This window comes from Rhinopithecus roxellana, chromosome 18, assembly GCF_007565055.1.
Source record: "Rhinopithecus roxellana isolate Shanxi Qingling chromosome 18, ASM756505v1, whole genome shotgun sequence".
Taxonomy (NCBI): domain Eukaryota; kingdom Metazoa; phylum Chordata; class Mammalia; order Primates; family Cercopithecidae; genus Rhinopithecus; species Rhinopithecus roxellana.
Genome location: NC_044566.1, coordinates 93,914,797 through 94,484,634, shown reverse-complemented (window position 1 = coordinate 94,484,634; position 569,838 = coordinate 93,914,797). Strand labels below are relative to the sequence as shown.

At 43.6% G+C, this 569,838-nt stretch overlaps 5 protein-coding genes, 1 long non-coding RNA gene, 1 other non-coding gene and 2 pseudogenes across 23 annotated transcripts; 4 read left to right on the top strand and 5 right to left on the bottom strand.

Annotated features, from left to right (window-relative positions):
- Positions 1-23,477: 23,477 nt before the first annotated feature.
- LOC115894549 lies at positions 23,478-23,909 on the bottom strand (annotated as a pseudogene).
- A 20,435-nt stretch (positions 23,910-44,344) lies between these two features.
- On the bottom strand, positions 44,345-45,078 carry LOC115894574 (protein mago nashi homolog 2). Its single transcript, XM_030922214.1, has one exon. It carries the CDS (start codon positions 45,050-45,052, stop codon positions 44,606-44,608), a length of 447 nt encoding a protein of 148 aa, XP_030778074.1. The 5' UTR covers positions 45,053-45,078; the 3' UTR covers positions 44,345-44,605.
- A 29,834-nt stretch (positions 45,079-74,912) lies between these two features.
- On the bottom strand, positions 74,913-145,779 carry SLC15A1 (solute carrier family 15 member 1). Its single transcript, XM_030921860.1, has 23 exons — positions 145,695-145,779; positions 116,102-116,118; positions 115,622-115,703; positions 115,376-115,517; positions 113,318-113,437; positions 111,224-111,323; positions 110,758-110,848; positions 109,074-109,157; positions 105,718-105,800; positions 101,916-102,002; positions 101,271-101,360; positions 98,961-99,005; positions 98,836-98,868; positions 98,663-98,751; positions 97,796-97,877; positions 94,927-95,046; positions 93,081-93,227; positions 90,979-91,028; positions 80,634-80,741; positions 80,412-80,520; positions 79,742-79,885; positions 78,065-78,172; positions 74,913-76,021 (listed from the first exon to the last, which is right to left on the bottom strand). Exons 1-23 carry the CDS (start codon positions 145,696-145,698, stop codon positions 75,830-75,832), a joined length of 2,127 nt encoding a protein of 708 aa, XP_030777720.1. The 5' UTR covers positions 145,699-145,779; the 3' UTR covers positions 74,913-75,829.
- A 38,394-nt stretch (positions 145,780-184,173) lies between these two features.
- On the bottom strand, positions 184,174-490,542 carry DOCK9 (dedicator of cytokinesis 9). Of its 17 annotated transcripts, none has more exons than XM_030922001.1 (55): positions 490,080-490,315; positions 354,638-354,754; positions 328,167-328,256; positions 323,665-323,747; positions 320,819-320,888; positions 318,739-318,834; positions 317,644-317,778; positions 311,654-311,828; positions 310,654-310,721; positions 300,664-300,738; positions 299,023-299,163; positions 298,000-298,203; positions 297,493-297,615; positions 293,920-294,002; positions 293,229-293,351; positions 283,925-284,004; positions 283,653-283,840; positions 283,447-283,512; positions 282,086-282,178; positions 281,257-281,380; positions 280,516-280,637; positions 279,359-279,445; positions 278,590-278,679; positions 277,443-277,558; positions 276,801-276,870; positions 275,792-275,917; positions 275,149-275,220; positions 263,030-263,176; positions 262,728-262,811; positions 262,210-262,321; positions 261,862-261,903; positions 257,868-258,046; positions 257,520-257,633; positions 255,235-255,352; positions 250,473-250,606; positions 247,422-247,536; positions 243,808-243,874; positions 242,346-242,393; positions 239,680-239,816; positions 231,243-231,358; positions 225,425-225,562; positions 225,127-225,309; positions 223,325-223,438; positions 222,989-223,204; positions 220,472-220,529; positions 219,517-219,585; positions 218,052-218,158; positions 202,756-202,878; positions 201,934-202,047; positions 200,239-200,385; positions 195,646-195,856; positions 190,940-191,130; positions 188,041-188,141; positions 187,767-187,905; positions 184,174-185,431 (listed from the first exon to the last, which is right to left on the bottom strand). In XM_030922001.1, the coding sequence occupies exons 1-55, from the start codon at positions 490,206-490,208 to the stop codon at positions 185,309-185,311; spliced, it is 6,393 nt and encodes a 2,130-aa protein (XP_030777861.1). In that variant the 5' UTR covers positions 490,209-490,315; the 3' UTR covers positions 184,174-185,308. The 17 variants fall into 17 exon arrangements, with proteins under 17 accessions (XP_030777861.1, XP_010366827.1, XP_030777863.1 ...); XM_010368525.2 differs by lacking the exon at positions 490,080-490,315 and adding an exon at positions 377,734-378,027; XM_030922005.1 differs by having other exon boundaries at positions 185,204-185,431; positions 239,680-239,747.
- LOC104666451 lies at positions 225,595-228,395 on the top strand. The gene is made up of 3 exons (XR_748555.1): positions 225,595-225,919; positions 226,770-226,847; positions 228,143-228,395. It is a non-coding gene; the product is annotated as an uncharacterized LOC104666451 (long non-coding RNA).
- Positions 348,690-349,629, bottom strand: LOC115894541 (annotated as a pseudogene).
- LOC115894692 lies at positions 426,669-426,775 on the top strand. The gene has a single exon (XR_004054823.1). It is a non-coding gene; the product is annotated as a U6 spliceosomal RNA (small nuclear RNA).
- LOC115894542 (fatty acid-binding protein 5) lies at positions 452,301-452,950 on the top strand. Its single transcript, XM_030922014.1, has one exon. It carries the CDS (start codon positions 452,356-452,358, stop codon positions 452,761-452,763), a length of 408 nt encoding a protein of 135 aa, XP_030777874.1. The 5' UTR covers positions 452,301-452,355; the 3' UTR covers positions 452,764-452,950.
- A 40-nt stretch (positions 490,543-490,582) lies between the features above and the next one.
- LOC104666450 lies at positions 490,583-492,489 on the top strand. Its single transcript, XM_010368523.2, has one exon. It carries the CDS (start codon positions 490,805-490,807, stop codon positions 491,231-491,233), a length of 429 nt encoding a protein of 142 aa, XP_010366825.1. The 5' UTR covers positions 490,583-490,804; the 3' UTR covers positions 491,234-492,489.
- The last annotated feature ends 77,349 nt before the right edge of the window (positions 492,490-569,838 follow it).

Genomic DNA, 569,838 nt, shown 5'->3' with positions numbered 1-569,838 from the left:
ATTCTCTTACCTCAGCCTCCTGAGTAGCTGGGATGACAGGCCCACACCACCGTGCCTGGCTAATTTTTGTATTTTTAGTAGAGATGGGGTTTCACCATGTTGGCCAGGCTGGTCTCGAACTCCTGACCTCCTGCTTCTGCCTCCCAAAGTGTTGGGATTACAGGCGTGAGGCACCATACCCAGCCTTATCTTCATTTTTAATACTCGCCAAGGTTTCTTTCAGTCTAGTTGGTCTCTGCTTCCTTGAGGCCGGGAGCCTTACGGTTGGGGCCCTGCTCACCAAGTCAGCCTCTCTGAAATCTTCACAACCTGGGAGAAGCAGAGAGCAAAGCCCACTGGCTGGAAGGAATCCCTCCTGCTGCCTTTTCTTGCCTCAAAGGCAAAATGCTTCTCTCTCATTGGTGTCCTCAAAAGAGGAGCACATTCTCTTCTTCGTGAACTCCAATTTCAGAAAAATAAAGCCCAGGGAAAAAGCATTTTAAAAGCAATTTCACCTTATCAGAGTAGCCCAAATTTCCTCTGAGGCACAGGATTATGTGGGGGACATGGGGGAGCACACAGGTCCTGTCTATTTTGGGATGGAGAGGAGGAGCGTTGGAAAAATTATTCCGAGAAATGGCCCTGTCACAGATCATAAGTGATCCTGTTTGTAAAGTGAAAACGTATGGCTTGCGCATTAATCATGGAGAACAATTGAGAGAGGGCTGGGTGCAGTGGGTCATGCCTATAATCCCAGTGCTTTGGAAGGCCGCGGTGGGAGGATCAATTGAGGCCCAGAGGTCAAGACTAGCCTGGGCAATGTAGTGAGACCCTGCCTCCACAAAAAATAAAATAAAAACCAGCCTAGCATGGTGGCTCACATTTGTAGTCGCAGCTACTTAGGAGGCTGAGATGGAAGGATTGCTTGAGCTCAGTCGTTCCAGGTTTCTGTGAACTATGATCATGCCACTGCACTGCAGCCTGGGTGACAGAGTGAGTACCTGTCTCTCATAACAATAATAATAATAATAAAAGAGAGGATATGAGTTTTTAAATCAGTTTTAGGTCCTTTAGGGGAACTTTGTGGTCCACTGATGAGCCCCGATCTTTCTTTGAGAATCCTGATCTGGTCCCTTCCTCTATTCATGGAAGATACGCATCACAAGATCCCTCCCACGGCAGTCACCCAAGCTCCTGCTTGAACAGGTCTGGGCACAGAAACAGCTGCCTCCCAGGGCCTTTCTAAACAGCTCCCATTGAAGGCATCTTTAACATCTATTCACTGATCCAGCTTTCACCCTTTGGAGCTTTCCTGAGTTTGTCTAGTTTTCTAGCAGTGGTTCCAGAGATGATTTTAGAGTTTTTGCAGGACTCTGGGGGTATAATCTGCTTGGGCCTGTAGTCTTAAACTCATTTAAAATACCTATTATTTATTTATTTATATATTTATTTGAGACAAGGTCTTGCTCAGGCTGGAGTGCACTGGTGCTATCTCGGTTCCCTGCAGCCTCCACCTCCTAGGTTCAAGCGATTCTCGTGTCTCAGCCTCCCGAGTAGCTGGGACTATAGACACGTGCCACCGCACCCAGCTTATTTTTGTACTTTTGTAGAGACAGGGTTTCACCATGTTGGCCAGGATGGTCTCGATCTCAAGTGATCTGTCCACCTCAGCCTCCCAAAGTGTTGGGATTACAAGCGTGAGCCACCGTGCCTGACGTCATTTAAAACATCCAGATCTTGTCTTGTGAACTCTATCTAGGACTTTATGCCCTCTTAAGGATGTGTGTTCTCTTCATTCTAGTTGGAACATTTTTATTTAAAAAAATTAAATTGAAATGAAATACTTCTACTTTTTTCTCTCATTGCCTACCTTTACTCTCATTATACACACAGTGGAAGTTTCTACTCACGTAAATTCCTGGAAGAGCTAGATTGTTAGACTCTGGGTCCCACTTTCACATTCCCAAGAGGGAGAATCTACTGGCTTGCTTGAAAGCTTGGAAGTCTTTTACAAAAATAGAGAAAAGATGGCCAAGAGGGCCGGGCGCGGTGGCCCAAGCCTGTAATCCCAGCACTTTGGGAGGCCGAGACGGGCGGATCATGAGGTCAGGAGATCGAGACCATCCTGGCTAACACGGTGAAACCCCGTCTCTACTAAAAAATACAAAAAACTAGCCAGGCGAGGTGGCGGGCGCCTGTAGTCCCAGCTACTCGGGAGGCTGAGGCAGGAGAATGGCATAAACCCGGGAGGCAGAGCTTGCAGTGAGCTGAGATCCGGCCACTGCACTCCAGCCTGAGCGACAGAGTGAGACTCCGTCTCAAAAAAAAAAAAAAAAAAAAAAAAAATGGCCTAGAGAAGAAAAAGCCAATAAATCTAACACCCAGACCCCTTCATTGATAATGGATAAATAGAAGTGTAATCATGTATACCAAACATTCCACTGGCGGGCTGGGCGTGGTGGCTCATGCCTGTAATCCCAACACTTTGGGAGGCCGAGGTGGGCAGATCACCTGAAGTCAGGAGTTTGAGACCAGCCTGGCCAACATGGTGAAACCCTGTCTCTACCAAAAATACAAAAATTAGCTGGGCATGGTGGTGGGCGCCTGTAATCGCAGGTACTCAGGAGGCTGAGGCAGGAGAATTGCTTGAACCCGGGAGGCGGAGGTTGCAGGGAGCTGAGATTGCACCACTGCACTCGAGCCTGGGCAACAAGAGCGAAACTCCATCTCAAAGAAAAAAAAAAAAAAAAGAAACTGCCTTTTCCACTGAACAATATGCCTGCTAAGGCCCGCTTCCCCACACTCACCACTGAACATGATCCTCAGGCGTGAGCAGCGAGTAACCTCTTCATTCTTCTTATTCAAATATATCTATTTTTATAAGCTCTTGAATATTTTGTTCTTTGGGTTCTCAGGACTATTTGTTCAGTTCTATAACCATTGTTTACTTGATTCTGTGTGCCTCCTTCTGTGTACACCATTGTTTATCATCTGTCCTTGGTGGTGTCACCCATGCATGACCCTGCTGTCTTTAGATAACTTCCCATTTCTTTTTCAAAAAAGAGCATCGCTTGTCTTTTTTTTTTTTTTTTTTTTTGAGACGGAGTCTCGCTCTGTCGCCCGGGCTGAAGTGCAGTGGCCGGATCTCAGCTCACTGCAAGCTCCGCCTCCCGGGTTTACGCCAGCCTCAGCCTCCCGAGTAGCTGGGACTACAGGCGCCCGCCACCTCACCCGGCTAGTTTTTTGTATTTTTTAGTAGAGACGGGGTTTCACCATGTTAGCCAGGATGGTCTCGATCTTCTGACCTCGTGATCCGCCCGTCTCGGCCTCCCAAAGCGCTGGGATTACAGGCTTGAGCCACCGCGCCCGGCCCGCTTGTCATTTTATCATGGATTCTTCAGAATTTTGCTTTTGTGAAGCCTTTGTGCCTTTTGAGCCAACTAAGCTTTGGAGTGGAGTGAGATCTTTTTCTTTTCCCTGGACTTTTTTTTTTTTTTTTTTGAGACGGAGTCTCGCTCTGTTGCCCAGGCTGGAGTGCAGTGGTGCTACCTCGGCTCACTGCAAGCTCCGCCTCCCGGGTTCACGCCATTCTCCTGCCTCAGCCTCCCGAGTAGCTGGGACTACAGGCACCCGCCATATCGCCTGGCTAATTTTTTTGTATTTTTAGTAGAGACAGGGTTTCACCGTGTTCGCCACGATGGTCTCGATCTCCTGACCTTGTGATCCGCCCGCCTTGGCCTCCCAAAGTGCTGGGATTACAGGCGTGAGCCACCGCGCCTGGCCAGACTTTTTATTTATTTATTTATTTTGAGATGGAGTTTCACTCTTGTTGCCCAGCCTGGAGTGCAATGGTGAGATCTTGGCTCACCTCAACCTCCACCTCCCAGGTTCAAGTGATTCTCCTACCTTAGCCTCCCGAGTAGCTGGGCTTACAGGCATGCGCCACCATGCCGGGCTAATGTTTTGCATTTTTAGTAGAGATGGGGTTTCTCCATGTTGGCCAGGCTGGTCTCAAACTCCCGAACTCAGGTTATCTGCCTGCCTCGGTCTCCCAAAGTGCTGAGATTACAGGCGTGAGCCACCGTGGACATTTTTGACCACCTGGCCTCCCATGGACATTTTTGACATCTGCTTCCCTGAACCCAGAGCAGGGGATCCAATTCCAAGTGGACCAGGCCAGGCCTATTCTGGTGCTTTCTGAGGATCTGTTGTTTTGCCCATTCCTCTGCCCAGATATAGCAACACACACACACGCACAAGCACACGCACACACGTGCACACGTGCACACACACGCGCGCACATGCACACGCACACGCACACACACGCACGCACACGCACATACACGCGCCCGCGCACACACACGCACGCACACGCACATGCGCACGCACGCTCGCTCACACGCACGCACACGCACTGAAACCCTGCACTCGATGGCTCAATGGTTGCTCTAGCAACTACCGTTGGCTTCTTGGTCACAGTAGGGTGTTGAACTGGGGCAAAGACATCTGGTTCAAATCAAGCCAGTAGATTTTCTTTCCTGGGAATATGTACCTTGACTCAGAGTCTATTAGTCTATCTCTTCAAGGAATTTACATGAGAAACCTCATCTCTACTAAAAATACAAAAATTAACTGGGCGTGGTGGTGGAGGTTGCAGTGAGCCAAGATTGCACCAGTGCACTCCAGCCCGGGCAAAAAAATGAGACTCTCAAAAAAAAAAAAAAAAAAAAAAAAAAAAAAGGCAAGCAAGCCCAGATGCATGCAGGTAGCAGAGGAAGTTGGTTTTCAGAGACAGAGAAGAACAAAGCAGACGGAGAGAAGGAAGCAGGGTTGCCCTAGCAGACAGAGCTGCTGCCCTGCCTAGATCTCCTCGGCTCTCGTTCACCAGCTCTGTGCATGCTTACAGCCCAGTTTCTGCAAACTCTGTCATTCATGGCCCTCGCCAGTGACTTTCTGAAGATTGCCTTTGGGTGTTGCAGGCATCCCACCCATATGGACAGCGAGAAGCCCCCAGGAGTTTTCTCTTCTCCCCATTACCTCCAGCCCCACCCCTACCCATGGCTGTGACCCTCAGTTGGCTCGTGTGCAAGAGAAAAGGTCCAGCTCCATTGCTTGAGGCAGCACACACCCTGAGGTCTCATTGACACTCCCGAGCTCCCCATTCCCACACCCCTTCACCAGTTTCCCCTGGGAGCACCTCCTGGGAGCATCTCACTTCCACCCGAATCCCTGGCGTTTAGGAGAACAGATGTGAAACCAGGCAGCTCAGAGGAATGGAGGGAGCACCCTGGGCCTGAGGATTGCTAGTTCTCATCCAGGTCCCTTGGGAGACTCAAAGCTCTTCCAGTTTGTGGCTTCTATGACATATTCCTCAATCTTCAACCAGCTTCCTATTTGGGTTAAATTTCAACCAGCCCATTTCTGAAAATCTTGCTGCAGGCACCCAGCATTCCCCCAGGGCTAGCATCATCTCATCTCCCAAAGGTCTCGGTCTTTCACCGCAACCACTGATTTCCAATTGACTGGCATCTGGGAGATGAAATTATCAGCAAAGCAAGTTTAGAATTTATCAGAAGCTTTTCCTGGAAAGTGGTTTTCAGTAGGATTTCTAGACCTTTAAATCACTCATCATGGCTATTTTTGGCCCTGTGTATGCTTTTGCATTTATTTCTGGACATTTAAAAATGAAATATACATTTATTTTTATAAAATAAATATAAATTTAATATACATATTTTATAAATAAATCTGTATCACGTATGTGTGTATTATTCTTGTCCTAGAACAGCATTTTTAATATAATTAACAGCTTTAAAAATATTCTTTTAATGGGAAGTTCATGTCTTTTGCCGTTCCAAACATATTTATATACATGTTTTTTCTATTTATAAGTCTATAAATAGACTTATCCAAAAGTCTATTTATAGAAAAAAAACGAGCCCACGTTCCTTATTTGGTATGTGCGCTTCTTCCTTCTTCTGCTCTAGCCTGACTGAAAGTATTTTTGTGGCTGATTAAAGGGTTTTTTTTTTTGTTGTTCTTTCCTAAAAGCCATGGATTTCATTGGATATTAATTATCAGGTTCCTCCCTGGCTGCGATGAAAAGTAATATTGCCTAATAGACTTTTCTGTCTATAGAGCAGCTGTTTCCATTATAAAGAGAACACATTATGCAGCAATTATCCATACAGAAAACTAGAAAGAAATGAGATAAATCACCCTTAGACCTGCCAGAAGCCATATTTCCAAATAAGTCCCCTCACCTCCCAGGCTTCAGCATCCTTCTTAATGAAATGAGGTAGTAGACCCAAAAGACACCAATGATTCTTTAAAATGCTCAAAAAGAAGATATTGGGGCTGCGTGCGGTGACTCATGCCTGTAATCCCAGCACTTTGGGAGGCCGAAGTGGGCGGATCACAAGGTCAAGAGGTCGAGACCATCTGGGCCAACATGGTGAAATCCCGTATCTACTAAAAATACAAAAAAAAAAAAAAAAAAAAATTCGCTGGGCGTGGTGGCACATGCCTGTAGTCCCAGCTACTCAGGAGGCTGAGACAGCAGAGTCGTTTGAACCTGGGAGGCAGAGGTTGCAGTGAGCCAAGATCACGCACCACTGCACTCCAGCCTGGTGACACGGGGAGATTCTGTCTCAAAAAAAAAAAAAAAAAAAAAGGCCGGGCGCGGTGGCTCAAGCCTGTAATCCCAGCACTTTGGGAGGCCGAGATGGGCGGATCACGAGGTCAGGAGATTAAGACCATCCTGGCTAACACGGTGAAACACTGTCTCTACTAAAAAATACAAAAAAACTAGCCGGGCGAGGTGGCGGGCGCCTGTAGTCCCAGCTACTCGGGAGGCTGAGGCAGGAAAACGGCGGGAACCCGGGAGGCGGAGCTTGCAGTGAGCTGAGATCCGGCCACGGCACTCCAGCCTGGGCGACAGAGCGAGACTCTGTCTCAAAAAAAAAAAAAAAAGATCCTGGAAGGAAATATTGGCCACGTGTTGATTTGGAGAAGCACAGGGCTAGAAACCAGTTCTCATTCCTCCTCCTTTTCCCTTTTCCCTTTTCTGTAGGACTTTCTTCTTTTCCATGTTCTCCCCAACTGTCTCTTTTGTTTCCAGCTGTTCCTGGTGTTTTTTTTTTTTTTTTTTTTTTTAGACAGAGTCTCGTTCTGTCACCCAGGCTGGAGTGCAGTGGCATGATCTTGGCTCACTGCAACCTCTGCCTCCTAGGTTCAAGCAGTTCTCCTGCCTCAGCTTTCTGAGTAGCTGCCACTACACCCAGCTAGTTTTTGTATGTTTAGTAGAAACGGAGTTTCACCTTGTTGGCCAGGGTGGTCTCGAACTCCTGACCTCAAGTAATCCCCCAACCCCGTCTCAGTCCCCTGAAGTGCTGGGATTACAGATATGAGCCACTGCACCCAGCCTCCAGCTATTCTTTAGATTCTCTGATCATCTTTTATCTTAAACACATGTTAACTTTCAGCACATATTCACACAATGCTTAGGGGTCCCAAACATGTTCATCCAGCACTCCCAGATCGCTGGACTTTATTTTGTCACTTGCTGACCACAAGTCCAGAGGGCCCTTTGCATAGCACCTGCACATAACAAGTTTTCAGTACATGCTTGCTAAGTGGCTGCATAATTAAAAGCAGAGACAAAAGCATAAAAGTTGACCTGGTGCTATGGCTCATGCCTGTAATCCCAGCACTTTGGGAGGCCAAGGCAGATGGTTCACTTGAGGTTAGAAGTTCCAGACCAACCTGGCCAACATGGTGAAACCATGGGAAGGAAGCTGGAAACTTGTTGTTGGAGAAATGATTGCACTTGCACATTTTCTTGTGAAATAACCACCAAGGGCTTTATGCACCCAGAAAATGAAGATTCCCCCCAAAGGTAGATGAAGCTGTGTCACCTTTAGTTACTGACCTGTGTGCAAAAAAACTGCCCATTACATACCAAACAATGCAATAGGAGCAAGGACAAACTGCCAGATCTCTGGTGCAGATGAAAGAAATTTCAAAGCAAGAAGAGGCTAGTGTGGCCAATTCATACATTATATAGGGCTATTGTTTCAGGAAACGTGCCAAAGTTTAATTAGCAGCACTTGTCTTTCTTAGAAGTAAAGAAATAATGTAAGCCTTTAATGAAAGGTATCTTACATTTGATTAAATATATTCCTCCATTTTGTATGTTAAAAAATTGAGGATTAAAGAAATTAATTTGCCCATTTCACAATGTCAGTAAGTTATAGAGGCAAGAGTCAAATCCCAGCCAGTCTGCTTCTAGATCTCACAGTAATAATTGCAAAATTGCCCCTCACTGCACTTAGCATGGTGCCTGGTAAGATAAATATTTGTCAATGCAAACTAAACTGTCTAAAGAAGATATATTCCTGGTGAGAAATAATCAAATACATGGAGAATTTTTCTAAACACAGAGACTCCATCATTCTGGTGGGAGAACTCAGCACACAGTTGCTTCCAAAGCTCTGAGCCCAAGGATAAATGATCAAGCCAGAGGACTGCATTTTCACCTACAGTCTCTAGTCCAGACCCCTGCAGACACCGGGGATGGGGGCCAAGGGTCATACTCTTGGGACTCTAGCTTGGATTTTTTTTTTTTTTTTTTTTTGAGACAGTGTCTCACTCTGTTGCCCAGGCTAGAGTGCAGTGGCACGATCTCAACTCACTGCAACTCCTGCCTCCCGGGTTCAAGCGATTCTCCTGCCTCAGCCTCCCAAGTAGCTGGGACTACAGGTACCCGCCACCATACCTGGTTAATTTTTTTTCTTTTTGAGACCTAGTCTTGCTTTGTCACCCAGGCTGGAATACAGTGGCTTAATCTCAGCTCACTGCACCCTCCACCTCTCGGGTTCAAGCAATTCTCCTGTCTCACCCTCCCCAGTAGCTGGAACTACAGGCACCTGTCACCACACCCAACTAATTTTTGTATTTTTAGTAGAGACGGGGTTTCACTATGTTGGCCAGGCTGGTCTCAAACTCCTGACCTCGTGATCCACCTGCCTTGGCCTCCCAAAGTACTGGGATTATAGGCATCAGCCACTGCATCCGGCCAATTTTTGTATTTTTGGTAGAGACAGGTTTTCACTCATGTTGGCCAGGCTGGTCTCTAACTCCTGAACTCAAGTGATCCGCCTGTCTCGGCCTCCCAAAGTACTAGGATTACAAGTGTGAGCCCCTGCTCCCGGCCAGTTTGGAATTTGTAAGATCTGGCCCCCAAGAGGCTAACTTCAACCCATCAACTGAATTATCTCTGATTTTGAAACTCAAATTTTTTATTAAAATGTTAACTATTTTTTCTTATTCCTAAAGTAACTTATGCAAAAAAAATATTGAAAATACATAAGAAAATAGTAGTCACTATTCACATCCTGGCATATACACTTATTTTTTCATCATCTGTGATTGTGGGTTTTTTTTTTTTTTTTTTTTGAGACACTGCACTGTTGCCCAGGCGGAGTGCAGTGCAGTGGCACAACCTTGACTCACTGTAACCTTGGACTCCTGGGCTGAAGTGATCCTCCTGCCTCAGCCTCCCAAGTAGCTGGGACTACAGGCACACACCACCATGCCTGGCTCTCTTTTATTTTTTATATAGATGAGGTACCACTATGTTGCCAATGCTGATCTTGAAATCCTGGACTCAAGTGATCCCCCTGCCTTGGCCTCCAATGCTGGGATTACAGGTGTGAGCCACCGTGCCCCGCCTGATTTTATTTTGATTATCTTAAATCTTATGATCACACATAATTTATAAATTTGTGTATATCTCTTCTACTTTAATTCTTCTAATGAGTTGGCAAAGCACACATACATAATAGTTCTGTAGTTTTATGTGTTTTTGAACAGCTGTTTCAAGACAATCCTAATTATAACTTGCCCTCTCCAGGCCAGGCACTGGGGAAGATTGAGCAGGGAGATCGATGGGAGTGAGAGTATGCCACTGCACTCCAGTCTGGGTGACAGGTGAGATTTTGACCGTCTCAAAAAAAAAAAAAAAAAAAAAAAAAGCACCTGCCCTTATAGATCATCTATGAAATGTGAAACGTATTACATATTTTTTGATATTACACAGAAACCACACTAAAATGTCTTTCAATAAGTAAAAGGCCTGCATTTATTTTTTTTTTTTTGAGATGGAGTCTCGCTCTGTTGCCCAGGCTGGAGTGCAGTGGTGCGATCTCGGCTCACTGCAAGGGTTCAAGAGATTCTCCTGCCTCAGCCTCCCGAGTAGCTGGGACCATAGGTGCATGCCACCACACCTGGTTAATTTTTTGTTTTTTTTAGTAGAGACAGGGTTTCACCATGTTAGCCAGGATGGTCTCGATCTCCTGACCTCAAGTAATCTACCCGCTTTGGCCTCCCAAAGTGCTGGGATTATAGGCGTAAGCCACCACACCCAATCAAAAAGCCTGAATTTTAGATACAAGGAATTCTGATTAGATTAGCATAGTTATGACCAAAAATATAAAGTAGACATTGCTATCTTTTTTTTTTTTTTTTTTTTGAGACGGAGTCTCACTCTGTCGCCGGGGCTGGAGTGCAGTGGCCGGATCTCAGCTCACTGCAAGCTCCGCCTCCCGGGTTTACGCCATTCTCCTGCCTCAGCCTCCCGAGTAGCTGGGACTACAGGCGCCCACCACCTCGCCCGGCTAGTTTTTTGTATTTTTTAGTAGAGACGGGGTTTCACCGTATTAGCCAGGATGGTCTTGATCTCCTGACCTCGTGATCCGCCCGTCTCGGCCTCCCAAAGTGCTGGGATTACAGGCTTGAGCCACCGCGCCCGGCCCGACATTGCTATCTTATCTTCAGTCCTTGCCTTTAATAGGCTAATGAATACAAATTAAACCACAGGTGAGCGTTACTTCGTTCTGAGACAGTGAAGAAATTTCCCCAGTATTTAAATATATTAATATAACCAGTTGTATAAATCTAAAGATAAAACTGACCTCCAAGATACTTTGAGACAACATTTACCATCTTTGGGAAAAGTTGGACATTACTAGTGAAGTCCAATCATATCTTTAGAAGGGGAAAATGGTAATAGTATTTACTGAATTGGGATTACTATCAAAATTCAAAAGAGCTGATCATATTCACTTAGCTATAAGCCAGTCTTATTTAAATCAGGACTGTTCAACCAAAATATCCTGTCAGTCATTCATGATCTGAATTCTGGTGTATGAGATCAAATTATGGTAACACATTTGAAAACTCATGAGACATTTCTGTTTTGTAATAAATAAGGCAGTGGCCAATTATTATCCATTAGCAGCTTTTTTGAGATGAGCTATCAAGTCTGCCCTTTCTGACCTCTCAATGTCAGCCAAGATGATTTCTGTTCCAGGGATGTACTTCTTGGGAGTCTCCTAAGACCCCATCGGTGTCTCCTCTCCCCAGGTGACGCCTTTGTTCTTACTGGCCTCTGTGCGAGAGGATCCAGCTGCCTGACTTGTCTTCTGCCCAAAGAGACCATGGGGATTTGGCCCAGTTATGTGCTTGCTTCCATTTTCCATGGTGTGGCAAGGGGTGAATTTTGTTTTGTTTTGTTTTCTTGTTTTTAGGATGGAGTCTCTCTCTGTCACCCAGGCTGGAGTGCAATGGCGCAATCTCGGCTCACTGCAACCTCCACCTCCCAGGTTCAAGCAATTCTCCTGCCTCAGCCTCCTGAGTAGCTGGGATTACAGGCATACGCCACCATGCCAGCTAATTTTTGTATTTTTAGTAGAGACGGGGTTTCACCATGTTGGCCAGGCTGATCTCGATCTCCTGACAGGTGATCTGTCTTCCTCAGCCTCCCAAAGTGCTGGGATTACAAAGTCTTCTTATCTTTCTCCACACCACCCCTATTTAATACTCTTCTTTTGTTGCTCCCATTACAAAGGTTCCTGCTCAGAAGCCAGATGACCCTCTCACTTCACGTCCACATTTTCAAGTTTTAGATCAGGTTGCTTTGTAACCTTTTCTTTAGATGTAGTATATTTTCTAAATCCCTTATCATAGATTAAACATCTAAAGTAGAGGATTCCATTGTATAATTTTTGTTTTTTGTTTTTTTTTTTGAGACAGCTTCTTGCTGTCACCCTGGCTGGAGTGCAGTGGCACGATCTTGGCTCACTGCAACCTCCGCCTGCCAGGTTCAAGTGATTCTCCTGCCTCAGCCTCCTGAGTAGCTGGGATTACAGGTACCTGACACCACACCTGGCTAATTTTTGTATTTTTAGTAGAGATGGGGTTTCACCATATTGGCCAGGCTGGTCTCAAACTCCTGACTTCAGGTGATCCACTCTCCTCGGCCTCCCAAAGTGCTAGGATTACAGGTGTGAACCACTGCACTCAGCCTCTTTTTCTTTTTTTAGAGATGGAGTCTCGCTCTGTCACCCAGGCTGGAGTGCAGTGGGGCAATCTTGGCTAACTGCAACCTCTGCCTCCTGGGTTCTACTAATCCTCCTACTTTAGCCTCCGAGTAGCTGGGATTACAGGCACGTGTCACTGTGCCTGGCTTATTTTTGTATTTTTAGTAGAGATGAGTTTTTGCCATGTTAACCAGGCTGGTCTCGAACTCCTGACCTCAAGTGATATGCCTACCTTGGCCTTCCAAAGTGCTGGGAGTAGAGGCGTGAGCGACCACGCTCGGCCCTGAGTGACATTCTTGAGGACTGTGTCTCAGGCTTCTCTTTCTGGTTCTCCATGCACTGCCAGGCTCATATGCCTGCTGTTTGTAGGTAGATGTCTCTCGCCGACCTCTTTGCAAGTCCGGACTGTAACATCCAACTGCCCATGACCCACTTCCTCCGAGTCTCACAGGCACTCAGATGCTCTGCGGCCTCATGATCTCGTGATCTCATGGCTGAACTCATGATCTTTCCCACAATCGTGGCCTCTTGCTGTTTTTTTTTTTTTTTTTTTTTTTTTTTTGAGACACAGTCTTGCCTGTGGCCCAGGCTGGAGTGCAGTGGCATGATCTGGGCTCACTGCAAGCTCCACTGCCCCGGTTCACGCCATTCTCCTGCCTCAGCTTCCCGAGTAGCTGGGACTACAGGCGCCTTCCACCGCGCCCGGCTAATTTTTGTATTTTTAGTAGAGACGGGATTTCACTGTGTTAGCCAGGATGGTCTCGATCTCCTGACCTCGTGATCCGTCCGCCTTGGTCTCTCAAGGTGCTGGGATTCCAGGCGTGAGCCACCACGCCCAGCTGCTTCTTGCTGTTTTGTTGTTGTCTCAGTAAATGGTGTTCATGACACTCACTGGGCTGCTCCACCTGAAATTTGGGAGTCGTCCTTGCCTCTTCTTCCTGCTTGCCTCAGCGTTCCATCAGACACTCACCAAGCCCTCGGAGGCTCCTGCCAGTCTCTCCCCCATCCCTTCACCTGAGTTAGGGCCACCTGCGACTCCCCTCCAGATTCCCACAGCAGCCTCCTAATGAGGTCCCCGCCCCCCATCTTGTCTTCTTCCAACGCACTTTCTACACAGTGTTCACGGTGATCTTTCCAGGATGCAAATTTGATCAACATCCCACCCCTACCTCCACCCAAAACCCTCAAAACTTGCCCTCAGAATAACACTCAAACTTCCTAAAATGCTCCACAGTCAGGTGGCCAAATCAGCAAACTGGAGTTTGTTGGGAAGATAATCCTTTAAGACTGGGTGGGTTTCCAGTCGTCTGCCTCCTGTGTGCCCAGGGGGATTTTGCCTTTGCCTCTCAGCAGCTTCCTGTCTCTCCATCCTCCCAGGCAAGTCCAAGCTTTGGGGCTCAGTGGTACAGAAGCCCAGCAGGAAAGGAGGCAGTAGGAAGCTCTGAGAGGCTTTGCTTTTTTCCTTTGTCTATTTCTTCTTTTTCAATTATTTTTTTTAAACTTAGAGATAGCATCTCATTTTATTGCCCAGGGTGGAGTGCAGTGGTGTGATCAAAGCTCACTGCAGCCTGGATCCTCCTGCCTCAGCCTCCCAAGTAGCTAAGACTACAGGCATGTGCCACCACGACTGGCTAATTTTTTAAAAAATGTTTTGTAGAGACCAGGTTTCGCCATGTTGCCCAGGCTGGTCTTGAACTCCTGGCTTTAAGTGATGCTCCTGCCTTGGCCTCCCAAAGTGTTGGGATTATAGCATGAGCCACCACATTCAGCCTCCTTTGTCTATTTATTTATTTATTTATTTATTTATTTTGAGACGGAGTCTCGCTCTGTCACCCAGGCTGGAGTGCAGTGGCCGGATCTCAGCTCACTGCAAGCCCCGCCTCCCAGGTTCACACCATTCTCCTGCCTCAGCCTCCCGAGTAGCTGGGACTACAGGCACCCGCCACCGCGCCCGGCTAGTTTTTTGTATTTTGGTAGAGACGGGGTTTCACCGTATTAGCCAGGATGGTCTCGATCTCCTGACCTCGTGATCCGCCCATCTCGGCCTCCCAAAGTGCTGGGATTACAGGCTTGAGCCACCGCGCCCGGCCTGTCTATTTATTAATACAACATTGTCAGCACACAGCCCTGCTCTCTGCTGCAAAGTCTTTCCATGTTTTCTTTAACACTTGCAATCACCTTGTGAGGTAGGTTTTGTTCTTACTGCCATTTTGCAGTTGAGAAAACAGACTCAGAGAACTTAAAAGACTTGCCCAAACTCCGCAGTCAGCAGGACGCAGACCTAAATTCAAGGCCACATCCAAAACAACAGATGTCTTCCACTCTCATGCCGCTTCTCATACCCTCTCTGCTCCTTTTGCATTAGATTTCACCAATGCCACTTCCTTCTGCATTTTCACTTCTTTTGTGCAAGGGAAGTGTTTCTTCTGGCTTCCTGTCTCAGCTCTGCCAGGGAGCCCTTCTGCTCATTCTATTGCCTTCCACAGAGCTGATGAATGAGCTATCACTGAAAATGGATCTTCTTATTTGAAAATATAATTGTTAATTTAATTTTTTGAACATGTAATTTGTATCAATGGCTCAAAAATTAAACATAGAGGGAAAATATTTCTGCTATTATCTCCCATCTTTTTGTTTCCATTGTCTTCCCATCAGTCATCACTTCCATTATTTTCTTATTTGTTCAGAGCTTCTGCATGTGGTACAAGTACCAATATCTATTCTGTTACCTCTTACCTTTTTTATTTTATTTATTTATTTATTTATTTATTTATTTATTTATTAAGACAGAGTCTTGCTCTGTTGCCCAGGCTGGAGTGCAGTGACACCATTTCGGCTCACTGCAACCTCCACCTCCGGAGTTCAGGCCATTCTCCTGCCTCAGCCTCCCAAGTAGCTGGGATTACAGGCGCACACCACCACACCTGGCTAATTTTGTATTTTAGTAGAGATGGGATTTCACCATGTTGACCAGGCTGGTCTCAAACTCCTGACCTCAGGTGAACCACCTGCCCACCTCGGCCTCCCAAAGTGCTGGGATTACAGGTGTGAGCTACCACGCCTGGCCACCCCTTACCTTTTATACAGAATTTTGCATACTACACACTCTTCCACACTTTGCTTTTTTCATTTAACAATAATATATATTAGAACTCATCTAGTATCAGGGCATAGAAAGTTATCTGATTCTTTATTATAGCTGCAGAACAGTTCACTGAATGGATATATTCCATGATTTATCTAGTTAGCTCGCTAGTGATGGAATTTGGCTAGTTTCCATTCCTTGGATATTACAGAAAATGATGCAAGGAATAACCCCTGAATATACTTCATTTTGTACACATAGAATAAGTATGCCTTGTCAAAGGAAATACTTGATAGATATTGCCAAATATCTGTCATTTATCTAATATCATATATTGTCTAATATCCATTCCCTGAGTGAGAGTGCCTGGCCAACAGTTTGCATTGTCAAACTTGGGAATTTTTACCAATCTTATACATAAACATTGGTATCTTACTGTAGTTTTAATACGTATTTTGTTTATGTGTAATGGGAAGCATGTCTTCATATTTTAAAGCAATTTGCATTTTTTTTAATGTTAGCTGTTCGTGTTCTGCTCTTTCAGGGGTGGTGTCCTGGCCTTGTTGACCCTTAGAGATTTTTGTGCATTAGGGAGAGTAGTAGTTTGTTTGTGATATAAATCATATAAATGCTTTGTTACTTGTTTTCTGACTTTGCCTATAATGCTTTGTGCTATGCAAAAAGTGACTTCATTTTTTTAAATTAACATACAGTAAAACTGAATTTTTTGATGTGGAGTTCTAGGAATTTTAACACATGTATAGACTGTGTAACCACCACTGCAATCAGCAGACAGAACTGTTCCATCATCCCAAAACTTCTCAGTATTATCTCTTTCCCTCCACTCCTTCAAAGACTACTAATATGTTCTCATTCACTCTAGTTTTTTCTTTTCAAGAATGTCTTATAAATGGAATTATAAATCTGGAGCCTTTGAGACTGGCTTGTCCCACTTAGCAAGCATAATGTCTTGAGATTCGCCTGATGTGTTGCTGCACTGATTGCGTGTTCCTTTCGATTACTGAGTAGTACACCATTATATGGATGTACCACAGCTGCTTGTCCATTCACCCATTGAAGGACACTTTGATAGTTTCCAGTTCTTGGCAATTGTGAATAGAGATATATAAGCATCTGTGATGGCCGGGTGCAGTGGCTCATGCCTGAATTCCCAGCACTTTGGGAAGCCGAGGCAGGCGGATCACTTGAGGTCAGGAGTTCGAGACCAGCCTGGACAACATAGTGAAACCCCATCTCTACTAAAAACACACACACACAAATTAGCCAGGCTTGGTGTGCACCTGTACTCCCAGCTACTCAGAGGCTGAGGAAGGAGAATTGCTTGAACCCAGAAGGTGAAGTTTGCAGTGAGCTGAGATTGCACCACTGTGCTCCAGCCTGGGCAACAGAACAAGACTCTGTCTCCAAAAAAAAAAAAAAAAAAAAAAAAAAAAAAAAAGAAAGAAAAAGAAAAAGGAAAGGTATCTCTGTACAGGTTTTTGAATAAACATATGGTGAATACCCAGGAGCGGAATTCCTGGGTTGTATATTTGACTTTATAAGAAGTGGCAAGTTGTTCTCCAGAGTGGCTGTCTCATTTTGCATTCCCACCATGAAAGTATGAGCATTCTAGTTGCTTCTCATCTTCACCAGCAATTGGTGACAGTATTTTTTATTTCAGCCATTGTAATAGATGTGTAACTGTGTCTCACTGTGGCTTCAATTTACGTTTCCCTAAAAATGGCTGTGATATTGAACATTTTCATGTGATTATTTTCTTATGTTCTTTTTGGTGAAATATCTGCTCAAGTCTTACCCATTTTTAAATTGGGCTACTTGTGTTGTTTTGCTGTTCAGTTTAGAGTTCTTTGTATATTCTAAACACAAGTCCTTTGTTGGATACATGATTTGAAAACATTTTGTCCCAGTGTGTAGTGTAGGTTTCCATTCTCTTGACAGTCTTTGCAGAAACAAATTTTTATCTGCATGATACAAAATCGTATAATTTTGATGATGTTTAATCATTTTTTCTTTTTTAGTTTTTTTTTTCTGAGATGGAGTCTCTCTCTGTCGCCCAGGCTTGAGTGCAGTGGCCCAGGCTTGAGTGCAGTGGCCCAGGCTGGAGTGCAGTGGCGCAATCTCGGCTCACTGCAAGCTCCGCCTCCCGGGTTCATGACATTCTCCTGCCTCAGCCTCCTGAGTAGCTGGGACCACCGTGCCCGGCTAATTTTTTGTATTTTTAGTAGAGACGGGGTTTCACCGTGTTAGCCAGGATGGTCTCGATCTCCTGACCTTGTGATCCACCCGCCTCAGCCTCTCAAAGTGCTGGGATTACAGGCGTGAGCCACTGCGCCCGGCCATTTTTTCTTTTATTGATTATGCATTTGGCATTCTGCCTGAGAACTCTTTGCTTAACTCGAGTTCATGAATACTTTATTTTATGATTTCATCTGAAAGATAGTCTTTCATTTTACATCGAGATCTAAGATATATTTTGAGTTTTTACATAAGCTGTGAGATTTGGGGCTCATTTTTGTGTGTGTGCATATGTTCAGTTGCTCAAACACCATTTTTTTTTTTTTTTTTTTTTTTTTTTTTGAGACGGAGTCTCGCTCTGCCGCCCAGGCTGGAGTGCAGTGGCCGGATCTCAGCTCACTGCAAGCTCCACCTCCCGGGTTCACGCCATTCTCCTGCCTCAGCCTCCCAAGTAGCTGGGACTACAGGCGCCCGCCACGTCGCCCGGCTAGTTTTTTGTATTTTTAGTAGAGACGGGGTTTCACCATGTTAGCCAGGATGGTCTCGATCTCCTGACCTCGTGATCCGCCCGTCTCGGCCTCCCAAAGTGCTGGGATTACAGGCTTGAGCCACCACGCCCGGCCTCAAACACCATTTATTAAAAAGACTATGCTTTCTCCACTGAATTGCCTTTGCATTTTACTCAAAATTGGTCATATTTGGCCCGATTTTTAGGCTCTCTATCCTGTTGCAGTGATCAATGTGTCTAGCCCTTGCCATACCACACTGTCTTGCTTACTTTAGCTTTATAAACATTTAAAAATTTAGTAGTATGATCCCTCTGAATATATTTATTTCTTTCAAAATAGTTTTGACTATTCTAGTTCCTTTGACTATTCTAGTTGCTTTGCCTTATCAAATAAACTTTAGAATCAGCTCGTCTATATCTACAAAAATCCCTACTGGGATTTTTTTTTTTTTTTTTTTTTTTTTTAGTATGCCTTATATCTGTGCATTCCTTTTGGGAGAATTGCCATATTTACTATGTTGAGTTTCTTAATCTATGTTTTTGAGACAGGAGCTCACTCTGTTGCCCAGGCTGGAATGCAGTGGCACAATCACAGCTCGGTGGCCGCAACCTGCCAGGCTCAGGTGATCCCCCTGACTAGCTTGAATCTCTTAATCTATGAACACAGTCTATCTCTTCATTAATTTATGTCTCTTTAACTGTTTTCAGTGTTCAAGTTTTATAGCTTTCAGTATTCACACGTATTTTGTTAGGTTCATACCTAATCATTCATTTTTGAGTGAGCGATTATAAATAATGTGTGTGTATATATATTTAAATTCTTCAATATACTTTGTACTGCTAGTACACAGAAATACAATTGATTTTCACGTTGACCTTGTATTCTGCAAACTACTAAGCACAATTATCTTATCTCAGACACGTTTTGTTGATTCCTTGGGATTTTCTATGTAGCCAATCATTTTGTCTGTGTAAGAAAACCATTTGGATCCCTTCCTAATGTATATGTGCTTATTTCTAGGTCTTGCCTTACTGTGCCGGCTAGGACTTCCAGCATGATGGCAAAGAAGATGCCAACACTTTTGTAGTTTTTGTTTTTACTTTTCAAGGTTGCATTTATCAAGCTTTTCTCTCTCTCTTTTTTTTTTTTGAAATGGAGTCTCACTCTGTCACCCAGGCTGGAATGCAGTGGTGTGATCTCACCTCACTGCAACCTCCGCCTCCCGGGTTCAAGCAATTCTCCTGCCTCAGCCTCCCAAGTAGCCACGATTACAGGTGTGTGCCATGATGCCTGGCTAATTTTTGTATTTTTAGTAGAGATGAGGTTTCACCATGTTGTCCAGTCTGGTCTCAAACTCTTGACCTCAAGTGATCCACCCACCTCGGCCTCCCAAAGTGCTGGGATTACAGGTGTGAGACACCATGCCTGGCCAATCAATCTTTCTTTTGAACTTTTATTTTGGGTTTGGGGGTACATATGTAGGTTTGTTACCTAGGTAAACTGGTGTTATGGGGGTTTGATGCACAGATTGTCTCATCACCCAGGCCCTAAGCCTAGTATCGAATAGTTATTTTTTCTGATGGTCTCCCTCCTCTCACCCTCCACCCTCATAGAGGACCCAGTGTGTGCTGTTCCCTTCTTTTTGTCTATGTGTTCTCATCATTTAGCTCTCACTTATAAGTGAGAACATGCAGTATTTGGTTTTCTGTTCCTGTTAAAGATAATGTATCATTAAGAAATGACTGATGCATTATCCTTACATTTTTTACTTTGAGTAATGATTAAAATTGCTTTCCCACTGAAAGTTATTTTCTAACTTTCCTTCTTCTGTTTTTTGGAAAAATGATGGGCCAGCACAGTGGCTCATGCCTGTAATCCCAGCACTTTGGGTGGCTGAGGCAGGCAGATCATGAGGTCAGGAGATTGAGACCATCCTGGCCAACATGGTGAAACATCATCTCTAATAAAAATACAAAAATAGGCCGGGAGCGGTGGCTCAAGCCTGTAATCCCAGCACTTTGGGAGGCCGAGACGGGCGGATCACGAGGTCAGGAGATAGAGACCATCCTGGCTAACATGGTGAAACCCCGTCTCTACTAAAAATACAAAAAAAAAAAAAAAAAAAAAAAACTAGCCGGGCGAGGTGGCGGGCGCCTGTAGTCCCAGCTACTCGGGAGGCTGAGGCAGGTGAATGGCGGGAACCCGGGAGGCGGAGCTTGCAGTGAGCTGAGATCTGGCCACTGCACTCCAGCCCGGGCGACAGAACGAGACTCCGTCTCAAAAAAAAAAAAAAAAAAAAAAAAAAAATACAAAAATAAGCTGAGTGTGGTGGTGTGTGCCTGTAGTCCCAGCTACTTGGGAGGCTGAGGGAGGAGAATCGTTTGAACTCAGGAGGCAGAGGTTTCAGTGAGCCAAGATTGTACCACTGTAGTACTCCAGCCTGGAGACAGAGCAAGACTCTATCTCAAAAAAAAAAGAAAGATGTTAGAGCAGTTACATTGGTGAGGCCTGGATGAGGAAGAAGGAGAGACCTAGTCATGTATCATTGTAGTCTATGTATTTCTTTTCATGGTGTCTGAGAAATGCTATATGAGAACTTGAGTTATTTTGAAATTAATGTTTTAATTACTGAACTCCATTTTTTAATTGCATTCTACTCACACTGGGTGATGTGAGTGAAAGCTCTACAGGGGTCATATTACCTCAAGGATACAAAAGGTATCAACACTCATTTTTTTTCTTGAGATGGAGTCTTGCTCTGTCTCCCAGGCTGGAGTGTAGTGGTGCAATCTCAGCTCACTGCAATCTCCATTTCCCAGGTGCAAGGGATTCTCCTGCCTCAGCCTCCCAAGTAGCTGGGATTACAGGTACCCGCCACCACACCCAACTAATTTTTGTATTTTCAGTAGCGACGGGGTTTTGCCGTGTTGGCCAGGCTGGTCTCAAACTCCAGACCTCAAGTGAGCCACTTGCCTCGGCCTCCCAAAGTGCTGGGATTACAGGTATGAACCACTGCACCTGGCCCACATTCAATTTTAACAAGAGTGTGTTTACTAATGTGAAGTGAGGCTTAAAATTCAAGTGTCCTGAAAATTTTAAGTATGATTTCAAGAACAACTAATAAACATAAAAAATCATGTTCAATCTTATAAGACATCATAAAAATGAAATTAAAGTTCAAATGTGACACTATTACATACTCAACATAATGGCTAAATGGAAAAAGACAAATAAATACTGAGTATTAGTCAGGATATGAAAAAACCAGAATGTTTACGCCCTACCATTGTGAATATAAATTGGTACAATCAATGTGAAAATTAGTGATATCTACCTAATGCTACTATACATATCCCATGACTTGCCAATTACACACTTAAGTAGATGTTCAAGATAAATGCACAGCTATGTTTGACAAAAGATATACACAAGAATATTCATAGCAGCACTATGAGACTAGTCCGAATTGGAAGCTACTTAACTCTCCCTCAACAGTGGAATGGGCCAGGTGTGGTGGTCCATGCTCGTAATCCCAGCACTTTGGGAGGCTGAGGCTGGAGGGTTGCTTGAATCCAGAAGTTTGATACCAGCCTGGGCAACATAGGGAGCCCTGGTCTTTACAAAAACATTTAAAAAATTGGCCAGGCATAGCGATGTATTCCTGTTGTCCCAGCTACTCAGGAGACTGAGGCAGGAGGACTGCTTAAGCCCAGTGTGAGGTTACAGTGAGCTGTGATCACACCACTGCCCTCAAGCCAGGGCAACAGAGTGATACCCTATCTGAAAAAAACACCACACACACACACACACACACACACACACACACACACATACACCAGTAGAATGGACAAAGAAATTATGGTATAGTCACATTGCTGTATACAAAACTATATCCACCAAGAATAAAGGCCAGGTGCAGTGCCTCACACTTGAATCCCAGCACTTTGGGAGGCTAAGGTGGAAGGATGGCATGAGGCCAGGAATTTGAACCAGCTTGCTTAACATAGTGAGACTCTGACTCTGGAAAAGTTTAAAAAAAAAAAAAATTAGGCTGGGCACAGTGGCTCATGCCTGTAATCCCAGCACTTTGGGAGACCAAGGCGGGCAAATCACCTGAAGTCGAGAGTTCGAGACCAGCCTAGCCAACATGGTTAAACTCTGTCTCTATTAAAAAAAAAAAAAAAAAAAAGTTAGCTAGACACAGTGGTGGGCACCTGTAATCCCAGCTACTTGGGAGACTGAGGCATGAATCTGGGAGACAGAGGTTTCAGTGAGCCAAGATCGTGCCACTGCACTCCAGCCTGGGCAACAGAGCAAGACTCCATCTCAAAAAAAAAAAAAAAAAAATTAGGTGAGTTTAATGGCACATGCCTGTAGCTCCAGCTACTTGGGAGGCTGAGGAAGGAGGACTGCTTGAGCCCAGGAGTTTGAGGTTGCAGTGAGCCATGATCACACCACTGTACTCCAGCCTGGGCAACAGAGCAAGCAAGACACTATCTCAAAACAACAACAACAATAAAAACAAAACAAAACAAACAAAAAAAACACGAATTAACAACCTGTAACTACATACAATACTGTGGGTGAATCTCACAAGCGTACAAGCATAATGTCAAGTGAAAGAATCTAGACACAGAATAATGCATACTGTGTGAGTCCATTTACATAAAGTTCAAAAATAAGCAAAACTGATCTATGGGGTTAGGAATTAAGATAGCAGATACCCAAAGGGGTGTAAGAGCAAAAGGAGGCATGAGAGAGCTTCTGATAACACTTGGTTTCTTGATATGAGTCCCATTACATGGGTGTGTTCAATTTGTGAAAATTTACCAATTTTACTATTATTATTTGTGCACTTTTCTGTGTATATTTTACACAAGTTTTAAAAATAAATGTTTTTATTTAGTAATCATGATTGTTAATTGGTGGAATAAGATACAACTGGTCTCAAAATTCAGCCACATAATGCATTATTGTTATTATCATTTGAGACAGAGTATCACCTGTCACCCAGGCTGGAGTGCAGTGGTGTAATCTCGGCTCACTGAAACCTCCACTTCCAGGGTTCAAGTGATTCTCCTGCCTCAGCCTCCCAAGTAGCTGGGACCACAGGCACGTACCACCATGCCCGGCTAATTTGTGTATTTTTAGTAGAGACGAGGTTTCACCATGTTGACCAGACTGGTCTCGAACTCCTGACCTCAAGTGATCTGCCCACCTCGGCCTCCCAAAGTGCTGGGATTACAGGTGTGAGCCACCGTGCCCAGCCTATGCAAACTCTTCATAGTTTACTTGACCATCACCATCAGTATCTGCTTCCCTGATCATTTTTTCATCAGCCTCTTCATCTGTTAACTTCTCCCCAAGGTTCGTCATCGCATGGTGAAGTTCTGCTGTGCTAGTTAACCGTTGCCATCCTTACCAAACACACGGAATGCTTCTCTCATTTCTTCTTCACTGCCTGCATCTTTCATTTTTCTTGCCATCATTGTCAGAAATTCAGGGAAGCCACTGTGCCATTACTATCAGTATCTACTTCATAAATCATGTCCTGTAACTCCGCTTCTGGGGGGCTGCCTAAGAGACCTCATTTCTGTTCCCAGTTCCTTTGTCATTATACTTCCATCACCATCTTTGTCAAATAGTAAATAAAGCTTATTTGAATTCTACAATCTGCTCTTCAGTCAGTTGGTCAGCCATGCTGAAAGCGCTACCAGTTTCCAAGACGTGACTGCACGGCCACTCGGCTCGCTCGCTCCACTTGGATTCCCATCTGCTTTAAAGATCAGATAATCTCAATGCTCTTAATTCCAGACCATAGAAAGAAAGAAAACTATAGATCAACTTCACTTATGAATATCAATGCAGAACTCTTAAATTTAACTATAGCAAACAGAATCCAACAGCGCATTAAAAAACAACACATTGGCCAGGCGCGGAGGCTCATACCTGTAATCCCAGCACTTTGGGAGGCTGAGGCGGGTGATGACCTGAGGTCAGGAGCTCGAGACCAGCCTGGCCAACATGGCGAACCCCCGTTTCTATTAAAAATACAAAAATTAGCCAGGCGTGGTGACTGGTGACTGTAATCCCAGCTACTTGGGAGACTGAGGCACTAGAATTGCTTGAACCTGCAGATGGAGGCTGCAGTGAGCCGAGATTGCGCTACTGCACTCCAGCCTGGGCAACAGAGAGAGACTCCATCTCAAAACAAAAACAAAAACAAAAACAAAACAACAACAAAAACAAATGTGTACAAATGATGATAGCAAAGACCTTGTACAACATGTGCTAAATTTCTTTTACAAAATTATTTATTTGCCTTTTCTTTGTAACTTACCTGCAAAAGGTTTCTCTTTCTACTGTTAAAAACAAACAAACAAACAAAAAAAATGTGTGAATAGTAATTAGGACTTAATTCTTCCATGTGCTCTTCCCCTATCTCATTGTCATTGTCCTGAAACCCTATTTTAGAAAATTGAGGCCAGGAGTGGTGGCTCACACCTGTAATTCCAGCACTTTGGGAAGCCGAGGCAGGTGGATTACCTGAGGTCAGGAGTTCGAGACCAGCCTGGTCCACACGGCGAAACCCTGTCTCTACTAAAAATATAAAAATTAGCAGGGTATAGTGGCACATGCCTGTAATCCCAGCTACTCGGGAGGCTGAGACAGGAGAATCACTGGAACCCAGGAGGCAGAGGTTACAGTGAGTTGAGATAGCTCCATTGCACTCCAGCCTGGGCAATAGATTAAGACTCTGTCTCAAAAACAAACAAACGAACACCACAAAAAAATATGTACTTAAAAGTGGCACTATCGCAAAATGGGTATATTATTCAGGTACTCGTATATTTTGAGACAGAGTCTCGTTCTGTCACCTAGGCTGGAGTGCAGTGGCATGCTCTCAGCTCACTGCAACTTCTGCCTCCCCGGTTCAAGCACTTCTCCTGCCTCAGCCTCCCAAGTAGCTGGGACTACAGGCGCCTGCCACCACGCCTGGCTAATTTATATATACATATATACACACACACACATATGTGTGTGTGTATGTGTGTTTTTAATTTAAGTTCTAAGATACGTGTGCACAACATGCAGGTTTGTTACATATGTATACATGTGCCATGTTGGTGTGCTGCACCCAGTAACTCGTCATTTACATTAGGTATATATCCTAATGCTATTCTTCTCCCCTCCCCCAACCCTACAATAGGCCCCATTGTGTGATGTTCCCCCTCCTGTGTCCAAGAGTTCTCATTGTTCAATTCTCACCTGTAAGTGAGAACATGCATTGTTTGGTTTTCTGTCCTTGGGATAGTTTGCTCAGAATGATGGTTTCCAGCTTCATCCATGTCCTTACAAAGGACATGAACTCATCCTTTTTTATGGCTACATAGTATTCCATGGTGTGTATGTGCCACATTTGCTTAATCCAGTCTATCATTGATGGACATTTGGGTTGGTTCCAAGTCTTTACTATTGTGAATAGTGCTTCAATAAACATACGTGTGCATGTGTCTTTATAGCAGCATGCTTTATAATCCTTACTGGGTATATACCCAGTAATGGGATGGCTGGGTCAAATGGTACTTCTAGTTCTAGATCCTTGAGGAATCGCCACACAGTCTTCCACATTGGTTGAACTAGTTTACACTCCCACCAACAGTGTAAAAGTGTTCCTATGTCTCCACATCCTCTCCAGCACCTGTTGTTTCCTGACTTTTTAACAATCACCATTCTAACTGGTGTGAGGTGGTATCTCATTGTGGTTTTGATTTGCATTTCTCTGATGACCAGTGATGATGAGCATTTTTTCATGTGTCTGTTGGCTGTATGAATGTCTCCTTTTGAGAAGTGTCTGTTCATATCCTTTGCCCACTTATTGATAGGGTTGATTTTTTCTTGTAAATTTGTTTAAGTTCTTTGTAGATTCTGGATATTAACCCTTTGTCAGATGGGTAGATTGCAAAAATTTTCTCCCATTCTGTAGGTTGCCTTTTCACTCAGGTGGTAGTTTCTTTTGCTGTGCAGAAGCTCTTTAGTTTAATTAGATCCCATTTGTCTATTTTGGCTTCTGTTACCATTGCTTTTGGTGTTTCAGTCATGAAGTCCTTGCCCACGCCTATGTCCTGAATGGTATTTCCTAGGTTTTCTTCTAGGGTTTTTATGGTTTTAGGTCTAACATTTAAGTCTTTAATCCATCTTGAATTAATTTTTATATAAGGTGTAAGGAAGGGATCCAGTTTCAGCTTTCTACATATGGCTAGCCAGTTTTCCCAGCACCATTTATTAAATAGGGAATCCTTTCCCCATTTCTTGTTTTTATCAGGTTTGTCAAAGATCAGATGGTTGTAGATGTGTGGTATTATTTCTAAGGGCTCTGTTCTGTTCCATTGGTCTATATATCTGTTTTGGTACCAGTACCATGCTGTTTTGGTTACTGTACCTTTCTAGTATAGTTTGAAGTCAGGTAGCATGATGCCTCCAGTTTTGTTCTTTTTATTTAGGATTGTCTTGGCAATGCAGGCTATTTTTTGGTTCCATATGAACTTTAAAGTAGTTTTTTCCAATTCTGTGAAGAAAGTCATTGGTAGCTTGATGGTGATGGCATTGAATCTATAAATTACCTTGGGCAGTATGGCCATTTTCACAATATTGATTCTTCCTATCCATGAGCATGGAATGTTCTTCCATTTGTTTGTGTCCTCTTTTATTCCGTTGAGCAGTGGTTTGTAGTTCTCCTTGAAGAGGTCCTTCACATCCCTTGTAAGCTGGATTCCTAGGTATTTTATTCTCTTTGAATGGGAGTTCACTCATGATTTGGCTCTGTTTATCTGTTATTGGTGTATAGGAATGCCTGTGATTTTTGCACATTGATTTTGTATCCTGAGACTTTGCTGACGTTGCTTATCAGCTTAAGGAGATTTTGGGCTGAGACGATGGGGTTTTCTAAATATACAATCATGTCATCTGCAAACAGGGACAATTTGACTTCCTCTTTTCCTAATTGAATATCCTTTATTTCTTTCTCCTGCCTGATTGCCCTGGCCAGAACTTCCAACACTGTGTTGAATAGGAGTGGTGAGAGAGGGCATCCCTGTCTTGTGCCGGTTTTCAAAGGGAATGCTACTAGTTTTTGCCCATTCAGTATGATATTGGCTGTGGGTTTGTCATAAATAGCTCTTATTATTTTGAGATACGTCCCATCAATACCTAGTTTATTGAGAGTTTTTAGCATGAAGGGCTGTTGAATTTTTTGAGAGCCTTTTCTGCATCTATTGCGATAATCCTGTGGTTTTTGTCTTTGGTTCTGTTTAGATGATACGTTATGCTTATTGATTTGCATATGTTGAACCTGCCTTGCATCCCAGGGATGAAGCCAACTTGATCGTGGTGGATAAGCTTTTTGATGTGCTGCTGGATTCGGTTGGCCAGTATTTTATTGAGGATTTTTGCATCGATGTTCATCAGGGATATTGGTCTAAAATTCTCTTTTTTTGTGTGTGTCTCTGCCAGGCTTTGGTATCAGGATGATGCTGGCCTCATAAAATGAGTTAGGGAGGATTCCCTCTTTTTCTATTGATTGGAATAGTTTCAGAAGGAATGGTACCAGCTCCTCTTTGTACCTCTACTAGAATTCGGCTATGAATCTGTCTGGTCCTGGCCTTTTTTTGGTTGGTAGGCTATTAATTATTGTCTCAATTTCAGAGGCTATTATTGGTCTATTCAGGGACTCAACTTCTTCCTGGTTTAGTCTTGGGAGGGTGTATGTGTCCAGGAATTTATCCCTTTCTTCTAGATTTTCTAGTTTATTTGCATAGAGGTGTTTATAGTATTCTCTGATGGTAGTTTGTATTTCTGTGGGATCGGTGGTAATATCCCATTTATCATTTTTTATTACATCTATTTGATTCTTCTCTTTTCTTCTTTATTAGTCTTGCTAGTGGTCTATCAATTTTGTTGATCTTTTCAAAAAACCAAAATCCTGGATTCGTTGATTTTTTGAAGGTTTTTTGTGTCTCTATGTCCTTCAGTTCTGCTCTGATCTTAGTTATTTCTTGCCTTTTGCTAGCTTTTGAATGTGTTTGCTCTTGCCTCTCTAGTTCTTTTAATTGTGATGTTAGAGTGTCAATTTTAGATCTTTCCTGCCTTCTCTTGTGGCCATTTAGTGCTATAAATTTTCCTCTACACACTGCTTTAAATGTGTCCCAGAGATTGTGGTATGTTGTATCTTTGTTTTCATTGGTTTCAAAGGACATCTTTATTTCTGCCTTCATTTGGTTACGTACCCAGTAGTCATTCAGGAGCAGGTTGTTCAGTTTCCATGTAGTTGAGCAGTTTTGAGTGAATTTCTTAATCGTGAATTCTAGTTTGTTTGCACTGTGGTCTGAGAGACAGTTTGTTATAAGTTCTGTTCTTTCACATTTGCTGAGGAGTGCTTTACTTCCAACTATGTGGTCAATTTTGGAATAAGTGTGATGTGGTGCTGCGAAGAATGTATATTCTGTTGATTTGGGGTGGAGAGTTCTGTAGATGTCTATTAGGTCTGCTTGGTGCAGAGCTGAGTTCAATTCCTGGATATCCTTGTTAACTTTCTGTCTCATAGATCTGTCTAACGTTGACAGTGGGGTGTTAAAGTCTCCCATTATTATTGTGTGGGAGTCTAAGTCTCTTTTTTTTGTTTGTTTTCCATTTACTTGGTAGATCTTCCTCCATCCCTTTATTTTGAGTCTATGTGTGTCTCTGTGCGTGAGATGGGTGTCCTGAATACAACACACTGATGAGTCTTGACTCTTTATCCAATTTGCCAGTCTGTGTCTTTTAATTGGGGCATTTAGCCCATTTACATTTAAGGTTAATACTTTTATGTGTGAATTTGATCCTGTCATTATGATGTTAGCTGGTTATTTTTCTCATTAGTTGATGCAGTTTCTTCCTAGCATGGATGGTCTTTGCAATTTGGCATGGTTTTGTAGTGGCTGGTACTGGCTGTTGCTTTCCATGTTTAGTGCTTCCTTCAGGAGCTCTTGAAAGGCAGGCCTGGTGGTGACAAAATCTCTCAGCATTTGCTTGTCTGTAAAGGATTTTATTTCTCCTTCATTTATGAAACTTAGTTTGGCTGGATATGAAATTCTGGGTTGAAAATTCTTTTCTTTAAGAATGTTAAGGCCGGGTGCGGTGGCTCAAGCCTGTAATCCCAGCACTTTGGGAGGCCGAGACGGGTGGATCACAAGGTCAGGAGATCGAGACCATCCTGGCTAACACGGTGAAACCCCGTCCCTACTAAAAAATACAAAAAAAAAAAACTAGCCGGTCAAGGTGGCGGGCACCTGTAGTCCCAGCTACTCGGGAGGCTGAGACAGGAGAATGGCGTAAACCCGGGAGGCGGAGCTTGCAGTGAGCTGAGATTCGGCCACTGCACGCCTGCCTGGGCGACAGAGCAAGACTCCGTCTCAAAAAAAAAAAAAAAGAATGTGAAATATTGGCCCCCACTCTCTTCTGGCTCGTAGAGTTTCTGCCGAGAGATCTGCTGTTAGTCTGATGGGCTTCCCTTTGTGGGTAACCCGACCTTTCTCTCTGGCTGCCCTTAATATTTTTTCCCTTCATTTCAACTTTGGTGAATCTGACAATTATGTGTCTTGGGGTTGCTCTTCTCGAGGAGTATCTTTGTGGCGTTCTCTGTATTTCCTGTATTTGAGCGTTGGCCTGCCTTGCTAGGTAGGGGAATTTCTCCTGGATAATATCCTGAAGAGTGTTTTCCAACTTGGTTCCATTCTCCCCATCACTTTCAGGTACACCAGTCAGATGTAGATTTGGTCTTTTCACATAGTCCCATATTTCTTGGAGGCTTTGTTCATTTCTTTTTACTCTTTTTCCTCTAAACTTCTCTTCTTGCTTCATGCCATTCATTTGATCTTCAATCACTGATACCCTTTCTTCCACTTGATCAAATCAGCTACTGAAGCTTGTGCATGTGTTATGTAGTTATCGTGCCATGGTTTTCAGCTCCATCACGTCATTTAAGGACTTCTCTATGCTGTTTATTCTAGTTGGCCATTCTTCTAATCTTTTTTCAAGGTTTTTAGCTTCTTTGCAATGTGTTTGAACATCCTCCTTTAGATGGGAGAAGTTTGTTACTACTGATTTTCTGAAGCTTTCTTCTCTCAACTCGTCAAAGTCATTCTCCATCCAGCTTTGTTCTGTTGCTGGCAAGGAGGTGCATTCCTTTGGAAGAGAAGAGGCGCTCTGATTTTTAGAATTTTCAGCGTTTCTGCTCTGGTTTCTCCCCATCTTTGTGGTTTTATCTACCTTTGGTCTTTGATGATGGTGATGTACAGATGGGGTTTTGGTGTGGATGTCCTTTCTGTTTGTTAGTTTTCCTTCTAACAGTCAGGACCCTCAGCTGCAAGTCTGTTGGAGTTTGCTGGAGGTCCACTCCAAACCTTCTTTACCTGGGTATCACCAGTGGAGGCTGCAGAACAGCAAATATTGCAGAACGGCAAATGTTGCTGCCTGATCCTTCTTCTGGAAGCTTCGTGTCAGAGGGGCACCCAGCTGTATGAGGTGTCAGTCAGCCCCTACTGGGAGGTGTCTCCCAGTTAGGCTACTTGGGGGTGAGGGACCCACTTGAGGAGGCAGTCTGTCCATTCTCAGATCTCAAACTCCATGCTGGGAGAACCACTATTCTCTTCAAAGCTGTCAGACAGGGATGTTTAAGTCTGCAGAAGTTTCTGCTGCCTTTTATTCAGCTATGCCCTGCCTCCAGAGGTGGAATCTACAGAGGCAGGCAGGCCTCCTTGAGCTGTGGCGGGCTCCACCCAGTTCGAGCTTCCTGGCTGCTTTGTTTACCTACTCAAACCTCAGCAATGGGCTGACACCCTTCCCCCAGCATCAATGCCACCTTGAAGTTGGATGTCAGACTGCTGTGCTAGCAGTGAGTGAGGCTCCGTGGGCATGGGACCCTCCAAGCCAGGTGCGGGATATAATCTCTTGGTGTAGTGTTTGCTAAGACCATTGGAAAAGCACACTATTAAGGTGGGAGTGTCCTGATTTTCCAGGTACTATCTGTCACGTCTTCCCTTGGCTAGGAAAGGGAATTCCCCAGCCCCTTGCACTTCCCGGGTTAGGCAATGTCCTGCTCTGCTCTGTAGGCTGCATCCATTGTCTGACAAGCCCCAGTGAGATGAACCTGGTACCTCAGCTGGAAATGCAGAAATCACCTGTCTTCTGTGTCACTCACACTGGAAGCTGTAGACTGGAGCTGTTCCTATTTGGCCATCTTGGAACCAATTTTTATATTTTTAGTAGACATGGGGTTTCACTGTATTGGCCAGGCTGGTCACAAACTCATGACCTTGTGATTTGCCTGCTTCAGCCTCCCAAAGCGCTGGGATTACAGGTGTGATCCCAAAGCGCTGGGATTATGACACCTGGTGTATACTCTTTTTTTGTACTGCTGGTTCTGTAGCAGAAACATTTTCTTTAATTGTTATTTGCTTTTTAAACTTTGTTTAGCCACTTAAAGAAAATCCACTTACAGTCCAATTTGCCTCAAATTCATTCCAAGTTATATATTTGTTTTCCAATACAAAATTACAATAAAATCATAATAATAAAGTAGATGGAAGGTAGAATTCCCCTTTGAAATCTGGACTTGGCGTATTTTTGAGAAGAGCTCTTTAGCTATTTCTTCTATTTCTTCAAAGGTAGGCAGTCTGTTTCAACAATTTTTTTTTTTTTTTTTTTTTTTTTGAGATGGAGTCTTGCTCTGTCACCCAGGCTGGAGTATAGTAATGCAGTCTCAGCTCACTGCAAGCTCTGCCTCCCAGGTTCACATCCTTCTCCTGCCTCAGCCTCCCGAGTACCTGAGACTACAGGCACCCGCCACCACACCTAGCTAATTTTTGTATTTTATGGTAGTAGAGATGGGGTTTCACCGTGTTAGCCAGGATAGTCTTGATCTCCTGACTTTGTGACCCACCCGCCTCAGCCTCCCAAAGTGCTGGGATTACAGGCATGAGCCACTGTGGCTGGCCTCAACAGGTTAATTTTTATAAGTAGTGTTTTTCTTAAAAATTATGTGTTTTATCTGAGTTTTCAAATTTATTTACAAGGAGTTGTGTATAGTAATGCCCAGTTTTTTATTTTCTCTGTGTTATGGCTATTTCTAATTTTGTATATTTATCCTAGTGGTTTAACTTTTTAGTTTATATTTTCAAAAACCAACTTTTAGATTTATTAGTTCTGTTTATTTTCCAACTCATTAATTTCTGTTTTTATATTTATTGTGTTTTTTCTTTCCTTCTGCTTTCTTTTGGCTTGTTTTTTCATGAGCTTTCTAGATAGGAGGTTTAATCAATTAATTTCCATATCCCTCAGGTACTTAATCATACTTATAGATACTTAATGCAATAAATGTTCCTCTAATCACTGCTTTGGTAGTATCACACAGATTCTGATACATCATATTTTCATTATTTTTAAGAAGTTCCCATTTCAATTTTATTTTGACCCAACAATTATCTAATAGTGTACTTTGAAATCTGCAAGTGGAAGATTTTGCTTTCATTATTTCTAGTTATGCTGCACTGTGTTCAGAGACCACTATATGCTTTCTATTTCTTGACATTTCTTGAGATGTTATCTTTGTGACCTAGAATGTGGTTATTTATGAATATGCACTTGATAAAGTATATTCTCCAACGTTAGGATTTGGAGTAAGCTCTGTTCAGCCTACCTATTAAATAGGTTTTTAGTTTTGTGTTCCTTCTTCCTTTTGTCTACTTGATCAGGCTTCTATTGAGAGTGCTCAGGTCCACTCTTATTGGCATATTTGTTGGTTTCTCACACATGTCCTTTAAGTTCTGCTTTATGATAGTTTTAACTTTTTACTTTTTTTAAAGTTTTAAGTTTTTAAAGTTTTAACTTAAAAAAATAAAACATATTAATTTTTCTGAATCTTTTTTAAGATGTGTCTCTTGTATATAGGAGAGTAGTGGAGTCTGCTCTTTTAAACCAGTTTGAAAATCTGTTGTTTCTTGGCAATCAGTGGCAGCTGACAAGTCTGATGACCCTGTGACACCCTTTTTTAAAAAGCTACCTTTTTTTTTTTTTTTTTTTTTTTTGCTTCAATATCCCCTTTTTCTGGCTGCGTGCAGTGGCTCATACATGTAATCCTAGCACTTTGGGAGGCTGAGGTGGCAGATCACCTGAGGTCAGGAGTTTGAGACCAGCCTGGCAAATATGGTGAAACCCCATCTGTAATAAAAATACGAAAATTAGCTGGGCGTGGTGGTACATGCCTGTAATCCTAGCTACTTGGAAGGTTGAGACAGGATAAATCACTTGAACTTGGGGGATGGAGGTTGCAGTGAGCTGAAATCACACCACTGCACTCGAGCCTGGGGGACAGAGCAAGACCTTGTTTAAAAAAAAAAAAAAAAAATCCCCTTTTCTTCCTCTATTGCCCAGTTGTTTTGCTAAAATACGACTTGCTGCTGGCTGTTCTGAGTCAGTTTCCCTAGGTATGACAGGTAGTGTATTCTTTTAGTAGGACGTTCCAGTTGTCTTTCTTTCAGGAGGTTTTTATTTCTTAGATCACTGTGTGTCTTAGGCTAATTACTTAATCAGAAATGGAAGGCTCCATTTCTCTCTGAAAAAAGGAATAATGAGAGACTCTCTTTCACAAGAATGTTGTAAAAATTAAAAATCATTATATGCGCAAATCCCTTGACTCTGTGCCTTGCAAATAGTAAGTGAATATTAAATATTAGCCAGTATGACAGAGAACTTTAATACCAAAAAAGATTCTTTCAGAACACCATTGATCTGCTTAGTGTTAGAAGAATCAATTACACTTAAATCCACTGCCTTGTAGTAATACCCTTTCCTTGGATAACCACCAGTATAACACATACTAAAAATTTTGCTTTTTCAATTTTTCCTTTAAGTTTAAGGCATTTCACCTATATTACATTCATTGGTTTTACACAAGAATTGACAAGTAGACAGTAGTTTTTAAGTAAGCATTTAAAATGTCTGAATACAAAATTAATAGAATAGATGTTCATTGTAGAAACTTTGGAAATTTTAGAAAATAATATTTTTAAAGAAAAAACTTTTTTTTTTTTTTTTTTTTTTTTTTGAGGTGCAGTCTCGCTCTGTCGCCCAGGCTGGAGGAAAAAACTTAACACCCAAAAAATGCACTCACAAAATGGTAGGTTTTCCCCCAAATTTTCTTCGTGTGCATTTAAAAATCAAAGTTGTGATTCTCTTTTACATACAATCGTATGTCCTGGTTCTTAAACCTAATATAATGCAAACAATAACTTGTTAGCTTGAGCCACCAATCTCAGCACAGTGTCTTATCCAACAAAACCGTATGTGACCTTAAAAAGCCAGGAAAAGGTCAGGGGCAGTGGCTCACGCCTGTAATCCCAACACTTTAGGAGTCCGAGGCGGGTGGATCATGAGGTCAGGAGTTCGAGACCAGCCTGGCCAACATGGTGAAACCCTGTCTGTACTAAAAATACAGAAAAATTAGCCGGGCATGGTGGTAACACGCTATAATCCCAGCTACTCAGGAGGCTGAGGCAGGAGATTGCTTGAATCCAGGAGGCGGAGGTTGCAATGAGCCAAGATCGTATCATTACACTCCAGCCTGGGCAACAGAGCAAGATTCAGTCTCAGCAAAAAGAAAAAAGCCAGGAGAAATAATGTAAAACTTTATCCAGTATCTCTTATGGAGGTGGCGACGGGGAATATTGAAGCAGATGTAACAAGGAGAATTCCTATAAAATTAGAGTGATGTAAAATGGATTTGGGGATGTTTTGCTGTGTTTTAGTGGTTAACACAACCCTAATAGTCCCCAGAGATGGTAATGGGACCATGATCTGTGTCTTGCTTGCCTTGCCTCAGCCCTCTGTTCTAGTTGTCCCCGACATCCATTCTCCCCTTATTTGCTATAGCTGGGATTCTGGGTTTGGCATATGGTAGCTCTACTGCCTGTATTTCCAAGATCCCTTTGCATGAATGCATCATCGTGACCAAATTCTAGCCAACAGGGTGTGCCTAGAACTGACGCATGTAACTTCCAGGCTGTGGCCCTGCAGGGAAGGGGTGTTCTCTTTTCTTCCCCTTTCCTCCTCCTTTAGAATGTGGGGGCAGGAGCAGTCATCTTGCACTATGAGATGGAGGCTGTGCTGAGAATCGTAAGGCCACAGAAGGAAAAGAAACTGATGATGTTGGGATTCCCAGACAACCTGCCTGGATGTCTCTGCAAGAAAATTAAACTTCTATCTTGTTAAATAGAAGTTTCCCTGTTAGAACAACCAAACCTACATTCTAACTTATACACCTTCACATGTGAGCTTACAGTCAGTTCTCATTGGCTTTGCACTTGCTCAGGTCTTTGATCCCCTGGTCTGGTGTCTTTGTGAATGCCTCATCACACAGGTGGGTGACCCGATCCTGCCACCACCCTTCCCTGCCCAGGCCTGGGCATGGAGACCCTTCCCTTCCATCTTAGTGCCCATCAGGCAGAAGAACCCATGAAGCATCTTATTAAAAGTAATTAAGGTCAGGTGCAGTGGCTCACGCCTGTAATCCTGGCACTTTAGGAGGTCAGATGGCCCAGGAGTTCAAGACCAGCCAGGACAACATGGTGAAACCGTGTCTCTAAAAAAAATTTTTTTTAAATTATCCAGGTGTGGTGGCACATGCCTATAGTCCCAGTTACTTGGGAGGCTGACGTGGGAGGATCACTTGAGCCCAGGAGGTGGAGGTTGTAGTGAGCCATGATCGAGTCACTGCACTCCAGCCTGGGTGACAGAGTGAGACTCTGTCTCAAAAAAAAACAAAAACAAAAACAAAAACAAAAACAAAAAACAAAAAACAAGTGATTAATAAACCTTAAAGAAACAATGTTTCAATAGCTGAAAATATTCCATTTTAGAATTTTAAAATCAAACCCTATTATTGGTTATTTAGATTTGTTTCCAAATATTTACCATTACAAAAAGTAACAAGGCATAATGGGAGGAAAATTGGCTGAGAAAAGCAGATGGGAGTTTGACCTCTGCTCTGACCACTCACCATCTGGGTGATTTTAGACAAGTCATTTTTCCTTCCTGGCCTTCAGTTTTCTCCTTTGTAAAATAAACACTGTAATACCCATCTCTCTGATTTGTGATGGAGATTAGAGACCATTACATAACTCAACCAGCAGAGTAGCAATCACATAGCAGGCTCAATACATGGTAATTATCAGCAGAGGAGTGGTTATGTGCTTTTGTACATAATACTATTTCTAGGTACCAGATTTTTTTTAACGATAAAACTCCTGAAGTATGAGTTTACTGGTTTAAACAATAGAACTTTTTCAGATTCTTAATATACACTTGATAGGAATTATTATTGACATTTCTTCAGATGAAGAAACTAAGGCTCGGAGAAGTTAAGCCATTCATCTTGGGTTTTAGGGTTCATTTGTAGAGATCAGATTTAACCCATATTTTCTAACTTTCAATCTGGGCAAATTTCTACTGTATGTCACAGACCCAGAACCGTAACCCTTACAGTACAAGAAACTGAATTAAAACCCTTTGTGAAAATTGGATGGGCGTGATAGCTCACATCCGTAATCCCAGTATTTTGGAGGGCTGAAATGGAAAGATCGCTTGAGGCTAGGAGTTTGAGACCAACATCTTGTCTCTACAAATAATAGTTAAAATATGTGTGTGTGTGTGTATATATATATTGGCTGGGTATAATAGCTCACAACTATAGTCCCAGCTATTGAGGCAAGAGGATCACTTGAGGTTGCAGTGAGCTATAAACTGTCCTCCACTTCAGCTTGGGCAAGAAAGCGAGACCTTGTCTCTAAAAAACAAACAAACAATAAAAAACACTTTGTGAACATCAACTGTGTTTGCATCAGCTTCTTTCTAATACTGTTGTTACATTCTGACCTCCGCTTCCTTCAGTGAACTTCATGGACGTACAATAAGGGAAGAGTGTGGAGAGAAGCCACCAGCTTCAGGGAAGCAGCAGGCCTGGGATTTCTTCCCAGCCTTGTTATCTACTCTTCATGTTCTCTTGGCAGAAAAGTCAACTTATCTGGGCCACAGGTAACTTACCTGTAAGGTGAGAACTCTGGGTGATACCTAAGGTCACTTCTTGTTTAAAGTTCTATCATTGAGTACAGTGACGTAGACAATTCTGAGGAATCTAGACTGAAACTGACTTCCTCCATGACCCATAGTAAATATTAGGTCACAGCGGAATGAATTATTGCAAAAGATATGTACATTTGTTCATAGATTTTCTTTCAATTTTTTTTTTTTTTTTTTTTTTTTGAGACAAAGTCTTACTCTTTTGCCCAGGCTGGAGTGCAGAGGCACCATCACAGCTCACTGCAGCCTCACTCTCCTGGGCTCAAGTCATCCTTCCACCTCAGCCTTCTGAGCAACTGGGACTATGCGTGTGCAATCCCACGGTTGGTTGATTTTTTTGATGTTTTGCAGAGACAAGGTCTCAGTATGTGGCCCAGGCTGGTCTTGAACCCCGGAGCTCAAGCAATCCTTCTGCCTCAGCCTCCCAAAGTGCTGGGATTATAGGTGTGAGGCATCGTACCTGGCTCAGGATATCTTTATACATCAGAAGGACTCCTCATGTATGCATCATCCCATAATGTTCAGGAGAAGGTGTGTTGAAAATCGAAGATGGGTCTACTCAAGAGTTTATGTATAAGAAAATCATGTATTTGTATGGTGAAGGGCTGGAGGGAAATGAAGAAAAGACAACCACTTGATTTAGAAAGATGGTATAAAAGTAGAATTTGTCAGGTTTTTGTTAAAGTGATGGGGTCTTGCTCTGTCCCCCAGGCTGGAGTGCAGTGGTGCCGTCATAGCTCACCGCAGCCTCAAACTCCTAGGCTCAAGAGATTCTCCTGCCTCAGCCTCCCAGGAAGCTGGGAATATAGGAGCACATCACCATACTTGGCTAATCTGTTTTAATTTTTGTAGAGACAGCGTCTTGCTGTGTTTCCCAGGCTGGTCTCAAACTCCTGGCCTCAAGCAGTCCTTCCATCTCAGATCCCTGAAGGGCTGTGACTACAGGTGTGAGCCATCATACCCAGCCCAGTGTGTTTTTAAAATTTTACTTATTGTTGTTTATGCAGTAATAACATTATCATCAACAACAACAATCATACTTCTTTTTTTTTTTTTTTCTGAGATGGAGTTTCATTTTTTCACCAGGCTGGAGTGCAGTGGCGCAATCTTGGCTCACTGCAACCTCTGCCTCCCGGGTTCAAGCGATTCTCCTGTCTCAGCCTCCCGAGTAGCTGAGATTACAGGCGTGCATCACCATGCCCAGCTAATTTTTGTATTTTTAGTAGAGACGGGGTTTCACCATGTTGGCCAGGCTGGTCTCGAACTCCTGACGTTGTGATCTGCCTGCCTTGGCCTCCCAAAGTGCTGGGATTACAGGCATGAGCCACCGCACCTGGCCAACAAGCATACTTCTTAAGATGCTGGTGGTGAATTTGGGCTTTGAGAACTTTGCTTTGAGGACTTTAAAAGAGGAGTCTTCTGTTTGACTTGGCAGGGGTAAACATAACAGATGCAAGCAGCCTTGTGGCAGGGGCTGGGAGGGTGTCTCTGAAATTGTCTGGAATCTACAAATGGACAGATTTCTGCACATAGCATATTTAATTATTTGTTGCACAAACAAGTGTTTGAGATGTAGCAGCAGGGGATCGCCTAAGCTTCTGTGACAGCATTTACCTGCTTGTTCCAACCCTCCCTTAAGCCCTCTTCAGTCTTACTCTCTGCATCCACTTGAAAGGAGAGGCCCGGTGTCCTCTTGCTTATTACTCTGAAAGTGGAGGGCAACTTGGGATTCATAGTTCTCATCCATGGGTGATTTTGCCCCACCGAAGGGATATTTATCAATGTCTGAAGACATTTTTCCTTGACATAAATGAAGTGTCTAGTTTCAAGGCCAGGGGTGCTACTAAACAGCCTCTGATGCACAGGGTAGCCCACATAACCAAGAATTATCCAGCCCCAAGTGTCAATAGTGCCAAGGTTGAGAAACCGTACTCTGGAGATAAGAGAAGCAAAGACAGTGTGGAGGCTTCTACCCTGGTCCCCTGTGGCAGGCCATTGTTTGTAAAGGGCACAGAGAGTGAGCAGGGGCAGGGGCTGGTTCTGCGACATTGCCCCAGTGATGTCATCAAGCCCTGGAATTCGGTGCCCTTCCCGGAAGGGCTTCGCCTAGATGGAGATTGATCTGACAGGAATCGGCTCCACCTGTGGACACAGGGAGTTGGACTTTGTCCCAAAACTGTGCCTGTGACATACTTTCCTACCTTCACAAGACTTCTTCATGCCAATCGCCCTGTCTCTAAAGCCTGTTTCTCACTGCAGCAAGCTTCCTGCAAAACCAGTTTTTCAAGCTTGCCATCACGAGAGGTGTGGTGGCATAGCTCTGATGCTTCTGAGCCTCCTCTTCCTTGATTATACGAATTCCAAGGCACGCAAGGGTGTTCTAGACAAGGAGGCCAAGCACTTGGTGAAGGGTAAACTGACAGAAGCAAGGAGTGAGAAGAAAAGCTTTGAGAAATGATCATAAAACAGTCAGATCCTAATGAGGAAGTGCAACTAGGACTGGCACGAACTCCACCCAAAGGATGATGATGACGCAATGTTTTCGTGAGTTGAGTTCTGAGAGTTGGCTTGGAGCATTGAAAAGGGAAAGGTGAAGAGAAAGGAAATGATCAGAAACACAGAAATCAGAAAGGAAAGGGGTTCACAAGCAGGAAAAACAGTATCTGTCTCTCAGTAGTAGAGAATGGGAACTTATTAGCTGACCATGGCTTGGTAAAAATATTTCTTCCAACAGCTGGGTTCTTTGACTTTAATTTCATATTCACGGTACAACTCCAACCCGAATGTATTTTTTTCAAGGTTATTGACCTGCTAAAATGAAGATTTGACTGCTTTCATTGTAAATGTGTAAGTAAGCATGTTGGTTTTGTTGAGTCCTGCCCATGGAAAAGGCCTGTTCACCCTTGAGTAAGTCTGAATGGCGGGATCTCTTAACACTGAGGATTCTGGAAACCGAGCTGGAGGCCTCTGGCAACCTCCATAGCAACAAGATGAGGGGCCACATTGCTTCTGGAAAAGTCTTTCAGAAACCAGGTATTAAAAATGGTTTTCAGCAGGCATGGGTCTCAGTGCACAGATTTGCATAACAGAGTGGTGCTCCCAAAAGATAGAGTCTTGTCCAACCCTTCATGGTTGACATTGCTGATGAAGAGAGGATATAAGGTCTCAGAAACACCTGATTGTTTGTCTCTCCCTGACCCACAGAACGATTTTGTCCCCCCATTAGTCTAGCTGAGGACATAATCTTATTAGTTAAGCAAGACAGTAGGGTACCTGGTTAGGAAAAAGGGAGGGCCTTTTAAGTTATAGGAATGGGTCAGGTAGATGGGCCCCAGCAGATCAGTAGACATAAAAGTTTTTTCCAGGGTAAAACAGATTAAAAGAGACTCTCAAAAGCAGACTCTCTGGAGCAATTGTCAAGGTCCATGTGGTAAGCAGGGTGGGGCAGATCCGTGTGAAACAAAGGTTAAGGAGGCACCGCCTCCTTAACTCCCGTGCCCTTGGCACTTGCCTCACTCAAGTCCCTTCCCTGGTGGTTTGGGCATTCTTCTTCCAGCTGCTCCAACCACTGGCTTCTGGAATGTTTTCAGTCTTCAGTCTCCTGCTCCAGACTTTGACTTTGCTTGGTGGACTGCACCTGCTCAGATCTTGGTCCAGTTCTCCACCCTGGAGCCCTTACTTGGCTTAGTCACATCCAGAATTACCTGGAGAGCTTAAACAGATTCAATGTAAAGGTTCCAATGGAGGGAAATGACTATGTGTCCCCTTGACGGAATATTGTATTTCTTCTGCCAGATCCTATACCCTTCATCTGAGATCAACAAAACCAGAGGAAGAGTTTGAGCTGGGACGGGTAGGAAAATACCACCTGCACTGTGACATTATTAAGATGTATATGGGAGCTCTGTAAAGGCCAAATTACAGTATGGAGCCCATGTGGCAACAAAGAAAGATGCTTATGGTGAAATGGTTCAGTGAAATAGGATTGGAATGTATCTGATGCCCAGATTACAGCCCTGTACAAGATTTCTTAAAGACAATGCTCTCAGAAGTATCTAGGTCTCCAGTCCTAGGGCTGCTGGATCAGAGCTTTTGGGGCTAGAGTCCAGGAATCTGAACTTTAAATGAGTTTTCCAGGTGGTTCTTCTGAACTCTATAGAATGAGGTCAACTATGTAAAGAACTGTGTGCTCAAGGCATCCTACTGCAGCAAAGAATTGTGGCCAGATTCAGTGGGACTACTGAGGAATTTTTCTTAACCCATAATTTTCAAATTTTATCTGTACAAATAAAGTATTTTCCTTTTATAATGAAACAAAATACATGAAAATAAAAACAAAAATAAATAAAAATTTAAAAAACATATCAATAAAAAGGATAAATTAGATGAAGAAGGGCCTGGAGACAGGGACACAGGTAGGCAGCCACTGATTGGCCCAGGTGAGAGGATGAAGACAAGATCTTTGCAGTGCAGGTGTAGACAGACAGGTCCTTTCAACCCAGACTTAGGAAACGCAGGTTTGAAGCCAGCTCTGGGTTGCTGGCTGTTCACTTGGGGTGAGACATTGAGCCTTAGAGTGCTGTTGTCAAGTCCAAATGTAATAATTGATGTTCTTGAGCACTTTCCACGGGCCAATCCCTGTTTTGAGTGCTTCGCATATCGTGCGATCATCACAGAAGCTCTTTGGTGTAGATCCTGTCATTATCCCACTTTTTCAGATGAGAAAATTGAGAAACCGAGAGGGTACATAACTTGCCCAATGACACTCGGCTAGGAAGTGGCAGAGCTGGAAAGTAGGTATGGACGTACGCTGGGATGTGTACAACTCCATACAGTGTTGGGGGGGAGGGGCAGCATTTTTCTGTCTCCTAAATGTGGCAGAGTAATCCCTTTAATTAGAAGGAAACCTTTAGATTCTTCTCAGTGGCTTCACACATTGCTCTGTTTCTAAAGTCTTTCTCCCTCTCTCTCTGTGGTCAGCACAACCTGAGATGGAGGCTCTCAACTGGGAAAATACCATCCTTCCGTGACAAGTATTGTCGAGGGAAGCCCGGTTTCTACTGTCAGCCTTCTCACAGTACACCTGCTTTGTGACCCGGAGGTGTTACCTGCACTGCCAGCTCCAGGAACCGGCTCCTTCAGCCAGAGCTTGGGTTCCCCTGTCAATAGATCTGGGCTCAAGTCACAGCCCTGCCACCTGCTGGCCATGGGATTGCCTGCAACATATTTAACCCGGGGGTTTTCAACCAGGCTGCTGTGTCTGGGGATTACCAGGGATTAGGCATTTAAAAGCCCTCCAGGTGACTCTCATGCACAGCCCGTGCTGAGAACCTCTGGCTGACCTCTCCAAAGCTTTTTGTTCCGTTTGTGTAAAATGGAGGGATCCACTCTTAACCAAGATTTATTCATTGAGCACCTTTGTTTTCTTGGCCATCAGAAAAAGCCCACAAATTCAGTACTATGTATCTCCTATGTAACAGTTTGTGATTAGTGACAAACTAGACCCAAACCCAGGTGATCCGACTGCTGGCCAGCTCTTTCCACCATTCCACAGCCCTCCATCAACAGATATCCCAGCTGATCCGACTGCCGGTCAGCTCTTCCACCATTCCACAGCCCTCCATCAACAGATATCCCAGCTGATCTGACTGCCGACCAGCTCTTCCACCATTCCACAGCCCTCCATCAACAGATATCCCAGCTGATCCAACTGCTGGCCAACTCTTCCACCATTCCACAGCTCTCCATTGACAACAGATATCCCAGCTGATCCGACTGCCGGTCAACTCTTTCCACCATTCCACAGCCCTCCATCAGTAGACATCCCAGCTGATCCAACTGCTGGCCAGCTCTTTCCACTATTCCACAGCCCTCCATCAATAGATATTTTCCACACGTGGTTGTTCCGAGGATCAACCAAGAAACTCCAAGTAAAATGCCTGGAGCATGAGTCAGTAGCAGTAATATACTTAATTAACTTGATATTAGAACATTAAAACTAATTCTAATTTACATCTTTCCAGGTATCTTGGAGCTCAGTATATACATACCTACATACTATATATATGAGGCGCTCAGGTCATATATACACACACACACACACATACATATGTATACATGAGAAAATAAAGACAAATTAAAATACATATAGCTGGGTGCGGTGGCTCACACCTATAATCCCAGCACTATGGGAGGCTGAGGCAGGCGGATTACCTGAGGTCAGGAGTTCGAGACTAGCCTGGCCAACATGGTGAAACTCCATCTCCACTAAAAATACAAAAATTAGCTGGGTGTGGTGGTGGGCACCTGTAATCCCAGTTACTCCGGAGGCTGAGGCACAGAATTGCTTGAAGCCAGGAGGCAGAGGTTGCAGTGAGCTAAGATCAAGCCACGGCATTCCAGCCTGGGCAACAGAGCGAGACTCCATCTCGAAAAAAATAAAATTAGGGTCCTTACCCCTAGTCCTGAATTTCCTGGATCAACTTTGCTCAGCCAGGTCTGCATCAGGTGGTCCTCGGGATCACGACAATGTGATCTGTTTGCTGGAGTGGAGGAAGATGATGGCTTGCAGTGGAGCATGGGGGCTTGGAAGTGGCGGGGATGCAGGATGACTTGAGCCATATCCCCTTTGTCTCCCTGAAGGTCCCATTTCAGGAAATCTTTGACTCTTGTTCTGGGGTATTTGAATGACTTCCTGATACAGTCCCCAAACTCCAGGGCTATGGCTCCAGGGGGCCAACTGAGGACTGTGCATTCTGAGGGTGACGGCCTGAACCACACAGATGTCGGGAAAGCCTTCCTTGAAATCCCTGCCCACTTCCCCTCTCCATATTAGAATCATCTGGAGACTCGTTAGAGCACAAGTGCGGCAGGTTAAAGCAGAATGTTTGATTCAATACAGCTGTGGCAGTGCCTAAGAAGGTGCATTTCTTTTTTTTTTTTTTTTTTTTTTTTTTTTTTTTTCAGGATTTGGTATGTTTTATTAGAGCAAATTTTTAACAAAAGGTGGCTTTTATTTACAGAATTTAATGTGTGTGGGGACTGTCCAACCCATGTGGACTCAAGCAAGGATAACCATTAAGCTTGCTAATGTATTTTCTTATTTTCAGTTTACATACAAATTTCTTTTTGTTTGCTTCACATTCATAAAAACCTCAATATTGTAAATGACAAATAACCCCTCCCATCCCTTAATTAAATATACAAACAGCTTGAAAACATACAATTTAAATTGGTTTAATCTTGAAGTGTAATCCAATAAGACTGAAAACTAAACATTTTAAGTCTTGTACCAAATAGTAAAATACTCGAAGACCTTCAGGATCCTTTGACTGATTTACGTCAATAAGAGAACCTATTTTTGATGTGGTAAAAGATATGTGCTCATCCCCAATTACAATTTCAAGCTCCTGTCGGCCAACCCTATCAGGGGGAGGCCACAAAGCATCATCTTCTTTTGTAATTTCACTGTCATCAATAATTCTCTTCAGTTCTTCCATTACACTCTTGTGCACATAAGCCTCTTTTCTGATCATGACATCATTTTTGTAATTGCTGTTGTTGGCATATCTAAGCTTTCCGTCCGGCCGAAATTCGAACTCCAGAAACTCGTGCCCAAACTTGCCCTTGTGCCCTACGTAGTAGCGCAGGTAGAAATCGCTAGCCATAGCCATTTTTGTCCCCGGGAGGCCCGCCGAAAACCCCAAGAAGGTGCATTTCTAAGTTGTTCTCAGAGGCTGCTGATGCTGCTGGTCCAGGGACCACACTTTGAAAACCACTGGACTACAGAGTCAGCATCATCACCTGAGTCTTGTGAAGCTGCCTCTTGGGGATTCTAACAGTGACTTTGAGGCCTCCAGGCCTGACCTGGTCCATGAACTCTTTGTTCACATTGGAGGAGGGAAGACCATGGGGAGAAGTAGGAGACAGGAAGTTTGAGCAGATCCCCGACCAGGAATGTAGGAACTCACACTTGAGGCTGGACAGGGATAGTCTAGAGTAAGGAGTCTGTTTCTTGTTTTTTTTGTTTTTTAGAGGTAGGAGTCTTGTTTGTTTGTTTTTTGAGATGGAGTCTAGCTCTGTTGCCCAGGCTGGAGTGCAGTGGCGCGATCTCAGCTCACTGCAACCTCCACCTTTTAAGTGATTCTCCTGCCTCAGCCTCCCGAGTAACTGGGATTACAGGCATCCACCATCAGGCCCAGTTAATTTTTGTGTTTTTAGTAGAGACGGGGTTTCACTGTGTTGGCCAGGCTGGTCTCAAACTCCTGACCTTGTGATCTGCCCACCTTGGCCTCCCAAAGTGCTGGGATTACAAGCGCAAGCCACTGTGCCTCCTTTTTTTTTTTTTTTTTTTTTAAAGAGGCAGAAGTCTCACTACGTTGCCAGGCTGGTCTTGAACTCCTGACCTCAAGCCGTGCTCCAGCTTCAGCCTCCCAAGTATCTGGGACTACAGGCATGTGCCGCCATGCTGGCTTAGTTACAGAAGTCTTACACGCTAGGATTGAAGATCAAAGTCCAGGAATAAATGCAAGCCTTGAATGCCAAGAAAGTCTTAACAATAACAGCAGACAAGGTTCAGAGGCAGCAAAATGTGGGATGGTGATGCCAAATGGGAATCACGGCCATGATGAATCCTCAGGCAGAGAAGGATCTGAAATTCTGTGTGCAAAGGTGGTGAAAAGGGGGGTGGGATCCTGAGCTCATAGGGAATAGCTAAAGCTGAAGGCAGAGTTGAAAGACCATAGATGCATTTTGATTGGGCCTGGGGCAGAGGAGCCCAGAGCCCTGTGAAGCAACCCTGGCCAAGCCATGTGGAAATACCAGTGTGATGGGCATATGCTTTTTGCCACAGGAAACTTAAAAATAAGTTTTTATATGATGCTAACTGAGGCAGGAAATTGATCTCGAGAAACTGCTTTGGTAAAAAATATCTGATGTCAATGGTTTTTGCACGTTTGGATAGTGAACCCCCAGGCTGGTCTAAGCCAGCCATTGCTTTGAATCTGGTGGTTCTCTTAAGAGAAGTGTCAACTTCATTCATCTGGAAATCGCATTGTATTCTTCTGCAGTATGATCAAGAACAAGTGAGGGCCAGACGCGGTGGCTCACACCTGTAATCCCAGCACTTTGGGAGGCCGAGGCGGGTGGATCACGAGGTCAGGAGTTTGAGACCAGCCTGGCCAATATGGTGAAACCCTGTCTTTATTAAAAATACAAAAATGAGGCCAGGTGTGGTGACTCATGCCTGTAATCCCAGCACTTTGCGAGGTTGAGGTTGGTGGATCACTTGAGGTCAGAAGTTCGAGACTAGCCAGGCCAACATGGTGAAAGCCTGTCTCCACTAAAAAATACAAAAATTAGCAAGGGGTTGTGGCAGGTGCCTGTAATTCCAGCTATTGGGAGGCTGAGGCAGGAGAATTGCTTGAATCCTGGAGGTGGAGTTTGCACTGAGCCGAGACTGCATCATTGCACTCTAGCCTGGGCAAAAAGAGTGAAACTCCATCTCAAAAACAAAAACAAAAAAAACAAAAATTAGCCGGGCATGGTCACAGGCACCTGTAGTCCCAGCTACTCAGGAGGCTGAGCCAGAAGAATCTCTTGAACCCGGGAGGCAGAGGCTGCAGTGAGCTGAGATTGCGCCACTGCACTCCAGTCTGGGTGACAGAGCGAGACTTTGCCTCAAAAAAAAAAAAAAAAAAAAAAAAAAGAGCAAATGAGATGCAAGGCTGGGGTTGGGCACAGGTAACTGTTTTCCCTGCAGAAGCCCTCGCAGAGCCCTGCGCTTCCCCCAAGTTCTTCATTAATCATTCAGGCTCGCTTGAACATTTCCAGATCAAATGAGGGCACACTGCTTCAAATGAGAATAGAATCTGACCTTGTCTAGGAGTTATTTTTTGTTAGGAAAAAAACTGTACTCTGACTCATCCCAATAAAAAACATTTTCAACTTGCTGTTCTTTTTTTTTTTTTTGAGGTGGAGTCTCGCTCTGTCGCCCGGACTGGAGTGCAGTGGCCGGATCTCAGCTCACTGCAAGCTCCGCCTACCAGGTTTACGCCATTCTCCTGCCTCAGCCTCCCGAGTAGCTGGGACTACAGGCGCCCGCCACCTCGCCCGGCTAGTTTTTTTTTTTTTTGTATTTTTTAGTAGAGACGGGGTTTCACCGTGTTAGCCAGGATGGTCTCGATCTCCTGACCTCGTGATCCGCCCGTCTCAGCCTCCCAAAGTGCTGGGATTACAGGCTTGAGCCACCGCGCCCGGCCAACTTGCTGTTCTTCATCCGGTAAATTACTTTTATCAGAGCATCTTAACATCATTAGGCTAACACATGTGCTCTGAAATTCACTGATATCCAGGTCAAAGGAGGTTCACTTCTTTTACTTGGAGCCTGGGATGAAAAGGTCACTAGGATCTGAATCGTTAGCATTCTCTATTGACGAGCACACTTTGGTTCTGTCTTCCATGTGTTTTCTTCTTAATGGAATTTTAATTGCACTGAAAACTGTGTTGGCTAAAATAACGCTCAGGAATGCATAGGAATTTGGAAGGTGAGTAAGTGCACGAATGGAAGAGAAAGTGAAATGCGCCAATGTGAGGCTGCCCACGAACCTGAGAACGGCTGAGAGGGCCTCTGAATTATATGGAAAGGGCTCTGGAACACTGAGGGAGTTTGCAAATGCTCTGCCCTTCTCCTCGGAGAGATTTTTGAGAGCATTTTTCCTAATTCAAAAAAGATCCAGAAAGTGAAATTCAGTGTGTTCATCGGGTTGAGTATTCACAAGGGTGTTGTTTTGAGAACTTTCTTGGACCAAGCCCACATGACTGTCGTCACCATGCAGGGAATGGCTCTTTGTCCATTGTTAGCCAGGTTTTAATGACAAGATCACATCTCAACCCCCATGTTGGCACATGATTCCTTTCTTTTCATCCCAGTCCCTTAATTCTGTAAGGCTTACAAAATTTTTGTGAACATTAACAACAAACACAAAAATGAACAGGGTTCCAGGTGCGGTGGCTCATGCCTGTAATCCCAGCACTTTGGAAGGCTGAGGCAGGCAGATCACAATGTCAGAAGTTCGAGACCAGCCTGGCCAAAGTGGTGAAACCCTGTTGCTACTTAAAAGAACAAAATACAAGCTGGGTGCGGTGGCTCATGCCTGTAATCCCAGCACTTTGGGAGGCCGAGGTGGGCGGATCACGAGGTCAGGAGATCGAAACCATCCTGGCTAATACAGTGAAACCCTATCTCTACTAAAAATACAAAAAAATTAGCCAGGCATAGCTGCGGGCGCCTGTAGTCCCAGCTACTCGGGAGGCTGAGGCAGGAGAATGGCGTGAACCCGGGAGGCGGAGCTTGCAGTGAGCCGAGATTGCGCCACTGCACTCCATCCTGGGGGCAGAGCGAGACTCTGTCTCAAAAAAAAAAAAAAAAAGAACAAAATACAAAAATTAGCCAGCTGTGGTAGTGGGTGCCTGTAATCCTTGCTACTCAGGATGCTGAGGCAAGAGAATCACTTGAACCTGGGAGGTGGAAGCTTGCAGTGAGCCTAGATTGCACCACTGTACTCTAGCCTGGGTGAAAGAGTGAGACTCTGTCTAAAAAAAAAAAAAAAAAGAACAAAGAATAATACTGGCATTGGCCAGGACGTTTGGTGTCTAATCCAGTCTCTGATGGTATGGACATTTGGGGTCTGGTTCTGTACGTTTTTTTTTTTTTTACAACCTGTAGAACAGCAGTCCCCAACCTTTTTGGTACCAGGGACTGGTTTCGTGGAAGACAATTGTTCCATGGCGGGGATGGTTTCAGGATGAAACTGTTCCACCTCAGATCATCAGGCATTAGATTCTCATAAGGAGCGCTCAACCTAGATCCCTCGCAGGCACAGTTCATAACAGGGTTCAAGCTGCGATGAGAATCTACTGTCGTGGCTGATCTGACAGGAGGCGGAGCTCAGGCAGGCGTGCTCACTGGCCCACCACTCACCTCCTGCCATGCGGCCCTGCTCCTAATAGGCCACCAACCTGTACCAGTCCACAGCCCGGGGTTTGGGAACCGCTGCCCTAGAACATTCCACATAGCTGAATTTACACTTTCTCAAAATATGGGATAAACCATTTTGGTGAGATAGGAGCCTTTTCCCTAAGACTTTAGTGTTTAGCCTTTTCCTAAGGCTCGCTCCAACACTTCCAGATCAAATGAGGGCACACAGCTTTAAATGAGAAAAGAATTTGACCTCATCTAGGAGTTATTTTTTATAATGAAAAAATGTACACTGACTCATCATAATAAAAAAATATTTTCAACTTGCTGCTCTTCAAGGACAAAAGCAAGGGCCATCTCTGAATATTAAAGTTATTCCATTCCTTGAAGGAAGAGCTGAGAAGGCACAGAGAACTCTACGCTGAAGTCTGATTCACTGTTTCCTTTGTTTTTTCTTGAGATTGGATCTGGCTCTGTCACCCAGGCTGGAGCATAGTGGCAGGATCTTGGCTCGTTGCAACCTCAACCTCTGGGGCCCAGGTGATCTTCCCGCCTCAGCCTCCCGGGTAACTGGGACTACAGGCATGTGCCAACGTGTCCTGCTAATTTTTTGTATTTTTAGTAGAGACGGTCTCTCCATGTTGCCAGGCTGGTCTTGAACCCTTGTGCTCAAACAACTCTCCTGCCTCACAAAGTGTTGGGATTATAGGTGTGAGCTGGGCCCACTGTTTCTACTGGGGCCCCGATTCGGTCTTTGCCTAAAGGTGGTGGTTGGCGTGGAGGAGGGGCTTCATGTTTTGTACCTAATCACTGCTACTACCAGTCATCTGATCCGCCCAGGGGTTGCCAAGGGTGCTACTAATTCTGTGGGGTTGTCCCTAGCGTCTCCTCCCTGCCCCAGCCATGCTGCCTGCTGCTCCACCACAGTGAGCTCTGCTGGAGACTTTAATTTGCTTTCCCAAGTGTCACTTCCTGTGAAACTCTAACCAGATGCCCACAAGGCTGATGCCTCAAGGCCTGGAGCATCCACGTTGGGCAGTGCCTCCCGAACATCGGAAAACCACCTCAGGCCCCCGTCTCATTATCTGCTCTGGGAAAAGCAGGCTGGAAGCAGGGGCCAGGAAGAGGTGGCAGGAGGGCTGGGCAGGCAGTGGAGGGTTCTAGAGGCGAGAGGACTCCATGCCACCCTTGGCACACGGCATGATGTCTTTCATAAGCCTTGGTCACCCTGAGAAGCATCCGGCCTTCTGGGTACTGCACCATGGATTTACTTTGGCAGCAGGGAGGACATTGCTCTCACGCAGCCTTGACCCTGGAAGGGTCTTCTCTCTTCCTAGACAAGAGAGGCTGGTTCTTACATCGGAAGGAATCAACAAAGACCACTCAAAGGAGCACAAGGAAAAGCAATTTATCCAGAGCTTGGGACCTGGCCACCATCACTGGCATTTGGCAGAGACTCAAAGACAGGCAGGTGAGTGGGAGAGCTTTACCGTGGACATGAGAGATGAGCAGGTGTACCCTGTTGGAGGCTGTTGATCTTGGGAAGCTGGGGGTAGCTGAATAGGAGTGGGGCAACCACATGATTGGTCAGGGGCAAGCTAGCTGGTCCTAAGCTTGAAATGGGCACAAACATCAGGGAAGTGGTCAGTTATTAATCTAGTCCTGGCCATTTGGGGCCCACTATTGGAGGGGTTAGTGTTTGGCTTCCTGGGCTGGTGGCTGGAGGTGGTGGCCTGAGTCCCGCTGGTCTGATTCAAAGATATCAGGCCACGTCCTGGGCTGGCTGCTACAGCTTTGGGGTCAGAGTTCTATTTTCATGTATGATCTGGCCATGAGCCATCTGCATATTTAGCCTCCCACCTTCATCTTACTGTCTGGGGTCCTAAAGAAGGATAACAGGGCTGGGCGCGGTGGCTCACGCCTGTAATCCCAACATTTTGGGAGGCCAAGGCAGGTGGAGATTGAGGCCATCTTGGCTAACACGGTGAAACCCCGTCTCTACTAAAAAATACAAAAAATTAGCCGGGCGTGGTGGCAAGTGCCTGTAGTCCCAGCTACTCAGGAGGCTGGGGTAGGAGAATCACTTGAACCTGGGAGGCAGAGCTTGCAATGAGCAGAGATGGTGCCACTGCACTCCAGCCTGGGTGATAAGAGCAAAACTCTGTCTCAAAAAAAAAAAAAAAAAAAAAAAAAAAAAGAAGGAAATATAATAGAGACCGGGGACCACGAATGTCTAGGTGGGGAGTGGGCTGGGGAGAAGGGCTGCTTATTCCCCAATCCCAAAGTCCCTGCTGAAGGCAGCTGGCACGCCCGCCCAGTAGTCTCACCTCTGGAGAGGGAAGGAACAGCCAGGCGGGTGCAGACAGAGCATGGCCCTATCTCACTTTCCTTGGAGGGCGCTGGCCCTGTGTGCTGGTGGCCTTGCTGCCCTCCCCAGCCCTTTCCCAGTGCTTGGCCCATAAAGGCCAGAGAGGGCCTCTCCCCAGACTGCCCTCACCTACGTGCCCAGCTCCAGTACACCTTTTCCTTCTCCACGTCTCCTCCATCCTTATCTTCTGCCTCCAATGCTCTGTTCTCAGAGTGTGAGGTCTTGGTGGGCTGTTGCAAAAAAGCAGGCATGTGAATGTGCCCAGGTGATCGGCCTCTCTGAAAAAGATGCTGGTTGAAGCTGACACAGCTGGCATTCATGATAGCTCCGGGCTGTGTGTCTGAGGGAAAGATGCCCAGGTGATTGGTGTCCTCTGCAGTGGGAGGGACACTTGAATTTAGCCAACTTGCTGGAGTGAGAGGACAGTGAGCCAGGGGATCTGAGGCCACCCAGAGTGGTGCAATTCATAGGCACCTCACCACCCACCTGGCCTCTCAGCCTGGAGACCTAATGAAAGCACATGGGCTGGTAACAGCCCTGCGTGGGTAGCTTCGAAACTCTGTTCCTATAGATTTGGGCTCAATATTTTGATGCTGATAGCGCATGTTCTGCCCACAACACAAAGTCTGTGAGTGGAAAAATCTGTGGCTTGGAATCTGGAGAAGAAGCCAGAGCATGGGGTCTGGCCCCCCTTCGTCTGATCAACAGAGATTTGCATCTCTGGCCTTGGCCCTGACATGAAGTCTCTGGGCCTGGTGCTGCTCAAAGTGTTGGTGAAATAGAATTAAAGTTTTTAAAACTCCACTCCCAGCCCAGAAAACCTCTCCTGAAAGGTAGAGAGGAAGAAGATACTGTTATCATTGAATAAGCATTTAAACCAGAACAAGATGAGCATCGCAGGTGGCAGCTAAAGGTGTCACGGCTCTGATGTTAGGCAGATTTTGCAATGTGGAGTCAGGTGATGCTCTAGGTTCTTCTCCTCCCAGGAAAGTGGGAGACTGGAGGGACGCTCCTGTCCTAGATGATTCCATCGCAAAGAGGGGGCTCCCCCTGGCTCCTCGAGGAAACATTCCTGAGTCATAAGGCTGGCTTATTTAGCCATTAAAAAGATTCACATAGGCCAGGTGCGGTGGCTCACACCCGTACTCCTAGCACTTTGGGACACCAAGGGGCAGGTGGATCACTTGAGGTCAGGAGTTCAAGACTAGCCTGGCTAACATGGTGAAACCCTGTCTCTACTAAAAATACAAAAATTAGCTGAGTGTGGTGGTGTGTGCCTGTAATCCCAGCTACTCGGGAGGCTGAGGCAGAAGAATCGCTTGAACCTAGGAGGCGGAGGTTGCAGTGAGCCGAGATTGTGCCACTGTACTCCAGCTTGGGTGACAGAGCAAGACCCTGTCTCAAAAAAAAAAAAAAAAGATTCACATACATTTGAAAAGGATGGAGAAAGAACTTCTGGAAGAAAAGGGAAAGGTAGGGCATCTCTTCCTTTCTTTTCAGCTGGGAGAATTACCCCTGTTGTTTTCAATTTGTATTTGCCTGATTTCAGGAATCAGGGGCTGGTTCAGAGGGCTGACCCCGGAACCTGCCAGTGATCAAGCCTGGCACTGATGTCACCCATGGAAATTAGCAGGAGTAGGGTGGTTTCTCCCTGCAAACGCCCCCTGCAGCCCGGAGCCAGACCTGGGGTGGGGTCCTCATTCACGTTAGGAACACTTCTCTGCCCAAGGTGGGGACCCATGAGGGCTTACCTCACCTTTCCTTCTCCCCACAGAGCCTGAACGCCTTCCCTCTGTTACAGGAAAGAGATCCCGATCCAGACCCCAAGAGACGGTTCTTTTATCTCGCCCAAGAAAGAATTCCGGGTGCGTCTGCAGTGCACAGCAAAAATCGTGCCACTGCACTCCAGCCTGGCAACAGAGTGAGACTCCATCTCAAAATAAATAAATACATAAATAAACAAATAAGAAAGTAAAGTGGTGAAAGAACAAGCTACTCCATAAACAGAGTAGGGCGTTCCCGAAAGTAAGAGGAAGAGCGCGTCCGCCCTAGGTACAATGCTTGTATATATATCTATATAGGATTAAAAAAAGATGATGGGAAGATGTGCTCTTCTACAAGCGTTTGTGATAAAGGATTGATTTTCTTTAATTACTATATTTTGTAAGAATCTGTATTATTATCTTTACAGCAAAATTAGGAATGCCTTTGTTTTCCAGATATTGGGATATCTGGACATTCCCAAGTATGGGTGTGTCTAGTAAGCCTCATCAATCTGTTCCCTTAACCATAAACTTCTAGAGGCTCAAATGCCTGACTTTCTGGGAAAGCAGCCCAGCAAGTCCCAGCCTCATTTTCCCAGCCCTCGCTCAAGATGGAGTCACTCTGGTTCCAACGCCTCTGACACCTCCATGAGTCTCATGTTTTCTCTCTGGTCCTGACTCACCAGATACGGTTTCTATAATGGAAAATACGAGCACAACCCATGTCAGATGGTGAGTCAGAGACATTCAACATGCAAGTAAAGAAGCCTGCTCCAGGCGTGGCTCAGGCACTGACACCTACGCAGAGGAAGAACCTGCCAGGGAGTCACGGCTGCTACACGTGGACGTTTTTTTGTCTTCCCTCCAAGTCATCTTTTCCCAATCTAGTCCTTTCTGGAACTGCAGCCCCTGTCCCCTCTATGGCTTTTGGAGCTCTGAGTGGAGTGGGTGTTCTACTGTTTCTAAAGCATTCCCTCAAAGCCTCAGGCATCTATATGGTGGGTTTCTAACAAAACAATCAGATAACTGCTGGTCTCATCTTGAATGAAATATCAACATTGCCACATTCTACCGACCATACATTCATTCACTTGTTGATTCCTTTTAACACAAATGTACTGATGGCCAACTCTGCATTGGACACTACTCTAGATGGTACGGATTTAGGACAGATTCTGCCTCTGTATGCCCCAACAGATTGAAGAAATGTGACAAGCTGTGGGATCTGAGCCTTGCATCCCCAGGGATGCTTAAGTGGTCCTGGCAGTGACCAGGGACCCTTGGGAGTCGTCTGCCATGTGGTCTGAATTCTGTGTCTCTCATATTCCTGAAAATTGTTCAGTGGAAAGACCAGGAAACCTTCGGAAACCTTGAAAAGCATCTGGTAGCAGATAAGGATGCAAGGAAGTTTCATTTAGCCTATGCATTTGGCCAAAGTCTGGAATTCAGCTTTGCAGTTAGGATTGCCTTTGCAGTGTCTGACAGCAAACTTCATTGCTTTTTTGGACATCCTGACCTCATGTACCTAGGTTACCATTAAGTCTAATCAATGTAGTGATGAATGCTGTTCAGGTTTATTATTATACCTGAATACTTGCTTTCAAATATGAGTAAATATTCCAGATTAATGTGTAATAAAAACACCCAGAAAACACATTCTTTAAGCAATGCACAGGTCTTAGTTAATGGGATTGCTTTGATGAGCTTGTATTTTTGCCACTGATCAAATCTGTAAGCTCAGGAGTTAAAGAACAAATACATCTTTGCCTTTGTCGCTTGCCACTTAGAGAGGAAGGGAAGCTTAATATCTTGGTGAAACATGATCAACCCCAATGCCTTGCCCTGGCAAAGGTAATCCCCCAGAAATCTTGCTCCCCTACTGACTTTATTGGAAAGTGAATGACCAATCTCATAAAAACGTGGTTTTGTGGCCACAAAAGAAACTGGTTTTGTGTTGAAATGAAAGAAATTGGTTTTGTGTTGAAATGTCAAAATTTAAAAACTGACTTCTAAAATTCTTGATAACTTTGAAATAATAAATAATTTTTGTTGAAATTTCAGATTTATTTTTGTAGTCCAGAGGTTCAGTCTTTGATGATTATTTTTGGCTTCAGCATCAGCTCAATATTGAATTTTACTTTCAACCATTCCCATTTGGCCAAAATAAACATTTGATGCATATGTGATCACAAAGACCTTCAGGCTGACTCTACCTCATTCTCCATGACTGGTCTACAGAGGGGTTGGGGTGGGGACAATGAAGAACAAGGAGGGCAAAGGTCAAGGGGTAACCAAAATAGCTGGAGAAGTTGTGAGCTCAAAAGCTTGTGACAACATTAGTCTTACAGATTACCCTCCACTAATCTCCTTTTCTTCTAAAGGAAGGGACAGCTGCATTTCTCCTTTGAGCCCAGGGCCCTGGTTGGTACTAGCATTTTAGCACCTGGACCTTCTCTTATCCTGCTCCTGGTCTGAGTTCTTTGGTCCAGAGGCCTTGGTCCCTCCAGCACTGGGATCTTGCCTCATGCCCTAAGTCTACCTTTGAAGTCCTGCGTTCATGGCTCTGCCCCTACTGTCCATTGTCAGGTTCTCTGAAAGAACTTTCCATCTCTCAGAGTCTAAGCCTTGGTCCCACTGCATGGCCCCTTCCTGTGGTTGTTGGCTGGCTGAGCCCCACTCTCTAGACTAAGTAGGTTCTGCTCCTGTACTGGCTTTTTCTGAAAACCCTGTGGCAAGGGCATGGCTGCCATATTGATTAAGTGTAGAAGCAGGCTTGGTCAGACTGTTAGGGCAAAATACACTGGTATTCAAGAAATCTTTGAAATAAACAGATAAAGGAAGAAAAATACATCATAGGTACAGGCATTTTTAAAAATAGCTCTTGTAGCAAGCCAGATAACACCTGGTTTGGAACTGATACTGATGACATCAGTTAATGGGAGTGAGGACCCCATGAGACCCCAGAGCAGGTAATGGGGAGAGGGCAAGCTCACTGCTACGATATCTTACTTCATCTTGATTATATGCCTGGAACAGATGCTCAGAAATATTTGCCATAGAATTAATTGAATTGGAAATCCTTTTACATCTGTCTTTCCAAAGCCAGCTTATTAATATTTGATTTAACAATTTACGATGCTTACATTTTCATTTTTTATTCAAAATTTTTACCCTGAAGAAAATCTCAGGCATCAGAAAGTTACAAGAATAGAACAATGAGGCTGGGCACAGTGACTCACGCTTGTAATCCCAGCATTTTGGGAGGCCAAGGCAGGTAATCATGTGAGGTCAGGAGTTCAAGATCAGCCTGGCCAACATGGCGAAACCTCGTCTCTACTAAAAAATACAAAAATTAGGCTGGGCGCGGTGGCTCAAGCTTGTAATCCCAGCACTTTGGGAGGCCGAGACGGGCGGATCACGAGGTCAGGAGATCGAGACCATCCTGGCTAATACGGTGAAACCCCGTCTCTACTAAAAAAATACAAAAAACTAGTCGGGCGTGGTGGCAGGCGCCTGTAGTCCCAGCTACTCGGGAGGCTGAGGCAGGAGAATGGCGTAAACCCGGGGGGCGGAGCTTGCAGTGAGCTGAGATCCGGCCACTGCACTCCAGCCTGGGCGACAGAGCGAGACTCTGTCTCAGAAAAAAAAAAAAAAAAAAAAAAAAAAAAAAAAAAAAAAAAAAAAATTAGTCAGACATGGTGGTGGGTGCCTGTAATCCCAGCTACTCAGGAGGCTGAGGCAGGGAGGATTGCTTGAACCCAGAGGCAGAGGTTGCAGTGAGCCAAGATCGTGCCACTGCACTCCAGCCTGTTCTACTAAAACATAGAACAACGAATTCAACGAATTTCATACACTCTTTACCCGAATCCACCAATTCTAGCCATCGTTACATGTTTGCATTACATGTTTGCTTTCTTGCTGTCATTCTCTTTCTCTTTTCTCTCTCTTTCATAAGAACAAAGGCATTCTGTTACCTAACTAGAGTACAATTAGTGAGAGTCAGGAGATTGAATAATAACACACTTCTAGTAGCCTGGACACGGGGGCTCAAACCTGTAACTCCAGCACTTTGGGAGGCCGAGGTGGAGGGATCACCTATCTCTATTAAAAATATAAAAATTAGCCAGGCATGGTGGCACATGCCTGTAATCCCAGCTACTTGGGAGGCTGAGGCAGGAGGATCATTTGAACTTGGGAAACGGAGGTTGCAGTGAGCCAAGATCGCGCCATTGCACTCTGGCCTGGGTGACAGAGCAAGACTCTGTCTCAAACAAAAAAACAAAAAGCAACCCTTTTCTAACCCTAACCAACTGCTCAGTAATGTCCTTTAGAACATTTCTTTCTGATCCAGGATCTAGCCCAGGATTGTAACTTGTATTTGGTCATCATCTGTCTTTACCTTCCTTTATCAGGACCAGTTCCTCAGCCTTTTGGTTTTGGTCTTCAATTATATATATATATTTGTCTTTCACGACACTGGCATTTTGTAGGGGTACAGGCCACATGCTTTGTAGAGTATTTCCCCATTTTATCTTTGTTTCCTAGCTATTATGATCAGCTTTCTTGATTAGAATCAGGTTGCTCATTTGTGGCAGGGTTTCTACATAAATGATGTTGGATCCTTCTCAGTGCAACGCATTAAGAGGCATGTGATGTCAACCTTTCCATTATTGTTGATCACTCAGGTAAGGTAGTACCCTCCTGGTCTCTGCACTGCAAAGTTCCCTTTTTGCCCATTGCAATTAATAAATTAACTGTGTGGATAGGCTTTGAGATATATCCTGTGCCCCATTGTATTTATCAAGGTTCTCCAGAGAAACAGAACCAATAGGATGTGTGTGTGCAGGTGTGTGTGTGTGCACACGCAGAGACAGAGATTGGTTTAGTTTAAGGAATTGGCTCCTGCAACTGTGGAAGCTGCCAAGTCCAAGATTTGCAGGGCAGGCTGGCAGGTTGGTGGCCCAGGGAAGAGGAGATGTTGCAGCTTGTGTCTGAAGACAGTCTGAAGGTAGGATTTCCTTTTTCCTCACAGGACCTTAGTCTTTCTCTTCGGGACTTCTGCTGATTGGATGGCCCCTCTCCCCCATTAGGAAGGATAATCTACTTTGCTCAAAGTCTACTGATTTAAATGTTTAGCTCATCTAAAAAAGACCTTCACAGTCACATTCTGGCCACATTCTGGTGTTTCACCAAATATTTAACCCAGCCAAGTTGACACATAAAACTAAGTATTACCCCTGTCAAACTTCCACTGTTTCCTAGTGGTATGGTATACACAATTATTACTTTGATGTATATAATTCCGAAGTATTTCATTTTTTAAATATTTAAATCTTTGCTTCATTTGGAACTTATTCTGAGTGCAGTGTGACCTGTGGATCTAACTTCATTTTGTTCCAGGTAACTATCCTACTTTCCTAGCATCATTTGTTGAAAAGTCCATGTTTTCTCCCACCAATTTGATATGACAACTTCATCAAATTCTGAATTCCCATATGATTGGGGTTCATTTGGATCTTTATCTTCCATTCCATTTGCTTACTTGTCTTTTTGTACACCTGTATTTCCTGTTTTAAGTATAGAGGATGTAGACAATTGTCTTTGGGTCTCTTGCATTTTTCCACATCTTGTGAGCCTAAGATGCCTTTGGTTCAGACTATCTTTATGAGGCTATTTAGATGGCAAACAGCCTTGAAAGATAGAGATGGTAGCTCCCTGAAGCGAAGGACAGGCACGCCTATGCCCACTGTAAAAGATTTGGCTTTCCTAGGCTCAGGGGTCCTTCCCCTTAGTGTAATCCACAGTACATGCCGGTGTCACATGGTCCACTCTATGCCACCTTGTGGGAATCAGGGGTTGGGAAACCCACACAAGAAAATGTTGATAATGCAGACACGTGGCTTTCCCCAGGAATCTCATGTCTTCTACTGGCATCATGAAACTGTGCAGGATAACTTGTTAGCTTGAGAGAGGACAAAACATCAGACTCTTCACCGTCCTTGACGCCTCATACAGTCGTCTCTCCTCGGCACTCTTCTTTTTAGTTTTCCTGGTATTTTTCCACGTCTACTTGTCCCTGTAAACTTAGAATTATCTAGTTCCAAAATGAAATCAATCAATCGAAGAAACAAAAGCTTCTAGTATTTTTATATGGAGTGTGTTAATTTTACAAGTCGATTGAGGGAAAATCTGTCTTAATTGTTGAATATTCCTCTTTTCTAGTCTCATGCTCGACTTTATAATCTGGGTCCTTATTAATTACAATTGAATTGCAGCCTTTCTAAGAGTCAAATCTTGGATTTTGTTTTAAATAAGTGAAACCTTAGGATGAAGAGCATAATGGCCAAAATGTGGTCTGTCATTTAGCAGAACCTGGGCTCTGTCTGAAAAGTGAGGCAATAACAGAGTCAGTCCTGCAGGGCTACTGGAGGAGAGCACGTGCACAAAGGCATGTGGGTCAGGCATGAGAAGGGCTGGATAAATGGCAGCAATTGTTATTCTTATAACTGGTTCTTTGTTGTAATAGTGATCTTTAATCTCATTCGGTCCTAAAAGTCCCAGTTCTAACCATTTTAATATGTGCAAATCTGTATGGTGAGGAAAGTCAGAATCATTCTTGCAATATGGAAATATGATTTATTGGACTCCTGTTGAACACAAATTCATTAATTTGACTAATATGGTTATTATCATCTATAAATAAAATCATTACCCTCAAATTTATCTTTTAATTGAAAAACATTTTACATTTCTCATGGAGGCCACTACTTAATCATTTTTACAATGTAATGAGAATGAGAGCCCTGCTTATTCAGACAGGGGTAGTAATTGATGGCTGTGTTCCCTGGCAGAACTATTATGCTAAATCTGGGTCGTCCATCCTTGGAAATATTTGGTTCATAGATTAAAACCGATAGAAGGCACTGCAATCTTCAGAGTTTTACTGGAATTTGGCAATTTGCTTCATTCTAAGATATATTTTTCAATTCCCAGTATTTCATTTAGAATATTAAGAGCCAAATGACTGAGTGATTTCCATAATTATATGCTAATTTTTAAAGCCTAAATCTAAAATGCAAGGGGACTTCTGAGTTGTTAAGGGCAAATCACCCAGCACAATAACCTTGTCCAGAGGCAGGAGTGAAACTCAGGCAAAGCTCGCGTGGGCCTCATGGAGAAGCCGGCGGGATTTAAGACATGGCGCCCTAGTCCAAAGACAATGCCCTCACCTATCTGTGACCTGGACGCTCCCTCCCTGCTTCTACTCTTCCTACCTTTGCTTCAAGGTGTCCCGCCTTTCCAGATGGAACCAATGCACTTCTTACGTGTATTGATTGATGTCTCATGTCTCCCTAAACGTGTAAAACCAAGCTGTGCCCCGACCACCTTGGGCACGTGTTGTCAGGACTTCCTGAGGCTGTGTCACAGGTGCGTCCTCAACCTTGGCAAAATAAGCTTTGTAAATGAATTGAGGCCTGTCTCAGATGTTCTGGGTTCATAATATGTGCCAAGTTTTCTTTATCCAGTGTATCACTGATGGACATTTGGGTTGGTTCCCTGTCTTTGCTATTGTAATAGTGCTGTGATGAATGTATGTGTGCATGTATCCTTATAATAGAATGATTTATATTCCTTTGTCTACCCATACTCTTAAACATAGAGCAGACAGCCAAGGGTCATAAGACATCTAATGAGATCTGCTATTTGAAAAACATACCAAAAAACAAGCACATCAGAAAAAAAGGCAACTCGGGGAAAATAGAGATTACATAGGGTGAAAAAACTTCAAAATCCATAGGTCAACTGTCTGAAAGTTCTAAGAGAAGACACTGTAATCATGAAGTACAAGCTGGATACTATAATCAGTAACAGTTCAAGTAATTAAAAAACCCTTTGAAGACATGATGAAGGAAGCAAAAAATACACAAGAGAGCTTAGAGCATAGCCAAAGCAATCTCAAAGTAGAAGCTGGGTGTGGTGGCTCATGCCGGTAACCCCAGCACTTTGGGAGGCCAAGGCAGGTAGATCACTTAAGGTCAGGAGTTCGAGACCAGCTTGGCCACATGGTGAAACCCTGTCTCTACTAAAAATACAAAAAATTAGCTGGGTGTGTTGGTGAGCACCTGTAATCCCAGCTACTAGGAAGGCTGAGGCAGAGGATTGCTTGAACCTGGGAGGTGGAGCTTGCAGTGAGCTGAGATCGCGCCACTGCAATCCAACCTGAGCGACAGAGTTAGACTCTGTCTCAAAAAAAAAAAAAAAAAAAGAAAAAAAGAAAAAAAAAGTGAGAAAAAGAAGCAGGAGAGAAAGGATAAGAAAATTATAGCCGGGCGTGGTGACTCATGCCTGTAATCCCAGCAATTTGGGAGGCCAAGGCAGGCAGATCACGAGGTCAGGAGATCGAGACCATCCTGGTTAACATGGTGAAACCCCGTCTCTACTAAAAAATACAAAAAATTAGCCGGGCGTGGTGGCGAGCACCTGTAGTTCCAGCTACTTGGGGGGCTGAGGCAGGAGAATGGCGTGAACCCAGGAGGCGGAGCTTGCAGTGAGCCGAGGTCACACCACTGCACTCCAGCCTGGGCGACACAGCAAGACTCCGTCTCAAAAAAAAAAAAAAAAAGAAAATTAGAGAGCTGGTCAAGGAGGACTAACCTCTAAATAATAGGAGTCCAGAGAGAGCAGAGGAAGTGGAAGGGAGAAAATTAAAAAAGAAAAATTCATAAAAATGTCCCAGAATCAAAGGACATGAGTTTCCAGTTTGAAAGGGCCACTGGAGCATCAGCGCAATGGTTAAAAATGGGCCCATGCCAGATACATCTCATGAAATTTCAAATTTCTAGAACCCAACAGATGATTCTACAAGCTTCTGGAGAGAAAAACATTCTTACACACAAGATCAGTAATAATCAGAATGCCTTGGGCTTTTCAATAGATGAAATGTTGAAAGCCGAAACACAGTGGAGTGGTACTTTCAAAATTGCCGGGGTACACTGGGCATGGTGGCGCATGCCTGTAGTCCCAGCTCTTCAGGAGGCTGACGGGGGAAGATCGCTTGAGCTCAGGAGTTCTGGGCTGTAGTGTGCTATGCCAGTCGGGTGTCCACACTAAGTTCAGCATCAATATAGTGACCTCCCGGGGGTGGGGGACCTCCAGATTGCCTAGGAAAGGGTGAACTGGCCCAGGTTGGAATCGGAGCAGGTCAAAACTCCCATGCTGATCAATAGTGGGATCGTGCTTGGGTATAGCCACTGCATGCCAGCCTGGGCAACGTAGTGAGGGCCCATCTCTTTAAAAACAAAATTGCCAGGGAAAATGGTCTCCAGTTGGAACTCTATACCCAGTCAAATGTCAAGCAAAAGAGAAGGGAGAATACAAACATTTTCAGATCTGCAAGACCCTAGAAAAAGTTTACCTCCCCTATTACCTTTCTCAGGAAGTCACTACAGAAAAGTACCCCACCACAAAAAGGGTCTTCTTTCTTTCTAAGTCAAGAAAGAAGATGATATGGGTTACAGGAAGTGACAAAGTGGAGAGATGAAGGGGAGCCCAACATAGTTTTTTGTTTTGTTTTGTTTCTTGTTTTATAATCCAGACCAACAATGGTCAATACAGATTTCTCTGAATTCTGCTGTACAACGGGCCTCCAGACTGGAGTCCTTCAAAAGGTTCTTCAAATACTGAAATTGATAGAATACTCATCAGAGTTGACTAAAATATCAGCCTTCATTACTCTCTGCCTCCTTAGTCTCTTTGTTTCTGCTTTATGACACTTACCCACACCTGACGTTAGATTCTCTGTCAGTTTATCTGGCCTACATCTGTGCCTGGAAAATAGTAGTGCTTACTAAATATTTGTTGAATGAATGAATACATGGATGAGGACATATGTAAAATAATGCAAACCCTGGCATGTAGGAAGTGCTTTATAAATGTGAATTTCTTTCCTGAATTTCTCCTAATTCAGTTAAAGCCCATTGTTTCACAAGATGCCTAGTGCCATCTGGAGGAACTGAGATCCCCGCTGGAATCCCTACCTGAGTCCAGACAGACTGCAAGTCCGCTATGGACAGTCCCAAGATTCAGACTTCTAGAAATACAAATACTGAGTTTCAGACAGGCCTTCTGATGTGTATGCACAAAAAATTTCCTAATTTTTGACATTTAGAAAAGCCTTTTGTTGCCATGTTTTCCTCCAAATGTGCTTTCCTGCCATCTCGTGGCCAACCTGGGGAACTTGCAAACAGTTCACCTGGACCTCACTCAGTCTAAAGAAAAGCTCCAGGAGCTATGCTTGCCCAGAGCCATTTGGCAAAGCACCTGTGGTCATTTGACCACACCCTGGGGCCATCCGGCTTCTCAGACGCCTGTGTTTTTGAAACAGGAAGCCACTGAGGTCACTGCTGTGTTTGGTGGCTTCTGCTGGGGACAGCTGAGAGAAGTGCCTGACCTTTGTCCTCCCATTTAGACACAGCCCCACTATTAACCCCGTCATGGTTTGACCCCAAGGATTTGCTCTGAGCATTCCATGAACACCTGCAAACTCCTTGAGGGCAGGGCTTTATCTATTTTCTGCTCCCAGTGTATCAGACAGCATTGAACACATAGTAGGTGCTTACTAAATAAATGTTGTTGAAGAGATAATATAATTGGAGCATTTACGAGTACTTAAATGTGCCAAGTCCAAGCACTTTACATAGATTGTCTTATTAAACTAAAGTGACCAACTCATCCTGTTTGGCCAAGGACTGTCCTGAGAATCCCCTCAGTCCTGGACCAACGAGGGCAGTTGTTCGGTCCCTTTACAACAAATTCTCGCAACACTTCTCTAACATTGACACTACCATTATCCCCATATTTCAGATGAGAGGACTGAGGCTCAGAATTCTAAGAAATTGCCCATTATCACACAGGTCCTAAGCGCTCCGTACTTAGGGACTTAAATCCAAATCTTAGACTCTGCGACCCGCATTCTCACCACTGTTCTGTGCTATTCCCTGAGAGGCAGCACAGGTCATTGTGCCGCAGATGGGGCTGCCTGTCTCGCAAGGCCTTCCCTGCTCCTATGACGGTGAAGGTGTGAAGGGGATGGGAAGTGTCCCCAAGTTCTTTCTGAAGAAACATATCAGGCAAATAACAGAATTATAAAGGTGAGCTGACAGAGGAGAGAGAGCGAGAGAGAGAGAACATGGTCTTCTTAGCAATTCCACCTTGATATGGTTACAGACTGGAAGTCTATACCTAGACTAGTTAACGAGGAAGGCAGATGGGAACTTGGATTTCCTCCTTCCCAACTGTGGTTTCCGTTTCTAATCACAGACTACTGTAGTCACCTTTCTTTCTGTTGGAAACAAACGTTGACTCTGCTTCCTCCCGAGGTGCGGGCACCCTCAGAATTCGAGGGAACAGAGGCACAGGAAACTCATCATCAAGCTTGGGTTTGTCTCTGTCACTTACAGAGTTGTAGGATCTTGAGCAAGTTATTGAACCACAGTGTGCCTCAGTTTCCTCATCTGTGGCATGAGGATGCTGATATGCTTACCTCCAAGGGCTGTTCAGGGTATTAAATGAATAAAATGCTCAAAGCCCTTAGAATAGGCCATGCTGAAAGTAGCAAATATCTTTCTCTTGTCTCCCACATTCCATTTGTCAGAGAATTCTGTTGGCTCCATCAACTGCAAAGTATATCCAGAATCCCACCACTTCTCACCACCACACTGCCACCTACCTGGCCAGAGCCACCCTCCTGGAAGGTCACCTGGGAACCTGCATAGCACTTGGCCTCTTTCAGTTTATTCATTAATACAATTTTTTTGCTGTTTTTTCAAGATGGGGTCTCCCTATATTGCCCAGGCTGGAGTGCAGTGGTGCGATCATGGCTCACCACTGCCCTGAACTCCTGAGCTCAAGGAATCCTCCCACCTCAGCCTCCCGAGGAGCGGGGATCACAGATGTGTGCCACCATACCTGGCTAATATTTAAATTTTTTGTAGAGATGGGGTCTCCCTATGTTTCCCAGGCTGGTCTCCAACTTCTAGGCTCCAAGTCATCCACCTGCCTCAGCCTCCCAAGTGCCCAGGTGGCTGGGACTACAGATGTGTGCTACCAGGCCCAGATCAGTTTACTCTTAAAACAGTAGCTAGAGGGGTCCTGCCACACAGCAGTCACATGACTTCTAGGCTCAAAAACCTAGATGTCTCAGAAGCCCAAGCTCTCACCCTGGCCTGCCTAACATGAAAGACACACCCCTTCTCTCTGCCCTCAGCAACTCACTCTCCTCACTCCCCTGATCCTGTGTGCTGGCCTCTCGAAGACACCAGGCATGCCCCGCCCGCAGCCTTTGCACGGCTGCCCCTCTGCCAGGCACTCTCTGCCCTCACCTTGTTGAAGTGTCTGCTCGCATGCCACCATCCCAAGAAGCGCCCTCTGACCATCCTTTTCAGTCGCAACCTCTGTCCCCCTGTTCAATTTTTTTTTTCAATCCACGGCACCTAATACCTCCTACTATACCACATCATTTTCCATAATTTCCTTATTTAGCACATTTGTTGTTTACGGTCCCTCTGCTGCTGCAAGAACGCGAGTGTGCGCAGAGGCAGGGGTCTGGCTTCTTTCTGTTCTGGGAGGTATCCCATGTGCCTGGCATGTTTCTGCCCTTGGTGCATGCTCGGTAGGTATGGGTAGAACAAGTAGCACAGGGCAAGGGCTCACCCAGGGTCCTTTCTTGGCACCACAAGGGCCTTACCCCAACCCTGGGAAGCGGGCACTGTCTTTATTTTACCAATGATGACGTTGACTCCTCCTGCAGCCTGCCCAAGCTCACAGCTCAAGGAAGGGAAGAACCAGGAGCGTGATGTGAGTGTTCCCACCCTGGCCCTGCGGTCTTGCCACAGCCCCACCCTCCCGAAAGCACGCGCTCACCCAGGCTGCAGGGGTCTCTCCCCGTGTCCGCTTCTCCCCAGCACCTGCCTGCTGCCCACCCCCTCCCACCTGCAGGCAATTTGCCCATCTCTACTTGCCGGAGGCACCTCCCAGACCACACCGCAGAAAGCCTGCGCACTGCAATTTACCTCCACGTCCGTCCCACGTTGGTTGCTGCTGTGGTTTGGGAGCCACTGCCCTCTGCTACTGACTTGGTGCCCTCCTGGACCTCCCTCGCGGGCTCATCTTTTTCATCTTTCTGTACACTCTTTAGGGAAGATGGGGACACGCATTCTCTCTTGCTCCTGGGATGCCTGCTGTAGGCCCTTAGCAACTAACGACTGGTTGTGCCTGTGAGTAGCTGGGTGGGACTTATTCCAGATCCTTTCCAGGTTTGTAAATCAAATCAAGGACCTGAGTCAGACTCCGGACTTATTGAAGTTCGGCCTTCCTGAAGACGGAACCTCAGGCTGAGCATCATGGACAGCAAGGCTTTCTCTGCCCCAAGGCACCAGCTGGCAGACAGGCTCTCAGTTCCATCTACCAGCCACTGCAAAGCAGGGACATGTGTGTCAACTGGGCCCTGGGACAGGTGGTCTGGGCCTCCCCTCTCTTCCCTGTGGTGACGGGGACAGGGAACTTTGTAGGAGAAACCTATGAAATGGAAACTGTGAAGGGAAATGCTTTTCTTTCTTCTTTTTTTTTTTTAAATGAGATGGAGTTTCACTCTTGTTGCCCAGCCTGGAGTGCAGTGGCGCCATCTCGGCTCACTGTAACTTCCGCCTCCCAGGTTCAAGTGATTCTCTTGCCTCAGCCTCCTGAGTAGCTGGGATTACGGGCACCTGCCACCACCCAGGCTAATTTTTGTATTTTCTGTAGAGACAGGGTTTCGCCATGTTGGCCAGGCTGGTCTCGAACTCCTGGCCTCAGGTGATCAGCCCACTTCGGCCTCCCAAAGTGCTGGGATTACAGGCATGAGCCACTGTGTCCAGCTTGGAAATGCTTTCCTTGACTCAGTGCTAGGAGTAGGATGGCCCCCAGGCACAAAGGGCTGCTTGATAAATCCTCTGACTGCCAGAAGGTACAAAGCTCTTAGGGACTGACATGGTTTGGGTGTGTGTCCCCTCCAAATCTCAGGTTAACTGCAATCCCCAGTGTTGGAGGTGGGGCCAGTGGGAGGTGTCTGAATCACCGGGGTGGGTCCCTCCTGAATGATTTTGTGCCATTCCTTTGGTGATGAGTGACTTGTCGCTCCATTAGTTCACATGAGACCGGGTTGTTTAAAAGTCTGGGATCCCCCCACTCTCTCTTCCTCCCACTCTCACCATGTGATGGGTCTGCTTCGGCTCTGCCTTCTGCCATGGGGCCTCACTGGAAGCCAAGCAGAGGTTGGTGCCATGCCTGTACAGCCTGCTGAACCACAAGCCAAATAAAACTCTTTTCTTTATAAATGACTCAGTCGCAAGTTTTCCTTTATAATAACGCAAAAGTGGACTGTGAATAATACAGGGCCCCACGCTGGCCTCCAGAACATTCAGCCCTCAGAAATGCATGGCTTTTTGTTCCAGATGCACCAGAACAGCACCCCACCAGATTCGGTTTCCATGGCTTTTGAGTCTTAAACACATCTATGGAGTCTAGGAGCTTCATTAGAACAAGCCAGACATTACATCACATGAAAACCCCAGTGGTTCTGAATCACCAGACATTAGCAGGAGGCGAGATGAAAAGTCACACTTCTCGGCCGGGCGCGGTGGCTCAAGCCTGTAATCCCAGCACTTTGGGAGGCCGAGACGGGCGGATCACGAGGTCAGGAGATCGAGACCATCCTGGCTAACACGGTGAAACCCCGTCTCTACTAAAAATACAAAAACTAGCCGGGCGAGGTGGCGGGCGCCTGTAGTCCCAGCTACTCGGGAGGCTGAGGCAGGAGAATGGCGTAAACTCGGGAGGCGGAGCTTGCAGTGAGCTGAGATCTGGCCACTGCACTCCAGTCTGGGCGACAGAGCGAGACTCCGCCTCAAAAAAAAAAAAAAAAAAAAAAAAAAAGAAAAGTCACACTTCTCTCACAGCAGCTGCTGGAGGTGGCTGTGTCCTTGTTGATGGACCAGGAGATGGCGGTATTCTTGCTGATAGACCCAAGAGTCCTGGAGGCCCAGGCTCGCTCCCTGCTCACTGCCTCAGATCAGGGCTGAAGACAGAAACCTGGACACATAGGACACTCTTGAGAAAGCCCAGGAGCCCTCAGCATCACAGCACACAGGCAAATGGAAGGAGAATGGCTTTTTCATTTCTCACACTCTGGTGGCCTCCGGGGTGAGGGGGAGTAGGGAGTTAGTCTGGAGTGGGGACAGAGTTCCCGTTTTGCAAAATGAAAAAGTTCTGGAGATGGACGGTGGCCATGATGAAAAAGTTCTGGAGATGGACGGTGGCCATGATGAAAAAGTTCTGGAGGTGGATGGTGGCCATGTTCCTCCAGCAATGAGGATGTTTTTCATGCCACTCAACTGCAGATTAAAAATTGATTCAAATAGTAATGTTCCCTTTTCTGTATTTTGCCATAATTTTATTTTTTGAGACAAAGTCTCACTCTGTTGCCCAGGCTGCAGCCCAGGGACACAATCTTGGCTCACTGCAGCCTTCGTCTCTCGGGTTCAAGTGATCCTCCTGCCTCAGCCTCCTGAGCAGCTGGGATTACAGGCACCCACCACCAGGCCTGGCTCATTTTTTGTATTTTTAGTAGAGACGGGTTTCACCATGTTGGCCAGGCTGGTCTCGAACTCCCGACCTAAGGTGATCCACCCATCTCAGCCTCCCAAAGGGCTGGGATTACAGGCAGGAGCCACCACACCACACCACACACATCTCACCTGGTCTGTATTTTGCCATGATTTTAAAATAAATGGAGGAGGCTGCCCATTCTTGCTGCCCTGTGCTGTAGGCCCCTGGACTTCCATGCTACAGGCCTTCCTTTCCTCTCCTTCGCTGTCCCTGGACACTCCTTTTTCTGTGGCTCTCACCCACTCGGCCCCCAAGCCACTGCCCCTCCAGGTGAGACAATGGTCTTCTGTTTGGTGAGTTTCAGAGCTAATTACCACCGCCTTGTTGGAGGGGTCACCCACAGGGAAAGCCATCGGCAGTAGGGCACTCACAAACCAGGCCCATGAGGGAGGGGGTTCCAATATCCTTACAGGAGGCCCCGACTCCACTAAGAGGACAAATGTGCTGAATCTTTTCTGTTTAGCCCTTTGAGAGCAGGGTTTTTCAGCCTCTCCTTTCCGCACACTTAAGCCCCTCTTACCCACCAAGGCCAGGCCTGGGGGTTCATCCTGTGCTTCAAGTGGACAGTTCCCTCTCTGTAGCCCTTCAGTGCCCACTTTGCCTTCCCTTGCCACCTTTACATGGCCTCAGCCATCACAAGTTTGCTTTCTGTTATGTGAACAAGGACGGCATAGTGTCGTGGTTAACAGGGCTTTCTTTTGCCCAGACATGCTTGGGTTCAAATCCTGGCTCAGCGAGCTGCCAGATATATGGCCTCGGACCAGTTACTTAAACTTCACGTTCTCCGGTTTCCATGTCTCTAAAATGGGAATAAAAAAGCCTTCCTTAGTTTAGTTATAAGGATTAAAATAGAATTAATCCATACTGTCCATTGAGCATTGACAGTGAGAGGCGGCTCTGCGCAATGACTGGCAGCTGGGCTGTGGAGCAGGACTGGGATGGCCTAGGGCAGGGTACTTGGTTTCGCCCTGCCTGTTTTCTCCTCTGTGGAATGGGAATGGGTAATGGCAATCTACGTTACAGGTCTGTGGCAAGGATTGCATGTTTGTAAATTTCATTCAAGAGAGTGCTTGGCATGCTGTCTGCACATACTCAGTGTTCAGTAAATACCACTTTTGTTAGTCGTTTAGAAAGGAGGTGGCCTGGCCCAGTGACCCACACCTGTAATCCCAGCACTTTGGGAAGTCGAGGCAGGTGGATCACCTGAGGTCAGGAGTTCGAGACCAGCCTGGCCAACATGGTGAAACCCCCATCTCTACTAAAAATACAAAAATTAGCCAGGCATGGTGGTAGGCTACTCAGGAGCCTGATGCTGGAGAATTGCTTGAACCTGGGAGGTGGAGGTTGCAGTGAGCCAAGATCTGGCCATTGCACTCCAGCCTGGGCAACAAGAACAAAACTCCGACTCAAAAAAACAAAGAAGCTACCAGGCCAGGCTCAGTGGCTCATGCCTGTAATTCTAGCACTTTGAGAGGCAGGTGGATTGTTTAAGCTCAGCAGTTCGAGACCAGCTGGGGCAACATGGTGAAACCCTGTCTCTATAAAAATTAGCAGGGTGTGGTGGTTTGCACCTACAGTCCCAACTACTTGCAGGGCTGAGGCGAGAGGATAGCTTGAGCCCAGGAAGCAGAGGTTGCAGTGTGCCAAGAAGGTGCCACTGCATTCCTGCCTGCATGACAGAGCTACACCTGGTCTTAAAAAAAAAAAAAGGCTACCAAAAATATTCCAGAATACATGACAAAAATCTATGTCTAAAATAGTCAACAAAAATCAAACCTGGACATACATTAACTAAAGTAATTTTATAACATCTAAAAGAGATATCAAAATAAACATTTTAGTGCCCTGAAAGAAAGAACATTCACAAAATGAAAAACGTAATTGACTGGGCATGGTGGTTCAAACCTGTAATCCCAGCATTTTGGGAGGCTGAGGCAGATGGATCACTTGAGGTCAGGAGTTTGAGACCAGCCTGGCTAACGTTGTGAAACACCGTCTCTACTAAAAATACAAAAATTAGCCGGGCCTGGTGGCATACACCTATAATCCCAGCTACTCAAGATGCTGAGGCAGCAGAATAGCTTGAACCTGGGAGGTGGAGGTTGCAGTGAGCCAAGATCGTGCCACTGCACTCTAGACTGGGTGACAGAGTGAGACTCTGTCTCAAAAAAAAAAAAAAAAAAAAAAAAACAAAGAAGGAAAAAGAAAAGAAAAAAATCACGGAGCACATAGAAATAAAACAAGAATAGGCCAACATGAAAAATATTCATATATGCATTGTGAACACTTGTCAAGGTATGCTGGCTTTTAGGAGTAAGATACGAAGTCCTGCTATGTCCAATTAAAGCATTTCCATCCCAGGGGCTTCTTTAGCTCCTCCCAACTCATGCTGAATTGTATTTTAATAGACAATGGTCAAGTCAGTGTACTATTTTGGTTATACATTGGTTGGCGTGGAATTTAGAGAAAGGCACAAAACACAAAAAAATGAATTGCAAGGAAAGTGCAGAAGAGCAGAGGTTACTGGTGTGACCTCCGCGTTCCCCTCCACCACCCCCATCCATGACATTTGTAATTGCATGAGGTCTTGCAAAGAGGGCACCCGTGTTGGCCTCTGTCCATCTTGATTAGGCTTGGAAGTGGCCAAATGAGAGCCAGAGGGAGGATTACTCTGAAGTCAATCTTGATGGGCAAAATGCCCAAGCTCCCCTCTGCACTCTCTGCTTGTCCATCAAAGGTTGAAGAAGAGTTTGTAGGGCATCATTTCCACCCATATGCAAAGCACACCACATGATAGTTACTCACACGCAAAGCACACCACATGATAATTACTCACACGCAAAGCACACCACATGATAGTTACTCACACGCAAAGCACACCACATGATAGTTACTCACACGCAAAGCACACCACATGATAGTTACTCACACGCAACGCACACCACATGATAGTTACATGCAAAGCACACCACGATAGTTACTCACACGCAACGCACACCACATGATAGTTACTCACACGCAAAGCACACCACATGATAGTTACTCACACGCAAAGCACACCACATGATAGTTACTCACACGCAAAGCACACCACATGATAGTTACATGCAAAGCACACCACATGATAGTTACTCACACGCAAAGCACACCACATGATAGTTACTCACACGCAAAGCACACCACATGATAGTTACTCACACGCAAAGCACACCACATGATAGTTACATGCAAAGCACACCACATGATAGTTACATGCAAAGCACACCACATGATAGTTACTCACACGCAAAGCACACCATGTGTTAATATCAGACTTGGTTGAGGGGCATGACAACGGCCTTCATTCAAATACATGAATAAGTGTGCCAGGCACCCTTAAACAAAGGATTTATTTTTTATTTTTATATATATTTTTTGAGATGGAGTCTCACTCTGTCACCCAGGCTGGAGTGCAGTGACGTGAGCTTGGTTCACTGCAGCCTCCGCCTCCTGGGTTCAAGTGATTCTGCTGCCTCAGCCTCCCGAGTAGCTGGGATTACAGGCATGTGCCATCATGCCTGGCTAATTTTCATATTTTTAATAGAGATGGGGTTCCACCATGTTGGCCAGACTGGTCTCAAATTCCTGACCTCAAGTGATCCGCCTGCCTCAGCCTCCCAAAGTGCAGGGATTACAGGCGTGAGTCACTGGACCCAACCAAATAAAGGATTTTTAAGACCTCACATTGTCTGCCTGGTATTCTCTTTATTTCATAGGACAGGAAGTGAGATTAAAAACATCAAAACCGGCCGGGCGCGGTGGCTCAAGCCTGTAATCCCAGCACTTTGGGAGGCCGAGACGGGCGGATCACGAGGTCAGGAGATCAAGACCATCCTGGCTAACATGGTGAAACCCCGTCTCTACTAAAAATACAAAAAAAAAAAAAAAAAAAACTAGCCGGGCGACCTGGCGGGCGCCTGTAGTCCCAGCTACTCGGGAGGCTGAGGCAGGAGAATGGCGTGAACCCGGGAGGCGGAGCTTGCTGTGAGCTGAGATCCGGCCACTGCACTCCAGCCCGGGCGACAGAGCGAGACTCCATCTCAAAAAAAAAAAAAAAAAAAAAAAATCAAAACCTGCCCAAAGTTACACAGCAACTGTAAGAGCATTAGGGCTGGTTTTGGTGGCTCATGCCTGTAATCCCAGCACTTTGGAAGGTCTTAAGCCCAGGAGTTCGAGACCAGCCTGTGAGACCCTACCTCTACAAAATAATTAAAAACTTAGCTGGGTGTGGTGGCACAAACCTGTAGTCCTAGCTACTTAGGAGGTTGAGGTGGGAGGACCCCTTGAACCTAGGAGTTCAAGGTTGCAGTGAGTTATGACCGTGCCACTGCACTCCAGCCTGGATAACAGAGTGAAAACTTGTCTCTAAAAAAAAAAAAAAAATTAAAAATTAGAAAACAAATAGAGGATTACTATGTTCTGGAGACTGAACAGTGAACAAGATATACAGAACTTTTGGTCTAGGAAAAGCTAGATAGTTATGATCCACTGAGGTCTGTGCAACTTGAAAATGTTAAGATGTGTTACGGGAGCTCAGAGCAGGGCCACAGCCTAGCATGGGAGGGAGGGAGGACAGGAAAACTCTTGGAGGACATGGCATGAAAATGAAGAGGGCTTCGCCAAGTGGAGGGTTGGGGGTGGTGGGTAGAGAATTAAGTGTCTTGGGATATTCTTTTTCTTGGCTTTTGATTTGGGAATGAGAACGTGATGTGTTCCAGGAAGGAGCAGCAGCTCAATGCTGGCAGGATCAGAGTGCATAGAGAGAAAGGGAGTGTGTCCAGAGGGAAAAAGAGCCTCACGGGCCCTAGTCAAGGAATTAGGACTTGATCCCAAGGCTAGAAAAAGTGTTCAGGTTTGATCATCACATTGTGTTTCACTCTGGACTTTGAGTCTCCCCTTCAACGCAGCCCCTGTGGTGCAATGATGAGCTTGTATACAAGCGTTTAGAGGCCAAATGCGAACTCTTCCTTCTAATCCAGGAACCAGTTTCAATCTTCAGAGCTGTGCACTAGTCTGTCTAAGAACTGTGGCTTGTTTGTGTAGGAGTGCCAAGGTAGACTCATTCTGGACCTGATACCTGGGATGACTAAATGATAAACATCTATAGGATAAGTTAGGCATTAGGTGTTTACAATGTTTTAGAAGAATTTTTATGCCAGCAGAAAATGTTGGTATCGAGAAAAACACTAGGAGGTGGTACACAAATGTGTACATAGGAAGGTCCTAGTAATATAAGTCTCTCCTATCTATCTATCTAGCTATCATCTACCTACCTACCTACGTCTGTCTATCTATCATCTATCTACCTCTGTCTATCTATCTATCTATCTATCTATCTATCTATCTATCTATCTATCTATCTAATCTATCATCTACCTACCTACCTACGTCTATCTATCATCTATCATCTATCTACCTCTATCTATCTATCTATCTATCTATCTATCTATCTATCTATCTATCTATCTACCTACCTACCTTTATCTGTTTGTCTATCTATCTATGTATCTATCATCTATCTACCTACCTACCTTTATCTATTTGTCTGTCTATCAATCAATCAATCAATCATCCCTGGGGAAAACAGGACCAGGAAGAATTTTTAATGAACTGGTGCTCCTTTTATAATCAGATAGTATGTTAAAGATTTCTTACCCTAACCAAAGACCCATGAACACTTGTGCTTAAGAACAGAAATTTATTTCACACCATTGAAACTTCAAAAAAATCATTACTGGCCTTCACATGAGCTGTCTTTTGAGTTATCCATAATTTAAATAGAGGTAGGGACTAGAAAAACAAAACAACAAAAACCCAAAGGTAAAGTTATCAGTTAATACCAGCTGGTCCTTATCACAGCCATTCTCAAACCTGCATGTTCACTTGCAGCCTTGGCTCCTGCCTCCTTTAGAATAGTTTTCATAAGAGTGTTAGAGATGAACAATGTGGAATAGGAAACTTTGTTACCCTTTCAAGATTAAGCTAGTCCAAAATAACATCATTTGTGTGATTGGGAAGATGACAAATGCAGGGTGGGCTCTCAGTGCTCTAAGACAGTGTGTGTATGTGTGGCTTAAATAAGCCTTTCAAACAGAAGACTTCTTCCAGAGTTTTAGATTCATTGCTGGCTGCTTAGAAATCAGCATTCACGGCCGGGTGCGGTGGCTCACACCTGTAATCCCAGCACTTCGGCAAGCCAAGGGGGCACCAGGTCAAGAGATCGGGACCATCCTGGCCAACGCAGTGAAACCCCATCTCTACTAAAAATACAAAATTAGCCGGGCATGGTGGTGCATGCCTGTAATCCCAGCGCACTCGGGAGGCTGAGACAGGAGAATCACTTGAACCTGGGAGACGGAGGTTGCAGTGAGCTGAGATTGCGCCATTGCACTCCAGCCTGCGCAACAAGAGCAAAACTCTGTCTCAAAAAAAAAAAAGAAAGAAAAAAGAAAAAAGAAAAAAAAGAAAATAGCATTCATGGTTTAGTTCCCAATTCTGAAGTCTTCCCCACCAGAGGCCATCTAATGGAGTGTCCTGCTACCTGGGGGCAGAGGTCAGGGCATCTGCCAGTCCAGTTCATCCTCCACTTGCTTCCTGACCTTCACATCTGTGTTTGTGAGTTGGCCCCCGACATGAAATATGGGTTACTCTTTTCCAGGCTCTTTTTCTTTTCATCCTCATCAAATTGAGCTTCGATTTCTGCTGGATTGATGTAAGTATAGAATCGAGTCATGATGGCAAAAATTATACAGACGACCAGAAGCAACGCAGCAAATAGAATGTACTCAGCCCACTGTGAAGAAATCAGAGTTGGAGCAGGAAAAAGAACAAAAATAAAACAGGTCATATTGATGAGTATATGGTGTATATATTTTCTTGCTACATGCAGATGGAGAGTGCTTTGAAATTAAATTATGGAAAATTGGTAAGCAACCAATACAGATACAGTAAGGCCAGCTTTTCTTGAATGCCCCAGATAGATACATGCTAATATAGACAACATGTTTTGAACAACACGAAGGTACAGAAACAACAGACTTTGGGAAGATGAGAGAAAATGTCTGAAACGCTCAAGCCTTAAGACATAAGGCTGGACCCTGGAAGAGTGCGAACCGAGAGAATAGCAAGCAGTGCCCACGGGGGAAAATGAATGTGCTGAACTCTAGCAAGTTAAGAGCACCATGTTCCCCCTTGGAAACACCTGGAGCTCATAAGCACACAGCATTAGCACATCTGCTGCTGGGACCTGGTGCAGGAAGTCATGAAACGGATGGGATAACAGCTCCCTTACGATGCAGACATGCTACAGTGCAGAAGGAAAGAGTGTAAGTATCAGTAGAGCCCTCATTTAATTTTGACTGGAAAAATTATAACCATCTCTAGGATGGCTTTAACTCCAGGTGTTATGAAATTTTCAGGATAACATGTGTCTGCTTGGCAGCTACTAAGCTACATTCACTGAAGCTAGGAGAGATGTTTCCCTTGACAGTAAAACACATAAGGGTGACTTCAAGTTAACCCATTCTGGCTATTTCGGTTATCAATTTCCAGCTGCGCTAACAACAAGTGGAAATAAGAAGAATCAGCAGGTCAGGTGCAGTGGCTCACGCCTGTAATCCCAGCACTTTAGGAGGCCGAGGTGGGAAGATCACGAGGTCAAGAGATCGAGACCATCCTGGCCAACATGGTGAAACCCTGTCTCTACTAAAAATACAAAAATTAGCTGGGTGTGGTGGTGGACGCCTGTAGGCCCAGCTACTCTGGAGGCTGAGGCAGGAGAATCGCTTGAACCTGAGAGGCGGAGGTTGCAGTGAGCCAAGATCACACAGCTCCACTCCAGCTGGGCAATAGAGTGATACTCTGTCTAAAAAAAAAAAGAAGAAAGAAGAAAGAAAGAAGAAGAAGAAAGGAAGAAGAAAGGAAGAAGGAGGAGGAGGAGGGGGAGAGGGAGAAGGAGGAGAGGGAGAGGGAGAGGGAGAAGGAGGAGAAGGAGAGGAGAGGGAGAGGGAGAGGGAGAAGGAGGAGAAGGAGAGGGAGAGGGAGAGGAAGCAGGAGGAGAGGGAGAGGGAGAGGGAGCAAAGGGAGAGGGAGAGGGAGCAGGGGGAGAGGGAGAGGGAGAGGGAGAAGGAGGAGAGGGAGAGGGAGCAGGAGGAGAGGGAGAGGGAGAGGGAGAGGGAGAAGGAGGAGAGGGAGAGGGAGAGGGAGCGGGAGAGGGAGAGGGAGAGGGAGAGGGAGCAAGGAGGGAGAGGGAGCAAAGGGAGAGGGAGAAGGAGCAGGGGGAGAGGGAGAGGGAGAGGGAGAAGGAGGAGAGGGAGAGGGAGCAGGAGGAGAGGGAGAGGGAGAGGGAGCGGGAGAGGGAGAGGGAGAGGGAGAGGGAGCGGGAGAGGGAGAGGAAGAGGGAGGAGAGGGAGAGGGAGGAGAGGGAGAGGGAGAGGGAGAGGAGAGGGAGAGGGAGAGGGAGCGGGAGAGGGAGGAGAGGGAGAGAGGGAGAGGAAGAAAGAAGGAGGAGGAGGAGGAGGAGAAGAAAAGAAGAAGAAGAAAAGAAAGAAGAAGAAGAAGAAGAAGGAAGAAGAAGAAGAAAAAGAAGAAGAAGGAAGAAGGAAGAAGAAGAAGGAAGAAGAAGAAAGAAGGAAGAAAGAAGGAGAAGAAGAAAGAAGAAGAAATCAGCAGATACTTTGCCATAAGGCTATTTGGGAACAGCCCTGGCTGGTCTGGCAGTTTAATCCAGCTATTAGCCCAGATGACCACACAGAACAGACAGGGCTAGGGAGGGCCACTGTGATGGCCATGAATAGGAAAGACAGAGGGATGTGCAATCTCCTCTCCCACGCCATACCTGTTTGCTGATCTGGCCCACCCCTGCCACAATGAGCACGATGATGTTGCCAACAGCCACCGTCAGCAGCCATCCTGCCTGCAGCACCGACTTCATGTTGGAAGGAGCCTGAGGAAGCAAAGCAAAGTGAGTCCCGCTCCAGGTCTCACCCTCCGAGCAGGAGAACACAGCTCACTGATGGGCATTTAATGAAGCAGAGCACCCTAACAATGCACACGAAAAGTCAGGTGGCCTCAACGTAAAAAGGATCATCACTTGAGTAACAAGACACCCACACACTCACAGGTGAGTAGACAAGAATCTCTGTGTTTCATGCTCCACATCCTTGCAAAGCTGTCCTAGTCTTAGTTACATGGACACATCTACAGAGGAGTTGATCCTATTTCTACAGGAGAGCTTCCAAGCCTGGCATAGTCTTCCCCTCAAATGCAGGCTGCCCTGGGCTGCAAGCTTGCCCTTCTGTGGCTTTCCTGCCACATCTCCAAAAGATCTCTTCAAACACCTGTCATCTGTATTATAGTTATCTCCTTTATTAACCTGTGAGGTTATCACAGAAAGTGATTTTCTGACTCATCTTGGCTGTTTTACTTTTTTTTTTTTTGAGACGGAGTCTCGCTCTGTCGCCCGGACTGGAGTGCAGTGGCCGGATCTCAGCTCACTGCAAGCTCCGTCTCCCGGGTTTATGCCATTCTCCTGCCTCTGCCTCCTGAGTAGCTGGGACTACAGGCGCCCGCCACCTCGCCCAGCTAGTTTTTGTATTTTTAGTAGAGACGGGGTTTCACCGTGTTCGCCAGGATGGTCTCGATCTCCTGACCTCGTGATCCGCCCGCCTTGGCCTCCCAAAGTGCTGGGATTACAGGCTTGAGCCACCGCGCCCGGCCTTGGCTGTTTTACTATAAAAATTGATGGTACTAGGCATTATGTGCTATAATGCCTATAACTATAGTTCGGACAACACAGTTCAACAATTAAGCTCTAATTTGGGTATCAATAAAACCTGGCTCATTAGTCTAACACACTTAAAAGCAATAATTCTTTTAAGTTTTTGTTTTGTTTTGTTTTGTTTTGTTTTTGAGACAGTGTCTTGCTCTGTTGCCCATGCTGGAGTGCAGTGGTGCGATCACAGCTCACTGCTGCCTTGGACTCCTGGGTTTAAGGAATCCTCCTGCCTCAGCCTCCCAAGTAGCTGGGACCACAAGCGTGCTCTACCATGCTCAGCTAATGTTTTTTTTTTACTTTTAAAGCTAGACCTTATTTGGTGTGTTTACTGGGAGCTATAAAGAGACCTCAACCAAACCTATCATGAGGACATAGACCTGTCATTGAGCTGTTTTATGAATGGTTGGTTACACTTGGTTGTTTCAGAAAGGAGAATCTGCTGACCTTTATCACTCTGGTAGCAGTCAGTAATAAATATTGGATGCTAAATGTCTAGGGTATGACTGTGGGTCTATAGACACATATGAACACATGTTCTCACAAAGCTGAAGAGAGTAATAATTCTTATTCAGTAAGGACAACACTTGTTGATCGCAGAGACCTTGCTCTATGGAAGATACCACAATGCTTTCTAGACTTTTGAAAAACATAGTTATCCTAGATTTAAATGAAGTCCCATCAGCATTTTCTGCAGGCAGGGGTATAGCAGATGGGTGGTAAATACAACGAACAAGAAACCTGAGAATATGAGAATTCCAGTCCTGTGACCGAGAAGACCACTTCGCCACAGGTGAGAAGAAAATACTGTGGGATTTGCAGAGCCATGTTAACTGTGTTGGCTGAAATATCTTCAAATTCCTTCACTTCGGGGCAGCCGTCATTCTGCAGCAGTAAGGAAAAAGCAGAAGAGGTTGAGATAGCTCCTAAAATAAAAATTGTTCGAACAGGTAAATTGAGTTTGACCTTCTAGGGTTACATCATATGATTTGTCAAGTACATACACATTTTAAACATAAGGCAACACTACATTTTACACTTGCGATGGGATTTGAAGATATGTTCACTAGCATTTTTCTTTCAGATAAGAGAATAGGTTGTAAGCCATTTTAAAACACTGCCCTCTCTTTGAACTATGAGTTCCTTAAGTCCATGTTAATAGTCTATAAAGAGGCATCAGATATTGGTTAACATAAATTATTCTCCAGGGGAAGTCAGTCTGTTTAGATTCTTTCTAATGATTAAGTCAACAATAAGTTAAGGAATTAGCCTAAGTGAATTAATTCTAAGCCCATTTAAAATACAGATCCTAATATCACTCTAGTTAAATCATTATGTCCTAAGTGCTTGTGAGTCTTCGTATCAATCGAGTTTGAGCAGATCTTCTGATACAATGAAACGAGTTACTAACCTTCCTTTGGACTGTATAGGTATAAGCACTACCAAATTGAAGGTAGAAAGTATTGAAATTAGGTTGACATTGTGGTGGAATCTCTGTTGAACTTATTGTGAAGCCTTTTCTATCAAAAGAAAGAATCATATTGGTTAACATTCTTGGCATTAAAAGTTTCAATGTATTTTTTAAAGAAAAATTATTGAACCTTTGAGTGAAGCGTTCAGTCTAGGTACTTACATGCCAGAAGAAAAAAACTGGTAGTTGCTGGCATTGTTGCTGCTGACATTTGCATACATTTTCCCACTCATTGTGATGGTGATGAGCTCGTTAAAAGTATTTACAAATCTGAAACAGAAAACCACCTGTCTTGTAACTGAACTAGAGAATAATATATTCTGGGTCACAGTTCCTGCACCTGAAGTTGGGCAATACTCCCTATTTTGAAGGCGTTTAAGATGTTCTCAGAATATTTCTAGAGAATAAAGACAGACACTGAAAAACCCTAGGTTTATCACTGCTCACCCACTCATGAGAACACACCTAAAAGAATGTATTTAACAGTGTTTATACGTGCTAGGTACTGCTCTAAGTACTTTGTACATCTAACCTAATTCAATACGTTAGGATATTAAGCAGGGACTGAAGTAGGTACTGGCCTCTTCCCTTCAGGAAAGTAGCCATGCCTTTGTGTTCCTTGTTTCAGAAACTTTATTTATTTATTTATTTATTTAGAGATGGCGTCTCGCTCTGTCGCCCAGGCTGGAGGGCAGTGGTGCAATCTCGGCTCACTGCAACCTCTGCCTCCCAGGTTCAAGCGATTTTCCTGTCTCAGCCTCCCGAGTAGTTGGGATTACAGACAGGCACCACCATGCCCAGCTCATTTTTGTATTTTTAGTAGAGACAGGGTTTCACCATGTTGGCCAGGCTAGTCTTGAACTCGTGACCTCAGATGATCTGCCCACCTCAGCCTCTCAAATTGCTAGGATTGCAGGTGTGAGCCACCGTGCCTGGCCAAAAACTTTAGAGTTCGAGTAGTGAAAGACCAAAACAAGATGCTGCCCAGTTACTAAAAGATAGACCCCAGTTCCTAAAGGACACCCCCCTTCTTTACGGGTTGAGGAGGAAAGCCTACCTACTTCCTGCCTCTAGGAGCCTCAGGTGGGGAAGGGCACCTGGGATTGGAGAGGAACAAGTGGGCCAACCCTGTAACAACAGACAGTGTTTTTAGTCTTTTTTAGAGATGAGGTGTTGCTCTGTTGCCCAGGCTAGACTGCAGTGACACAATCACAGTTGAAAGCAGCCTCGAACTCTTGGCCTCAAGTGATCCTCCCACCTTAGCTTCCTGAGTAGCTGGGACTACAGGTGTGTGCCACCATGCCTGGCTAATTTTTATTTTTATTTTGTAGAGACAAGGGTCTGGCTGTGTTGCCCAGGCTGGTCTTAAACTCCTGGCCTCAAGGGATCCTCCCTCCACAGCCTCCCAAAGCACTAGGGTTATGGATACGAGTCACCACACCTGGCCGAGAGACAGCTTTAAGGAATCCCCTTCAGAGGGTGGAGGCCTGTGTGATCCTGGACTGACAGTGGTCAGCATCCTGCTGGAATCCAGCTTTGAATGGAATATACCCAGTAAGACCGGCTTCCAGGTCTGAGGCTTCCTATCTCTACAGAGTCCCATGAGGCTACATTTCACATGGAAGCGGTGAATTGTTCGCCTTCATAGGACCATACGGATGGTGAACAGCACAGATGGCTGATTACAGACCCCTTTCATAGCTGTTCCAGGCTATAGATGACCCTGAAACTCTCATACAACCCTAGTGACCAGGAGGGTGCTGCCCAAAATAAGACCAGTCGACTTTTCCTACCAAACACGTGAGTGAAGGCCGAGAGCAGATCATCCAATGCAGAGAACAGTAAGTCTTACTAGTGTACACCTCAGCAGTGTAAAGAACAATTTAACCTCTCCATCCCCAAAATGTGGGGCCAAGGTTCATCAGCTTTGTGGCAACAAATAATACTGGTCAAATTCTAGGTGCTGGGAGAAAATATCTATGAATTAAACTCAGGTCCTGAAGTCCCGAGGCCTTCTCCTCGGTGTCATTTGATAGGTGATGAATACAGAAAATGGAACCTGAGACAGATCCACACGGGCCTTAGCTGGAATTCACAATGCTCTAGACTGTGAGAGCTGCTTTTTATCAAAGGTGAAGATCATCCATACACAAGAGAGCGCGTGGGCAGAGTATGAGACGAGGAAGCCGAGCGTTGGGCCTGAGGCCTGGCTTTGTAACTTATCAGCCATCAGACTTGAGGACTTCGAGCTGCCTGGCCTGTGTCTTGGGGTTGGTGCAATAAGAAATGAAAACACAGTCCCAAGTCACTTAGTGATGGGGATGGGGTCTGAGAAATGCGTCAGGAGGCGATTCTGCAGTAATGGGAACCTCATAGCGGGCACTCACCCACACCTAGACGGTGCCGCCTACTACACACCCAGCCTGCATGGGTATGGCCTTTGGCTCCTAAGCTACAAACTTGTGCAGTGTTGGCTGCCCTGAATACTGGAGGCAACTGTGACACAATGGTAAGGATTTGCACATTTAAACATGTCTAAACACTCCCATTCTTTCCTCCCCAGCCCCCTGGCAGCCACTCATCTGCTTTCTGTCTCTATGGCTCTGCCTGCCACTTCATTTCAATGGAGTCATTCCATGCAGGTCTCTGTGACTGGCTTCTCCCTCTTAGCATATTGTCTTTCACATTCATTCATATTGTGGCACGTATCCGTACTCCATTCCTTTCTATTTTTTGGTTTTTTTGAGACGGAGTCTCTCTCTGTCACCCAGACTGGAGAGCAGTGGTGCGATCTCGGCTCGCTGCAACCTCCGCCTCCTGGGTTCAAGCGATTCTCCTGCCTCAGCCTCCTGAGTACCTGGGACTACAGGCACGTGCCACCATGCCTGGCTAATTTTTTGTATTTTTAGTAGAGATGGGGTTTTACCGTGTTAGCCAGATGCTCTCAATCTCCTGACCTTGTGATCCACCCACCTCGGCCTCCCAAAAAGTGTTGGGATTACAGGTGTGAGCTGTCACACCCGGCCACTTCATTCCTTTTTATGACTAACATTCCATCATATGGATATACCACCTTTTGCCAGCTGATGGGCATTGCATTTGTTTGTATGTTTTCTCTATTGTGTATAACGCTGCAATGAACATTCATGCACAAGTTTTTCTGTGGACATGTTTTCATCTCTTCGGGGTGATACCTCATGTCACATTTGGCAGGCTTTCAAATTAACCACCTGGGGAAGGGCTCACAATGCATGGCTTACATCCTGTCTCTGAGTAGAGAGTCTTGTCGTGACTCCCTCCAATCTTACCGTGCTGATATACTGATTAATACATAGCCCACTAACACTGAAAAGGACGCGGATTTGCTTCTGAATCGTGACGTTTTAGTGACTGTCTTGTGCTAAAACATTTTAGTCCATATGTTGTCATCTGTAGTCAGTGATCATAACCTCTGTATTATAAACTCCAATAAAAGTGGAAAGCTCGGGCCGGCCATGGTGGCTCATGCCTGTAATCCCAGCACTTTGGGAGGCTGAGAAGGGCAGATCGTCTGAGGTCAGGAGTTCAAGACCAGCCTGACCAACATGGAGAAACCCCATTTCTACTAAAAATACAAAATTAGCTGGGCATGGTGGTGCATGCCTGTAATCTCAGCTACTCGGGAGGCTGAAGCAGGAGAATCGCTTGAACCCGGGAGGCGGAGTTTGCGGTGAGCCGAGATCGTGCCACTGCACTCTAGTCTGGGCAACAAGAGCGAAACTCTATCTCAAAAAAAAGAAAGAGAGAAAGAGAGAGAGAGAAAGAGAGAAAGAAAGAAAATGGAAAGCTCTAATATGACGAGTCCCCTCTCTTCTAAACTTACCTTTTTTTTTTAAATAAAAGATAGGGCCTCACTCTGTCACCCAGGCTGGAGTGCAGTGGTGCGATCATGGCTCACTGTAGCCTTGAACTCCTGGGCTCAAACAATCCTCTCATCTCAGCCTCCTAAGTAGCTAGGACTATAGGAGTGCACCACCATGCCTGGCTAATTTTTAAATTGTTATTTTTGTAGAGAGGGAGTTTTGCTTTATTGCCCAGGTTGGTCTTGAACTCCTGACCTCAAGTGATTCTCCTGCCTCCACCTCCCAAAGTGCTGGGATTACAGGCATGAGCCACCACACTCGGTTTTCCTAAACTTTCTTATAAGAGCCTTCCAACTTGCAGCAGACTCTGGGACATGCCCTACTTTGCTGATGTCTCTTCCCAGGTTGATCCTCACATTTGGCTTCCAATAAATCAAATTATTTCTGCCTCGACACCCTTAATTTTGGTCAACGTGGTTATATACCTAGGAGTGAAACTGCTGAGTTATATAGTAAAACTCTATGTTTAACATTTCAAAGAACTGTTTTTCAAAGTGGCTGTGCCATTTTAGATTTCCACCAGCAGTGAATAAGGGTTCTAATTTTTATTTATTTATTTGTTTGTTTGAAGATGGAGTCTCACTTTGTCACCCAGGCTGCAGTGCAGTGTCACCAACATGGCTCATTGCAGCCTCGACCTCTCAGGGCTCAGGTGATCCACCCACCTCAGCTTCTTGAATAGCTGGGACACACCACCATGCCTGGCTAATTTTTGTATTTTTTGTAGGGACATGGTTTTGCCATTTTGCTCAGGCTGGTCTTGAACTCCTGGGTTGAAGCAATCAGCCCACCTTGGCCTCCCAAAGTGCTGGGATTATAGGCATGAGCCACCATGCACAGCTAAGAGGTCCAGTTTACCCGCATCCTTAACAATACTTGTTATTGTCTACTTTTTTTTTTTTTTTTTAAGATGGAGTTTCACTCTTGTTGCCCAGGCTGGAGAGCCATGGCACAGTCTCGACTCACTGCAACCTCCACCTCCCAGGTTCAAGCGATTCTCCTGCTTCAGCTTCCCAAGTAGCTGGGATTACAGGTACCTGCTACCCCGCCCAGCTGATTTTTGTATTTTTAGTAGAGACGGGGTTTCACCATGTTGGCTAGGCTGGTCTCGAACTCCTGGCCTCAGGTGATCTGACCACCTTGGCCTCCCAAAGTGCTGGGAATACAGGCGTGAGCCACCGTGCCTGGCCTATTGCCTATCTTTTTTATCAGAACCTAGAAGGTATGCAGTGGTATCTCACTGTGGTTTTAATTAAAATTTCCCTAAAAACTAACAACTTTGAGCATATATTCATATGCTTGTTTGGGTATCTTCTTTGAAGAAATATCTATTTAAATACTGTGCCCATTTAAAAAATTGGGTTGTCTTTTTAGTACTGAGTTGTGAGAGTTCTTTATATATTCTGGATATGAGTCCCTTCTCAGATATACGATTTGTAAATATTTTCTCCCATTCTGTGGGTTGTCCCTTCAATTCTTGATCACATCATTTGCAGCACAAAGTTTTCCATTTTTATGAAGCCCAAGTTCTTTTTCCTTTTTTTCGTCACATGTGGTTTTGGTTTTCTTCTATAAATTTCATTGTTTCGGTTATGTGAAAGAAAGTAGAACCTCAGGACCCCAAAGTCACTGTGCTGGCAAGATGAATACAATTATATACAATTATAGCCGCGTTTAGTTACACTGCAGAGAAATTTGGGAACACCAAAGAGAAGGAAGATGCCGAAAGTTTGATGAGAAGAAATGGAAATCAACCACAAAGATTGGCAGGTGCTTTTTTTTTTTTTTTTTTTTTAAATCTTTTAGTCAAGCCTCCAAAGTTATGGAAGAAAATGGTGTCCAGCCAATGAACCAAGCGTGAGAATACAAAAAGGCATTTTCAGGCAAGCAATGACTTGGAATTGATCTCATATTCCTCTTGACAAGATACTTGGCCATATGCTGCCACAAAAGTAGAAAGAAGGCTGAGAAAGATGACATGAAATCCAAGAAAGAAAGGCATTAACCTGGTACACAGTAAAAAATTCTACCAGGATAATGGTTCAGCAGGACGACAGAACCAGTGCTCCCATTAGCTCGAAGAATGTGCTGAAGAGTTGGTTTTTCAGGAGGAAAAGTGGATTCCCAGGATAACAGTATAATTAGGAAGCTGGTAACCTTGGAGACTGGGTAAAGGCTTATGTTTTTGTTAACAAGAGGCCAGCTGGGTTACAGGGAAAAAAAGGTGAAGCTGTGCAAGAAAGCCTTGGTGAAATGAAAGCAACCAAGACGGGCACTGCTGAACAATTCATCAATGTAATAGGAGATTCCAATGCCTCTGGACAGTCAAGACATTTTCAGTGGAGGGATACATTTTCAAGGATATAAAGTAACATTTTCTCTTGCAGACTGATCACACTTTATTATGTTGTAAATATTATTTATAGGGTCATACTGTAAATCCTGTTTATAGATCTATTATTTAGACTCAGCTTAGCACAGGGAAAACAGAAACATAAATCTAATAAATATTAACAATGTGAAGCAAACAGGAGGTGAGATGAAAAGTAAAAGTTCATTTCACCACCATTTGTATTAGTAAGTTGTTTTTTGGTTTTGTTTTGTTTTTTTGAGACAGGGTCTCGCTCTGTTGTCCAGGCTGGAGTGCAGTGGCAAAATCTTGGCTCACTGCAGCCTCTGCCTCCCGGGTTCAAGCATTTCTTCTGCCTCAGCCTCCCGAGTATCTGGGATTACAGGCACATGCACCATGCCTGACTAATTTTTGTATTTTTAGTAGATACAGTGTTTCACCATGTTGACCAGGCTGGTCTTGAACTCCTGACCTCAGGTGATCCATCCACCTCAGCCTCTCAAAGTTCTGGGATTACAGGCATGAGCCACCATGCCCAGCCTATATTAGTAAGTTAATAGACATTGTCCCAAAGTATACTTAAGTCTCTATTATTTTGTGTTTTAGTGCTAGCTTGTAAAAGCTAAAATCAGAAATTATCAAAGTTGTGCCTACAGGGGACTGGAGACTAGGGTTGAACGTTGAGGTGAACAGGAGAACTACTCTCATTCCCCCCAGTTTATTCTTATTAAAGATTTATTTATAGTAAATTGACTTTTGGGGTATACAGTGCTATATAAATTTTAACAGTATCTTGATTTATAAATACTGTCACAATCAGAATACGTGGACCCCAAAATTGTGCTACCCCATAGTCAAACCTTTCCTCCACTCCTAACTCAAGCCAATCACTAATGTGTTCTGTGTCCCTGGAGTTTTTGGCTTTCTGCAAATGTCATGTAAATGGAATTATACAATTGTTCTGTCAATGCCACTTTTGTGGGGGGAGTGGGACTGAGCAAGAGAACAATTTCCGTTTTTAACCACAGAGCTACTGCAAAAGGAACCAGTGAGCTGTCCCTCCCTTCCCCTTCTCCACATCTCCAATCACAGGTATGAGAAAAGGAACTCCGGCCCAGGGCAGGACCAGCCCCTCCCCACACCCTCAACGTTTAAGAAAGAAAAGTGTGTCATTTTTTGAGGCTGGCTTCTTCCACAGCACAATGCATCTGAAATGCACTCATATCGTTGTACTGAGTCTGTCCCCTTTTTTGCTGAGTGGTGGATGTTTATGCATCCCCCATTGAAGGACATCTGGGTGATCTGCAATCTTCGGTGATTATAAACAGAGCTCTGTAAACATTCATGTGTGGGCTTTTATGTGAACACAAGTTTCCAGTTCTCTAGGGTAAATATCTAGGAGTGGGATGGCTGGGTCACATGGTGAGTGTTTACCTGTATAAGAAACTGCCAAACTGTTTTTCAGAGGGGCTACAGCATCTTGTCCTCCCACCAGCAATGCAAGGGAGTTCTGGGCGCCCCGCATCCTCACCAATACTTGGTACTGTCAGGGTTAAAACAATTATTACAGCCACCCGACAGGTGTGTTGTGATAACTCCCTGTGGTCTTCATTTATATTTCCCTTAATAAGACCAATGCTATTGTTCATGTGCTTATTTGTCATGTGTGGATATCTCCTTTGGTGACATATCTGCTCAAATCTTTTGCTTTTTTAATTGGGTTATTTAAAATTAAATTTAAATTAAGATTATATGAATTTGCTGTGGAAGAAACCAGCCTCAAAAAGTTGCACACTGTATAATTCTCTTTACATTGAGCTTTTAGAGTACTTAACTTATTTTGGATACAAGTTCTTTGTCAAATACATGATTTCTAAATATTTTCTCCCAGTTCGTAGTGAATCTTTTTATTTTCTTCAGACTGATATTGGCTGGGTGCCAATATCAATGAGTACAATGTATTCAAATTTGTACTCATATCTTAGTGTAGGCCCAGCACAGTGGCTCATGCCTGTAATCCCAGTATTTTGGGAGGCTGGGATGAGAGGATTGCTTGAGCTCAGGAGTTTGAGACTAGCATGGGCAACATAGTGAGACCCCACCTCTACCAAAAGTAAAAATTAGCTGGGTGTGGTGGTGCGCACCTGTAGTCCCAGCTACTTGGGAGGCTGAGGCAGAAGGATCACTTGAGCCCGGGAAGATGAGGCTGCACTGAGCTGTGATTGCACCACTGCATTCTAGCCTGGGCAGGAGAGCAAGACCCTGTCTCAAAAATAAAAAAAAAGTGACATTGACAGATAAAACATTTTTAGTTTTGGTGAACTCTATCAAGTTTTTCTTCTATAGATTGTATTTTTGGTGTCATAGTTAAGAACCCAAGGTCACAAGAGTTTACGTTTCTTGTATAAATTTTATAGTTTTATATTTTACTTGTAGATCTATAATCAATTTTGAGTTTTCACATAAGATGTATAAGAATTTAGTATAATTTTTATATATGAATTGTGTATAAGATCTGAGGTTTAGGTCAAGTTCATTTTTTACATATGAATGTTCAAATGTTTCAACACTGAATGTTGAAAATACTTCCCTTAATCCATTGAACCGTCTTTGCATCTTTGACAAAAATCAGTTGCTTGAATCGGGATTATTCATTCATCTATAGGTCTATTTCTTTGCCAATACCATTTTGTCTTGATTGCTGTAACTCTACAGTATGTTTTAAAACTAGTGGTAGTTAAGACTCTTCTAACTTTTTTTCAAAATTATTTGAGCTATTCTAATTCCTTTGCCTTTCCATATACATTTTAGAAGCAGCTTTTTTATACCCATACAAATAATGCTATGATTTTGATAGGAATGGCAATAAACCTATAGGTCAACTTGGGGAGAAGTGACATCTTTACTATATTAAATCTTCGGATCACTGAACACAGCTGTCTCTCCACGTATTTAGCTTTTCACTGATTTCTTTCATAAGCAATTTTGTAGTTTTTACCACTCAAATCCTGCATGTTTTGTTAGATTTGTATCTAAGTATTTCATATTTTGTGGGGGGAGATAGTACACACGAAATGGCTGTAAAATTTCAGATTCCAACTCTTCATTGCTAGCACACTGAACTGTGGTAGATTTTGTTTTTGTCCTGTGTCCCCTGACTTTTCTAAATTCACTTATTGACTCTAGGAGCTTCTTTTGGTAGAGTCCTGGGGACTTTCTATATAGACAATTATCATCTATAAGTAGAAATTTAATTAATTAATTTATTTATTTATTTATTATATTGATTTATTTTGAGACAAGGTCTCATTCTGTCACCCAGGCTGGAGTGCAGTGGCAGGATCACGGTTCACTGCAGTCTCAACCTCCCCAAGCTCAGGTGATCCTCCCCCCCAGACTCCTGAATGGCTGGGATTACAGGCACACACCACCATACTCAGCTAATTTTTTTTTTTTTTTTTTTTTTCTGAGACAGAGTCTCGCTCTGTCAGCCAGACTGGAGTGCAGCAGCACAATCTCAGCTCACTGCAAGCTTCATCTCCCAGGCCCAAGCAATTCTCCTGCCTCAGCCTCCCGAGTAGCTGGAATTACAGGTGTGTGCCACCACGCTCGGCTGATTTTTTTTTTTATTTTTGTTACAGATGGGGTTTCACCATATTGTTCAGGCTGGTCTCGAACTCCTGGGCTCAAGAGATCCACCCGCCTCAGCCTCCCAAAGTTCTGGGATTACAGGTGTGAGCCACCACACCCGGCCAATTGGAAATATTTTTATTTCTTCCTTTCTAATCTATATGCTTTTACTTCTTTTTCTTGTATCTTTGCTCTTGCAACCAGCAGATGTTTAACAGAAGTGGGGAGGGTGGAAAACTCTTACCTTGTTCCTGATTTTAGTGGAGAGCTTTTAGACTTTCACCATGAAGTATAATATTAGCTCAAGTTTTTGATGTCCTTTTTCAGGGTAAGGAAGTTCCCTTCCATTCCGTTTGCTGAGAGTTTTTATCATGAATGGATGCTGAATTTTATCAAATGCTTTTTTTTAATCGATTGATAAGATGATGTACATTTTCCTCTTTAGTTTATTAAGATGGTGCGTTACATGGATTGGTTTTTTTTTGGAATATTGAGCCAGCCTTACATTGTTGGGACTAACCCTATTATCTCATTTCATATCCTTGTTACATTTGGACTTTACTATGGGTATGCATTACTTCCATAAGAAGCTGATAAAACTTAAAATTTAAAGAAATATACATACCTGATTCCATTTTCTCCTTTTTTTGGCTTCTGGTTAAGACCATCCACTACCTGAGGGAGAAAACAGTAATATAAAAATATTTTCAAAATAATTTTCATTAGAATGAGTTTAGATGAATGTTTCAGTCTTTGAGAAGGTGGTATTGATACTTATCCTAGGAGCTAAGGACACGGTTACACGAGAAGGGCTCTGGAGGCTGGGCGCAGTAGCTCACGCCTGTATTCCCAGCACTTTGGGAGGCTAAGGCAGGAGGATCACTTGAGCTTAGGAGTTTGAGACCAGCCTGGGAGACACAGCGAGACCTTGTCTCTATTAGAAAGTAACCAGGTGAGGCGATGCACACTTGTAGTTCGAGCTACTCAGAAAGATGAGGTGGGAGGGAGAATCATTTGTTGACAATGAATCTTGAGTCTGGGAGGTCAAGGCTGCAGTGAGCTGTGATCATGCCACTGCACTCCAGATGGGGCAACAGGTGGAGATCATGTCTCAAAAAAAAAAAAAAAAAAAAAAGAGGGTTTCTGGGCCAGGAATGGTGCTTCATGCCTGAAATCCCAGAGCTTTGGAAGGATCTCTTGAGGCCAAGAGTTTGAGACCAGCCTAGGCAGCATAGTGAGATCCTGTTGAAAGTGAAAGAAAGAAAGGAAGAAAGAGAAAGAACAAAAAAATGGAAGAAAGGAAGGGAGGGAGGGAGGGAGGGAGGGAAGGAAGGAAGGAAGGAAGGAAGGAAGGAAGGAAGGAAGGAAGGAAGGAGGGAAGGAAGGAGAAAAGAGAAGAGAAGGAGAAAAGAAAGGAAGGAAGAAGGAAGAAGGGCTCCATTTCTTCAGCTTTGATTTTTTTTTTTTTTTTTTTTTTTTTGAGACGGAGTCTTGCTCTGCCACCCAGGCTGGAGTGCAGTGGCCGGATCTCAGCTCACTGCAAGCTCCGCCTCCCGGGTTCACGCCATTCTCCTGTCTCAGCCTCCCGAGTAGCTGGGACTACAGGCGCCCGCCTCGTCGCCCGGCTAGTTTTTTGTATTTTTTAGTAGAGACGGGGTTTCACCGTATTAGCCGGGATGGTCTCGATCTCCTGACCTCATGATCCGCCCGTCTCGGCCTCCCAAAGTGCTGGGATTACAGGCTTGAGCCACCGCGCCCGGCCCGATTTTCTTTAAAGCTAACATGAGCCTCTACAATTTTTGATCGTTGGTTGCTGGGCTTCCACAGAACACTACTCTCCAAAACTTTAGAACAAGCCACTCAGCAGCTCCCTAATTAAGCAAATGACCACGAGTCTTAATTCCATATTGCAGTTCCATAGAAGCTCACTTAAATGTACTTTACAGAATGTCCACAACCCTTTCATTTAGCTCAACTATACCTTCATAGCTGCTGCTGCTTTTTTTTTTTTTTTTTTTTTTTTTTGAGACAGGGTCTTGCTCTGCCACCCAGACTGGAGCACACTGGCATGAACATGGCTCACTGCAGCCTCTACCTCCTGGGCTCAAGCAATCCTCCCACATCAGCCACCTAAGTAGCTGGGACGACAGGCATGCACCACCACACTCAAATGTTTAAAATCTTTGTAGAGACAGGGGTCTCACTATGTTGTCCAGGCTAGGTTTCATAGCTTTTTATGAGCGAATGACATGTTTAGATCTCTGTATTTTCTCATCAAATATTTTGTATGTATAGTATTTTATTGCTTTTACCTGGTAGGCTTATTATACTTTTTCAGAGACTGCTCTAATTTTCTGACTATTTAGTGCAAATTTTTAAATTCAGTGCAATTAATATTTTAAACTCTCTGAAAAAGTCCCTGAGGATTCACATATGTACCCTTTGTGACTTCCGTACACACGCGCACATCCGAGCACAGACCCCATACAATGTCCAGAGGTTGTCTTTTTAGAAATTTCAATTAATATTAGCTTTTCCTATCCACCAGTCATACTTTTATTGGAAGTCTGACTGGTGTTTTTGAAGTCTTGTGTTCCAGAAGAAGGAAGAAATTGAGGATGAGCTAATATAATACTACAGGGGAGTAAAACAAAGTCACACCATAAAAATTTGGGCCTCCAGTATCACAAACAGCAAAGAGTCAACTGTAAGTGTTCATGCACTTACCACCCGGTAGTGATTGGGGGCCCACACTAGAAGCGTGTGGCGCTGGCCCTGCTTGAAGTCGTCAGTTACGGCAGTGACTGGTGATCCAGGAGAAGAAATATTTATACTTGTCAGTTTGTTTACATCAAAAGTCATATATGCATTTGTCTATAGAGGGAGGGAAAGAGGCATAGTTAATATGACAGTCTCAGCACTATGCAACTGAACACTGGAACAGCAGTTATCTGATATTCCACATTTCCAAGTTCATGTTCATAGATATCAAAAAATGCCTGTGGGGAGTTGGCATTTATTTGCCTCAGGTTCCCACCCACTCTTACAGACTCTGTCATGAGGTTTTTAGTACCACCACAGGAACAACGCTTTTCACCAAGAATCTTATTTTTATTTTGTTTTTATAAAAATAAATACTATGAGACTAATTCCTACTGTTAGGCAAAGAACAGCATTAGGGCAAAAGCAACAGCCCTCGGGAAAATCAATACTGGGCTGCTCCAAGCATTAGGTAACGGGCTTTTTGTTTTTACCTTCAAGATTATTAGTTTGGCAAGGTCTAAGATGGCGGTGCTCAACCATGGCTAAACAGGAACGAAACTGGCTGAATCTCAACACTTCTGGGGCTAGGGCTGGGCACGGTGGCTCATGCCTGTAATCCCAGCACTTTGGGAGGCTGAGGCAGGCCAATCTCTTGAGGGCAGCAGTCTGAGACCAGCCTGGCCAACAGGGCAAACTCTGTCTCTATTAAAAATACAAAAATTAGTTGGGCGTGGTGGTTTGCGCCTGTAATCCCAGCTACTCAGGTGGCTAAGGCATGAGAATTGCTTAAACCCAGGAGGCAGAGGTTACAGTAAGCCAAGATAGCGCCACTGCACTCCAGCCTGGGCTACAGAGTAAGGCTCTGTATTTAAAAAAAAAAAAAAAAAAAAAAAAAAAAAAAAGATCTCTGGGGCTGGGACCTGGGTATCAAAATTTTCAAAGCTCTCCAGGTGATTCCGATATGGGCAGGAGGTTGAGTACCACGAATCCAGATCAAGGGTGATCTAGAGCAGGGTTTTCCATCCTTGGCAGTGTGAACACCTGGGCCAGGTAATCTTTGTTACGGAGGGCTGCATGTCAGCATCCCTGGCTTCTACATGAGATGCCAGCAGCATACTCCCAGTTGCTACAACAAAAAATGTCTCCGAGATGGCCAAATGTCCCCCAGCATCAAAATCACCCCCAGTTTAGATCCTTCATCTGGTGGTTCCAGGCTCCAGCAGCAGCAGCATTCCTGAGAGCTAGTTACATGCAGCACTTCAGGCCTGCTGATCAAGAATCTGCATTTTGACCAGGTATGGTGGCTCACACCTGTAATCCCAACACTTTGGGAGGCTGAGGCAGGCAGATCACCTGAGGTCAGGAGTTCAAGACCAGCCTGGCCAACATGGCAAAACCCCATCTCTACTAAAAATACAAAAATTAGCCAGGTGTGGTGGCATGCACCTGTAATCCCAGCTACTTGGGAGGCTGAGGCAGGAGAATCACTTGAACCCTGGGGGCAGAGGTTGCAGTGAGCTGAGATCACACCACTGCATTCCAGCCTGGGTGACAGAGCAAGACTCCATCTTAAAAAAAAAAAAAAAAAAACCTGCACTTTAACCAGCTCCCTGAGCGATCTGCATACACAACACACAACATAGTGTGGAACACACTGGTTTAGAGTACAGCCAACATGAGATCAAGATCCGTAGTTCACTTCTGGGCTGGCCTTGGCATTTATACAAGGACCAAGAAAAACAGCTTCTCTAAATCCTATTGTAACTGGGGTCAGAAGATGAAAAAGAAAGCAGCATTTCCTTCTACTTACTTGAGACAATGGGTCAAGTGTCACCATCTCTCCAGGAAGAGATATATTCATGGTATTGTTTCCTATATTCAAAACTTTAATTTGGATTTCATTTCCTTTGGGGAAGACCGGAAGAGTTTTCTGAGCAAAATAAAATAAAATTGGCAATGAGGTCTTCAATACAACATGGAAAATCATCTTAACCTTGGCATGGGGGCACTTTACCCCAGCTGTGAAAAGCTGTGCTGCCTGAGACACGCCAGGTGTCTCCCACTAAGCTGCCAATCACAGACCCCATGGCACCCACAGAAATGACTTTTGTACAGAATATTGAAGTGATATGGTTTGGCTGTGCCCCCACCCAAATCTCATCCTGAATGATAGATCCCATAATTCCCAGGTGTTGTGGGAGGGACCCTGTGGGAGATAACTGAATCATGGGGGCGGTTTCCCCCATACTGTTCTTTGTGGTAGTGAGTAAGACTCACGAGATCTGATGGTTTTATAAGGGGAAACCCCTTTTGCTTCGCTCTCATTCTCTCTTGCCTGCCGCCATGTAAGATGTGGCTTTCACCTTCTGCCATGATTGTGAGGCTTCCCCAGCCACGTGGAACTGTGAGTCCATTAAACCTCTTTTTCTTTGTAAATTACCCTGTTTTGGGTATGTCTTTATCAGCAGCGTGAGAATGGACTAATACATGAACGAATCAGAAAGATGCTGCTCTTAGTCTTATCTAGCCACTTTCAGGCCAAAGGATGCCGGGATACAAAGCCAAATATCTGAGGGCTCCAAGTCACTATAACCTAAATGAATATCCTTCTTGTCATGACACCTGAGATCTACCGTCACCCGACTCCAGTGTTCTCCTGTAAGTCTGGAAGCCCAGTCCCCAGCCCTAGACGCAGCAGTGTACACATCTCACAAATGTCTGGTGCCCTCCTGCCTCCATACCTTTGTTCAGAGTTTTTGTGGTTTTTTTTTTTTTTTTTTTTTTTTTTTTTTGAGGCGGAGTCTCGCTCTGTCGCCCGGACTGGAATGCAGTGGCCAGATCTCAGCTCACTGCAAGCTCTGCCTCCCAGGTTTACGCCATTCTCCTGCCTCAGCCTCCCGAGTAGCTGGGACTACAGGCACCCGCCACCTCGCCCGGCTAGTTTTTGTATTTTTAGTAGAGACGGGGTTTCACCGTGTTAGCCAGGATGGTCTCGATCTCCCGACCTCGTGATCCGCCCGTCTCGGCCTCCCAAAGTGCTGGGATTACAGGCTTGAGCCACCGCGCCCGGCCTGGAGTTTTTGTGTTTTTTTCTACAATGCCCTCTTTCAAAACCCAGTGTCACTGAAGCAATCCATGTCCACCTTAGCCCACAATTCATCTTCCACAAAACTGGCTATGTCCAAGAGGAGCGTTGAGTACAGCCAAGTTCATGGCAGCACTGTTCGCAATAGCCAAAAGATGCAGGCAACCCAAGCGCCTGTCGAAGGTGAATGGATGAACAATGTGGTGTATACACACAATGGGATTAGTATTCAGTTTACAAAGGAAGGAAATTCTGACACAGCCTACAACAGGAGGAACCTTGAAGACAATATGCTAAGTGAAATTAGCCAGTCACAAAAGGACAAATACCATATAATGCCACTCATAGGAGGTGCTAGAGTAGTCAGATTCATAGAGTCAGAAAGTAGAATGGGGGTTGATGGGGCTAGGGGAGTGGGAAATGGGAGTTGTTTAATGGGTACAGAATTTCAGTTTTGTAAGACGAAGAGTTCTGGAGGTTGATTGCACAACAATGGAAATGTACTTAACGCTACTGAACTGTACACTTAAAAATGGTTAATATGTGACCGGGCATGAGGGCTCATGCCTGTAACCCCAGGACTTTGGGAGGCTGAGGTGGGAGGATTGTTTACCAGCCTGAGCAACATAGGGGGGCCCTGTCTCTACAAAAAATGTGTAATAAATTAGTCGAGTGTGGTGGTGCATGCCTACAGTCCTAGCTACTCAGGAGGCTGAGGTGGGTGAACCCAGGAGGTTGTGGCTACAGTGAGCATGATTGCACCACTGCACTCCAGCAGCCTAGGTGACAGAGTGAGACCCTGTTTCAAAAAATAAAAAAAAGAAGAATATGGTAAATGTTATGTTATATATATATTTACCACAATTATTATTTTTTTTAAATTTAAAGATATTAAAAGAGCTGCTCTGCCTATGGAGTAGCCACTCTTTATTCCTCTACTTTCTTAACAAACTTGCTTTCACTTAAGAATATAAATAAATAAAGATATTAAAAGAGAGAGAGAGGGGGATGGAAGGAATGAGAGAAAGAGAGAGAGAGGCAAAGAGAGGGAGGAAGTAGTGGGGGATGGCAGGGAGAGGGAAGAGGGTCTTACCTACCACATAGCCCTGTTTCTAGGAGCTGATCTCAGACTACCAGTGTCAGGAGTCTAGTTTAGCACACTGTGAGTCCAACAGATGTGTGGGTTAACTTACAAACCAATCATTTTAGAAACACTAGAATTCAAAATGCATTCTCACATCAAAAAGACCATTTACACACATTTGAAGTGATGCTTGTTTGTGAATGATGAACTTCTTTTAACCAGATCCCCTGGGAATTCAGATTGTGAAGGAACCTGTTCTGTAAACTTCTTTTCCATTATAAAAACTGTATTATAAATGCAAGTTACTTATGTAAGCTTTTTTCCCCTGTTGAAGCCCACCCACTTTACCCTCACACCTGTGGTGCCTCCCACTGCCCACAGCTCCAGGGCTCAGTTTACAGAGAAAGACCTTGGCCTCCCCTAATCCCCTTCATCCTGAAGAAAGAAGATTCTGAACGCTCCACCTAAATTCACCAGGAAAGGACGTGGGAGAACCAGGGGACAACTCACATCGATTTCCACCTGCACGATGGCAGCCGCCACAAAGGCCAAGGACGCCAGGAACATGCCAACTGTCATCTTCTTCAAGGAGCTGATGGGACAGGAGAAGAGTGACTCTCAACCAGTCTCACATTGATGAGCTAAGCTAAACCCCCACCCCTACCATCCCCCCAACAAAACTAAATTCCCTCCAAAAACATGGGCTTGAAAGTGCCCCTCCCCTTCTTGGTCATGGATTCATGAAGATTCAAGGAGGATAAATGGAATATATCTTCTTGTTTGCATGTTTACTTTTTTTTTTGAGACAGAGTCTCTTTCTGTCACCCCGGCGGGAGTGCTGTGGCACAATCTTGGCTCACTGCAACCTCTGCCTCCCAGGTTCAAGTGATTCTCATGCCTCAGCCTCCAGAGTAGCTGGGATTACAGGTGCGTGCCACCACACCCGGCTAATTTTTTGTATTTTTAGTAGAGACGGGGATTTGCCATGTTGGCCAGGCTAGTCTCGAACTCCTGACCTCAAGTGGTCTGCCTGCCTTGGTGCTAGAATTATAGGTGTGAGCCACTGTGCCTGGCCTGTATATTTACATTAATTTCTAGAAACTATAGTTCAGGTGCTACTCCAGATTACAATGACCATTCCTATTATCTGCGTAGAGAAGAAAGCCTGATTAAAGTCCTTTTCAGGCTGTCACTCACAGCATTTTTATTGTAAAGAACATTTTCAGAAACATCAGCACACAAACATTTGTTTTCTTCATTATTCAAAACCCTATCCTCTAGGTGAGGTTACGGGAGGGGCTGCAGGCTGAGCACAGCCCATCTGCAAAGCCCTGGGACCAAGGGAGCCTCACCCAACCCAACCCACCCATCACCTACGTGAAATTGAAGCCACATTTTGCAATGAGAGGATACAGCACAGCATCGAAGATCGGAACCATGATGACGATCAGGATGGCGTTCACGGTCTGCAGAGGAAGTGGAGGAGAAATGTTAAGCTTGTCTCAAAGACGACTCTGATCCCTGAAAGCAACTTGCATTTCTTCTCCTACCTGCATCTGATCGGGCTGAATTTCGAGAGCTCCCTAAAAAGAGAGGAAAACAATCTCAGTGCCAAATGTCATGAAAGGGAAGAAGAACCGGGACAAAGAAACTAAAACAAAGGAGTCAAACTTACGATTTTCCCGGACATAGTTGCTGCCTGCAGTGTCCACCTAGAGCCCTGAAAAATGAATAAATTTGCTGTATTATTTGGGAATGTGGGTTTTTTACAATTTTACAAGTCAATGGTGAGTCTTTTCCATATCAGGAATGAGGTCTGACATGTTATGGGATCTAAAGTTGTTTTAAACATCAAGTTAATCTCCCAGCTCTATTATAATACTAGGTCAAAAGCAAGAGGTTGCATTTCTAGTGTACGAGTGTACACAATATGGAGTGCTCCAACCCCTCCTGAAGCTGCACAAAGCACTACCCTGAGATGCAGCTATCCCTAGGAAATACACAAATGCATTTCTGAGGCTCTTTGGAAAGCATAGCATTGTCTCCTAGGTGACAGCAGCTGTGTACACTGCAGATGGTCTATATTCACTGCCATCTAAGTTTCAAAAATATTATTGTTAACAGCCATTCTGACAGTCTAGGCTGGCCCCGACTAGATCTCCATCAAGAGAGGTGGATTTAAACCTGGGCAGCCCCTTTACAGTCAACATATTTCACCGTGAAAGAGGACCCAGGACTGTACAGGTAAATATGATTATGCCCATGGAAGACTAAACATGTAAATGCTTCCATATGAATCCATCAGCTCCACTACAAAGACATCATAGAAAGTCAGGAAATTGGTCAGGCGCGGCGGCTCACACTTGTAATCCCAGCACTTTGGGAGGCCGAGATGCATGGATCACCTGAGATTAGCAGTTCAAGAGCAGCCTGGTCAACACAGCAAAACCCCATCTCTACTAAAAATTAGCGAGGTATGGTGGCAGGTGCCTGTAATCTCAGCTGCTCAGGAGGCTGAGGCAGGAGAATCGCTTGAACTTAGGAAGTGGAGGTTGCAGTGAGCCAAGATCGTGCCATTGTACTCCAGCTTGGGTGACAGAGTGAGACTCTGTCTCAAAAAAAAAAAAAAAAGAAAAGAAAAGAAAAAGAAAGAAAAGGAAATCTACCCCTATTTGAGTTCTTCCCACAGGCCAGTCACTGAGTACCTTACGGATGTTCTCACACTGGACCCTCACAGCCTTGCGGAGGGTGATTAGCACCCGTTGGGCAGGGTTAAGAGTTATTACAGCGAATCAAGTCTCACAGCTACCAGGTGAGGCATGTGTTTCCAGAGCAAGCCTCATTCTAGTGACCAGTTCCTGTCCGCAAGCAGCGCTGCCTCCCGGGTCCGTCTGACACATCTCAATCTCCTTACAGCTGATACTCACATTTCTCCCAAGCAATGGTTTATTCCCACCATCATCCTCCCTGCTCAAACCCTTTGTGTTCATTGTGTGTTCGTGTGTTCATACATTTGTTTTAAACTCCAGTTTCTAAGAGAAACAATGTCTATTTTTTTTTGTTCTGTAAACCAGGATTGATTTTTTTTTTTTTTTTTTTTTTTTTTTGAGACGGAGTCTTGCTCTGTGGCCCAGGCTGGAGCACAGTGGCCGGATCTCAGCTCACTGCAAGCTCCGCCTCCCGGGTTCACGGCCATTCTCCTGCCTCAGCCTCCCAAGTAGCTGGGACTACAGGCGCCCACCACTTCACCCGGCTATTTTTTTGTATGTTTTAGAAGAGACGGGGTTTCACCGTGTTAGCCAGGATGGTCTCGATCTCCTGACCTCGTGATCCGCCCGTCTTGGCCTCCCAAAGTGCTGGGATTACAGGCTTGAGCCACCGCGCCCGGCCAGGATTGAAACGCTATCCGATTGCTTTGGTTACCGAGCCCCACGCGTTCAGCTGCCTAACACGATTGTGAAAAATTCCCGGGTATGTGTCTTAGGGCTGCGGTAGAAAGAGACAACAGGTCACCTGCCGGGTTCTAGGTCCCTGCTCGGAGAGGAGTCATTTTCCACCCCAGGATGGTACTTCCAGCCCAAGCATTCCATCTTAGAGTGGAAGAGATCAAGTCCCTCTCCATTTATGTATGGACTCCGCAAAAGGCAGTGTATCTTGTTACCATCTGCATTGGTAGGAAAACAAACTCTTTACTCTCAGTTTTGATTGGTAAGAGTCCTGGATGAAATCTTTCCCAAGGCCCCTTGACCTCACCTGATTGTCTTCATTGTTTAGCAACAGAAATGTGGATAGAACCACCTAGAATTGCTTTTGTTTTGTTTTTTACAATAAACTTAATGTGATCGAACAATTAAACAAGTGAAATATAAATGAGGAACTGGAAGGGAACTTTTTAGGTGTGAAGTACAAAGTGAGCCTTGGTACCTGGCAGTGTCGGATGTACGCTTGCTCAGTGAAGAGGAGAGGAAGCAGAGTTTCACATTACCTGCTGGTCAAACAAGGCCCAGAACATTGGGAGTGGAATATACAGGAACATCACCCTCATAACCATCTTAATTTGGGAGATGAGCCGCTCCTGTAGTTGGAGTGGAGGAGGGACAAATTAGCCACACCCTGTGTCCTGTGCCACTCACGGCTTGCAGTTGCTGCTGAGTTTCAGTGGAGACACAGATATTTGCATCTAGAGACAAGCTGGGAGGTGATTAATCCAAAACATACTGCCGCAGTTTTCTTTAGAGAACCAAATATGTCTAAACGATTTAAAATATGAGTGAAAACATCTATTTAGGAGGTAAATTACGTGCATTTACTAAATGTAAATCCCACCGCCACTGTCACCACCGCTTGACTCTCCTAGATTCAAACTAAGGTTATGTGATCCCAATTATATATAATTAATGCCAGACTATACCAAGTGAAAAACTATGAAAAGGTAGTATTATTTCCAGATCTATTTATCAAGTTATTTCCATTTAAAAAAATGCATGTATGCATAGTTTTATTTAATATGCTATAAAGGTTAGGAAGGTATAACTGATCATTTTGTCCATATAACCTTAATCTCAATTGAGATTTTGGGTGTTCACTTCCTGGGGGAATCAGGGTCATTGTAGCAATGACAGTTACTTACATCGTATTTCTCTTTAGCCCAGTCCAGCCAGTGCTCCCTCTTGGGAAATGCCTTACTCCGATGCCTAAATCTATTTTTGATGGCAAACTGAAGGAAGGAAGAAAAATCAAATTTCAAAACAGGACCAATAACTTTGTCAGGGAAGCACATTTCAATTAAACTACCTTTAGTAGAAAAATATGCTTGCGAGAAAAGCAAAATATACAATTGTATCTACTAGTATATGAGCACTTATTTCTATTAACAGTCTCTTTCCAACAAGCATTTGAGTTGGGGTGAACAGAGTTAAGCTGTGTCCACTTCACTCTCCAGATCCTCTAGAGAAGCACGCCCAATGGAAATAGAACACGTGTTTGCAATTTAAGTTTTCTAGTAGCCATCTTAAAAAGAAAAAGTGGAATGGCTGAAATTCATTCTACAAACATCTTATATAACATGATAAACCCCACTCTGATTTTAATAGGTAATCAATATTTAAAAATTAAGATTTTTTACCTTCTTCCATATTTTCTTCAAAATCCAGAAAATATTTTATACTTATGACATAATCTCAATTTATTTGTTTTTGAGACAAGGTCTTGCTCTGTCGTCTAGGCTGGAGTACAGTGGCACTGTCTTGGCTCACTGCAGCCTTGACCTCCCAGGCTCAAGTGATCCTCTCAGCTCAGCTTCCCAAGTAGCTGGGACCACGGGTATGTACCACCATGCCTGGCTAATTTTTTCATTTTTTATTTTTAATAGAGACAGGGTTTTGCCATTTTGTCCAGGCTGGTCTTGAACTCCTGAGCTCACGCGATCCACTGGCCTCAGCCTCCCAAAGTGCTGGGGTGGCATGAGCCACCATGCCCGGCCAGCATATCTCAATTTGGATGCTAGATTTTTATTAGAAATATTTGATCTGGGCTGGGCGCGATGGCTCACGCCTGTAATCCCAGCACTTTGGGAGGCCGAGGTGGGCGGATCACAAGGTCAGGAGATTGAGACCATGGTGAAACCCCGTCTCTACTGAAAATACAAAAAATTAGCCGGGCGCGGTGGCGGGCACCTGTAGTCCCAGCTCAGGAGGCTGAGGCAGGAGAATGGCGTAAACCCGGGAGGCGGAGCTTGCAGTGAGCCGAGATCGCGCCACTGCACTCCAGCCTGGGCGACAGAGCGAGACTCCGCCTCAAAAAAAAAAAAAAAAAAAAAGAAATATTTGATCTGTATTTAGGTTTTATAAAGTTTGTGTTTGAAAACCTAGATTTACACACTAAGTTGTTTCAAACATACTTAAAAGCTTTCCAATAACTGAACTGAGTATTAGTTTTTAAGAGTAAGAACACACTACAGAGAAATATATTTATTAAAAAATTAAGGCTACAGGGAAACGTTTTAAGACATAATAACACAGGTCAGAAAAATACGATGACCCACCCATCATAAAATTAGGGGCTACTAAGATTCCTTGTTAGTGTTGTTTAGGAAAAAGGCCTTTGGGAAGAGCAAAGTGCATTTGCAATGACACAGCAGGAAGCAATGCTGGTGGAGGCTGCAGGCATGAGTGTGATGGAAAGGCAGTAATTGGGCCAGGTGTGGTGGCTCACACCTGTAATCCCAGCACTTCGGGAGGCTGAGGTGAGCAGATCACTTGAGACTAGGAGTTCAAAATCATCCTAGCCAACATAGCAAAACCCCGTCTCTACTAAAAATACAAAAATTAGCTGGGTGTGGTAATGCACGCCTATAGTCCCAGCTATTCGGGAGGCTGAGGCTGAGGCTGAGGCAGGAGAATTGCTTGAACCTGGGAGACGGAGGTTGCTGTGAGCCGAGATCCTGCTACTACACTCCAGCCTGGGTGTCAGAGTGAGACTCTGTCTCAAAAGGAAAAGGAAAAAAAAAAAAAAAGAAAAAAAGAAAAGCAGTAAGTTAAAGCTACAGGCTGACTTTAGGATACTTCGCAATATAGTTCTCATGACTCTAAATAGCTTGAAGTTGTTCTTCTGGAGTTGGAACTAAGTTGTCAATGACTCGTTAAGGAAGGACTTGGATGGGTAATTGGTAAGGTCCCCTCTTTGCTTGGAAAAAGGTTTTTGGTGGGAACAGGTCTAATGTCAGAAGAAAAGAGTATAGCTGCCCTTGAAGGGATTTTTTTTTTTTTGACAGGGAAAGGGCACATTTATTTCAAAAAGTGAAATACAACACAATACAACAATCTAATAGTACAATACAATTGAAATATAATACAATAATCCCAGCACTTTGGGAGGCTGAAGTGGGCGGATCACCTGAGGTCAGGGGTTTGAGACTAGCCAGGCCAACATGGCAAACCCTGTCTCTACAGAAATAGAAAACTTAGCCAGGTGTGGTGGCATGTGCCTGCAGTCCCAGTTACTTGGTAGGCCGAGGCAGGAGAATCACTTGAACCGGGAGGCAGAGGTTGCAGTGAGTTGAGAATGCACCACTGCAATCCAGCCTGGGTGACAGAGCAAGACTCCATCTCAAAAAAAAAAAATAAAAGAAAAAAGAAATATAATACAATAATCTAATGCAATAAGGCCAGGTAAGATAAAGTAAGTGATCTAAAATTATCTTAAGGCTGCCGTTTCATCCAAAAGATTCACACGTGTTTTTTTTTTTTAAATAAATGACACATTTACCTCCAGTTATACAACATATACAGTATGTTCACTAAAAAAATGGGGAGTGTATAAGAAAAAAATTATGTGATTCCATTATCTAAGGATTCCCACTCTCAACATTTATTTCCCGCCCATACATGTATGTGTATATGCATATACTATGGAGGTACTTGTGGAAGAAACCGTATTCTGCACATTCCTGTCACCAAATATTCTTTAGAAAGAAGACTGCTCCCGGCTGCATGTCATGCCAGAGATGAGCTGTCAGTTCGGCACCATCTTCCTATTGGCAGCAATTTGGTGGGCTGACATTTTCGCTATTATAAGTATTACAATGATAATCTTTGTATGTGAGTCTGTGTTCACTTTTTAAATTTTTTTTCCTTACTCTAGTTTTGTTTTGTTTTGGAGACGGAGTCTCCCTCTGTCACCTAGGCTGGAGTGCAACGGCGCAATCTCAGCTCACTGCACCCTCTGCCTCCCAGGTTCAAGTGATTCTCCTGCCTCAGCCTCCCGAGTAGCTGGGATTACAGGCACCCACCACCATGCCCAGCTAATTTTTGTATTTTTTAGTAGAGACAGGGTTTCGCCATGTTGGCCAGGCTGGTCTCGAACTCCTGATCTCAAGTGATCCGCCCGCCTCAGCCTCCCAAAGTGCTGGGACTACGGGCCTGAGCCACAGTGCCTAGCCTATTTTCTTACTCTTAATTCTTGAAAGCAGCATGACTGACTTGAAGCATCTGAACACCTGAGACTCTTGCTACACATTGCCAAATTGAGCCTCCTCGTTTTTGATTCACGCTCCCAGACAAACCTCAGGTGCTGTTCTGCCATTTTGACAGATGAAGAGTCACTTTGATTTGCTTTTCTTTGACCATTGATCTTATTTTATAAGCTCAAGAGCCATTTCTATTCCTCCCTTATTAAGTTCTGTTTGTATCTTTTTCCATTTAGAAGAAACTACAATTTATTGAAATCGTTAAGAACACTAAAAATATATTTAAAGGAAAGTCAAAGCTTAGATTTTAATTTAATTTAAATTAATTTAATTTAATTTATTATACTTTAAAGGAATTATTTTAATTTATATTAGATTTTAATTTAATTTAAAGAATTTAATTTAATGTAATGGAAGGTTCTAAGGTGGTTAAATGGCCTTGAGAAAGAGCAGCTGAGATACTTACATGGATGCACTTGGCCACTTTACTCATGACGTTGCCCTGCGGCTGCAACTTCTTGTACATCCCACTGCCAATGATAAACACAACTAGATAGGGCAGAAGAAGACACGTCAGCAAAGCATGTGCCAGAGTGACCTGTGGCCTAGAGAGAGGCACCTTTATTTGAATTATAACTTTGTTTTGGGATAATGGGATTACTTATGGAATGGATTTGCTTACCAACCTCACAGTTTAGAAAGTGCTTTTAACCTTCACAACTCACAAAAACCTATGAGTAATGTGATATTTGTGTTCTAATATGCAAACCTTTAAGCCTAATATCATCTACTTCCCATAACTTAAGGTAGCTCACGTACACTCACACAGGTATTTAAGCACAAGTTCTATCTCTATTTAAAGGGAGACAAAAGGAATCAGTGCTTTCATAGAACACATTAATGTATTTTTCTGTTAGGACAATAAATGGGGCCAGGTGTGGTGGCTCAAGCCTGCAATCCCAGCACGTTGATAGGCTGAGGTGGGTGGATCACTTGAGGTCAGGAGTTTGAGACCAGCCTGACCAACATGGTGAAACCCCTTCTCTACTAAAAATACAAAAATTAGCTGGGTGTGGTGATGGGCACCTGTAATCCCAGCTACTCAGGAGGCTAAGGCAGGAGAATTGCTTGAACCCAGGAGGTAGAGGTTGCAGTGAGCTGAGATCTTGTCACTGCTCTCTAGTCTGGGTGACAGAGTGAAACTCCATATCAAAATAATAAAAATAAAAATAAATGGAGCTGTAATTTTCTGAATGCAATGGGAAGAGAAAACTTCCTCTTTCTCTTTTTAATATTCAGGAAAAAAGAATTAATCTTAATCATACATTGCAGAAATTTTTTCTGTGGCCACTGTACAGAAGCAGTTATAATTAATTGCATCTGCAGCTACAGTTTTATAAAAGTTGGAAGCACCTTTTCAATGAGGTCATTCTTCCATGGACCTTTTTGGTAAGTCACATTGTGAAAATAACTTGGAAAAAAAACCATTCTGGGGCTGAATGTGGCTGCTCACGTCTGTAATCCCAGCATTTTGGGAGGCCAAAGCAGGAGGATGACTTGAGACCAGTAGTTCTAGAGCAGCCTGGGCAACATAGTGAGATCCTACCTCTATCATCTTATTCAAATTTTTTTTTAAATTTAAAACATTGTTGCAAGAGTCTCTGAAAACATAGTCCATACACTAGGATTTCTGATTCTCCAATACCACACTTCAATAATTTAAAAACTGATAGATAACTTGAACTCTACTTATTTTTCTCAATTAAGAGGGCCTGAGATTTTTGACAGGTGCTAGCTCCAAGTATGTGCCTATACTATAGATGTTCTTTATAGTTGATGAAAGAAATGTTTACTTATATTCTTGCCCAATGTCAACCTTTCTCAATGCAGACATGGATGGTAAAGATGTCCAAGAGATTGAGTCTGTGTTTTCTTTTACAAACTAATATTTAATGTTTAAGCGTCTGATTAACTGAAACCTAATTCAAGCATAGGAATTTCTAGAGGTGGTGCTGACACATCGGATTTGGCCTATTCTCAATTCCTCCAGAAGAAAAAGCATAATCTCTGATAGAGGAATGACTTGTACAGATGAAATAAGAATGTACCTAACGTGCTTAGTATGGTGTCTGGTGTAAAGCAAGATTTTTTGAAATACTATCTGTCTCCTGCCAAGAATTAAAGAGGAGGAGGTATCAATGAGCCTGCTAGGGGACAGTGGCAGTATGGGAAGAACAATGGAAGGAAAGAGACATTAAAAAGAGAACACTGAGCTCTCACCTAAATGAAAGGGGACCGTTAAATTGCTACAATGTGAGCAAAAGAGATTTAAAATGGTCCTATTCCATGCACTACTAACATCTGAAAACAAAAATTGGAGACAGAGACATGATTGTCAGCTCAGCAAAGCTGATGACAATCTCATTTGAGTGGGAAAGTGTCTCTGAAGAGTTGAGGTGGCCGCTGAGCTACTGTCTTCTTGCACCGTTCTTGGCCACCTTTCACATCCAACCATCTCATGTAGACAATGCTACATTTCCCAAAAGCCAATGCCAAGAACTAATGTGCCAATGAATGCCTCAAATGGACATATATGTTCTGTCCATTGGGAAAGAATTCTAGTAGAAACATTTGGGGGTGATGTTAGTTTGGTGCAAAAGTTATTGCACTTTTTGCCATTACTTTTAATGGCAGGAGCTGCAATTACTTTTGCACCAATCTAATCAGTTAAGGAAATGTAGTCATTCATTGGAGTGTTTCAATGGCAACTGAACCAGGTGGCCATTTCTTCAAGCAAGTTATAGATAAGTACATACTGACAAGAACAAAAGCTTTTAGCCTTGGGTTCAGCTAATCCAGCAGATTCTATCACCTTCATTTTTTTTTTTTTTTGAGACAGGGTCTCGCTCTATCATCCAGGTTGAAGTGTTGTGGTACAATCATGGCTCACTGCAGCCTCGACCTCCCGGGTTCAAGCAATCTTCCCACTTACGCTTCCAGAGTAGCTGGGACTATAGGTGTAAGCCACAGCATCCAGCTAATTAAAAAACAAAACAAAACATCCAGATGTGGTGGCTCACGCCTGTAATCCTAGCACTTTGGGAGGCTGAGGTGGGTGGATCACCTGAGGTCAGGCGTTCGAGACCAGCCTGGCTAACATGGCGAAACCCTGCCTCTACTAAAAATACACAAATTAGCTGTGCATGGTGGCAGGTGCCTGTAATCCCAACTACTTGGGAGGCTGAGGCAGGAGAATCGCTTGAACCCAGGAGGCACAGGTTGCAGTCAGCTGAAATCGCACCATTGCACTCCAGCCTGGGTGACAAGAGCAAGACTCTGTCATAAAAAAAAAAAAAATTTTGTTTTGTTTGTTTTAGAAGTAGGGTCTCTCTCTGTTGCCTAGGCTGGTCTTGAATTCTAGGCTGGTCTTGAACTCAAGGTATCCCCCTGCCTCAGCCTCCCAAAGTTCTATTCCTCCCTTATTAGGTTCTGTTTGTGCCTTTTTCCAAGACACCACGCTGAGCGAACATGCTGGGTCTCTCTCACCTTCATCTTAATCTGCCTATATAGTATCACACCTTTCAATGACCAACTCAGTCGGTTCCTTTTCCTGTAATCCTTTTTTTGATCCTATTCCCTCAGAATTGATGTGCCAATCCTACTTTCTTTGAATACTTAGAGCATGTTGAACATCTGATGCCAATTCTTCTCACTACTTTTTGTTGCCACTTGTTACATGCACTTTAAAACATTAGTCACAATCATTCATGTAGAGCCTGACCTGGTCCTAGGCTTCTATTAATTCAACCTGTTTCCACTTACTCAGGGATACAGCCATGAGAGCCGCAGGAACCCCAAAGGCCAGTGGGTAACAAGCTTGTTTACTGTGAATTCCACACTGTTGAACTGGGGAGAAATGACAAGATTAAAATTATTATGGCATTGGTAATGAGCATATCATTCCCATTTGTAAAGATCCCTCACTGATAATTACATATTGCTTTCACATACTGTTCTAGACACATCCATTTGCCTTACTGATATCGTTGCCATCTAAGCAAAGCAGCAGTGTAACAGGAGGAGCAGGAGATGGAAACCAGTTCTCATCTCAGCCCCTAAATAGATGGGTGATCCTATTGGTCAAAATGAGTGGCCCCCTCTTGGTTCTGTAGATTTTCTTTGTGGGGGAGATAAAGATGATCTGGATATACTAACTTGATTATATGGGACTCAGTAAATCAAAAGTACACTGGAAAATCAATATTCCTGAATTCACGCCAATCAGGTAGCAATTCGATGACCTAGGGTCGAGGTTGGCACACTTTTCTATGAAGGGCTCAACGGTAAATATTTTAGGCTTTGTGAACCATTGGTCTCTGTCAACTACTCAACCCCACCTTTGCAGGGGAAAGCAACTGTAGGCAATACATCAATGAATGGTCTTGCTCAGATTTCTGGATTCGGCCCATGGGCCACAGCTTGGCAACCTCTGACCAACAGCTATTTTAGCTTTGAAATCCCAGGATATGTATGTGTGTGTGTGTGTGTGTGTGTGTGTGTGTGTGTGTGTGTGTGTGTATGAAATAAATAAAAATTATAAAAAAAACTAAGCCTTTGTAAGAAGTTGTAGAGATTCCTGGAAATCCTTTCCATGGAATGCTGGAGCCTCCAGGAATGATCTGATGCTATCACGGTTTTGATTTGGTTCAGCTATCTCACACTTCGGGAGAAAAAGAAGTTAACTAGCAGAAGTTCTTTTGGAAATACTTGAGATGATGGGAAAGCAAAGAAAAAACTTTGCCTTGGCCGGCAAAGCACTTTGGGAGGCTGAGGCAGGCAGATCACAAGGTCAGGAGATCAAGACCATCCTGGCTAACATGGTGAAACCCCATCTCTACTAACAATACAAGCAAATTAGCCAGGAGTGGTGGTGGGCGCCTGTAGTCCCAGCTACTCAGGAGGCTGAGGCAGGAAAATCACTTGAACCCGGGAGGCGGAGGTTGCAGTGAGCCAAGATCGTGCCACTGCACTCCAGCTTGGGTGACAGAGCAAGACTCCTTCTAAAAACAAAACAAAACAAACAAAAAAACGAAATAATTTTGCCCAGTAAATTCCTCCTAAGTCACAGAAATATCGCTGGGGAGCAAAGCTTGAAGGCTGAAATGGCAGCTATGGCCACCAGCCCAGCTTCCAAGGTGCCTCTCTTGCCTCTTACCTCTTACAATGAGCATGACTTTGCATGAATAACAGTTTAGGGAGATGGATGCCCATGCTAAGGATGGCTTAGACTCTCCAGTGGTCACTGGGATAAGGGATTTAAATAAGATTAAAAGGAGGTGAAACTCACAGGGAAGGAAGCGCTTACTCCAGATCCCAGTGGCATCCCAGCATGTAGCTGACAGCTAGAGGACAGTGGAGAAGGGAAGAACAGAACAAAACGAAGAAGACACGGACTTAGCCTTTACTAAAAAAAGACAAACAGAAGTTCCTTTCAGGTATCTTTTACCTCTGAGCATGGGAGTGATGATCGTGGAAAGCAAACTTCCAGCATTAATGGCCAAGTAAAAGATGGAAAAGAATCTGTTTCTTTGTTTCTCCTGCAATGAAAAGGAGAAAGTAAGATGACTTTGGCTATCAGTCAACTGAGCAGAGCGAGCTGATGATCTCACTTTACTACTAACTTAGTTTTGGTTGGTATCTTACTTTCTAATGCACTTTTTTTTTTTTGTCTTTTTTTTTTTTTTCCTTTTTGTGGAGAATGGGGTCTTGCTGTATTACCCAGGCAGGTCTCGAACTCCTGGGCTCAAGCTATCCTCCCGCCTCTGCCTCCCTGAGAGCTGGGATTACAGGCGTGAGCCACCGCGCCCGGCCTCTAAAGAATCTGACGGAGAACAGACTTTGTGCCACTGGCCTCTGACTCCTAGATGTGTGTAGTTCATTCACGCGGGCTCTGGGGATGCCCCTGCTCTTACCTGGCCCTCTTCAAACTGATCTCCGCCAAATGCAGAAACGCAGGGTTTGATTCCTCCAGTCCCAAGAGCTATCAGGGCCAGGCCGATCAAGGACAGCGCCCTGGGAAAGACAGGGTGTTAGGCCAACACGGCAGATCCTCACAAGCAGAAGCCCTCTCTTTTCCCCAGTTTCCCTCAGCGGGCCCAGCACAGTGACACACATAGAGAGGAAGACAATCTCGTGAGAAGCCAGCTCACAGGAATGCAGCGTGATAGCCAAATGCAAACTTGAACTTATGGGCCTTCAAGCTCCTGCCCCCATCTAATAATTTACCATCCAGAAAACATAAAACAGTAGCTCGTGAGCTGAGGAAAGCCTTAGGTTTGGGGTTCTTTTGTAGCTTTATCGTTTCCAGTAAAAGAGTGGATAAATACAAAGTTATTGAACAAATATAAGCATTGTGTCTGGTACAGTCATAACAGACTCATAAGAGTCATTAAGTAACATTGGAAAACATGATTTCATTGCAAAGCAGAATATCAGGTTAGGTAGTACGATCTCAGTTTGTTTACAAGGTACAGAAAACTGGAAGGAAATAGACTAAAAGACTTATTGTCATGTCTAGATGGTGGGATTAAGGGTTATTTAATTTACGCTTGTATTTTCTAGGTTATTGCTAAGTATTTTAACTCCTGAATTGAAAAAAAAAATTATAGCATTTATTGACCCTCACTTGGTAGTTTTATTAAACTTACAGGTAGGTACTACAAATTTCTGGTTTTATAGGCATGTATCCCATATATTGTCGGTTACTAATGTTGCCTTTAAACACTTAAAAAAATTTTATGAAACAGATAAAGTCAAGGAAAATATTGCACAGATAAAGAATTCTTTAAAAATCATGCTTCCTGAACCAATCTCCCTGAATTGGCTGGCCAAATCGCCCCTTTAATCTTGTCTGCCTCTTAATACAACTTGCATTTAATGTTGTCAATCTAAGCATTTTAAAAGACAACAAAAACAGGGCCAACTGAATATTATACACAATCTACTCTTGTGAGAATTTTAGGTGTGCTCCAATACAAACTCCATGAAATGAAAAATGAAAAGCTAAGATTTCTTGAGCACTGATCACTTGTCAGGCAGTGTTCTAGGTGCTTTACTTGGATTAACGTCACGACAGTCCTACACGAAGTAGGTACTATTACAAACAAGGAAACTGAGGCACAGAGGTTAAGAAAGTTGCTCAAGCTCACACAACTAGGAAGAGGCACAGCCCAAACCTGGCTCCAAAGTCCATGTTCTTAGTTGATATTATAGATTAGAAAACTGAGGCGCAGAGAAGAGCACCTTCCCAAGGCCAGAGAGCTGCTCTGTGGGAGGGCGCACAGCCACTCCCTCCACCGACACAGTTCCCTCTGGGCAAATCAAGAGATTCAGTCTGGACAGCAGTCTGATCAACTGACAAGCCAGCAGTGCGGTGATTGCCGATACTAATTTGAGTTTCTATTCTACTTTCCCAGCTCATTAGTTTACTCATAGATCAAGGAACTGAAGCACAAAAACAGGAAACAAAATAAATCTCTATAACTAGTCTACTAGGCCAGACTGCAGTGAAGCAAGATTAATCCAGCACCTGAGCATTTGTCAATGACACCTGCCATCCAGAGCCCAGCACAAAGGGCTGCAACAAATATTTATGAAATGGGATTATTGAAAAATAGGCAGAAGTGTGGTACAAGACAGAAAACCAAAGGTCCTGGAGTCCTCAGGACACCTGGCAGTGTGAAGGATCAAGGTCTGTGGGACTTTATATCCCTCCAGGGTAGGTCAAGACCAACATGAATCCCCTGCCCACTGACTGTACCTCCTGTGGGATATGGCGGCCCATGACAGCGGAGCCGCAGAGGGAGCACTGCCTCCAGACAACCACTAGGGTGGTGACATCCTGAAGACTCAGCTCAATCCATTTGGCAGCCTTCACCGTGCTGCCAAAGAGGGAGGAAAAACCTCCTTATGCTCACAGTGAAGTTCAAGGCAAAAGATGAAGGCTTAAAGCATCGAATGAGCATGCGGTGGGAGGGTGATGCGGGCAGCAGTGAGCATCAACTCACACGTGCACAGGAAGGCTGTCAGGAGTGCCATCGTGGTTGTGGTCTGTGAGGTCATTAATGGAGCTTACTGAGATGACTGCTTGTCCAATTGTGTAGACAATGGAGAGCGACACAATGGTCCTGTGTTTCCAAAGGTTAAGAGAATCCAAGTTAATTGCACAATAGCCATCCGCTTCTGACTCCACCACAAAATACCTCCTCCTTGAAAGCTTTCAAGAGCCCAATCCTGAATACACTTATTTCTCGAACTTGAGTAACACTGTTAACTCTCAGGAAGGCACATGAGCAAAAACAATAGAACAAAGTTTTGGGCTAGGCATGGTGGCTCATGCCTGTAATCCCAGCACTTGGGAGGCCAAAGCAGGAGGACTGCTTGAGCTCAGGAGTTCCACACCAGCCTGGGCAACATAGCAAGACCCCATATCAACAAAAAGATAAAAAATTAGCCAGGTGTGGTGGTGCATGCCTGTGGTCCCAGCTGCTCGGGAGGCTGAGGTGGGAGGATCACTTGAGTCCATGAGGTTGAGGCTGCAGTGAGCCATGATTGCGCCACTGCACTCCAGCCTGCGTGACAGAGCGAGACCCTGTCTCTTTAAAAAAAAAAAATTAACAAAATTTTGGCCAGAGGGCCAGGAGAGGGGAAAGATCCACTTTATCTTTCAAGTATTTGAAAGACTCTATGCTTTATTTTACCTATGGAATTCATATTTATATTTTTAAACAGTAAGAATTACTTATCTTCTGATTGGTAATGATATTTGACCAGGAAGTAGACCTTTGATAATTTTTGTAGAATTCTTTGGAGGTAGTGATTATTCTTTCTTCTGCCCATGCTACAGTTTGGATGTCTGTCTCCTGCAAACCTCAAGCTGAAATGTGATCCCAGTGTTGGAAGCGGGGCCTGGTGAGAGGTGTTTGGGACACCGGGGCAGATCCCTCATGAATGGCTTGGTGCTGTCCTCATGGTTAGGAGTGAGTTCCTGCAAGAGCTGGTTGTTGAAAAGAGCCTGACACTTCTCTCCTCTTTCTCTCTTGCTTCCCCTCTGGCCACGTGATCTCTGCACTTGCCATCTCTCCTTTACCTTCCTCCATGAATGCAAGCAGCCTGAGGCTTTCACCAGATGCTTGGTCTTCCAGCCAGCAGAACTGTCAACCAAATATACCTTTTTCCTTTATAAATTCCCCAGCCTCGGGTATTCCTTTATAGCAACACAAGCGGACTAAGATGGCCCATGTCATTCCTTTGTCCTGGAAAAGCCTCTACTTCCTTCTTCATTAAGTTCCAGGAAAACTTTCCTGACAACATCCCACTAGGTGTGCTCGTGGAGCCCTTCCTGGAGGGCTGGGTGACTTCTCTCCTTAGTGACCTCACATCATCTGACCTCAAGCAGCGTTAGCCCCTCAGCAGCCAGGGAGTATTTTAGAGAGTTTCTTTGTTTCCCCAGACCTTAACTCCATGCCTCACAAATCGCTAATAATAAACAATATCCCTGCTACTATGTCAAGATGAGACAAAGATGTTACATTTGTTTGGATTAGGGAAAAACAAAAACCTATAGATGCTGCTTGCAGTCACTGAATGTCAGGCACTGTGTTAGGCTCTAGGGACAGGATACTGAGCAGAAACAGAGCTGTAAATGCTCTCCTAAGGGTTTGCTTTTGTTTTTAATTTGTTTTTGAGACAGGGTCTTGTTCTGTCATCCAGGCTGGAGTGCAGTGATGTGATCACAGCTCACTGCAGCCTTGACCTCCGGGACTCAAGTGGATCCTCCCACCTCAGCCTCCCATATAGCTGAGGCCACAGCTGTACACCACTGTGCCTGGCTAATTTCTTTATTTTTGGTAGAGATGAGGTCTCACCATGTTGCCCAGGCTGGTCTCAAACTGCTGCCTCAGCCTCTCAAAGTGCTGGGATTACAGGTGTGCACCACACCACACCCGCCTCTCCTAAGAGTTTATGTTCTTTGACTCATCATTCCCAGATTCCACCATTCCCAATTACAAAACCTACATTTACTTTTTGGCTTGTTTGTAAACAAGAAATTTCCAGCCACTCACTTGAACTTTCCCAGCCACGAGTCAGCGATAAGAGCTCCAAGAATTGGCGTCAGGTAGCACAGAGCCACAAATGTATGGTAGATGGCGGTGGACAGGTTATCATCCCAGCTGAAGAAATTTGTGAAGTACAGAATCAGGATTCCTTTTGAAAAGGGCAGGTGGAAGAGGAGGAGGGGAAGCAAAGTTAGGACTGTTACGGCCACTCCCGCTCTTCCCCAAAGGGTGAGAAGCGGCCAATACAGTTACCTCGCATTCCATAGTAGGAAAATCTTTCGCAAAACTCATTGGCCACAATGAAGAAGATGCTCAGGGGATAACCAAAGCAACCCTGACAAGAAAGAAATAAGCACAGGATTGAAATACACCCCTCACTTGTCCATAGCCATAAAGGAGCACCAGTGGCATGAAAGGCAGTCAATGCAGATTCAGTAACTTACCAGTGACTGTCTACAGCAGAAAACTAGAATTCAATCATTTTATTCCCTACACTAATCTTTCCCCATAGAGACAGCAGTGAAATAAAGCATCCAGTGGTATTGTTAGTCTGAGGAGGATTATCCATAGCATTTCCTCGGGAGAGGACATCTCACATGGAAATCCAGGATCACACCCTCACTGCTTCTAGATGTACACTACAGATCTGTTAGGTGAATGAGCCCTTAGGCATAAAACAAATGATAAAATTTACAAGATGAAGATACGTAGAGAAGGAAAAAGGGTACTCACCTGTGATTTCGACATTCCTAAAAGAAAAACAGAATCCCAATATTAAAGTCAAGCCATTACAGTACTTTTTGCTCTGTCTAAACTCAGAGCCTCTGACTTTTTAGGGTGGTCAGAGGGGCCATTCACCAAACAGCTCCAGCCCTCCCTGGGATCCTGGCCCCAGAATAGCGCTTCTTATCTGAGGTGGGGCCTGGCATCTGTATTTTCTTTTAAGAAGCTCCTCAGGCAGTTCTCCTGGGCTGTCAAAATTGAGAAGCAGCAGCTCAGAGAATCAGGACTAAACCATTTCCTGCTGAAACACTTCAAAGGCTGCCCATCAGGATACAATCCACACATTCTAGCATGTTCTTCGATATCTCACAAGTGTTTTGGTGGGGATTAAATTTCTGTAATACAAAATGCTTCTGAGTGCCTGACACACTGTGCACACTCAGCCGCCACCTCCTATGACCTGGGCCCTGCCTGCCTGCCAGGCTCGCCCCATGATTTAAGTCTTGCCACCGATATTCCCTTCCCAAATCATCTCTGATGTACCTACATCACTGTACTGCCATGATGGGCAGTTTACATTTTTGCTTCCTTTCTGGACCAGGTTCTGAAAGTGGAAGAATCACATGCCATCCATCACACCAACATCCCCACTTCCAACGCCCTGTACAATACCTACCACTGGTAGGGGGTTATGTCAGGAGAATTAATGAGAAGAGCAGGAAGATACAGCCAGAGAATACAAGGGAGCCGGTGCATGTCAAGCCCAGTGGACTCTCCCATCTGCATCCTAGGAGCACCTCATCCCCACCCCGTCAGCACCTGCTCTTCTGTCTCCTTGGAATTATGGCAAGAGCTGAGCTGTGCCCTTGTCTCTAGTCTTTACACCTCCTCACTTTGCTCCTACACAAACACATTGCCCTGTGTTCATCCGTGTCTATCACACACTATGCTGTTTCCCACGGGGCATTCATCCCCTTCCCCCTCACTCACCCCAATTTCCTTATATGAGGGTTCTTTGTCACCAGGGATCCCTGAACATGCTCCACCTCTATTAGGAATCTAGGAATTGGTGACCCCATAGCAGTGGGTCTCACACTGGAGTGAGCCTCAGAATCACCAGAGGGCTTGCAAGAACAGATAGCTGGGCCCCACTCCCAGAGTTGTTGATTCTGTAGGCCTGAGATAGACACTTGAGCTTGCATTTCTAACAAGCTCCCAGGTGTGGGTGTTGCCACTGGTCCAGGCAGTGTGCTTTGGGAATCACTACACTGGAAAATTAATCTTTAGACTGTTCTTTTCCCAGGGTTTGTTCTTGGCAGCTTTATCAAAATTGAGTTGGCTATAAATTGATGCATTTATTCCTGGGTTCTCTTTTCTGTTCCACTGGTCTATGTGTCTGTTTCTATGCCAATACTATGCTGATTTGGTTACTACAGTTTGTAGCATATTTTGACACCAGGTGGTACCTCCAGCTCTATTCTTTTTGCTCAGGATGACTTTGGCTTTTCAAGGCTTTTTGTGGTTGAAACGAATTTTAGGATTTTTTTTTTTTTTCTGTTTCTATGAAGGTTGTCATTGGATCTTGTCATTTGCAGCAATACAGATGAAACTGGAGGACATCAGGTTAAGTGAAATAAGCCAGGCACAGAAAGATATTACATATTCTCACTCACACGTGGGAGCTAAAAAATTGATCTCATGGAGGTAGTGAGCAGAATGGTGGTTACCAGAGGATGGGAAGGGTAGGGGAAGGCGGGAGGATGAAGCAAAGTTAGTGGATACAAAAACACGGTTCTGCAGAAGGAATAAGAGCTGGTGTTTGGTAGCACAATAGGGTGACTACAGTTAACAAAAATTTATTGTATATTTCAAAATACAGCCTGGGCACGGTAGCTCACACATGTAATCCCGGCACATTGGGAGGCCGAGGTGGGTGGATCACCTGAGGTCAGGAGTTCGAGACCAGCCTGGCCAACATGGCGAACCCCCATCTCTACTAAAAATACAAAAATTAGCTGGGCGTGGTGGCACACAACTGTAATCCTAGTTACTTGGGAAGTTGAGGCAGAAGGATTGCTAGAACCTGGGAAGTGGAGGTTGCAATGAGCCAAGATTGCACCACTGCACTCCAGCCTAGGCCACAGAGTGAGGCTCTATCAAAAAAACAAACAAACAAACAAAAAACCCCCAAAAACAAAAAACAAACAGAATAGATAGCAGATCTGGAATGTTCTCAACACAAAGAAATGATCGAGGTTTGAGGTGATGGATATTCCAAATATCCAGATTTGATCACTACACATTGTATGCCTCTATCAAAAATTATATGTGTCCCATAAATATGTATAATTATTATGTATCTATAACAAATTTTTAAATCCTTAAAGCCCTACGGCAGCCCATGTGTTGCAAACTACAGCAGAGCTGCCCACATGAAAAGCAATTCAACCGGAAGTCAATGTCTGCCACTGTGGCTGGTATTTGAGAAGACTGACTTCTCTCTGCACCTGAGATTTGCATCTCTAACAAGAGTCAAGATGAAGTCAATGCTGCTGGTCTAGGGACTACACTTGGAGGACCACATGCAGGCTGTGATGTCCTGCTGCCTGATGGCTCTACATAAGAAAGTTTTATCACTTCCCTGGCTCCAAACACCAGGAAGACCACACCAGCTATCAGAGCAGAAATCGAATACAGGAGCCATACAGCCTGCCGAAGCCTCTGCCGCAGTGCCTTCCTCCATCTCCCACACCACTTCCCTCTGGGGCCCTTCCTTGTAGATTTACTGCCTTATGTTTTCATTATGTGCAAGTTCAAAGCCCTATCCCACAATAAACAAAGCCACAACCCTGGCAGAGGAACTCCCTTCCTGACCCTGACCATGGGGCCCTCCAGGCTTCACCACCCCTTCCCGGGCAGGCGCCTTCCCTCCTGGTCCCGTCAGCCTGTACTGGGGTTATTTCCACTCCTGCAGCCCAGCGTGGCCCCAGGGGCCTCCTACCAGATGGTCTTGCATTTTTGCCCACTTAAGAGCATTTTAGGTCCAGGCGCGGTACCTCACACCTCCATCCGAGGTGGGTGGATCATTTGAGGTCAGGAGTTGGAGACCAGCCTGGCCAACATGGTGAAACCCTGTCTCTACTAAAAATACAAAAATCAGCCAGGCGTGGTGGTGCAGGCCAGCAACTCAGGAGGCTGATGCAGGAGAATCGCTTGAGCTCGGGAGGCGGAGGTTGCAGGAAGCTGAGATAAAGCCATTGCACTCCAGCCTGGGCAACAGAGCGAGACTCCATCTCAAAAAGAAAAAAAGGAAAGAAAGAAAGAAAACAATAATAAAGAACATTTTAGATGCTATTTTAGTCCTTGTCCGAAGCAGGAAATACACTGTACTGGTTTCACAGGACCCCAGTTCCCAACTCTTCCTGCCTGTTAGAGTTCTGGACAGAGATTCCTCCACACGAATAACCTGGTTTCCTTGCGAGCGAGACCTGTCGTGGGATGGGGCTGCTTCCAGGGCAATACACCAAGAATGAGGGCCATGGAGTCAACCCTGTGGCTGAGTCTCACGCCGGCCTCCGTCTCATGCCAGCTGCATGGCGGGCGAGCCCATCTGTTTTGGGCCGGCCCAACAATCAAATGAGGATGGCCTTGGCCCTGTGGGGTTGCTGGAAGAGTCCTGCAAACCCCACAACGCTCAGTGCATCCTTACGGGGGAGACGCGACTACCTCAGGGTCCTCAGCGTGCCCCTGCGCCGCTTCCCGCAGAGCGGAAATTCAGTGTTTGTAGGAGACATTTCCTAAGGCCCGTTTATCAGTCACAGAGCACAGCGCTCAGATCCAGCTCTGCACTGTGGGTTCCACGAACCCTTCCAGGAGGGTCCTTCTTCTTCAGCTCCGAGCCTGACCTGCAAGGAGCTCATCCATGTCCCAGGTCTTGACCTGGCTCCCATTGGGTTTGGCCAACAGGGAGCCCTGGGAAGATCAGAGGGAGGGAAGAAACGTTGGGGTATTTGTTTTTCTGGTGTCCTCCCTGCAAGGTCACCTCAGACCATCACCTCTAGTGACAGTCACGGCTTCTCTGATGTCAGCCCTCCCCACACAACTCTTTTCTTCCAGATTTCAGTAGCGGTTCCTTCCCCTCATCTTGCAGGCCCAGAGGGCAACAGGGAGGCTGCTGCAGACCCAGGTGCCACACTACCATTGGTGGTGTCTGTCCACCGTAGCATCTTTCTGTGACCAAGCCCTCCTGTGCCGAGCGTGGCCTATGTGTCCTGGGAGGTCCGTGGTGAGGCAGTGCACCCGCTGTGGACTTGGGCCATCTTTCACACCAGGCAGGAAAGCACCAGTCTCCAGCGAATAGGAAGGGCTGGTCGGGCAAGCTTGCATTTGCAAGCTTGGTGCAAACCAGCCTGAGAGTGCAAAGCGTCATTGCTGCAGTGCTGTGCGTTCTTGAGGACATGGCAATACCACATTACGCTTTGCCTACTTAGACTTTGGGTAATTTGGCCTGACCATTGCCTCCCAAGGCCAACGAGAGGGGTGAAGTCACACAAAGGTCCATGTTATCCTTGGCCCTCTTCAGGGAAGCAGGAGCGAGCTCTGAAAACCCAAATCACCCAAATCCAGCAGGGAGAGCCTGGGCTTCATCACAAACCTTCCTTTCCTGTATTCCCTGGATTTTTATTTGCAGGGAAAGATTTCATCTTTCCAGAGTTGTCTGTTTGCCTTTGCTAAATATTTTGTACCTGCTATTTGCTTAATAATAGTGGTAAAGTTTTCCTCCACTTCAAACATACTACGATTACAGGAAAGAGGCCATTCAGAAAGCTTAGGTCTTAACATCATTATACACAGAACTAAATTACGGGAAAGGAAATCCCTGCAAGTGTAAATCTGAGACTCAGTACCCAGACATCACTGAGAAGGCATTTTGTTTTCTGAAAGTATATATTCCAAGAACTGCTTTTATTATTACAGGGCAGAGGTTGCTAACTTCTTTGATAGAATCCAGAGCTGTCTACTGGGTGTAACACTGCAGTCAGCATTTCTTATCTTAATATACTTGTGTCAACAGGATTGCTATCTTAGCTCAAGTGCAGAAGCGGTGTTTACATCAAGACTTCAGACTGAACTCAAGTATCAACTCTCACAAGATTCTGTTTACTTTGGTGCAATCGTGTTTAGGTTGGTTCCCTGCTAGTAAACCTCAGAGGCATATTTGAGTAGCCCAATGTTTCTAGTATCACTCTGGGGTCCCTTGTGTTGAACTATGATCAGAGGCAAACCCAGCTTAGAATCTGGACTTTGCATAGGACTGTTCGTTAACACCCAACACATTGCAATCGCTGAATCAATGCAGGCTCTTCTTGCTATTCTAGGCCCAGCAGTGGTTTTGCTTTCTTTTGGCTAAAGAATTTGATGAAATAAATGTATATTATATATTTATATATGATTATTGACTTGGAGGTTGGCGGGGACAGGGAACACAGGAGAAAAAAGAGACCCCCTTCCTCCCCACAACTCAGTGAAATCTCCCATCCATGTGAATATTTCCTACTATTTATATAAAGCATGCTCCATATTTTGAACCATTTCGGGATGGAAACTCTAACTTTGATGTTTTATTACCTAGAAATTAATAACTCCCTCAGCAACTGGAAGGCTGCTGAGAGTACACCTCTAGGAGCTAGACTTCGGAAGTTAGAAGGAACGAGGCATTTTGCTGAGATCAAAGAGAGAAGGCCTCACTTTCAGGCAGAGATATAACTGTTTTCTATCATGACCAAGAGTGAAACTGAAGGAATACTGTAAGCTTCACATACTGCTTTGAGGATGTGTTTCTGAAATTTCAAGCTGTGGTGGTCAGAATCGTGGTCCCCTAGAGATGTCCATAGTGTAATCTCTGGGATTCAGGGATATGTTCCCTTCCACGGCAAAAGGTTCTTGCAGACGTGATTAAGTTGGGGGCTTGAGATGAAGAATTTATCTTAGATTATCCAGGCAGACCCAATATAATCACAAGTGTCCTAAAAAGAGTCAGAAAAGGTCAAAAGCAGGGGAGCGACTGCAAGTGTTGGGGGAGGGGTCCCCAAGCCAGGGAATGTGGCAGCCTGGAGAAGTTGGAAAAGGCAAGGAGGGTTCCCCCCGAGAGACTTTTGATTTTAGCCCAGTAAAATTCATTTTGGATTTCTGACCTCCAGAACTACAAGAAGACACCTGTGTGAAGCCACTAAGCTTGTGGTTTTTTGTTACAGCAGTAATTAGAAACTGATACACAGAGGATTGCCCCAAACTCTGTAAATACAGGTCTTTAATCACTATTTACATATAACTAAGACTCAAATTTCCTGCCACATTTTGTTTGTTGGTGAAATGCTCTCTTTATTAATTTTTTCCTAAACTATATTTTTCTACTTAGAGCTTAGAAGTGCATACCTAGCACCTGGCTTTTAAGCTGGATTTGGCAGAATCTAAGCTCTGGTGCTTGCTCTGAAAATGGTTTCCGAAGCCAGGAGTAAAGGAGTAAAGTTCACAAAGTCAGTCCCACAAAAGTCCCAGGAAGCCAATGGTCCCTGCAAGAACACAGTTTGGCCTTGCTAATGGCAAAAGTGGTTTTCCAGTTAAGGAGAGAACTTTCTCAGTATTGCCCCTGCATCTAGCCAGTGGAAAGACATGGGCTTTTGGGAATCAGGATATCGAACCACAGTGTAGAGACATTCCTCCTAGCCATGCGGCCTTGACCAAGGTGCTTACCCTCTGGGCTTCCATTTTTTCATCCACAATATAGTTTGCATGTATGTCCCCACCAAAATCTCATATTGAAATGTAATACTCAATGCTGGAGGTGGGGCCTGGTGGGAGGTGATTGGATCACAGGGGCTTTGGCACCATCCCTCTTGGTACTGTCCTTGCCACAGTGAGTGAGTTCTCGCGAGATCTCGTCATTTCATTTTATTTTTATTTTTGAGATGGAGTCTCACTGTGTTACCCAGGCTGGACAGGAATGGGGCAATCTCAGCTCACTGCAACCTCTGCCTCCCCAGTTCAAGAAATTTTCCTGCATCAGCCTCCTGAGTAGTTGGAACTACAGGCATGTGCCACCACGCCTGGCTAATTTTTGTATTTTTAGTAGAGATGGGGTTTCACCATGTTGGCCAGCCTGGTCTTGAACTCCTGGTCTCAAATGATCTACCCGCCGTGACCTCCCAAAGTGCTGGGATTATAGGCATGAGCCACCAGACCCGACCTTAGATCTGGTCATTTTAAAGTATGTAACATCAACATAGCTGCCCTTTCCAAGATGGCCGAACAGGAACAGCTCCGGTCTGCAGGTCCCAGCGCCATCAACAGAGAAGATAGCTGGTTTCTGCATTTCCAACTGAGGTACCTGGTTCATCTCATTGGGACTGGTTGGACAGTAGGTGCAGCCCACGGAAGGTGAGCTGAAGCAGGGCGGGCCATCACCTCACCCGGGAAGCACAAGGGGTCAGAGGATTTCCCTTTCCTAGCCAAGGGAAGACTGTACCGGGAAAATTGGGACACTCCTGCCTTGATACTGCACTTTTCCAAAGGTCTTAGCAAACAGCACACCAGGAGATTATATCCCGTGCCTGGCTCAGCGGATCCCATGCCCACGGAGCCTCGCTCACTGCTAGCGCAGCAGTCCGAGATCAAACTGCCAGGCGGCAGCCTGACTGGGAGAGAGACATCCACCATTACTGAGGCTTGAGTAGGTAAACAAAGCGGCTAGGAAGATCGAACTGGGTGGAGCCCACCGCAGTTAAATAAGGCCTGCCTGCCTCTGTAGACCCCACCTCTGGGGGCAGGGCACAGCAGAACAAAAGGCAGCAGAAACTTCTGCAGACTTAAATGTCCCTGTCTGACAGCTCTGAAGAGAGCAGTGATTCTCCCAGCAAGGTGTTTGAGCTCTGAGAACGGACAGACTGCCTCCTCAAGTGGGTCCCTAACCCCTGTGTAGCCTAACTGGGAGACACCTCCCAGTAGGGGCCGACTGACACCTCATACAGCCAGGTGCCCCTCTGAGACGAAGCTTCTAGAGGCAGAATCAGGCAGCAATATTTATTTGCTGTTCTGCAGCCTCCGCTGGTGATACCCAGGTAAATAGGGTCTAGAGTGGATCTCCAGCAAACTCCAAAAGACCTGCAGCTGAGGGACCTGACTGTTAGCAGGAAAACTAACAAACAGAAAGGAATAGCATGAACATCAACGAAAAGGTCATCTACACCAAAACCACATCTGTAGGTCACCAACATCAAAGACCAAAGGTAGATAAAACCACAAAGATGGGGAGAAACTTGAGCAGAAAAGCTGAAAATTTTAAAAACCAGAGCTCCTCTTCTCCTCCAAAGGATCACAGCTCCTCGCCAACAATGGTACAAAGCTGGAAAGAGAATGACTTGGACGAGTTGAAAGAAGTAGGTTTCAGAAGGTCACTAATAACAAACTTCTCTGAGCTAAAGAAGGATGTTTGAACCCATTGCAAGGAAGCTAAAAACCTTGAAAAAAGGTCAGATGAATGGCTAACTAGAGTAAACAGTTTAGAGAAGATGTTAAATGACCTGATGGAGCTGAAAACCATGGCAAGGGAACTACGTGATGCACGCACAAGCTTCAGTAGCTGATTTGATCAAGTGGAAGAAAGGGTATCAGGGATTGAAGATTAAATTAATGAAACGAAGTGAGAAGAGAAGTTTAGAGCAAAAAGAGTAAAAAGAAATGAACAGCCTCCAAGAAATGTAAGACTATGTAAAAAGACCAAATCTACATTTGATTGGTGTACCTGAAAGTGACAGGGAGAATGGAACCAAGCTGGAAAACGCTCTTCAGGATATTATCCAGGAGAACTTCCTCAATCTAGCAAGGTGGGCCAATATTCCAATTCAGGAAATACAGAGAACACCACAAAGATACTCCTCGAGAAGAGCAACAGCAAGACACAAAATTTTCAGGTTCACCAAGGTTGAAATGAAGGAAAAAATGTGAAGGGCAGCCAGAGAGAAAGGTCGGGTTACCCACAAAGGGAGGCCCATCAGACTAACAGCAGATCTCTCAGCAGAAACTCTCCAAGCCAGAAGAGAGTGGGGACCAATATTCAACATTCTTAAAGAAAAGATTTTTCAACCCAGAATTTCATATCCAGCCAAACTAAGCTTCATAAGTGAAGGAGAAATAAAATCCTTTACAGACAAGCAAATGCTGAGAGATTTTGTCACCACCAGGCTTCCCTTATAAGAGCTCCTGAAGGAAGCACTAAACATGGAAAGCAACAACTGGTACCAGCCATGGCAAAAACATGCCAAATTGTAAAGACCATCCATGCTAGGAAGAAACTGCATCAACAAACGGGCAAAATAACCAGCTAACATTATAATGACAGGATCAAATTCACACATAACAATATTAACCTTAAATGTAAATGGGCTAATTGCCCCAATTAAAAAACACAGACTGGCAAACTGGATAAAGAGTCAAGACTCATCAATGTGCTGTATTCAGGAGATGCATTTCATATGCAGAGACATTCATAGGCTCAAAATAAAGGGATGGAGGAAGATCTACCAAGCAAACAGAAAGAAAAAAAAAAAAAAAAAAGCAGGGTTTGGGATCCTAGTCTCTGATAAAACAGACTTTAAACCAACAAAGATCAAAAGAGACAAGGTCATTATGAAATGGTAAAGGGATCAATTCATCAAGAAGAGCTAACTATCCTAAATATTTATGCACCCAATACAGGAGCACCCAGATTCATAAAGCAAGTCCTTAGAGACATACAAAGAGATTTTCCCACATAATAATAATGGGAGACTTTAACACCCCACTGTCAACATTAGATCAACAAAACAGAAGGTTAACAAGGATATCCAGGACTTGAACTCAGCTCTGCACCAAGCAGACCTAATAGATATCTACAGAACTCTCCACCCCAAATCAACAGAAAATACATTCTTCTCAGCACATCACACTTATTCCAAAATTGACCACATAGTTGGAAGTAAAGCACTCCTCAGCAAATGTAAAAGAACCAAAATCACAACAAACTGTCTCTCAGATGACAGTGCAATCAAATTAGAACTCAGGATTAAGAAACTCACTCAAAATCACACAACTACATGGAAACTTAACAACCTGCTCCTGAATGACTACTGGGTAATTAACAAAATGAAGTCAGAAATAGAGATGTTCTTTGAAACCAATGAGAACAAAGACACAACATACCAGAATCTCTGGGACACATTTAAAGCAGTGTGTAGAGGGAAATTTATAGCACTAAATGCCTACAAGAAAAAGCAAGAAATATCTAAAATTGACACCCTAACATCACAATGAAAAGAACTAGAGAAGCAAGAGCAAACAAATTCAAAAGCTAGAAGGCAATAAATAACTAAGATCAGAGCAGAACTTAAGGAGATAGCGACACAAAAACCCTTAAAAAAATCAGTGAATCCAAGAGCAGTTTTTTAAAAAGATCAACAAAATAGATAGTCTGCTAGCAAGACTAATAAAGAAGAAAAGAGAGAAGAATAAAATAGATGCAATAAAAAATGATAAAGGGGATATCACCACCAATCTCACAGAAATACAAACTACCGTCAGAGAATACTATAAACACCTCTATGCAAATAAACTAGAAAATCTAGAAGAAATGGATACATTCCTGGACGCATACACCCTCCCAAGACTAAACCAGGAAGACATTGAATCCCCAAATAGAACAATAACAGGCCCTGAAATTGAGGCAATAATTAATAGCTTACCAGCAAAAAAAAGTCCAGGACCAGATGGATTCACAGCCGAATTCTACTAGAGGTATGAAGAGGAGCTGGTACCATTCCTTCTTAAACTATCCCAATAATAGAAAAAGAAGGAATCCTCCCTAACTCGTTTTATGTGGCCAGCATCATCCTGATACCAAAGCCTGGCAGAGACACACACAAAAAAGAGAATTTTAGACCAATATCCCTGATGAACATCGATGCGAAAATCCTCAATAAAATACTGGCAAACTGAATTCAGCAGCACATCAAAAAGCTTATCCACCATGATCAAGTTGGCTTCATCCCTGGGATGCAAGGCAGGTTCAACATATGCAAATCAATAAATGTAATTCATCACATAAACAAAACCAAAGACAAAAACCATATGATTATCTCAACAGATGCAGAAAAGGCCTTCAACAAAATTCAACAGCCCTTCATGCTAAAGAGTCTCAATAAACTAGGTATTGATGGGATGTATCTCAAAATAATAAGAGCTATTTATGACAAACCCACAGCCAATATCATACTGAATGGGCAAAAACTGGAAGCATTCCTTTTGAAAACTGGCACAAGATAGGGATGCCCTCTCTCACCACTGCTATTCAATAGAGTTGGAAGTTCTGGCCAGAGCAATCAGGGAAGAGAAACAAATAAAAGGTATTCAATTAGGAAAAGAGGAAGTCAAATTGTCCCTGTTTGCAGATGACATGATTATATATTTAGAAAACCCCATCATCTCAGTCCAAAATCTCCTTAAGCTGATAAGCAACTTCGGCAAAGTCTCAGGATACAAAATCAATGTGCAAAAATCACAAGCATTCCTATACACCAATAATAGATAAACAGAGAGCCAAATCATGAGTGAACTCCCATTCACAATTGCTGCAAAGAGAATAAAATACCTAGGAATCCAACTTATAAGGGATGTGAAGGACCTCTTTAAGGAGAACTACAAACCACTGCTCAATGAAATAAAGGAGGACACAAACAAATGGAAGAACATTCCATGCTCATGGATAGGAAGAATCAATATCATGAAAAGGGCCATACTGCCCAACGTAATTTATAGATTCAATGCCATCCCCATCAAGCTACCAGTGACTTTCTTCACAGAATTGGAAAAAACCACTTTAAAGTTCATATGGAACCAAAAAAGAGCCTGCATTGCCAAGACAATCCTAAACAAAAAGAACAAAGCTGAAGGCATCATGCTACCTGATTCAAACTACACTAGAAGGCTACAGTAACCAAAACAGCATGGTACTGCTACCAAAACAGAGATATAGACCAATGGAACAGAACAGAGCCCTCAGAAATAACACCACACATCTACAACCATCTGATCTTTGACAAACATGACAAAAACAAGAAATGGGGGAAGGATTCCCTATTTAATAAGTGGTGCTGTGAAAACTGGCTAGCCATATATAGAAAGCTGAAAATGGATCCCTTCCTTACACCTTATACAAAAATTAATTCAAGATGGATTAAAGACTTAAATGTTAGACCTAAAACCATAAAAACTCTAGAAGAAAACCTAGGCAATACCATTCAGGACATAGGCATGGGCAAGGACTTCATGACTAAAACACCAAAAGCAATGACAACAAAAGCCAAAATAGACAAATGGGCTCTAATTAAACTAAACAGCTTCTGCACAGCAAAAGAAACTACCATCTGAGTGAACAGGCAACCTACAGAATGGGAGAACATTTTTGCAATCTACCCATCTGACAAAGGGCTAATATCCAGAAACCACAAAGAACTTAAACAAATTTGCAAGAAAAAAAAAAACAAACAACCCCATCAAAAAGTGGGCAAAGGATATGAACAGACACTTCTCAAAAGAAGACATTTATGCAGCCAACAGACACATGAAAAAAATGCTTATCATCACTGGTCATCAGAGAAATGCAAATCAAAACCACAATGAGATACCATCTCATGCCAGTTAGAATGGTGATCATTAAAAAGTCAGGAAACAACAGGTGCTGGAGAGGATGTGAGGAAATAGGAATGCTTTTACACTATTGGTGGGAATATAAATTAGTTCAACCATTGTGGAAGACAGTGTGCCGATTCCTCAAGGATCTAGAACTAGAAATACCATTTGATCCAGCCATCCTATTACTGGGTATATACCCAAAGGATTATAAATCATGCTACTATACAGACACGTGCACATGTATGTTTATTGTGGCACTATTCACAATAGCAAAGACTTGGAACCAACCCAAATGTCCATCAATGATAGACTGGATTAAGAAAATGTGGCACATATACACCATGGAATACTATGCAGCCATACAAAAGGATGAGTTCACATCCTTTGTAGGGACATGGATGAAGCTGGAAACCATCATTCTGAGCAAACTGTCGCAAGGACAGAAAACCAAACACTGCATGTTCTCCCTCATAGGTGGGAATTGAACAATGAGAACACCTGGACACAGGGTGGGGAATATCACACACCGGGGCCTGTCATGGGGTGGGGGATTTGGGGAGGGAGAGCATTAGGAGAAATACCTAATGTAAATGACGGGTTAATCGGTGCAGCAAATCAACATGGCACATGTATACATATGTGACAAACCTGCACGTTGTGCACATGTACCCTAGAACTTAAAAGTATAATTTAAAAAATGAAAATAAAATATGTAGCATCTTCCCCCTTGCTCTCTCTTGCGCCTCTTTTTGCCATATGACATGCCTGCTCCTTCTTCACCTTGTGCCATGATTTGAAGCTTCCAGAGACCTCACCAGAAGCAGATGCTGCCACACGTCTTGTACAGCCTGCAGCACTGTGAGCCAGTTATATCTCTTTTCTTTATAAATTACCCAGGTGTTTCCTTATAGCAATACGAGAATGGCCTAACACAGAAAAGTGGTACCAAGGAATGGGGCATTGCTATAAAGAGATCTGAAAATGTAGAAAAGCTTTGGAATGGGCATAGGTCAGAAGAGTGTGGAGAGCTCAGAAGAAGACAGTAAGATGAGGGAAAGTTTGGAACTTCTTAGAAACTGTCTAAATGGTTGTGATCAAAATGCAAACAGTGACATAGGACCATGAAGGTCAGGCTGAAGAGGTCTCAAGTGGAAATGAGGAGCTTATTGGGAACTAGAGCAAAGGTCATTTTTGTCATGTCTTAGCAAAGAACTTGACTGCATTGTGTCCGTGCCCTAGGAATTTGTGGAATGTTAAACATAAGAGCGATGACCTAGGATATCTGGTAGAAGAAATTTCTAAGCAGCAAAGCATTCAAGATATGACCTGGATGCATCTAACAACCTATGCTCATAAGTGGGAGCAAATAAAATGACTTAAAGCTGGAACTTATGTTTAAAGGGGAAGCAGAGTGTAAAAATTGGGAAAATTTACAGTCTGGCTATGTGGCAGAGAAAGAAAATGCTTTTTCAGCAGAGGAATTCAGGCTGTGGAGCAACCACTTGCCAGAGATATTTGCATAACTAAGAAGGAGTCAAGTGCTAACACTCAAGACAATGGCGGAAAGGCCTCTAAGGCATTTCAGAGACCTTCCTGGCAACCTCTCCCATCACAGTGCCTGGAGGCCTAGAAGGGAAGAATAGTTTCATGGGCCAGCCCAGGGCCCCACAGCCCTATGCAGCCTCAGGACACTCACTGCTCCTTGCATCCCAGCCACTTAGTCTCCAGCCTTGGCTCAAAGGGCCCAAGATACAGTCCAGGCTGCTGCTTCAGAGGATGCAAGTCATAACCCTTGGTGGGTTCCATATGGTGTTAAGCCTGTAGGTGCACAGACTGCAAAACTGAAGGAGGCTTGGGAGTCTCTGCATAGATTTCAGAGGATATATGGAAAAGCCTGGATGTCCAGGCAGAAGCCTGCTGCAGGGGTGGAGCACTCACAGAGAGCCTCTGCTAGGGCAGTATGGAGGGGAAAGATGGGGTTGGAGACCCCACACAGAGTCCCCATTGAGGCATTGCCTAGTGGAGTTGTGAGAAGAAGGCTATCATCCTCCAGACCCCAGAATGGTAGATCCACCAACATCTTGCACCCTCAGCACACAAAAACCAAAGGCACTCAACAACATGTAAGAGCAGCCTCTGGAGCTGAACACTGCAAAGCCACAAGGGCAGAGCTGCCCAAGGCCCTGGCACCCCACTTCTTGGATCAGTGTGCCCTTGACGTGGGACACAGAGTTACAGGAAACTATTTTGGAACTTTAAGATTTAGTGACTGCCCTGCTGGATTCTGAACCTGGGTGGGGCCTTTAGCCCCTTGCTTGTGGACGATTTCTCCCTTTTGGAATGGGAATGTTTACCTAATGCCTATACTCCCATTGTATCTTAGAAGTAAGTAACTTGTTTTTGATTGTGCAGGTTCATAGGTGGAAAGGACTTGCCTTGCCTCAGATGAGACTTTGGACTTGGACTTCTGAGTTATCGCTGGAATGAATTAAGACTCTGGGAGATGGCCAGGCATGGTGGCTCACGCCTGTAATCCTAGCACTTTGGGAGGCCAAGGCGGGGGGATTACAAGGTCAGGAGATCGAGACCATCCCAGCTCACACAGTGAAACCCCGTCTCTACTAAAAATACAAAAAAAAATTAGCCGGGTGTGGTGGCGGGCACCTGTAGTCCCAGCTACTCAGGAGGCTGAGGCAGGAGAACGGCGTGAACCTGGGAGGCAGAGCTTGCAGTGATTGGAGATTGCACCACTGCACTCCAGCCTGGGCGACAGAACGAGACTCCATCTCAAAAAAAAAAAAAAAAAAAAGACCTTGGGGGATTATTGGGAAGGCATGATTGTGTTTTGAAATGTGAGAGGGACATGAGATTTGGGGAGGCCAGGGGGAATTATATAGTTTGAATGCATGTCCCTGCCCAAATCTCATATTGAAATATAATGCTCAATGTTGGAGGTGGGGCCTGGGGGAGGAGATTGGATCATGGGGACAGTTTCTCATGAATGGTTTAGCACCCTCTCCCTTGGTAGTGTCCTCACAATAGTGAATTCTCATGAGATCTGGTTGTTTAAAAGTATGTAGCACCTCCCTGCTCACTCCTTGCTCCTACTCCAGCCACGTGACATGCTGCTCCCCCTTTGCCTTCCAACATGATTGTAAGTTTCCTGAGGCCTCCCCAGAAGTGAACAGATGCCAGCACCGTGCTTCCTGTACAGCCTGCAGAGCCATAAGCAAATTAAACCTTCTTTCTTTATAAATTACCCAGTTTCAGGTATTTATTTATACTACCGCAAGAACAAACTGACACAATCTACCACTTTCTCTGAAAGTTAATAAGATTGAATCTACAACGAATAAAATGAGGTTTTTTATTCACTGCATCTCAGGAAGACAACTTGGCAGATTCTTTTTTGTTTTGTTTTGTTTTGTTTTGAGATGGAGTCTTGCTCTGTCACCCAGGCTGGAGTGCAGTGATGCAATCTCGGCTCACTGCAAGCTCCACCTTCTGGGTTCACACCATTCTCCTGCTTCAGCCTCCTGAGTAGTTGGGACTACAGGCACCTGCCACCATGGCTAATTTTTTTGTATTTTTAGTAGAGACAGTGTTTCACCGTGTTAGCCAGGATGGTCTCGATCTCCTGACCTAGTGATCCACCTGCCTCAGCCTTCCAAAGTGCTAGGATTACAGGTGTGAGCCACTGTGCCCCGTCAACTAGGCAGATTCTTAATTGAGTGTGGATGAATATTTAGAATGGACTGACTTAAAACACAGACAAGAATTTACCATGGGGGACCCCTGGCAGGGGTGAGGAGGTGGCCATCGAAGAAGAAAGAGCCCCCTCCAGGATCACTTACATTGACCCAAAGTAGAAGGGCCTGATGACGTCACACTGGAAGTCAGACCATGGGAATGAGGATGGTGTGGACCAGAGCAAAGTGGTCTTCTCAGATATAAGCCATCATGACAAGCATCATATTGTCTTTCAAACTGCTTTATAGGTGGAAGCTGCTATAGTATGCACCAGGCAGGAGCTATGGAAGCAACACTAGTGAGCTGATGCAGAAACATGCCTGGGGTGGGGAGGTGCGTGCTAGGCATGGCCCCTGTCCAGGGTCACCTGCTTTGCTCTGCACTCCACCTGGCCTGTCCACCGTAGCTTAGCCTCCCCCCGTGGAGAACCTTGCTCCCAAACCTTGCGTGCTCTCTCCTTCCTGCAGGTGAAGCCCTGTTCCTTGGCCTGGCCTTCAAGGCCCCTAGGGTCTGACTGTAGCTCCATCCTCCTCCACCCCAGCTGTCCATCCACATGACTAATTTTCTGTCTCCATTTGAACCCTTTCAGAACTCCGCGTGCCATGTGGTCTCTCTCTTTTTCCTCGGCTTCCCAAATCCTCTCTCCTTTCTCAGGGTTCTTTAGACCATTTACTGCTGCCCTGGCAGAGTGAGGGGTTCTACTTCAAAAAAACGTCACAGAGCCTCTTTTAGCATAGGATGTCTCTCACTTTTTGTTAAGAAAATAAAGCATGTGCCACTTCAAAAAGCAGCGGTGGGACCTATACCAGGCTACACTGTGACTGCCCTGAGGACCGGGGTGGGGTGGTGGGAAAGAGGAAGGACGTGGGTGCCTGGTGTCACACATTTGGTTTGATGTTTTTTTTCCAAAATGGATTAACTTTGATCGAGCAATGAAAAGTGTTTTGCTTTCCTTAAATGGGCTCTTGTACCATCAGAGTCAGGTTAGCTTTAGAAGAAATTCAGCGCCTATAACCCAAAGCCCTTGTTTCTGGAGTGGCTCTTGTTGAGGCTGTTTCTTGCCCAGCTTGATGATTTTTTTTCTTCTTGGATTTGAATGTTTTGCCGCCTTTCCCACCCTCGGGGACTCTGCTGGTCCACTCGGCATTCTGGTGTGGATTAGAAAAGTGTGGGCTTCTAGGCCGAATGCAGCCCAGGGAGGCCTGGCTTGACAAGTGAGTGAAGGCCACTCATTCCAATCAGAAAAGGTGTCCCTGATGGCTGCACTGCTGGTGACTGGAGCATGGGCTGCATTCCATACCCGGGGTCCTCCTGCTGGGACCGCCATGAAGGCATAGCCGGCACCCAGACTGCGCCCGTCCTCAACTGCTCTTCATAGAAATAGCCTCCTTTTTGGGGACAGGCATGGTGGCTCACACTTGTAATCCCAACATTTTAGGAGGCCAAGGTGGGGGGATCACTTGAGTCCAGGAGCTTGAGACCAGCCTGGCCAACATGGTGAAATCCCATCTCTACTAACTATACAAAAATTAGCTACACTCCTGTAATCCCAGCACTTTGGGAGGCCAAGGCAGGTGGATCACTTGAGGCCAGAAGCTTGAGACCAGCCTGGCCAACATGGTGAAATCCCATCTCTACTAAACATACAAAATGTAGCCACATGCCTGTAATCCCAGCTACTCAAGAGGTTGAGGCCTGAGAATTGCTTGAACCCAGGAGGTGGAGGTTGCAGTGAGCTGAGATCATACCACTGCACTCCAGCCTGGGTGACAGAGGGAGACTCCATCCCTCCCAAAAAAAGGCCTCCTTTTCCACGGCTACCTTCTTCCCCACTAGGAAGGTGCTGCAGGTCCTCTAATCCATAAACAAACAGGGACATAAACATAGAATGTGCTGATGTGTGGTATTCGAATGCCACTTTCATCAAACTCCTGCTTCTCTCTCCTGCACCACTGCTCAAAGCAAATGAGGTATTAGACTCCAAGAATGAAGAAATCTCAGTAACCCCCAACAGCATGAAATTAACTTAGAAACCATGTGGGGAAACTCGTGCCGGAGACTGTGAGTTTATCAAGTGACCGGGCGCGATGCCATGTGGACAGCAGCCTAGCCCTGTGGACCTTGCACGCAGGTCACCAGGCCAAGGCTTGACTGCAGCTGACGTGAGTCTCAGCAGACACCTGGTGGTCCTTCCAGAACACAAGAGAATAGGAAGGCCGTGAGGGCTCCACTTCCCTCAGGACCTCCGAGGGTTCTGGTGAGGTGGTGGGGCGGGGGGATCTTTCTGCCCAGCACCCTCACAAGAGAGACATGGAACACGAAACCACTCAGCTGCAGCCTGGCCCTGGCTCCTTGGCAATGGGCCACCTGTCATCAGCCTCTGCTGTTACAGGGCCACTCTTCCCACCTATGTGGGTCATGAGCTGCCCTGCCTGCACCTCTCGCGTGCATAGTCAAGCCCTGCACCGTCTGGCGTGTGCTGGACAGCCAGCCTTCACCTTTCTTTAAGACAGTTCGTCCCTCAGCTTGGGTGTCCACGGCTCCAGCATGGGGACAGCTCCAGGTCAGTGTAGGAGTTTGCCAGGGCTGCCTTACAAAGTGCCCCAAACTGCGTGGCTTACAACGTGGAAACGTGGTCTTTCACCGTTCTGGAGGCTGGAAGTCTGAGATGGAGGTCAGCAGGGTTGGGTCCTTGGGAGGACGCGAAGGAGAATCTGTCCCGGGCCTGTCTCCGGGTGTTTTGAGGCCCAGCTTTGGTGTTCCCAGTCTTGAAAGAACATCACCTCCACCTCTGCCACCATACTCACATGGCGTTCGCCCTGTGTGTGAGTCTGTGTCCAAATCTCCTCTTTTTACTCATTTTTAATATTGTTGCTATTTTTGAGATAAGGTCTCGCTCTGTTGCCCAGGCTGCAGTGCAGCGGCACGATCATAGCTCACTGCAGCCTTGAACTCCCGGGCTCAAGGGATCCTCCCGCCTCAGCCTCTTGGGCAGCTGGGACCACAGGCGTGTGCAGCCATGTTGGCTAAGTTTTGAAATTTTTGTAGAGACAAGGTCTGCTATGTTACCCAGGCTGGTCTCAAACTTCTTATCTCAAGTGATCCTCCCACCCGGGCCTCCCAAAGTACTGAGATTATAGGCACGAGCCACCATGTCCAGTCCAGATTTCCTCTTTTAGTGAGGACATTGCTCATATTGAATTAGGGGGGCCACACTTCCCCAGTATGACTTCATCTTAGTGAATTACATCTGCAATGACTCTGTTCCCAAGAAAGGTCACACTCCAAGGTATTGGGCTTCAATATATGCATTTTGGAGGATAAACAATTCAACCACAACAGTCACAACGTACTGCTTTAGGTTCAGATATCCTCCTGTCTTTTAAAAAGCTTTCCACACATGACTATCTAAAATCATAGGCTGCAGAGGCCTGAAATGATTGGCCTCTAGCGGTTTTGTAAATTACCTACAACTTTCAGCATCTTGTTCCTGTAACTACAGGCACGAATCTTTGAACGCCATTCCTGTCCCCCTTCAGGAAGAAGTGATCTCTCTGGGGCCCAGGATCCAGCCACCTTTGGACATGCTGACAGACAGTTGATTTCCAAACTGCTCTCAGCTTCAGGGAAAGGTGAGCCAGGCCAAAGAGTGCTCCAGGGTTCACATGCCACAAAGCTGTTTGGCAAAACAGGAAAGATCTCAGGACAGTCCTAAGTCCTGCCTCAGGTAGAGGCTGGGTAGTCAGGCGAGATGATTTTCCCAGATGTTAGTACAGCAACCCTTGCTCTCCAAATTAGCTTCCTGATCTACACCTGGATATTTTTAGTCTAGAAGAACACCTTTCCTTCAGAACTAAGAGGCTCACTTTAAATGCAAGACTGCCAAAGGTAAATAAACAAACATATGCTCAGGTTAAAGAGAAGAGAGATCTGCTGGGCCTGGTGACTCACGCCTGTAATCCTAGCACTTTGGGAGGCCGAGGTGGGCGGATCACAAGGTCAGGAGATCGAGACCGTGGTGAAACCCCATCTCTACTAAAATTACAAAAATTATCCGGGTACAGTGGCGGGCACCTGTAGTCCCAGCTACTCAGTAGGCTAAGGCAGGAGAATGGTGTGAACCTGGGAGGCGGAGCTTGCAGTGAACCGAGATCGCGCCACTGCACTACAGCCTGGGCGAGAGAGTGAGACTCCATCTCAAAAAAAAAAAAGAGAGAGAGAGAGAGAGAGAGAGAAGAGAGACCCTTCCTCAGAGCAGACTCTAGAAGGAGAGAGGAGAGAACACAAAGGGAAGCAGATACCAGCCTCTGGGACAGCATCAGTTCCACACACCCAACAGGCAACAGAAACGGTGGCCCTGATTATATTGTACGTTGTCATAGGAGAAAATGATGCTAAAGATACATAAGTGTCACTAAATTAAAAGGAAACAAGCCTGGGCAATGTGGCAAGACTCCACCTCTACAAAAAATACAAAAATTAGCCAGGCATAGTGGCACGTGCCTGTAGTCTCAGCTACTTGGGAGGCTCAGGCAGGAGGATTACTTAAGCCAGGGAGGTCAAGGCTGCAGTGAGCTGTGATAGCGCCACTGCACTCCAGCCTAGGTGACAGAGCGAGACTCTGTCTCCAGAAAAAAAAAAGGAACCAATCTGGTCTTTTGGAGGGTTGTTTTTCAAGGCAATGAGGTTGAAGACCCTAACTTATACACACAAAGACTTTTTTTTTTTTTTCAAGTAGTAAATCATGACTAGAAAAAAATGCTTTACAATCATGGTTAAGTATGAAGTTAGGTTATAAAACAGAATGCAAGTTTTCTGCCCACACGATGGATCAAAAGTAATGGCAAGGCCGGGGGCTGTGGCTCACGCCTGTAACCCTAGTACTTTGGGAGGCCGAGGCTGGTGGATCATGATGTCAGAAGATCAAGACCAACCTGGCCAAGATAGTGAAACCCTGTCTCTACTCAAGATACAAAAATTAGCAGGGCGTGGTGGCATGTGCCTATAATCCCAGCTACTCGGGAGGCTGAGGCAGGAGAATCATTTGAACCCAGAAAGCAGAGGTTGCAGCGAGCCGAGATCGCACCACTGCACTCCAGCCTGGGTGACAGAGCAAGACTCCGTCTAAAAAAAAAAAAAAAAGGCAAAAACCGCAATTACTTTTGCACCAACCTAATATTTGGGTTGCACATGGCTCTTTCCTATCATGAGAATATCTGTAAGAAAGTTCTAGAAGTAGAATGCTGTTAAAACATGATGTGTATTTGGGAGGCCGAGGTGGGCGGATCACGAGGTCAGGAGATCAAAACCATGGTGAAACCCTGTCTCTGTTAAAAATACAAAAAATTGGCCGGGCACAGTGGTGAGCGCCTGTAGTCCCAGCTACTCGGGAGGCTAAGGCAGAAGAATGGCATGAACCTGGGAGGCAGAGCTTGCAGTGAGCTGAGGTCGCGCCACTGCACTCCAACCTGGGTGACAGAGTGAGGCCCTGTCTCGAAAAAATATATATATATACATATATATATATATATCATGTGTATTTTAAATTTCACTGGATATTATCTAACAACTCCCCATAAAAATGTCAGGTGACTAATTTTTTCTGTCTTCTAATTTTAGAATTAGCATGCATAGCAGAAACAGCTATATTTTTCAAAAACAAGAAAAGTGAAACACTGTGCACGAAGACAGCCTGGACACTTTATCTGTAGGTCCACAGTACCACATCAACAGAATGGGAACGGCGTTTTTAGAACTGGAGGTAAATCGCCTGTGTCTCCTAGATCACTCTGGGGCCTGTTTTCTACATACCAACTCTCTTACTAAGTGGACCGTTTACAGTTGACCAGAAACTATGACCAGAAAATCCATCTGTCTTGCTGGGGGAAGACACTGGTCACCAAACATAGCGTCTGAGCTAAGGACCGTGATGGAGTTATCTTTACACTACAAATGTTTTCTATCTAAAGTCATCTATAAGCCATGGACATATTTTGGAGAGAATACTTTGTTATCGTGTCGGGGTGTCGAATAGTGTCCTGCCCATCCCCCCACAAATTCACATCCTTCTCAATCTCAGAACACGACCTTATTTGGAAATAAGATGGTTGCAGATGTAATTAGTGAAGACCAGGTCATACTGGGACAGGGTGGTCCCTCATCTAATGCGAGTAGAGTGCTTCTAAGGAGAGGAAAAGTGACACAGAGACAGATGGGCTGGCAGAGATGGCAGGGGGGTGTCCACAAGCCAAGGAATGCCAAAGACCACCAGTCACACCAGAAGCAAGAGAAAGGCCTGGAACGGCTTCTCCCCTACAGCCTTCGGAGGGAGTGTGGCCTTGCTGACCCCTTGACTCTGGGCTCCAGGACTGTGAGAAGACTTTTCTGTTGTTTCAAATTCCCCAGTTTGTGGTGCTTTGGTTACAGCCACCACAGGAAACAAGTACATCATGTGAGTTTAGGTGTCTTGATTTATTTTTTTTAACTTGTAACATTTATTTATTAACTTTGATTTTAGGGGTACATGTGCAGGTTTGTTATGTAGGTAACTCGTGACTCAGGGTTTTGATGCACAGATTATTTTTCCACTTAGGTACTAAGCCTAGTGCCTAATAGTTGTTTTTTTTCCAAACCTCTCTCTCCTCCTACCCTCTACCCTCAAGTAGGCCCCGCTCCGTGTTGTTCCCCTCTGTGTCTTTGTGTTCTCATTATTTAGCTGCTACTTATAAGTGAGAACATGCCGTGTTTCATTTTGTTCCTGTTAGTTTGCTGAGGATAATGGCCTCCAGCTCTATCCATGATCTTGTTCTTTTTTATTGCTGTGTAGTATTCCATGGTGTATATGTACCACCTTTTCTTTAGTCTATCATTGACAGGCATCTAAGTTGATTCTATGTCTTTGCTATTGTGAATAGTGTTACAGTGAACATATGTGGGCATGTGTCTTTATGGTAGAATGAGTTATATTCTTTTGGGTATATACTCAGTAATGGGACTGCTGGGTCAAATGGTAGTTCTTGGAGGAGTCGCCACAATGCTTTCCACAATAGCTGGACTAATTTACACTCCCGCCAGCAGTGTATAAGCATTCCCTTTTCTCTGCAAGGTGTTTTGATTTAATGGAAAAAAAGGAAAAAGTTTATTTCCTCAAGAACATCTCAAATGTATAAATGTCTGCCATGTCCTAATAGAGCTTATAATAAAATCTTGTCACTAGGGGCAGATTGTAGAAGTTCTAAATGCCTAGTTTGAGAACTTTTAACGAGCCTTCTTATGTAAGCACATTCTGTGACTTTTCTAGTTGTTAATCTGATCTCTGAACCAAAATTCCCTCGGGATATGGACCTGTTGTTCCATATCCCCACATCACACCTGGAGGACCCTAAACCCTCTCTCCAATGAGAGACCCCTTTCAGCAGCCCAGTGAGGGGCTTTGAGAAGTTTCCAGTCTAGGAACTGGGAGAGGAACTAGACCTTCCTCCTTAAACCTCTGTGGAAGACTCTGTCCCTCTGCCCCGAGCTGTGGTACTTCCCAGCGGCTGAGCCTGTGCTTTAACTGTGTTCTCATAGCTGCCCTCATCCTAAACCCCAAAAACCAGAGGGGCCGAGAGCAGAGGTGTGGCCCGCCCTGGCTGACGCAGCCTCCTTTCTATCACATCCATGAGGTGACCCCGGGGTCCAGTGTCCTCCGCAATACACTTCCAGCTTCCGAAACCAAGGGACAAAGGTACAAAAGAGTGACTCCCTGGTTCTTTGTGTTGCAAGCCCGGGATGATGAGTCAACCGTGCTCACTCAGCGAAGAATACTCCTCTTTCTCTCACTGTCCTCAAGGAAGAATGTGGAAAAGTTCCTCAGGCCTGACCCTTGTTTTTATTTCCTTATTGGCTCACCTGGGACACCTACCCACTTTCTCTCCTGCAAGGCGTAGAATCAAGATGCATTTGTGTCTGAGAGCTTCTGCCCCTGCCATGGGAACACAGCTGGCTGGGCAGTCTCAGCTCCAAGACTCCACACCAGGCCCCCAGTCATCAGCAGCTCCGCCATGGGGAATAGAGTGGCAGTCCCATTTTCTACGGAGGATTTCTGGTAGCTCAACTAGCCCTAGCCCATTGAGTAAGTCCTGTTTGTTCTTCATGGAATGGTTCAGTAACTCAAAGCGCAGTAGAAAAATTATTGATCAAAAAATCCCGGCCTGGCACAGTGGCTCATGCCTGTAATCCCAGCACTTGGGGAGGCCGAGGCAGGTGGATCACCTGACGTCAGGAGTTTGAGACCATCCTGGCCAACGTGGCAAAACCCCGTCTCTACTGAAAAAACAAAAATTAGCCAGGTGTAGTAGCACGCACCTGTAATCCCAGCTACTCTGGAGGCTGAGACAGGAGAATTGCTTGAACTCAGGAGGCAGAGGTTGCCGTGAGCCGATATCATGCCACTGCACTCCAGCCTGGGTGACAGAACAAGACTCGGTCTCAAAAAACAAACGAACAAACAAAAAAACCCAAGTGAACCAAAAATGGAATAATCTTACTCAGGACATTTTGTAAGGGATGTGAAGGACCATGCAAACCTTTAGCATTCCATCCAAACTGGGCAAACCTAAAGTAGGCACTCTCCTGCTTAGACAAACACTCCTAGTTGCTGCTTTCACTGATCTCATAGTACCTCATTTTCCTCAACTCTAACTCAGAGTGGAAGAGTGCTGTTTATGGGCTTGTGTTCCTGCCCCCCGAGGACATAAACTTCTTCAAGGCAGGATTATTTTATCCTCTCATGGTAAGTAAATAGATAAGCGATTCAGGTGCATCCTGGCCAGCCCAGCGGAACCACATTCATTTATCACGCCCATTCACTTCTATTCTCTTCACTTCTTTGTTTTTGTTTTGTTGTTGTTTCAGACCCAGTTTCTCTGTTCCCCGGGCTGGAGCACAGTGGAGCAATCTTAGCTCATTGCAACCTCTACCTCCCGGGCTCAAGTGATCCTCTGGCCTCAGCATCCTGAGTAGCTGGAACGAGAGGTGCGCACCACCACGCCCAGCTAATTTTATTTATTTATTTATTTATTTTTTGTAGAGACAGGCTTTTGCCAGCTTGCCCAGACTAATTTCAAACTCCTGAGCTAAAATGATCTGCCTGTCTCAGCTTCTCCAAACGCTGAGATTACAAGCGTGAGCCACAGTGCCCAGCCCTCCCTATGTTAAGACAGCACCAGCAGACTAATTCTCAAGTTCTACCTGCTAATTTACCCAGTGCTTCATTGTCATGGACATGTACCCACACGGACAAGCCAGGGGCCAGACTGTACTAGACCTTCCCACAGCCTAATTTTTAGGACACAGTACATTTGCACATGGGCAGGGGTCAAATAAAAAAGAACCCAGGGGTTCTTTAGAGCCGTGGCTCTCAAAGCGTGGGCCTGGGACCAGCAGCATCACACCAAGTGGGAACGTGGTCAAATGTCAGTGCATGAGCTCTACCCTGCACCTGAGACTCTAGGCGAGGGGCCCAGCAAGCGCCACTGCTGGAACAAGCCCTCACTCAGATAAGCCTGATGCATGTTCAAGTTTAAAAACCGCTGACTTAGAGCAATATTAGCCCGAAAGAACCCAATGTTAGAAGTTCTCTCTTCTTGCTGCTGGCTAGGAGGATGTGGGTTCCCCCGAAGGTCATATGCCAAAGGCCTCCTTCAGTGTGAAACCACCCCTAGAGCTTGCAGCAGGGGCACCAGCTGCCCTGGTACTTCAACATTGTTCTTCGGTTGACTCAAGAGCTGACAGGAAGAGAGAACGTGGAGGGACGTGCCAGGTGTGAGGGACCTTCACAGCCCATCCATCATTTTAAGCTCAGGCAGCTGACTTGCAGAAATCCATCAGAATCACAAACAAGACCAGCCAGGAGGCTGAGACCTGGTGGGGCAGGAAGAGAATAAACCATCCTTCATTAAGACAGTGAGAATCTCCAGTGAACCTGGAGGTCTTGGCAGATGGAGGCAGGTGCTTGCTGCATAGAACCTGAAGCCTTGTACCTAATTTTCAGAGTCCATTTAGCATAGTCTTGGGAAGCTTCGGATAAGGGAGTGAGATGGGGTGGGAGGAAAGAGATCAAATAGTCTAAATCTCCAGCAAAAGTATCCCCAGCCCTGTGACCTATGAAGGCTTCGGAGGCTGCTTTTTCTTACTGAAGCTTCTTCCCAGCATATAAGAAGTTTTTTGCTATTCAGAGACACAATTCGACCTGACAGCCCTTGGGAAAAGAACGTCTCCCCACCCCAGGCTCTGAGAACCACAGATACCTTAGCTAGGGTCCCCAAACTATGGCTCGTGGGCTAACTCTGGCCCACTGCCTGTTTTTGTGTGGCTCACAAGCTAAGAATGGTTCTTACATTTTAAGTGACTGTAAAGTTTAAGATTTTGTGGCACATGAAAATTACATAAAATTCAAATGTCTGAGTACATAAATGAAGTTTTATTGAAACCACTCTGCCATTTGTTTATTGTCTACGGCTGCTCTAGAACTGCAGAGTTGAGAAGTTGCCACAGAGACCAGCTGGCCCCCAGAACCCAAAGCATTTCCTACCTGAGGCTTTCCAGAAGAGACTGTCGACCACTGCTTTAAAACAAGGAGGTACCATTCATGAGCCCAACAAGAAACTCAGCCAGGTTTGGCTGTGCGTTGCCACACCAAAAGCGACTTTTTTTTTTTTTTTTTTTGAGACGGACTTTCACTCTTGTTGCCCAGGCTGCAGTGCAATGGCACGATCTCGGCTCACTGCAACCTCTGTCTTCTGGGTTCAAGTGATTTTCCTGCCTCAGCCTCCCTAGTAGCTGGGACTACAGGTGCCCACCACCACGCCCAGCTAATTTTTGTATTTTTAGTAGAGACGGGGTTTCACCATACTGGCAAGGATGGTCTTGATCTCTTAACCTCGTGGTCCACCTGCCTCGGCTTCCCAAAGTTCTGGGATTACAGGTGTGAGCCACCACTCCCAGCCCCAAATCAACTTTTATTTATCCTGTTAACTGTTGTGGATTCTCCTTGCTTCTAAGTCTAATAAATGCCTTAATGGTACAATTCTGAGTCTCATCCAATCCCTCACTTTCCTATTCATTCAGAACTTCTGCTCCTGGATTCTCAAGGAATGAAAAAGCACCTACTCTGAAAATTTGTTCCAATTACAGTGGGACGAAGTCAGAGGCAGGAGGCACAGGCTTTTCTAAGGACCATGTCCTTTTTGTCTCCTGCCCCGTTCACCAACTGCTTCAAGTGTCCCCTCAGTCACTGAGGGATCTGAAGCAATTCTGGCATGACCTAAGCACCAAAGACGTTCTTTTTTTTTTGAGACGGAGTCTCACTCTGTTACTGAGGCTGGAGTGCAGTGGCACCGTGTTGGCTCACTGCAACTTCCGTCTCCCGGGTTCAAGCAATTCTCCTGCCTCAGCCTCCCGAGTAGCTGGGATTACAGGCACCTGCTACCATGCCCCCCTAGTTTTTATATATTTTTAGTAGAGACGGGGTTTCATGATGTTGGCCAGGCTGGTCTCAAACTCCTGACCTCAGGTGATCCACCCACCTCGGCCTCCCAAAGTGCTGGGATTACAAGTGTGAGCCACCGCACCTGGCCAAGATCTGTTCTTAAGAGAAGTTACTACTACTTTTTTTCTCCCTTAACCATTAAACTATTTTTTTTTCATTTACTAACGCTTGATACTGAAAAGTTAGGACTTCAGTAAAAATCAAATCAGTGTTTGCATATAAACTTTTTGTTGCTATTCACATGCTATGTCAATCTCAGTTGCAAACAGAGAGGACAGGTTGCAGACTAGAATGCGTCAATTCATTTGGAAGGAGGCTTCAAAAGCTAACTCTGTATTTCTTCACCAACAACCAGGCAGCTGCCTTTAACAACTCTCGGGATTGGATATGCTGGAATTGCTAAACACGGGTCATCAATTCCAACTCAACAAGGATGCTACTCAGGTATTTGGTATTTGATGATCAACAGAAATACTTCAGAGCACCTCCCAGCAAAGTTACATAGAGTGACAGGTGGGACTTGTTTAAGGGCGGGACCCAGAACGGCAGCCCGGGAATCTGCCTGCAGAGCTGAGCTCTGCCACAGTCTCCACCAGAGAGGGAAGTTGCAGATCTTTCTGGAACAGGCACAATTGGCCACAATTAGAAGTCCAAAGTGTGAACCACTCACTGCTTCTCCTTAGGAACCACCATATGGTGTGTCCGGCAGGCGTTCTGAGAGCCAGAGAACGGCTGCGCCCCGGGGCTGAGCACTGACACACATCGCCCCACCGGGACCACTGAGGCAGCCACCGACTGACATTCCTGTCTGCAGGCTCAGATCCCTCTCAACCACGTGGCCACATCTTCTACAAAGTGCCGGCCGGGGGCATCCATGGCACAACTTTGGGGAACTGACTGGGTTTCCTCATCTTTAAGAAAGCAGCGGGCTGGGCAGCTCTCCTGCGGCTCTGGCTCTGCATCCATTCGTTCTCTCGGGGTCTGCCTTAGTTCCCGGGTGGTTAATTTGGAAGCGGGGCAGGAGTTAAGTTGCTTCCTAGCTGTTTTGTTGATACTCCAGCCCCATCAAGAGCCAGCTCCTTACCATTCTGTAAGGCACAGAAGGTGCCTTCAACTAAGCCAGGGGACAGTGCAGAGGGTTAAGAGGGGACCACAAAGAGAGGGCCCCAACTCCTCTTGAGTCAGGGCTCCCTGCGGAACTCCAGGGTCACCTCGCCACCCAGAGGCAAGACAAGTGCACAGGCAGCCACAAGGGGCCCGCCAGGTAGACGGTGTTTCTGCCGCCCCTGCCGTCACCCGCTGGGTCCCGTCCCGCTCCAAGCGTACTCCCGGCCCGCAGGGTGGGAACACGAGGACCACAGTGCCCCCACGGGCGGGAGAATCAAGATCGCAACCTCGGCGGAGTCGGCGCCTCTGGGCACCTCCGGCTTCCGCGCCCCGGCCGCGCAGTGACCACCCGGGAGGGGACCTCGGGGGCCTCCGGGTCGCCCCGCTTCCCACCGCCGCGTCCCTTTCGCGCGTCCCGGCCCTCGGTGCGGGCCCCGTCCCCGCGTCCCTCCGAGTCCTTAGCCCGGCCGGCCCCCCGCCCGCCGAGCGTACCCATGGCGGCAGCTCCCAGGACTCCTGCGAACGGCTGGCTGGACGTGCTCCTGGCAGGTGCAGCTCCTCCGACCTGGCGTCCAGGTCCAGCCCCGTCGCCCCAGGTGCAGCCCCAGCTCTGCGAGGCGGGGCCGCCGGCTCCACCCGGGGGGCGGTGCTGCGGGGAGCAGAGGTCCGTGCTTCCGAGCTGTCGCGCGTGGACACCGGCCCCGGCCCAGGTGCTGGCGGGAATTCCCCGACGGAAGCGCGTGGCAGGCCCGGGGAGAGCTGGTCTAAACGCAGATTCCCCGGCCCACCCCCAGGCCAGCTGACTCAGGAGTTCGGGGCTGGGGCCCCAGAATGTGCATTTCTAAGAAGTCTAAGGGGAGGTTGTTGCTGCTGGACCCAGGATCACACTTTGGAAACCACTGTGGGACGAATGCACGCTTCTGGGTGGGGAGGCAAAACACGGTGGGACAGTGGTCAGCTGTGTGTGTGTGTGGTGCACGCGCAAGCGTGTGTGAGGATTGTGTGTGTGTGTGAGCATGTGTGTGAATGAGGACTGAGTGTAAGGGCATGTGAGAATGTGTGTATATATTGTTTGTGTGTGAGAATGTGTGCGTGAGTGTGCGTGGCTTTATTTTGAGATTCAATCTTTGAAAGCATTTCTGGGGGATTCTACATTTCCTTTCTTTATGAATCATCCTTTCTTTAAGAGGACACAAACAAATGGAAGAACATTCTATGCTTATGGATAGGAAGAATCAATATCAAGAAAATGGTCATACTGCCCAAGGTCATTTATAGATTCAATGCTATCTCCATCAGGCTACCACTGACTTTCTTCACAGAATTGGAAAAAACTACTTTAAAGTTCATACGGAACCAAAAAAAGAGCCTGCATAGCCAAGACAATCCTAAGTAAAAAGAACAAAGCTGGAGGCATCATGCTACCTGACTTCAAACTATACTAGAAGGCTACAGTAACCAAAACAGCATGGCACTGGTACCAAAACAGATATATAGACCAATGGAACAGAACAGAGACCTCAGAAATAACACCACACATCTACAACTATCTGATCTTTGACAAACCTGACAAAAGCCATGGGGAATGGATTCCTTATTTAATAAATGATGCTGAGAAAACTGGCTAGCCATATGTAGAAAGCTGAAACTGGATCCCTTCCTTACACCTTATACAAAAATTAATTCAAGGTGGATTAAAGACTTATATGTTAGACCTAAAACCATAAAAACCCTAGAAGAAAACCTAGGCAATACCATTCAGGACATAGGCATGGGCAAGGACTTCATGACTAAAACACCAAAAGCAATGACAACAAAAGCCAAAATAGACAAATGAGATCTAATTAAACTAAAAAGCTTCTGCACAGCAAAAGAAACTATCATCAGAGTGAACAGGCAGCCTACAGAATGGGAGAACATTTTTGCAATCTACCCATCTGACAAAGGGCTAATATCCAGAATCTACAAAGAACTCAAATTTACAAGAAAAAAACAACCCCATCAAAAAGTAGGCAAAGGATATGAACAGACACTTCTCAAAAGAAGACATTTATGCAGCCAACAGACACATGAAAAAATGCTCATCATCACTGGTCATCAGAGAAATGCAAATCAAAACCACAGTGAGGTACCATCTCATGCCAGTTAGATTGGCGATTATTAAAAAGTCAGGAAACAACAAATGCTAGAGAGGATGTGGAGAAACAGGAACGCTTTTACACTGTTGGTGGAAGTGTAAATTAGCTCAACCATTGTGGAAGACTGTGTGGTGATTCCTCAAGGATCTAGAACTAGAAATACCATTTGACCCAGCCATCCTATTACTGGGGATATACCCAAAGGATTATAAATCATGCTACCATAAAGATACGTGCACAGTTATGCTTACTGGGGCACTATTCACAATAGCAAAGTCTTGGAAACCAGCTCAAATGTCCATCAGTGATAGACTGGATTAAGAAAATGTGGCACATATACACCATGGAATACTATGCAGCCATAAAAAAGGATGAGTTTGTGTGCTTTGCAGGGACACGGATGAAGCTGGAAACCATCATTCTCAGCAAACTATCACAGGGACTGAAAACCAAATACCGCATGTTCTCACTCATGGGTAGGAGCTAAACAATGAGAACACAGGGACACAGGGCAGGGAACATCACACACCAGGGCCTGTCGGGGGGTGGAGGCTGGGGGAGAGATAGCATTGGGAGAAATATCTAATGTAAATGATGAGTTGATGGGTGCAGCAGGCCAACATGGCATATGTATACCTATGTAGCAAACCTGCACATTCTGCACATGTACCCTAGAACTTAAAGCATAATTTTAAAAAAATCACAAAACAAAAATAATAACTCAGTGATTATCTCCAGATTATTGTTCTGTTTTCTTGCCTGCTCTCAGGAGGTTCTGCAAACACAGAGAGGAACATTAAAAAGGGGAGTGAAGGTGAGTTTCCACAGCCTTTTTGTTTTAATCATGCTGAAATACTTACAACGTAAAACTATTTGAAGTGCACAGTTCAGTGGCATGAAGTACATTCTCATTGTTGTCCCAGCATCCCCACACCAGCTCCAGAACTTCTTCATCTTCCCAAATGGAAACCCTGGACCCAATAAGCAATACTCCACATCCACCCTGGCCTCCAGGCCCTGACACCCACCATTCTCCTTTCTGTCTCCATGAATCTGACAACTCTGGTGTCTAGGGAAGAAATCTCCAGTGTTTGTCCTTTTGTGTCTGGCTTCTTTCACTTTGGGTAATGCCCTCCAGGTTCATCCATGGTATGAGTGCATCAGCGTTCCTTCCTTCTGAAGTTGAGGAATATTCTATTGTGTGTCTACAACACACTTGGTTTATCCACTCACCTGACTCTATTATCTCTTGAGTCTCAGCATTCCCCCAGCCAGCCTTTCTGGAAGATTCTGGTGCCTAGGGAGAATCAGAGACTGCTATTCCATAGAGGTGACTGAGCCTGCCCTTCCCAGGCTTTCTTCACTGCAGCTGAAGAGTAAGAAACTCTTCCAATAGTTGCAGCATTGATACATACAAGGGAGCAGTCAATGTTATCTCCAGAAATGGGGGCTGCAAGTCACAGGACCTCATGGGGTAGAAAAATGCAGCCTCGGCCGAAGGAAAGGAAAACTTTCTCTGACAGGTTTGGAAGTACACTCGCAGTTGCTACCCTGAGAGATATGCCGGGAGCAGAAAGGCGGGGCTTGCAATGGCTTGTTTAGGTCGAAGTTTTCTCTGCAGGGTGGTATTTCTGTGGCTGAGCTCATGAACCCTGGAATCCCAGACTCCTGTAAACACACTCTTGGTCTAGGCCAGCGGTTCTTAAACTGTGATCCCTGGACCAGCAGCATCAGCATCACCTGGGAACTTGAGAAAAATGCATATTCTCAGGCCCCGCCCCAGATCTACTGAATCAGAACTTCTGCAGTGGGTGCAGCCACTTCTCAGTAGTTGCGAGACAAATGCTGTTTCTTCCACATGCTTATTTAATCCTTCATGCAGGCATTATTTATTTATCACCTCCCAGTGCCAACTACCATGCTAGTGATGGCATTGGGCAGAGACAGGCCTGTGCCCACAGAGCTCACATTCCGTTAAAGCATGGCCAAAAGAGGCAAGGGACTCAAGATGGAGAAGCCTAAATGAAGAACAGAAACGAATGGGGTCAAAGAGACAGGCTCTGCAGATCCTGAATAGATCAGCCAGTCCCTGGAGACCTGTGTCTCGCAGGGCTGCTCCCCGGCAGGCTGTGTAGGGGATAATAGTGTAAACCAAAGTAAATTTCTAAGACCCTCCCCACCACCATCTGAATGGACTTCCTCCTCTGCCAGGGCACTCTTAAAATTTAACCTGAGAGACTGCTCCAGGTCATGATGGGAAGTGGGGATTGGATGTGCCTCCTTGTACCTCTTGGGCATGGCACTAACACAATGCAGACCTTAAGTCTAATAACAAACATTTACAGGCCGGGCGCAGTGACTCACACCTGTAATCCCAGCACTTTGGGAGGCCGAGGCAGGCGGATCATGAGGTCAGGAGATCGAGACCATCCTGGCTAACACGGTGAAACCCGGTCTCTACTAAAAATATAAAAAACTAGCCGGGCGAGGTGGCGGGCGCCTGTAGTCCCAGCTACTCGCGAGGCTGAGGCAGGAGAATGGCATGAACCCGGGAGGCGGAGCTTGCAGTGAGCTGAGATCACGATACTGCACTCCAGCCTGGGCGACAGAGCGAGACTGTCTCAAAATAATAATAATAATAATAATAATAATAATAATAATAATAATAATAATAATTTACAGTCTATTCTCTCTGGAGCCTGCTACCTGGAGGCTTCACCTGCATGATAGAACTTGAGTCTCCACCACCTCTTATTGCAACCCAGACATTTTCTTTCCATTGATCTCAGCTCTTCAGATAAATTCAGCCAATTGTCAACCAGAAAATTTTAAATCTACCTATAATCTGAAAGCACTCCCCCTCCCCCCAGTGCTTCAAGTTTGTCCTGCCTTTTGGACTGAATCAATGTACCTCTTAAATATATTTGACTGATGTCTCATGTCTCTCTAAAATGTGTAACACCAAGCTACGCCCGAACTACCTGGGACACCTGTTCCCAGGATCTCCTGAGGGCTGTGTCAGGGCCTTGGTCACTCACATTTGGCTCATAATAAATCTCTTCAAGTATTTTACGGAGTTCGACTGTTTTCGTCAGCAGTAGATTCAGTTTTTACACCCTCCATCTGGGCAACAGAGTCTATGTATTATATTCATTTCCTGTGGCTGCCGTAATAAACTGCCACAGACTTGGAGGCTTATGAAAACACGAGTGTGTTCTCTCACAGTTCTGGAGGTCAGAAATCCAAAATCAAGGTATCAGCAGCATGCTCCCTCCGAAGGCTCTGGGGGGACCCCTTCTTGTCTCTTCCAGCTTCTGGTGGCTCCAGGTGACCCGGGGCTTGTGGCAGCATCACTCCCATCTCAGCCTCTGTCTCCACATGGCTTCTGCCCTGTGTCCTGTCTCCTTCTCCTCCCTTATAAGGGAACTTGTCATTGGAGCTGGGTCCCACCCTTGTCCAGGACGAGCTCATCTCCATATTCTTAACTTGCTTCCATATGAAAAGACCCTTTTTCCGAATGGGCCCAGGTTCCAGGCAGGCACCATGAGCCTCTTATACTCCCCAAAGGGCCCCAAGTCTAGAACTGGAGTGTACAGAACTGGCCGGCTGGTCCTGGAGACACAGAGGTGTTGCTTGGCTTCAGAGAATTGTCCTTAGGCAAATATTCTGATAATGAGATCAGCACTCAGCGGTAGCAGTCAGGGTTGTTCAAAACTAGGCCTGTCCTTGTTTTCTTACTGACGCGCTTGAACAATACCAAGGTATCCTAGCAGTCTATTCTAGGAAGAACGTGACCTTGAAAAGGTGACTTGCAAACTTTTTGGAGTAACAGAGTGTCATTTCCTCCAGTTCTGTTCCTCAGATTGCTTGGCTGTAAAGACCTTTTCATTCCATCTCAGAGAGAAATTGAGCAGATGTCAAATGTACAGCAATTAGAGTTGCCATGGAGATGCTGATGGTTAAGGAAGGGACTTGAGGAATAAACAATAAGAGTGAATCCCATAGCCATTATTTGAGAAGAGAGAGAATCTTGGAAATGTAATGAAATGGTGGGGGAGGAGGTAGGAGGGGAATAAAGATGTGAAGGTTACCTGGAAAGTAGGAGAAGGAGGAAGACCAGTGCAGAAGGAGGAAGACCAGTAAGCAACTCAAACTCATTCAAAGGCACTTGGGAACCAAGAGCTGGTGGACAAAATTCACAGGTCTTGGCATGTGAACCCCCAAGGCCTCAGAATATTAAGGGTCTAGCCCCAGGAACATGGAATCGGGGGGCTTCCAAGCCATGATGTCCTATTTATAGCATCTAGATGACAAGGTGATCCATAGTAAATAAGTACATTACCATGAGCACCAAACTAATCTAAATTAAAACTTATTTGGCAGATTTTGCTTGTAAATCTAGTTCTCAATCTTGATTGTCTCTAGTGTTAGCAGTAATGATCAATATTGATTACACACTTGGTGTATGTCGATCCTGTGATCAATCTCATTGAATTCCTTCCTCACTATAATGCTATGGGTATTACTATCAGGGAGCATTTTTTTCTTTTTACTTTTTATTATGAAAAGTTTCAAACATACATGAAAAGAAAGAAGATAATATGGCTGGGCGTGGTGGCTCATGCCTATAATCCCAGCACTTTGGAAGGCCGAGGCATGTGGGTCACCTGAGGTCAGGAGTTCGAGACTATCCTGGGCAACATGGTGAAACTCCATGTCTACTAAAAATACAAACATCAGCCAGGCATGGTGGTGGGTGCCTGTAGTCCCAGCTACTTGGGAGGCTGAGGCAGGATAATTGCTTGAACCCCAGAGGGGAAGGTTGCAGTGACTGAGATGGTGCCACTGCATTCCAGCCTGGGCGAAAGAGCAAGATTCTGTCTCGAAAAAGAAAAAAAAAAAGAAAGAAAGAAAAGAAAGAAATATAGGCTGGGCATGATGGCTCACGCCATCTTAGCATTGGGAAGCCAAGGGAGGAGGATCACTTGAGCCCAGAAGTTTGAGACCAGCTGGGCAACTTAGGAGACCTTGTCTTTACATAAAGTACACACAAAAAGTTACCCGGGTATGGTGGGGGTCAAGGCTTCACTGAGCCGTGATTGTGCCTTTGCACTCCAGCCTAGGTGACAGAGCGAGACCTCGTCTCTAAAAGAAAAAATACAAAAAGAAATATAGACACAAATGTCCTGTTTATTCACTTCGGGTTTAATTATACAATACCAGAACATATCTGACAACCTGTTTTAGTCAAGTTCTATACATTTAAAATACTATAGGTGATGGAATTGGGAGTTATTATGAATAAATATACATCTTGACACCTTATTACTCATGCACAATTACTCTGTGTTTATTATCTAGAATTACAAAAGACACGATCTCGCCATATGCCACAGCTGACAAAGATTTTCGAAAATTTAGGTATTTCTGTAACACACTGCCTGATTTGTCTTTCAAATTTTCTTTTCTTTTTTTTTTTTTTGTGATGGAGTCTCGCTCTATTGCCCAAGCTGGAGTGCAGTGGCACAATCTCAGCTCACTGCAACATCTCAGCTCACTGCAACATCTCAGCTCACTGCAACCTCCGCCTTCCTGGTTCAAGTGATTCTCCAGCCTCAGCCTCCCAAGTAGCTGGGATTACAGATGTGCACCACCACACCTGGCTAATTTTTGCATTTTTAGTAGAGATGGAGTTTCACCTTGTTGACCAGGCTGGTCTCAAACTCCTGACCTTAGGTGATCTACCCAGCTCGGCCTCCCAAAGTGCTGCAATTACAGGCATGAGCCACTAGACCTGGCCATCTTTCAAATGTTCTACCACTCATATCTATACTAAATAACTGGCAAAAATCATGAGGGTTTTTTTTTTTTTTTTTTTTTTTTTTTTAGTAAAGTTGTTCGTTTTCTACTGGTACTGGAATAAATTATCACAAACTTAGTGGCTAAGACAACACAACGTGCTGACAGTTCTGGAGGGCAGAAGTCCAGAAAGGGTCTTATGGGGCTAACCTCAAGGTGTTGGCAATCTGCGTCCTTTCTGGAGGCCCTGGGGTAGAACCATTGCCTAGGCTTTTCCAGCTTCTAGAGGCCACCCGCATGCTGGATCGTGCAGCCTTCTCCTCCATCTTCAAAGCCAGCAGCATAGCATTTTCCAGCAGCTTCCTTGCTCTCTGCTGCTTTCACCATCACATCTTCTTCTCTAATCCTGACATTCCTACCTCCCTCTCATTGAGGCAGAAATTTAAAGAAAAATAAATACTGCATTTATTCACTCCAAGGAAAGTAAGGGTTAAGCGAAAAACACAAGTTTTCCTCTACTGCAGGCAAGGCTATAGACAGGTCATGGTGACCCGGCCTGCAGAAATGAGCTCCACACACCCCCGAACAAGGGTAAAACAAGAACAACAAATTCCTTTACTGTCTCTCCTGTACTGAACTATTAGTTATGACTATGTTTGCCAATGCTTGTATTTAGTAAGATTTGCAAAGTTCCTGGGTTCTTTTTGTTGTTGTTGTTGTTGTTGTTTTTTGTTGTTTTGTTTTTTTCGCAGCTGCAAGGCCACTAGCTATGCAAGGCCATAAGTTATGCCAAGTTAGCAGTTACGCTATAGATTATGTGACTTGTCATTGTAAAATTTACTGTCTTTGTTTTGCTCTTGCATGCTAGCCTATACAAGCTAAACTCTGTTCAATGCTCAGCTTTTTAGATGTGAATCCACTGAGTCAGTGAGTACCTTAAAATAAACATCCTCCTGTTTTCCCATATGGGTCTCTCTGGTCCTCAGTTTACCACATTTTGGTGAACCAGCCAGGAGTGGAGACGGCAGGTTTACTGTCTCCTTTGCCTGTGGGACTGAAGCCCTGGGTCAAGGGAAACCTGTGACCCCAGGTGCCACCAGAAGAACTTCAGCCTGGAGGAGAAATCAGCTCTCCTGTGACCTGGCGCCCCTACCCAGCAATGTAATGGAACCTGAGAGGGGCTACAGGATGATTACCAGGAACAGTACACTACTGGACCGTGGTGAGGTTTTGGGGCCCAAGGCAGGACCCATCCCATAAGGATGGAAGGGGAGCCTGATCACCTCCCATGGTGTAACTAGTAGTCTGACCCAGAGAGGTTGGGGGCGGCAAGAGTGGCTCGCCAATTTGGATGAAACTCACACCCCAACCAACAAAGGATGCAAGAGAGGCTTGCTAAGTCAGTTAGGAAAAGAAAACTGGAGATGGCAAGAATGGTTTGCCACCCCAGTAGGGACACAGGAACTGGGAGTGGGGAGGTGTGTAAAAGAGATGATTCTGGGAGGAACCAATGCGGGGAGTGACGTGGGGAGTCACAGATCTCTTAGCATGGACTGTGTGCTCTGAGTGAAGTGTGGGGCCAACCTGGACTAGTGGCAAACCACATACAGCTAACAGGAGCTGCCTCACGGCTCAGATCTGTGGTGGGAATAAAGACCTCTCCAAAGCCAAGCAGCGTCTGAAAACTCCCATAATAGGAGGCGGTATGGACAGTTCGAAACAAAAGTAAGAGTGAGTGCCCTGCACCATAAAAGGAGGAAAACAGGAAGAAAGCCATCAAAACCTACTCTGTTAGAGTGCATGTTATCAAACTTTAAGAAAGGCTATACAGGGGATTATAGAGTCAAGCTGACCCCCCAGAGGTTGCGAACTCTCTGTGAATTAGAATGGGCTTCTTTGGTGTTGGATGGCCAACCGAAGGAATTATAGACAGGGAAATAATTGACCGTGTATTTAAGGTGGTGACGGGGTCGGAGGACAGCCTGGGCATCCAGATCAATTTCCGTATATTGACTCTTGGTTAAACATAGCACGGACAAGACTGGCATGGATCCAGCCCTGTTTAATCAGCTTGTTGCAAAAACACTTGTGGCCCAAGCTGAGCCAAAAATGAAAGTAAAAGCAGCTTCTCCAGCAGACGCAGAGTTAAAGGGAAAGTCTCAGAGGGAGCAAGAGAGGCCTGTCTTACAGGAGCCACCAGAGGGAGCAGAGATTCCTCCTCCATATGTCCCAGCTTACCCTCCTTTACCGATGCCAACAGCCACCGGGAACCAAATTCAGGGGCTAGCATGCCCCAAGTCTCACCCTGAAGGGAAGGATCGGAGCCTCAGGAGGCCAGGGAAGGAAGTTAAGACGGTCAAGCAGGCCGCCTCAGATCTGGCTGTGCCTGAGCTATGCAAATGTCTCTCAGGGAGACGCAAGGACTCATTCATTATGAAGACCAAGGCCAAGTCCAGGGCAGGCAATGGGCTTTCATCTATCAGCCCTTTACAACCGCCGATCTCTCAAACTGGAAACACCGTACTCCCTCCTATGTGAAGAAGCCCCAAGCTCTTACAAATCTGATACAGTTCATCTTTCTGACACACAATCCAGCCTGGCCAGACTGCAGGCAGATTCTTCTCACACTGTTTAACACTGAGGAGCATCAGAGAGTAACACAGGCCGCTCTCCGCTGGCTAGAAGCCCCTGCACCAGCAGACACAGCGAATGCTCAGGCATGAGCTCAGGGCCAGCTCCCAGACCAAGATCCCAACTAGGACCCAGAATATGCTACCCAGCTTCAGCATTTGCAGAGGCACCAAGAGGCACTTCTGCAAGGGCTAAGGGATGGTAGAAAAAAGGCAATCAATACAAGAAAGATCTCAGAGGCGCTTCAGGGAAGTGATGACAGCCCTAGCCAGTTTTATGAAAGACTGTGAGGCATACGAGCTTTTCACCCGTTTGACCCTAAGGCTGCTGAAAATCCGTGTATGGTAAATACATCATTTGTAGGACAGGCCTAGGGTGATATTAAGCGGAAGCTTCAGAAACTTGAAGGTTTCACAGGCATGAACGCCACTCAGCTCATAGAAGTAACCGCCAAGGTGTATGTTAACCATGACTAGGAGGCAAAGAAGGAAGCAGAATGGAGGCTTAAAAAGAAGGCAGATCTGTTAGCGGCAGCCCTCATAGGAAGAGAAACTAGCAATGTGAGAGGACGTCGACGCGGACATGGACGTGGAAGAGGTCAAGTTAGACAGGGATTCGAGAGCTGACCAAGACTAGAGAAGGATCAATGTGCATGATGTAAAAAGAAGAGACACTGGAAAGATGAATGTCCAGAAGGCAATGAAGGAAATGGCCAATGCCACAAAACAAAGAGGTCACTGACCAGGGGCTGCTGCACCCTAGGAGAACCAGATACTGATCTAATCAGGCTGGCAAGGGCTGAAGGACATGAAGACGAGGACAGACTGGGCTCCTTCTCACTGAGCCTCCAGGAGCCTGTGGTCACATAGGCTTTCCTTTAGAAGTTGGAGGCCAATTGATGGACTTTATGGTAGATACTGGGGCTGTATACTCAGTAGTAACTTGACCCATAGGGCCTCTATCCAAGAACTGTACAACTATTGTAAGGACTACTGGAGTTTCAGAGAAGAGGCTATTCTTCCAGTCAAGGAGGTGTGTTATAGGAGGATGAAAAGTTCTGCTTGAATTCCTATACCTCCCAAATTGTCCAATTCCCTTGTTAGAGAGAGACTTACTTCAAAAACTGCAAGCACAGATTGCTTTTGGCCTGCAGGGAGATACGACTTTAAATCTAACTCACCTGAAGGCCATGCTGTTAACCCTTACCATCCCACAGGCTGAGGAGTGGAGACTTTATAGAAAGAAACTACAGGCACCAGTGCAGCCTCGTATGCAGCATGAAGAGAAATTATTATTTCAGTTGGTCAGAGAAATTCCTAGTGTATGGGCTGAAGACAATCCACCTGGGTTCGCTGTCAATCATGCACCAGTAGTAGCAGAATTAAAACCAGGAGCAACTCCTGTTCAGGTTCGTCAGTACCCAGTTCCCCCAAAAGGCTGTATGAGGCATCTGTAAACACTTAGAGTGGCTCTACAAACATAGGATTTTAGTCCAATGCCAGTCATCCTGGAATACTCCACTTTTACCAGTACAAAAGCCCCTGCCAGGACCACGGTCTGATGAGTATAGACCAGTGCAGGACTTGTGTGCCATGAACAGGGCCATGGTAACCATTCATCCAGTGGTACCCAACCCATTTACTTTAATAGGACTCATTCCAGCAAGTGCTACCTGGTTTACAGTCTTGGACTTAAAGGACACTTTCTTTTGTATCTGCTCGGCACCAGTTAGCCAGCCTATCTTTGCATTTCAGTAGGACAAAGAAGCTAACACAGCTCACCCAGACTAGGGTCCCAGAAAGGTTTAAAAACTCTCCCACAATCTTTAAGGAAGCATTGGCCTCAGACCTCAAGGCCTATACCCCGCCAAATGATAACTAACTGCACCTTATTGTGGTACGTGGATGACCTTCTTTTGGTGGCCCCAACCTGAGAGGACTGTTATCAAGGAACCTGAGACCTCCTCCATTTCCTATGGAAAGCAGGTTACAAAGTATCTAAAAAGAAAGCCCAGGCCGGGCGCGGTGGCTCAAGTCTGTAATCCCAGCACTTTGGGAGGCCGAGATGGGTGGATCACAAGGTCAGGAGATCGAGACCATCCTGGCTAACCCGGTGAAACCCTGTCTCTACTAAAAAAAAAAAAAAAAAAAGTACAAAAAACTAGCTGGGCGAGGTCGCGGGTGCCTGTAGTCCCAGCTGCTCGGGAGGCTGAAGCAGGAGAATGGCGTAAACCCAGGAGGCGGAGCTTGCAGTGAGCTGAGATCCGGCCACTGCACTCCAGCCCGGGCGAAAGAGCGAGACTCGGTCTCAAAAAAAAAAAAAAAAAAAAAAATGCCCAAATTTGCCATGAAGACTTTACATATCTAGGTTTCATAGTGAGCCACAAGGAATGCCGGCTTGGCGATGAGTGAAAGCAAGCCGTTTGTGCACTTCCAACCCTGACCACCTGATATCAAATAAGATAATTTTTAGGGGCAGCAGGATTCTGCCACATAGGGATTCCAAATTTTTCACTGATGCCTAAGCTGTTATATGAAGCCACAAGAGGAGGAGAAAAAGAGCCCCTCCTTTGGGAAACTAAGCAGGAAATAGCATTCAAACAGATAAGGAAGCTTTAACTCAGGCCCCAGCCTTAGGACTACCAGATATAACTAAGCCTTTATGAGTTCATGAACGAAAAGGAATGGCTATAGAGGTTCTGACTCAAGTTACAAGATTTTGGCATTGCCCAGTGGCATATTTATCTAAACAACTAGACTCCGTGGCGCTAGGATGGCCTCTTTGCCTTAAGGCATTAGCCGCTACCATCTTGTTAACACAAGAAGCTAGCAAATGAACTCTGGGACAGCAGCTAACTGTCTGGGAGCCACACTCAGTTATAACTTCGATAGATCAAAGAGGGCATCATTCGTTATCAAACCCCAAAATGACTCAGTACCAAGGGCTTCTATGTGAAAACACATACATTATCTTAGAAACAGTGAACACCTTCAACCTGGCTACTCTGCTCCCTGTCGAACTGGGAGTTCCCCTCCATGACTGTGTCGAAACAGTAGATGAGGTATTCTCCAGTCGGAAAGATCTTACAGACTGACCCCTCAAAGACCCAGAGGTCGAGTACTTCACACACGGAAGTAGTTTTGTGCTAGAAGAGGTTTGAACGTGCCAGGTATGCAGTAGTAACATTAGGCTCAGTAGTAGAGGCTCAGCCTCTGCCTAATAGAACATCAGCTCAAAGGGCAGAATTAATAGCCCTGACAAGTGCACTGTTACTAGCAAAAGACAAGAAGGTTAATATTTACACTGATTCTAAGTATGCTTTTACTACATTGCATGGAGCTATTTATAAAGAGAGAGGACTTTTAACAGCTGGAGTACAAAGAAGAAATTCTACAGCTCTTAGAGGCTGTATAGGCTCCAGAAAAAGTAGCTGTAATGCACTGCAGAAGCCACCAAAAGGCAAGAATGCCAGAAGCCAAAGGAAACAGAAAGGCAGACAGAGAGGCGAAATGGGCAGCAATAATTACGCTGCATTTTAGAGAAAGCAGAGGAAGCCCCAGCTATGCCTCTCCCCCCAGAACCTCCTCTCCTAGAGGACTCAAGTTATACTCCAAATGAAAGAGCCTGGTTTGCCCAGGAAGCTGGAAAATATATTAAAGGAAGGTGGTGGAAATTCTTCGATAAGAGATTAGCTATTCTGGAGATGTTAGCTCCTAAGTTTGTGAAGCAAATTCATCAGGGAACTCATATGGGAAAAACGGCACTAGAAATGCTACTAAAATGCCATTTCTATATGTTGTGGCTCTCTGCCATCACCCGACCAAATGTGAACAATGCTTAACCTGTGCTCAGAACAACCTGCGACAGGAGCCCACTCTGCCCCCAAGAATTCAGGAAGTAGGAGCCATGCCTTGTGAAAACTTGCTTATAGAATTTACCAAACTGCCCCGTGCTGGGGGCTATCACTATAGGCTAGTGCTTATCTGCACCTTTTCAAGACAGTTTGAGGCTTTCCCCACCGGGACAGAAAAAGCACGAGAAGTGACTAAAGTACTGTTAAGAGACATTATCCCCAGGTCTGGACTGCTTTTAACTTTAGGATCCAACAATGGGCCGACATTTGTAGCTCAAATAGTGCAAGATTTTACAAGCCTGTTAAAAATAAAATGGAAGTTACACACAGCCTATTGGCAGCAAAGTTCAGGAAAGGTGGAATGCATGGACCAGACACTCAAGAAGCTACTGAAGAAGTGTTGCCAGGAAACTCATCTGAGGTGGGATCAGGTCTTGCCTATGGTCCTCCTCCGTGTCAGGTGCACCCCCACCAAACCAACTAGGTATTTACCCTATGAGATTTTGTTCGGTCGGCCACCCCCAATCATAAGTCAAATTAAAAGTGATCACTTTTAATCACTAGAGGAATTAACTTTAAGAAAGCGAATGCAGGCTTTAGGAACAGCCATGGAAATGTCCATAGTTGGGTACATGAAAGAATGCCTATAAGTCTGACAGACTCAGTACACCCCTTTAAACCTGGAAACTTTGTCTAGGTTAAGAAGTGGAATCCAACTTCTCTAGGACCCATATAGGATGGACCCTATGCTGTAATCTTGTCCACTCCCACTGCTGTTAAAGTTGCAGGTGTTGTGCCTTGGATCCACCACAGTCAGCTGAAACTGGCAACTCAGGACAAGTAGACCAGCCAGTAGGACCCAGATCATCCAACCCAGCTGATCCTGAGATGAGACCGAGCTGCTGCTGAAGACAACAACCCTGCTGTGGTCACTCTGGAAGCTGACCAGTCTATGCATGGCTGCAGTTTGAGGAGACAACGAGCCCTGCTCTAGTCACACAGCAGAAACAGACTAGTCTACGCATGGCCAAAGCTTGAGGACTCCTCAAGCAAGTAAATGTGGTTAGAAATCTTAAGACTAGCAGTTTTCCTTGTAATACCGTTTTTCTATTTTTCTGTCGCTGTGCTCAACCTCCTCCCCCGGGTAAGGACCTCTTCTGTCCTTGCCAGATATGGATAGTTGTACATTGTTTTGCTGTTGTTACCCCTTTAACCATGCTAAAAGAAGCACCCGTAGAAGGGTGTCCCCACTGTATACATACTACATGGTCAAGGAACAGTGCCACTAGAACTCTATTGTACCAGACCTATTATAAGTGTACTGGAACCCACCTAGGAACTTGTACTTACAATTAGACCACCTATTCAGTCTGTGACCCAGAGCAAGACCAGCTTTATGTATGAGGATGAAAACACAAAAACGGTACACGAATGTTCATTGCAGGATTATGTATTATAGCCAAACAATGAACACTCCAAATGTCTATCAACTGATAGTTAGATAAAGAAAATGTGGTATATTCATAAAATGGAATATGATTTAGCATAAAAGGAATAAAAACACTGATACATACTACAACACGGATGAACCTCAAAACATTCTGCTGAGTGTATGAAGCCAGACACAAAAGGCCGCACATTGTATGGGTCTGTTTATCTAAATGCCCAGGATAGGCAAATCCAGAGACAGAAAGGAGATTAATGACTGTCAGGAACTACAGGACGGGGAAGGGGGAACAACTCTTATGAGGTACAGTTGTCTTTCGAGAGCTGAAAATATTTTGTAATTAGATAGTGGTGAGAATTGTGCAATTTTGCAGCTATACTAAAAATAACTGAATTGTGTACCATAAAAGTTGAATTTTCAAATTTTTCATATAAAATTCAACTTTTTCATATAAAATCTTTCTAAAATGATTTAGAAAGGTTGCACTGGAGGTTCTCAGCAAATCATAAGCAGATAGCATAAGGGATTTTCACCCAAGGGAGCACATCACATAACCTTCACCTCAATAAAAACTAGAACATTCCCAGAGCCCCAGAGGCACCCCTGGAACCCCCTCCCAGTCACTCAGTCACTACTGTCACCCAAAGGGTAACAAAAGATGAGTTTGGGTGGTTTCTGAACTTCATGAAATCACATGGAATATACTGTCTTTACGCCTGGCTTCTTTCATCCAACATGGCGCTATGAGATTCGTGCATACGGTTGTGTGTGCATACAGCATGGCCATCCCATTGTGGGACAGAATTCCATTTTGAGTTCCATTCTGTTCTGTGCCACGCTTTACTTGCTTATTCTACTGCAAATGGACTTTTTGGTTTGTTTCTAGCTTTTGGCTATTAGTGTTGCGAACATTTTCGTGCATGTCTTTTGATATATGTATGTACAATATTCCTCTTGCATGTATTCTGCAGATTGCTGGGTTGTAAGATATGTGGACAATAAGGTTTAGTGTACAATGCCAAATACCTTTCCTAAGTGTCTATACCAGTTTATACTCCCAACTGCAAAATATCAGAGTTCCAAGGGAATGCTTTAAAGCAAAAGTATAAAAATATGTGGTTCTCAATATGTCAAGAAAGGCAGGACTGTGGCCATACATTTTGTAAATGAAAATAAATGAAGCAAGACAGAAGACACAATCTCCTGGAGAAATGGAGATGGTGTAGTAGTCCGTTTGCAACACTGCTATAAAGAAATACCCAGGACTGGCTAATTTATAAACGAAAGAGGTTCAATTGACTTACAGTTCCACATGACTGGGGAGGTATCAGGAAACTTACAATCATGGCTGAGGGTGAAGGGAAAGCAAGTACCTTCTTCACATGGCGGCAAGAGAGAGAGAGAGACAGAGCAGGGGAAACTGCCACTTATAAAACCATCAGATCTTGTGAGAACTCATATCATAAGAACAGCATGGGAGAAACCATCTCCATGATCCAATCACCTCCCATCAGGTCCCTCCCTCGAGATGTGGGGATTACAGTTCGAGATGAGATTCGGGTGGGGACGCACAGCCAAACCACAACAGACAGAGAGTGCCACCTGCATGGGCCATGTGACCCACACCTGCATCCTTGCGGCCTCTGCAATGTATGGCCTCATTGTGAAGGCAGACTTCCAGCTGCTTCTCCTGCCATGAAATTTTCTTGCATTAACTGTGTCGCCAGATAGAATTCATCTTCTGTGGAATACTCTTGCTGTGTTCAGTTAGTCCCCAGGTGTCTCGGGAGCTCTTATTTTGGTTTCAGTCCCATGGTAGGAACTCTGCGTGATCCAGGAGGCAGTCAGATGATGTCTGCATCCGGGGCTCCAGTGGCAAGTACTGGACAGTGGAGCTGGCAGAGATTAAACAAGCATCCGTGCACTGATATCTACCGATCTCACATGTCCCATGTTTCTCAGGCTATAAGATGGAGAACAGGCATAAATTGCCCCACCAAACTGAGGGTGAAAACAGTAGGCCAGATTCACAGGCAGAGGAACAACCTTTATCAATGTGCTCTGATCCTGTCTTTGAAAATTTCCTAGGAAGGAGACGTCTTTCTTCCCTTTCTTCCTTTGTTTCTCCCCCAGCCCAGTGCAAAACTGAAAAAGATGTCTTTCTAATGTCTCTGCACCAACACTGGGTCATGGATGGTGGAGAGTCCACCTGTGCCAGGTGCCATGACAAGTGGTTTCATGGACACTGTCACACCATCTGCCTGGGGCAGGAGCTCTCATCTCCATCCTATAGGTGAGGGGACGGAAGACAACGATGAGGACAACCCGTTGAGATTCCTCAAATGAAGATACTCAAACACACACTTCCAGCTCTATTAAGGGGAAATCTACACACAATAGAATTCATCCATTATTCATGTATAGTGTGATGAGTTTTAGGGAGTTTGGGCCTAGGCCTTCAGGATAACCTAAAACCACATGCACTACTAAACGTCGATGTCAGCCATTTCTAGGCAGAGAGGACCTTGGCAGTTGCATCTTGAATAAGTAGCTGACCTTGGGATAGTTGGGACTCCAAAGGAAATACCGGAAATGTGAATTTTTCTTGAGGCCATCAGACATCTCCAAATGTAGGCACTGTTTGTTATGATAATTGAACTAGGACCCTCTTGCTTTTACAGAATCATGTGGTTCAGGAACCCAGTGAATCCCCTGCATTCTACAGCCTCCAATTCTATTTTGCTTGTCATTGAAGACTTCTGTTCCAATACTTATGGATTTGCTACATTTCTCGTGCTGTAGCATTTTGGCAGCCTGATCCAAGACCTTTTGGTGACATATTTGAGAAATTTAAAATATTTTAAGTGGAAAACTTAGGCCTCAGGTTTCAATTTCAACACAATGTAGAACTATTTCTTCACCTGACATTCACTTTGTATAATAAGAAATCTCTAGAACCCTAATGGGCACACAGAAGGATCAGTTTATCCGAAAATAACACACCCTCTAGAACAGGAGTTTCACTTGTTGACTGGCCATAATGTCTTTTGGGCTGTTGATTACAACTAAAAAACTTGTTGAAATGATGCAGCTGAACTGACTTACATACACGGTGGGTCTAGCCCTCGGCCTCTTCACAGCCCCACCTCTGCTGGGCTACTCCAGTTATTCTGCAGAACTCAGAGGTGATCATGTCTCCCTCTCTTCCCATCCCACTGCCATGACAAAAGCTTCAGGGGATTCTCCCTGGCCGCAGGTGTAAACCCCAAACTCTGAAGGGTGCACATAACACACTTCACACGGCAGTGCCAGCTTGGTTTCCAGCACCCATTCTTGTCACTTCAGACTCTGAGCATGATGCTCCCTCCAAATAACCAGGCTTTTAATATCTCAGAACTATGCACAGGCTGCAACGTCTGCCAGAAACACCCTCCCCTATTTTGAAGTGTCTGTCTTTGTTAAGTTGGCCTGACTCTTCCTGGTGTGGTGTACATTGTTCTGGTACAGACACTGATGACATAGTATTGTCATCAGGGGTCCAGCAGGGCAGGACATGGCCCATAGTGGGTGGCCAGCATTTGTGACCATAAGAGGCAGGAGGACTTGGGGTGATCCCCGAGGCAATTGTGTGGTCAACATGTGGCCGTGCTAGTGTGGGTGGTTCCATTTCACTATGACCCAGGCCATTTCCTTCTCCTGGTTTCCTTGTTTGCTTTGAGAGAGGGCAGTGGGAAGGGAGGACTGCCAGGTGGAATGAATTGGATGTAGGAGTGGTGTCTCTGGCCTTGAGCATAGCATTAGACTTTTCCAAACGACTGATAATAATAAAAACAGTCACTGAAAACACGGTCAGCTCCTGCTCATTAACAAGACGGCATGTTTCACAGCTGCCTGGGCAATCGTGTGCCACTCAAACAGAATGATTTAATGTGAAATGAGCTTACTTTCAAAGTCACAAATTCATTGTTTATGAAGAACCAGACTCTTGCCAGAGTTTTTACTGGGTTATTGGTTGTTTATTCAAGACCAAGTAAACAGAAAGTTGTATGCAGGACCACATGCTGGGATGGTGTAGCCCAAATGCCAGGAAGTTCTGCCTAGAAGAACAACCGTTCAACAGAGTCCCAGATGTCAAGCAGCCAGGTGTAGGGCTTCCAGCGGGGAAGGAGGTCCCCAGGCAGAAAGGTCAGGGGGTAAGAACCCAGCAGGGAGGGGGAGCACAGGGCCCCAGAGCTGTCCAAGGCACCCTAGAGCTGGGGGGTGGAGGCTGGGGCCATCAGGGATGGGCATGAAGAGGTGAGGAAGCTAAGAGCACAGCTGAAATTGTTGCACATTGTTTAAGGTTGTTAATATGGAATCTGCTTTTTTCAAAATAATCAAGAGACCACATGGTCATCTTCACCTCTCAGGGTCTTGCTCTGTCACCCGATCACGGCTCACTCCAGGCTTGAGCTCCTGGGCTCTTCACAGGAGCTTAGGAAATACTTGTTGAAAGGCTAAATCATCTCACTCTTCACAGGAAAGCAAACTCATAAGTAGGTGCTCTTTCTACCTCCATTTCCTAGGGGGAGATAAGCTCACGGCTCCAAGACATTACACTCCACGCATGCAGAGCCAGAACTCCAGGCCAGCCCCTCGGCTGCAGAGGCTGTGTGTGCCCCTCCAGCTGTCCAGCTGCTCAGGGATGCTTTGCCCATACTTTTGTGTCTGACGAGGATGAGGCGAAGCAGGGCTGCCTCAACCCTTGGGAAGATGTGGAATTTAAGGAGCAGCTGTTCCTCTGAGTTGAGAGGTTCAGAGCCTGGGACCCCAGGCTGGAGAGCAGGCAGGTGACAGGCATGTTCTGCTGGGCCCTTTGGCTGGTGACTGGGGTCTATCCTGGAAGGAACCAGACCTGTAGAGGTGGGTGCTGGGCGGTGGTGCCAGGCGTGGTGCCGGGCGGTGGTGCAGGGCCCTTCGTGCACTCGTTTGATGGAATTGCCCTTGGAGGTGCCACCCTTGGCTGTCTTTGACCATAACATCTACTGGAAGCCTGTTGAGGTCACCATTCTCTCAGGACCCTAAGGAGATGCTCACGTCCTGTCCTAGTTTCAGGGCCACTTAGGTTTTCCTCGTTGATTGAAAACTGCATATCTTTTTCCACTAGCAACTGAAAGCCCACCACGTCCCTTTCCTGCAACAGACGTCTAGGTCTGGAATCACAGAGTCTCTGGCTTAGCCCCGCTCTTGTCTCTGATTTCTGTTCCTGGATGGTTTTTTTTCCTCCCTCCATCCACTTTCCACCTAAGAGTTGGCCTGGAATTATTTACGGAGCAATGTGAAATGAGTTAAAAAATCAGTGAGTTTAAAAATGGGAGCCCTCATGTTCATTAGGAAAGGTCTCTCCTTTCTTTCTTTGTCATTTCTTTCACATCCCATGGGGCTTCTGCTGTTGGTCCTGAACCAGGAAGCACTGACCTGGAGGACCGAGAGTGCCCTGACCATGCCAGGACCTCGCCCCTTGAGCCTGCTCCTCCCATGAGGGTGATGAGAGGGGCTGAGGAAGAACCAGATGACAGGCAAGGGCTGCCCAGGCTGAGAAGGGCTGAGGAGGAACAGGCTGCAGGTGGGGTGTGTGGTCAGCATGGCAGCCAGCACTGAGCTGCCCTGCAGCTCCCAGGGGAAGTGGCTGCCAGCCCTGGGCTTCTGCCAACGAGTCTCCAGGAAGGACAGCAGGGTGGGTAGGCGATCAGGGTCAGGTCCACACTCGTGCTGGCCAGTCCTGGAGCTCGCTGTCCCGGGAGGGGTGTGCCACTGTGGGTGCAGGGGGATGTCCAGGCCCCAGCTGGTGACTTCCAGACAAAAAATGTCCAAGCAACTCTGAGGTCTGAGGGCGGCCTATGGGGACCGGCCACCCGCTGCGTGTGGGAGCAACCAATGTGGGGTCGCACTTTAAGGGGCTTTGTCCTCCTGGACTCCAGATTCTGCGGCCTGAGAGTCTCATGGAGGGGCTGGCCTGCCTTGAGTGTGTGTGTGCGCCCAATATTGAAAAAATGGATGGAGGGCTGGGCCCCGTGGCTCATGCCTGTAATGCCAGCACTTTGGGAGGCCAAGGTGGGCAGATCACTTGAGGTCAGGAGTTGAAGACCATCCTGGACAACATGGTGAAACCCCGTCTCTACTAAAAATACAAAATGAGCTGGGTGTGGTGGCGCATGTCTGTAATCCCAGCTACTCGGGAGGCTGACGCAGGAGAATCACTTGAGCCCGGGAGGCGGAGGTTGCAATGAGCCAAGATTGCGCCACTGCACTCCAGCCTGGGTGACAAGAGCAAAACACCGTCTCAAGAAATAAATAAATAAATAAAAATAAAACGATAGAGAAGCCAAAGCATTCAGACTTGATTTTCTGCAGGTGGGAAAGGACCGCACAGAGACCAGACCCCTTCAGATGTGCCTGCCCCCCTACACAGCTGGCTTGGGAGCTAGGTGGCCATTTTCCCATGTGAAGGAGAATATCTCCCTCCTCATTCAGGGCATCTGGGGTCAGAGACCAGGACCCCCTCTCTCCCTGCTTCTCCTACGTCCATCTGTCCAATGGATGCCAACCTTTGACTGGTTGTCAGGCACGGGGCTGGGCCCCAGGAGAACCGGAGTGAGGACGAGACCTCTTCTGTGTCCTGGTGAAGCTCTGTTCCTGGGCAGGTTAGTCAGGTACCAGGACAGCACAGAGGGCGGTGGGTGGAGGGCTTCAAAGTCATGCCCTCTGTAACTGGCCAGCAAGTGTTGCCACCAGGAGCCATAAGGGGGCTTCAAAACGCTGGCACCTGCTACTGAAAGGTTTGTGGAATCTTCTTGAGATTAAAAGTGAAAATCCTTCTGGCCTCTCTCTCTACACATTCTCTAGCACCTCTGTCTTCATCAGGGCAGATCGTTCTTTGCAATCTTGAAGGTGCTCAATGAGCTGGCTAGTTAGAGCTTCTCTGGAGCCTTGTGTTCGGGTGGGACACTTGACTTTTGCTGTCAGGCCCCTCTTGGCAATGGGGTCAAGGAGCAGTGATTCTCACACCCTAATGTGCAGAGGAATCCCCTGGGGCTTGTCGGAATGTAGACTCACGCTCGGTGGCTCTGGGTGTGGATGAGGACCCTCTGCCTGCAAGCTCCTATGTGCTTGTCTGTTCGCGGCTGCTGGGCTGCACGTCACCCCTTGACCAACAAGCGCTTAGATGGAAGCTTCTCCGCTGTGGCTGTCCTGCTGTCCTGGAGGGATCACTGTCTGTTGTGGGTGCTGTCCCATGCACTGTGATGTGTTCAGTAGTGTCCCAGCCCTCCACCCACAGGATTACAGTAGCGCTCCCACCCTCAATCAGGACAACCAAAAATGTCCTCAGACGTTTCTGTTTGCACCCCCTGGGGGGCTGGGGCATGGGGGCGGGGTGTTGAGAACCCCCGGTTAGGAGACTTTCAAAGACTCTTCCACATCCAGTTTTTTTATGATCAAAAGTCCACATCAAATCCTCTTAGTTGGGAAGCACGCATCACTGTAAGGCTGAAAAAGATAACTCCACAGCTGAACTCTAAATGTCCTCTTAAAAATAGAAAATCCCAGTTCAACCTGTCTTCACAACGGCTGCATGTAGCAGCCCCTCCGCAAAGGCTGGGCACAGTGACATTTGCATCCTCTAAGGGACCCTGGAGTGCAGCCTGACTGAGACAGTGGACAGGGAGGGGATGCTGGGTCTCTGGCTCAGGTGTTTCGTGTTGGGGAGCCCACCAGGTAGAACAAGTATCCTCCACCCAGCTCAGCACCGCAGCCTTCTTCGAAAGGCAAGAGGGCAATTCATCTTGTGCCTCAGCGGAATCGTCCCTTCCTTTACAAGGGGACTTTGCTCCATGATCTGACAGACCCGGGAAGTGCGTGAAGGCTTTACATGATGACTCAGTGCACATGAGAGTCAGATAGGACTGCCGAACACTGATTCCAGAGATAGGCATGTGGGCCCCGCCCAGGAAGGAGAGCTGCCTGGGAGATGGTAAGCTGCAGAGAGCACCCGGAGGGGTCAGTTTGCACAAGGCCACTGCATACACTGGTACATGCTTCCTTGAAAATGTGACATTAGTTTTCTTTGCTCTGAAAGAAGCAATGTTTCAACTGTTTCAACAGTTGGGTAAATTATTGTGCTTCCAGTAACAAAGACAGGTTTACAGATGCAAAGTGACATGTACAACTACTGTGGAGAAATGTCCATCAGGTGGAGTACAAAGTGGGGACAGTGTGCCACCACTGAGCCAAGAATGGAGGAGATGAATGTGTGCATGATATGCAAATAAAATGGAAGGAGAATTCAGAACCTTTCAGATTTGTTTTATATAAGGAGTAGAGAAGAATAATGAAAACAAGCACAAAAATTAGACTTTTTTTTTTTTTTTTTTTTTTTTTTTTTTTTTTTTTTTTTTTTTTTTTTTGAGCTAGGTTCTTGCCCCTTAGCCCAGGCTGGAGTGCAGTGGCACAATCACAGCTCACTGCAGCCTCCACCTCCCAGGCTCAATTGATCCTCCCACCTCAGCCTCCTGAGCAGCTGGGACTACAGGCACACAACACCTCACTTAGCTAATTTTTGTATTTTTTGGGAAGATGGGGTTTTGTCATGTTGCCCAGGCTGGTCTCCAACTCCTGGGCTCAAGCAACCCTCCTGGCTGAGCCTCCCAAAACGCCGAGATTACAGTCGTGAGCCATGTGGGGCACAGAGGGTGCGCCTGGCTGCCTATGCACTATCCCAGTGTTCTCATCTCGGAAGCCAGTAAGGGAGGGGATAAAGATGGATGTCTTGCTACAGCCGAAGGGGAAAAAGCAAGAGCAAGCAAGAGGTATGATTTAGATTCCGACCATGGTCCAACAAAGCATTCATCCAGGTCCTCTGAAGACGTGACCCGCTTGGGAAATCCGTATCCTGGAAACTTCCACAGAAGTAGAGAAACGGGTATCATGCTTCCCCATGCACCCAACTTCAGCCTCAACAATGATGAGCATCTGTCACTCCTGCGATCTCTACCCACTCTTTTTTTCCCCGCTCAAGTATTTTAAAGAAAACTTCAGGCTGGGCACGGTGGCTCAAGCCTGTAATCCCAGCACTTTGGGAGGCCGAGACGGGCGGATCACAAGGTCAGGAGATCGAGACCATCCTGGCTAACACGGTGAAACCCCGTGTCTACTAAAAAATACAAAAAACTAGCCGGGTGAGTTGGGGGGTGCCTGTAGTCCCAGCTACTCAGGAGGCTGAGGCAGGTGAATGGTGTAAACCCGGGAGGCGGAGCTTGCAGTGAGCTGAGATCCGGCCACTGCACTCCAGCCTGGGCGACAGAGCGAGACTCTGTCTCAAAAAAAAAAAAAAAAAAAAAATATAGAGGAAACACATAGATCAGAGTCAAGCACATATAAGAATCCTAAGCTCCAGAAGAAGTGGTGTCTTGGCTTTTATTCGAATTTCCTTTCTGGCTCGCTCAGTATGTACCAGTTTCGTGATTTATAACCAGGAACAGAAGCAGCAAGGAGCATTTAGGATGGCTTGAATTTGGAGAATCATGTGATGGATACACATGCAGACTCTGAAGCCAAGCTCATAGTTTCAAACCCCACCTCCTAGCTGTGTGACCTTGGTCCCATTGTATACAATTGTATAGCCAATTTTTTCCCACATACCTCATCCTTGTATGATGGTGACATCAGCTGGGCCAAGAAAGGCTTCATTTGTTGAGTGCTTTGCTTTGGTGCATGTGGAATTTCAGATCTGAGTCCATTTCCAAGTGGAGTGATTAAGTAGACAGGGAGACATAACAGTCCGGAGTTTCAAGACGTCTGTGCCAGAGATGTGCATTTCAAATTCATCACCTAAATGATGGATGTCAACATAGTTAGCATAGACATGGAGGGGGGTCATCACAGAGATGGTGAATGTAGTCATATAGTCGCCATACAGATGATGGATATTGTCACCGTCATCACATAGATGACAGACATCACTCTGTTGCTCAGGACGTCATCACTGTCATCATATTGATGATGATCATCATCATGTAGTCCACACATAGACAATGGACGTCATCACATAGATGATGGGTGTCATTATAGTCATCACACAGATGAAGGACATCATCATATGGTCAGCATATGAATGAGATCAGTCAAGCCACAAGAAGTGAGCATTGAGCCCAGGGGACCTGGGAAATAAGATGCTGGACAGCAGCACAGGAGGAACAGCTGTGGTGTGAGGGAGGAAGGAGGGGTGTGCAGCCAAGTGAGGATGGTACACAGGGCGGAGCAAGCTTTGGCTCCCACACTGCTGCTTGTCAGGTGAGGCAAGCTCTAAGGACCAGGCCCTGGAAAACTTGGCAAGAGCATCATGGGTTGACAGGGGAATCTGTGCTCCAAGCATGGCTGTGACAGCTCTGATCTGGCAGGACATTGTGATGGTTAGGGACATGGAGCTTTGCAAAGGACTCACTTTCTGTCAGAGGACAGTAGAGTTGAGGTCACAGCAGCATGGTCAGAACTGGGATATCTCAGAGCGGGTCCTCGGGACCAGATAGGCTAGCTTTCTGGGTGCCTTGTTGGGATTGAGGACCTCCTGCCAATCAAGGCCACTGCCCCTTCCTAGAGGTACACGGGAGGCACAGGCACAGGCTGCTGTGGGGGCTGTAGGGAACGAAGGGACCCACGACCTGCACCTTATCACCCACCGCCTGCCACACTGAGGTAGACGCTTCCTCTGACTCCAGGAGTCCCAAGCGCTGGCCCCAGGGAAGTGTGTGGTGGCCCAGGAAGAGCGAGCAACTGCCATGTGGACAACTCAGGAGGAATGGAGAGCAAGTTCCTTATGTTCCGTATACACGCAAGGAAGGTGACCTGCTCAAGTGATGGAGGTTGGTGGAGAAGGGGGTTGAGAACCTGGACTCCATAGGCAGGGGGTCTACACTGGCACCGGTGAAGCAGGCAGAGTCTCAGGCACCTCCCGCCGCATCATTGTGTCCTGGGGACCCAGCCACCCGAGGGGGCTATGTGGACTTTCCTTGCAGAGCCACACAGAGGATTTCTTCCCTCTACTCAGTTCTAAAATGATGTCTCTTGCTCCCTTCAGTATGGCGACCCCTCCCATGGTGCAGCTAATATTATGTGTGATGACACAATCCACACAAGATCCATGCAGCAGATTTCTCTTAGGATGGAATTTTTCAATGACACGCGTTAATGTGTGTGAACCTCCTTTGGTGGAACTTCATGGGGTGAAATAGAAAAGGACAAGGAAATTCTGAGAGGCACAGGAGGCTTTTCTGGCATGGTGATGAGACATCCTTTCTCAAAGCTCACCCTGTCTCAGGGTAAATACTCACTGAGACAGTAGGAATAATGGGTGAAGGAAGTTACGGTGGATCAAAACTACAGTTCTCACTCCACCAGGGGCTCTTACCATCTGCCAAGCAGAGCCCACATGGTGGGGTGGGAATTGGAGTGATACTCTGGACCAGCTGTGCAGAGCTCCTGTTGCAGAGACAGCTGTGGACCCAAGGCTCACGTGGGTGGACAGAGCAAAGATGGCAGAGACCTCTTGCTCAATTTTTATCTTAAGGAAAATGAGCTCTGAGTCAGGTGAAGATCTGGTAATTCTAGGTGCTCCTACACAGTATTTACCAGGAACCAAAACTTCTAGAGTTGAGGCAACCTCAACTATGTGGGTCAAGAAACAACAGGAAACTCAGAAGATAGAGAAGACGTGGGAATGGAGCCTAGTGAAGCATCGATGGCAGTTATCTGGAAGGGATGAGGGCTGGAGGACTGTGGATATTTAAATTCTCGTTTCTATTTTTCGGTATTTTATACACGTTCTACTAGAAGCAAGTACTGCTTTTATAATTAGAAAAAAGTACAGAGGCTATTTTTATAAAGAGAGGAAGGGGAAAGTTTACTGGATTTGCCTAGAACATGAGACTGTGACTGGATAGAGACAACAGTGATAAATTCCTCTATTTTAAGCTATACAAATCTAGGAAGTCTACAGCATCTAGAAATGTAGGAAATCTGAGTGTAGAGCCTGGCTGTGGATTCTGTTCCTCATGTTTGGAATGTACACGTTGAAAGAAAATTATCATTTTAAATTCTGTACAATGTTTTACTTTAAAAGAAGACTGTATCTTCTAAACTTCAAACATTTTTTCACCTACTTTTGAAAGTATTTCCCTTTTTCTCTTGACTGCCAGGATGCTCAGAGCTAAATTTGGGGCTTAGTCTGTGTTGTTACGGATAACAACCATCTCTTCCCTTCTTTCCTTAATGTCCATTATTTTATGCTTGCTTGAATGATTTTATTGATTATGTCTTTATTATAAGCCCCTACAATCCTTTTGGCTAGGGGTGTAGTAATAGTAAATGATGTTATTTGACTGAGAAACTGTGAAGTCAAGAGGAACAGGGATTTTCCTCAGTTACGGGTGTCAAAGCTGGAGCTCAGATGGTGCTGGACTCCACACCTGGGCCACTGAGCTAGAATCCAGCCTCTCAGACTCCTCGTCCAGTGCTCCTTTCATGCTGCCAAGCTAAGCAGAGGACATTGGGTGGCTGTGACAGCTTATCATGGATGGTGACAGAGGGGCCATATTACCTCCCACTCACTTCTGGTCACACCCACCTGGAAAGGTGGGAAGTCATTTACCAGGCAATGTGGGCCCTGCTGTTTCCCCACTCCTGGAAGCACCTGTTCAGAACCAGCTGGACAGGGCTGCCACAGCCAACAGTGACAATGTTTCCCAATCTTGGTTTCAGAGCAAGGCTAGTTCTTCCAGAAACTTGCTGTCCTCATCCTGTCCTGGTTTGGTGATGTTTCTGTTCAAACATCTGTCTCTCTGAGTGCCTAAGTCTCCCCACATGTCCTGGAGCACCGTGGCCCCATCCCCCTGCGCAGTGTGGGGTCTGGCTGTGTTAGTCCACTCGGCTGCCATGACGCAGCTCCACAGGCTGTGGTTTAAGCAGCAGACGTCACTGCCTCACAGTTCTGGAAGCCAAAGTCCAAGATTAAGGCATCAGCAGGGGCGGCTTCTTCTGAGGGCCTTGAGGAAGGGATCTGCTCCAGGCCTCTCTCCTTGTCCTGTGGATGGCCGTCTTCCCCACGTCTTCATTCACCTTCCCTCTGTGTGAGTCTATCTTCAAACCTCCTCTTCTCTCAAGGATACCAGTCCTGTTGGATTGGGTTCCACTCTATTGACCTCATGTTGACTCAATCACCTCTCTAAAGACCCTACTCCAAGGCCGAGCGCGGTGGCTCAAGCCTGTAATCCCAGCACTTTGGGAGGCCGAGATGGGTGGATCACGAGGTCAGGAGATCGAGACCATCCTGGCTAACAAGGTGAAACCCCATCTCTACTAAAAATACAAAAAACTAGCCGGGCGAGGTGGCGGGCGCCTGTAGTCCCAGCTACTTGGGAGGCTGAGGCAGGAGAATGGCGGCGACAGAGCGAGACTCCGTCCAAAAAAAAAGAAAAAAAAAAAAAAAAAAAGACCCTACTCCAAATTCAGTCACTTTCTGAGGCACTGGGGGTTAGGACTTCAACACAGAAATTTGGTGGGGGCACAGTGGAGCCTGCAGGGCTTGCCCCCATCTCCGCAGAGGCCGGCGTGGCCTGGAGGTGCTGAGTGCCTTGGCCGACCAGGCCCCAGGTCAGATGAATCTCCTCATGTACCATGTGACTACGCCAACTTCCCCTAGCTCTCTGCCCATGGTTTCTTCACAGGAAGCCGCTGCCCACCTGGCAGCATTGTTCTGAGGATTAAGGGCCATGCTGGAAAGTGCTGGCACCTGAGAGGAGTGCAGGAAGAAGGTGTGGTGAGTGTTCCTGACACAGAGGGATCAACCTTGTGAGGAGGAGGCCCTGCCTGCTCTCCTCCTGAGCTGGTGGGTCAGTCACACCAGGACAAAGGTCTGCCCGGGGCTGTGTGGGTTCCTCCTCCCTGAGCCTCACACTGGCGTCTACTGAGCACCTTCTGGAGCTCAGCTCAGTGTCTTGTCTGGAGACACTGACACCCTTGGCTTCTCAGCAACTCTTGGATCTGGATCTGGGTCTAACCTCAGTGGCAGTCCTGCCCATTTCTAGGGCCTCGCAATTCAGCCTCATGTCTTCACCTGTGGCTCTTTTGCAGGGCTCAGAAAGCTCTAGGGTCAGTTCCAGGTGACTCCCACCAGCATGCCAGTAGGAGCTACCACCCCCTCTCAGCCAGCGCCACCATATTCCAGGCAAATTCCAACTGACACAGACTTCAAGAAATGACTGTAGCCATTGTTCTTGCTTCTTCCAAATGGAAGAGCACATTATTGGGGTCCCCTCTAGCATGCATTTCATTCCCCACCTTGAGGCAGGGGATGCCTGGGCTTTCCCCTGACTTGCAGGGGGAGACATCAGAGTGAAAATGAATCTGCCCAAGTCACATGTGGACAAGAAGATGCAAGCTCCAGACTCCTGTGCTGCATCCTCATCCAATGTATGTGTAGCATGACAAGCCCGGACCGTCACCAGACATCAAGCCAACCTGTACCAGGCAACCTCGTACATCAAGGGTGCAGGCTCAGCCCACTGGGGTGGGCAACCTGCGCCCCTTCAATCACTGCGTCTGGCTAAGCTGGCAAGGAGCCTCCCAGGCGGGGCAGGTGATGGCTGCACCCCTGCTCCTGGCTGGAGTTGCTAACCGAGCACCCTTGGGAGCCACCATCTGCCACCAGGGATGAACCACAGCCAAGGAGGCAGGACAGAGGCCCAGTGTGTGTGGTCTCTGGAGTATTTCTCAGAGACCATTTGTGGGGCCCTGGCCCCGGGCCAGGCTCTAGAGGAGCAGGTGTGCCTGTTAGTGGATTTGGGGAAACAATCATCAGCAGGCACATGTCTTGGAAGCAAAGTTCATCCAAGAGGCTTTGAGAGATACTAAAGGAGAAGCTGCTTCATCTAACTTATTACAACAAGGAAACCTAACCTCCTCTTAGTTTTTTGTCCCTCAATGTCCCTATTAACATCCCATGTCCTTGGAACTGGTAATGTTCCCTAGAACGCCTGGGGGAAAACATGGGTCAAAGAGAGTACTGAGCAAGAATGAATGCTGAATTCTCTCCTCTTATTTGTGCTGAGTTCTGGTTAAAAAATATAATAATAATAATAACATTTACTCAGGACTTACCATGAGCCAGTCAGCAGCATTTAGCCCATTTCCTCCTCAGGACTGCTCCAGGTGCTGCAGACTATTACCATCTTATTTTATAGGTGAGAGGACTGAGGCAAAGGAAAGTCGAATAACTTGCCCAAGGTGAAACAAGCAGGAAGCGTGGCATGAAGACACAACTCACCCTTGGTGGCTTAATTTCATGGTCTTTTTCTGTTTGCTCAAGTCTAAATAATATTGTTAAGCTGTACCAGGCAGATTCCACAGGCTGTGAGTGCAAAGTGCACGGTAACCAGAACATCCGTCGGAACACCTTCAAAGACCGCCACAAACCCAATACAGATGCCAAGGATTAAAGGAGATGAAATAATGAGATTTGCCGGTTCCCTTGTTATTTTGTGGAGAGCAGCTGGGTGATGCTGGTCAAACTTAAAATGCGCCTTCCCTTTGACCCAGCAATTCCGTTGCTAAGAATGTACCCTTTGGAGATAAAGAGACACATGTGCAAAGGTGAAAATATAAGTCGTGCATGTCTTTTCTCTCTACATCTTGTCCCTCTCTCTCCTTTCTTTTAGTGGATGACCCTGCTTTTCATTTCCCAAAGAAAACAGAAGCAACCAGCAGAGAACCGCATACCCCTCAGCCTGTGTCCAGCACAGCCTCTTTCCTTTCTGCATCTCCAGACCCAGCTCTGGCGCCCCTGCCCTCTCGTGCCCAATCTCCTCCCTCCTGCCTGCTGGAAGACATCACTCCTTTTTGCATGATCAGTTTTCTCCCTTTCTACCGGGCTATTTTCATCCATCTGTACACCTGCTGTCATTCTGCCATTGAAAAGACCTGAGTCCTCTCTTTACCTGACCTAAAACTGCCCTCAATATCATCAAAGTCTCCACGCCTCTTTATTAAGCAAAACACGAAGTGCTCGTGCTCACACTCAGCGTTCCCATCCTTCCTGGAACCCACTCCCATCAGCCTTTGGTCCATACCACTCTGTCAAGGGCTCCCTCCAGTCACCTCCTGATATAGTTTGACTTTGTGTCCTGACCCATATCTTTTTTCGAATTGTAATCCCTGCGTGTCAGGGAGGGGTCTAGTGGGAGGCGATTGGATCATGGGGGCAGATTTCCCCCTCGCTGTTCTCGTGATAGCGAGTGAGTTCTCACGAGATCTGGTGGTTTGAAAGTGTGTGGCACGTCCCCCTTTGCGCTCTCTTCTGCTGCCATGTGAAGAAGGTCGTTGCTTCCTCTTTACCTTCCGCCATTCTTGTAAGTTTCCTGAGGCCTCAGCCATGCTTCCTGTGCAGCCTGCAGAACTGTCAGTCAGTTGAACTTCTTTCCTCATAAATTACCCAGTCTCAGGTGGTTCTTTGTAGCAGTGTGAGAATGGACTAATACACCTCCACTTTGCCAAATCCAGCGGCAGATTCTTGGGCCTCATTTTATTCTCATTAGATTCATTGGGTCACTGCCTTTTTGAAATACTTGATTCACTTGGCTTTTGAACGCCCCTCTCTTGGCCCTTCCAGATCTCTGCTTCTCTCTCATGGTCTGCATTGTTGGTTCCTCCTCCTCTCTGTGGCCTTTCAACACTGCAGAACCCCCAGGCTCCACCATGGGCCTCTCTGTCTGCGCTCACCAGGGCCCCAGCTGGTCCTCATGGCTTTACTATCATTTACATACTGGCGTCTCCTCCAGCCCAGACGCTCCCCTGACTTCAACTTCTAAATCCCCCACTTTCCTGATGACGCCACTCTCAGAGCCCTTTCAACCTTAACAGGCCCTCAAAAGGGGGCCTGCTCACATCACTGCACCCTCCCAGTCCTCCTCCTTTTCACCCTCTCCATTCTTCCAGGGGTTGATCCAAAATTTTGCATCCCCCGACTCCTGTCCCTCGCCTGTTCCTCTCCCCTAATCCAGTCCCCAGCATATCCTGGCAGCACTCCCTTCTGTGCATCTTCAGAATCTAGTCCTTCTTCAGCCCCTGCACACTTGCACCTAACCTCAGCCCCCACCCCCGGGCCACGGCCCCTGCTTCACCCCTTGCTCCCAGCAACCTCTTCTCCACAGAAGCCAACTGATCTTTGAAAAACGCTAAGTCTGGTCATGTCAATTCTGTGTTCAAAACCTTCCAATTGCTTTCCATTTTCACATAAAATGCAGGGTCCTGCCCAGGCCACCAGGACCCTCTGGGGGGCACCTCCTGTTCTCTCTGCCCCCATGCTTCCCCTCCCCTGTCAGCTCTGTGAACAGCCAGCACCAACCTCTGTTCCCTCTGCTGAAACGCCTTTCCCCTCAGATCCCCCAAGGGGCTTGGCTCTCAGTCATGTCCCTCTCCAGTGTCCCTGATCAGAGGCCTCCCTGGAACCCCACAGACTGGCCAATGGAAATCCTTAGAGGATCAAACATACATGACAAAGTTTATTTACAAGTGTACAGTTCTGAGGCGTTAAGTACATGCACTTCATTGTTGCACAACCATCACCACCACCCACTTCAGGATGTTTTTCATCTTACGCAACTGAAACTCTGCACCCATTTAACACACACTCCCCATTCCCCCTCCCCAGTGAGGAAGGAAAATAGGGTCTGGAGGCAGGGAACATAAGGCCGGCCGATTCACACTTCAGCTATGACAGGAAATATCCTCTCCATAGGGCGTACAACGAGTCAGTGAATTTATAACCTTACTTCATCCTCTTCATTTACATAGGGCGTATGCCAAGTAGCCAGTGGAAACCCCTAGAGGGTATTTAAACAGCCACAAATTCTGTAACTGGGCTCTTGAGCCCCTATGCTCGGGCCCGCTCCCACCCTGTGGAGTGTACTTTCAAAAAATCTCTGCTGTTGCTGCTTCATTCTTTCCTTGCTTTGTTTGTGTGTTTTGTCCAATTCTTTGTTCAAGATACCAAGAACCTGGACACCCTCCACCGGTGACACCAGCAGCCCCCATTCTACTTTGTCTTTATGAATTTGCCTACTCTAGGTATCCATATAAGTGGAATCACATAATATCTATTCCTTGGTGTCTGGCTTATTTCACTTTGCGTAATATCTTCAAAGTTCACCCACGTTGTAGAATGTGTCAGAATTGTTTTCCTTTTAAAAAGCTGAATCATATAATAATTCCATTGTATTGAGACTCCTTTTTTTTAACCCATTCATCCATTGATGGACGCTTGGGTGGCTTCCGCCTTTTGACTACTGTGAATAATGCTATGAACATCCTGTATCTGTTCAAGTCTCTGCTTTCAATTATTTGGTATTTATACCCAGAAGTGGAATTGCTGAACCATAGGGCAATTGTTGAATTTTTTGAGGAACTTCCATAGCATTTTTCATAGCAGTAGCACTATTTTCCATTCCTATCAGCAGTGCATAGGATTCCAGTTTCTCTACCTTCTCACCCGTGCATTTTGCTTTGTTTTTAAAGTAATAGCCATCATAATAGGTGTGAAGGGGTGTTGACCTTTTTTTGTCTTTGCCCATTAGCACTTCCATGTGGTTAGTTTCTTTGGCTCCCAGTATAAGGATGTATGAAGCAAAAAGAAAACCAGAGGATTCACAACTCATCACTCTCTGGGCCCAAGGCCTCTAGCGGGTCTGCCTTCTTCACTCCACCTTCCAGGGTCTTCTGTTGATGCCTAGTGTGCAGGGATTTCAGCTGTACTTAGTGGGGACATAGGGAAAAGTGTGTCTACTTCATATTCCTAGATGGGGAGCCCCAAAGTCTTTTTTAATGCATGGGTTCCCTCTCCATCTCTTTTTTCTTGAAATTTGTTTATTGAAGAAACCAGCTTGTTTATCCTACAGAGCTTTCCACAGGATGGACTTTGCAGATTGCATTTCCCGCAGTGTCACTTAAGGTGTTCCTTTGTGCCCTGTGTGTCATGGGGAATTGGTAGGTAGAGTCAGAGGCTTGATCTGAGTCAGATGCAAGTTTTCGGCAAGACTGCGTCATAGGTGGTGGTGTGTACTTCTACCAGGAGACATGAGAACGCTTCTTCTTTCTTAGTAATGTCAGCTCCTTCAATGGTTACCAAGCAGTTTTCCTTTCATTTCCTCTGGCACCACTATGAACTCACAGACTTAATTACATACTTTCAGTCCATTGCAATTATTATTATTATTATTATTTTGAGATGGGGTCTGGCTCTGTCACTTAGGCTGGAATGCAGTGGCACGATTACTCTCACTGCATTGCAATTATTCTTACTGATGCCCATTGCACACCTTGCTAGTGGGAGCTTCTTTAAAATCCTTCTCACATGACCCCAAGTATCCTTGCCGGCACCCTTGATATGCAGTATGAAAAGATGTTGGCCAGGCGCGGTGGCTCACACCTGTAATCCCAGCACTTTGGGAGGTCAAGGTGGGTGGATCACTAGAGGTCAGCAGTTCCAGACCAGCCTGGCCAACACAGTGAAACCTGTCTCTACTAAAAATATAAAAATAAGCTGGGCATGGTGGTACACACCTGTAATCCCAGCTACTCGGGAGGCTGAGGCAGGAGAACTGCCTGAACCTGGGAGGCGGAGGTTGTAGTGAGCCAAGATCACGCTACTGCACTCCAGCCTGGGCGACAGAGCAAGACTCTGTCTTAAAAAAAAAAAAAAAAAAAAAAGTTCAACTTGTCCTGGACATTTTCCTAAATCCAGAATCAGACCTTCTCCAGGGAGCCTGGTTCACAATTTGGGCACTAGTGGTGCTTGGTAGCTGCTGGGTTGGTCATTGTTTTTAGGTCTTTTCCAGTGAACCAAGTTAGGAAATAAGTGTGTGTTTAAGAGACAAAATACATCATGAGTCCCAGTTGTTATTTCCATATCAAGTTCAGACTAAAGTGTTTTAATTTAACTCTGCTGGTCTTATAGACACATCTTTTCTTTTCCCATGTAAAAACCTGGTTCCCAATGATACCAGCATAAATACTCATTTACTCTCTCTGGCAATAAACATAAAACAGTCTCAGAATAAAAACCAATGCAACACTTTTCAATTACTGAAACTAGTTTTTGTTTATCCATCAACCATTTATTTATTGATTGCCACTCTTCTTGACCTGAGGGCATATCACACTAAGAAAGCACAGTAAAATTGCTGTATTTTAAAGTTGTTTGAAATAATTCCTTTCTGTACGTTACCCACATGATATTATATGGCTAGGTTCATTTATCACATTTTGCCTTCAATTTTCTAGAAATTTAAAAATTCATTTGATAATTATGTAAATGTTTGCATGGTTCTAAAGCCAAATCTATAAAGCAAATGATATTAGACAAGTGTATCTCCTAGCCCTGTCCCCTGTACATCATTCCTTCTCCCTTGCTGTAGGTAACAACTGTAAAACATGTTATTTGCCTATACACATTACTGTTATTGTGCACTGACAAATTTGTTAAGAGGGTTGATCTTGTGTTAAGTGTCTTTACCACAAAATAAGGGGGGAGCACGAGGAAACTTCTTGAAGTGATGGATATATTTACTATGCTTTTTTACCTCAATTGTGGTGATGGTATCACAGGTGTATGCATGTCTGCTCTCATCAAATTATGATTTTTTGAGACAGAGTCTCACTTGTCATCTAAGCTGGAGTGCAGTGGTGTGATTTCAGCTCACTGCAAACTCTGCTTCCTGGGTTCAAGCAATTCTAGTTCCTCAGTCTCCCAAGTAGCTGGATTACAGGCACCTGCCACCATGCCTGGCTAATTTTTGAATTTTTAGTAAAGACAGAGTTTCACCATGTTGGCCATGATGGTCTCGAACTTCTGACCTCAAGTGATCTGCCCACCTCGGCCTCCCAAAGTGCTGGGATTACAGGTGTGAGCCACTGCACCCAGCCAAATTATATACATTAAATGAGCAGATTTTTACAGCTGCACAGTATTCCACTATCTGGATGTACCATGGTTTCTACAAACGCTCCCCCATGGATGGAGATCACATTTTCTTGGAATGGAGTCACTACTTTGAGTTATATGATTAAACCGTTCCGGATGGCTGCTTCTCATCTCTCAGGTTACCTTGCCATCTTGCAGTCCTGCTCTCAGCAGCTGTCTTCTGTGCTAGGGGCTGGCTCTATTTGTTCCCACCTGGCTAATATCTCAGATAAGGTACTAACTAGAGTTTTAATTCCAGTGTCGCCTCAAAAGCAGTGTTGTGAGGGGGAAAAAGGAAGTTACTGTTTAATGAGTGCCAAGTGTGAGTTTGGGAAGACGAATATCTGGAGATGGAGGGTGGCGATGGTTGCACAACAATGAGAATCTACTTGATGCCAATGAACCTTACACTTAAACATGGTTAAACTGATACATTTTATGTATATTTTACCTCAATTAAAAGAAAGAATAAGTAGGACCTATGGGAAAACCACCCCCATTTACTGAAGAATAGCAATACAAATTCCCAAGAAAATGCTCCGCCAGGGTTTGTACGTAACGAAGGGAAGATTTAATTGACACGAATGTTTCCCCGCAGGATGTTCCCAACTTAGAGATGGCGCCCCTCTCCACTCCTGTCTTCAGCAAGGGCTGGCTGCCTTCCAGACTCACCTTTATCTGATATGGGCTCTTTCTAGACTTCTGTTTATCTTACTACATGGTGACTTGAGTTTTATGGTTTCTAGATGAGGCGTTTATGACTAGATAGTCCAGCTCAGCACCAGGCTCTTCTCCCATACCTGCTGATGTTTGCCTTCAGGTTTATTCGCCTGGGCTGGGATGTCAGCGACATGGAACAAACGTTATGCTGGGTGAGTCCCAGTGGCGTCATGAGTGCATAAGTGGGCTGTCGATTCGGGTGGGTCACGGCGACCCTTCGCCACCTCTTCATCTCTTCCCAAGACCTCTTGCCTTACCATTGGTAGGTAGCAAATGTTTCAGATGTAACAAGACCCTTGGCTTCTTGGTGCTCAAGGGGTGCACAGCACCCCACGTTTTCTTTCCTTAACTGGTCACATAAAAAGACAGCCTTTACAGCCCTTCAAGGCAAAACCCCAGCTATTTTATTTTATTCAGTATTTTATGTAGTTCCATCAATGGAACTATATGGGGCTGAGTGACAAGGGGCTGAGCTACCTGCTGGGGCCACCAGGCACACCAGAAACAGGAACAGTACCTGCAACTGGAGCCATGATGTGACCTGGTTCAGGGATCTTGACCATGTGGGGCACAGAGTGTGCGCCTGGCTGCCTATGCACTATCCCAGTGTTCTCATCTCGGAAGCCAGTAAGGGAGGGGATAAAGATGGATGTCTTGCTACAGCCGAAGGGGAAAAAGCAAGAGCAAGCAAGAGGTATGATTTAGATTCCGACCATGGTCCAACAAAGCATTCATCCAGGTCCTCTGAAGACGTGACCCGCTTGGGAATCCGTATCCTGGAAACTTCCACAGAAGTAGAGAAACGGGTATCATGCTTCCCCATGCACCCAACTTCAGCCTCAACAATGATGAGCATCTGTCACTCCTGTGATCTCTACCCACTCTTTTTTTCCCCGCTCAAGTATTTTAAAGAAAACTTCAGGCTGGGCACGGTGGCTCAAGCCTGTAATCCCAGCACTTTGGGAGGCCGAGACGGGTGGATCACGAGGTCAGGAGATCGAGACCATCCTGGCTAACACGGTGAAACCCTGTCTCTACTAAAAAATACAAAAAATTAGCTGGGCACGGTGGCGGGTGCCTGTAGTCCCAGCTACTCGGGAGGCTGAGGCAGGAGAATGGCGGGAACCCGGGAGGCGGAGCTTGCAGTGAGCCGAGATCGTGCCACTGCACTCCAGCCTGGGCGACAGAGCAAGACTCCGTCTCAAAAAAAAAAAAAAAAAAAAAAAAAAAAAAAAAAAAAAAAAAAAAAATTTCAGACCCCGTGTGATTTCACCCTTGAGGATTTTGGTATCCTGTTCCCTTAGGACTGCTGAACAATAAACACCCAGCAGCCACTCCCAAATAGTCAGCAATGTCTTTTTAATACAGATGTGGTACAGAATGTTTAATTACAGCAGGGCAGTGATTCCAGTTAAATAAAATTAAAAACCTTTATTTTCCCAAATATAAAATTACTAAATTAATGTCTTAAAAGAAAATATAACATGGTGACAGCTTTAAATTACACCACCATTCACCACAGGATTTATGATTTACCAATTACATACTCCACCATTTTGGCAAAAGGATGAAATTCTTAAAACCGTTTATAAACCTAATATAGTAAAGACTGTATACATCTCCATATTGCACATTTTTATGTACAAGAATAAAACATTAAAGTGTATTGCATATACTGGAACAGCACAGATTTATCACAATTAAACTTAATGCAGAAGCTCATGTATTAAAAATGTAGAAATGTAATACATATATGTACAGAATGGCAGGACTGTATTAACAATGATATGTACATAACAATATACTGTACTACTTTGTACTTTTCAGCATAGTTGTGTTTATTAATATAGGCCTTTGGTTCTAAACTGCTTGACTAGTTTTAAGCTCACATAATTCCTTAAGCTTTCATATATTTTTAAATGCAAGGAAATGAGTATAAAAGCACTAAATCTCCTGGTTCACTGATACAAAAATTACAATGGTCAGTTCCCTTAGGTCATCAAAAACTAGTCACAAAAATAGTTCTTGTATTCAACCTGAATGTGCCACAGGAAAAAAAAAAATATTTTCAAGATTTTCCAGCTTGGCCTCGAGGCAAAAGGTCCCCCAGGCATCAATGTCAGTGCGGCCCTCCTTGCCATGTAGATCCCAGAACCTTTTTTTCTGTAGGCCATTTATTCTAACACTACTCTGCAAGGAAGAATAAAATCTAAGTCCAGCTCAGGAGTGTCTACCACACCTTTGTTAAGACACAATGAAAACTTTGAATATTGCCAGTGAGATTTAAAAAAATATGTGCACCTTCTTACAACTCCTATAGAAAATCTGTTAAGAAATAACATAGTTCTTTATTTCCTTTCTCTCCCCTTCCCCTTGGTTCTCCCTGTGCTCGGTCTCCCCAGTGATTGGCTTTGGAAAGCATCCTGAGTTTGCAAATGACAAAGCAAGTCCCCACAATCGGGCCATGAGGTGTAATCACACGACCGAAGACGAGCTGGTCATCCCGTGAACCATTGTGCTTGTTGGCGTCCCACTGATGGCATTGAAGATGTGAAGGGAATTCGGTAAGACGCTCGTCTTCTCCTCCAGGGGGCAGATCTCGAGGACAGAAACACAATGTTACTGAGTGCAACACAATGTTGCCATGTGTGACACAATGTTACCAAGTGTAACACAATGTTACAGAGTTTAAGGCATTGTTGCCACGTGCAACACAATGTTACTGAGTGTAAGGATGCAAGCAGATATTTCTCAAAGTGTTGCACCCCACATCACACACACAAGTCTACACTCACTCCATCACGTGAGTGATGAGCACCTGAAAAGCCTGGCTGGTGGTTTACAGAGGGAGACTTGCAGCTTATCTAGTGAATGCCTGTTCTCAGGTGAGGATTATTAGGAGAAAGTCAAGAACAGCACATTTTGTTTCCTTTACAAAGCTAGCGAATGGAGAGCCTTCTAGGCTCACCAGATCATAAGGCAACATGAGGTCTACCTACATGTGCTTGACTGGGACACAACCTAGCCTTGACCTTGAAAAAGCCTTTAAAAATAAATCTGGAGCATTTGCGTTTCTTTCCTGCCTCCTTTTCTCAGGGTCTTACAGATTTTGTCTTGGGAGAGGGTGGCTACTCCTCTGACCCTGAACAAGTATTTTTCCATGCCCAGTGGTGCCTGGAAGGATCTGAGTGTAGGTCTTGACCTCCAGCAGAGGCTCCCCGGTAAACACCAAAGCAGGTCTACCCCCACCACAGCCCTTCAGGGGTTCAAAGGGGCTCAGTCTTCACAGCTGTTGGCATAATGGAAAGTTCACGGTGCAGTTGACAGCAAGTGCATTAAATATCCCCGTACTCTGGGAGTTTGACAGTTTCAGCCCATGATCTCTTACTACTTCCATCTTCTCTAGTGCCCAATGTCAGCACCCACTGACCAAACTCTCCATTCTATAGGAATCTGGAGGCTCCACAGAAAAGATCTCAAGTTTTCTCCAAAAATTGGTTCCCATGAGTCCCTCCTGTTCTGCTTAATTATTCAGACATTCATTCCTCTAATCGTTTCAATTTTTTCTTTTTCTTTTTTTTTTTTTTTTTTGAGATGGAGTCTTGCTCTGTTGCCCAGGCTGGAGGGCAGCAGCATAATCTTGGCTCACTGCAGCCTCCACCTCCTGGGCTGCACCAATTCTCCTGCCTCAGCCTCCCGAGTAGCTGAGACTAGGGTGTGCACCACTACGCCCAGCTAATTTTTGTATTTTTTAGTAAAGATGGGGTTTCACCATGTTGGCCAGGCTGGTCTCGAACTCCTGACCTCAGATGATCCACCTGCCTTGGCCTCCCAAAGTGCTGGGATTACAGGAGTGAGCTACCACGTCTGGCCTCTACTTTTTAAAATGTCCAGAAGAGGGTGCTTTCCTCTGCCCATGTACTGTCATTATGCCAATGTCTGCAGTTGCTCAAACTAAAAAAAGTAATAGCTTTTTCTGAGTCAGATTATCAGAAAAATAAAATTTAAAAATGACATTACCATCCCAGCTGAACATGTTAGCATGGAGGAGAAAAAAAGCAAGTGAGTTAAAGCTCACACACTGACATTCGTTTCCTGCAATGAAAATGTCCTAACTAAACTGTCAGGGGATAGGATAACTCCACAAATGGCCCTGGCTTCCACTATGCCAGACTGAAGGACGGTAATGGAGAGGCCAGACAGAGCAGTTCTATGTTATCAAGGTGCTAATGTCAATTATAGAGAAAGGACAGTGACTGAGACAGACCCCTCCCAAAAAAAAAACAACAAAACAATGTGGATGCTGCTCTAGGCATTCCCTGGGTATGGGTCACCATCTCCTCTGTGACAGCTGAGCCCACACACAGAATCCTACTGAAGAAACCCACAGGAAGGAGATAACAGCAAAATAATCAAGGAAGATGCCCTGCAGTGACAAGGAACTTAAAGGAGAATCCACTGGGGTGCTAAGGCCCGCTGTACGTCATCAAAAACAGAATCGGTCTGTATTTTTAAATGGCAAAAACATTGAATGCAACAGATAATTCCTTAAACCAGGTTGGCAAGTCCTGCTTTTTTCAAAGGATTAAAGGAATAAAGTTGTCAGAACAGTATGGATATTTTCGTGTGAGTTTTTCCTTTTCTTTTTGGCTAGATGAGGTGGGGAGAGAGAAAGCTTAGGAAACACGGCCACCTCTTAGAGCCACGAGGAGGCGGGCCTGCTCTCCCCTGCCTGCGTGGATAACAGCATATGGGCAATCTGTTAGCTGTTCCCAAATGACCTGGGGCTAGAGCATGGCAGGAGTGTGGTATGCCACATTCTCCTTCAGATGCCACGGTTCTGGAAGGATATCAGGTGGCGTAGGTCATGATAGGATGTACTTCACACCCCTAACCAAGAACTCCAAGTCGTTGGAGCCATCGCGGCCCTTACCTGCTCATGCATGATTTCAGAAAGCTCCTTCGCCATTTCCCTGTAGTTGGCTTTCATTTCTTCCTGATACTCGAGCTGGTCTTCTTTAATCAGACGTTCGTTTACCGCTAAGGCTTGACCGCAAGCTTCCACAAATTGCCTGGAATGGTACAGGCGGGAGAAACAAAGGCATGCAGAGGATGAGGCATGAGTCCGACCAGCAGCATCTCTCTCCCGAATGAGCACAGAAATGTTCAATACTTGAAGAGAAAAAGATGCTTTCAGTGTGCTTTACCTGAACACTTCCTTAAGCAGCTTCACTTTATTGTCAGGGTATCGCTTTGTGTTTGTGTCATCTAAGAAAGCTCGCGCATAGGCCAGTGGGCCAGCATTGACCTAGACAAAGAGCAAAGGTTTTCAGTTGCATTAGGAGGAAGATTACCACGATAATCTGCTCGGTTTCAGTTTGCAGGCACTAAAAAGCCTGTCGCTGTGAGCTACTCACAATCCCTGCCTTCCAGGAACTTAAGCCCAAAAAGAAACGATAAAGCTCACTCTGTCGCACACCGCTTGATTCCGTGATCTCAGCCATCTTCGGGGCACTTGTGGTGATGGTTTATTTCATGTAAGAAGAAACCAATGCTTGGAAAACTTAGGGGCCTGTTCAAGTGCGAACAGCCAATAAGCAAAACATCAGAGATCACAGCCCAGGTCTTCCAAATCCAGGTCAAGGATTCTTACTTCCAAGGTGTTTAGTCACGGGGATTTGTGCCGCACTACACTGAGCTAACAGGCCAATCCGGTGAATTCAGTGAAAAACTGAAAAGTACAGTAACTGTTCCAGTTTTTAAAAACCAACTGTTCATTTCATTGAATTGTATAGACAACCATGGGCAAATTGATTTGCTATCCTTGGATGAAGTGAGCATTTGCGGTGTGCTGGAGAGCAGACAGCAGGGGTGAGTGAAGCAGAACCCTGCATCACCCTTCCAAGCAGCTAAGAAGAGTCTGCGGATTTTGGATATGTAAGGAAAGGTAAGAATATGGTGAGAAAGAAGGTTGGACACACTGAGATGGGAAGAAGAATGTTCTAGGCATCTGAGACAGCCTGGGAAAGAACGTGACTATGTGGTCACTGCATGATATTTCCCGGAAGGTCTGGTGAGCTCAGCAAGGAATTAGGGGAGCTGTCCGTGTGTGGTTCTGACCCATGGTAGACAGGACTTGTCTAGCAATGGCAGGAAAACTGAGCCACAGGAACTCACACCAGACGTGGGGAGACAGGAGGGTTCCAGCCACAGTGGTCAGAGGGGGGCCTCTGAGCCAGGAGCAATGGGTGAACAGCCCAAGATGCGTGAGGGTGGAACTCAGCACCAGGCTGGTGTGTGGGGGGAACCGTATTAATCACCTGAAGACGACCCAAATGACTGATCATCTAAAATGATACAAGACAGTCCATATTTGAAGAAGATAGAAAGAGGAAGGCTGATGAGACTCCATAAGGTCTAATAACAAGATCTTGGAGTGCAATACCAAGAAGCTCCACAGACGGCTCTGCCCAGTCAAGCTGCAGTGCCAGGGAGCTGCTTGATGAAACAATTACAGAAATACGCAAATAAAACGATAACGTTAATTCCCTCTGGCTGCAACTTTGTTGTTACTTTGGTAGGTATGAGTATAAACTTAATCTTCTCATTTCAACATGGAATTTCTTGCTTTTTAAGATGATTGGGAATTTAAAACGCTAAGGTTACCATCAAATTAGCAGGGCATATTTTGCCTTTTAGAAAGCTCAATGGTCCATCCCTAGCCTGGACTGGTGCCACACCCGTCTGGTGGCCTTTCCATAGGGGCTGGATGTTCCCAGATCATGTCACTTGAGTGGTTTTGTTTTTAGCGACAGAAAATTGTGGCCTCTGGACCTGTTACGTAATCACTCACATTGCTGGAATACTTATGTTCACTTGCTAACTTATTTGGCACATATGTCTTTGAGAGTATCAGGAAAGAGATTAAAAACATCTGTAAATGCTTTTGTGGTGAATGACACAAAAATGTCTATTGAATTGTATAGGCAACAACTCATGGTTCTTTAGTGTGGATCTGATGGGAAGTTGACAAAATATAATTTCAGAAAATGAACCAAAAAAACCAAAACCTATGTATGATAATCTACATGTAACTTTCATAAACATACCCTTCTTGAAAGATAAAATAATAGGATATACAAATATATACACACACACACATATATATATATACATATGAACAAACATGTGCTTCAACTATATACACTTAAAAATACCAAGAAAGTAAAGAGTCATACTTGTTACTGGAGGGAAGCGATTTAACATTTACCAATTAACTAGGAAAGTATGTAAGAAAGATAACTTTTTAAAAACCTCTTATTAAAGTATAATATACAAATGGAAAAGTGCATATATCACAAGTATATAGCTTGATGAATTTTCACAAACTGAACATATATGTTAGTATCTAGATCAAAGATGATCTTTTCAATAAATTGTGTACATCACTTGGAAGGTCATATGGAAAAAATATATCCTGACCCTCACACTATAACATATACAAAAATCAGTTCCAGATGGACTGCAGACCTAAATGTGGATGCTGAGCAAAGGAGGAAAACCTAGGAGAATATCTGTGAAATCTTGGAGTAGACACAGATTTCTTAAAGAGAACATAAAAATGCTACCAATAAAGAAAAAATTGATTGACTGGGCTATATTAAAATAATGAATTCATTAATCAAAAGATACCATTAAGAGAGTAAAACTTAAGGTACTTTTTTGGATACAATTTTCACAGAAAACAGAAAACACCAGTTTTATAGGAAAACCTACTGCTCTCCACACTTCTTTGTACTCAGAAGAGTCTTGATGCTTCTAATCAGGCACCCAGAATTCCCCAAATACTGACAAATCAGGGTAGTGTATGGAGACCTGGCGCTTGTCCCCACAGACAGTCAGTCCTCATGGGGCGGGGGGGTCGGGATCATGAGGTTTCCTCCCCTTCTGAGATCAGGAGAAATGTCACAGACGTTGGGGGAAGGCAGCAGGGATCACTTGGTAAACCGAGGCTCTCAAGTAGACCTTGTTGGTGGAAATGACTCGCAAGTCACCCAGGGGCAAGGGCTTCCCCTGCCGCCCTCCGGCCTGCTGTGCCTGGCTCACCTGAACACTCACGCTGCCCTGGAGCTTGAGCTGCAGTTTGATCATGTCCACCTCGGCGGAGGAGCACAGCTGCCGGAGCTCTGCCACCTTCTTACTCATCTCGTCAATGGCCACCTCGATGGGGTTCAGGTCAGTGTGGTGCTGGTACATGACAGGGATGCGCTTCTTCACGTAAGGAAAGCAGTGTATGGCTGCAGAGGGAGCCCCAGAATTACTCCACGGCTTGCGCGAGCTTTAGTGTTACTGAGGTGATTATCATCAGAAATGATTACAGATGTCATTATTCCTCACATTTTAGAACAAGGAACTCAAAGCTTGCCAAAGACACATACTAGTAACTGGTGGAGCTAGAATACTGTCTTCCTTTACAATCGGGTATCTCATAAAGTCAAGAGAGTTGGGTCCTTGTTATCCTTTTAATGTGACAAGCGTGTCTTTAAATAAATCAGGTGATCATTCCCCACTCAATTTTCTCACTCAGAATGCCCTACCTTCCTTGGAAGCTCTGAGGTCTGAATGAGTTAGTGGATATAAGACGACTTTGACAACATAAAAAAGACTGAACAATTTTGAGATACTACATAACAGATTAAGTCCAGGAAATATTTCCATAAAAACATCCTTGAGAAAATTCATTTTTGTCCATAGAATAACTTTGAATCACATGCTAAATTTGCACAAATCTGAGAAATCAGTAGAAAATAAGAAATAATAATATATTCCTAGGGTGGGCACGGTGCTCACGCCTGTAATCCCAGCACTTTGGGAGGCCGAGGCTGGTAGATCACATGAGCCCAGGAGTTCGAGACCAGCCTGGGCAACATGGCAAAAACCCAATTTTTGTAATTTTGTAAAAATTACAAAAACTGACGTGGCTGGCTTGAGCCCGGGAGGTCAAGGCTGCAGTGAGCTGTGATTGCGCCACTGTACTCCAGCCTGGGCTACAGAGTGAGACCCTGTCTCAAAAAAGAAAACAAAAACCACTCCCCCAAAACCCAAACCAAAAAAACACAGAGAATAGACTCCTAAGCAAAGGATTTCATGAACCAGAAATTCACAAACTTTTGGAGCTGTAGTGCGAATAAAGGTATTTTGAAACTTACAACAATGAATAAGATATAAAAATAAAAGTATTTACTTTTTCTTGTATATTTTTTAACCAAAATAACTGATTAATATTGTTTTCCTTTATCATAATGAGATACCTAAACATGAACACAAAGGAGTTAATTTAAAAATGAACAGAAAAACAGCAGGTTCTGATTTGCTGTTTCACATTTCTTACTGCTCTGTATAATATAGAAATAGCTATAATATTCACTTGATATATATTTAATAATAGATACGTAGATATGTACTTAAAAGCTTATTTTCTTTTTGAACAAGCCAGTGTCAGGCGGGAGTGGTCCTGGTCTCCAGTTAGCAAGTGGCTAGGGAAGAGTTTACTTGGGAAGGGCTCACCACAGGACGGGAGACAGGGCCAGCCCCTGGGAACACAGAGCCCCCGATGGGCCGTCCAACATCCAGACAAAGGCGGAAAACATGTCTGCCCTGAGGCAGCCTCATTGGTCACATACTTACAGGCCTGCTGCCTTTTCACAATGTTTTATCAGTGAGAGGTGAAGGATTCCTGACTTGGTGTCACAGATTTTAAGTGGTAGCACCGGGGATCCATAAAGCTCCCTGGCACGATGGCGAGGACTCAGCCTGGCTGCTCCCTAGCCAGGGAGGGAGCGCTGGCAGAGGCCTGCTTGTAATTGGACAGAGGGCTATGCTGCAGGGGAGGAGTGGGGTTGCCTTCCTGTTTCTGAGGAAGGAGGTCAACTCCAGGTTCCCAGTCTCCTTTTGCTTTCTCTGGAAGACAGATCACGTTCCACCAGAGGTATATTTACTCATCTGGGTACTGTTTATCGTCTGTCTCCTCTGGCTAGAATGCCAGCTGCACAGGTCCACAGATGTGTTTCATTAGCGTGCCAATGGGAACAGTGTCAGAGTGTAATACATTTTGTTGAATGAATGAATGAATGCATTACTGCCCAAATGACTGCATCAGAGTCCAACCTGGCTCTGGAAGGTGGACAATTAGGTGACTGACTGAGCCAGCCCTTTAGAAAGGAGGCCAGGGCAGACCCAGTGATGAGTATGGTGACTGCTGGTCTGTGTGTCTTGAATAGAAGGTGGAGGGCCAGAGGCTAACCCAGGTTTGGAAGACTCTGGAATAGTGACTGGGAAGAAACTCCTTGGCAGAAGTTCCATGAAAGAAGGCAGGGAGGCTTCTCCCCACCCCTCTTCTTTGGGACAGGCTCGGAAATTTCCACTGAAGGAGGCTGGAGGGTGATCATGAGGTTTATCAAATGATCGCACAGTTACAGTCAGCTGACTACGAACTACCCAGGAAGGTGAGCCTTTTCCTGGTGCAGAGGGCAGGGAAGGCCTGGGCTCCCTTTGACCTTTGGAAGGCCAAAGGTTAGGTACGAAGCAATGCAATGGAAGAGGAACCTGAGGGGTTGATAACTTGAGGGAAAACCCTCAGGTCCAGCCTTCAGAACGCCCTGGTGTGTGTATCTAGCTCAACAGTGGATGAAATCTAGCAAAAAATGAAGAACTTTCTTTCCTCTGCTGCTTACTGTTTACAAAGTTATGACAATATAATGAGATGAATGTCCTAACTCGCATTTTGCAGATGAGGAAACTAAGGCATAGAGAGGAAGCATGACCTGCCCAAGGTCACACAGTGAGGCTGTGACCCAGGCCTACAGGACCCCCAGGACAGCGTCGCCGCTGCGTAGGCTGTCTCAACCCACAGCTGTGGACGGCAATCCCTAAGCCAACAACACAGGTGTGTGCCCCACCTCTCTCTGCAGCGCACTCTCTGTCCCCTTGTTCCTGCAGATACAGAGCGTTGCTCATTTGCTTTATCTAATCAAAAGTAGTCCCTAACAAAACGATGGAGAAATGTGCCCTGGGAAAACAGCCTATCGTCATGAACGTTTATGAATCAGTACACTGCCTTAACAATAACCATACCCAAAACTCCTGACCCTGACTCAGCAGTGAACTAGGTTTATTACAGTCAGCAGTTCTCTAATCTGAGCGTGCACCAGGATCACCGGGAGGGCTTGCTGAACACAAAGAGCTGGCCCCGCCCCCAGAGTTTCTGATCCAGCAGTTTCGGAGGTGGGGACCTGGAACTTCCATCTCTAACAAGTTCCCTGGGGGTGCTGATGCTGCTGGTCCTGGACCAACCTTTGATAACCACTGACTTAGCGGGTCAGAAGGAAAGTCATCACAGCTGAGCCATAAACACTGTAAGCTGGTGATTCTCATAAAGTGATTCCGTCTCAAAGAGCAGTTATCTTGCTTAATGAGAATTTGCTGCTGATGTGTGCATTGAATTAAAATTTAAAAATTAAAATAAATTAATAATTTAATTAAATTAATAAAAATTAAATTAAAAAATAATTATTTGGGGTGGGGTGATGTTTGTGAGGATAATATCATTTGTGCTTTACATATGCTATCTTCTTAAAAGCAGGAGTAGGGACACTTTAAGAACACAGTTTTGTTTGTTTTGTTTTATTTGTTTTGTTTTAACTTTTATCTCATTTCCCTCATAGGGAGTGTGAAAAGCTCCCTGCAATATGTTGTCCTGGCTAATTCATAAAACCCTGTATTTTTTTTTTTTGGTAACAGCTTTACTGAGATATAAACCCCACGCCATCCAATCTGCCTTTTTAAAGCATCCACTTCGCAGGTGAGAGCTGATAAGCTCCTGGGTGCAGCATCTCCACAGCTCCTTCCGCTCATCATGATAGTGCATATTATTGCCCAGACGGAAACTCAACAACCCCAACTTCCGGGAAGCAGGCCCTTTCCTGGTATGACTTAACTAGGGCCACTCTTTGGAAGACGTGTGGTGAAAACTCGCACACCTGGCATTCTGAACGGCCCTCCCACTGATATTTCTTGGTCAAGGAAGCATTTTATGTTAGGTTACCCCAGTGATGTTGCTGACCCTAACGAGGCATGGATGGGTCAACCTCTCCCACAGAAGGTAAAAATCACCCGAGGATGACTGGACACTTGCCAGGGGCTGGGAGATGATGCAAAACACATTTCCCAGAGTGGGTTATCACTGGCTCAACAGTGACAAAGAGATTAGTGAGAACTGCCTAAGCTGAACTTGTGGACAGCCACTGAATGCAGTGAGCTTCCTGGCAGAGGAGGCATTCAAGTGGCAGCTGGCCAGCCCCCAGGGGCAATGATGTGGGGCGATCCAAGCTCACATCCCATTTACTCACAGCCTGAGACTGCTGAGCAGGTCCATGCTAGAACCTGAGACAGGTGTGTGAGATGGGTCCCTCCAGGACTGGGTGTGGCTGCTGGACCTGGAGTCCATAAGTCACCTTAGACTGTGTGCAAAAGCATCTGGGCACATAAGGCCTGCCATTTTCATCAGACTCTCAGAAGGGTAAGTGACCTTCAATTGGACATGAACTTCTGGTCTTGTGGAATAAGGAAGTGTCAACAGAAAAACATCCCAAGTATTCAAAAGGAAGCACTAGATAAATGGGAAACTGAAATGGGTGTGGTGGTGGCTAACTGAGCTCGAAAGGCCCTTCTAGTCCTGAAGCTTCTGAATCCCTCTGGACAGCTCTTCGGCGAGGCGTCCAGGCTGGTGTCCATGAGGCTTCTGGGGCCCATACCTGTCAGGATGGTGCGCCGTTTGCACTGCTCTTCCACTCCGCCCTGCCTCTTCCCGGTCTGCGTAAACGGCATCTCAAACATGAAGCGGCGGATGTTGTGGGATCTCTCAAACTCTGTTTTCCTTTCTTGCAACTCTTTTTCGTCAAAGAAGGGGATGACGTGAGTCACCTGGATGTAGGCATACTTGGAATCCAGATCCTTAGGGTTGACCTTTAATTGAAACAGCACAATGGAAGATTGGTACTCCGTGAAGGAATTGCTCAGTCCTTACCTACGTGGTATTTTCCAACATTTTATTAGTAAATATAATGGAGAAAAGAGTACAACAAACATCCACATATCCACCACTTGGATCAACAACTGCTAGCAGTTTGCTCTATTTGTGTCAAATATACATATACATACACCTATGTATGTGCACACACACAAACATATAGACTTTTCTTTCCAGTGGAACCATTTCAAAGTAAGCAGAACACATCAGGATACTATAGTCAGCTTCTCCTAAAAATGAGGACATTTGCCTCTATAACCACAATATGTTGTCATGCCTACCCAAATTAACACTGATTCCCTAATACCATCCAATACCCAGTCTATATTACCATTTTCTCAAATGTCTCCAGAATGTTAGTTATAGATATTTGTGTTTGGATCAGAATCTAATCAACAATCACACTTTACATTTAGTTGTTATGTCCCTAGTCATGTTTAATTTAGAAGAATTCCCTATCATTCATTTTTCCTATAATATTGAATTAATTAATTAATTAATTTTTTTTTTTTTGAGACAGAGTTTTACTCTTGTTGCCCAGGCTGGAGTGCAATGGCATGATCTCAGCTCACTGCAACTTCTGCCTCCTGTGTTCAAGTGATTCTCCTGCTTCAGCCTCCTGAGTAGGTGGGACTACAGGTGTGTGCCACCACACCCGGCTAATTTTGTATTTTTAGTAGAGATGAGGTTTCTCCATGTTGGTCAGGCTGGTCTCGAACTCCCGACCTCAAGTGATCCGCCCGCCTTGGCCTCCCAAACTGCTGGTTTTCTCATTGAATGACCTCCAGTCTGGATTTCCCTGATTGTTTCTTAAACTGCATTTTTAGTATATTTGGCTTAGAGAGGCATATGTTTATTTTAGGAATAATGTTTGGAAGCTAGGCCTCCAAATTATCATTACTCTATAGACAGCTGAGATTAGATGCAAACAGCTGCAGATTAATTAATTTAGTACAGGTTCCGATTAATCTAGACTATTCTAATGATAAATTTAGTTTCTGTTCAACACATAAATGCTTTTAAAACCACACTGCTAGAATTGGTGGTACTCTCATTTCTGTGACATGATAGAGAATTAAATATAGGCATTTCCTATGCAGAAACAAAAGTTAATTCACTAGGAAGACAAATCAATTTTGCACATTTTAATGTATTTAACCTTCTAGAGCAATAAAAAGGGACACAAAAGAAATGACTGTGCAGAGAACATGGAGCCATACTGGTATAAGGCAGCAAACAAAAGAGAACTGTTCTCAAAACAGAGATGATTGTGAAGAAAAATGAAAAACAGATGGAAAAGTGCCTGAAACTTTAGAAGAAAATACATAAAGTCCTAGAAAGTTATTATTTGGGCCAGACTCGGTGGCTCACACCTGTAATCCTAGCACTTTGGGAGGCCGATGCAGGCAGGTCACTTGAGGTCAGGAGTTGGAGAACAGCCTGGCCAACATGGTGAAACCCTGTCTCTACCAAAAATAAAAAAAATTAGCCAGGTGTGGTGGTGCACTCCTGTAATCCCAGCTACTCGGGAGGGTGAGGCACGAGAATCTCTTGGACCTGGGAGGCAGAGATTACAGTGAGCCAAGATCGCACCACTGCACTCCAGCCTGGGTGACAGAGTGAGACTCCATCTCAAAAAAAAAAAAAAAAAAAAAAAAAAAAGTTATTATTTGTATTTTAGAAAAAGCCATTTGACCATTCATTCTAATTGTATCCAAACCTATTAAAACTTAACTTTTTTTTTTTTTTTTTGAGACGGAGTCTCACACTTTTGCCCAGGCTGGAGTGCAGTGGCGTGATCTCAGCTCACTGCAAGCTCCACCTTCCAGGTTCACGCCGTTCTCCTGCCTCAGCCTCCTGAGTAGCTGGGACTACAGGCGCCCGCCGCCACGCCCGGCTAGTTTTTTTGTATTTTTAGTAGAGATGGGGTTTCACCGTGTTCACCAGGATGGTCTTGACCTCCTGACCTCGTGATCCACCTGCCTCGGCCTCCCAAAGTGCTGGAATTACAGGCGTAAGCCACCGGCGCCCGGCCCAAAACTTAACTTTCTTTAGCAGAAATAATTTAAAGGCAGTGGGAGTGAAGCTGTCTTGCCCATGTTTCAGTGGTGTTTCCCTACGTTTTGCTTTCTGGGCTGGACATGTGTATCAGGACAGGAAGGGAGGACTGGTGCTTGGTGGAGGAGATGATCCAGCTGCTGCCTCCTACTTAAAGGGGAAGGAGAATGACTGAGAATCTGGAGAAAAGGCTGTCAGGTTAAAGCAACCACTTGATCCAGACAAAGGTTTCGGTTTCAGAGAAAGAGGCAAATTAGACCAGAGTAATTTGGTCTATGAAGCAAGGGGGTCATAATAAGGTTGAGTCAGGGTTTCTGGTTAAAAATGGACCCATATGTGTTCATCCTTTTTCCTTTGTGCAACTCTTTTAAAAAAGTCCCTCCAGGACTGGGTGCGACAGTTAGGAATTAACCTGCATGGATCCAGGGATGGGGACAGAAGACAGCAGTGGAGGAGACTTGTTAATGAATTTTTGGAGGACAGGCACATTGAGGCGTTCTACCCAACTCAGCAAAGCAGAGAAACCTAATCCACGTTCCAATGAAGTGGGTAACAGAAGTGAGTCAGTGCAGCCCCCAGAAGCCAGCGGAGGCTTACCCTTGAAGCAATTCGAGAGACTGAGTGAGATGAAGGGCACAAAATGGGGAAAGTGGCCCGAAGTCTCCATCTGGAGTTGGGAATTCCAGGTTCCCTTCCCTAGCTCCACGGTACAAGAGAGCAGAGGTCGTTCTCTGAAAAAACTGGTCTGGACAAACACTGAGTGGGTCCACTAGGCTCAGTGCAATGTAGGCAAGGTACCGAGTGGGCAAGGGCGGGTGCTTCTGCATCTGGAATCCAGCAGTCCGATGTGTACTCCTCCCCTGCGGTCCCCTCCCCAGATCCCTACCCAGCTGGGCAGGAGAACTGAGGATTCTTCTCGGGAGAAAATGATGGGTCCCAAAGAAACAGATTCCAGTACTGAGGACTCCAAAAGAGGGCTCAGGAAAGAAGTAAGACAGGAGGTCGGTAGGACTGGTTTTGCAAGGTACAGGTCACAAAGACCCCACTGATAAAATGAGATGTGGTAAAGAAGCCGGCCAAAACCCATCCAAATCAAGATGGCAATGAAAGCGACCTCTGGTTGTCCTCACTGCTCATTATACACTAATTATAATGCATTACCATACTACAAGACACTCCCACCAGCGCCATGACAGTTTACAAACACTGAGCCAACACCTGGAAGTTACTCTCTATGCTCTGAAAGGGGGAGAACCCTCAGTTCTGGGAATTCTCTGCCTCTTTCCTGGAAAACTCATGAATAATCCACCCCATGTTTAGCATCTAATCAAGAAATAATCATACGTTTACTTGGTCAAGCAGCCCATGCCACTGTTCTGCCTGTGGAGTGGTCATTCTTTCAGTCCTTTACTTTCTTAATAAACTTGCTTTTACTTTACTCTGTCAGCTTGCTCTTGAATTCCTTCTGTGCAAAGCCAAGAACCCATAGGGCCTTCCAGGCTGAACCCCAATTTTGGGTTTTACCCTGTAACTAAAGGAACTAAGGATCTCTCTAAAATGGTGTCTTTAGGAAGAGGCAGGGCTCATCACTGGTGACAGCGGAGGAGGAGGTGCATTTCTAACACAAAGAACAGGGGCACTATCTTTGCCTGAGTTTCAGGAAGCACAGGGAGACCCAACCTCCTGGAGATGTCCTGAGGAGGGTGGAACACACAAAGGTACAGGACAAAGGTGCAGGTTCCAAAAGGGTCTTCATGAGACCAGAATGCCAGAGGACAGCCTCTCTAAGCAGAAAGTGATTGCTGTTCCCACAGTCATGCTGCTGGTGAGTTCATTTCCTTGGCCTGTCTATGTATCCATTTGCCCATCCACCCATCTGTTCACCTGTTCTTACATCCAGCCATCAGTGACAAGAGTGGCAAGTCATGTGCTATGTGCAGGGAGAGGTGCAGTGAGTAACAGAGCCGTGGGCCTCATTCTGTCAGAGTTTCTAAATAGCTGGACTAAAAATGGCATATCCCATCAGATGTTAATTATTTTGTAAAATTAGATGTTTTAAAAATTAGGCGATAAAGATTTTTTAATGTCAAGCATGTAATGGAAAGCGCTAAAGGTATTAGGAAGAAAATACACCTGCCACTCACGGCCAACCATCCTTAATATTTTTCTTGAGTTTTTTTCTATGTACATTTAAATATATATAATATGTAATCAATCACAGCATTACATTGCTATGAAACTTATCCAAACATGGTAGTACCTTGCCAGAATCCTGTATCATTTTGACATTTTCAGAACCAAATTTATCCGAGTACAGTTTAAGGAGTCTCTGAGAAATTTCCGACAGCGGTGTGAGTTTGGGTTCCTTGTAAATATACTCCTTTCCATCTTCATCTTCAAAGAATCCCTGTGACATAAAGCACAATTAGAGCTATCCCTGAATGTAAGCCCAAGGTTTACCACCTAGGGAGGGTTCTTTTGTTACAAGAGGGAAAAAAAAGGAATGAGTCTAAAGATCCTACTTAAAGGGGTTTTCTGAATGAGAAAGGAAATGGTAATAACATGAAGTCTAGGTGCAAAGATAAAGGAAAAACACAAAGTTGCAAACTTATTCAAGAACGCAGTCATTAAGTGTTGAGTGAAATGAGAGATTTTGGATACAAGACTGTGCTGTCCCAGGGAAGTCTAATGGGAGTCAAGCCTGTTTCACTTTCCCAAGAAGCAGAACTCACTAGAAAATGATGAGCAGCCCGCAACAGGCAGGCTTGGAAGTGGACATGCCTCCCTTCTCCTGACGGCTCCCATGCACACAGGATTTTATGGCATGAACTGAAGCGTTTCGGGGTCTGGAGTAGGTTTAGTAAAAGTTATGTAAAGCTTGTATAAATTGTATTTTGCTTTACCGATGAGAAAAAAATATTAAAGACCTTTGGCTCAATATCAGAAAATATTTTCATCTCACCAGTCATCATCTGTTTTAGCACCAATCATGTTTGACTACAAGGCTTAGAATTGCATGGGAAGTGAAAAAGGTTGAAAATTAAAAAGTCCAACTGGGGTTAATGTTTAAAAGAAAAATTTTTAAAGTTTCTCATCTAAATTAAGAGAGAGAAAATGGTGCACAAAACAGTAAAAAAAAAAAAAAAAAAAAATGCAGGCTAACATGAAACAAAAAACATCCACATCAAACTAGGAGTTTAGATGCAGTAATTTCACTATATTACTTGCTTTTTAGGCATTTACTGTAATTACCTCCACATCTGTTTCACTGTCTGTAAACTGGTATTGCTATAAAGTTATAAAAGACAATAACAGAATAAATTGAAGGTTATATAATGCTCATAGAAAACCACACGCCCTAAATACATGTATTATAATTTATACCATTTAATAATGTTAGAGACTTGAAGGTTAAGATTTAAGTTAAATTTAGATAAATCCTTTTCTATAGGGTTTCTGAAATACTGTAATTGTAAATATACTTGTGGAGATATGATATTACAAAAGATAAAGATGCACAGGCACAAAGGACACCAGAAAGTCTTAATTTTGGTTTAAAACATGCAATATAGATGTATAAGAAAACAGGTGATTTATTTCTGTAAATGGAATAAAATGTTAATTTTTTTGGAGTTTGTAATGACTAGACAGATATACATACAGACTTAAAAAGGAAACTTGCAAACCACACTGAAGTACCAAAGATGTGGCTAAGAATGTCTTATGGAGGAAGAACTTACCGCTGCCTTAAGAAAGTAATAAAGAAAAGACAGGAAGAAAGAAAAAAAGCAGAAAGTTTACTACTGAGGAAGATAAGAATCATACTAAATATGACAAATTCATCAAATTAGCATTTGCAGAAAACAGATAATTTATAAGATATAACTTTATTATAGTTTTTTTTTTTTTTTTTCTTAAAGGACTTAGGACACTGCAGAACAGACAGGAGGCTCACCTGCCCGAAGAAGGCTACCCGGAAGTAGGTCCCCAGCAGCCTGCGGCCTGAGTGCATGACCTCGGTCACTTTGCTGTAGGCCCGGTGCAGCGTGTCATACAGATGGGCCAGCCTCTGGAAAGCAGAACAAAGCCCATTTCTTCCCATGTGCAAACAGGAGAATCGATTTTAAAATAACAAATGTGATAATGGAGGTGAAAGTCCTTGAACGTGAATAAAACTACACTCACGCACATCCTGGCTGCGCTGCTTGTAGTGATCATTAATGAATGGTAACGCTTCCTACCCAAAGGCCAGCCCACATGTGAGGACCCATCACATTTCCACATTATAGTAAGCAAACCCTGTTTTCAAGTTAAGGTGCGATGTCAGAGATGGTTCCCCAACGTGATTCCTGGCCTTTGCTTTTCCTGCTCCATTTGATATGCCTAGAGAAACTGGATGACTTCCCAAGCCGAGGATGGGCGGAAGGGACACCATTTGTCACGCAGGTGGAGTAAGGAAGAGTTCTGAGAAAGGGGACACTTGGTGATCACAAAACTCTGTTCATGGCAGCCTTTCAAAAGTGGAGTGCCAGGTGGTTACCCTGTACTTTGAGATGTGGGGGGGTCTCCACAGAGGCGGGGCCCAGGTCTGGGTGATACCCGATGACTATTTGGTGATGATGACTGGCCACCACCTTCAGCGTAATGTGGAGGGTCAGAGACTCCCCTGCTGATCACTGGCCTGTACCTGCTTCCTCTCTTGCATATGCGCATGTCTGGGTATATGTCACAGCGTCATGCTCTCAAATAGGAAAAAAACAAAAAGGCACTCCCATACCTCAAAATCCCTCCGCTTCTCATAAATGGGGATGATGAGTTTGTAGATGTCGGCGATGAGCTCATAGCGCTCGGCTTTCCAGAGTCCATCTGCGCACTGCTCAAGGAGCTCCATCAGCACGTCCTGATCAAAGAGGAGGGCCAGCAGCCAGAGAAGAGTGTTACCGGGAATGCGACATGGCACCCCTTGCAGAATGCTAAATGCTAAGACTGCGAGGAGGAACTTTTCACAACAGACATGTGTCAACACTCACTTCCACACTTATAACATTCTTTTTTAGGGAGCCATTTTTTCATCACCACAGTTTTTTTTAGGGAGGCATTTTTTTAGTCATGGTCACAAGCAAAAACGAAATAGGATCACCCTGCACAACTGCGTAATACATGGAAAAACTGACACTGATACCATCACAGGGACTCTCAATTTTTGTTCCTAGTCATCTTAATAAATGCCATCTAGCAATTTTTCTTTTCTGAGGAACAATGACAATGCTAAGACATGGAGCATTACTAAGCATGACTTTAACACAAGTTAGAGTGATTTAGTGATGGAGTGTGGTGGGCACCATGCCTGCTTCACCTTGGAAATTTCTACCAATTGAAGTTTGGGTAGTTACTCTGCTTCCACTAAAGCACTTGAACTTTGGAGGAAGTTAACACTACCCATGGCTCAAGAATTGTGGCCTGATGCACACATATGTTTATTGCAGCACTATTCACAATAGCAAAGACTTGGAATCGACCCAAATGTCCATCAGTGACAGACTGGATTAAGAAAATGTGGCACATATACACCATGGAATACTATGCAGTCATAAAAAAGGATGAGTTCATGTCCTTTGTAGGCACATGGATGCAGCTGGAAACCATCACTCTCAGCAAGCTATCGCAAGAACAGAAAACCAAACACCACATGTTCTCACTCATAGGTGGGAATTGAACAATGAGATCACGTGGACATGGGAATGGGAACATCACACACACTAATGGGGCCTATTGTGGGGAGGGAGAGGGGGGAGGGATGGCATTGGGAGTTATACCTGATGTAAATGACCAGTTGATGGGAGCTGACGAGTTGATGGGTGCAGCACACCAACATGGCACAAGTATACATATGTAACAAACCTGCACATTGTGCACATGTACCCTAAAACTTAAAGCATAATAAAAAAAAAAAAAAAAAGAAAAAATTGTGGCCTGGACTTACACTAATTAGCACAAATCTATTTCCTGGCCACAGGCATTACTTCATCATGGGTGGACATGTGACATAAGCAGGCCAATCAGGGTTAATTTTAGGACCCCAGCTTGGAATTTGAAGAAATGCTCCCACCAGACTGTAGCTTGGCTGAGCTGGCATTCCTCTCATGGCCATGGAAGGGGGCCTGTCTGCCTTAGTAGCAGAGTGAAGGGCCTCCCTTCTGCTGCCCAGCAAAGTGATCGTGTCATGAATAACTCTGTTAAAGGTTTGGACTGATTGATGTTAATCTCTCCGTGGCATTTCCTAGTGGGATCCAATACTTGACCTCTAATGTTTAAGCCCATTTTAGAGGGGTTTCATTAATGATGCTGAATTAATTTTAATTTGCTGTATAATATATAGCTTTGGTAAAGTGTCTATTCAAATCTTTTGCTCATTTGTCTACTGGATTGCTTATTTTATTATTGAATTTTGAGAGTTCTTTATATACTGTGGATAAAAGTCCTTTACCAGATATGTGATTTGTAACTATTTCTCCCAATCTGTGGTTTGTCTCTAGGGTTTTTTTTTTTTTTTAATTTAAAATTTATTTTAGCTTTTTTTGAGACTGGGTCTTGCTCTGTTGCCTAGGCTGGGGTACAGCAGCATGATCTTGGCTCACTGTAACCTCCGCCTCCCCAGTAACTGAGATTACAGGTGTGCACCACCACGCCCAACTCATTTTTTGTATTTTTAGTAGAGATGGGGTTTTGCCATGCTGGCAAGGCTGGTCTTGAACTCCTGCCCTCATGTGATAAGCCTCGGCCTCCCAAAGTGCTGGGATTACAGGCGTGTGCCATAGTGCCCAGCCTATGTCTAGGTCTTCTTAACAGTGTCCATTAAAGAGCCAAAGTTTTTAATTTTACAAAGTTTGATGTATCGAGTTTTTATTTTCTGGATTGTGCTTTATATGTTATAGTTAAATATTTATCTAACCCAGGTTCACAAAGATTTTCTCTTATGTCTTCTTCCAGAAGTCTTATGGTTTTACATTTTACATTTTAGACTATGATCCATTTGGGGTTATTTTCTAATGAGGTGTCAAGGTTCTTTCGTGCATATGTATAGCCAATTGTTTCAATACCATCTGATGAGAGGCTATGCTTTCTCTTGGATTGCCTTTGAACCTCTGTCAAAAATCAACGGATAACAAGTATGTGGGTCCATTTCTGGACTCTCTGCTTTGTTCTATTGATATATGTCTCCATCCTTGTGCCAAACCACAGGATATTTTTTATGCTACTGTAAATAGCACTGTTTTAAAATTTTCTTGATCATTTTAAAGGAAAGTGCTTTTTAGAATAAGATTAAATATCATCCAGCTTATTTGTTTCTCAAAATTATATTAAATAATCATGAACTATATAGTAAAACCATAGTATAAGAAGGAAGAAGGTTAATTTTTGTATACTAATCTTATATCCTGTGATCTTGCTAAACTGACTTAACAGTTTTAGTAGCTTATTTTCCAAGTTCTTTGGGATTTTCTCCTTAGAACTATGTCTTATGTGAATATGAAAAGATTTATTTCTTTTTCTTGCCTTACTACACTGGCTAGAACCTCCAGCATGACATTGAATAGTCAGTAAAGCAGGTATTATGGTCTTGTTCCCAATTTTAGGGCAAAGCAGTCAGTCTTTCACAATTAAATATGATGCTAGCTATAGGTTTTTTGTAGACAGTCTTTTTGTTTTCAGGCTAAGGAAGTTCCTTCTATTCCTAGTTATCTTTTTTAAATTATGAATAGATGTTGAAGGTTGTCAAATACTCTTTATGCATCTACTGACAAAATCATATGGTTTTTCCTATTTATTCTGTTGATGTGATGATGAATTAATTTGATTGGCTTTTCAATGCAGAGCCAACTATGCACTCCCAGAATAAACCCTACGTGGTCATGATGCATTTATGTATTGCTAGATTCAATTTACATACATACATACATATATATATACACACACACACTTTTTTTTCTTTCTTTCTTTTTTTTTTTTTTGAGACAGAGTTCCACTCTTGTTGCCTAGGCTGCAGTGCAACGGCGCAATCTTGGCTCACTGCAACCTCTGCCTCCCAGGTTCAAGCGATTCTCCTGCCTCAGCCTTCCAAGTAGCTGGGATTACAGGCATGCGCCACCATGCCTGGCTACTTTTTTGTATTTTTAGTAGAGATAGGGTTTCTCCATGTTAGTCAGGCTGGTCTTGATGGCTACTTTTTTGTATTTTTAGTAGAGATAGGGTTTCTCCATGTTAGTCAGGCTGGTCTTGAATTCCTGACCTCAGGTGATCCACCCACCTCAGCTTCCCAAAGTGCTGAGATTACAGGCATGAGCCACCACGCCCAGCTTTCAATTTACTAATATTTTATTAAGGATCTTATAGTTGCATTTGAAAATGTGTATATCCTTCACAATATTGTAAATGAAGAGCAAGGCCTGTGTTTTTCATTACCAGCCCTAATGTTTCACTACAGGACTAATGCCTACAAAGTTTACAGATTCAAGGTAAATAAACATTTTTAAAGCAGTTGTGAATCAATTTACCAGAAAACGCTATCTAAGCAAGACCATTTACCTCCTATGTCATATTTATAGCACACGAGTCATAAAAGTGTCATTTGTGTGACCAAACTCTGTACTGGTGCTTATTAAAAGGTCCATCAGTTTTCTCCTGCTTTTATTGCAGGTCTCATAAATCCAGATACAAGTAGTAACCACCATAGCAGCAAAAGACACGAAGAAATCAGAAACGGTTTTCACACCAACTCTTTTCCTTTGTACCTGTATTATAAAGATGTATGTTTTTTTGTTTTTGTTTTTGTTTTTGTTTTTTGTTTTTTTTGAGACTAAAGTCTCATTCTGTTGCCCAGACTGGAGTGCAGTGGTGCAATCTTGGCTCACTGCAACCTCCGCCTCCCGGATTCAAGTGATTCTCCTGCCTTAGCCTCCCAAGTAGCTGGGATTACAGGCATGTGCCACCACACCCAGCTAATTTTTGTATTTTTTGGTACAGACGAGGTTTCATCATGTTGGCCAGGCTAGTCTCGAACTGCTAGCCTCAAGTGATCCACCCACCTTGGCCTCCCAAAGTGCTGGGACTACAGGCGTGAGCCACTACGCCTGGCCAGATGTATGCCACTCTTAGTTTTGTCTCAAATCTTTTCCAATGGAAAATCTATCCGTACTAACCATAACAAATTTTATGATTCTTTTCATGGTTCTCTGATTATAGAAAGCTAGATAAAAGCATAAAAATTATCAATAAACATTATCAATATATGTATTTCTTCATATTTGTAAAACCACAGAATGTATTACAGGTCTAACCTAAATTGGTGTTTGTGAAGATCACATAAAACTTTACCAATCAAAATGGTCTGAAAACTGCAAATTCTGCATGTTAATTCACAGGCTAATTAAATAAGCCTGTTCTATTACAATCATCACTTTCTTTCTTTTCTTTTTTGAGAAGGTCTTGCTCTATTGCCCAGGCTGGAGTCCAGTGGCACGATGATCATGGTTCACTGCAGCCTTGACCTCCCAGGCTCAAGCGATCCTCCGGCCTCAGCCTCTTGGGTAGCTGGGACTACAGGTGCATGCCACCATGACCAGCTAAGTTTGTTTTAAACTTTTTTTGTAGAGACAGGGTCTCCCTATGTTTCCCAGGCTGGTTTCAAACTCCTGGGCTCAAGCAATCCTCCAGTTTCTGCCTCCCAAAGTGTTGGGAGTACAGGTGTGAGCCACTGTGCCTGGCCACTATCATCACTTTCTACTTTGTATTAATTTTTTTAAAAAACCTTAGGCCAGGCACAGTGGCTCACACCTATAATCCTAGCACTTTGGGAAGGCAAGGTGGGCGGATATTTGAGCTCAGGAGTTCAAGACAAGCCTCAGCAACATAGTGAAATCCCATCTCTATAAAAAATACAAAAAAATTAGCTGGGTGTGACAGTGCATGCCTGTAGTCCCCCAGGTACTTGGGAGGCTGAGGTGGGAGAATGACTTCAGCCCAGGAGGAGGAGGTTACAGTGAACCGAGATCGCACCACTGCAGTCCAGCCTGGGTGACAGTCAGATCCTGTCTCAAAATAAAATAAAATAAAATAAAATAACCTTATTTTTTACTAGGCTATATAATCTATGTAATCCCACAGTGTCTCATACACATCAGGCAGTCAGTATCTATTGGATGAGTGAGTCAATGTGTACTTTTCTTAGTAATATTAATGATATTTACTAGATAATAATAGCTGTCCTTGTCTGTAAGGAAATATGCTAAGATTCCCTTTACCAAAGCCTTGCATTTCTGGCATATCTTAGGTCAAAGACACTGCCAGTGTGTATTTATTATCTTTACTCTCAGCGGTGTTGTGGGACTGCAGTAGAGATGGAAGAATTCTAAGGGGACCTAACTTCCCATGGGGAAGACACATTGTATAACAAGGCATCCTTCTGATAACGAAACCATCAAGGGCATGGAACTTTTCCCATTTTAAAACTATCCTTAGGTTTACTTACAGACTAATCATTTGGCCCCTTTGGTTCTCATCATTGGGCCTTTTCAAAGAAAAATGTAAAGTTATTTTGTTTGTTTGTTTTTGTTCTTTGGTTTTTGAGACGGAGTCTCACTCTGTTGCCCAGGCTGGAGTACAGTGGCACAATCTAGGCTCACTGCAACCTCCACTTCCCGGGTTCACGCCATTCTCCTGTCTCAGCCTCCTGAGTAGCTGGGACTACAGGTGCCCGCCACCACGCCTGGCTAATTTTTTTGTATTTTTAGTAGAGACGGGGTTTCACCATGTTAGCCAGGATGGTCTTGATCTCCTGACCTCGTGATCCACCTGCCTTGAACTCCCAAAGTGCTGGGATTACAGGCATGAGCCAGCCAAGGAATGTAAAGTTTTGTGGAAAACTATAACCATGTAACTTACTAGTTACTATAACTAGTAAGCCATGGTCCTCACACTAGATGTAAATCTAAATGACACCCTGTCCATTGTGAATCAGATCGGAGACGTAAAGAGTCTTAACTCCTCGCCATACCAGTTATAGCATAATAAGAATCTGGATCAATTTTAATGCAATCTCATTAAAAATGAAAACGTATTCTCAAAGAGTTACCAAAGTTACGACTATGCACCCTCACCACCACATCATTGAGTCATCCATCTAGTGTATCATTTGTTCAAATGTTTTACCAAGCATCTACTACATGCAAGGCACACTGCTTGACACTGGGGTTGTAACACAAGTCTATATAAATACAATTAAGTTTCTATAATTTATAAAAATTACTCAACAGACTTTTTTCCAAATGTGAAGGGCAGGTTTTGGATGGTCTGTTAGGCTGTGTGTCATGAATGAAATTTGCTTCCTGAAAGACACACACGGTCATCCTCAGAGCAGCCAGAACTGACATACTAGAGGCTCAAGACCACCAACCAGAAGAGACGTGATATACATGGCAAGACACGGAGGACAGAGGAAAACCCAATGAATTCAAATACATGCCCAAACTGCAAGTCGCAGGGGCAGGCACTCTGACTGGAGAGCAGTGGGTACTGATTCATTTAATGAGTAGTCAGTGAGTCCCTGGGCGGTAGTGAGGAGGTCAGGTGAAGAAAGATCAGTCAGTTGAAGAAACACTCCCTGTCTCTTAGACCCTGGAGTCTCATGTGGGAGCTAGGTCCAGCAAGAGATGGTAAACGATGGCAGTGAGTGTACTGATAATGAAATGTGCAGGGAGGCAGGAAGGAGCAGCATCTGTCCAGCTGGGACAGGGGAGGAAAGGCGAGGCATGGAAAGCTGAGGAGAGTGATGACCAGCTGGGTCTGAAAAGAGCACCGGGATAGTCAGGGGAAAGTGAAAGGCAGGAGTGGGAATAAGAAGGAAAAGAGAGGAGACAGCCCAGGTTGTAGGAACAGCCCAAGCAAAGGTAAGAGGGTGAAGGCAGCACAGCACGGGAGGATTTCCATGAAGTTTGAGGGCCTGGAATCTAAAATCTCAGAGTGGTAAGAAATGAGGCTGTGGAGGTGGGAAGGGGTATGTTCACTGAACTGGCACACTCGGAGCTTTCTCAAACATAAACAATCAAATGTAGATAATTTTATGAGACATAAAAACATATGTAGATATACATCAACTATCACAACAGACAATAAGGTATTATATAAGGAAGATCTTATTATTTGGTTTTAAAATGATGGTCTGTGTATCCAAGCAAGATATCTGTATACAGCAGTCTTTCAGGTATATTTTAAGTAGCCCTAGATTTAGTCAGTTATTAAATATATGTCAAACAATTTATGGGTGGTTTCCTGAGTCAAATGTTTTTTTTTTTTTTTTTTTTTTTTTTTTTTTTTTGAGACGGAGTCTCGCTCTGCCGCCCAGGCTGGAGTGCAGTGGCCGGATCTCAGCTCACTGCAAGCTCCGCCTCCCGGGTTCACGCCATTCTCCTGCCTCAGCCTCCCAAGTAGCTGGGACTACAGGCGCCCGCCACGTCGCCCGGCTAGTTTTTTGTATTTTTAGTAGAGACGGGGTTTCACCGTGTTAGCCAGGATGGTCTCGATCTCCTGACCTCGTGATCCGCCCGTCTCGGCCTCCCAAAGTGCTGGGATTACAGGCTTGAGCCACCGCGCCCGGCCAAATGTTTTTAATTGATAGACTAAGATTTGGGTTTTTTCTTTTTTTTTTTTGAGACAGGTCTTACATGTAAGACCCTTCACCTTCTGCCATGATTGTAAGTTTCCTGAGGCCTCCTAGCCATGCTTCCTGTTAAGCCTGCAGAACTGTGAGTCAATTAAACCTCTTTTCCATATAAATTACCCATTCTCAGGTAGTTCTTTATAGCAGCGTGAGAACAGACTAATACACCCAGCTAATATATATTTTTTTTGGTAGGGATAGGGTCTCACTATGTTTCCCAGCCTGGTCTTGAACTCCTGGGTTCACATGATCCTCCAGCCTTGGCCTTCCAAAGCGCTGGGATAACAGGTGTGAGCCACCACATCTAGCCTAAACTATGATTTAAATACATGCTATTTTTACTATTGTGTAGTCAAGTTATAAACAAGTGAATAGTTTAATAACAATGAAACCTGAATTTAAGTGGCATATAAGTATTGATATATATGTATGTACCATATGATACAGATAATTGAGTTCATTATGGGGGAACCTGTTATATTTGGTAAAAAAAAAAAAAAAAAAAAAAAAGATGGGCTTCAACAACGGAGAGTCCCCAGAATGGCTGGGAAATAGGAAAGTCTGACAAAGTGAATAGAGCTTAGTAAGTCATTATGAAATAAGTCTCACAATTTGATGGTTATCAAGAATTAGGAAATAACAAATCATTAAGTTTTATACTCTACTGAACATTATTTTGTCTTCTTTTCTGACTCAGAGGCAGTTCAAATTCTATGGTTGATCGGTCCAAATATCACTTATTATTGTAAATAAATGGTATTATATATTATAAAAAGCAGAGTTAGCACAGATTTTACCCAATAACAAACTAAAAATAGCTTTTATATTAAAAAATAAGTCAGTCTCTCATAAAAGTAGAGTGTGGATTGCTGAACATTAAATCCTAATTTAGTAAGCTAAATTATTCTAGTTAATGTCAACTCTATACCTAATCCTTTACAGCTTCTGCATCAAGTAACAATTCTTTGAATAGAAAGAACTGGTAATCACCGGCAGTTAAGTTTGAGAGACCATACATCAATACAAAATTATACAGTCACAATGACCAAGACACAATAACTAAACATTGGAGCATATATGAATAACGTTCTCAGCAATCATTGCACCTGAAAACCAGAACAATGGTCAGATAGTGGTAACCTTATAGGGCAGTCATATGGAGTGCCTGATGGTTTTACCACTTTGCTTACAATTTAAATTCCAAGATATTTTTTTCCCATATTGTTGACATATGCAAAGAACTGCTAAGTAATAATTGGCTGGGGGAAAATATTTTATAATATATTTATATTTTTAATATTAAAAAAATATGTTACAATAAAAGGAACTCAGCGCAACAAGTTCATAAGCTATCAAGGAAGCTTTTAAAAATGTAATTAGGGCTGGGCGCGGTGGCTCAAGCCTGTAATCCCAGCACTTTGGGAGGCCGAGACGGGCGGATCACGAGGTCAGGAGATCGAGACCAACCTGGCTAATACGCTGAAACCCCGTCTCCACTAAAAAATACAAAAAAACTAGCCGGGCGACGAGGCGGGTGCCTGTAGTCCCAGCTGCTCGGGAGGCTGAGACAGGAGAATGGCGTGAACCCGGGAGGCGGAGCTTGCAGTGAGCTGAGAGCCGGCCACTGCACTCCAGCCTGGGCGGCAGAGCAAGACTCCGTCTCAAAAAAAAAAAAAAAAAAAAAATGTAATTAGCCAGGCCCATTTTAGTGTGCCACAGTGATGCAACTGAAGGCATTGAGCATCTGTCTCTGGAAACAGCACATTAACACTGTGTGTATGTGTGTGTGTGTATGTACACACATGTGCATGAAAATGCCTGCATGAGCCTATATCTGTGCAGGGTTATGTAAACATTTTTTCACTGAGATACCATTTGCTCTATTTTAGGATTAATTTAACTAATCTTACCTATGAAACTAGATGCTGTCAGTATTACCTAACCATTTGGGAATAACTGCAAATGTGTGACCTGGCTTAGGCAACGGTGTGCCATCACAGCATAATGCGCATTTCTGCTATATCATCATCTTTCAAGGTACAGTTGAGGACCACTTACATCAGAATAATCACCTTGGATGCTTATTAAAATACAGATTCCTGGGCCCCACACCCACCCAACTAAATCTGGGTTTGGGGGATAAGGATGGGAATCTGTTATTTGTAGCAGTGATCCAAGTAATTCCTAAGCACCCGAAAGCTTGAGGATTCTTGCACTGGGTGAAACTCTCTGAGGCAGGGACTTTCACTTACACATCCCTGAGCTAGCACATGGCACATGGCCAGTCTATGGAATTCATCAACATGTATCAATCTAGAAATTTCCAAGTCATTAAGAACTCAGACAACTTCCAGTTCAGACTGGAGGGGCTGTGGTTGAGGTGTTTCTCCTCAGAGGGCAGGAAGCAGCAGCAGGAGTGTAGGGTGCTATGGCAGGGACCACAGCTTGCTCACTCTCAGACCTCCGGTCCCCAGCTCAGTGCCAAGGAAGCCCAGTCCACATTTGCAAAATGAAGCAGGGCAGTGTGATGTGCTGGCATCCAGCAAAGGCAGAACAGCTACCCAAGCTCCACCGGCCAAGTTCCCTACTCACTGTTTCTACTGTTGTGGAGAATCGTTGTAACAGTGAGGACGTGCCATGTGACTTTCATGGCTCCAGGAGCACTGTCAGTCAAGGGTAAAGTAGAGATGAGCTGGCTCTAAAGGTTTTACTGCCACGCTTGGATGAGACGTAAACAGGAATCTCTGAATGTGTTCTATTGATGTCTCTATCTCCTAGGATAGCCTAAGGATGTAAACACTTTATGTTTCTTACTGGCAACTATTCCTGAATAGAAACAATTTTGACTAATAGAAGCCAGAGACTGGCCTAGTGAAGTTCATATAACGTTTGTTACATTCAGCAGCAATTCTGCAATGGCGAGACCTGTTATTCTGTAAAACAACAGTTTTGTGTGCTAGGTAGAGTCAGTTCTTATCATCCGAGGTAGTTATGTTCTATAACGTCACTGTGAATTAGCAAATACTTGCCCGCTTCCCAAAGAAAATGCAAGGTTCAGTTCCTGGGAGCCTCAGGTTACAATATTTTCATTAACCAATTAATACCTACACTTGTTTTATGTGTTTTGTTTAAAGACACCTAACTAAATACATATTGTTGATTCATTAACATTAAATATATAGCCAACAGCACTAGAACTCACACCTGAACAAAGCTATGTAACTCACACTTGGCAGTGCTCTTGCACTTAGGAACTCCAGACAGCACTTAAGCGCTTCCCTGGGGCCATTTTAAACAGCAAACCACCAACAAAATCCACACAAATGTGAAAAACATGGCACTAAGTAGACCACCAAAGGAGGCTTGTTCATGGTGTTATAGGAAAGTGGTCTTGATCCAGATCCCAAGAGAGGGTTCTTGGATCTCGTGTAAGAAAGAATTCAGGGCAAGTCCACAGTGCAAAGTAAAAGCAAGTTTATTAAGAAAGTAAAGTGGTGAAAGTGCAGCTACTCCATAGACAGAGTAGGGTGTTCCTGAAAGTAAGAGGAGGAACACATCCACCCTAGGTACATTACTCATATACACGGGGAGATGTGCTCTGCTATGAGGATTTGTGATAAAGGAATAATTTTCTTAATTAATGTATTTTGCAAAAATCAGTATTATCTTTAAAGAAAAATCAAGAATGCCTTTCTTCTCCAGATATTGGGATATCTGGACACTCCCAAGTCTGGGTCTGTCTAGTAAACATTATTAATTTGACCCCTTAACCGTGAACATCTAGAGGCTCGGAATGCCTGACTTTCTAGGAAAGCAGCCCAGCAAGTCTCAGTCTCATTTTCCTAGCCCTCACTCAAGATGGCATCAGTCTGGTTTGAATGCCTCTGACCACGGGATGAGAGCTGCGACAAGAAGCAGAGCGTTGCCTGGTTCGGCCTCAGCTAGAAACGCAGTTGAGTGGTAAAATCTTTTGATGTTCTGTACATATCCCTGAATGACCACAAAAGTACTATGGAGTATTGATTTGGGGGCTACAAAGAAATTTCAGCAGATAGGTGGATAATGAGGATCCACCTATCTGTACTTTCTACTTTTCCCTCTGGAGCTCCTCTGGGCCCTGTTCTCCCGGGCTCTGTTCTAGGAAGCAGACACAGCAGGACTTCTGCATAGCGACTTCCTGTCCGGTTGCTGTTGAGTTTGGCCAACGGCAGGCCCCAGCAGGATGCTGGGGGGCAGGAGGAGAGTGAGGTGGGCAGTTACTCCTTCCCTCCCTGTGTGGGTGCCCTGAGGAGTCCTTTACTAAAAAGCTCACAGGTCCTGCTAAGTGGTCCTTCTATGTAATTTTTCCCTTTCTCCCCCTTTATTCCTAAGGTTAAGGGGTGACACCCAGCTGCTGCTAACCTCGGGGCACTGTAACATTCCTTGTTGGCTTCCCTAAACCCTCTCTGAACTTTTAAAAACAGTCCCTTTCTTAGACTTTCTTCAATCTCCCAACTATGCTACCTGCATCCTTCCAGGACCTTGGTACTGCATTCATTAACAAGGGAGGGATCTCAAAACTACATGGGCCATGGGGAATTTTGACACCACAGGAAACTCTGAATTCTTCAATCCACACAGGCTCAGTCTTGCGAAACAAAATTGTAAATAGGAATTGGAGGTTTCTCTTTATTAATCAAAAGCAGCTGGAAACGAGTCTGCTCTTTGGATCAGAGTCAAGGAAGGTGGAATTGGTGCCAGTAAAAACTCATTTGAGGCCTGCTGCTAAGAGAATTGAGTATTTTTAGGTAGTGTCCCTTAAAAAATCACTTTAGGAGAACATCTTAGGCATTTAATTATATCTAATAATGTAAATTAAAAGGGCAATGCTTTTTATTAAACTGTGTTATACACTTATTTCCCATCAGATTTTCCCCCAAAGTCCTTCATCTCTGGCAGAGATTTTCATCTCTCTTTTTCTTGCAACATCCTGGCAGCCAATGTGAAAATGTGCCTGGTAATTTCAGATGTCTTGTCTTTTAGAACACGTTAGTCTTTCCGCTCCCCGTTAGTTTCAATCTGGATGTGCAAGGCTCGCTCAGGACTTTACAACCCTGCTGTGTCACATCCTAATCACCACAGATTGTCATGTACTATGGACCTTGTTAAAGATTTACTAAGTTTATGCTTCAAGGACAAGGTGATGAATCCATCTTCTGAAAATAGCTGATAAAGGGATCCTTGTCACAGGTTTAGTTATTACTTAGGGGGGCGCCATTCACTATTTCCCCAAGGCTGTCTGCACTTGATATCACAGGCTAATTCATTAGGCTCTAACATAATAACTATCTCAGCCTATTACTCAATCAGATGAACAAATGCAAGCTTCCTTTTATCAGCTCTGCAGGATAGGTCACTAAAAATGGTCTACTTTCCAATCTTTAACTGTTCCTGGCATCGTTGCTTTCCTTATCTAAGTCTGAACAAAATGGTACACTCCAGAGGTCTGACTTGGCAGAGGCGCCAGGGTGGTTTCTGCAAGGAGACAATGCAGTCATGCCTCTTCTCAGAGAAAAACTCAGTTGAAATTCACCTGAAGTGAGGAGTTCAAAGCCAGGAGTATGTGGGCCTTGATCCTTCGGTGGCAGGTTTCATATTTGAGAGTCAAAAGTAAAACAAACAAAAAAGACCATCCACCCAGGCCTTTCAAGGTGGAGAAACAGCAGAACTGTTAATACCACGTAATAACCAATCTCTTTCTTTTTTTGTAGGATACCTAGAAAACTTTATTTGAGGTGTAAATTATCTTCATATTTAAACATGAAGTATACTTAATACGTTATCCTTTTAATTCATGCTTAGTTTTTAATTTTGAGGGCTATTTGAGACTAGACAATTTACAACAGTGGTTCTTAAACTTTTTGAGCTCAAGACCCCTTCGTAGATTTTAAGATTTATTGAGGACCCCAAAGTTTATGTGAATGGTCTCTCTCAATATTTACAATACTAGATATGAAAACTGAAACAAAATTAAGATTTACTTATTAATTTAATGAAAACAATAAACCTATTCCATGTTTTAAAAATAGCATTTTTAAATAAAAAAAGGATTTTTTTCCAAAAACAAAGAGTGACGAGTAGTACTATTTTCCATTTTTACAACTCTCTTTACTGTTTGATTTTGTAGGATAAGCCCGAATGTGCATCCATTCTGTACCCAGCCTCTTTGATAGGTCGTTTGGGTCATTGCATACAAAGAAAACCCAGCCTCAGAGACATTCAGTAGCAAGAGTACCGGCCTCAAAGACTCCCTGAAAGGTTCCAGGACCATGCTTAGAGAACCACTGAATTATGGCCTAGCTCATGTCATGAGGATGTGCGTTCAAGGGCCCACCTCCCTGGCATGAGAATGGTTAAAAGCCCCAGTATCAACCATATGCCACACCACTGTGGCCCTGGAAGTTAAGATGAAGCAGGTGCAGCAGAGGCAGAAGAGACTGACTCCTTTCTTGGCTTGCTCCTCCACTCCATGGGAGAAACTGGACAACTTCATTTTCCTTAAAACATGGGCAGGATTGACAAGCTTTCCCTCAGCTGTTTCATTCTGCCCTGGGCTGAAGGGAGGCAGGTGCACACAAAGAACCCTTCAGGCAGATAGGCATGGAAAAGGAAACAGAGTGAATGCCAGCGGAAAACTGGCATTTATTCAAACATCTAGTTTTATTTCAAAACTCTCCAGTTACAGATAAGTGGTTGCAAGGTTAATCTGTTTTAGCAAGAAACTGGAATTTGCAGAAATTGCTATGGTGATCTAATGTCAAACTTGCTGTTCTCTGTGGGGGGTGGGACAGGGTGGTCCTGTCTCCTAAGGGCCCATAGGACCTGGGCCACAGCATACCAGCAAAGCAGGGACCAAGGCCCTAGACGGGGGTTGCCATGACCAGAACCCAAGTCTGGCCTCTCATGCCTTTGAGATTGGCCCTGGGGAGATGACTGGTGCTGGAGACATTAATTGAAAAGTCAGATTAAAACCAAGAAAACTCATGAGCCAGAGAAATTAACTGCTATAAAGAATGAGAAACTTTATGACCAATATATTGGAACTTTTACTGGATGCGTTCAAGTGCTGAGCCTCACTTCACTACAATCTAACCCCTCACAACCTCTTTCCAAAGAAAAGGAGGCACTCCTAGAAGAGGAGAACAGCAGAAGCTTTTGCTGCTCTGCATCAGTTTTCTGGAGAATCATCTCAGTTAGAACTACGTGTATAAGCAGCCGCTACAGGGAAGAAAAAGCCCTGGTCTGATGCACTAGCAATGCAAACAGCAGGCTCCCAGATACCCAAGTGCCTGAAAGCCCACGTGAGTCCAAGCACGCACCTCGTTGAAATGGACATCCTGCATCCCCACGTCTTCCATCATGGAGGCCTCCTCGTCGATGTTTGGGGTAATGACCCTGAAGGCGGTGCATCCTTGTCTAAACATGCCTAGGAAGAGAGGGAGCAGGGAGAGTCAGAGTTCGGAACCTGAACATGGGTGAACCCTGAGGGTTTTTCCCGCCCTGTGTGTTTCTGTGTCGAACGAAATAACAGATTTTGAAATCTCTTAGGCACCAGGCCAGCATTCACGGGAGCACCTGTGTGCTTTTCTTCCCTATACTGAACCCTCACCTCTTTCACTTTCTTCTCCTTATCCCTTTTTAATTTTTTATCTACCTTGATTAAAATGTATGCAATCTCTAAATATTAAACTGTAAATAAACTGAGGAATAGGTATTAAATTAACAGTAAAATAACAATATGTGAAAATTTGACTTGGTAGGATGACTTGTGCTGAGATAAGAAAAATGAAGGCAAAGCCAACACAAGAGAGATGTATGATTCAAAAAGAACTGTTTCCTTCAAGTTGCCACCTCACCCACTCTGCCTGGGGAAGAACACATTTCTCAGATGAGAGATTCCCCACACAACCCAGGTGTAGCTCCGTGGCCATAATGGTGAGCAGACAGGCTGCCTTAGCTGGTTCCCACCCCAACAGCCCTGGGGTGGGTGGCTGGCTGCATCAACAGAGCGCATGGATGCCTGGGCACTCTGATTCTCCAGCGGGAAAGAGGGTCAGCTTAGAGGCAGGATCAATGTCTGGGATAAGGATGTTTCTCAAGCAATGACCACCCATTCGGGACCTTTCCTCATCTCACAGTCACTGGAAAACAGCTTTAAGTCAGTTGGACCACGTCAGCTATGCAAAATGATCAAGTGAAGAAGGGCATGAGATGTTCCCCTACTCTATTTTGAGATAACTGTTCACAATAAAATAAAATGGAAGTAAAAACTTGAATTGAGACTTCAGCATTTAGGGAGAAAGAGGAACACAGGGCATTTTGAAATCAAGTCTTGAAAACGTAGATCCTAAAGTCAGAGATTTTTTTGCTGTACATGATCCCAGGTTTCCACACTATTCATGGATTACCTAGCATCTGCCACTATGCCCGTTTAGTTTTTATTTGTTATATGGAAACAAGAGTCCCCCATGAAAAGTGTTAATCTAGGGGCTAGAGGATACATTAACATACAAACTAGAAAATTAAAAACCAACCACCCCTGCTTTAGGCTACGGAGTACATTTCACCACTAACTCGGCGCCAATGGAGTAACCAAAGTGGTGGCCAAGGTGCTTTCCTCTTGTGCCCACAGGAATAGATCACCAGCCAACCAGAGAGCCACAGAGTCGGAGGGAAGGAGAGTGAAGTCTGTCCATGCAAAGTTGAAAGGGCAAATCCCCCACCATGGGAGGGCAGGTGACCAGGCAGGGGGTCCCCGGGGGCTGGGCTGATCCTCAGGCTCACCTCCCCGGCTCCTCCTCAGGCAGGCGCTATGGCTGTGGGGGAGAAGGGGCGGCTCCCACTGGACTGCTTCTAAACATGAGGAAATGCATCACCTGATAAAAGGTCTCGACAGGAAATAGTACTGGTATTAAATGAACATGGAGCCCTTTCCAAATTTTTCTGTTTGGGGCTCTCTCTGCTGTTTCATTCCGAATAGCCAGCTGCACCAGAAATATAGTTTGTGGCCTCGGCATCTTTGGTTTCACACTATTTCTCACTTCGTACGTCTATTCCTCGTTCGCCCAGATCTGGTGCTGCTGTTTGTCCCATGTAACTCACGCAGACTACCAGCTTTTCTAAGAACCACAGTATTCCAAAAATAAATGTCACCATTTGGGGCTGTGCTGATTTTGAAGTGGAAATGTGCACCTGCTGTTTAACCACAGGGAACCTGTGAAAGACTTCACAGCCTGCTCGTCTGGGAACAAAGGCAGAGTGCACAAATGCAGCATCACTCCTTGCCCCCTCTCCTTCCTCTGGGAGACAAGGTTTCCACCAGAAAGGCTGCCTTCTCAGACAATAAAGCCAGCTGGGCTGCGTTGCAGAAATGCTGTCTGATAATCTCCCGTTACAACTTTTTGATTGCCTAATCGTTCCAGTGGGAACTATCTTAAGGGAAAAATATCTTCTTAGCTCTAGATTTGGCCAGATGCAAAACTCATTAACTAGTTTTTGCAGAGTGAAGCTGTCAGAGGAGGTTACATGACAACATGTCATCTACTTTTCTGTCTAGTCCTGGAATTTCTGCTGTGCCCACCAATTCAAGCAAACATCACGCCAGGGGATAAAACAATGAATACACTTCACAAACACACAAATTCCCACCTTCCAATCTTCCTGAATGGCTCTCACTTGTCTGCTGCTTTGTATGGTTTTATACTAATTAATTTCACAAAACATAGGAATAATTCCTTACCTTTCCGGGTGAGATATTCTGCCACCAGGGCTGTTACATGGACATAGCACATTGCTGCCTATAATAGAAGACACATGCCTCAGCATCATCATTCATAACAGCATGTCATAATGCTCCCACGCAGATAGAAATCTAATCAATGTATGAACGTATACATTAGATCTCAGTGCACCAGCTAGTGTTTCTAATAGCTGACATCTTACCCTTTGAAAAGAGTGGAACCACTCACATAAGCTGAAAATTTGAAATTAATTGGGAGTTGAGATAAATGGCGGTAAATTTACTAAAACTTGTTTCTATATAGAATTATTATATTTGTAAAGTAAAAGATAAAAGCAGCATTTTTCTCTTACTATACCTAGTATTTCTGCATCATTTCTCTCAAAGAGAAAAGAGGATGCTTTGAAGAAAGCATGTGCTCCTCCCTAGATTCTGAGACCATGGCTCAAATTTCGGGTGCTAATATATTTTTCGCTTGACTTAAAAATTAAGAGCAAGTTATAATTTTTTCCAAACGTAAAATTCTAAATAAAAATCATAATTTAACCTTAAATCGGTAACATTATACACATCTTAAATTGAAAGAAAAAAGAAATTCTTTTCGCCAAATTGCCATGGTGTTATAAAGATCAAAGACAGCCGTTGGAAGCGAACTCGCTGCAAGGTTCTAATGCGTGTGGTTCTGTGCCTGTCAGCGGGGTGAGCGCCACTGCGTGGTGCCCTCATCTAGACCCTCACCCCTAGCTAGCCAACAGACACCGGCGGAGGCTGCTCCACGTGCATGTGTGTCAACGAATGTCAGCAGTGTGGCATGCACTCTGATGTGTGCAAAGAGAAGTCTGTCGGAGAGTGGAGTTATGCACTGTCCAGTCCTCAGAGGCAGAGTTCATGCCTCCCACACGTGTCCCTCTTGCAGTGCACAGCAGGGTCACATGCACTGAACAGGCAGGAAAGTACATGACGGGTTACTGAGCACATACACAAAACCAGACACAGCAAGGGCAATAAGAAATCGTATAAATTAGCTGCTTTCGTCCCCTATTCACTGGGTATACTGGGTTGGGTGGTGTCCCCCCAAAATTTATGGCCTCCCTGAGACCTCACAATGTGATATTATTTGGAAACAGGCTCTGTGTGGGTGTAATTAGTTAAGATGAGGTCATACTGGTGTGTGGTGGGCCCTAAATTCAACATTACTGGTGTCACAGAAGAGGAGAGGAGATGCAGGGACACAGACACATGGGGGAGGATGCCATGAGACCATGGAGGCAGCGACTGGAGGGATGTGGCTACAAGCCGAGGAACATCAAGACTGCTGGTCACACAAAGAGCTCAGGGACAGGCATGGAACAGGTTCTCCCTGAGGACATTCGGAGATGCAACCCTGCTGCCACCGCAATCTTGGACTTCTGCCTCCAGAACTGTGAGAGGATACATTTCTGTGTGAAGCCACTCAGTCTGGGTACTTTGTTACGGCAGCCATGTAAAACTAATTCACAGAGGAACAGCTGAACTCAGTGAGTTCTTCCTTTCTTTTTTTTTTTTTTTTTCTTGAGACCTGGGCCACATAGGTCATTAAAGAATCTTAAATTCTTGAAACGATAGAAAAATAACTTCTCTTAGTTATTCCTTTTTACTATGGCCAATGTGTGGTTTACATTAAATTTATAGTCAAACAAAACTGTCATGTTAATGTATGCTTTTTAGCATATTGAACTCCTTGAAAAATAAATATGTAAATATAGTTAAAATTTTCAGACTTAGAGTATGTTTATTAATTCAAACAGTTATAAAAGTTTAAAAGTCAAAACTTGCTTGCTATAGTAATACCGTCGATCATACCTAAACATCTCAGGCACAGACACTGAATGAGTTCTCCTGGGAGCACAGACCGCCTTACAGCCAATTGTTTTCTCCAATTCCCCATTTTACAGATGATGTCATTGAGCAACAGAAGGGTTAAAAAACTGGCTCAATGTCACAGAGTTAGTTAATATTGGATCTTGGATTCAAAGTCCAATATTACTTGTACTGGAGCCCACACACCCAACTCCCAGCCATGCAGTCTACATATCGAAACACATCAGCTCTGCATAGAAGGGAATGCTGGAATACCTACTGCATCCACAAAAGGAAATGGACTACCTCACGCAGGAGAAAGCAACACCTGTCATTACCTTGAATAACAGGAGGAATTCATTTTACCATAAAATAGCTGAATTTTAGAACTACAGGAGTTTTGATGTGTATTTTAATTAGCAGGAAACTGTATGAATAGGTTTAAGAGCTTAAACAATGCTCTTCAGTGGCAAAAATAACCTCTTACAATTTGTTTTAAATTATTAAAATGCTCAACTAACTATGAAGTCACCCTGAGTCTCATACTGTTTAAAGTTTTGCATATTTTTAATTGGTTTTTGATTCATGGGATAATTTTTCTCAAAACTGGCTTATTTTAGTGAATGGGGCCTCACTGTTTTTTTATCAAAAACCCGATCAAGCGGCTGGCAGGGCTACCTCTGAGAGATCGCCGTTTTTGACGTGGATCCTGGCCATGCTGTCGAGCCACGTCTTCCTGAGCTCAGGCGTGCTGGCATACGATTTGGCCAGGCTGTACTGGAGGTCCACCAGCATCTCTGGGTCATTCTCGTGTTCCTTCATCTGGGCGGTGGCCATTAGCACTGTGCGTATCCTTTTGGTCAAGTCCTTCACATCGGAGGAGAAGCTGGTGTGCTAAAACAAGGGTGGAAGAAGAAAGGACACGTGGCTTCCTCTGTTTTCTGCCTGTCCATATGCACCTCAGGTGCTGAGGCAGAGTCTTGGGGTGAAACTAACATGGGCCAGGCTACCCACCTTGATGAGCCGGTCACTGTTGGCACAGTTGTTGATGATGGACAGGGACTGCTGGAATCTGGTTCCTCCAATGCCAACAACGTCTGCTATCAGCTGGCTGACGGATATGATGACCTTAGGGACACACAAACATGAGCAAATCAATTTACCTTCAAATGACTGCCCAGGCTGGGCTTCTGTGTTCAGTCAGGATGTGCCTGAGGACAGGGGAAAGTGGGGGTTGGGGGTGCTTTAAGCAGGGGTCGCTCCAGTGTGGGAAACAATGTCTGAGGTACTTTCTTCCCCTTTAAGAGTAATTCCAGAAAGTGATTCTGCTAGCCTTAAAAAACATTGTTTGCAAAGCAAAATGCTGATCAGGAGAGCAAAGGGAGGAGAATGAGATAAGCCCATCCACTTATCTATTACCTTCTCCAACCAAGAGGGAGACATGATTTCTTTCTCAGTTTTCAGTTTGAACTTATATGTATTAAATATGCAATGGGTAGACTGTCCTTTGCAATACTTTATCAGAACATGGATATATTAACTATGCCATGGGGGGCTCTGTCTTTTTTTGGCTCTATGAATAGCACTGCCTTTACCCAATTGTTTGAGCTAAAGCATGGAGGCCATCTTTATTTATCCTTTTCCTTCACCACACACAGGTATAATCAGTCACCAAATGTTGTCAACTCAATCTCCTCTTCCTTCTGACCTCACCATCCCTGGTCTAGGAGAGCATCCTCTCTGACCTAGCTTTGACAATGGTCTCCCTAGCTGAGGTCTACACTAGCCTTGACCCATCATCAACACTGGAGTCCAGAAGATCTGTCCAAATATGCCACGATTTGAATATGCAACCATGGGTCCTCCTCAACTCCTTCTCACCCATATTCTAAACTCTGCAGTAAGGAACGTCTCTAGTTCCCCAGACGACTGCTTCCCCATGGTTCACTGTGGCCTGGAACACGCTCACCGCTCTTCAACCATGAGCCCTATGCATCCTTCACATCCTCCAGGTGCCCCTCCTGATCCACTCAAGTTCCTCTACAACAGCAGTGGTCACACTTGTACTCTAAGAGTTCCAGGGCTTGTCTGTGACCTCCATGAGACTACACTCCATGAGGGCTGGGAGAGGGTTGTTTTGTTCATGGTTGTATCCATGAATGCTATGTGGACCATAAATATTGTTTCCAAAAAAAGGGTTAAATGCAGAGATGGAAGAGGGATACCTACCATGTGTTTGGAGAAAAAGAGAGTTTACAAAAATAGAGAAGTTTGGTCATTATCTTGGCTGGCTCTCAGAGCACAGAATTTAGGATGCTTTAACTCTGGTGAGACAGCAGATGTGTCAGTAGATAGAGGACAGAAAAGAACCACTTCGGTTGGGCTTTTTGTTTCTTACCTAAAATGTTTACTATTAAGCATCCTCACATAGTTTCTAATACCTATGTGAGTATTAGATAAGACAGAGCCCCCCTGTGGCATAGTTAATATATCCATGTTCTGATAAAGTATTGCAAAGGACAGTCTACCCACTGCATATTTCATACAAGTTCAAACTAAAATGCAATGGAATTTTAATCAGTCCAATATTGACTCAATATTTAAATGTCAATTTACCAACAGAAATGCATCTCGGGCCCAGATCTTATAGTAATGGAGTGTGAAATAAACCAAGCCAGCAAATGTGGCTTCCCAGTTTTCCAGATCTTGCAGTATCTTTATGACAAGGGAAATTGGTCAATGTGATACTCCAAGTTTTCCTGATACAGCAGGACTGCACAGAGTAAATCTGTATTGGAAAGCTAAACCACACGCACTTGCAAATGTGTCCGGACAAAGGACTTCTTTCCAGTGTAATCGAAGTTGTTCCTCATCAGGAAGTAGAGCAGCTGGGAGGCCTCGGTCCTGATGGAGCTCAGCTTGGAGTTGCAGCACTTGAGAATCTCGTAACACAGAGCCGCACACATGTCGGCTCTGCCTTCATAGAATGTTGAGGGAAACTAGACAGGATGAGAGGAAGCAGATAAACCACAGACAGGTCAGTGCTTGGTAATGTGCCCTTCAATTCCGGGGGAAGGAGGAAAACTTCTAACCATCACCCATGAAGCAACTTACCTTATAAATTAAGGACCTTAAGGCAGTGAAGACATTTTTTAAAGCCGTTTCAGACTGATGTTTTTGAAGAAAACACAGGTAGACATCAAAAACTTTTTTCATGAGAGGATTATGTCCATGGTCAGTCAGGAGCTGGTTCTGAAAACAGACATTGACGGCTTTGTTAGACATACTAGTCACCTCTAGTAGGTTTCACGCAATTTCAGCCTCGAGACTTACATTTTCTAAGTATTAAGACAACTCACACTTCTTTAAACAAACTCTGCCTTGAATCCTCTAGGAAAGTACAGAATTCTTTTGTAGAACGAACTATCAATATATTTATGTTTTGGGGATAAGCCTCCCAGCAAACTGTAATACAGTTGAAAGGAACACTTGCTTAGTACTGACTGGGCTTCTACTTATTAATATGTACTCATTTTTACTGTCTACCAGCAGCTGATACAGAGGTGTCATTTGTGACATCTTAATTCCAACAGGGAAGTGCTATCACACGTATGTGTTAAATACAGATGGGAAAAAATACTCAAGTAAGGTACATGAAACAGGGCTTCCAAAAGGGAAAGGTGATCTCCCCCGGCCTCTAAGGCACTCTGCTAAGTTATGAATAACCAGAGAGTTTGGGAAGGTGGAAAATGTGCAGGCTTTGGTCAGGTACCACTCATCATGGGTGTGAATTTGCCACGTAAACTGAGTCTCAGCATCCTCATCTGTAAAACGATGACCCTAAAACTGACCTTGAACAGTGACTGTGAAGACATGAGATCGAGTGGAGAAACCATCTGATGCGTACTTTGGTCTAGCTCAGTAGGCGGTATCTAGCAGGGTTTTAACATTTGTGGATTTTACTTATCAAAGAAAACAAGAAGACTATAATCTGCTTCTAGTCACTCAAGATTTCCTCATGTCAGTAGAAAATTCACACAAATTAAACACTTTGGAAGCCTGGTTGGCTACAACTCCCATCAACTGCAGAATATACACAGCAGCTAGAGGTGTGGCCCAGCAAGCAGCCAGGATGAGCTTCGTGTCTAAATGTGCACGACACTGAAGAGCACCGCTTTCCAACATGGACAAGCTGTCTGAACAAAGCTCTGTCGGGGAACGATACGTGTGTGCATTCTGCATAAGTAGGCAGATTTGACATTTATAAAAAAAAGAAAATGTCAAGAGGCCAGTATCTCAAACCAATCTTACAATTCGGCCAAATGAACAGGGGTAACTTACGTCCATATAATTTTGCTACATAGGAAATTATGCTTGCAGTCATAGTTTCAGAGCAACATCTACCTTGTCTTGTTGGAGGGAAATTTTTCCTCAAGGAGTAAGTTTTGGTTTTTTTTAGGTCCAGTGAATTGTGGATATATCACAGCTGGCAGAACACCTGGAATTCACAGTGCTCTTTCTAGCATGAAATACTAAGGTACCGTATTGAACTCCATCATGTGAAAGGCGAGCAATTTAATGAGCAGAAAGTAGAACTATTTAAATGAATATGATCTAATTCTCAACCATGAGCAGCTGTTCACCAAAAAAAAAAAAAAAAAAAAAAAAAAAAAAAAGTGATTTCCAGTGTTTGGGGAACTGCTTACAAGTTTTATCTATGAATGCCATTTTCTCAGGAGCCATAGTTTGAAAGCCTTGCTTTTCTCCAATGTATTTACATTCCTAATTATGACTGGATTAAGTTTTGGGTGAATCTGGAGGTGACCTTTCACTTTCTTAGCACTCTTTGCTATCCAGGAGATATGGTTTCTACAAAAATTCCCAAGCTTCCCAGTTCTGCTGTCTGAACTGGCCCATTTTTCTAATGTTTCTCTATTTTTCCCATGTTTCTCTATTTGAGTTCAATTTCTCCTCCTTTCCCTCTCTACGGTCATGGCCTTTACTTCTCATTTTCAGGATTTAGTCCTCTTCAGCTCTCATCTCAAAACTTGTTTGCAAGAATGGAGTTAAAGCTCATTTACATTATGTATCCCATAACCTGTTGTAAACCTCATATACAATAAAATTTATTTTAAAAAAGACTTAAATAACTTCCATTTAAATGGATAAAGGACTTTTTGTCCCAGACAAAAGGGACAGTTTCCTAGCTACTTGCCTTTATTTTCCAGTCACTTTTCTTCCCTCTTTTTCTGTGTCTCCCTGCTGCTTTCTCATCAAATAGAAGGTAACATACACTAAATACAAACACATTTTTGAACATTCAGAAAGGCCCACAGGGGGCAAAAAGAGCAAAACAAAAATCACCCTTAACTGTTCCACTCAGAAATATCCACAGATAACAAGGCTGGGCATCTTATTTCTATCTTTTTATCCCTATAGACTCTTGCTGAAGATGGGAAATTTTCACTTAGGAAATTAAATGACGCATTAGAATAATATAAAGGCATGGCTTATTTCTAGCAATAAAGTGGAGACTGCTTCTCCAGGAATTCTCTGTCCTGGATTCAGGTTTGACCATTGTAACATGGTCTCTTATGGAGCTTAATCCAGGAGATGGGCCTTTCAGCAAATGAATGCTCAGTATCAGTAATTTCTAAAAGATCCAGGAACACAGAGGAAAACAAACCTCGGGTGTCAAAATGAGGTGACTGGAACAAAGTTAATTTAAGACAGCAAACTCTTCCCAGTCAGACAGCATTTATCATTATGTACACAATTATTTTAAAATAACATTAAAAAAATCAGTTTGGAGAAGAGCCATTTCTGTTACAGATGCTTGCCAATCACTAAGATGACCTAACCCCCATGTGTCTGCAGACCAGGCTCATGGTTGAGCAAAGCAGATCACAAGCTGCCTTGCAAGCCTCCGGCTGCCCATGTGCTCCTCCCTGTCTTGGTTCCTATTGCCCCTGATTATGTGTTAGTTCTCATTGTGCAGTTCAGATCAAGAAGAGGTACTAAATGGAACTGCTAAAAATACATTTCCATATTAAATCTGTGAACACATTAAAAATATCATAAACTACTTGAAGGCTAGCATTGGTTTGGGATTGTGTTAATAACAGACATTAGAAAAACCATATTTTTCTGCATATGACAATCTGTTTACAAAACAAACCCTTTTATGTACTAAGTGAGATAACATGTGTGAATGTGTCCAGATTTGTATATATCTGATATCTGCTAAGTGTTTGGTAATTTTTTTCTTCTGTCTGCATAAGAGATCATCCAAATACCTTGATCTTTACTCAACTCCATCTTTCTCTCTCTCACACACACACACAAGCACACTCACACACATCTGACTTAGTGGAGAACAAGACCTTTGGACAGGCCAGTTGTGTAGTGATCTTGGGCAAATTTCCTAATTTCTCCCAGCCACAATTTCCTCATCCATAAAATGTCGGATAATTCGATCTATCAGGCAGAGCTGTTATGAAGATTAATGCCTGAGGCACAGAAGGCACTCAGTACATAGCAGGAAGCTAATGTAATAATAATAACCAGAATTCTGGGCTTAAATCTTTCAAACATTTTATCTTACTAGGAAATTGAGTTCTGGATTGTCTTTGGCAATCTATTAGATGTAGCCAATTAAGAGAGTCAGTAACCACAGAGTTATACCTGCTAAAGATGACTTTCTTGAATTATGCCAGCTCACTCACTGTTCTATCTCTTCTGATATGGTCCAACTGATACCTCAACTGGGTAAATATTTGCAAAGAAAGATCCCAGTGACTGCGGTGCCAATGAGACTCTCGTATCTGTGAGTCTAAGCCAGGGAAGACTGTCTTACCACACGGCCCAACATCCAGTAATGCCACAGAGCGCACCATACATTCGCCTACCTTCCAGTGGGGGTGCTGAGCTTTAAACAGGAAACATTTTTTGTATGCAGGCATATAAACCTGGACACAGATCACCTTAGCTCTAGAAGCTCAATCTTCCTTGGGTGTCCCAGGGATCAGGCCCTTTGCCATAGGACCAGTGAGGAGCAAACACAGGTAAAAGTGCTTACTGTTAAGCTGGAGTTCACGTCTGAGCCCCTACTACCTTCCCATTCCCAGAATGGAGGCCAGATATTTAGAAATCTAGGAATAGTGACAAATACTCTTCTTTATCACTCTTTTTTTTTTTTTTTTTTTTTTTTTTTGAGATGGAGTCTTGCTCTGTCACAAGGCTGGAGTGCAGTGGCGTGATCTTGGCTCACTGCAACCTCTGCCTCCTGGGTTCAAGTGATTCCCTTGACTTAGCCTCCTGTAGCTGGGACTACAGGCACACACCACCACGCCCGGCTACTTTTTTTGCATTTTAGTAGAGACGGGGTTTCACCATGTTGGCCAGAATGGTCTTGATCTCCTGACCTCATGATCCGCCCGCCTTGGCTTCCCAAAGTGCTAGGATTACAAGCGTGAGCCACTTCACCAGGCTCCTCTTCTTTACTCTTAAGTGAGAAACTTGAAGGGGGCTGAATTAGAACTGCAGGCTGTTGGGTAAGGAAACTGTCACTGTTCTCATAGGTGCACTCAGACTGCGCTTGTGCCCCGTGTGCCTGGAGCTCATCCCATGCTGCTCTGCAGCTCCAGAATTTCCTGCTTATTTACCTGGTGGGGCACAGGCAGAGAGGGGAAGGTGTTGCCACTGCTGTTCTGAACTTAATGATTCATGTTTGAGACTGATACAGGTATGCATAGCCAGACATTTACTTTTAAAACCTTCCTAGCCTATTTACTAAGAATTTTTAACTAAAAATACCCACAAGAAAAGAGAGGTTCCAAAGCCTCTTTCATGTTTCTAGTAGAGCCACTGTGATGTTCAGGTGTCATGCCCAGAGTTTCTGATTCAGTGGGTCTGGGCAGTGACCCAAGGATTTCCATTTCTAACACGCTCCCAGGGCTGCAGCGGCCGCTGGCCTGGACACCACACTCTGAGAGCCCCCGGAATAGAGGCTCCAGGTAACGCGGCACTCCTACCCCTGAGCTCACTTCATTCAAGCTCATTTCCCCGTCTCTCAACTGGGCTCCTAGGCATGAGCTTCATGGGGACAAGAGTGGGATGGCGGCTGAAGAGAGTAAAGATATATAATAATAAAGTGACATAATGTCAGGAAAACTATCATTATTCTTCCTAATAAAGGAATATGCTTTATGAGTAGTGAAGACAAGTAAAGCAGATAATGACTTTGGTTCTATTTCCCAAATACCCTTGCAAATAAGCAAACTGTTCCAATATTTATGGCATATAAACACTCATTCAATCTCTCCTTTCTATGCTAGAAATGGAAGAATCATTTAGCAAGAATGAGAAGTATTTGGTTCCTAAAAACAGGAGTGGCTGAAAAGTCCATCTTCACCTACTTGAATATTACTTGCTAAAACTTAAAAACAATTAAAAAAAAAAAAGTTTCGTTTTCCATCTCCGAAATGTTTTTTTCATTTAACGTAGTAACTGATAAAAAACTGAAAAGATGAATGTGTTTGTATTTATTGCTCCTTTCTACATAAAAATCTAATTTAAATGCTATAACATTTGGATATATTTAAAGATATTCAAGGCAGAAATGCCTGATTAGGTGCCTATATTCATAATCCTCAAGGTTCGAGCCAAAAGTTAACTGCCTCCAGAGATCATGTTTCCATCATGCCCAAGCACGCAGCACACACTGACCAGTTAAATTTTATTTCAGGGCATTCAAGTCATTCACTGTGGAATGATTTCATTAAAGGAATTTAAAGATTAGTGGTTTCCTTACAGGGACAAAAACAATTGCGGAAGTACAAATGCAACATAGTCAGTTTACACTGGTTGAGCTTACCAAGCAGAATGAATGTGGAAGGTAAAACTCGACCACGAACAGCTGATTGATACAAACCTTAAACGCCAATGTAAATAGAGAGAGCGTGTCCAGAGCTGTCAGGCAAACCTCAGTAGCAATGTTGGCCTCAAGTAATGACTGGTGCAGAACATCTGCGTCCGAGTGGCCGTAGCCTGCATGAATTACAACACAAGATTACTGCCCAGTGGTTCAGAAGGCAAGGCTGGCAGGATGGGGTAGGCACAGTCAACTTTTGATTATTTACCAGAAGGCCCACTTTGGAAGCTTGTCTCCGTGTTTGCCTTTTTTTTTTTTGGGAGGGGGGTGTGGAGGTGGGGAGAGGGAAGGAAGGGAGAAAGTAGTAATAAAGTTTCAATTCAATTATAACTTTTTTCCCACTCTGAAAGGGCAATAACTGCAGCAAACATTTATTATGCACTTGCTGTGTACCAGCCATGATTCTAGGAACTTTACACATATTCTCTCATTTAATCCCTCAACAGCCCTATGCAGTATGAACATTGTTGAACCCTTGGTAGACATAAGGAAATAAAGGCATAGCAAGACTAAACTTGTCTAAAGTCATACAGGTAGTAAACAGTGGAGACAGGACTTGGACCAAGACAGGTGTCGATCGATTCTGCTATCTAGCAGGAGTGCTGGCGGAGGCTAAGATTTCCAAAGTTTCCCATGTAGACAGAGGCAGTAGCACAACACAGGTTAAGAAAACGAGCCTGAGATCAGGCTGCTGGTCACTGAGCCCCACTCTGCCACTCACCAGCTGTGTGGCCTTGGCAAGTTATTTGGCGTCTTTATAACCTCAGTTGCCTCATCTGTAGAATGGGGATAATACAGTATCTGCCTCAAAGGGTTGTGGTGAGGATTAAATTTGCTAATATTTGTGAAGTTCTTGGAACAGTGCCTGGCACACAGTGAGTGCTATGGAGGTGTTAAGTCAATAACATCAGGATCTATTATCAGCAAGGCTCGTGAATGATAATCAAGAGTTGACTGTGCTGTGCATAGTATTCTACTCGCTTTAAGAAAAAGCATAAAAGCCAACATGTCTGAAAGAAATGTTTAGAAAAAGAAAAGGACTTGAAGAATCTGTCATTTAAATTTAGCTTAGTCACACATAATTTAAATACAAACAGAAATCTTCCATATGTGGGAAAATCAATTTAGTAGTGATATAAATGCAATTTGACATACAAGTTGAGATATTAAATTATGAAATGGTATGCATATGCACTAGCAGAAATACATACAGGGATGCAAAGATGTTACAGTATTGATCTAGATTACAAAGAAGGATGGCAATATAATAAAACACCATGTAATGTCTTTCTCCAAGGAGCAAAAATAAAGCAACGCTTATTACTTAAGTAATTTTCCTAATACTCCAGAGAGGAGGACATTTTGTACACAGATCAAGAAAATGAAGTACAGAAAACCTAGGGAATGTTCTTGAGACCAGTAATGGGGAAAAAAAAAAAAAAAAAAAAAAAAAAACCCAGAATCTACACTCCAAATTCCTCATCCAGGTCACTGTATCATAGTACATATTATTGGGAGAAAATCAAGTAACTAGCATGACATCATTCTGACTTAAACGTCAGAATTATAGAGGGGTTTTTAAAAGGCTACAAAAGAGCTTTAAAAGCTACAGAAGTGCTTTTTAAAATATGATAGAAATGCTGTTCTGTGCTTTTATCCAATGCTGCTTTACTTTGACAAAGGTGGTGCTGAGACCCTGTTTGCGGATCACATCACTTCCACTCTGCAGCACGGCCAACATCTCTCCAGATTTAGTGAGGATCTGTAATACGTCTGGCACCGTGCTAGTTCTATTTCATTTTTTGCTTTTGGGGTACGAAATCTCCTAGAGAAAAGAAAGGTGGGTATGTTGGGGTACTAATATCACTTGAACTGCTATGATGGTAAGCCAAGGCATGACTTTATTCAGCGAGGTTTGTTTGGTAAGATACAGAGACAATGAAAGAGGAAAACAGGTTGATGATTACTGTTAAAGTGATCACATACTGTCGTAAGAGAGCACACACAAAAAATACAGCACCTGTTATCAGACCAACCAAAATGATCACACAGGTCCAAGGGATCCTTTCCTGAGGGCTACCATTTGCCCTGAATGAGTTTTCGTCTGGGTTCAATTTTAACAAGGAACTGGCTTTATTTTAATTTCTTTCTCTGCAAAGAACTGTCCTTTTCTCGGTCTAGATCACCAACAGGTGAAATGCATCTAGGTGATCATTACCAATTGAGATGGCCTGAAGAACTCCCATAGAATTTAACTACTCCTGGCTGAAAGCCTGAAACAATTAAAAATTAGAATTTGGCCATGTGCTGTTTTAAAACATATCATCAATAGACTACGCTAATTAAGTTATTATGTAATTATGTATGCACATATGGAAACATGGTACTGGGAAGTGTTATTACACCATCTACTCTCCTTTGGAGTCAGATTCATGCAGAAATTGGTATGCTTGCCTGAGTCATACAGGAATCTAAAAGAAATGGCCCTTTTAGCCACATTTTGTTATGCTTTGCTTTTCCTTCAACTGTTTCATCTAAAAAATCAGCAGGATTCCTGAGCTAGTGCTATTTTTTTAAATCCCTAAAAATAATTGGCAGCATAGAGAGGCTGAACCGGTCACAGAGACTGAGACTGTCTCAAGGCCTGGAACAGAGCTGCACAGGAGGAAGACTTGAATCAACAATCACCATGGTATAGACCAACACAGGAAGATAAAGCTGAGCTAGTAAATTCAAGAAGAGGCAGAGAAATTTCTTAAACTAAGGGTTGGCAACGTTTTGAAAGCTGATTAAGCAGCTTTTGACCTGGGCAAGTAAGAAGTACGGTGTGAAGCACACTGATTTCCACTAGGAGGCGGTGGTGCCTGGGGCACTGCGCTGATTCCCTCCAGCCTGGCTCTTCAGGGACAGAGCTGCAGGATTTCTGCATGGACATGCTATCTCTGACACACATGCCCCGGGCTGCTTTACAGTCCTTCGGATTCGCTGCTCAAATTTATACAATTTTGATTCTATTGTCATTCTGACGAGACGTATTCTGAAGTCCCCAAATCTTTCACTCAGGGGCCACGGATGAAACGTGTCTACGCTGAATTAACCTAACCCTGTTTTACGAACTCACATTACCTGCATGGCTCAAATGAAGAATGCTGACACATCGGTGAACTCCCTCCCTCCCCACCACCATGACATCAGAGGTAATGTGGTGGGCAGGACAGAAGCATGAGGCCACACGCCTTTCCTGAATACCAGAGGACGTTTGGGATAGAAGAGCAGGTCAGAGACATACTCCTACAGGGGGCACTTCCATTTGATAGCCGCCTTCACTCTTTATGCAACCAAAATTCTTGTTTGTATTTTGACTTTTTCCCCCTCTAGCCCATAACGTGAATCCAGAAACATAGTAAGTTTTATGAGAAAATATAAATACCAAATAACAAGGAATTTTCTTGCTGAAAGAACTCTCAAATGTAGAAGACCTAGTTTCCTAGATATATATTAACTTATGGTGTATGGTTTTATTGAGTTCACACATTTTTGCAAAATATCAAACTGATCAACATCTACACAATCTATTATTCATTTCCATCCAATTTTTATTGCTAAAAAGGTTTTCCTTACAGACTGGCAAAGAGTAGAGAATAAATAGTAATACCCCAAGGCAAAATTTATGTCATTTGATGTCTGCCCTTTGATCCACAAAGAAAACAAATAAGCTCAGAATGCCTTGTGGAGACACAGGCTCTAATCTAAGAGTTTATACTTCAGGAGGTGGGTGTCATACCATCAGCTTTCTCTTCCCTGTGGCTTTCTTAAACCTAATGTTGAGTTGTATCCGAAAATGGGACCTCATAGGAAGTAAAGGCCCCAAGTGAAAATACTTGGTTTAAACACACCACACATCCTAAAGTCCTCTGTAAGGATATTACAAATGACTGACTTTAAACGTACACTGTATCAGACCTGCTCAACTCTGAGACTCCATCAACTGCAAGAAACACCAATCAATGACAGACTACCACATCCAATGTAATCTGTAAGATCTACCCAACTTCAGAAATACTAGAAAATGTGCAAAAATGTGCCTCAGAATCAAGGAAACATATCTCAGAATCAAGGAAATAAGTGTTTTGTTTGAAACAATTTTTTTTTTTTTTTTTTTTTGAGATGAAGTCTCGCTTTGTCACCTAGGCTGGAGTGCAGTGGTGTGATCTTGGCTCACTGCAACCTCCACCTCCTGGGTTCAGGCGATTCTCCTGCCTCAGCCTCCTGAGTAGCTGGGATTACAGGCGTGTACCACCACCACACCCAGATGTTTTTGTATTATTATTATTATTATTTTAGTACAGACGGGATTTCACCATGTTATCCAGGCTGGTTTCAAACTCCTGACTTCAAGTGATCTGCCTGTCTCGGCCTCCCAAAGTGCTGAGATTACAGGCATGAGCCACTGTGCCTGGCCACAAACATTTATTTACTATTTTGAGTATATGTTTAAAGCATCTAAGCACATTTTACCCAATTTTAAAAATATATTATCCATGCTTTAAAACTTTTGGAAAATATTTTAACTCAGAGATGTCTACATTCTCTGTATTTTTCATATTAATTCAATATGATGTACAGTAAAGGAATTTAATGATCGCCTACATTCATTTTCTTGCTTGTGCCTCATAGACAAAAAAGACATTTCAGAGTTAAATGGGGCCCGACAAGCCATGCCATCCAAGTCCTCATGGCATGCTTAAGTGACCTGGACAATACCCCAGCTGGGCCTCCTCCAGTGTGTTTGCACACCTCCAGCTGCAGGTGTCCACATGAACTTCACAGGCAGCTCAGCACATGCCACTCAAGGCCAGTTCAGTTAAAAAATACTTTCTGATTCTGATCTGAAATATTATCTGCAACCTGACCCAGTAATCTTTAATTGCCTTTTAGATCAAATTATAAGAAATCCAGATTTTCTTTACATGCTGCTACCTCTTGGCTGGTGTTCCCTGCATTACACCAGTGGGAAATATGAATTATGCAAATGAACTTGATGTATTCTTAGAACACGTGACATCAAAGTAAACATAGTGTTATTTTACATATATTTTGCAAATGTACCACTTATTTGCAAACACATTTCACTAAGTTTTCAACTCATAATGTGGTTTATAGACATGCACATATATACACATATACATGTTCACATACCTACAGTATACCCTCCCTTCTCTTTGTGATTTTGTGCTATCACTCTCAATTTTTCATTTGACACAAATCTCTTCCACTGATACACAATGAGCACAAATTACACTAAATATGTCAATGCCTAAGTGTTCTAAAGTTTATTTTCCATACACCTGAGTGATGGTCCAAACAACAAATCTGTCTTTTAAGGGTGTTTTTCAAATAGCTAAGACTGCTTGGCCATCATGGGATTCGGGCATGGGGATTTGCTATCCTATTTCCTATCAAAATTAAAGAGTAAAGACAGGCTCTTGCTGGAGTTCCATGTGAAGTGCCTGTGGTGCCTTCTTCCATGGCCTGTTACCAGTGGTGATGGGGACAGACCTACAAAGGATTCCGTTTCCCATGGGCCTCTGCTGCTCCCTGCTGGTCAAGCTGAGTTCTGACACAGCCTTTCCTACTCTACAGAAAGAGAGGAAATGAACAATGCAGATGTACAGGGACTCTTCCTATTTTTATTCTCTTCCGAAATAAATTAATTTTGGATTCCTGGGGATCCCTGGCAACTTTCTCACATATTGGATCTATGTCATATTGGTTGGCCCAACAGAAGGTATTGTATTTGTTGTTAAATGGGATTTTTTTTAAAAAAGACATATATGGTCATAAACTTCCCAAAAAATACCCAGGTAGAGATGTAAACAAACATGTACATATATATAACACACACACACATACATGTTCATGTACATACAGTATGCACTCCCTTCTCTGTGTTTTTTTGTCTGAGTTGACTATTTGGAGCTCAAAGAGCTAGCGGAGGGAAAAGCTGAAGCAACTCAAACACATAATGAGAACTGGAGATATAAAAGAAGGCTGAGTTCTAGGAGATGCAACAACTTCGGAGATAACAGAAACAATTCGGGATGAACAGAAATTGTAGGAACACAGGCGTGGACTAGAAGAATCAGCTACACGCTATTTACTGGCAAAGCAGGAGAAATGTGACTGAGGACAGTGTGCCACTGAAAACTGATGAAAGAGGAGGGAGACAGGAGGACAGGGCTGTTGGTAGCAGGAAGACAGAATGGAAAAAAAACCATGTTAACAAGATGGCTTTTGGCAGCAGCAGCAGCAGCACCAGGCCAGCTGTCTCTCTCCTCCAATTCAAGTTACCACCACAAAACCCATTTGCAGTGGGAAGAGCTGCTACATATTTGCATGGATTAAGGTTATTTATTCACATGTGGACGATTCATTTAATTTTTGTTTTCTGTGTTTCCTAAATGACTATTTTTGGAGGTGGAGCACTGGTGTACTTACGATTTTTTTAAAAGTGCTTCTAAGTTTAGCATTTATTTCAACCAATAGTGAGTTAGCCTCTGTGTTACAGAAATTATCTGAGCAAAGGAGGTCCAACAGATCCTGTTTATCAGTGGGGATTGAATTTCTGCTGCTAAATGGCAAAGAAAAACTAAAAATAACAACATTCTTGGTTTTGTTTCAACTCCTTTTCTGTAGAGCTAGTCAAAGCCCGAACAGAAAAGATGTTGAAAAATCAAGTACTGTAGCCTTAAAGGTATCACTCAATTTGCATTCTACAGCTAAGTGTAGAACTCAGAACTAGCATTTTATGGCTACCAACTCAGCGTGTGGCAGACTGACATTATCTAAATTAAGCCTGGGATTTTAGCAATAGAGACTATCTTCATAACAGTTTTGATTTTTTTTTTTTTAAGACAGGATCTTGTTCTGTCACCTAGGTTGGAGTGCAGTGGCATAGTCTTGGCTCACTACAGCCTCAGCCCCCCAGGTTCAAGCGATTCTCATGTCTCAGCCTCCCCAGTAGCTGGGATTACGTGTGTGTGTCAATAAGCCTGACTAGTTTTTGCATTTTTAGTAGAGATGGGGTTTCACCATGTTGGCCAGGCTGGTCTTGAACTCCTGGTCTCAAGTGATCCACCCGCCTTGGCCTCCCAGTGTTGGGATTACAGGTGTGAGCCACCATGCCCGGCCAATCTTTGTAACACTTAACTGTACCTGGACAATCTTCATAATAACCACATTGCGGGGGCAGAGGTGTGGGAAGCTGCTTTGTTTTGATTCCTCAGGTGTCTTACTTTGAACTATTATTAATACAATGCATTGGGAACATTGCCTTTACTCTTGGCCTGTATTTTAAAAAGAGGTGTGAAAAATCACAGTGAATAGAATTTATTATTAGACATGATGGAAGGATATTAATAACCATGTATTAAAGACAGCACTTGGAATAACAAATAATTGTTGAAGTAAAACAATAACTAGCTGTGTCATGCTTGGAGAAGAGATGGAACAATTTAGAGAACACAATGCTAGCAGAAATGGGATTTATTATAAACGATCTCATTAATTTTTCAAGTGCTATATGGTTGATATCTTTCAGGTGTTCTGCTCTGAGAAACCCTTAAGAAGATAAAACACTTAAAATACTAGAAACAGCACACGATGCCTTGTCCCCTCTGCTGACTGATAAAAGTAAATTAAAAATATGCTCCCTTGTTTTGGCAGAATCTCTATTGTGAAGTTAGAAAGCCCCAAAGTTAGGAAGGCAAGATGAACAAAAGGTCTCGGCTTGCAAGTGAAGCGGCCTCGTAAGCAGACTTCAACCTGATTAAATCTTACCATTGTCTACAGAAATTCCAAGCACACTTGATATCTTTCTCACACTGAAAACACAGAAAAAGTCACTTTGTTATTGGACGCTTTTCCACACCCTCACAAATTGATTCATGGGCTTTATGTTTTCACAGCAGTGCAAGGATTAACATCCATTCAGAGCTGGAATGTCAGAATGTGGACGCTTGATCAATTACATGCACGGGATCAGGAGGGGTGAAAGAAATCCATCCCGAATGTTCTCAGAGTCGCAGGGGAAAGCCAACTTAGTTAAGTTGGCTCTAGGTGATGAATCCAAACTTTATGTTTAGAATACTGGAGAACGGCTGGCTATGGACCCAGCCAAGTTTTGTTTTGGGGATGGGGAAAGGGTCAGGCACTTTTAGGTTTCGTGCTGTAGTTGAGCGTGTTCCACATTGTGTCACTCCCAAATGCTGAGGACGCTCCTCCAAGGAAGGGAACTGTGCCATGAGCTCTTCATCCTACTTGCTTTGAGCTGGAAGAAAAATCGAGTTGGTGATGTGACAGGTGTGGCCTGGGGCTCTCCCCTCTGAGATGGCACATGAGATGGCTGGCTGTTACGATGGCATGTCATGGGACTTACTGTGGTTAAAAGTGAGAGAGTTATCCAGGCTGCCCAGCTGCTGCAATCTGGCATGCATCATTCCTGTTCTGTTACGGGAAACAGGCAATGTCTGAGACTTTCGATCATGAACTATGGGTCCCAACCCCTCCTGGTTCCTGCAACATGAGTGAAATGGGATAGAAGCAAAAGTTAGACGTGTTACACCGCAGCGAGACGGGGAGCGTTAGTGAAGCCAGGACATGGCACGAGGGAGATGGCCATGCACTGACCGAGCGCGGTGGAGCAGCCAGAGACACAGGCAGGCGGCAGCTCCCACACACTTCACGGCAAAGCACCTGATGACCCAGGAGCAAAAATCAGGCCAAAGCAGGGACGTTCTTATTTTTAGAAAGTACTTTAGAGATGCTACTCTGAAAAAAGTGAGCATCACTCCAATGCAGTACTAATGGTTAGTGTTCTGACAACTGTCAAAATGTCACTCATCTTTTTGGATTATATATGTTCTGAAAGAGCAAAAGACATGTATTTTTTTTAAATTAAAAAATGCATTGGAAGACACAGAGAACAAACATGCAATGGAAGGGATTATATGAGTTTTAACACCTTTATTCTTACCCAAGCAGGAAGGAGAAGAGCCACACACTTTGTTAAACTTGTCAGCAGTCAAGTAGAGAAAACAGAAGAGTGATTTGGGTTAGCAATCAAACAGCTAACTTCCTGCTGTGTACCATCACCAGAGCAGATGAAATTGAGACCAGGGCTGCAGTGACACCTGTCCCCTGTCCCAGAGCCAACCGTCCCCCTCACTGTGTTATTGTGTGTAGGAGAACAGGGACATGCATGGACTATCATCGACTGCATGCTGCTGGGTGACTTCAAAGTGACAATAAGAAGGCACAGTGTTCATCAAACTGGACCACCGTGGATGGCAAACATGTACAAGGTTCACAGTCTAGTTCAGGATCTGTTTCACATGCAGCAGAGACCCATGGCAATTTTCGTATAGAGCAGAGCATATCTTTCCACAGTGCATGGAGCAAAGTCACACCATCTCCACTCCCGTTTTCCTTGGCCCATCTATTTTTAAGGCAGTCCACACTTTTATATGCAAATATATACAGGGTGCTTATGAAGTAGGAAGATTTTCTTTAAAGAAGTTAAATTTATATCCACTGAAAAAAAGTAAGTTAACCATTTCACAAAACCCGATTCTAAAACATTTTGTTGGGACAGAAATCTGCAGCTTCTCACATTCACCATTTTAAGCTGTGAGGCATTTTATTCTACTTGGCACAATATTCTCCAAATGCCATCTTGCGATGTAGGTGTCACTGCAAAAAGTGAAGCTAGCCCAGCACAGTGCCTTTCTGTGACAGAATTTACTGTTTGCCCATCTTCATGGGACAAAGTCAGGGAGAATCCAAGTCAAGGTAGAAGATGTTGCTGGTATAAGGACACCTTGTATATACTTGCATTTAGTGCTCCAAAACTCAAATATAAAATTACTGTTGTGATAAAACATAAAGCAGTTAAGATTAGAGAACTTTAAGTGCTACCACATTTCAATGAAAAACAGAAAATATTAACAGGAGGAAAATGCAAAAATTCTAAATTTGCTTCTTTTAAAAAGAAAACATACATGTTTACTTCTTAACATAAAATGTAATTCTGAAAATTTCTCAAATATCCCCAGAAAAGAACAATGTTAACAGAAAAAGAAAATCTTCACAAAGAGCAAGTCTATTAAAAATCTCTGGCCTATTTCATCGCTATAAGACAAAATTGTCGATATACAGAGAAACAAACCTCAATGACAACTACATTTTAAAGTTTTTCTTAAAACATATTTACGTATAATAAAGCTGTTAAAAACAACAGTAAAAAAATATAATACTTAGACCAAGACCCCACTAATACACTAACACAGAATGGCTCACAACACAGAAAACAAACAAACACAGACTTTCCTAATGGCAATGGGGCAGAAGGAAGAACTTGGTAAGGACAAGAAGTGCTGTGAAGAAATGCCCCCAAAGAAGGCGTGTCCACACAGCTGCAAGGAGTTTCTAGGAGGCTGGTTCTGGACAGGAAAGTGGGAGTGACGTGACTCCCCAGGGAGTTCTGGCCAAGAACATGGAGCGCTTATCAACTAGTCAAGAGTAGGAAGACAAAAGGCTCCATTTTAGAGGTTTGTGGAAGTCCACACAAATTTGAGATGGACTGAAAACATTCTTTCATTAAGAAAGAAGAAGAGTGGTTAGGTGAGATTTTAGTATCTTTGTAGCTGGGAGCAGGAACAGTCAAAATGACCTTGGAAAGCCAAACAGAGGAAAAGAAATCACTAAGGAAGGAACACAGGAAGAAGAACTGGGGAGAAGAGGAGGGGAAGGAGACAGAACAGAGAAGGAAGGGGAGTCTGGACAACAGGATGGAAGGGTAGCCACAGCCCGCTAAAGGAACACTTTCCAAGAGGTAACACGTGAGATGAAATGAGACTTCGCCTGTAAGAATGCAGACGAAAGACGCTGCCGGGCTCTGCGGTGGCAATCCAAGGGCCTGCCATCGGTCCCCATGGCCGCTTCCATGAATCCCAACCGCCGGCCGCCACTGATGACCATTCCCACACAATCAGAGCCAGGCAACACAGAAAACAACACGTTTCAGATGAAAACGCCCCACAGTACCTGGCTATGTATCGCTTCCCCATGTACTGGAACTGGTGCAGGCAGACTCTGCAGGCAAGATGAAAAATTATTGGGGCAACGTGAAGATAAAATTATTTTCAGGACGTTATTTATCCATTAACAACAACAAATTCAATATGCATTATGTCTAGCACCAGCATATATCACATCCTCATTCATTCAGAATAGTTTTTGGAAGTCCTCTGGAAAGTTCCTTCAAACCCAGAGAAATCTATTAACCTGTGAGGGAGGCCCCATCTTGTGTAGCTATCAGTGCCGTGGTGGCTGGCGAAAGCAACACAGTGCAGAAGCCCATGACCGACAGGATCGTCCATCGACTCAGGGGTGATAATTCACCCCACGGCAGCATGCCTGGGAAATCATGTTGAAGACCACGCACCCTGTTCCAAGTTACTTATTCATCCTCATTTACATCTATATAAGCAACTCTCCCTTTGGCTCGAATATATGGATTATACACACCAAGTGTGTAGTTTTTAAAAATATATATCTAACAATGTTGTTTTGTGTTGTTTTTTTAAATCATGTATTTAATGAGGTAGTTAAAACAATGTCCAGTGAGCTCCTCTGGTGTGGAACCTCATTTCACCACGTAACTCCTGCCTTTAACTCAGCAGAGGTCAGGAGACTATGAGCCAAGTGTCCACTGAGGGCCAGGCCCGCAGTCTCTCATCTGTAGTTCCAAAATGCATGAAACTCTGAAAACCGGCTTTCCTCCTGAGTTCATGCAAATCCATTTGGCACCAAAATGTGACCCAAAATAGCAGACATAAAGCTACTTATAGTTATGATATATCCAATTATTATGAACAATAATAGTACTGCAGAAATTTTTTATTTTTACTATAGAGAGATGCTGCTGAGATGTTATGGGATATAGTCTACATGTAAATTTTTCAGAAACCCAAAAAGTTCTGAATTTGGAAAATTATCTGGCCCCAGCAGTTTTGGATAAGGGATTGTAGATTCACGTTGCTAAAAGTAAAGAGCTTAAAAGAAATCAGAAACTTATATTGACGAGCCAAAATGAGATAAAGATGCTACATAAGATTTCACTTTTACTTCTTATATTTTAAAATTATAGCAACTTTTCTGACTCAGTTTCCGCATCAGCTTAAGTTAGGCTCAACTTAGAAAAGCAGTGTCTACCCAATTCAGCTAATAAATTTCGTGTTATTTTATTAAGATGACTTATACACATAAGCAGTTACCTCTCATGTAAAACAAGCACGTATCTGTAATACTTTAAGGGTGACCACTGATCACTGGGTCACAAGCCCTGAAAATATGTTTTAGGGCCAAGTCCATGAGAAAGGGCTTAAGAAGTAAGTGAGGATGTGACATACACGACTCCCCTGGTTCAACTACATAGTATTCGTCAAGCCTCTTAATGATCCAGGAAAAAAATCAAGAGGCAATGATCAAAGAGAAAGCTACTTACTCAGATATTGTAAAAAAATCCATAAGTTCAGATGTTGAAGCCTTGTTCCAATATGTAAACAAAGCATCTAGAAAATAAACATTTACTTAGAATCACAATATGTATCATATACATTATGGAGAATCACCTATCGTGAAAATGGGAAGGAACCTTGGAGTGTAGGCCCCTAAACCCTTTCCCTGCCCTCTTTTATAGCTGACCACTCTACACTGGATATCACACACCTGAGGCCTATTCACCTTCAACATGCTGTATTTGAACATTTGAACTATAATTCCATCATAAGTCATCTTGTGCTACATTCTAGCATAATGCTCACTTAACTTATATGTAACATGCTCTTAAATAGACTAGAAAATTCTAAGAATACAAGTGTACATACAACCTAAAGCTGGGCTCTCTTGTCTCCTACTACAGGATCTCTCCCCAACAGGGAATTTGTTGAAAATCTTTGCATATTACACACATAAGTTTGCTCTTTGAGTTTTAACTGAACAATATAGCTTGGATCTATCTCAAGTTTTTCCAACTTGCATAATATTCCTCTATGTGGATAGACCATAATTGACTTAACTAGTCTCCTACTGATAGACAGTTACTGTTTCTGCCCCCTAACTTTTTGCTATTACAATTATGTTTCAATGAATATCCTTTTATGTGGGTCTTTGCATGCATGTCTAACTACACCTACAGGATAAGTTCTCTGAAGCAAAATGGCTGTACCGAATGGTATGTGCATTTAAACCTCTGTGTGAACCCTTAACAGTTTAGTATTACTGTCGTTTGAGTTCTATCATCTAATAGCTAACCTTTTTTGCATTCTTACATTTCACACTGAGGTTGAGAAATAGGTAAGGAATTTTCTCTTAGGGAAAAAGCCAGAGTCTTTGCGGCCTGAGATGAGCAGAGAGGGTGGCTGTGGGGATGCTGACGGCCCATGAAGACGCATGGCCACAGGCTTTCACTCTACACTTGTCAAGAACAATGACAGGCAGGAATGACATGGGATACAGACTGAGAATCTGTTGTGTGCCAGACACTGTACTAGGTCCTCTCACAATTTCACATAGATTGTGCCATCTAATCCTCACCATAATCTGGGGCAGAAGAAAGTTCTCATTTAGATGAGCTAACAGAGGCTCAGAGAAGTAAAGTAATTCTCCCATTTACCAGTCTGAAGAATCACGGCTGAGTGGGAATTTAAATCGTGTGCATCTGATTCTAAAGGTCGCTTGGCCTATTAGACCAATAATAAGAGTGGGTCATGGGCTTCCATCTTTAGGGGTTTTGAGTTGAGATTCCAGAGGAACAGACTCTGGCTACTTGAGGCTGGCCATCAGGGTAGGGTGAGCCCCCAGGGAGCTCAGTGCATGCTGGAGAGCCTGGTGGGATCACCCTGCAGACCCCTGCGGCCGCCCTCAGCACACACCAGACAAAGCGGCCAGCAGCATGGGCAGTGACACTGCCATTCCTTGCTCTGGGCTCCAGGTATGGTTGGGGAGAGTGGGAAGACAGAGATAAGCTCTGTGAAGAGGGAAATGGCACAAGAAGGACAGTGAGGAAGGGCCTAGCATGTAGAAGGTGCTCATTAAATGTGGAATAAATGAAAGAGTAGCTACACAGTTACACAACTGATTTTGGTTGTCTGTGTGTTAACCATCTCTGGAGGCAATTTCTCCCCCTAACTCATATGGTACACAAAAGCCAATTGTAGGTAGATTTTTAGAGTTTAATGTGAAAATTTAAATAACACTGCTTTCAAAGAAAATATGAGAATACCTTCATGACCCTGTAGGTCAGAGAAGATGTCTTAAATGGGATGCACACACACAAATTCTAATTATAAAGGGAAAACAATCGATAACTTGAAGAAACTTGAGATAAAAATATATTCTGAAGAGGTGGTTGCATTTTTAAAATATGTATATGACTTTAAAGAATAACTTTTACGGCCGGGCACAGTGGCTCAAGCCTGTAATCCCAGCACTTTGGGAGGCCGAGACGGGCGGATCACAAGATCAGGAGATCGAGACCATCCTGGCTAACACGGTGAAACCCCGTCTCTACTAAAAAATACAAAAAACTAGCCAGGCGAGGTGGTGGGCGCCTGTAGTCCCAGCTACTCGGGAGGCTGAGGCAGGAGAATGGCGGGAACCTGGGAGGCGGAGCTTGCAGTGAGCTGAGATCCAGCCACTGCAGTCCAGCCCGGGCGACAGAGCGAGACTCCATCTCAAAAAAAAAAAAAAAAAAAAAAAAAAAAGAATAACTTTTACTTGAATTCAAATGTTTTTGTATATTTGTCTTTAAAAAGCAATTATGTTCCTATTATAGGTCATATTCAATATTTGAAATTTAAAATAATTTAAAGAAAACTTTAAACAAAGGAAAAACAGAATTATAATGCTTGCTAAACCTCATTATTACCATGAAGCAAAGTTTAGAACTTTTGACATAAATGGGAAACTTTCAACTTTCTAAACCCAAATATCAGACTAAGTGCCCTGTTCTAGTGTATTTGGTCATCATTCAGGGAAAGTCTTGCTCATTTGTTCTTTTTTTAAAAAATAGCATTTTAAAGTAACGAATCAACAGAAGAACGAATTACCCAGTCTTTCTTTTAAGAACAAGCAGGTTTTTCCTACCATCTGAGCTAAAAAGTCAGGTTGTACCTTGGCTGGGGTCAGGGAAAAAAAAAGTCAGGCTGTTAATGCTGCTGAAATGGAAGCTTGATATAAAAGAAATACTATTTTCAAGCAGAAATTCCTTCCACTGGCTGGTTAGTACACACCTCCTGCCCCCAGATATAAGCAGCACAAGAAGCCTTCAGGTTCTCAAAAAATGGCCCTTTGTTTTCAGGAGAGTTCATCCTAATTCAATCACCTTAATGAAGTTCACAGCACACCTTTTAATTCATTGTAGGAAAAATAAGATTTTTGCCCAGGATGAGAACTGTGACATTGTTTACCGGGATTGTTTATATTACACAGCCGGATACACAGACGAGCTAACAGAGTTAAAACTGTCCTGTCATACACATTCGCGAGCCTTATGTGGTCCAGATAGAGCATTCATAGTTCTGTTCATTCTTATTTTAAAATGTAGTTGTCCAACCCTCATAATCTACTACGATACCACCATTTCCATTAGAAAACTAAAATAACGTTTCTCCCACTTTGAGCCAGGAATATATACACTCTAAATGGAAGGAATGCTTAGGTCCGCCCACAACATATATTCTAATTCTAGAGACTAACACAGTTATTCAAGTTGACAGTAAGTTTGTTTGGACGAATAAAAGTTTTTTTAAAGTCAAAAGCTATTTTATGTATGTGCTTCTATCTCCTTCAGCTAACATGGTAGGTCCCAGTTTAATATACATTTAGGAAATAGGCCCATTCACATTTTAGAACTCATTTTCCAGAATAAAATTATTAAGGAAATGATTTTCCCACAATAAGGCTCTTATTTCTATTACATTTAGTCAATGAATATGCATTTTTAACAAGGAAGAAAATCCTTTGAAATCTTTGTATCCTTTCAACTTATTACAAGTTAAAAACAAACAAACCAAGTACTGAAACAAGCAAAACAGAAATCTCCATTTTTTAACCTACCATCAGACATGCTCTTTAAGATGTAGAGGAAACACATCAGTAGGCTCTTAATCTCAGACTGGTCAAGTTTATCACAGCGAACCACCGAATTTCCCAATGTGCTACTTTGTTGGTGCTAAAAAGAAAATACAGGTGATTTTTCTATTTAATTACGGGAGGAAAATGTGTTTCCCTTTTCTCCCGTGGAAGAGAAAGATTCTTAGAATCAAGTCAGATCATACACACTGGAAGGTGCAAGTAACTTGCTGACAATTAAACCACAGGCACCCTTTCACCCAAATATAACACACTCAGATGCTGCCCATGGAAGCCCTAGCTTGTCTCCTCAGCACGCCCTCCTAAGGGACAAGCAGAAGGCACAGACCTTTCACACTGGATAAACACAGCTTTAGCTATGCCGAGTAAAACCTTCTGAGATGCCAAGTGTATTGAAACCTCATGCAAGAAAGTATGTGTGCTAGGATCAAGAACAGAAACTATGACTCGGAAGACACCGCACAACCAACCACCTCCTGACGACAACGGCGGTGGCTGAAACAGCAAGTGCCTGTGGTGCTGCTGTGACCAAAGCACCCCAAAGCCTGGAGCCCAGGCGCCGTCATCCAGGGTGCATCATGGGGCGTGCTGTGGGCACTGCTCAGGGAACACAATAGGCAGGTGCCTGCCTGGGACAAACAGGGACACGTCAGCACAGCATCCAAAGTTCCTAAACTGATAAGGTCACTCCATCATCAGCTTAGCTCAACACTGCAAACGTCAGAAAGCTTGGGGGAAACGAGAGGGCAATTTTGCCACTAGGCAGCAGGTTCTCATGGAAAAAAAGCAGCACAAGAATCTCATCATGTGATTGCAAACACAGGAGATTTTAAAACTCTCCCAGTTGAATTTCCAATTGAAATTACAATTTTTTTTTTTTTTGTCAAATATCAGAGCAAAAACAATAGTGGAAAAAAAGATGTTTTATTCAAGGTGCTAGTGGCCAATTGAAAATAAAATTGTGTGTGTGTGTGTGTGTATACACACACACACACATATTAAATAGCCTTAATTAATAAAATATGTGAATATTTTTATTTACAGAAAAATACAGGGGCAATTAGTGGCAAAACTGGTATGGATGTACCCTCTGGCCTTCCCACTTGATCAGAGTCACTGGAGAACTCAGTACTTCCGGCAGTGGGAGAGAGGGTGTTGCGTGCATTGTCTCCTCTGGCAAAGGTGGAATCGTTAGAAGGGAAAAATCCACAGTGACCCGGTTTTTCCTGGCTGACTGGCAGCTCTCCTCCTCCTCTCCAGCACTGCGTATGACACAAGCAGAGTGCCTTCGGAGCAGCTTCTCCTTCTACACACGAAGGCATGTTGGGGTCAAGGGAAAAGTTCAGTACGTCACGACACACCCAAACTGAGCTGCTCGCACTTCAATAGAGCTGCATTTAACAATAACCATGTCAATGCCGGCCATGGGATGCGTGACAAGATCATGAGGTCAGGAGATCGAGACCATCCTGGCTAATACGGTGAAACCCCTGTCTCTACTGAAAAATACAAAAAAACTAGCCGGGCGACGAGGCGGGCGCCTGTAGTCCCAGCTACTCGGGAGGCTGAGACAGAATGGCAGTGAACCCAGGAGGCGGAGCTTGCAGTGAGCTGAGAGCCGGCCACTGCACTCCAGCCTGGGCGGCAGAGCAAGACTCCGTCTCAAAAAAAAAAAAAAAAAAAAAAAAAACAAAACCTGATGCTGAGGAAGGATGTGTTCTGGGTGTTTTTGGAGAGCTAGGGATAAATCCCTAAATGGCTCAGCTGTTTACTGGGATGGGTGCTTGTCTGTAACTTGAAGTAACTTAGAAAATCTGTGCCCAAAGTGACACCAATCTACCATGGCTCCAGGTTTAAACCCACACTTTTATCCTTTCCTACAAAGTTCCAAATGGTCTGAGCATTTAGTAGTTTGAAGAAAAAAGGCTAAGTATGACGAGGAAGTGCTGTGTTGTGGGTGGGTGCTGTGTGAATAAAGTGATTTCTTATCCCTGAATTACCTATATGATCAATTATTCTCTGGAGCTGGTTTCAGACCTAACACCCTTGTGGGTGGAGGGCTGTGTTGGTGACAGTGTCTCCGTTATAAAGACTACAGGGAATTGGCGGGGCGCAGAGGCTCACACCTGTAATCCCAGCACTTTGGGAGGCCGAGGCGGGCGGATCACGAGGTCAGGAGTTTGAGACCAGCCTGGCCAATATGGTGAAACCCCATCTCTACTAAAAATACAAAAATTAGCCAGGCGTGGTGGCATGCGCCTGTGGTCCCAGCTGCTGGGGAGGCTGAGGCAGAGGAGTCGCCTGAACCCAGGAGGCATATGTTGCGGTGAGTTGAGATCGTGCCACTGTACTCCAGCCGGGGCAACAGAGCGAGACTCGTCTCAAAAAAAAAAAAAAAAAGACTATAGGGAATTGAGCTGGGCAGCATTTTGAGTCCCTCCGTGTCCAACCCACCAGAGCCATTCACTCAAGATGCTACGCTGCAAACCCTGCCCAGGATCTGAGGTCGTGGAAACAGGAATCAGAGCATTTCAAGGAATGGGCCCCGACCTTAAAGCTCTCATCACCTACTCCAGGTCAGCTGGGTGGTTTAGGATAAAACAAAAGGTCACACTTAAAAGGCACTAGGATGGGCCAGGCGCGGTGGCTCAAGCCTGTAATCCCAGCACTTTGGGAGGCCAAGACGGGCGGATCACGAGGTCAGGAGATCGAGACCATCCTGGCTAACCCGGTGAAACCCCTGTCTCTACTAAAAAGTACAAAAAACTAGCCGGGCGAGGTGGCGGGCGCCTCTAGTCCCAGCTGCTCGGGAGGCTGAGGCAGGAGAATGGCGTAAACTCGGGAGGCGGAGCTTGCAGTGAGCTGAGATTCGGCCACTGCACTCCAGCCTGGGCGACAGAGCGAGACTCCGTCTCAGAGAAAAAAAAAAAAAAAGGCACTAGAACATGAAGTACGTTTACTTTGGGCTAAATCCACTGATTACAAGAACACATGTGTTGGGTGGAAAGCAATTACCTTATCCAGGGAATTGCTCTTCTCACTATTCCTTTCTGGAAGGCTGTTACCCGAATCTGTGCTTATGAGAGATCCTCTCGAATCAGCATTTCTCACACTGTTGATGTTTGGAGTTGACGTCGTATATGGAGAAGCTAAATGGAAATCAAGCCAAGAATAAAGTTTTATTAAGACAGAACAAAATGAAGATGAGTACTGAATTAAGGGATATTGCTTTTCTTGCACTTATATTTTCTGTTAGGAAGTTGGCTCACGAGTTGCATTCCATTACTTCACCTTTAAAGAACCAGGTCATATACAATGAGATAAAAAGAAACTAGTCGGAAACATTCAGAAGCAAACATCCATGCACTTATTAGAAACCACCTTTGATCGCTAACCGTGCACACCTGTTTCAGAATGTGATAGGATGAAGACTTAAAAAAATTAAAAGATAAATCCACCTACAACTATCAAGTCATGACATTAAACCATACAACAAACTCGTAGCATTCACACTGATAATAACCACTGAGGAGCCTACCAAACTCTGAGGGGTGTCATGGGGTGTTTTAAATTTTCAAGAACACAGTGAACCGTGACCTTGGCCAGAAGCTGCTGTTTCAGCAGCAGGTTGTGCTGTGCTCCTTTTGAAGACACATTTGTGAAGCTGGGTGTTTGGAGGGCTGCTATGATAAAAGGCAAGTAGTCAGTGAGGGGCAGGAAATGCGAATGGTGCTGGTCAATATGACCCAACGGCTGAGAAGCTGTCAGTGTCCAACAGGCACACACCACCCATTTGTAGTTAGTTGTGATTATTAAAAATAAAATTAGCCGGGCGCAGTGGCTCAAGCCTGTAATCCCAGCACTTTGGGAGGCCGAGACAGGGCGGATCACGAGGTCAGGAGATCGAGACCATCCTGGCTGACACTGTGAAACCCCGTCTCTACTAAAAAATACAAAAAACTAGCCGGGCGAGGTGGCCGGCGCCTGTAGTCCCAGCTACTCGGGAGGCTGAGGCAGGAGAATGGTGTAAACCCGGGAGGCGGAGCTTGCAGTGAGCTGAGATCCGGCCACTGCACTCCAGCCCGGGCGACAGAGCGAGACTCCGTCTCAAAAAATAAATAAATAAATAAATAAATAAATAAATAAATAAATAAATAAAATTAAACTTTTTTCTTTGAATGTATGCATATTATTTCTTTTAAGTGCCTACTAAATTGTTAGAATGTAAGTACTTGTTAAGTTATTTGGTTCTACGTACCTAATAAACAGAACTGTTGGGTGTGTCTTTTGGCCTAGGGATGCCATGAAGAAAAGTGACACTCAGGGTGCTGCGAATGGGGAATATTTGGGAACCTGCTATAAACAACTCTGGGCAGACAGGAAATCTCATGTGGAAATAAAATTTGTGATGTCCATGAAAAAACAGGATTTGAAAGCAGAAATCACTCCCCATCTTGGTACTATGGAATTTTTAAGGTAACAGGATTGACTTCCTGCTTAGATAAGATTTATTAAATAAATCACACAATTTAAAATGACTCTTTGGTCTGGTACATTCCGTGCTGAACCAAAAGGCGTGCCTCCAGCGGAAAGGCCTGGCTGGTTCGGCAGATGGCATCAGGAGATTTGGACTCTGTGTCTGGCAGCTGTGAGCACGCATTCTCCCAGACCCAAGCTGAAGACGCCGTTACCTGGCACTTCACCACAGGCTGGTCGTTTTCAGATCTCAGGAGGCAAATGAGCTGCCATGGACTGGGATATTTCTAAGTTAAAAAATAAATAAACAACAAAATATAGCCAGCCCCTAGGTTACACCAAAAGCATGTTTAAAAGTGACTTGGTTGTTGCCCTTCTAAATGTGATGGCTAATGGCATAAATTCATCATCTCTCAGGCAATGTCAAGATGGTCTTTAACTCTTTTTTTGTTTTGTTTTGTTTTGTTTCTTTGAGACGGAGTCTCGCTCTTTTGGCCAGGCTAGAGTGCAATGGTACGATCCTGGCTCACTGCAACCTCAGCCTCCCGGGTTTAAGCAATTTTCCTGCTTCAGCCTCCCAAGTAGCTCGGATTACAGGTGATCGCCACCAAGCCTGGCTAATTTTTTCGTATTTCTAGTAGAGACGGGGTTTCACCATGTTGGTCAGGCTGGCATCGAACTCCTGACCTCAGGTGATCTGCCCGCCTCGGCCTCCAAAAGTGCTGGAATTACAGGTGTGAGCCACCACGCCCGGCTGTTCTTTAACTCTTTAACCTTAGAAGGAATACCTGTGACATCAAGGTCATAAATCCTTCCCTCTGTTGAACACTCAGATTTATTCATTGCTATCCCTGAAATTGATTCAGTGTTAAAGACGAAGAAAAGAAGAGTCAGGGGAATTTGAAAATAGAAGCGGAGGCTTGAATATGTAGAACATTAAGCCTTATTGTCAGCCAGTGGCTGCATCTCCCCAGGAGAGAAACCATGTGAATGATCGTCGCAAGGGACAGGTAAAAACCCTGTGAAAAAACTATGGCCTTTTTCTGTACTCAGATAAGAAACGCATGCTATCACCAAATTATAATTTTTCTAATATAATCATATTTCATATTTAATGTTGAACAGCATTTGAAGAACACAGAAGTCAAGAAAAAGGTCCTCACTAAAGTAAAATTAGATCCTAAGTTCTCCGAGTTTCCAGCTTGATTCCAGAAGTAGAGTCCTAATTTAAGGCAAACAGATGGAAATGCAATATATCAAAATCAATATGCTTAGTTTGTTCCTATTTTGTATGTCTTTGTGTATGCGTTTGTATTTAATACCCTGGCCCAGAGCATAGCTTTTAAAATCCTTAAATGACACTTGAGTAAAATGAAAAGAAGATAAATTCATCCCTCCTCCCTTGGTACCACTGAGTAGGTGGAAAAAGCAACCCTGAGCCTCAGAATGCTTGCCTTTTAAAATGAATGTAATCTCAGAGTAGTTTTTATCCAGGCAGTGAATCACTTTTAAAACTCTCAGACACCATGCTCCAAAGACATTAAAAAAACTGTGATGGCACATTCTCAGTGGAAACAGGATTCTTCTAACAGAGATGTAAGGAGAGTTTGCTCTTGAAGGAGAAGCACCAGGACTAAAATTAGCTAGAAACTCCCTGATGAACAGAGCTGCTAAAGCTGCCAGAAAAAAACTAGTAAACCCAGTTCAAAGATGAGGCTTCCCTGGAAGGTATTCCTAAAAGAGAACAGGGATTTAAGTCTTCAAGAAAGGAGGCAATATAGATAGCCTGAGGATAATAAGCCTGTCGTGGTGAATTCCTATGAAACGTGGATTTGGATTTTAAAATTTAAGAGTGAAAAAGTATTAAGTCAGTCTCAAGTGCTTTCCATAGCTGCACCATCAACCTGGAGCAACTGGAGGCCATGATGCTAAAGATCCGCAATGGCCTATTTCCAAGTTCTAAAGAAGTCCCCAGTCCTAACAAGGTGAATTCTGAATTGGAGAAGAGTCAAAAAAGTCAAACAGAAGTATTCAAACTGTGAACCACTGCAGACCACACCCTCTGAGGAAGGTCCCCTCCCTGCTTCTGGAGCAGTGGCTGGGAATGGGGCAGAGCAGGGCAGAGACAGAGCGAAGGCCCAGAAGAAAGGCAAAGGGAAACTTGTGACAGCAGCCAACATTTGCTGAGCGTTTACCGTGTGCCAGGCTCTGTTCCAAGCATTTTGCATGAATTAACTCTTTTAATCTTTACAGTGTCAACTAAGGAGAGCATAACTGTGAAAAAGACACATAAGTATCAACCAGATTAAGGACTGGGATTATTATTGTAGGATAAATTTGGGCATTGGTGTGGGTTTTCTCATGTTAACTCCTACTCAGTTTCATTCCCTACCTGAAATAGCATATTAACACCACCACCACCGGCAAAGGTAAAGACGTAATCTCAGAGCGGGCAAGTCCTGTGAGTTAATCAGATGAAGGCTGCCATTTATTTTATCCCATTAATTAGTCCCATTATTGGGTAGTCTAGCCACCAGCCAGAGTAGGCTGCTTTCTTTATTCACAACGTGATAAAGAGAGGGAGAAATAAAGACTGAAGAAGTCTGTGAGCACCTGTGACAATTCTGGGAAGATATATATATACACACACACACACACACACACATATATATGTAAACTGCTATCTCTGAGAAAAAGCTAGCACAGAAGTTCAATTAGTCAGAATATTAATAAGTACATTATGTCCGGTATTTTCTTATGGAGAAAGTATTTGAATTTTGATTTGTGTCAAGTGTTTTTCTCTCAGAGAGGGCTGCTCTTCTGTTATTTCACACATTAAAAGTCTTGTGGGACAGATTTTTGAAAACTGATTTTAGGATTGAATTCTAGCCATAAACTGCTATGTTCTTTGGGAATTACTATGTCATATTTCATCAAAATCGCTAACACTACAAATCAGTGTTCCCCTCCCCCTACCACCTGCAAAAATATTCCTTAACAGTGTACACAGTCCAATTAAGATTTAAAATGAAAACTCAACAAATGTTGAGCAAAAAGCAAACAGTGCAAGCCTGTGATTAACTGTATGATCCTGAGGAGTCGCAGGCATCCGGGACCTTTATTTCAGGGCGTGGCTGAGGGGTTTCAGTTGTTGATTATCACAAACAGGAAAAGAATACCCAGGGCAGAAACTCAGACTTCAAGGTCCTACCACACAAGTGTGACACGTTCACCAACTATCGGCTCCAAGACACTTTCAGAGTGATGGCGGAGAGAAGCCCACAAGAGCATGGAGCATTACCAATGCCGGAGATGGCGCCCAGCAGGTCCTTGTGCAGGCTGTTGTCCAGGGTGCTTCCCTTCTGCGGTGTCACCAGCGGATTCACAGCTGGCAGAGCCAGGGATTCGTCCTTCATAGACTGTCAAGGGGAGGAAAGCAGAAACAATCAAAGATGTCTGGAGAGGATTCCTCCCCTGTTCTTGGAAGTGCCAGGGCCAAGTGCAGCACCAAGACAGCCTGATGCATTCAACGTGCCTGCCTGCATGGGAGAAGCAGCCTTGAGGTGTGGGCGAGGGAGGAGGGTGGGATGGGTCAGAGTGGGAACAGGGGGCATGGGATATGGATGCTGGGTGGGGGTGGGGGAGAGAAATCACGTTCCATAAAGTCTTGTTTCTCTTTCCCCAGCATTTCTAACATCTTTCCCTTTCCAGAGCTCTGATGCCCAACATTTCCTTAGATTATTCTTTTTTTTTCCTTCAGAGAAAACCTCCCCTGCTCTTTCTAACTGGAATGTTGGTTCTTATCTGTAATGCGGGGAATTACGACGACAGCAGCAATGACAGTCTCTAGATGTTCGTAGCATCATGTGAACTTCAGTGGAGAAATCATACTAATTTTGAAGTTAGGTCAAAAAACGGATTTCACTTTGGTGAAAGTGTTCATTTTTGTTAGGACTGGAACAGTTCAGAGAGGTCACATTCTACTCTGAATTACTCTGGTTTGAAAAACAGACAGGGTTAGAGAATACATGTGTGAAATGCAATGTTGTACAGGGTGAGATAAGCGAGGTACGCTTAGGATAGAGAGAGTTTCTGCCCTTTAGAGCAGCCACACATGCACAAAACCTATACATATGGCTCATCTCAGTGTAATGTTATTTAGAAACATAATTGGAGGTGAAGAAGTAGTGTAAAAATGGGACACTGCATCACTGTTGGGGTGGGAGGGAGGGACAGAAACATATATGAGACTCTGCAAGTGTACACCCATAATGACAAGGTGGGAAGATGAACAACCAAGTCAGTTCATGAGACCAGAGTACCAGGGAAAGAGGAAATGCTAAAATAACGTGCTGAAATTCATAGCAGATAAGCCCTCTGAGGCCAAGACAGAATCAGAAAGAGGAGTGCTGGTTTTAGATTGTAAAACTCTCATAAACTTTATTAATTAAAAATTATTATAGGTTAACATTTAAAAAGTCTTTTGCAACTGAAATGTGACAGGAAATTTGATAGTGATAATGCTTTGAAAAAGCTGAACTGCAAGATGATTCCAGGAATCCTTTTTAAAAAACAATCATATCAAAGGTACCAAAGACTGAGTAAAAAAAAGTAAAATCATCTCTAACCAAAAACTTTTGAGATAATTTCTGGGGTCATCTCTCTGTTGACTCAATTTCATCAGGAGAACATGGTTTTCATACTTATTTTTTAACAAAAATTGAAGGTTTAGTGATTGACCCCATCTTAGCCAGGAATGCAACTTACTAGGAGTCGCACTGGCAAAATAAAAGGGGGTGTGTACTGGGTTGAGTAGTGTCCCCCAACAAATTCATGTCTACCTGGACTTCAGAATGTACCCTTATTTGGAAATAGGATCTTTCCATTCTATATCTAAGATGTAAGTTAAGATGAGGTCATACTGGGTGGACCCTAAACCCAATCACTAGTGTCCTTATAAGAGGAGACGGGGCCAGGTGCGGCGGCTCACGCCTGTAATCTCGGCACTTTGGGAGGCCAAAGTGGGCAGATTGAGAGGTCAGGAGTTCAAGACCAGTCTGGCCAACATGGTGAAACCCTCTCTCTACTAAAAATACAAAAAAACTATCTGGATGTGGTGGTGGGTGCCTGTGGTCCCAGCTACTTGGGAAACTCAGGCAGGAGAATTGCTTAAACTCAGGGAGGTGGAGGTTGCAGTGAGCCGAGATTGTGCCACGGCACTCCAGTCTGGGCAACAGAGCAAGACTCTATCTTGGAAAAGAAAGAAGAGGAGAGGGACACAGAGGCACAGATAAACACCATGGAGAAGGGACACCAAGTGAGGGTAGAGGCAGAGACTGGTGCGATGCCACCACAAGCCAGAGAGCACCCAGGATTGCCTGCAGCGTCAGCAGCTGTGAGAGAAGCACGGCCCAGACTCCGCCCCAGGAGCCTCCGGTAAGAACCGACCCCACTGACACCTTGATTTTGGACTTCTGGCCTCCTGACTGGGAGAGCATAAACTGCTGCTGCTCTAGGCCACCCAGCTTATGGCGCTTTGTCCTGGGACCCAATACAGGCTGAATTGACGTGACCACACTTACGTACCATGCCGGCATTCACGGGGAAAGGTGACACATCCCTCACATTGATCCGCTGGACGTTTTCAATCAGCAGACCAAACAGAGGCAGGTAGAGGGTGGCTATCCTTGCCTGATGACTCTGAAAAGACACACATGGTAAGTTTGACCCAGGATTCTGAGAACTGAACTAAGTTGTCACTGACCATCTCCTTTATTTGGATCTTTCCTATAAAGACAGATATTTGATTTTAGTCCCAAAACAGAGCAAAGTTTTAGTGCTGTTACCATGAATTTTCTAATTGATTACTTTCTTTACACCACTTAAAATAAAGGACATTATCAATACACATTCCTTCCATTGAGGACCACTCACCCTTGAAGCATATCTGTCATCAAAAGAATGCTTTATCAGCAGGTTCTTGAGCACACTGATGGCGATCAGACGGACCTCCCGGAACTCCTGGAGGGCTGTCCCCACCTCCCTCAGTAACAGTCCCACCAAGAAGTGGTTTCTGCAGAACTCATCTGTTAATGAGTAGTCAAGCTGGAGGTCTGAAATGAGGATAGAAACTACTTGAGGTAGGAAAGATGCAATGCTCTTTGAATAAAAAAAAAAAAAAAACAAAAAACTAAGACCCATCCTCTGCAATCAGTCCACCCTGGGTGTCAAGAGATGATTAGACTTGGCTTCAAATGAGAAAGGATCAATTCTACAAGGCTGCTCTACTTCTTAGCACATGAGAATCTTAAATGAAAACCAAATTTAAATACAATTAAGTGCACTGGATTTTGGAACATATTGCATCCTACATAATTAAATTAGTGAACAGTTTAAGTACCAATTTTTAGACTAGAGCACAGCATATGTTACATTAAAAATATAACTTTGTTAGCGACAAAGTTAAAAACGTTATACTAGCTAACAGAATTGTATAAGAGCAGTTTGTGCATAACAAACATGTAATTAAATAATAAACATACATGGCTTATTAAATTATTTACTGGCCGGGCGCGGTGGCTCAAGCCTGTAATCCCAGCACTTTGGGAGGCCGAGACGGGCGGATCACGAGGTCAGGAGATCGAGACCCTCCTGGCTAACACCGTGAAACCCCGTCTCTACTAAAAATACAGAAAACTAGCCGGGCGAGGTGGCGGGCGCCTGTAGTCCCAGCTACTCGGGAGGCTGAGGCAGGAGAATGGCGTGAACCTGGGAGGCGGAGCTTGCAGTGAGCTGAGATCCGGCCACTGCACTCCAGCCTGGGCGACACAGCAAGACTCCGTCTCAAAAAAAAAAAAAAAAAAAAAAAAAAAAAAAAAAAAAATGTTATTTACTATATGAGTTCATATATTCCTTTCCTGGTCATTAATGCCTATATATTCCATTAAAACCCAATGTATTTAAAATAAACAAATTAATACATAACCTACTTATTCTGCTATCTCTGAATGAAGAACTTATTTAACGCAGTATTTCCTAAGATATTCTCCTAATATTTCTCCACCTCTGAAAACAAATATAAATTTAATATAAGCTAAAATTAAAATGGAGAAAGCATCAAACCAAACTGGTAAATCACCAGCAAGCTAAATGACAAAATTGAGAGCTCTTCTGGAAACTAGATAGGAGCAAACATGAACTCTACTCTGGAAGGGTACATAAAAACAGCTGAACATCACTCTGAAGATGAAATACACATTTCAGGAAGCTGAAGCTAGGCTTGTGAATTGTCAGACTGACTCCATTATTAAAGGAAAGTCTATAGATCTCTCCCTTTGCCTTTCATCCCGTATCAGATAGCTACTAACTAAATCTACCCAAAATACGGACACAAGTTCTACGAAACCCTTTAGTAGAAGGGGGGGAGCAGTCATTTTCTAGATTAATTATGTTCATTGTTTATGATTATTTCACCTAGTTTATCCAAACTATAAGTCATAGCTTGAGTTCACATAAATCTCTTAGAAGAAACTACTTATGGGTTTAACTGTGTGTGTGCTCACACATCTGTGTGTATGAATGTGCATGAGAAATTACATGGTCTGGATGTGTGTCCCCTCTGAATCTCATGCTGAAATTTGATACCCATTGTTGGAGGTGGGGCCTGGTGGGAGGTGTTTGGGTCATGCGGGCAAATCCCTCATGAATGGCTTGGTGTCCTCCTTGCCATAATGAGGGAGTTCTCGCTCTGAGTTCATGAGAGATCTGTTTACAAGAGTGTAGCACCTCACTCCCCATCTCTTTTGCTCCCTCTCTCACCATGTGACATGCTGGCTCCCCGCTTGCCCTCCACCATGATTGGAAACTTCCTGAGGTCTCACCAGAAGCCAATGTTGGCATCATGCTTCTTGTACAGACTGCAAAACTGTGAGCCAAAATAAACCTCTTTTCTTATTTTTTTTGAGAGAGGGTCTTGCTCTGTTGTGCAGGCTGGAGTGCCATGGCATAATCTGCCTAGATTGCAGATTTCACTGCAATCTCTGCCTTCTGGTCCTAAGTCATCCTCCCACGTCAGCCTCCCATGTAGCTGAGACTACAGGTGTGTGCCAACACGCCAGGCTAATTTTTGTTTTCGTTTTTTTTTTTTTTTTTTTTTGTAGAGACAGGGTTTCATTATGTTTCCCAGGATGATCTTGAACTCCTAGGCTCAAGTGATGCTCCCAGCTCAGCCTCCCAAAGTGCTGGGATTATAAGTGCGAGCCACTGCACTGGCCCTCTTTTCTTTATAAATTACCCAGTCTCAGGTATTCCTTTAGAGCAACACAAATGGACTAACACAAGAAAGGAGGTGAAGGTGGGGGTGGCAGGTAAGTGAGAAGAAAGAAAATGAAAATTCTAAAAAACATTTATTCCTATCAGTATAGTAAGGCAAATTACCCACACATGTCCCCCAAAACTGAGCGAAGGCTGTCTTGCTACCAAATACCCTAGAAGTCTATAAGAGCTTGTGCTGCCCTGCCGGGTCATAGGGAGACGGGCATCAGCACACATTCACTGCACAGCCACTGGGCAAAAAGAGCTCCCTGGGCTCTGTACCAGGTGGAGGGAAGGAGAGTCCCCAGGTACAGGAGACTGGCTGCGGCTGTGGTGAGGTTGGGGGCGCAGGGCAGGAGAGAATGGTTAATTCCAGTGGGGGAACTGGAAGAGGCTGAGGAGACCCTGGGAGGCCCCATGCAGGAGGTATGCAGTGGCTGGCTTGGGGAGGAAAATGAGGATTCCCCAGGGAGGGGCTATTTGAGGTGGAGGGTGGCATGATGTGTCTGAGGAGCTGGGAGTTGGCAGGGATGCCTAGAATGTGCAGAATGAGGGGGTGTGAGACCACAGAGGTGGGAGGCCAGGGTTAGATCAGGGGACACTGAATACCTATCTGTTCTCTTAGCCCAGAAAAACTCTCCCCCAGATATGTGGGCACTTGGCTCACCCCTCACCTTCTTCCAACTGTTATCTGGCCACTCTGTCTCAAATGTCACCCCTTTTCATATCTCCTTTCCTTGCTTTGTTTGTTCTCCTTAGGATGTATCAGTGTCTGACATTCTATATATTTTGTGTATGTAGAATAGCCAGGGATTATCATCCAGGTTGTACATAACTTATTCTGAAGCTGGACACAGTTGGTGCGGGGCAAATATTTGTTGAATGCATGAATGCCAGCTCCAGGACCACAGTCCCCCTGCCTGATCCTTAAAAGGCAGTACCAGTCTGTTTGGGGGAAAGTTGTTTGTCTCTGAATGAAGGCCTTAGTGTGTTTCTCTCGGAATTCAGAAGCAGTTAATTCAGGTGCCATTAGCAGTTTGGTGGCATCCTTCCACTTTTTCTCTCCTTTAGCACAAAATACCTGAGCACATACAAGGAACTAAGCTCAATAAATATTGCTTGACAGACCTGACAGACTAATTTGTTCAATTTGATTTACTCAGTGAAGACAAAGACATTTCTATGAGCTCAACTCTCTTCAAACTTAAAGATAATACAGGACATTAATAAAGACTCAACATACAAACATGAAAAGCATGTAAAAAAGCCACATTGCTTGTGATTTTGATTACTGCCACCACTATGGACAAGGGCTATGAAAATAGAACAATGGATTTTGGGGGTGAAGCAGGGATGTTTGTTTTACTTCTTAAAGAAACATCCTAGAGTACCCAGTGACTTCAGGAGCAAAAAACCAGATGCCTCCCTGGGATGTTACAGCAATGTCTTAGCTCCAGTGAAAAAATCACTAATTTATGGTCAGCTTAAAAATTAATCAAATTATATAGGAAATGCTTAACAGAACAGCATATGGAAGCAGTTCAGCCATCACTTGCATTCTTTATTTTTTAGAGGAGGAAAATGCAAGAAAGCACGCGTCACACCCCACACCTACCTACAGGAGTGTCATTTGACTCCACAGTTGGTGAAAGAAAAGCTAATTCATAAGAAAAAAGGAAAAGTGAAACAAATAAAAATAAGCTATAGCAACTGAAATAGATTTCTTTTCTTTAAGCAAAGGGATTTTTCAATGAAATAGCCATACTAGCATGATCTATAGTCTGATACGTTTGCTGAAAAGTTCTCATATTTTATCAATATTTTTTGAAATAGAAATTTCATGAGAAAAAAATTAATAAAAAAATCAGAAAATTCAAATATCATGTTTGAATCAATTATCTTTTCTTATTGAAAATAAATGTCTCTCTTTGTGAAAAGGTTAATGGATATAAAGATAGATTACCTTGGTATCTTTGAATCCTGCCTTTTCCAAATGGCATTGGTAAGTTCAATGGAATATAATGTTCATGGTTGCACACTACACGGAGAAATTCAAACTTGTATTCAAAGAGGGTCTGCAGGAAGAAGTGTTTAGTCATAAATACCCAGCTGGATATTTTACACAGGATTCTAAAAAATCTATTAGCAATAGTATGTCAGAAATAGTCATTAGCCTCTTGACCTTCTTAGAACTGCATATTCTATTGCATTGTACAGATTTCAGGATGGCTGAAGGGAATGATTTGAAAACTAAGGACACATTTCATTAAACAATGTCTTCAACTGGTTTTTAGGGCATTTATTATTTATGCTCCTCCCACTTCAATGAAGGATTTCAGGTAGCTTATAATTACAGACACAGGCTCAATACAATAAAAAAATTAGTAAGGCAGAGCTTTTTAAAAAAATAAAGGAAAAAGGTAATTCCACCAGAGAAAGCTACATGGTGACTTCTGTTACCAGTAACAACCCCCACATTACCTTTGGGTCTCCAGGAGCAAAGCAGCTAATGTAGTTGTTGATCTGCTTGAAGACAAAGCCCCTGTCCATGAAGGTGAAACATCTCTGTGGAGGAAAACAAGCAAAAAGGTATTTCAGGTCCAAACATTTCAGAAATTTGGATTCAAAGCAGCATTTATTGCTAATAAGTTTTTCCACTGACACAAAAAACATGCCATCAACACTGCCAGAGCACCTACTCTATTCTAGTCAGTCTGCTAGACAGCTCGTAAAAAGTGCATCTTTGTCCCATAACTGACATCCTCTTCCCTGCACGTCCCCACCTTGATGAAGACAGCAAGGCTATGATTTGCGTTCTTAGATGCCTCTGGATTATCTCGAAACTTCTGAGTGATGTGTGGCATCAGCATATTTACAACAGTTTCCACTGCATGATGATAGGATGCAGGAAATCTCTGGTTTCGCAGCAACTAAAAAGAATTCAGAGCAAACATTTATTATTTATTAAGTTGCAATCATTTGGGAGGAAAAAAAAATCTCATCCCTGAGTCCAGAGTTTCTTGCTGGGTGTGGTGGCTCACACTTGTAACCCCAGCACTTTGGGAAGCCAAGATGGGAGGATCACTTTAGCCCAGGGATTTAAGACCAGCCCAGGCAACACAGCAAGACTCCATCTGTACAAAAATTAGGTGGGTGTGGTGGTGTGCATCTGTAGTCCCAGTTACTCAGGAGGCTGAGGTGGTAGGATTGCTGGAGCCCAGCAGTCTGAGGCTGCAGTGAACCAGGATCAGCCACTGCACTTCAGCCAGGGTGACAAAGCAAGGCCCAGTCTCAAAAAACCTCATAAAACCTCAGAGTTCTAGTCTTGTTTATCTGAAATTAGAAAAAATGAATTAACGCTCCTTCTTTCAAAGTACCGTACAAGTGTTCAAATACTTCAAATAAGTGCTGTGGATTAAAACTGGAACCTCAAACTTCAGTGTAATAAAGATCACCTAAAAAATGTTTGTAAAAAGATGGAGATTCTGCATCCATTCCCAAAGATTCTGAGTCAGGAGCCTGGCAGGGGGTGCAGGGAGAAGGGGCAGGAACCTGCATTTTTACTGAGCATCTTTGATGATTCTGGTGCCTGTACCTCTCAGAGATCTCTTTAGAAAGCACTGGCTTACATTTAGGCTCCAAATATTCAAACTGAAAATACACATTTTGATGACTGTGCATGATTAGTTTAAACTGCTTGGCAGCAGTCTTCTTACAATCAACTTTACACAGTAATCTTTCCCCAACAGGGACCTACAAAATTAATCAGATTACTTAGCAATTAGCTAACACTTACATATATCTTCTACATGTCAGACACTGTACTACATATTTGTATGAAATTTTTCATTCAATTCTTGTAATACCCCTATAAGTTTAATTCTCATTTGTTAAAGGGGTCAGAGAGGTTAGGTACATGTGTCCTTAGTCACACAACTAACAACAACGATTCAGACCCAGGTCTACCATGGAATCCAAAACTTGGGCACTTTCTGTTACATGAAGCCGTACTCCCCCGTGTCTATAAATAGAATAATTTAATGAGAGCCTGAAGTAGGAAGGATGCTCCATTACATTGATCCATTCACGCATTTAATTCTAACAGTTGCAAGAGGGGGTATTTTCATCCCCATTTTACAGACCGGAAAACAGGCTTAGAGAGCTCACTAAAAAGTACTAATTGATCTTTAATATAACAGTTCTTGTCTTCCCCCTTTTAGTAACAGAACAGTAACAGTTTTACAGGGGCACACGGCTGCCCAGCCAGACTACATTTTCCAGTCTAACTTACCACTAGGTATGAGCCACATGACCAAATAATGGAAGGGGTGCGTGCCTCGTTCAGGCCATGCTCCTAAAAGATGCCGCTGGCCTCCCTTGTTCCTTCCTGTGCCACTGCCTGGACTGCACTGTGGCAGTGAGCCAGCTTCTCAGCCATGTGGATGAGGTTAACATCGCAGGCTGGATAACTGGATCGGAGGAGCTTGAGTCACTGAACGACCTTGGGGAACTAACTGCCCTGCTCTCCAAACTGCCTACCAGCTCATGATTGTCCAAGAGAGAAATGAACCTTCTGTCAAATTTAAACCACTATTATTATGGCCTGTTTTAGAGCACCAAACCAATGTCCCAATATCAAACAAACAGTATTTTCTAAAACTGGGAACTGGAACCTAGACATTTCTGACATGACAGCAGGGATTATCTTATGCATTAAATGCCAGAACCTATTAGGAATATTTGAAATACCAGCTTTATAACAATTTCAATTCTCAAACCAATAACGAGGAAATGTTTATAAACTTACATAGCGTCAAGAATCCAGTGAGGAAAGGATCAGTAATAAAAATGTGAAGTTCACCAACTTTAAAAAACAGAATGGCAAAATGTGAAATTCCAAAGGGATTTGGTTGCATATGTGCGACCAATAACTCTATACCCTGAGATGACAGCATCAATAGACGACCAATTTCCAAGACTGCAGGCAAGGCCAACTCTAACCCCAGGCATGACTGCTAGCTACCCAAGCTGGCTGCTCCTGAAAAAGAGGTATCCCAAGAAATGCTTGAGGCCTTCACAATGGGGCTGAATCAATGGCTGCTAAAACCAGGAAAAGCAGGTGGAGAACTCTATCATGGACAGGTTGAGTGGGCACCATGTAAACCTATTAATCAACATTATTATAACTAAAATTAGAACAGCTGGGCGTATATGCCTCCTGATGTGATGTAATAGTAACAGCTATGAGGTATTCTTGCCAGAAAAAAAAAATCAAACCTGAATCAAATTAAGTCTCTAGATCCAACCACAAGTTCACAGGGGACACAGGGGACAGAGAACCATGTATGTAACACGGTGAGGCTACCATCTGCCAAATCTAAACTGTGGGACATTCTGCTGGACACATGACCCACTTCTTCAACAAATATGTTGCCAAAAAAAAAAAAAGTCCAAACAGATGAAAAGAGAACAGTTTAAGAATCAAAGAAACTTCAGAAACACGGCAACTAAATGCAATGTGTGAACTTTGTTTAGATCCGGAAGCAGACAAACCCAACTATAGAAAGACATTTTCGAGACACCTGGGGAAAACTGAATATAGACTGGATGCTAGACGATAATAAAGAAGTTTTGCTAATTTTGTGTGGTGTGATAATGTTGGTGGTTATAGCTTTTTAACAGGCTTATCTGTTAGAGATGACATGCTAAAGTGTCTAAGATGGAGTGAGAAAATATCTGGGAACAGCTTTAAAAACACTATAAGGTAAAAATGTGAGGGTGGGTATGTATCAAGCAAGGGCAGTAGAACACTGGCAAGTGGGGAGGCCAATCCCTCTCCTTCTGCACTTATTAGAAAATATAGTAAAATGTTTGTATTAAAAAGAAAGAATACATGGAGAAGAATGATGGATAATTTACATACCAACCCATCATTAGTGTTGTTCAGTGACTAGGCAATGACAACTCATGCCTTTGAAGGCTGAAATGAAGTTCTCCCTGCAGAGGCAAATAGCTGTTGTGAAGAGTCCTAATTGGCAATAAAACAGACTAAAGCCTTTTTACGAGGTGTGATACACATTTCTAAAGACCTAAGCAATAGAATGTTTTTATGGAGATTACTGCAAACTGAAATAGAAGAGGAAAATCTAAGATGATGCTCAGGTAGTGAGTACCTGATAGGGGCTTGGAGAAGAGGATACTGAGACACTAAGGGACTTCTCAGCCAAACCAACCCCAGCTCCCTGCCATGTCCTGCTGGAGGATCTCTTGCCGTGCGCTGTGCTGCACCGCAGCGTCTCTTTCCGTCCTGGCACCACCTGACAGGTGCTGCCTGTGTGGGGTCAGCCTGCCCAGCACATGTCCTCACAAGATCAGCCTCTCCAGCCACATGCTGGGAGCCGTGCCCCCATCCTCTGCGAGCCACACTTCTGTGCTGCCCACTGGCTGCTCAGTGCCTACCAACTGGCTCCTTGACTGAACAGGATCTCTCTGAAGACCCACACCCAGCCTGGCTGTGGAGGCCCCCATGGACGCTGCGGTTAACAGCCAGACCTTCGCAGACACCCAGGATGGGCTACTCCCTGCCCTACAGGTCATCTGCTCTCCCACAGCTGTGCTGCCCAATCATTGCTTCATGGGTGAGGACTTCGGAATAATCTTCAAATGTTCACTTCTTTGTTCTGCACCGTGTTCTTCCACTCTCTGGTGTGGTTCAGAGGCCTCTCCTCTATGGGCTATTTTACTGCTTTCCAAGGTAAATAAGACTTTTAATTAAGAAACTTCCTCTTTGTGGCTTAGCAAACAACAAAAGTAATAGGGCTGAGAAGAAATTTACCAATGACATTTCCCTGCATTCTGGTTACTCCCCTTTATCAAGATCCCTATGTTATTTCCTCTTTCTCTCATTTTCTTCTACAACTTGTTTTTGTTTTGTTTTGTTTTTTGTGCTTTTTTGTTCTGTTTTGTTTTTGAGACAAGGTCTCAGTCTGTCACCCAGGCTGGAGTGCAGTGGCACAATCACAGCTTACTGTAGCCTCATCCTCCTGGGTTCAAGCGAGCCTCTCACCTCAGTCTCCTGAGCAGCTGGGTAACAGGCGTGTCACCATGCCCAGCTAATTTTGTTCACCTTTTGCAGAGGTGAGGTCTCACTATGTTGCTCAGGCTGGTCTTGAACTCCTGGGCTCAAGCAATTCTCTCAGCTGGGCCTCCCAAGTGCTGGGATTACAGATGTGAGCCATTGCACCTAGTCTACAAACTCCATTCTCCCTACTTCCTCATCATTTTCATTCCCAAAGATCAGCATGTTTACCTCACTCTGCCTTGCTGACACAATGAGAATGGCACCTCATATCTTCAGTTGCAGGTAACATAATTAACTCCTGGCCCCACCACCATGCTGTGGAATCTACAGCTGCATTTGTAACAAGGCCACCCGTGCCTCCATGCCTCACATGGCTGCTCCCTGTCAGTGACTAAGGATGGCAAGGAAGCTGCAGCAGGCTTGTTGCTGGGGGATGTGGGACTCCATGATGATTGAGGAGGAGGCTTGAGGCCTCTCCAGTGCCTTGCTCACCTCTCTTACTTAGAGTTCCACTGTGGACCAAGATGCTTCCTTCCTTCTCTCTCTACTTAACATTAGGTCACACACACACTTTTCCCCAGAGAAAAGCTTAGGCTTATGGTTTCAGCAGATTGGTACTCACAAATCTATTTCTTTAGTTCTGTCTGTTCTCTTCCCTGTCCAAGGCTGAACCTTCACCTGCCAAATAGAAATGTGTTTGGCTGTGCCTTGGCCCTTTGTGGAACAATGGCTGGTGACTTCCCAGTATCTGTTCTCTCTTCCCTCTCATGGTAATAGAACCTCAACTTTTAACTAGGTTCATGGATACCCAAAGTAAAGACTACATTTACCAGCATCCCTTGCAGCTAGGTACCATCATGGCTAACTCTAGCCAATACGATAGCAGTGGCAGTGATGTGGCAGTGCAACTTCTGGGTCATATCCTTAAAGGGAAAGGTGCATCTTCCGCTCCCTACTGGCTCCAGCATGGATGTGGTGGTGAACCCAGTTAGATCAAAAGGAGGAGCAGCACTCCAGGGGGCAAACAGGGAGGCCTCTCATAACTGTGGAACAGAAGCCTCTTATGAGCTTGGGTTTTTCAAGTAAAAAGAAATAAACTTTTACTTTCCTGTTTAACTCCCTGTTACTTCAGGTCTCTGTCATAGCCACTGAACCCGCAGCCCTAAGCACATCCCAAGCCGAGCTCATAACCTTGCATCTTCCCTGGTAAACCAAGTCCTCTACTCTACTGCCTCTCTCAAAAGCTCCTTCTTCCATGATCTCACGCTGAATATCTAGGTGGCCTTTCTTCCCCCACTCAAATCTGACCTTACTGTGCTGTTTTGTTTCAGTTAGGTTTACTGAGGTATAATTTACATACCATAAAATTCCAACTTGGAAAGTCTACAGTTTGATGAGTCTTGACAAGTGAATACGACTGTAACTATCACCACAGTTAAGAAGAGAAAGTACATCTGTTGTCCCCATCCCCACCTCCAGTCCGGGGCAACCACTGGGCTGCTCTGTGCTCTGTAGTTTTCCTTTTTCCATAACATCATATACAGGATATGGACCCAAATGGTATGTAGTCTTTTGGGTCTAACTTCTTTCAGTTCACAGAATGCTTTTGAGATCCAACCATGCTATTGCATGACTCACTACTTTGTGCCGTTTTTTTTTTTTTTGAGACGGAGTCTCGCTCTGTTGCCCAGGCTGGAGTGTGGTGGCCGGTTCTCAGCTCACCGCAAGCTCCGCCTCCCGGGTTTACGCCATTCTCCTGCCTCAGCCTCCCGAGTAGCTGGGACTACATTAGCTGGGACTACAGGCGCCCGCCACCTCGCCCGGCTAGTTTTTTGCATTTTTTAGTAGAGACGGGGTTTCACCGTGTTAGCCAGGATGGTCTTGATCTCCTGACCTTGTGATCCGCCCGTCTCGGCCTCCCAAAGTGCTGGGATTACAGGCTTGAGCCACCGCGCCCGGCCCCTTTGTGCTGTTTTATTACTAAGTAGTGTTCTATTATGTGGAGTTACCACAATTTGTCTATACATTTACCAGCTGATGGACATTTGGGTTGTTTCTAGTTTTTGATATGAATCTATCAAATTCTATTATGAATAAAGCTACTGTGGACATTTGCATTTAGGTCTTTACATGGATACATCTTTCATTTCTCTTCAGCAGGTATTTAGAGGTGGCACTGCACGGCTGAATGAATGGTTCTGTCTGAATAATCTCCCTTACTCATTCATAATGCTCTCCATCCTCATCCCCAGTCCCACCTGATCCCCCCAATGCCAGATCTTCATCAGCATCACCATAAAATGCCATTTCATATTATTGCAGTTAGAGAGCTAAAAAAAAAAATAAGTCAAAATTTAAAATGTCTGGTGAATCTGTTCCATATGCTATTTATACTTCAGGGGATAAGCAGACTTATTGATATGAAAGTTTCCAAGCCACTCTGCTAATCTTTATACTCTCTGTCATCTTGCCACTCCTACTAAGGAACCTACTCTGCCTCTCTAGGTCTCGACCAATTCGTCTGCTGCTTGGCTGCACAGCTCCCCATAATCTCATCTTTGTTTCTGAGCTCATCTTGTTTTTTAATCTTTCCCCTCTAATTTCAATCTATCCAGCCTGAACTCTGCCCCAGAGGCCTTACCTGGGCCTGAGCTATTTCCTCTGCCTGGTACTCATTCTCCTATCCCTAGATTGTGGTATCCTGCAAGGCCCAGGTAAAGTTCCACCTGTATCCCCACCTAAATCTATGATTCTTGAAGCTCACATATACACCTTCCTGCACTCTGCTCTTAAATGTTCCAAGCTGAATGTCTTCTTTCTCAAATGACTAGGTCAGCTTCAAGGTTAAGGGTTCAGTCTCAACTCCATTTGCATTTTTTCTCAATGCTTTGGACATTACAAACAACTGTTCAAAACACTCGAGGGTGACGTATGCATATTAACATTCTACCTATCACATTCGTATAGTGTTTACAAATTTGGTTAAGGGGAAGTCCAAACAGTTCATTTAGACTGCGAGCCATACCCTCCTTCTTTCACTTTATTCTTTTCTTGTTCAATTAAGCTAGAAAATGGTCGGAGGTTAAACAAGCAATACTTAAGGGCATATCTTCACCCTACCCTATGCTAGGTTTTCTAATCTCCTTTCTTCCAGTATACCTGTGGAATGCCAGCAATGGGCTTCACTCCGTGTGGGAGGAAAGGAAATGCAAAAGGAGTCTGCTGAAATTACAGCTGCTAAATATACATGGTGGAAAAGAAACACCGACAAACTGTTGACCACAGGGGCAGAGAGTGGGGAGAGGACTCCTCCACAGACCTTGATGATGTCTGCTTTACATTTTTCTCAAATGTCACCTGTAACTTCTAAGCACATGTCACCTATGAAACTAGAGTCTGGCACAGTCATACACAATCCATCCATACTCTGCAGGTCCATCTGCTGTAGTAGGAAAATTACTTATTTTAGATGCTAGTTCCAAGGGGCTCTGATTCACACTCTTCCTCAGTAATGTAACAATGTAGAGTTAGGTTGGTTGGGGACAAGAAGGTGGCCACTTCCACCTTCAGTAGGAGTGCGGCACTGGAAGTAAGCATACGCTGTGCCATGTCCCTCCATGTAAATATGCATTGAATGGACTCACTCAACTACCACCAAGAAGGACACAAATTGTACACTGAAAGCATCAGCTTAATACACAATATGCATGTGTAGATATCCTTGGGTAGAACACTTTAATCGGCACTGAAAGCATTATCTGGCTCTTATGAATCCAGGGCCCAGGTGCTCCTACAACACTGGTGTGTGCCTCATCATGGCACTTTAAGAAAGACTCCCCTGGCTGGGCACGGTGGCTCACACTTGTAATCCCAGCACTTTAGGAGGCCAAGGTGGGTGGATCACCTGAAGTCAGGAGTTTGAGACGAGCCTGGCCAACATGGTGAAACCCTGTCTCTATTAAAAATATAAAATTAGCTGGGCGTGGTGACGCATGCCTGTAATCTCAGCTACTTGGGAGGCTAAGGCAGGAGAAACGCTTGAACCCAGGAGGTGGAGGTTGCAGTGAGCCCAGATTGCACCACAGTATGCCAGCCTGGGCAACAAGAGCAAAAAATATTAAGGTCAGAAAAAATTAATAATTGTGGCCTAAAAATATTAAAAACCCTAAGGGGATGAGATCAAAGTTTTGGAAATCACAAATGGTATAGGAATGGCGAATATTCATAAATTCAGAAGACTAAAACAAGGAATTAGGACATAAAATGCTTCAGATGTAAATAAGACAGACGCAAAAACAACTAATTCAAACACAAAACTCATTACTCTTAAGATATGAGACACAGTGAATGAAGGCTTTAGGAAAACGTCAGAGGAGCTCTCAGCTCAACAGTGTGTGATGAGGGCAAAGAACAGCAGGGTGGCTGCAGGGCCAGAGAAGCAGAAGCCAGAGGGGAGGGCTCTCAAAGCGAAAATGCTGAACCCTCCAAGGTGGTAAGCAGGTGTTTGTGAATGTCTTTTTATAGTAAATTATGTTACGGTTAAGCTTTCTCCTTTGGGATACCAGTGTTTCCTCTTAAGCACTTTTAAAAAAAACTCTCTGAATATTGTTTTAGGGCCAAGATGTAATTAACTTAGAGAAAAGGTTGTGCATGGTAGCATTTGAGTGGTTTGTGTTAAGTTCCAAAAACAAACCATTTCCCAGAGCAGAGGTGTTGACAAATCATGTTGAAAGACCGGAAATGGCAGCACCCCTAGGAGAGACCAATTGGGACTCTGCCACAAGTTCTTGGCTCTGCTCCGTTGTGTGACCCTGGGCAGGTCACTTCACAGTCTACAGTTCTGTCTCTACCTCTGTGAGGCAGGGGAGGAGCTGGAACAGAAGATACGTTTCAGGTCATGACCACCCTTAAAGAGCTTTGGTTTAATTTGACATCTTGAGAACAAACATATGTAAGCAAATTCCTTTACTTATTTTCTAACGCAATTCTCAGAAAGGTGTCATTGGCACTTGATTTTGAATATCTTTCTTGTGAGTATTCCTGGAAGTGTTCGTGACCTCCTTGACCATCTCTCATGTGGTCTTCCTTGCAGTCATAAGGCAGAAAAGCCTTACGTTCATATAGTTTCCTGAACTGTGGTGCTGGGTCTCAAGCTTTCGCTAACACAACTCTCTCCACCTAGTCCTCATTCTCCTTCTTCACCTAGCCAACTCCTGTTTACCCATCAGAACCCACTGCAACGGACGCCTCTTCCAGGTGGTCTTCCCAGATTCCCCACACTCCTGAGCATATTGTGCCTATCTCTTCAGAGCACTCGTCATGAGGTAGGGCAGCCACTGAACGAAATGTACACTTTCCCACCTGAACTCCTCGAGAGCACAAATGATGATGCATTGAACTTTGTAATCCTTGGCGCCACAAACATGGTAGGGGCTCAATGAATAGTTGCGGAATGAATTGGTTATATTTTGAATATAATCAAGTTACCACTGCTTTGAAGGGATGACATTTATTTAGAGCCAAAAATAATAAAAAAATCCACTGGCGCCTTGTTACAGGCTGAACTGTGCCCCCCTCAAATTCATGTGTTGAAGTCCTAACCCCTAATACTTCCAAATATGACTGCACTTTGGGCCGAGGTTTTAAAAGAGGTGATAAAGGTAACGTGAGGTCATTAGGGTGGTTCTTAATCCAGTATGACTGGTGTCCGCATAAGAAGAGATTAGGACACAGACACTCACAGAAGGCAGCATCTACAAGCCAAGGAGAGAGGCCTCAGAAGAAAGCAGCCATATGTACGACTTGACCCAGGACTTTCAGCATCTCAATTGTTATAAAATAAATTTCTATTGTTTAAGCCACCCAGTCTGTGGTACTTTATTATGGCAACCCTAGCAAACGAACACAGGCTATAATCCTATTCTGTATATAACATAAAAAATATATATAATTTACCATTTTTACCAGTTTTAAGTGTACAGTTCAGTGGTAATAAACACATTCATAATCTTTTTCTCCCCCATCACCTCCTCCCTTTCTTTCCCATTCTCTGGTAACCAACAATCTATCTTCATCCAATCCACTTTTTTAGCTCCCACATATCAGTGAGACAACATTTTTTAACAGAAAAGTAATATATCTACATGATGTGTGTGTCTGTGTGCATGTGCACACACACTTAGCTGCGTACTGCCAAGCAGACAATCTGCTAGATTTTTCCTTGGCAGGCTGCTCTGGCATGATTTAGATGGAGCATTTCTCCACAGAAGGCAGGGCCCACTTCCATCTGGCATCTCCCTATGCACTAAAATCAGAAGCTTTAAACTGGATTCAAAAGAGGGAGAGAGAGAAAAGAAAAGGAGAAACCACCTGGCCAGGCCCAGTGTCTGCTTTATGGAAGGAAAAGGAGGGCTTTAGGTCTGAACCATCAACCTTCTGCCAACAAAATCTAGCATGCTTTCCAAGGCTTCCTCGGAGAGCCCAGATCCCTTGTGCAGGAGGCCTAGATTCTGCCCCTCCCTCCCTATCCCCTCTCCTGCCTACGAGGATTGCAGCATAAGTGTTCATTGTGAGACAGTGCCCAACACCACCCGCTCCCTGCACAAGCTCCTTCTGTAATACTTCAACCGGACTCTGCCTCCAAACAGCGACACTACTTCACTGTCACAAGAACAACTCCAGGACTCTGCAGGTCTCAGAGGAGCCCTGGAAACTTCAAAATGAGAAAGTGACATTGCCACTTCTGTTTACTGCATTGGAACTTTATAGAAACTTACCTACCTTGAGCCTCAGAGAGCCTGAGGTGGCCAACCACACCTCAACGGGCACCAGTCCCGACACAAGACCAGTCATCTCAGAGCTGAGCCCAGTGGGAACCAGAGAAAGCAGGGGGGACCCACGGTCAGAAAGGAACACACATCCAGGCTTCACTACAAGGGGACGCTGGGGCAGGGAAGAAATTTGAGGCTGCGCATTTGCCCCATCGAGATGGATGATCTCAGAGTCTATTGATTGATTGGTTTTGGAGAACATTAGATTGGTGAGATACTCCCATCTAAGACCCTGATAAATGTCTACAATGGTCCAGACACTTAATAAATGCTGGGTAATGACACTTTAAATTTATGCTGAAACCACAATTTACATTTCAACAAACGTGAAGATTTCTAAGCTAGTCAAAGGAAAAGACATATTTTTCTTTGGGTTAATAACTAAGTGATTTCAAGAATACAGCTGGCCGGGCGCAGTGGCTCAAGCCTGTAATCCCAGCACTTTGGGAGGCCGAGACGGGTGGATCACGAGGTCAGGAGATCGAGACCATCCTGGCTAACACGGTGAAACCCCGTCTCTACTAAAAAATACAAAAAAAAAAAAAAAAATAGCCGGGCGAGGTGGCGGGTGCCTGTAGATCCAGCTACTCTGGAGGCTGAGGCAGGAGAATAGCGTAAATCCAGGAGGCGGAGCTTGCAGTGAGCTGCCCGGGCGACAGAGCAAGACTCCGTCTCAAAAAAAAAAAAAAAAAAAAAAAAGAATACAGCTTTGGGGCCAGACTGGACTCAAAACCTGGCTGCTCCACTCACTGGTAGCATGACCTTGAGCAAGTAACTCAAGCATGCCGGCCTCAGTTTCGCCATCTATAAAATAGATAAGAAGAGTACTTCCCTCACAGGGCTGTTATGAAGCTAAAATGATTTATTACGTGTAAAGCACTTAGAACAGTCCTGTAACTGGCACAGAGAAAGCATGAAGAAACGTTAGCTACAAACCAACGAAAGAGATTTTTTTCCCCTAAGAACACAAGCTTCACTTGAAGCAACATACCTTAACTTTGGAGTTCTCTATCAAATGCTGAGCCATGGATTTGATCAGTACATCAAAGAAAAACCATGAATACTACAAGAAAAAAGAACAGGACCCAGTAAGAACAACAAATTAGTAGGTGAGCTGACAATGTTACTGACACAAAGCAGGTATGACCCTAAAACACAGCTGCACCTCTTGGGACATTATGATCAGAGCCAAGAGGAGAACGGCAGACGTCTTCTGCTTGCACAAGTTCAGCAACAAAGAGCTGCGTCCTGCCGGGAAACTGGACGCCTGTGCTCAGCGTGGCACAACCAGCAGGGGGCTCTGCGGGGTTACGGGTGTCGTCTTTCCCCTTTACTGACCTCTGCTTGGTGACACCTGTCGTTAGTATCTCTAAGTCAGTGACCTTCATCATTGATTTGAACATAATGACTATTAATCCTTAAGAGCCAATGAAACTCTGAACACAGTGATGCTTTGCAGCTGTTCTCTCAAGACACAATCAGAAAAGTTGGTATCAGAGAACAAACTCTGCTACCCCTTTTTAGGGGGTGGTGATTGTCTCTAAGAGCACTCAGAAAGGCTGTATTGATCAGGCTGTGGGGTGAATTCCTGTTAATCAGTTTCAATCGGAGCCACACTGACTCTCCTGACATACCTTCAGTAGTTTGTTGCTGGTGAGGAAATCAGCAGAAGGCTTGAGAATCGTGGTCATGGATTTGGTCAGTTCTTCATGCACTGTCTTGTATTCGGAGGCAACGTATGGTTCAGCCTTATACGCGTACTTTGAAGGAAAGGGAAAGAGACTTTAATGCACTGGCTCTCCAAGGTGGGCTGAAAGCTTGAGAGACTCCCAAGAATGGAAATCAGGGACTGAGGGACAATCTCCTTTGTGGGAGAGGAAGGTGTGGATACAAAGATGGGAAGGGTGAGTGTCATGTGATAAAAAGGAGTCCAGGATGTCTTCAAGAAACCATGTGAGTCATCCGACCCAGTCACATCAGTGACCAGCCAGCCCGTAACTCCACCGTTACCAGGGACTTCAAGGAATGTGTGGCACAGCAATAGATGACTGATATCCTCAAGGACCAGAACTTTACTTTTAAAATGACTGCATAGTTGTAATTTACAAAGGTATTTAATACTAAACAGAATATGTGCAACTGTTTAGAATAGTAACTGCCACTCTACTTACTGGATGTCATATATAAATAAATAACTTGTTGATGTTTATCCTAAAAACATCTCTTGCTGTCCCACAGAGTCATCTGATTTGACCGTAGCCAGAGCTAACCTTCCTATCTGGGAGAAGCGGTTTTGCTGGAAATTTTAGGTGGAAAAAAAAAAAAATGAAGACAACTAACTTTACCAGAGGCCTAGGCAAGAACAACTTAAAATTCTTCTTTAAACTCCTGCATTGAGTCATATTATTTGGAAAACCCATTAAAAGAAATGTAATTGAAGGAATGGAATTAAGTAAATTAATGAATGGCTGCCCCTCTTTGTACCTCCCCTATTCAGGTACAAGCGTTGGCTATGAGGAATAGAAGAGAAAACATAAGTTACAGGTACTTCCCCAAATAACCAGGCTTGTGAAAAAATAAGTCCTTAGAAGGAAAATTGGAGAACCACAGATGTAAGTGATCAGAACAGTGTGTTTTACATACCTTAACATATGACCTCAAGTGGCTCTCCAATCCTTCCTCATGGCACTGGGCAACCACATGAATAATGACCCTACACACCACAGGAGTGAATAAAGCAATGAATATGTAAAAATGGAAACATTTCATTATTATCACAGCAGTAGAACAATGATGATGCTATTGGCACTTAGGAAACAAGGAGACAAGGAATTAGATGGGGTCCTTACATACGAGATCAAAGACATTCCTTTTTTTTTTTTTTTTGAGACGGAGTCTTGCTCTGCCCCCAGGCTGGAGTGCAATGGCGCGATCTCGGCTCACTGCAAGCTCCGCCTCCCGGGTTCACGCCATTCTCCTGCCTCAGCCTCCCGAGTAGCTGGGACTACAGGCGCCCGCCGCTACACCCGGCTAATTTTTTTGTATTTTTAGTAGAGATAGGGTTTCACTGTGTTAGCCAGGATGGTCTCGATCTCCTGACCTCGTGATCCGCCCACCTCGGCCTCCCAAAGTGCTGGGATTACAGGCGTGAGCCACCACGCCCGGCCAAAGACATTTCTTAAATACAATGTTCAGCACATAGTAGCATCCCAGCTAAGCATGACTGTGCTCCAGATGTGGACAGACTGGAAGTGAGGAAAAGCATCCATCCATCCACCTCCTTACCGAGTCACGTTAACCGCGACTTCTTCCTGAGTGGCTCTGGTGAGGACTCGGAACAGCTGGTTTAGGATAGTGGGCAAGAAGGCGATCATCACGTGGCCTTCCATCGCGTGCAGACTCTATGGACACGGAATGGCACAGTTCATGTTATCCCTCTAAAAGTAAACCAGCCCAAAGTCATTTCCACTCTGTTCCAAATAAGGATGGAAAAACTCCCTCTAAAACAAAGGGAAGGCTGTGGTGGGCAGAATGTCCCCAGAGGCGTCTGTGTCTTAGTCCACCTGTGAAGACGTCACATGGCCCAGAGGAGGTAAGGCTGCTAGTTGGGCCTCATGATAGGGATTATCCAGGTGGGCCCATGGAATTGCAAAGGGCCATAAGCTGGATGAGGGAGGCAGAAGGGGATAGGAGTCAGAGGCAGCTGGGATGGAGGAAGCAAGGTCAGAGAGACGCTGTGCAGCTGTCTTTGAGATGGAGGGAGGGGCCACAAGCAATGACACATAAAAACTTCACTGTTTATGTGGATATGTATTCCATTTTCCTTCTTAAACCAAACAAATTTCTATCCCATTTCTCAGATTTCTTCCTTTGTCCCCATGCCCTTTTAGCTATTTCCCCTTTCCAAAATGCTCCCCACAACCACATTCTGGATGAAGCTCCCCTAGACAAACCCTGCCTGGCTCTTGCTGCTTAGACACTCCAGGAACCCCTTGCATAAAGCTGGGACTGGTTCTGTGCATTATTTCTTTATTTGATTTGTCTGCCTAGCATGCAGTCACCAAGTTTATAGTATCTCCTACAATGGACTAGAAGTTCCCTAAGGATGAGGACTGAAGTCGCTGCTTCTGTGCCCATCATTGTGCTTGGTACCCAGGGAGGTCCGTCTCAAGTGAGGGGTTTTCCATGCATGAGAAACAGTATGTTTTAGAGACCCTGCCTTGAGCAAAGGATACATGGGCCTAGGACACAGGCAGGCGTAGTGCCGTTCCTAGGTCCACTCCTTGCCACTATCTAAACCTCATAGAAGCTACTGATGTGAGACATCCAGGTAAGAGCTTCCAAGAGGTGAGAACAACACTCACCACCAAAGAGAAAACCCAGCCTACACTAAACTCATTCAAAAGGGGATATTAAGAAAGCCATCTGATACCTTAAGGTACTTTACAAGTTCGTTTCCTAAGGCTTGGGCTCCAGATTCGGTTTTCTGACAGTACTGGAAAAAATTATGTAAATGCTGATCCTGTGGTGGGGAAAAAGGAAAAGAAGAAGAAAGTCTATTAGTATACACTCTGTGGAAATAGAAGCATTTGTTTCTTGCAGCATGCTTTTTTGCTGTTTTTGTTGTTGTTGTTTTTGTTGTTGCCGTTTTTTAGAGACAGAGTCTTGCTCTGTCGCACTGGCTGGGGTACAGTGGCACGACCATGGGTCACTGCAGCCTTGACCTCCCAGCCTCCTGCAATCCCCCCACCTTAGCCTCCTAGGTAGCTGGGACTACAGGCACACATCACCATGCCTGGCTAATTTTTGTATTTTTGCAGAGACAAGGTTTTGCCATGTTGGCCAGGCTGTTCTCAAACCCCTGGGCTCAAGTGATCTGCCCACCTTGGCCCCCCAAAATGCTAGGATTACAGGTGTGAGCCACTGTGCCCAGCTTCATCTTATTAAGACTAAAAATTGATCATGTACAAATAATAACATCAAGAAGATCCTCCCACAAAAGAGGAAATCTGTTGGAAAATGATGCTTGTTCTACTCATTTATATGAATACATATGAGCACCTCAGTTGTACTTTCTTTAGAAAAAGACCTATAGAGTAAAAAAATAGTACTATAACACATCAGGATTTTTTTCTTCTTGCAAAATGGTGCAAACTTAGTCACAGAGCAGCCACTGCTAATTTTACTGAAGGAGCACGTACCTGAGTATACACTGTAGAAACCAGATGAGTGGAAATTTTCAGCAGTGGCTTGCCTCCATCTACCCATTTAATTTCCGGACCATAATGCTAAAAAAAATACGGAGGGAACAATATCTCTACAGATTAGTTATTTTGGCTCTAACATGATTATCAATGAGGGTAATGATGAGGGACTGAAAGAGGGCCCAGAGAACTTTAGTGACTTGGCAACTGTGCTGGGCCCACAGCAGGAATGCAGATGTTACACATTTCTGTCCCCTTTCTTCCCCCAAAGTACAATGCTTTTATTACTGGATTTTCTAAGTTATCGTTTCTGTTTCTTGCAGCTGTGTGAGTTATTGTTCATTTGAGAGGAAAAGAATCCTACTATACCAGTATCTGAACCCAACTTGAGCTCAGGATTCTGAAGGAGACAGTAAAAGGTGCCAGATAAAGCAAACAGCACAATATGCAGGCCTGGCATGGGCAAAGGGTCAATCGTCTGCTCACACTAACTTCAACTTTTGAAACCTCAGTTTTTCTCTCATGCTCAATTATACAAGTTATTCTTCTTTGGGAAAATTTAACTATTTGTCTATAATATGAACTCAAATTTGGCATTACTTAAATGCAGACAAACATAAAAAGAACAGGCTTTATTTAAGCATGTTATAAAGCTGCAGTCTATAAAATTTAAGATGGCTAAAAAGAATGCAAAGCCAACAAAGCAATTGAAGAAATCTGGGGAAAATTAGGCTTTCACGAATCAGAAAGGTTTCAGAATGCGCAACCACGTGGGTGAGAGATTTGGCGAATTTGACTTACTTTAAGCTGGAGGAAAATTCCTAATAGTTTGCATGACCCTAAGAACTCATCTTTATTTGAGCATGGCCAGTTGGCAGAGACAGACCTTATCCCAAATCTCCAAGTCTCTATTTCTCTGCTGAGACACCACTAGTTCAGGGCTTACAAAATGCCCAAACTGTAATTCTGACATTGTGGTAGCTGCCAACAGCACTGTCTTCAATTGGCCAAAGTTTACTTGAAAATGAATAACTAAAATCAAAATGGTGGAAGAACAAAAATACTGTGTGCTTTTTGTGTGTTATTGTTGTTGTAGTTATTCTTTAATGTTTTCTGAAGAACCTGGGATGAACCGATCCTAAAATGTGACATACCCTGCCCATTCCAAGCTCCTGGTAGCCAAGGTAGCCTGAAGGAAGGTTCGCCGAGACTGGGATGTGCTGCTCACTCGTCACCACCCTTCCGTCTTTCAGTAGAGGAAGCCAGGAGTAGCCAACTGTTGAAAACAGAACAATGACAACAACAAAATACTGTGAGTGTATGAAAACTTATGAAAGAAAGCCAATGTAAAACTCTCTGATTTTTAAGAACTTTTCATATCAATTAGAGTAAGAAATTTAAAAGGCCCTAAATGTAATCTCTGCAGAACATTGTCTACAATGTACTTAGGCCTCTTTGGAGTTAGAACTCTACAATCTTCTTTTATAAAAATGTACATATGCAGGCTGGGCATGGTGGCTCACACCTGTAATCCCAGCACTTTGGGAGGCAGAGGTGGGCAGATTGCTTGAGCTCACGAGTTCGAGACCAGCCTGGGCAACATGGCGAAATCCCGTCTCTACAAAAAAATACAAAAATTAGCCAGGGGGCGGTGGTGCATGCCTGTAGTCCCAGCTATTCAGGAGGCTGAGGTGGGAGGACAGCTTGAGCTCAAAAATTAAAAAAAAAAAAAAAAAATTACATATGCTCCCCAGACATGCTACATATCCGTTACCTACAAAATTCATCTAAAGATCCCTTTGCAAACACATGGAAATTCAGAATGCTAATACAATTTAAGAACCTAATGTTTCAATTATTTAAAATCAAAGGAATGGTGAACCCCCCCCCCCAACCTTGGGTTTCAACGACATCCCTCTTCTTCGTGCTTCCTTTACTTGAGTTGTCACAGCTGACATGGAAGAATGTGAGCAACAGGTGGTGCTTTTCATGCAGCTGAGTGGGCAACTCTATTTTAATCTGCAAGGAAGACAAAATAACAACCGAATATTCTAAAAACACAGAAATTCTCAGTGGAAGCAGAGACACTATGTGTTACCCAACGCACAAACGTGCACTTGTTCTCCGAGCGGATATTAACATTTGCACTCAAAGATACTGAGACTATAAATTGTGCCAAGCAAGAAATGAATCCTGAATTCACCACTCAGAAACAGGAAGAGAGGTGATGGTATTTCTAGAAAGAACTGGAAAACACACGATAGTAACTACTACGCTAAGTTACCACAGCCAAGGCATTATGAAGAACCAGGATAGAACATTCCAAAGTAGCATGCATACAGTGGTTTCAATGAATTACATTACAATTTTATGTAAACAAATCCAATGATAAGAAAGAAAGATTCTCAGGTCCAACAAATGTAACTAAAGTATGAATTTGAAAGGAAATAAACCAGAATATTTATTGTGGTAGTGATAGTGGGATTATGACTTTTTCTTTTCCGTATTATCTGCATTTTCCAAGTTTCTATTTTTTTAATAACAAAAATGTTACTTTTACAATCAGAAAAAAATATATAAAAGAAATACTTCAACATGCAGTTCTATCTCTGTAATTTCAGGGTAATATGCAGCTTCTCTTGAATTTGGCTTTACCAGGCAAATACATTAAAGTTTCCCTTAAAAACTGGTCAAATTGGGTTTTCCCTTGAATACATCACTTACCTCATCATAAAATTCTGGGTTTTGGTGATGGTGTAAAACTGCAGCAAAGGCGCTTCTTGTGAACACTGGCCCGCCAGGTCTGCCATAAATGCACTAAAATAAGAGTTACCAAAGGGAAACATCAGGGTTCAATTGAGTAAGAAATTAAACTCAGCTATATTGTAAAGGAGGAGGCATTCCTACCGTATAGACTTAACATCACCACTTCTGACAGACCCCAGGCCTGGGAACCCCGGACTGCTGGGTCCTGCCCACCTTCCAGCTTGCTTCAAAGCCCACCTGCCTGCTCCCCGTCCTGCCCTTCCAGGTCACAGCCCTGGATGACGCCTTGCTCACTGTTCCCTTTCACATTTCCATGCCTTTTCTTATGCAATTCTTCCGTCCAAATAACCTTTGCTTCTGTGTGCATCAAGAAAACGCTCAAGCATTCTTCAAGAAATTGTCAACTCCTTCCATGTGTCCCCTCAGCATTTTTCTGTATTAATTTTCAGTTTTGTCCAAAACTCCATTTCGTACCATCTGTGTACCAAGATCTTTTTCTCCATGGCTGTTTTTCCCACTAGACTGAATTTCTTGAGGACAGAAACTATATTTTATATATATATATATGTGTGTGTGTGTGTGTGTGTGTGTGTGTGTATATATATATATATATATATATATATATATATATTTTGCATCTTTGTCTCCTTCTCCTCTTAGGAAGTCACTTTCACATAGTCACAGTAAAACAATTTGGGTTATGGAGGCAGATTGCCTGGGTTTGAATCTTGGTTCCACTAATGTTTTACCCTAGGCAATAAATTCTGCACTACTCCCCTCACCTGAAAAATATGAATAATAATACTTAATTCATCAAAAGACTGTTATGAGAACCAAGAGTTAAACACACACTAGAGCAGTGCCTGAAGTACAAACAGCTTTCAATAAACGTTACCTATAATCTACTGCTGTGATTATTACTATACTGTAGCAAACATTTAATAAAGATCGATTGTTGATCAGTTATTATTTCTATTATCAACATTATTCATATAATTCGTAGCTCCGACGAATTATGAGCACTTGGCTCATAGTAGGTGGACAGTAAGTGTTTGCTGAATTGAGTATGTATAAGAAACTTTCATCCTTAAAGAGAATAAAAAAACAGTCAATTAGGAGCAAGAACCTAAATATTCCATATTCTTTAAGATTCAGCATATATGTTTATACATTGTAAAATTATCTATTTTTGATTTGTGTCAATTAAAATGTGCTAAATTGTTTTAGTTGTATGGTATAATGAAAGTGCATTTTGAAAATGGAAAAATCAGAATATGTAGGTGAACATATATTTAAAAAAAAAAAACAAAAAAACAAACCTTAAGGGGCTGAGAGTCTTCCTCATCTGAATCTTTGAATTCAATGCAAATCGCAATATTTCTAGCCTGCAGCAATAGTTAAACAAAACAGAATAAGAAAAAAACCCAGAAAGTCAGACTATGTAAATATTTATAAAAGAACATGGGAAGCTGAATCTAAAGGGAGGGTTTGACATCAAGAACGAAACCCCTACTTTCACACTCACCTTGGCAAAAGACTTCTGACTGTCGTATTTCAAGTACTTAGGATAAACGTAAAGGTGATTGGTGTAGATAGTGTAAGGCTGAGTGTGTTTTGGTATGCAGGGCACAAATTCCTCCACTTCAAACGTGATGGGAGTTTTACTGCAGGTTTCAAATTGTTTTGTGGGAATGTATGATGAATTAACATAATCTGAAAAAATATTCAAAATAATTCAAACTGAAGTAAAAACTAAACTAACAAAAATTCTGTCTATTATGTAGAACTGACACTTACTAGGGAAGTCTGAGGAAACATTATCGATTGTAATGTCTAGATTGCCTAAAATCACTGGGAGCTTAGCCATCTTCTCAGGTCTGCAAACAAAAGAAGAGAAAAATCAAACATTGGTAAGCTAACTCTAAAACCAACACTCTAGAGCAGCACTTCCAAGAGAAACATAAACCAAGCCATAAAGACAATTTTAAACATTCTAGTAGCCTCATGCAAAACGGCAAACAGGAACTAATAACATTAATTTTAATAATATACTTTATTCAACCAAATAGGTCCAAAATATTACCATTTCAGTATTTAATCAGTATAAAAAATGTGCACTCTAAGTCTTTAAAACCAGATGTGTATTACTGGTTTTATACTTGAAGCACATCTCAATTCAGACATCCTGTATTTCACAGGACAGCCACACATGGCTAGTGGCTGCGCACTGTACAGTACAGGTCTAGATAAAGAATATCAGCAAAACAGTTATAGCTCAAGTGTTCCTGAACCACTCCAGCCTCACCACAAATATTTGGCTCATTTAGAATCATCACCATTTGGGGGAGCTAAGCTATGAGGATGCAAAGGCATCAGAATGATACAATGAACTGTGGCGACCTGGGGAAAAGGGTGGGAGTGGGGTGAGGGATAAAAGACTACAATTGGGTGAGGGATAAAAGACTACAACAGGACTAACCATCCTGGCTAACACGGTGAAACCCCGTCTCTACTAAAAAAATACAAAAAACTAGCCGGGCGAGGTCGCGGGCGCCTGTAGTCCCAGCTACTTGGGAGGCTGAGGCAGGAGAATGGCATGAACCTGGGAGGCGGAGCTTGCAGTGAGCTGAGATCCGGCCACTGCACTCCAGCCCGGGAGACAGAGCGAGACTCCGTCTCAAAAAAAAAAAAAAAAAAAAAAAATACAATCACCACCATTAGGAACTAGAAATCATCTTAGGCTCCAGCGTCCAGCAAAATGCTGGGTACGTACAGAGTCAAAGCTCACTGAAATTGTTGTATTAACATTTGTTCGTACTCAATCCAATACAGGAATCCCCTGTGACACTCCTGACAAGTGCTGCTACTGCCTCACCCTTCCTAGTGACAATGAGACTTCTGACCCCGCGGTTTTGACACTCGTCTGCTCTTCCTCATAGCATGGTGAAATTCACCTCCCTGAAACTTCTACTCACCAAGGGGTTTAGTGATGTTCCTCTGTCTTTCCGCCACCTATACCACACATTCTGAAGCCCTCTATTCTCACACTTATGTACCTTGCCCCAATGTCATTCTCTCCCAGAAGAACCTGCCATTTATATTACGGTGCCTGGAACTGCATAAATCTGGCCAGTGTGGGTGCACAGCTCGGTGCACAGCGCCTGTCTGGTTTTTTACAATATACCTGTCTACTAACATAGCCCCAAAGCTATTATTTTTAGGTAGCCATACCAATTCTAGTGACTCACTGGAAATTTAGTCACCTAAAATCCCTACATCTTTTTTCACATGCTTATTTCTTTGTCCTTTATTTATATAATTATATTTTTGGACCTCAGAAGAGAATTTAATTTTTGTCTTGCCGAAATTTCATCGTATTATGTTTGAGCTATTTCTAGTTCATCAAAGTCCTCCTAGATCCAGATTCTAACATCTACTGCATTAGATATTCCTAATAGCTTTATGCCACAAAAATATTTAATCAGGATTTTATAGTCTCATAAAAATCATTGATAAAGATATTGCACAGAATATTGCCAAGAACAGGCTCCTTCTCAAGTCTCTGGAGGCCTGTTTCCAGACTGATACTAGCTCATTAATCACCCTTCCTAGCATCTGGTTTTTCCAGCAGTTGAACAACTGCCCACTCACATGTGCAGTGCTTCTCTGACTCGTTCACAGGCTACTACGGCACCCACACGTGGTAAATACATTCTGCTGAAGCCTTTGCACTCCTCTACTACACCAGCTTAGCAGCGCAGTTACAAAGAGAGAAGAAATGCGGTTAGGATGATAGTTCAACACAACGTGACTGAGTCCTAGGAAACAGAATGCTGCCTCACCGTCCTTCCTAAGCCACCTGTTTCAGATTTCCTTTAGAACGTTGTCAAGGTTCACCAAAGCACAGGGACTGGCAGATTCGGCATTTGGTTTTGTTCCCATTTTTGACAAGTTTCTACCTCCTATTTTGCAAATTCCTTGGACATGACTGTTGTCTACTAAGCAGCCTCACGCATCATTCCTCAGTACAACTTGGAATATTTTTCACCTGAATTAGGACTTCCCTAAAATTTCTAAATTCCTGCATCCTTAAGACTAGACACGATGTTGAGAAGATCCATCGTGGCCCATCACCAGCTCTAAGTTGTTAAATCTCTTTCTCCCAGGGTCCCTCCCTCTCATTTCCACTTGTCTTCTGTTTACACCTGAGTTTAAACGAACAGTTCCTGAAAGAGGTAATGGTCAGGAAGGTAAGTCAATTTTTCACACGATCTGCCTTCTGTTGAAAAGATTTCTGGCCAAGAGCTCTCCGGGTACAGCCGAGCACTCCCCTGCAGTTTGCCCCTGTGCCTGCGGTGTGAGCTGCTTCACACACACAAGATCCTTTTCTTCTGGTGGGAGGAGGGGCAGCAGCCTTCCCTCAAGGGTCAGTCATTTCCTGAGAGCTTTCCACTGACCGTCTCCCAAGCTCTGGGCACTCTCCTATGATGATATCTTGTGGGAGCCTCTTTCAGCTTCACACAGAGCTCTTCAGGGGTGTCAACCTTCAGACCAGGGGTTTTATGACGGTATCGATTTTCTTGACATACAGTGTCTTGCTCACCTCTTCACTGGAGCAATTCAACACCACAACACATCACAAGACCCTGCACTCCCCAAATTTTAGAGACACCTATGAAGTTGTATCTGCTTCGAGTTAGAAATATTCTGTTTATTACAAATTATATTTTAAATGTAAGTAAGTATGCAAGGGTAACGGATTTCACCCCTCCTAATTATTTCCAACTATGAATGAACAGGCACCTTCGTCACCATTTTTAAGATCACTCCAACATCCTCCACATATAAATTTTTGAGAGAGATTGAATACAATTAAAATATGTTTCTAAGCAACATATTTTAATTAAACAGTCTTTACTGGAAATCTTCCTATAATGTATTGTATACTTCTGTGCCTAACTATAGTTATTTCTTACTCTAATTTCCTCCCTCTGCTGAGAGATTTTACTTCTAGTTGCTGCTTCTGTAAAGGCATTCTTTCCATGTGTTTCCAAGCACATTTCTGAGTTTAGTTCCATATTATGTAGCACATGTACTTTTAAAAGTTTTTTTTTTTTTTTTTTTTTGGCAGCTTTAAGTTTTCAAAAACCCAATCTTAAACCCATTTCAAAAGTTTATGGTTTTTGTTGAATCTGGTTTATTAGACATCAAACACAGGCAATAAAGATTTTACTGCCTTTTTATGCATTTCCAAAGCGGTGGTGTGTGCGTGTTACACAAAGTGAATTATTTCATGACTGAGAATAGTTTTGGTCTTTTTGCTTTGTTTTGCTAAAGAGTACCTATATTCTTTGCAAAATTTATAAAATAATACTTCAACATGAAAACTCATCTTAAAATTACACGAATTAAATAAGCATGCAATACAGACACTTGCAGGATGCCTGGCCTCTGGGAACGGCTCCTGTCTGTGTGTGAACATAGAAGTGAGGCTCAAACTCTCTCTTAGGAAAATTTTCCCTTCCCACTGCCCGTCCATTCCTGCTGACTCAACAATTCCCACAGAGGAAAGGAGAATGGTATCACCAACTAGCAGTCCTCCCATGCCCGCAGATTTAGGGTCCTTATCTAAGTGTTTCTGCAGCCTGGTCCTCCCTTCCTGACTTCCTGTATTGGCTCATTAAAATGATTAGCTGGCAATACAGGTGTGTTTGGACTGCTGTTGGTGGTGAGTTTAATCTTCTAACTGTGTTTTGTGGAAGGAAATATTCCCTAAAAGCTTTGGTGTCACTTAAAAAAAAAACAAAAAACTATATATGATTGAAAGAAATTTGAGATATTTTTGTTTAAATAAAAATCACTGAATTTATGTCTATGAAGAAAATTCAATAAGCATTTATCAAGTGGTTAGGATATACTGCAATGTATGTACTCAGGACCATGGAGGAATGCAAACAAATATGATTTCTCTCCTCAAGAAGCCAAAAGTCCATTAGATACTGTAAGCTACTTAACGGCATATGAGGGCAATTACTTTCACAGAGTATGTACGAACCACTACCAGAAGGCAGAGTATCTAGATCTAACGAGAGGGAATAAGAGATGGTATCAGTATTCATGGTGGAAGAAATCACCTTAATGCCTTTTGCATTTATTCCCCACCATGGTTTTAGGGGGCAGGGGCCATTATTATCCACCCTTAGAAAGAGGAGGAGGCTCAGGCAGAGAAGCCAAGTAACTGCCTCCAGGTCTCCCAGCATGGAAGTGAGCTACAGACTGGGCTTTGAAAGATGAGTAGAGTTCCCTCAGAGAGACAAAGGAAAAGGGGAGGTGTGTATGCTGTGTATGTTTGTGATTTATGTGCTGCTTGAAGAGGCAAGAAGGGGACACAATTTGGAGAGAGAGAAAAGCATGGCAGAGGGAAGTCCACAGTGAGTTTAGAGAAAGTCAAGCAGCCCTACTTGGCTTGAGTGCAGTGTAACCACAGCAAAATAGGGGTAAAGCTGTAAAACTTGGATGCAAAGAAAATGAGTGTACAAATAAACATAGATACATTAAGTTGCGTATGCAAAACCTTAGGAGTATTATTACCTAAACTATCCAACGTACTACCATTGAAAAGGTCTACATTTTAAAGAAAACATCCTATTTTTATACTTTGCCTTCATGCCTTCACATTTCCTGCAGAAGTTAGAAAATATAAGATACCATCCTCATCCAGGAGATACCACCATAAACAAATCAAATCGAAAATACTAAGTCTCTCTTCTTATAAAATGTCAGCAGTATCATCTATCTGACAGAATTGCTTTCTTACTAAATCTTGGAACATATCCCCGGGTAATTATTGCAAGGGAAAAAGAAAAGTGGCTTATGAGCTTTGGCAGCTGTTTTGTAAAGACTGAGACAGGGTGAAGAAATTTTTCTCATGCATTATTAAATAACATTTTGAGACGATCATGAGGGTAGAAACAATAGTTTTGGATCCAAGCTGGTGCCCAGGCCACTGACATGAGATTATTTCCTGTAAAAAATAAAGAGGAAAGAAAAATAGCAATGCAAAGTTTCTTTAAAAATGAAAAAGGAATCCTCCAATTCCCCTAATTCTGTTGTGAAGAATGCGGGGAGTGGGCACCAACGTTTCCTTGGATACTGATTGAGGAGAGTGGCCTCACTTATCCCGCCGCGTCTTCTATGCTGTCAGCATTGGATCCCTGTTTTCAAGTTTCTGGGTCTCTAACTGGCCACCTGGAGCACACTCTTCACACCAATGCCCTCCCGCTGAGCACACGCATGAAGAAATGGTGTGCAGAAGAGAAGCCACATTGGTTTTCCCTGTGTTCTTTGCTGCCGGGCCATGGGCTTTCTGCTCCGATCACTTTCAGATTCGTGGCCATGTGAAGCCCCACTCCCCAGCCTCCACTGAAGACAGGACCATGAGCAGGGGCTGCCCCTGAGGAGCCGCCACTGTGGGGAAGTGTCAGGCTAATCAGCCTAGGAAGTAACTTCTGAGACAGGGCTCCAACCTCCATCAATATAAAAAACTTCATTCTTTGTTTCGTCTGAATATAAAAGTGTTAGTGTTTTTTTTTTAAAAAGTTCATATAAAAATGACAGAATGCTATAAAGTGGAAGGTGAAATATCACCCATCAACCCATCCCTCAGAGATAACCATGATTATTTGGCATATATCCTAAATAGCTATTTTTATGCCTGTCGTTCCATCTAGACAACTACTTGATTATCCATTTCTTTCATTTACATACAAAAGAAATATATGATATTTTCTTTCAAAAAAAATAGTCACACAGATATATTTTTCTTCCTTAATAATGTAGTGTATTCACCTTCCTAAGTCCACACAGACCTACCTATTGGTTATTAAGAGTTGCATAGTAGTTAAGTGAAAGAAAATATTGAAATCTATCCAACTAAAGGTGACTGGGTTTTGAAAACATTAGTAAGAATGAAATTTTCTTGAAACTCAAAAAATGACAATAACTACTATATGATAATATAGTATGTATGATAATCTATTACCCACTACCAATAGAGAAGATTTTTTAAAGATTCTAACTGTGGCTTATAGGCATAATTCTGAAAAATCAGAAACATATTAAAAGTCAAAAAATGGCCAGGTGTGGTGGCTCACACCTGTAATCTAGCACTTTGGGAGGCTGAGGCAGGTGGATTGCCTGAAGTCAGAAGTTTGAGACCTAGGCAACATGGTGAAACCTCATCTCTACTAAAATACAAAATACAAAAAATACAAAAAAATACAAAAAAAAAAAAAAAAATTAGCCGGGTGTGGTGGGAGATGCTTGTAGTCCCAGCTACTTGGGAGGCTGAGTCAGGAGAATTGCTTGAACCCGGGAGGCAGAGGTTGCAGTGAGCCAAGATAGTGCCACTGCACTCCAGCCTGGCGACAGAGCAAGACTCCATCTCAGAAAAAGAAAAAAGTCAAAAAATGGGGGAAGAGTTAAACAATCTATGGTCTATCTCAATGGACTATTATAATACTTATAGATTAAACATGATGTCTATAAAAATGTGTATGTCACACTTTCAGAAAATACTTGAGTTATGCAGGGAAATATCACATATTTGGTATGATCATAGCTACGTAAGATAAACTAAAATAAAATGTAAAGAAATAAAATGTAAAAAAAATGTTCCCAACCGGGCACGGTGGCTCATGCCTGTAATCTCAGCACTTTGGGAGGCCCAGGCGGGTGGATCACCTGAGGTTGGGAGTTCGAGACCAGCCTGACCAACATGGAGAAACCCCATCTCTACTAAAAATACAAAATTAGCTAGGCGTGGTGGCTCATACCTATAATACCAGCTACCAGGGAGGCAGGAGAATTGCTTGAACCTGGGAGGCGGAGGTTGCGGTGAGCCGAGATCGGGCCATTGCACTCCAGCCTGGGCAACAAGAGTGAAACTCTGTCTCAAAAAAAAAAAAAAAACAAAAAAAACCTCTTCCCCTCTAGGCTGGGGGCAGTGGTTCACGCCTGTAATCCCAGCACTTTGGGAGGCCGAAGCGGGCAGATCACAAGGTCAGCAGTTTGAGACCAGCCTGGCCAATATGGTGAAACCCCGTCACTACTAAAAATACAAAAATTAGCCAGGCGTGGTGGTGGGCGTCTGCAGTCCCAGCTACTCGGGAGGCTGAGGCAGGAGTGAGCCAAAATCGCGCTACTGCACTCCAGCCTGAGGGACAGAGCGAGACTCCGTCTCAAAAAAAAAAAAAAAAAAATCCCCAAAAGTTCACCATGAAGGGTAAAACTTGTAGTAAGCCTTTTTTCTTCCTTTTATTCTTCTATTTTTCTCAAAATTTTTAAAATGAACATGTATTATGTTTGTAAATTCAAGAACTTCTATGATGTAAAAGCAAAAATAAGGTACTATTCTTTCATTTAGTCTTTCATGAAGAACAGATTCACAGGGATCCAGGGGGCACTCTCTGGCCAAGACCTGTGTCCTTACCAGGTCATAAAACTGTCAGATAGTGACTGGGAATTTGGGGCACCTGTATGGTTCAGGAACCCTGGAAGGCTAACCCAGCAGGCCTCATCCTTCACCAGCATCCTCCTCTCCCCGTTCTCCAATTCCCTACGTGAACTGGAAAAGGTTCATTCCAAATCAACCCAGTGGGTATGCACTCTGCTTTGCTGAACAGGCTAACATCTGTCCAGGTAAGAATTAACTTAATGCTAGCAAAACTGAGGTTGCACTTCTCATTAAAGCTCCAAACAGGGCAAACATCAAGACAGTCGAAAACTGTATGATCACATAACTGAAAGAGACCTTGAGAATCCTTTCTATCTTTTTGAGCCTCGTGACAAGGGATTTCACATCGCTGTGAAGGCTGAAGTCACCTGCTGATGGGGACGTGATTAGATTCTGATTAGGAATACATCGCTATGTTTTTAGAACTTACAGAGCCTGTTTCTATGACTCATATCTTTTCTATTCCTACTACTGAAGAGAGATAAGAAAAAGGTAAAATGAGGTTAAAGAAAGCTAAACCACCATTCTTGAATTCTAGACAAACTGATAAGATTGTTATTTTGATAGGCACAAAAAACAAACAAACAAACAAAACAAGGATATCTTTGGCATAGAATAGTTAGCATTTGGCTCTCAGCTATTTTTTTCATTTCACATCTTCTAGCGCCCTCAGCTCTTTCACCTTCCCAGAATTTCCCCAGAAAAGTTCTAAGACCCATCTCCCTAGCAAAGAAAATCAGTTTCAAAGGCTCAGAAGTGAGCTCTTTAGGATGTAGCAGCAAAACAGCACAGAGGTTAAGAGCACAGACCCTCAGGCAAGACTGACTTGGGGAAGCTGCCAGCCCTGTGATGTTGCACACATTCCTTGCTCCCTCTTTGCCTCACTGTTATGGGTTGAATCATGTCCTCCAAAAGCATGGTGAAGTCCTAACCCTTTGTACCTATAAATGGGACCTATTTGGAAACAGGGTCTCTGCCAATGCAGTCAGTTAAGATGAGATCACTAGGCTCGGCCCTGATCCTTTATCACTAGTGTTCTAAGAAGGGAATTTAGACAGAGACACAAAGGAAGAGGACCATGTGAGGCCACAGGCAGAGTGGAGCAATGCTGCCATCAGCTAAGCAACAACTGGTGCGAGAAACTTTCAAGTTAGATACCTTGCAAGTTATTTATCTTAGACTATTACCACCCCAACACCCAACCAGGAAGCCAAGACCCAGTCATCCTATCTCTTTGACACGACTTGAATTTGTCCCCTTCTTTCTGTTTGCACTTGCAGTGGCTTTGCTGAGTCCTTTCTCACCTCTTGACAAGGTTCCTCAACTGTTTCCTTACCTCCTAGGCTCAACCCTACCCAATCCACCCTTCACAGCACCGCCCAAAACATCCTCTATAGAATTCAAATTAACCAGTTATTCTTCTGATTTTTATCCCATCTTTCTTCTTAAGGGTTTGACGAAATGCTTCATGCTCATTTGCCATCCCCTCTGATGTCTAAATCCAACAACGTAAATGACTGCTCCCCTGTTCCTCCCTCCTCACTACACAGCTTCTTTCAGGTGTGGAAATAAGACTTTGAAACTCACTTCCGAAAGTCTGCAAGTAACTTGAGCATGTCATCATTGGATAGCTTATTGCTGTCTTGCCTGTAGATGGCAGAAAATCTGGCATTTTTGTCAAGATTTCCAGATGCATCCTTAAACAATGTCCTGAAATGGCAAAGCAACATTTCTAAACTGGGTTTCCAAAACACCAAAATCAATTCATTATTTAAATCTGGTTTCTATGAGAAGTCTAATTACTATTCCATTGGCTATAGCCAACAGAAATCTCATTATCTGAAAACATGGAAAACATTTATGGGGATGAGGACAACTAAATCAATTTACATAGAAAACAGTTCCAGTCAATGGCTTGCAGTTAGGAAACAACATACGCAAGTCAAATGCTTAACAAGTAGAGTCAAGAGATAAAGATCACCTCAGGCCACACTGGACTGCCCTGACTTCCAGCTGGAGGCATGTGGTTGGGTCCTAGAATCCCAGCTCTGCAGCTAACACTCCCATGCACCCTGCCACCTCCAGGTAGCACCGCTCCAGACAATGTCTTTCCTCTCTGTGACTCTACTCAATGATTTTTTCAAAATTTAGACTTATGTATTTCTCAATTTTACACACTCAAATCCTCTTTGTCTCTGAACAACAAACAGAATAGGCCTATTGACCCATCCATGCATCTATCTATATCGATTTAAAAGGTATACAAGGTGTTCCTTACCTTGCTGCCCAAGCAAATGGCATTCTATACTGTCCTAGTCTTTGGCATGCCTGCTTGGCATTCTTCAGCACCTTCTGAGCCACCTTGAAGACATGAGAATAAAGCTATGAGATACTGTATCTCACTGAAAGAACTGTGACCTAAATAGCCATCCTTACACGCTCACTAAATAAGTCCTTACCATAGCATCAGATGCATAGAAAAGCACATCATACAGTAATGAATATGGCTGCATTCACACTCTGTGCAGAGTAGTTTATTTAAGGCATTCTCTAGCAGTGATTCTCAAAGAATACAGAATGAAGATTTTCCAAAATCGAAGTCTCTTCTTTGGTCTTTACAGGCAACAAACACGCTGTTTCAGAGGTTTTCATACATCTTTATGACTAAATACTACTTATTATAAGTCTACTGAGTTATTAATAATTACTATTTGGTATCCATACCAAAATATATCACATTATTAGGATTTAAATGAGAACACTAATTAAAATACTAAGCTTTCGCAGCTCCTAATGTGCACTAGCTTATGCTGATTTCCACAATATAAGGGGTAAGATATTAAGATACTGACTTCAGTTAGGCCGGGGCTGTCAATGCTATATTCTTGCCTTCTAAATATGAATTGCTGCTATTTCTACTTCCTAATGATTAATTTTGGTTTGTTGTAGATTGACTAATTAATTCAGAGTGTACAATAAAGCTTATTGGCTTTTAGCCTGAGGCAGGCCTATTATTAATCATCTATACCCCTATTGCTAAAAAAAAAATGCTTAATTTTTCCAAATTAGTCTGTACTATGATAGTGCTTTGTCATCAACGTAAAGTTTGATTGTCTCAGAGTCACAATGAAGGGTCTTTTACATTACTTAAGTTTTTATTTTTATTTTTTTTACTGAAGGGTCTTTTACGTAAGTATATCAAAGTCAAACCGATTTTGGGAAATGTGCTCCAAAGCCAAAGTGTGCTACAGCATCAGCATCACTGTAGAAATGCAGAGTCTCAGGCCTTGCCCCAACCCTCCTGGATAAGAACGTGCATTCTGACAAGACCTCCGGTGATCTGTGTGCACCATCAGCCACAGGAAGGATCTAGAAGGATCCAGAAGGATCTAGACAACAAAGCTGTCTGTCTCTAAGTCACACTGAATCCAGCTGTATGACTCTGTAGGCCATCAAATCTCTCTGGGCTCCACTATCCACACCTGAAAAAGGGGGCTATACTTTTCATGACCCCTGCCAGTTGCGAAACTTTATAATCTTACCATGATCATGCTGTAGGAACTGCTGCCTTCATGAGTAACCTGGAAAATACATCCTAACTGGAAGAGACGTCAGGGATTCATCTGGGACCTCCCCCATTCTCCAGTGAGGTATGTTCTTGCCTCCTTGGATGGGGCGACTTAGTGGGGTTAGGTGTATGAGTCTTAGGGTACAATGATCTGCCTAGCTGCAGGGTCAATTTACTCAAACATTCTCAGGTTCAAGATTTTTTGGTTCTAACAACGATGAATATGTTGTGGAGTAAAACGCAGTAATTTCATAACATTTAAGGCTAAAATATAAGACATCAATAAGCCTTTTCTGCAATGAATGAGGACTTAGCTCTCAGTCATACGAAGGGTGCAAATAGAACACAGTATGTGTGAAAGTCAGAGTAAGAAACCTATTTCTGCCCTTTGGGCCTTTTTCCCCTTCTCTTTATTTTTAAAACATCTATTCACAGGAGATACCTACAGAGACTTTTCATAAAAATTTCCTCCAAAATGAAAATTTACTCTAAATGATGTTCTAGACCATCTTGGAAAACATGAAGAAACAACTCTGACAGACTGAAAAAAAATCATCTCACTGTAACATTTCTGCCAAAACTGTGCTAAAGTAAGATGGTTGAGCCTTAATTCCTGCTTTAATTGAATGCTTTGGAGGTGGCAGGAAAGTAAATGCATGAATAATGTACACATGGATGAGCTTTACATTCCATAAATAATGAAGAAAAAGCAGACTTCAGCAGATGCTCAGTGGACATGGAGGAGTGTGCAGAGGTAAGTTTAGCCTACAGTGATATGTGATTTTTACACCAACATGAGCTGCCAAATTTTAAACCATGCATGCAGCAGGCAGAAGTAACAAAGTTGGTGTGGATGGGCCTTGGAAATGTGTTGCACACACAGTCGGGGGAGGAGATCTTATCTTGGGCCTTCATTGATTATTAATCAAAACATAAAAGAGCCAAAAAAGCTTCTTGTCCAAGGTTTTACAGACTTGATTTAAAAAAATAAAACAGCTTCTCTCCAGAGACCAAACTTTAAACAGCTTTCATCAGCCAAAAACGCTTACTGTTGGAAACAATGTGCCTGGGTAAATGGGCTTTTACTTGACTGGGGCTGTAATAAATGACAATGTCTTCTGGGCTTTCTGTGATTTATGGTGCCCACAGCACTGACTCGTACATGATCTGTTTGATCCTAACACTGTCCCTATGAGGAAGGCAAAGGCAGGAAGTAACATCATCCTTCATGCACAGAAGGAACATCTGGAGGCCAGAGAGGTGATGTGATTTGTGCAAAGGACCCAGATGAGTTAGGTATACAGCACCCAGGTTTCTGACTCCAAAACCCATTTCTCAATGGCCAACCTGCATCCTGTGGACACAGCTATGAGGCATGGGTGCCCACAGAGGTGATGATAGGAAACTCTGAAACCAACTTAGTAAACTTCACTCACAGCCTCTGGGGTATGTGGACCAGTCCTTGTCAGTGAATTCAGGCCTCTCAGATGACCACATAAATTAAAAAAAAAAAGAACTAAAAATATGTAAAACTGGCAAGGATAATAGCACTCAACAGATTACACTAACCAGGTAGCACAAGGTGCTACGAAGTGGCAGTCAAGTGCCCTCTGGCAGCTCCAGCTGTGAGACACTGAGCATGTCACTAAGCCTTGGTGAGCCTCAGTGTCCTGAAATATGAAAGCACATCTTTTACTAGATGACCTCTAATATTTAATAATTCTATGGTATGTCCATGCCTAGGCACTTCCCGAGTAATGAACACCACTTTGGAAAAAAACAAACATACATCACGTATGTTTTCTTTCCATCTTCCACCTAAAACTCTGCCCCCTCTGGTGAAAACCAAGTGGACCTGAATCACTGACACTACTGGTCAGGCCATCTGAGCCAAGGGCATCTCCTGGTCTCCAGCCTCATATATATGTGTAAGTAGACCAAAATATAATTTCAGGACCCAAGAGGCACATTAACAAATATAAGTTTGAATATCATACATGTATTTTCTAACAGAGAAAGTTTACTATTAAGCTGGTAATTCCTTTGCAAATTATTTTAGGAGGTCAGAATTGTCTAGTCAAGTGGAGCATTTTATTTACACATAGGACTACATTTCCTTCACAATAATGACATAAAGTTCAGAGTAAATACATGTAGCATATTTTACGTCTTTTAGAGTATAAATATGGCTTATGTTTTATTTCATTAATCATTTATAGTTTCACATAAAGGCCTCTGTTCAGATTGCTTTTTACCACCACAAAGTTTAAAAGCCATTCATACCTTAGAAGAGTCTGAACTTTTCATATATGGCTCAGCGCAATGTGTAATGCTCCCCTGAAGGACTTTTTCAATTCTGGCCACAAGAAATATATCTGGATGAGGACAAGTGACTGAAAATATTCCCTAGGAGACAAAGAATTTTCTTCAGTCAGCAGAATTCACAGCTGTGTTAAACAAATCCCATGAACATTAAACAGCAAAGAACAGTGAAACAGGACAACTAGTAAAAAGCACCCAGTGCCAAACTAGTTAGCTGACAAATAGTTCATCATCTGCTCAAAAAGTCTATTTGGTGAGGGAGGTAACTAGAACGTTTAGAAAGAAGAAATGAAATTAAAAGCCACTTATTTCTCAGCTTGCTTTTACTGTCTAATAATAAATAGTATTAATTAAGAGTCTAATGACCCCACTTCTGCATTACAAGGTCTAATTTGAGCATTTTTGGTGCATTTACATAGCATGCAAGGTGAGTCTGAGTAGTAGGAATGCTGGGCTCATATTCCCCACCTGCTTCGGATACTGCATGGCGGCTTCATGAAGGATGCCTTTGAGGACAGATGGGCTCTGCCCGCTGCCATTCATCAGCGCCGGGGACGTGGCGGCCAGCATTTGCCTCACTGAGAAATGGTTCAGGTCTACGTGGAAGTCGGCAGAAATCTTTCGGTTGTATTTTATGTCAAACAGGGATAGAGTAACAAAGAAAGGTTCAACCTGAACAAAACAAAACAATCCAAGGATCACTATGACTCAAACAGGGACAAAAGAATGTTGCTATCGAAAGAGAAATGACAAGACCTATTTAGGACTGTTGCCATAAATTACTACTAAAGATAAACAGTCTCATCCTTTAGAATACAGATAATTAGGTTATGAAACATTTTAGGAAACAAACAAAACAATTATTTTCACTTTATGTGTTTTGCTACATAATGTCTGCTCCATAGAAAACACAGTTGCATTCCCCCAAGCATCTAAGATGAACTCTGTCTCCTGGAAAGCTGAGCACACACCTACCACCCTCATCTTTCAACACGAACATCCTGTCCTTGCAGGCTAAACAACCTCCATATCCTGGCTGGGCGCGGTGGCTCAAGCCTGTAATCCCAGCACTTTGGGAGGCCGAGATGGGCGGATCACGAGGTCAGGAGATCGAGACCATCCTGGCTAACACGGTGAAACCCCATCTCTACTAAAAATGCAAAAAACTAGCCGGGCGAGGTGGCGGGCGCCTGTAGTCCCAGCTACTCCGGAGGCTGAGGCAGGAGAATGGCGTGAACCTGGAGGCGGAGCTTGCAGTGAGCAGAGATCCAGCCACTGCACTCCAGCCTGGGCGACAGAGCAAGACTCTGTCTCAAAAAAAACAAAAAAAAAAAAAAAACAAAAAAAAAAACACAACCTCCATATCCTGATCCGAACACTGCACCTCTTTGATACCAGGGACTAGGATTTCTTATCCAAGCTGCACTGTAAAAGCACATCTGAAACTTCTGCCTATATTTTTTTATCTTTATTTTTAAAAAGAAAAATTACATTTGTAGTGGGTCCTTCTTCATTTTCGGCAACACAGCATTGCAAATTGAAAGATAAATCATTGCACTTGACAAGGATCCTTTTTCCAAACTTCTCTTCAAATGGCTTAACTTCTGGCTCAGCTGATGAGAAATCAAGCTTCTTTAAAAGAAAATGTAAACATATAAATAAGTTATGCTCTTATTTTTAAAAATCATCATAAATGCATCCAAAGGAAACAGAATACAATTCGGAAAAGCTATATACACTTATTTACTCACAATAGTATTGCTATTATATAATCAGTTTCTATGATTTATAGTAGTTACACACATAGTTGATAATAATGGTCAAAGACATGGGCAGGGTGTGGTGGCTCACGCCTGTAATCCCAGCATTTTGGAAGGCTGAGGTGGGTGGATCACGAGGTCAGGAGATCAAGACCATCCTGTCTTAACACAGTGAGACCCCGTCTCTACTAAAAATACAAAAAAATTAGCCAGGTGTGGTAGCGGGCACTGTGGTCCCAGCTACTTGGGAGGCTGAGGCAGGAGAATGGCGTGAACCCGGGAGGCAGAGCTTGCAGTGAGCCAAGATTGCGCCACTGCACTCCAGCCTGGGTGACAGAGCAAGACTCCGTCTCAAAAAAAAAAAAAAAAAAAAAAAGAAGACATGATGGTATACCTACTCAATGGGTGAACTGAAAAAACACAGAGCTTGAAAATTATGATTATGAACAACATAACCAATGTCTATCCAGTATCCAACCAAGTGTCCATCAACAGATGTATAAGGATACATAAAATGTGGTATATACATACAATGGAATATTCAGTCACAGAAAGGAAGGAAATTCTGACACATGCTACAACATGGATTGACCTTGAAAACATTAAGTTTAAGAAGCCAGAAACAAAGGACAAATACTATATGATTCCACATTTATGAGGTTCCTAAAACAGGCAAGTTCACAGAGTAGAACAGAGGTTACCAGGGGATGGGGGAAGAAGGAAACGAAGGTTATTATTTGGTACAAAGTTTCTGTGTGGGAAAATGAAGAAGTTCTGGAAAAGGATGGTGTTAATGGTTGTACAATAATGAGAATGTATTTAATGCCACTGAACTGTACACTTAAAAATAGTTAAAATGGTAAAGTTTATATTATGTATATTTTACCATGATAAACAAAAACTTCTTAAAAGCAGATAAAAATTATAGACATATAAACACACATACATATGATTATGAGGTCTGTGAGGAAACAGAGAAGTGCTTATCATTGAAGTTAAATGGAAAAGGTTTGTATTTGAGCCTGAGCCTGGGCTCCTCGGGAATTATTATTGACTCCCAGGCACCTGCAGTGATACCTGTTATTTTCTGCTGGCTCTTTTAACAGATAAATTAGATGTTCTTTGTGAACTTGAGAATGTCTTTCAATAAATCTCTCCCAATTTTCAAACATCTATTAAATATCAAATATTCACAATAGTAATGCTATGATGAGATTATACATTTTCATTTTTCCTCTTTTCCCCAAATTTTCTATAGTTATTTTGCTTGTTGTTCCAAAATAAACAAAGCAAATAAATAAACAAATAAGCCCATCGATGATTTTCTCTCCCACACTTGGTTTTAAATATTAAACATTTAGATAGTTCTTACCTGGGCATCTGGGTCCAGATAAAAAAGTTTGACTCTGCTTTCACTTTTCAGTTTGATTTCTGCTTCTCTGGCACTCTGATAACAAGATAAATAAAAATTACATTTAACAAAATCCTTTTCTTGCAAAGGTGCCCAAATACAGTTAAAAGCTGCCTAGTCCTGAAGGTTGAGGCTGCTGGAAAACTCTGCCTCGTGCTGGAGAGCCGCTGTGTGTGCCAGGGAGTGTGCAGCACACAAAGTAAGCACCAGGAGGAAAAAGAAGTGAAGATGAGATTCCTGCCCTTCTGAAGCTCACAATCAGTGGTAGAGTCAAAGTCAACACAAAGAAAGCAAAAGAGAATAATTAAGCATCTGTGTGTCAAGAAAGTCTTCATAAAGTAATGGAGTATGGGGTAGACTTGGAATGAAGGGGCAGAATCGAGCTGAACTTCCTGGCTGAATGAAAAGGATGCACAGACACTGAAGATGGAAATGAGCCCAGATGCTAGAAAGGATTTAACAGAGTCCAGTCTATGACTGAGTGCAAGAAGGGGAAGAGGAAGGAAAATATTTTGAATGATGAGATAGAGAAAATGATGGCTGATCTTGAAGGACAAGATGCTGATTAATTCAATAAATATTCATTAAGTACCTCTTATGAGCCAGGCCCTAGAGACATGTGAAATGTGAATGAAGGAATTCCCTAGCCCCAAGGAACACCAGGTGGGGAGACAGCATATCAACAGGTAATAAGAGGACAAAAGAAAGTTTAAGGTAACAGTGGAAGTCAACTTGGACTAGGGGGTGGTAGTCAGAAACCACCTCCCAAGAGAAGGCCCATCTGGAAGGATAAGAACACTTGGCCAGGAAAGGAGAAAAGCACATTCTAGGAGAAGGCACAGCAGGTGCAAAGGGACAAGTCACACCTGAGCAATCACCAAGTCACTCATCATAACTGAAAGGCAGGGCATGATTAAAAAAATAAATAAAAGTTAAGAGAAATGAGTCTGGGATTTGCATGCTAAGGATTGGGGATTTCCCCTCTTGTTTAGCATATCATCAAGAAATAACCGGCCGGGCGCGGTGGCTCAAGCCTGTAATCCCAGCACTTTGGGAGGCCGAGATGGGCGGATCACGAGGTCAGGAGATCGAGACCATCCTGGCTAACACGGTGAAACCCCGTCTCTACTAAAAACTACAAAAAAAACTAGCCAGGCGACGTGGCGGCGCCTGTAGTCCCAGCTACCCAGGAGGCTGAGACAGGAGAATGGCGTGAACCCGGGAGGCGGAGGAGCTTGCAGTGAGCTGAGATCCGGCCACAGCACTCCAGCCTGGGTGACAGAGCAAGACTCCGTCTCAAAAAAAAAAAAAAAAAGAAAGAACCATAAAAATGGGCAACCAGCAGCCCTCAGGGCTGCTTTGCCAATGGCATAGCCATTCTTTATTCATTTACTTTCTCAATAAACTTGCTTTCACTTAAAAAAAAAAAAAGATTGGGGATTTCATTCAGAATCTAAAATACCCTGCAACGTTTTAGGTAGGAGAATAAAACGAGCTCTACATTTCAGAAGCATCACTTGGGTAGAGTCTCCCCATCTCACAGCAGGGCCGATTAACAAATCCCACATTTCTAGCTTGGGCAGCCTGCTGAATGGTGAATCCATAAACAAGACAGAAAACTCAGGAAAAACAAATCTGCCAAAAAGATGGTAATATCCTTATCATCTTTGTGTAGAGACGCCTGGGTAGAGATGCCTCTGGAATTTCCAACTGGAAACATCCAATAGACAGCTAAAGGGATGAAACTTGAGCACAAGGCCGAGAGGAAGGCTGGAGTTCCAGACTTGGGAGTGGACAAGATGTACTGAGGAAGAGGGTGGAAGTGGGTCTGAAGACAAAATCCTGGGGGCCCAACATTGAAGAGGTGGACAGAAGAGAAGCCACAGAAGAAAACAGACAGACAGTGGCAGAGATGGGGGCTGGAGATGTGGGATTTGGGAACAGAAAGAGAGAGGCTTTTCAGACATTCACGAGATAGAAGTCATCTCCATCTTTATGATTTTTCATGCCTGGTGCCTCTAAGTCTATATTCTGTTCTTCTTGTCAGTCAGAGCTCTCCATGACTCTCAGCCTCCACAGCTAAGTCTATGGAGTCGGAATAGAATGCACTCTCTCATCTGCTACTTTCCCCAGAGACATGAGTCACATCTCAGCACTCCATGGGGCACTCACAGCCACAGCAGAAAAGGTGTCTTGTCTCTTCTGTTGGTGGCAGAACAAAGTCTATTATTACATTTCCAATCATGGATAATGAGAAAACAAGCATCTTAATCTTCTTAGCCATGTGATTGTTGTATATAAAGGTCTTTAGTAATGATCCAAACTATCATGATCAGTTGTCTAGGTTTAAATAAAATGGGCACCAGAATACTAGGAAACTGGGTTCTGGTTCTAGTACAGTTAAGCAGCTGTGCAAGCTACGCAGCCTCTCTGGGTTCCATTTTCATTTCTGTGTAAAAATGTTAAACAAGATGATGGCTCAAGTCTCTTGCCACACCAAGTTTATCTTGATGCTATCAGTGGGAGCCTGAAGGCTATGGAGGTGAAGGGGCATTACTGCAATCTTCTGTTTATGCTTCCAAGGCAAAACACTTGCCTGTGGTGGAGGCAGGCGCTTTCCATATGGGAGATGGGACCACTTCATTTTGTTCTATCCTGCCTGTCACCTTTCCTAACTTTTTACACCAAAAGAGCGAGAACATGTCCAAGTGGAATCCACTTAACTGAACCCAAAGACTTTGCTTTACATTGTATACTGCCTGTGGTGTTTCCTAACAAAACCGTCAGTACTAGGTGCTGCAAGCCACCACCAACAGTTCTCTACTCTACTTCTGAATCGTCCGCTTGAGCCCTTCAACAAAGGCAAATACTGTGTTATGTTCTCAGACGCTAGAGCAGAGGAGTGGGTTCTTAATGTAGATGCAATTCCTGATGCCTTTCTGAAAGATGCTTGTTGTCTCCAGTTGACTGTGCTAGAAGATAAGAAATGAATAAAGCAAGAACAACTGCTAATGAGCTCCATATAATTAAAGAACAAATAAGAATGCAGACATAATAAAAGAAAAACAATTCACTACTAGCCAAAATAGACACAAAACATTCTGATTTTGTCACTAACACCCAACAGATATATTCTTTACCACAGACATCACTTATTGGAAAAGAAGGGACAGCTTTAGATGTAAAAATAACTTAAAAGTTTGTAATCTACCTAATATACATCAATTGCTCTGCTATGAGATAAATAAAAAGCAAATTCAGCTTCTTAAAGTTCCTCCTATCCCTCCTAAGGTCTAGGATGATGCATTAAACAGGGAGGATGCCCAACAGTGGCTGAAGGAATTACCAAATAAAATCTAAGAGGTAGAAAAATGTGGTTCAGGGAGAGCAGGACTTTGCCCCAGAGTCAGGAAACAGTATCTGGAAGAATAGTAATGATAAGAGCTACTACTGATAACAGCCAATATCTACCTGCCAGATATACCCTAAGTGCCCATTTTAATTTTATACACCTTAGGAGGCAGGTACTATTATTACCCCTGCTCATTAAAAGAGAAGACACTAAGGCATGAGTGTTAGGTACTTCGCCCAAAGACCTACATCATGAAATAGAGGCCTGGCTTCTAACTCAGTTTGCCTGGCTTCAGAGTCTAAACCATTACACTACACAAGGAAGAAGAAAAAAAGGTAAAGAATGTGAACAGGCGAGTCAGGAAGAAAAAACACAAGTGGCAAATAAATGTATGAAAATACGAAAAATATCACTAATAACCAGCAAAATGTAAATGAAAGCACAGTAAAATACCATTTTACACTCAGCTGGTGAAGATGCAGAGAAACAGAAATGTGAATTGTTACAGCTTTTTGGGACAGTAACTTGGCAATGTTTAAAGCATTAAAAACACAATAAACTTTGACTTAAACTGAAAAAACCCTAACCGTTCATTAACAGGGAGATGGCTGAATGAAGTATACAGCAGCAATAGTGGAAATATCATGCAGTTGATATGTATGTAAAAGGGAACCAGATCTTCTACTGGTCCAGAGGGACATCTATGAAATATTTTTAAGTGATACAGTAAATTTCAGAATAATGTATATATTGTGAACATATTTTTATAAAAAAACTTAAAAACCTTACATATGTTTCCCTATATTTCTATGAGTAATCAGTTTGGTGAAAGGGGAATTGCAACTGGTTATTAACGTCAGTGTTCTCAGGAATGTGGGAATGGAGGATGAAGGGAAAAGGTGAAATTTTCTTTAAACAACTTTGGGTATTTTTACTTATTGTGACAAGCATACTTATTTTTAATTAAAATTTTAGTAAAGATAATAAAATAAATACTTGTAATATGTACTCTCACAATCTAAGAGTGGACAAAATACAGCTATAACAAATATCATCCCAAAGACTGTAGTTGAGCACTTCTCAGAGTGATGGAAACCAGCTCTGCTTTTAAAATAATCTATGGTCAGTCTATATTGTGATGGTAGGAAGAGCCAACTGGCTTTTCCCCAGACACCCTGTTGCCACTTTCCTGCCCAAAGCCCACTGACTACTCTGGGTTTCGTGGCAAGGAGAATGAGAGGAAAATGGAAACAGAAAAAGCACAATGGTAGAGCTGTTCTCTGTACAAACTGGTATCTTCTGAGAAGACAAGGAAGAGAATGATTCATCTAAACCAAGGGCGATTCCCCCACCCCACCCCATCCTGTAAACCCTACATTCAAGCACTAACGACACACCCTGACAAGGTTTTCTTCTTTGTCTTAAGAAGTAGTTATGGACCAAACATTCAAGAGTTTCCAGAAAGTCTGCTGTAGGCTTTAGGCATATTGTGTGTCTTAAATTTATTTGCGAGTAGATAAAACAATTTAGAGACAAAGACTACGGTCAACAACATCTTATTCTGAGGATGAATTACCAGAAACATTGTATTGACTGTTGGGTCATTTAAACAGAACGGGTTGGAACAGGAGGACTTTGCAAAACGTTTTGAGGCCAAAATACATACTCTTTAATTTAAAGAGTTATCATGATCTATTTCCACTACTTCCAAGACACCGAACTTCTCAGGACCATCAGCTTATCCTCTTCACAAAGGAGGCCTAGAAATGCAATGCCGCTGACCCCACAGACACAAGCCTAGCCAGCTTGTTTGTATCATAGTGCAATGATATTGTTTTCTGGATTGGAATCTAGGGGAGAAAGCACTTATTACAGACTTGGTTTACAAATTCAGAAAAAGTGTCTGTGAAAGCACTGGGTTCCGACAAGTTCTGCTGAGCATGGCCCTTGATCCTCACTCCATCTCCATGAGACTAGAAAGTCTGAGACATCATACTTTCCCCTGCACGCAACTGTGGAAGATTTACCTGGAACAATAAGTTCATTTGCTTAAAACAAAGTTGAAAGGTAAAAGGGTGTGAGCAATTCTGGATTCAGGTGAAATTCTACTTCTTTCAGAACCACATGGGGAAACCAAAGTAAAAGTTGGATGCTATTCTCTTTTTTTTTTGTTTTTTTTGTTTTGTTTTGTTTTGTTTTTTGAGACAGAGTCTCGCTCTGTCACCCATGCTGGAGTGCAGTGGCTGGATCTCAGCTCACCGCAAGCTCCGCCTCCTGGGTTCACGCCATTCTCCTGCCTCAGCCTCCCGAGTAGCTGGGACTACAGGCGCCCGCCACCTCGCCCGGCTAGTTTTTTGTATTTTTTAGTAGAGACAGGATTTCACCGTGTTAGCCAGGATGGTCTCGATCTCCTGACCTCGTGATCCACCCGTCTCGGCCTCCCAAAGTGCTGGGATTACAGGCTTGAGCCACCGCGCCCGGCCGGATGCTATTCTTTGAGTACAAAAATAAAAGCTCACAAACAGAAAAGCTGTGGAAGAAAACATAAGGTGGGTTTTCTTCACACAATCTTAAGGAGGTGACATATATGTTCTGATGTCACCTAAGATATAAATGTAACCCGAGAAATAAATTATTAAATAACTAGTAACGAAGTTTATAACCTGATTATGTTACTCCTTGACTTTCTAGGGAAGAAATCAATTAACTAACTTGAATTACGGTTTGTGTATCTAACTAAAATATTTAGAAGACTGAGGCTATACACTGTTATATTTATAACAAAAAATTGTTTGGTTCCATAACAGACAATAGGAGGAAAAGAACCAGTTTTAGGGTAAATACAGTGTGTTCTCTAATAAGAAAACAATAAAGATGTTCAGTACTAAATGTACAAACATAAGTTCCAAGATTATACAAAATATTCTGAAAACCTAGGTTTACATCACTCATACTGTAAGTAATGAGCCCTTCCATAATATTCCAGAATGAGACAACAGTTATTTTTGCACTGAAACAACTTCCTGTCGGTCATATCCTGTTTGGCTATGTCTTAGTCACAGTGGAAAACAAAAGCCGGGGCAACAGGATGAAGGAGGTTAGAGGAGCTGATTAGACAAGGAACCTGCCATTAAATTACACCTTCAGCCACCTTCTGCCTGCCCCCATTGTTCTAGGCCTTTCTCTGCAATCTTACTGAACTGTGGCCCAGCCACCCAGCCTGACCCTTTCTTGCACCTTCCTTCCCTGATACTGACCTCTTTACCTCTTCATTCCCTGAGTAAACACCTTGCACAGTTCTCTCTCTCCACCCCTCCCCCTGTACACTTCAGCCTCTGATTCTGTAACCATGGAATCCATTCTTCCTAAAAATGGGATGACCAACAGTTACCAGGATCAACTTCTTTGCCTTCTCAACCAGTGCAAATAATCCAGACACCCTGAAGGGGGATGATAAACAGCCAAAATTGCATTCTTGCTCAGGGCTGGGGACAGGGAACACGGGTCTCCCCTTAGTGCCTGGGCTGCTCACACTGACATCACTGAGCTGGGTTTTAAAAGGCAAAGCCCACAGATACCCATGTGCTGAGTGAATAACTCATCTCCATTTTCTTCATTCTTTTCCTCTTCAAAAAATTACTTTCTACCTTTTCCACCTTTTTCTGTCTTCCTAAATAAAATTATTTTTAAAACACCTGAAAGTGAGGGAGAAAGAAAAAAACAGTAAAGCCTCTAACAAGGATGCATTTTTTTAGGTTTTGACCATGATTCTTAGTGAGAAATGTTTTAAATCTCCAACACAAAGATAAATGTTTGAGGTGATGGCTATCCCGATTATCCTGGTTTGATCATCGCACATTGTATACAGATATCAAAATATCACACAAACCCCCGAAATAGGTATGTTATATACCAATTAAAGCAAATAAATACACAAAATAGCACACTAAGAAAAACAAATACCTTTTATATCGCTATGCAAGACACACATACACTATATATATAAATAGTACATAGTCCTTAATAATGATATTATTTTATATAAAAAATAATGTTATTATTAAGGGCAGTGTACTTTCATATTCTCCATTCAATTCTATCACATTAAAAAAACATTTTTTTTTTTTTTTGGACACAACAGTCTTGCTCTGTCACCCAGACTAGAGTGTAGTGGCATGAGCTCAGTTCACTGCAACCTCTGCCTCCTGGGTTCAAGTGATTCTCCTGCCTCAGCCTCCCAAGTAGCTGGTATTACAGGCACCACGCCTGGCTAATTTTTGTATTTTTAGTAGAGACAGGGTTTCCCCATGTTGGCCAGGCTGGTCTTGAACTCCTGACCTCAAATGATCTGCCCACCTCAGCCTCCCAAAATGCTGGGATTACAGGCATGAGCCACTATGCCCGACCTAAAAAAACTTTTTAAAGTGAGTCACATTAATGTTTAGCTAAATAACCCTGACACAAAGTTTACATGTATGAGTCCATTCACAGAAAGGTCTAGAAAAGTCAATACTAATCTACAGTGATGGAGGTCAAAATAATGAGGGTCTCAGGTCCAAGCTAGCCTGAGGGCTGCTTACATCAGTGTACAAATGTGAACTCCAGTGAGCTCTACAATTCATGCTTGAGCATTCTGCTATTATAAATTACACCTCAATAAAAAGAATAAAAAACTAGATAGAAACAAAACAAAAAGAAGCAGGGGTTGAAATCAAACTGATTTCGCCAACTAAAATGGCTTAAGCTAACTTGCAACTCATGGTTTAAAAACAGTTCCAAATATTTTAAATGAAAAAATATATATAATTATACTTATAAAAATATAAGTATATATACATAAATGTACACATTTATATTAAATATATGTATATATTTAAAAATCTCCCTAGGTCTTGGGATCAAACAATACTGAATTATATTGGCTGGGTAGTAAGAGAAGGAGGGGACAGTTCCTGTATATCCTCAGAGGAAAAAGTATAGATTTTTTATTAATCAACATTACGCTCAAATAACATGAATCTTCTCCTAGGTATCCATTCTGTTCACCCAATAAGTGCAGATGGTTACTTTCTGAATTCTAGATGGCATCACATATATTACCTGCTGCAACAAACTAAAACCCAAATGGGCACAAACATTTTGTTTTGAGAAATTATGAACTCCCAAACATCCAGAAACAAAAAAAGCAAATCTCAATGCAAAATATGATACACAGACATTTATAACGCAAAAACACAAACACACAAGCCAAAACTCTTCCCGGACTAGGAGGTGGTTACAATGGCGGCACTAAAATTAGCTTTAATAGGCAGGTGCTAAAAAGATACTGTGGTAACAGTCAAGTCCTTAAAAAAAACAATGTTCTAAAGTCCTAGTCAGGGAGGGAGATTTTACACTTGAGAACAGCCCTGTTGTCTTAAAATAAAGGTCAATGCTGAATGCTCGTCTATTTATAATCCTATAGAGATAAACCATGTTTCTATTATAGTGTTTAAGATGTGGGTGTGGAGGGTCACCATTTCACTCTAGTATCAAAAAAAAAAAAAAAAAGAATAGAAGGGCAGTAACAGAGTCAGAGTGCAAAGGGCTAGAGAAGACAAAGATACTTCTCTCATTTAAGAAAGAATCATTCAGATACACACAAGGACACAAGCACAAGGACAGTCATTGTAGTTTTGTTTATAATAGAAAAAGTGAAAATAATAGAACCACTAAAATTAGAAGTCTATATAGTACAAATAAAAGGGGTAAATTAAAAAATTTTTTCAAGTGCAGAACAATACATATAGTATGTTAGCATTTATAAAACATTTTTAAACATACTAAATAACACCGTATATATCATTATGATCGATTTATTTGTAAAGATATAAAAATGAAAGTAAAACTTTTGATAGTGCTTGTTTCTGATTGGGGTTGTGGGAAAAGAAGAAAATGGGAATAAGGACAGTGTTTAAAAAGAACCTCAATTATAGCTGGTGTTTTATATCTTTTAAGAATATGGAAGCTAAAAAGGCAACATCATAACAGATATTTAATCTGGGAAGTAGCAGTATGGTTGGTTTGCTTTTCTTTGTGCTTTTCAGTAACTGTCAAATTTCTCAAAATTGTAGGATACAGGAATAGCTTATTTTTTTCCCATTGAGAGTGACCGAGAAACAATTTCTGTAACTCAGGCAACCCCTGGGTTTTGCAGCAAGATTACCAGGTCCTTCCTCTTTAGAACTGTGTCTATTAACCTGAGTAAGGGAGAGCACATGTATCAACATAGAAAGTACGATTCTATGATGAGAACACCTGCCTGCATATTTCGGTTATTTCTTCAGTACCTGTGATGCAGTGTTAAGCATTATCGGCGGGGGAAAAAAACACTTAAAACAATAATAAAAGGAGAATACTTTGCAGGGTACTTTTTGGAAGACAGACCTGAAATCATACTGCATTGAGTACATGTCACCTTATAATCAGGTCAGAAAAACAGAGAGGTAATCCCAATGTAATTGTTATGATTTCAACAGGTTCCATTCTGGACAAACCAGTGAAATGAGAAATACTTCAACAGCATTCAGTGAAGAGCAGAAGATGTAAGACAATGTTACCTTGGCAAGTTCCGGCAGGTAGCTATCTAAACTGGAACCAGAACCTTCCAATTTGCTTTGTTCATCATCTAAAATGGCAAAACAGATTATTGGAGTCACTTGTATTCATAGCATTTCATTTGAAACAGGAGGAGGAAGGCCATTTCTCTTAGGTGCCTTCAAATGAACACAGTGGTTCCCCAATCTGGATGCTTCCGGGAAACACTTGGGGTGCTTTGAAAAAATACTGATGCACAGGTCCAGTGGTGAGAGTCAAAACATTGAGTAGCTGGTATAGCATGGACACTGTCCAATTAGACCTGACACTAGCTATGAACAACAGCCCACATGGGCACATCCATGAGACCCCCTAAAAGTCAGACCTGCCCAGGCTCCGCCCCAGGCCAACTAAATCAGAATCTCTTGTGGGACCAGGTAAATGGTATTTTTAAAAAGCTCCCAAGTACTTCTAAGGGGAAGCCAGGGTTGGGAACCACATAAGGGTTGAAGTAAAACATGAATTGTCAAGAACATAGCCAGTTTTTTCTCACCAATTTAATCTGAGGCTCCCATGCATTCTAATTATTACTAATATTTTATAATACAGTAAAAATTCTATGCCAGATACTTGAGATTCATTTTCTTATTTACTCTCTCATCTTCCCAGCAATTTTCATGTTTATTCCCATTTTACAGGTGAGTCAACTGAGGCTCAGAAAACATAAGTTGTTTACCCAAGGCTACACAGCTGAAATACAGTATTTATGGGACTCAAACCCAGGTCTTCCTTTCTGCCTCCAAAGCTCTGGTTCTTCCCATTACATGATTTCCACATAGAAAATGTCAGGGAAGTAGGTTGTAACGTGGCAAAACCTTTGCGGACAGGCTATTTGTAAAGAGCTCCTATCCGTCCCACCTCTCATGTACTTGTGCAACACAAGTCTCCTTCCTATACCCACCTGGCAAAAATAAAGACACCCACAGAGTGTGTACGTGCCCGGGGGAAGCCAAGCCTGCCTACCTTCATGAGAGTCACCATTTCGCTTTTCTTGCATCGCGGCTTCAAAGTTGAGCTGGAGGATCTTATTTAGAATTGTGATCCATTCTTCCATTTCTACTTCGCTGTCTGCTGCCAAGAGATAAGTACTTTTGTCCTGCATTTTGAGCTCAAAAGCAAAACGCCTGACTTTGTTGTTCTGAAATGAAAAAAGGATAAAGAGACATACTTTAAGAATTAGAACTGCTTCAAAGTAATTTCTCTCTCTTATTTGTTGGTGAGTGCTGTCTCATTGGCATTGAGAACCAAGCTATTTTAAACTGCAAGCCCCCTCCTCATGAAATCCCATCATTGCCCACCTTCCCTGCTTCACTTCCTGCAAGCTTTACTTTTCCATCTGACTCATTACCTGCTTTACATACTCATTGGATTCATTGTGTGCCCCTGCAGTGGAATGCAAGCTCCTCAAAGCTCCTGTTTTGTTCAGTGCTACACATCCTTAGTCTCTATGGACTCTACAGTGACTTGCACATAGTGGGTGTTTGAAAAATATTTGTTGAATAAAGTAAATTTCATGTAAAATTTTCATATTTCTTCAGCTCCTACTTTTTTTTAAGGAAGTAGTGTATGGTATTATATTTTTAAAAGCCAACCATTATCTATTATGTTTGGCTTACTTATCTGGAACTTTCCCATCCTTTATGAATCCCAAAAAGTATTTGGACTCCCTGTCCGTGGCCTTGCCTCCTGCCTCCGGTTTTCATGCCTGCGCAAGGGTGACTGGCTCAAAGAACAAGAATAGTCCATGTGCAGTAGCAGACGGAAGATGAACATGCACTAGGCCATGACTTCTCAGCCTCAGTATTACCGACACTTGGGAGGCCAATTCTTTGTTGTGAGGGGTTGGCCTGTGCATTGTACAATGATTAGCAAAATTTATGGTCTTAAGCCAACAGATGACAGTCTTCAGGCATTGCAAGATGTCCTCCAGGGAGCAAAATTTCCCGAGGTTGGCTGCGCTAGACAGAGGTTTAGCTCAGAGGAACATGGCACAAGATCCCCTGTAAGGACAGGCGAAGTGATATGAAATCGAACACTTCCACTAACCTGGGCCAGCAAGACAGCCTCCCATATAGCCACTAAAATCCTCACGGGTTATCCACAGTCACTCTAAGAGTTCCTTGGTGGAGGTCTCAGGGACAGGGCAACCCTCCCAAAAGTCTCTGTGATTTTGCAGCACAGTTCTTAGAAATGCAAAGTCAAATGCTCCCCTTGGCAAAGTCACACACTCTTGTGCACAGACTGTCTGCTGTGGGTTCAGTAATTGCCACCCTGGATTTCACTTAAACATCAAGGCAAGAACCAGGGAAGAAGTCAAAGGCTAGAAACAAAATGAGTTTTCTCTCCTCCTTTCCCTGTATACTCACAATCGTGAAAACAGAAAGTTAAAAGTGGGGAAAAAAAAAAAATCCCATTAGGCCTCAATTCTAAATAACTTCTGTTTCTGAGTCTCAGTTTCCTCATCTGCAAAGTAAGTATAATAAATTTCAAGGGTTCTAAAATACTCAAAAATTTTTAGTTTAGGCATTTTTTTAAATTCACAGCACCAGTCAACTAATTTTTTAAATAACATCCATAAGTAATCATTTTTAAAAACACTTAAATCACAACTTTTGACTCTTAGTTTACAAACAGACATAGATAAAAACAAATTATTGTACTCTTTTGAAGGTTTGGATACACTTTATTAAATGAAAAACACCATCAAAAGCTGCATCTGCAAAGACATTTTGAAGGAAGAGACTTCCATTGAAATCAGAACTTTAGATTTTGAAAAGCACCCCAGAGACTAATGGATAGCTCACGGCTCTTGTACTTATAGACAGCTGTCCCCTGGGCCAAAAACATGCAGCAAAACTCTCTTATAAAACAAAAACAATTACTTCCTACTTTAAAAAATGAGGTTACCAAATATATTTAGGTTTGCTTTAACCTTCTTTCTAAAGTCAGTGCCAGAAAATTCACCTAAAAAGTAACTTAACGGTCTTTTGACTAAAGAATACAAATAAAACTCCTACCTGGGAATCCCACCCAAGAAGTTAATTCACTGTCATTGAAACATCACTCTGGCACTCCTTCCTTCACAAACATTGTCAATAAACATCCTCTGATATAATGAGGTTGTTCATAGTGGTGGCTTTCAGCAGAGGCTGAATTGCCAGCTGAGAGACATCCACATTCGCTGTTGACTGAAAATAATTTTCAGTGAGCATTAAGCAGTGCTGCAGTCTTGATCTTGGGCCCAAATACACTTTCATGTATTTTACCTTTTCTTTTTCTTTTTTTCGGTGGGGTGGGGATTCTACACAGCGGTGTTTTGTTTGTTTGCTCTTTTGTAGTCCTATCAAATTACCTTTTGGTGTTTTTCGTTTATTTTTCAAAGTGGTTTTTAAAATTAGTTACCAATAATTGAAGTTACCAAAGTTTAATTCAAATTCTGTATTTCTCACTTTTTGAGAAACCAGATGATCTGGCACCTTTGAGCTGGGGGTTCCAACTGGCGGTACCAGCTGCAGATGGGCAGCAGATGCCCCCTTTAAATGGGGCACTGGGCTCCAGGTCACCCCAGCATTCCCTGTTGATTTGCAACCAGTCCTCTCTGTCACTTAATTTACCTCCTTGGTCCCTGCAGACATCTGATTCTGACCCCTCCCTTCCACGGCTGACCATGAGGAAGAAACAGGATCTGGACTTACTCTCCCACCATCATTGGTAGAAAAGTGGACAAAATACATGAAATAACAGTTTTTAGATAGGAGGCAAAAGGTAGTGCAGCCCTTTCTTTGTAGAAGGGAAAGACATGAAGTTAGCCCCACATCGCCTCAGCTTTCTGCCTGGAGGCAGTATCTGAATTGCGGCACAGGAAGGGGAATCCAAACAGAGCCCTGCCATCTTGCTGAGGAGAAGACACTGACCAGACCTGGGGAAGACCCAGGTGGCCAGAATATGCAGGGCAGAGTCTCCAAAATGACAGGAAATAAAACAGCACAAAGGTAAGAGAGAGCAGAGCTCCAGAAAGATCCACCGAGTCACACACGCATTATTTATATATTTTCTATTTATATGTTATACCTTATTTTCTATTTATATGTTATACCTTATTTTCTCTTTATATGTTATACCTTAACAAAAAAGCTCACCAAAACATAAAATAAAAATCAAGACACAACAACCAAAATTTTAGAACACTGAAGAGAAGACCACAAAGAACAGGGATTCAGAATAACATCAGAATCCTTCAAACAACAGTGGAAACTAGAAGGCAATGGGATGCCCTTGAAATTCCAAGGTAAAATGATTTCACTTTGAACTTTATAACTAGCCAAACTATGAGTCAAGCGTGAATGCAAAAATAAAGATATGAACAGATACCCTAATTCTCAAAAAATTAACATCTCACACACAACTCCTCAGAAAGCTGCAGAAGATGTGCTTCTCCAAAACAAGAAAGTAGAACAAGAAAGAGGAAGGCATAAGGTTCTAGAAACAGGAAGCCCAACACAGGGAGGAAGACAGGCCGAATGTCTAGATGGCAGGTATGCGGGGCGGGGAAAGCAATTCATCCAGATTAGAGGCCAAAGGAGGGTGCCAGGAGCTAAAAGCCTATCTACCAGCACAGAAGTCATGCAATGACGTCCAAAACTGATGAATGAAGAAACAGCAGTGAACACTTGTGATCTAGCACCACTATTATTTCAAGGGAAGAGGATGTGAGTGGGTGACGGTGATGCAGAGGTGAAGCACTGCCCTTCAGCACTGCTGGGCTTTTTTTTTTTTTTTTTTTTGAGACAGAGTCTTGCTCTGTCGCCCAGGCTGGAGTGCAATGGCGCAATCTCAGCTCACTACAACCTCACCTCCCAGGTTCAAGCGGTTCTCCTGCCTCAGCTTCCCAAGTAGCTGGCATTACAGGCACCTGCCACCACACCTGGCTATTTTTTGTATTTTTAGTAGAGACAGGGTTTCACCATGTTGGTCAGGCTGGTCTCGAACTCCTGATCTCAGGTAATCCACCCACCTCTGCCTCCCAAAGCGTTGAGATTACAGGCATGAGCCACTGTGCCCGGCTGGGCTGTTTCAATCGGACAAATATATTCCTTGGAAGAAAATGCACTTTAATGGTGGGTAAACACGTAAATACATAACAAGTATACCTTTGGTCAAACCAGATAGCTGTGTCACACTGGCCCCACTAAACAATCTCCTTACAGAATCGAGCTACAGGCCAATGTGATCAGCCACCATGGAGTCATTTGAAGAGAGAATTCTTTGATAATGGTGACTGAATCTTTTGTGAGGGGTTGTTAGGAAGATTGTTCATCAACCACAGAGCCTTCTGTCTGAGGGGGACCCTGAGAAAAATGCCTGAATGATCTTCATTCTGAGATTACTGGGGCAGCTTCTGACTAATTGAATTGTCTGTATCTTATGTGCACTGTGAATTGTGTGACTGAACAGGTCTCTAAGTGAGAAGGCACAGAGCCCAGGTGGTGGCCCACCCGTAGCAGGTGTTAGATCTTCAAAACATATGCTTCCTCCTTAACTCTATTTTCTCTCACCCTTATCCCAACCCCCTGTTCATCTTTCTGCTTTCACCCCCACTTTAAGTTTATGCTATCCCATGTCCTGTGTATGCTTGTAAGCTGCTGCCTTAAATCTTCCTTGAAAGTGGCAAAGCTGGATGAATGGAGGGGTGGACAGATGGATGGATGGATGGATGGACAGATGATGGACAGGGAAACTGACAACTCTCTTCCAAAGACAATGCTAAAAAGCTACAGAAGGATGCACGCACAACTGGTAGTAGCTCCCTTCAGAGAAGAGAGACTGAGGAGGGGAGAAGGGGTCCAGAAGGACTTTCACTTTATCTGTATTATCTGATTTTTTACAATAAAAATACATTCATGTATTATGTATAATTAACAATAATTTTAAAGGATAAATACATAAGCCCTGTGATATAAAAGTACAACAGCTCTATGATTACAAATCTATCTAATATTCACCAAATGCTTACCATTTGTTGCCACTGTTCTAAGCTCTTTACATGCGTAATGAATTAACCCTCTCAGTAACCATATTTGGAACTGCCATTATCCTTATTTAACAAATGAAGAAACTGAGGTACAGAGAGGTTAAATAATATCTCCAAGGTTACAGCGCCGGTAAGTGGAGGAGCAGGGATTTGAACTCAATCTGCGCTGAAATCTAATCTCTTTACTGATCTACATGGCCACTGGTACTATAATGCTAGCGATAAAAATCACCACTGAGATACTATGAAGTGTTTTAAATATTTTCCTGCACTGATTCATCCAATGTGCTCATTTACCATATTAAAGAAACATTCTCATTATCTGAATTAAGTAGCCTGTTAAAGGTCACGCAGCTATAAAGTGGCCGAGCCAGAGTGCTCCTGCCTGCCACAGCATAATTCTGCCTCTACATTATCCCTTTCATCTTCTATAATGATGAAAAACAAGCCTTTCCTCATTTAAAGTTAGATGTTATATTTCTTTTTTTTTTTTTTTTTTTTTTTTGAGACGGAGTCTCGCTCGGTCGCCCAGGCTGGAGTGCAGTGGCCGGTTCTCAGCTCACTGCAAGCTCCACCTCCCGGGTTTACGCCATTCTCCTGCCTCAGCCTGCCTCAGCCTCCGAGTAGCTGGGACTACAGGCGCCCGCCACCTCGCCCGGCTAGTTTTTTGTATTTTTTAGTAGAGACGGGGTTTCACCGTGTTAGCCAGGATGGTCTCGATCTCCTGACCTCGTGATCCGCCCGTCTCGGCCTCCCAAAGTGCTGGGATTACAGGCTTGAGCCACCGCGCCCGGCGATGTTATATTTCTACCATGCGTATTCCCATTTTTAGAAGTGTTTGCTTAAATCTGCTATTTTTTATTTACGCATAAGCACTACTGCAGATAAGAAAATGTAACGGCAAAACTCTTTTCATATTTACCTGAACCACACCCATACAGGAATCCAGAAATATTGATCCTTTTGGTTCTTTGGAGATCTTTTCATCTTTATAAAAATTCAAATTATAGGATCCATCGCCAAGTTGAATCAGGTGGAAAAATCGTCTCTTGAATGACTGAGAGAAAAATACACACACAGGGATTATTTCAAAATGAAGAGGGTCACAATCTCTATCAATAACCCACTTATGACTACACACATCCATAAAACCTGTCTCCGTTCTCACTCTAGCTGACGCTCCAGGTTACTGCGGGGTTAAGACTCCCCATCCCATCTAAGAAGCTGACTGCATCTCAGCTCTGAGGAGGTGGGTCCCCTAATATCCACGGGTCATTTTTCTCACCCACGGAATCGGAGAGTTTACATAGCTACCCCAAAGCAGTGCAGGGACTTCCACTGTGGGATGCAGCACAGAGGCCAGAAACTTTCTCTAAAATCCCCAGGGTTTCTTGCTCACAGAATGGGAACTATTTTTTGCCTCAAGACGCTGAATGATTTTCCAGCCTCAGGGTAATGACAGTCACATTTCCTCCTTAATTGTTATCTCCCTGACTCGCTTGTTTCTATTCCCTTTGTTATTAACCCTGATGTTTCTCTGGTCCCACTTTTCTCCTGAATAGCTTTTTCTATTGGTGTGACTTCTCTCTCTGCAACCTTCTCCTCTATGCAACTATTTTCTTTTTTCGTCCTCAATTTTTGCTTTACTTGACTGTTGCAGTACACCTCCACAGAAGTGCTCAGGATTGGCATGACAGATATGTCCCTTGGTGACATTCTGTGAGGTACCAAGGAACACTTTTCAGTTACTATAGAGGAGAAAGCCTATTGTCAGTGACTGCACCTTCACACCAGCCGAGGGATGGTCTCCTTATGCTGGTGGTCAGAAGACAGTGAGGGAAAGTGGGTGGATGAGACTGTGCCAATGGGGGTGCTATCACCAGGGGAGCATCCTAGGAACCAGACAATGTCCCTTTTGTGGGGAAGAACAGCATGCGCATTCATCTTGAGCATTGTTCTCGAGCTCTATGGAAGAAAGGGCTGTGAGAGGGGAGGGCAAAGTGATGCGCGTCCTCACCCTCATGGTCACACTGATGGCACTGTTCATGTTGCCTTTGTACAGCCAGCCATGCTTGGTGATCCCACCCTTCTGGGAACCGAGGGAGGCAGCATCCTAGGAGAGAAGGAAAACACCACCAGTCAACCTCCGTTATTACCTGGGTTACTTGCTGTGAGTTTGGTCAATGGGAAGGTCACTCCCTTTGTGCCAAGTTGTCCACTGCCCCTGTACTGAAGTACCCATTGACACCAATGCCTACAAGCCACATAAAAGTCCACTTAACCGGGTGCGGTGGCTCACGCCTGTAATCCCAGCACATTGGGAGGCCGAGACGGGCGGATCACGAGGTCGGGAGATCAAGACCACCCTGTGGTCTAACACAGTGAAACCCCGCTCTACTGAAAACACAAAAATTAGCTGGGCGCGGTGGCGGGCAGCTCAGGAGGCTGAGGCAGGAGAATGGCGTGAATCCGGGAGGCGGAGCTTGCAGTGAGTGGAGATCGCACCACTGCACTCCAGCCTGGGCGACAGAGAGAGACTCTGTCTCAAAAAAAAAAAAAAAAAAGTCCACTTAGTGGTGAAAGAGAGAGACCTGCCTACATTTCTGAAAACTTTATTCCATTAAAGGCAAAGCTAGCTCCTGTCCAAATTTTTATTTGTCAGTGTTTAATGAGCCACAGAAAGGACATACTTCAACTGACCACTCAAGTTGGAAGGTCTTGCCTGATTTCACGAAAAAAATGTTTTCAAATTACACTCCCCTATAGTCAGAGGACAAAAGCACATTCCTGGAAACCTTCCCAGAGGCTTAGTTCAGGGAAAGGTGAATAAAGAAAGGGAGGAAATGTGAGGCCATACAGAAAGGAGAGATAAAAGTGATGGAGGGAAAAAAGAAGGAGAGACAGGCAAGAATGCAAGCAGGGATAGAAAGGAAGAAAGGGGGAGTCAGAGAAGTGAAAGCAAAGAGCTGAGAGAAGTGAAGAGACCTGCTTTTTTAGCACAGACCCCATGCCGCAAGACCTGGGTTTAAGGAGAAGAGCATGGAGCTGCCAGTTGCTGCTACAAATATGTTAAGCACACATTTGTATAATAGACAGATGAAAAATACACACACACACACACACACACACACACACACACACACACACACAATCTGGCAAAGCTTTTGTAATCACACAGACAATTGCAGAAAGACTCATCATATGCTTTGTCTTGAACCATCTCAACATTAATATTGGTGGTTTTAATATTTCTATTAATAGCATAATATAAATAACTTACCATTTAGGATTTTACAGTTTAGTGCATGCACTTACATGCTGTATTTCCATTGGTCCTCCTGTCACTATTCATGCTAATCAGCTCCAAGTTCCCAATATATTGTTCATTTTGAATGAGCAGTAATTTTTCTTAGAATTGTTTTAAAAGTAGTTTCTAAAACAATCTGCTGCATACACATTGCTTAATGAGTGGCTAATGTTATAGCTCAGCTGACACATTTTTTAAAAAGGAAAAACCTGAACTCACAATGGGACACTTAACAACCAATGGGGAGGATAAGAAATGCAGAGATGGGCACTGTCTTCTTGTGAGGTTTCCCTCACTCAGTGGGCAGACTCACCTCAATGCCCTACTCCCTTCCCTTTACATACTTCTTTAGCCATGAGCTTTTCTCTAGGAATAGGGGGAGTGGGCTTGATAAAATCAGACTTCACTCACTAAAAGCAGTCATTGAAGAAATAGCCATTTAAATCTACTGGCTGGCAGCTGTTTTGAGATCTGTTGAAAAACAACCTAAATTCAAGGTCTAAGTCATCTTGATATCTTTTAACAATGTAGCAGCAATCCAAGTCTTTGAAAATGATCTCAGAACAAATAAACACAACCAAGAGAACATGAAATGCTAAGCAGTAAAGTTGAAACAAAGACCTTATTCCAATCAATCAATAACATTTTTAAAAAATTATTCTGTTTCATGTAACACTCCAATGCCTATTTTGGCTAAATGTCGGTAATTTTCTAACTAATCTTGTAAGTCTGTAAAATTCATGTTTAAATCTAGAGTGAAAAGAGAAGCAACAGCAAGGAGGTATCCCACCTCATCTTTGTCGACCTCCTCGTCAACTTCATAGACATGAACTGGAAGTTTATCCAACTTGACCACTTTGCTATAAAAACAACAAAGAAAATTTGTTTTAGAAATGCCTAGTCAAAGAAGAGGCTTTGCACTTCCTCTTCCATCAGAGGGCCCAGCCTTTACCAAATCCAAAGATGGCCCAGCTTCTTTATTCAGACAAAGAATAAAACCATCTACGCCCTTGCTTTTCAAGGTGGGTAAGCCAAGAGACTTGTGTAACAAAGCTCCAAAAAGCTATGTGGAAAAGACAGCATAGCTTCTGGGGAGTTAGCGGGCATATTAAAAGTAAAAAAGTAATTAGTTTTTAATAAACAAAGACTTGGTAGAATAACTTTTAATACAAAGTTTATGAGGAAAAACAGGAAGATTGAGTTGTTGCATTGAAACCGATTAACAATGATGGTATTAACCACAACAAAAACAAGACACCAATATCAACAGCAGCTTGCATTTACTCATTGGGTATGAGGTGCCTGGCCCTGTGCACTTCTCATGGGCCCTCTCATTTAATCCTTTAATGATGGTGACTGGTGTTAAGGCCATTTAACAGATGAGGAAAATCAGGCTTACAGAGGGCAGAGCTGTCCAAGGCAGAACACAGAATCTGTGTTCTCCATCACTTTACAATTCTCCCTCTCTTTCTCGTCGCACATTTGGAAATGCTCATTAATGCCAGTAGGGAAAATGTACCAGCAGTCTAATAGATAATAAGTACACGACATCACATAGTCTGATATATTTCAACCCTTAGACTATGAACAACAGGATCAACAAAGATGGGCTAAGCCAATCCAATGGGAAGAATTAAAAAATCCCTAAGGGAGGATTGGGTAAATATAGAACTAAAGAGCATAGCCATCTGGAGAAGATAATGCTAGGAGGGAGCGTTCCCGGCTGAGGTTTAAAAAGAGTCAATCAGGGAACTGGCCGAACACACTTAAGGAGTGGCCAAGCCACACACGGAGGAAAAACAAACGGCTAGATCCACTAAGAACAGCATAAAATGTTCCAGCTCAAAGATGTAACAAACACAAAGAAAAATACATTAATCAGGTCTCAAGTAATATTTTCATTGGTGATGGTGAGTTTTAAAACATAATTCATCACGATTTGCTTTCAATTTTCTCAAAATCAAGTACACTTCAATTTGCCAACTGCTATGGTTTGGATATGGTTTTTATTCCCACCAAAACTCAGATTGAAATTTGGTCGCCAGTGTTGCATTATTGGGCCTAGTGGGTCATGGGGCAGATCCATCATGAGAGGCTTGGTGTTATTCTCACAGTAATGAGTGAATTCTTGTTCCTGGCAAGATGGGACTGCTTGTTGCTGAAATGGATTAGTACCCAAGAGAATGGGTTGTTATAAAGTGAGGTTCCTCCTCCTCCTTGGTCTCTTTTCACAAGTGCCAACTTTCCCCCCCTTGACCTTTTCCATCATGTTTTGAAGCAGCACAAAAGTCTTCAACAGAAGCAGAGCAGAAGCCAGTGCTATGCTTCTTGTACAACCTACAGAACTATGAGTGAAACAAATCTCTTTTCTTGGCCAGTCAAGGTGGCTAACACTTGTAATCCCAGCTACTTGGGAGGCAGAGGCAGGTGGATCACCTGAGGTCAGGAGTTCGAGACCAGTCTGGCCAACATGGTGAAACCCTGTCTCTACTAAAAACACAAAATTAGCCGGGCATGGTGGCACATGGCTGTAATCCCAGCTACTCAGGAGGCTGAGGTGGGAGAACTTGGGAGGTGGAGGTTGCAGTGACCCAAGATCGTGTCATTGCATTCCAGCCTGGGCGACAGAGTGAGACTCTTGTCTCAAAAATAAATAAATAAATAAATAAATAAATCTCTTTTCTTTATAAACTACCCAGCCTCAAGTATTCCTTTAAAGCAACATAAAATGGACCCTTTTATAACAGATAGTTTGTCAAGGCAATACCTAGCTACCCCTGATTCACTTTAGCCACCACTATTCAATCTAAATACACTTGCTTTTGGTATAGTCTAGAATAAGTTAATACTTTATTTATTTATTTTTTTTTTTTTTTTTGAGACGGAGTCTCGCTCTGTCGCCCAGGCTGGAGTGCAGTGGCCGGATCTCAGCTCACTGCAAGCTCCGCCTCCCGGGTTTACGCCATTCTCCTGCCTCAGCCTCCCAAGTAGCTGGGACTACAGGCATCCGCCAACTCGCCCGGCTAGTTTTTTGTATTTTTTAGTAGAGACGGGGTTTCGCCGTGTTAGCCAGGATGGTGTCGATCTCCTGACCTCGCGATCCACCCGTCTCGGCCTCCCAAAGTGCTGGGATTACAGGCTTGAGCCACCGCGCCCGGCCAAGTTAATACTTTAAAGGAGGTAAAAAAAAAAAAAAATTAACTGAGAAAATGCTTGTTTCTTGATTTACATTTTTTTAAACATAAAATTTATTCAATGTAAAATGCTCTTTATAATTATCTTCTTCAAAATATTCTTTTCAAGGAAAAATACACTGCAGCATATTTCAGTACACTTACATTTTCTTTGTTTTATATTTCGTAGTGAAAAAATTTCACCTACTTATTTATCAGTGTTACCCTGAAAAGAATCACTGGACATAATTAAACCACCCACATGTTTATTACTACCTAGCAATACCAAAGCAGCATGTTTGAGTCTTACAATCAAAGGCCCTGTAAACAATAGTTACACCACATACACATAAACCATCGAGAAATGTTTTCCCCAATTCCTCTGATTGCATATGAAGTTACATACCTCCCCGCAAGCATTTCAAGTACACTTTTCCCTATGCGTATAATATAGTTTACTCACTTCGGAAGCTGTCGAAACTCTCCTGAGTAATCTTCATATTTATAGTTCACAAGATGCCAGTCAGAGTTATAGGTTTTGATGCACTATTGAAGGGGGATTTAAAAAATAGAAAGTAAAAAACAGAGAGGTATGTGATGACTTTTGGAAAACACTTGGGAAAGATTGTGAAGGCATACCCATACAAACATTTAAAAAAAATCTTTCCCATCAACCAGCTAATGCCTGAAATTCCACCACCAGAGATTCCTGTGAAGCTTGAGACTTTGAACCACTGAAACATTACCCTTGGGGGCAGTATCACTTTAAGTTATCATCATTAATGATCTGAGAGCAGGTTTTACAAGGAGACAACTTCACCTAACCTTATGACATTTACCTAATAATGGACTATTTCAGACTAAGCACCTGGTGCTTAAAAAGCCATGTGGCCTCTACTATGACATGCAAGTGAACAGAATGCATGAACTTAAAGACGCATTCATGGTATTTACTAATATTAGAACTATAGCTAGCTCTGTTAGTTAATACTATCATATAAATTTGCCCTCAGTTTTTCTTTCCATTCATAAGAGTGAAATAATTAGGAAGAAAGATTTGGATTCCAATTAATGTTAGCACGATGACATTTTCATCTGTGTGTGTGTACAGAATGTTTAATGTAGTCCTCCACTGCCAAGGATTCTATTAGTGACCTAACCTACACAGACCTCATTCAAACTACCTCACCACACGACAGATTCAATGGTCCAGCCTGGTGTCTGTCATTCATCTACCCATGAAGATCCTCCAGTAATGCATAAAGCCTAAGATTTTAATGCCACATCCACCAGATCCTCAAATATGAATGAGTCAAAATCAAAAACTAAAGAATTTTAGTTAAAATCAGCTTAGTTCAGATGATCTTCTGTATAGTCAGTACTTGACTATATATGTGCAGACTTTAGTGTAGGGGGGAAAAAAAAGCATGAGTGAATCCATGAAAACATAGGTAGATAAATGTACTTATGCCTTATCTAGTTTATTTGACTCTGGCTGTAACTAACATGAACAACATCTCTATTCTGTTTCTTTCACTTCATCGTTTCTACTGTAAACCTTTCCATCTGTGTCATAGGCCATGCCTGAAGGCCTTCTGAAGGAATCCCTCCACCTCCAAAATCATGAAAATAAAAATTGCAACAGCAGCAAGTGCTTATTTTGTGCCAGGCTCTACAATAAGCACTCTACTGGCAAGCGTGTGATGTGTGACGTGAAGGTAATGTAAGTTTTTAAAATCATTCTGAGAGGTGGAATAAATAGCAGAGAAGGGCTAAGAGCAGAGTCAGATTTTGGAGCTGGCCAACTTTTCCATTTTTTTACTCTGTAGATACAAATATTTTAAAATGCTACTTTATCCTTGAAAATGATTGCTTTTAGATTTCTCAAAGCATTTTCACATTTAGAGTATCATACACTCAAAATTGCACTCCAAAACCAATCAGATTTCAGAATAATCCATAGTTTTGGATTTTCCCACTACTGCCCCCAGGTCCACTGGCACAGCTAAGTAGTCAGGCCTGACTATGTATGACACGGTCTTGTAGGCATGATCCTATTCTCTTCAAAGAGCCACAGCAGTTTTTCAACAAGCACTGGAACTAAAGTTGTACCACCAAGTCTCCTGCAGGACATTAAAACTATTCTGAAGTATAAAATGTACCTGCCCAATTAAAAACTAAATAAACCAGCATAAAATGCATTTATGAATAGAGCCCAGATTTTTTTTTTTTTTTTTTTTTTTTTTTTTTTTTTTTTTTGAGATGGAGTCTTGCTCTGTCACCCAGGCTGGAGTGCAATGGCACAATCTCGGCTCATTGTATCCTCTGCCTCCCGGGTTCAAGCGATTCTCCTCCCTCAGCCTCCTGAGTAGCTGGGATTATAGGCGCACACCACCATGCCCGGCTACTTTTTGTATTTTTAGTATGTACGGGTTTCACCATGTTGGTCAGGCTGGTCTCAAACTCCTGACCTCGTGATCCACCCGCCTCAGCCTCCCAAAGTGCTGGGATTACAGGCGTGAGCGACCGCACCTGGCCAACATTTTAATACCTTAGGCAAAACGGGGAAAATAATTACACTTTATTATGTTCAAATATTTATAATTATAAGGAATTGCACATACAAAAAAAAAGAAAAAAGGAAAAAAAAAAAACTCCACAGTGAATCTGGCTAAGTATTTAGAGATCCATTGATTTAACAAGCCAGTGTTGACTATCTACATAGCAGGCATTGGCTAAATTCCAAAGCAGAAGCACAGAATGAGGCAAGCAACCCCCACTCCTCTGGGGATGTAGAAAAAGTCTAGGAGATAAGGAGTCCCATCAGAAATCCAGATCTGGAGAACTGTACCTCCAAAAAGACAGGAATGTGACTGACTGATTACATGATTAACACTTCAAACCTGTGAAATTCAATAATATTTTGAAGTTACACTGAAAAGTTTTTGAAGTTTTTTTCTGCTTTGTTTTGCTTTGTTTTAAGCCATTAGGTCATTCTCTGGATCAGAGGATGAAGAGGAAGTGATGTTCACTCCACCCAAGTGGAAGGGTCCCAAAAGTGTTTAGTTATGTTGGCTCCAGCAGCATAGGATGAAGCAGCTATTGCTCAACCTGCAGTGATTAAATAACTTCATGGAGAATTCTCCCTCAAAAAACCATATTTTTTTAATCAACTGGGAGAACTGAGTTAACAATTAATAATTTTGCCACATGCTTTAAAACATGGGTCAACAAACTTCTTGTGCAAAAGGCAAGATCATAAATATTTTCAGCTTTGAGGGTCATATGATCTCTGTTACAACAACTTAACTTTGAGTTGCACGGTGACAGTAGCCATAGGCAATCTGTAAACAAATGTGCTTGGCTGCTTTACAATAAAACTTTATTTACAAAAATAGGCTACAGGCTAGATTTTGCTTGTAGGTAATAGTTTGCCACTACCTGCCTTAAAAAGACATTTACAGTGAAACCCCGTCTCTACTAAAAAATACAAAAAGCTAGCCGGGCGAGGTGGCGGGCGCCTGTAGTCCCAGCTACTCGGGAGGCTGAGGCAGGAGAATGGCGTAAAACCCGGGAGGCGGAGGTGGAGCTTGCAGTGAGCTGAGATCCAGCCACTGCACTCCAGCCCAGGCAACAGAGCGAGACTCCGTCTCAAAAAAAAAAAGGCATTTATAACTACATTCACAAACACACCTGGCTGTATTTGTCTGGAATTAAGTTTACTAATATAGTGGCAAAGGAGGAAAGAAAGGAAGTTGCTTTCTCAGAAAGATGAGAGAATACACTTAAAATTTTTTTAATTTTATATTTAATTTTTCAAAAATCTCAATGGAAATTAAATATTGTTATTTAATTGGTCTTTATTTATAAGAGTATATATAGTTTCCTTATGGTAAGCAGTTTCATTGATGGGCATATTTATGATCTAAATATCAACTAGAAAAACCAGGATTTAAAAAATAATTATTTTAAAAGAAACTTAAAATTAAAACACCTAATTAATCCTTCCTACCAAAAATTGCCTGGAGGGAAAAACAAACACTCCAAGGGGGAAAACTGAAGCAAACAACCTAAATTATAATAATTTCTCTTTCTGGCTAGGCACAGTGGCTCAAGCCAGTAATCCCAGCATTTTGGGAGGCCAAGGCAGGCAGATCACTTGAGGTCAGGAGTCTGAGACCAGCCTGGCCAACAGGGTGAAACCCTGTCCGTACTAAAAATACAAAGGTTAGCCAGGCGTGGTGGTGCACGCCTGTAATCCCAGCTACTCGGGAGGTTGAGGCAGAGGTTGCAGTGAGCCGAGATTGCTCCACAGCACTCTAGCCTAGACAATAGAGCAAACTCTGTATCAAAAAATAAAAATAAAAAAGTAAATAATTTATCTTTCCTCCATAAGATAATTTTATTTGTATTTTCAAACAAAAGTAATATTAATCAATGTATCTTGATCAGGAATATATAAAGTAATCAATATATATAATAATATATATTGACTAGCAATAGACCCTACTTATTATCAGCTAATACTTCATGAATACTAAACTAGTTGAAAATAACTTGCAAATATTTTGTATAAATGAAATAAATGATACATAAATGTGTGTGTCACCCTTAAAAACAGTATCAATAACAAGGCCCCCACAGATTTCCAGTGAATTCATTTATAAGTCACTGCTTATTTTAAGCCCATGAGATAAATTCTGTGGAATTCACTTTTTGTAGTCAGATATAAACCCTCCAAATAAGTAAAATTTTAAAAATAATAAAAATGTAAAAAAGAAATAGCCCCTGTGGACATTTCTGTCCAAGAGTCTGAAAACTTCACATTATTCTCCTATTTGAACGTCCATCATAGAAATATAATTACCCCTTTGACACTTTCTTGACAATTTTGAAATTTAAAGAAAAGGAGGCAGTTGGGGGAAATGACTTTAAAATGCAAATTAATACAGGAAAGAGCCTTACCTCTGTAACAAACAAGCTCTGTGCTTCCTCTTCCGCCTTCGCAGGCACTGTTGAGCATATGTATCGACCCTGTCGTCTCAGGATGGCCGTCTGGAAACAAAAACAGGAGGAAAAGCCTTGGGTAAGTGAAGGAGGCAGGTGCCAGCCTCAGAGTACAGCTGTGTGCCCTGCAGCTGGGCCTGGCACCCACAGAGTCCCTCCAATTTCCCCCATCCAGTGCAGCTGCCTCCTTCAGTCACACACAACAGATTCCATTTGGCAACCTCAAGTTTCAAAGCCAGGCTGGGTCACAGCTCCTGCTTCTTTCTGGATCAGGGGCCCACAGATCCCTCCAGCCAGCCCTTCCTGCAGGATAGAGGCCCTTTTCGAAGTCCCTAACACCCCACCCCCAAGTGCTTGATCTAGTCCCATGACATAGCATCTTACTTGCCTTAACTGCTTTTATTGTGGTAAAATATACATAAATTTACCATTTTAAACATTTTGAAGTGTACAGTGGCATTAAGTACATTCATGCAATTGTGCAACCATCACCACCACCCATCTCTTGTCATTTACATCTGTTCTTGTTCACTGCCACATCCCCAGTGCCTAAGAGCATAGATAACTAGACACACAGAAGATCCTCAATCAGTAATTGCTAAACCAATCTATGAAATGGGAGGAAACCTCCCCTCCAAGGGACATTAGAACTGTTCTTGTTCATTAGGCTTAAATGCTTCTTTTACATAAATGACATGGCAGGGGTAGCATCCTGTCTACCTCAATAACTGGGCTTAAGGTATCATTTTCTTTTTCTTTTTAATTAATTAATTAATTAATTTTTTTTTTTTTTTTTTTTTTTTTTTTGAGACAGAGTCTCACTCTTGTCGCCCAGGCTGGAGTGCAGTGGCGCAATCTCAGCTCACTGCAAGCTCTGCCTCCTGGGTTCACGCCATTCTTCTGCCTCAGTCCCCCAACTGGCTGGGACTACAGGCACCCGCCACCACGCCCAGCTAACTTTTTGTATTTTTAGTAGAGACAGGGTTTCTCTTTGTTAACCAGGAGGATTTTGATCTCCTGACCTCATGATCTGCCTGCCTCAGCCTCCCAAAGTGCTGGGATTACAGGTGTGAGCCACTGCGCCTGACCTAATTTTTTAATTTTTTAATTTTTTTGAGACAGAGTCTCTGTCACCCAGGCTGGAATATAGTGGCATGATCTCGGCTCACTGCAACCTCTGCCTCCCAAGTTCAAGTGATTGTCATGCTTTAGCCTCCTGAGTAGCTGGGACTACAGGCAGGCGCCACCACACCCGACTAATTTTTGTATTTTTAGTACAGATGGGGTTTCACCATGTTGCCCGGGCTGGTCTCAAACTCCTGAACTCAAGCCATCCACTTGCCTCAGACTCCCAAAGCACTAGGACTACACGTGTGAGTCACCACATCCAGCCTTATTCTTTAAATAGAGATGGGGTCTCACCATGTTGCCCAGGCTGGTCTCAAACTCTTAGGCTCAAACAATCTCCCATCTCTACCTCCCAAAGTGCTGGGATTACAGGCATGAGCCACCATACCCGGCCTGGGCTTCAGGTTTCAGAAAGAAATATTCTAGTTTTTTTCTCCTATGGACTGTAACCCTTAGGTACCATTAATAGCTCATAGTCGGCCGGGCACAGTGGCTCACGCCTGTAATCCCAGCACTTTGGGAGGCTGAGGTAGGTGGATCACTTAAAGTCAGGAGTTCAAGACCAGCCTGGCCAACATGGTAAAACCCCGTCTCTACTAAAAATACAAAAATACTAGCCGAGTGTGATGGCGCATGCCTATAATCCCCCAGCTACCCGGGAGGCTGAGGCAGGAGAATCACTTGAACCTGGAAGGCAGAGGTTGCAGTATGCGGAGATTGTGCCACTGCACTACAGCCTGGGCAACAGAGCAAGACTCCATCTCAAACACAAAAAAACAAACAAATGAGTCATTAAAGCAGCATACAAGCAAACCTTTTGCTAACAGAATCTATCCTGTTAGCTCTTCATGGCAAATGACTAAGTTGGGATCTCACAGCATTGGTCCTGGCAGTTTCCCTTCTTCCTTTGATTGGAGGTGGCTTTGGGTCAAACCTCTGCTCCCTCATCCCTCTAGCCTAGGTGGAGAACTTCAAGGCATGTGTTCTGTGTACAATTTAATTTTATTTCTTGCCTGTATTTTCTCTCTCTGTTGTGTCTGCTTCACCTATATTTATTCTTTTCTTGCACTGTGTCTATCTTTGAAACTCATCTTTTTTTTTTTTTTTTTTTGAGACGGAGTCTCGCTTTGTCGCCCAGGCTGGAGTGCAGTGGTGTGATCTTGGCTCACTGCAAGCTCCGCCTCCCGGGTTCACGCCATTCTCCTGCCTCAGCCTCCGAGTAGCTGGGACTACAGACGTGCACCACCACGCCCGGCTAATTTTTTGTATTTTTAGAAGAGACGGGGTTTCACCATGTTAGCCAGGATGGTCTCGAGCTCCTGACCTCGTGATCCGCCCACCTCGGCCTCCCAAAGTGCTGGGATTACAGGCGTGAGCCACCGCGCCCGGCTGAAAGTAATCTTAAAGCCTATTGTTAGAAAAAGGCTCTCCATTCTAAAGGAGTGGAAGAAATGAATTCTGTTCTTCACCAAAGTCCTTGGCAGGTAAATTATTTATTCCTTCAGGCTCCTAGGTCCTGGCTTCTTTGTAAGTATTACAAAAAATGGTGACCTTCATTACACATCTGTTCTTGTAAAATGCCACAGAGATGAGTGACTATAAGCATGGAAGAGAGGCACAATCTGTACAAAAAGCTACATAGCAATATCCTGTATATATATAGACTGTCACAACCATTATGAAGGAGGGGTGCTTTCAGTAAAGGGGGATTATTTATTTATAATCCCCCTTTACTGTATACTTCAAAAATTATACATTCTATGTTCCCACTTACTGTGTCCTGATCTGATTTATCTGGGTCTTTCAAGATTTCTGAAACTAATTATCATATTTTAAAACATTCATGAAATAGCTCACATCAAGAAATAGGACTATTAGGGTCACTTCTAGGCCATTCTTCATCCTAACATTAAGAAGAAAAAATTTATGACAAAAATTTCCCAGTAGAATAACCAACTCTAGAAACTTTAATTATGGGATACTTTTCCAAACACGCCTCTAAGGTGAGAAAAATAATAGGAAATAGATCTTTTTAATTCTTGTATATCAAAGTCCCATTATGTTCTCACTTGGGGAAAAAAAAAAAAGTAACATTAAATTATTAAAGAGAGTCCTGAATTGTTTTTTTTCCTTCATGTATGTTCCACAGGAGGAGAGAAACCTGAGTTTTAACAGATAAGATATCATGATGCTTCTCATTTTTAAACGAGGTTTACACATTAACCATTACTCATCAATTCCTAATCTTGATTTTAACAAAGAATAGTTTTTTGACCAGAGAGAACCCTTTTTCTCCCCCAGAGACTTCATCCAGTTAAACTAAACTAGGTGTGCTTCTTTAGTGCATATGTAGTATAGAATAAGTGCCATTTTTTCGTGCATGTCTTGAACTATACACTATTCGATCTCTTTCAGAAAATCTCCAAAGATGGCTGCTATCCTTCCTCATCTACGCATAGTGCTCTGTACACCAAAAGGCACAGTCTGTCTCCCCTCTCCCTAAATCTGGGCTGGCTTTCACCAACAAAACGAGATAGAAGGAATGATTATCAGTTCTAAGCCTAGCCTTTGTTGGTGGTGGTGTTTTTTGAGACAATATCTCACTCAGTCACCCAGGATGGAGTACAGTGGGGCAATCACAGCTCAGTGCAACCTCACCCTTCTGAGCTCAAGTGATCCTCCCACCTCAGCCTCCCAAGTAGCTGGGACCACAGGCATGAACCACCATGCCTGGCTAATTTTTACATTTTTTGTAGAAATGGGGGTCTCACCATTTTGTCCAGACTGGTCTTGAACTCCCGGGTTCAAGCAATCCTCCCACCTTGGCCTCCCAAAGTGCTGGGATTATAGGCATGAGCCACCGCACTGGGCCCAAACCTAGCCTTTAGAAAAACTGGGAGCTTCCACTACCTCCTTCTTGGAAGCCAGTCACCATATAAGAAGTTCTATCATCTTGAGACCACCATGGTAACAGGAAGTACAAGCTACCTATAAAGAGAGGATATATACAAGATGCCCCACCATCCCCTAGCTAGTCTCAGCCACCCCAGGCAAGATACCACAATGTGAGCAAGGAAATATCTTGGACATTCCAGTTCCTACAGTGTAAAATAGAAGAACCACCCAGCTGAGCCTTGACCAGATTTTAGAATTGCAAAAAATAATAAATTAATGTCTTAAGTTACTAGGCTTTGGGGTGGTTTGTTACTGAACAACAGAAAACCACAATAAGATTGTAAGACACTAGGAACACCTCCAAGATACAGTACCAAAGATTACTGCCATTTTCATGAAAATGGATTTCAAATACTAGCTATACTACAGAGTTAAGACAGAAGCACTGAGGAGATACACTATGCTGCAATCTCATTTCCACAGTCTCCCTTCTATTCAATGTCATGAAAGAGGTCAAGTAAGATACAGTAAGCGCCTGTTGGATCTTGAGAGTAGTTTGTAGTGTCTTATGAAAAACATTCTACTGATCATTTAAGGACTCAGCATAAATATTACTTTATCCATCCATCCATCCATCCATCCATCTATCCACACCTTACTGGGTCCCTACCTTCTTCCAGACACTGAGCTAGCAGCTGCAGACATAAACTTTAATAAAATACAGTTGCTATTCTTTTAAAACTTACAGTCTGATGAAAGAGAATGATGAGGAAATAATTATTAGAGTATGATAAGTACAGAAGAGTATAAAGAAAGGAGCACAGAAGCACAGGATGATATGAGAGAAAAAATAGGGGAGTCTAAATTCAATAAGGTAGAGAAGAGGACATCAAGAAAAGGTACACTGAGGGAAAGCTAAAATTAGCTTAAGCTAAATTGTAAAGGATGAGCACAAGTTACATTCAGTACAAAACTAAAAGAAACATGGAGATAAACTTGCCCTTGGGAAGTTCAAAGCACAAAATTAAGATATAATGAATGAGATTAACTCTTTGCCAATAAATAAATAAATAAATAAATCCATTAAGTCCTAGAACCAAAAACTTTTTTTTTTTTTTTTTTTTTTTGAGACGGAGTCTCGCTCTGTCACCCAGGCTGAAGTGCAGTGGCCGGATCTCAGCTCACTGCAAGCTCCGCCTCCCGGGTTTACGCCATTCTCCTGCCTCAGCCTCCCGAGTAGCTGGGACTACAGGCGCCCGCCACCTCGCCCGGCTAGTTTTTTGTAATTTTTAGTAGAGACGGGGTTTCACCATATTAGCCAGGATGATCTCGATCTCCTGACCTCGTGATCCACCCGTCTCGGCCTCCCAAAGTGCTGGGATTACAGGCTTGAGCCACCGCGCCCGGCCCCAAAAACTTAAGTCAAAGGAAAAACTGCCTAGAATTCTCACTGATCTTGAATTAAACAACACTAAAATTCCACATCTGGGATAAGAACAGGCCAACAGAAAGAACCAGGCTTCCATGGCTACAGGAATTCTGTCAGTGTCTCTATCACTATTTAAGAGAAAGGTTGGAGCTGGGCGCGGTGGCTCACACCTGCAATCCCAGCACTTTGTGGGGGCCAAGGCAGGCAGATCACTTGAGATCAGGAGTTCGAGACCAGCCTAGCCAACATGGTGAAACCCCACCTCTACCAAAAAATCAGGCAGCGTGATGGCGCACACCTGTAGTCTCAGCTACTTCGGAGGCTGAGGCACGAGAATCACTTGAACTCAGGAGGTGGAGGTCACAGTGAGCCAAGACCATGCCACTGCACTCCAGACTGGGTGACAGAATGAGAGCTGGTCTCAAAAAAAAAAAATAATAATAATAAAAGAAAGGCTGGAACCTACTAGGCTGGACCCATGGGGGAGGGGAGGACTACCAGGCTTGGCACCAATGGGGCCGTCAATGTTTGATACCATCAGCTGCTAAGGTCTTCTAATTCATTGTCCTTGCTCTGAGTACAGTCTCACCGAGCCACTTATTTATAATATGCTTCCCATTTAGACTTTCCTACTGGGAGAAAATACACAGCCAATATAATATTCTGATCTGCTTGTGAATTCTAGTTCTCAATGCATATTAATAAAATGACATTCTGGTTTGTGCTCTTGTGGGGTTGCCTGCAAAAGCCAGTTCCCCTGAGCCTGAAACATTCTGGGTGACCAAATTCCATCTTTGGACTTGCAAACCTGAGGTCTGATCCTGTACCATGGTGACCTTATAAACCACTCCGAAACCTGTCTGAACAGTTAGTCAACCCTAACTCCATTATCTAAACCTCTCCTGTACCCACATGCCCTTCTTTACCCCATCAGATTGCAAATTCCTTTGAGAACAGGAGATACGTCTTCCTATTTCTAGCTATGTGCTAAATACTCAATAAATGTTTCAAGAATGAGTAAATACACTTTGGGAGGCCGAGGTGGGAGGATCACTTGAGACCAGGAGTTCAAGACTAACCTGGGCAACATCACGAGACCTTGTCTCTACTAAGAATAAAAAAATTACCCAGGCATGGTGTCATGCACCTGGAGTCCCAGCTACACAGGAGGCTGCAATGGGAGGATCTCTTGAGACCAAAAGTTCGAGGCTGCAGTGAGCTATGACCAGGCCACTGCACTACAGCCTGGGTGATGGAGCGAGACCCTGTCTCAACCAAAAAAAGAAAGAAAGAAAAAAAAAATGAATAAAACAGTCAATGGAGACAGAACTAGGAATCTACGAATAACAACCATTACTTGCATATAAGTTTTCTTCCCCTATTATTACAAAAAGTTATCTGGTCCATTATAGAAACTAACAAGGGAAGACTATAGCATGAGTGAATGCTCTGTTTTAATTTCTCCACAGATTTTATGTATTAAAAGTCATATTCAGATAATCATCTATTTTATGCCAAACTGATTCACATTAAATTTCTATAGTTTTATTTATTTGGCTTATAGACAAGTCCAAGTCAATACTAAGAGATTTATACTCCAAAAGCACTAAAGTCCCTCTCAACAACAAGCCAAGTTTTCTTTTTCATAGCTGTGGTATTCTTTTCTACTTTTCTATCAGTTAAAAACATATTTCTGCTAAAAGATGGGTTTATATCCTTTATATCCACTTTATATAAATCAACATCAAGGTGGGCATTCAAAGCATATCAGTTCTATTTCTATGTTTGGAAACAAACCATTTCTATTCTGCTAAGAAATCTGTACATTTGACACCATAATTAGTGTAATATGTGTCTGAAAATTAAACCTAAACATTGCTAGCATCTCAGATAACTATTGGGATAGAAATCTCACGGCATAAACATAATTTCAAAATAAAAGCCCTTTACCAAGGTATGCACCTGCAAGAAAGAAAAGGAAAAAGAAAAAAGAAAAAAAGAAAGGCAGATAGATAGATGATCAACAGATAGAAAGATAGATGGATAAAAGCCCTTTCCTAGCTATTATAATAGAAGGCAAATTATTTTCAGTCAGTATCATTACTTAGGTTAAACATGTAGCCTTTGGCACTAAGAAATTCTTAGTTACCTTCAGCAAATATGGACAGGAGTCTTACAGGAAGTTCCACAAAATCACAGGCATAATTAAAAAGGAAGAAAAAGGGGTGACATCCTTTCCCAAAGGGCTTATATGAGGATGCACAGACACCTGAGAGCCCCAGTCTCAATATTTATGGGACAGTTTGTTTTTCTTTTTCTTTTTCTTTTTTTTTTAACAGAATGAGCTAGAAAAGCACAGAGTTGCTCCCAGAATAAAAAGAGTGAAATTTACAACTTTCTCCAAGTCTAGTTTGGAATGACAAATTTCAAATAGATCCTTTTTACTTAAAATAAAAAAAAAAAAAGGCCAGGCGTGGTGGCTCAAGCCTGTAATCCCAGCACTTTGGGAGGCCGAGACAGGAGGATCACAAGGTCAGGAGATCGGGGCCATCCTGGCTAACACGGTGAAACCCCATCTCTACTAAAAAACAGAAAAAAAAACTAGCCGGGCGAGGTGACAGGCACCTGTAGTCCCAGCTACTCAGGAGGCTGAGGCAGGAGAATGGCGTAAACCCGGGAGGCGGAGCTTGCAGTGAGCTGAGATCCGGTCACTGCACTCCAGCCTGGGCGACAGAGCGAGACTCCGTCTCAAAAAAAAAATTTTTTTTTAAGTTTTTTCCTCTTAGTTGAAATGATCCCCTCCAAACACTGGGGTTACTGTGATGTTTCTGAGCCACTGTGGGAAGCCACTTATCCCTGGGCAGCAGGGCAGGCCCACCTAAAGGGAGCGAGTAGAGGTACCTGTTTCCTCACCTGGGCCGACCCCTGGGGCCTCTGGCGTTTCTTGCTTCTGTCATCACTCACTGCTGTCTCTGCAGCTTAAATGTGGAATCCCTCTCTCCTAACTACATTCCTGACCCCAACCTGGCCGGGGCTCTGTCTGGCCTCCATCGGTGGCAGCCAACACGGTACCCTGGCCCCACTGAAGCTGGAGATTCTGAGAAGCTCATGTTTCAAACCACAAGAAATGTGAAGCGAATCATTTCAGTCAACTTCCGATGTTAGAATTTGAGAAATGATATTGGAAAGCGATTTGAGTTGAGAGCCAGGAAACCTGAGTCCTTACCCCAGCCCTGCCTCTAATTAGCTGTGCAGTCTTGGGGGATATTTGAACTTTCCACATCCACAGAACACTCTTCTAGGATCTCTAGGTTTCCTTTGTGGTTTAAAAATCCCACAGTTCTATGAATATGGAATTCTAAGTCTGTTCCTCTCAAATGGTTTATCTGAGTGCTGGAAATTGCTTTGTAAGAAACTAAAACATAAAAGGCATCCAGAAAAAAGAAAAAAGATGAATACCATATTTGCTTTGAATCACAGTTGCATTACCTTAATTATTTTTCTTTATGGAAAGAATTGTGGGGTAAAAAGGAGGGAAGATTCACTACGTAGATTTAAATAAATATAAGAGTGAGTATTAACAAAGATTTATCTTATTTTTCTAACTTTCTCAACTCATGGCACTGGATTTTTTATTAATTACTTTACAATGGGCTTAAACTATAACAAAATAGCCCTCTTAATTCCTGGTGGGAAGTATGCAAATCCATGGGATATTTAAAACACCATATTTTATAAAATTTTAATTAAAAGACCAACAATAGGCCCACCCTTGCCCTGGGACCATATGAACAATGAGCTAAAGACAATCTCCCAGAGAAGCGGGTGGGCTGTAACCTGAGCCAGCTGCTGGAACCCGTGACAGAGTGTCTCCACAGCTCTGCTGTTCAAAGGAGCAGAGAGCTGAGAGTTTCCTTCCTCAACAGAGAAACAAATATCAGGGACAGTCCAAAAGGGGAGCACAGGCTCTGAGGCAGGAAGAGATGGGGAGTACCCAGCAGCCTCCCAGGTAGTTCTCGAGAGCCAGCCTGAAGAAAGGGGAGACCACCGCACTCCAACTGAGACACTGAGTCAGGAGAGGGGAAGATGCTTCTCTTTAGGAGTAAACTGTCAGTGAGAGCAGGACTGCAAACCTAGGGAGCTGGAGGGGCATTTCAGGGTACCTGGGGTCCTGCCTCTAAGATGGTCTATTCTCTGAGGACTGAGGATGACCTAAAATCCGAGAGAAGGAAGCCCGGGGTCCACAGTGACCACCTGTTAGAGAAGCCCAGCAGGCCTCAGACCCCATCAATTCCAGTCTACCCTTAGGCTTAACTGTGGAGCCATCAACCCTCTCTCCTCTTTGTAATCTCATGTAAAGCATCCATGCTTGTGCTTATTTTTGTGCTTGTTTTCATTTACTTAGAACTATCCCTTCAAACACCTGAGGACTTTATGCATTTGTCAGAGAAACAGTACTTGAATCTGCTGAAGGAAGGGCAGCTCTTAGGGTGGGCCTGGGGCAGGGCTAGGGCTCAGGAGATGGGGGGACCTGGATGCAGCCAAAAAGCAAAGCCCAGGAGGTCCAAGCATGACTGAGCTCTTCAGGAGCATTCCCTGGGCCTGGCCTATCTCCCTTACCGAGTTAACCCTAGGTTCAATTTTTATTGTTCTCAGCTGGGCCAAATGGAGAGCCTCCACGTCCATGTTCTAAAGTTATCTCTGATTGCAAGCCACTCCCTCTTAGATGGCTCCCAAGAGCTCCTTCCTTTTGTCTCTAGGCCTCAGCCAAACTGCATGGTGCCTCACGTCTCTGCAGAATTATGTCCCTTTGGTATCTGCTGGAAACCCCACATGGTTGCACTGGTCTGCACATTTAATATTTTGTAGCAAGTGCAGTATCAAACATTACTATCCAACAACTCTGCGAACATCGCTGAAACTTGCTGAGCGCAGAGGTGATGAAACCTTTCCAAGCATCTGGCAGATGCATTTGTTTCAGAGCACATGACTTGCTTTTTGAGGGGATTCAGTACCAAGCTAGACTGGAAACTCAAATTTACCCAGGGCGCTCCCACATTTTACCTCACAGTTCATGTCTTGGCAGTTAACCCACGATGTTCTATTAACGTCAGACAAATCCCATTTTCAGGGAACCGTTGCCTAAAGAGCCTCCATGTTTAATTCGCTAATAATTAAGAAAATGACCAAGCATAGGACAGAGAGGCTGAAGAAGGAATTCCATTCAGGTTTCTGGAAGGGATTTAATGAAAGCCAATTCCGAAGGAACACATTTAAAACATTACAAGGGCTGCGTTTTTTTTTGTTGTTGTTGCTTTTTAAGACATAGGGTCTTGCTCTGTTGCCCAGGCTGCAGTGCAGAGGTGTGATCATGGCTCACTGCAGCCTTGACCTCCTAGGCTCAAGCAGTTGTCCCACCTTGGCCCCCTAAAGTGCTAGGATTACAGGCGTGACTCACCGCAAGGGCTGGGCTGAGTCTTGATACGAGCAGAGAATTATACATTTCTCATGGACTATTTGAGCCTAAGCTCTCCTAACACAGATTCTATAATCCATCTTTTTGGTGGTCTTGAGGTGGGGGACCTTCTCTGCTTCTCTAACTGCTCCTCTTCACGGGTACCTGCATGGTCCCCCATTTCTTTCTCTGGTCCTTCAACAGAGCCACCCTTCACTCTGCCTGATATCAAAGTACAGAGTACAAAGTACAAAAATGCACAAACCACAGTGCAGCACCCTAACCAGTAGGCCCATCTTCCCTCTATCGTCTCTCTTATCTATTCTCTGCACAGCTGCCATTTGTCTTTCTAAATCTCTCATCTGACAGCATCATGCCTCAGCTGAAATTCTTTCAATGACGCCTCATTGCCACCAGAATAAAATCCAAACTCCTCAGCATGACCTAAGACCTTTTGTGACCAACCGTACTATTTTGCTGGATTCTTCTGCCCTTCTCCAACCATCCAGCAACATGGACTATTTCTGATTCCCTAGTGCACCAGGCCCCTTTGACTGGCACCAAGTTGCTCAGACGGGTCTCAGGCACACATACCATTCTGCTGAGATTACTCAAAGATACTTCTGTGTCTCCTGCCAGACTTGAGAATCTAACCATGTTATTCATCTTTAATTCTCCAATACCCAGCAGAACACCTGACACAAGATGAATGTTGCTGAGTAAATGTGAAGTTGGGACTTTAAAAGAGGGACTGCACAATTTAGTTGTGAGATCACATGAGGTTCCAAATGAAACAGCGTCTCAGCAACACGTGAGACTTCAGATAGCTCCTTTCATCAAATAATGTACTGCTTCCTAAAAAGTCAAATTTCAGTAGATCTTTGAGGGTCATACGAATTTCATTCTGCTACCTTCTCAAATCCCTCAAATGGAAGAGCACACACAATTGTTTATTAAAATGCAGTAAACTAAGTAACATAAATGTTCAGAAGCCTTAATAACTAGTTATCAATTAAGTGCATTTTTGTAAAGAATCATATTTTTTTTGGTCTTACAAAGAAGCAATTTTAAAATCACTTCCTAAGTACTACTGCACAGCTGAGGACAGGAGAGTTACCCAGAAAACCAGGAGTAGACTTGTGGTCATTCGGGGCCCAAGTGGCATGTCTGGCTTCCCGTTTAGTCAGGGATTCAGCCTGCTGAACAGCTAAAGTTGAGGGTGGCAACTAAAAACAGCCACCCTCAAAAATAAAATGACATTCCCTAGAGGAGAGAATAGAGGTTGTAATAAGCTCCCTAGTGACCCAGCGTCTCCCCACCAATGGAAGGGCAGCAGCAAGGGCATGCAGAGGTCTCCTGGATGGTGGTATCTCTTTGGATTCTCAAACATCTGTGAGGACCAAGTTTTAGGGGAAATGTCATCACTGAATTACAGATTAAGAAAAGTGAGTTTTAGGAAGGTTTATAACTTATGAAAGGATCAGAGTAATAAAAGACAGACCTGAGTGAAAACCTCTGTGGACATATGACTACATCCTGGGTCCCGTCACTACCTCTAGTGTCTAGAGCACCTACCAACTCTTTCATGCGCATTCCACTCAACCTTGAGGTAGATGTAAGTAAGGGTACTTTCTTTTGTTTTCCAGTTGTCTGTATGTGTCTCTGGTTGTCTTTCTTTTTTTTTTTTTTGAGACAGTCTCGCTCTGTCACCCAGGCTGGAGTGCAGTGGTACGATCTCAGCTCACTGCAAGCTCTGCCTACCAGGCTCACACCATTCTCCTGCCTCAGCCTCCTGAGTAGCTGGGACTACAGGTGCCCGCCACCACGCCCAGCTAACTTTCTGTATTTTTAGTAGAGACGGGGTTTCATCGTGTTAGCCAGGATGGTCTCGATCTCCTGACCTAGTGATCCACCCGCCTCGGCCTCCCAAAGTGCTGGGATTATAGGCATGAGCCACCGCGCCCAGCCAGTTGTCTTTCTTTAGAATTCTATTTTTGTTGCTAAAAGGACCATAATTTTGTGTGGATATCTAGCACAGCGGATATGCTTCAAGTTAAAACATGTCCATCACAGTTATGTGTTGCATAACTCTGGAGATACATTCTGAGAAATGCATCATTAGGTGACTTCGTCCTTGTGCAGACGTGATAAAGTGTACTCACAAACCTAGATGGTATAGCCTACCACGCACCTAGGCTACAGGGTGTAGCCTATTACTCCTAGGCCACAAACCTGTACAGCATGGGACTGTGCTGACTACTGCAGGGAGACGTAACACAATGGAAGTATGTGTGTACCTAAACATATCTAAACACAGAAAAGGTATGGTAAAATACAGCATTATAATTTGATGGGACCAGCATTGTTGGCTGAAAAGTCATTATGCAGTGCATGACTGTATTTACACATTGCGATACACCAATGAACTTTCCTTCAGGACTTGTCTTAGGAAGACATACTCCCTAATGTGCCACCCATCATCCCTATGTAAGTCTTCACTTATGCACTGAGTATAATTTCACTCAAATTCCTCCGAGCTGACCAGCGCCACGCTGCTCCTATCAGAGCAGCATTTCAGCTCCTGGGCTGTCATCCAGAGTCTTACTTCAAACACAGTGGAGAGTCAGTTTTGTAGATATAATGCTAAGCAGATGGGGAAGGCACTCTGACTCTAGGACTTCTGACATCAGGGGACTTTGATGAACTTACTGAATCTGTCCTCTTTGGATCTCGTGCACACACTCGAGAGTGTTGCTCAAACCCATGTGGGACACACTCAGTATTATCTAGGTTCTTTCAGGCAACCCTGGTAGAAAAAGGCAGAGATACAGACATAGCAGGACTCGTTTTTGTTTTAGAAACCATAGAGATTTTGTGGCTGATAATATGTTAAATGACATATAGGAATTCTGAGGCCAAAACCTGGAGTTCCATTTCCTTTAAAGACTCATGGTTTGTGTGTGTTTGTTTTTGCATGCAAACATACTGTGGCTCCTTTTCTTCTGCTCCCATGATTTGCCACCTTGAAATACTGGTGCCAAGTTCTCATATCCATCCATTTGTGTAATACCCATTAAGTGCCTACCATGGATAAAATACTGTTGTAGGAATGTTGGCAAATGTAAACATGAATTTTCAAAAAACTATGGTTTACAATTTTAAAAAATAATTATGGCTTTCTATTCTCATGGAGGCTTTATTTTCTATTTAGGGGAAAAATAAGCAGTTTCATAGTTACAAATAATCATAATAAAGAGGGATAGCGATGAATGCTGGAGGCACAGTATATACGTCATACATTTCCATCTGATTAGGCTACCCCGACGGAAGATATCATCCTTAGTTCAAATCTTCCTCTATCCATGCCTGTTGATCTTCTTTAATATCCTAAGACATATACACTAATCACATAGATAAAATTGTCCTTCTATCCTTCATTGGTTTACAAATATGGTCTGCATTTATCCAGTTCCACCAACTGTAGAATTTCACCATTCTCTCTGACATATTTAAAATGTCAGCTAAATGTTATTTTAAAAAGAAAAGAAGAATGTGACCTCTCATGGGGAACACAAATATATAATGATGGACTAAAGGGTTCATCAATATCCTTCATTCAGATAAGAGAATAACATCTTACATTCACTTGATGTATACAGGTGGTATTTCATACGTGTGTGCTTTCATCTAGTTACATATGTAGTTAATGTCAACCCCCTACTTGATCCTAGGTTTTCCTGACCACAACATGGAGCAAAAATCATGTCACAGTGTCCACTATATGGAGAAAAAGAAAAGTTACTACCCTAAGCAGGCTGAGGAAAAAAAATAAAGAAAATGATGAAATACTTTGTAAACATAAAAATCAACACACTGATCTTGTACCCTAATTGTTTCAGCAGGAGGCATCACGGTTCCGCTGAGTTCTCTGGCTCCTGAGGGCACCGCTACACTGTGTTCCATGTGTGTGCCCTGCTCCCACATAACATGTTCAATCACGTCCCCTACGGTCCTATGCCAGGGCACATGGGGACACAGCCGCCCACACACCCTCCCCTGCCTGTAACAGTGCATGGGGCTGCAGAGGCATACCTTTGGAGCGGTGAGGAAGACAGGAGAACCCTGTGAGGTGCCCATCAGCTGAACCTCACTTAAGGATGGCGGGGTCATGGCCAGATCATCCTCCTAGCCTATCAGGCCTCCACCTTCATTTAGAAAGGCTGGCACAAATACAAAGTTAATTATGCTTTCCCAATATGTTTCTGTGGTTGCTGATTCGGACTCAGGCATAGAAGTTGTTTTTCAGAAGCAATTTTCATCCTTAACACTTCCTTCAGTTTAGGAAAATAACACTGAATTTGCACAGTCGAATGCTGATATTCTTGAAGTTTGGTGAGTTAAGCAAGATGGTTTTAAACAAATTAAAGAACAAATGAATCAGTCAAGGAAACAAAGATTCTAAATGTTCGTAAATCATTTCCTTTTCCTACAATGTTTCTAATGAGAAAGCTTGTAACATACATCTTCCAGGGACCTGGGAATCCAGCTCAAGCTTAAACGCTCAAAATAGCCACTTTAAGAGTGCTACCCTTAACTTCTTACTTCAATTAGATTTCATATCTGATTGACGTTTAGTAGGCCTGGTAGTTGGGCTGAATGTACATCTACGATTTTCTGGATTTCTTCCAAATGATTTAATGCTTTGTTACATGCTGATTCTCTTCACCCAAGAGCTGTCTAAAGTCTCAGCCATGGTCCATGTCGTCACCACACCTTCCTCCCGTGAGCTCTCAGACACTGACACGTCCCTTTCCTGAGTGTGCCCTGGTACCCCTCCAACTACCCCACACCAAGTATTTTTGCTCCTTCATCCTCTGGGCCCTCTAGTATCTTCTTTTCCCAGTCCAGGGTCCACCTCCAAAGACTCCCCAGCCTCGACTCCCTGGGAGGTCATTTTAGGACCTTGGGTCACTCACTCTCACCCACATCCTGCCACCATCATGGCCATCCATCCTTTCTCTTCTCTATTCCCAGGTGACTGACGTTTCCAACAAGGCTAATGGTTTTCATTGAAATCTTAAGTGGAAAGACCCCCCTCTTGGTTGATAATTCATTTGTTTAATTCTATAAATATTTATTGAATATCTACCACTTGTTCCACATGCTTAAAAACTAAGATCCCTACCTCCTGGAGTTTATGTAAGAAGCAAGAACATATACCAGTGTGAGAAGCTCATAAGAGACAGGGAGAGAAAAAAGAAATCAGAGCAAGGTAGAGAGGACCAGCAAGGCCAAAGGGGGGTGGAGGTGTAGCAGTCAGCAACAGCCTCACTGCAAAGATCAGATTTGGAAAAAGGTTTGCAGGGGGCAAGAGATAGCCAGGTAAAGAATTTGCAGGGAGAGGATAGGTCCCAAGCCAGAAGCCTGCCTCGGGAGGGAGACAGGAGCCCAAGGAGGCCAGTGTGGCTACAGACAGACAGCGGGTGGTGGGAGAGGCGAGCTGGGACAAGGCCTGGGAGTAAATGGGAAACAAGGTCACAGGGACCCTTGGGTCACTGTAAGGCCTTTGCTGGGGGATTCTGAACACAGGAATGATATCCTCTGACTCACTTTTTTTTTTTTTTTTTTTTTTTGAGACGGAGTCTCACTCTGTCGCCCAGGCTGGAGTGCAGTGGCCAGATCTCAGCTCACTGCAAGCTCCGCCTCCCGGGTTTACGCCATTCTCCTGCCTCAGCCTCCTGAGTAGCCGGGACTACAGGCACCGGCCATCTCGCCTGGCTAGTTTTTTGTATTTTTTAGTAGAGACGGGGTTTCACCGTGTTAGCCAGGATGGTCTCGATCTCCTGACCTCGTGATCCGCCCGTCTCGGACTCCCAAAGCGCTGGGATTACAGGCTTGAGCCACCGTGCCCGGCCCTGACTCACTTTTTGTTTTTTTGTTTTTTTGTTTTTTTGAGACGGAGTCTCGCTCTGTCGCCCAGGCTGGAGTGCAGTGGCCGGATCTCAGCTCACTGCAAGCCCCGCTTCCCGGGTTTACGCCATTCTCCTGCCTCAGCCTCCCGAGTAGCTGGGACTACAGGCGCCCGCCACCTCACCCGGCTAGTTTTTTGTATTTTTTAGTAGAGACGGGGTTTCACCGTGTTAGCCAGGATGGTCTCGATCTCCTGACCTCGTGATCCGCCCGTCTCGGCCTCCCAAAGTGCTGGGATTACAGGCTTGAGCCACCGCGCCCGGCCCCCTGACTCACTTTTTAAACAACCTCTCTAGCTACACTGTTAGGACCCACTGGAAGAGGGCAAGGAGAGAACCCAGAAGACTTGAGAAGTCTCTCGCATTAATCCAGGTAAGAGGGACAGACAAAGGCTGTGGTGATGGTTCCAGCAGGGGGAGAACAAGCTGATGACACTTGCTGCTCCCCCTGCCACTCCCCATGGCCTGCTTTCCAAACCCTTACTCGCCCAAGCTCCTCCTGCCCCAGGCCAGCTTGACATTAGCTCCCTCAGCACAATCTGCCACTGCACTTTTCAATACACAATCCTCTCCTTCCATTTGGAGCTGGCAGTATCTCTCCTTCCTCAACTCTTCCCCTAAAAAACCCTTAATTCCCTCCCCTGAGACCCCATGAAGAGCCCTGCTTCAAAACTCAGACCACATTATCCTGTATCTTCGATCTCTTCTTCATGCCTGGGTTTCACCCTTCTCAGCTCATTCTTGCTTTCCCAATCCTGGTAAAACCTCCCGCAGACCTTGTCACTGCTCTGAGTCACTCTGATTCCTTTTTCTGTTTCCAGCTTACTCTAACCTGTGTCTCCCCACTCACTTCTTTACCCCTGCCCGGTCACCAACTCCACCGCCCTTTCTCGGGAACTCCCTAGCCGGGGCGAGACTGTCTGCCCTCTCTGCCTGCCTTCTTCCAACTCTTCTTTTCCATTTCCTGGTTCTTATCCTAACTTCTGTCTCTGATTCCCCTGTTTTCCTAAATGAAGGCACTAGCCCAGGCTTCAGTCCGTCATGCTCTCGGCCCCTTTCTTGCCCGTCTCACTTTTCTGTGGATGAATCCAGATCTTCCTTTTTAAACACAACTTCTCTCAGGGCTGGACTTCCGCGTTTCCAACCACTTCAAGAGCTCCTAGCACCTGGGTGTTCCACTAAGCTCTCAAACAATACATCCACAATAGATTCCCATGGGACTAGATTTATGTCATGACACGGGTCCTAGTCCCCTGCTTATTAATATTAAGACACACCTTTATCTCCTCTCCTAAGTTATGAGCATTTTAAAAGCAAGGATCCTAGCTTATCTTCATGGTTCCAAGTACCTCACAAAGCTGAGTCCTCTCACAAGTTGTTTAAGAATAAACATAAGTTAAATAAATATACCCTTAAGCTCAGCTGATCAGTGCTACCTGAAAAGTAAGCTTTTCTTTTTAAGGACTATGTGATGATAATTAAAACAAAACAAAACAAAACGAAACAAAAAAACAGTGATCACTATTTCCTGTAAAAGGCATTACTTGAACTAGAATTAAAATTCTCATCTCCTGGAGGTTTAGAAGTGTCTATTCAGATTTTTTTTTTTTTTTTGAAACGGACTTTCGCTCTCATTGCCTAGGCTGGAGTCAGTGGCGCAATCTTGGCTCACTGTAACCTCCGCCTCCTGGGTTCAAGCGATTCTCCTGCCTCAGCCTCCTGAGATTACCGGCACCCGCCACCACGCCCGGCTAATTTTTGTATTTTTGGTAGAGACGGGGTTTCACCATCTTGGCCAGGCTGGTCTCCAACTCCTGACCTCAGGTAATCTGCCCGCCTCAGCCTCCCAAAGTGCTGGGATTACAGGCGTGAGCCACCGCGTCCGGCCCAGAAATATAATTTATCCAGATTTTTTGGTAGTCTAAGCCTAGACATGAACTAATATCCCAGAAACTACAACGCTCACAGAAAGTTACACTATTGGCCACTGAATTCTAACTGATAAAAATTTCAAGGAATTTATGAAAACACTTTTCAATAAAAAGCCAAAAACAAAGTATTGAGGGTTTTTTTTTTTTTTTCTTTTGGCTGTATATCATAAAAAAGTGAGGACAAAACATCATGAAAATAAGTTTTTTTCTTTTCAAAAGGACAGATGGGAAATGAGATCAGGGACTTCCAGGCCTTTGTAAGCAGCAGGCACGGCTTCCTCTCCATGTCAGTGATTTGTAGATCATTATCAGTCTCATGTAAGTAGAAGAGGAAAAGAACCAGAGGAAAAATAAAATTCAGGATGTTATTGAAAGGGAAATGGAGCAAGCACATTTTTCTACACAATGCTGAGAACACTCTAGGATTCTCCTGTATTCAAACATTTCCAAAAAGTAAAATTTCTAAGATTGTCAATTATGAATAATCTTTGGTCTGCACTCCTATCCTTTCTTTTCAGTTCTCTTGCTAAGACATTTATATAGGTAATACACCATGAGTATCAGTGGAAAAAGCACCTAAGGACTCACTCATCGACCTGATTTTGCAAACAGTTCTAAGGATGACAACAGTTTCCCACCCATAAATATAGCACAGAAATCCTATAACGAAATCCTATGCTTTTTAAAAATTGTTGTTTTTAAATACATAAAACATAAAATATACTATCTTAACCATTTTTAAGTGTACAGTTCAGTGGTATTAAGTACATTCTCATTTTTCAACCATCACCACCATCCATCTCCAAAATTATTTTCATGTTTCCAACTGCGTCTCTGTTCTCATTGAACAGTAACTCCCCATTGCTCCCCACCTCCATCCCTAGTAACCACCATTCTACTTTCTGCCTCTGATGCATTTGATTCTTTAGGGAAGGGACCTTACATATGTGGAATTGAACAGTATTTGTCCTTCTGTGACTGGCTTATCCACTGAGCATAATACCCTCAGGGTCCATCCATATTGTAACATGGGACAGGAGTTGCTTCCCTTTTCAGGCTGAATAATATTCCATTTGATGTAAATCCCACATTTTGTTTCTCCATTTATCCCTTGACGGACACTTGGGTTACTTCCCCCTTTCGGCTACTGTAGATAATGCTGATCTCAATAGGGGTGAACAAATCTCTCTTTGAGTCCCTGCTTCCAAGTCTTTGGGGCATATATCTAGAAGTGGGATATAACGTGCTTTTGAGACAAGGTCTCACTCTGTCACCCAGGCCAGACCGCAGCAGCACAATCATGGCTCACTGCAGCCTCAACCTGTTAGGCTCAAGTGATCCTCCCACCTCAGCCTCCTGAGTAGTTGGGACCACAGGTGTGCGTCACCATGCCCAGCTAATTTTTTTTTTTTTTCAGAGACAACTGAGTATTTATTTTTGTGCCTTCCTTCCTATGTATTTCAAGTCTTCAAAACAAGGCCCCAGGAACCTCCAGACTCAATTATGCCCCTGGGCTTGGTCCACTATTACAGGAGTCTTAGGGAACCTCGTACATAAGCTTCAGTTACTCATTCACAGTATTAAACCCCAAGACAGAAGATGCAACTAAGCAAAACTCCCTCCTCTATTCCTCCATGGCAAATGCTGATTTCAGATGAGGCAGCAGCCAATGTGAAAAACGCTGGAATTTTTCCTTGGAACTGGACGGTGATGAGAGGTGCCTGCCACGAACATAAGCGACTGTCTTTTCTTTGACCCTTCCTTTCCAGTTTTTGAAGATTAAGCAGGAAATAATCTTTTCTGAAGATACTTGGTAATAATTCCAAAAAAACCCAAAACACATGCTTCCACTACACTGTGCTTTCAGATATTCTGGATCGGGTTCAGCTGGTGGATGAGCTGATTGATGTGTTCATCCCAATAACCAGGTGAGCCCATCTCCTTGAGGAAGCCCACTCTATTCTTGGTAGCATGATGGACCACCGAGAAGTGGGAAGGGCACAAGACCCATGAGATCTCCTGGAAATACTTCCCTGGGAAGGCAATTTCATAAGTGAGGTCTCCCAGGCAAATGACAGCAAACTCCCCAAGGTGCTCCTCAATCATTGTGTTGTCTGTCAGAGGGATGGTCTCATTCTCAACCTTGGCTTGTCCATGTTTCAAAATGAGTTCTTGGACAGACTTCGATTGGAAATCCCCAGGTCACATAAGGTTCTACTATAAGCAGCGTTTTTAGGCTCTGGGGGGATGACTTTTACAAAGATACAACCGAAAATTTTCTTCAGGCAAAGTCTTGTAATGGTTCTCTGCACCAGTAAAGTCACACCATGAATTCTTTGGATGCGTAAATCAAAGGCCAAGGAATGTTTATCTGGCAATTCCAAGGCATGAGGTTTCACTTCTAGTTGTCCGAGATGCACCTTGTTGCATTTCTGCCACCGGGAATCATGTAGGAATGATTCCAGTCACTTAAACATGAACCTTTTCCTTTCTTCTGCTCCTTCTTTGCTAAAAGTACCTGCTTTACCTGAGTGGCTTTCAGGGCTTGATAAGCCTTCCTCTTTTTCAGATTTTCTGGAACCAAAGGGATTTTTCTTTGCTCTTGCTCTGCCATCTTTCCAGTATCTAATATTTTTTAAATTTATTTTTCGTAGAGACAAGGTCTTGCTGTGCTGTCCAGGGTGGTTTTGAACTCCTAGGCTCAAGCAATCCTCCCACCTTGGTCACCCAAAGTGCTGCGGTTACAGGCACGTTACAGCCAACGAACCCGGCCCAATATGCTCTTTTTATCCTTCCATACAAGCTCTATCCTCTGTTTGTTTACACCAGACACTAAAGTCTAATTTTTATGAAATATGAATGGTAGCATAAATTTCTTCCAACATTCTTACTAATCACTACCTTTCTCATATTCTATCACTTTACATAGTTGCACAAGCATTAGTAAGCTGTGTAACAAGTCAGGATACAAGGAGCTTAAAAGTCAGATGAAGATTCAGTGGGTTAATCACAGGGTTAACAATGTCCCCACCAACAGGACCATCAGGTAAAAATACTTCCACTTGAAGGAGAATCGTCACTGGAAATCAATAGTCAACTGCCATCCAAATCCCATGTCTTTGATGGAAAAGGCAGGCGTCCTGGGCTTGACTTTCAGTTAAACAGAGGCTCATCATGTCTTAAGCGACAAGTCAACTTATACAGCTTGACCTAAAGCCTTTTAATCTAAAGGTCATTACCTCTGTCTAACTGCTTGTTAAAGTTTACCTCTAACTTTGCTCATGGAAAAAGTAAGTTCTCAGATTTATGCCAAATAAACTGGGTAAGATGACAAAACAATAAGAAAAATAAAGGTTTATTACTCACTGGAAAAAAAATACTCTCCTGTCCCTGTTTTACCCGCACTTTTTAATTTCAGAAATTACCTACTTCTGCCAAACCAAACCGAGTCACAAAAATCATAGTGACTTTCACAAATCTAGTCACTGGGACTGCCACATGTTCCAAACAGTATTAATATTTACTTGATGAATCAAAGAAAAACAACCTAATTCTTGTAAAAATTTTACTAATTAGTAAGGTAAGCAATGGGTATTCAACCCTAGCACCTAGCAAGGAAGGCATTTTGTGCATGTGGAGGTGGGCAGGTGGGTGGGAGGACAGAGGCTCAAAGCCAGCCCTTCTCAGGACCACAGCATGGGGTGGGGGGACACCTGCAGCACACAAGAAGCCTAAGAAGCAGGTTGTGAAGGGTCAAGACCGCATACTCAAGTGTTTATGTGCACAGTGCAGACAGGCACTAGGAAAGGAACTGAGAGAGTAGGGTAAAGTTTCTGTGGACTTAAACAGCTTCAGACAATACGGGATTTCAAGTGGTCTCTAAAGGGTAGGAAAGATCTAGAAGAGAAGATCCTGCTGGCAAGGAGAACCATGAAGCCAAAGCAGAGATGGCAGAGATCCCCCAAGCAACAGGATCTGATTCTGCAAAAAGAAGGGCCATCAGCTAGCGACGGCTGCAGGCCCCTTGGTGTTCCTGTCCCTGGCCACGGTGATCACATATACTTTACTTCATTAATATTCCCTTTTTTTTTTTTTTGAGATGGAGTTTTCCTCTTGTCGCCCAGGCTGGAGTGCAATGGCACGATCTTTGCTCACTGCAACCTCCACCTCCCAGGTTCAAGCGATTATCTTGCCTCAGCCTCCCAAGTAGCTGGAATTATAGGCGCCCGTCACCACGCCTGGCTAATTTTTGTATTTTTAGTAGAGATGGGGTTTTGCCATGTTGGCCAGGCTGGTCTCCAACACCTGACCTCAGGTGATCCACCCGCCTCGACTCCCAACGTGCTGGGATTACAGGCATGAGCCACCGTGCCTGGCCTACTTCATCAATATCCTGGTGACTGGGAACTATTATTTTGATTTTTTTAGTTAGTTTGTTTGTTTTGAGATGGAGTCTCGCTCTGTCACGCAGGCTGGAGTGCAGTGACACGATCTTGGCTCACTGCAACCTCCGCCTCCCGGTTTCAAGTGATTCTTCTGCCTCAGCCTCCCGAGCAGCTGGGATTACAGGCATGCACCACCATGCCCGGTTAATTTTTGTACTTTTTAGTAGAGATGGGGTTTCATCATATTGGCCAGGCTGGTCTCGAACTTCTGACCTCGTGATCTGCCCGCCTCAGCCTTCCAAAGCGCTGGGATTACAGGCGTGAGCCACTGTGCCTGGCCTATTCTTTTGATTTTTAAAAATTCACTTTTACTTCATGTCTCTCTTCTTTGCTGTTGTTGTAGCAAATGCTCTTCAGTCATCCTCAGGCAACTACATGCAACCTGCAAATCTTTTCTTGACACAACTCATTTTCACAGAATATGTAGATGCCTTTAGGATTGGACCAGTAAAGGCTCAAGATCAACATGTGCCTGCTTGAAAAATGTACACGAGCGTCACCACTATCCATGCTTATATTTTAGTAAACTGTCATTTCAAATTTATTTGGCAGAAATGTACACCAAGTTCTATTATTTTAATAGTTAACTTATATTGCTTAATTATTTAAGTGCAGTAAATCACCCCTCAGCATGCGTTTTGCTGCTGCCATTTCCTAACCAACTTGGTATTACTTTTCCATATGAAATAAAACACTTTTCCCGATCTAATTTGTTCCCTCTGCCTCTAATAATACAATAATTCTGCTCTTATTCTGCCTAAGAAAACAGAGGGAGGAGGAATCTGTGGCACTGCTAAGACCTTTCACTCATCCAGCTAATTAGACAGTTAATAACATCACTGAGACAATTTAACTATAAAGTACAGAGTACACGGCCTTACCTGGTGAGAAAGCGGGAGTCTACAGGAAAACAAATGTACCCAAACTTCACTGGGGCCCATCACAATTCCTGTGATGAGAATCAAAGCTCAAATTCAAGCTCCTAAATCTCTAGGAAAACTTCCCCCCAAACAGAAAATAATATTTGCTCATCTCCTTAGCCCACAAAATGCTAGTGAGTTCTTTGCCTTTCCTAGAATAGCTGCATCTGGTATCACCAGAGTAGTTAAAAGCAAAGGGGACACAGTCGTTTTCTCAAAGTTTGAACTGTCTGATTCTGCAACTCCTTAAACATCCAGGTATCCTGTTCCCTTGGGATAAGATGATACTCAAGTAACTGTATCTTGTTTCCTTGGTTTGTTTCTTAAGCAGTTTTATCTCAGTCATACAAAGACAATTTTTCATTCTAGGTTGCAAACTCAAAATAGTTGTTACTCTAATTAATACCAAGAAGAACACATACTTCATGTTGGGAGAAATTTGAGATAACCTTTAGCTTCCTCAGACAACACTACAGGAAAATCTTGTCAACATGGAGTATAATTTATAATCATTTGATTTTGCTTTTCATTTGTTGCCAAATCATAGGCAAAAGCCATCATTCAGAGGTTCCCATTTATTTGTCGGTTCCTGTGCGGTTTAGTCACATAATGAAGAATGCAAAGCATGGTATTTTTTGGCATGACCTCAACCCATTTACCAGTTACTTTGGCAGCAACACCACATGAATGGTCAATTTCATTCCCATGGGCATTCCTTTTCTGCAGGACAGAGCTAAACAATAATCATTTTGGGGCCCATGTATCCCTAACAAGTTAGAAAGAGTGAACATTTGTGAAAATTCTCACCTCTGTTGTAAGCTGGAGTCTCTCAAATTTGGTAGGGGAAAAAACTTCAAGGATCATAATTTAACAATTGCTATTAGCATGGAAGTTTCTAAAGACAATGAAGTATGCACAGAGCTGTATACAGTAAGTTATGTTCTGTGGGGTGGGATTAGAAAGGTGTGGGGAGGCTTTTCATGTCAATTATTTCAATTTTCCCTCTCATTTACCTTTTTGTACATGTATATAACACTTTTGGAATCAAACAACAAAGAATCAGTGAAGCTTAAAACAGTATAAGGCAGCTCAGTTCACAAAAGACACGGCTTAAATGGTAACAGCATCAGGTAGAGAAGCATCCAACTAAGAGCATCAAAGGAGAGAAGAAAGAAGTGCCAGGATTAGGTCCCAGGAGAGCAAGGAAAGTAACCAGAACCTCCAAATGGACCAAGGTGACTCGCTGCAAGGCATTTAACACCACTGGGCTTCCTGGAGGAAGAATGTCCTTCTCACTCCTCAGCAGCCTCACAGCTTCTTGTTAGTCTCTTAACCACAGGCCATAGCCTGAAAGAGCAGCACACAGCAGGAGCTGTGCTGAGTCCTCCACATTTCTTCCAAGGAATAGCACCCACATTACACTAGAGAGGTAAACTTCAGGACGTTCCTGGTTAACCTTGAACCCTTTGCTGGGAGTCCACACACAGTGCAGGGTCTCTGAAGGCAGGCTCCCAAAGTGCCATCCTAAAAAAATACATGACAAAATCTCCCACTGCTGCCCAGCAAAGCCCATCATTAAGATTCTAAGGTACTTGGCCAACAAATCTAAATCAAAACAAGTCTCAAAAGACACAAGGGCACTTGTGCCCACTAAATCAGCCCAGAGTATAGCACTTTTATTCAAGACACACACACACACACACACACACACACACACACACACACATTTTTGCATACTTATAATTAATATGCAAAACTAATACCATTAAAAATTATCAACTCATGAAGGATGCTTGGAAGAATATAAAATAACTTTTCTTTCTTAAATAACATCTTATTTTCATCTTTTAAAAATCACAGTTAGGCCGGGCATGGTGGCTCGTGCCTGTAATCCCAGCACTTGGAGAGGCCAAGGCAGATAGATCACTTAAGGCCAGGAGTTCGGGATGAGCCTGGCCACCATGGCAAAACCCTGTCTCTACTAAAAATACAAAAATTAGCCGGGCATGGTGGCACATGCCTGTAATCCCAGTTACTTGAGAGGCTGAGGCAGGAGAATTGCTTGAACCCAGGAGGCGGAGGTTGCAGTGAGCCGAGATGGCACCACTGCACTCAAGCCTGGGTGACAGAGCAAGACTGTGTCTTAAAAAAAAAAAAATCATAATTAACTAACCAAATAATAAATCAATACATAGAAAAATACTGTTTGTTAACATCAAACACATGGTTCTATGGATAGAAACATAACGTTACTTACCTGAAAGTCATCATAAGGGAAGAGCAGCATCTCCCGTAAACAGTCGTTCAGGATCTGAGTCTTCTTCTGGACGATGACATTTTCATAGTCGAGTGGCTCAATTAGCTTTGGCTTTGCCTGGAAGGTGAAAAGATAAGCAAGACATTCTCATAAACAAATGCCATTTCTTAAGATAAATAACTTAATATGCTCTACTCTATGCTTTGTATTTTCTACAATTAGAGTATGCTAGTTTTGCTAACAGAAAGAAACAGAAATAAGAGTTGTTTCCAAAGGGACAAAAAAATGCCGGATAGTGTCCTGCTACACAGAGTGATGCTTGTTCAGTTATTTAAGCACAAAGGAAGCTCTGCATTCTGGTGAAGCTTCCAGTCATTTCTTGGGTCATCGCTGACTAGATATGTCCCCTTCCAAGCCTTAGAGTCTGCCAGAGCTGCCTTGATTAGGTGTCCAGCCACGGCCTGGCAGTCAAGGTCAGATGCCCAGAATGGCTCCAGCCACAATACCATCCCTTCTTGGCCCAGGGCCTAAACGTATGCACAGGACTCATTATTTCAGACAAGGCTCCAAGACACCCTTCTCTGAGTCTCAAAATATCCCTCCCTATCCCCAGATACTTATACTTAATATGTAATACCCAAAGGTAGAAAGATAATGAGCTGAGCCCAAACCAGGCAAGCAGCTGGGTCAGAGCCAGGCGGACAGGTACTACTTAAACCGGGGCTCATGGGCGAATCCTAGGGGATGGGGACGTCCATCCCTAGCATGCACTGAGCATGAGAAAGAGGTTAACGAGTAAGTAGGGAAGAAGAGAATATGGCTTTTCTAGCTATTTCCAAAGTTAGATCTCTTGGTTAAAATCCCTTTATCTATCGCCAGTCACTGCCACCTTGTTTATGGCTCACTTTCCACATATGAGGCATTGACTGGGCTAGGTCAGGGATAAAGATACATATTCAACTAACTATATTATAGTATGCCAAATGCTAAAATAGGCATATAGAAGATGTTATCAGAAGTAACTAAGTCCAGGGCGGGCGCAGTGGCTCACGTCTGTAATCCCAACACTTTGGGAGGCCAAGATGGGTGGATCACCTGAGGTTAGGAGTTAGAGACCAGCCTGGCCAACATGGTGAAACCCTTTCACTACAAAAAGTATAAAAATTAGCCATGCGTGGTGGCACATGCTTGTAATTCCAGCTACTCGGGAGGCCAAGGCACGAGAATTGCTTGAACTGGGGAGGCAGAGGTTGCTGTGAGCTGAGATCACGCCACTGCGCTCCAGCCTGGGTGACAGAGCAAGACTCCATCTCAAAAAAAAGGAACTAAGTCCATTATATCAACAGTTACTAGAAGATTATTTCTGAAACTATAATCATCTGATATACACAATCTCAATAAATGCTTTATGTATTAAAAATGACAGGCGGGGCGTGGTGGCTCAAGCCTGTAATCCCAGCACTTTGGGAGGCTGAGACAGGCGGATCACGAGGTCAGGAGATCGAGACCATCCTGGCTAACACGGTGAAACCCCGTCTCTACTAAAAAACACAAAAAATTAGCCGGGTGAGGTGGCGGGCGCCTGTAGTCCCAGCTACTCGGGAGGCTGAGGCAGAAGAATGGCGTGAACCCGGGAGGCGGAGCTTGCAGTGAGCTGAGATCCGGCCACTGCATTCCAGCCTGGGCCGCAGAGCGAGACTCTGTCTCAAAAAAAAAAAAAAAAAAAAAGGCAATTTGTATATAAGAAGTATATTAAAGATATTTGGTATGTGGCATCTAAATTGGCAATTGTGACTGAGGCTTGCTATTTGTTTCCAAAACCTGTCTCCTTTCCAATACAGGTGAACCACATTTCCCAGACTCCTCATGGTTTGGTGTGCCCACGTGACTGTCTTCTAACCAATTTTATTCGAGTAGAAAAGATGGGGCCACTGCCTCATCTGGGCCCACAAAAGCCTTCCATGTGGCCCCTCCCCCTTCCCTCTGCAGCCACGCACACAGGATCCAACACTGTACTGGGTGGCCTGAGGAAAGGATGGAGCCTAAGATGGAAAGAGTCTGGGTCCTGAATCCCCTTGCAGAAGACCGCCTGCTCAAACAGGCACTGAAATGCCCCAGGAGCAAGAACTGAAACACCTACTGTGTTCAGCTGCCGAGATTCTGGAGTTGTCTGAAGTAGCAGTCAACTTGCTTTACCTATTATACAGATACATGCTCATATTTAACTCCAATTACTTGATTTAACGAGATTCTACAAAGATGTTTTGACATGCTAAGAAAAAAAGCAATGCCCAAATGAGTACGCAATTATTATAATTAAGTAAAATACGTGTTATGTGGACAGAGACTAAAAATATGCAAAGTCCAAAAAATTAAAGCTATATAGTAAAATGCTGGTAACGGTAAACTGTTTTTACATTCAAAAAAGGGAAAAGAACTTTATACAAATTATTTTTAAATAAGAATTGCCCAGAAAATATTTTTCAAACTATTTTAATTAAAAAAAAAGATTCACTCTTTTGTCACACTGCACAGAGTAACCAGTCAATAAATGCTTGTTGGCAAAATGAATGGATGTCATGATTAATAACATTTTCCCTAGGAACCGTAACCATATTCCTAATAAAACCCAAATATGCACATAACTTTCTAAAATTCCATTACAAAGAGGTCAGATGGACCAATATTGCAGACTGGGAAGACACCATGTTCTCCCTGGCTTACATGGTGGCTACCCCATAACCACGGGCCAGGGGTACTCTTTCATGACAGCCCCAGCTGCCTGCCCAGGCACAGGCACAGCTGGGTGCAGCCCCCTTTGCACAGGGCCTTTGGCTCCACTCCCCCCAGGTAAGGCCCATGACTCTTCAGACTGTCAGAAGGCAGAGGTGCACTCTGAGTCCTGGACAGGGAGGGGCGTGGAGGGACACTGCTGAGAATGGGCTGTTCCCAGCTGCCAATGCTATTAGGTTTGGGGTTTTGTTTGACTTTGTTCCTACAGCAGGGCAGTCAGGTGGCTTTCTACAAAGGGCATGCCCTCCAAGAAGCTGGACTGGCATCCCTGTGGGCAGCCGTCTAAAGAGTCCTGCTGCCACCCCTTCAGCAGCTTCCCCCCAGTGGGTGGCTCCCTGCCCACCAGCTCCAGCCCACAGCACCTGAGCAACCTTAGCCACCAGCCACCAACCCTGGGCCACAACCACACTCTTCAGCGAGGCCTGAATCTCTGCCTTGGGTAGTGGTGAGAGGCTCTTCCCAGTTTGTTCCTTCCTTGGGGATCTCTGTTCCCGCATTTACTCTTCTTGTATCCTTACAGCAGGAGTTGGAAACTCTTTCTGTAAAGGACTTTGCCAGCCTTACAGTTTCTGTCACAACTGGTAAACTCTGCCATTGCGGCACAAAAGCAGTCACAGACAATAAGTACACACATGGGCATGGCAGTATTACAATAAAACTTTATTTATAAAAACGGCAGCAGCCAGATTTTGCCCAAGGGCACAGCCTGATTTAGAGTTATCTTTACCCCCTAATAGAGTTAATTCCCTTTCACCAATTTAGTAATTCTTTATATTAATTTTCCATGTTCAATTACTGATGTGTTTCTTGTCTCTGGACATATAAGATACATACATGTTTACAACTCTTTTTTTTTTTTTTTTTTTTTTTTTTTGAGGTGGAGTCTCGCTCTGTCGCCCGGACTGGAGTGCAGTGGCCAGATCTCAGCTCACTGCAAGCTCCGCCTCCTGGGTTTACGCCATTCTCCTGCCTCAGCCTCCCGAGTAGCTGGGACTACAGGCGCCCACCACCTCGCCCGGCTAGTTTTTGTATTTTTAGTAGAGACGGGGTTTCACCGTGTTAGCCAGGATGGTCTCGATCTCCTGACCTCGTGATCCGCCCGTCTCGGCCTCCCAAAGTGCTGGGATTACAGGCTTGAGCCACCGCGCCCGGCCCACATGTTTACAACTCTTAATGTATTTAATGATTTTTTTGCACCTATCTGAATAAACTTGGGTTGCTTAAAATGTTTGATAATAAAAATATTCATGGGTCAGTTTCATGTATTTAGGGCACCAAATAATACTTTAATTAGATGAATTTCTGTTTCCCCTCAAGGTGTATCTTGGAGGTATCTAATGAAAGGATGCAACGTTGTGGCTGCTATCTTGCTTTTGTGTGACAAAGTGTAACTTTCAAGGTGTTTTCACTGATCACAATTACCACTCAACAACTGAGGCTGGAAACTGAGGATCCCAAGTTGAGCTAATTGCTACAAGTGTCCCACCAAGTACCCAGCAGGACTGGACTGGGACAGAACGCAGTCTTCTGTTAAACAGAACTCTTTCTTCTCCTATACTAGGCTACCCTTTGAACAATGTGTGCTTAGCAATACTCAGCCATAGTAAATGTGTGAAGGAGAGTTTATAAGCCAACATTTCTGTTAAAGACTGGTCATGCAGTACCATGACCAGGAAAACTCATGGTACTGATTGAACAATAAGATAAATCTCATGGAGGATTACCATGTATCAGGGACTGCGAAAATTTTCAACTTGTACAAACCCTAACTCAGGTCACTTAATGAAAGAACTCCTAGTGACCTCATAGGGCAGAGGTCTTTAGCAGCTGCTGGAAGCACTTCCGGGACACATGACTGATTCCAGGACACATGACTCACTCCCTAGCATGGGAGTGGTTCACATGCTGCCTAAGTTAAGAACAAGGCAAAAAGCTCTTGCTTCAAATACAAATACCAGGCTTAATGCCTCCCTTCTACAGGTGTCCTTTGATGGGGAAAAGAAAGAAACCATCAGAGGAGAAAGGCTGGAGAATGGAAACTGGTGAGGGAGAGAGGGAAAGGGAACAGGAGATGCAGGGGACGAAAAGGAAAAGAGAGGCAGGGATGGAGGCACCCTGGGGAGGAAACCAAAGACAGAAATGGCAGAAGAAAGGGGCTTAGGAGACTTGGAGGTGGATCTGTGGGAAGTCACACCACTGCATCCACTAAATTGTGGGTTAAGAGGATAATTGCCTATTTTCAACTCTTTTTAAACTATGATTCACTGGTGGCAGCTGTTCACTGTTCTTCAGCCCTGCTAAGCTTTTCCAGGTGCTGGTGGGACATGGAGGCGGGGACAGCCCACAAGGGTAAGGAACTGATTGGCCTGCGACATGATTAGTGACAAGAAGGTCACACTAACAGCAAAATGATGCAGGCTAATTACCAGACTGCCGGTTCCTGCTATTATCTGTAAGAACGAGGCTTGGCACAGATCTGGCACACAGCCTTGGTTTTAAAGCTATCACAACATGCTCAAGTTCAATTCTTCCCCTGGTGACAGACTTCCAAGGGAGAAGTTCTTAATTTTCTATTTTCAAAAGAAAACCAGAATTACCCAAATTGACCGTGGTTGTTGGTGGAGCTCCTCTGGAGCCATCATGCACTATCATGTTTTGAAACCCTGAGAAGTCATCAGTTTGAACTGTGAATATTTCAGGATGCTGTTTTTCCCTAAGCATGGTGGGGCCTGGCTGGCTCCCAAGCCCACGACATTCAGAGCATACACACTGGTGACTGCTGCTTTTATAGTGTATAAAAATCTAACTTGGTCTATACACAAGTCCTCCAGCTTTCCGCATCATGTGGAGGAGCAAGTCCTTATCTATGAACATTCATTCCTCAGGCTTCCTGTGAAATCAGAAAGGGAGAGGGCAGCAGTACTTTCAGTCCACAAATAGTCCACAACAGTGGTTCTGAAAGTGGGCTCCCAGCAACTGGTGATTCAGCATCGCCTGGGAACTGGTTACACACGCAAATTCTGAGGCCCCAGTCCAGAGCCGAGTCAGGAGCTCCAGGAGCAGGGACCAGTTACCTATGCTTGAACACGCTCTCCAGGGGATGCTGGAAAATCCCTGATCGATCATGATGCCCCAGGAACTACATTAGAATTTTCAATTTCAGGGAGGAAGAAGAAACAAGGCCGGTCCCGAGCCTCCTCAAGGTTACAGACCCCTTTGAGAGCCTGGATCCTCTCCCCACGAAAACTGTATACATTCTTTGCTTTCTGTGATTGTATACACAGCTTCGAGGGGAGGGCTGTAATTCCCTGGAAAGTGGTCATGTGGAACTGAGTCGAAGAAGCCCTGGGCTAGTGGAAGAGCCAGGCCTGTAAATATTTAGCTCAATGTAAAGAGAGGTACTGGGAGAAGTGAAATGCAGAGCTAAGGTCAAGCCCATTGCCCTCCATGGCCTGTGAAGTTTCTTCACTTTACTAAGGAAGGAATGCTTGGAGAGAGCGAAGAAGAATGAGAATTCTTCAGGTGGACAAAAGCCTACCCTGACAACAGAGCCCTGCCTTAGCTAGGCAGATGCAAGGTTTCCAGTCTCATGGCAAGCCCGGGGGCCCAGCAAAGAGGCAATGCTGCATCCACTGTTTCTGACACCAGCCAGCTCCAGTCACTCCCTCTACAGGGATAATGTGCCCCTCCCACCTCTACACCTGTCACAGTCCTACAGCCCTTTGGCCGACGGTCTACAAAGAAAGCAAATGTGGCAATGTGGCAAAAAAGTTAAAGCAGAGCTGCTCTAGCCCCAGGCAGGCATACAGCACTTCACACAGAACTGGGGCACTACCTCCCTCTTCCCCACAAAGGTGGCCTTTGGCGCCTTGCTGCCACATCCTTACTTAGCAGCAGTCCTGGGATGCCTCTCATGACAGTCCTCGGCTTGCTGTGACCTGTGAACGCTCAGCTCCACTATCAGTGCCTCAGGGCAGGGCTGAGTCTTGTTATCTTTGCCACCCTCAGCATCCCACTCAGGCCCCAGCGACACGTCCTGTGGGGCTAACAGAGCTTGCCAGTGGTTCTTGTACAGTTCCATTGTTGCTGGGCACCTTGGCTTAGAAGATTTCCAGGAACGTGCCTGCTGTGTCCACCCAATGTCACGACACAGAGAATGGGAGGCCCTGTCACAATTCAGACATGTTCTAAGGTATGTGGCCCCAGGACTACTTGGCGGTATGTAAGATTAGCCATTGCACAAACTAAGAATGCCCCCAAACTGCATTGCTCACATACAAAAGAAACCTAACAGAAGTTTTCCAATCCTAAAAATTCCTGTGACATTCCCAGATGTTGTGGAACTAGAAGAAACTTTTCTAAACTCTCAATAATAAAATATAAATTTGGACTAATCACGCCAAGGGAAACACTGATCTGTTCTTGCGATGAAGAACGATGATACAAAATCATGATCATGTGAAGAGGCAATAAAAGAATATGAAGCCCCAAAACTGTAGGGAAGAAGTATGGAGGTGTATCAAGAGGTTCATTGATAAAAATGTGTTGTTTCCCTGGATTTCTGGTGTTTATGGCTTGGGTTAGCTTTTTAAAATTTATTTCTTTTTAAATTCTAAATAAATGTTCACCTCCATGCCTTATTTTGTTTTCAAATGTTGAATTACTTTTCTTAAAGAAGGGCCCTAAAATTCTATAAGCTTTGTCCCTCACAAAACCTGACTCTGCCCTAATAGGGTCATGTGTCCACATGAATGCTGAAGAGGATGGTAGCATGGTAAGGAAAGCCGAGCTGTGCAGTCACCTGGGGCTGTGGCTGGACTTAACTAGGTCAATGCATGGAAAAGGCAGAACCTTGCAAACTGTAAACACGTATTATAATAAATTGAGTTATTCATATTATTAAATATGTTGCTTGCATGACAGGTTGTTTTTTTGTTGTTTTTTAAATTTTTTTTTACTTTTTATTTTTTTCAGACGGAGTCTCGCTCTGTTGCCCAGGCTGGAGTGCAGTGGCACAATCTTGGCTCACTGCAAGCTCCGCCTCCCGGGTTCACACCATTCTCCTGCCTCAGCCTCCCGAGTAGCGGGACTACAGGGGCCCGCCACCACGCCCGGCTAATTTTTTTTGTATTTTTAGTAGAGATGGGGTTTCACAGTGTTAGCCAGGATGGTCTCGATCTCCTGACCTCATGATCTGCCCACCTCGGCCTCCCAAAGTGCTGGGATTACAGGCATGAGCCACCACGCCCGGCGCATGACACGTTTTTTAAAGAAAAAAAAACTTTCCTCGACCTCCAGAAACATACAAAATAAAACAGGCAATAATGGCAGGGACATGCACAAAGGAAGACAAATAATGACCCAACATAGAGAAAACTGCATCGCAGACACTGAAATTCAGGGGGTGAGCCCAAAGGAAACAGACAGCTGCTTATACTGTAGACGGGACTGAGTATTGCTGCGGTGTGTGCCAGGGAGGATGGAGAAGAACCACAGCTGCGTGCGGGTGAGCGATAGAGGAAAGCACTCCTGACCCCCTCCCATTAGGGCAGCTCCATGACAGCAGCAGGATCTTGGATTGTGAGGAAGAGAGCAGGCAGGCAGGACACCCCATGGGACACCGCTCACAGAGAGTTATATGGCATGATCAGAGTGGTTGGGGAGAAAGAGCTCCTCATCTCAAGGGACAACATGGACACAGGTGAGCCACTGATACCAAGGCCCTGCCAGTCCCCATGGCAGCGGACAGCATGGCGCACCTCTAGCAATCACACTTCCCTACACCTCCCATGGGGGCCAGAGAGCAGGACCCCACAAGGCCCCACCATGACCCCCCCCCCACCCTTCAATCTCTCAGAACTCCCTCCCTCCTACAGCATTTGCTACTTAGGGTCTGGCGGCCCAACATCATGCAAATTGAAATTCCAGATCAAAAGGCAATCAGAAGCAGGAAATGTTCTCAGTGCCAGGAAAATGAGATTCCTCTGGATCCAGCAGACCTGCACAACGTTAGCCCACAAACTGAGTTCAGTTCTGGCCAAACATGTACAAAACCTCAAAAACCATGGGAAGAGCTAAGCTCCGAAGAGCAAAGCAATTTCACTGCTCTTGCCTCAGACGTGATAGCTTCAAATGAACTTTCCAGTCATTTCTTGTCCTTGTGTCTCTGGTGATTAAATGTTAACAAGAGCTGAAATCCTGAATGCCACTTCTTGAAATAGCAAACTAAATGGCAACTCTTGGAGCTATTTTAAGAAATGAGAAATTTGTCATTTCTGCTTATAAAGAATTTAGGACTTCCTTGATTTATCTGCATGGCTATAAAAGCTACTTGATAGGCTGAGATAAAGTTGGTCCATTTCCAAAGCGCTTCTCAACGTTGCCACCAGGACACGAGTACTGTTGCTGGGGATGGGAATGGGGAGATGGCAGCTTGTAACAGAAAGGGGCTTCTGAAGCCACGTGCTCACAAGTGTGGGCCACACGAGCTTTCCTGCACTCCCGTCGTGCACACGACTCTCATTACTTAACCTCACCAGGAACTTCTTGAAGTTGTCAAATTTGCAGGAAGGATCCTCATTTTCCTATAAGTAGAGTGGGCACAGGAAAATAACAGCCGCCTCCCTTCCTTGTGTACACATGGGATGAGCAGTATGAGTTCCCTCTCTCCACAGGTATTTACTGAGCTGGTTCACATGCACTGTGCCAGAGACATCAAGATAAAAAGAACACAGTCCCACCCCAGGGAGCTGGCAGTCAGAGGGAAGGCACATGTGTGAACAATCAGCAGAATGAATGACAGCAACAGGGACCAGGACTGGCATCTGGCCCACTAGAAGGAACCCAGCCTCTGCTCAGCTAGATTATAAGCTCCATGAGGGCAAGACAGCCCTATTGTATTCACTGCTGTCACCAGCACCTAGAACAGCACCCAGCATAGCAGAAGCATTCAATAACTGTGTGTTGGATGACCCCAGTGATGTGGGGTACTTCTTAAAGGAGGTTCCTGGAGCTGATCAACGAGATGAACAAGCCAGCCAGGATTCAAAGCCGATTGAGGATTCCCTGCAGAGAAAATTGAGACACCAGGGAGCATGTGTCTGGATGGAAGTAGATTCTGTAGGGCCTGAAACATATACAATTACAGTGAGGTAAAAAAAAAAAAAAAAAACTAATAAATATAAAATTGCTGGAATCTCTTCCACTGCCTTGAAAGGGATCCTGAAACTTAAGCTTCATGCACTTCATGCTAAATTCTCCCTGAGCATGGTGAGTTCTGGAAGCAGCAAGGAGTTTGGAATCGCTGGATAAGGGTGCACAAAGGGGGCGTGGGGTCCCAGCTCCACAGGTGCTCTAGCACCACTGGAAATCCAAGGTCATGGGGAAAACTATACTTAGGAGAAAGCCCTTCTGAAAAGAGACTCCACACAGCTGCTACCTGAGGTGAGCAGTGGGCCTCCCAGATGGACGTGCTCAAGGAGCACCGGATGGGCCAGTGCCCTCCCACTCTGCTTCCTCTGCAAGGGTGGATAACACTGGAGTCAGACAGCAACACTCCTCACAAAGACCCCTGCTCCACCTTCGCCCGTACAGCCCTCAGTCTCTCCTCTAAAGTAAGCAAATATTGGAATAGTGTTCATTTGAGCTAATCAATGATTAGCTCACGTGGGGCACCTACATGTGCCAAAGCCTGCAGGGAGAGACGAGGCCAGAGTGGCAGGTAGAGCCACAGTAGGAAGGGCCCTCAGGAAGCCAGCAAACAGGAGGAGAAGCTGAGAGACACAGAGGTAGGTCCCATGTCCTCCTGCAGTGGAAGGAAGATGCCCTCCATTAGCTTGTCACAGACATGCTCTTCTGTCCCTAACTCAGGACATTACAACTAGGAGATGGTGATAATCAAGATAGAATCCCATTCTCATTCAGTAGTATATGTTCTTCTCCAGATGCTCATGAGTGTCTGTAGGAAGTGATCTAGAAGCTGTTTGAAAGCATGCTTTTTAAAAGGTACTACAGGTTCAGTAATATGGCTTAAAAGCTTTTATCTAGCACTACAAGCTTGCGCAAACATCAGAACATGAGATTATCCAGTCCAGTCTTCTCATTTTACACATTGGGAAACCCAGGAACCTGGGAGTTTAGGGACTGTCCTGGGGTCCCAGGAGGAACCTCCTGAGCCCTGGCCCAGGATCTTGTCTCAGCCCCTACTAAAACGATGCCTACATTTTAATTTTGCACTTTCATTGACAATGTGCATACACATGTAATCTAAATACTGGAGGAAAAAGGAAACCTTATCTAAACTTACATTTAGAAATAAGCTCAAAAGCAGTTAATGCTTTGGAGAATATTTGGAAGAATGCATAAGAAACACCAAACTCCCAGACATCTAAATATATTTTTCATGCTCCATTGTGGTGTTATCCTAAGAACAGACTAATACCAACAATTAGACATTTGTGAATTCAGTTTTTTATATTATAAACACTAACACAATGTTGTTAAACAGCAGTTATACAGATTTGACAAATCTGACAAAAATCTGATTTTGTCAAATCAATAGCACCTGAAATGGGTAAGAGAAAAATGATAATAGAAATGGAAATAATAAGAAAGACAGGAATAATAATACCAATTAAGGAAAACCTACACAACTCCTCAACAGCCTGCCATCAGCTGTGCTCGCTGGGGTTGCTGCCGAGAATGTCAATGAGGAGAGGAAGACAATACAGGAATTTAGGCGACTTCTCCACGTCCTGTGCCCAGGGAGTCACATGAGGAGAGAGCTAGGTGGGACGGGAGCAGGTCCCCTGCAAGTGCAGTGCGTCACGTGTCTTCTCCCTACCCTGATACCGGCATGGGCCAACTCCAGGCCAGGAAGGGTGAAAAGGGAACAGAGTGAGAACCAGGTAGAGCACCTGCGGTGGGCCCAGCATGTGTCTCTCACACACATACAGTAGTCTTGACTTCTAATTCTGCCTATTTTTTTCACATGTGAAAAGAAACAAAATCAAAAAACAAAAAGATGTGCTATCATAGTTGTATAAATAATTCTATCTCAAATCTAGACTGTAGACTCTTCCAGGCATTTTTCTTCCTTTTTTAGCATTATGACCTAAAATTGTTAGTTCTTCCTAGGTCAATAAAAACTATTTTTGGAATTCTGAAATGAAGAGGGCAAGTAATTAAGCTAAAAGGCTCTAAAAGACAGATTTAGTCAGATTTCAAAACAACTTACTTTAAGCTACTTATTTTAAGATATTGGGGATAGAGAATGGAATATTCATAAGTAGTTCACAAAACAGTTTCTGCAGACTCCACTGCCAGGCAGGCAGTACAGACACAGGTATACGGGGGTTCATTACATCAGTACAATGGTTCTCTAAGTTTGGTCCTGGGCCAGCATCAGCATCACCTGGAACATGTTAGAAACACACATTCTGGCTCAAGCCTGCACTTTGGGAGGCTGAGACGGGCGGATCATGAGGTCAGGAGATCGAGACCATCCTGGCTAACACAGTGAAACCCCGTCTCTACTAAAAAAAATACAAAAAAACTAGCCAGGCGAGGTGGCGGGCGCCTGTAGTCCCAGCTACTCGGAAGGCTGAGGCAGGAGAATGGCATAAACCCGGGAGGCGGAACTTGCAGTGAGCCGAGATCTGGCCATGGCACTCCAGCCTGGGCAGCAGAGCGAGACTCCATCTCAAAAAAAAAAAAAAAGAAACACACATTCACCCTGGGCCCAAGGAGTCAGAAGCTCTGGGGTTGGGGCCTCACAGTCTGTGTTAACAAGCCCTTCAGATGATTATGGTGCCCATTCATGTTTGAGAACCACCACTAGTCCATCTACTTTTGTGTATGTTTGAGAATTTCATATTAAAACGTATTCTCAAAAAAATCCTGGCTTCACTGCCTATTGGCTACGTGGCCTTTGGACAAGTTGCTTATTTAACCTTTTAATCTCCATACTGGCATCTAAAGATGGGAAAAGTAATAATTTCTGTTACCATTATCACCAGGTTATTGACAGGGTTCAATATGTAGTGTCTGGACAGAGCACGAACTCACCAAATGGTGGTGGTGGGGACCATACATAGTTATGTGTAGTTCACATTCAATAGAATTTTAGCCCCTATAACACACATACTTTTGCTGAATTACTCGCATACTGTCTCATTAAACCTTCCTACCACTGTATGGTTGCATCAACACCATTTCACTGATGAGGAAACTGACGCTTAGAGGAATTAGATGGTTTATTGAAGGTCACACAGATGGTGATCCTTGGGTCTCCTGGCCCCAAGACCAGGACCTTCCCCATCACACATGAACAGTAAGCATGATAGAATTTCAGATTTCTAGAACCAGAAGTGCCTCTCCAGTGCTTCTGTTCCTCTTTATATGAGAAATGCTGAACATTGTTCCACACGGGGATGCTTCAGGCTCCACGTCACCAGGGAGGAGGGAAATTCTCCCTACTCTGAGATCTGCCAGGCACTGAACTACCCAGGCTTTACAATCTCACTACAGCAGAGATAGAGTAGAGTCCCTTCCAGGAAAAAATCATTTTCCACTTCAAAAATATTAAAAATCATACTCCAAAATACTAAATCTTTCCAAAGAACCAGGTTTAAATGCCTTGACACATATTAATGCCATTAAGTAGTATGTAATATATATTACCATCAAATATTTCAAGGCATGACCTTTGTAAGGAAAACTCACATTTAAATCATGTATTTTTTTTCCTACAGAAAAAAAAAATCACCAATATTTTTCCTTATCCAGTGACTCCCCCACAAAATGACAGCTTTTTAGTTTGAGGCTTTTAAGCTAAAGAACGTGTAAGTATAAACCTGCATGATCAATGTGGTAGCTACTAGCCACAGGTGACTACTGAGCACTTAAAATGTGACGATTCTAAATTCAGATGTGCTACAGGCATAAAACAGACACCAAAGGTCAATGACGTCTGACAAATGAAATATAAAATACCTTGATTTTTTAAATAAGAATTCAAAATTGAAATAGTAATATTTTGGAAATATTGGGTTAAAATTATATTACTAAAATTAGTTACACCTGTTTCTTTTTACTTTAACTTGGCTACTAGAAAATTTTAAATTTGGCCGGGCATGGTGGCTGCATATAATTCCAGCACTTTGGGAGGTTGAGGCGGGGGGGGGGGGGGGTGGCGGTATCACTTGAGGCCAGGAGTTCAAGACCAGCCTGGCCAACATGGTTCACCCCGTCTCTACCAAAAATACAAAAACCAGCCAGGTGTGGTGGCACACAGCTGTAATCTCAGCTACTCAGGAGGCTGAGGCACAAGAATTGCTTGAACCCGGGAGGCGGGGTCGCAGTGAGCTGAGATCACTCCACTGCACTGCAGCCTGGGTGACAGAGCAAGACTCTGTCTCAAAAACTAACAGAGAAGAAATTATAGATATTGTTCATGTTATATTTCTACTAGACAGCACTACTATAGACTGTAAGAAATTTTAACATACAGGTAATTTTTTAAACTTCATGGCAAAACAAAGGACAGTCCACTTCCTGAAATTTTTACTTGGGCAGACAAGAGTTAGGAAACAACACCACATGAGAGATAAAAGTTAGGTCTAGTCGTGGTTCTATAAAGCAGTGGACCACATTCTCCTGTGACTTCAATAGGCCCCACCTTTCTGAACTCTTTCTCCCTGGAAGAGTCATCTTCTTTGCCTGTCATCTTGTGGATCTCCACCTTTTCCAGATATAATCAATTTACTGAGAAGCTGGTGTAATAATGTCACACGGTGATTTTTCCAAGTGTACTATGACCATCAAAGATGATGTTAGAGTTTCAGGTACGACTGCCAGGAAGAAGAGGTACTGATAACAGAAAGGGGTGCTGGCTAAGAGAGGAACAAGAAGGAGTTTGACTCTGGGAACCTATGTTTGCACTTCTGTACACAACAGTACTCTGATAAAATGTTCACCAACTTTTTAATAGAGATCAAAATCACAGATGCACAGGAGAGTAAAGAGGCACGATATCCACATCACATGTAAGTCAAGCAAGTACCTCTACCTGCATCCCTTTCTACTTTTTGGCAATTCAAGACATTTGGTTATTGGTGGCTAAACCTTTGCAGGTAGAAGAGAGGCGAATGAAAATGTGAATGATTCTCAGATCTAGTCTTTCCTGTAGGCCCTTTCTGCAACCTTTTTTTGCCTACACATTCCCCAAAGAATCACCAGGACCATGCTGAGAAGCAGGAGGAGAAAACAAACAAACTAAACAAAACCTTTCACATTATATCAGAGATTGAATACAAAGAAAACAAAACCACTCGGGTGGTTCCTGTTAGGCAGAAGCCCTGTTAGTGAGGGAGACTGGAGTACAAACCTTCACTACAACAAAGCAGAGATGCCTGACAACAAGCTGGAACGATGACGCCACGATGGGCTACAGGAGCACACAGTCTTCTGGGAAATGTGTGGAGAAGGTTTGTAAAGGTTTCCCAAAGAAGCTGGCATGTGAGCTGGGGCTTGAAGCATAAATGAGGATTTTATCCTTTTATCCAGTGCAGTACATGCCAGGCAAAGGCAGAGCTGTGCCCAGGTATGAAAGCACCCCAGGTGGAAGGAAGGCTGGAAAGCCGGGGTTAGGGCACATTTTGGAGGCTGTAGGAGATAAGGTTAGCAGGCAAATTCAGGGTCAGCCTCTGCGAATCGAGGGAGCCATGCTTGCTTTCTCTGTAAAGGAAGAGTCAGAGAAGGCTTTTAAGCAGATAATTAACAACTATCTTTGTGGGCTGTGTTGTTTTGTGTTTTGTTTTTGAGACAGTTTCGCTCTGATGGCCAGGCTGGAGTGCAGTAGCTCCACCATAGCTCACTGTAACCTTGAACTCCTGGGTTCAAGCAATCTTCCCACCTTATCTTCCCAAATAGCTAGGACTACAGGTCTGCCCCACTAAGCCGGGTTAATTTTTTTATTTTTTATTTGTGTAAAGACAGTGTCTTGCTATGTTGCCCAGGCTGGTCTCAAACTCCTGGCCTGGAGCAATTCTCTCACCTCAGCCTCGCAAAGTACTAGGATGACAGGTGTGAGCTACCATGCCCCACCTGTCTCTGCATTTTAGAAAGAGTGGTCTGATAGCACAATGCAGCATGGCTCAGCGTAAGAAAAGACAGAATGTGGTAGTGGAACAGGCAGTCCAGAGAACCTTCAGAGATGGGGGATCTGGAGGGCAGCCACTGCTACAATCTCTGTCTGATATGCAATGCAGTCCTGGCTTAGAAATGCCAAGTGAGCCTCCTGTGAGTGTGTGCTGGTTCTCTGCACCACTCGCTGCTGCCTTTCCCTTGGCAGTGACAACTCTCCATATTAAGGAGATCCCAAAGCAGAATACGAGACTGGCTCCTCCCCAGGAACCTGGCAGAGCCCTTGAGACCCACTGGTAAGTGGCACTTATACTTGTCAGGAAAGGGAGCACTGAAAATTTCCAAAGCCTCAAAATGTCATTCTAAAAGAGACTTAGCACTAGTATATCACATTACAGGGTATTTCAAACTTCTGGAAAGTTGGGGGAAAACTATAATTTCCAATCCTTCTTGGTTCTAAAAGTATCCTCACCGTCATATGCTATCTGTAGGCCAGAGCCGGGTTGTCTTGTTATCTCCTGCCTAGAGTGCCCTGCTAACTCCAAATTTTTGATTCATTTCCAGGTGGCCAACCCATTCCCTTGGTCTTACCTCTTACACTAGGTGGAATTCCAAGATCCCATTTTGTAGCTCCAACAACTCAAAAGCCAAACAATTTTGAATAAACAAAGCTTAAAACCTGAAACTAAAACTCCACAGTCCTAAACCTGACTCCATCCCAGGTTATTCTGAGATCAAAGATGCTAACACTGGAACTTGAGTCCTAGACCTTAGAGACTATGTACGACACAGGCTCCTCATTTTAAAGATAAGAAAACTGAAGCCCAGGAGGGTGGCAATCTGCAGAGATTGAGAGGCAGATGCAGGATCAAAATTAGGTCTCTGGTCTCTTGGCCCACCCGTGTCACCAGCCAGATGGACATTGTTCTGCAGCCTCATGTTTAGCTGCTACCTTTCCAAGAGTAGAGCACACCTGCACAAATGGCAGCCTCTGCAAACACTATGGGGACTACAGTGCCCATTTTACTAATTAGGGAGTAAACATTTCAGGATTAACCTGAGCCATGCTATAAATTTTTTAAAAAGGAAAATAGGGAGGAAAACAGGATGCCTCCAGACTCTTAGACCCTCACCAGTCTATGCTCCTATGTAATTTTCTGGGAAGATAATAAAATGTAACACCCAAGGTAAGAGGGACTCCTCATGGCAGCTCTACTTCATTCATATTTCTGAGTTCTTCACATGACCACCATTGTCTTCATGCTATTCGACCACTGTTGGTTGTCACTTATAAACTGGCCTTTCTCTAACAATTGTTAAGTTTTTAAGGGCAGTGTGTTTTTCCTTTCTTGTTCATCGTTACAGTCTCAATGCTAAGGTCAAGTGAATATGTTCTTTTTTGTTCATGAATCATGCATATGTGTCCAGGTATGGATTTTAGAAAACCTGACCCAAAGTCTACAATCTTGGCTCTGCCATTTATTGAATGTGTAACTTTGAGCAAGTTGCCTAACTTCTCTGTGCTCAGTTTCCTCTTTTGAAAAAGAATAGGGCCTGCATTCTAGAGTTGTGAGGATTAATTGAATAACATTTCGCAGGCATAAAACAGTTCCTGGCACACAGCAGGGCAACATATAAGTAGTGGCTATTTTTATTATTACATGACTATTGGCATTACCTTGCTATAAAAAAACAGTCACCAGCCATTCTCCCTCCATGCTGATGACAGATCATGAGAAAAGAAACACCGGAGGTGGGTGGATTTTAGTTTTTAGTTTTCTATACAAGTGATTTTAGTTTTCTATACACTGCTACCCAGGAGGTAGCTGTCACTTGGCATGGCAATGAGGTAGGGAACAAGCTGTGGAAGCCCCATGTCTGAGATCATTTCCCAGGCTGGCATGTTAATTAGATTCACTCGGACCCTTTCCAAGCATGCACTCCCCAAAGATTCCTTCCACCGACTGCTCCACAAAATAGGTGTGCAGCAGCAGGAGCCTCATGTAACACTGTTCACGTGAACAGACAAGGGTTCGGCCTGCGCCTTCTGCAAAGCCGGGCTATGCCTACGTTAGCTGCTAAAAAATCTGAAGCACGTCCTTCCTGGAGCTGCTGATGGTTTAAGTGTTGTCTGCTTAAGTGTCTGGAAAGGACAGGGTGGCATTAACACACACTGTGCCTGATAAAGATCACATGAAAGCATTCCAGAGGAATGAACCCCTTCCTTCCTCATGCCTTGCTGCCCGGGGAGAGGAAGGGTTTTGATCTCATTCACCTCCATGCACTGTCCAATAAGACTGGCAAGTCTCTATTCTTGTAAATGTGAGTTGAATAAATTAATGAATAAACAAATGAAACACAAAGAGCATTGTAGTGAACGTGTATGGCTTTGACTAAGTAAAATTTCCTGTTCTTGTCGCTAGGAATAGGTCACTATATAAATCTTTTGGGAACATCTTTCTTTCACCATCCAATATTTTAAAAACAAGGAAACTACTTATTAAATATTATTGATGTAATACCATTAATTATTTTTTTCTAAAGTTGTCTCTAAGGATGCAGGAAAACCTATAGGGCAGAAAGGCTTATTGTCTAAGTATAATTTAATTAACTCAATCACAGTCACCTAAAGTCTAATTGAAAATTAACAACCTGATCATTGCCCATAAGCTTATACTTCACTTAGTCTGCTATTTCTAGAGCAAACAGAACTTCAGGGATAGGAAAGATTTTCTAGTCTCATTCCTCCTCTGTCTGGGGGACAGAAGAGTTCCCAGGTAATGTACTGGTGTATCCAACCAGAAGCCAAGTCCTTCTACTACTTTCTACATCAAGTACTTGTGCTGCCTTCTCACAGAGTTATTTAGCTAGAGTAATCATGTGGTCATTCAAACATTAAAATAAGAACTAAAATTCTGCTTTTAACACTTGAGGATCCCAGGAAAATATGAGCCACCCAAAAGGTGTCTCCGAAAAGAAACTTTTATTTTCTTTGAGACAGGGTCTTACTCTGTCACCCAGCCTGGAGTCCAGTGGTGTCATCTCTGCTCACTGCAGCCTCAACTCCCCCAGACCTAAACAATCCTCCCATCTCAGCCTCTTGAGAAGCTGGGACTACAGGTGCATGCCACCTCGTCTGGCTAATTTTTGTATTTTTTGTAGAGATGGAGTTTCACCATGTTGCCCAAACTGGTCTTGAACTCCTGAGATCAAGCAATGCCCACCCACCTTGGCCTCCTAAACTGCTGGGATTACAGGCTTGAGCCACAATGCCCGCTGATCCTTTTCAAAAAATACCTAATGAGTACACCTAACAGGAAAATTCAGCTATTCTCAATCTTTACATCCTTCAACCTTAAAAATTCCCAAAATAAGACCTGTGCTGCAGTCCCTACCACCCTCACAAAAGTAACCCAATGAAAGGCTGCATAAATGACATATAACCCAGCCTTTTTCGGCACTTTGAAGCCACACCTTTTTCCTCTAAACTGTTGAGCAGTAACAATTAGAATAAATTGTTTCCAGGAACTATGTTAGAGCTGGGGGGGTAGGGGGTAAAAATAGGTATTCAAATGTGAGCAGGGAAACTAACATGCAGACATCAAGAATATCCTGCCTGTTCCCCTGGTAGTGATTTCTAGCCCCCAAAGCTATTTCTCAGTGGGTTTGGCAGTAAGCCTGGATAGAAATGGGGAAGTTTCACCATGTGCTTCCTCCTTCACTTACTGTCACAATGCAGGGGACAAGACCCACCCATGTAGGTACCTGTAAAGTTGAACCTTGCAGCCTCTGAAACTTTATAATGCTCAAACACATATTCTCTTGGAAACACTAACTTTTAGCCGGTTGCAGGGGCTCACGCCTATAATCCCAGCACTTTGGGAGGCCAAGGCGGGTGGATCACCTGGGGTCAGGAGTTCGAGACCAGCCTGACCAATATGATGAAACCACGTCTCTACTAAAATTACAAAAATTAGTTGGGCGTGGTGGCATGCACCTGTAATTCCAGCTACTCAGGAGGCTGAAACAGGAGAATCGCTTGAACTAGGGAGGCGTAGGTTGCAGTGAGCCAAGATTGAGCCACTGCACTCCAGCTTGGAGAACAAGAGCAACTCCATCTCAAAAAAAAAAAAAAAAAAAAAAAAAAAGAACTCTATCTCCAAAAATAAAAAGAGAAAGAAAAAGAAACACTAACTTTCTGTAACACTAAACAAGCAGCCACTGCTAAGGGAAACCTTCAAGGTGGCCCCGGCAGAGGAGAAAAAACATTACCACCAATCATAAGGGCAGGAGGGAACTTCTGATAGAAAGTTTCTAGAACAAATACCGGCTTGCCTACATGCTTTAAGATCTACTTACAGGTACCTTTATGGTAGCCTCATTACTAATGCAAACAATTAGAAACAAATTGAAAAACCATCCAATTATAGTATAGACCTAAAATGAGATAATATGCAGCCCTTAAAATAATGGCATAGGCCAGGTGCGGTGGCTCACGCCTGTAATGGCAGCACGTTGGGAGGCAGGCGGATCACCTGAGGTCAGGAGTTCGAGACTGGCCTGACCAACATCATGAAACCCTGTCCCTACTAAAAATACAAAAATTAGCTGGGCATGGTGGCGGGCACCTATAATCCTAGCTACTTGGGAGGCTGAGGCAGAAGAATCACTTGAACCCAGGAGACAGAGGTTGCAGTGGGCCGAGATCGTACCACTGCACTACAACCTGGGTGACAGAGTAAGACTCTGTCTCAAAAAAAAAAAAAAAAAAAAAAAAAAAAAGGCATAAATCCACATATGGTGACAAAAGATGTTATTGACATGTTCTGGGAGAAAATTAACCCAGAAATCTACTATAATAGTACATCCTCTAAACACACACACGAGTTATACTGTTCTAGGCACAGGAGAAAGTCTGGAAGTATATGCACTGAATTATTAATAGTGGTCACCACTGGAGACTAAAAACAAGGACACTGTTTTTCCTACTGCTACACTATTTGCATTTCTTGTTTTTCGTACTTCTATACTACATGCATTAATTAATTTTATCCTTTTCAACTTAGGTAATATTTTTCCCCAAGGACTGTTTCTGTACATAACTAAAAACAGCAAAACTTTATTTCAAAATGCTACCTCCTGAATAAAGCATGTTACCTACATTGAAACGTCTCTAGGTAGGATTCATTCAAATGATAGACAGTCTTGGGGATTCTCACCAAGCCCGTGGGCCCCTGACATTGTAACAATGAATAGTACTGCCACAAACAGGTTGCACAATGGTGTCTGCCTCCTTCTGAAAAATCATCTTGAGAAAGAAGTTGTCTTCCCAGCAATCTGTTGAACTCCTGTTTGCCGGTGGACAGCAACAGCCACAGGTAAGAGATCTGCCCCTGGGCAGAGGCCCTGCTGAAATATCCTTGCTTCTCTGATCTGACATCAGCTCTTTGTATCTTGTTTAACCTGCTGGAAGAAGAGAAACACTTCCCGATAAGAAAAAACTTCTGGTATCACTATTGGCTTCCTCACTCCCTCACGTCTCTCTGCAGGTGCGCAGAGCTGAGATCTCCACGCTGCCAGAAGCTGCTGGGCCCTGACAAGTGTTCCCACCAACTGCAGCTGTAGGCAGCACAGCCTTATCCACTGCAGTGGAAAAAGACCCCCAGTGGAACTGCCTGGAGTGAGATTCACCTAAACAAATAGTTGGGACATACATGGCAAATTTCTTGAGCACTAGAAAGAGAAGTAAGTTTAAAAAGTCACTTGTGTGCTTAAAAAAAAAAATGCACAGCATCTTTCTACAGTGTATTCAGTCCTGTAGACAAATATTTCTACACAGCTGGAGAATCACTGACAGAAGATTTTTAAGAATATTCACAAGGGAACCTAAACCACACAACTTCCTCCAAGAAATCATAAGTTACATCAGCTGCTTTAAGCAGTGAAACCCATTCAGCCTGCGAGCAACCTAACAGATAAGCCAGCTATTACATTAGCAGCGAGGAATCCAGAACAATGAATTACATTTCTAAACAATGTAGCAGAGGGTGAAGAAAAGAAACCTTAATCTCTAAGATGAAAATCTGCAGTGAAAAAGACCATGATATTTTACTGACTTTTTCAGTTCAGGGTTAGTAATATAGTTTTCAAGGCAATACAATATACGGCATTCTCACGAATCACAAAAGAAAGCAACTCAGTTCAAATCAAATCTGTTACAGGAAAGTTTAAGCTCAGATTCTTAGACAGTAATTGAAAATTAAGTAAATTAGTAAGCAAACACCTAATGGTAACATCAACTGAACCTCCAGGTTAAAGAAAAAAAATCACTAAATGAAATCACTACATATTAGTTTAACAATCTCTTTAGCAGATAATTTGAAAGGCTCAATTGTCCCCCCTCTGCAGGGCATGTTAGTGGTTTTGTGCAGCTTGCTTAAAAAATTATGTGCCTTTATTGTACTGAAGAAATTCCGAGAGAGAAGCACAACCTACTCACTGATGATAACAACACAACCATTTTTCACATTCCTCCCCTACAAAGTCCACCAAAGCACTTGGCTCTACCCAAATGCTGAGAGTTTAGCTGATAGTAAGAACAGAAACGTTTCTATCAGCTGGTTCACAGTTTAGGTTCTTCCCTACTTTATTCAAGGCAAACCTCCTGGTAAAATGTGAGAAGAACATACGTAATTTTATCCTTTCTAAACTATGTAATATTTCCAACAGTTATGTTCCTTAAAACCCCCCAATGGGACCTGCCTCATTTTCTCAATAGCATAAATAACGTAGAAAAGGTTTTAATTTTGCAAAGCACATCTTTTTTCAACCTTATAGTTGCTATTAAAATATGCTTCCCTGGGTTTACATTTGCAAACACTGCAGCTAGGTGGGATATAATTGTGAACAATACATAATTGTTCCATACAAAGAAACCTCCTAGAAACCACATTCACCCACAAAATGTCAACATTTCTTTCTTCACAAAGAAGAATCAAAGGGGAATCAAAGTCATATTACAGGGAAAGAGAGGAGTTCACAAGGGACAAGCAGAGCAAGTTTTGAAATCAAAGACAGGCAACAGGCGTCAACCCCGTCCACACGCACAACAAGAACCCAGCATGGGGGAGATACAGCAACACTGTACAAGACCCTCTTACCGGCACAGGGCCCGGGCTCTCTGCTTCCACTTCGCCCTGAGCTGCATCCTTGTATTGCAGGGGGGACTCAATCACCAGCTCCTTTTTGACACTTCTACTACTTGTCCTGCATTTATCAGCCTGCATTCTCAGCTGAAAACGCAAGTCAGAAAGTCTGCAACTGGAACAGCTGCGAGTCCCCGGCCGTGCAAGGCACAGGCATGCCAGTGGTCCAAGGAAGGAAAGGAAACTGGCTTCCCAGGCACAAGTGGTCAGCCCCTCTGGCTGGGTCTGCAGAGCGTGTGGGGAGGGAAGGCATGATAGTGAAGGCCAGCCTCCAGGGGTGTTACTACTCCACGCAAAAGGGGAGGCTCCCACTTGCTGGCCAAAGGAAAACAAACTCCAAGTTGAACAATACACAGTGTACTGCCTCTCTGATAAAGACCGGCTTTATTGTGTCTGTTCCACACAGCGTGGGCCAAATCAATCGGAATCAAAATAGTGCGGTGTTGAAAAGAAAACCAGTCACAGTTAGACTCCTTCATAACTACCTTAACTCTGAAGCTCATGGAGCTTAAGAGACAGCAAGGTTGTCTGGTTGTTCTAAAATTCTTCCAGTTTTGGAATGCTTTCATTTGTGTTATGGCTAAACACCAAGTGCCTGGCTGATGATTAAAGCAGGGAAGAGCTACCAGCAAGCATGTTCCCATAGCCTGTACCTCATGGATACAGGTGGAGGAAATAAGTTTCACCCCGCATGACAGACCACAGCATGAAACCCTTAATTTATCTATTATTTGATGCCAGAAAGATGAGGTCATCAAAACATTTTCATGAGATACCACATATCATAGTAAATGCATTTATTAAATAGAATATTACTTTTTTTTTTTTTTTTTTTTTTGAGACGGAGTCTGGCTCTGTCGCCCAGGCTGGAGTGCAGTGGCCAGATCTCAGCTCACTGCAAGCTCCGCCTCCCAGGTTCACGCCATTCTCCTGCCTCCGCCTCCCAAGTAGCTGGGACTTCAGGCGCCCGCCTTGTCGCCCGGCTAGTTTTTTGTGTTCTTTAGTAGAGACGGGGTTTCACCGTATTAGCCAGGATGGTCTCGATCTCCTGACCTTGTGATCCGCCCGTCTCGGCCTCCCAAAGTGCTGGGATTACAGGCTTGAGCCACCGCGCCCAGCCAATTAAATAGAATATTACTTTAAGTCCAGGTGTGTAGGCACCAGAAAGTACCCCCAGTACTAGGTACTGAGAGGATCATAGTAAAAGTATAAGGTAGAGTATCTATTCCTTCAAGGAACTTCACATCTAGCTGCGAAGGCAAGATGAACAGACATCATAAATGACAAATTAATGAAATTAAGAGAGAGATACACAAAAGCACGAGAAAATAGCTGGATCACCAACCTAGGGTTCAATGGTGGTTTAGTAGCACCCAAAAGAGGTGTTCCTAAAAGTCTGTATTTTTATTATTTCCTGACATTTAACAGTGGAGTCATTTTTTTTAATCTCTTGGGAAAAATTAAAACAGACGTATTAAGGGATTTATCTAAAAGTTATGTGGAAATGAACATTAAAGAGGGGATCAAATATTACTCTGTACTTCATGGATACCACAGAGCTTCTCCTAGTTACTCTGAGTATTTCCCTGACATCAGGGAAGATTTAGTAACAGCAGACAACAAGCAGTAGCAGCAGTAGCAGTAGCAGTAACAGTAGCAGCAGTAGCAGCAATAGTAGTAGCAGTAGCGGTATTCAGTCAGTCAACAACAAGAGTAGTTATCACATAGCAACAATAGGTGCCAGAAGTACTCTACCCAGGGAAATAACATAAACTATTATACAAGTCACAGGTACAAATCTCCCACTTTCCAGACAAAGGAACGCAGCCAGAACAGCTCAAAGGAGGCAGTGGGGAGAACTGAGACGCCACTCAGTCCCTGCACGGCCGCCTCCTTCTCCCAGCACCTGCTGCAGCTGCTGTACTTCAAGAGTGAAGCTGAAACCGAGTCTGCCACTTGAACACCAGGAACCCTTCTGAGTGTGAATATCCATTATTTCATGATCTCAAGGGACCAATGAGTCCATCAAATAAATTAATGGCTTCTACAATCTTTTTTAAACTACCCAATCCCTCAACCTTGGATAGTCTTTCAGGGTTAATATAAGTCCTCCTACCAAATCTGTGTTCCAAAATAATATTATCTATACATTTTTAAAATCTTGCTTTGTAAAGTTACAACAGGAAAAACCCAGAGTCTCAGTTACGTCTAGAGTTGAAATTACAGTAAAGTAAAAACTTAGTGGGCCGGGCGCGGTGGCTCAAGCCTGTAATCCCAGCACTTTGGGAGGCCGAGACGGGCGGATCACGAGGTCAGGAGATCGAGACCATCCTGGCTAACACTGGTGAAACCCCGTCTCTACTAAAAAAATACAAAAAACTAGTCGGGCGAGGTGGCGGGCACCTGTAGTCCCAGCTACTCCAGAGGCTGAGGCAGGAGAATGGCGTAAACGCGGGAGGCGGAGCTTGCAGTGAGCTGAGATCTGGCCACTGCACTCCAGCCCTGGGCGACAGAGCAAGACTCCGTCTCAAAAAAAAAAAAAAAAAAGTAAAAACTTAGCAATGTCCTACAAATCAGAGAAGAAAGGATGAAGCCGCAAGCACAAAACAGACTAACTGAGCCTTAGTAAAGGGCAGCCCAACCAACAACTCAAAAACCTTTTTGGAATGGTTCAAGAAGCTCTAAATAGTCCAGTTCTTCCTCAAATCCCCATTGCCATTAAGCCATCAGAATTTCTGGGCATTAATAAGAGAAATGTTATTTTATTTGTTATTGTTATTGTTGAGACAGGCTCTTGCTCTGCAGTCCCGGCTGAGTGCAGTGGCATGATCGTGGCTCACGGAAGTCTTGACCTCCTGGAGTTAAGGATCTTCCTGCCTAAACCCCTCAAGTAGCAGGAACTGGTATTCTGTAAGGAATGAGAAACGAACTTTAAGATATTTATTTGACAAACACTGTAAGTGCTGTCTGTGGCCCATGGCCTGTTCAAGCCCTGCAAAGATTGTTTATTTAATCTTCATAACAACTCTATGTAATACTGTTATTCCCATTTGACAGATGAGGAAACTGATGCCCAGAGAGGTTAAACACTTGCAGAACATTATACAGAGAGCAGTGGCAGTATGGATCCAGCATACACACGCTTAACCATGACACTATGCTCAACTACTAAACGGCACAATATCAATCACCAGTCAGCAATGAAAGACAGCAGCATCTGGCTTTAACCCTACCATGTGAATGAAGAGGTAAAAAGGTCTTTAGATGGTCTTTAAGTGCCTTGTACAAAGCAGGTATTCATTTAACGGTAACTACTGTACTGTTATTGTTCTTCCAACCTGAAGAAATCAATTTTAGTCTTAAACTCAGGGCTTTCGCTGCGTGATCTAACATGACAATTCCACCAACCGTGTTGCTATAACACATTACAAAGCGCTTCAGCAACTTAATATCAACCATTCTTCCCTCTCTGTGGCTTGATTATGACAGCTGCCTTCAAATACTCATCTTGAACCCCACATGTTCACGTCATGAGCTAGGTCTTTTTCTTGAGGCTTTGCATATTTTTCAAAATGTTTAGCAATGACTTTATTTTTGTTTTATAATCAAGGAAAACACTTTTAATTGGCTCTGAGCTTCCAAGTAGCCAGGACAAAAAGGAAAACATGATCAGTTCCATAATTTATATCATCAAAAGGAGAAAATATACCAAGTTGTAAAGCAAGTTATTTGTTTGCTTTTTTTCTTTTTTTTTTTCAAGGCAGGGTTTGGCTCTGTTGCCCAGGCTGGAGTGCAGTCGTGCAATCTCAGCTCACTGCAACCTCCACCGCCCAGGCTCAAGCAAACCTCCCATCTCAGCCTCCCAAGTAGCTGGGACTACAGGCGCATGACACCACACCCGGCTAACTTTTGTATTTTCTGTAGAGACAGGTTTTCACCATGTTGCCCAAGCTGGTCTCAAACTCCTGGGCTCAAGCGATCCTCCCACGTCGGCCTCCCAAAGTGTGGGGATTATAGATGTGAGCTACCATGCCTGGCCCAAGCAAGTAAACAACTTTTTAAATGCCTCACACAGAGATTTATGTAAAGATTTATGTAAAGAGATTTATGCCTCACACAGAGATTTATGTAAACAACTTTTAAATGCCTCACACAGAGATGACCATCCATGCACAATGTACAAGGCTGGCAATGTGTTTATAGGAAATGCAGCAACAAAATTCACATAGCTTTTTCCTACTCCCATCTCAGAGCAACATACTGAAATCTGAGACTGAGAACGGCAATTCTGAGAGCAAGGCGGACATCTGAGTCCACCGCCTTCCAGTTGGCCCATCTTATGAAAGAAGCAAACCCTGGCGAAGAAACCGCGGTCAGCTTTCCCATCACACATCTTGTCAAGCAGTGCTGGTGCTCGTCCCTGCTCGCTTAGGACAGACCAACACTTTTGGAATCTGACTGTCAAGGAGAGTCACACGGGACAGGGTTTAACCTCAGATCCCAAGCCTCCAAATGGGATGTGGTTTCTCCAAAGAGCTCATGAGATTGATGTGTGAGGACATGAGGATGACATCCGGTTGATGCGGCCACTAGAGGAAACGCCATTTTACCAGGACAGGAAGTAGGTGGCCACACTTGCCTTTACAACATTTGAAACAACAAGGTGTATGTCTGACCCCCGATTCAACTTCCGCAAACCTGCACTGAGCTCCTATCATCTACTAATCTTGAGTTCCTTCACATGCCAGCTTGTTTAACCCATAACAAACACATCTATGAACACGGATGAAAGGCATAGCATTTCACTGTTAAAAGAGAATGTTGTAAACCCTGTGGGGAAGAGGAAGGCTTCAGAAGCAGGATGGGATGAATGCTTCTGTAATGGGGTTCAGGTCTCAAATTTTAGTATGTACACAAATTTATTATACAGCTTGGGTACTCAAAACCATGAAAACCTCACAGGAAATTTAAGAAATGTTCCAAGGGCAATTTGTGACTCAAAGGAAAGCTAACTTTAAATTCCAAACTTCATCTTCCTCTTCCACCCGTAAGATGGACTTCCATCACACTCCAATTAGTGGAAGGAGTGACTGTCTGTCTCTGTAGAGGGAACTGCTACCCATGCCCAAGACCCAGTTTAAATACCACCTTCCCTGTGAACCCCTCCAGCCAGACTGAATCGGCTCCTTCTAATTTAACCCTCTGAGCACTACTTTTACCTCTATTATGGAGCTTTTCAGAGTTTACCTTTTATTAAGTTTGCCCCTTCAGTGAGACTAATTCACTGGGGGCAGGGACTGCGTCTTAACCACCTCTGAGTGGCCTTAGGGGTGAAACTGTATCTTAACCAGCTCTGAGTGGCCTTAGGGACGAAACTGTAACTTAACCAGCTCTGAATGGCCTTAGGGGCGAAAAGCACTCACAATGTATTTGCTGAACTGAATGCTGATAGCAGTTTGTCATCTTTGGTCCTACAGTGAAATGGTATATTTGTAAAAATATGCAAACATGTTCATTTGTTAAGGGCCCAAATTAAGGCAGAAGCTTTCGATTGCTCGAAAATAAAAACCCAACAATAGTTTATTCATAAATCAAAACCCAACAATTTTCGCTACAACTTACTAAAAATAAAAATGTTCCTTTCTCCCAGGTAAGAAAATTTTATTCTGCAAAATTTGCTAGACGTTTTTTGAGACCAAGTGTATTTGAAAACAGTAAAACTAAAGTTTTAAAATGTACAAATAAACGTGTTTTTAGCAATAAATCTATATAAATTTTGAAACTGTAGATGCTGCAGCTAAACACAGCTAATAACCACATGAGAAATAACAATACAAGGAATAAATCAATTATCTCAACCTAACAGAAGTTATTTACTCTCTTTATTAGAGGTTCTTGGCATATCAGAAGGATACTTAAAATATAACAATAAAGGCAAAAGAAAAATAAGTATACATACACAAATGTATACCTATATTACTTATATACATGTACTTGTGTATACTCCAAAGTTATCATTCCTTTTCTCTTGTTCTGGGGAAACAGAAACAATAAGTAGAAATTAAGAAAAAAGGTGAAAGAAAACAAGTGACTAAAGATTTTCCACAGTCTACTGTTGCTCGTCAGCTTGCTGGCCAAAGAAAAGAAAAGGTGGCATGAGAATGATCTGCCCTTCTGAGAAAGACAAAAGCATGGTAGACAGGCAAGAGAGGCAGCAAAACAGAAAAGAGAACAGCACTGAAGGCAACTGATCAGGGAGTGAGGCAGGAAAGAGCCAGCGAGGGAGGAGAGAAGGCAACAGCAAGAGAAGATGCGGCGGCAGCCAGTGGTGGGAGGGGGAGAGAGAGTTTCTCCACTACAACCCTCGGGGCCTCTTAGAAGAGTTAATATAGGAAAAGATACATCTGATATAAAGTCTCATGCCCTCCTCAATTATTATTATAATATATATATATATTTTGAGACAGAGTCTCACTGTGTCACCCAGGTTGGAGTGCAGTGGCATGACCTTGGCTCACTACAACCTCTGCCTCCTGGGTTCAAGTGATTCTCCATCCTCAACCTCCCAAGTAGCTGGGATTACAGGTGCCCACCACCACGCCTGGGTAATTTTTGTATTTTCAGTAGAGACAGAGTTTCACCATGTTGGCCAGGCTGGTCTCAAACTCCTGACCTCAGGTGATCCACCCGCCTCGGCCTCCCAAAGTGCTGGGATTACAGGCGTGAGCCACCGCACCTGGCTTCCTCAATTATTTTTTATCATTACAGATTTAATCAAATAGTCACAGAAATGTAATCCACATTATCACCTAGTCTAGTGTTTCTTAGCCCAGAATCCAAGGCTGAATGTTAGGGAAGGTAGTCCACAAACCCTCTAAAATTACATATGAAATTGTGTGTCTGTGAGTTTCCTAAAGAGAGGCCAAGGGAGTTCACCTGGTTCTCAGAAAAGGGACCAATGGAAGGTCCTTCACTCATTGAACAAGGAGACGGAGGCCTGGAGTGAGGAGCTAGAGAGCCAACCAAAGTTCTGTGGTGCAAACCTCTTCCCACAGGCAGGTTCACATTCTATTTAAGGAGGAGTAACAACAGGCATTTAAACATCAGGCATGAGGTAAACAAACAACCAGTGGATGCCAATCAGGAGTGTCAACATGTGCACAGTCTACTCATTTGGTGACGCAAGTCAGTAAATGGATCATTTGAAGCCTAATGCTTGTTGGACAACTCGAAGTCAATAGTTGTATCTCCAAAACAGGGCAAATAACATAACCAATAAAAACTGTTTTCTAAGAACTGTTTTCTAAGAACTGTTTTCTAAGAACTAAGGACATTGAGAAAACGCTCACACTATCACACACACACAAGACTAAAAAAATTACAACAGAATGTAACAACTGATTACCTCTGGTATATGGTACTATTAGTGATTCTTTTTCTCTCTAAAGTCTTCTACATTCTGCAAGTTTTCTTTAAAAAAGCTTTCATCAGTTCTTTAGTCAGAAATCAGTGAGCTGGATTATGAGATAATGGTATAGAGGAAGCTCATGCTGGGGTTCTAGCCCCTCACTATGCCCCACAACAGCTGTGTGATATTAGAAAAAGTCACTTCACCTCTCCGGGTCCCACGAACTTTACCTGTAAAATGAAGGACTTACACCAAAAAAATCTTTCCAGCTCTATCTATATATCTATAATATTAAGTATGAGAACTTTCCTTATTGATGATATCTGGGGAAAAACAAACCACTCAATGGAATGCATTGACCTACTATATACACAAGAAAAACACGAAGACAAAAAAGTGGGTGTCTTTCTAAACATGTCAGATTCTCATTTCCAACAGAGCAGGGGCTGAGCCAAGGAGCCAGCAGACAACAAGAACTGTAACAGAACTATAACGTGCTATCAGTGAAGAAGACTATGGGGGTGGGGGGAAGGGCAGGTTGGGGGGGCTCTGCACTCCCAGCTTTGGGAAAACCCACAGTACTGGCACAGCAGGGGGCAGTCCCTAAAGAAACCTCTGTTTCCAGATGAGGAAGCTAAGATGGGAGAGTCAGGCTGACAAAGGACACACCCCACTGTTTAGAGAAGACTGCCTGCAGCCATGGAAGGTTTAAGAAGCTTCTCAGTAAAGAAAGCCCCACCCCTACCTGTAACATCCTCCCCCATTTCCCCGCCTTCATTTTTCCACAGGCTCTGTCGCCATCTGGCATCCTATTCCACTTTTCTTATTTAATGTGTGTCTAACCTTCCCCACCCCCAGGTAGAAAGCTCCATGAGGGCAGCATTTTTGCCTGTTTTGTTCATTGCTGTGTCCCCAGGTCCTAAAACACTACAGGTGCTGAGAAAATATACATTGAATGAATTTACTGAAGGGTCAGGATCCTCTCAGTTTGGAAATGGAGCTGTTAAGCTCTGGACACCAACGGTTTTTCTGTAAACTATCAATTTATTTTGATCAAGATAACAATAATTCAATTAGCTAATGTCAATAATTTATTTTAGAGATGGAAACTTACAAAGCCAAGAGAAACAATGTGCCTGGAATTTTTCTCAGGAAACTAAACTCCTGGTATGGGTTACCAAAACCTGGCCTCAACCTGCGTGATCTGTGACTGTTTTACCTACCCTTCCTCAGCTTTGAGCACTGGGTAAAGAGGGCAGGGGGCTATCCCCCTACCCCACCCCATGCCTGGCACAGTATTGTATACACAGTAGGCAATCCATAAATGTTTGCTTCTAGAATAAGTGATGAAACCACCTCACTTTGGTATGATTTATCACAGGAGTTCACAAGCTAGAATTTTCTCACTTTCCTCACTACATCACAAATGCTGAGGTTAAGGGCCAGAGAATGTATTCTCTGTGAAAAACATGATCAAAACTTTTTTAAAAGCACTCAAGTTTTCCTTTATAAATAAAATGCATCATTCATGTATAACTAAAAGACAAATGTTCTTTTGTTCACTTCTCCCCTGTACAGCTCCCAAATCACCCTAGTGGAAAACACAAATTACCACCCTTCAAGTTCATAGGTTTTGTAGACCTTATATTTGTACATTAAACTTACTTAAAGCAAGTTCCTTCAGTGCTTAGAAGGTGCAAAGCTGGTAGACCATCTCAATTTATAGATGATGGAGATGGACCAAGCTGGCAGGAGTAGCAGCGTCACAGTTTACAGCAATCAGCTATCTAGCATGGGGGGTAGAGGGGACAGGCCGCCAGGCCAACTCTAGACTCCTACTTCTGCAAAAAGGAACACACTGTCAGGTTACAAGGGGAAAGTCCACCATGTGGAAACTTTACAAAGGGAATTGTAGCACTTCCCCAAGGACTTCTGGCTGAATTTAGCATGAATTTAGAAGACAATGACCACGTATAGTAATAACAGCTCCCCAACAATCATCTGGAAGTCCCCTCTTTTAAAAAGCAGTAGGTTATATCACTTCCATAAAATAATATCATCAGTAGCAAAGACGATGTATCCCTTTCTCATCCTGCTGCCCAGAGGAGGGCCTTCTATTTCCTCCAAGCTCATTGTAACTCATTTCCTATGGGAACTTAAGAGACAGCCAAGAAATAGAAAACACTATTTTAGGGGCTCACACATTGTTATTCCTGGGCCACACGTCCTAAGAAGTCAAACTTTTCCCCTTGAGTGCTTGTAAAATATGTAAGTAAACTAAACTAAATTAAATTTATTCACAGGTAGATACGCTACAAATAAAGGTGTCTCAAGTTGGAGATATAAACCTGGCAGGTGAGGGGGGTGAATGCTAAGGAAGGCTATCAAAGCCTCCCTTCTCTCTGCTGCCAAATCAAAGCACATATCACATAACTTAGAAGTAATCTTAGACTGTTCAGCGGCTTTCTTAAAAGACCAAAGGTCGCTGCAGCACCATCACCATCTTCACAACCTTCACCACCACCACCACCAGCACCACCAGCATCAATGGGTTTCTGTTACATTTCCAAATAATTTCCAAATTGCTTAAAGTTTTGATTTTAAATGTTCTCATCACAAAAAAAATTGATTAAAGTGTCAGGTGATAAATATTAGCTTGATATCATCATTCCACAATGTAAACATGTATCAAAACATCACTTGGTACCCCATAAATATATACAATTATTTGTCAATTAACATAAAATTGTAAAAAGAATTATACATGCAACACAATGGGTTTCATCTTTCCCCTCTCAAACAAAGAAAAAACCCTTCTAAGAAAAGTGTGGTTAAGAAAGACAGGGAGATGTCTAATCAAACTCTGAAAACTGGAACATCAATGGATATGAACATTCCACTGGCCCATCTACAAAGAAGAGTCAGGTCTTAAGCCTTTCTGTTGTTTCAAAAACAGGAGGTTAAATACGAAACAAGTGAGGTTTACAATGTTACATAAGCATTTAAGAACTCTCCAGACACACTCTTCCATTTATGCTTTGCCAAGACCTAAAGCTAGAAGTCAATACTTTTTTATTATAACTGTGCCATAGGTGAGCAAGAAAAACATTTAAGGAACCCCCGCCCCCCTGCACACATACTTTACATACATCCTTATTCAACTGAGTTCAATTTAACCCTTGATGCTCTTATGAATTAAATAGCTTATCAAAAGTTCACATAGTTACTATGCTTTGGAGTTATGTTCCAAAATTAACATAACTGGCAAATAATAGATCTGGATATTTTTAAGTTTTATTTCAAACATAATTTTGTCTCCTTTTTGAGCATGTATCTCCTTTGGGGGAGCCACAAAAAATATTGGAGAGTTGTCTAAGGCCTGAAACTATTAGAAGATAACAGTATATAAATTTTTTTTTTAATTTAAAAAATAAAAACATTAAAGAAATTTAATGTTAACAGTAGTGTGTCTGAAATGTGGAACAAATGGCTTTTATTTTCCCTTCTTTCTACTTATCTGCATTTTTAAAATTTTCCTTTAAAAGTATGAATTACTTTAGGCACTTAAAAAAATTTTAAAGCTATCTATTACCACTTGGGAAATATTTTAAAATAATGTCCAGGAAAGTAGCTAAGGCTTACAGGGTGCTTTCTTTCCGAGCTGGGACCAGAGGCATGTGAGCGAGGTATTCATTTCGGGAACAAAATTTATAAGAGCATTAAAAACTCAGTAATTAAGATACTATTTTAATGAAATACTTAAATTTAAAAATAATGCCGTCCAAAAGCCATGATAAACAGTCAAAACTTGAAATAAAAATAGGAACAGTATTCCAGGTTATTTTCTTTTGCCTCAAGTTCCAGTGGTACTGGGATAAGCACTATATCTGGTCCTCCGTCCACCCTGAGACAGGTCTCTTATTTTACAAAGGAGGAGAGCGAGACACAGAAGTTAAAGAACTGGTTCAAGGCCAGAGCTGCACGTGGCAAAACTATTTTAAATAGATTCTTTAGAGGTAATTTTTACATTCCTTGACCAGAGAGACAAAATCAACACCCATTTTTAAAGGTACAAGTGACCAGATCTTCAAATACCATCCACTGTAACTGTAAAGACTTAAAACTCAAGCTCAATGTTCTTCTTCTTTAGAAGACAAGTAATACAGGGCAATCTAGGCAAAGGACCCAAACCCTACTGTATTGAAACCTTTTTTATTTTACGTTTTTGTGCACACATAAATGAAGTTCGTCATGGTTGCAAAGTATTGAACAGAGGGAGGAAAAGAGGAAATGCAGAAGCAAGAGCAGGGATTCCTCCTCCCACATTAATTCCCTCGTGGAAAGAAGTGGGGAAGGAATCTGGAGATCTCGCTCTGGGGTAGGACAGCATCCCATGTGCTGAACTGCAACCACTGGCCCGGGGCCACCCTTCAGCCAGTGTCTTCAGGGCTGACACACCCTGGCTCTTCCTCACCACTCCCTGCTCAAACCTTTGCAGTAAGAACACTGGTTGCCTCCTGAAGCCTCACCTCATGTCTCCAGAAATGCTGTCAATCTGCAACGTTCGCCCAGCTCTTCCTGATTTTAACCTGTCAAATGCCTACTCACCTTGGAAGACTGTCCTCTTTCATGAGGCCCTATAGAATATTCCATCCCAAAGAATATTTTCCTCCTTGGTACTCCAGCAAAAGTAAGGTGAAGCCAAGACCCCTGTCTTGTAAGGGTTGCCAAACCTAGTTCTGCCTCAAGTCATTTTGGGAGCTTGAAAATTAATAATAATGATGATAATAATAATAATAATACAGATTCCAGGACCTCACCCAGAACTTCTGAATCAGAATCCTGAGCTGAGGCTCAAGGATCTGAATTTTGCACAACTCCCCAGATGAGACCTATGCTATAGGCTATTACCCACCCATGTTTCGGAATCACTGGTCTTAATACAACTTAAGGTACAGGAAGAACACCCACAATGTTTAAACACAGATCCAAGACAAGGAAACACGAATGGGTTCCCAGAAATATCTCTGCACAGATATGACACATATGAGGGTATTTGGCTGAAAGTGGGAGGTGGAGTGGGGTAGAGATTGAAGTCAAAAGTTTACCATCCTCCGCAAGACAGAACACACACCTTAGCCTTATTCCAAATGCCATGGTATTTGGAATACTCATTAATGACTGATCATTTTCTATTTAACTGACTTTTTTAGAAAAAAGAAAACTTTGTATAGGGTTCACGCTATACAAAGTCTTAGAATCACCATTCCCCCTCTTCCCCTCCTCCTCCTTCTACCCTCAAGTAAAATGCCTTTCCATTTCAAACCAATAAAAAAGGGCCTACAGAGCAGTACAATATTCATACATCTTTCAAATATTTGTAATGGTGTGATCACATATCGAAACACTTGCTTAGCAGTATACTTTCCCAGAACAAAACCAACCCTAGTGTTTTGCTGCCTACAATTCAGTCACAAACGCCTTACTTGCTCACAGGCTCAGTTACAAGCTCTTACTCAAGTTCAAATGTGTGACCATCATAGGATGGTAACTAAAAGCAATGAACCAATCTGTTTAGAGAAGAGTAAAGGCATTTCTAGGCTTTCCTTTCTCTTCACCATAAGAGGAAAAAAATGCAGAAGTTACGTCTTCTGTATGCATTCTTCACAATTCACTGCAATGAAAATAATGCCCCATCCAGTGTTACAGGCTTCATGTACTATTAGTTTCCTTTTAAACAGAATCTGTTACTCAGACACTGTACTGATATAACTTTCATGAGCTTGTCTATTCCCTGGTATAAGACTTGAAGAAAAGATAGTAAAATAAAAAATTTTAAGCAAGTTTTGTTTGGCAGCATTTTAAAACTGAGACTATGTTAAATAACACATTCCCCAACAACTCATTTTGAAATAACTGCAGCATATACGACTATAGTTTATAGCGATTCATTAATTTGGGAAAAAACATGAGACTTCTAGATTAATTGCAAGAGAGTTAAGGAGACCACAAGTGCTGGTGGATTTGCTCCCCAAGGCTGGTGTGCCACCTCCATGTTTCCACTTATTTCAGGGACACACATCCACAAAAATGAGGACAGACAATCCCACGGTCAAGTTCTTTTCAGCTCAAACTCTCTGCAATTCAGCCATACATATGAGTACCACAGTTAATCGGCTCACTTTATCCTTCTACTGTGATACTAATTTTCTCATATTCTATGCGACTCAGCACTTATCACAAAAGAGGACACCTTAGGACTCCCATGAAAGTAATCAAATGAACCAAAAGGAATGCTCTCCCATATTTACTCATTAATCCATTCATTAATGGATGGATTCATGCATTAAATTCCTTCCCTGCTTAATCACTCAGCAAGCATTTCTTAACCACAGAGCACTGCACAAGGATTGGGAAATAAGGAACACACAATCTAGTTCAGGAGTATGATGTCTGAAAGTGGACAAAAAGGGATGTAAACAAGTAGTTTCAATAACAAGTGTGACAGGAGTAGCTAGACCTGTGCTGGCCAATATGGTAGCCACTAGCCACACAGGGCTACTTGACATTTACCTAGTTGAATCTGAATGTGCTATACACACTGGGTTTCAAAGACTGTGTGACAAAAAGAATGTAAAATATCTTAAGAGCTTTTTTACTGATTACTTATTGAATAATATTTGAATATACTGGGTTAAATATGTTATGAAATTGATTTTATCTGTTTCTTTTTATAGTTTTTAATGTAGCTAGCAGAAAATGTAAAATTATATATATAAATATAAATTACATACATACATATATAAAAATATTATATTTTTAGTGAAGAGTGTTGGACTAGACAATCCCCAATCCTGTCTCTTCTTCCTAGGCAGTCAACTTTCCAATCTCCTTGGCAGTTAGGCTGAAACTATGTCACTAGGTTCTGGCCCAAGAAAAAAAGTAAAAAATAATAATAATAAGGTCGCAGAGTCCAGGCACAGTCACGGAACATGCTGCTTGACATCCTTGCTTTCTCTCCACCTGTGGGGCCACTGGAGGCAGGGAATCTGGAGGAGCCTGAGGCCCTGGCTACACAGGAGCCACAGACAGAAGAAGCCAGGCTGCTTAATCATCGCATGGAAGACCACGGCATGTACACCCAGTGGGATCATGTCACACACGAGAAATAAACCCGTACAGTCGAGGCTACCGCAGTTAGCCTACCCTAATTAATACAGTGAAAAAAAAAATGCCACAAGAGGGATGGCTGACTACCTGTTGAGGAGTTATTAGGATAAGCTTCAGGAGATGAAGTGCTATTTGAACAGTGTCTAAAAGGTCACGTGGTTCCCAAATTTGATCATGTCAGGATCATTTAGAGAGCTTGCTAAAACAGCCTACTGAGCCCTCTTCTGATCCTCTCAGATGATCCAGCTCAGGTGGTCTATGTGGGAGTGTCAGCTCCTTAAGGGCACTCCGATCTCCCCCAGCCCCTCCTCGGAGCTACCATGAGCCTCCCCTTCCAGCTTCCCTTCGGTTGGGCAGGTCTACTCAGTAGGTCTAGAATGCAACTGATATGGTTTGGCTCTGCGTCCGAACCCAAATCTCACCTTGAATTGTAATAATCCTCACGTGTCATGGGAGAGATCCGGTAGGAGGTAAGAGAATCAAGGGGCCAAGTTTTTCCCCTGCTGTTCTCATGAATTAGTCTCATGAGATCTGATGGTTTAATAAAGGGGAGTTCCCCAGCATACCCCTCTTACCTGCCGCCACATAAGACGTGCCTTTGCTCTTCCTTCACCTTCCACCATGATCGTGAGGCTTCCCCAGCCATGTGGAACCGTGAGTCCATTAAACCTCTTTCCTTGATAAATTACAGTCTCAGGTATGTCTTTATTAGCAGCATGAGAAAGGACTAATACAGCAACCGAGAAGCCACAGCTCTCCTGATGCTGCTGGCCCAGGGAGCAAACTTAAAAAAGCAAAGTCTTAAAGGATAAGCAAGATGTTCTGAAGCAATGAAGAGAGTAAAAGGTGTTCAAGCAAAAAGGAAGTACATATCCCGAAAGGTGTAGAAGTCTGAAAGCGCATGGTGTGTTTGGGACAAACAGCAAGACTTTAGGTGAAGCAGCATCCCCAGCGTGCGAAAGCAGGAGAAAAAGCCAGAAAGGTAGGTGGAATCAGAATGAAGACAGCTGCAATCTGTAGCTAAGAGTTTGGACTCTGCCCCCTCAATGAGGAGTGTAAAACACAGCCTCTTTTCCACAGCATATGCAATAATAGAAATAATTACTCTAAAGTAAATATGGGTATCTGGTAGTTAATACTTCAATCATCAGCACAATTCCTGGGTAAATGACAGGGGCATAATATGGTAACTTGATCATTACGGACCCCGTATGAGACTCCAAATTCCTAATTCTCAGATTCTCTACCCATATATTGTTATCTCATCATGTGACACGAGAAACAATTTAAGCAGAGTAACATTTGCCTTCAAATCTACTTCACAGCAGCCTTTGAGAGGTAGGAAATTTTTAACATTGTTCCTAGAAAGAGCTGTATAATTTACCGAGAGTGCCTATTATTTTAGGTGGCTGTCTTGGAGAGAAGCAATCAGAAATAACAGCCCATGATAAAGAAAGGAAGCCTGACGGGCTTGTGGTCAGTGAAGGAAGGAGTCACTATGGAAAACGACATGTCTTCACTAGGAGTGCTTTCCAGTAGTTCAATTCCCACGATTCAGGACAGACCAAAAACAAAACAAGCATTTCCCAACTCACCGAAAGGATTAAAAGTCAGATGTTAGTATTCCCTGAGTATCTGTGAAATACGGCAGTGGGCTAGATCATCTCTAAGATCACTGCAAACAACATTCTACAAGCCACAGCCTAGTTTATGACTACACCAGATTTCCATGTCCACCACAAGTGTGTGAACAGACAGGCAAGATAACAACCAAATGGCTGGAAGGGACAGCTAAGTGCAAGATACTGACACAAGCTGTTAGTGCTGAGTCCAAGTGAATGCTGGCGAAAGATTTTAGGAAGTGTTTTTGTCTCTAAAAATGCTAAGAGGAAAAGTTTTCTTCGAGCTAAGTATATTATTCACTCCATATGGAAATCTAATAGTCCCTTCTGATCATTTAGAGGCAAAAAAATAATTAAAAGTTGGTTTTGGCCAGGCACAGTGGCTCACTCCTGTAATCCCAGCACTTTCGGAGGCCGAGGCAGGCGGATCATGAGGTCAGGAGATGGAGACCATCCTAACTTGGAGAAACCCCGTCTCTACTGAAAACACAAAAAATTAGCTGGGCCTGGTGGCGGGTACCTGTAGTCCCTGGTACTTGGGAGGCTGAGGCAGGAGAATGGCGTGAACCCGGGAGGCGGAGCTTGCAGTGAGTTGAGATTGTGCCACTGCACTCCAGGATGGGCGACAGAGTGAGACTCTGTCTCAAATAAACAAACAAACAAACAAATAAATAAATAAAAAGTTTGGTTTTTAAAGTTCATTAAATATTTTCTCTCACTGTAGTTAGAATTATCTAATATGTGAAATTTGCTTATGTTGAAAATTCAGGGAAGTAAATAAGTTGTACTTCAAAGAGAAAAAAAGTATTATGCCATTACTTTCAACAATATACCTTAATATCATCAAGTTGCAATATGAGATTGTGAGCAATCCACAGGAGTAAATGGGTGACTGAAGGAAGAGCTCCTTGCAAAGCTGGGTTTGGGATGATCCTTAAAGAACAAGAAATATATTAAAATAAAAATGCTTTAAAATAAAAAAAATTAATCAATGGACTACACTTTATCCACTTTAGAAAAGTTTACTACAGGTAAAGGGCTGTTGGCATGAGTCTCAACAGAAGCTGGGGTGCCCACCATCTCCTAGGATGGAAGCTGTTCTGCCCACTTGGGCTTGTTTTGAGCACTTCTCCTTTGTAACCTGAAGCATCAGGTATTCTATGTTAGTGGTTCCCCACAGGGGGTGATTTTACCCTCCTGCAGGGAATTTGGCACTATCTGGAAGCATTTTTGGCTGTCATGACTTGCAAAAGGGGGGGTTGTACTGCCATATACTGGGTAGGGCCAAGGATGCTGCCAAACATGGTATAATACAGAAACCGGCCCCCTCAACAAAGAATTATCCAGCCCAAAATGTCAGCAGTGCTAAGGCTGAGAAATGCAGCGCTAATCCTACCAGGAAAATTACTTTTCAAATGTGAATTTTTTTCTGTGACAAAGGAATGAGTGTCTAGAGAGTTCAGTATATTCATCCTATATTCACATATAATTGTGTTACTCATACATAATGAGATATATGAGTGTATATATTATATAATTACATATCTAATATATAATTATATCCCTGATCAAGATCAATTAATTCATTGTTCCTTCCTCTTAAATTGTGCTCCTAGTAAAATGTTTTTGTCTGTTTATCAAGTGGTGGTTCCTCTTCCCCTTTCTTTCTATACATTCTTTTGTATGACTTCTACAAAAAAATTAGGAACATACATATGGTAACCAATTCTTTGTGTCAAATACATAATTATTACATATTAAAATATTCTAGAAGCTCAAAAATACTAAACACTTAAGTTTTACTTTTCTGTTCATTTGAAATTGTAAACAAGTGAAAAATTCTAAGTTAGTGAGGTATGGTTATTACCCTCTGACAAACAGGAAATTGCATAAACAACTCAGGTGCTCTAAAGAAATGTACACATGGGAAAAAAATCACTAGGATGTGAATTGTGCTGTTAGAAGTGTATCTGCTAGATAGACACACGTGCAGGCCCATCAGTCACTACGGACTCCAAGTCACACCATGACAGAAACAAAACGCCGTTCCCGAGGAAATCTTTGTTTGCAGATTGTTGCTATTAATTTATTTCACTCAAGAAAAGCTAATGCCGGGGTGCTGTGTGAAGTAATAGCATTACAGTGGGTCATCACGTACACCAGCAAGCAGGCTGGAGGGAAGGCGTATTGGGAGATGTGCTGACCAGGCTTTCTACAAGCATACCCAGAGACCACAATGAAATCAACCAGTAAACAACTAGCAACACAATTAGCAGTTTATTTACAATTGTGTTAAGTGCACTGAAAGAAAAGTAGAAGATGTTTACCTAGTCTTAGGTTAAATAAGCCTCCTTTGAGGAAGATACTTTTAAACGTGGCTAGGAGGAGGAGTGAATTCTGAACAGTGGCTGAGTTAGCGCAAATTGAGGGGTGGGGAAATAGTATGTGCAAAGGTCCTGCAGTGCAGAATAGTTTGCCCTCTTTGAGGAGCTGAACAGTGGCCCATGAGGTTTCAGTGCAGTGGTCCAGGGGAGAACAGCACATGATGAGCCTGGTGGGGTAAGCACGGTGCAGATCATACTGGGTCTTGTCGGTCGTGATAGGCATATTGAGGATTGTGTATTTCAACCTGAGCTAAATGGAAAGCCACCAAAGGGCTTTAAATAGCAGAAGGCATATGGACATATACACACTGGGATGAGGTATAGGCCTTCAGATGCAAGCAGAGATGACCACATACAGGCAGGTGGTGGCTAAAACAATGAAAGCAAATGACATCACCTTAAAAGAGTATGCTGGCCGACGACGGAGCCCTCAGTAATACAAGTGCTGCTGGTAATTACCACCACCCATCCTTCTCACTCACACTGTGTCCACGGCACAAAGCAGAACACAACTAAGACAGCAGTCACACATCTTTTTCCAGACCCCAAGTGGTACTAACAGCAATTAATCACTAACTGACTTATGTTATACTTTGTAAGCCATCTAGAGCTAAGATCAATACTAGTATTACATAACTATTTAACTCTTCACAAATATATATTTCACATTCCAACTGGACTGTGCCTTACAAGGGCTTACAATTACCCATATATTCTAATAATGCAATTTCAAAATCAAAGAATTTCTGACCTGGAGGGGATAATCTAATCCAAGCTTGTCCAACCCACGGCCTGGGGCCATATGTGGCCCAGGATGGCTTTGAATGCAGTCCAACAAATTTGTAAACTTTCACTTTCTTAAAAACATTATGAGTTTTGCAATTTTTTAAAAGCTTATCAGCTATCATTAGTGTTAGTGTGTTTTATGTGTGGCCCAAGACAGTTCTTCTTCTTCCAGTGTGGCCCAGGGAAGCCAAAAGATTAGACACCCCGATCTAATCCTTTCCCTTCCTTGGTTTTATTGTTTATATTTTTTATTATAATAACTTGGAATTAAGTTGCTCTGCCAATGGTAAAGCAAACAGCATAGTTTTACCCCAAAAATACGGGTCTTCTGAAATCCAAAGAAACTCCGATCGGTTCTCATTCCTCAGCTGGTGTAACAGAAAGAAGACAAGAAAAGACACGTGCGCCCCTCCCACAACCTGAATGGGAAAGGAGTATTGGGAGATGTGCTGACTACCCAGGGTTTCTACAAGAGGACAGTGGAAAAGAAGCAAAAGAGGGCTTCTCAAATGTGTGGTCAATGTGTGCAGCAGACACTCACAGGGCACCTACCCTAGAATACGCCGCTTCACAGGGCACCTGCTCCTGCTGCCTGCAGACCTACACGGCTCAGGAACTAAAGTGAACACTGTAAAATCGCCGAGCTGCGGCCCTCTGTGGATCACCTCACTTTCCTCTGGTTATTCAGGCAGGGTTCGCCCACCCCATGCCCAGACGCAAACAATACGAAAACTTGGAGTAAAAAAGAACTTACCAATTCAGCTCAAAGTTCTAACTAAAGCCTTTTCTTTGACCAGCTTAGTCCTGCTGAGCCCCGCACCTCAGAGGTGCTCTGCCTACACATCTGTAAAGATCTCTCTCAAGGGCATGACGGTAAGTCTCCCGGCTGACCACTAGATTCCTATTTGCCACGTGTGAAAGAAGAGCAGACCAGCAGCAATGTGAAATGAGGTTTGTCTTCAAAACACCCACTCTGTTGACATCCTTCGTTGGTCTCTCAACACTTTCCTCCCTCACTCCATCCACATCAGACTATTTCCAGGGATTGCCATGGGCAGCCTTCATTGTTCTTCGTGGGAATTGTTTTCCTGTCTCTGTACATTGCTGGCTTGCAATTCCAGCCCTGGCTGGTCAGGAATACTCCAGCCGCCCCCTGACTTTGTGCATCTTTGTTATACAATAGAAAACATTTCCATGTGGGGATTCTGGGAGAATAACTGAGAAGCATGCTGTTTTCCAGCCCCGTAGCTAAGGAGGGGTCTGTTCTGCCAAAGTGTGGCACTGGCCCAGCCCCACCCTTGACCAACACAGCAAATTCTGCTAAGTCCCCAGGATCATCTCTGTAAAAGCCCTGAGGATTTTCTCAGACTAGGGCTGAGGCCATCCTGCTCTTCCAAGATTTGCTGCAAACCACAGAAACATCTCCAGGGTGATGGTGAGGATGTCAAGCATGTGACACCTACCATTCTCCTCAGCTTTTCCTCTGTACTTGGTGGACCTCTGTGAATGAGTCACAGATGAGAACAGCTGAGGTGGGGCCAGGATAGACGGTGGAGCCTTGGGGCAAGGGTGATGGCAGCTGGTAGGCATGCATCATCAGAGAAGCCAGACAGGGGGCCGCAAGCTCCGGGCACCCAGACACCCAACACCCACAGTGCACATGTCTCAATTCACTAAATGAAGTGGAAGCCCCTGAAGGCAGGACCCACCCTACCCTCAAGATGCAAACTGTTCTCACCCTCTGGGTATCCACTAAGATTTAGGCATAGAGACAAATGGGAAACACCTGGCACGAATTACGTGTGGCGCACTCGACAATCCTTTTTAACCTCGGGTGCACTTACAGCACTCCCGGCCTTGGTTTCCATCTGAATCATCCAGGCAGAGTCCCACACCAAGCTGCCAAAACTCTTTTAAGAATTTCCGAAGCAAGAGACTTGGTGAATCCATGAATGAGGAAGCCTTGTGGTACAGGAAGCATGGTCCAGGTCAGTCCCCTACCCTACCCACCTGGCCTCTTCCAATCCATCACCCACCCAGGCATAGAGGAGCAACACTCTCAAATGGGGCTGAGATTAGGCTGCATGGCCCCTAATCGTCCCACTGCTAAAGTAGGCACAGACTCGTTGGGACCCCTCAGCTCACCCTCCAATGATTATCAAACAGTCATGGAGAGAGGTGAAGGCACAGACAATCCAAGGCCTTCCAGATCTCCCTGTGGGTCTGAGCAACCAGGCTCATCTTCCTAATGGTGTTTCACTTTGGGCTATTGTCAAAATTAGTTTGCAATCCCAAACTCACAGTAAGTGGGTGGCAGAGGAAGCCAACCATAGTGTCCTTGGGGTTGGAGAAAGGGAAGCAAGCTTGGCTCACACTTTTGCTTCGTGAATCACCTAACCACAGATAACAGGGTGACAGGAAGTCAATTATTCATATCAACTCCCCCTTGAACTCTTATGATAAAAAGACCTAACCCTAACTTCAGAGAGTCACTGGCAATGGAAGCTAGACATTGCAGATGTGGGGAATAAAAGCCTGGTGGGGCAATTCCCTGAGTTCCTTGAATAGTCTTTCCAACTAATTAATCTTCTTGTTCACATGTTCAGAGGGTGAGTGTGTGACCTGGAACACAGGTCATAGGAGCAACTTATGAACAGATGTGCACACGCGCGCACACACACACACACACACACCCCACACTCTGGAAGATGACTAATGTGAGGATACCAAAACAACCTTTTTTAACAAGAAAACCAAAAATAGTTTTAAATTGGCTTTTAAAATTTCATTTCCTAATAGAAGGAATTCTTGAACGATGATTTCCCTTGCTTGTTTCCAGATCATCTGGCCTTCTCCTGAATTCTCTAATTGCCTGATTTGAGCCAAGTCCTACGTGTCTGGGGTTGCAGGACAGACAACATAAACAGTGCTAAAACTTATCCTCAATGTTTCTTTCTTTTAATGTTTCTTTTTTAACAGAGAGAGGGTGATTTGAAATTATAAAAATGAAAAAGGGTTTAAATTCCTGATGCAAAGAGAGGTTGTTTTCAGATTAAGACCATTCCTGTAGACTTTGCCTTTGGATGGTGTCCAGCGTTTTTCAGATAAACATGCATCTGCACAAACTATCAGAGTTTCCACTTGTTTTACAAAACTGGTCACGAAGAGTATGATCTGGACAGAAGCCTGTATCCTTCTGTAACACAACAGTCCAGTCCAAAAGGTGGCTGAATGCTAAGGGTGAAAAGTGAAAACGGAAATTCACTATCAAATCTCTTGCACCAAAGTTCCCAGGCACCATGACCACTCCCCGGCTTGTTATTTGGCAAAGAACTGGTTAAAAAATAAAAAATAAAAAAAGCAACAACAAGACAATGATGTACACTTCTGGGGAGTAGCTAAAATGTTTAGGGCTCTGCCTGCCTTAATACCCAACCTACCTGACCCCCTAAATCAGCTTGGTAAAAGCAAGATGACCTGATCTGACTCTGGGATCTGTGAGAAAATACACGCAGATGGGGCTCCTACCACCAACTCTCATTATAAGTATGCCACCATCCTTTTCACAGCCCTTCTCTGAGTCTTCTCCTGCCCTGATGTGTCCTTCTGAAGATGCAACACTCAGTTCTGAACAGAATCCAGAACCCCAGCAGGTCATGCATCTGACTGAGAAAGCAGTATCTTCCTGTCCTCTCATTACAAGGCCCCAGGATGTTAGGACCAGCAGTGCAATCTGCTGATGTGTTCAGCTCCTTTCAAAGCAAGATGCTAGATTCCCAAACTTCTCCTCCTGAGGGCTTGGCAGAGGAGCTTAGTAGAGGGTGGCTTGCAGGTGGCAAGATACAGCAGGGTAGGCCACCATTAAAAATCCCATGCCTCCGCAGTTAAACATTTGAAATTTGCTCCAGAAAACTGTCACATACTTGAAAAAAGAAAGAAGAAAAATGAGGTAAAAGCATTCTCCTCCTCACTCGCAATAAAAACTGAAACTCACGCACAGAGATGGGCTGGCATACAGACTCCATTTGTTCTGCAACTCGGAAATGAATGACAAAATGCCCCAAAACCTTCCATATTCACCTGCAGTGCCACCCTCAGTTAACAAACTCCCCTCCAAAATGCAAATACCCTTTAGCAGATATGAGTCTGTTAGCTATTTATGCCACAGCGTGATTTTTAAAAATCAGATAGGAACCTAACATCTAGCTGAGGTCATTCACACGCAGAAACAGTTAAGTTCTGACAGTGAAAAAAGACGAGGGGGGTGGAGCTCAGGAGCACGTAGGGTGGGAGGGTGAGGCTCTGCAGTGGAGGGTTCCAGAGGCCAAGGTGCAACAGGAGAAAAGAGAACAAGAAAGGACAAGAAGGGGCTTCTGTGCATTTCCCCAAATACACTCTTACTCCTGGTGGCATCGGCACTTACCTCTCAGCAAGGAAAGGCCTTCAGCCTGAGCTGTGAAAGATGCAGACTAAACAATGATTCTAAGGTTTCCTTCTCCACTCCTATCTACAGAACTCACTTCGTAAGTAGTAGTGGGATAATTATTTAAACATACTGCCTCACATTTACTTGCTGGTATGAAACCACTTGTAATCTCTATTCAGAAACCACTTAAATTTGGTTTAAAATTTTTGTTCTCAGTGAGGGACTTTAGGTAAACTAGTTCCCCAGAACTCCTTAATAACAGGAAAAGCTGGAAGTGCTGTGCCCGTTATATACACAGCCACCAAGCCCTGTTGACAATCTAAATGGAGAGAGTATCTTTTCACCCTCTTTCTGCCATGGGTAGTGCTCACAGACTGGAGTCCTCATCCCACACAAGCCCTTTGTGGCTTTTTCTTTCAGTTTCTCTTGTGTGTTAGAAGAGGCAGCAGGGTAACTTTTTCTGTGGGAAAATCAGAAGGCACGCCGTAAGTGTATGGGTCTTTCCAGACATCACACGAAGGTAACCCTTGGATTAACTTAATTAGCTCTCACAGTCAAAACAAGAAGATGACCAGCCTATGGCTGAGAGAGGAGGGCTTGGGGCCTTTCTGATACCAAGGAAGACACAGCATGGAGACATGAGAGAGGACAGGACAGCCTGAGATATCTGCCATGAGGCAGGAGCAGGTTGGGAAGTTATCGAAGCTCAAGCGTCCGCATGCTCCCTTGCAGGGGCTCCCCCCTATGGTCCCGTACTTCACTTGGTATTTGCAATTTTCTATTCGTTTTCTTAAAAAGGAACTTCCAACTGGCAAGAACGTTGGGGCTCTATGAAAGCTGGATCTGTCCTTGACCTGAAAGCTCCTCAAGCACTCGAACTTAGCAAGACCAAGAGTGAGTTCCTGACTTCTCCGCTCCATTCCCCACCTACGCTTACATCCGTCCTTCCTCTGCACTTGGATCTGATCAAGGGCACCACTACCTGGGAGTCAGAAGATGGAGCGCTGTTACCCCGCTCCCTCATTCACTTCCAGTGTGCATCAGTCAAGTAAATTCTAGTAAAAAGTAAATCCATGAAAATTCTTCCAGTTTGACCCTTTCCCTTCATCCCCTTGGTCGCAGGGTTTGTGTGGGGGCTCAGAGCTTTCACTCCTGCTCCCCGTCTTTCCCTTTCTGATTCTGATCCCACTCTGATGAGAGAGGAGGATCTAATACCACCCCTCAGGGGCCTGCAGGCCTCCAGGCTTGAACACAAATTTCTCAGCCCACGTGTGCAGCTCTGCACAAATAGGCCAGAGCATTCCAAAGGCTGAGCTTCTCAGGCTTCCTTGAGCATCACAGAACACACTACTCCCTTTGGGGCAACGTCCTCCCCACCCACATCCACACTCGAACCTCCTAGGCATCTGTGTTCATCCTTCAAACCCAGCTCAGGTGTCACCTTCTCTTCTTTCCTTCTCCATGGTCCCTGGTCAGTGGGTTCACACAGCCTTTGGTTGCTCATGGAATTCAGCAAGTTTTTTCTATTAATGTTACCTTTGCTTCCAAGCTAGTCCAGGCTCCCCATTCAACTTTGTCTCATCCTTTTCTCACTCTCCCACTGTCGTGGGGTTCGCTCATTTCTGAGAACTTTTCCATGCCCTGTCCTGACTTCACCTGTCCGCTAAGCTCAGCTGACACCCAGGACTCTGTGGTATGGAGAGAAAGAGCACACAGGGCTCTGGAACTAAGTGACAGGTTTGAATCCTGGCCCGTCCTACTCACTTGCTGTGTGACTTTAAACAGTATTTACCCTTTTCTTTGTTCCTTGGCTTCCACATCTATAAAATAAAGGCAACCACAGTTTCTACATTTAAGGGGGGTTGTCATAAGGATAGAACGAGTAAATAGACAGAAAGAGCTGGAACACTGCATAACTAGTTAACAATAAAAGTCTGCTTTTCTGATGGAGGGAGGGGAGGGTGAAGAAGAAGAAAATGGTTTTATTCAATGATCAATTCTTTCCCCAATCTACTACATAAGCCCCTTCGAGGCCGAGGGGATACCTTGAAATTCTGTTGTGCCTAAAAGGATGGTGTGCACATAACTTATTTTGTTAAATGTTCCTGTGGATAGTAAAGACGACGGTCTTGGTGAACTAGAGGCAAGAGGCTTAAACAAACATGCTCAGACAGAGGTCTTCTAGCTATAGGCATTTATTTCTTTAGCTAAGATTCTGTTTCCAGATGCACAGCAGGCTCTCCTATCCCAGAGCATTCAGCTCCAGGCTCCTTTCCTAGCTCCTTCTTCTGTCCCTTCCAGGGCCCTTGGAACACTGCATGATAACTTTAGCCTTCTGAACATGCTCACCAGGAGACCTCAGCCCCTTCCATCCTTCATTACCAGACATCTGTCCATGCTGGGATCCACACTCTAGCTATGGTCCTACTAGTCGCATCCCACTGGTTTACATGTTGTGATATACTAAACTTCAAACTCAAGATGTCTGGAACTGAAATCCTCCTTTCCCAATTCTTCCTGATCCATTCCTTCAGTGCTCGCAGCTCAGCAGGTGGCTCCCTGGAGGTGCCCAGGGCACAAATACGAACACTCTTGACTCCTTCCTCTCTTATTTAACTGCCAAATCTCTCATTTAACACTCTCTTAAATCTTCTATCTCCTCCACCACCTGCTTCAGGCCACCATCACCTGTGACCCTCCAATGACCTCCTCACTAGTATTCCTATCTTGAGACCTCTCCTTTCTCTAAGCCGTTATCCACCCTGCAGGATAAGTACAGTATGAGATTCATTAAAAACATGAACATGTTTCTTTAAAACCATCACTAAATGGCTTCCCTCTAGTAAGGAATAAAGTTCCAACAAGATCCACCATGATATGGCCCCTGCTTACCTCTCCAGCCTCACTGGTCACCCCCGTACTCCCACCATTGTCCTCCAGCCTGATAAGCCCCCTCCAGCACTGTGGAATTACTAGCAGCTCCAAGGAGCCCTCAGCTCTCCCTCCTTGGGACTTTGCTCCCTCTGCAGAAATGTCCCTCTCCTTCTCCTTCACCTGGTTAAATCCTTCTACAAGGAGCCCCTCGTAGGTGCTTGTGGTACCTGTGCTTACCCCCATCATGGCCCCATATCCCATGTGGGAGCCCTACAGGCCCTCTGAGAGCAGAGATTATGGTTCTTTCATATCATACCACCCTGTAATTGGCAAGCATCCAATGGATGTTTGAGAACTGAAGAAAATATGGGAGGTTGGGGGAGAACAAGGAAAAGACCTCAAGATTCTCTTCCAGTTGTTCTTCAACAATAAAGAAAGCACAGGGAAATAATAAGTTACAAGACTGAGTCTTTGATAATGTTGTTACCTGTTTCATAAGCCTAGAAAACATACAGGGAATACCAAACATCCATAAAACTATTTAGCATATAGGACTGCATCTGAGAATCCCATAAACACTCTCACTAGAGACTCTGCAAAGGCAGAACCTACTCAAGAAGCAGAGAAAACACCTATCATCAGCAACTGGCTCTATCATCAGCAACTGGCTCCAAGTGGTCCCTCTGCTTCAGTTCACAAGCCATTTCTACTTTGAGTCTCCTAGGATATGTGTTTTTCCTTGGCAGAGAAACAAATGCTGATTGAAACGTATCCTAGGATGAGGTCATTCATTGTTCATTGACATCTGAAAAATAGTAAAATACACCTTTATCCAATATTCTAGTACTGAATTGACCAAAAAACTACACACATACAGAGTCACACACACACACACACACACACACACAGAGTCACATGTACTTCACACACACATATTCATATCCAAACCTTCATATACACTATAAAATCTAGTTAAGGAGAAACTAATTATCCTTAGAATTTGTATAATGTATAAAAGGAAAATCAGAATGTACTCTTCATCTATAAACATACAGATATATTTCCTGCAGACATGAATAGACTTTGTTTGGAAACTCTGCTAGCACCTTTGCTTATATTTTGCTGGGACTCCTTTTGTTAGCAAAGACCGGATATACAAAAAAAAAAAAAAAAGTAGATTCAAATCAAGGTTACTTGAGGATGCAGCTGCCACATTGGAATTTTTCTTTCATCAAAATACCCCCAGAGAGTCCATATAAAGACAAGCTTGATCTATTTTATGAACAGGCTATTTACTGAGGAAACAAACCTACAAATATAATTAACTGTACACTTAAACCTTAACCCTTAGCTCCTGAATCTTAACCAATATGTTTCATAAGATTACTTAATTCAGGTACTTATCCAGTATGGTCTGTTTATTCTATCTTTAAATTATAGAATTTATGTCTCTCCCCAAATTTCTTGTTTTCATTTTTCCTGAATTGCAATTAAACTGACAGCTGGATAAGAACCTTGCTTCTGTAGTGCACAGAGAATACTAAAGAAAAAATGGGGAGTAGGGGAAAAAGGAAAAGGCTTTAGGGTTTTCTTCCAATTGTTGCAAAGCTTAGTATATAAAAGAATGTTAAATATAATAAAGGCAGTATCACAAATCACTGAGTAAGGAATGTATTCAACATGGGACTGGGAAAAACGGATATTGAGGTTGAGTAGGAAATCAAATTAGGGTCTCAACTAAACTATATATCCAAATAAATTCTAAATCCACTAAAGCAGGGCACAGCAAACTTTTTGCAAAGGGCCAGCTAGTAAATACTTCAGGTCAGCTGATAATATTTATCAGGTGACTTTATCAGCTGACTTAAATAAGTCTCTGTCCTAATGACTCAGTCTGGCACCATTAAAGCAGGCCTGGACAAAATAAAAAAAAACAAGTGTGGCTATGTGGCAATAAAACTTTATTTACAAAAACAGATGGCAGGCCAGATTTGCCCACAGACTTAGTCTGCTAACCCTCAGGGGAAAAGACAAACAGTAAATAAACAAACAAACAAATTCCAAAAGAAAATACCGGTGAATGTCTGATCTCAGATAGGCAAGAATTTCTAAGCATAAAAGTAATGGAAGAAACCACAGAGGAAAAGATGGTTATGTATACCATTTACATTCAAACTTCAGTTAGTAAAATAAGTACCATAAAGAAATTAAACAAAATTAAAAGGCAAATGACAAAACAGAGAAACACCTGATGAATATAACGAAGGACTTAGAGTTTGAAAGGTGTATCTTTTGTTTCTCAAACTGGCAAAAAATGATGCTAACCATGATCATATATAAATAAAAGCACTAACAGTCACTGCTGCTAGGAGTGTCACTTGGATCAATCATCACACAATAAAACAATATGCCTTAATAGGCCTTTAAAAAATTCATTCTTGCCTTCGCAAGTTCACTTTTATAAATCTAGCCTACAAAAATAATTATAGATCCACACAGATTTTTGGGTAAAGATGTCTTCTGTAATCTCAATTTATAGCAACCTAAATACCGAACAACAGAGAAGCATTTAAATAAATTCCAGTAGATATATTACAACGGAATACTACACATATGTTAAATCATGTTTTAGCAGAACTTTATGGGCATAAGAAAATGTTCATAATAAAATATGCTAAGTTAAAAATGCATCAGAAACGTTGACGGACAATGATCCCATTTGTAATATTTGCATAAGCAAAGAAAAAATCAGAAAACATATACAACAAATTAAGCAGCTTTAGTGTCTGGGCTGTGAGTCATGGAGGATTGTTGTTTTCCTCTTATTCTTCTTTGTAGACTCTAAATTTTCTACAGTACTTATGTATTCTAAATATGAAAGACAACAAATGTTACTTTTAAAAAGCAAAAAGCATGGTGGGGTGTGGTGGCTCACACCTGTAATCCCAGCACTTTAGGAGGCAAAGGTGGGCGAATCACTTGAGTTCAGGAGTTCGAGACCAGCCTGACAACAAGGTGAAACCCCATCTCTACAAGAAATACAAAGTTAGCTAGGCATGGTGGTGCTTGCCTGTAGTCCCAATTACTCAGGAGGCTTAGGTGGCAGGACGGTTTAAGCCCAGGAGGCAGAGGCTTTAGTGAGCCAAGATTATGCCACTGTACTCCAACCTGGGTGACAGAGCCAGACCCTGTCTCAAAAAAATAAAATTTAGGCCGGGCACTGTGGCTCACGCCTGTAATCCCAGCACTTTGATAAGCAGAGGCGGGTAGATCATGAGGTCAGGAGATCGAGACCATCCTGGCCAACATGGTGAAACCCTGTCTCTACTAAAAATACAAAAATTAGCTGGGTGTGGTGGCAGGTGCCTGTAATCCCAGCTACTCGGGAGGCTGAGGCACGAGAACTGCTCGAACCCAGGAGGGGGAGGTTGCAGTGAGCTGAGATCGCACCACTGCACTCAAGCCTGGTGACAGAAGAAGACTCTGTCTCAAAAATTAAATTAAATTAAATTAAATTAAAAAATTAAAAATAAAAAGCGAAAAGGTCATTGCTTCTCACTAAGGCCATGGGAGAAATAGAAATCGACTTGAGGAAAGCAGTAGCAGCTTTATTCATCTGTTTCTACTCAGTATTTCTGCTGCTCTTTACTGCTGAATATCCATGAAACAGCTATATCAACTCTCAAAGGGTGAAGACCTCTGAGAACAAACACATTCCAGCCCCCACAATGGAACATTTCAGAACTCTCCTGGGATGTTTAAGAATGCTCATGATCATGCTTCCGGAAGTAGAGGCAAAATTAGTGCTAATTTGAACCCTGATATGACTGTGTTATTTGCCTAAGTGTACAGCAATCTAAGTCACTGTATTCTGTTCAACAGGTAGCCCCATCATCAGCTTCATAAATAGCAACGATGAAAACAAACTGCTTGAAGTCAGAAGAAGTGAACATAAACTTTCTTATCTTGATTTTTTAAAAATCTCAAAATAACCTTTCTGGAGGGCAGTCTGGCTACACATACCAAAATCCTTTAACAAGTAAATATATTTTGACCTAGCTACTCCAGATCTGGAAATCTGCTAAGAAAACAATTGGACAAATATTTAAAGTATATATGCATGGATATTTATCACATTTATAGTTGGAAAGGAAAATGGAACAGAGGGTATAGGTTAAATAAAATATGTTACATCCATAAAATGAAATGACACCATTAAGAATGAGACATAAATATCCATTCATTGACATGAACAGATGTTTATGATATATTGTGCAGTGTATATATATATATATATATATATATATATATGTTTTTTTTTCTTTTTTGAGACGAAGTCTCGTTCTCGTCCCCCAGGCTGGAGTGCAATGGCATGATCTCGACTCACTGCAACCTCTACCTCCTGGGGTTCAAGCAATTCTCCTGCCTCAGCCTCCTGAGTAGCTGGGATTACAGGCACCTGCCACCACACCCAGCTAATTTTTGTATTTTTAGTAGAGACAGGGTTTCACCATGTTGGCCAGGCTGGTCTCAATCTCCTGACCTCAGGTGATCCGCTCGCCTTGGCTTCCCAAAGTGCTGGGATTATAGGCATGAGCCACTGCGCCCGGCCCATGTGGAGTGTCTTTAAAGCAAGATACAAGAAAGACTATACAACATAACAACGTTCTTCTTATACTCTACTTGTATCTAAGTCAGCTAAAACTGCTATAACAAAATACTATAGACTGGCTGGCTAAGCAATCAGAAATGTATTTTCTCACCATTCTAAGACTGGAAGTCTGAGATCAGGATGCCAGTATGGTCAGGGGCCTGGTGAAGGCTATCTTGGCTTCTTCCAGTGTCCTCACTTGAGTTGCGGGGGGTGCCAGGAGGATCACTTCCTCTTTAAGGCCACAGTAGTAAAAGATTAGGGCCCCACCTTTATGACTTCATGTAACCATAATTACATCCTAAAGACCCTATTGCCAAACACAGTCCCATTAGGAGTTAGAGCTTCAACATATGAATTAGGGAGGTAGGGGACACAATTCAGTCTATTGCAACTTGTTACATATTTTTTTAAGAATAGTGGTATACGTGAATGAAATCTGGAAAGGTTGTGTCTCAAAATGTTTAAAACAGCAGTTGTCTCTGTGTTCCTGGACACCGGCATGCTTGGTTTCTTCAATAAGTGTGTATTACTGGTTTATAGTTTAATAAATATTAGCAAAGGAACCCCACTGATAAATAAGACAGTATATTTTAATAAAGCACTGGGGAAAGGTCTGGTCCTCTCTCGCGCTCGCACACATTGGCTGCACTCACAAAAAGCAGCCACAATAGAGCAGGGCAATCTTAGTTACGACACACAGGAAATGGATCGAGGAATCAGAGCAGACTGTTCCTTGAAAACATCAGCCCAGTTTACTGTTGTGATCAAAACAGACAACAAAATCCACTGGGCATCATTAGGAAAAATATTAGAAATAAAATGGAAAACACAGCCTACCCAAACCATGGTGCTGTGACCAGACTTGGAGCCAACGAGTATTCTGGCACCAGAAGGCAGCCAAGCAGGCTCCAGGCCTTCATGACACCTTGAGGCAGATAAAACCAATATAAAAGTACAAGAAAAAGTCATGAGAACACCTAAGATAATCAAGATCTGGCCTCTACTTTCCCCACCTGCCTCTAGCTGACAGGTATTATTATTCCATTTTCACATACCTTGTGCCTGATTATTCACTCACCTCTCAGCCAGCCCCTGAGATCCCACCTGTCCCCACCCCCAAACACACAGACAAGCAGGATGGGGGCTCTCAGGAGCCAGAGGACGTATCATCTTCAACTCTGCTGTCTGCACAGTGCACACATTCAACAAATGACTGTTAAATAAGTACATGATCAATTAAAGGATTTTTTTCATAGCCGGTAGGTTTTTCTCATTAGAAAAGACTGTTTAGTCCTTCGGGACTGTTTGGGGAAATTAAAGTGGTCTGATAAAAGTTTATACAGTACTAAAGGCTGAAGGCATGTTGAAGACATTTAGGAAATCTTGTAATGGTAGAGACATGAAAAACTTCAAGGTTTTAAAGCCATAAGGCAAAAAAAAAAAAAAAAAAGAGAAATGTTAATTAACAACGGGTAAAATTACAGCTGCATTATCCCAACAAGTCACAAAAGAAACTGAAGACAGGTTCGTTTTCTCCTCGTGACAAGCGCTTTGCCTGTATTACTGCTCTTTATTAAGCGGCTGACAGGGTCCTAGCTGCTGCTAAAGTTCTAGCCGAGCAAGTTCTTCCACTTCAGTTATAATTGGCAAAAACAGAACACGTTGAGAATAATCCAACAGCTCTTCAGTTCTTCCACAGCTACCTGACATGGAATATGATATTAGTAGTTATGAGTAAAATAGGTCAATCCTAGCCAATAAGGCTAGGCCTATCACAAACTTGCCCAGACAAGGAAAAATGGAATTGACAATGTGTTTTGTTTCAGCTCAAGCTTCCTTCCCAACCTCCACTGGAGATTCTAGGCTGAGCCATCCCTTCCTGTCCTCAAACAGTACCTGCATGTCCCACGTGTCAGTGTCCCCATCATTTTTGTACACTCAGCACAAATAAGCAATCGAGACTGCTTCCTAAAGGAGTTGAACTAACATAGTCAATTAATCAGAAGAGGGGAAATACTTTAGGAAAAATCTATACACAGGAATAAAATCTTCCCAAATCAGTCTTGTCCCTCAACTGTGGTAGAATTACTAGTCAAAACGTAGGTGTCTATACTTGAAATTCAGCCTGTCCACAACTGCCAGATAAGGACATCTCCTAATGTAGCACCCACCATGCGGCTGATTCACTGTTTAAATATAAATTCCAGTAGGAGCCTGAACAGCCCCAGCCTTACAAAGCTAAATCCTGCACGCAAGACATCTGTTTGTTATTTCAGAGCCATCCTTAGTGATGGCAAAAAGGCTTTTTCTTCACTGTATGCTTCTCTCTTACCCTTTTTACCTTTTTGAGTCAGGGTCTCACTCAGTCGCCCAGGCTGGAGTGCAATGGCGCAATCTCGGCTCACTGCAACCTCCACCTCCCAGGTTCAAGCCACACTCCTGCCTCACCTCCCGAGTAGATGGGATTACAGGCACATGCTACCACGCCCGGCTAATTTTTGTATTTTTAGTAGAGACAAGGTTTCACCATGTTGGCCAGGCTGGTCTTGAACTCCTGACCTCAAGTGATCCACCCACTTCGGCCTCCCAAAGTGCTGGGACTACAGGCGTGTGCCACCGCGCCCGGCCTTACTTTTAATTTATATTGTAACTTATTCTAAAAGGATTTAAAGTTATTTACATATATATGTAATAAAATTTAAAAGTATTTTAATAAGCAGATGAGAAAAAGGCTGATAAAATGGCAGGTAATACAAAAAAATAAGCAAAGTTGAAGGCTAATATAAAAGTCATTTTGAAAAAGCCTAGAACCTGCTAGAATTTGGTCATATGTTTGGAAATAGGCTTTAACAGTTAACTGATGACTTGGCTGGGATCAGTTACATGAACCACACTGTACATAAAATGAAAACAAAGCAGTTCCTCATGAAAAGCACAAACCATTCATATTATGAAGGGAAGAAATTTATTCCAGGGCTCCTCATAAAAGGAACACCAAAAAACAGAAATGACAATGATTATAATAGCTAACAATTAGCACTTATGTGCAAGACACTGACCTAGGAACTTTAGACATACTCATTTAATAGCCCTATGAGGCAAGTACCATTATTATCTACAAACAGTAGATAAGGAAACTGAGGAACAGAGTGGTTAAGTAAATTGCCCAAAGTCATACAACTATTAAGTTGTGAATTTAAGAGGATTCAAACCCCAAAGGCTGGCTCCAGTATCAGCATTCTGTTTTTGTTTGTTTGTTTGTTTGAGACAGGGTCTCCTTCTGTCAACAGGGCTTGAGTGCAGTGGTGTAATCACAGCTCACTATAGCCTCAACCTCCAGGACTCAAGTGATCCTCCAGCTTCAGCATCCCAAGTAGCTGGGGCTACAGGCATGCACCACCACGCCCAGCTAATCTTTGTATTTTTTGTAGAGACGGGGTTTCACCATGTTGCTCAGGCTGATCTCCAACTCCTGGGCCCAGGCTATCCACCCACCTTAGTCTCCTGAAGTGCTGGGACTACAGGTGTGAGCCATAGCACCTAGCCCAGAGTCAGTACTCTTAACCACCATACTACAGAGCCTCTTGCCATTCCAATAGCAAGTAAGCAATGCCTTCAATAAGATCCTTATAGTTGATTCCACTTTCTTAAGTATGTTTCTTATCACGTGTTTCAGTATAGGCCAAGAAAAAAGACACAAAGCTTAGATCAGGAACAGAAACTCCACTGAAAACAAACGAGGCAGACCAGGCATGTGGTTCTCTGACAGATGGATAGACATTTGGGACATTCAGGGTCTTCAGAAGAATGCGTGGCCTCGAGCCCTTTAGGCCATCCTTCATGAATGTTACATTCCCTCCACAAAGGCTTGGTGCACACTGAGTCGCTGAAGTGGAGGTTATGCTTTCCGAGGGCAGGTGAAATACAGCTCTTACCTGATGACAGTTAAGGCAGAATCACAGGCTGGAGTCACCACCTGAGCTGGAGGTAGGACAGACATCCTATGCAAGCTGAGAACTCTGGCGCAAACCCATATATGAAGATAAAGTCAGCCTATCTTTGCATGGGGGTGACCCAAGGAAGTACCAATGGGCAGGGCTCCCTTAAGAAATGAGTCATCAATAGAGGTAGTCTGGACAATATCCAATTGTCAGTCATTACCACTGCAAGCCCAGGGAATATTCAGTCATGAACCACACAACTTCTTGGTGTGGTGCCATGACAGAAGGGTTAGAAGCACACCTCTAGGGACTGAAATGGTCAACAGGCTCGGAGAGATCATTAACAGAGAGCCAGTTACTGTTTGGGGGAAACTAAAAATTTAAAAAACATACATTTTGGCTTTAGAATAAGTGATTTTAACTAATCTTCTCAGTAGTTTCTCCAAGTTCAAGTTGAGGACCGTAAAACCATTTCATCAGTATTCCCTCACTGACTGAGCATTTACTATAGAGCCAGGCACTGTTCTAGCTGTTGGGAGCAGAGCACTGAATAAAGCACACAAAAATCCCAGCCATCATGGATCTAATTTTTTTTTTTAAAGCAGTAGGATCTTGCTTTGTTTCCCAGGTTGGAGTGCAGTGGTGCACTCACAGCTCACTGTAAACTTGAACTCCTAGGCTCAAGTGACCCTCTGCTTCAGCCTCCTGAGTAGCTGGGACTACATATGTCTGGCTAATATTTTTGTTAATGTTGGTAGAAATGAGATCTTGCTATGTTGTCCAGGCTGGTCTTGAACTCATGGCCTCAAACAATCCTCCTGCTTTGGTCTCCCAAAGCACTGGGATTACAGGCGTGAGCCACCACACACCTGGCCATGAATCTTGTTCTTGTTGTACTATAAGTGTACTCTTAAGTAACACTTACTACTAATTACTATTACTACACTTGTGCTGTTGTTCTGGACAAAGAGGACATCAGGTGAAGAAGAAACTATACAGGGTCTGGGGAAAGGTGTGCTGGGGGCATTTTAGGATTAAGCAGAGCGTCCTAGGAGCCTCACTGAGAAGGGGGTCTGAGCAAAGGCCAAGCAATGAATGGTGCAATCCCTGGTGGAGATATCCTGGGAAGTGGAAACAGCAAGGCAGCCTGGGTGCCCACAGCAAGGTGAGAAATGAGCAGGAAAGAGGCACACAGGTGAAGAGAAGGAGGAAGTGCTAGCAGTGCTGAAGATGGGGCTGGAGGCCGCTGTAAGGATTCTTCATTTGACCCTGAGCTGCAGAAGGTCCAGAGCAGAAGAGTGACATGGCCTGACTCCTTTTCAGAGGGCCACTCTGCTGCATGCAGAAGAGGCCGCAGAGGGCAAGGACACCAACAGAGAGACAAGTGTGGAGTGAGAGGGCGCATCTTTCCATCTAGCAGCACCTCTGCCACATGCACAGACGGCCTGCTGGTGCAGGCAAGGGTGGTGGGCAGAAAGCAGCAGACATGATGCATGACAGCAGTGTTCTAGAATCCCAGACCCAGAGCTCTGACAGAGCCCCTGGCAGGTTATTCTCCCCCCAGGCAATAAAAGAGAAAAGAAAAACAAGCAGAATCTCTTAAAGTCAGGTTAACCAAAGACAAGTCAGTCTGGCCTGAGGGAGCAGAAGCTTGCCGCATGGGAGGGGCATTGCCATTACTGGCCCAAGCAGGTCCCAGGCTGTCGGGTTATGGATACACTAATGGAAGAGAGCGCTATAAGGAGCTAGTTCTTCTAATCTCCGATACCAGTTATTCACAAAAGCATATTCCAAAATACCTCAGAGCTTAAAATATTTAAGAGTTAATATAGCACCACTTAAATTCCAACTATACATAACACTGACTTGCAAAATGCATCTGATGCCTTGAGTGATGCTCTCCTTTCTTCCTCCCAAATATTGCAAGTGCTAACATAAGACCCTCCATAAAATGCATCCTCTCTCTGGGTTCCCACAGGTTGGGACCACCCGATCTGATCACAAGGGCATATGGCATGCCAATACCCCCCTCTCAGTCTCAGATGGTAGCCTCACCAGCCAGGAAGGTCTCAGCATTTCTGCATGCTTCGCTGTACCAAGCAGCTGCTGGCAAGACACACACAGAAACTCTGAGATATATTTGTCCCCACTCATTTTGACAAAAGCTGTGATAAGAACAGAAGGAAAAATGGCAAGGCATCCTGAGGGAGGAGGAGACCCATATGTGGCTCCTCACAAGCCTGGTGCTGGTGGGAAGGCCACAAGAGGCACACCCATCTGTGACTTGACACCTCTTCATGCCTGATAAAGGGACAGAACACAGAAGTGTCATGTCAAACTGCACTTCCTCTCACTCTCAAGACCCTTCACCCCAAAACATGTTAAGTAGCTGGATTTTTTTAAAAAATAAAACTATAAATATTTGTCTCATACCCATCATAGTTTTCTTTCATGCTCCCTTTAAATTTCTCCCCCCGCATCAAGGACTGACCATAAGCCATTAGTAAGAAAAACCTGGCCAACTAGAAGACTGGGATGTAAAGGGGCTACATAATTCACTATCACTGGGAGAGGGTTCACATATATAATACCCTAAATAAACACTTTACCACATATTATTTATAGGACTATACCAAGAATGTGTAAGCTCATAACGCTACATTAGAAAACTATTCTTTAAGAAAATATCTTACTCCTTTCTCTGTATGTATTTAGCTTTGATGAATACACGGCATTCTCACACATACAAACACTCACTTCATAATTTAAACTTAAGGCCACTAATTACCCATTTATATACACAGACTACATACATATAAGTACACTGAAATAAATATATTTGCTTTACAAGTAAAGACTAGTTTACTCTAACACCATTAAACTACTTGTTAATTAAGCAAGATAGCATTTACCAGCCAGGAGGAGATCAATAGTTCTGAATCTTCTTTTGTCCAATTGTATGCTGTATATTCAAGGGCATTATTCTCTCCTTGCTGTTTGCACATATAAGCACAGTTTCTTTCAAAAACGGTGCGGATGCCTTTAAACAGAATCACACTAGTAGTGCAACCCATCCCCAAGGTGTGGATGTTCAGTTTTTTAGCAATCTCTACTCCATTTCCACATCCTCTTCCTTGGCTCTTCCGAAACAAGCTCCCACTGTACCATCTTCATGACAAGCAGTCACCGGTACCGGAACAGAAGGGAAGCTCTGAGCTGCCGTACTAGAATCCGCTTCTGCTCAACAGCCTGACAAAAAATCCAGGCTCGAGTGTAAAACAGGAGGGGTGGTGCAAACATAAGAGGACACACCTCGGATGCACCAAAACCTTTAAAGTATCGTTTTTCTAGCTGATTGCTTCACTCTTAATACCAAAGAACAAATAAGCAGGAGATTTACATGTGGCTACTGGAAAACTGCCGGCTCCTGTGATTTGCTTCGGATTGTTCTGAATCTCAGAACCTGCCCAAAATGAAAAAGACAGTGCCAGACAGCCACACTGCTGCAGATGCTGCTGGGAGGCACAAAGAATGTTCATCTGCTGCAAGAAATCGCTCTCCCAGAATGCTTAGCCTAGCATCTATATTAGCAAACATCTCTTTCCTTGACCTAAATATGCTAGTTATTTAATCCTGCATCAGCGGGATACAGAGAAGCAAAGGAAAAAAAAAGTCCAAAAAAAGAGTGAAATCGCTAAGATGACTGCTGCTATGGAAACACGTGCAAGCCCACTTCAAACAACCTTTTCCACGTATGGGTAACAGCTTGCTGACAGCAAACCACAAGGGAACACAACATTGCAGTGTCGATCTTGACTTCAGCCCACCTCTACTCTTTGCTAGAGAGGGCTAGCAAGATTGCACTGCTTAAAAGGATTCTCCCATCCCTGGTACCCAAAGATGCAAATGAGAACATGAATAAAGGGCTACCCAGTCTGGCTAGATGCATGCCTTCTGAAGCAGCACTCCAGCATGCAATGGGAAATACATGCTGAGGTTTCACAGCCACCATGATTATGTTTGGTGTGTAAGTAATCCAACTCCTTCTACTGTAGACTGAACTCAGTGACACTATACTACCTCATGTGAATCTTTGGGAATGGCAAACAGGGAAGCTTGTCAGTGATACGATACCAAGTTGACTCTTGCCATTTTCCTTCCTCAACAAGCAAAGGCTAACTATATAAAACAGACCATGCTGCACATACAGGAAAACCTTTCCCAGCCACAATATGTAACTAGGAAAAAAGTTGTCAGTCTTTTAAAATCTGCTCTGATATTCTTATTTCACAAGGCAACAGATGATAGTTTCATTTTCTCTCTATATATTTGAAAGTTAGAGTGAATTATACTGACCGAGTACCTGGGGGCTGTGTAAACCCGTGCATGTAGTAAAATCACACCTGTAGGGAATACCATCCAGGCACATGATCCCACATTGTCTGTTTTCTATAAGTAGTGTAGTCATTAGGCCCCACAGAAAAGCAAAAATCTAGGTTTATTCTTTCTCTTGTATTTTTATGCAAAGTGTGTCGAATAGCTGTACAAGATCAAAGACGGGGAGATGTTGGTCACATGCAAAAAACAGGATGACCCTGTGGGGTCTAGAGCATTCCACTTCCAAAGGGTGATTCTGTTAAAACAGAGTTATAGGGTTCAAGATTACATCCAAGTTGTGACATTAGGAGAGTCTTCATGCGAAATCATAAGGCTGACAGGTAAACAACTGGAAACTCATCTACCCAGAATCTGAATATCGGAGACTATAAAACACTAAACGCATAATTTAAATGTCAGTTTTGAGAATTCAGCAAATCTACAATTAACCTGACTCCTAAACAGCAAGAGAAATATCTTTAAAAGCAATAGTTCATTCAATAGAAATAAAGAGAGTACCTAGAAATTTAAAATTAATTTGTTATTGTTATTACAAATTTTAGACACCCTGCCTGCAGAAGCCAGGGAATATTATTTGAGATATAAAAGATTATGTTTGAACTTTACCAAGAATTACAAATGATAACCAAGCAAATTGGAAGCTGCTGATGTTTGATTTACTTTTAGAACCCTCAGTTCGTGTTTAAAACAAGAGTCTAAATTAGGGGTGTCCGATCTTTTGGTTTCCCTGGACCACAGTGGAAGAAGAAGAATTGTCTTGGGCCACACATAAAATATACTAACACTAATGATAGCTGATGAGTTTAAAAAAAAAAAAAAATCACAAAAAAATCTCATAATGTTTTAAGAAAGTTTACGAATTTGTGTTGGGCCACATTCCAAGCCACCCTGGGCCACATGCGGCCTGAGGGCCGTGGGTAGGACAAGCTTGGTCTAAATGGTCTCACCACAAAAAAATAAAGAAAAAAGGTAACTAAGTGAGGTGATAGGTGTGCTAGCTAACTCAATTGTGGTAATCATTTCACAATGTATATCAAATCATCATATTGTATACCTTAAATTTATACAATTTGCCAATCATACCTCAATAAAGCTAAAAAAGATAAATAAAAGTAAAAGCTAAATTTTAAAAAAACAATGAGAGAGAATGAAACAATTCCCTAACTCATTCAAAAGAAAAAGCAATGTTTTCTGGAGATAAACTAATAAAATGTTGCCGTTTGAATGTGTCCTGCAAAGTTCATGAGTTAGAAACTTAATCCCCAATGGACAGTGCCAGGAAGCAGGACCTTCCAGGAGTGATTAGGGCAGAACCTCACTGATTAATGGTGTTCTCAAGAGTGGGTTCTTGATGAAAGAATGACATCAGCCCCCTTTCTCTCTCTTACTCTTTCATGTTCTCTTTTCCTTCCACCTTTCACCTTCCACCATAGGATGATGTGGTATGAAGACTCTAACCAGCTGCTGCTGCCATGCTCTTACATCTTCCAGACTCTAGAACAGTGGGATGAATAAATTTCTGCTCATTATAAGTTACCCTGTTTGTGGTATTCTGTTATAGCAGCAGAAAATGGACTAAGACATATACACATTGAAGCAACTTGTACCAAATTTTAAGTATTAATCATTTTCCAACCAACAAAATTACCGGGCTCTTGGAAAGCAACAGAAAATATTTAGAGTGAAGTATTCAAAAACAGGTCTCATGATAATAGAAGCAAGACAAAATGAGTAATTTAAAAGGTATGTTTGGTTTCACTGACTTTTCTGTATCAGGATGAACTTGAGTTGTTCTAAATTGAAAATTACCATGAATTTCATCAGAGGACATGAATAGATGGATGGTATCTATTGGCAACCAGTGCAGCCACCTAAAAGAGTATATATTTCAATTTGGAGATCACATTTACTCTCCCATCTTTAAATGTCACTTCTAATTTATACAGCTCCTAAGACTAAATGTCCGCCTTTGAATCCCTTTTGAGATGCAGGCCCATGTCTTCCTCTCCTGTTAATACTGACACCTGACTTTCCTACCATCTCACCCTCAGATGTTCCAAATGAATCATCCTTTAATATGACAAACTCGTATGGCACATCCACACAATGGAGTATCATTCAATCACAGGCAGGAACAATGTCCTGATGCATGCCACTACACGAACGGCCCGAACACCATTATGTGAAGTGAAAGAAGCCAGGCACCAAAGACCCCATATTGTATTACTGAAATGAAATGTCCAGAGCAGACAAATACAGAGATATAGAAAGCAGATTAGTGATTATGGAAGGCTAGGCAGACCCGGAAATATGGGGTCATTGCTAGTGAGTATGAGGTTTCTTTTTAGGGTAATGAAAATGTTCAGAAATTAGACAGTGTTTCCAATATATATTCTCAAATGTATATATAATCTATACACACATATAGTCTGTGACTACTGAATTGAACACATTTATGGCATGTGAATGTAATTTTTAAAAAGTGACTACACTTGTGATGCTTTGAAGCCTCATTCCTCCTTCATCCCTTTCTGTCCACATCTGGGCAGGCAAGAGAGGAAAATCCAGGTGGCTCCCTCTTATGACAGCAGCAGTAAATTCAAACCCTTCAATGGGAACCCTCACTCCACACCATCTCCCCATAACCATCACAAAAAAATGCCAAGCCAGTCTCCTTTCCCTGCTCTCTCAAGCCATTTTAGGACCTCTTGGGAGCTGTCCTATTCTCCCCAGAAAGCCTCATTATATGAGTAATAAACCTTTTCACACCCTCTTGGGGTGGGTGTGATGTCAGCTGACTCAATATCTAAAGCAAATGTGGCCAAGTGGAAGAGATCCATCCCGTTTCTGTGGAGTGGCCCCAACAGTGAATTCTATCTCAAAGCTGCTATTAAGAATGCCAGCGGGTGGGGAGGCCAGGCGCAGTGGCTCACACCTGTAATCCCAGCACTTTGGGAGGCGGAGGTAGGCGGATCACCTGAGGTCAGGAGTTTAAGACCAGCCTGAGCAACATGATGAAACCCCAACCCTACTAAATACAAAAAACTGGCCAGGCAATGTGGCGTGCACCTGTAGTCCCAGCTACTCAGGAGGCTGAGGCAGGAGAATCGCTTGAACCTGGGAGATGGAGGTTGTAGTGAGCCGAGATGGCGCCACTGCACTGCAGCCTGGGTGACAGAGTGAGACTCAGTCTCAAAAAAATAAAAAAAAATTAAGAATGGGGGTGGGGCCAGGTGCGGTGGCTCATGCCTGTAATTCCAGCACTTTGGGAGGCTGAGGCGGGCAGATCACGAGGTCAGGAGATCAAGACCATCCTGGCTAACATGGTGAAACCCCATCTCTACTAAAAATACAAAAAAATTAGCCATGCATGGGGGTGGGCGCCTGTAGTCCCAGCTACTCGGGAGGCTGAGGCAGGAGAATCACTTGAACCCGGGAGGCAGAGCTTCCAGTGAGCTGAGGTCATGCCACTGCACTCCAGCCTGGGTGACACAGGGAGACTCTGTCTCAAAAAAAAAAAAACAAAAAGAATGGGGATGGGGAGAATGGCAGCTACTCTGCCCATCCTATAGGTTGTCAAGTTCAAATAAGGTAACAAGAGTGAACTCAACCAAGAAATTGCTAGAAATATGTAAGTACCTATTAGGTTACTGTGTAACCTAAAACAGCATCTTGCTTGATAAATTCAACAATTTCTGAACGTTGAATGGTCCCACTCCTCAGGAATATACTAACCCCATTAACATGGGAGGTGGCTGGGGCTACCCTTAGGGTGTGCATTTTAGACCTGGGAAAGGGGCTCCAGGCTGTACAACCCCCCCCCCCCCTCCGAAAGCCTGCGCAGAAAATAAATTCAGGTTAAGGCCTGCCAGCCCACTTGGTGGTCACAGCAAACCTCAGCCATGCAGCCAGAGACCAAAGCAAACAGATCCCAAGCATTGAGCTCCCGCAAAGCTTAAGCATCTGGAGCTGCTGTTCCCACCTACGGCTCTCTCTTTGCCGACTTTCTGTTTTAAATGTATTCTAACAGACAAATTAGTTTGATTGGTAGATGTATTTACTACGCTCCTAGAAACGTGAATGAAGAGGAATCTAGAGTGACACCTTAAAAATCTAGAACTATAAACTGGAATTAATACTGTATTTCAAACAGATATAAGTCTTCTACTTATACATCAGACCTCAGGTCTATCTTAGGAGGCCAGGAAGGGAGACAAATTCTCTCCATTCTGCAGTGGCTGAAAGGAAGATCTCACATAATGATAATACCTCATACATGAAACAGCACACTTCACCAAACCTAAGTAAAGGGAGGACAGATAGAATTCAGTCTAACACATCATTCATTCTACTTAAATGCCATTATGAAAGCCAGTCCATTTGAAAAGTTTATTTCCATATCTGACAGTCCATATTTCATACATCAAGGCAGTGAATTCTGCTGAGCAAAGAAACCTTACGTAAGTTGGTCTCTCAATGCCTCATTCCTTTTATAACCAATCAATAAAATCAAATGTAATTCGAGTATCTGGCACAGAGCCTAGTATATACCACAAGCTCAATAAACGCTGGTCTCTCTTCTTTTTTTGTCCCAAATTAAATGGTTTTCTTCCCTGATAATGAGACTAAAAGTAGGGTAATTCTTCTAAAAATACAAGCATCTCATACAAAATTCAAATATATGAGAATTTCAGATCTAGCAAATTCAAACAACAAATTTTATTTTTGTTGAAAAAATGATTTAAAGAGGGAAGTCTGGGCATGGTGGCTCATGCCTGTAGTCTCAGCACTTTGGGAGGCCAAGGTGGGTGGATCACGAGGTCAGGAGATCGAGACCATCCTGGCTAACACGGTGAAACCCTGTCTGTATTAAAAATACAAAAAATTAGCCGGGCGTGGTGGCAGCACCTGTAGTCCCAGCTACTTGGGAGGCTGAGGCAGAAGAATGGCGTGAACCTGGAAGGCGGAGCTTGCAGTGAGCTGAGATCACGCCACTGTACTCCAGCCTGGGCGACAGAGCGAGACTCCGTCTCAAAAAAAAAAAAAAAAAAAAAAAAAAGGAGGGAAATGGGGATGTTGAAACATGAAAAAAGAGTTGAGATGACTTGTGAAATAAGGAGTGGAGCTTTCAGCAATGACCATTAGAGAAAGGTTTTTCTCCAAACACCGCATGTTCTCATATATAAGTAGGAGTTGAACACCGGGGCCTGTCAAGGGGTGGGGGGAAAGGGGAGGGAGAGCATTAGGACAAATACCTAACGCATGCGGGGCTTAAAATCTAGATGACAGGTTGATGGGTGCAGCAAACCACCATGGCACATGTATATCTATTTAACAAACCTACACGTTCTGCACATCTATCCCAGAACTTAAAATTTTTTTTTTTTTTTTTTTTTTTTGAGACGGAGTCTCGCTCTGTCGCCCAGGCTGGAGTGCAGTGGCCGGATCTCAGCTCACTGCAAGCTCCGCTTCCCGGGCTCACGCCATTCTCCTGCCTCAGCCTCCCGAGTAGCTGGGACTACAGGCGCCTGCCACCTCGCCCGGCTAGTTTTTTGTAGTTTTTAGTAGAGACAGGGTTTCACCGTGTTAGCCAGGATGGTCTTGATCTCCTGACCTTGTGATCCGCCCGTCTCGGCCTCCCAAAGTGCTGGGATTACAGGCTTGAGCCACCGCACCCGGCCAACTCAAAATTTTTTAAAAAAAGACTTTAAATAATGAAAATTAAGAAAGTATTATTAAATAAGGATCTTTTAAATAAAAGTGTGAACTCTTACCATTGTGCATTTCAGGAACATAATCCTCAAAATTTAGACTTATTGCATATTTAAATTTATCCATCATCTATTACGCCCATCTCAATACACAAGAGAGTTAGAACACTTTGAGATGTCTAATATCAGTTACCTTGAAGTGAACAAAGGTGACGGGCAGGGCCAGAGGGCACAGTGTGGACAGGAGTTGTTGGACCCCTGTGAGAGTTCAGGGCTGTACTCCTTCTGCCTGCACCACTGTGAAGTAAAATATTTTTGCTAAAAATATATCCCTAAAGTTATGATCACATAAAATATTGGAGTCAGGTCTGTTGCTAATAATGTTATTTAAATGTTCTCAAAAGTAGAGAATGCAAAATAACACAGGTTTCTCCATGTTGGTGCTAGAATGTCAGGGTGGCAAACAGTCCCTGTGGGCAGCTCTGAACAACTGGCAAGCTCAATGAGTGACCAAGTGAAAGGAAGTGGAAACGACCAGGGCTAGCTCCAGGGAGCAAGGGTCCGGGAGGTGACCAGGGGGGTCTTTCAGAGACCACAGTCACTCAAAAGAAATGAGAGAATCTTCCTTTTTCTGGTAGGAGACCAAGTTAAATAGCTTTTAAAATCACACAGGTCAGCCAGAAATGCTGGCACCTATAATTCTAGCACTTTTGGAGTCTGAGGCAGGAGGATCGCTTGAGCCCAGGAGTTCACGACCAGCCTGAACAACATAGCAAGACCCCCAGTCTATACAAAAAAATTAAAAAATTAGCTGGATGTGATGTCACAAGCCTATAGGCCTGGCTACTTAGGAGGTTGAGGCGAGAAAAGTCACTTGAGCCCAGGAATTGAAGACCGCATTGAGCTATGACTGTGGCACTGCACTCCAGCCTGAGAGACAGAGAGAGACCCTGTATCTAAAAATCAATCCATCAATCAGGTCTTCAAAAGGAAGAAACGTTTAAGAAAAACAGCTTATTTGCTGGTAGGAATGTAAAATAGTGCAGCTGTTATGGAAAGCAGTATGGCAATTCCTCAAAAAATAAAACATAGTTACCATATCATCCAACAATTTCACCTTTGGGAATAGACACAAAAGAAATGAAAGCAAGACTTGAAGAAAGCCGTGCACACCCACGTTCAGAGCAGCATTATCCACAACAGCCAAGGGGCGAAAGCAACTGAAGCGTCCATCAGTGGATGAACAGATAAGCAAAATGTGGTTTCTACACACACAATGGAATATTATTCAGCCTTAAAATGCAAGAAATTATACATACAACATGGATGAAACCTGTGGACTCTATACAAAAGGACAAATATTGCACAATTCCACTTGAGGTATTTAGAATAGACAAACTCATAGAAATAGAAAGTAGCGTGGTAGGCGCCAGGGGCTGGGAGAAGGGAAATGAGGGGTTAGTGTTTAATGGAGTCAGAGTTACAGTTTGGGAAGATGAAAAAGTTCTGAAGATGAATGGTGATGATGGCTGCACAGCAATGTGAATGTACCAAGTATCACTGATGTGTACACTTAAAAATAGTTAAGATGATACATTTTATGTTACAGATATCTTACCATACTTTTTTTTTTTTTTTTTTTTTTTTTTTTTTTTCGAGACGGAGTCTGGCTCGGTCGCCCAGGCTGGAGTGCAGTGGCCGGATCTCAGCTCACTGCAAGCTCCGCCTCCCAGGTTCACGCCATTCTCCTGCCTCCGCCTCCCAAGTAGCTGGGACTACAGGCGCCCGCCTCGTCACCCGGCTAGTTTTTTGTATTCTTTAGTAGAGACGGGGTTTCACCGTATTAGCCAGGATGGTCTCGATCTCCTGACCTTGTGATCCGCCCGTCTCGGCCTCCCAAAGTGCTGGGATTACAGGCTTGAGCCACCACGCCCGGCCCTTACCATACTTTTTAAAAATAGAAAACCAACTTGCTGGGCATTGTTTTCCTATCACTTCTAGAAACAGGTGAGGTGTAAGACCAGAAAAACGAGGAGGGTGACTGGTCTTTTCTCCGTCTCTCTCCCTGGGCCTGCCAGCCACTCACGAAGGGAAGATAAGCTACAGGACCTATCCCTGTTGTTAAGCAATGAATGACTGCATTGCACTTCCCAGAAAAACCCTTCCAACTGTAGAGCATCATAGAAAAAAAGATGGCTGAGATTTAAATTTCTGATTCATAGACAACTTCCACTACTTTCACTGAGAGCCATGAAATGAATGAACAAATACAATGTACACAGGTCCAACTGACCCCTCAGCTCAGGAGACTGCCAGAAGTGGCAACTTAAATTACTGTTACAGGAGGTCATGGAGCAAAACCATGGTTTCTGAGGGAGCTCAGTTCTTTAAAGAAAAACCAATAAATCCATAAATGCTGATGCTATATCAAATATAAGAAGCTGCCAAAGAGCACGCCTATTGGTAAAGCCGTTGAGTATCTGCAAGGGCTGACGGCACCAAGGATCATATGAGCACAGGAAGCACTCCTGGCCCCACTGTAAATTAGACACTGGATGAAGAACAAGGAAGCAGGACAAACTCAATGGCATAATGAAGTCAGAACTCGGGGACCTCTTCTTGGCCTTCACCAGCCATTCCCAAGGAAATTCTATTTTAGGCAGACACCTGAAAAGATCACTTAATGGCAGGGTATACTAACTTTAAACAATAAAAGAGATATAAAGTATAACTTGCATACAAATGCACCCTTGAAACTGTTCATGCTCTTCATGTATGGAGTTACAGCTGTTGAAAAGTTGTTCCCACACGTGAAGAGACTAAAATTCAGATTCTGCATACACCAATCACTTGTATCTTACATTTTAGCAGCCGACTGTTTTAAGTCTTTTCTGTCATTGTGGCAGTATAGAAATGCTGTCTCAACATGAAGAAATATTCCTTGAGGGCAAAGAGGAAAACATAAAACATACATAAGATTTGAATTTGACTTTTTAAAAACTATTGCAATTTGGTGAGATTTTCAATTAATCAAAAGTAATAATGATACTAATGGGGTTACCTCTAAAATATAGGAGGGAAAGTGCAATTTTTCAAAATAGTCCTATTTTTTTTTTTAAAGCAGTATAAAAAGACACAAAATAAAATAAAAAAGTTCCATTTAACCTGGCTTATAGTCAGGTTAAATGGAACTAGACATTCCATATTTCCCTGTTTATAGAAGCTCATAAAACTTTACATTCTTTAGCTGACTCCTTGCAAGGTTTTAATTTCTTTTCACAAAGACACAAAATTCTGAACCTTCTCAAGACTCTCTTTTATATACAGCCAGCTGGGTTATGACTTAACTTTAACTATGTTTTAAAAGAGTGTTACTTCAATCCAACATTCCCTGATCTTTATGTAAATTTAGGTCAAAGAAGTGGGGAAATTTAGGAGAAACTATCCCCCACGTAAGAACTGGACAGATTACAGTTATCTCTATCCCTCCTTGTCAATTAAAAACAAATAGGTGCTTGCTTCGGCACCACATATACTATTATAAAACTGGAATGTTACAGAGAAGACTGGCATGGTCCCTGCACAAGGATGACACACAAATTCATGAAGCATTCCATATTAAAAAGAAAGCAAAAACAAAAACAAAACAAAACAGATAGGACAAAAAAAAAAAAAAGATGGCCAAGAAGCAAGTGAAGAATCATTGGGGAAATGCAAATCAAAACTACAATGAGCTTTCACTTCACACTCACTAGACGGCTAAAATCAGAAAGACAAGTATTGGTGTAGCAATTGGATTGGTATACCAATTCGACTGGTTTTGCTAATCAAATTAACAGGTATTGGTGAGGACGTGTTGAAACTAGAACCCTCGCACACTGCTGGTGGGAATGCAAAACAGGGCAGCTGCTATGGAAAACAGTCTGGCTCTTCCTCAAATGGTTAAACCCAGGTTACCGTATGATCCAGCATTTCCACTCCTAGATGCCCAAGGTTGAAAATATATGTTCCCACAAAAACTTATACATGAATGCTCTTAGCAGCACTGTTCATAATAAACAAAAATTGGAAACAATACAAATGTCCATCAACTGATAAATGGATAAACAACTGTAGAATACAAAGAACTACTACACATCAATTTTTAAAAAATGAAGTACAATCCATGCCACAGCATGAGTGACTCTTAAAAACATGCTAAGTGAAAGAAGCCAGGCATGAGGATCACATAGAGCATGAATCCACTGCTGTGAAATGTTCAGAAAAGGCAAATCTCTAGAGACAGAAAGCAGACTAACAGTTCCCTAGGGCTAGGGGGTTGGATGGGGCAGAGTTCCGGGGTGATGGCTAAGGGATCCAGTGTTCTTTGGGGAAATAATAAAGATGTTCTAAAATCGACTATGGTGATGGATGCACAACTCTGAATATACTGAACACCACTGAACATTTTAAATGGATGAATCATATGATGTATGAATCATATCCTGATAAAGGTGCGTCTTTAAAAACAAGACAGCACATATCAGAAGGTACATCAATCCAAAGTTGAATTTCTCTTGAAAGTACCCTAATTTCAATACAGTTATCTTTCCAAAACATATCACTACCCCTAACATAGCAAATGCCCAAAAGCACTCCCAGCACTGCATATGCACAAGAGAGGACAGCTAAGAATGGTAAGATGATTTCTTCATCAAGGGCCAGTTAAAGCGATTCTGCTTTAAAATTAAAGAGTACTTAAGGGAAACCTTTTGTCTGGTCAGTAACTTTGGTTCATTCATTATGTTAGGCAAGATCTGGATCCAAGGGCCAAGCCATCTATCCCAATTCATTCAAAGAAATTTATTTTGCAGATGTTTTCCCATAAAATTTTCATCTCTGCTTTAACCACAAAGGTCTCAAGATCCAAGAAAAAAATACCAATTGGAGAAAAAAATCAGAGGAGGGATGGAAAAAGGTTAACAGGGATATGAAATTTTATTCATATTTAAAAATCGGCTCTGTTTAGGCCAGTCTAGTCATCTCAACAATATAGGAGATTTAAATTTTAAATGTAAAACCTAGATAAACATTACATAAAGAGCACGGTACAGAGTACCTCTTGGTTTAACAGTGTGTTACACAGGAATGAATCCCTGCTATATTCCAAATACTAAGCACAGAACCGAGTCACATGGTCTCATTTAATCTTATTGTTGTTGCTGTTGTTGTTGTTGTCATTGTCGAGATGGAGTCTCACTCTGTCGCCAAGGCTGGAGTGCAGTGGCGCAATCTCGGCTCACCGCAAGCTCTGCCTCCCAGGTTCAAGTGATTCTCCTGCCTCAGCCTCCCGAGTAGCTAGGACCACAGGTGCCTGCCACCATGTCCAGGTAATTTTTGTATTTTTTAGTAGAGACAGGATTTCACCATATTGTCCAGGCTGGTATTGAACTCCTAACTTCATGATCCACCCACCTTGGCCTCCTAAAGTGTTGGGATTACAGGCGTGAGCCACCACACCCAGCCTCATTTAATCTTTTAAACAACCTAAAAGTTGAGTTTTCACATGTGATCGCACTCATAATGTCCATCTTTGGACTTTGTTTCAAGGAAACAAGATTTCAACAGAAGCCCATCCTCATGCTCAGGCCCACTGAAGGGCTGCATCCAATGTGAACACCACCTGGAGTGCTATTAAGAAACCAACGCATTAAACCACCAGAGGCTGGGGATAAGGGAACCACAAGGTTAAATGTCTCTTTAGACTTCTAGCTTTCAAAGTACTGTCACCATGAATCATATTGAGAAATTCATTGTAAGTCATGATACAGTAACTGTGTGTAAAAAATATTTCCAAAAATACAATTGCAATTACAACCTGTGTCATACAATATTATTTGCTATTCCAGCCTCTCTGAAGACAGGGAGGGAGGAAAGCGGTATAGCTCACGGAACTGTCTTCAGGACCACTCGTGGCTCATGGCCTGCAATGTGAAAAACCACTGAATGTGCCAGTTCTGAACATCTCTCAGCACTTGTAATTCACCAGTCTCACTACATATCCCATCATCTATAAGCAGGTGACCCAGCGGAAGAATGGCACAGCCTACTGAAGACAACGGTTGTAAGGCAACATTCTGAAAGATGGAGTTCTGTCTCACGCAACACAGTACATGCTTTGACTCACCTGTCTCCCCAAAGTAAGAAGACATTGGTCCAGGAATCAATAGAAGAAGTAGGAGTGGCCCCTCTCACCATTACCCTAATACCCCACTCTAAAAATTTTTGGTTTTCATCCCTGCTAATACAGAGGTCTTGATTTTAAGGGAGCTATTAAAGGGAGGCAGCAATGTTTCCAGTGAACTGGAAGGAGAGACTGCCACTGAGTCATTCTGGGCTCCTCAAGCCACTGAGCCAAGAGGCCAATGAGGAGAATATACTAGCCAGTGGGGGTGAGAGGACCCTGGGTTGCTGCCTCCCAAAGAGTCAGGAAGGATCATGGCTTCCTTAATCAGGGCAGCTCTTAGTACTTCTATCTCCAACAGTAAAAGTTAATGGAAAACCACAGCAATCCAAAAAAAGGCAGGACCACTGAGAATTTAGACCTTCAGGTACAGAAACCCAATCAGTTGAAGTCCTGGCTGAGTGCAAAGGAAACACGGAACAGGTAACAGGAGAAGAAAGATACAAATCTCAACTACTGCCAAGTGGCAGATAAGCATATTTCCTTCTTGCTTTTGGAGAGAGACAGAGAGACACAGAGAGACAGAGAGAGAGGAGAGAGAGAGAGTGAACTAGAACCAATTTCTTCTCCTTCTTCTTGCATTATTTTATATAAACATTGTTGAAACTTACCTCTACAATTTAACTCTGGATAACACAACATTCAAGCAGAACTTTAACTAAATTTAAGGAGGAATTAACAAAGCCCAGCAATAGGTAATGTGACTACCTCCCAGAGATGGATACACTAATGAGACTTTGTGACACCGCATTTTAGGGAGCTGGTGAGAACATCTTCATTTGTGTGAGAATGTTTATATTCTGTTAGACAAAAAGAAAGTAGTTTTTGTTGTGTGGAAGTTAAAATATGTTTAGGAGGATAGGTCTAGATACTGAATATTCAAAGGGGTAGGCTGGCCAATTATACAGGTATTCTCTCCCAGCTCCAACCATACCCTTCCAAACTCAGCTTTGTAACTCTGAAACCATTTCTGTTTTACCAGTTGGCTCCCTGTTAGGCTCTGCCACCAGCGGACACTAGAGGGAGACTAGCTCCTTCCCCTCTGCTTCCCGCTGGCTTTAGCTCCCAGTGTCACCCCGGCAACACTTCTTCACCAGGGCAGCAGCAGTTCCTCCTAGTGCAGCAGCAGTTCCTCCTAGTGCAGCAGCTGAATCTGGCCTGCAGTTTTTCAGCACTTACAGAACCAGCCTTGTTACACTCCCCTCAGAAACAGGTGCACCATCACCCACACCTCAGAGGTCTGGGTTTCAGCTCTGTGGGGCCTCTCCTCTAAGCTTCTAAAGATTTAATAAAGATTGCACCCTATTTGCCCCCAGCTCTACAGTTGATGGCTGCTTCCTACAGCCACTACCTCTATGATATCATAGCATTTGCTTTTTATCTTTTCAGTTACCTACTTATTAACAACTTTATACCTAATAACAATTCTTTATGTTTAATTATCTCTGTTAAAATAAGTGGAATAACTTTTGTTTCCATGCTGGACCCTGACTTTGTATTACATTAGGTTATAAACAATTTTTAAAAACTAGGATCATCAAAGAATATATGAAAATGGCCATGAGCACATAAAAAGATGTTCAACATCATTAATCTTTAGGAAAATGCGAATTACAACTACAATGACATCCGACTACATATCTATTAGGATGGCTAAAATTTAAAAAGACTGACATAGTGAGTATTGGCAAGGATGCAGAGTAGGTGAAACCCTCATACATTGCTGACAAAGCCACTTTGGGAAACAGCTACCACCTGACCTAGCAATTCCACTCCTAGGTATCCACCCAAGAAAAATGAAAACACATGTCCACACAAAGACTTGTATACAAATGTTCACAGCAGCATTATTCGTGACAGCCAAAAACTGAAAACAAACCAAATGTCTATCAACTGGTAAATGGATAAACAAAATGTGGTTTATCCGGACAACAGGATGGAATACATTATTTGGCAATAAACAGGAATGAAGTACTGACACATGCTGCAAGCACAGATAAATCTCAAAAGGGACCAGATGCAAAAGCTACATATTGAGTGATTCCATTTATATAAAATGTTCGGAAAAGGCAAATCTATAGAGACAGATGAGTGGTTGCCTGGATTTGGGGGTACAGAGAAACTGCTAATGGGCATGAGACTTCTTTCAAGAGTAATTGAAATATTCTGAAACTAGATCATGGTGATGATTGCAAAAACGTGCAAATTTACTAAAACTCATTGAATTTTACATTTAAAATTCAGAGTACTGTAAAATAAAAGACTAGGAAAAATATTTCAAGAAAATCTAATGTCATAGGCATATGAAATAAATCATAAGAAACCACAATGCACTGACATGCAAAAATGGAACATTTGTGTCTGTACATATATATAATTGCATGTAATAAATAGAGCAAGCCTAAGAGCCAAACCATGTTAGCAAGTGATGAAAGAACAGGTTTCAAATGCTTAAGGATAGATTTGGTAAGCGACATTAAAGAAATGTCCAGCTTAAGGGAAAGATGGTTTCACTGCTTCAAAACAGAACAGATGGGATAGTACCAGCATTCAGATCTAGCTAACATCATTAAAGATAAAGATAACATTTTTAAGTTGAGAAAATTCTCTCTTGCGAAGAAACAGGCTTTTCGTTTTTTTCTTTAGGAATGCCTCTTAACAGTGACATTGCCAAGGAAGACAGACTAATGATGCCTCATTATAAAACCACAAAGCCTAACTGACCATTGGCAACAAATACAACCAAATACATCATGTACATCACTGAAATTGTGCTTGACTTTGAAAACGAATGTGACTTTAAACTCAGGTATCATCACAATGTACAAGTAAGGGAACTCTGAAGACGGAGCCACTCCCCACACTTACTTTACCATTCAAAAACATGCAAATTCTTTTTTTAAATGACTGACTCCAATTTTGAATTCATTTGTTGATTGCTGGATGATGATAAACGTTCATGCTTGCTACAGAGTTCAACAGGAAAAGAACTAATCTTTAGCCCAAAGTTCAATGCATCCATATTTTAAGAAGATTTTTCTCCAAACACCCATGTAAATTACCTCAAAAAAAATTAACAACATAGCCTTTATAATAAGTATCTTATTTCATGCTAATGCTAATTGGCTTCAGTCCAAGGAGTGCCAATGAGATTATACACTGTTAAAACTGATTCCAAGCTGGGTGCGGTGGCTCACGCCTGTAATCCTAGCACTTTGGGAGGCCGAGGCGCCGATTGTCTGAGCTCAGGAGTTCGAAAACAGCCTGGGCAACATGGTGAAACCCCAACTCTACTAAAAATACAAAAAAAGTTAGCCGGAAATGGCAGTGTGCGCCTGTAGTCCCAGCAACTTGGGAGGGTGAGGGAGGAGAACTGCTTGAACCCAGGAGGCAGAGGTTGCAGTGAGTCGAGATTGTGCCACTGCACTCTACACTCCAGCCGGGGCAACAGAGTGAGACTCCATCTCAAAACAAAAAAAAAAAGATTCCAAAATTCAAATATACGCACCCCTAAAACCCCTCTTTGGGAAAGATAAGGCTGAGGCTAGGTCCTTTTCCTCAACTGAAAGGGAAAGTACTATAAATTTATTCATTTATATGACATAAATTAAAACAGAGTTAGTGTTTTGTAGATTTCCACTGGAAATACCAAATCTGTACAGTTTAAAAGTAATTCTTGAAGAGTCTGTTTCCAAATATCACAAACTCTTGTATTTGGCAAACAGCAAGAATGTCAACCTATGTGAAAGTCTTTAATTTAGCAGATGTTTATTTAATTAAAAATTAACAGAAATCAGGAGTAGTGAGGTTACACATTGCCATAGTTCAAAGCTACCTAAAAATGAAAGTTTTTATTTCACTTCATTAAACACTTAAGAGCAGATTCAGTAGTCTAAGTAAGACACCACTGGCTTGTAGGAACAAATGTGTCAACAACTGTTAAAGAATAGTTCCTTGTTATGAAACCTTAAAATTCTAGGACATATGATGTTTTAAGACATCTGAATACAGGTAACAGATTTAAATATACATAGCCACCTTGCTATCCATCAGGTGAGAACTAAAAACTAAAAAGCATTTTGATAACAGGTTTAATTTCTTATATATCATTTCATTCGGCCAGAACCAGTAGTACAGAAGGCAAAAAAAAACAAATATTCCACCTTAGTTCTAAAACAGAACATCTGAATATGAAAGACGGATAAGATTACAAGATACAGACTGCTCTGGAAGGATCAACCAGGACCAATAAGTAAAAACTCTAATAAGCAGTGTTGCCCTAAAATAGGATAAACCATTTGTGAGGGAATGAAAGTACTGCCCCAAGGAGGCGTTCACACATGAGCGGGAACGCCCGTGGGTGACGGAAGTATCACAAGGCAAAGGAACTAATGCCATCAACAATCCCTCCAGTCTTCAGTGGGATGGATTTTCCACATCGTAGATACTGGCAGTGAGTGCAGTTTCAGCCAGGCAAAATGGAAGCTCGCGCATCTCTGTGCAGGTGGTCTGAAGGGACGGCACAGAGGCCCAATATACCTAACCTGTAGAGGGTACATCTCACATCTCACCTATTGCAACAGTGATACAAGATGGTTAAAGACCAAAGTCACAGAGAACTGAGTGTCTGAACTAGGACTTCTACTCTCACATCCCCAGACTTCAGATTCCAATTATTTCCACTCTACCACGACGGTTTTCTGTCAGGTCCCAGAAGAACCTCAAATGCTCCCTACACATAAATGTGCTGAGTAAATAAAAGTTTTATATTTAGAGAGGAAAAAATAGAGATCAAAACGCCTTGGCCAACTTCAGGGGGTCTGTGACATGGCTCTGATATGAAGACCATGTCTTTTCTTCCAACTTCTAATCATGAAATATATTCAAACCAGCTGCTCCATCTAGTGGATTAATGGAAGATCCTCAGGATGAGAGAAAAGCACATTTTTAACACTGTTCAGCTCACACAACCCTAAAGCATTCATATGCTATCCCATACTCATATCCAAAATAGCAACACTATTATGAGATTATGAAGATTACAAGCTTTCAGGAGTCAAGGATGAATTCATTCCAACTGGTTAAAACTATATTCCAAATTTGCTTCCTCCCTCATTTCCCCAGTTTCCCCCAGTAAGTACAGAGTCAGCAAGGCAGGTCACATCACAAGTAATTGAGGTAAAAGCTCTCCAGTAGCACACCCAGGAGGTGTAACTCCAACCTGACGCTGAAGCTCCCAGAGATTCCACAACCACTTGATATACTGTGGTTACTAATCATCTTAAGCCTAAGACCTTCTTTCCAAAGAGAACAATATGTGGTGGGAAAAATCCAGGCTCAGAATTCAGTCAAAATTCCTGGTTCTGTCAGTTTCTGACTGTTGTAACCTTGAGTCAGTCATTAAACTTCTGCCTCAGCTCCTCATCTGCAAAACATGGATAATGGCATATCCCTCAGGGGTGCCATGAGGATGGAGAGGTGACAAAAAGAACACACCTAGCACCCTTCCTGAAACACCGCAGCACTCAAAGAACAGCAGAGACAGATAGGTGGACCTGAGTAGGCTCCAATTTAAGGGCCCTTTATCTCCTTTCCTTAATCTTCAAATTTCTACTTTAAAAAGGTAACAAGGCCAGGCGCGGTGGCTCAAGCCTGTAATCCCAGCACTTTGGGAGGCCGAGACGGGCGGATCACGAGGTCAGGAGATCGAGACCATCCTGGCTAATACGGTGAAACCCCGTCTCTACTAAAAAATACAAAAAACTAGCCGGGCGAGGTGGTGGGCGCCTGTAGTCCCAGCTACTCAGGAGGCTGAGGCAGGAGAATGGCGTAAACCCGGGTGGCGGAGCTTGCAGTGAGCTGAGATCCGGCCACTGCACTCCAGCCTGGGCGACACAGCGAGACTCCGTCTCAAAAAAATAAAAATAAAAAATAAAAAGGTAACAAAAATGGTGAGCAGGGTTGCTAGAAGACATAGAGATGCGTAATAATAAGGAACAGTGAAGGAACTGTTATCGGTGTGGCCAGAACACAGGCAGTAAAGGTGGATGCCAGGAGTTGAGGTGAAGCAGACAGGCAGTTCCTTGTAAGCCATATGGATGCATTTGGATGTCATCCAGCAACCAATGTGGAACCACCGGATTATCCTCCCATTACCCCAATCTGTCATATTCTAACACTGCTCCAAAACTTTCACTGTCACCTACTTCCTCAAGAATGAAGTGGAACAGTCTTAACGAGGTGGGTTTCTGAATCTGTGTTCCTGTCTTCTGCCTCAGCTTCCCATTTGGTATGTGAACTTTCATGTGCAGGTTTGCTCAAGACACATGCTTTAAGTGCAGAAGAAAGGTCAAATTCAATAACATCAATTATGAAACTCAAGTTGTGTCATAACTCTCAATCTCTCAAATTTGAATGAGCAGATTTAATATTAGCAAACATCCTGAACTCCAATCAAACGTAATGCAACACAAAACATGAACATTATCAGAGACTGATGAATACCTCCCTCACCCCAACATCTATCCTTCCCTTTTGATATAGTAATAGCAGTGTTGGTGGGCTTCTGGCTACCCAGCCAAAGACTACATTTCTCAGCCTCTCTTGCACTAAAGTGTGTCTACCGGACTGGGTTCCAGCTAATGGGATATACTCATTAAGTGATGTGTGCAATTTTAAAGTCATGCACTTAAATGGGAAGTACACCATTCCCTTACCATCTCCCTTTTCTGCTACAAGGAAGTACTATGTGGAAAAGGGCAGGGCAACAAGATAGAAGGAGCATGGAGCCCCAAAATAGTAGAGTCATCAATCAACCCTGAACTGTTTACACTTGGACTAAGAGGAGACCTAACTTCCAGCCTTTATCAGGCATTGTTTTTTGATCTTTGTTAAAGTATATCCTAACTGTGATGGTTTCTTTTATGTGTCAACTTGGCTAGGCCACAGTACCCAGATATTTGGTCAAACATGTGTGGATACTTCTGTGAAGGTAATTTTTAGATGAGATTAACATTAAATCAAGAGACTGAGTAAAAGAGATTGCCCTCCACAATCTGGGAGGGCCTCATCCAAGCAGTCAAAGACCTTAAGAAAAGGACTGACCTCTCCTGTGGAGGAAGAAATTCAGACAACAGAGTCACTTTGAACTCCAGTTGCAACACCAGCTCTTCTCTGGGTCTCCAGCCTGTCAGCCTTTCAGCCTGCCTGCCTGCCTAGCCTAGCCTAGCAATTTTGGACTTTTAAGCCTCTATGATTGTTTAAGCCAATTCCTTAAAATAGAAAGACAGAAAGAAACATATGGAGACATGGCTATATAATATATACACACATACACATCTTACTGATTCTGTTTCACTAGAGAACCCTATTACACGTTTACAAACTAAATATTTGTGCTCCCTACCCCACCAAATTCTTATGTTGAAACGCTAATCCCAACGTGATGGTATTTGAAGGTGGGAACTTTGGGAGGTAATTACGTCATGAAGGGGAAGCCCTCATGAATGGGTAGGTTTAGTGCCCTTATAAAGAAAAGGCCTGAGAGCTTGCTAGTTCTCTTTCTGCTATGTGAGAATACAATAGAAGTCATCCATCTGCAACGTGGAAGAAGGTCCTCATCAGAACCCAACCATACTGGCACCATGATCTCGAACTTCCAGCCTCCAGAACTGTGAGAAATAAATCATTGTAGTTAGTAAGCCACCTGGTTGACGGTTTTTTGTTTTGTTTCGTTTTTGAGACAGAGTCTTGCTCCATCACCAGGCGGGAGTGCAGTGGCGCGATCTCGGCTCACTACAACCTCCAACTCCCTGATTCAAGTGATTCTCCTGCCTCAGCCTCCTGAGTAACTGGGATTACAGGTGCCTGCCACCACAGCCAGCTACTTTTTGTATTTTTAGTAGAGATGGGATTTCATCATGTTGGCCAGGATAGTCTTGATCTCCTGACCTGGTGATCTGCCCACCTCAGCCTCCCAAAGTTCTGGGATTACAGGCGTGAGCCACTGCACCCGGCCAATGGTACTTTTTTATAGCAGCTGGAGCTAAGACACTAACACTGAAACAACTAAGAAATCTGAAAACAAACATTTTGTCTATTCAACAAATATTTGGACCTAATATGTGCCAAGCATAGTATAGGCTCTGCAAATATAATTGAGAATAAGATACAGTTTCTGCCCTTATAGAGCTCAGACTCTGATGGACTTTTTATGATTTTAGACTACAGTATTTTTTTAAAAGACAACAACATGAATGTACTTAATGCCATTGATTTCTACACTTAAAAGTGGTTAACATAGGCCGGGCGTGGTGGCTCAAGCCTGTAATCCCAGCACTTTGGGAGGCCGAGACAGGCGGATCACGAGGTCAGGAGATTGAGACCATCCTGGCTAACATGGTGAAACCCCGTCTCTACTAAAAAATACCAAAAACTAGCCAGGCGAGGTGGCGGGCGCCTGTAGTCCCAGCTACTCAGGAGGCTGAGGCAGGAGAATGGCGTAAACCCAGGAGGCGGAGCTTGCAGTGAGCTGAGAACCGGCCACTGCACTCCAGCCCGGGTGACAGAGCGAGACTCCATCTCAAAAAAAAAAAAAAAAAAAGTGGTTAAAATAGTAAATTTTATTATGGATATTTCATTACAATAAAAAATTGCAAAAACAGAAGAAAATTATTCAAAAGAAACAAAATTTAATTCAGTGATTTAAGGTTTTCAAATCACATACCTGATTAAAGATTTGTATCCAGGTATATAAAGAACTTTCAAATCTCAATAAGAAAACCAATAAAAAATACAAAAAAGATTGGAACACTTCGCCAAAAATACACAGAAAGCAATACATAAAAGATACTCAAAATTATTACTAATCAGGGATATTAAATTTAAAACTGAATGAGATACTCCTACCTACTTACTAAATGACTACAATTAAAGACTGGCCATACAAAGTGTTGGCAAGGATGTGGAGCAAATGAACTCTCATTCTCTGCTGGTGGAAATATAAAATGGTATAACTACCTTGGAAAACAATCTTGCAGTTTTGTAAAAAGAATACATTTACCAGCCATACAACCCAAATATTCCACTGCTATTATATTTACCCAAGAGAAATTAAAGCACATATCCATACAAAAATTTGTACACAAATATTCATGGCAAGTTTATTGGTAATAATCAAAACCTGGAATAAACCCAAATTTCTATCAACAAACTGACTGATAAATTATGGTATATAGCCACATAATCAAATGAATTCATCAATATAAAGAAATGAACTACTGATACATACAACAACATGGATGCATCTCAAATTATGTGAAGAAGACAAAAAAGTAGAGTTCATACTCTGATTCCATTTTTATAAAAACTAATTCAGAGAACAGAAAGCAGATCTGTGTTAGATTACCTAAGGATGAGGAAAGAACAGGAAGGACGAATCATAAAAGGCACAAGGAGACTTTTGGGGGTGATGAATATGTACATCATCCTGAATGTGGTAATGGTTTTACAGATGTGTATATAGTTAAAACTTATCAAACTGTATATTGTAAATATGTGCACTTTAATGTACATCAATTATCATCAATAAAGTGATTTGAGGGGAAAACTGTCTTTAAGATAATATTTTCACACAACAGCTTCTCAGATTTACGCTTACTTGTTTTAGCTTGAATCTATTCAGACTCTAAAGTTCTCAAAATATCCTAGTCTTTATAATTAACTGGAAATAACTATTAAGCTGAAAAACTGGCTTTATGCCACCCGTTATTTTATTTTATTTATTTATTTATTTATTTATTTTTTTCTTTAGATAAGAGTCTCACTCCTGTTGCCCAGGCTGGAGTGCAATGGCATGACCTCGGCTCACTGCAACCTCTGCCTCCCAGATTCAAGGGATTCTCCTGCCTCAGCCTCCTGAGTAGCTGGGATTACAGGCATCCACCACCACGCCCAGCTAATTTTCTGTATTTTTAGTAGAGATGAGGTTTCATCATATTGGCCAGGCTGGTCTCTAACTCCTGACGTCAGGTGATCTACCCACCTCAGCCTCCCAAACTGCTTGGATTATAGGCATGAGCCACCACGCCCGGCTTATGCCACCTTCAACTCAAAACCAGCTTCTGATAAAAGGGAAGAAGAACTCATATTTCACACTCTGTCCCTTGAAAAACAAAAGGATTTCAGTTTTCCCAAGTGCCATTTGTGGCATCTGTCTTGGGAAAGCACATTTACACTCAGCCTATGCACATGTGTATTCTTTGAAGAAGGATTACGAAAGGGAAGGATAAGTAGTACCTAGAAGTTATTGAGCATTTGGGGATAAACCAAAGTCCTCCTAATTCCACTGTAAGAATTCCTTAAAGTGCAATTAAAAACTCACAAATATAAGATCTAACAGATGTCTTGGAAGCTATGCATGTTTGCTGCATGACATTCATTATTCCACATCATCTTCTGAGTGTAAAACATTAAATAACTTAACTATTTAATCCACTTGATTTATATCTGCCTACTTTCCTAGGGAATTTCTAAACAAAACTCTGTGCTATTGCATTTACTATATCCAGCACAGAGTACAAAAGCTGTCAGAAAACATCTTTTACGGATTAATATTTTAAGGCACTATTCTAAAAACAACATCTGTTTGGATAATAGGTCCAGTAAATAAAATACTTTTTGAAGTTAGAAAATTTATGGTTTTGTATACAAAATAATATGTTCACAAACTACAATACATAAGGCAAGAGTCTTAAAAGTCATGGCACTCCAGCTCACAAAATAAAACCTATAATTGATGGGTGTGAAAATGGCTCTACAATCTAACTTTTAAGTACACTATTGCCAACCATGACTCAAGGGAAGAAAACCATTCTTTCCTTTCTTAATACTTGAAAGTTACTTTATTTTTTAGTACTAAAAGAAAATCGTGCTCTTATATGAAACTGTGGGAAAATGTTACAAAGAAGAAAATGTGTTAGAAAGTCATGTGTGTAATATTTTAATTTAATATCAATAATAATAAAAAAAATCGTGGCTATTCTCTGCAAAATGATGCCATTGGGTTACCATTCTCTCAACAAGCACTGTGCTAGGTGGTATCAATACAGTGAATTCATTCCCATAAGGATCTCTGTCTAGTAGAGAAGTTTTCTATAAAAGATGAAGAGGAGCCCATTCTTGGGAACAGATTGAGTGTTTCCCTTTGCTCAACCATCAATGCAGTAACACCATTAAGGGCTGAGTACCATTATACCTTGAACACAAAATCCTATCTGGACTGTCCTATGGAGTTAAAAAATTTCTGATAGCACTGAGGGTGGACAGCTCTGATTTGAGGAGTTACAGCTCCACTTCTTACTGGCATGTAATCCTGAACAAGTTACTTAACTCCTCTGAGACTCAGTTTTCTCATCTGTCAAATGGGGACAGTAACAGTACCTACCTCTAGCATATTAACTAACGTGAGCTATTGCCATATAGTTCCCCTATGAAGGGAATGCTGTGTTTCCCCAAAACTCACATGTTGAAATCTAATCCCCAATGTAATATTTGGAGACAGGGCCTTTGGGAGGTGACTAAGCCCTGGGAATAGTGCCCTTATAAGAAGAGGCAAGAGAGTGTTTGCTTCATCTCTCCCCCACCCCTACCCCATGTACAGATACAATGAGAAGTCACCATCTTCAAACCAGCAAGAAAGCCCTCACCAGGCACCAGATCTGCAGGTACCTTGATTTTAAACTTCCAGCCACCAGAACTGTGAGAAACAAAGTTTGTGTTTAAATCATCCAGCATACGGCATTTTGTTACAGCAGCCCAAACTAGGCAAGTCCTTTTTATAACACAGGCAACAGGAGCAATAATCTATCAATACTGCTAAGACCCAAATGGAAACTGAAAAAAAAAAAAAACAACCTCATGCTGACTTTCTGAGAAACCAATAATATCATAGTCAGAAATATGTAAATTTTTTAAAAATTTGTACATGGTTGTACATGGTAATTATAAAAATAAAGCATTCTACTTTAAAACGCAATCAAAATATTATACCAGATTTAGTGACAGCATAAATCATTCATGGATCCCCCAGAATTCAAAATGTCATTCTCCAGACATCTATGGAGCACTTCCACTGTGCGCCAGACAAGGGAGAGGATACACAGAGACAAGAGCTGTCCCATCCTACAGGAGTCCATGACAATAGAGGGGAAAAATTAGGAGGGAGGGAGGACACAAATCATAATAGGATGTATTTGACCAACCCGTTCCTGACTCCTGCTCCACCCAGGACCCCCCAGAGCATGGTTAATGAGACTATTCCCTAAGTCAGCAACGTAACAAAAGATGGCTTTATTCCACTAAAAGCAAACAAAATGAAAACTGGTTTGGCAGCCCACATACATGTTTGAAGAGTTGGTTTTCTGGTTCCTAGTCATTCTACTAATACCCAAAGTGGGCTCTGCAGAACCTTTTATCCAGAGGTTTCTAAGAGTCATCAGTCAACAGTGTGGAGCTACTGTGTATAGGGCCACTGGACATGTGTGGCCAGAGCACCTATGAAAGGAATACTGGGGACATGAAGAAGTTCAAGCAGGACAGCGGGTAGAAATAAGACGCTTTCTCCTCCTACTCTGCTAAAGAGAACATGAAATGGCAAGCAGATGCATTTTTCCCCCTCATTTCTTTACACTCTCCTGTACTTTTAAAATGTTATACTGGCCAAGCACAGTGGCTCACACCTGTAGTCCCAGTACTTTGGGAGGCCAAACAGGTGGATGGCTTGAGACCAGGTGTTCAAGACCAGCCTAGGCAACATGGTGAAACCCTTTCTCTACAAAAAATAGAAAAATTAGCCAGATGTGATGTCATGTGCCTGTGGTCCCAGCTACTTAGGAAGTTGAGGCAGAGAATCGCTTGAGCCCTGGAGGTCGAGGCTGCAGTGAGTTATGATCAGGCTATGACATTCCAGCCTGGGCAACAGAGTAAGACTGTCTCAAAAAAAAAAAAAAGAAGAAGAAGAAGTTTTACCACAAGCTAAGAATGAACTATGCTATCTAAAACCATCACTCCCTAGAGATAGACAGCTAGTGCAGGCCACAGGGTGCCTGAAGTACACTTCCTACCATCAGAATACAGATGGAGACGGCAGTAGGTTAGATGGTGTTCCCCAAAAAGGTTACGTCCACATCCTAACCACCAGAATTTGTGAATGTGACCTTATTTGAAAAAAGAATCTTTGCAGATACAATGAAGGATCTTGAAATAATATCATCCTGAATTACCCAGGTGAACCCTAACTCCAATGACACGTATGCTAATAATTTATGACAGAGACGCAGAGAAGGCCACGTGAAGACAGAGGCAGAGACTGGGGTGACATGGCCACCAGCCAAGAACCACCTCCAGAATCTGGAGGAGGCAAAGAAGAATTCTCTCCTTAAGTCCCCAGAGAGAGAACAGCCCTGCCAAGCTTCAGACTTCTGGTCTCTTAGAAGTGTGAGAGAATAAATTTCTGCTGTTTTCAGCCACCAGGTTTGTGATATTTGTTACAGCAACCCTAGGAAAAAATACTGAGACCAATATGATTACCATGGGACCAACATGGTTAATACGGGAAACTCTGTGGTTGGAAGAATTTTCTGGTGGCCTTTAACTGGCAGCCTGCGATAAGTCAGGCCCCTTTACAAATTCTGTTACAGACAGTAGTTCTAACAATTCTAACAGGTATTACCTCTGTGCTACACATAGTCACTGATGCACCAAAAGTTAACTGCCTTGACATCAGGCAGCAAGATGTGGCAGGGTAGCATGTTGTGAGATTCCTGTGAATCTGGTCTTTTTTATTCCCTTCCATGCCTTCTGTCCAAAACATGTCCAGCACAAGTACACTGTCCAGCCTCCTCTTCCTGCACACCAGCTGCCTCCCGTCAGTCCTGCTGAATGGGGATCCTTCCCAGATTTCTAAATGGGGGACATGAGTCCCAGTGTCTGCTTGGATGTCAGGGAAGATGGTATCGCTAGCATCCCAGACAGAGTAGGTTTAGGGGCAATGACTGACTTTAGTTTAGGACATAGATTGGAGGTGCCTAAGGGACATCTGGTGTAGGGGCCAGCAATCTCCCATCAAGAGATGAAAGAACATGAAAATATTTTTAAACTTCGATTGAAATATGTTAACACCAATGAGTTACTATTCCCCAGGCATTTACATTTTTAGACATTTTACTTTCAACTGTGGAACAGTAAGATTTGTCACAGTTATATAAATGGGCCAAAGAGTGTCCCTAGGTAGTTTATTTCTTCACTGCAGGTGGAGACCAGTTAGCACAAAAGCCCTCTAGCGTCAAACTCAACTTTTTATACATCCAGTTATTTTAAAAATAGCCCACAACAGGCAGATCTTTTGCCATGTATCCTGCTTCACATACCCACTGAAATCTTGCCTGACAACTGTCACCCACTGACAAGAGGCCCCGGGCAGCCATGGCCCTTCTGAGCTCTCTGACGCAGAGACTCCCACAGCACTGCTGAATGACATCATCTAGGCACATGGCACCACCTAGACACAGCCCCTTCTGAGTGGTGGCCCCAGATGGCCTCAGCCTGTGAGGGACATCCCCTCTCAAGCAACCCTGTCCCACCGCCATCCAATAAAGCTCATGGGCCACTGCCTCTCAGGGTCACATCTTCTTCCCTGGTCAGCTACAAATCCCTGGAAGCCCCTACAGTGACCTCAGTAGGACTTTTAGGCAAAAGGAAGAAACTGGGGAAGATATCATCAGTCTGTTCCTTGCCTCAGAAATCAAACGTCTCTTCCAGCTGACCCTGAAGAGAGCCCACCCTCAGTGAACAGCTGTAGGCTGCCTGAAGCCTGGGCGTTTGTGGGGAATCCACCCATCCCAGAGGCACCCCTGCCCCAGCCCAGAAATCCTAGGCAGGTTCTCTTCTCTCTGCCTGGAGAAGGGGCAGCCCATCTGCTTCTCTGCGGTCTCGTGTCCTGGGAAGTCAGCCCCTCTAGCTTTCCATCTGTTGCCATGCAGAACCCAGGAGCAGAGGACTCAGACACTTGCAGGTACGTCGGGGAGAAAGGGAGGCTGCCAGACAGGTCCACAAACAGGACCCAAGAACAAGATGAGATGCATCGAAGTGCAGCTGCCAAGGCCATCTATTTTCCTGTCCACCAGGGGAAGGGAAGGGAGCCGAGGACATTCCAGAAGGAACATGGGGTCTAAAGTAATAGCTAATAACGAAGGATAACTTATTCCTTTACCCTGCCTCATTTCACCCACATCCTTTCCACAATCAGCCCAGCCCCTCCTTGAGGCCCTCCATGATGGGATGGCCAGCTTCAGTGTTTGCTTGTCCCTGCCCACTGCCCTACATATGCCACTACTGTAGGCAGGACAATACTGGTGTGACCATCCCTCCACGCCAGCCTCAGAAGAGCACCTCACACACTGCCTGGCGCCAGAGGCCTCTAATAAAAGTTTGCAGAATGAATGAATGAATGTGAGTCACTCACTTACCATTTGTATTTAATCACCATGTAACCCAATTGTGATTCTTATTTATATGGCAGATTAGCTCTGCTCTAAACTTATCTGCTAACAATAGCTCAGGGAGGCTCAGCCATGGTTTGCAGCTTACAAGGCATGTTCAACTGCTCATGCGACATTGCTGAATGTTCTTAACAGGTAAGCCAGGGCCAACCCTGTGTATTCACTGCCCTGAGTTTTATTAAGCAAATTAATCTTAAACACAGACACTGAGTGAAGCCACCAGCCAGCCTCCTGTAATTGATTCTGGTGGAATCACCAAATCAAGAACACTGCAGGCAGTGGGTCTTACTCATGTTTGTTCCCTCAGCAACCAGCAGGATGCCTGGTATACAGTAGGACGTCAACAAATGCTCATTATGAAGTTCTTGAAGCCGCAGATGCTTCCTATAGCTGAAGTATTTTTCAGCCTCTAGAGACCACAGATGTCCACCACCTGAGCACCCCAACCAGACCCACACCAATGAGGACCACTACACGGTGGCAACTAGAAAGGAACACCAGATTATTATGTATGAACACCAGGACTGCCTCCTAGCTCTTACTTCGAAGTGATACAGACTACTCACTAACACTTTATAAATGTGCAAATTTTGTCACCAAAAACAAATGAATTTGGAAATACAAAAGTTTAGAACAAAAAGCTACTGAGCTAACTTAAAGGACACATACTTTGGGCTCCCTTATTAACAATGTGTTGAAGACAAGAGCAATCATTCTCCCCAAACTACAATACAGTGCTTAAAGCCATAAGTAAAAGAAAAACCAAAAGGACTGTCACCTGACTGTACAGCCAGGTTCTTCCATCACATGTACAAGCTCCTCCATTCCTTCCTATCCATGTTTCTCAGGAGCAGGACAGGATTTTACCATACTGAGAACAAAGGGGAACTCCCGCCACAATTCCAGCCCATAGGCATATTCACCCACGAACCATTCAGTAGTATCCAAGTTGACAGACATTCTTCAAGAGATGTCTCACTAAGAGGATGTGGTGGAAAGGGAATCCCTGCATGCTGTTTGTGGGGCTGTAAATTAGTGAAGCCACTATGGAAAACAGTATGGAGGTTCCTTAAAAGATTAAAAATAGGACTAGCATATGATCCAGCAATCCTACTACTGGGTACTTGCCCAAAGAAAATGAAATCAGAGTGTCAAAGCAACAGCTGCACTCCCATGTTCACGGCAACACTGTTCCCAACAGCTAAGATATGGAATCAACCTAAGTGGCCATCAGTGGATAAATGGAGAAGGAAAATATGGTGTATATATACAATGGAATATTATTCAGGCGCAAAAAAGAAAGAAATCCTGTCGTTTGCAACAACATGAACATAGAGGACATCATGTCAAATGAAGCAAGCCAGGCAAAGAAAGGCTAATACCACATGACCTCACTTAGATGTAGACTCTAAAAAAGTCAAACTTACAGAAGCAGAGAGTAGAATAGGTGGTTACCAAGGACTGGGGGTGGGGTTTGGAGAGATGTTGGTCAAAAGATACAAAATTTCAGTTAGCTAGGGAGAATAAGTATAAACATGGTGACTACAGTAAATAAATAGCTGAGAGTAGATTTAAGTTCTCACCACAGAAAATGTTATGTGAAGTACTGCATATGTTACTTAGCTTGATTGAACCATTCCAATTTTAAAACATCATGTTGTATACCCTAAATATATGAAATTTTTGTCAATCAAAAAAATGTATATATAAAAAGAGATGCCTCACTAGCTTAATCATCTTTAAAAAAAAAAAAAAAAAAAGACAGCAGCTGGTGTGGTGGCTCACGTCTGCAATCCCAGCACTTTGGGAGACCGAGGAGGGCAGATCACGAGATCAGGAGATCGAGACCATCCCGGCTAATACGGTGAAACCCTGTCTCTATTAAAAATATTTTTTAAAAAAATTAGCCGGGCATGGTGGCAGGCGCCTGTAGTCCCAGCTACTTGGGAGGCTGAGGCAGGAGAATAGGGTGAATCCTAGAGGCGGAGCTTACAGTGACCTGAGATTCTGCCACTGCACTCCAGCCTGGGTGACTGAGCGAGAGTCCGTCTCAAAAAAAAAAAAAAAAACCAGCATCACTGTCTCTGAAATTCACAAGACAACCAGGAAATATCTTAAGCAAAGGCGGAAAAGGCAGAAATGTATGCCCCAACACTGAGCCCAGGCTCAGCACAGGGCAGAACAGGCCAAGTGACCTCCCATCTGGCATATCTTCACCTGGAAGGTGGGACGCACACCAACAGGTTTTGCTGGAATGATGCCCTCCTGCTTTGAGTAGGAGGATCCTTAACTCCAGGGCCATAACACATTGCACAACCAAGGGCTTGGTCTGGGCCTTGCCACTCATCCATCAGAGATTAAAAGAGGAAGTAGTTTGTTGGTTTTGAGGTTTCCAAAAGGAGGAAGGATTTTGCACCCAGTATGCTAACCTCCTTAGCTGCACTCCAGAAAACAGCACTTAAAGGGTTGCCCAACCTGTGGGACTTGTCTTGACAGTAAATACCTCATAGAACATGCCTGGTTATGAGGGGGCACACCTGACAGGAAAGTCCAGGACTCACAGATGGGGGCCCTTGAAGAGCCACTGTGAATCACTGCTGAGTTATCACACTGTGTGTACGTGCATGTGTGTAAAATAAACACACAACAGCCTGAAAACCTGTTTTATTCAGACTATAAGCTCAGATACCAACATCTGCCTAGATCTATCACTTACTTTATTTTCATTCTTACATCTAACTCCTGACCTCTTAACTCTCCTGAAGACATCACCAGAAATGTCTCATACTTCATGCCTGCGTTTAAGGTACAAAGTGTAGCTTTGGGTAGGTTTTTAAAAGGTTCCTGTTCAGGTTATGCTCCAAAGGAAAGCCCATCTTGATATTTCCTCTCCTGTAAGAATGAGCGTGAAGAGAGCCAAAGTTGGGTGAGTCCAGGTTTAATCTTCTATCTCTAATGATTAAAAGACAAAATATTTATTTAAAACACTGCCAAACAGCCACTGACATCTGTGCAATTTTCGGTGGCTATGTTGGACATATCCATGGGGGTCAAATAAATAAAAATGGCAAAGTCTATGAGTAAACTTTTCCTCATGGCAAAGTTTCCCAAGATGATGTGCTAATTGAAATACATGCCAGCTAATCCTAAAAGTAGGGCCTATTTACAAAATTTAAAAAGTACTTATTTTTTATTTCCTCAGAAACACAGCCTTTTCTGTGTACAGGTTCAGGCTCTCTCTGGATGGGGCAGAGAACCACAGGCTGACAAGTACTGAGCTGCCATTGCAGCACACAAGCACAGTCTGTTACCGTCAGGGTCCCCAGGTTAGAATAAGGAAATCGTCTTTCTACTTTTAAACCTTTGGGGCCTAAGAACATCTTCTTGGTCTCATTTATTTTCACTCCTTAGGTGTTGTCTGAAAATAAAGTCAAATCAAACTTTTTCTGAGAATCAGTGGTTCTAATCTTTTTTTTGTTTGTTTTTTTAGACAGAGTCTCGCCCAATCGCCCAGGCTGGAGTGCAGTGGTGCAATCCTGGCTCACTGCAACCTCTGCCTCCCACGATCAAGCCATTCTCCTGCCTCAGCCTCCTGAGTAGCTGGGACTGCAGGTGCATACCACCACACGTGGCTAATTTTTTTGAATTTTTAGTAGAGACGGGGTTTCACCATGTTAGCCAGGCCAGTCTTGAACTCCTGACTTCAGGCAATCCGCCCACCTCGGCCTCCCAAAGTGCTGGGATCACAGGCAGGAGCTGCTGCGCCTGGCCCTAATCTTGAAGCACCAGCCTCAAGCAACCACCTTTCCAGAAAAGGGTCCCTGGATACAAACTCAAAGTACTGTTCTCCCTCCCTTTCACTCACCTTTTACAACTCAGCTCAGTTCCTGCCCTCCTGTATAATACTCAACAGCAGAGCTCCCAGGAGTCAAATCATGGGCTCTGACACAAAGTTGCACCCTGGGCAGGCCTCCAGTTTGGGGGCAGCACCAGGGACCGCAATGGCAGCAAAATCATGAATCAAATACTGATGTCCAATGACAGTTCTCACTGGGAACATATTCCATTGTATTTCGAGGTTCTGGAAAATCTTCATATGGTGTTTGAAAGTGTTCATGTGCTGTTTCTTGGTTTATGGTTTTATCTATTTGTTTTGTTTTGTTTCTGCCGGCTCAAAGCCAACAGCAGGACTTTCACCAAGTTTCCAGTTTTGGAGTAAGAAGCACGCCTGAAGACAGCCAACCTGGAGACAGCCTGCGTGCACCCCAGCTGCGGAGCTGCCGCAGTTCCCATTCCGCTCTGCTACTGCTCAGCTTCTCACCACTCTTATTTGTCCCTACTCTAGAAAAGAAAATAAGAAGGAATTTTGAATAATGCATGCTCTGTGTTCATCAGTGTTCATCAACGTAACAAGCACATAACTAAAAATACAATAATAGGGCTTATCATGGAAAGCAAGGGTGGCCTGGCTCACACACTCCACTCCCAGCCCTGCTCCTCAGAGGCAATTTCCTTCCATATTTTGGTGTTTTCTTGGACAATGTTCACTCCCCTCCTGCTGCCTCCGTAATGCTAATGTACAGATTTCTCAATTGTATCCTTTCCAGATATCTTCAACTGACTTTCTGCTATGACACATGGGGACAGCTCACATGCACACTCCATCCTAACAGGCACTATTTTCCTCTGCATTCCTTGTAACTGAAGCAAAAACAGTATTTATTATTCATCACTGACCACTACGCTCAGGACTTTATATACACTTTTTTCATCAGTTGCTCATGATAATTTGTACCTTATTAGCACCACTGCTCAGAATTCGCACTTGTACCTTTATTATTCCATCACTGACCACTCACTGCCCGGACTCAGTACTTATTCTCATCACTGACCACTCAGTGCTCAGGACTTCCCACTTTGTTTCTTTATTATCCAGTCATGCCATCAGTGCTTTGTTTTTTTTTGTTTGTTTTGAGACGGAGTCACTCTGTTGCCCGGACTGCAGTGCAGTGGCCGGATCTCAGCTCACTGCAAGCTCCGCCTCCCGGATTCACGCCATTCTCCTGCCTCAGCCTCCTGAGTAGCTGGGAGCACAGGCGCCGCCACTACGCCCGGCTAGTTTTTTTATTTTTTTTAGTAGAGACGAGGTTTCACGGTGTTAGCCACGATGGTCTCGATCTCCTGACCTCGTGATTCACCCACCTTGGCCTCCCGAAGTGCTGGGATTACAGGCGTGAGCCACCGCGCCCGGCCAGGACTTCCCACTTTGTAAGGTAAAGACATCAGCACCAAAAAGTGAGATTCAAATCCCTGACGTTAAGCTCTGCTACAGCAGAGCTTACTAAACAGCACAGCTTAATAAGCTGAATAATTATAGCTAAATAATACAAACAATGAATATAATACTAATAAACAGCTGAATAAGTCTGACTGTGTTCGTGTTTAATTGTGTGTTTGGTTATTTTCTGTATGGCTGAGAATGGAAAGAAAATGAATAGTTAAAAATATGATTTGGCATTGTACAGATTTCAATGATCACTCTGTTTTCTGGGCCCGACAGAATCATCAATGACTACCCTTACTCAATTCTTTCATTACTCAAGAATTTTGGAGATGAAACCCAACTGTGAAACAAAAATTCTTAAATGGTAATACTGAGTTCATCTGAGTATGTTTACAGTACTTCTGAATTCACATACTTGACCAGCCCTCACCTTCCAACCTTAGAATATCTGGCTAAAAGGAGGTAGCAGGCAATGCTGCAGGCTGCTCCTTGGACAGGGGCAATATGGTCAGCCTTGTTGTCGGGAGGCATGGTGTGGCCATGGAGTAAGGACATCTTAGAAAAAGACAACTCTAGCTAGGCACAGTGTCAAACGCCTGTAGTTTCAGCTAAAAAAAGAAAAAAGAAAAGAAAAAGACAAATCTGGACTGAGGGAGTGTGCTAAAGGCTACTGATGTAACAGCTAAATTTTTTTTTTTTTAAACAGGGTCTTGCTCTGTTACCCAGGCTGGAGTGCAAAAACGCGATCATGGCTTGCTGCAGCCTCAACCTCTAGGCTCAAGTAATTCTCCTACCTCAGCCTCCCAAGTAGCTGGGACCACAGGTGTGCACCATGGCATTCAGCTAATTGTTTACAATTTTTTGTAGAGACAGGGTTTCACCATGTTGCCCAGGCTAGTCTTGAATGCCTGGACTCCAGAGATACTCCCACCTCAGTCTCCTAAAGTGTTGGGATTACAGGAATGAGCTGCCACACCCAGCCAACAGCTAAACTTTTGAAAGCAGGACACATGCTGTATTATCAGATAATGATCCCTAACACACAAAACTGGATTTCATTAGGAAATGATTGATCTTTCCAGATAATCAATGCCTCAGGTTCTTTCCTGGCCTATATCTTCATCACATCTAAAAACAAGAAGCAATTATACTATAGATTTAAAAAACTGTAATAAGATATGTGAAAATATTGAAAATAACCTATGGAGCTGTCAAAGTTTATGGAGGATATTTAGGTTTCAACATGTAAGATGACACCTGCTTGCATGTTGGATCCTGTCTAAAATTTCAAGCCATGGACAGCAAGTAAAAACAAATCAAAAATGGAAAGACACACAGCACGTGTAGTTTATCATGTAACAGAGCAAAAATAACACTTCGGTAATGCTTTAATTAAAATCAAGTACCTAGAGTTCACTCCATATTTCAGGCCTGTAGGAGAAAAATAAGCAAAACCACTTCCCCTTGCAGTGATACACGCATGGAAATATCTGAGACAGCAAAACCTGAATCAGCTACAGTGTGACCCTGCATGACTAACTTATTCTCCCATTCAATCAACATGTCATGGCCTGGCACAGCGGCTCACACCTGTAATCCCAGCACTTTGGGAGGCCAAGGTGGGCGGATCATGAGGTCAGGAGTTCGAGACCAGCCTGGCCAACATAGTGAAACCCCATCTCTATTAAAAATACAAAAAATTAGCTGGACCTGGTGGCGGGCGCCTGTAATCCCAGCTACTTGGGAGGCTGAGGCAGGAGAATTGCTTGAATGTGGGAGGCAGAGGTTGCAGTGAGTTGTTGCACCACTGCACTCCAGCCCAGGCAACAGTGCGAGACTCTGTCTCTAAGTAAATAAATACAAAATAAACATGTCATAAGCACCCACCATGTTGTAGACACTAACGACAAGTCCCACAAACTCTCTCCATCTAGCCCCTAGAGCAGCTGTAGCCCAGCCCACTTTAAGGTGTCATTGCTCTAAACCAGCCTCTACTTCATATACATGGCCTCCCCAAGTGTTGGTAACCCTTGGATCTAAAGATGTCTGACTCTCAAAATCAAATATCAAAACTTTTCGACAGCACGCTGCCACGCCGACGCCGACCCCGCTCTGCACGTCAGCCAGCCCGCGCCCACCATGGCCACAGTTCAGCAGCTGGAAGGAAGATGGCGCCTGGTGGATAGCAAAGGCTTTGATGAATACATGAAGGAGCTAGGAGTGGGAATAGCTTTGCGAAAAATGGGCGCAATGGCCAAGCCAGACTGTATCATCACTTGTGATGGCAAAAACCTCACCATAAAAACTGAGAGCACTTTGAAAACAACACAGTTTTCTTGTACTCTGGGAGAGAAATTTGAAGAAACCACAGCTGATGGCAGAAAAACTCAGACTGTCTGCAACTTTACAGATGGTGCATTGGTTCAGCATCAGGAGTGGGATGGGAAGGAAAGCACAATAACAAGAAAATTGAAAGATGGGAAATTAGTGGTGGACTGTGTCATGAACAATGTCACCTGTACTCGGATCTATGAAAAAGTAGAATAAAAATTCCATCATCACTTTGGACAAAGAATGACCAAGCTCAGTTCAATGAGCAAATCTCCATACTGTTTCTTTTTTTTTTTTTACTGTGTTCAATTATCTTTATCACAAACATTTTACATGTAGCTATTTCAAAGTGTGTTGGATTAATTAGGATCAGCCCTTGGTTAATAAAGAAATGTGTTTGTGCAAAAAAAAAAAAAAAAAAAAAAAAAAAAAAAAAAAAAACTTTTCAGAGACAGCTGCCAGGACGTAAGGCCAAGCACAATCAGCTCATCCTGCAGAGGTGGACGTAAGAAGGATGAAGAACTCAGTGGGAGACTTCCTCTCCATCACCTGCTCACCCAGCTTCCCAGCCCCCCTCTGCGAGGACCCCTCCCCTCTCTCTATCCAGCAATAAAGGGCTGTGTGAGCCACTGTGTTCTGTGCAACTTCCAGTTCCTCCACTGTCACCTGAAGCAATGCGGGAGGGAAGAGGAGGTAATAGTGGCCTTGAAAGGCTAAAGGGAAGCCTCTGGTGTGCTCTTTGCCTAGGTGGCAGCTCAGTGCTTCCTTCGACACTGTGAGCTCTTCAGGCTCCCCGTTTCCCGCCAACTCCCCACGTCCAAAGCTCAGTTCTTGCTCTTCGCTTCACTGATTTCCGCATGAGCCCACAATGCAGGCACAACACACCTGCAACTTCCTGAAAGTCCCTAAAGCAGACAGAGCCTGAGGAGACACAACTTCTTCACCCAGGGCTTGGGGCCGAGTCCCAAGCAAGAACTTTTCATTCATTCCTCTCCCTTCTCTCTTGAATCCCGCAATGGAAACATGAGGTCTGCAGCTTTTACACCAACAAAAATTTCACCCAAACAAGAAAGAAAAATACATCTTTTCAATACCCAGAATTTAAGGCTATCCGAATGCTCTACAGGTCATTCACTGATAGTGATACAAGCAAACCAACCAAACCAGGAGTATGAATGATGAACACGACCTGCAGAGGACTTGACTGAGCTGTGGAAATTAGACCTCACCATCACTACACTCATCCTTTTCACCTGCAGTTACTTCAAACCCCAGACAAAAGTGGTCCCACTTGCTCAGGATGATCCACAAAGCACGTACACCCTATCAAAATTCAACCATTAAAAACTACGTTTGGAGATAAAGAACATGTTCCACTAGTGACTAAAAAAAAAAAAAATCAGAACTCACAATCTGCTGAATTTCCTCATAATAAATTTGTTCACAAAAACACCAGAACCACAGGAAACACCACATACGAAAGAGAAATCAGATGGCTTCTTGAAAATAAAGAAGACATGCAATGAGCAACAGAAGCCAAGCTGATATTCAGCCAAGTACCATTCCTGTTTAAAGATTCAAAACATCCTTAATAACCATAAGTCATTAGCTCTCAGCATGACCAATTTTCCCCATGGAAATGCTTGACTATCAGAGCTGGGGGCTTCTAGTGGGGATGATGGGCACAGCTCCACAGCCCCTAGGGAAACATGAAGGCCCTGCAGGGGGCAGTGGACATGCAGCAAAGGTAGGAGTGTGCCCTGTCTAGTGTCAGCATCCTCTGCTTCCACAGGGACCCCCACTGCTGGCGCACTACTCACTGCCTGGCCATGGAGTAGGATGGAAGGATCTCCTGGTAAACAAATGCCAGCACACAGCTTACTTCTCCCTGACTTCAGTTCCCCATCTCCCTAGATTCCACAAAATATTTTGCTATCCTAAATGATTTCAAAGTACAGTCCATGCTCTGTATTCAAGGGTTGCATGGTATGAGGTGGTATCTCATTGTGGTTTTAATTTGCATTTCCCTGATGATTACTGAGTTTGAGCATTTTTCCATATACCTGTTGCCCACTTGTATGTCTTCTTTTGAAAAATGGCTATTGCCTTTTTTTGGGGGGGAAGGGGGGGAGACAGGGTCTCACTCTGTCACCCAGGCTGGAGTGCAATGCAGTGGTGCAGTCATGGTTCACTGCAGCCTCAAACTCCTGGGCTCAAGGAGTACTTGAGGGGTACTCCCACCTCCGATTCCTAAGTAACTGGGACTATAGGGACATGCCACCATGCCAGGCTTTTTTTTTTTAAGACAGGGTCTCACTACGTTGCCCAGGCTCTTTGCCCATTTTTTTTAACTGAGTTATTTGTTTTCTCACTTTGAGTTGAGTTCTTTATATGTTTTGGATATTAATCCCTTATCAGATGTACGATTTGCAAATATATCTTCCCATTCCATTGGCTATCTCTCCACTCTATCGATGCTAATGAATTTCTAATGGTAGGTTTTTCAGGCCTCAGTAGGGACTCTCCGTTGGGATGAAGTCTTTCCCATTACTCCTTTGGTCAAACCACTTCTAGTTCCCTATTTCTTGGTTGTCTCCAGGAGCCCAATTCCTAAACACACCTGAAAATAAAACAGATTACCACTAACATCACTCCTACACCCTCTCCCATCTGCCACAGTGTTCACATCCCTACTGTCCTTTTCTATTGAAATCGGATAAGAATTATGTCCACAATAACTTAAGCCACAGAGATTTCAAGAGCTTTGTTAAATGATTAAATTTCCTAAGCCTATACAAATTTGCAGAAGGAGAGCAAAGAAGATAAATTTTGTCACTCTTGTTCAGAATTCCAACAAGCTACTATAAATGATTTCCCACGCAAATCACGTTTTGTGGCAGGAGGAAAAAACCAGCAACCTTAATACATATTTTAAAAATATCTCATTATGCTTCTAAGAAAAAAACTTAGAATATAAATTTAATTATTCAAATTCAATATAATTTAATTAAATGTAATTGAATTAAATTACTTTCTAAGATATTCTTTCCATGAGCCCCTTGAACCAAGAAAGCCACCTGGTTTTTTTTTTTTTTTTTTTTTTTTTTTTTGAGGCGGAGTCTTGCTCTGTCGCCCGGACTGGAGTGCAGTGGCCCGATCTCAGCTCACTGCAAGCTCCGCCTCCCGGGTTTGCGCCATTCTCCCACCTCAGCCTCCCGAGTAGCTGGGACTACAGGCGCCCGCCACCTCGCCCAGCTAGTTTTTGTATTTTTAGTAGAGACGGGGTTTCACTGCGTTAGCCAGGATGATCTCGATCTCCTGACCTCGTGATCCGCCCGTCTCGGCCTCCCAAAGTGCTGGGATTACAGGCTTGAGCCACCGCGCCCGGCCTAGCCACCTGGTTTTATTTAAAGCCAATGGCAAGAACTTTCTGAGACAAGGAGAAACCTCTGTAATTCAGACCCTTGTGAAAAAGAATTAAAGAAATTAAAACAGGGAACCAGGTTTCAGTAACTGCAGGAGGGTTCTCCTTCCTGCCATGGCCTGGAGTGAGGATCAGTTACTGTAACCAAGAAACCTCAGACTGTTACCTGGTCCCCAGTGATAGTACAACATGTGGCCTGAGCCCATCAGATAGCACACACTTGAGGGTGATTACAAGAGGAGCGAAGCACCCCACACCTTCCACCTCCCCTCACTCACCCTCCTGCTCCCAGGAAAATACTAGGAGGTTTTGGAAGCAGGGTTAATTTTGCATTGAAAAAAAAACACACACACACAAAGCAGATGGGGCTGAGTTAGTCTGACTGCCACATCTCAAAGATTATCTGCCTAACATGGTAAGCAAGAAAGGAGAGTCATGCAGAAGTCAAAAGCCAAAACCAAAGGCGAATTTCTGCATAGATCATTTTTCACTCTCTTCCTTTACCACTGTAAGACACTGCAATGCTTTGCCACATCTCTTCTGGTGGCTCACTCTAAAATCTAGTTCATGGGGATTACTCAGGCATATTTATAAACCCAATGGCTGCAAAATTACAAATACGAGTGCTCTCACTTAGAAAAAAAACAGCCTCGGTCTAGAGTAATTAAAACATAAAAACGTTACTCTCCATGCTCTGAGCCCCTTAATGGGGTAATGTGTGGCCTTGCCAAAAATTTGAAAGGTGGGCTTCCATGGCCCACTATAACCTAGAGCTCCAGACCAACATAGCCTCACCCAGAATCTTCGTACATCCTAACAACCAGACACAGATGCTGAGCTCACAATGGCAGAAATAATAGCAATGGTAATAAAGCAGGTTTTACAGAATACCTGGGAAAGCCACACAAGTCCACATAAAGCACTTAAGTCCCTAACTGTGATAAATCTAAAAACTTGGTTTGCAGTTAGTTGTTGATTGGTTGGATGGGGTTTGAGGGCAAGTAAGAGGGAAGGCATAAGCCCAGAATCACATCTAAGTTCTTCCATTGCTACTGCCCTGCCCCAGGCATAAAGCACAGTAGTTTGATGAAACCTGCTCCTCTTTTTACCTTTGCCATGTTAAGTTCTCTCTCCTAAGCTAGGAGATTCTTAACTACACCAGTATCACCAGCAAATCAAGCACTATCACAAGCACCATCAGGCTGAAGTTAAGGGATGAGGCTGAACCTTATACCACCTTCCACCTGTGCTTGCCTTTACTATGAGAAAAATTTAAGACGAATATCCCACAGAGAAGACAAAAAAGATGGTACCTCAGTTTTAAAGTGCCTTCTTCACTTGCTTTCCTAACTTAGGAGAGGTTTTCAGCCATCTATTTCACAAACCAAGGAGCTAAATCAGTCATGAATTGCTAATAGTAGAAATGAAGCAGGGAAAGAATTGTCTCATGCACTTTTTGGCACAAAGGTTCTGCTATGAAATTTTCTTGAATGAACATATGAATGAATGGCCCATTACTCTACTATTATTGATCAGTAAAAAATAATTTGAAACAACTGGGGTATCTAGTTAAAGGGTACACCTGGAATTCCTTATACTATTCTTGACTTTTTATATAAGTCTGAAAAAGTTCCAGAAAAACACAATGGGAAGAAAATAACCTGCCCTCTGTGTAGGGTAGGGTTCCATTGGAGATCAGCACTAAAGGAACTTTCTACAAACTTTCAAAAACAGAATCTGTGTCCCCATGCAGTAGCAGGAAAAGGGGACTCCCTGTGAGAAGTAAGAAAGGAAGAGGCCATTCTGTGTGACCAGGAAGTGGGAATGTGTGCGTTGGCTGGGCAGGCTCCAGTGCGGTGAAGGGATCATCGCACCTAAGAGAAAGCGAGCCGGTGCTTAACTGTGGTAGGGGACCGCAATGGGAGAAATTAGAAGAAAGGAGTAGCCAGGCGCACAGGGTCAGTTGCACAGGGCAGAACAGGAAGAGAGGCATATGGAATGTGGATTGGGATTTTAATGGAAAACTATATGCAGTTCTTTGTGGCCTAAGCTGTATGAATCAATTACATTGATAATATTAACCACATTGACATTACTAATTATAAGTTACACTATTACTATAATATTGCACACAGTTGTTAACTGTGCTCTAGGTTCCTAACAGCTGTGCCTAATAAGCCTGTACAGCCTTTCTCCAGCCTTAAATGAAGACAGACACTAGATACAGGCTAACACAGCTTTTAACATATACTAGCAGTCTGCGGTGACTAGACCCAGGATCTGAGGCCCACGATAAATTCCTAGGCCAAAAAACCTGGGCTTTTTTCCAGAAATCAGCCAAGCTTTCCAAAAGCACTGTCAGAACCAAATATCAGCTGCACTAAGCATCACAGGGATGTGGAATGGTAACAACAAAAGTGCCTTTGTAGCTTAATGAAACAGAACCTGGTCTGGTTACTGTATTCCATATCAAAGGCTTTGAAGATGACAAATTTAAATTCCACAAGGTCTTCCAGTTTAGTGAACATAGACAGCTTCCCTGGAAATTTTTTTTTTTTTTTCCTGTAAAGGGAGTAGCCAAATGTTTTGATCATTTTTACAATATATGTGTAAAAAATACTTTTGCAAGCGCAATTGTGAGATGTTTTGCCATACAAACTAGTAATAGGCAATTCAGCTTCCCTGGATATCCAATCACTGCTTGTTTGACATTGTTTGGGCACATTAAATGGTGCTGATAAAGTCGTTTGAGAGTTTGTCTTTTAAAACAACAAATCTTACTGGAAAACATTATCAAAGTAAGAGTTACATATTAAATATGCGAATGTATTATAAAGATACATTAATATCTTTATAAAAGTAATATTACTTTACACATTAACTGAGGGGGAAAAAGATATTATGTCTGTAATGATTCAACTAGGTGTGGCCCAGACTTCGCTATAAAACCAGCTCCCAGTCACCCAGAGCAAAGAAATGAGCAACCCAAAAGTCATTTCTGGATGGATTTACGTTTGGGGGCAACAAACTCCTCCCCCACCAATTCTATTTTCTCAGCTAAAATAAATTGAATGGCGAGTACATCTGCTGGGGAGGCTGCCCGGCACCTCCCTTTCACTGTAACATGTTGTTTTTCTGAGATGTCCTCTTTCCCTTCCCCCAGTGGCAATCAGGGTCATTCATGCCAGGACTGCTGCAAGGCCCCCCAGGACAGGCCTTCCCTAGAGGCCAAGGAGTAGCTCCTCGCCCTGAGGAAAGACAGTGGCCCTGAGGAGCCATGAGTACATCAGCGGGGTTCTGAGAAGCCACATTCCTACAGATGACCCCATGGCTTGGTATTGGACCCAATGTGGGGATTAGAGCTAGGCCTGAGAGAAGGACCAGTTTCTTGCCAAGTAGCTGGTCTCTCAGAGAGCAAATTCCCACCACGTAGACTGGAAGCAAAGAAAGTCAATCTCTAGGCAGAAGACCGAAAAACTTCAGAGAGCAGCCGAGATAAGAGAGTATCCTGAAGGCTGGGACCCCCTCAGTACACTCAGGTGGACCCCCACCCTTTAGTTCTTGGAGACACACTGTGTCCTTACAACATATATCCCTTTTTTCCTTTAATTACTTGGAATAAGTTTCTGTCACTTGCAACCAAGAGTCCAAATTAACACATGTAATTCCTAGCACACACAAGAAAAAATAAATAGTGTCAAAATGTTACGAGTTGACATATTAGGCCTGAAATCTTACAGCACAAAACAGATAACCCCTGAAGAGGGGCAAAATGATATTCTTAAATCTTAATTTTGAGACAATTACCCTGCCACTAAGGCAGGGTAAGTCCTGGGTGAGCCGAGAACTAGATCTTCATTGCACCTCTGATTTCTTTACTAAGCCACTGACTCAGGGACAACCTTGCATTTGGGGGATTTCCACATCTTGCTGTTGTGCAATACTCCCCAAATAAAATAATAATATTTATTTTAACACCTAAAGGTTTCCATAACATTGATTTGCTGCCTTAAAAAAGAAAAAAGCAAATGCAACTTATAAAAATTAAAAATACAAATTATAAATTTATAATTGGAACAGCTTCAAAGTTCTTTGAAACAATAACAATCCCCTCCTTAAAGAAAAGCAATTTCAAAAACATAGATAAGCAGTCTGGGAGTGCCACACCAGCTTGCAACACAGAGATCAGCAGGCACTCGCCTTGGACAGTAAACTAACTGACACACATTTAACTGAGTTTGAAGATACTGTCGTTCCCATTTATTTTTCTTCTACTGATAATACACTGTAATAATACACTGTAATTCTGTTATGTTGAAAACTGATTGTATACTGATTGAGACCTAGATTTACAATCCTAGAATAATTACATAACTTTTATTAGACAGTATTTCAAAAGGCAAAAGACTGCCAAAACAGAGGGGGAAGGGGAAGGGTATTTATACAATATCTCTCTCAAACTGTACACGACCAATAAACCGAGAAAAATATGAAATGCCCCAACTTCAAAAAACCCAGGCCTGGGTGGGGTGATTCTGACCCACAGCGTACTAACAGTACTTGATATCTTTTTTTTTTTCTTTTTTTTTTTTTGAGATGGAGTCTCACTCTGTCACCCAGGCTGGTGACACCCAGTAGCACCATCTCGGCTCACTGCAACCTCTGTCACCCAGGTTCAAGCGATTCTCCCGCCTCAGCCTCCTGAGTAGCTAGGATTACAGGCATACGCCCCTATGCCCAGTTAATTTTTGTATTTTTAGTAGAGGTGTTTCACCATGTTGGCCAGGCTGGTCTTGAACTCCTGACCTCAAGGGATCCACCTGCCTCAGCCTCCCAAAGTGCTGGGATTATGGGCATGAGCCACCGCACCTGGCCAACAGTACTTGATATCTTGATACAAACAGTGCCAGGGGCCACAGAGCCCAGTGAAGAACCAGATGGGACATGTGCTTGTGTCAGCAGGTCCCAGGACCCCCTGCCCTAATGCTGCACCTCTTCCCTCATCCTGCTCTATGTGCCCCATAGAACCGGGGCCATTCACCAAGGGTTCCCTCCATCCACCCTCACCCAGTGGAGGCCTGGAAGTACCTAGTATGCTCAAATGAGGCCACTACAATGTGGTAACAGAGCCACTTGTGCTACCCTTCAAGCACTATAAGGACTCCACCCCCTAGAGGACTCACAGGGCACATGTAGCAGCCACACACAAGCCCTGCTTTAGGGACATCTCTGCAGCATCCACGGCCCTTACCAAAGCCGTCACTTCACTGGTGAATCCAGTGCAAACTCTGCATGTATACCCCATCTCACCTCTCAGAAGGTTGTGGCACCCCAAGATGTCTCCTGGCTTTGGAAACACTCTTGCCTTGGCTTCCCTGACACCCAACCTCCTGGAGGCTTCTTATCTCTCTGGACTTGGACCAGTCTCCTGTGAGGTTCTCTCTCCACTACCCATCCTGTAAATGGTGAGGGACCCACACCTCATCTCCTCTACACACTCTCCACTGGAAATCACACACAACACTGTGGCTTCAAGGCAGGCCATGGTAAATACAGCAAGACCAGAGATCCTGGCTCAAATGTCTGCAGTGGAGTCCAAGAATTCGCATTTTTAGCAAGCCCCCTGAGATGCTGGGTTCCTGAGCTCCGTATCAGCTGCCTACTCAACATCTCAGTGGGCCTGGTCCAGGGACCTCTCCATGGGTCCAGCTGTGGCATGCCCAGGTCACCTTTCTTCCCTCACCTGCTTGTTCCTCCACACATGGATTCAGCTGGGCATACAGGCATCATTCTTGATTCCTCTCCTCTCCCTCCTACATCTAATCAATTACCCAACCCCACTGAGTTTTAGACTTTGAACCTGTCTACTTCCTGTCATTTCCACGGCTATTTCCCAATGTTCCTCATCTGTATTATTCTAACAGCCCCTTCCAAGCCAACTCTTCACTGCAGCCAGATTGATCTTCCTAACATACAAATGCAACCATGTCACTGTCCTGTTTAAAATCCTTCAGAGGCTCTCAACCAACCTCAGGACAAAATTCAAACTTGTTTTGTGATATAATTCACATACCACAAAATTCATTCAGAGTATACAATTCAGTGATTTTAGTATATATCCACAATCATGGAATCATCGTAACAATCTAATTTTCACCACTCCAAAAGAAAGTTCACACCATCAGCAGTCACTCTCCATGCCCCTCCCTCCAGTCCCTGGCAACCACTCATCTACTTTCTGTCTCTATGCTATTCTGGACATTGCATATAAATGGAATCCAACAACATGTGGGCTTTTATGTCTGGCTTCTTTCACTTCATATAATGTTATCAAGATTCACCCATGTCGTAGCATGTGTCAGTTCTCCACTCCTTTGAATGGCTGAATAATATTCTATTGGATGGATATACTATACATCAGTTATAGACATTTGACTATTTTTTTTTTTTTTTTTTTTTTTTTGAGTCAGAGTCTCACTCTGTCTTCCAGGCTGGAGTGCAGTGGCGTGATCTCAGCTCACTGCAAGCTCTGCCTCCAGGGTTCACGCCATTCTCCTGCCTCAGCCTCCCAAGTAGCTGGGACTACAGGTGTCCCCTATTACGTCACCCGGCTAATTTTTTTTGTATTTTTTTTAGTAGAGACGGGGTTTCACCATGTTAGCCAGGATGGTCTCAATCTCCTGACCTCGTGATCCACCTGCCTTGGCCCCCCAAAGTGCTGGGATTACAGGCGTAAGCCACTGTGCCTGGTTCGATTGTTTCTACTTTTTGGCTATTATCCATAATACTACTAAGAACACACAAGTACATGTTTTTATGTGAACATATTTTCAATTACTTTGGATATATAACTAGGAGTGGAACTGCTGGGTCATAGAACTAGGTCAAGTAACTCTATATTTAACTTTTTGAAGAAGTGCCAAACTGTTTTCCAAAGTGCCTGCACCATTTAACACCAGCAATGTATGAGGGTTCAAATATCTCCACGTCCTTACCAACATGACAGTAACAGACGTGGTATCTTATAATATCTGTCTTTATAAGATGTCATTCCTTGGGTCCAAAGCAGGTATCTCTCTCATATCATCACAGGGCACCCCACACATCGGCAGTATCCTGTCTGGTGTATCTTTGGATCCCTGATCCCACTATACTGGAACTGTCTGATCAGCTACTTAGGTCCTGACCAGACTGTAAGGTCTGCAAGGTCAGGGCCGAGTCTGTCCCATTTACAGCTCTATCCTCAGGGTCTGGCAGAGTGGTTGGTGTGTAACAATACTCAGTGAATACATGTTAAATAAACAAGTTACCAAAATCAACAGATTATCCAGTCTGAGCCTTCACTTTCCCTTTACATGTTAATCCTACATTACCTATAGTTAAATAGCTAGTGGATTTGACAGTAAATATGTTTTCACAGATACAAAAAAGCTCAAGGCAGTTTAATCTCTTGCCTTTTAAGGATCTCTCTATCTTTATAAGCTAAAGCTGACTGAAAGTATACTCTACTGACAGCTGCTCTATAAATGTTTACTGAGATAAAACAGTGAGCCCAAGCTGCTTCACTCCACAGAACACCTAAGCATTTGTCAATATGGCAAGACACTGAGGGAACATGAGGGTCAAAAAGACAATGAAGGGTGGCAAGGGCTGCTGTACACTTTCTCCTCCCCTAAAAAGACATTTTATTTTACTTTTCTGCATCTTTTAAAAAATATTATCTATCTTCCTTACAGCCAAGATTCTCAGAGAGTCACACACACAACACTCACTGTTAGAAATCTGCCTGTCTTAGAGACCCTCCTCGCCTAGCACTCCCTCCCTGTGATTAACAAGATGTGAGATGCACTGAATTAACTGGTCTTGCAACTTGCCATTAGTTTTCTAGTGCCAAGCAAATCTGGAATGATCAGGTCCAGACCCATGGCAGACTGGGGAAGCCAGCGTCAAAGGGTACAAAGTCACAACAGAAGGTGTGGTATCAAAGTGAGGCAGCTTCCCAGGAAGGGGAGCTCACTGGGGCCCTGAGCATCCCAGCGAGGTTTCCCTGGCCCTCTGCCCACCCCCACTGCTCCCAGGCGACCTTCCTTTTCCCTCTCACCACACCACTCTCATCTTCCACCTCCATGCCTTTCTATCCAATTCCGGTACTGTCTGGTTGCCTGTAAATGTTTTCTAATTTTCCTATAATAAACATGTATTGCTCAAGTTATAATAGAGGAAAAAGCTTTTTTTTCTTTTTTCTTTTTTTTTTTTTTGTTTTGTTTTTGAGACAGGGTCTCACTCTGTTGCCCAGACTGAAGTACAATGGCACCATCACAGCTTACCGCAGCCTCTAACTCCTAAGTTCAAGTGATCCTCCCACCTCAGCCTCCAAATTAGTTGGAATCACAGTCGCCATGCCACCATGCCTGGCTAATTTTTTTACGTTTTGTAGAGACGGGCTCTCGCTATGTTGCTTAGGCTGGTCTCGAACTCCTGGGCCCAAGTGATCCTCCCACCTTGGTCTCTGAAAGTGCTGGAATTGCAGGCATGAGCCACCATGGCTGTCCCTAGTTCATTTTAAAATATACCGAAGAATGGTCCCCTAAGAGCATCTGACAAGCCAACTTCTTAGAGATCTAACTCAGCAGGAATTTTACCATCTTTAAGTGATTTTAAACTTAAAAATAAATAAAACTTGTATAAAGTTTACATTTACTTTTACAGTTCACTGCCCCCTCCCAAGCAAACTTTGAATGACCTCATGGGAAACAAATATGAAAAACAAACCCCACCAATCTATTTCATTTTTCTCATTTGTCATGTGTTACAGATCTCTGGTTTGACAAGTTTTTAAATCACAAAGCATCCACTTATGACCTCCTTATTAAGCACCATAAATAAAAGGAAAACCATTTGGATGTGGCCTGCAAAGTAACCGATTTCCCTCCCATCTCCTGGCTTTCCTTATAGACACGGAAAGAATGAGGGGCACTTGTCTGCATTTGCTCCCGCAAGCCTTCTACAACAGGATATCGCCATCCGCTGCCTGCTTTTCTGCTTTTTGTTCACTGCTCGTAACAGGAAAACTCGCTTTCCTGCTTTCTCAATACCAAATGGGTTACTCCTGCGAGGGAAAACATCCCTTCAGAATCCACCCCAGGGCTCCACAGAAGGCAAGAGAAACAAAAGCTGCACCATTCTCTCCCCAAATATTCCATTGGCAGGCAGCCCGGGACCGCGCCAGCTCAGTGGTTTAATATCCTGTCTCTTTGGCAGAAAAGGGAGAGAGAATTATGGAGCTGCTGGCCCAGGGTCCCCAAATCTACTCTGCGGGTGTTACCATTTGCTGGGCATCCATCATGACACCATCTGATGGTGTCATGATAAACCAGCCACTGTCAGATAAGGGACAGAATTAGGAAAAGACCCATGTGAAGGCGCAAGACTCAGAATACAAGAGGTCCAGGAAAGCCAGCAACAGAAGGAATCACTCTCTGTGTCAGAATATTAGAGAAGGATTTAAGAAACAAAGGAAAAGAACCAACAGGAAGGCTTGTGCAGTAAGTCTAGACAGAGGTAAGATAGAAAAGAACAGGGACAAACGCACGATGAAAAGCAAGCCTAGGGCATACTGAAAGATGTCACACTCTATTCATGGCCAGTGAGCCAAAACGACACTGCTGGTGACAGCCCTACAGCCCTACTCAGACTGCGGGGAACTCTTCCCAGCCTAGAAGGCCTCACCCAGCAGAGAATACACACATTCCTACCAAATGCTGGGGCTAGGCCTCACCTGGGTGTGGGTACCCAGGGGGCCAAACACCTTCCTCCACCCTGCAACTCCCACAAGTCACCAGACACCATGTCATCAGGGCTCCCTTTGCCTCGGGTGAGCATCCATATGCCTCCCAACCTGACACCCCTTGGTTTCTGGGGCCCAAACCAACCACTTCAACGGAAACATCCTCCAACTACCATCTTCACTTGCCTACAACAGGGCCTCTCAAACCATGTGTGGTGAGGGTCCTCTTTCTCTCCAAGCCACTGGGGATGAATACTTTTATAAAATACAAATAATCATGACAATTACTAATAAATGAAATAAAAAACAAAGACATACAAAATATAAGCCCCAAATTTTTGCTAGATTCAACAGATTTAAAGATACCCTGTCGATTTGTTAAAAGTTTCTAAATATGAATTCTCAACTATTTTTTTTTCCATTCATCTTCAAGCGCAACTCTTCTTGTCACAGGTCAGTTATAAACAGTTCACAGACCGACCCGTCTGCAGGTTTCACGCTGAGGAGCACTCCCTTCCAACGTGAAACGGAGGCTCAACACCTTCACGGCCTCACCTCCTACGCTTCTCTATTCTGAAGCCTTCTACTAAGACCTGTAGATCTTCTTCCATTTGAAGTAAACTCTCCTTTATCCTCCACCTTTTTCTCTCATCTTCTCTCTTTACCAGCTAGCTTTCTCCTGACCCTCACAGATGTCTTGGTCAAAGATGTAAATCAAGACTTAGGAATGAGTCACTGGAACACAGGCAGTAGCTCAACTCTCTGAAAGTGAAAGGAGAACAGCAGGTCCCCATTTTCTAGGGGATGGCCACAATAGGAAGCTGAAAGGGAAAATAATGAAACAGAGAGAAGGATGCACAGAAAGCCTTGTCATTATAACTGCCGTAACTATATCGATAAATAACAGGTGGCAATGACAGTATTTGGATACCAAAGGAAGGTGGAGTTTCAAAGAGAAGAGAGATCTATGGTCACATGAAGCAAAGAAATCTAAGAGGAGGAAAACTGAGAGCAGTTTTCCATCTATAATTTATCAATCCATGCAGTGACTGAGCTTTTATTTGGAAATGTGAAAGAAGTTCACAGCTAAAAATGAACCGGGGCCCCCATTGCACATTTATTTTCTCTCACCTGGAAAAAGTAAACTACAAAAATGTTCAAAAAAGCATAACAAAATAAATTACCTAACTTTATATCCTCTCTCTAAATAACTATTTATGAGCTTACCATTTTTAAAGGCTTCATTTTTCCCATCAAAGGGGAACGTGGAAAGGACATTCCTGAAAACTGGTATGAAGTCAAAATGTCAGCTTTGAAGACACAGTGATGGAGAAGACAGCTGGTCGGGGGCCTCATGATTAAGCACACTGATTATGACTGAGTATTTTAAAGAGGACAAGATAAATGGTTTTTAAAGCTGTATGTTCCACCCTAAACACTCGCTAAAAAATGAAGGCCCCCTAATAGCTCACTGCTAATCCGTTTCTCTCCTCGTGGTTTATAAAGGGAGATGAGATTTTCTTCTGTCTGCAATGGTTTATCTGAAATTATCTGAAAGCGAAGGACCAGATAAATTCTACACTCTCCTCAAGTCCTGTGTAACGGACTGGGTGTTCTCAGGTTTCTCCATCACCACACTCCCAGCCACGGTCAGGCATGGCTGAAACCTAAGGCTATAGTTAATGCCGCTTGCTTCTTGACCTCACCTGGCCAGGGAGCTCCAAGCTCACTGTGTGGTGGGAGGAAGGAGGATGATTAATCAAAATGCACTGAATAAATGTATGTCCTAATCTAATCAGGTTCAAATACACATCAGCTTAATCCCAAAATACTTCTTACACATAACTTACACATTACTTCATGCCCTCATTACCTCCTGCCTAAATTACGGCAAAAGTCTCCTGAGTAACACCTCAACCCCCAGCTTTCTAACCCCACCCATTCCCCAGCAACTAAGCTCTGACAACACAGTCACTGTATTCCCACGGCAAAGTTCTAATCTTGAGGCCTTCCCGCTCGAAAACCCACAACAAAGAATCAAGTCAACACTCCACAGCCTACCCTTGTCCACCCTCCTCACTCCCTGGGTGACCAGAATCTGTGTACCTCTAACTCTCCTTACATGTCATCAGACTCCGCTACTCACTGTTTCCCAAGTACACCCCAAGATTTCCTTCCTCGAGGCCTGCACTCCTATGGATCCCTCTATCTAGAATCATTTGTATCTCTCACATTTCCTTCATTACCTTTTTTCTGATTCCCTCCACTGGAGGTAATCTCTCTCCTGAGGCCTCTTTAACGCTTTACTTATAACTCTCCAATGATACAATCTTTTATTAGGTGTACATGAAGCTAATTTTGCAATCTTCTTTCTCCTATTAGTCAGTCGGCAAGATGGGACAGGATCTGTCTCACTCATCCTGATTCCTCAAAGCACCTAGCACAGTGCTTGGCACATAGTTCGGACTCAACAAATGTGTTCACTTAATTGATGCATGTGTGAAATTTAAAATTTATCAGTTCAGACATATGTGGGAAACAATTTTCAAGCATCCATAAAATACATGTGCATGCTTATTTATTTGCCAATCAAATAAATACTTGCTCATTTCTTTACCCAGGAGATTAACATGACCCACACAGGTCCTGAACGGCAAAAGTAAAAAAGATAAAACTAAACAAAGATCAAGGCTAACACAAGTGTACGCATCTTTACCTAAGAACCAACTTCAGTACTTTAGCATGTTTCTTAGCACTCAAAAAGTGGTGTTTTTCTAGAAACAATGACCATTCGCCCCACTGCAAATCAGCAGAATGTCACCTTGTTTCCAAAAGCCCCCAAGGTAAGTATTCAGCATCTTTTACAATCACTAAAACCCCAAGGAATGGTGCCATGCAAATCTGTGTTCCATGGAGCTTTAAAAAAGATTGAATTTTCTTTTCATGCCCAGTACACACAATCATTTCAGATTATTTTTAATCTAGAACTCCACAAAAACTGATTCCATTTTCAATTCTAATGAAAACTGGTTTCATTTTCAATTCTGTATCAACAATGATAGACAAAGAACTATAATAATATACTATGTTACCTAACATAAATTTAATATGTTTATATACTATATTATTTAAGAAGCTTAACATGGCTTCTGGGGTTAATTAAGGACATCATCAAGATCCAAATCCTTGCATATTTTGGGGATCTTTGCACCTGCAGAGCGTATTCTAAACGCCAAGAGAAATAAATCTCTTAAACGCCCTGTTTTCCCAGTTAGCTTAAAATAAAATTACCTGCATACAGCTACAAAATACTAATTTTAGGAGTCCTTAGGATGTTAATAGCTACATTACCAAAAAATAGAAGACCTCCCATTCCATCTCTCTAGCCTGTTCCTTGGAGTCCTGGCCCACAATTCTCACTGCATGCATCTCATTCATGGTCATTTCTTCTGCCACTACCCAGAATCTTTACAAGAGAAATATCCTATCACTACTCCCACAAGTAATAGGCACATTACATGTCCTTTCTGACACGCGGAAGGAGTGCAATAGATAAGTAAGTCCCAGTATGTTTCTACTACCCAGAAGGCTGACTTCAGTCTTGACACCTTCCTACAAACTCCATCTGCACTGGCCACAACCTTCCTTCTTCCTTCCAGGAGCAAAATAGCCAAGAGGCAGAGGACCCTCAAAGAAGACCTCAACACCAAAGCTGCCTGGGTCCCATCTGTGTTCCTTTGTCCACTCCAGATTCCATGCTCCTTGAGGACAAGGATAGTGTCTTCACCAAATGTTTACCTTTCTTTAGTGTTTGTTGAGTCAATGAATTATCAGTGACAACCTGAGACCTACTCAACACTAAGGTATGACAGCTTTAAAAACTTCAAACAGCACTGCATTTTTCTCTGCTAACATCATCATTAAGAACTCAAAAATGACTCAAGATCTGCTAAGATCCTCAACTAAAAGAGGACATTGAATCCTCTCCAAATTCCAGGGAAAGATGCCCTGGCCTGAGAATGTGGAAAAAGATCACAAGGGAAGCCTGCAGCAGAGAAGACTGGATTCCATCTGGCCTCTGCCCCCTCCTCTCCCAAAGGTCACTGCTGATGGAAGTGAGCTCCAAGTCTGCACCAGGCCAGACTCAAAACCAAATGATATGGTCAGAAAGGAATCAACTCTGCAGCTTAAATCAACTCCAGGCTGGTCAGTGACTTCTCCATTGTGCAGGTGCCACCCATAGGCACCAGGCCAAGACCATAAAGGAGTAAGTAGTATGGGCAAAATCCCGTTTTCCTGACCTGAAATGCAATGTCACTGGAATATGCTGATTCTCCCAATAAGTTGCCCAGGAGATTGTGAGGTAGGGCTGCTTTGGGGCCCACTGCCCAGGGTGGAGGATATCCAAGATGCCAAGACTCCACACTGTGAGGATAGAAGATTTTTTTTCTTTTTTTCTCAATGTCTAACAACTGAAGCCATGAAAAACACATCTGTAGTTCTCTCGAATTCTGGGAGCTATTCTGAAACTCTCCCCCCTCAAATGGAGTTCCCTAGGCCTACAGAAAGAACCCATTCCCAGTACCCCACATGTGGTTCTCCACAGCCCATAACCCTCAACTCCCCACCTCCCAACCCAGCACTGACACTCTAGACCAGGATATGGAATCACCAACTATGACTATCCTCAATTCAAGAAACCCTCATCTGCTATTGGTGATCCTTTTTCTCTCATGCCACCTCTTACACATGACGGGAATCTCAACACCAATGTGCTTAGTAACTTCCAGGAGAAACCAGCACTGTCAGGAATCTCTGCCCCTCTGAGTTTTCAGTGAAGAACTAATAAAGTCCCTTTAAAAATATAATACTCCGGCCAGGTGTGGTGGCTTAACCTGTAATCCCAACACCTTGGGAGGCCCAGGCAGGCAGATCACCTGAGGTCAGAAGTTCGAAACCAGCCTGGCCAACATGGAGAAACCTCGTCTCTACTAAAATTACAAAAATTAGCCGGGTACAGTGGTGGGCGCCTGTAATCCCAGGTACTGGGGAGGCTGAAGCAGAATCACTTGAACCCGGGAGGCGGAGCTTGCAGTGAGCCGAGATCACGCCACTGCACTCCAGCCTGGGCGACAGAGGGAGACTCCGTCTCAAAAAAAAACAAAACTAACAAACCAAAAAAAAACCCTAATACCTCAATCAGTTTTTCACAAACTCCACAGAAATTAGTTAAGCATGTACATCCTTCAGTTTAAAAAAAAAAGAAATCATTTAACAGCAGTTACTTTCAATTTTTTAGGAAAAAATAACAAAGAAGATTCTTAAAAGAATAGTGAAGGAAAATAATAATGGCAAAATGAACACAGTAAAAGCCTGGGAAGGAAAAAGTTAACCTAAGAGATTAAATATCCTGTAAATTCTAGCTAGTATAATAGTTTACAGATGAACCTACTATAAATATTATGGCACCTCTGCTATCACCATAGGAACTCTGCTTTCTACTTAATACAACAACAATATGTTAGAATGACAGATTAAATAAGTCCTCTAAACAATCTTAGAAATGCAACTCTTTCTATAACAATACAGTTTGAACAAAATTGTCATTTACAGCTGAATATTTATTTTAGCCAACGCAATGCAGCCTGAAATGTAAAATGACCTAGATTAACAGAGCTTATTCTACACTAACAAATTTTAGGTTAATGGGCCCAGGAAGGTTTTTTCTCAAGTCACATCATAATTTTAACCAAAGTACATGTAAAACTGTGATATTCTGTCCCTTCAATAACATTGACTACTAAATTAGTTCTTCCTTCATGAATAAGTTACTACTGAGACGTTTTTTAGATTAATTTTGTAATTTTTGCTTTTCATTTCTTTCTCCCTTTCATCCTAAAACCCCTTAAACAGAAATGCAGAACTCCTTTCTTGGCTTGTGGAAACATGAGTGTGAATTTCACCAACAAACTAGCTTGGACTAATGAAATATACAAGCAGGGAGGAGATCCATGGTGCAAACAGATGTTTCATAGTCTCCTATTATCTGATTACCAACAACACTTGACAACACACAAGTGTAAACAAAGTAATGTGATTATTTTCTATAGTCACTGGAAAATTCACTGGACCAGGAGTCGGCAAACTCAATTCTGTTCTTGTCTCTATAACGACCTGTATGATCACAAAGGCTTATCCATGGCTGACCTCATCTTCCTCATCTGCAAAATTAGGAAGTTGGACCAGACCACCTCCAAAGATAACTTTCATCTCCAAAAGTATATGATTTCACTTTCATGTCATGCATTTCTACAAACCCAGAGAATTAGTGGTACTTTCCAAAAAACATGTTTAATGATTCGAGTTAATCACTTTAAAGTTGTCTTTTTTTTTTTTTTTTTTGAGACGGAGTCTCGCTCTGTCGCCCAGGCTGGAGTACAGTGGCCGGATCTCAGCTCACTGCAAGCTCCGCCTCCCGGGTTCACGCCATTCTCCTGCCTCAGCCTCCGGGGTAGCTGGGACTACAGGCGCCCGCCACCTCGCCCGGCTAGTTTTTTTTTGTATTTTTTTAGTAGAGACGGGGTTCACCGTGTTAGCTAGGATGGTCTCGATCTCCTGACCTCGTGATCCGCCCGTCTCAGCCTCCCAAAGTGCTAGGATTACAGGCTTGAGCCACCGCGCCCGGCGAAAGTTTTCAAGAAACTCCAACTTCAAAATTGTATCTTAAAATGTTTTGACGCTTTTAGACAATCTCTGCCATCTTGCCAGGAAAAGGGTTAAGGATAGCTAGGTGACCTTAATTAAGCAAGTCACTTGATTTCTCTGGTCTTTAATTCCTCATCAAGAAACGGAAATAATAAAACTATCCCTGTCTATCTGACCAGATTTTCCAGAGGCCAAAGATAAGACCTTTTTTTTTTTTTTTTTTTTAAGAACTTTATAAAACAGTCAAACGCAAAGTTTCGTTGTTTCACAGGGGCATCCCGCCTCTATGAGCATTAAATGCAAGGCTCTTAGCCGGGCACGGTGGCTCAAGCCTGTAATCCCAGCACTCTGGGAGGCCGAGACGGGCGGATCATGAGGTCAGGAGATCGAGACCATCCTGGCTAACAAGGTGAAACCCCGTCTCTACTAAAAAATACAAAAAACTAGCCGGGCGAGGTGGCGGGCGCCTGTAGTCCCAGCTACTCGGGAGGCTGAGGCAGGAGAATGGCATAAACCCGGGAGGCGGAGCTTGTAGTGAGCTGAGATCAGGCCACTGCACTCCAGCCTGGGCAACAGAACGAGACTCCATCTCAAAAAAAAAAAAATGCAAGGCTCTTAACTGTTGACAATATTTTTGCTTCCAACATGCATGTGTGTGCCCTCACTTCGGGAACATATTTTACATCACAATGCCCATGTGTACAAGCACTAAGATATACAAGTGTAATTTTCAAGCATACCAATTTGAATGTCTTACATGTAGTACAAACTTTCCTTCCAATATTCAATGTATTTGCTTTTTCTTAATAGATTATTACCTATTCACTTAAGAAAGTAAAACAGGTGGGAAATCCTAGAATATATAAAGAACAAATCATATTCCTATCTTTTCATGTGTTTCCTTCCAACATTTTTCTTATACATAAAGTTTTCACACAATTGTGACCACACAGACTTCTGCTTACTGCTTTTTTTTCTCAACAATATAATTTTCCTGTGTTACAAATTCTCCTCAAGCAGCACTTTAAAGGGTTATACGGTATTTCTTTAGCTTGCTCCCATAAATAACCACAGCTTGCACTTAGTATTCACTGTGTGCCAGGCCCTATTCTAAGTACTTTATATGCAATTGCTTGCTTAAGTACAAAGATCTATGGGGTAAGTGCAATTAAAATGTCCACTCTCTGGGTGAAGAAACTGAGAAGGCAGAACTAGCAGATGGAAGAGCTGGGGCTGAAGCCTCCTGAGCCCAAGTTCTCATGCACTATATCCTACTGCCATCCATGGCAAGAAGTATCCCCCTAGTAACAGAAACTTGGTTATAGAACTGCATTGCTATGTTTATAACTGAGGGAATAAACATTTGATATTTAACTTATTCTTGAAACAAGAGAATGGCTTACTTTAGAATCTGTAAGATCATAAAACTTTCTTCCATGAACAAAATATTACTTTTTCTTTCACAAAAAAGTAAACAGTTCTGTATATTACAGTTAACTCTTGAACAATGCAGGAGTTAGAGGTACCAACACCCTGTACAGTCAAAAACTACCTATAACTTTTGACTCCCCAAAAACCTGGCTAATAGCCTACAATTGACTAGAAGCCTTACTGATAAAATAAACAATTAACACATATTTTGTGTGTGATCTATATTATACAGGTTTTTTTGTTTTGTTTTGTTTTTGATATAGGGTCTTGCTCTTTTGCCCAGGCTGGAGTGCAGTGGTGTGAACACAGCTCACTGCAGCCTCAACCTCCCAGGCTCAAGCCACCCTCCCACTTCAGCCTCCTGAGTAGCTGGAACTACACGTGCATGCCACCATGCCTGGCTAATTTTTTTTTTTTTTTTTTTTTTTTTTTTTTTTTTTTTTTGCCATGTTGCCCAGGCTGGCCTTGAACTTCTGGATTCAAGCTATCCATCCACCTTGGTCTTCCAAAGTGCTGCAATTACAGGCGTCACTGTGCCCTGCTATTATACTCTATTCTTATAATCAAGTATGCTAGAGAAAAGAAAACATTAGTAATCATAAGGAAGAGAAAATACATTTACTATTTGTTAAATGGAAGTGGATCATCATAAAGGACTTCATCGTCTTCATACCGAGTCGAGTAAGGAAGAGGATGAGGAGGGACTGGTCTTGCTGTCTCAGGGGTGGCAAAGGCAGAAGAGGTGGAGGAGGTGAACAGGAGGCAAGAGAGGCAGGCACACTAGGTGTATAACTGTACAGAAATATATAATTTCTGTCTCACTTTTTAGTTTTTTAATTTCTCTAAATATGTTTCTATATAGTACCAATCCTTCCACCATTTGCTTTAGTTTCAGTGCCCGTATCTTAAAGAGATTCATGCCATAAAAGAAGTCAAAAGCACTCTTGAATAATTAGAATGCTTCTGCCAGACTGTCTAGCATCAACTTCTTTTCTGGCAGTGCCTCTTCTTCCACGTCTTATTCCTCATCATGGGGCAGTAGTTCTGAAGCACCAGTCTCCACCACTCTTTTGTTAGTTGCTCTGGTGTGGTGTCCAGTAGCGCTTGAATTTCTCCAAGATCTTTATCTTGAAACCCTTCACCCCAGCCCCACCTTTTTTGCTATATCCACAATCTCTTTCATGATTTCCTTGATTGGCTCTGTCATAAATCCTGTGAAGTCATGCACAACATCTGGACACAGTTTTCTCCAGCAGAAATGTGTTTCAGACTTGATGGCTTTCACTGCTTTTTGTATAACAATGACGGTATACGTCAATGATACACTCCTTCCAGACTTTCATGATGTTTTATTTGGGTTGTCTTCCACAGCGCTACGATCCTTTCCATAAAGTACAGTGTCCACTGAGCCTTAAAGGTCCTTATGGCCCCTGATTTAGAGGGTGAAGTAAGACATTGTGTTTGGGAACAAGTAGACCACTTCAATGTCTTTGGTGTTGAACTCATGTGTTCTGGGTGGCCAGGGGCATTGTATAATATCAAAAGAACTTTAAAAGGCATTCTCTTGTTATGAAGGTCCTTCCTGACTTCAGGGACAAAGCACTGATGAAACTGAGGGAACCTAAAGATGGGGTTTGGCATCAGCTCACCCCCACCAGAGCATTCTTTCATGCATCCCCAGTGATCACAAAACCCATACCACTACCTTGCTGATGCTATGAGGCTTTAGTCATACAAAGAAAACAGCCATTCTAAATTGTTTTTCTGTGCTCTCAGAATGTTTAACTATGCCTTTTACTTAAAGAATTCCAGGGGCCAGGCATGGTGGCACACACATGTAATCCCAGCACTTGGGACGCCAAGGTAGGATGATCACTTGAACTCGAGTTTGAGACTAGCCTGGGCAACATGGCAAAACCCCATCTCTACAAAAAATACAAAATTGAGCTAGGCATCATGGCACACACTTATAATCCCAGCTACCTGCAAGGCTGAGATGGGAGGATTGATTGCTTGAGCCTGGGAGGTCAAGGCTTCAGTGAGCCAAAATCACAACACTGCACTCCAGCCTGGGTAACAGACCCTGTCTCAAAAAAAGAAAAAGAATTCCAGGAATTGGCCATAGGAGGTCCAAAATATGGAATCAAGGTTGCAGAGTGTCTGACCTCAGGAAGGAATGCTGACCAACTGATTTAAAGCCTTGTTGCCACCGGCCAGACCACCAGGTGGCCCATCACTCAAGATAACCATTGCAACCAGATATTCTGACCAACCAGATATTCTGACCCGCACACCCTACCACGTGCTTTGCCCAGCCCACCCTGCATAGCCTACCCCGATGTCAATTCCCACACTTTGCCTAATAAAAAATCCCTACAGGCTCAGAGAGTTGGCCAAGGAATTCTCTCTCTCTCTCTTGTTCTGCCTCCCTTATGCTCAGGCATAAGCTCCAATGAAGGCTTTTCTTTAGGCCTCATGTCAATTTCTATTGCATTGAGGGCCCAAGAACCCATGGCTGGTAACAAAACCAATCCAGAAAAAGGGTTCTCCGTGCCCAGGTCTTCTTATACAATGAAAAGACTGGCAGCTAGTATTGATCTTTTCCCTGCAAGGCTTGGGGGTTGGCAGCTTTATAGAAAAGGGCAGTCCTGATCATAAACCTGATTGCATTTACACAAAACAGTAGAGTTGGCCTAAGCCTTCCTGCCTTCAATCCTGGTGCTCACTTTTCTTCCTTACTAAAAAATGTCCTTTGTGGCATTTTTTCCACAATAGGGCACTTTAATCTGTATTAAACCCCTGTTCAGGCAGATATCCTTTCTCCTCAATGATTTTCTTAACGGCATCTGGGAGTTTGTACGCTGCCTCTTGGTTGGCAGAACTGCTTCTCCTGTTATCTTGATATTTTTAAAGCCAAAACTCTTTCTAGAATTATCAAACCAGCCTTTGCTGGCATTAGATTCTCCAGCTTCAGATCTTTCACATTCTTTTTGCTTTAAGTTGTCATATAATGACTTCACTTTTTCTCAAGTCATTAGTCTATAGGTATTCCTTTCTAGAGCAATTCTGTGCCCACATAAAAGCTGCATTTTCACTACAAGATAAAAAGGTATTTTGCAAGAAGTACAAGGTTTTTATGCCTGCTGATGCAGCTACAGAAACAGCTCACAAATTTCCTTTTCTTTTTTCACAATGGTCCTTAAACTGGATTAATTTATCTTAAAATGGCAGGTAACTGCAGCTGCAGACCACAGTCTACAAAATATATCAAGTAATTCAACTATTTCTTATAATGTCATGACTTCTCTCTGTTTCCTAGGAGCACTTCCAGGATCTTTGTTAAGGGCTGGCACTTTGTAAGGGTCCAATGGTGTTATTCAATGTCTATGGTATTGCACTAAACATGATATACAAGAAGGTAAGAGATCACTTTTTACTGCAATAAGCAATTTACTAGAGAGAAAAGAAAAATAGCTCGGAGCAGTCTGAGCTATGTGAACTATGCAGGCCCAGAGAAGAGACATGAGTATGGGACTTCAGGTCACCCCACTCTGTGCCCAAGGGCAACTGTTTAAAGTCATTTGGTTCCTGACTAGCTAACTCCCCCATTATCTTCATGTTCCCAGAATGCGTAATACAAAGAACAAAAGATAGCCAATCAATAGTTCATGTTGTTTTCATGTGAATTATTGGTAAACAACTCAGAAACTGCCTCTTCTTTTCCTTTAAAAATCCCTTGTAGCCGGGCGCGGTGGCTCACGCCTGTAATCCCAGCATTTTGGGAGGCCGAGACGGGCGGATCACAAGGTCAGGAGATCGAGACCATACTGGCTAACACTGTGAAACCCCGTCTCTACTAAAAATACAAAAAATTAGCCGGGCGTGGTAGCGGGTGCCTGTAGTCCCAGCTACTCGGGAGGCTGAGGCAGGAGAATGGCGTGAGCCCGGGAGGCGGAGCTAGCAGTGAGCCGAGATCGCGCCACTGCACTCCAGCCTGGGTGACATAGCAAAGACTCCGTCTCAAAAAAATAAATAAATAAAAATAAAAAATAAAAATAAAACTCCCTTGTAACTACTGTTAATCAGAGTGTATATTCAGGGCAATTTGAACCTTTGCTCCTGAGTTGCAGCAAGCTTGGCCCAAATAAACTCTCTACCTTACGTGAAATTTTGCCTCCTCTTCTTTTTGGGTTCTCTTTTATGGAAAGAGGAACTGCTCACATGGAGATGAATGGTGTCACATGGTGTTTTAAGTAGATATTCACAACACAACACTCACCACAATAGCTACAGGAGGTGGCTATGAAATCATTACAGTAGTACAATATGTACTGTAGTTAATTTTATGTAGTTATGATTTAATGTTGCATCTTTATATCCATTTCTCTGGACTGTAAATGGCACCATGTATGGTCTGTGTTTGTGTGCATAAGTTTTGACAACTTTTAACTTTTTATAATAGATTTGTGTATCATTTACAGTAGTAAATGATAAAATAGACTAGTATCTACACATTATTTTATGTATTAATGATATACCTTTTCCTTAATTTCTTCAACGGCTATGCAGTTCATCTGGGAGTTTTTTCAAATTGGTGCAAATCTCCAAAACTGTTTACTATACACTTATTTTTTAATCTGCATATAAATGGACCTGTGCAGTTCAAACACACGTTGTTCAAAGGTCAGCTGTAGTATGCCTTTTTTTTTTTTAGACAGTCTCGCTTTCACCCAGGCTAGAGTGCGGTGACTCAATCATAGCTCACCGCAGCCACGACTTCCTGGACTTAAGCGATCCTGTCATCTCAGCCTCCTGAGTAGCTAGGGACTACAGGCGTGTGCCACCACACCCAGCTAATTTTTTCTTTTCTTCTTCTTCTTTTTTTTTTTTTAGAGATGGGTTCTCACTTTGTTGCCCAGGCTGGTCTCAAACTCCTGGGCTCAAGTGTTGCCCCACCTCAGCCTCCCGCAGTGCTGGGATTACAGATGTTAGCCACTGCACCTGGCCAACAGCACTACTTATAACTTTATTTTTTTTTTAACTTAGCATGGTAAACATCTTTCCTTAGAATATTTGCCTATCTGTATGACTGAACATCTACTTTGTTAAGACAAAATCTTTAAAAAATAGACTACAAATAGATTCAATTTGAATCTCAATCTATTTTAAGAGTTTTAAAATAAACTTCATGGGCTTAATAGAGACCCTGGGTAGTTCATGACCATCTGCTTTCAGATTCACTTTCAGATTAACATTCAATAGAGTGGGGAAGTCTCTACCACAGGCCATGGCCCAGCCTGTCTTCCAATGTCACCACACCCAAGCACTATCTTAATTGTATTTATCCCTGTCAACCTCAAAGAAAGAGAAGTAGGAAGATTCAAAGTTCTGATCAGATAGTACATCTCCTTGCTACCAGTTCACCAATAAAGAGCCAAGAAAGAAATAGAAAGTAAAAGTATAAAATAAGATAAATTCACTGATAGTCAAAAAAGCAACAGAAAATAAAGGTGTAAACAATATAATGTCACCACCCATGTGCTCTTTGCAAAACTCATTATTCAGTGAATGAACAGCACTCCCAGTGATTTTTATTCCTTGTATTTTTGTTTTGTTTTGCTTTCTTTCAGACAAGTGAGTTACTAAATATTTAACACAAGAGTTAAATCAGTGTCTTCTTTTACACACTGGAGCTCTATGGAATTGGTGAAAACAAATGGTCCTAACAAAGGAAATTAATCTTAAACATTTTGTACCAAGATGTGCAGCTGCTTTAAAATCCTATGCAAAGATCATACGGATTTACTGACAATCTGAACAGCTTTTCCTAAACGAAAACAAACACAGAACCAGCCTCAAAGTGATACACATTCTGATGTGCAAGAATATCAGCAAATTTGTCATATGTAGCAATGACAAACTCATGATATGATAGAGCCTGTGCATTAGGAAAATTAATCTGGCAGCAGGAGGAAAACTGGGATGAAATAAACAGAAATAGGTGCAGGGAAGAGAAAGTAGAGGTAATAGGAAATAAGAAAAGGATAAAATTAAGATATAGAGTCAGATGTAGCGTTTTCAGGGTTTGTTCATTCATCCAAAACATATGACTGAGCCCCTGCTATGTGCCAGGCCCTGGGAAAACAAACCATGGTGAACCAACAGTACAGGGAGGGAAAAAGACCTTCAGCAAATGCACAAAAATAAATAAATAAATAAATAAATAAATAAATAAATTGTGATAAGTGGTCAAAAGAAAGGAACAAGAAGCGCATGTTTTAGTTTGGGTGGATAGGCCAGGACATATGAGTACAGTTTCAAAGGCCAGAGAGAGTGGCCTGGCAACTGAGAAGGGTGACCAAGGGTCATTATTATCCCAGGCAGAAGTGAGAGCTTCTTACCTCCTGAAGTATGAGAGAGGCTGGAATACATGAGGATCTAACAGCCCAGCCAGTGAGTAACGGGAGGGTGGTGTCTGGTAAGGAGAGAGCCTTATGGTCCAAGGGAAAGAGTTTGTATCCCAAGGGCAATGGGAAATACTAATGTCTTCAGGGTTCAGAACTGAACCTATAAGGATGGAGTAATTACGGTAGCAAAGAAACGAGGTAAGAAGGATCCTATCCCCTATGATATGGTTTGGCTCTGTGTCCCCACCCAAATCCCCAGTGTGAGAGGAGGGGCAGACTTCCCCCTTGCTGTTCTCGTGATAGAGTTCTCATGAGATCTGGCTGTTTAAAAGTGTGTAGCACCTCTTCCTTTGCTCTCCCTCTTTCTTGCCAGCCATGTGCAGATGTGCCTGTTTCCCCTTCGCCTTCTGCCATGATTGTAAGTTTCCTGAGGCCTCTCCAGAAGCAGAAGCCTGTACAGTCTACAGAACCATAAGCCAATTAAACCTCTTTTCTTTATAAATTACCCAATCTCAGGTATGTCTTTATTGCAGTGCAAAAATGGACTAATACACCCTACTACTGCACAAACCAGGAAAGAAAGGAGACAGGAAAGGGGATGCCAGGTTGCAGCAGGCATCAGTGCTGCTCACCAAAGATGTGAGTCCTCCTTGCAGATACACAGAAAGGATTGTACTTCCCTGCCCCTGGAGTTCAGTGTTGCCATGTAATTTGCTTTTGCCACACAGACCTGCCACGTTCAAGATGGGGGCTGTCCCATCAACTGAGGTCCCAAGACAATATGGAACTAGGCTCCCAGCCCACACTCAATAGAGAGGTAGCGTGCGGAAGACATAAACCTTTCTGTTCTAAGCCACTGAGACCTGGGAGTCCTTGGCCCATAACGCCTGATTCATGACAGAACGTAATGAATGTAGTGGTTCTTGAAAGAGGAAGGCAAAGGAGGTAAACAGAAGAGACGCAGGAGGAGTTACAGGTTTCAAAGCTGGTGATGAACACAGACACTCCCCACTAAAACAAGAATGCAAAAAGGACAACCTAACTTGGGATGTAAAGTGGCAATTTACGTCTCATAGATGCTGAACTTACGGAGCTGGTAGGACAGCCAAGAAGAAGAGTCAGGCAGGAAAACAGAAAAGCAGGTCTAGGGCGGGGCGGGGGGCGCACAGCGTGTGGTAAAAGGCGGAGAATCAGAACTGGAGATAAAACTGTGGAAATTGCAATGAGATGGTGCCCCCCTTCGGAGTAAAGGGAAAACATTAAATTCTATAAACCAGTGGTGGAGACGAGACCCTTTAGGAATGCCCCTGTGCGGTGACTGCAGCAAAAAGAGTGAAGAAGACACAGGAACAGACATCAGAGAGGAAGGGGGAGACGCAGGAGAATCCTGTTCCACAGAAGGGAAGAGGGGGCTGAGTGGTATGGGGTGAGCACTGAGAGGCCGCCCCACACTAAGGACACAAGCAGGTCACGGGGATAGGGAGCTGTGGATGGTGAGGAAGCAGAGGCAGACCAAACAGCCAGTGTAGAAGTAACGACAAGAGCTGGGTCAGTAGAGCCAAGAAGCCCCAGGCCAGGGAATAGCCAAGGGAAAAAAAAGCCTGTGACTAAATAGCCTCCGGCATCTCAGAAACTCCCAGCCCTCCCTCTCTCCACCACTTGCTAAATTCTGAGCAACTTTTTAAAGTTGCAGAAGCTCAAATATACAACAGGAAGAAAAAGAACTATCTCTTAGAATTAAGCGGCCTTGCCCTGAGGGCTCCAATGATCACAGCACATTCTCAAAATCATTTCTCCTGTCAATATTGACCAAAATAATAAAAGTAATACATGTCAACTGTAGAAATCTGGGGAGGACAGAAAATCGGAAGAAAAAAGTGAACTTCCCATCATCCCACATCCAGAGATAACCACTGTTAACATTCTGCATTCTGGTTCATGTTAAAGACTAAACACAGATAGGTCAGGCCGATAGCCAGGCAACGAATGTACATGAGAGATTTATGCTAAAGAAAAACAATTTTATGACAGGTACACTTTTAAAATCTCATGCTTATCAAACCTACACTCCATGCTGTACAGTACAGCTTATGCCCATGTGAGTGTGGCCCTGGAGTTATAGAATGAGGTAGCCCTCCAAGCAAAAGGTTTAACTTAACACTGTGACTGACAGATCTCTAAAGACAAATAGCTACAGGGCAAATATTGTTTCTAAGCTTACTGTTTGACTTTCACCGGTATGGTACTTACAGAGACATACGTTTAGTGTTAACATGGGGAGGCAACAGGCAGAGTGGCTAGGAGTTCTGGGTGTGAAGTTATAGTGCTCAGCTTCAAGACCCAGCCCCCATTCCTACACCTGTGACCTTTAGGGGACTTAACCTGTGTGTGAAGTCCTCAGATGCATTCTAGGGCATCATAGGTGGGTCAATAAATGCTGGCTCCAGAAATATTCAGTCAAGATAATCAATCTTTCCCTTTAGTAACACAATAAGAGCTTGCATTTGCTGAGCACTCACTATTAACTACTTTACATGCATTTTCTTACTTAATCTTTACTTTTAAAAAACTCTCTAAGATAATAATACCTACCAATCCCAATTCTCAGATGAGCAAACTAAGGCTTGAGCAACGTATGTTGCTCGAAGTCCTCAGCCAATCAGTGGCAAAGCCAAGGCTCACCTCCAAAGCCCAAGTCCAGCTGGTTTCTTCCTGAACTTTCATACTTTAAAAATCCCTCTCCAGGCCGGGCATGGTGGCTCATGCCTGTAATCCCAGCACTTTGGGAGGCCGAAGTGGGTGAATCACTTGAGGTCAGAAGTTCAAGACCAGCCTGGCCAACATGGTGAAACCCCATCTCTACTAAAAATACAAACATAAGCCGGGTGTGGTGGCACATGCCTGTAATTCCAACTACCTGGGAGGTTGAGGCAGGAGAATCACTTGAGCCCGGGTGGCAGAGGTTGCAATAAGCCAAGATCGCACCACTGCACTCTAGCCTGGGTGACAGAGTGAGACTCCATCTCAAATAAATAAATAAATACATAAATATCCCTCTCCACTCTTATATGATTATTCACCCATGTTTTATGTGGTTTCTTTTATTTTACAAATAACTCTTACATTTCACTATAATTGATTCAGTATGTGCTATAAGTTACGGCTCCAACATTATTATTTGTAATACCATTTACTGAATGGTAACTCACCATATCCGACTACTGCTCTCATGATACCTAAGTGCCTACACACACAGGCCTGCTACTGGATTTTCCCTTTCATGTCACACCTCCCATCTTGGGTCTGCCTGACAGAAAACAGTCACATTATTTACTCTCTGGATCACACTTAGGGAAGGTCTCTCTAGGAAGCGTATGTTCATGGCTGGTTTGAACTTCTTTCCTGAAATAGGTTTCAAAAAGACAAATGAAAAAATCTATTTCAGGATGTGTTCTCAGCCAATCAATGAAATTGTTCCCAAAGTTGGCAACCGTATTTTCAAAACTTCTCTCCCTTCCTCCAAAAACTTGCTCTTCTTTGCCCAAGCTGCTCTGCTCCTTCTTGGTCCTACCTGGGCATATTAAGCATTTGCTCGATTTCTTATTCTTTCCTAGAAAAAAAGGATAAAAGTCTTCCTTATCTCTGCATCTTCCAGGTCCAGGTGAATTCTTTTTTTTTTTTTTTGAGACGGAGTCTTGCTCTGTCGCCCAGGTTGGAGTGCAGTGGCGCCACCTCGGCTCACTGCAAGCTCCGCCTCCTGGGTTCACGCCATTCTCCTGCCTCAGCCTCCTGAGTAGCTGGGACTACAGACACCCACCACCACAGCCAGCTAATCTTTTGTATTTTTAGTAGAGATGGGGTTTCACTGTGTTAGCCGGGATGGCCTCGATCTCCCGACCTCGTGATCCACGCCCCCCTCGGCTTCCCAAAGTGTGGGATTACAGGCGTGGGCCACCGCGCCCGGCTGGTCCAGTTTAACTCTTAACAAATTCTTTCTCGAATACACTGGTTCTGTGCTTTCATCTTCCTGTGGTCTCTGAACCACACGTTTGACTCTTTCCATAGTGCGCCTTAGTACTGTTAGTCACCTTAGTGTAGGTGACTGACCCGTCCACCTGTTTAGATCATAAACCCTGCACGGGCAAGGGCCTACTCTGATGTGGTATCATGTTCTTAGCACCCAGCAGACAGCCCTGCCCCAGAGTCGGGCCTCAGTAAATGTGGACAGTGATTTCACAGTTCCTTCCCTCCCTGTTCAAACTCAAGGCCTCACTAATGTCCTCCTGACTACTAATAGTCAAATGGACTAGAAGGCAAAGGAGTGGAACCTTCTGCTGATTATCTAGTCCGATATGCGCCTCCACCCTGCTTCCTGTATTTTGGGACATTTCTGTTTTCTCCACTGAGGGGTGGAAAAAAACAGTGCAAAGAAGCTCTGGCCAGTTATCAGCTTACTGACATCTGATTTTAAATTACAGCCAAAAACGAGATTTTACCTTTCTTGAGAATTTCAAAGAACAACACTACCGGGGTCTCACGTTACCTCCGATAGCACTGGAATCTTGAGCTGAATAAACGGGGCAGTGCGGGAAGCCTCAGGCAGACTCAGGGACATTGCTACCCCATACTTCCTGTCTGCCCTCCTCCAGTAACAGCCAAGTGAAATTTAGCAACGACCTGACTTGGTTTCATTTGCATTGTTGGAACTCAAAGGGGTGTGGAGTGGCATCGCTGGCAAGGGCTTGACATCGAAGAAGAGTCTGAAGCTGAACATAAGATCAGTAAGGAAGCCGGGCAGCCAGAAGACTTATGTATTCATACCCAAGTGCAGGAGAGTCAGCACACCCATGCAAACGGATGTGACCTGATATTCACACAAATCTTTCAGAGAAAAGACACTTGCAGGCCTTGAGTGGTATTAATACAACCTCTTAGATCTAGGCCATTATGACGCCATCTTTAATACGTCTGAAAGACCTGAGGTAAAATCCTTTCCGGAGCTCCAAAAGTAATCATAACTCAACCCTGCTCAGGGAATTCTTTCTAGCTTTTCTTCTGGGCTTGCATACGTTCTGAACATGCCACCTTCCTGACTATTCTAAATTATGGAAAGCTAATTCTGAAACTGTGAGGATTCTTCCTTCATTACCAAAAATCATAAATTACTTTTCCTACAGTTAAAAACGTTCCCAGTAGTACCTCCATTACTTTTATAAAAGCAGCTTAGGGCTGGGTATGCTGACTCGCACCTGTAATCCCAGGAGTTTGGAATTGCTTGCGCCCAGTTCGAGACCAGCCTGGGCAACAGGGCAAAACCCCATCTCTACAAAAAATGCAAACATTAGCCAGGCATGGTGGTGCATGCCCGTAGTCCCAGTTACTCTGGAGGCGGAAGTGAGAGGACTGCATGTACCCAGGAATTCAAAGGCTGCAGCAAGCCATGATTGTGCCGCTACACTCCAGCCTGGGTGACAGATAAAGACTGTCTCTAAAACAATAATAAATAAGGGCAGGCACAGTGGCTCACCACTGTAATCCCAATACTTTGGGAGGCCAAGGTGGGTGGATCACCTGAGGTAAGGAGTTTGAAACCAGCCTGGCCAAATTGGCGAAACCCCGTCTCTACTCAAAAATACAAAAAATTAGCCAGGTGTAGTGGCGGGCAACTGTAATCCCAGCTACGCAGGAGCACCACTTGAACCAGGGAGGCGGAGGTTGCAGTAAGCCAAGATCATGCCACTGCATTCTAGCCTGGGTGACAAGAGCAAGACCCTGTCTCAAAAAAAAAAAAAAGAATAAATAAATAATAAATAAAAACAGCTTCAAATAGAAGCCCATTGGTGGAATAAGGGACTCTAGAAAAAATCAAGTATGTCTCTTATTTAACAGAGCAGGAACCCTGAAGTTCAGAGACATTAAGCAACAGTCCAAGGGGACTTAAGTAGCTGGTAGAATATACACCAGCCACTGTCTAAGAGCTTCATCCACATAGCTCAATTAATCCTTCCAACTACAATACAAGGAAAGCATAATTATTATCTCCAATCTAAAGATGAGGAAACTGAGCCCCAACAAGGTTAAGTTATATACCTAAGACTGTACAGCTGGTGAGGCATGGAACCAGGTTTACAACCCATGCTCTGAACTACTAAACCTCTAAGATTAAAACCCAGAAGTCCTGACCCCATGGAGGGTTCTCTCCATTATAAAGAATTCTGGCTGGGCGCAGTGGGTCGCTCACTCCTGTAATCCCTGCACTTTGGAAGGCCGAGGCGGGCGGATCACCCGAGGTCAGGAGTTTGAGACCAGCCTAGCCAACATGATGAAACCCTATCCCTACTAAAAATACAAAAATTATCTGGGCATGGTAGAACACACCTGTAATCCCAGCTACTCGGGAGGCTGAGGCAGAAGAATCACTCAAATCTGGGAGGCAGAGATTGCGGTAAGCCAAGATCGCACCACTGCACTCCAGGCTGGCAACAAGGTGAGACTCCATCTCAGAAAAAAAAAAAAAAAATTCTAAAGCTCATGAAAGAGCTAACCATGTCTGATAAGGCCTGCAAAGCTTTTTTAGGCCCTGATTAGAACAAACTAACAATCAAAGTTATTTTTTGTTTTTTTGTTTTTTTTTTTTTTTTGAGACAGAGTCTCGCTCTGTTGCCCGGGGCTGGAGTGCAGTGGCCGGATCTCAGCTCACTGCAAGCTCCGCCTTCCGGGTTTACACCATTCTCCTGCCTCAGCCTCCCGAGTAGCTGGGACTACAGGTGCCCGCCACCTCGCCCGGCTAGTTTTTTGTATTTTTTAGCAGAGATGGGGTTTCACCGTGTTAGCCAGGATGGTCTCGAACTCCTGACCTTGTGATCCGCCCATCTCGGCCTCCCAAAGTGCTGGGATTACAGGCTTGAGCCACTGCGCCCGGCCTACAATCAAAGATTTTAAAAAATAATCTGGGAAATGTGAAGAGCATACTAACAAGTTGTTAATTTATCATAATGACATTATAGTTATGTAAGAATAGACCCTATTTTTAAGTAATGTATACTAGTTATATAGAGGTGAAATGATATAAGGCCTGGGACTCACAATCACACATGAAAAAGAATAGGAAGAAGAGACATATGAAGCAAGTTTGGCAAAATCTTGATAATTATTCAATCTGAATGATGAAATATGAAAGTTCATTATACTATTCTCTCTACTTTTTGTATGTTTATTTTCAAGCTTTTCAAACACATTAATACAAAATCATTCATAAATGTCCATGAACCTGAACCCATGAAAAATGAAGCTACTGAACAATGAAAAATGGGTAAGCCCACATTATGTTTACATTTTAAAGCTTGTTTTTAATGGCAGCCTTTATCATCCGCTGAACTATTTAATTTCATTGTTTCTGATCTTATGACCATCCACTCATCAATACTTGAAGCGTGGGAAGAGCTATTAAATGCATATGTAGTTTAATTTTTTTAAATCCATCTGCAGAACTGCTTTATTAGTCAGCTAGTTAAGAATATTTATTGAGCATTTATGTTGTGAGCATTGTATTAGCGCTGACCCAAGTTATCAGACACAGAGCAGAGTAATTACTTCCATCTAAGGACAGATTCACAGACCATGGGTTGCTGCTCTGCCTCCTGAGAAGTCCAGGGTTACCTTACCTCACCTCTCAGACCTTCACACAATGAAGCCGGGCCAGAACTTATGCAGCAGGTACACCTGCTGTGGCTCCCTGGCAGACACTGGAGCCATAAGAGGAAGTAGGCAGTGGCAGAGTACCAGGCAGGAGGTGGGGGGATGAGGTGTGTGGGTAATTTTTAGTATCTTTAGGCCCTCCCAGATTCTTCCCTCTGCAATTCAGAACCATCACAATGCATTTCCTATTTCCCATTCAGCCAGGCGCCCTCACATGCCAGAGCAAGCCCACCTGCTTCCCTGCATTTTGTATCTGTTCCATCACAGGTTTTGTCAGACAAGTGACCACAGACAGACAAGACTAAGAGTTAAGACAACAGCCAGGCCATCTGGCTCTTCATGCATAAGGGTGTCCAGGGAAAACGGATGTACTACTAAAGTATCATGACATAACACAGTTGGCAGCCCGTCACACGTGGGAATGGACACTCCTAGGTCACCATTAGTAGGCCATCCTCCGACAGGAAAGGGATATTCAGGGACCACGTCTGCACCAGCACTCCTGGGCTCCACCAGCACGGCTTATTAAACCAGTACCTGCAGCACCTTGGAAATTATGGCACACTAGTACACTTTATTTACTCCTGTTCTGCCTCAAATCCCTGACGACCACGGCAGGCCCCAGATAAAGGAACCAAGTTCTGTGTGAGAACAGAAAAGATGCCAAAGAAGTTGCAGGCTTTATCCTTAACATGCACTGGCAAAAGTCAGGAAGATGCAGGAAGCCATACAGAAGTTAGCTGGTTATGGAAGAGATGGCCACGTTCTGGTCTATTCCCAACTCCTGCTCTACTCCTTACCTAATCGACTTCCCTAAAATAGAAAAAGTAAATCCCTGTTTACTACGGATCAAACTGGAGTTTGAGGAATCTGCAGAGAGTTGGCAGAGCTAGCAATGGAGAGAAAATTCAAACTGAGCAAATTGGACATAGAAATCAGCGAAGTTTCATCTCCAGTCTCCACAAACGTCATTCACGCAATTCTGTGTCTGCCCAGGAAGAGCAACGATGTGCCACCAAAATGATGCATCCGCCCCTGTGTTAAGGGGCCCGGCACTCTGCCCCAACACTCCCCAACACACCGCGCCACAAAGCCCAGACAACCACTTCCAAGGCCCATCTTCTTGCACTGTTCCAACAAACACAAGTCACACCCACCCACAAACAAACCCGTTTCAAGAAAACAAATGCCGGCGGCAACGCAAGGGGCTGCTAAAAGTTCCCAGCTGCCTGGCAGAGCTCGCTCCTGCTCAAACGTCGCTCCACTCCCGCACCATCCAGGTGAACCGGGTTGCAGTGCGTTTCCAAATACAGCAGAACCAGCACTGGCTGTGAAAAACTTAATAGAAAACTTCATCTTCCTCACACCCAGAGGCCTATTCTCTAAAGACGTTCTGCCACGTGCAGATTCATTTTGGGTTGCTCGCTTTGCTTGCTTCGAACCCCCAAACGTCACAGGAATTTGCACCAATGCTAAATTAGCGAGGGTTCCCATCATGCCCCCCAAGCCTTCCTAAAAGGCGGCCAAACTTCAAGATACCAGCTTGGCGGGGCGGGGGCGGCGCAGGAGAGAATGCCGAAGCCCTTCCCTCCTGGAGTTCAGCCCACTCAAAGGGTTCGCAGGGGCATCTCCCACCCTGAGCGCAGACTGGATGAGGAAGCCCCATCTCAATTCCCCTGTGCCCCTCCAAAACACGGGAGGAGAGGGAGGCTGGGGGAGAGATGCAGGGGATGGGGGAGAGTGTAATTTCCCAGTTGACAGAAAGCAGGTAAATTGGGAGAAAGCCGGGTGAAAAGAGTGAGAGGGCCACGTCACTCCGCGGAAATTTCCCAGGAGGAAGGGGGCAGCTATGGGGACAGAATCTTGGGTGGCCGGGAGGGGTCTGGGAGTTGCAACCCCTCCAGGACCTTCTCTTCTTCCCCGTCCAGCCCCCTCCCGCCGGCCCCACCTCTTGATTCCGCGGACCCAGCACGGTCTGCCGCTCCGCCTCAGCCCCGCCGACTGAGAGGCGCCCGGCCCGGGCCCGCAGCTGCCTGCGCCCCCTCCTCCCTCCCCCAGCCCGCGGTCGTCCCGCACTCACCAGGAGCACGGAGCCGCGCACCACCTCAGACACGCTCTGCCGCAGCTCGGCCGCCGTGCCCGGCTTACTCAGCGCCCGGGTGAACTTCCGAGTCTCCGCCGAGGCGGGGAGCAGCGGCGGCTGCGACATCCTCCGGCCCCCGCCGCCTACGCCTCCGCCTGCTCCCGCGGCCCGGCCCGGCCGCGCGGCCGCCAGGTGCGCCCTCGGCGCCCGGCCCGCTCCGCCTGCCGCTCCCGGCGCCGCCGCCCGCTCCCCCCGCTGCTCGCCGCGCGTCGGGCCGCCGCAGCCCGGGCCGCGCCCTCCGCCCCGTGTCACGCCCCGAGGCGCCCCCCTCGGCGTCCGCGGCCCCCCGCGATCGCAGCAGTGACCGGGCTCGCTCGGGGTGACCGTGCGTGTGGCGGCGGAGTCTCCCCCATGCCACCAGCCTCCCTCGGCGACCGCTCGCCGGGCCGCCTCCTCGGGGCGGGGTGTCCGGCGCGGCGCGGGCGGGGCGGGGCGCCCGGAGGGCGGAGGAGGGGCCGGCGCGGCGGGACGGCGAGCCAGGCAGGTCGGCGCGGCCCGGCGCTGGAGCCAGGCGGCCGGACTGGCAGGGGTGGCGTTTCGCGCGAGACCCTCAGTGGGGAAGGTGGGGGGGTCCGGGTTGCCTCCGCTTCGGGTCGCACGTCCTAAGACCCGAGGAGGGGACTGTGCACGCCACCAAGAGGGTGCACAGCCGAGGCTGGACGATGCGCGGTCTCGGAGTCGGGTTTCCTGCCCAGGGAGCCCGGCTGCGCTCGAGGGGACCCCGATGTCACCGGCGGGGTCTGGGCTCGGTGCACCACGCCCCCCTCTGCTCCAGGGGCCTCGGCTGGGATGGAGGTCTCAGGAAAGTGGCCTTTATTTGTGCGGCACCGATCGACACCCCCATCCGGCCGGGCGGACATGGACGGAGCGTCCCTGCTTGGGACCTGGCGCGGAGCGCCGCGCGCTCGTGGTGGCGCCTCGGCCTCCCCACCGATCGGTCTCCGGAGACACGGAGCTCCCGGCGGGAGAATGACGGCTGGGCCGGGCCAGGCGTGGGAGACTCCCAGACTCCGACCCGCCGGGACGGCCAGCTGCTTCACCTTGGACGTGGGCAAAACTTCGGAGCCTCGATTATGTCGCCTGTAACCTGAGGACAACGGCCTGGAAGGGGCTCAGGTGACACGGCAGCCCTCACGGGGGCCGATTTAACCGGTCTGCCGCCCCTCCGCGCCGGACAGCCAGGCGGGGTGGCAGGGAAACCGGGATGCGCCGGCTTGCGAGCCCACCGTGACGCAGAGCTGGCGGCCGCTAGCGACAACTACCCAGTGAGGGACTTTCCCCCCAACACCCTAACCGCTTTCCCGTCCCTAAGGGTCTCCTGCCACCCCGGCTCCCTCTCCGTCTCTCTGAGGAAGCCCGGCGCAGCCTAACCCTCCCGGGGCCGCGGAGAGGGCGCGCCAGGCGAGGATTTGCGCCAGGCCCGCGGCGCATGCTCAGTGGTTGGGGACTGGGCGGGTACCCCGGGCGGGGAGGCTGACTGAAGGGCGGCTCTGCTGATTGGTCGGGCTGCTGACGCCACGCCCGTTGCTTCCCGGTGGACAGTTCCTTACCTGCGGGGTCGGCCTCCGCAGAGCGCGGTGGCCTTGAAAACCCAGTTTTGGGAGAATCCCTGCCGCGTCTCCGGCCCCAGTACCAAGAGGTTTCATAGCTGCCATCACTGCGGTGGAGGAGGCCGCCTGTCGCGTCCCACCCCACCAGAAAGCCTAACACTGGCCTGAAGCGTAATCTTAAAGTGGTAGGGGAAAATACCGATCTAGCGCGGAAAGCAAAACACCTCCCTTCTTGGTTTAATGGGCAGGTCTGGAGATGAGGCATGCCGTCAGCACTCAATAATTGCTTGCAGGATCGGATTGTTTCCCCAGTGGGTGGGGACTGGTGGGGACTGCAGGATGTAGCATTGAGTGAGCCTGACAGATTGGAAGATAAAACAAGTGTGATAATAAAAACAATGACACACTAACCCATTTCCTCCTCTGTGAAATGAGAAATGGCCTAGATGTTTTCCAGATCTCTTCTGTCCTAAGAGTGGAGCTGGGTGACAGAGCAGGTGCAAGCCAGCTTTTCCCTGCCTCCCCGGGGAACGCACTCTGTTGGGCGAGAGCAACTCAGCTCGCCTTGACGCCTTTCAGCTGCAGGAGTGTGGCCGCTCCGTTCTCATCTGAACTGTTGACAACAGTTGTCTTCTGAGAATCATAAATTAGAGCCTCCCTTTAGGCTTCTGACTCCCTCAAAGGTACCAGACAACACAAACTTTTCCCCTTTTGTTACCTTGGCTCTCTAAGCTGTATCTACTTCTATACAAGTTGAACAATTTTGTCTTTTTAAATTAAAAACAACAACAAAAGCACCTAAGGTTGTAGAGTTTTATATTCTTTTTTCTTTTCTTTTTTTAAGAGCTATATGATTAGAGTGTGTGTGTGTAGTCTAAAGAACAAAATTTCAACAAATGGTTTTAAAGATCTGATTGGCTTCTAGTAGCAATTCATGAACCAGGCAGCATTCTGAATACAAAATAGACGGTGCTCTGTGAGAATGGAAGAACAGCTGGGTTTTATTAAGGTAACTTAAGCAGGAACAAGGGAAAAGTATAGTGCAGAAAGCACATTAGGTAACATCAAGTTACTCTCCTTTATGGGTTAAAGCAGAGGGGGCTGCCTTAGCTGGCTCAGGCTGAGTGGGCCCCGTTTGACTGGTTGCTATGAATCTCCTGGTTTTTGGAAAACTGGCCCTTTGGGGGATTTTCCTGTTTTTTTAAAGTCTCTGTTTAGTTATGTAGCACTTAATACTGTGGCTTCATTTAGTTTGGTCTGTTGGGGCCTAGTTCAGGCGCTCAGTCCAAAACAATGGCCTACCATAAATTTTATTTAAATATGTGTATCTGGAAAGTGAGGAATTCCCCAAACCTACCAATTTTATCCATATCTCTACCACTCCTAAATTCTGTACTTGCTTGCTGATTCAGTATATTCTAGAATTGGCAGATTTTCATTTAGGAAGCAGAAAACAACACACAATGTGCCAACAGTAGTCACTGGCGATGTCTAACCAAGCACAGGTTCTGACAGACAAGGAGGCGTGGAAACGCGAACTAAACCCAGGAAGATGGATTCACCCAGCAACCCAGAGTGGAGCCTCTTCTTCCTGGTGAAGTGTCATTGATAACAAATGGGACATTTCTAGTGTTAAAGTTTCAGCAGAAACTTGGTCCCTACTGTTCTGGGTTGAATTGTACTCCCCCAAAAGATATATTGAAGTTCCAAACCCAGTACGTGTGAATGTGCCTTATTGGGAAATAGGTCTTTGCAGATGTAACCAACTTAAGTTGAGGTCCTACTGGAATAGGTGGGCCCTAATTCAATAGGAATGGTGTGTGTGTGTGTTTGTTTTGACGGACCCTCACTCTGTTGCCCAGGCTGGAGTGCCATGGTGCAGTGCCGACTCACTGCAGCCTCTGCCTCCCAGGAGGTTGGGATTACAGTCACCTGTCATCACACCTGGCTAATTTTTTGTATTTTTAGTAGAAACAAGGGTTTCACCATGTTGGCCAGGCTGGTCTCAAACTCCTGACCTCAGCCTTCCAAAGTAGTGGGATTACAGGCATGAGCCACCACGCCCGGCCTGAATGGTGTCTTTATAAGAAGACACACAAATACATACACAAAGGAAAAATACTATGTGACGACAAAGGTAGGAAGGAGAATACTGCACACCTGCAAGCCACAGAACAGCACGGATCACTGGGACCCACCAGAAGCTGGAAGAGGCAAGGAATGATCCTTCCCTAAAGTTGTCAGAGGGAGCATAGCCTGCTGACACCTTGATTTCAGACTTCTAGCCTCTAGAACGGCGATAGAAGAAATTCTGTTGTTCTAAGTCATCCAGTTTGTGGAGCTTTGTTACAGCAGTCCTGGGAAACCAACATGCTGGCCAAAGGCTATTTTTTAAATTTCCACCAGAGTGGGCCTAGAATTGTGTGAGTTCTTTTGGCATCACTATTTCCCGGAGAGAAGTCATACCTACAGAGGGACAGAGCATCAGCCCAAAAGAGGGTGCTACCTGTCTACCTGGGATGAGGCTGACCTCTGGCTGGGCTGGGTGGATGATGTCTCAGGTATGGTAGAAGATACATCCACCTACATTAGCTTGATGGAGTAACCTCATCTTTGTTTTTCCAAACTATAGGAAGAAAGCTTTTCTTTCTGTTGAAAATGAAACTAGTAGGTAGTGGAGATGAAATATAATTGCAGCCAGTTCTGAAATTTGCATATAAATGACTGTACTACACGCAGATTTATAATTCAAGTGTTACCCATGCTTAATGATAACCTCTTACTACATCGTTTCCTTGTTAAGTTTGCTTTAGGATTTGTATGTGTCTTAATAACATATAATTAGTTTAAAATCTCTTCTGGTTATATCTTGAAAGAGCATGTCTGGTTTTAGCAAAAATAACAAGTGACCCATAAAAAGGAGGCACTCCTGTGCACTGTCACATACAGGGAAGTGTGAAAGGGGACTTTCGCTCTTTATCCTTGCATTGATTGAATTTTAATTTTTTTTTTTTTCTTTTTGAGACAGATTCTTGCTCTGTTGCCCAGGAAGGAGAGCAGTGGTGCCATCACAGCTCACTGCAGCCTCGAGCTCCTGGACTCAGGCAATCCTCCCAGCTCACCCTCCCAAGTAGCTCAGAGGACAGGTGCATGCCGCCATGCCCACCTAATTTTTTTACTATTTGTCGAGACAGGGTCTCACTATGTTGCCCAGGCTGGTCTCAAACTTCTGAGCTCAAGTAATCCTCCTACCTTGACCTCCCAAAGTTCTGGGATTATAGGTGTGAGCCTTATAGGTGTGAGCCACTGTGCCCGGCCTGGCTGAAATTTTTAATGAACACTGACTGCGTTTATACTTCATTTATTAGGTTGGTGCAAAAGTAATTGCGTCTTTTATTTCAGTGGCAAAAACTGCAATTACTTTTGCACCAACCTAAAAACTCTTTTTTTTTTCTTTTACAAATTTGTTTTTTAAAATTAACCATCTCATGCTTAGAAGTAGGCTCTTGTTTATTCCACTAGATAAGTAGAAAACACAACTCTTCAAGGCAGAGCATCTGGGAAAAGTATTACAATTAATCTAACACATATGTTTCCAGATACCACCTAGGGTTCATGTTACTGGAGGAATGTAATCCCCTCTTTCACTTCTGTTTTACTCAGGAGACATTCCTAGAGGACATGGAATATGAGGTCTTTAAGACATAGCTGAGACCAGGGCATGTCACACTTTATTATGTGTGTAAGTCACCTGTGGATCTTGTTAAAATGCAGATTCTGATTGAGACGGTCAGGTGTGGTACCCAAGATCCTACAGGGCTAACAAATGATGTCAAGCTCCTAAATCAGATGCTGCTCACCCACAGACCACACCTGGAGTAGCAGATACTTTGACTTCACTGTAGGCTCTTGAAGATTCTCCTGCTGACTTTCAAAATTTAAGCAGGAAGGCGGCCAAACACTCAATAGGAAAATGGGCAAAACTCATTACCAAACAATTCACAGAAAAGATATAAAATGGCTAGAAAACACATGAAAAGGTGTTTGACCTCATTTATGATGTAAGAAATGCAAATGAAAACTACACTGATATACAATTTCTCACCAAATTGGAAAAATTGTAAGGTATCACACTTCATGTGGAAAGGCTTTTGGGAAACAGGCACTGTCACATATCGCTGGTAGAGATGGAAGGCGACACAACTGCTATGCAGTGGAATATGGCAATATCTGACAACACAATGTATGCATTTGCCATTTGTGCCAGCAATCCCACTACTAGGAGTTTTCTGTGAAAATACGTCTTAAACAAAAAGAAAATATTATGCACTGGGTTATTCATTGAAGCATTATTTATAATGGCAAAATATTGGAAAATATCTAAATACCCAAATATTGGAAATAGAGCAAATGTGGTGCATACACACAAAGAGATATTACTCAACTGAGAAAATGAATGAGAAAGATGTATATTAATATATGTGAAATGATTTTCAGGATATGTTGTTTTAAAAAGAAAAAAAAAGCAACTGAACTATGCTGTCTTTGGGTAAAAAATAGGGGAAAGTATGCTAGTATCTGCTTATTTCTACCAAAATCCCCCAACCCACCCAGGAAGGATAGCTAGAGATCACTAAATTTGTCACCTTCAGACGTTAGGTGGGAACAAAGCAGAAAGAAAAGGAGGAATGGGGAACAAAGCGTGAGTAATACTTCTCTGAATACACTTTTCTGTACAATTCTAACTTTTTGATATTAATGTTTTACATATTCAAAAAAATAAGGCAGAACATAAAATTAACAATAAAGACAACTCGGCCAGGCGCGGTGGCTCATGCCTGTAATCCCAACATTTTGGGAAGTGGAGGCGGGCGGGTCACAAGGTCAAGAGATCAAGACCATCCTGACCAACACGGTGAAACCCCATCTCTACTAAAAATACAAAAATTAGGTGGATGTGGTGGCACACATCTGTAATCCCAGCTTCTTGAGAGGCTGAGGCAGGAGAATCGCTTGAACCCAGAAGACAGAGGTTGCAGTGAGCCGAGAACGGGCCATTGCACTCCAGCCTGGCGACAGAGCAAGACTCCATCTCAAGAAAAAGAAAAGAAGGCCGGGCGCGGTGGCTCAAGCCTGTAATCCCAGCACTTTGGGAGGCCGAGACGGGCGGATCACGAGGTCAGGAGATCGAGACCATCCTGGCTAACATGGTGAAACCCCGTCTCTACTAAAAATACAAAAAACTAGCCGGGCGACCTGGCGGGCGCCTGTAGTCCCAGCTACTCGGGAGGCTGAGGCAGGAGAATGGCGTGAACCCGGGAGGCGGAGCTTGCAGTGAGCTGAGATCCGGCCACTGCACTCCAGCCTGGGCGACAGAGCGAGACTCCGTCTCAAAAAAAAAAAAAAAAAAAAAAAAAAAAAAAAAAAAAAAAGAAAAAGAAAAGAAAAAAGAAAACTCTAAAATGGAATACAAACAAACACATAGACCTATATAATGAATAATGTAACCACACTGAAGTCAAAATATTTTTTAAAGAACAAACCCCAGTAACTTTGAACAATGCGTATGAACTATATGCCATTAGATCTTTAACCTAAAGAACTCAAAAGAGTATTGAACTCTGGTAAGCTGGCTGTTTTTGTTTGTTTGTTTAATTTGCAGATGTATGAGCTAGACATTCTGAAATGAATTTCTGTATATTTGAAGACTGAGAAAATAAGTAATATATTCTTGACAATGGGAAGTGGGTTTCTCACTGTCAGAGAAAGGATTTAAAAATATGGAAGGAAGATGGAAAGAATAAACCCTGTGGTGTTGGATTGGCTTTGGGGATATCAGTATAAACTCATGAGTTTTAATAGATAGATGACAGAGAGAGTGAGAAAGAGAGATAGGTCCATACATATCACATCAGTGGTATGCCACTGGCCTGTACCAGCTCAGTTTTCAAGTATTTTGCAGCAGATTGATATTTAACTGACTTTTAGATTGACAAAGATGGGAGTATTATCACCAAGGAAATTGGTAAATGCTACAAATCAGGGATTTATTTTTCCCCAGAGAGCCAACTGATGAACATTCATCAGCACACTACTGTGTGTGTGTGTGTGTACATACATGTAATTTCTAGTTCCATCCACTAAAATGTCCTACAAGCAGTCACTTTCATAGTAATGAGCACATCTAGCACCTAGAACTTGCTTTCCAAGTAGCAATCTTCAATAAAAGGAGCCAAGGCTTCCCAAACAAACAGTTGACTTCAGAAAGTTCAAGACAATCCTGCAACATCTTAGCCAAACATGCTAGGACACAGCCTGGGCAGGTGTCCAGACTGTGCTAAGTCTGATGCTTCCCAGAATGCATGGCCCTGCCCAGTGACTCCCCAGAGGGCTCTTGTACGCTCTCAGTGAAGCTGAAGCCCATCGTGACCCAGAGACTCTATTTAGCTTGTTTGCTCCTAGGACCCTCCATCTAAGTGCCAAATACTGAGCCCAACCCAGCTCAGTGCGTGCTCTCTACTCCATCTTTAGAATAATCCCTATTACGATACATTTATATGTACATAGTTCTTGACAAAAGAAAATCTTTCATTGAGAAAATTCAACAAACAGGTTAAAATCAGAGTGGGGCAGCTAAAGAAAGAACTAGTAAAAATGAAAGATCAGAAGGAATAATGCATGGGTAGATGCAGAGGTTCACCAGCTAGGTCCCCCTGCAAGGAAAAGCTTGTTGTCCAGGAAGTAAAAAGGACAACCTTGACTGCCAGTTCCATCAGGGTCTGCCTCTGCTTCTGCTGCAGAAAGCACCTCACCAGTAATCACATACTTGCCAGGGAAACTCACACTGAGTGAAGGAATGAAAAGTTGCAGAGGTTTCAGGCTGATGTGGGAAAACTCAGACGATTTGATTCCAAAGCTCTCTGGTGGGTGGGCAAGTGCTTGGTCAAGCCTGCATTACTGTTCAACTTCTCTCTCTGCACACACCTGGATCCTCCTCTTTCCCTTCACAGGTGTTGATTTCTAATAAACATCACCCCAAACTTGCACCCCAGACTTCATCTCAGCATCTGTTTATGGAATACCCAGTCTGCAACAATCCAGAATGCAGGACACAGAATCAGATGGAAGATATGAGGAAAGAGTGGAAAGAAATGGAGGAAAAGTAAAAAAAATCTAACATGAAATAGTAAGAGAGAGAAATAAGAGGAAATCCATACCTAGATGCATCATAATGAATCTGCAGAACCAAAGAAAAGATCATGAATGTAAAGACTGCTCACAAAGATGAATGACAGACAGCTCAACATCAGTGAAAGCTAGAAAACAACAGAATAGGCCAGGCGCAGTGGTTCATGCCTGTAATCCCAGCACTTTGGGAGGCTGAGGTGGGTGGATCAACTGAGGTCAGGAGTTCGAGACCAGCTTGGCCAACATGATGAAACCCTGTCTCTACTAAAAATACAAAAATTAGCCGGGCGTGGTGGCAGATGCCTGTAGTCCCAGGTACTCAGAAGGCTGAGGCACGACAATTGCTTGAACCTGGGAGGCGGATGTTGCCATGAGCCAAAATTGCACCACTGCCCTCCAGCCTGGGCGACAGAGCGAGACTGTCTCAAAAAAAAAAAAGAAGAAAGAAAGAAAAAAGAAAAGAAAAGAAAAACAGTGCACAACACCAATGTGCAAACAGATAATACCTGCCAACCAAGAATGTTATGCTGAGTAAAACTACCCCTCAAGAATGAAGGCAAAATAAAGGTATTTTCAGAAAAAAAAATTTGCTATCTAAGAGAGGTCACAAAATAACTTTTAAAGAATGCACCTTAGTGCAAATTCCTAGAAAGATGCAAACTGTCAACTTGCTATGTAGGAGAAATAGAAAATCTGAATAGGCTTATAACAGGTACTGATTGCATTAATATTGCAAAACTTCCCACAAAGACCTAACATGGTCTCGTTTATAGAAAAACCTAAGGAATCCACAAAAAGACTACTAAAGCTAATAAACAAGTTCAGCAAGGTTGTAAGATACAAGACTAATATGCAAAAATCAACTTTATTTTTATTTTTTATTTTATTTATTTATTTATTTATTTATTTTTTTTTGAGACGGAGTCTTGCTCTGCCGCCCAGGCTGGAGTGCAGTGGCCAGATCTCAGCTCACTGCAAGCTCCGCCTCCCAGTTTCACGCCATTCTCCTGCCTCAGCCTCCCGAGTAGCTGGGACTATAGGCGCCCGCCACCTCGCCCGGCTAGTTTTTTGTATTTTTAGTAGAGGCGGGGTTTCACCATGTTAGCCAGGATGGTCTGGATCTCCTGACCTCGTGATCCGACCGTCTCGGCCTCCCAAAGTGCTGGGATTACAGGCTTGAGCCACCGTGCCCGGCCTCAACTTTATTTTTATACACTAGCAAATAATAATCTAAAAATGGAATTAGAAAAATAGCTATTTACGATAGCATCAAAAAGAATAAAATACTTGGGACTAAATTTAACAAAATAAATTCAAGATTGTACACTGAAAACCACAAAACATAGTTGAAAGAAATTAAATAAAACCTAAATAAGTAGAAGACACACCGTAATATTGGATTGCAAGACTTAATATTATTAAGATGACAATACTCCCCAAATTGACATATAAATTCAACATAATCCCTATTACAATCCCAGTTGTCTTATTTTGCTGCTGATGAGCTGATCCTAAAATTCATATGGAAATGCAAGGAACTCAAAATACCCAACACAGTCCTGAAAATAAGAATAAAGTGGCCGGGCGCGGTGGCTCAAGCCTGTAATCCCAGCACTTTGGGAGGCTGAGACGGGCGGATTATGAGGTCAGGAGATCGAGACCATCCTGGCTAACACGGTGAAACCCCGTCTCTACTAAAAATACAAAAAACTAGCCGGGTGAGGTGGCGGGCGCCTGTAGTCCCAGCTACTCAGGAGGCTGAGACAGGAGAATGGCGTGAACCCGGGAGGCGGAGCTTGCAGTGAGCTGAGATCCGGCCACTGCACTCCAGCCTGGGCGACAGGGCAAGACTTCGTCTCAAAAAAAAAAAAAAAAAAAAAAAAAAGAATAAAGTTGGCCAGGTGCAGTGGTTTGCCCCTGTAATCCCAGAACTTGGGAGGCTGAGGCAGGAGGGTCACCTGAGGCCAGGAGTTTGAGACCAGCCCGAGCAACATAATGAGACCTTGTGTCCATTTTTTAAAAATAAAAATTTAAAAATTTAAAAAATTAAAAGCAAAATTGGAGGACTCAGCCAGGCGTGGTGGCTCACACATGTAATCCCAGTAATTTTGGAGGCCAAAGAGGGTGAATGGCTTGAGCTCAGGAGTTCGAGACCAGTCTGGGCAATATGGCAACACTCTGTTTCTACAAAAAAATACAAAAAAAATCAGCTGGGCATGGTGGCACATGCCTGTAGTCCCAGCTACTTGGGGGACTGATGTGGGAGAATCACTTGAGCCCAGGAGGTCAAGGCTGCAGTGTGCCATTAGGGGACTCAGAATTCCTTCCCTATGTCACAACTCACTACAAAACTACAATAAACTAAACTGTGTAGTATTCACATAAGGATAGAAATACAAATGAATAGAATATATCATTCATAGTCCAGGAATAAACTGGTATGTTATGGGCAACAGTGCTAAGACCATTCAGTGGGGAAAGAATAGTCTTTTCAACAAATGGTGCTGGGACAACTTGATATCCACATGGAAAAAAAATTAAATTGAGGCTGGACATGGTAGCTCATGCCTGTGATCCCAGCACTTCGGGAGGCAAGGCGAGAGGATCGCTTGAGCCCAGGAGTTTGAGGCCGGCCTGGGCAGTGTAGTGAGAACTCATCTCTACAAAAAATAAAAATAAATTAGCCAGGCATGGTGGCACATGTCTGCAGTCCCAGCCACTTGGGAAGATCAGGTGAGAGGATCACTTGAACCCAGGAGGTTAAGGTTGCAATGAGCTGAGATTGTGCCACTGTACTCCATCCTGGGTGACAGAGTGAGACCTGTCCCCAGAAAACAAACATACAAAAACAGTTAAATTGAGCATTACCTCACCCCATATACAAAAATTAATTCAAAATAAATCAAATAGCTAAAACCATGAAACGCTTAGAAGAAAACAGAAGTATATAACTCTGCGACCTCGAATTACAAAATGTTTTCTTAGCTATGACACCAAAAGCACAAGAAACCAAAGAAAATAGATAACCCGGGCATCATCAGAATTAAAAACTTTTGTGCTTCAAAGGAGACTATCAAGAAAGTGAGAATGGCCAGGTGCGGTGGCTCACGCCTGTAATACCAGCACTTTGGGAGGCCGAGGCGGGCAGATCACCTGAGGTCAGGAGTTCGAGACCAGCCTGGCTGACATGGTGAAACCCTGTTTCTACTAAAAATACAAAAAATTAGCCAGGCATGGTGGCGCATGACTATAATCCTAGCTACTTGGGAGGCTGAGGCAGGAGAATCGCTTGAACCTGGGAGGCGGAGGTTGCAGTGAGCCAAGATTGCGTCATTGCACTCCAGCTTGGGCAACAAGAGGGAAACTGTCTAAAAAAAAAAGAAGAAAGTGAGAAAACCCACAGAATGAGAGAAAAATATTTGCTAATCATATATCTGATAAGGGTCTAGTATCCAGAATATATAAAAACCTCTTGCACTTCAACAATAAAAAGTCAAATAACCAAATTTTAAGATGGATAAATGATCTGAGCAGACGTTTCTCCAAAGATACACAAATGGCCAATAAACACATGAAAAGATGTTCAATATCATTAGTAATTGAAAAATGCAGATTAAAACCATGAGATAGGCCGGGCGCGGTGGCTCAAGCCTGTAATCCCAGCACTTTGGGAGGCCGAGACGGGCGGATCACGAGGTCAGGAGATCGAGACCATCCTGGCTAACACGGTGAAACCCCGTCTCTACTAAAAAATACCAAAAACTAGCCAGGTGAGGTGGCGGGCGCCTGTAGTCCCAGCTACTCGGGAGGCTGAGGCAGGAGAATGGCGTGAACCCAGGAGGCGGAGCTTGTAGTGAGCTGAGATCCGGCCACTGCACTCCAGCCTGGGCGACAGAGCGAGACTCTGTCTCAAAAAAATAACTAAATAAAATTAAAAAATAAAATAAAATAAAATAAAACCATGAGATACCACTTCACATGCTCTAGGATGGCCATAATGAAAGACAAACAGGCTGGGTGCGGTGGCTCACACCTGAATCCCAGCACTTTCAGAGGCCGAGGCAGATGGATCACAAGGTCAGGATTCGAGACCAGCCTGAACAACATGGTGAAACCCCGTCTCTACTACAAATAAAGAAAAATTAGCCAGGCGTGGTGGTGCATGCCTGTAATCCCAGCTACTCAGGAGGCTGAAGCAGGAGAATCGCTTGAACCCAGGAGGCAGAGGTTGCAGTGAGCCAAGATTACACTATTGCACTCCACCTGGGTAACAAAAGCGAAACTCTGTCTCAAAAAAAGACAAACAAAAACAAACGTGGGTGAGGATATGCAGAAATTAGAACCCGTATACATTGGAGGTTGCATTGTAAAATGGAGCAGCCACTTTGGAGACAGTTTAGTAATTCCTCCAAAAATTAAACATAGAGTTATCATATGACTCAATAATTCTACTCCTAGGTACATACCCAAGAGAACTGAAACACACATGTTCACACAAAAACTTGTGCGTAAGTTTTGTTTACATGTTTTTGGCAGCATTATTCATAACAGCCAAAATGTGGAGATAACCCATATGCCCATTGATAAATGGTTAAACAAAATGTGGTAGACTCAGCTGGGTGCAGTGTCTCACGCCTGTAATCCTAGCACTTTGTGAGGCCAAGGCAGGCAGATTGCCTGAGCTCAGGAGTTCGAGGCCACCCTGGGCAACATGGTGAAACCCCGTCTCTACTAAAAATACAAAAATTTAGCTGGGCATGGTGATGCACGCCTGTAAGCTCAGCTACTCAGGAGGCTGAGGCAGGAGAATTGCTTGAACCCAGGAGGCAGAGGTTGCAGTGAGCCAACATCATGCCACCACACTCCAACCTGGGCAACAGAATGAGACTCCATCTCAAAAAAAAAAAAAAAAATGTGGTGGGCTCATACAACGGAATATTATTCAGGTATAAAAAGGGGATAAAAAGGGGTGTGTATTGATTCATGCCATAACATGTATGATCTTTAAAAACATTAAATGAAAGTAGCCAAACACAAAAGGCCACTTATTGTACGTCTGTATTTACATAAAAGCCCAGAATAAACAAATCCATAAAGACAGAAAGTAGGTTTGTAGTGTCAGAGGCTGGAGGGAGGGAAACGTAGGAAATATCTGCTAATGGGCATGGGGTTTCTTACTGGGGTGAGGAAAACGACAGCAAAAGAGTGAACAGTGTGGCTTGTTGCATTTATCTATCTATAATGTATAATCCAGAACACCATTCATACTCACAATAGCAATTTGTACTACAAACACTAAGCCTGCCATTTCATCATTTCTTTTTTATTTTGCTTTTATGCATTTATGTATGTATGTATGTATGTATGTATGTATGTATGTATTTATTTATTTATTTATTTTCAGACAGAGTCTCGCTCTGTCACCCAGGCTGGAGTGCAGTGGCACAATCTCGGCTCACTCCAGCCTCTGCCCTCAGGGTTCAAGTGATTCTCCTGCCTTGCCCCCTTCTGAGCAGCTGGGATTACAGGCGCCCACCACCACACTCAGCTAATTTTTGTATTTTTAGTAGAGACTGGGTTTCACCTTTTTGGCCAGGCTGGTCTTGAACTCCTGACCTCAAGTGATCCACCCACCTCAGCCTCTCAAAGTGCTAGAATTACAGGCTCACGCCAAGGCGCCTGGCCATGTCATCACTTCATAAAAGATTTGGTGAGTGATGTTGAGTGAAAATTATCTTTAACACCATTAAATATCAACAGTCTCTTCTTATTTCTGTAGTACATACAATCACATAACGATCAGACATAATAACAGTGAATGCATAATCACAAAAATAGTAGCTTAGTTTATAAAGTGCTGTTATGTAAATGATTTTTAACTTATGAAATGAGTTCCCACAATATTCTTGTAAGATAAGTTGGCCGGGCGCGGTGGCTCACGCCTGTAATCCTAGCACTTTGGGAGGCTGAGGTGGGTGGATCACGAGGTCAGGAGATCGAGACCATCCTGGCTAACATGGTGAAACCCCGTCTCTACTAAAAATACAAAAAATTAGTCGGGCGTGCCGGCGGGCGCCTGTAGTCCCAGCTACTCAGGAGGCTGACGCAGGAGAATGGCATGAACCTGGGAGGCGGAGCTTGCAGTGAGCCAAGATTGCACCACTGTACTCCAGCCTGGGCGACAGACTGACACTCCATCTCAAAAAAAAAAAAAAAAAAAAAAAAAAAAAAAGGTAAGTTAAAGTTCATGTCACAGATGAAGTGTACAAACACCAATCGAGATATGTCCCTAAGTAACTTGAAATCTCTTGGAAACGGCTAAAATGGGACTTGGGTGTTGTATTAGTCAAGGTTCTATGGAGAAACAGAAATATGCATAAATATCTATAGACAGAGAGAGAATGGAATTTATTAGGCAGTCCCATAATCTACCATCTGTGTGCCAGAGACCCAGAAAAGCTGATGAGGTAGTTCAAAGGCCTGCAAGTAGGAAAGCCAATGGTATAGATTTGAATCCAAGTCTGAAGGTCTGAGAACCAGTAGCACTGAGGGTGGAAGACAAATGTTCCAGCTAGGACAGCCAGGCCGAGAGACTGACCTACACTGGGCTACCTGCTCTCCTCAGTTCACCCATTCACATACTCATCTCTTCCAGAAAGACCCTCACAACCACACCCAGAAATCATGTTTAACTAGCTTCCCGGCATCCTGTGGCCCAGTCATGTCGACGCATAAAATTAACCATCACAGGGCCTGGCACGGTAGCTCGCGCTTATAATCCCAGCACTTTGAGATGCCAAGGTGGGCAGATAACCTGAGGTCAGGAGTTTGAGACCAGCCTGGCCAACATGGCAAAACCCTGTCTCTACTAAAAATACAAAAATTACCTGGGCACGATGGCAGGCACCTGTGGTCCCAGCTACTTGGGAGACTGAGGCACGAGAATCACTTGAACCCCGGAGGCAGAGGTTGCAGTGAGCCAAGATCTTACCACTGCACTCCAGCCTGGGCAACAGAGCAAGACTCTGTCTCAAAAAAAAAAAACAAAACAAAAAAGCCATCACAGATAAGAAGGCTATGTCTGAGGAAGTAACTAAAGCTTTCTTCTCAATTACTTCCACTGTAGATACATCTTTTCAATGAGCTAATAGAGCAGAAATTGGGCAAAAATTACACATGATTTAAAAATAAATGTCTTCCTAAGTTGACTGGGTGAAACAGGACTCAAAGCCAGTTTCCTTTGGAAAATATTTATTTAACAAAACTCACACATTTTTTTTTCTAGAAAACACAGTAGTAAAAATAAAAATATAAAGTTTAAATAGATGGGGGCCATCTTCAACAACACAAGAAATGAGAATCAGAAACAAAATTGAACAGTCATAAAAAGACATATAGTATGTAATTCTACTTTATGGGATACCTAGAATAGTCAAATTCAGAGAGACAGAAAGTAGCATGGTGGTTTCCAGGGGCTGGAGGGAGAGGAGAATTGAGACCTGTTGTTTAATGGGCACAGAGCTTCAATTTTGCAAGATGAAAATAGTTGTGTGGATGGATGCTGGTGATGGTTCCAAAATAGTGTGAATGTATTTAATGCCACTAACTATACACTAAAAAAAAAAAAAAAAAAAAAAAAGTTAAGGTTGCAAATTGTATGTGTATTGACCACAATTAAAAATTATAAAACTATATATATGCATATATACACATCTCCAAGAAGGGAATAGCAGAAACGTTGAGAGCATGAAAGTCACTGAGTGTGAAGAGGGGCTGTTCTTAAGGCAGGACACCTAGAAATTTATGAGAATGGGCAAATCCTGTGTCAAGTGGCCTGAATCATATGCAATTTCTAGGAGTCCTCCTGAAAAAATACAAAGTTTTAAATATCAACTAGAGTACAAAAGTAGATATTTAGTATAAGAAAAATCATGTAAATTACAATTTTTTTTTTGAGACGGAGTCTCGCTCTGTCGCCCAGGCTGGAGTGCAATGGCACGATCTTGGCTCACTGCAAGCTCCACCTCCTGGGTTCACACCATTCTCTTGCCTCAGCCTCCCAAGTAGCTGGGACTACAGGCGCCCACCACCATACCTAGCTAATTTTTTGTATTTTTAGTAGAGGCTGAGTTTCACCATGTTAGCCAGCATGGTCTCGATCTCCTGACCTCGTGATCCGCCTGCCTTGGCCTCCCAAAGTGCTGGGATTACAGGGGTGAGCCACCGTGCCTGACCGTAAATTGTAATCTTTAAGCTACTTAATACCACAAACAACACATAATCCTAAAAAATAGTAGTTTTATAAACTAATTTTCTCAAGCATCTCTAAAATGCTTTTTTCCTTATAATTTTTGTCTGCAGACATTCTGATAGCCTCTTCAAAAGACAATGGTTTTGTAATATTTTGTTTGGAAAGAATAGAAAGAAAATTATCTTTACTTAAGCATTGGTAATTGACATTTTAAAATGATTGATAGTTTAGAAATGCTTCTTTCTACTTCTGTCCAAGTAACTAGTTGTTGGTAACGTCTTGTAACTTTCTTAGATTTTGTCAAATTTGAGGAAAGCACTAACAAATTTATTTTATGTATGAGCTGTATTATTTTAGGATACTTTCAGTTTTTCTGTGTCTGTGTCCTCAAATTGTCAATATTCATTACCTAGTTTGTCATCAACGTCCTCATTGTATTGGAATATTAAGAGTTTTATGGAGGCCAGGCATAATGGCTCACACCTATAATCCCAGCACTTTGGGAAGCCAAGGCGGAAGGATTGCTAGAGTTCAGGAGTTTGAGACCAGTCTGAGCAACAAAAAATTAGCGAGGCATGGTGGTGCATGCCAGTGGTTCCAGTTACTTTGGAGGGTGAGGCATGAAGATACCCTGAGCCCAGGAGTTCAAGACTGTGGTGAGCAATGATCTGGACACTGCTGTCCAGCCTGGGCAACTGTATTAGTCCATTCTCACGCTGCTAATAAAGACATACCCAAGACTGGGTAATTTATAAAGGAAAGAGGTTTAATTGACTCATAGTTCAGCATGGCTGGGGAGGCCTCAGGAAATTTACAGTCAGCGCAGAAGGAAAAGCAAACACATCCTTCTTCACATGGCCGCAGCAAGAAGAAGAATGAGAGCTGAGCGAAGGAGGAAGCCCCTTATATAACCATCAGAACTCATGAGAACTCACTATCACAAGAAGAGCATGAAGGAAACCGCCCCCATGAGTCAATTACCTCCCACTAGGTCCCTCCCACAACATGTGGGGATTATGGGAACTACAATTCAAGATGAGATTTGGATGGGGACACAGGCAAACCATATCAGCAACCAAGCAAGACCCTGTGTCTCAACAAAAAAAAATATTTTTAGAGTTTTATGTTCTCCTTACCAATGTCAACATTTCATGTTTAACCCACATATATTTTAAATTAGTTTTCTTTTTTTTTTTTTTTTCAAGACAGAGCCTCGTGCTGTTGCCCAGGCGTCAGTGCAGTAGCATGATCATGGCTCACTGCAGCCTCGGCCTCCTGTATTCAAGTGATCCTCCCACCTCAGCCTCCTGGGTAGCTGGGACTACAGGCACATGACACCACGCATGACTAATTTTTTTATTTTTCGTAGAAACAGGGTCTGCTGTGTTGCCCAGGCTGATCTCAAACTCCTAAGCTCAAGCAATCCTCCCACCTTGGCCTCCCAAAGTGCTGGGATTACAGGCATGAGCCACCATGCCAGGCTTAATTCTGTGTGAGTTCATATAATTCACAACGCTTTATTACTCAGATTTCAAATAATCTCACTATAGAACCATTCATTTCTCCTAACAGAATATCCCTTCTTCGTAATGAAGGATTGGTTTTGGTATGATCTGAAAGTTTTGTGTTATACTTTCCTTCTCAGTGTCAGAATAACTCCGATTGACTTAATCACTCATCTTAACTGTTTTGTTTCATATCCCACTAATTTTTACCTAATTTTTCTCTCCCTTCTTTAATAAATAAATATAAGGATTGTAAAATAAGCTATCTTTGTGTATGTCTAAACAGGACTTTATTGGCTGGGTGCCATGGCTCATGCCTGTAATCCCAGCACTTTTGGAGGCTGAGGCGGGTGGATCACCTGAGGAAAGGAGTTTGAGACAGCCTGACCAACATGGTGAAACCCTGTCTCTACTAAAAATACAAAAAATTAGCTGGGCCTGGTGATGGGCACCTGTAATCCCAGCTACTTGGGAGGCTGAAGCAGGAGGATCGCTTGAACCTGGGAGGCAGAGGTTGCAGTGAGCCGAAACTGTGCCACTCCACTCCAGCCTGGGCGACAGAGCCAGACTCTGTATCAAAAGAAAAAAAAATAGGACTTTATGGTTTCTCATGTGCTTTTATGGAAATGTCCCAAAACATCTTTGTAAAGTGCAGTTAATATGGTGCCTTCCTAACTCAACTTCCCGTTAACTAACCCCAAAACTCTCCGTGAGGGAAGCCGAGGTGGAAAGACACAGCAGGCTTAACTGGTGGCGGTTATGATATTTTCCTTCCACAGATTTTGTAAAAACTTCAGACCATTGAACCCATTGCCAGCGCCCCTCCCAGGGTGAAGAGGGACCCTAAGGCTTAGGCACATTGACATCTACCACAGCCCCAGCAGAAGCTGCTCCCTGGGAGAAATGTTCAGGGAACAAAGTCAGCAGTTTGCCAATTGTTGAACCATACTTTAACTGTTTTCTTTTGTTTCATGACCACCCCTCCTGCCAAACTCCTCCTACTCCTGCTATAATTGGTATAATTATGAATTCTTTGTTTCTTCCTCCTCCCCTCCTCCCTTCTTTCTTCTTGGCCGCTTTTCCGCTTCTCTTGCATTCTGGGAGGACAGGCTCTGGATCCCCTGCTGTTGCTGACAGGTTTCATTAGCCTGATGGAAACGTTTCTCCTTCTCAGCCCCTCCTTTGGCAGCTGCTGAATTTCTCCCATCCTTTCAGCGTGCTGAGTCTCAGCTTAGATCTACACCAACAACCCTGAGCTGCCACAGCTGAAGTTGGCCGTGTGACACGGATTAGTGGGTGGCAGTCAGTGGAAATCCAATCACAGATCTCCCTTTCATTCATACGAAGAAGGAATAGAGTTTAACCGACGAAAATAATAATATAACTTTTAAAGCCCCAACTTTGATCTCTGTTCTTTGATCACTCTTTGCCTTTTCACATGTCTTTGACAGTACATGAGTGAACTGAAGATTCAGGGGCCTGCATGCTTTAAAATAAGGTGATATCCAACTGTCAGGTGCATTATCAACACCACATAATCACAGGTTTTAGCACATGCAAAAGAGAATTCTACTCTCAATGCCAGAAAGTAATGGTTTTACTTTCTGGCATTGAGAGTAGAATCTGCTCTTAGCAAAGCTCCGATTTTCTTGATAGGCTTCAACTTGAGAGTCCTGAAGGGCATGGGGGAACATTCTCCGAACAGAGATGACAAACTCCTAATGAGAACTCACTCTAGAAAATAATAAAATATTGGGCCGGGCACAGTGGCTCACGCCTGTAATCCCAGCACTTTAGGAGGCCGAGACAGGGGGATCACGAGGTCAAGAGATCGAGACCATGGTGAAACCCCATCTCTACAAAAAATACAAAAAATTAGCCGGGCGAGGTGGCGGGCGCCTGTAGTCTCAGCTACTCGGGAGGCTGAGGCAGGAGAATGGCATGAACCCGGGAGGCAGAGCTTGCAGTGAGTCGAGATCGCACCACTGCATTCCAGCCTGGGCGAGACTCTGTCTCAAAAAAAAAAAAAAAGTTACACTTCTATGCAAACGTTGGTTTGCAACCAGAGCTATGTTCAATTTTCCATCTGCCACGCAGAAAAAAAGAGAGGGGGGTTTTGCAAAGGGGGTAGCCTCAGGTCCTTTTGTTACTTAGTTGTGGAACGTTTAGTTTTTTTCTTTTGATTTAGTTCTAGGATGTCAGCCTGAATCAGCCTTAGGTTCCCTGCTTCAAGATCCGATTCTCCTGCTTCATTATCTATTGGAGTATGAGTGTATATCTTATATAACTGTCTAATGATAGGAAGGTTGTCAAAAGACTGCAAGATGAGAGTCAGATGCTATGTAATTTCTGAGAAGTCTTCCTGAATCACACGTTCCTCGCCTGTAAAAATGAAAGGATTGTTAAGCTCCCTCCACCTCTAATATTTGAACTCTATACTGTTTTATTAATGCCCACAGAGTTCATCTTTTCCCTCTTCGTCTTCCTTCTTCTTGCCACATGCATTTCCAGCCACTCTCCTTCTACATTTACATACCACACTAGAAAAAAATTTAAACACCAAGTTCCATCAGGTCTAAACACAGCACAACAAGAACCCCTTGAATAGGAGGAAAAATTCCAGCCCTAGATTATAGTTCTAGGGTTTGATTTTGATTGGACTTTCAGGCGATAATTATTCAGCCTTTGCCATTGTCTAGAGCAAGCGTCAGCAAACTTTCTGGAAAGTACCAGTTAGTAAATACTGTAGGCTTTGCAGGCCAAAACGTCTCTGTTGCAACTGCTCCACTCTGCCGCTGTGGTGCTAAAGCAGCCATAGGTGATATAAAAAATGACAAGCATGGCTGTGTTCCAATGAAACTCTATACGCATGGAAATTTGAACTTTGTATAATTTTCACTTGACGTGAAATATTATTCTTCTTTGGACATTTTTTTCAACAATTTCAAAATGTAAACCATTCTGAGTTTATGGTCAATGCAAAAACAGGTAGCAGTAGAGATTCAACACAATGCCTATCAAAATTTCAACTACCTTCTTTGAGGAAATTGACAAACTGATCCTAAAATTCATATGGAAATCCACAGTCCCCAGAATAGCCAAACTAATCTTGAAAACAGCAAAGCTGGCAATTCACATTTCCTGATTTCAAAAATAACTATAAAGTTTCGGTAATCAAGACTGTGGTACTGGCAATAAGGATAGACATATAAATCAGTGGAGTAGAATTAAAAGTCTGGAAATAAGCCCATGAATTTATGGCTAATTGATTTTTGACAAAGGTGCAGATAAAATTAATGGGAAAAAATAGTTCTTTCAAGAAATTGTCCTGGGACACCTTGATATCCTCATGCAAAAGAATAATGTTGGAACCTTACCTTAAACCATATGTAAAAATTAACTTAAAATAGATCAAAGTCCTAAATATAACAGCTAAAACTATAAAACTCTTATAAGAAAATATAGGCATAAATCTTCACAACCTTGGGTTAGACAGTGGTTTCTCAGACACAACACCCAAAGCTCAAGCAACCAAAGAAAAATTATATAAATTGGATTTCCTCAAAATGAAAAACATTCGTGTTTCAAAGGACACTATTAATAACATGACAGAAGGCCGGGCGCGGTGGCTCAAGCCTGTCATCCCAGCACTCTGGGAGGCCGAGACGGGCGGATCACGAGGTCAGGAGATCGAGACCATCCTGGCTAACACGGTGAAACCCCGTCTCTACTAAAAACTACAAAAAACTAGCCGGGCGACGTGGCGGCGCCTGTAGTCCCAGCTACTGGGGAGGCTGAGGCAGGAGAATGGCGTGAACCCGGGAGGCGGAGCTTGCAGTGAGCTGAGATCCGGCCACTGCACTCCAGCCTGGGTGACAGAGCGAGACTCCGTCTCAAAAAAAAAAAAAAAAAAAAATAACATGAAAAGATATCTCATCAAATAGGGTAAAATTTTTACAAATCATATAACTGATGAGACTTGTATTTAAGACACATAAAGAACACCTATAATTCAATTAAAAGATAAATGACCCAATTAAAAGCGGACAAACAACCTAATTAGACATACTCAAAGAAGATATACAAATAGCCAATAAGCACATGCTCAACATTATTAGCCATTAGGAAAATACAAATGAAAGACATGAAAAACTATTCATAGCTAGGCACAGTGGCATGCTTGTAATCCCAGCACTGTGGGAGCTCAAGGCAGAAGGATCACTTGATGCTAGGAGTTCACGACCAGCCCAGGCAACATAGCAAGATGCCAGTTTCTACCAAAAAAAAAAAAAAAAATTTAATTAGCCGAGTATGGTGGTGTATGCATGTGGTTCCGGGCTGAGGCAGGAGGACGACTTGAGTCCAGAAGGTTTAGGCTGCAACAAGCTGTGATCATGCCACTGCACTCCAACCTGGGTGATGGAGCAAGACCCCGTCTCAAAAAAAAAAAGTAAAACCATTCATACCCATTAGTATAGCCATAATTTAAAAGAGAGATAATAAGTATTGGTGAGGATGTGGAGAAATTAAAACCCCCCCACACTGCTGATGGGTATGTAAAATGGTGCACCTGACTTGGAAAAACTGTTTGGCAACTCCTCAAATGATTGAACCTAGAGTTGCCATATGACCAAGCACATCCTCTCCTAATTGTATATCCAAGAGAGCTGAAAACATATATTCACACACAAACTTGTATACACGTTTATAGCGACACTAGTCATAACATCAAAAAATGGAAGCAACCCAAATGTCCATCAACTGGTGAACAGACAAACAAAATGTATTTTAACCACACAATTGAATGTTATTCAGCCATAAAAAGGAATGAAGTATTAAAACCTGCTACAACATGTATGAGCCTTGAAAACATTATGCTGGCCGGGCGCGGTGGCTCAAGCCTGTAATCCCAGCACTTTGGGAGGCCGAGACGGGCGGATCACGAGGTCAGGAGATCGAGACTATCCTGGCTAATATGGTGAAACCCCGTCTCTACTAAAAAATACAAAAAACTAGCCGGGCGAGGTGGCGGGCGCCTGTAGTCCCAGCTACTCAGGAGGCTGAGGCAGGAGAATGGCGTGAACCCGGGAGGCGGAGCTTGCAGTGAGCCGAGATCCGGCCACCACACTCCAGCCTGGGCGACAGAGCGAGACTCCGTCTCAAAAAAAAAAAAAAAAAAAAAAAGAAAACATTATGCTAAGTTAAAGAAGCCGGTCACAAAAGACCACATATCGTATAATTCCATTTATATGAAATGTCCACAGTAGGCAAGGAGATAGAAACAGAAAGTAGATCAGCAATTGCCTAGGACAGTGAGTAGGGTGGAAAGACTGAGAGCGACAAATAAGAGGTGCAAGGTGTCTTTTTAGGGTAATGAAAATGGCTCTAAAATTGATCGTGATGACAGATGTGCAAATTGAATTTTGAATAAAAGCCATTGAATTTTTTTAAAAAAGAAAAAGATCTCAAATTAGCAACGTAATCTTCCATGTTAAGATACTGGAAAAAGAAGATTATCCAAAACAAACCTTAAGAAAGATAAAAGAATTAAGGCCAGGCATGGTGGCTCATGCCTATAATCCTAGCACTTTGGGAGGTCAAGGCAGATGGATCACTTGAGCCTAGGAGTGCGAGACCAGCTTGGGCAACATAGGGAGACCCTATCTCTACAAAAAGTACAAGAAGTAGCCAAATGTGGTGGCACATGTCTGTAGTCCCAGCTACTCAGGGAGATGAGGTGGGAGAATCGAGCCCAGGAGGTCGAGGCTGCTGCGGGCAGTGATTACACCGTTGCACTCCAGCCTGGGCAACAGAGTGAGAGTCTGAAGGAGGGAGGGAGGGAGGAAGGAAGGAAAGAAAGAAGGAGGGGAGGAAGGGAGAAAGAGAGGAAATGAGGAAGGGAGGAAAGGGAAGGGAAGGGAGAAAGGAAGGAAGAAGGAAGGAAGGGAGGGAGGGAGGGAGGGAGGAAGGAAGGGAGGAAGGAAGGGAGGAAGGGGAAGGGAAACAGGGAGGAAGGGAAGGGAGGAAGGAAGGAAGTAAGGAAGGGAGGGAGGAAGGGGGAGGGAAGGAAGGAAAACGGAAGGAAGAAGGAGGAAGGAAAGAAGAAAGGAAAGGAAGAAAGGAAGAAAAGAGGAGAAAGAGGGGAAAAGAGAACAGACGAAAGAAGACAGAAAGAGAAATACAGAGAAAAGAAAGAGAAGAAAGGAAAAGAAAGAAAGAAGAAGAAGGAAGAAAAAGAAAGAAAAAACAAAAAAGAAAGGAGGGAGGGAGGGAGGGAGGGGAGGGAGGAAGGAAGGAAGGAAGGAAGGAAGGAAGGAAGGAAGGAAAGAAAGAAAAGATTAAAATCATACGTAGTGTGTTCCCTGATTACAGTGGAATCAAAGCAGAAATTAGTCACTTGGAAATTAAACAACACACTTCTAAATAGTTCAGGGTCCAAAGATGAGGTCTCAAGGGAAACTGAAAAAAAAATACGTTAAATTAAATGAAAATGAAAATATAACGTATCAAAACTTGTAGGACAAAGCAATTCTAAGAGGGAAATATGTAAGTACTGTACCAAGTGCATATATTTTTATAGAGAAAAACCCTAAAATCAGTAATTTAAAATTCCACCTTAAGAGCTAGAAATAAAAAAGAGCAAAATATAGTCTGGGCGCAGCACACCTGTAATCTGAGCACTTTGGGAGGCCATAGGTCGCTTGAGCTCAGGAGTTCAAGACCAGCTGAGTAACATGACAAAACCTGTCTCTACAAAAAATACAAAAATTAGCCAGGCATGGTGGCATACACCTGTGGTCCCAGCTACTCAGGAGGCTGAGGTGGGAGGATCACTTGAGCCCAGGCAGTTAAGGTTGCAATGAGCCAAGATCATGCCTCTGCACTCCAGCCTGAGTGACAAAGACAGATCCTGTCTTAAAAAAAAAAAAAAAAAAAAAACTTCTTTTAAAGAGCAAAATAAACTCAAAGCAAGTAGAAGGAAAGAAATAAAGATAAGAGCAGAAATCAGCAACACTGAAAATAGAAAATAGAGAAAACTTAATGAAACAAAAAAGTGGTTCTTTGAAAAGATCAACAAAATTGACAAACCTTTAGCAAGACTGACAAAGAAAAAGAGAGATAAGACACAAATTATCAATATCAGTAATGAAAGAGAAGACATCATTATAGACTCTCCAGACATAAAAAGATAACAAGGAAACACTATTAATAACGCTACATACATACATTTGACAAATTAAAAGACATTGACCAATTTCTTAAAAAACAAAAAGGACCACAGTTCATCCAATATGAAAAACATCATTTGAATGGTCCTACGCATAAAGGAAGCTTAATTTACAATTTTAAAATTTCCAAAAGGGAAATCTCCAGGCCCTAATGGTTTTCCTGGACAATTCTACTAATGTTTGAAGAAGAATTAACACTAATTCTATACACTCTCTTCAGAAGACTAAAAGAGGAAGGAACAATTCCCGGGTTTTTAAATGAAGGCAGTATTCTCATTTTATCTTTACTGAAACTATTTGATGATTACAGGCTCATGCCTGTAATCCCAGCACTTTGGGAGGCCAAGGTGGGAGGATTGCATGAGGCCAGGTGTTTGAGACCAGACTGGGTAATATAGCAAGACCCTGTTTCTAAAAAAAAAAAATAGTTGGGTGTGGTGATGTGCACCTGTAGTCTGAGCTACTCAGGAGGCTGAGATAGGTGGATCATTTGAGCCCAAGAGTTGGAGGTTACAGTGAGCTATGATTGTGCCACTATATTCCAGCCTGGGCAACAACCCTTCTCTAAAAAGAAGGGAAAAAGAAGGCAGAGAAAAGGAAAAATATTTGGGGCCTAGGACTAGGCAGAGTTCTTGGACTCTTCATCAAGAGCATGATCCATAAAAGGAAAATGTAATAAACTGGGTTTCCCTCATCCATTGCTGACACTTTCCTGATGCTATCAGAAGGTATCAATGGAATGCTTTCTGACAGCACCAGAACTCACACTCTTCCCACATGTGGATCTTAAATGGTTTATTGATTAAATACCAGGGATTTTGATTGTCCAGTTATTCAACTATGAATAACAACCGAGGTCATATGTTCACAGGCAATGACCATTATCATGGGCACTCTGTCAATCATGATTATAATGCTATCAATTTTAAGACAGATCCACATTTCTGTGGTGTAAAAATGTGGGAGGAATATGTGCACCACAGTTTCTATTGCTATTTGGATCTAGTGAGCCTTTTTTAAAGTATGATGAATGCTATAAAATGGATTTGAAGGCACTTTAGGAGATCCTAAAAATGCTATAAAATGGATTTGAAGGCACTTTAGGAGATCCTCTCACTCCCATTCAGCCATCCAGTGAGGGTTCCTATCTCATGAATAAAGTATGTAGTTTTCCATAAAACACAGATTATCACATAAAAGGAATACTTAAATCTAAGTTATAATTATAAATAATTATATGGAACAATTATGTATAAATGTGTATTTTACATACACTTTATTATTATTGATTTACAAGGTTGTAATTACTTCGTTGGGGTTGCTACAGTAGTGAACTTATTAAATAGAGAAATCCTTTCATTTCTCAGCATTAAAAACGAATAATCAACCATTGTACCTAATACATCCCACTCTTAATTATCTGCAATTATCAAAGATTAGTTGACCTTTGAAGATTATATACAATAGCAGCTTCTGGAAGAGAGGAGAAAAAGATTTCCCAAGGTGGTAGGACCACCACTACTGGAGGTGAGGAATGTGGTTTGTGGGAGAGTGCAATGGTTCCTTCCCTACTCCTCCTTTCCTACTCAAAACAATATCTTCTATTGGCCTAAAACTCTTTATTCATTAAGGTGATGACATTTGCCTATAGGAAATCTCGGCTTGCTCCTGCTATAGCTTTTACAAATTCCATTTATCAAAAGCACGCTACATGCCAAGCCCTGGGCTTGGTATTTTCCACATAAAGCACAAGTTATCTACAAAAAAAACGCTTAAAATGAGTTAATTCAAGGAACAGCTTTCTAACTTAACTAGTTGTGTACAAAACCCTCTGGACCAAGATAGCTGTTCTCAAGGGGAGATCTTTTTTGCTTTTTGTTTCTGTTTTTAAGATGGAGTTTCGCTCTTGCTCTTGTCGCCCAGGCTGGAGTGCAATGGCGTAATCTCGGCTCACTGCAACCTTCCCCTCCCGGGTTCAAGCAATTCTCCTGCCTCAGCCTCCCGAGTAGCTGGGATTACAGGTGCCTGCCACCATGCCCGGCTAATTTTTGTATTTTTAGTAGAAATGGGTTTTCACCATGTTGGCCAGGCTGATCTCCAACTCCTGGCCTTGGCCTCCCAAAGTGCTGGGATTACAGGCGTGAGCCACCGCAGCCACCCTCAAGGGGAGTCCTTAAGGACATATGGGGAAATCGTGGAGCGTCAAATTTGTTTGTTTTGACATAAGGATTGGGGCTGCTGCTGGCATTTGGAAGTCAGGAGCCAGGGATGCTAGATTTAGGGCTCCCCCCATGTAGTTGTTAATTTTTGTACCCACAAAAGCACTCAGCAAGGGAGTGAGCGGGGCTGAAAGTCAGCTTATGTTCCACTTGCCAAGAAGAAAGCTGCATCCATTTTGGTGAAGGGCTCCATGTTGGAAATCTTCCATCCAAAGGGGACGCCTTTTTATGATTTGTCTGCCCAGAGAAGGTGCACTTTTACAATTCATATACAGCTGCCCACGCGTGCTACCTGCAGCCCTGGCAACACATGCTGCGATGAGACAGGAAAGCACAACGATCCCTTAATTCCATCCAACTTTTGAATTTCTCACTGGTCATTCCTGTAGGTAAACAAAATAAAAAATAAAACAGTTTAAAAATTATCTAAAAATATAAGTAAATAAAATAAAATTACCTAAGCCTAGACTCTAACCCTGTTTTACATATAAACAAAAAGTATCTTTCAATCTTGTTTTTTTTTTTTTTTTTTTTTTGAGACGGAGTCTCGCTCTGTCGCCCAGGCTGGAGTGCAGTGGCCGGATCTCAGCTCACTGCAAGCTCCGCCTCCCGGGTTCACGCCATTCTCCTGCCTCAGCCTCCCGAGTAGCTGGGACTACAGGCGCCCGCCACCTCGCCCGGCTAGTTTTTTGTATTTTTTAGTAGAGACGGGGTTTCACTGTCAATCTTGTTTTTTAAATTAACAATAGAATGACATTTTTGGGTGCAGTTTTCCCACATGTATAGATGTTTGTATGTGTAATTACTTCCACAGCTAGGCTCAAGGACAGTTACCTTACCACAAAACGCCCCCTCTGCTTATCTATCTGCAGTCATCCTCCCCTGACCCCAAACCCCAAACCTGGCAATGACTGATCTGCTCTCCCTTACGATGGTCTTGTCTTTTTGAGAATATTGTATATGTTGAAATCATACAGAATGTAGCCTTTTCAAAGTAGCTTCTTTTACTCAGCATAATGCCTCTGAGATTCACACAAGTTATTGCAAGAATAAACGCTTCGTTTCTATAATTTTTTTTTTTTTTTTTTTTTTTTTTTTGAGTCTCGCTCTGTCGCCCAGGCTGGAGTGCAGTGGCACTGATCTTGGCTCACTGCAAGCTCCGCCTCCCGGATTTACACCATTCTCCTGCCTCAGCCTCCCGAGTAGCTGGGACTACAGGCGCCCGCCACCTCGCCTGGCTAGTTTTTTGTATTTTTTAGTAGAGACGGAGTTTCACTGTGTTAGCCAAGATGGTCTCGATCTCCTGACCTCGTAATCTGCCCGTCTCGGCCTCCCAAAGTTCTGGGATTACAGGCTTGAGCCCGTTTCTATTATTTCTGAGTTACAGTTCATTGTATGGACGAATCACAGTTTGTTTATCCATTCATCCCTTGAAGGGTATTTGGATTATTTCCAGGTTTTGCCAGTTATGAATACAGCTACAGTAAAATGTTCATATATCGGTTTTATGAGCCAAAATTTTTACTTTTCTAGAGTAACTGCCTGGGAGTGGGACTGCTGGGTCAGACGATAATTGCATGTTTGATTTTATAAAAATCTGCTAGACTATTTTCTGGAGTGACTATACCATTTTGCATTCCCATCCAGCAACATACGAGGGTTCTAATCGATCCACATATTTGCCAGCACTCAGGACTGACAGTATTTTTAAATTTAGCCATCCCAGCAGGGGTGCATCGGTATCTCATTGTGCCTTTCCCTTGCATTTCCTTAACGGCTAATGCTGTTGAACATCTTTTCACTTGCTTATTTGCCATCTGCATATCCTCTCTAGCGGAGTGGTTTTTAGTTTTCAAATTGTTTTTTTCTTATGTTTTCAGTTTTATTTATTTTAGTTGTTTTTTCCGGTTATCTTGCCCAGCTTTTCTGTCACTGCTCTCCTGTTCAGCGAATTTGTTTTCTAATGGAAGAGGTTTTTTTTTGTTGTTTGTTTTTTGAGACCGAGTCTCGCTCTGTCGCCCAAGCTGGAGTGCAGTGGTGCGATCTCGGCTCACTGCAATCTCTGCCTCCCGGGTTCAAGCGATTCTCCTGTTTCGCCCTCCCGAGTAGCTGGGACTACAGGCACGAGCCACCGCACCCAGCTAATTTTTTTTTATTTTTAGTAGAGATGGGGTTTCACCATGTTAGCCAGGAGGGTCTCGATCTACTGACCTCGTGATCCACCTGCCTCTGCCTCCCAAAGTGCTGGGATTACAGGCGTGAGCCACCACGCCCGGCTGGAAGAGTTTTTTAAATGTTCTGAATATAAGTCCTTTGTTGGATGTGCAATTTGAAAATGATTTGCTCCAAGTCTTTATCCTCTTTTCATTCTCTTAACAGTGTCTTCCTGGGCATGTGGCTCACACCTATAATCCCAGCACTTTGGGAGGCCACGGTGGGAGGATCGCCTGAACCCAGGAGTTAGAGACCAGCCTGGACAACAAAGTGAGACCTGGCCTCTACAAAAAATACAAAAATTAACCAGTTGTGGTGGCATGTGCCTGTAGTCCCAGCTACTTCAGTGGCTGAGGTGAGAGAATAACTTGAGCCCAGGAGGTTGAGGCTGCAGTGAGCCAATGTCACACCACTGCACTCCAGCCTGGGTGACAGAGACCCTGTCTCAAACAAAAAGAAAAAAGAAATGGTGCCTTTTGTAGAGCAAAATTTTTAATTTTGATGCCACTGCACTCCAGTCTGGGTGACAGAGACCCTGTCTCAAACAAAAAGAAAGAAGAAGAAAGAAATGGTGCCTTTTACAGAGCAAAATTTTTTAATTTTGATCAAGTCCAATTTATTTTTTCCAGCTGGGCATGGTGGCTCACCCCTGTAATTCCAGCACCTTGGGAGGCCGAGGTGGGTGGATCACCTCAGTCAGGAGTTTGAGACAGGCCTGGCCAGCATAGTGAAACCCATCTCTACTAAAAAGTACAAAAATTAGCCAGGCGTGGTGGCACACACCTGTAATCCCAGCTACTAGAGAGGCTAAGGCAGGACAATTGCTTCAACCAGGAAGATGGAGGTTGCAGTGAGCCGAGATCGTGTCATTGTACTCCAGCCTGGGCGACAGAGCAAGACTCCATCTCGAAGAAAAAAAATTGCTTTGTGTTTCTGATGTCAGGTAAAATAAGTCTCTGCGTAACACATCTAAGATTTTCACCATTTTGTGTTTTACATTTAGATCTATAATTTATTTTGAGTTAATTTTGGTACAAATCATAAAGTTTTCTTTTCTTTTCTTTCTTTTTTTTTTTTTTTGCCTGTGGGTGACCAATGGTCCCAACACCAACTACTAAAACTATCCTTTCTCCATTGACTTGGCTGTGCATCTTTGTTGAAAATCAAATGACCATAATTGCCTGAAGGCTTGGGATCCAGAGAATAAAGAAAAGAAGGGGGAAAAAAAGAGAAATGGTAATTTACTCCAAACTCTCTGTTAACAATTCTCCTTTTTTGGGTGGAGCTGGAGGCCATTATTCTAAGTGAAGTAACTCAGGAATGGAAAACCAAATACCTTATATTCTCACTCATAAGTGGGAGCTAAGCTATGGATCTGCAATGGCAAAAACATAGTGATATAAGGAACCATGGAGACTGGGGGAAGGAAGGGGATAAAAAAACTACCTGTTGGGTACAATGTATACTCCTCGGGGATGCTGCACTAAAATCTCAAACTTCATCACTATACAATTTATCCATGTAACCAAAAACCACTTATAACCCCAAAGCTATTAAAATACAAGAATATTTTTTAAAAATCAAACAAACTCTGTGAAAAGGCAAAACAAGCTGTTTTATCAGTGGAGGAAATTATAGTGGAACATTTGCCTACTCAACAATGTCAAACTACGTCAGATGGGCAGTGATACACTGGGGAAATATTTGTAGCAAATGTGCCAAAGGTATTTATTGTATGTTATTAAAGATCTTTTGCCCATGAAAAACAAAGCAAATTACAGAATAGAAAAGAAAAATCGTATTTTACCCTAAACTCTCTGACTGTTAGGAATCCCCTTCTCAGTTTTTATAGCCAGAACTAGAGCGCTTTCCCTGGAGCTCTTTCTCTCCATGAGTGGGACCCACTTCTGGGTTTAGGACTGCCATGGGGCCAGGTCTGGGGAATGCTGGAAAGGGCAGTACTGGAAAGAGCAAAACCAGGAAACTCTCCTCTAGTTTGCGCTCCAAGAAAAGCTCTCTAGTTCTGGCTAAAGCAACTGAAAGGGGGATTCCTAAGTTCTGGCCTTTTTAACCAATCTATCTGCTACTATTTACTTTTAAGAGTCCTCAAACAGCTCTTCCATGCGGATTTTATAAATGCATTCAGTGAGTAAGTCAGGATAGGACATGCTTTCTCCACCTTACCCAGGTCCGGAACTCCTAAACACAGGGCATTTGTTTACACTGATTTAATATAGACTGAAATTTTCAGAAATGTACCTAACATGTACAATCAGGAGATATTCTATTTTATTTTGTTTTGAACCATACAAAACTGTGGTCTTCATCTTCTAAAGTCACCAAAGGCAGTATCATCCATGGCATTTGGGTTGCTAGCAAAACACACCCATTTGAACCTGCATTTGTAGTTTTCTATTTTCTAGAAATTGTAAATATACACTTTTTTTTTTTTTTTTTTTTTTTTTTGAGATGGAGTCTCTCTCTGTCGCCAAGGCTGGAGTGCAGTGGCGCGATCTCAGCTCACTGCAAGCTCCACCTCCTGGGTTCAAGCAATTCTCCTGCCTCAGCCTCCCGAGTAGCTGGGACTACAGGCGCCTACCACCATGCCCGGCTAATTTTTTGTATTTTTAGTAGAGATGGAGTTTCACCATGTTAGCCAAGTTGATCTCTATCTCCTGACCTCGTGATCTGCCCACCTCGGCCTCCCAAAGTGCTAGGATTACAGGCGTGAGCCACCGCGCCTGGCCAATTTTTGAATTTTTAGTAGAGATGAGGTTTCACCATGTTGGCCAGGCTGGTCTCGAATTCCTGACCTTAAGTGATCCACCCACCCGTCTCAGCCTCCCAAGCCTTTTTTTTGGAAAAGGAGTCTCACTCTTTTGCCCAGGCTGGAGTGCAGTGGTGCCATCTCAGCTTACTGCAACCTCCGCCTCCTAGATTAGAGTGATTCTCCTGCCTCAGTCCCCCCAGTAGCTGGGATCACGGGCGTGCACTACCACGCCCAGCCAGAATTCTTTATGACTAATACTTTGTTTTGCCTGAGGCATCAAAATATTGAAATATATATTATTATAAATTACTTAACTTTTATTTTCCTTTGTGTTATACATCAGGCATCATCTTGATATTTTTGAAATGATGTGTTTTAGCAGATTAAAGATGGCTTTAGATCTTTTGACACTCAACCTTCTAGGAGGTGCTCTGGGAGGTGGCCAGGCATCTCATTCTTCATGCAATTTCAGGGACTCCACCTGTGTTCTCTCGGGCAGGGTGACCTCAGGGTAGTTGGACTTCCACCTGGCAGTTCAAGGCCAGGAGTGTTCCCTGAACTCCAAATGGCAGCTGCAGGAATTCTTACGACCTGGCATTCGGGGTCTCAAAACCACATTCTCTTGATCAAGCAAGTCACTAAGGAACATTCTAGAATTAGGGGAGGTTAAGGACAGTAGCTGCTCAGAAAGGGCTGATACCAGTAATGGCTTGTGGATAGGACAATGATCTGGAGGGCCAAGGCTCCCCAGACTCCAATTAATGAACAAAATGCTTTGCACTGGGTGATTCTTGATAATTCATAAAACAAATGGAGACAAGTCCCTTTCGTTGGGTGAATTTGCATGCAGTGTCCTTGGTATATCTCTTGACCTTGAGCAGAGCTGCCAGGGATTTCCCTTGAATGCCTATATGCACAGAGCAAGTAGATATTTATTCAGTATCGCAGTGCTAAGCATTATGAGTAATAGAGTTATTCTTGTCTCTGCCCTTGAAGGCTACAATGCTATTGTAAAAACAGGTATACCAATATTTGTAAATCAAGCCATATGCAAAAGTTGCTGTGAGAAAGAGTTGAAGAGCTGTATGAACCCAGAAGAAAGAAATACCTCTTTTCATGTCTAACCATCTCTCTGGGATTTCAACTCTTGCATCCCATTGGAATCACCTGGGGAGTGTTTTAAATATCATAATGGCCCTCATCTGATTCTGATTTAACTGAGGGGTGGGCTCAAGCATCAGTATTTATGCTCTTCAGATGATTCTCATAAGACAAGGTTTTGAACAAAGCACAGCAGGCCCCTGCTTTCCGGATGATAAGACTCAACTTAGCACAACTGTGAATGGCCTCTTTTTCCCTGGAAGACAGGGATTCAGCAAGTCTGAGAAGGACCAAGTATTTGTTGTTTTAGCAGTTGCCCAGATGATTCTTATCATCAGGGAAGTTTCGTTAACACTGCTGATACGGTTGGGCTGTGTCCTTACCCAACTCTCTCCCATAATTCCCATGTGTTGTGGGAGGGACCCGGTGAGAGGTAATTGAATCATGGAGGCGGTTTCCCCCATACTGTTCTCATGGTAGTAAATAAATCTTAAGAGATCTGATAGTTTTATAAGGGGAAACCCTTTTCTCTTGGTTCTCATCTTCTCTCTTGCCTTCTGCCTTCCATCATGATTGTGAGGCCTCCCAAGCCACGTGGAACTGTAAGTCCATTAAATCTCTCTTTTTTTTTTTTTTTTTTTTTCTGAGATGAGTCTGTCCCCGCAGGCTGGAGTGCAGTGGCGCTATCTCGGCTCACTGCAAGCTCCACCTCCCGGGTTCATGCCATTCTCCTGCCTCAGCTTCCCGAGTAGCTGGGACTACAGGCGCCCACCACCACGCCCGGCTAATTTTTTGTATTTTTAGTAGAGACGGGGTTTCACAGTGTTAGCCGGGATGGTCTCGATCTCCTGACCTCGTGATCTGCCCGCCTCGGCCTCCCAAAGTGCTGGGATTACAGGCATGAACCACCGCACCCGGCCAAACCTCTTTCTTTATAAATTACCCAGTCTCGGGTATATCCTTATCAGCAGTGTAAGAATGGACTAATACAACTGCCTTGCTCCAACACCTCCCCAGTACTTAATACAAACTCCACTCCGAATGAACCTCTATTTTAATTGCAAATATAGAGGCAATTCCCTACCCCAAACCTTCAATAAAATCCTAATTCTAATGCTGCCTTAAATTAAATCCGAACCCAAGTTTTACTTTGATTCCCACCCTAACAACTACTTCCAATTTTAACTCCCAAGCCCATTCACTCACACCTCGGAGAAAGAGCCTTATTTTAAACCATATTTCTTCCTTTTCTCCATCCTTCTATCTCTATCAGCTTGTTGACTTCAACATGGGAGTTATTTGGTACTTTAGCTTTAGAGACAGGCAGACCTCTGCTTCCATCTCTAGTTCCACTTTTAGCATTGTTTAAGGCTCACCATTCTTATTTGTAAAGTACGTGCCTCATAGAATTTTTTGAAAGAATTAAGAAAGTAGCCGGCCGCGGTGGCTCATCCCTGTAATCCCAGCACTTTGGGAGGCCAAGGCAGGCGGATCACCTGAGGTCAGAAGTTTGAGACCAGCCTGGCCAACATAGTGAAACCCCCGTCTCTACTAAAAATGCAAAAATTAGCTGGGCATGGTGGTGGGTGCCTATAATTCCAGCTACTCGGGAGGCTGAGACAGGAGAATCACTTGAACCGGGGAGGAGGGGTTTGCAGTGAGCCGAGATGGCGCACTGCACTCCAGCTTGGGCAACAGAGACTCAAAAACAAACAAACAAACAAAAACAACAACAAAAAACCCTAGAACATAAAGTATAATAAAAAAAAAAAGAAGAAGAAGAATGAAAGTAATGCCTGAGAGGAAGTTAGGGTTAATAGATGCAGTTAACATTCTTGTAACCTCTATGATGATTCCATGCCAGGCTTCAGTCACGCAAACATCAGTCTACACTCCTGCTTTAGAAAATCTAAATAAGATGTATTTGGCAGTGTTGTGAAGGTGGAAGAAAAATCTTGCCTTAAAAAGAGAAAAATTATGACACAAGAATGATTTGCTGATATTTCTAGTCCTTTTCCCTTCAACCTATCAATGAAAATTCAGAAAGCACGTTTGAAAAATGTAGACCTTAATTTGGAAATTAAAAGACTATTATCAAGAGATGTTTCATATTCTCCTCTTTCGACCTCACTTCTAAATCTACCATCATTTGCTCTGTTTATTTTTTTGAATAGCTTGTTTTTCCTTTTAATTTGTCATTACCTTTCCTCTAGGCTTTAGGTTTCATCATAAATTCACATTTCTCTACTCTAAAGGAAACAAAATTGTGTATATAGATGACTTCAGAAAATAGAGAATAATAATTTTTTTTTAAATGAAAACTCCCTTTCATATCTTCCTCGTCTTGCACGGGCCCTCTTGTAGAAGTAGGACATAACCTACTTTTATGTCAGTTAGTAAGAAGTATTAAAAGAATGGGAAAAAATACCCTTCACCTAACTTTAAAAGTGGTTTCCTTTTTAGTAGGATAGAAATTAATGCAACGGAGTTCCCGACGAAAATGGGAAAAGATGACTAATCATTTAGAAAAGAAATATGTTCACATTAAATACACATATCAGATTCGGGGGCCACAATACTAAGGAAAATAAGTGTTTTATTGAAGCAGATATCTATGTCTATTTATCTTGGAGAATGTGTGTGTAAATTATCCAGATGTAAGTTTTTAAACGATATTAATGAAAGTTATGATTAAAAATTCATCACTGAAAAATCTTACATTATTAGAACACTAGTGAAATGAATGAGGGCTGGGGACAACCACATGTAAAAAAGAAAGGGCTATTATCCTCCATGCTGGGAAAGCCCCATTCTAACTCTATTATAGGCAAGAAAAAGAATCTTATTCTTCTCTTTGAGTTTCTTTTTTGTGGAATTCTCATTCTTGTTCTTTTCTTTTGGGTGTGGCTTGCTGTTTCTTTCCCTTTGGTGTGGGTGCCAGCTATAACAAGAACACGTGATTTTTAATTTCTCAGGACCTCATATACATGAAACTAAAATGAGATAGAAAATGCTTCACTTTCAAGGCACAAGGTCTTTCAGTCAAACTTTTCAGTTCCCTGCTGGAACTTCTAGGTTCATCTGATTATCTCCACTCGGTGGTTGTGCTTTAACATTGGGGTGGTGCTTCAGAGCAGAGTGAACAACAAAAGGCTTGTTTCCATCTGAGAAAAAGCAGTGTTCCAAATCCTGATTGGAATGTAAGAGTATCATTTATACAAATTCGCCCAAGTACAAGGGGGCAGACTTGCCAATATGTGAGCATCATGTTATTCATTCTTAAAGATGCTGTTTTGGCTAAACAAACAAAAGGTTGTTTTCCTTTTGATTTTGGGTAGAATGCCAGCTTTGAGTTTTGTTATTGTGCTTTGTCACCTATAATGCAGAGCATTTCAGTCTAAACATTTCCTATGCTTTAAGTTTCAGTTAACATGAAATGAATGAAAGTCCTCCTCCTCCTCTTTCTTCTTCTTCAACAGGGTCTGGCCCTCTCACCCAGGCTGGAGTGCAGTGGTGTGATCATAGCCCACTGTAGCCTCTACCTTCTGTACTCAAGCGATCCTCCTGCCTCAGCCTCCCAAGTAGCTGGAACTACAAGCACATGCTATTTTAATTTTAATTTTGTAGAGATAGGGTTTTGCCATGTTTCCCAGGCTGGTCTCGAACTCCTGGCCTCAAGCAATCCTCCTGCCTCCACCTCCCAAAGTTCTGAGATTATAGGGGGGGGTGAGTCACCATGACCAGCTGAAAGCTCTTCTTTATCAATATGACAGGTTCACAGTGTGGTAAAATATGGGTTTTTCAATGAGAGAGAACCCAAATAAATGTTGAGTCCATTTAAAATCCTTTTAAAAGGGTGGACACCACAACACAGGGAAAGCCTCGTGGTGGGTATGGAATGGCAGAGCCAAGGAAAAGAAGAAAGGCATTTCTGCTGGAACCAGTGCCTGGCATTGTGAACCTGAGATGGGAAGTCAAAGGGCAAGGATGAGGAGCTCGGCAGGAACACACTACATACCTTACGTGTATCCACGGCAGAGTTGTTTTTCTGGAAATATATGGACTAGAAGTCTAGCTTGAAACCAGGGAAACAAAGACATTAGTTACATCATCACAAACCACAAACACCTGTTCAAAAGGGACTCTTTATCAGCAGCATGGGCCAGGTGCTAGTATTGTCAAAACTTTCCTGGGACTCATCAGGGCATTCCAAAGGGCAGCAGTAGAACCAAGGGAAAGTTCAAGGGAGGTAGACTTCAGTCCGCCCAAAGAAGAACATCCCAACCAGTTGAAGCACTGGCTCCAAACTGCCTTACTGTGGAAGGTCCCTTCCACCTGCCCTAGCACGGCACAGACCCCACTAATGATTTCTGACTTTTTCCAGGCTTAGCCCTGCGTAGTTTCATAACCCAAACAACCTACAGCCAGTGGGGCATGAGCTCCCCCTCCCCACAAGCAAGTGGCCTTAAGCTGGCCTGGGTGACAGGCACTGAACAGTGCCAGGTCTGCTGAAAGCATGGCCATGAAGTCTTTGCACTGCCACACCTCTGCCGTTAGCCTGCCTTGCTGGCCCTGCTGCCAGGCTCCCTATACTCATTTCAACTAGTTCTCCCCAGGGAAGGAGGAGAAACTGGCAGCTCTGCCCAGATCACCTGCTTCCTTCCAACCATTGGCCCAAGGTTTCCCATTTCCCTGGGGAGAGCCAGACAACTGTGGAAGGCTGGTATTTCCATGTCATTCCTGAAACCTCATGTGGCAACTGATGACTAATCATGGCCTGATGTCATCTACAGTCGTTCTTCTCCCTGCTCATCTGCACGCTGAGTTAAGCCAGGTTTTGAACATGTTTGTTCAAACTCATTGCCTCCATTGCTCCAGGGCTTTCCCCTTTCCCCTGTACCCTCCTCAGCTGGATTCCACTGGATTCAAGGAGCAAATGTCCCCGTTTCCTCCTTCAGATCAAAAGTAGGGAGGAGAGCTTAATTCTCTGTCTTCCTGAGCGTCGCAGATGCTATCAGTGGCCCCCCAACCCACTGGCATTCACTTCTACTTATAGCTGACCCCCAAAAATCTCCACTCAAAGGGTTTTTTTTTTTTCTGACCTTGAAAACACACTGTGCCCATGCATGGAGAAGCCAGTCATGCTGGAAAGTTCATTCCCCTGAAAGCAGCCTGAACCCATGACAGATGGGGAATTGGTAGATTAACACCCCAGATCCCTGGCCCCCTGGTTGGATGAATTCTGAGCCGCAGTTTTCAGAATTCTCTAGTGGGATCGAGCTCTATCTGCCCATGGTGGTAATTTGCTTGATAATGTGCATCCTTTATTGGCTTTCTTGTCTTCTCTGTCTCGTGTTCACTATTTCCAGTGTTTTTCGGGACCCTCTCTCAAATTCCTGGCACTTGAATTCTTACCTCTGGGTCTGCCATTGTTTGAGGCTCAGCACAGTGCCTAGCTATCACATAGTCGGCACTCAATTAATTCATCCTTGGCAGGTCATTGGTCAATATTGCAGATGGGATTTCCGCCTTGGGAGAGAGGCGACACTCTATGACCATGAAGGATTCTTTCAGGTGCAACAACCTTCCCACATAGAACTCAATGTCTTTCCAACTGGGAGACCTAGAAAAGGAGCTGCGAGGTGGAAACATACGAAAAAAAAAATTTTCTCCCCTCTGTGCCAATGTGCTTTCAGATGTGAAGGAGGAAGCGAGGCTGACAGGTTGGTTATGAAATCATTCAATTTCAATTTCTTGAGCCAGCATATCGCCTTTTATGGATACTGCAGCCCAGGGTGCTGTGCAGGGAGTGATTTTCCATCACGTTCTATATAGTTCACAGCAGAGCCAAAAATAAGATATTCAAACCCTAGAGTACTATATTACAAATAAATATGGTCAAATCATATACCAAATACAATTGTGATGACTCCGTGACCAGAACTCTCATAACACTTCTTCCTGGTTGCTTGACACTGCATTTATGTTTCTGCGTTTCAAGTGAGGAAACGAGTCACCAAAACTAAAAAAAAAAAAGCCCTGAAAACTGGCTGCTCTCTGAAGAGAGCTGGAAGAAAACGTTCCTGATCCCCCCTCCTCATATGCTAAGGCTGATGGGGGCTTAATCACAGTCCCAGACTCTCAAATCTTTCTGACATATTTTCATAAGAGAATAAAACACTGTAGTTAATGAGCTATGTAAAGTCCATTTGTGAAGGGGAGTTTGATGAAATTATACGTCGTAGAGGTAAAATGAGAATGTGAAAAGCAGGGTTTTTTTTTTGTCCTAACAACTGAGTGTTTAATATAGTTGAGCAAAATCAGATTTTGATATAGTTGAGCACGTGCCCAATGAGGTCTCCACCTCCAAGGAGCTGCCTTGCTGGGAAGTCTGTAAAGTTCACATCCTTTTTAGCAGAACCGGAGTTGATGGAACAGGACAGTCAGGGAGGGGTCTGCACCTGGAGTCTAGACATGCTTGTGGGTGAAAATGGTTGCTTGGAGGGAAGAGACCCCCACACAGGCAGCGGATCATCTGCAGAGAGGACCATGCCTGGCAGAGGACTGGGTGGTGCCCAGTACTTTGGAAGTCTAGAAAATAAGTAGTACGTGGGCGTAGTGCAGACTGAGGCCTGGCGGCAGGGAGCAAGTAACACGTGATGATCCAAACAGACAAGCACTAAAAACTAAAAGTTGGCCGGGTGCGGTGGCTCACACCTGTAATCTCAGCACTTTGGGAGGCCAAGGTGGGCAGATCACAAAGTCAAGAGATCGAGACCATCCTGGCCAACATGGTGAAACCCTGTCTCTACTAAAAATACAAAAATTAACTGGGCATGGTGGCGCATGCCTGTAGTCCCAGCTACTCAGGAGGTTGAGGCAGGAGAATCGCTTGAACCTGAGAGGTGGAACTTGCAGTGAGCCAAGATTGCACCACCGCACTCCAGCCTGGTGACAGAGTGAGATTCTGTCTCAAAACAAAAGACAACAAAAAAGAAAAACTAAAAGTAGATCTACCATTAAAGAACTAAAAGTAGAACTACCATTTGATCCAGCAATCCCACTACCAGGAATCTACCCAAAGGGAAATAAGTCATTATATGAAAAAGACACATGCACACACATGTTCATAGCCACACGATTTCCAGTTGCAAATATATGGAACCAACCTAAGTGCCCACCAACAAGTAAGAAAAAGAAAATGTGGTGTGTATATATATATATACACACACACCATGGAATACTACTCAGTCATGAAAAGGAATGAAATGTCTTATGCAGCAACCTGGATGGTGTTGGAGGCCATTATTCTAAGTGAAGTGACTCAGGAATGGAAAACCAAATATCGTATGTTCTCACTCAAAAGAGGGGGTAAGCTATGAGGATGCAAAATCATATAGAGTGATGCAATGGACTTCGGGGACGCAAGGAAGTTGGCAGCAAGGTGAGGGATAAAAGACTGCTCAGGTGATGGTACATTAAAATCTTAGAATTCACCCCTAAAGAACTCATCCATGTAACCAAAAACCACCTGTACCCCCAAAACCATTGAAATTTTTAAAAAACTGAAACAAACAAAAAAACAGAAGCAATGATGTCTGGAAGCCCCAGTACTGGCTAAAGGAACAGTCACTTGTCAGGCTCCAGAAGTAAGTCTGGAAGATTTTGGAACTGTATACTTAGTGGCAGTGAGGAACTCAGTCACTAGAACTAGAACTAGAACCGTGGTTCAAGAAAAAAACAGCAACACAACAGATTTGCTGAGGATTCACTTCATCTACTGAACTAAGCTTTTAAATGTCCCTGCAGCTAAAGCCTGAACTGGCCCCAAAGCTAAGCATGGGAAGTTTAAATTGCTGAGCTGGTAGTGGGGTGCATATTAGTCCATTAGGAGGTGGCTGGGCAGGTCCAGGGGCAGGAGATCTGGCAGGTCACACTATGAGTAACCCTGAAGAAGAACATTCATTTCTAAGACGTAAAGAGAGGGAGGGACCCCTCTGTTTAAAATTGAGACCTATGACGAAAGGGACACCAAGTTTCCTAAAGCAAAATTGGAACAAAAGTAAATTTAATTTCCTATTTTTAAAAATAGGATCTTAGAAAAATGAGAGACTAAGATAGAAAATTCGTTGTATCCTAAACTAAAGAAATAGTTTCTGGGATGTATCCATGGCTCATACTTATTTCACGTTTTCGTCATTTCATTGGGTGAAGATATAAGATGCAAAGTTATCAAAGGAGAGCATGATAAAATTCTGTAAAGAGAGGAAAACTCTGGATTATAAAACTGAACTCAGAAAGAATCCTGAGAAACTTAAAAACATAATACCATTTATATTAGCACCAATAAATTAAATACTCAAGTATAAATATAACAAAATATGGACCAGGTGTGGTGGCTCATGCCTGTAATCCCAGCACTTTGGGAGGCCTAGGCAGGTGGATCACCTGAGGTCAGGAGTTTGAGACCAGTCTTGTCAATAGGGTGAAACCCCATCTTTACTAAAAATACAAAAATATGGGCCAGGCATGGTGCCTCATGCCTGTAATCCCAGAACTTTGGGAGGCCAAGGTGGGTGGATCACGAGGTCGGGAGTTCGAGACCAGCCTGACCAACATGGTGAAACCCTGTCTTTACTAAAAATACAAAAATTAGCCAGGCATGGTGGTTTGTTGCCTGTAATCCCAGCTACTCAGGAGACTGAGGCAGGAAAATCGCTTGAACCCAGGAGGCAGAGGTTGGAGTGAGCCGAGATCGCGCCACTGCACTCCAGCCTGGGTGACAGAGTGAGACTCCATCTCAAAAAACAAAAAACAAACAAAAACAAAAAATAGCCAGGCATGGTGGCGGACACCTATAATCCCAGCTACTCTGGAGGCTGAGAGGGAAGAATCACTTGAACCCAGGCGGCAGAGGTTGCAGTGAGCCAAGATCATGCCGCTGCACTCTAGCCTGGGCAACAAGAGAAAAACTCCGTCTTAAAAAATAAATAAATAAAAGTACAAAATCTATATGAAGAAAACTACAAAACTAATGAAATAAATCAAAGAAGATTTAAAGAAGTAGAGAGATATTCCAGTCTCATGGATAGGAAGACTCAATATTGTCAAGATGTCAAGTCCTTCCCAATTTGATCTATAGATTCAATGCAATAGTTTCAAAATCCCAGCAAATTCTCTTATGGCTATTGATAAATTGGTTCTAAAGTTTATTTGGAGAGGCAAAAGACCCAGAATAGCTAACAAAATATTGAAGGAGAGGAACAAAGTTGGAGGACTGATACCACCTGACAAGACTTACTATAAAGCTCCAGTAACCAAGACAGCGTGGTATTGACCAAATAATAGACAAATAAATTCCTAGGACAGAATAGAGAGCCCAGAAATAGACCCACATAAAATTAGTCAACTGATCTTTGAAAAAAAATCGAAGGCAATACAATGGAGGAAAGAGTCTTTTTTAACAAAAGGTGCTGGAATGACTGGACATCCACATGCCGAAAAATGAATCTAGACACAGACCTTAGACCTTTCACAACAATGAACTCAAAATGGACCACAGACCTTAATGTAAAGCAAAATCCTAGAATATATAAAACTTAGAATGTAACATAGGAGAAAACCTAGGTGACCTTGGGTTTGTGATGTTTGTGATGGCTTTTTAGATACAACACTAAAGACACAGTTCATGAAAGAAAGAATTGATAAGCTGGACTTTACTAAAATTAAAAATTTCTGCTCTGTGTGAAACATTGTCAAGAGAATGAAAAGATAAGCCAGAGACTGGGAGAAAATGTTTGCAAAAGACATCTCTGATAAAGGACTGTGATCAAAAATATACAAAGAACTCTTAAAACTCAACTGTAAGAAAACAACATGAATAAACAATGGAGCAAAGACCTTAACACACATCTCACCACAGAACATATACAGATGATAAATAAGCATATGTCAAGATGTTCCCACCAGCTGTGGTGGCTCACACCTGTAATCTCAGCACTTGGGAGGTTGAGGCAGGCGGATCACCTGAGGTCATGAGTTCAAGACCAACCTGGTCAACATGGTGAAACCCCATCTCTACTAAAAATACCAAAAAAAAAAAAAAAAAAAAAAAAATTAGCTGGGCTTGGTGGCACATCCCTGCAGTCCCAGCTACTTGGGAGGCTGAGACACAAGAATCACTTGAACCTGGGAGGTGGAGGTTGCAGTGAGCCAAGATCCTGCCACTGCACTCCAGCCTGGTGACAGAGCGAGACTCCATCTCAAACAAACAAACAAACAAAAAAGCTGTTCCACAACACGCTTCATCAGGGAAATGCAAATTGAAAAAACACTGAGATACCACTGCACACCTATTAGGTTAGCCTTAATCCAGAACACTGACAACACCAAATGCTGGCAAAGATGTGGAGCAACAGGATCTCTCAGGCACTGCGGCATTGCTGGTGGGAATGCAAAATAGTACACCTACTTTGGAAGGCAGTTTGGCAGTTTCTTAAAAAACAAAACATAATCTTTACCATACAATCCAGCAATTGCACTATTTGATATTTACTGAGAGGAGTTGAAACTTACGTTCACACAAACACCTGCACAAGGATATTTATAGCAGTTTTATTTATAATGACAAAATGTGCAAGCAAACAAGCTGTACTTCAGTAAGTAAATGGATAAGTAAACTGTGGTACATCCAGGCAATGGCATATTATTAAATGCTGAAAAGAAATGAGCTATGAAACCATGAAAAGACATGGAGGAAACATAAATGCATATTACTAAGTGAAAGAAACAAATCTGAAAAGATTATACACTGTCTATTCCAACTACATGAAATTTTGGAAATGACAAACAATGGATACAAAAAAAGATCAATACAGTTGATCCTTGAACAACAACAAGGTTAGGGATGCCAACCTTCCATGCAGTAGAAAATCTATGTATAACTTTTGACTCCCCCAAACTTAACTACGGATAGCTTACTGTTGGCCAGAAGACGTACTGATAACATAGTCAATTAACACATATTTTGTGTGTTATATACTGCATTACAATAAAGAAAGCTAGAGAAAAGAAAATGTTACTAAGGTAATCATAAGGAATAGAAAACATACTTAGTATTCATTAAATGAAAGTGGGACATCATAAGGGACTTCATCTTTGACATCTTCACACTGAGTGGGCTGAGGAGGAGGAGGAAGGGGAGGACTTGTCTTGCTGTCTCAGGAGTAGCAGAGGTGGCAAGGTAGAGGAGGTGGAAGGGAAGGCAGGCATACTTAGTGCAACTTTTATTGAAAAAAAAAATGCATATAACTGGGCCCATGCTGTTCAAACCCATGTTGTTCAAGAATCAATTCTAGTTTCCAGAGGTTTGAGACAGGAAGGGGAGCACAAAGGATTTCTGGGGCAGTGAAACTACTCTGCGTGACACAATAATGGTGGATGCATGCCATTGCACATTTTTCCACACCCATAGGATGCACAGCACCGAGAGTGAATCCTGATGTCAACTATGGGCTTTGGGCGATGACGATGTGTCAATGTAGGCTCATCAATTGTAGCAAATATACCACTCTGGTAGCGGAATGTTAAAAACGGGGAAGGCTATGCATGTGTAGGGGGCAGGGGGCATATGGGAAATCTCTGTGTCTTTGTCTCAAGTAAACCTAAAACTGCTCTAAAAACTAAAGTCAATTCCAAATAAAAAGAATCTTAAGAGAAACTTTGGAGAAAAGGTGTCTTCAATATCCCGATGTTCTGCTTCTTCTGAACTCCTGTCAACTCCAGAAGAACCTGGAGGACAGAAGGGGGCCTTGAGCTCTGCCACCATTCTATTAGAGTCGTCCTGGACCTTCCCCCTGCTGGATCGGAGGGGTGCTGCTGACCAGCAGCAAAGCGCTGGGGTATGATCAGAGAAGCCATCTTGGAGAGAGTTTGGTCTGTGGAGATCCATGAACCCCATATTAGTCAGCGTTCTCCAGAGAAACAGAACCAATGGTTCACTAAGGAATTGGCTCATGCAGTTGTGGAGGAGTGGCAAGTCTGAAATATGCAGGGCAGGCTGAAGACCCAGGGAAGACCCGGTGTTGCCACTCTGGTCTGAAGACAGCCTGGAGACAGAATTCCCTCAATGTTTTTCTTTTCTTTTTTTTTTTTTGGGACAGAGTCTCGCTCTGTCGCCCAGGCTGGAGCTCAGTGGTGAGATCTCAGCTCACTGCAAGCTCCGCCTCCCGGGTTCACGCCATTCTCCTGCCTCAGCCTCCCGAGTAGCTGGGACTACAGGCGCCCGCCACCTCGCCCGGCTAATTTTTTGTGTTTTTTGGTAGAGACGGGGTTTCACCGTGTTAGCCAGGATGGTCTCGATCTCCTGACCTCGTGATCTGCCCACCTCGGCCTCCCAAAGTGCTGGGATTACAGGCATGAGCCACGGTGTCTGGCCCCCTCAATGTTTTTCTTAAGGCCTTTCACTGATTAGATGAAGCCCACCCAGATTATGGTGGGTAACCTGCTTTACTTAGAGTCTACTGATTTAAATGCTAATGTCATCTAAAAAATGCATGAGTATCACATCTAGACTGGCATTTAACCAAGTATTTGGGTACTGTGGCCAAGCCAAGCTGACATAAAATTAGCCATCACAGACCCCCACAAGAAGAAGAATAATTCTGGTCCCTTACAGGCATCTTGGGGAGAGCCTACTGGTCTCCATGAATTCCAATAAGCTGGAGAAGAAGGGAAGGAAGGAGATTGTTGCTGCTTTCCTGATGAGGCTGAGGACATGAGCCCACATAGCTCAGAAAATGAGGGGTTAGGGAGTCTTCCCCACAGCATCACAATAGAGAACTGATTTTATGTCACCTGTCACACTATAGGTCAACAGGGCAGACACTCTTGCTTTCATCATTCACAGGATGGCCTCCATTTAAGTACTGGGATAGGCTGATAATACTACCCCAACAATGTCCACATCCTAATATCTGGAACTCATGAATGTATTACCTTCTATGACAAAAGGCACTTTGCAGATATAACTTTAAATCTTGAGATATGAGATTGTTCTAAATAATCCAGGTAGGCCCTAAGTGTAATCACAGGGTCCTTATAAGAGAGGACTAGGAAGGTCAGAGTCAGAGAGGGAAATGCGACAACAGAAGCAGAGGTTGGGGTGAGTGCTTTGAAGATGGAGGAAGGGACTGCATTCCGAGGAAAGCAGGTAGCCTCTAGAAGCTGAAGACAGCATGGAAATGGATTCTCCCCTAGAGTCTCCAGGAGGAACGCAATTCTGCTGACATCTTGATTTTAGGACTTGTGATCTCCAGAATCATGAGACAATGAATTTGTGTCATTTGAAGTCACAAAGTTGTAATATTTTACAGCAGCCATAGGAAACGAATACAAATAACTTAAGGGGACACAGTAGCAACAGAGGAAACATAATCAGAATACCCATAATAGGCTGGGCACGGTGGCTCATGCCTGTAATCCCAGCACTTTGGGAGGCCAAGGTTTACAGATCACCTGAGGTCAGGAGTTCAAGACCAGCCTGACCAACATGGTGAAAGCTCGTTGCTACTAAAAATACAAAAATTAGCTAGGCGTGGTGGTGCATGCCTATAATTCCAGGTACTGGGGAGGCTGAGGCAGGAGAATCACTGGAACCCAGGAGGTGGAGGTTACAATGAGCCAAGATGGTACCACTGTCACTGCACTCCAGTCTGGGTGACAGAGGGAGACTCCATCTCAAAAAACAACAAAAAAGAATACCCATGATAATTAGGTTTTAGGGAAATAAAATTGTTGGAGAAGACAATTAAAATATAAGCTCATAACAGAATTTGACTATGGCGCACACACACACACACACACATACACACACACACACATACAAACTTTCTGGAGCTAAAAAAGGTTTAACTAAAAGATTAAAAGACAAAATGATGGTATAGAAGACAAATAGAAAAAAGTCTTAAAAGATAGAAAATATACAAAGAAATGCCAGTCATGAGGGGGAAAATGAGAAAGATATAATGAGGATAAATAACGGGATCCAGAAGCGTAAAAAGAGATGGGTTTGCTAGCAAATAGAATCAAATCTGATGCACTAACAGTTCAATGGAGAGTGTGGTCTCCAGGAAGCAGTTTGAAGGGAGGGGTCTGAAGCAGGGAGGAGGGAGAGCAGGCACAGAGGCCCAGCCAGCTGGCTGCAGCTTCCTAAGAAGCACAGCTGAATGCTTGGTCTCCTGGGATGTGTTCAGACAGGTGGTGTAGACCACTGGATCTCAGAAAGTCCTTCGGAAGGAGTAGTATGTGCTCTCCAGCTTTCACTGGTCAAAGGTCAGGGACGCCAGTAACATGGATGTCACTGTTACATTTGTTACAGCCCCATTGGTCCCTGAGGCTCTGTTCCTTTTTTTGTTCCAGTCTATTTTCTCTCTGTCTTGCTGTCTGATCTTCAAATGCGCATTTCGTGGCTGATGCCCATTGTGCCTGTTATCAAACCATCGTTTGATTATGTAACTGTCCTTATTTGTACTGCAGTGTTTTAAAAGAATCTAGCCTTAGAGAAATGAGCCACTGACAAAATACACAAATGCTCCAAACAGCCAGTGCCTAAATAAATAAATATTAGACTGAAAATTAAAGCTGGTCCCTAGGAGGTAGGTGATACATATCCATCATTAAAAACCAAATCTTTACTGAGTTGATTAACACAATTCATTAAAATATTAACAAGAGGGCTAGGAAGGTAGCCTAAAAGTCGCAGACTGATATAACAAATAATAGCTTAGAAAAATCTATTTTTGCTGTTGTTCTATCTTCTATAACACTTCCCAGGGAAGATGGAACAAGTTTGGCTAAGCCATAACATCTAAAATATCCCGCAAGAAACGGCACATACTTTTTGCCAGTTTGCTCAGTTTGATCATATAAAGTTCAATAATAACTGTAGGTCTCCTGGCTCTCAAGCCAGAGGAGGCTTGGAGTGTGACATGTGACACACTGACCTGCTGCCACCCCTACTTCCTATAGTGCCCTCTCAGAAGACAGTGCTGGAAAACTCAGAAAGCAGAATGAAAATAGCTCCAGAAGAAGTAAAAGTTTTCCCAGCCAAAAGGCAGAGGAGCACTTCTGGCTAAATGAAAAGGGTGACTGGGGCGAACAGAAATGAAGGGTACTATGTTGTTTAATAAGAAGGAAGAGCTATGAACTGTGTTTACTCATTTTTTTAAGTTTACTGTTTTTTTTTTTTCACTGCTGCTTGTCCTTTTGGCCTTATCACCAAAGCGGTGAGGGAAGTCTGAGTAAGGAAGGAGAAATATCAGTGCTGTGAAGAATATGGAATTCAATCCGGTGGGTTTTAACCAACTCAGAAATTCACTGGGAAGATTCTATGGGGAGAAGATATAACAGAACAGGGGGAAAGTAACAGATTTTGTTTGTTTTCCAGAAAACTGTCAGCTCTAATTCTTATCATGGGGTCAGAACCAACACATAATTTTCAAGCCTTAGAGCTTGCCAGGCACGAAGGGCTCCTGAGCACGGAGCTGGAGGAGCTGTGATGAGCTCCCTGGGCTTAGGCAAGGGGCAGGGAAGAGGCAACAATGAGACCCAGCTGAGGACTGGGCCATTTCAACCAGAGCCAAGCAAGTAAGCTGATGTGTTACAGAGGATAATGTGTGTGCAAAAGGGCATGTGTGTGTGTGTCGATGTGTGAAGGTTTTTGTGTGAATGTAGAAAGTAGGCTTGGCCATGGCTAGTTGGAGGTCACCAAAGTATAAAAATCCTTCATGGGCATCAGTCTAAGATTTTAAAAAATGAGACTGGAGAAGAGGCCAGCCAGTGGAAAACAGGCTCCAAAATGAGGGAGAAAGCAGATTCCACCCCTCTGGCTGAGACACAGGGGACAATGCCCCTCAGGGTACTACAACGCTGAGGGCACCTTAGCTAAGCTCCAATGCGAGACATATACTCTGATAAGAATGCTTGGAAATGTGTTCATTCCAGAAAATCCAGGACCTACGGTTGCTGTATCAGCAGGGTTTTTCAGCCTTGGCACTGGTGACATTTGGAGCCAGACAATTCTTTGTTGTGGGAGGTGCTGTCCCCTGCATTGCATAATGTGTCCCCTGACTCCTCCCTCTTCACTGCCTACTCTTTCTCAGACACCCCCAAGCAGGTAGAGTCCTAGCACCTCTCCTTTTTTTTTTTTTTTTTGATCATTTAATCTGATCTCATGACAGCTCCCTCAAAGTACCTAACTCCCCAGGTACCTAGCTCCCAAGGTGGTATTCAAAAAATTGGCTCCTAGAAGAGCGCAGGCATTGGCTGCGGCACTGGCGCCATGAAATAAGCTCTACGTCTAGCCTGCAAATCGACTTCTTTGTCCCTGAACCTGCCTCCGAATTTCACACTCACACTTCCGAATTCTTGCTCAGCAATTCCGTGTTGATTTCCCTCACTCTGGCTCTCAAGCCAGAAGAGGCTTGGACTGTGACAGGTGACACATTGGCCTGCGGCCACCCCCTTCCTCTAAAGCCCTCTTTGAAGACAGGTAGTGCTGGAAAACTCAGAATGAAAGGAATGTCCAGAAAGGACTTCCCTTCCTGCTCCAGAATGTGCTCCCTGTCTTTGTTGATGGGAGTAGGGTCTTTGTCTTCTTCCTGAAACAGGCACTTGGTCCTCAAGTCTGAATCATCTTCTCTGCGATGAGGGCATTTGATTCTACTTCTGTGGTGTCCCCAGATCTATGCCTCCTTCCCACACCACCAGTACTGGCCAGATCCTCTTCCTCTTTCACCGGGGTGCCTTCCTCTCCACCGACCTCCGTCTTCTCCCAATACCCATCTTTCCTACACACTGACGTTAGTCCATCTTCCATTTTGGTCCTCCATTGCTCAAAAGTATTTTCACTGACTATAGTAAAACGTCCAAACTCTTTATTTTGGTGTTCAAGACTTTCTGCACTTAGACTTTGTGGCCAGCAGACCCTCGGGTGGCCCTCATGTTTGTGCCCTGTATAGTCCTCTCCACATGGGTGTGAGTGGGACTTGTGACTTCCTCCTGATAGAGTGTGGCAAAGGTGAAGGGATGTCATTCCTGTGAGTTTATATGTACAGTGTGTGTGTATGTGCATCTCCAAATAAATATATAATGTTTTTGACTGGCTAGCACATGCTAGATACTCTTTCCACTGATGGTTTAGAGGAAGAAAAGTAGGCCACGCATGGTGGCTCATGCCTGTAATCCCAGCACTTTGGGAGGCCGAGGCAGGAGGATCACCTGAGGTCAGGAGTGTGAGACCAGCCTGGCCAACATGGTAAAACCCTGTCTCTACTAAAAATGCAAAAATTAGTCAGGCATGGTGGTGGGTGCCTGTGATCCCACCTACTCAGGAGGCTGAGGCATGAGAATTGCTTGAAACCAGGAGGCGGAGGTTGCAGTGAGCCGAGATCGTGCCACTGCACTCCAACCTGGGCAATAGAGTAAGACTGTCTCAAAAAAAAAAAAAAAAAAAAAAAAAAGAGCAAAGTAGCCTGGCATGGTGGCATGTGCCTGTACTCTCAGCTACTTGGGAGGCGGCAGCAGAAGGATTGCTTGAGCCCAAGGATTTGAGGCTACAGAGAATTATGACTGTGCCACTGTACTCCAGCATGGGCAACAGAGTGAGATCCTGCCTCTAAGCATAAAAAGTAAAGAAAAGAAAAAGCAGCAGCTGCCATGCTGTGAGGGGCACATGGAGGGGGCCAGTGGCAAGGGACTGCCAGAGGGCTGCAGGAGCCAAGAGCAGCACCCGACCAACAGCCAGCAAGAAAACCTCCTTCCTGTGGAAGCAGGACTCCTCGGGAAGATGAAGTCTTCCAACAACCGGAGGGAGCTTGGAAGAAAATCTTCCCTCAGTCACGCCTCTGAGGGCCTGTAGTCCTGGCCAACACCTGGTTTGCAGCCTGGTGAGATCTTAAGCAAGAATTCACATATGCTGTTCCCAGACTTCAGACCCACACAGGCCGTGAGAAGGTACTTCTGTGTTGCTTTGAGCAGTTCAGTTTGTGCAGCTACACAGCAATGCAAAATTCACACACGGCTCAATATCTGTCAGACCTCAGCTCCTAAATTTGTATGAAGTGGAAAAAATTTATGGATGAATGAAAGTGGCCTGGGGTCAGTGCTATGTTCCAGAAGTTATAGGATAAGCAGAGGTTAGCACCTGAGAACGAACAATTGTCCAGAGGCTTGGGTACCAGTGCAAAGGTTCCCATCTCCATGGGCCACATTGCACATTATGTTGCCAGGAATGGGCTCTGTGCTGGGAAGGGAGGCCTGGCAGGGTCACTCTACATTGCCCAGGCTGGTCTTGAACTCCTGTGGGCTCAAGTAATCCTCCCACCTCGACCTCCCAAAGTGCTGGGATTATAGGTAAGAGCCACCACACCTAGCCAGAAAGGACCCTTGAAAGCAGCATTCCTCAAACTGGGTTATCTGTCTTTGAGGGCTACATGGGTAAGCTGTGGCTCAAACACATGGGCTAAGTGTAAGGGAATCACTTCCCAGGGTCTCCGCTTCCTTTCTGAGGTCAGGATCTCCTTTCTTTTTTTTTTTTTTTTTTTTTTTGAGACGGAGTCTCGCTCTATCACCCAGGCTGGAGTGCAGTGGCCGGATCTCAGCTCACTGCAAGCTCCGCCTCCCGGGTTTACGCCATTCTCCTGCCTCAGCCTCTGGAGTAGCTGGGACTACAGGCGCCCGCCACCTCGCCCGGCTAGTTTTTTGTATTTTTTAGCAGAGACGGGGTTTCACGGTGTTAGCCAGGATGGTCTCGATCTCCTGATCTCGTGATCCGCCCGTCTCGGCCTCCCAAAGTGCTGGGATTACAGGCTTGAGCCACCGCGCCCGGCAGGATCTCCTTTCTCAGCTCTTCTCTGTCAGTCCCTTCTCCACTTACTGAAGAATGGGAGCATCTCACCATCCTGAACCTTCCTATGGTGCCTTACCAGGGGTGAAATAACTTCTGAGGCATTAAATAAAGGGATTTTTGAAATGCTAATTGGTGTTAAAAGAGGAATGATTCTATTGATGTGGTTGAAAAAAATCATTACGTCAGGTAGTTTCTTTTTCTTTGCATACAACCAAATTAAAGGAAGATCAAATCAAATTTTCAGCTGATAAATCATTAAAATTATTTTAGATGATAAATATTTGTGTGGTGGGGGACATAACTCAGAAGGGGTTCAATGAATTGAAGGTCAAGGCTATGGCAAAATGCTTCCTTTCCCATCTACTTAATTAATGTCTATATGTTTTCTCAGTGCTTACATTTAAAATATAATCAGCATGTAATTGGTGCTAAACCTAGTGTTAAGTCTACCAAGAAGTAATATTCTCTGGATACATGGTTGAGAAATTCCCACTCATCTCAGCAAGAGATGCATTTTCAATAAACGTTTTTCTAATTTCTTATTATGAAAAATTTCAAACTGTTGACGAAAAGAGAGTCAAACCCTGTAAAATATTTGAAGAGATGTATTCTGAGCCATGTGACACAGCCCTCAGAAGATCCTGAGACCATGTACCCAAGGTGGTCGGGCCACAGATTGGTTTTATACATTTTAGGGAGACACGAAGCTTCAATTGATACATGTAAGATGTACATTGGTTTGGTCCAGAAAGGCAGGACAACTGGAAGCAGAGGCTTCCAGGTCATAAGTACATTCAAGGATTTTCTGATTGGCAACTGATTGAGAGTTAAGTTATTGTCTAAAGACTGAGAATCAATAGAAAGAAATGTCTGGGTTAAGATAAGGGGTTGTGGAGACCAAAATTTATTTGTTTATTTGTTTGTTTTGTTTTGTTTTGTTTTTTTGAGACAGAGTCTCGCTCTGTCACCCAGGCTGGAGTACAGTGGCATGATCTCGGCTCACTGCAAACTCCACCTCCCGGGTTCACATCATTCTCCTGCCTCAGCCTCCTGAGTAGCTGGGACTACAGGCGCCCGCCACCAGGCCCGACTAATTTTCTTTTTGTATTTTTAGTAGAGACAGGGTTTCACTGGGTTAGCTAGGATGGTCTTGATCTCCTGACCTCGTGATCTGCCCACCTCAGCCTCCCAAAGTGCTGAGATTACAGGCGTGAGACACCGCGCCCGGCCAGGAAACCAAAGTTTTAACATGCAGGTGAAGCCTCCAGGTAGCAGCCTTCAGAGACAATAGATTATAAATATTTCTTATCAGACTTAAAGAGTCTGTTCTGTCAGGAATTCCAAAAGGGAGGAGGGAATAATGAGACATGTCCGGTTCCCTCTTCCCATCATGGCCTGGCCTTGTTTTTCAGGTTAACTTTGGAATATCTTTGCTGAGACAAGGTGTCCATTCAGATGGGTGCGGGCTTAGAGTTTTATTTTTGGTTTACATTCTCCCCCTTCTGGCCAAGATTTGCCAGAGGCAACATTAATGGTCACCAAGCTTCTATTTTGTTCCATAGCGTTGCTGGGGTGGCATGGCTGCCTGCCCCAAGTCCATCCTGTTCTTCTGTGCGATGCCCTTGTCCATGTCTAATGGACTTAGAGCCAGAAGACTTATAGCCAATTATACGTTCTAGGCCAGATAGGAAAGGACATGGACAGGCATTCATTACCTCTTAACAATTTTAAAGTAATATAAAAGCCAAAAAACATAAAGCCAAAAGTGAGTTTACAAAATTGACTTTATCTATCTTTAAATTCTATGCGTTGAGCTACTGTAATCATGGTTTTTGTTACAGATTCGTAGCAACTAGCTATTCAACACATAAGCACTGTTAGAACCACTTAGGCTAAGGAATTTAGAGACTTTTGTTGTGTCACAATGCTTTTTGGGGTCTTTTAATAATTTGTCCTAAGGTGGCTGAAAAAAACTTTTTTTTTTTTTTTTTGATGGAGTCTTGCTCTGTCCCCCAGGCTGGAGTGCAGTAGTGCAATCTCGGCTCCCTGCAACCTCCACCTCCCGGGTTCAAGTGATTCTCAGCCTCCCGAGTCGCTGGGACTATAGGTGCATGCCACCAGGCCCAGCTAATTTTTGTAATTTTAGTAGAGATGGGGTTTCACCATATTGGTCAGGCTGGTCCCTGACCTCAGGTGATCCACCCACCTCAGCCTCCCAAAGTGCTGGGATTACAGGTGTGAGCCACTGTGCCCGGATGAAAAAAATTTTTTAAATGCATATCTATCTTCATAAATCTCATAAGTAGGAGTATTATTCGCAGGAGGTTTTGTCATGAGGTATCCTTATATCCTCTCAGTAATAATTTTATTTTAATTCTATATGAAGCAGAAAATTCTTCATGGTTGGGATGAGTGAAAAGGTGCCACACATGTAAAAATTCAGGAGGCAAAGTCTTATTTAGACATCTGTGTACCCATCCTTGATTTGGAGGGTCTGAACTAATTCTGTCCCTCAAAACCAGCCCTTACAATCTCATGCACCCACCTCTTCCGTGATAGTCCCTGGGCCCAGAGGGAGGGTGCCTGTATAGTTTTAGCAGCTGGGCATTTGCAGTGAAAAACAGATCAGGCCAAGTGGGATTCCAAGTAAAGGAGACTCACCGGCTTTGTCAAATCATCCCTAGTCTTCAGAAGACCATGATTCTGGTTTTCTTGCATGAAGTAAAACTATGAGAGATAAGTAATGTTAATAATTTGACAATTAAAAGAGAACGTCTGTGTCAGAACAGAAGAAGGAATCTATTCCATTAGGGTGCCAACTACAAACATGAAGAAAATTATAACCCGGATCCTTGTAGCCAGAAATAATTCATGATTCAATCTGTATTCAAAAACAAAACCCAGGGCTGGAATCTAGTAATAGGTGTTATAGTTTTCCTTTGAAACAATTTCTGTCTTTCCAGCCCTCCTTTTCTACTAAAGAAAAATTATAGGGAGACGGGCGGATCACGAGGTCAGGAGATCGAGACCATCCTGGCTAACATGGTGAAACCCCGTCTCTACTAAAAAAATACAAAAAAAACTAGCCGGGCGAGGTGGTGGGCGCCTGTAGTCCCAGCTACTTGGGAGGCTGAGGCAGGAGAATGGCGTAAACCCGGGAGGCGGAGCTTGCCAGTGAGCTGAGATCGTGCCACTGCACTCCAGCCCAGGCGACAGACCGAGACTCCATCTCAAAAAAAAAAAGAAAAATTATAGGAATACCAACATTTACTATGGCCTGAGTAAGTCATATTCAGTGGGAGAATATCTGAAATTTATGTAAAGGTTTTATATAAATGGTGAAATGTTCACATCTTAAGTGGGCCATTTAGACAACTTCGGTCACCTGTGTAACCCAAATTCTGGGTGCAGAGGTGACACACAGCACATTACCATCACCCAAAAAGTTCCCTGATGCCTTTTTTTTTTTTTTTTTGAGACAGAGTTTCACTATTGTTGCCCAGGCTGGAGTGTAATGGCATGATCTCAGTTCACTGCAACCTCTGTCCCCCAGGTTCAAGAGATTCTCCTGCCTTAGCCTCCCAAGTAGCTGGGATTACAGGCAGTTGCCACCACACCTGTGTTGCAGGAAGTCAGGGACCCCAAATGGAGGGACCAGCTGAAGCTGAGGCAGAAGAACATAAATTGTGAAGATTTCATGGACATTTATTAGTTCCCAAAATTAATACTTTTATAATTTCTTACACCTGTCTTTACTGCAATCTCTGAACATAAATTGTGAAGATTTCATGGACATTTATTAGTTCCCAAAATTAATACTTTTATAATTTCTTACACCTGTCTTAGTTTAATCTCTTAATCCCATCATCTTCATAAGCTGAGGATGTGTGTCATTTCAGGACCCTGTGATGATTGCGTTAACTGTACAAATTGTTTGTGAAACGTGTATTTGAACAATATGAAATCAGTGTACCCTGAAAAAGAACACAATAACAGCGATTTTCAGGGAACAAGGAAAGATAACCATAAGGTCTGACTGCCTGCGGGGTCAGGCAGAATGGAGCCATATTTTTCTTCTTGCAGAAAGTCTATAGATGGATGTGCAAGTAGGAGAGATATCACTGAATTCTTTTCCCAGCAAGGAATATTATTGATAATTGAGACCCTGGGAAAGGAATGCATTCCTGGGGGTAGGTCTATGAGCGGCCTCTCTGGGAGTGTGTGTCTTATGTGGTTGAGATAAGGACTGAAATCTGCCCTGGTCTCCTGCAGTGCCCTCAGGCTTACTAGGATTGGGAAATTCCAACCTGGTGAATTCTAGTCAGACCAGTTGTCTGCTCTTGAACCCTGTTTCCTGTTAAGACATTTATCAAGACAATGCGTGCACAGCGGGACACAGACCCTCATCAGTAATTCTAATTTTGCCTTCGCCTTGTGATCATTATGGCCCGTTGAAGCATGTGATCCTTGTGACTTACTCCCTGTTCATACACCCCTCCCCTTTTAAAATCCCTAATAAAAACTTGCTGGTTTTGCAGCTTGAGGTCGCCATCACAGTCCTACCAACATGTGATGATACCCCTGGAGGCCCAGCTGTAAAATTTATGTCTTTGTACTATTTCTCTTTATTTCTCAGACCGGCTGACACTTAGGGAAAATAGAAAGAACCTACATGAAATATTGGGGGCTGGTTGCCCTGACAACCTGGCTAATATTTGTATTTTTAATAGAGATGGGGTTTCACCATCTTGGCCAGGCTGGTCTCGAACTCCTGACTTCAGGTGATCCACCTGCTTCGGGCTCCCAAAGTGCTGAGATTACAGGTGGAAGCCTCAGCACCAGGCCTCTGATGCCATTTTTTAGTTACTCCTCGCTCCTACTCCTCCCCAGAGGCAACCACTATCTGATATTCTTACCCCTTAGATTAGTTCTCCTGTTTTTGAACTTCATATACATGGAATCGTACCATATGTACTCTCTTGTGTCTGGATGCTTTTGATCAGAATGTTTCCAAGATTCATCTGTGTTGTTTCACGTATAAGTAATTTGTTCCTTTCTATCACTGAGTAGAATCCTACTGTATGAATATACCACAGTCCTTTTATCCGTTCTCCTACTGATGGACACCTAGGCTGTTTCAGTTTTGGACTACATTTTCAATCAAATTATGCTTTTAAAAATGGTCATTTATTGGCTGGGTGTGGTGGCTCATGCCTGTAATCCTAGCACTTTGGGAGGTTGAGGCAGGTGGATCAACTGAAGTCAGGAGTTCGAGACCAGCCTGGGCAACATAGTGAAACCCCATTTCTACTAAAAATACAAACAAATTAGCCAGGAGTGGTGGCAGGTGCCTGTAATCCCAGCTACTCTGGAGGCTGAGGCAGGAGAATCGCTGGAACATGGGAAGTGGAGGTTGTAGTGAGCCGAGATCGCGCCACTGTGCTCCAGCCTGGGGAACAAGAGCAAAACTTACATAAAGAGTTTAAGCATCAAACCATCAATATTTATAATATTCCAGAAATAGCCAATGTAGGATGAAAAAAATTGGATGTCAACATAAAAATAAGTGAAGAGGTTCATAGTTTTCCTAAATTATTTTAGGGACTAGATAAGAAAAAGTATTTGAACACTGTTGAAGATGATTTCTTTGGAGTCTCTAGTCCTATTCTTTCTGTCACAATTGCTGTGTAACAAATTACCCCAGAATTTGTGGCTTAAAACAACACCATTTTATTTATGCTCAGATACTGAGGTCCAGGAAGTCAGACAGTGGGAGTAACTTGTCTCTGCTCCACAACATCTGGAACCTTGACTGGGAAGACTCAAATGCAGGGTGACCTGAAGGCAGGGCTGGAATCACCTGAAGGCTTCTTCAGGCACATGTGTCACCCAGGCCTGGCAGGACTCGAGGGCCTGAGCTGCTGACCCCAGGCAGCCAGGTGGCCTCTCTCACTGGCTGAATTTCATGTGTGGCTGCTCAAGTCTCTGAGTGAGAAGGTGGCAGTGAGCAAGGACAAAGAGGCATCACCTTTTTGACCTGCCCTTGGGAGTCCCCCAGTGCCACTTTTGCTCATTTTATGGGTTGAAGAAATCTCAGCTTGTAAAGGGATGAATTATGTCCCCTACAAAGACATGTTGAAGTTCTAACCCCGGGTCCCTGTGAATGTGATTTCTTTGGAAATAGCCTGTGCAGGTGCAATCAAGTGAAGACGAATGCACTCAGATGAATCCACCCCCTAACCCAGTATGACTGATGTCCTTCTAAGAGAAGGAAATTTGGACACAGAGACAAAGACACAGGGAGAATGCCATGTGAAGATCAGAGATCAGAGACAGAGATCAGAGGCAGAGATTAGAGTGAGGTGTCTATAAGCCAAGGGGTGGGGAATGAGATTTCCTCCAGAGCCTCCAGAAGGAACCAATCCTGCTCTTAACCTGACTCTGGACTTCCAGAACCATGAGAAGATATGTTTTCATTGTGTAAAGCCACCCCTAGTTTGTGGCCACTTGTTGAGGTAGGCCTAGGAAATGAATACACATCCCACTGAGATATAAGGAGAGAGGCTCTAGACCCCACCTCCCCATGAGAGCAATGTCAAAGAGTTGTAAACTCTACAGTTCTCGTAGAAAAAAAAAAAAAGATGAGCTACTGTATTTCAAGCACTTATATTGCTACTCATTGGATAAGTCATAATTAAATATAGGTGAAAACAAATCCTTTGTACATAAAACAATTCAAAAGTCCATTTAAAATATCAGGAAGAGGTCAGGCACTGTGGCTCATGCCTGTAATCCCAATACGTTGGGAGACTGAGGCTGGAGAACCACTTGAGGCCAGGAGTTCAAGACTAGCTTGGGCAACATAGTAAGACCCCCTGTCTCTACAAAACAACTAAACAATTAGCTGGGTGTGGTGGCACACCCTTGTAATCCCAACTAATGAGAAGGCTAAGGTGGGAGGATTGCTTGAGCCCAGGAGGTCAAGGTGGCAGTGAGCCATGATTACTCCACTGCACTCAGCCTGGGCGTGAGACCATGTCTTACAAAAACAAAAAAAGAAAGAAAGAAAAAAAATCAGGAAAAGAAAAATATGAATCTCTTTCCCAATAGCTATTATTTATTATCCTTAATTGAGTCTTAGGCTCTAGTTAATTATTCTGTAGCGGCAATTGTCATCCATGGATCTCAGTATGTTTTGAGAACACCATCAATAAGGCAATCATCTTGGATAGATTTGGGTCATATCTTGTATCTCAGAAAATTGAAACTGAGGTAAGCAGTTTGGGCCAACTGCAACCCAGATGGTCAATCAGTGTGGTTTCATTAAAATGTCATTGTCCTGTTGTGGTCAAGCTCTAACCGCAAAGAGGAACTGAATTGACTTTTCAAAGCCTTCCTCGGGGAAGAATGCCAGTCTCGCACCAATGTCTCTTCCCTTTTTCCACCAATGTGGCTTAGAACACACCTAAGAATATCCTGAGTGTCTTCACATTGGTTCATTGATTTTTTTCCTCTGAAAAAGTCTCTTTTTGCTGAAGCTAACATGACACAGATCCTGTTACAGAAAATAGACAGTACAGAATTTTACAAGTTCCTGGCATATTATCAAAAGAGCTCATTACTTTGTGAAAAATGTGGTAAAAGCATGGAGACTTGTACAACAAAACCACTGACCGATGAATTTTTCTTTTTCTTTCTCCTTTTTTTTTTTTTTTGAGACAGAGTCTCACTCTGTTGCCCAGGCTGGAGTGCAGTGGCGTGATCTCACCTCACTGCAACCTCTGCCTCCTGTGTTCAAGCGATTCTCCTGCCTCAGCCTCCTGAGTAGCTGGGATTACAGGCACACACCACCATGCCCAGCTAATTTTTGTATTTTTAGTAGAGACGGGGTTTCGCTGTGTTGGCCAGGCTCAACTCTTGTCTTGTTTCTCTGTGTTGGCCAGATCTCAAACTCTTGACCTTGTGATCCACCTGCCTCAGCCTCCCAAAGTGCTGGGATTACAGGCATGAGCCACCGCGCCCAGCTTGAATTTTTAATTTGGATATCCTGGAGCCTCACTGAAACCTAAGGGTCATGGGTGAACCCAACCATTTGGGAAATGGGGAGGTAAGTACCGTACCCTTGTGTAATATTTTTATATTGTTCTTCTAGAAAACGTTCACTTTTTACATGTCAGGATAGCACAGTGTAGCACATAATTATTCCTAGTTATTTAATCTGTATTTGTTTTCTCCTCAATTGAGTTATAAGCCTCTTGAAGGCAGGACATTTTTTTTTTTTTCTGTTGCTCACAGTTCCATCACTGGACTAGGTACATAACAAGTGCTAAACCTGGGGGTGACAGTCAAAATCTTTAGCAACTGACCAATTAGAAAGAGCACTGGCCATAGCACTAAGAGCCCCCCAGCTGTGCCAGGCACTCTAGTTACTGGATTATAGGAAAGTCCAAGGAAATTCCAGGGAAGGAACCAAAGCAGTGGGAAATATCTGGGGGCCCCGGGGTGGTGGCTATTTACCACGCAGTACAGGACCATTTATATAGTTTGACAATCAATATGTAGCTATAGCAGTAAATACAAGCTGAATATCAGCCCAGAAAAGTGAACATTTTCTTTAAAAAGAAAAAAATGCAGGCCGGGCGCAGTGGCTCACTCCTGTAATCCCAGTACTTTGGGAGGCTGAAGTGGGCAAATAATTTGAGGTCAGGAGTTTGAGATCAACCTGACCAATATGGCAAAACCCATCTCTACTAAAAATACAAAAATTAGCCAGGCACGGTGGCAAGCACCTGTAGTCCCAGCTACTCAGGAGGCTGAGGCAGGAGAATCATTTTGAGCCTCAGAGGCAGAGGTTGCAGTGAGCCAAGATTGAGCCACTGCACTCCAGCCTGAGCGACAGAGTGAGACACTCCATCTCAAAAAAAAAAAAAAAAATAAATTGCAAAATTGTTATTATTACCTCCTTTTACCAGAAGAGTTCACTGAGGTCTGAGATACAACCTTATGCTCTCAGAATTACCCCAACAAGTTAACCGCAGGACAGGAAACCAGCAGCCAGTGTTCTTGGCTCCAAATTTCACTGACCAGACAATCGGATGTATTGGGTGATATTATGGCTCTGCCTCCGTTCCCTCGGGTCCCTTTCTACTGTTTTTGTAGAATCCCTTCGGGATTCCTTTGATTTTCAAAAGTGACATGTGCTGCTCTTCTGTGGAGAACCACCATCTAGTACTGGGGGGTAGTCCAAAACCTGTGACTTGACCAATGGGGTGCTGGGGCAGGAAGCCCAGCGCCCTCGCCTGGGGTGCCCACTCTATGTTGCTGGCTGTGGGACTTGGCCTAGTTGGCCCCTTCCAGGGTTTGCTCTGCTTCTCTGTCTGCCTCCCTAGTCCCTTGGTGGCTCCAACGGTGGGCACCCCCTTAGCAAGTCACTCCCACGCCAATTGAATTCTAGGGAATCCACTGCACAGGCTGGGTGGCTTCAAACCGCAGAAATGTATTCTCTCCCGGTTCTGCAGGCTTGGAGTCCCGCAGGAAGTTGTCCGGCAGGCCAGCCTCCCTCTGAAGGCTCTAAGGGAGAAGCCGTTCCAGGCCTTTCTCTTGTTTCTGGTGTTGCCATCAGTCTTTGGCTTTCCTTGGCTTCTAGAAGCGTCCCTCCCAACTCTGCCTCTGTCTTCCCATTGTATTCTTCCTGTGTCCTGATCCCTGTTTTTATAAGGACGCCTGCCATATTGGATTCATGGCCTAACTCTAATAAGTATGACCTCATCTTTGCTTGATGACATCTGCAAAGGCCCTGTTTCCAAATAAGGCCACAGTCACAGGCGCGGGGGCAGGTATTGGCTAGGGCTGGGAGGGGAAAATCTGTTCCAGGTCTCTCTCCCCCTGGCCATCTTCTCTCTATGTCTCTTCACATCGTCTTCCCTCTGCGCATGTCTCTCTCTGTGTCCAAATGTCCCCTTTTTCTAAGGACACCAGTCATCGTGGATTAAGGCCCACTCCAATGACCTCACTCTAATTTGATTGCCTCTGTAAAGAGTATTTACAAATAAGGTGACATTCTGAGGTATTGGGGGTTCAACATATGAATGGGGGGCACAATTTAACCCATAACAGCAACCTAAGCCATTTTATGTATTAATATTTCATGAAGATCAAGAATATAAACACAAAAAATAGCATGCACTATATAGAACACAGTAGTCATAGTTGCCAATTGTTATTCAAATATCTTAAAATAATTTTTGTTTCTTTGAGATGGAGTCTCATTCTGTCACCCAGGCTGGAGTGCGGTGACACGATCTTGGCTCACTGCAATCTCTGCCTCCCGGGTTCAAGCAATTCTCCTGACTCCACCTTCCAAGTAGCTGGGACTACAGGCACATGCTACCACACCCAGATAATTTTTGTATTTTTAGTAGAGACGGGGTTTCACCATGTTGACCAGGCTGGTCTCAAACTCCTGACCTCAGGTGTCTGTCTACCTCGGCCTCCCAAAGTGCTGGAATTACAGACATGAGCCACCATGCTTGGCCTACATATCTCAAAATAATTTTTTTTAATTTCTCTGAATCATTGGCCATAAAATCAGAAATATTATTACAACTTTATGGGACTTATGGATTTTACAACATTTGTGCTTTTATTTTCTATAGTTAAGTTTAGATTCTATTTCTGCTAAGTACCTGTTTTGAATTGGAAATCATATGCCCTTAAGTATTGTTTTGCAAGAAACAAATGACTCACTAATAACATCATAAGTAACCCATACGGTGGGTAATCATGTGAGCTCTGACATCAGAGTGCTTAGATTTGCATCTTGGCTCTGTAACTTACTAGCTGTGTGACCTTAAGGTAAGCCCATTAAACTCTGACTTTCATTTCTTCATCTTTAATGAAGAGATGAGGGCAGTACTGTTGTTATTGCTATTATTATTATTTAGAAACAAGGTCTCTCTTACTCTGTTGCTCAAGCTGGAGTGCAGTAGCCCTGTAATAACTCACTGCAACCTGAATTCCCGAGCTGAAGCAACCTGCCTGCTTCAGCCTCCTGAGTAGCTAAGACTGTAGACACGTACCACCATGCCTGGCTAATTTTTAATTTTTTTTTTTAAGAGAAAAGGTCTCACTATGTTACCCAGGTTGGCTTCAAACTCTTGGCCTCAAGTGATCCTCCTGCCTCAGCCTCCCAAGGTGCTGAAATTGCAGGCATAAGCCACTGTGCCTGGGCTAGTACTGTTATTTTGAAGCACTTTGCACAGTGTTTGCTCAGAATAAACACCGACCAAATATTAGCTATTATTTTGTCTGCAGTATTGGTATGTATGTGTTTGTTTAGTAAGAGACGGAGTGTCACTCTGTCGCCCAGGCTGGAGTGCAGTGGCGCGATCTTGGCTCACTGCAACCTCCATCTCCCGGGTTCACACCATTCTCCTGCTTCAGCCTCCCGGGTAGCTGGGACTACAGGTACCCAACACCATGCCTGGCTAATTTTTGTATTTTTAGTAGAGACAGGGTTTCTGCGTGTTGGCTGAGCTTGAAGTATTAGTTTATACACAATAATTCTGAAAAGGAAAAGATGTAATAGATGTGGAATTTTTACAACCTCTCTAAGTAAAACCTCACATTTTCTAGAAAAGTATTACTAATATTTTCCTTTAAAATGACCTCATATAATCAGTTCTTTTCTTTTTATTTTTTCTTTCTTTTTTTTTTTTTTTTTGAGATGGAGTCTCACTCTTTTGCCCAGGCTAGAATGCAGTGGTATGATCTTGGCTCACTGCAACCTCTGCCTCCTGGGTGCAAGGGATTCTCCTGCCTCAGCCTCCTGAATAGCTGGGATTACAGGTGCACCCCGCTACACCTGGCTAATTTTTGTACTTTTAGTAGAGATGGGATTTCACCATGTTGGCCAGGCTGGTCTTGAACTCCTGACCTCAAGTGATCCACCCACCTCAGCCTCCCACGGTGCTGGGATTACAGGTGTGAGCCACTGCACCTGGCCAACCAGCTCTTTTCTCTTTGTCTTAACAGTTTTGTAAAAATAGGTCATTCTTAAATATGGTACAAATTAAAACATCATAAAAGGAAATAAAGGCAAAAGTAAATTTCTTCTCCTTTATTCCAAATTCTCACATCATCTTTCCAGAGACAACCACTTATATATCTTCCGAGAAACAATTTCTGCATATGCAAGCAATAGTTGTAATGTATGTGCATAAGTCCTTACCCACATTTGTATACGATCACATCTTATATCTTCTGCATGTTGCTTTTTATAATTAATGGTACATCTAGAAAATTTATCTTATCCATACCAAGTAATATTGTTTCATTCTTTTCACTGCTGCATTGTCTACTCTGTGGACGTACCAGAAGTTACTTACCCAGCCCCTACCAATGGGCATTTGGCTGGTTTCTTTTGTTGCTGCAATGTGCATTTGCATCTTCATGTTCATGTGCAAATATATCTGTAAGATACATTCCTAGATGTAGAACTGCCAAATCAATGAGCATATGCCTGTTAAAATTTGGTTGGTGCTTTTTAAATTGCCCTCTAAAGAGGATGAACCAATGGTACCAGGCCCCCTCATCACCATCCAGGCATTTTTACACTTTTTGAATTTTTCCAATTTTCTAAGTGTCAACTGCATCTCATTCAACTTTGAATTTGTATTTTTCTTATTAGAGTGAGACTCAGCATCTTTTCATTTGTTTAGAAAGACTTGGCTGGGCATGGTGGCTCACGCCTATAATCTCCGCACTTTGGGAGGCCAGGCAGGTGGATCACTTGAGGTCAGGAGTTCGAGACCAGCCTGACCAACATGGTAAAACCCCGTCTCTATTAAAAATACAAAAATTATCCGGGTATGGTGGCAGGAGCCTGTAATCCCAGCTGCTTGGGAGGCTGAGGCAGGAGAATTGCTTGAACCCGAGAGACAGAGGTTGCAGTGAGCCGAGATCGCACCACTACACTCCAGCCTGGGTGACAGAGTGAGATTCAGTCTCAAAAAAAAAAACAAATAAACAAACAAAAAGCAACAAAATGCTTTATACTTTATTATGAACTATTCACAATTGGCCCATTTTCTCTTTGAATATTATTTTTTCTAATAATCTGTATTAGCTCTTTTTATATTAATGAGTCTAACTTTGAGCAGGTCTGTTGTGATATTTTTCCTGTTTAATAATTCATTGTTGATTTTGTTACTGTCTTTTTTGTCTGGTAGACATTTTTAATTCTTTTTTTCTTCTTTGGTTAAATGTATTAGTAAGCCAGGAGATCATTGCCGTTCTCCACGTGGGAGGGTGAGTTGGCTTGGGGTGGAGTGAGGCTGGTGGGTGCAGAGAGAAATGGTAGGTTTGAGGATGTAGATATTGTGTTTCTGGAACCAACAAGCTTGGCTGATTTATTAAATATGGTGGTAGGGAGAGGTGGGGTGGATGAGGTGGGAGAAAGAGAGGTTGACTCTGAGGCTTCAGGGCTAAGTAACCTTGTGGACAATGATACAACTGACAGATGGGCAAGACTTTAGGAACAGCCAGTCTCCAACCTGTTTTGGAAACCTGCTTCCACATGCCTGGTTTCACGACACCATACACGTTCGGGTCTTGTTCACTCATTGTCGACTGAGGTTCTTTCCATCAAAGTGAGATGTCGAGTCAGATATACATTGAGAGTGTCTGAAACCGTCATTACTATGTTGCATATATTCCTAAGTAATGACTTAGAGATCAAGAGTGCTGACACAATGCCTGCCGTGTTGTGGCCTCACCTTGTGTCTGCTTTTGATCTCTTCCAGGACTTCAGCACACCATGCAATAAATGGGGACACACTGACCCACCTCTGTGTCTGGGCCTGAGTTAAATAAATTTGATTAGATTTCCCTGAGTTCACAAGTATTTGATGAATCAAGTCCATTTAGCAACTTGGCCTGGCAAGCCAGGAGCAAACAAAAACAGACTCGTCCATGCGTGCCCTCAGGGCCATGGTCTGTGAGCACCGTGGGTGAAGGCAGAGGAGAGAGTTGACTTTTTTAAGAGGCTTTGAAAATATAAAATTCCACATGGATAACTAATATTTCTATGCAGCATAATGCGTGTTGGCAACCAATGTGAAGAAATTCTTGTTAAAAGAGAAAAAAACAATGTTATGGAATAATCTCCTCTGGGAACTAAAGCCAATTACAAGGAAATATTTGAAAGTCTATTTTAATTCCTTTTTTTTTTTTTTCTGAGACGGAGTCTTGCTCTGTCGCCCAGGCTGGAGTGCAGTGGCTGGATCTCAGCTCACTGCAAGCTCCGCCTCCCGGGTTTACGCCATTCTCCTGCCTCAGCCTCCCAAGTAGCTGGGACTACAGGCGCCCGCCACCTCGCCCAGCTAGTTTTTTGTATTTTTTAGTACAGACGGGGTTTCACTATGTTAGCCAGGATGGTCTCGATCTCCCGACCTTGTGATCCGCCCATCTCGGCCTCCCAAAGTACTGGGATTACAGGCTTGAGCCACCGCGCCCGGCCTTAATTCCTATCTTATTCATGTGTTCCTTTGACAGTAAGTGAAGTGCACAGCACTATGGGACATGTCTAAAATCAGCTGCTAACTATTCATTTGGCTCAACTGCTGAGGCCAATTATCAATTCCTTGTGCTATATTGTATTGCCTGGAATCTGGTTGTGCTCATGTGTATTGTATTGTGTTGTATCGTGTCGTATTGTATCGTATCGTATCGTATCGTATCAATCTATTTGCTTATTTCTGTAGAGCTGGAGTCTCACCATTTTGCCCAAGCTGGTCTCAAACTCCTGGGCTCAAGCAGTCCTCCCACCTCAGCCTCTGGAAGTTCTGGGGTTACAGGCATGAGCCACCACACTGGGCCACGTCTATTTTATTCTTGACACATGGCCATATTTGCAGTGAGATTAAGTATGGGAGTAGCCATGTGACTCAGCAGAGTGAAGAGACCAGAGCAGCAAGACGTACCCAAGGTGGACAGAGCAAGTGGTCCCCTGCAGGTGCAGCATTGTCTTGATGGCTTCTAAGACTTTCTTTCCCTGGGCTGAATGGTCACATCACTGGAATTATTCTCTGGCATGACAGTGTTATATCTTGATGGCTACTGTTCAAATGCTTTCTTTTAACCTGGAAGTTAAAAAAACCTGTTAAGTCACAATATCCACGTAAATGGATTAGCTAGAATTGACTCACCTTACCAAACAGGTGTATAGGACTCTAAAGGGGCCCAGGAGACATATAGAATCACTAACTGTCAGTTCCAGGTGGGGATTTCTAGCCAGCAAAGTGGGAAGTGCACAGGGCCTCTGCCAGACTCAAGGGCCCCAAGGAGAGAGCCCATGGCTACTTTGTCCATCCAGATACCCTTGCCAGTTAAAGCCATATGTGGAACACACCAGTGGCCATTCTTGAAGCCTTTGTTGATGAAGGAATATGTGAACTGGCTGCAGGGAGGGGAGTCAGGTTCCATAAAGAGGCAGGGATGCCAGGGCTGCTTGACATCAGCTCCCCTATCCCAAATCTTCCACAAGACCCGGCCCAGGCACAGTGATAGCTCCTGAGAAGATGAAAAGAAACAAAATGACATATTCTGCAAACAATTTTTTGTTTAATTTTTTAAAATTTAAAAAATCAGGAAAAAAATCATCTGCAAGAAAAAAATTATTATAACAATCTTTTAATTTTTTTTACTTTTAGAGGTAAGATATATTCACAGAGCAGTGCACACCGATCTGAACTGAACAGCTCTATGAAAATTATTCCAAGTGAGTTTGCCTGCTTTCTTACTTGCTTCCTAAATTTTGTAAATTTTAATGTGAAACACTTGACTTGCTTTGTCCAAGAGAATGTGGTGGAAGTGACACTCTGGGACTTCTGAGGACAGGTCGCAATATGCCTTGCAGCTTCTGCCTAGGAATCTTGGATCCCTTGCCCTTGGAATGCTCCCTCTGCGAGCCCAGATATCATGCTGTGAAAGCTACATGGTGAGGTTGAGTGGGAGTGCTGTGAGGGACAGACCCAGCTGAACTTCCAGCCAGTAGCCAACTTCAATGCACATCATGAGAGTGGGCTCCCACGGATGTTCAGCCCGGCCGAGTCTTCAGAGGACTGAAGGCCCAGCTGACATTTCATTGCAACTGCATGACAGACCCCAAAGGAGGACTTCCCAACTAAGCTCAGCCAACCCACAGGACTGTGGGTGGCTTGATATGTAGGAAGAGATGATGGAACCGCCTGCCATTCTGGGTGAAATCAGGGTCAGGAAAAATAAAATCAACAAACATATATTGAGCATAAGACTCTGGAAGATACAAAGAGTATGTATATAGCTGAGATGGGGAGAAAGGACATTTGTATAAGAGAGTAACAGAAGGTTCAAGGTAGCACACAACTCCTAAATACAGGTGTGCAGGGGACAAAAAGATCAGTGAAGTCTAGAAAGTCTCTATGGAGAGGAGAGATTTGAAATGAGAATGAAAAGATCGGGGAGTAGACTCAGGCAGAGAGGAAGCGTGAGGCATGGGTTCAAGCATGGTTTTAGAAATGGGCCTAAGTTGAAAGGTCAAAGAGACCGACTTGGCTGGAACACAGCATTTGCAAACTCATGTAGTGGATGATAAAGTTGGATGGACCCTGAATAACAAGGAACACTGCTTTGCAAGAGAAAGGTTAGGGCGAGAATTTTAGATTGAAGGCTGTACTGTGCTTAAGTGAGGGTAAGGCCGTGGAGGAGAAGGTCTCCAAAAAATGAGCTTCAAAGTAACTTTGTAGGAAGAATATAATCATTTAAACCCACCACTTCTTTTTTTTAATAAAATCCAGTTTCCTCAAAAACAACTCCACACTGAATAGCAGGAAAAAGGGGGGCCATGCAAAGAGGGACCTGCTCAAAATTCTCAGCATTAAAGAGGACAACTGCAATCATGAGCGGTTCCATCCCAACAAAGGAGAAATGTGGGGTCAAAAGTAATCTGATTGGGTTGGGTGTGGTGGCTCCTGCCTGTAATCCCAGCACTTTGGGAGGCCAAGGCAAGTGGATCACCTGAGGTCGGGAGTTCAAGATCAGCCTGGCCAACACAGTGTAACCCTGTCTCTACTAAAAATACAAAAAGTAGCAAGGTGTGGTCGCACATGCCTGTAGTCCCAGGTACTCAGGAGGCTGAGGCACGAGAATCACTTGAACCCAGGAGGCAGAGGCTGCAGTGAGCTGAGATCACACCACTGCACTCCAGCCTGGGTGATAGACTGAGACAGTCTCAAAAACAAAACAAAACAAAACAAAAAAACACAACAGAAACAACAACAACAAAATGCCAAAAGAAATCTAATTGAAGCCGAGGCCACTGATACCAGAGGGTAAGGACAGGGCCCTTGTAGATATCTCAGTTACTCGTGAAGCCAGTTTCAGGAAGGGGCCACCTCCTCTTTAGCCAAGTACTCCAGGCTTAGGGTTTTGCAACGCTGTCATAGGGTAGGTGCTCTGAAAGCAGATGCTGAGATGGAATTTGGGGTGTAACATACTTATCAGGGGCCAGGAGTGGTGGCTCACACCTGTAATACCAGCAATTTGGGTGGCTGAGGGTGGGCAGATTACTTGAGGTCAGGAGTTCAAGACCAGCCTGGCCAGCAGGCTTTACTAAAAATACAAAAATTAGCTCGGTGTGGTGGCGCACACATGTAGTCCCAGCTACACGTGTGGTGGGTGAGGCACGAGAATTGCTTGAACTCTGGGGGCGGAGGTTGCAGTGAGCCGAGATCACACCTCTGCACTCCAGCATGGGCGACAGAGTGAGTCCCGGTCTCAAAAAAAAAAAAAAAAAAAAAAAGAAAGAAAGAAAGAAAGAAAAGAAAAGAAAAAGAAAAGATATCAGATCAACATCCTTAAAGAAAAGTGGTTCCTAGCACTTTAAGGGCCAAAGTGGGAGGATCACTTGAGCCCAGGAGTTTGTGACCAGCCTGGGCAACAGTGCGAGACCCTTTCTCTACAAAAAACAAACAACAAACAAACCCATAGTCTTAGCTATTCAAGAGGCTGAGGCGAGAGGGTTGCTTGAACCCAGGAGTTTGAGGTTGCAGTGAGTTATGATTCCACCACTGCATTCCAGCTAGGTTACCGAGTGAGACTGCTTCTAAAAAATAATAAAGGACAGTGGGAGAAATTAAGAATATGTAGAGGCCAGGCACAGGGGCTCACACCTGTAATCCCAGCACTTTGGGAGGCTGAAGTGGGCAGATCATGAGGTCAGGAGATCGAGACCATCCTGGCTAACATGGTGAAACCCCATCCCTACTAAAAATACAAAAAATTAGCCAGCCATGGTGGCAGGTGCCTGCAGTCCCAGCTACTCAGGAGGCAGAGGTTGCAGTGAGCTGAGCTCACACCACTGCACTCCAGCCTGGGTGACAAAGTGAGACTTCGTCTCAGAAAAAAAAAAGAATAGGTAGAGGTGAAGACGCTAAAATGCAATGCAGACCCAACAAAGTCTTGGCCAACCCAGTGAGGAGCTTTGGAGTGAATATTGCCCGTTGGAGGTGTATTGCCTTGGCCTGCAATGACTGGATTTTATACCCACTCCTCACTCACCAGATGTGAGCTGCCCCAGGAAGGGCATGACCCCAGGTGGGGGGACCCACTGTGTTTGAGACAGACCCTAACAGAGCCGCTGGGTGGAGGCTGCCTGCTCACCATGCCCCACCACAACTGGGCACCCAGTGCTTCCAAGGAGCAGAGTCCTCGGTCCCCACCCACCCAAAGTCCATATTGGACTGTGGCTGTTTTGGACAAGCCAGTGAGATCTGGGTGTTGTGCATTACAGTAGCAAGCCTCTCCTGACTGATACACACCACACCTCTTAGATTCTGATGAAATTGCCAATGACTTCATAAGTGACACCTATCCTGTGTCTGAACCCTGGGTCTGCAGAGCACAGGACGCAACTGCTGCTCTTGGATATCTAACACTGGAGCCACTCTTTTTAAAAAATCAGCAAGTAAAAAATCATATGTATTTATGATGTATAACATGGAGTTCCGACATATGTATATATTGTGGAATGGCTAAATCAAGCTATTTAAAATATGCATTACTTCATACACTTATCTTTTTTTGTAATGAGAACATTTCAAATCCACTCTCTTAGCCAGTTTGGTACACAATATATTATTCTAAACTGTGATCATCACAGTGTACAGTAGATCTCAAGGCCAGGCATGGTGGCTCATGCCTATAATCCTTGCACTTTGGGAGGCCTAGGCGGGAGGATTGCTTGAGGCCAGGAATTCAAGACCAGTCAGGGCAATATAGCCAGAAGTTGTCTCTACAAAAAATAATAATAATAATAATAATAATAATAATAATTAGTCAGGCATAGTGGCACATGCCTGTAGTCCTAGCTGAGGCAAGAAGATTGCTTGAACCCGGGAGTTCAAATCTGCAGTGAGCTAAGTTTGTGCCATTGCACTCCAGTCTGGATGACAGACCAAGACTCTGTCCCTGAAAAATAAAAAAGAGATGTATTGAACTTATTCCTCCTGTCTAGCTGATAGTACTTGTCCTTTGGTCAACATTTCCCCAATATCCCTGACCCCAGCCTCTTGTAATCACCATTTTATTTTGTTTCTATAAGTTGCTACTTCTTTCGATTCCATGTAAGTAGATTATGTGGCATGTGTTTTTCTGTGTCTGGCTTATTTCACTGAATATAGTGGTCCCCAATCTTTTTGGCACCAGGGACCAGTTTTGTGGAAGACAATTTTTCCACGGGTGGGGCAGGCAGGGTGGTTTGGGAATGATTCAAGCACTTGACTTTTATTGTGCACTTCATTTCTATTATTACTATATCATCATATATAATGAAATAATTATACAACTTACCATAATGTAGAATCAGTGGGAACCCTGAGCTTGTTTTCGTGCAATTAGATGGTCCCATCTGGGGGTGCTGGAAGACAGTGAGAGATGATCAGGCACTGGATTCTCATAAAGAGTTCACAACTTCGATCCCTTGTGTGCGCAGTTCCCAATAGGATTTGTGCTCCTATGAGAATCTAATGCTGCCACTGATCTGACAGGAAGCAGAGCTCGGGCGGTAATGAGAGTGATGGGGAGCGGCTGTAAATACAGATGAAGCTTCACTCACTTGCCCACTGCTCACCTCCTGCTGTGTGGCCCAATTCCTAACAGGCCACAGATCACTACTGATTCTTAACTCAGGAATTAGGGATCTGACTTAACACAATGTCCTCCAGGTTCATCCATGTTGTCATAAATGACAGAATTTCCTTCTTTTTAAAGGCTGAATAGTATTCCCTTGTGTATATATACCACGTTTTATCAGTTATCTTTGTTGTGTGTGTGTGTGTGTTTTTTGTTGTTGTTGTTTTGTTTGTTTGTTTTTTCAAGAGAGAGGGTCTCACTCTGTTGCCCAGGCTGGAGTGCAGTCACACTATTACAGCTCATTGCAGCCTCAACCTCCTGGGCTTAAGAGGATCCTCCTACCTCAGCCTCCCAAGTGGCTGGGACTACAAATGTGCACCACCACACCTGGCTAAGTTTTGAATTTTTCTGTAGCGATGGGGTCTCACTACATTGCCCAGGCTGGCCTCAATCTTCTGGGCTCAAGCCATCCTCCTGCCTCAGCTTCCCAAGTGCTGGGATTGCAGGTGTGAGCCACTGCTCCCAGTCTCATGTATCTGTTGATGGATACTTAGTTTGATTCCATATCCCAACTACTGAGAATAGTGATGCAGTAAAGATGGGAATGCAAATATCTCTTTGACACACTGATTTCATGTCCTGCAGATATACCCAGAAGTGGGATTGCTGAATCTATTTTTATTTTTTTGAGGGGACCTCCATACTGTTTTCCATAATAGTTGTACTAACTTACATTCCCATGAACAAGGATTCCCTTTTCTCCACATTCTCACCCACACTTATCTTTTACCTTTTTTATAATAACCATCCTAACATGTTTGAGGTGATACCCTGTTGTGGTTTTAATTTTCATTTCCCTGATGATTAGTGATACTGAGCATTTTCTCACATACCATTTGGATATTTATATGTCTTATTTTCAGAAGCATCTATTTAGGTCCTTTGCCTACTTTTAAATTGGGTGATTTGTCTTCTTTCTATTTTTTTTTTTTTTTCTTTTTGAGACGAAGTCTCACTCTATTGCCCAGGCTAGAGTGCAGTGGCGCAGTCTTGGCTCACTGCAACCTCCGCCTCTTGGGTTCAAGCGATTCTCCTGCCTCCACCTCCCAAGTAGCTGGGATTACAGGCGCCCATCAACATGCCTGGCTATTTTTGTATTTTCAGTAGAGATAGGTTTTCACCATGTTGACCAGGCTGGTCTTGAACTCCAGACTTCAAGTGATCCACCTGCCTTGGCCTCCCAAAGTGCTGGGATTACAGGTGTGAGCCACTATGCCTGGTCTGTTTTCTTTCTATTGAGTTGTTTAATTCCTTATATATTTTAGATATATTATTCTTATCAGATCTGTGATTTGCAAACACTTTCTCCTGTGCTGTAGGCTATCTCAGTCTATTGATTGTGCCCTTTGCTGTGCAGAAGCTTTTTAGTTTGATCTAATCCCATTTGTCTATTTTTGCTTTTGTTGCCTGTGCCCTTGGAGTCATATTTAAAGAAATGCCCAGACCAGTATCACGTAGCTTTTCCCCTGCTTTTTTTCTAGCAGTTTTGCAGTTTCAGGTCTCCGGTTTGTCTTTAGTCCAGTTGGGGTTGATTTTGGGTATGGTCTGTGCTATGCTCCTTTGGGCCCCAGGCGAGCCCCTCCAGATGCCCTTGTTATTTCACTGTTCATCAGCGGCTGTCAGCCGAGCTGCCTTAACAGGCCATTTCCCCGAGGGCAGTTAGCCCTGTCTCTCAGAAGAGGCTCTGACGTCCAGCACTCCCTGCTTTACTGATGCGTCACCTCTGCCTCCTACAACTCTGTTAACAGGCCTTTGAGCTTCACTGCCCCCTGGAAAGTGCCCAGAATCTCTCCCACATTTTCTTGAATGTGTACTTTGAGATTAGGAGCTATCTCTACACGACAAAGCCTGACTCACAGTGCCGAAGCTTTCAATGACATGACCGGCCCACTGGGTTCCCAGAGAAGTAGAAATCGATTTTCATATTCCCCTTAAGTTGTCTTTTGTGTTCCCAGAGAGAGAGATACACAGATTCATTCCATTTTTTGCTGTAGAATGAGTCAGAGTATAAACCAATCATTTGAACACAACTGAGCAAATTTTCGTGTGTTAAGCTCAGAAGCCCTCAGTAGATTTAGTAAATGAATGGATTTCTCTGGCTTCTCATACTTGCCAAACGTGTGTGTTTCAATCGACTTGGCTTCACAGATTTTACTGACTCGGCAATACAAGGTGGAAAGAGGTCTGGATACTGTTGTCTGTCTCCTGGAGGTGCCTTGACGCTAGATGACCCCATGTGTAGACGTGGGCTGTGATTGGAGGAGTTAGCGCTGACAGTGCTGATGAGCGAAAATGTTTTGCAGTATTTTGCTTCTGGAAAAAAAATATGTTTGTGGTGGTATGAAAATCAGCCTGGGCCCATGGGCATGTATTTTTGCTGAAAAGAAACAATTGAGAATCGCTGATCTAAATAGCCCTGGATTTCTTGAGGCTTAGCACGCAAACACCTTTGTCCTTTGTATTAATCTGAATAGCTTGTCACGTTATCAGAACTACGTTCCTTTTATGTGAAACAACCGAGTGACAGATGGCTCAAAGTCATCGTAGAGACATTATAGTTCAACCTCCTCAAGTGACCGTCACAGATCTAATAATGCACAGAACTGGTAAGAAAGTCAAAGGTTCTGAGGCAGACATTTCAAGAAGCTTCCAAAGGAGGAGATGTCATTGCTCTGACATTCACAAATGTAGGCAAATTCAGGCCTCTGAGGAGTAAACTGATGCTAGAGGGAATATGATTACATGTAAAAGAACTCCATATGCTATGAAGTACTCTATTAAATGAAGGTTATCATTGCCTCTTTTATTATAAACATTTATTGAGCATCTGTAATATGCCAGGCGCTGTTCTTAGCCATTTAGATTCATCGGCAATCAATTCAAAGTCTGTGAAGCATGAGCTCTAGTTCAGGACACATAATTTAGAATTGATTTCTAATATAAGATCAGGAGGTAACTGACGATACTTTGCTATAGCATAAAGCAAGTCAGTGTGTAGACAGGGACAGGTGCTGCTATTTTACATGGTGTGGTCAGGGAAGGCCTCACCAAGAAGGCAACACCGGAGTGGAGGCTTGAGTGGTGGGAAGCAGTGAGCCATGAGGAGACCCAAAGTGGGAGGAAAGAAGGGGAAAGACATGAACATGATACGCTCAGCATACAGCTGTGGCTTCCAGCCATGGGCTGGGATGAGGGCACCCAGAGAGAGAAGATTGAGAGGATCTGGACAGATAAGAGAGGAAGGGCACTCCCAGGGCACTCCACCACTCAGACAGTACAAAGAGGGGAAGAACCATCAATGGAAGTGAAGAAGTAGCAAGAAGTCAGGTGGGGGCAAATCCTGGAGTCAGATGGGAGACGTTCCTGAAGTCAAGTGAAAAAGCTGCCTCAGAAGGAGCCGAGCAACTGCTTAACCATATAGCAACAAACGTTACCATGAGATCCTCACCTTCCCTGACCCAGACACAAAACAGGCCTCCCTTGGATGAAAAACCTAACTGTAAAGGGCAAAACAAAAAACAACTTTTTGAAGGAGATAGAGAGGCAGATATTTTTGTGACCTCAACGAATGAAAGCATGTCTTTAAAAAGACATAAATAGCTCATGCCACAAAAGGGGAAAAGTAATACATTTTAAAATGCGATACATCCAGAAACACCATGACCCATGTGTGGTGTGTGTGCCTATTCGGGAGGTTGAGGGGGCAGGATTGCTTGGTCCCAGGAGTTCTGAGTTGTAGTGTGCTATGCTGATCGAGTGTGCACACCATGTTCAGCACTAATATGGTGACCTTTCAGGAGCAGGGGGCCACCAGGTTGCCGAAGGAGGGGTGTATTAGTCTGTTCTCACACTGCTAATAAAGACACCTGAGACTGGGTAATTTACAAAGGAGAGAGGTTTAATGGACTCACAGTTCCACATGGCTGGGGAGGCCTCACAATCATGATGGCAGGTGAATGAGGCGTAAAATCATGTTTTACATGGCGGCAGGTGAGAGAGCTTGTGCAGGAGAACTGCGCTTTATAAAACCATCAGATCTTGTGAGATTTATTCACTATCATGAGAACAGCATGGGAAAAACCCATCCCCATGATTCAATTACCTCCCACTGGGTCCCTCCCACAACACGTGGGAATCATGGGAGCTACAATTCAAAATGAGATTTGGATGGGGACGCAGCCAAACTATATCAAGGGGTGAACTGGCTCAGGTTAGAACCAAAGAAGGTCAAAACTCCCATTCTAGTTAGTAGTGGAATCACACCTGTGAATAGCCACTGCACTCCAGCCTGGGCAACATAGTGAGACCCTGTCTCTACCAAAAAAAATTTTTTTTTAATTAGCCAAGCATGGTGGCACACGCCTGCAGTCCTGGCTACTCAGGAGGCTGAGGTGGGAGGATCAATTGAGCCTGGGAGGTTGCGGCTGCAGTAAGCCGCAAGTGAGGCTCTGTCTCAAAAAAAAAAAAAAAAGAAGAAGAAGAAAAGAAAATTACTCAAAGACAAACAATGAGAAGTGCTACTAAAAACAATGGGTATAGGAAACAATAGAGATAGGATATTAAAGAGAAGAGTGCATTATACGTACATGTGTAGAAAAAGCATTATCCTCCTAACAGCATTAAGGGTTTGAAATTAAATATTGGTAGCCTGATTCTTTTGTTTTTAAAGTCTAATCCACTGTCCTTAAATCTAGTTTGGAAGTAAGAAGCCTCTTCTTTTACATCAAGAGCCTCTACTTTATACAAATCATTCTGCATTCTCCAAATCAGTTTTGAGGCACTAGAAATATTTTGCTGGTTCTACGGTATTTCAAAAGGATTTTCTTATTATCTTTCCCATACTTTGCTCTTTTATCTGTATTGCTTCCAATTTCATCTGACTAGAATGTGTTCCAGTGTCCTAAAGTAAAACAAGGTCAGTCCACGTAAAGGTTTTGTTCTAAAACTTTCTACTCTTGTTCTGTTGGGGGAGGGGGAGTTGCAAATGTGGGAATCTGTGACCTAGTGTTTTTTTTTTTTTTTGATCTTGTTTTTATGTCATAGGCCAGAAACTCTAGCATTTTTCTGCCTCTGAGCCAGCAAGAAGAAAGAAAAATGTAACATGAGTTTGGTGCCAACTGCCTCCAGTGAGGGACAGGGTCATTTCTTGACCCCAAGAAATGTATCTGGTCATATTCCTTCAAAGTGTCCTCTGGACGTCACTGCTTTGAAATAGAGAAGAGATAACCATGGACAGGTGTGAGGGTGGTGATGACGTTCGGCAGCAGAGCGGAGGGAGGTGGGAGCAGAATTCCAAGCAGAAAACCCGAACTGGCCACCCGTGCTGCAGCCTGCACCCAGCAGGGCCAAGGCACTTCTGTGTGAATTCAGGTTAATTGCTGCTAAAATTATACTGGATTTTTTTTCACTCTTTATTAGTCATAAGAAAAAAATCTAGGAAATTCTGTAATTAACTGCTCAGTGGAAGAAATACAATTAGAAAGGCTTTAACTTTTGTCCTAAGCCAGCACTGTGAAAATGAATTATCTTGCCTTGCAGACTCTGGCCTGCCCCATTTTGGAGCTGATGTTTATGAGGGCATAAGTGCATCTGTGTATCTTTCCTCACTTCCCACACCATCACTACTAGTTCAGGCAAAAACTTGTTCTGAGGACGGACATGGTGGCTCATGCCTATAATCCCAGCAGTTTATGAGGCTGAGGTGAGAGGATCACTTGAGGCCAAGACTTCAAGACCAGCCTGGGCAACATAGCAAGACCCTGTATCTACAAAAAAATTAAAAATGAGCCAGGTGTTGTGGCTACTTTGGGAGGCTGAGGTGGGAGGAGTTCGAGGCTGCAGTGGGCTGTGATTGCACCACTACACTCCAGCCTGGGTGACAGAGTGAGACCCCATCTCAAAAACATTTTTTAATTAAAAAAAAAAAAGAGGGCCATTAAAGGCCTGGCATCTCCTATGTGGAGTACAGACCTTATTATGGCTGAATCGTACCCCCTCAAAATTCATATGTTGCCAGGCATGGTGGCTCATACCTGTAATCCCAACGCTTAGGGAGGCTGAGGCGGGAGGATTACTTGAGCTCAGGAGTGAGAGAACAGCCTGGGCAGCATGACCCCATCTCTACAAAAAAGCTTTGTAAATTAGCCAGGCATGGTGGCATATGCCTGTGGTCTCAGCTACTTGGGAGGCCGAGGTGGGACGATTGCTTGACTCCAGAAGTTGGAGGCTGCAGTGAGCCAAGATCATGCCACTGCACTCCAGCCTGGGTGACACACAGTGAGACCCTGTCTCAAAAAAAAAAAAAAAAAAAAAAAAAATCATATGTTGATGCTCTAACTCTCAGTACTTCAGAATGTGACTGTTTTTGGAGACAGCGTCATTAAAGAGGTAATTAAGGTTAAATGAGGACATTGGGGTGGGCCATGATCCAGTCTGACTGGTGTCCTAATAAGAAAAGATTTTGACACAGACACACACACACAGACAAAGCTTGTGAAGACACAGGGAGAAGACAGCTTGGTCAGGCAAGGGGA

Coding starts and splice junctions, on each gene's coding strand:
- DOCK9 (XM_030922001.1), bottom strand. CDS start 490,208: ATGTCGCAGCCGCCGCTGCTCCCCGCCTCGGCGGAGACTCGGAAGTTC. Junction 300,739..310,653: donor ACCTGCCGGAACTTGCCAAG/GTAACATTGTCT, acceptor TCTTGTTATCAG/AGTGCCAGAGAAGCAGAAAT. Junction 262,812..263,029: donor GCCTTGCTGTCTTCATCAAG/GTGGGGACGTGC, acceptor TTTCCTCCACAG/AGATGTTTCACCTTCATGGA.
- SLC15A1 (XM_030921860.1), bottom strand. Junction 91,029..93,080: donor CCCCCAATCACTACCGGGTG/GTAAGTGCATGA, acceptor TTTCTCCCTCAG/GTAGTGGATGGTCTTAACCA. Junction 80,742..90,978: donor AAAGGAGAAAATGGAATCAG/GTATGTATATTT, acceptor TTTCTGTTTCAG/ATTTGTAAATACTTTTAACG.
- LOC115894542 (XM_030922014.1), top strand. CDS start 452,356: ATGGCCACAGTTCAGCAGCTGGAAGGAAGATGGCGCCTGGTGGATAGC.
- LOC104666450 (XM_010368523.2), top strand. CDS start 490,805: ATGCGCGGTCTCGGAGTCGGGTTTCCTGCCCAGGGAGCCCGGCTGCGC.
- LOC115894574 (XM_030922214.1), bottom strand. CDS start 45,052: ATGGCTATGGCTAGCGATTTCTACCTGCGCTACTACGTAGGGCACAAG.